This window comes from Hyla sarda, chromosome 4 (assembly GCF_029499605.1).
Source record: "Hyla sarda isolate aHylSar1 chromosome 4, aHylSar1.hap1, whole genome shotgun sequence".
Taxonomy (NCBI): domain Eukaryota; kingdom Metazoa; phylum Chordata; class Amphibia; order Anura; family Hylidae; genus Hyla; species Hyla sarda.
The window spans coordinates 256,014,013-256,590,728 of record NC_079192.1 but is presented as its reverse complement, the minus strand read 5'-3'; the positions used below and the strand labels follow the sequence as shown (position 1 = coordinate 256,590,728).

The 576,716-nt window shown below is 42.8% G+C and overlaps 3 protein-coding genes and 3 long non-coding RNA genes across 7 annotated transcripts; 3 read left to right on the top strand and 3 right to left on the bottom strand.

Moving 5' to 3' along the window:
* The first annotated feature begins 4,300 nt into the window (after positions 1 to 4,300).
* Positions 4,301 to 32,740, top strand: DBX2 (developing brain homeobox 2). The gene is made up of 5 exons (XM_056569873.1): positions 4,301 to 4,628; positions 11,485 to 11,580; positions 17,432 to 17,619; positions 18,539 to 18,659; positions 32,424 to 32,740. Exons 1-5 carry the CDS (start codon positions 4,301 to 4,303, stop codon positions 32,738 to 32,740), a joined length of 1,050 nt encoding a protein of 349 aa, XP_056425848.1.
* Positions 32,741 to 112,236: 79,496 nt separating this feature from the next.
* On the top strand, positions 112,237 to 130,742 carry LOC130369155 (uncharacterized). The gene is made up of 3 exons (XR_008892683.1): positions 112,237 to 112,346; positions 130,430 to 130,526; positions 130,626 to 130,742. It is a non-coding gene; the product is annotated as an uncharacterized LOC130369155 (long non-coding RNA).
* Positions 130,743 to 202,766: 72,024 nt separating this feature from the next.
* On the bottom strand, positions 202,767 to 210,724 carry LOC130369153 (uncharacterized). The gene is made up of 3 exons (XR_008892681.1): positions 210,590 to 210,724; positions 205,518 to 205,672; positions 202,767 to 203,939 (listed from the first exon to the last, which is right to left on the bottom strand). It is a non-coding gene; the product is annotated as an uncharacterized LOC130369153 (long non-coding RNA).
* Positions 210,671 to 571,096, top strand: NELL2 (neural EGFL like 2). Of its 2 annotated transcripts, XM_056573978.1 has the most exons (20): positions 210,678 to 211,017; positions 211,332 to 211,460; positions 302,555 to 302,705; positions 336,012 to 336,185; positions 343,424 to 343,520; positions 384,542 to 384,614; positions 384,703 to 384,785; positions 388,953 to 389,081; positions 392,962 to 393,064; positions 451,795 to 451,886; positions 465,425 to 465,527; positions 473,050 to 473,178; positions 491,297 to 491,422; positions 514,902 to 515,024; positions 515,418 to 515,513; positions 545,615 to 545,755; positions 559,141 to 559,334; positions 559,443 to 559,619; positions 563,010 to 563,234; positions 570,262 to 571,096. In XM_056573978.1, the coding sequence occupies exons 1-20, from the start codon at positions 210,957 to 210,959 to the stop codon at positions 570,310 to 570,312; spliced, it is 2,457 nt and encodes an 818-aa protein (XP_056429953.1). In that variant the 5' UTR covers positions 210,678 to 210,956; the 3' UTR covers positions 570,313 to 571,096. The 2 variants fall into 2 exon arrangements, with proteins under 2 accessions (XP_056429954.1, XP_056429953.1); XM_056573979.1 differs by lacking the exon at positions 545,615 to 545,755 and having other exon boundaries at positions 210,671 to 211,017.
* LOC130369152 (uncharacterized) lies at positions 362,890 to 364,519 on the bottom strand. The gene is made up of 2 exons (XM_056573980.1): positions 363,682 to 364,519; positions 362,890 to 363,595 (listed from the first exon to the last, which is right to left on the bottom strand). The coding sequence occupies exons 1-2, from the start codon at positions 363,804 to 363,806 to the stop codon at positions 362,995 to 362,997; spliced, it is 726 nt and encodes a 241-aa protein (XP_056429955.1). The 5' UTR covers positions 363,807 to 364,519; the 3' UTR covers positions 362,890 to 362,994.
* LOC130369154 (uncharacterized) lies at positions 567,617 to 574,400 on the bottom strand. The gene is made up of 3 exons (XR_008892682.1): positions 574,338 to 574,400; positions 571,716 to 571,890; positions 567,617 to 569,212 (listed from the first exon to the last, which is right to left on the bottom strand). It is a non-coding gene; the product is annotated as an uncharacterized LOC130369154 (long non-coding RNA).
* Between the last annotated feature and the right edge of the window lie 2,316 nt (positions 574,401 to 576,716).

Sequence of the window (576,716 nt, the reverse complement as noted above, 5' to 3'; positions counted from 1 at the left end):
TCAGATGTTCAAAAAATGGCCGGGTCCTTAAGGTATATTTGGGCTGGGTCCTTAAGGGGTCAAGGGGTTAAGTACACAGCATAGTTCCCCCCCACATTAGGTTGGCAGTATAGTTCCCCCACATTAGGTTGGCAGCATATGTCCCCCACATTAGGTTGGCAGTATAGTTCCCCCCACATTAGTTTGGCAGTATAGTTCCCCCACATTAGTTTTGAAGTATAGTTCCCCACATTATAGTTCCCCACATTAGGTTGGCAGTATAGATTCCCCCACATTAGGTTGGCAGTATAGTTCCCCCTCATTAGGCTGGCAGTATGTTCCCCAACATTAGGTTGGCAGAATAGTTCCCCCACATTAGGCTGGCAGTATGTTCCCCCACATTAGGTTGGCAGTATGTTCCCCAACATTAGGTTGGCAGAATAGTTCCCCCACATTTGGCTGACAGTATAATTCCCCCACATTAGGCTGGTAGTATGTTCCCCCACATTAGGCTGACAGTATAGTTCCCCCACATTAGGCTGACAGTATGTTCCCCCCCCATTAGGTTGGCAGTATATTTACCCCCACATTAGGTTGGCAGTATAGTTCCCCCTCATTAGTCTGGCAGTATGTTCCTCCACATTAGGTTGGCAGTATGTTCCCCAACATTTGGTTGGCAGAATAGTTCCCCCACATTAGGCTGGCAGTATGTTCCCCCACATTAGGCTGGCAGTATAGTTCCCCCACCTTATGTTGGCAGTATGTTTTCCCACATTAGGTTGGCAGAATAGTTCCCCCACATTAGGCTGACAGTATGTTCCCCCCATTAGATTGGCAGTATATTTACCCCCACATTAGGCTGGCAGTATAGTTCTCCCCACATTAGGTTAGCAGTATAGTTCCCCCACATTAGGTTGGCAGTATTGTCCCCCCACATTAAGCTGGCAGTATGTTCCCCCACATTAGGCTGGCAGTATATTCCCCCACAGACATACAGCCTACAACCCTATACAGTGTATGGCTGGAGGCTGTATGTCTATGTATTGCCCTGCTTCAGTACTCCGACCAGCACTCCTCCTGGCTTATAGGCCATAGCAGTAGGGGCAACCTTGTGTCCCGAAAAGATCCTTCAGGACATAGGGATGTCCTTAAAAGTGATTGGGGAAATTAACCTGAGGGGGAAGCAATACCCCCCCCCCCCCCCCCCCCGCTGGATCTGCCACTGATACTTACACTACCAATACTGCCAGGGCCATCTTTAATTTTGATTGGACCCTGGGCAAGCAATTTTTTTTGCCCCAGTCCCCCCCCCCATTTTTGCAACCCTAGGCAAAAGCTAATTTTGCCGCCCCTTCACTCCACCCTTCACTTCCACCTTACTACTGGGGTGACACACTGTAACTTACCTCATCCTCAAGTAATCACCTTACTACTGGGGTGACACACTGTAATAAACCTCCTCCTCATGCAATCTCCTTACTACTGGGGTGACACACTGTAACAAACCTCCTCCTCATGTAATCTCCTTACTAATGAGGTGACAAACTGTAACAAACCTCCTCCTCATGTAATCTCCTTACTACTGGGGTGACACACTGTAACAAACCTCCTCATGTAATTTCCTAACTACTGGGGTGACACACTGTAACAAACCTCCTCCTCATGTAATCACCTTACTACTGGGGTGACACACTGTAACAAACCTCCTGCTCGTTTAATCTCCTTACTACTGGGGTGACACACTGTAACAAACCTCCTTCTCATTAAATCTCTTTACTGCTGGGGTGACACACTGTAACAAACCTCCTCCTCATGTAATCTCCTTACTACTGGGGTGACACACTGTAACAAACCCCCTTCTTATGTAATCTCATAACTACTGGGGTGACACACTGTAACAAACCTCCTCCTTATGTAATCTCCTTACTACTGGGGTGACACACTGTAACAACCCTCCTCCTCCTCATGTAATCAACTTACTACTGGGGTGACACACTGTAACAAACCTCCTCCTCATGTAATCTCCTTACTACTGGGGTGACACACTGTAACAAACCTCATACACACATACATACATACATCATAGATACACATCTAACACACATCATACATACACATAAATCTATCATGCACACATCATACAAAATCGTACACATACATATATACAATACACATCCCCAACCCAAAGCCTCTCCTTGCCCCCAGGAGATGATTGCTGGAGATCGGGTTAGCTGAGGCTGCATTGTTTCTGCGCCAGGGTCACGTCAGTAGGGGCTCCCAGCAGCCCCTGGCCTCCTCATCCCTGCAGGGCCGCACATAGTAGAAGTAAATAAAAAAAAGTGCTGGCCCGGGCCCCGAGCTGTGGAGCGTAAGCAGGATGTGAGGGGGATTTACTAGTGGAGCACTGCCTGCCGCTTCCTCCGAGCGTGGTGACGTCTGATAAGTGGAGCGCAAGCAGCGCTCCTCTAGAATGGTCAGGACAGGGGGAGGAGTGTTAGTGCCTTATGCCCTGAATACTGCATTTTACACAAATTCACGGTAAAATTGCGGCAAAAGCGCCCGCGATTTTGCGCAAAATGGAGTATTGTAAGTACTGCCTTAAAACTTTTCAGGGGCCCCTTTTGGATGGGGGCCCTAGGCAATTGCCTAGGATGCCCCACCCTAACGCCGGCCCTGGCAATAGGTAGACAAATAAACAGTGCCCTGTTCTAAATCAAAGGATATCGAGTTATTGCATATGAAGCGATGTAGGTAGGGTAATATCTGTTACCTGTATATCCTATGTCCTATACACGATACCCACTTGGATACCTGTATCTTACCTGATGCACAATTTAACATGCTATATGTCCCATGTTTCACATGTAATACCTACCTTGATATCCATATCTTACCTGATGTATATAATGTTGCATACTACCAACATTATCCTACAAGTGTAGATGCCTATTTCCCATCAATTTCTATTATATTCCTATTTCCCACTATTTCCTATTAATCATTTATAACTCTCCATATTTGCACACTATTGTTCACAGATATACATGATGGCTTTTAGATATCTAATACTATTGTATCACATGTTACAAGATTCTGTGCTTTTTTACCTCCAAATTATACACCTTTTAATTCTGCACTCTGATATACATACATGACTACATTAAGACACACAACTATAAGTCCCCATCATTATTACTGGTAATTTCCCACATACAATCTTTTCAATAACACGTTCATTACAGGTTTCCTACGGCTTATACACAATTTGTAATTTTTTTTGCAATAGTTCTGTTGTAAACTCATCTCTGTCACTATGTCCACAATTCTCCTTGACAACCCATTCCAGATATTACCCTACCTACATCGCTTCATATGCAATAACTCGATATCCTTTGATTTAGAACAGGGCACTGTTTATTTGTCTACTTATTGCCACTATATGACATCTGTTCTATACACAATTTTGTACGTATGTATAATTAATGACATCTATGTTGTATGATTCTAGATCTGATGAAGGTCAATGTTTGACCGAAACGTTATCTATTTACCTTATGGATTGCATATGAAATAAATCACCTAAACTGCAATTTTTGAGTGCCAAGTTTTCTTGTTCTATGAACCTACAAGATATCTCAGCCCTTATATCAATAACAAAACACGAATACAAATATTTATAGCAATTATATGATCTTTATTAGAAACCCAAAATCAATGGGTGGCCTAATTATGTCATTGATTTTGGGTTTCTAATAAAGATGATATAATTGCTATAAATATTTGTATTCATGTTTCGTTATTGACATAAGGGCTGAGATATCTTGTAGGTTGTTACCCCTCCTTCATTCTGTAAAGGAAAACACACAAAGAGTTCAAACACTATTGAGCATTATAAAAATATGCTCCACAACATCATGAAAATGTCTTAACATTTCCTTCGATTTACACAGCAATTCATAGTTATTCTGGTCTATGCTAATACCAAATACAATGTATTTACAATATAGAACACAATATTTGGATATATGCCTTTCCTCTTATAGAACTGCAACTCCTAGTAGAGAAGCTCCAGACGGCACATAATCCATGAACTGCAGTTAATTGTTGTCCATGCCATACCCACTTGGTAGAAAGAATGAATGAAATGGACACACCTTCCCCCCGAAGAGCTGCTTTTCTTATCTCAGTGGAGGCTTCATAGAGCTTCATCTGTATATTAGTGACATTTCCCTGTTTACAAACCAAAGCTGGTCACCAGAAAATCTGCTCTGACCGCAACCACATTTGGACTACTACAAAGAACTTCAATTGTGCTTAAAGAATGATGTCTGGAGTTTTGTCACCCCATGCTGTGAACTGGGACCTGATGGCACAGTCTCCTTCAGCCCAGCACACCAGGGAACCTCATGGCTGTGGAGATGTGGGCAGAAGTTTCCTAATAGAAAATCTATTGAGGGATGTTGAGAAACCTGCTATGAAGTATGTCCCTGTGGCTTGCAGCACTTTGCCAGTAACACTGTGTCCTGCAGCGGAACAAATCAGCCCCTTGGGAGGTACATATCCTGCAACATGGGCTTTTCACCTCATTAATCTATCAGATGGGCGGCAGCTTCCCTACCTCCAAACAGCTGCTTTCCCCCCCAACACAGGTATGTTCTATCTGATATGATATACTGTAAAGTCAGTGTATTTTCTGATGAACAAGTGATCAGGTTTGGATAAGATGAAGAATACCAAATGGTGTATACAATTATTAGTCCTCATATAGTAACATGACTCAGTGCTTTAGTTATGCTAAGGTTAAGGTAACACAAATTTTTGAAAAGACAATATAAAATATCTATGCTTTGAAAGTCCTGAACTTCTTTTCAGCAGTAGTAAATATAATGAAGGAGATTTATCAAGCTCCGTAGCAGATTTTTTTTTCCGCAAAAAAGTCGCACGTGCAACTTTTCTATACATGCTCCAACTTTTTGATGTTTGCTTATTCCAAAGCACATTTCTGAAATCTGCTCAGGTAGTAATTATTTTTTTTTACTTTGCAGTGGTCATGTATTTATCAAATGTGATAGTCGCTATTTATGAAGAAAAAAAGTTGCATCTCCATTTAAAAGTCGCATATGTATTCCAGGTCCAACCTGGCTTACAGATAGTGCATACGTCTGCAGAAAAGGAAATTGACACCAACTTTAACAACTGTTCTTGTTCTGCATCATGAAACAAAGCTACTAAATTAATGTTAATGTTAATTACAGAAAAAATATATTATATAACTAATAACTCTATTCATTTTAAGGTTGAAAATACACATTGCACACCCACTAAATTTTAAAATGTTGTGTACAAATAGAAAAAGGCACAAAATATTGTGGAAGAATTTTTACAGACTACGTAAATAACCCATATGTGGCACTAAAATGTTTCCTTAAAAAAAAGAAACATTCATAGTAATACAGCTTCATGCACATTTTGGAATGGGTAACGTACCCAGCCGTTTTTTTTTGTGGCTTCACTATTGTTTCTGTGCCTGTTGGTGTTGCACTGTCTTCCTTCCTAACGTAAACTCCGGCCTCAGCGCAGCGACGCAAAACTCCGCCCACTAACGTCACAAAATACGGGCTCAAATATTCATGGTGTGGCATAGTATGTTTTTAATATTTTTTTTTATTTCTGAGGAGGGTGGATGGGTTGTTGCGGGATAGTTGGAGTGCAGCTATTTAGTGCCAGGCAGGCCAGTCAGGGTGGCACCCAGTGCGGTACGCACCCCCTCCCCATCACTCTCTAGCAATGCTAATCTAATAAAGGGTAGATAAAGAACTTCAGCTATTAACATAAGGGAAAACTTTTCTGCTTTAAAAAATGCTTTTGTAAGGGGGTTTCCCGGGTTTTGCTTACGTGTGATTTATTTATCAAGGTCATGTGACTATTTGATAAATAGGTCGCATGTAAGAAAAAGTAAGTAAAAAAAAATTGTCATATAAAAGCCATATGTTTGAAAATAATGATAAGTCTCCTTCAATATGAAAATACCTTCAAAGTCCTATTAAGGGTCTAATCATACATTATCCTGTTCAATTGTTGCACAGGATTTAAAGCTGAAGATTTTATGCTTCAGATTTTTATGTAAACATGACTGAACACAGCTTCAAATCTGCAGCTTCAAATATGTCTACAGTTACACTTAATCCATAATGTGTATTCAATTTACTGCTAGAAATTCACACCATTAAAAGTAGTGGCCCAGTAATTCACGCCTAATTAAACAATAATATGATTAATTAATGAGAAGATGATTTACCATTTTCAGGAAACAGCATCTGGCATGTACCATCTGTTCTCATAAACCTGCAGGCTGGGGTTTAGGAATGAACCATGACCATGTAGTTCACATCATCTGCTTCATAAGGTTACCTGATCATTTCCAGTATAAAGCATGACTAAATGTATTTAATTACTATGTCGGTTGCGTCATTGTGGTTACGATTCTAAAACAAATGATAACTACAGTAATTAACATGGAAGTTTTTTTTTATATGTTATACATTAATTTATTTTATAGATTCACTTGCTGATTTATTTAGAATTATATTTGTAAATATGCAGTGTGTAAATATTATTATACCAAGATACTTTGTCATATCTAGAATGTGTTCAATGATTGTGTACAAACTAAAACAAAAAGCTACTTATGAAATTGGTCAAATATTGTGACTTAACATATACTGATAAGGATGCTATGTACATGACATGTGTGGTCCATGGTTGTCTCCTTCCATGGCTTTGTAACATTATATACATTTCTGGTAATATAAATTGTATCACTTTTCCTAATTATTTGATTGACAAGTTGTTGTTACTTAATGACTTGAAGACAGTAGTGACTGATGCATATGCTTATGTAATAGTACAGCGCCTTGGGTATCTTCCTTTACAGTTTGACTACTACTGCAGTTCACTGTTAAGAGTAGAAAATTATGCAGATTTGCCGAATCTTACGGCATTTATTGTTTGGTGACAGTTTATTTATTTTATTTATTTATTTTATTTATATAGCGCCTACAGATTCCACTCAACCTATTTTTTTTTATCAACTTTCAGAAGAGATTCTTATTTAACTGTGTATATAATATATTAAAGAAACAAGAATAACTATTCATTCTGTCAAAGTTATTTGCATTTTAGTTATGTTTATATCCTAGAATTATCTGTTGTAAATATGAAGCAAGTTGTTTCGGGCCCACAAATCTGACATGTTGTGCTGCTTAATATTAGTCTCAGTGTAGTTGCAGTCTCATAATGCATAGCTCTATAAACACAATAAACATTACATTTGAAGGACTCAATTGTCAAAATGTATTAAACAAATAGAACAATATGCATACAATTGTTTTCTACATCTTGAATAGTTATGTTTGGAAGCGCCATTTACAGTACATCCCAGCTCATGAATTTCTTTTGTGTTGACATATTCATAAGATCCCCATGAAATGAGTATAACATATTTTTGTACTGACTTACAATATAGGTATTTAAAGACACAGACAGACAGAGACCAAATCAAATAATCAAACTTATACAATTTATACAGACATAATACAAATAGGAGATTACAGCAACCTGGATAGTTTTCTAGCGTTGCAGATGGTGGAAGCTGTCATAATCTTCATATCCAGACTGAAAATATTTGACAAATCTATTTTTTTGGGAATACCTAAAAATAGGCAGATCATAGGGTGTCCTTGAATCAGTCCTGTGCAGAGAACTCTCATGCAGGGAGAATTGGCACCAACTACCAATGTTTTAGAGGCTTTTTTTCTAAAGCATGCGCATTGTTTGCTCCCACCACCATTTATAGTTTTCGTTTACTATTAAATCATCCCAGTAATTAAAACAAATGTTATATAAATAATGGTGGTAAAAGAGTAGCAAACTTTACACTGCAAGGGGGGAATTTATTAAGGCCAGCATTTCACATGCCTGTTTTAAAGGGGTACTCCGCCCCTAGACATCTTATCCCCTATTGAAAGGATAGGGGATGAGATGTCAGATCGCGGGGGTCCCGCCGCTGGGGACCCCCGGGATCTCGGCTGCAGCACCCACCAGTTGCACTTCCGGAAACGCTGGAGGCTTCGGCTCCCGACCACAGTGACGTGAGATCGTGACATCACGACTCTGCCCTCATGTGACGTCACGCCCAGCCCCTCAATGCAAGTCTATGGGAGGGGGTGTGACAGCCATAGACTTGCATTGAGGGGGCGGGGCGTGATGTCACACGGGACGGAGTCGTGATGTCACGATCTCCCGTCACCGTGGTCGTGAGGCGTTAGGATGAGAGCCTCCAGCACTGCCGGAAGCCGCAACAGGTGGGTGCTGCAGCCAAGATCCCGGGGGTCCCCAACGGCGGGACCCCCGTGATCTGACATCTTATCCCCTATCCTTTCGATAGGGGATAAGATGTCCAGGGGCAGAGTACCCCTTTAAGTCAAATCTAGCTGTCTTTTGATTTGCCAGATTTATTAGGAGGTGTACACCTCCTAATAAATCTTCCACAACCATGGCTGCCCTGTGCACCACACACTTAAATCCACACCAGCTAGGAGCTGGAATAGATTTCAGCTACAATTTACACCTATTTTCCGTTAGTAAATCTGGCGGGTGCGGAAGGCCACCCTGAAGAAAGGACTGTTGAGCACTAGATTGTATGTAAATCGTTTCTACTAATGAAATTGTGATACTGTGATATTTTTTATATATCATGTGATTTGATTATATAAAGGGTACATGGTGGAATTTATCAATGCTTTCACCAGGAAAATAACGCAAAACACAGGTATGGTAAAATTTATGCGCACATAAGCAGTTGCTCAACATTTTTTCACAAACACCTATGCAAAAACCATTGATAAATTCCACCCATTGTCAATAAGACTTACCATTGTGTGTGTAACACTACTGGAACAATTGGTTGCATAATACAAGAAAGGAAACCTCCTTACTGCCCACCAGATCCAGGTGCATGGAAATCCTAAAGGTCACAATTATATATTGTTGTTGCACAGATTATCATTTGCAACCTACCAGAATGTGTTCAGTTTCTCTACAATGCCTCCACAGGGGAGTTGGAGCATTGCATGGACCTTCCAAGTATTTTCTGTTTACGCTGGTGTCATCATTTCAATTTTTACAGGAGTCATAACGTTTGTGACAGATATGTTATGCCCCATGATGATCAGTAATATTTCATTTGACAAATCTATTTTTATGTCAGATATGGTTTTTGACGATGCAGAGCATTTTCTAACTCTGCACCCTTATTCTTATTTTATCTTAATTTTCAAAGTTGTGGAGGTATGTGTAAAAAGGGTCTAACACAAAATGGATCTGGCAAATGCCATATGCTCCATTTTTGGTGCAATTTGAGACATCATTTTTATGTATTTTTCTTAGTAATACACCCCAGTGACTATTTATGGAAGCCTGTGTATTACGCCAGTGCACCACTGATTACAGTGATCCTTCAAGTTACAATGGTTTTCTTAGACCATTGTAAGTTGAAACCATACTCAACATAGAGCGCTGCAGACAGTATGGTGATAGTAGTGTGACTGGTTGGAAGATGTGACGAAAATGAGCTATTCGCTGGTAAAGTACCGCTATTACAGTAGTGCACATGCTAATCGGTTGTCTAGTAGTGCCCTTCTACAGTACCATGGGGGGATTTACATGTCCTGTATGGCTCTTTACCTGCGCCTCGATGAGCTGCTTCTATAACCACCAGGTAATGACCAAGTATTTTTTTAGGTAAACTGTCTGAACTGTACAGGACTCTGAAGAAGCGATGGCACCCTATATAGAAAGTGATTTCTAGCTTCTAGTAGCTATTATTCACTTTTTCTTTTGTATTATTTTATCTTTATTAGTTATCTTATTTTTCTTTAATGTAATTTTTTATTTTAGATGATATCTAGGGGCTTCAGAACTGATTACGAGTTTTCCATAGAGTTATTGTCAAAAATGCAATATATGCAATGTACAATGGTCATCACATAACCAATTAATATTATAGCTTAAGGGAACGCTGTACCTCAGCCCTGTTTGTCCAGCAAATTATGATTATTGGATGATGACGTAAGCAGTAGGGATGCAAAACTTAGTTTCATATACTATGGGGGACATTTATTATACCGTGCCTTTGACGAATTTGCTTTAAGGGGTACTCCGGTGGAAAACTTTTTTTTTTTTAAATCAACTGATGCCAGAAAGTTAAACAGATTTGTAAATTACTTCTATTAAAAAAATCTTAATTTTTCCAGTACTTGTTAGAGGAAATTATTTTCTGTTTGGATTTCTTTTCTGTCTGTCCACAGTGCTCTCTGCTGACACCTCTGTCCATGTCAGGAACTGTCCAGAGCAGGAGAAAATCTCCATAGCAAACATATGCTGCTCTGGACAGTTCCTAAAATGGACAGAGGTGTCAGCAGAGAACACTGTGGTCGTGACAGAAAATAAATCCCAAAAGAAAAGAATTTCCCCTGTAGTATACAGCCTCTAATAAATACTGGAAAGATTAAGAATTTTTAATAGAAGTAATTTACAAATCTGTTTAACTTTCTGGAACCAGTTGATTTAAAAAAAAAAAAGAAAAAAGTTTTCCACCGGAGTACCCCTTTAAAAGTAGCAGATTTTGTTTCAAAATTGGGTTTTTGTTCAAAAAGGGAAAGAGCTAGGAAGGGGTCTAGAATAAGGTTCTGCTTCACATGGAGGGGTTGTGCAGGAGGCCTCACATGCAACTTCAGACCTGATTTGCGGCTGATTTCCAGTGTACTGAAAATATGTGGAATTTTATATACGTGCCATGAATGAAAATGCCACACGTAGTAAATCTCCCCCATGTGTTTAAATATATCTGAACATCTCACCATATACTGTATGTCTTACTGAATTATTCCACAACCAGATGATGTTTACTGCGGCTTCAAGGTTTAGCTATTGTTGTTTCTTGATATTTCTACTTTATACTAACAGCATTTATAGCTGAGTGGGTAGATGTATGAGGACATCAATAGGATAGAAATAAACTGTCTTGTTGGAAAGATGGTGTTCAATAGCAGTGTCACATTGAATGCCACTTACTTTTTCAGTAAAGCACATTCTACTGTCTATGGAGACTGCATGGCTTTAAGCTATATGGCCAGGTTAAGCAGTAGTGTGGCTTATATTGCCAGAGACTTTGGAGAGAAATGCGAGTGTCTACAACTTATGTACAGTACTGTGAAACATAAGGATACAGTATAAGTCTCATGATTCACGGGATATAATAGACATTGTTTTGACACCTAATAAGTATTACTAACTAACTCTTATTAGTGAAATATCAAAAAGTTACCCTTTTACTTATGTGCAATTGCATTTGATTAATCCCATTATTTATGTCACATTTTACATCAATTAAATTCTTTTGGCGGATTATGTTGACATTATATGCATCCATTTATTCTTTTGCAGGTGTCTCTAAATACTTCCATCTTCAATCACTGCCATTCTATGCTGCCTGCTGTGGTAGGTCCTGTCAGCACCCAACCTCCCCCACTGCTTTTCCAAGTAAGTCTTTATGCTTCATCAGTAATGCTTCAGTTATTTTGTAAACCAGAGCAGCAGGATTTAATGGGTCCTAGAAAGCTAATTGGTGATGCAATAGTGAGACGCTAATTCCTAAGAAAAATCACAGCGGTCTTATTCAGCGTCCCCTCTGAAGATTTATCCCATATAGGAGCTGAACAATTGAAAATGCCCCAATGGAAACCAAACCAGCCATAAGAGACTAATAGTTTCCTTGTTCCCAAAATATCTGGAACTCTTGCATTCTTCAACACTGACACAATGGTTAATGCACTCTTTAGACAAATACTAAAATAAGGTGACACTTAGTTGATTGTAAAAGTAATAAATGTCACATGACATAAAATGCATACGACTGCATATAAGACATTATTGTCTTTACATTATCAAATGTCATTAAGAATTCAAAAATATATAAGACCATTTGTATCAAATCTACAAAATTTTATAATAGTAAAAAAAAAAATAAACTTGTCTACAAATAATACCACAAATCTAATCAAAAGCTAAAAGATATAGAAATAGTGACTTAGGAGTTTAAGGCTTGGAGTCTATGGCAGACACATTAAGATTCAGATACTGTTGAGCTGGCCACACTATGGGTAATTTTACTAGGTTTAATAAAGTTCAACAGTTGTTAAAGTGAATAGTTTGAGACAAGTGCGGCAATAAATGGTGGTAGTTTAATGAGCTGCAAGCTTATGAGCAGCTCTGAAGGGGGCTGATACTTTCCCACAGAGCATCTTACAGTGCCTGGGTTGCATTAGAATGGATGACAGTACCGTGACCAATCGGCACTTTCTCTTTACTCATCCACACGCGACTTAACCACAATTTTTCACCGTACAGATGAACTTTAGGGACCATTTCATGCTGAAAAGGCCTTAGCAAGGGTCATTTGCCCTTTTGTACAGCTATGAAGCATAGAACTATACACAATCCTTTATCCTCTGTCACATTCCAAAGGGACCGCTGAACAGCATTAAAACACTTGAGTGAAAAATAAAGCAGTGAATGAAAATGACTTTTATAGACTCTTTAAAGCTCATCTTTTCCTGTAACCTCCACTACCTGAAAAGGGACTAAAAGCCTCAGATGAGTATATAGAAAAAAAAAAACTGGTTGAATACATAGGTCACGTTATCAACTGCCAGGATGGTTTATTAACCCAGGCTAATGCACAGTTTCCAAAGTGTCCTATTAATTGTCCATTTAACAAGGAGGCAATGGCTGACAATAGAAAAATGAAAACCATGACTAAACCTTTTCCTCACTCCATGGTGGTCTACCACAAAAAGTCAAATCAATATCACTCTACGCATTACCCAGACACTTCTCAGTGCAACTGTAAGGAGCAATTTATTAGGGCTTGTTCACACCAATTTGTTTCAATTGTGATAAAACATCTGATGCTTTAAGTGGGACACTGTGCTATCAAGGGAAGGGAAGATTGCTATGTTATTAGATGAAAATTGTACCATCTTATACACACTGCTAGGCTTCTGATATTGTGGACAGGTTTCATTAAGAATAGTTAAAGGGATACTCCTAGACATCTTATCTCCTATCCAAAGGATGGGGGATAAGATGTCTGATCGCGAGGGTCCTGCCACTGGGGATCCCCGCGTTCTCGGCTGCGGTACCCCAGACATCAGGTGAACAGAGCGAACTTTGCTCTGTGCCAGATGACTGGTGAGATGGGGCGGAGGCTCGTGACAACACGGCCACACACCCTCAATGCAAGTCTATGGGAGGGGGCGTGACGGATGTCACGCCCCCTCCCATAGACTTGCATTGAGGGGGTGTGGCCGTGACGTCACGAGCATGGCGTGACGTAAGAGCCTCCGGCACTGCATCCGATGCTCTAAATGAACGCCGGGTGCAGCAGGGAGATAGTGGAGGTCCCCAGCAGCGGGACCAGTGCGATCAGACATCTTATCCCCTATCCTTTGGATAGGAGATAAGATGTCTAGGGGTGGAGTACACCTTAAAATAGCATATCCACTAATACTAATGGATTACTTTTAAATATACAATCATACCAACAGTGGCTATTAACATAGACCATATATGGAATTGAATTTGATTTCCACTACTGTATAAAGACTTTTATCTTTGCACTATATTTTTCAGTGTACCGTGTATGGCACCAATATTATAGTATACATGTTTGGAATATGGTGAAGATGGCTGTGCACATAAAATGACCACAGCTATCTAAAGCAAACTCGCTCAAGAGACATGCACTCAGCTCCCCCTTTTGGTGTCTCTATACCCCCCCTCCATTTTATAAGGAGGTACTCCCCTAGAAGCAATGTTTCTGTTCCTCTCACTCCTTGCTCAGCTGCTGAGCCCTTGCTGGTGATTGAGGCCTATTCATTACATCAGGCTGCTGTGAGCTTTCCTTCCATCCCACCAAATGGCAGCGGCTTCATGGTTTTGGACCAAAAACCTTCTTTTCTATGCTGTCCTTTGCATCAGGTTGTCAAGAAGTGCAACAACTTTGCTAAAAAAAATATTGTGGGATTGTTTCAAATCTCAGCATACAGTTATGACTCTATGGCAGATATGTAAATTATTACAGCTGTGTTCTTATTAAAGGGGTATTCCAGGCCAAAACTTTTTTTTATATATCAACTGGCTCCGGAAGTTAAACAGATTTGTAAATTACTTCTATTAAAAAATCTTAATCCTTCCAATAGTTATTAGCTTCTGAAGTTGAGTTGTTGTTTTCTGTCTAACTGCTCTCTGATGACTCACGTCCCGGGAGCTGTGCAGTTCCTATGGGGATATTCTCCCATCATGCACAGCTCCCAGGACGCGACATCATCATTGAGCAGTTAGACAGAAAACTTCAGAAGCTAATAACTATTGGAAGGATTAAGATTTTTTAATAGAAGTAACTTACAAATCTGTTCATCTTTCCGGAGCCAGATGATATATATATATATATATATATATATATATATATATATATATATATATATATATATAAAGGTTTTGCCTGGAAAACCCCTTTAAAGGCTTGTTCTTACTCCCAAAAGAGTGTAAAAAGGCTTCCCCTGCTACCCTATAAAAAGGCTATCAGAGGCAAATTTCCTTGGAGTACCTCTTGGTGAGAAAACATTGACTGCTAGATGTACCACTTGACACACTTGAAGATATTTTGCCCAGTTGACACTCATTAGGATGGGGTACAGAATATAATAACATAACCCTACAGTATGTCACCATTTAGGCCTTTAGGTGCTGCATTATGGCTCCATAGAAAGTACAGAGCAATAATATATTATACAGTCATGTTCATGATCTCGAATGGGGGAATTTATAAAGCAGTCAATGGTGATGCTTGGCCTAAAAAAGTCACAATTTGCGTAATCCCACTTTTGCAATAAATTCAGCACAGCTGTCACAGACAGGGTATGACATAAGACCTGCCTATGAAACACCAGTTTTATTAATTGTCCCCCTAAGTATCTTCTATCTGTAAGTATTAAAATGCCTGAAAACCTAACTGAAAAGTGTTTCAAACGCTTTTTACTAAAATGTTTCTTATAAAGTTTCTGCTTAAAGTGTACCTGTCGTCAACAAAACTTTTTTTTATATAATGTAGATAATACCATTATATGTATATTTGTAATATACATTGTTTAAAAAATGTGTATATTTTTGGGTGAAAAAAATGCTGTCCTTGCAGTTAATGCCTGTGTGTCTCTGTTAGGAGTCGAAATGCAGAAAGTGAGGGTAGGACAATCAGGGCTCTGTCCAGACTCCTGGCTTGTCAATCATCCTGCTGTGTGAGCCGGGAGGCTCACTGCACAGAGCCCTGCTTGTCCTCAGTGTACAGAGCCCTGCTTGTCCTCAGTGCACAGAGCCCTGCTTGTCCTCAGCGCACATAGCCCTGCTTTTCCTCAGTGCACAGAAACCTGCTTGTCCTGAGTGTACAGAGCCCTGATTGTCCTCAGTGTACAGAGCCCTGCTTTTCCTCAGTGCACAGAGCCCTGCTTGTTCTCAGCGCACATAGCCCTGCTTTTCCTCAGTGCACAGAAACCTGCTTGTCCTGAGTGTACGGAGCCCTGATTGTCCTCAGTGTACAGAGCCCTGCTTGTCCTCAGTGCACAGAAACCTGCTTGTCCTCAGTGTACAGAGCCCTGCTTGTCCTCATTGCACACAATCCTGCTTGTCCTCAGTGCACAGAAACATGCTTGTACTCAGTGCACAGAGCCCTGCTTGTCCTCAGTGTACATAGCCCTGCTTGTCCTCAGTGTACAGAGCCCTGCTTGTCCTCATTGCACACAGCCCGGCTTGTCCTCAGTGCACAGAGCCCTACTTGTCCTCAGTGCACAAAAACATGCTTGTACTCAGTGCACAGAGCCCTGCTTGTCCTCATTGCACACAGCCCGGTCTGGTCCCCAGTGCACAGAGCCCTACTTGTCCCCAGTGCGCAGAGCCCTACTTGTCCTCAGTTCACAGAAACCTGCTTGTCCTCAGTGTACAGAGCCCTGCTTGTCCTCAGTGTACAGAGCCCTGCTTGTCCTCAGTGCACAGAAACCTGCTTGTCCTCAGTGTACAGAGCCCTGCTTGTCCTCAGTGTACAAAGCCCTGCTTGTCCTCAGAGTACAGAGCCCTGCTTGTCCTCAGTGTACAGAGCCCTGCTTGTCCTCAGTGTACAGAACCCTGCTTGTCCTCAGTGCACAGAGCCCTGCATGTCCTCATTGCACACAATCCTGCTTGTCCTCAGTGCACAGAAACATGCTTGTACTCAGTGTACAGAGCCCTGATTGTCCTCAGTGTACAGAGCCCTGCTTGTCCTCAGTGTACAGAGCCCTGCTTGTCCTCATTGCACACAGCCCGGCTTGTCCTCAGTGCACAGAGCCCTACTTGTCCTCAGTGCACAGAAACCTGCTTGTCCTCAGTGTACAGAGCCCTGCTTGTCCTCAGTGTACAGAGCCCTGCTTGTCCTCAGTGTACAGAGCCCTGCTTGTCCTCATTGCACACAGCCCGGCTTGTCCTCAGTGCACAGAGCCCTACTTGTCCTCACTGCACAGAAACCTGCTTGTCCTCAGTGTACAGAGCCCTGCTTGTCCTCAGTGTACAGAGCCCTGCTTGTCCTCAGTGTAAAGAGCCTCGCTTGTCCTCACTGCACAGAGCCCTGTTTGTCCAATCACACTTCCTGTATTTGTTCTTCTAACAGAGACACACAGGTAATAACTGCAGGGACAAAACTAAACACATTTTTAACCAATGTATATTACATATACATATGTATACTAGGCCCTCATTTACTATTGCAAACCCGACTATTGCAAACCCGATTAACTCTCCATTTTACTAAGAAACTTTGAAAAAGGGGCGTGGTTGTTGGGAAAAGGGGCTTAACCACCGAAAAGGGGCATGTTCCCGACATTTTCACAAAAACCCAACATATTTACTAAGGTTTCCACAGAAAATTTTGTTTATTTGAGCTGAGAAAACCCCAGAGATCAGAGCATGTGTAAAAAAAGCAAAATATAGGGAAAGTGGAAAATGTAGGGAAACCTTAGTAAATATCGTGGAAAAAAATGGAGGGAATTAAAACCCACAAAGAAACCTACACTCCACTCTTACTAAATCAGGGCCATAATGTTATTATGTACATTATATAAAAAGTTTTTGTTGACGACAGGTACACTTTAACATTTATGTGACTTTATTAAACTAGATGACAACAACTTGGTATAAGTATGGTGAATTTATGGTGTTTAAGAAATTGAGTGCTGCTAAGAAACAATAGCTATCACTGCAAATAAACATGTTGGTCCTTTATTTTTAATTCACTTTTATTGTTGATCAGGAAATGAACATGAACTCCGTCTGATACCAGAAGATTCAAACTCCAAAACAAGAAGAGTAATCTTAAGACGAGCAGTATTTTCTGATGATCAGAGAAAGGCTCTTGAGAAAATGTTCCAAAAACAGAAGTATATCAGCAAAGCTGACAGGAAGAAACTTGCCGTAAAGCTTTCTTTAAAGGAATCTCAGGTACAAAACACCTGTCCACACTTTTCTTATATTGAGTTTTTCACAATAGAGATTCAATACATTGAATTTCGTCAGTCAAATTAAAATTACTGGCAGGCCAAATATGTACACATACAGCACAGATTACGGCGAAATTATGCTTTTTTCAAAACTGGTTATCTTCTGACACTCATCCCGGGATGTCAAGCCAAGAGGAAGGATAGGGCAGGGCTTATTTATACTTTACAAAAAAGTACTGCATTGTTCGCTACTACACAAAGAATTTCTAAAAATATTAATATTATGACTATTGTGTAATGGGGAACATTTCAAAGTGCAGTCATTTACAAACTGATGTTTATTTTCTTGAAGATTTTTTCAATGAATTATACATTCATGGCCTATCCCAAGGATAGGCAAACTATATTTTGTTCAGTGGGATCTAACCTTAAGGATCTGCCATGATGCTGTGATGCCTGTATTAAAAAGGAAGGTGCCCCTACAGTGTGCTGATTGTTGGAAGTCCCATAGATTAACCTCCTGGATTCCTTAGTATCTGTTTATATTTGTTCAGAGTAATGAATTAGTTATTTATTCTTTCAAATAGTTTCTACCTACTTACTATTAAGGTGCCCTTAAAGATTTTTTTCATTATGAACCCCCCCCACGTCACATTTTACCTCGAAAAAGCTTGGTGTTGGGGCCCATGATATAGTCTATTATTATTCTGTCTGAAAAATATTGATTGCTTTGTCTGTTGACATGCCAAGTTTCTATGTTTGCCATACTTACACTCACTGCTGTAGTCTTCTGGCCATAGGGAACCCCAAAGTTCCAGAAGGTAAACATTGTCTAGGGTAGTTTTCATAGGCAAAAAATCTTTCTGCAACAATTAACACTGTATGACTTATTGCTGACATAAAATTTCTAATATTTGCAGGTAAAAATCTGGTTCCAGAATAGAAGAATGAAATGGAGAAATTCCAAAGAAAAAGAAGTCCTTTCCAATCGCTGTTTAAAAGAAGGACATTTTGAAGAAACATACTCACATGCAGCTCCGAGTATCCCTATGTGTTCAACTAAAAGTGACCTGCCTGATCTGCTGCATCCCAACAACACAAGAAAGGAGAAAACATTGAGCAGGAGAGTTAAAATAGCAGAGCAACTTACATCTGACACCACAGAACAGTATACCACAGACTTACATTGGCGTGGAAGCAAACAGCAATGGCAGACCTACAAGGGTGTTTAGTGTGTAACAACACATTTAAGGCTCCATTGACTTTGACCCAGAAAATAGGGACTGCCACTACTTCCTACTACTATTACTATGGCAGATCAATTCTACATGTCCATGAAGGCACCATGTCTTCATTAGCTACCGCATTGTGTAATATCTCATTGATAATCTGGCTTCAGACCCAACTAAGAGTGCATTCACACCATGTTTTTGCAATACAGTTCCCGTATCAGGTTTTTGATGAAAAACTGATTCCTCAAAACCTGACTAAACTGTATCAAAACATGTGTACAAATTTTAACCTGTATACGCTTAAAAACGTATACAGATTTAAAAAAAGGTGTCCGGTTGCATCCGCTTTTTAAGAAAAAAACTTACACGTTTTTAACTTTTCACTCCATTATGAATAAAGTTTCACTTGTTTGATTGAAATTCCAAGAAATAAAACTGTGCAAAGTCAAAAACCGTATAGTGAAAACCGGATGCAACCGTACGTACATACAGTTCTGTACGGTTCCCATTGACTCCCATGTTAAAAAAAAAAAAAAACGTATATCGCTTAATACAGTTTTTCACCCAGACCAAAAACCGCGGTAGGCTACGGTTTTGGGTGCGGGAAAAAAACTGACTAAACCTTACAGGATGCAAAACGGACACTAACTAATGCATCTTTTGGCAGACGGTTTTCAATGGAGAGTCAATGCGTATGCATTTTTCAATACGTATGCATACGGTTTTCAATACGGTTCCGTACGGTTTTCACATTGAACTGTATTGCAAAAACAAGGTGTGAATGCATCCTAACATTAGTGCAATAGTAACTTATCCACAATATCCTTGTAAAATTCAGAACTCTGTCAAGAAGACGGAATTATATGGGAGCCCTGTATATACTGTAGGATTATATAATGTGTAGAAGGACTGAACAGAAGAAAGACATTAGGAAAAAGAAGCCAAGCAAATGTTCACATTTTAGTTTTTTTCTGAAGATTAACACTCTTGGCTCACTGAATGTATTCATAGAAAAGTTTCATTTTTACCACTTATTCTAAATGTGTTATAATAAAGTCTACTTTAGTAAATAAAATGATTTTATATTGCAGTATTAAATGGAATCTGTCAGCTGTATTTGCTGCTAAGAGCTGCAGACACCATTAATAGTTGGTATAAAAATAAACTGTTACTTTGGTACTTTGATGGTGGTTGCCAATGTTATATGGTCTCCTTTTTGCTCTCAGTCCAGTGTCAAGGAAGCAGAGCCAAGCTGCTCAAAGGAGTACTTGGGTGGAAAACAATTATTTTCATCAACTGGCTCCAGAAAGTTAAACAGATTTGTAAATTATGGGAAAATATATGTATATACCAGTCCTCAAGAACACTAGGGATGTGTAGAATAAAGAGGAAAGAAAATAGTGGATCTAATAAGGATTTATTAATATATGTATATAAGTAAGTAAATGCAAATAAATCACCAATCACTCTGCAGGGCCCTTGCAGGAATGAATTGGTAATAATCAATTAAGATATAAATAAAAATGCAAAAATAAAAATGCAAATGAAAATGCAGATAAAAATAATATAGCAGAAATGCACCAATGTCCACTACGGTGGTTAGCAACGTGTCTCTTTTGGTTAGTAGTCACTCTTGGCCACAGTTAAGTCCAAGGATATCCATTTAAAAGAGTCACAGTTCAGTAATCAACTCCTATGATCCTGTAGCCAAATATAGCAATAGTGGCGATAATAGCAGCAGTTGTAGCAATTATGGCAGTAGTTTGTAGCAACTTTGTTGCGATTATAAGATGTAGAGTATCGGTGCACAGCACCACTCACCCTCCTTCTCGGCTGTTAGAGATCCCGGCAAGCAATGATGTTCACAGGTAGCGATTTCAGCAGACCGCGATGTCCTGTAGGTGATAAGAGCTGTTTGTATTGCCGGTCTGGATCGTAGCCTAGGTGAGTGGTTCTCCGGTGGGCTGTAAGTATCCTGGGCTGGCACGGGGAGGCGTCCGGCCTAGGGAGAACGTGTCCAGGAACTCTGCCGTCCGGGGCTGTGAATGGAGACCTTACTGTCACTGAAGAAAAGGCCCGCAGGCCTTGAAACGTGTCTGACTTGCAAAAGCACCTTATACCACTTCTAAAGAGACTATATCCACACATTTTGGCTAGCAACTGCTGGATGCTCACAGAACTGGGACCACTGCAACACGCGCGCAGCTAGCGCATCATTCAGACACGCAGCTTCTCCCAGATCTCCATTCACAGCCCCAGACGGCAGAGTTCCTGGACACGTTCTCCCTAGGCCGGACGCCTCCCCGTGCCAGCCCAGGATACTTACAGTCCACCGGAGAACCACTCACCTACGATCCAGACCGGCAATGCAAACAGCTCTTATCACCTACAGGACATCGCGGTCTGCCGAAATCGCTACCTGTGAACATCATTGCTTGCCGGGATCGCTAACAGCCGAGAAGGAGGGTGAGTGGTGCTGTGCACCGATACTCTACATCTTATAATCGCAACAAAGTTGCTACAAACTACTGCCATAATTGCTACAACTGCTGCTATTATCGCCACTGGCTACAGTATCATAGGAGTTGATTACTGAACTGTGACTCTTTTAATTGGATATCCTTGAACTTAACTGTGACCAAGAGTGACTACTAACCAAAAGAGACACGTTGCTAACCACCGTAGTGGACATTGGTGCATTTCTGCTATATTATTTTTATCTGCATTTTTTATCTGCATTTTCATTTGCATTTTTATTTTTGCATTTTTATTTATATATTAATTGATTATTACCAATTCATTCCTGCAAGGGCCCTGCAGAGTGATTGGCGATTTATTTGCATTTACTTATATACATATATTAATAAATCCTTATTAGATCCACTATTTTCTTTCCTCTTTATTCTACACATCGCTAGTGTTCTTAAGGACTGGTATATACATATATTTTCCCATTTTTTGACTAGGCCTGATTGGGTGAAGGCATCACCTTTAACCTCGAACACTCTCCTTACCTTTATCTTTAAGTGAGCTACACATCCTATTATCCAGATTTGTAAATTAATTCTATAAAAAAAAAATCTTAATCCTTCCAGTACTTATCAGCTGCTGTATGCTCCACAGGAAGTTGAGTAGTTCTTGTTCCATGTCAGGAACTATCCAAAGTAGAAGCAAATCCCCATAGAAAACCTCTCCTGCTCTGGGCAGTTCCAGACATGGACAGAGGTGGCAGCAGAGAGTACTGTGGTCAGACTGAAAAGAACTACTCAACTTCATGTGGAACATATAGCAGCTGATAAGTACTGGAAGGATTAAGATTTTTTTATGAATCATTTACAAATCTGTATAACTTTCTGGCACCAGTTGATTTGAAAAACCTTTTTTCCACCGGAGTACCCCTTTAGATGCCTAGAATGTCTCCTTGCTCACCTTTTACCTCACAGCATTTCCCTGGCGAACATACAGACCTTTTTTACGTGGCTGGGTGGTGAAAGCAAACCAGGAGGTATGCAAAACTGTGGCTTTTGAGGAACTTATCTGCACCTCCTTGACACTTGGTCAAAAATTTAATAAGTTAAGCATGCACCATCAGCTTTAGGAAAGTTACAGCTTCTGGAAAGTTACAACTTGCCATCACACCCCTCCCCTTGTGATGTCACACGCCCTCAATGCAAGTCCCCTCCCTCACTCCCCCTCCCATAGACTTGAATTGAGGGGTGGGGTGTGATGTCATGAGGGGGTGGGGTGTGACATCAGAAATGTTCCAAATGCTGTGGAGTGGAGTACCTCTTTAAGGATATAGCCTGTTTTATTCTTGTGGACACAGCCCAATTTTTGTTTAAATCTGACATTTGTCATTTATGCATTAATAACTTTATGAAGCTTTTACTTATCCTAGTGATTCTTTTTTTATTTAGTGAAATATTCTACTATGTTAGTGGTAAACTTGAGTAGATACTTGCAGCATTTCTTTGTGGAAAACTTCTAAATTCCACGGAAAACTGGAAAGGTAATTTTTCAAAATTTTAAATTCCCTGCTTCTTTGATCCAAAAACATTTTATATGTTGTTACTGAAGAAAATTAAAGACCTTTTGTAACATGGTTGTTTAAAAACTATTGAATATTTAAAGGAGTTATCCAGGAACAAAATTTTTTATATATATCAACTGGCTCCAGAAAGTTAAACAGATTTGTAAATTACTTCTATTAAAAAATCTTAATCCTTTCAGTGCTTATGAGCTGCTGAAGTTGAGATGTTTTTTTTCTGTCTAAGTGCTCTCTGATGACACGTGTCTCGGGAACCGCCCAGTTTAGAAGCAAATCCCCATAGCAAACCTCTTCTACTCTGCTCTCTGCTGACATCTCTGCTTGTCTCGGGAACTGCACACTGTTGCCAGACAGAAAACAACTCAACTTCAGCAGTTGATAATTATTGAAAGAATTAAGATTTTTTAATAGAAGTAATTTACAAATCTGTTTAACTTTCTGGAGCCAGTTGATATATAAAAAAAAGTTTTTTCATGGAATACCCCTTTAATTAAGAAAACAGTTCCTGAAAATCCCTCCACTAGGGGTCCTCATACTTATTGGAACACTAACCATTCCTGCATCAGCATTAGGCTTGTTCATGAGTTATGGACAAGAGATGAATCATGGACAAGGCTGCATGAGCAGACACACCAATCACCTCCCACCACCACAAGGGAGAAACATGCCCCCTTCCTCTGAGAGGATTTTTAACACTGTGAGACAATGAAAAGAGGGATTTTTTATAATAAAAAATTTTTTTTTTACTTGTAGATATTCCATTTTTTTTTATATACTTAGCTTTTATAAAAAAAAAGGTAAGAGTATACATCACAAACTCCAGAATAGTAGCCCAAATATGTTATCACTTCACATATCGTTAAACATCAATATAACAGTTACAAAGAACAAACGAGGGCTCCAGGCGAGGGAAAATATGTGAAATATAAAGTATATATATGCTGACAACTCATTAGGACCCCCGAGAAATGGAAGGTCATGGGGCCCCTCCATGCGCCCACCAATCTGTAACCCACACCAATATTGATGCCCCGCCCACATGCAATAAATCAATATTTTAATACGAATATATAGAAAAACTATTTGTAAAATTGAAAAAAACTTTTTTTTGCAACTTTGGGGATGTCTTTAATCTCTTCACAGCATATTTTACTGTTAAAATGACACATTGGGGATATTTATCAATCAGCCTGAAACCCTAATGTCTGTTTTTTCCCACATCGACCAATCACAGCTCAGCTTTCATATATAAACAAGCTCTTGTAAAGTGAAAGTTTAGCAGTGATGGGTTGCTATGGAAAAAACAGACAATTAGGGTTTCAGGCCATGATAAATATGACCCTTATCTTTATTCTGTGAATCAATATGGTTGCAATGATACCCAGGTTTTGTTTTATTTACTTCTCAGAATTTTACAATAATTATAACTTTTTGTAAAAAAATCAGTATGCCTAAAATTGTGCTATTCTGACCCCTATAACACTCTTATTTTTACGCATATGGCGATGTATGAGGCTTATATTTTGCACTGTGATCTGAAGGTCTTCTAAAAGTGAATAGTGAGTACAGCACTGGATTTTAATACAGGATATTACTCAGGATCAGTACAGGATAAGTAGTGTAACATATGTACACAGTGACCCCACCAGCAGAATAGTGATTACAGCACTGGATTTTAATACAGGATATTACTCATAATCAGTACAGGATAAGTAGTGTAATATATGTACACAGTGACCCCACCAGCAGAATAGTGATTACAGCACTGGAGTATAATACAGGATATAACTCAGGATCAGTACAGGATGAGTAAGGTATGTACACAGTGACTCCACCAGCAGAATAATGAGTGCAGATCTGGAGTATAATACAGGATATAGATCAGGATCAGTACTAGGTAAGTAATGCAATATACAGTATGTACACAGTGATCCAACCAGTGACTATTGGTGGAGTCACTGTGTACAGTGACATAACTTACCCTGTACATGGGTTTATATTGTATACAGCAGAGAAGTGACTGCAGCCCTGGGAGTATTATAGTTATAGATGAAGATCTCACCAGGCTCCTCACATGTTCTCTTCTCTCCAGGCTGATCCAAACGGGCCTTTCGGGCAGAATCATTCCTCTCATGTTGAGCCCCAGTCACATGATCCTTCTCACGGTTCGTTCAGTCACCTTACCCTTCTCCTACCGACCTCTGCCCCCCCCCCCCACATGCACTGGTCACATGATTGTGACATCACCCCAGGTACTTTATCGTCAGCTTTCTGCAGATACAGAGCAGGTCCTGGTCGAGCAATCAATGCTGTTGTAATGTATGTGTGTGTGTGTGTGGGGGGGGGGGGGGGGGGGGACTGCCCAACCAGCCCAACTGCATGATGTAATGATAAAAAGAAAAAAAGGAAAGAAAAATTTTAAAAGATTAAAAAAAGGGTACTGGCAGCTGCGGCTCCCCCCTCAGGCCAACCGAGTGCACGACCTGTCAGTTCGCCCCTGGCTGTACCTTGTTATGAAGAGCAATATTAAGACATTTGAAGAAGTGCATAACAAAGAGACTATGCCCTAGTACAGGAAGGGATGGAACCACTAGAATGAGCATACTTGGATTCATGAAGGCATTCATCTAAGGTGATCAATGACTTCCGGTATACAGAGAGTTATGTCTAGTTTTTATTTGCAGGACAGTAGAGATCTAGCAGCAATAAGAACATGACTAACTACAATGTGGCATTGTCTAGGGGTAATTGAAAACAGAGGTAGGTAAGGAAGCACTGATTCATTTCAAATATCACTGTTCAGATTAAATACGCTTCCCAAAAAATGGGTGGAACATTTCCCCCCACAAAGGGAACTAAGTGCCCTTACAGCAGAGCCTTCCAAACTTTTCATGTTGGTGGAACCCTTTGAAGACCTATCGTGCATCCCACGACACTCGACATGATACTAGCATTAGCATTAGAAATGTAGGTGCTACCCCCTGTGCCATTTCATTCCACCCCTTGATCACCCCTTGTGCCATTTCATTCCCTCCCTTTATGCTATTTAGTTCTGTCTATTTAGTGGCAGCACGGCGGGTATGATGAGTGATGTCCTCCTACGGGGCACTGACAAGTGCTGCTCACAGATTTAAAGTGGCCGTGGCACCGGCTGCCTGTTCAAGAGTAGCAACACGGGCCCTGGCCACTTAAGAACATTGACTGGCAGCAGTGTGCAATATTTCAAGAAGCTCATTTGACCCAGGCAAAGGCCATTGTCCATTGCTCCAATGAGGAGTCAGTGCTCAAGTCCGAGTCCAAGAGCAACATAAAATTTGCATTAATATAAAGAATATGGGATAAAAAAACAAGAAGTAATAACATCTGGCTCTTGTAGACAAGAACTAAATGTCGTGCAGCAGCACGACATGAAAGGCTTCCTTGGGAAACAATGGGTTAGATTGGAGAACTAATTGAAACGTCAGAGTTTGGCAGATTATATCTGGACAAAAGATAACAACAGGTCATTAACATGTAAGTGATAGGTTAATGATATCCCTTCAATGATGCATTCAGGTCTAGCATTCAGGAGTTTAGAAACAATAGCAGTAGTTTTGTTTAATTGACACTCCATTGCAGGGAGTGCATTTCAATCCACCATGGGCAGCCAAGCTTTGTGAGTAGCACTAACATGAGACAAGGTAATGGGTGAAAGCAAGGGAAATAAGAGGGGTACCTAGAGTGAAGGAAAATTTTTTTGAATCCTCGGTTGATTTTGTACATTTGCCCACTGACAAAGGAATGATTAGTCTATAGTTTTAATGGTAAGTTTATTTAAACAATGAGAGAGACAGAAAAACAACAAAAAAATCCAGAATAACGCATTTCAAATAAGTTATGAATTGATTTGCATTTTATTCTTTGAAATAAGTATTTTATTCCTTATCAATCTGCAAGATTTCTGGCTCCCAGGTGTCTTTTATACAGGTAACGAGCTAAGATTAGGAGCACTCTCTTAAAGGGAGTGCCCCTAATCTAAGCTTGTTACCTGTCTATAGAATCAATCAATCAGATCCCAAACTCTCCCCCATGGCCAAGACCAAAGAGCTATCCAAGGATGTCAGGGACAAGATTTTAGAGCTCACATTTTGAAATTCGAATGATCATGAGAACAGAGGGGAATCATCCCAGAACTACACAGGAGGATCTGGTCAATGATCTCAAGGCAGCTGGGACAAAAGTCCCCAAGAAAACAATTGGTAACACACTATGCCATGAAAGACTGAAATCCTGCAGCACATGAACAGCTCCTTGATAAAGAGGTAACGAAACAGCATTGGGGTACAGAGCAGCATCAATAATGGGTAAGCACTCATATTTGAATAGTAGATTCAGGAGGCACTCACCAGATGTGTGCAAAAATCCAAATTCTTTATTGCATGCTGCAGAGATAAAAGCGGACAAGTGTTGACGCAGCACACCAGGGAAAGGTAACAGCTATTTCACGCCTATTACAGGCGCTTCATCAGACCACTCATCTGCTCTCACGTCCAGGTGCTTATAACACCATACCTGTATGACGTCAGAGCAAGGAGCGTTTACAAAAGTCACATAAAATCACAATAATACACCATTGTGAATTAAAAACAGATCACCTGGTAGAAAAAAACAGATATAGAACAAAAAAGCTTGCAAAGGGAATAAAAATATATTACAAAGCCAACAACCTAGGCAGAATGGATGATACTAAATAAACTGACTCAGATCCAGCCGATCATTGAGTCTTAAGTTGCCCTGTGCGTTTGTCTTTAAGATCCATTTAGCCTCACATTGAAGTAGAGCTCTCAGATGATCCAGACCTTCTGTGGTGTGAGCACATTCCAAACCAAAGAAGGTGAGGACACTAATGTCTCCGCTATGTTTGTCTCGGATGTGTTGGATAAGTCTTGGTGAGCCTTTTTGTGTTTTTACCGAATGCACATGCTCATGGAATCTAACATTGAGTGCATCCAATGTAGAACCTGGAGCAGATGCATCGGATCGCATACACCACAAAATTCGTCCCACAACAGATGAAATCTTTAAATTTTACGACAACGCCCCCTAGGGTCAAAAACGTCAGTTGAAATAAACGAGCACCATGAACAATTGCCACATTAGAAATTTCCCGCTGGTGCTGCTTTATTCAACCATCCACTGCCTGAGACCGAAGATACAAACTTGCTATGTACTTATATGTCGCTAACATTTTTACATCTTTTAAAAGTGATGAGAGGTTTACTTTTAGTGTATTCTACTAGATCTGGATCACCTCTCAGGATAGCCCAGTCATGAATAGCTTTTTTTTTTACTTGAGAAGTCATCGGGCTAAACTGAAAGGAGAAACAAGCGTTTTTCCTGAACATTGTTGGAGTGTGGTACTGTGCTCTTATTCTTGCGATACCTCCTCCTGCAGAGTAGCTCATCACGTTTTTGTGTAAACGCTTTATTGAGGGCGGCATCCAGGAGGCGTCTCAGATACCCTCTTCTGGAAAGGTGCTCCTGTAAATCACTAGCCTACAGGAGGAAATCAGAATCTGTTTTATTGATTCTTCGCAATCTCAAAAACTGCCCGTAAGGTACTGCTCTCTTTCAATGGTCCGGATGGTAACTCTGTATCTAGAAAAGTTCTCTTGCGTCAGTTTTAAAGGGGGATTTTAAATTCATGTCATTGACGCTGTTTAGGGTAGAGACGAAGTCAGCAAAAGATGACTCTGTGTCTCCCCAAATGATGAACACATCATCTACAAAGCGTCTGTAGCATGCAATATGTTTCAAAAACCGATTTTTTTCAGAGAAAATATACCTTTTCTCGAAGGCGGCTACATATAGGTTCGCCAGTGTACAAGCTACTGGCGTCCGCATAGCCACTCCGCCCACTTGTGAGTACCATATTGTATCAAAAGAAAAGGTATTATTGGTAAGAATGAAACACAGTGCATCGTAAACAAAATCAATGTCAGCTGAATGCGATCCGATGCACCTGCTCGAGGTTCTACATTGGATGCACTATACGTGCACTCAATGTTAGATTTCGTGAGCATGTGCATTCGGTAAAAACACAAAAAGGCTGACCAAGACTTATACAACACATCCGAGACAAACATAGCAGAGACTTTAGTGTCCTCACCTTCTTCGGTTTGGAACGTGTTCACACCACAGAAGGTTTGGATCGTCAGAGAGCTCTACTTCAATGTGAGGCTAAATGGATCTTAAAGACAAACACACAGGGCAACTTAGGACTCAATGATCGGCTGGATCTGAGTCCGTTTATTTAGTACCATCCATTCTGCCTTGGTAGTTCGTTTTGCAATATATTTTTATTCCCTTTGCAAGCTTTTTTGTTCTATATCTGTTTTTTTCTACCAGGTTATCTTTTTTTAATACACAATGGTGTATTATTGTGATTTTATGTGACTTTTGTAAACGCCCCTTACTCTGACGTCACACAGGTAGGGTGTTATAAGCTCCTGGACGTGAGAGCAGAGGCGTGGTCTGATGAAGCACCTGTAATAGGTGTGAAATAGTTGTTACCTTTCCCTGGTGTGCTGCGTCCACACTTGTCCACTTTTATCTCTGCACCATGAAATAAAGAATTTGGATTTTTGCACCTACGGTGGTGAGGGCCTCTGAATCTACTATTCAAGTCTGCTTCTATGAACTTTGCCTTTGCGGGATTGTGCCCCCAGAATCAGGATTGTTGCATATGTGGTACACCTGTTGCCCCCTGCTACCACATGTTGTAAAGAGGTGTGGGAAAGCTGAGTTTGGACCAAGCTGTGCTGGCCTGTTCTATCTTGTGATTTTACTTATGCACCTTATGACTCTTCATCATGCAATTTACTTTTTCCCAGTAGCATTGGTGCTTTATTGAAATGAGAGTGGGATGTTTACCAGCGCAAATTTTAGCACTGATGCTGGGATAGCAATTTCTTAACCTCTTAAGGACGCAGGGCGTACCTGTACACCCTGCGCCCGGTCCCGGTATATAACGCCGGGTCATGTCGTCGGTCCCGGTGGCTAATGAAAGCTGGGCCCAGGGCTAATAGCGTATGGCACCGATCGTTGTGCCACCCGCTGTTAACCCTTTAGACACAGCGTTCAAAGTTGATTGCTGCGTCCAAAATGAAAGTAAAAGCTTTCCAGCAGCTCAGTCTGGCTGATCGGGACCATCGCGGTGAAATCGCGATGTTCCGATCAGCTAGAATGCAAGCGGAGGGTGCCTTACCTGCCTCCGTCACGTCCGATCGGCGATTGATTGCTGCAACCCTGAGATCCAGGCTTGAGCAATCGACTGCTAATAACAGTGATCATCTCCATGTTAAAGGGGTATTCCAGGATTTTTTTTATTTGACTATGCTACAGGGGCTGTAACGTTAGTGTAGTTCATAATTCAGTGTCTGTACCTGTGTGTGACGGTTTTCTCACAATTCTTCTGTTATTTTCACTCCAATATTTATTTTTAACAATATACAAAATGACTGTTGTCTCAGATTTTTCCCAGCTTGCAATGCGGCCAAGACCTGACTCCCTAATCAGCTGATGACAGGGAGCCTGTCTGCTTCAATGGGTGGAGGGATCACTTGGTGGGAGAGAGATCAATCTGCAACAGCTGTAGGCACCCTGATTGAAAACCACACTGATTTGAATGGATGCAGCTCATTTATGTTTCAATGGGTGGGGTGGCTGATGTGTGGGAGGGGGGAAGATGGAATTGCGGGATTTGTAGTCTAAAAAGGAAAAGTCAAACAGGAAATACAAGTTCACAAACAGCTAGCCACAGTATTATGGTAATCTCACATCATAGCCATCTAGCCCCAAGACAAGTGCAGATCCTTCCTAAGCATACCCATTACTGCCTGCCAGGTATGTACAAAAATCACCTTATGGTGGATAACCCCTTTAATGCATGGGGCTGATCTGTGTATAAGATTGGTATGTGCAGTGCTATATCCACTAGAGGGGGCTATAACACTGCATAAAAAAAGTATTGCATTTTTTTTTATAAAGACCATTCAACCCCTTCCCTAATAAAAGTAAAAATCACCCCCTTTTCCCATTTAAAAAAAACCCAGTGTAAATAAAAATAAACATATTGCCGCGTGTGAAAATGTCCGAACTAAGAAAATATATTGTTAATTAAACCACACGGTCAATGGCGTATGCGCAAAAAAATTCCAAAGTCCAAAACAGCATATTTTGGTCACTTTTTATTTCATGAAAAAAAGAATAAAAAGCGATCAAAAAGTCCGATCAACACAAAAATGGTACCGATAAAAACTTCAGATCATGGCGCCAAAAAATTTGCCCTCATAACGGCCCGTAAACAGAAAAATATAAAAGTTATAGAAGGTGTACCATTGGAGGCGTTGATAGATACAGGGTGACAAGTGTCTATTATACCTAAAAACGTTTTCTATCAACATTGAGATGCTAGTTTATTGTGTGAACCAGAGGATTTTAACTTCAGAGTAGTTGCGGGTAATGGGCAACCAGTCCCCAGACATGGATACTGGAAGCCAACCATTCAGTTGGGAGAGCATGTACTTAGCAGGCAGGGAGTGATTGTAACTAATGTGACAGATAAGGGGTCTGCTGAGTTTATCTTGAACAAAGAAGTCGCAGACGGCACTCACGGAACAGCAAGAAGTTTTATTCGGGATCGCTGGTCCACGCAACAAGAACGCCAGGTAAGTCGAACGGTTTCGCTCTACGCAGAGCGCTTACACGTGACCTCTGACATCAATTAACCCCTCCCCCCTTAAATACATGAAGCAGGTAATACAAAAATAGAAAAATAGACATTACAGGGTTAAAAGCACAAATATTATGTACAATGTAGGGAGACTAGCATAAGTACTTACTAACTTGCTCTAACAGCGCCTTTTAACATGTGACACGAACAGGAATTATGTATTATAATATTAACGCTAGGTGTGAACATAGATCCTATGCTAACAACTTATACCTGCACTATGGAAATACATTAAGATCCTCTCGTAAGTTTAAACCTAACGGTCCTATGGCATCTGTGAGTATAATCATTTCAGTTTATTTTTGTAAAAGTAATTTGTGTCTGTCTCCACCATATTTTAAAGGTGCGCACCTTTAAAATATGGTGGAGGGGTTAATTGATGTCAGAGGTCACGTGTAAGCGCTCTGCGTAGCGCGAAACCGGTCGACTTACCTGGCGTTCTTGTTGCGTGGACCAGCGATCCCGAATAAAACTTCTTGCTGTTCTGTGAGTGCCGTCTGCGACTTCTTTGTTTAAGTTATACTACGCTTATGCTTATGGCGGACTGAGCACCGGATTAGTGGCATTCTAGGACCTGACGGTGTAGTGATCCAGAATACTCCAGCAGTACTGTGAGTGCGGCAGTGCCGACGTTTTCCTTCTCCATGTGCTTGGTTCTGCTGAGTTTATATTGGGGATAAACATTACAAAATACTGCTTTGTTGAAATAGTAGATGTTTTGCATGCCTCTCTTTCCCATGTGTCCACTTCAGGCCATCGGGCTGTGCAGCACCACTTGAAAGTTCTGCAAGTGGAGTGGAAGTTTGCCAACAAGCAAGGTGAAATTTGCAGAGTTAGAGTACAAGACACCAGGTTGGTGACCTTGCAACCCAACACAGAGACTATCATCTGGTGTGCGCATGCCGGAGTCAAGAATAGAGACTATCAAGCCCTGTTGAAGCCTCTGCAACTAGAAGACCACCCTCTTGTTAGAGCTGTGAGAAGCCTTGCCACTGTTACCAACAGAATAGTTCCAGTCCGGTTAGTCAACTTGTCTGATCTACTGTTTTACCCAAATACACCCCAGTAGCCCTGTTGCATCTCATGGAGCCGAAGGACATCTTAACAAAGCGTAAAGTGGCCCGACAGTCCAAGTGGCTGAAGGATCCAGTACGAGTCCCCCCGAGCCCTGGTGGGCACAACTCCAAGTTGAAGATGACACTACCAGAGTGGATAAGCCAGGATGGGTGGTTCTGTCAGCAGGCGTTTAAGAGCTCGGAACGCTGTCTCATGCTCTTCGGCCCATTCAGCAGGTAATCTTCCATTTCAGTTCTCCTTTGCCGTACCCCGTAAGTGAGGTGTGAGGGGTTCTGCAATCTGGGCAAAACGGGGAATGAAGAGGCAGTAGTAGCCAACAAATCTTAGGAAGCTCCTGACATCTTTCACCGTGCGAGGGGTAGGCCAGTTCTTGACAACTTCCACCTTTTCAGGATTGGGCTGGACTCTCTCGGTGCTGACAATATGACCTGAGGTTTAAGCAAGTGACACTTTGACGGGATGGTGTTTCCCTGTAGCTTTCCTGCCATCTCAGGCAGTGTCCCTCAGAGTCCCCAGGGCCCCCTGCAGTTGTTTCCCCCATGTAAATATGTTGTGTATTATATTATGTGTTGTATCTTTAACTAGCTGAGTACCCAGCATTGCCCGGTTTTTCCTTCCTAATCCAAGGAGGAAGCTTTTGACTTCATATCCCGACCTCCTATCCCGACCTCCTATCCCGTCCTCCTATCTCGACCTCCTATCCCGACCTCATATGCCTTCCTTATATCCTGTCCTCCTATCTCGACCTCCTATCTCGACCTCCTATCCCGACCTCCTATCCCGACCTCCTATCCCGACCTCCTATTCCGTCCTCCTATTCCATCCTCCTACCTTGACCTCCTATACCGACCTCCTATCCCGACCTCCTATCCCATCCTCCTATCTCGACCTCCTATCCCGACCTCCTATCCCATCCTCATATCCTGACCTCCTATCTCGACCTCCTATCCCGACCTCTTATCCCATCCTCATATCGCGTTCTGATATCCCGTCCTCCTATCTCGACCTCCTATCTTGACCTCCTATCCCGACCGGTAATATGTGAACCAGGTATTGAAATATCTCCAGCCGTACGGAATTTATGTGGGAATATACATTTCCCATTGATTTGCATGGGACTTTAACCTCTTAAGGACCCAGGGCGTATGGATACGCCCTCACACCCTGGGCCTTAAGGACCCAGGGCGTATCCATACGCCCTGGCGTTTTCCGGTCTCTGCCGCGCGCCGGGCAGAGATCGGAACTGGATGCCTGCTGAAATCCTTCAGCAGGCATCCAGGGCAAACGCCGAGGGGGGCCATGTAGGCCCCCCATGTCAGCGATCGCCGCAAATCGCAAGGGAAATCGCCCTTGCGATCTGCGGCGATACCGGGCTGATCGGGTCTCTGGGACCCGACCGCCCGGTAATTTCGCATGATCCCGGCTGTCACAGACAGCCAGGACCATGCTAAAGAATAGGAGCGAGGTGGCAAGCCTGCCACCTCCTCCTATACCCTGCGATCTGTCGGTTAGTTAACCGACCAATCGCAGGAGGGGGGGTGGTTACTTCCTCCCGTCCTGCCCGGCCCCTGAAAGTCCGGAGAGGACGGGAGGAAGACTGGAGGACGCGGCGGGGGATGGGGGAGTGCTGGGGACCGGCCCCAGTACTTACCTCGTCCCTGAAGACCCGGATCCTGGCGGCGGAGACGGCGGCGGCGGCGACAGGTGAGTGGATCTTCAGCCGCGGTCGGGCCCTTTATAGCAATGCACGTCGCCGTAAAGCGACATGCATTGCTGTAATGGGACCCTGTAAACTACAACTCCCAGCATGCCCAGACAGCCCTTGGCATCTGGGCATGCTGGGAGTTGCAGTTTTGCAACATCTGGAGGTCCACAGTTTGGAGACCACTGTGTCCTTCCAGATGTTGCAAAACTACACATCCTCAGCATGCCCTTACTGTCCAGGCATGCTGGGAGTTGTAGTTCTGTAACATCTGGCCCTTCAGATGTTGCAGAACTACAACTCCCAGCATGCCTGGACAGTTTTGGCATACTGGGAGTTGTAGTTTTGCAACATCTGGAAGGGCACAGATTGGGAACCACTGTATTAGTGGTCTGCAAACTGTAGTCCCCCAGATGTTGCAAAACTACAACTCCAAGCATGCTGGTAGTTGTAGTTCGGCAACATCTGGCTCTAAAGATGTTGCCAACTACTACTCCCAGCATGCTTGAGAATGTTTGGGAGTTGTGGTTTTGCAACAACTGGAGGCACACTGGTTGGGAAACATTGTTTCCTAACTCAGTGTTTCCCAACCCGTGTGCCTCCAGCTGTTGTAAAACTATAACTACCAGCATGCACTGATGCTGGGAGTTGTAGTTTTTCAACAGCTGCAGGTCCCCCCCTTGTGAATGTACAGGGTACATTCACATGGGCAGGGGCTTACAGTGAGTATCAGGCTGCAAGTTTGCGATGCAGCAAATTTTGCGCGGCAGCTCAAACTCGCTGTAACCCCCCGCCCATGTGACTGTACCCTAAAAACACTACACTACACTACACTACTAACACAAAATAAAATAAAAAGTAAAAAACACTACATATACACATACCCCTACACAACCCCCCTCCCCTCCCCAATAAAAATGAAAAACGTCTGGTACGCCACTGTTTTCAAAATGGAGCCTCCAGCTGTTGCAAAACAACAACTCCCAGTATTGCTGGACAGCCGTTGACTGTCCAAGCATGCTGGGAGTTTTGCAACAGCTGGAGGCACCCTGTTTGGGAATCACTGGCATAGAATACCCCTATGTCCACCCCTATGCAAATCCCTAATTCAGGCCTCAAATGCACATGGCGCTCTCACTTTGGAGCCCTGTCGTATTTCAAGGCAACAGTTTAGGGTCACATATGGGGTATTGCCGTACTCGGGAGAAATTGCCTAACACATTTTGGGGGGCTTTTTCTCCTTTCACCCCTTATGAAAATGTGAAGTTGGGGTCTACACCAGCATGTTAGTGTAAAAAAATAAATTTTTTACACTAACATGCTGGTGTTGCTCTATACTTTTCATTTTGACAAGAGGTAAAAGGGAAAAAAGCCCCCCAAAATTTGTAATGCAATTTCTCCCGAGTACGGAGATACCCCATATGTGGGCGTAAAGTGCTCTGGGGGCGCACAACAAGACCCAGAAGGGAGAGTGCACCATGTACATTTGAGGTGATTTGCACAGGGGTGGCTGATTGTTACAGCGTTTTTGACAAACGCAAAAAAAACAAAACCCCACATGTGACCCCATTTTGAAAACTACACCCCTCACGGAATGTAATAAGGGGTGCAGTGAGAATTTACATCCCACTGGTGTCTGACAGATCTTTGGAACAGTGGGCTGTGCAAATTAAAAATGTTGTACAGACCACTGTTCCAAAGATCTGACAGACACCAGTGAGGGTAAATGCTCACTGTACCCCTTGTTACGTTCCTCAAGGGGTCTAGTTTCCAAAATGGTATGCCATGTGGGGGTTATTTTGCTGTCCTGGCACCATAGGGGCTTCCTAAATGCGACATCCCCCCCCCGAGCAAAATTTGCTCTCAAAAAGCCAAATATGACTCCTTCTCTTCTGAGCATTGTAGTTCGCTCGTAGTGCACTTCAGGTCAACTTATGGGGTACCTCCATACTCAGAAGAGATGGGGTTTCAAATTTTGGGGGGTATTTTTTGCTATTAATCCTTGCAAAAATGTGAAATTTGGGGGGGAAACACCCATTTTAATTACATTTTTTTTTATTTTTTTTACGTATGCAAAAGTCGTGAAACCCGTGTGGGGTATTAAGGCTCACTTAATTCCTTATTACATTCCTCAAGGGGTCTAGTTTCCAAAATGGTATGCCATGTGGGTATTTTCTGCTGTCCTGGCACCATAGGGGCTTCCTATATGGGACATGCCCCCGAGCAAAATTTTCTCTCAAAAAGCCAAATATGACTCCTTCTCTTCTGAGCATTGTAGTTCGCCTGTAGTGCACTTAAGGTCAACTTATGGGGTACCTCCATACTCAGAAGAGATGGGGTTACACATTTTGGGGGGTATTTTCTGCTATTAACCCTTGCAAAAATGTGAAATTTGGGGGGAACACACATTTTAGTGAAATTTTATTTTATTTTTTTACATATGCAAAATTCGTGAAACACATGTGGGGTATTAAGGCTCACTTAAATCCTTGTTACATTCCTCAAGGGGTCTTGTTTCCAAAATGGTATGGCATGTGTTTTTTTTTTTGCTGTTCTGGCACCATAGGGGCTTCCTAAATGCAACATGCCCCCTAAAAACCATTTCAGAATAACGTACTCTCCAAAATCCCCTTGTCGCTCCTTCGGTTCTGAGCCCTCTACTGCGCCCGCCGAACACTTTACATAGACATATGAGGTATGTGCTTACTCGAGAGAAATTGGGCTACAAATATAAGTATACATTTTCTCCTTTTACCCCTCATAAAAATTCAAAAATTGGGTCTACAAGAACATGCGAGTGTAAAAAATGAAGATTGTGAATTTTCTCCTTCACTTTCCTGCTATTCCTGTGAAACCCCTAAAGGGTTAAAAGGCTGACAGAATATCATTTTGTATACTTTTGGGGGTGCAGTTTTTATAATGGGGTCATTTGTGGGGTATTTCTAAGATGAAGACCCTTCAAATCCACTTCAAACCTGAACTGGTCCCTGAAAAATAGGGAGTTTGGAAATTTTGTGAAAAATTGGAAAATTGCTGCTGAACTTTGAAGCCCTCTGGTGTCTTCCAAAAGTAAAAACTTGTCAATTTTATGATGCAAACATAAAGTAGACATATTTTATATGTGAAAAAAAAATTAAAATATTTTGAATATCCATTTTCCTTACAAACAGAGAGCTTCAAAGTTAGAAAAATGCAAAATTTTCAAATTTTTCCTAAAATTTTCAAATTTTTCACCAAGAAAGGATGCAAGTTACAATTTTTTTTACCACTATGTTAAAGTAGAATATGTCACGAAAAAACAATCTCGGAATCAGAATGATAACTAAAAGCATTCCAGAGTTATTAATGTTTAAAGTGACAGTGGTCAGATGTTCAAAAAATGGCCGGGTCCTAAGGTGTAAAATGGCTGGGTCCTTAAGAGGTTAAACAAAACCCTCACAAATGGGGGTAGTTAAGGGTTGACTTAACTATCCTATATTTAAAGTGGACATATACATAACATGTGACCAAGTATTATCGAAATATCTCCAGCTGTTTGAAAGTAATGCAGTAACCCGTATTTCCCATAAACTTGTATGGGACTTTAAACAAAAAACCCAACCCTGGCAAATTGGGTTGAGTAAGGGTTAAATCACCTATCCTATGTTTGTTGTTGACATATAAGTAACATGTGTGCCAAGTTTCATGTTTATATCGACGGGATGCTGGAACATACACACACACATACACACACACACACACACATACACACACACACACATTGGGGGAGATTTATCAAAGGATTTAGACTGTTTTTTCCTGTCTAAATTTGTCGCACAGAAAGTCGCAGTCTAAATATGTGCGACTTTTCTGGACTTTTGCTGTAGAGGATTTTTAGAACATGATGCATGCAAGTCTATTTTAGACGGAAATGCATTGATAAATGCATTGGTGCTGAATTTATCAAGTGCGACTTTTGTGCGACAAGTCACATCTGCCCAAAATACGCTGAAATGTCAGACCATGTTGGAGCAGGTCTAAATGCAGTTTAAGCTGTAGACCCTGAAGTCTGAGCACAGAATTTATCAAGGGCTGTGAGACCTTTCATAAATTAGGAGCACAATAGACAGAAGACTACCACTTACGCTGGTCTATAAGCATAACCAGAATAGACTAGATTAGTAAATGTCCCCCATTGAGTTTCATATATATAGATAAATGTACCATGTGATTGTTATCCAGGAGGTATTTGTGATCAGCTGACCACAAAGGTGACCTATGGGCTCCCTGCTACTCTCCCCCATATAAACCCCTGGTGGAGCTAGCTTCTTTCTCTTGTCCCTGAGGTCCACTGCAGTCAAGTCGTCTTAGTGTGTGTGTCCAGAACATTGGAGGCCTTAAAGGGGTACTCCGGCGCTTAGACATCTTATGCCCTATCCAAAGGATGGCGGATAAGATGTCTGATTGCGGGGGTCCCGCCTCTGATTGCGGGGGTCCCGCGTGTTCACTCCGGGTCTGATTACTGTCGATCACGGGGACGGAGCATTGTAACGCCACGGCTCCGCCCCCGTGTGACAAGCGTGACGGCACATGGGGCGGAGCTGTGACGTTGCAATGCTCCGTCCCAGTGATCGACAGTAATCAGACCTGGAGCGAAAACATTCCGGAGACTGATTCTAACGGGGTGCGGCGTGCAAGATCACGGGGGTCCCCAGTGGCGGGACCCCCGCGATCAGGCATCTTATCCCCTCACTAAATTCTCCTGTCTACTACAAGTTCCAGCAAACCTGCGAGGTCTCTGTGTCACTGGTCATCTCCTTGGGCCCTGGCTGTACTGCATAGACTGTACCATCTGTCTACCCTCAGTAAAGCTACCGTTGTCTGTAACTTGGCATCGTTGTCTTCAATGCTCCATGCCTAGGATCTAGCGGTAAACCTTCGGGTGGTTAAGGCTAAACCGCGCCCTGGATTCACAAACACAAGGGGTTAATACCATCTGCCCCTAGGGCAACAACATCTGCCCTGCACCACACACCCTGCCACCGTTACAACAAGAGAAACTTGACAAATGAAAGTTGAGCTCTAATTGGTTGATATGGGCAATACAGGCACATTTTTATTTCATGCAGATTAATGCATCTTGGCCTTTGCATGCACATATTGCCTTTCACTGTCCTTTGCTTTCTTTGTAACCTTTACCTGCCACTAGATGTCAGCACAATCTCACAATCCTCAGTATCTTGTCAGATGCCACACGTTCACATTTACAATGTCTTTAGTATAATTCATATTCCAGAAAATTTTTACAGCAGTGCTGCAAGCAAGAAAAGATCATTAACATTTGATTTAACAAGTTTGATGTCGATTAGCAAACTGTTAGGCCACGTTCCCATTTGTATGTGAGGATACGGCCTTAAAAGAAAACAATTTCATTCATCTAAAAAATCATTACTTCCGTGCTGGGAAGGGGAAGTCATCATCACCTCAGATGAGAAAATATGTCATACCTTTATGCCATCAGATAATAAGGCAGAACTATAAAAACCAGCAAGATTAATCATGCAAATGTTCTTTTACCCTGAAACACTTGCCATTTTATCATTTAGCATTAGTGTTGCTCGCGAATATTCGCAATGCGAATTTTATTCGCAAATATCGCATATTCGCGAATTTGCGAATTTAGCACTATATATTCGTAATTACGAATATTGTTTTTTTTTTTCACAGTACACATAACAGTGATCACCCCTCTCTGCTTCCAGCTTGTGTGGTCTAAAGAAAGCTCTAATACTACTGTGTGAGACTGGCGTACGAATTTTCGCATATGGGAAAACTTGCATATGCAAATTTTTGCTTATGCAAATTTCTCGCATATGGTAATTTTAGCACATGCAAATTTTTGTTTATGCTCATTTTCACGTATGCAAAAATATAACGCAAATATTACGAATATGCGAATTTAGCGAATATATGACGAATATTCGTCCATATATACGCAAAATATCGCGAATTCAAATATGGCCTATGCTGCTCAACACTAGTCAACACGCGCTATCTGGCCAGCGAGCCAGGGCCCCGTACAGGAGATCACGGGGCCCGCCAGCGGTCGGACCCCCGCAATCTGAAACTTATCCCCTATCCTTGGGATAAGGGATGTTTTTCAACACTGGACTACTCCTTTAATGGCCTCCAAAATGAAGTTCCTCTGATGTATGGGCCTCAAGGGATCTTCCACTAAAAAAGATCACACAGCTTCCACTCCTCTGTCATGTGGTATGTTACTATATAATGAAGCAACATCTAGTGTTGCCCACATATAGTCCTCTTCCCGTATGATATCTTTCAATAGGGTTAATAAACGCCCTTTTATTTCTGAGATATGCTGGTAAAGACACCACACATTTCTGTAACTGATGGTCTATATATTCAGATAAACATCTGGCAACTATTGGACGACCAGGTGGTTTTTTATTCGGTTTTTATGTACCTTAGGTAGAAAATAAAAATAAGGTACATTTGGGTTGGGGTTAAATATATATCATGTTTTTCCCTCTTAAAGGGGTACTACGCACCAAGACATCTTATGCCCTCTCCAAAGGACCCCTGTGATCTCGGTTGCGGCACCCTTACTCTGTGCGTAATGACGGGTGATACAGGGGCCAGAACATCGGCATAGCCATTGACTGTCCTGGCATGCTGGGAGTTTTGGTACAGCTGGAGACACCCTATTTGGGAAGCACTGCCGTAGGGTAATTTGGTGGTGGATGCAAATCCCTAATTTAGGCCTCAAATGCACATGGTGTTCTTTCACTTTGGAGCCCTCTCATATTTCAAGGCAACAGTTTTGGGTTACAAATTTTTTTTCTCTTCTTTTACCCCTTAAGAAAAGGTAAATTTGGGGTCTACACCAGCATGTTAGTGTAAACAGAGTGTACCATATACATTTGAGGCCTAAACTGGTGATTTGCACAGGGGTGGTTGGTAGTTACAGCAGTTCTGACATAAACATAAAAAACACCCATATGTGACCCCCATTTTGAAAACTACACCCCTCACGTAAAGTAACAAGGGGTATAGGGAGCCTTAACATCCCACAGGTGTTTGACAAATTTTAGTTAAAGTTGGAAGTGAAAATAAAAACAATTATATTTTTTTTCCCTAAAATGCTGTTGTTACCCCAATTTTATCATTTTCACAAGGGATAATAGGAGAAAAGCCCCGCAAAATTTGTAACCCCATTTCAGAAAATACCCCACATGTGGATGTAAAGTGGTCTGCGGGTTAACTACAGGGCTCAGAAGAGAAGGAGCACCATTGGGCTTTTGGAGAGAGAATCTGGCTGAAATTGAAGGCCATGTGCGTTTAGGCCTCCATGGTGCCAGAACAGTGACCCCCCCCCCCCAGATGTGACCCCATTTTGGAAACTACACCCCTAATAAGAAGTGCAGTGAGCATTTACATCTCACAGGTGTCTGATAGATTTTTTTGAGCAGTGGTCTGTCAAAATAAAAATTTTTCATTTGCACAGCCCACTATTTCAAAGATCTGTCAAATGCCAGTGGGGTTTAACCCCTTAAGGAACCAGCCCATTTTCACCTTAAGGACCCAGCCATGTTTTGCACATCTGACCACTGTCACTTTAAGCATTAATAACTCTGGGATGCTTTTACTTTTCATTCTGATTCTGAGATTGTTAGTGGTAAATTTTTGTTGCGGCTTGCATCATTTCTTGGTGAAAAATTCCTAAATTTGATGAAAAAATCGAAAATTTTGCATTTTTCTAACTTTGAAGCTCTCTGCTTGTAACAAAAACAGACATTCCAAATAAATTATATATTGATTCACATATACAATATGTCTACTTTATATTTTCATTATAAAGTTGACAGGTTTTTTCTTTTGGAAGACATCAGAGGGCTTCAAAGTTCTGCAGCACTTTTCCAATTTTTCACAAAATTTTCTAAATTGGAATTTTTCAGGGACCAGACTTGAAGGGCCTTCATATTAGAAATACCCCACAAATGACCCCATTATAAAAACTGCGCCCCTCAAAGTATCCAAAATGACATTTGGATAAGTGTGTTAACCCTTTAGATGTTTCACAGGAATAGCAGCAAAGTGAAGGAGGAAATTCAAAATCTCCATTTTTTACACTCGCATGTTCTGGTAGACCCAGTTTTTGAATTTTTACAAGGGGTAATAGGAGAAAAAGCCCCCCAAAATTTCTCTAGAGTAAGGAAATACCTCATATGTGTATGTAAAGTGTTCGGCTGGTGCAGTAGAGGGCTCAGAAGGGAAAGAGCAACAATAGGATTTTGGAGAGTGAATTTTTGCTGAAATGGTTTTTGGGGGGCATGTCACATTTTGGAAGCCCCTATGGTGCCAGAACAGCAGAAAACCCCCACATGGCATACCATTTTGGAAACTACACCCCTCAAGGCACGTACCAAGGGGTCCAGTGAGCCTTAACACCCCACAGGTCTTTGATGACTTTTCGTAAAATTCGGATGTGTAATGAAAAAAAAAAAAAAAAAGTGAATTTACTTCCAGGCAGTGGAAGAGAGGTGGTTGTGATAAATATAAAGCAAATACACTATGTTGAGCTAGCAACAGTTTTTCTGTATACAAGAGTGTGAAGCATACAAGTGAGTGAGTATAAAAGTGAGGGGACTTAAAATTAAGGGACTTTAAATTCAGGAAGTTTAAATTGAAATATTTGATTTTTTTTCTTTTCTGTTAAGTTTTTGCAATCCCCAAATCTAGTATGACCTCCATGTTGGAAAAGGCAGTCCAGTGTGCATCTTGCACAATGTATGCAATCCTTGAACAACAGTTTGAGGGTGCATATTGTTGTGCGAGATGTGTGCGAGTTGCTCATTTGGAAGCCCAGATCCTTGATCTAGAGGAGCAACTGGCAACACTGAGATGCATTGACAACCCGGAGAGGAGTCTCCAGCTCACTGAGCAGGTACTCTCTGGGGTAGAGGTGGGGGAGGATAGTGGGACGGAGGTGCAGGACAGTCAGGCAGTTAGCTGGGTTACAGTTAGAAAACGGGGTAGAGGGAAAAGTGTCAGGGAGGCTAGTCCTTAACTGGCACACCCCAACAAGTTTGCCCTGTTGGCAGATGAGGGGGATGCCATTTCAGGGCTAGCGGTACTGCAGCAGTACTCTGCCTCTGACCGCCAGGGGGGTGTCTGCTCCAGTAAGGAGGGAGGGAGGAGAACAGGGCAGGCCAGACAGGTACTGGTAGTGGGGGACTCAATTATTAGGGGGACAGACAGGGCGATCTGTCACAAAGACCGGGATAGCCGAACAGTGTGTTGTCTTCCTGGCACTCGAGTTGGGCACATCACGGATCGGATTGACAGGTTGCTGGGTGGGGCTGGAGAAGACCCAGCAGTCATGGTACATATTGGCACCAATGACAAAGTAAGAGGTAGATGGAATGTCCTTAAAAAGGATTTCAGGGACTTAGGCTGCAAGCTTAAGGCAAGGACCTCCAAGGTAGTATTTTCTGAAATATTACCTGTATTACGAGCCACACCAGAGAGGCAGCAGGAGATTAGGGAGGTAAACAAGTGGCTCAGAAGCTAGTGTAGGAAGGAGAGGTTTGGGTTCATGGAGAACTGGGCCGACTTCGACTTTAAAGGAAACAGGTTTCTGACTATAGCTAAAGACAATTATCTGTCCCAAATGGTGCAGGGCCCGACCAGAGGAGGCTCCCTACTAGACTTAATATTTCCCAACGTACTGTACCTGACAGAGTAAATAATGTGCAAGTAGATGGACACCTAGGAAATAGTGATCATAATTTAATACATTATAACTTGATCTTCAATAAGGGAATCTCTCGAGGGGCCACAAAAACAATGAACTTTCGGAAGGCAAAGTTCGATCAACTCAGAGAAGCTCATAACAATATAAAATGGGATAATGTCCTCAAAAAGAACAATACTGACACTAAATGGGAGACTTTTAAAAATATCTAAAATTTTCACTGTAAGATGTATATACTTTATGGGAATAAAAGGGTCAGAAATAAAAGAAAACCAATATGGATGAATAAAAATTTTAAGGGGGCAATAAATGACAAAAATAAAGCATTTCAATTACTAAAACAGGACAGTAGTGAAGAAGCATTAACTCCTTGGGGACGACACTTAACCCCTTAAGGACCAGGCCATTTTACACCTTAAGGACCAGAGCGTTTTTTGCAATTCTGACCACTGTCACTTTAAACATTAATAACTCTGGAATGCTTTTAGTTATTATTCTGATTCTGAGATTGTTTTTTCGTGACATATTCTACTTTAACTTAGTGGTAACATTTTATGGTAACTTGCATCCTTCCTTGGTGAAAAATCCCAAAATTTGATGAAAAAAATGAAAATGTTGCATTTTTCTAACTTTGAAGCTCTCTGCTTGTAAGGAAAATGGATATTCAAAATAAAACATTTTTGGGTTCACATATACAATATGTCTACTTTATGTTTGCATCATAAATTTTATGAGTTTTTACTTTTGGAAGACACCAGAGGGCTTCAAAGTTCAGCAGCAATTTGGAAATTTTTCACAACATTTTCAAACTCGCTATTTTTCATGGACCAGTTCAGGTTTGGAGTGGATTTGAAGGGTCTTCATATTAGAAATACCCATAAATGACTCCACTATAAAAACTTCGCATGTTCTTGTAGACCCAATTTTTGAATTTTTGCAATTGGTAGAAAGGAGAAAATTTTTACTTGTATTTGAAACCCAATTTCTCTCGAGTAAGGACATACCTCATATGTCTATGTTAATTGTTTGGCGGGCGCAGTAGAGGGCTCAGAAGGGAAGGAGCGACAAATGGTTTTTGGGGGGCATGTCACCTTTAGGAAGCCCCTATGGTGCCAGGACAGCAAAAAAAAACCACATGGCATACCATTTTGGAAACTAGACCCCTCGGGGAACGTAACAAGGGGTAAAGTGAACCTTAATACCCCACAGGTGTTTCACGACTTTTGCATATGTAAAAAAAAAATGTTTTTTTTTACCTAAAATGCTTGGTTTCCCAAAATTTTTACATTTTTAAAAAGGATAATAGCAGAAAATACCCCCCCAAAATTTGAAGTCCAATTTCTCCCGATTCAGAAAACACCCCATATGGGGGAGAGAAGTTCTCTGCTGGCGCACTACAGGTCTCAGAAGAGAAGGAGTCACATTTGGCTTTTTGAAAGCAAATTTTGCTCTGGGGGCATATCGCATTTAGGAAGCCCCTATGGTGCCAGAACAGCAAAAAAAAAAAACACATGGCATACCATTTTGGAAACTAGACCCCTCTGGGAACGTAACAAGGGGTAATGTGAACCTTAATACCCTACAGGTGTTTCACGACTTTTGCATATGTAAAAAAAAAACATATTTTTTTTACCTAAAATGCTTGGTTTCCCAACATTTTTACATTTTTTAAAAGGGTAATAGCAGAAAATACCCCCCAAAATTTGAAGCCCAATTTCTCCCGATTCAGAAAACACCCCATATGGGGGTGAGAAGTGCTCTGCTGGGGCACTACAGGTCTCAGAAGAGGAGGAGTCACATTTGGCTTTTTGAAAGCAAATTTTGCTCTGGGGGCATGCCGCATTTAGGAAGCCCCTTTGGTGCCAGAACAGCAAAAAAAAAAAAACACATGGCAAACCATTTTGGAAACTAGACCCCTCGGGGAACGTAACAAGGGGTAATGTGAACCTTAATACCCCACAGGTGATTCACAACTTTTGCATATGTAAAAAAAATATATATATTTTTACCTAAAATGCTTGGTTTCCCAAAAATTTTACATTTTTAAAAAGGGTAATAGCAGAAAATACCCCCCATAATTTGTAACACAATTTCTCCCGAGTACGGCGATACCCCATATGTGACCCTAAACTGTTGCCTTGAAATACGACAGGGCTCCAAAGTGAGAGCGCCATGCGCATTTGAGGCCTAAATTAGGGACTTGCATAGGGGTGGACATAGGGGTATTCTACGCCAGTGATTCCCAAACAGGGTGCCTCCAGCTGTTGTAAAAGTCCCAGCATGCCTGGACAGTCAGTGGCTGTCTGGTAATACTGGGAGTAGTTGTTTTGCAACAGTTGGAGGCTCCGTTTTGGAAACAGTGGCGTACCAGACATTTTTCATTTTTATTGCGGAGGGGGGCTGTGTAGGGGAATGTGTATATGTAGTGTTTTTTACTTTTTATTTTATTTTGTGTTAGTGTAGTGTTTTTAGGGTACAGTTGCATGGGCGGGGGGTTCACAGTAGTTTCTCGCTGGCAGTTTGAGCTGCAGCAGAAAATTTGCCGCAGCTCAAACTTGCAGCCGGATACTTACTGTAATCCTCCGCCCATGTGAGTGTACCCTGTACATTCACATTGGGGGGGGGGGGGGGGAACATCCAGCTGTTGCAAAACTACAACTCCCAGCATGTACGGTCTATCAGTGCATGCTGGGAGTTGTAGTTTTGCAACAGCTGGAGGCACACTGGTTGTGAAACACCGAGTTTGGCAACAAACTCAGTGTTTTGCAACCAGTGTGCCTTCAGCTGTTGCAAAAGCTACAACCCCCAGCATGTACGGACAGCGGAAGGGCATGCTGGGTCTTCCAGTTATGCAACAGCTGGAGGCATACTACTTTGGCTGGGGATGCTGGGGATTGTAGTTATGCAACAGCTGGAGACACACTGGTTTGCTACACTGGTTAACTCAGTGTGCCTTCAGCTGTTGCAAAACTACAACTCTCAGCAGTCACCGACAGCCAACGGGCATGCTGGGAGTTGTAGTTATGCAACCAGCAGATGCACCACTACAACTCCCAGCATGCACTTTAGCTGTTTGTGCAAGCTGGGAGTTGTAGTTATACAACAGATGAAGGTACACTTTTCCATAGAAAAAATGTGCCTCCAGCTGTTGCAAAACTATAAGTCCCAGCATGCCTATAAGGAAATGCTGGGAGTTGTGGTGGTCTGCCTCCTGCTGTTGCATAACTACAGCTCCCAGCATGCCCTTTTTGCATGCTGGGAGCTGTTGCTAAGCAACAGTAGGAGGCTGTCAATCACCTCCTGCTGCTGATCGACGCCGCGCAGGTCAGTCCCGCCGCCGCCGCCGTCGTCGCTCCTGGGGCCCCGATCCCAACATTAACGCCGGGGATCGGGGTCCCCAGCACCCGGGGTGCACGTCCCGCACCCGCTCACGTCCTCCGGAAGAGGGGCGGAGCGGGTGCAGGAGTGACACCCGCAGCAGGCGCCCTGATTGGTCCGCCGGGAATCCGGCCAACGAATCAGGGCGATGCAGGCTCTGGCTGTTCAGGGCCGTCTCTGATGGCTCCGATCAGCCAGTAATTCCGGGTCACCGGGTCACTGGAGACCCGATTTACCCGAAATCGATTCGCCGCAGATCGCTGGTCTGAATTGTCCAGCGATCTGCTGCCATCGCCAACATGGGGGGGCATAATGACCCCCCTGGGCGATATGCCGCGATGCTTGCTGAACGATTTCAGCAGGCATCGGGCACCGGCTCCCCTCCGGCTAGCGGCGGGGGGCCGGGAATGAACAGGACCTACTCCTACGTCCTCGGTCCTTAAGGACTCGGAAACGGGGGCGTAGGAGTACGTCCATTGTCCTTAAGGGGTTAAGGACGTCCCGTCACTTAAGGACGGAGGGCGTATCCATACGCCCTCCGTATTTCCGATCACTGCCGCTCGCCGGGCGGTGATCGGACTGGCATCCCGTGGCAATGCCTAGGGGGGTCCTGAGACCCCCCATATCGGCGATCACAGCAAATCGCAGGTCAATTCAGACCTGCCATTTGCCGCGATCCGGGCAAATCGGGTCACTGGTGACCTGATCTCCCGGAAAATAAGACTGATCGGAGCTGTCAGAGACAGCTCCGGCCAGCCTAAAGCATAGGAGCAAGGTGGCAATGTTGCCACCCCCTCCAATCCCCTGCCATTGGTCGGTCAGGCTGACCACCAATGGCAGGAGGGGGACGGGGGGTTAGAGTTAATTTCCCCCCACTCTGCGCACCGATCGAAGTCGGTACATAGCGGGGGGAACACTGGCGGCGAGGGGGGGGGGGGGGGGGACTTGGCCCGACTTACCCGAACCGGCATCGGCAACAAGCGGCGCGAGCAGGAGGAGCGGCGGACGGAAAGTGCGGCTGAGAAGGCTGCAGTGAAGATCGCGGTAAATGATCTTCATTGTGGCCTTCTAAAAGCTGCAAAACTACAACTCCCAGCATGCCCACACAGCCAAAGGCTGTCTGGGCATGCTGGGAGTTGTAGTTTTGCAACATCTGGAGGGTCACAGTTTGGAGACCACTGTGTTGTGGTCTCTGAACTGTGGTCCTCCAGATGTTGCAAAACTACAACTCCCAGCATGCACTGACTATCTGGGCATGCTGGGAGTTGTAGTTTTGCAACATCTGAAGTGGCACAGTTTGGAGACCATTATATGGTGGTCTCCAAACTGTAGCCCCCCCAGATGTTGCAAAACTACAACTCCCAGCATGCCCAGACAGTCAGGGATGCTGGGCGTTTAGTTCTGCAATATCTAGCCCTTCAGATGTTGCAGAACTACAACTCCCAGCATGCCTGGACAGTCTGGGCATGCTTGGAGTTGTAGTTTTGCAACAACTGTAGGGCTACAGTTTGGAGGCCACTGTTCTTCCCCAGTTGTTGCATAACTACAACTCCTAGCATGCTAAGACTGTCCAGGCATGCTGGGAGTTGTAGTTCTGCAACATCTGAAGGGCCAGATATTGCAGAACTACACGCCCAGCATCCCTGATTGTCTGGCCGTGCTGGGAATTGTAGTTTTGCAACAGCTGTAGGCACACTGGTTGGGAAACACTGAGCTAGAGTCTGTTTCCTAACTCAGTGATTCCAACCCGTGTGCCTCCAGCTGTTGCAAAACTACAACTCCCAGAGTGCACTGACAGACCGTACATGCTGGGAGTTGTAGTCTTGCAACAGCTGGAGGCACATGGGTTGGAATCACTGAGCTAGAGTCTGTTTTCTAACTCGGTGGTTCCCCACCAGTGTGCCTACAGCTGTTGTAAAACTACAACTCCCAGCAAGTACGGTCTGTCAGTGCATCCTGGGAGTTGTCATTTTGCCACAGCTGAAGGTTTGGGGTGCCCCTCCCCCCCATGTGAATGTACAGGGTACATTCACACGGACGGGTTTACAGTGGGTTTCCTTCAAGGAAACTTACTGTGAACCCCTGCCTGTGTGAATGTACCCTAAAAACACTACACTACACTAACAAATAATAAAAAGTAAAACACTACACATACACCCCCTTACACGTCGCCCCCCCCCCCCCAAATAAAAATGAAAAACGTCTCATACGGCAGTGTTTCCTAAACGGCGCCTCCAGCTGTGGCAAAACCACAACTCCCAGTGTTGCCGGACAACCATAGACTGTCCTGGCAGGCTGGGAGTCTTGCAACAGCTGGAGGCACCATGCGGGAAACACTGCTGTAGGGTTTTGGTGGAGACAAGCCCCGTCCTTGTAACCGGGTCCACCCCTACTGCAAATTCCTTATTCAGGCATCAAATGCGCATGGCGCTCTCTCACTTCAGAGCCCTGTCGTATCTCAAGGCAACAGTTTAGGGCCACATATGGGGTATCTCCGTACTCGGGAGAAATTGCGTTACAAAGTTTGTGGGGATTTTTTCTCCCATTACCCTTTGTAGAAATGTTAAATTTGGGCAAAAAACCTGCACTTTAGTGAAAATTTTTTTTTTCATTTACACATCCGAATATAACGAAAAGTCGTCTAACACCTGTGGGGTGTTAAGGCTCACCGGACCCCTTGTTATGTGCCTTGAGGGGTGTAGTTTCCAAAATAGTATGCCATGTGTTTGCTGTTCTGGCACCATAGGGGCTTCCTAAAAGCGACATGCCCCCAAAAACCATTTCAGCAAAACTCACTCTCCAAAATCCCATTGTCGCTCCTTCCCTTCTGAGCCTTCTACTGCGCCCGCCGAACACTTGACATACACATATGAGGTATTTCCATACTCGAGAGAAATTGGGTTACAAATTTTGGGGGGCTTTTTCTCCTTTTACCCCTTGTAAAATTTAAAAAACTGGGTCTACAAGAACATGCGAGTGTAAAAAATTAAAATTTTGGGGGGCGTGGCCTGGACGAGCATGGTGGAGGACACTTGATAAGTGAGCTCCATCTGTCTCCGGCTATATAGCGGCACAAACCGGCTACATCCTGCATAAACTTTCTACACCTGCGTGGCTATCTGTTCCGGAGGATGGTGAGAGATGCCTAGGGCAAAAAAAGAGCAAGAAAAGCCAGTTAAAACTCACCCAGTTCTTCCCCGCGGCGGACTGCCTGCAGCTGGAGCACTTGGAGCTCGCAGCCACCCTAGCTCTCCTGCTTCCAGCGGGTCTGCTTCACCGGGTGGTCAGTCTTCTCAGCTGTCGTTCGGCTCCGGACCAACAGCCCCGTCCCTGCAGATGCATCCGGCCTCCTCAACGCCGGCCACGGCCGTCCCCTCACCGCAATCTGGGGCTCGGAGCGGGCTGGTCCCCGGGAGTGCCTCTCCCGCCCTGACGGAGGCGGCTTTGCTGGCGGTTGCTGCTGACCTTTCAGCCACCATACGCAGCGAGATACGCTCAGCAGTGAACAGCATTCACCAAGAACTTCAGGCGCTTGGGACCCGAACGTCTCATGTGGAGAACAAGATGGGTGAGCTGACTTCTGCACACAACTCGGTGGTGGATACCGTTACTGCCCTGGAGGATGAGATGACGGCCCTAAGGCCAAGCTTGCTGACATGGAGGATCGTTCCCGCAGGAACAACCTCCGTATAAGGGGGATTCCTGAAGAAGTTAAAACTGAAGATCTTGCTGGCTTTGTCACTGACTTTTTTGCTGCCCTCCTTCCGTCTGCCTCAGCACAGGACCTACTCCTGGACAGGGTTCATCGTCTCCCCAAGCCAAAGTCAATTCCTGCAACCTCCCCCAGGGATGTCATCATGGGGGTGCATTTTTTCCACGTTAAGGAGCGTCTGATGATGGCTGCCCGCACCCCTGCCAACTTGCCGGAAAGGTTTTCCAAGCTAGCTGTCTTTGCGGAGCTGTCTGCCGCTACCTTGGCAAAGCGTCGGGAATATGCGGCTGGCACTTCCCTTCTCCGGGCTCATGGTGTACCCTACAAGTGGGGATTCCCCATGAAGATTATCGTTTCCTATGGTGAATCTAAACATGTGGTCTCCACCCCGGAGGCGCTTATTGAGTGCTGCCATGCCTGGAATCTTTCTCCCCCTGTGCCAACCGAGAGGGGTTCTCCCAGTTCCAATCTTCCTCCACAAAAGATCTCAGATGAATGGTCGGTGGTCCACTACGGTAAACGTAAAACCAAGTGATGCTATGTTAATCTCTGTACAGATGTAATATTTACTGCCGGATAGGCACATGTTTACCTAGGTATGGTTTTGTTCCTTTCTCCATACCTCCCCGATGCTGGCCCTCTTTAGGAGTCACTATGTATGGTTACTCACTTCTGCTAGTTCCTTTTTTACTTTTACCCAGTTTTACCCTGTTGTTATTTTTTTCTATATGTGTTTTCCCTTAGGTACACCTGAACTACAAATGATATATGAGCTCTCTGATTGTCACAATGTTTGCATCACTGTACTATTGCTTGCCAATCAACTGACACCGCGGTCCGCCCCCCCGCCTCTGTAATGGTCATCCAAATTGTTTCCCTCAAAGTTAGGGGTCTAAATTCGCCCTTTAAACGCTCATTGCTTTGGGCAGAGTCGAATAGGTTGGGTGCCGACATATTATGTCTCCAAGAGACACACCTGTCGGAATTGGATTCCGTGAGGTTGCATAATAAACGCTTCCCGCACATTTACTTCGCTCATGCGGCGCAGAAGAAAAGAGGGGTGGCCCTGGCAATTAAAAATACTATTGCTGTTTCTGATGTAGAGGTGGTGGCGGATAGCGGTGACAGATACCTTATTGTGCATTGTTCTCCTAACTTGGTGCCGCACACCCTTGTGGTAGTGTATGCTCCGAATAGGCGACAGCACGCCTTTGTCAGGCACGTATTGAACAAAGTTGCAAGCTCCAACCCTGCGTCTCGTCTGATTGTGGTGGGCGACTTTAACGCTGCCCTCTGGCCATCCATGGACTCCACTTCCCTTGTCCCTCATCCTGAACCCACTCCCATTTTTACTACCCTGTCCCGTGAAGCTTTATTTGATGTATGGAGGATACAGCACCCTAGCAGCCGGGACTTTACCTATTTCTCCCATCTACATCTGGTCTACACCAGAATAGATTTTTTCCTCATTAGTCGCCCGCTTCTCGGCTCAGTCTCAAAATCGCATATTCACACTATATCCTGGTCCGATCATGCTCCTATTTCCATTACCTTACAAGAGGCATTCTCTTCCCCACGTGCCTCCTTGTGGCGTGCCAGCCCATATGTCATTTCCCATCCCACATACAAGCCCAGCTTAGCCGAGGACATAACATCCTTTTTTGCTACTAACATAGGGTCGGTGTCCAACGCCGCCACGATGTGGTGTGCGTTCAAGGCCACAATTAGAGGGTCTCTTCTCTACACAAGTTGGATTTATACAAGTATGATTTGGCGCTGCATCACCTTAAACTTAATTCTTATTGGTGTGCCAACAAGCCAGGCAAGGTCCTCGCCAGACAGATTAAAGTACAGGAGGGGAGAAGTCGCATAGCCTATCTACAGTTTCCTACGGGTACTAGAGTGTTTGACCGTCAGGGTATCTCTGATGCCTTTGCTTCTTACTATACTACGCTGTACAACCTTTCTACTTCTGAACCCAACAGTCTTCCTACCCCTGCCTCTATCGCTTCCTTTCTTGACTCAGTCTCCTTGCCCTCCCTCTCTGATTCTGATCTGTCCGCTCTGTCTCTCCCCTTCACTCCTACAGAGGTGCTTAGTGTGATTGGGACGTTAAAGGGTGCCAAGGCTCCAGGCCCTGATGGGTTGATTAACGAGTTTTATAAAACGCATGGCCCAATTATTGCCCCCCACCTCACCACTGTCTTTAATTACATAGCTTCTACGGGGTCGATCCCGTCAGAAATGTTAGATGCTACAATAGTGACACTCCCCAAACCCAGGAAGCCCCCCACTGGGCCTGCTAATTTTCGCCCAATCTCGCTCCTCAAATTATACTCCAAGTTGTGGGCAATCCGCATAGCAGATATCCTCCCGTCCCTGGTACATGCTGACCAGGTCGGCTTTGGGAGGGGCCGACAGGCCTCGGATGGCACTAGGAGGGTGCTGAATATGTTGGCAGCTGCTGACCGTGGTCAGGCACCTTCTCTGCTCCTCTCTTTGGATGCGGAGAAGGCGTTCGACCGAGTCCACTGGGGATACTTGAGGGCAGTGTTATCTAAATTTGGCTTCCACTGCCCTGCTATTGCTGCAATTATGGCCCTCTATTCATCGCCATCGGCGAGGGTTTTTACGTCAGACGCCCTGTCCTCTCCGTTTGCCATCACTAACAGCACCCAACAGGGGTGTCCCCTTTCTCCTGTTTTATTCACCCTTGTGATGGAACCATTTGCCGAACATGTCCGCTGCCATTCCCTAATCCCGAGTGTTGAGTTGGGGTCTGATATTCACAAAATAAGTCTCTTCGCCGATGACGTCCTGATCGCACTGACTCACCCTTCCAGCTCTTTACCCCATGTAATGTCTCTAATAGCCGACTTCAGTGCAGCTAGCATGTACAAACTTAATGTATCGAAGTCGACTGTTCTCCCTCTTCAGCTGAGTAAACCATCTATTTTATCCCTTTCCCAAAGGTTCTCTTTCCATTGGGCTTCTACCGGTATTTCCTATCTGGGTATCTTTCTCACTCCCTCTCCCTCTGACTTGGTCTCCTCTAACCTCTCCTCCCTTTCTACCCAGCTAGCCCGAGACACCAAAACATATTCTCGCTTTCCTCTTTCATGGTGTGACCGCATTGCTGTGGCCAAGATGTTTCTACTGCCTTCTATCCTTTACCTGTTTCGCACCATGCCTGTCAGGTACCCCCTCTCCTCTATCAAGAGACTTCAATCCCTTCTGATGAGGTTTATTTGGCAGGGATCTAGGGCGAGAGTTTCAGCTAGATTACGGTTTCTACCTACACGTATGGGGGGCTTAGGCTGTCCAGATCTACTTATCTACTACAGAGCGGCTCATTTGGTCTATTTACAACAGTGGTGGAGGGGAGATTCAGAGGCCCGCTGGATGTCTATGGAAAGGGAGATTGTGGGCGTGCCCTCTCTTCGGTGCCTCTTGTGGTCAGTGGCGATTACCAATAAGACTGTGGCAACTCTCAGCCCCACAGTCTCCGCTTCTCTGCATATGTGGCTTTTCATTCTGTCCTCTAAGATGCTCTCCCTTATCTCCTTCCAGTCTACTCCGTTCTCTGTTCTATCTCTTCTCCTCCCACATATTTCCTTCTCAAATTGGATCGATAGTGGGGTTACATGTTTGGGTGATGTCTCAGACCAGGGCTTCCTGGGCACATTTGAGTTCATTAGGTCCAGGTACGACATACCAGCTGGGGACTTTTTTAAATTCCTGCAGCTGCGTCATTTTATTGCCTATCATAAGTGGCCATCTGAGTTAACTCCCAGACCGTATAATGCCTTTTTCCTCCAACACTCTGGTGCCAAGGGGGGAATATTGATCTCATATAAAGCCTTACAGTCCTCTTTGGCGCCGGAGTCATTTTCATTCCAAGCTGCCTGGGAGCGGGATCTGGGTCTCTCTATTAGTGTAGAGCAGTGGCATGATGTTTATAGTGTACCATTAAACCTTTCTAAATGTAGCACTCACTTAGAATCTGCCCGTAAGATGCTATACAGGTGGTATTATACCCCCGAACGAATGTCTCATATTTACAGCACTGTTAATCCTACATGTTGGAGGTGTGGTGATCAGGTAGGCTCGATCCTACATGTGTGGTGGACCTGTCCTTTGATTGCTTCTTTCTGGGACTCCATATACGCATTTATCTCCAAAATCTTACCTCGTCCTCCCGTTAAAGATCCAGGCATGGCATTGCTCGCACTCAACTTGAAGGACTTACCTGCGGACTCTCAAACTATTCTTTTTCATATTTTTTCTGCTGCACGGACTTCCATAGCAGCTCTCTGGAAATCCCAGGAGGTTCCAGATATTCCTGTGGTGAAAGCGAGAGTGGAATACTCTTGCTCCATGGAAAATCTTATAGCCAACCGTACTGGGCGTGAACTACAGTTCCTTATAAAATGGGACTATTGGAGGAACTCCCAAGAATTTGATGGTATAGTGGCATCTTAGGGATGTGTAGATCATCTGCACAGATCTTCATTACGATTTTTACCTGTGTCCCACTAGATGCCCTTCTTAGCTTGTGGTGCTTACTTGTTACCTTCCACCATTCTATGCTGTGCACTGTGGTATTGTGTATATTGGTGTACCTTATAACCTATTGTTTTTCCCCATATCCTTATTATTTTCTTTTGCTTTTCCCCCCCTCCCCCACCTTTGTTGTTCCTTGTTCTTGTTCTCATTATTGTGATGTTTTTCTTGAACTATGATAAATAAACATTTGGATAAAAAAAAAAATTAAGATTTTGAATTTTCTCCTTCACTTTGCTGCTATTCCTGTGAAACACCTAAAGGGTTAACAAACTTACTGAATGTCATTTTGAATACTTTGAGGGGTGCAGTTTTTATAATGGTGTCATTTATGGGGTATTACTAATATGAAGGCCCTTCAAATCCACTTCAAAACTGAACTGGCCCCTAAAAAATTCCGATTTTGAAAATTTTGTGAAAAATTGGAAAATTGCTTCTGAACTTTTAGGCCCTCTGATGTTTTCCAAAAGTTAAAACTTGTCAACTTTATGATGCAAACATAAAGTAGACATATTGTATATGTAAATAAAAATATTATTTATTTAGATTGCTTATTTTCCTTACAAGCAGAGAGCTTCAAAGTTAGAAAAATGCAAAATTATTAATTTTTTCATAAAATTTTGGAATTTTTCACCAAGAAACGATGCAAGTATTGACAAAAATTTACCACTAACATAAAGTAGAATATGTCACGAAAAAAACTATCTCGGAATCAGAATGAAAAGTAAAAGCATCCCAGAGTTATTAATTGCAATTGCAAAAAATGCTTCCGTCCTTAGGGTTATGATGGGCTCCTTTCCCAAGGAGTTAAAAAGCTATAGAGAAAAAAGTGAAATATGTAAAAAAAACAGATAAAAGCCGCAAAAATAGAGACAGAAAGACTCATTGCCAAAGAGAGTATAACTAACCCCAAAATGTTCTTTAATTATATAAAAATGAAAGTGTTGGCCCTTTAAAAAATGATGAGGAAGAAATTATAAACGGGGATCAGGAAAGAGCAAATATACTAAACAAATTCTTCTCCACTGTATTTACTGAGGAAAATGAAATGCCAGGTGAAATACAGTGTGATAAGGTAAACTCCCCAGTACAGGTCACCTGTCTAACCCAGGAAGAAGTACAGTGCCACCTACAAAAAATCAAAATAGACAAATCACCAGGTCCAGATGGCATTCACCCCCATGTTCTAAAGGAATTAAGTAATGTAATAGACAGACCTCTATTTTTAATATTCAGGGACTCTATAGTGACAGGGACTGTTCCCCAGGACTGGCGCATGGCAAATGTGGTGCCAATATTTAAGAAGGGGTCAAAAGGTGACCCCGGGAATTATAGACCTGTTAGTTTAACCTACGTTGTATGTAAATTGTTTGAGGGTTTCCTAAGAGATGTTATTTTGGAATATCTTGATAAAAATAAATGTATGACCCTGTATCAGCATGGATTTATGAGGCATTGATCCTGTCAAACTAACCTGATCAGCTTTTATGAGGAGGTGAGCACCAGACTGGACCAGGGGCAATCGCTGGATGTCGTATATCTGGATTTTTCCAAAGCATTTGATACGGTTCCACATAAAAGGTTGGTGCATAAAATGAGAAGGTTTGGGCTGGGGGAGAATGTGTGCAAGTGGGTAAGTAACTGGCTCAATGATAGGAAACAAAGGGTAGTTATTAATGGTACTTATTCTGATTGGGTGACTGTTAATAGTGGGGTACCACTGGGGTCCGTCTTGGGTCCTGTCCTATTTAATATATACATGAATGACCTTGCAGAGGGGTTGAATAGTAAAGTAGCAATCTTTGCAGATGACACCAAACTCTGTAAAGCGGTAAACACTATAAAGGACAGTGCACTGTTACAAATGGATCTGGATAGGTTGGAGGTTTGGGCTGGGAAGTGGCAGATGAAGTTAAACACTGATAAATGTAAGGTAATGCACATGGGGAAGAAAAATCCGAGCTGGGATTATGTATTAAATGGGAGAACACTTGGGACGACTGACATGGAAAAGGACTTAGGAGTCTTAGGTAACAGTAAACTTAGCTGTAGTGACCAGTGCCGGGCAGCTGCTGCCAAGGCTAATAAAATCATGGGGTACATCAATAGGGGCATAGATGCCGACGACAAGGAAATAATTCTACCGCTGTACAAATCACTAGTCAGACCTCACATAGAATACTGTGTACAGTACTGGGCACCAATATACAAGAAAGATATAGTGGAGCTGGAGAGGGTTCAAATCCCACTAAGGACAACAATAAATAAATAAAGACTTATTATTATTATTAATATAATAACTTCAGCAGAGAGCACTGTGCTCGTGATGTCATCAGAGAGCATTCCAAAAAGAAAATAATTTCCTCTGTAGTATTCAGCAGATAATAAGTAGAGGAAGGATTACGTTTTTTTAATAGAAGTAATTTAGAAATCTATTTAACTTTCCGGAGCCAGTTGATTTAAAAGAAAAAAGGTTTTCACCGGAGTACCCTTTTAATGGTATAGAGAACTGTGTCTAGTGCATTAACTCTGTGATTTTTTGCCCATTGAAACCAGTAGGCCCATTGTGGTCTATGGGGAAAAGCTGCTGAGTTGCCCATAGCAACCAATCAGATCGCTTCTTTCATTTTTGAAAAAGCCTCTGAAAAATGAAGGCAGTAATCTGAATGGTTGTTATGGGCAACTCCGAAACTTTTCCTCTGGACAGGTTTTGATAGATGTCCCTCTATGGGGGAGATTCATCAAAACCAGTGTAGAGGAAGAGTTGTGCAGTTGCCCATAGCAACCAATCAGATTGCTTCTTTCATTTTTGAAAAGGCCTCTGAAAAATGAAGGAAGCAATCTGATTGGTTGCTATGGGCAACTCAGAAACTTTTCCAGGAAAATCTGCTGAGTTGCCCATAGCAACCAATCAGATCGCTTCTTTCATTTTGCAGAGGCATTGTGAAAAATGAAAGAAGCAATCTGATTGGTTGCTATGGGCAACTGCACAACTCTTCCTCTACACTGGTCTTGATGAATCTCCCCCATACAGGGAGATTTATCAAAACCTGTCCAGAGGAAAAGTTTCTGAGTTGCCCATAGCAACCAATCAGATCGCCTCTTTCATTTTGCAGAGGCATTGTGAAAAATGAAAGAAGCAATCTGATTGGTTGCTATGGGCAACTGCACAACTCTTCCTCTACACTGGTCTTGATGAATCTCCCCCATAGAGGGAGATTTATCAAAACCTGTCCAGAGGAAAAGTTTCTGAGTTGACCATAGCAACCAATCAGATCGCTTCTTTCATTTTTGAAAAAGCCTCTGAAAAATGAAGGAAGCAATTTGATTGGTTGCTATGGGCAACTCAACAGCTTTTCCAGGAAAGTAAAGTATAACCACAACACTGTAACACTCTGTCCACCCTGGGACTTGAACCAGTGACGGTCTCCCATCCCACTGTGCTGCTGAGATGGTCCTGCTTATCTTACATGCAGTGAGATCCCCATAGACCACAATTAGCCTATTGGTATTAATGGGTAAAAAATCACAGAGTTGATGCACTAGTCACAGTTCTCTATACCATTAATGAAGGGAGGGCTCAATATTGGCAAATTTGCGCATATGCGCACATATTTTCACATAAGCACAAAAAAAGCGAATATTCGTAATTATGAATATATAGTGCTATATTTGCAATATTCGCGAATATGCTATATTCGCGATTAAAATTCGAATTGCGAATATTCGTGAACAACACTAGTCGCTGCAAATACAGTGAAGGAGTTTAAACATGCATGGGATAGGCATAAGGCTATCCTTCATATAAGATAGGGCCAGGGACTATTATTGGGATTCAGATTATTGGGCAGACTAGATGGGCCAATTGGTTCTTATCTGCCGACACATTCTATGTTTCTATACTGTATGGATATCAGAAAAATGGTTCCAAGCTCTTATTTCTTTATTAAATTCACTACTTTGGGGCAGGAAAGCACGAGAATGAAATATGTTTCTTTAACGTTAGCTGAGCACGATGGGGGTTGGGCACTTTTTTTTTAGGTACTTTTTAGCACTAAGATTGCAGACAATTATGAGAAGGAGGGAAAATGTAGTCCTATTTTTTCTCTCTAAGGGTATGTTCAAACAACGGAATTCCCGCGGAATTCCACGGGCGGAATTCCGCAAGCCGAATTCCACGGGCGGAATTCCGCGAGCCGAATTCCGCGGTGTGAACTTAACATTAGTGTGAATGGGTTTCCGCGAGACCCGTTCACACTGCGGAATTTCAGCGCCGCTGAAATTGTTCCGCGCAAAGAAAGAACATGTTCATTCTTTGCACGGAAGTCCGCGATCACTGAATAGCTGTCAATGGTGACGGCTCAGTGCCGCCCGGTCCTACCGCCGCCGCCGGCTGCAGTCTGAATCTCCGGTCGCTGAATTCTGCGAGCGGAGATTCCGTTCACACACTGTAGTGTGAACATACCCTAATGGGTCGTTATAAGGATATTTTTGAGATTTTGGAAGCTGGGATACTCACTACACCCATGCATATCTATATAATAAAGTATGGGAGGAACTTAAAAATTTTTTAAAATCACATGGAGTTTTGACTTTACTTCATTATGGTCGAATAAAGCACTTAAAGAATTCCTTAAAATTAAAGATTCACTCTTTTGGATGAAAAGGGGCTTATTTATGTAAATCAATTATACGCTTTAGGTCAAATAAAGTCGTTTGAAGAGATAGCCCATAAGTATGAGGTGGCAGACAATCAGAAACATTGTTTTTTACAAATAAGTAATGCAGATCATAAACCAATAAAAGGAGAGATTGGAGATTTCAGGGATTCTATATATAAGAAAAGTTTAATTAGACTATTTCCTTATGCATAGTTGCTGTCTGGGCATGCTGGGAGTTGTGGTTCTGCAGCTGTTGGGGGTTCACAGCTTGAAGACCACTGCTATAGAGGGTGCAAATGTATCTGAGCCCTGGAACTCAAATAATGTGAAATATGAGATGATCAAAATGGAGCCACTGCACTAATTACTTGGGTTCTGGGGTCTGTAAGGTCCATAGTAAAAACATCAGGTTCTGTCTATAGCAGATACTAAATCATGGCAGCTCCAATAAACAAGCAGTCATTCTGACATGTCCCATGTGATGTCATAGACAGCTGGAGTCCTGACATTTCACTGACAGCCGCCCGAGCCTTCAGTCTGTTCCAGTGAGATTTGTGAGATTAGTGATATTAGCGTCTTCTTCTTCTACTTGTCTTAAATGGAGCTAAAAGGTTTGGGGCTCGTCCCCCTCCTGTTGGCGTTTTGGTGTGTGGCCTGGCTTGCCACCAGCTACATCATGACGGTCATCCTCGGCCATGCCGTCTCGCCACTGATGAGCATCAGGTAAGATAAACAAGCACATGATTCTTATTTCATGGGTTGGGAGTGAGGAAATATCCATAATAACATTGGTTTCTTTTCCTTCACAGTGACGTGGGAAACGTCTTTCCTGAAAGCATATTATTCAGAATTGGATTCATAGGGATGTCCATTGGCACTTTGGTACTAACCTTTCTTATTTATAAGTATATGGTTATGCATACTGAAGAGTTCAGGGGTCATCAGGTCCTGATCCAGAGGATCCTACTGGCCATTGTGTGGGCCTCCTGTTTTGCCATAGCTGTCATGCATGTATTTTCCCCCAAAGAATATCCCAGGATACACTTTGTCAGCACGATAATTTCAATTACATGTGAAGCCTTATACTACCTTGGGCAGTCCATCCAGATGTATAAATTACCAGGAGCAAAAAAAGTCATCCACCATAGTAGATGCACCTGCTGTGGCCTGACTTTTGTCTGTGTAATTTTCTATTTTGGATATGAAACATTAAAGGAATTATTCTATAATGATGAAGACTGGGACGAGATCCGTGAAATCCCCATCATAATCATCGAGTGGGTGATGCTTCTACTGATCCTGATAAACATCGTGACCTATTATTCCACCATGCAGAGGTTATTGTTGACCGTCTCCAGAAACAGCTGCACACTCTCTCTTAGAGTAAAAATTGATGACTTCGGGGTGTAGACCACCACATGGGCCATCAAGTGGACTTCTGGGAGAAAAACTGCACAGGATACGGAAAAACATCTAAAGAAGAATAACTGGGGGACTATATATTTACCTATACAAAAAAATAAAAAATACATTAAATATTGGTGTGTGAAGTGTAATACCTAGGTAGAAAAACCGAAACAAATTCATCATTATAACCACCCTCTGCATTACCCTGTTTATTATTTTTCAAGCAAACACTTTGTTCTAATTCGTCCGCTCTCTGGCGTGCTCCTTGTATAAGGGGTTTGGGATACCCTTTTTGTTTAAAATGATCCTCCAGGTTATCTAGTTGTTGCTGGCATTTTTGTGTGAAAGAACAATTCCTTCGGATTCTTTTCATTTGACCGAATGGAATGTTCTTCTTCCATTATTTAAGATGGCAACTGTTAAAGTCGAGGTAGCTGTTTGCATCCACCTCCTTAACCTCTTCAGGACGCAGGGCGTATGGATACGCCCTGCATTCCGAGTCCTTAAGGACGCAGGGCGTATCCATACGCCCGCCGGATGCCTGCTGAAATCGTGGGGATCGGGGCCCCAGGAGCGGCGGTGGCGGCGAGGGACTGACCTGCAGCGGAGCAGCAGCAGGAGGTGAGTGACAGCCTCCTGCTGTTGCTTATCAACAGCTCCCAGCATGCAAAAAGGGCATGCTGGGAGCTGTAGTTATGTAAGAGCAGGAGGCAGACCACCACATCCCCCAGCATTCCCTTATGGGCATGCTGGGACTTATTGTTTTGCAACAGCTGGAGGCACATTTTTTCTATGGAAAAGTGTACCTTCAGCTGTTGTATAACTACAACTCCCAGCTTGCACAAACAGCTAAAGTGCATGCTGGGAGTTGTAGTGGTGCATCTGCTGGTTGCATAACTACAACTCCCAGCATGCCCATTGGCTGTCGGTGACTGCTGAGAGTTGTAGTTTTTCAACAGCTGAAGGCACACTGGTTGTGAAACTTTTTTTAAACCTAACTCAGTGTTTCACGACCGGTGTGCCTCCAGCTGTTGCAAACTACAACTTCCAGCATGCACCGTATATGCTGGGAGTTGTAGTTTTGCAACAGCTGGAGGCACACTGGTTGTGAAACACTGAGTAAGGTCACAAACTCAGTGATACATAACCAGTGTGCCTACAGCTTTTGCAAAACTAAAACTCTCAGCATGTACAACATTTGCAACAGCTGGATGTCCCCCCCCCCCAATGTGAATGTACAGGATACACTCACATGGGCGGAGGTTTACAGTAAGTATCCGGCTGCAAGTTTGAGCTGCGGCAAATTTTCTGCCGCAGCTCAAACTGCCAGCGAGAAACTACTGTGAACCCCCGCCCGTGCGACTGTCCCCTAAAAACACTACACTACACTACACTACCACAAAATAAAAAGAAGTAAAAAACACTACATATACACATACCCCTACACAGCCCCCCTCCCCTCCCCAATAAAAATGAAAAACGTCTGGTACGCCACTGTTTCCGAAACGGAGTCTCCAGCTGTTGCAAAACAACTACTCCCAGTATTGCCGGACAGCCGTTGACTGTCCAAGCATGCTGGGAGTTTTACAACAGCTGGAGGCACCCTGTTTGGGAATCACTGGCGTAGAATACCCCTATGTCCACCCCTATGCAATCCCTAATTTAGGCCTCAAATGGGCATGGCGCTCTCACTTTGGAGCCCTGTCGTATTTCAAGGCAACAGTTTAGGGTCACATATGGGGTATCATCGTACTCGGGAAAAAATTGTGTTACAAATTTCGGGGGGGGATTTTCTGCTTTTACCCTTTTTAAAAATGTAAAATTTTTGGGAAAACAAGCAAAAAATATTTTTTTTTTACATATGCAAAAGTCGCGAAACACCTGTGGGGTATAAAGGTTCACGTAACCCCTTGTTACGTTCACCGAGGGGTCTAGTTTCCAAAATGGTATGCCATGTGTTTTTTTTTTTTGCTGTCCTGGCACCATAGGTGCTTCCTAAATGTGACATGACTCCTTCTCTTCTGAGCATTGTAGTTCACCCGTAGTGCACTTCAGGTCAACTTATGGGGTACCTCCATACACAGAAGAGATGGGGTTACAAATTTTGTGGGGTATTTTCTGCTATTAACCCTTGCAAAGATGTGAAATTTGGGGGGAAACACATTTTTGAGAAATTTATTTTTTTATTTTTTTATGTATTTAAAAGTCGTGAACCACCTGTGGGGTATTAAGGCTCACTTTATTCCTTGTTACGTTCCCCAAGGGGTCTAGTTTCCAAAATGGTATGCTATGTGTTTTTTTTTTTGCTGTTCTGGCACCATAGGGGCTTCCTAAATGCAACATGCCCCCCAAAAACCACTTCAGAAAAACTTACTCTCCAAAATCCCCTTGTCGCTCCTTCGCTTCTGAGCCCTCTACTGCGCCCGCCGAACACTTTACATAGACATATGAGGTATGTCCTTACTCGAAAGAAATTGGGCTACAAACATAAATATAAATTTTCTCCTTTTACCCCTTGTAAAAATTCAAAAATTTGGTCTACAAAAACATGCGAGTGTAAAAAATGAAGATTGTGAATTTTCTCCTTCACTTTGCTGCTATTCCTGTGAAACACCTAAAGTGAAGGTGAAACACCTGAATGTCATTTTAAATACTTTGGGGGGGTGTAGTTTTATAATGGGATAATTTGTGGGGTATTTCTAATATGAAGACCCTTCAAATCCACTTCAAACCTGAACTGGTCCCTGAAAAAAAGCGAGTTTCAAAATTTTGTGAAAAATTTGAAAATTGCTGCTGAACTTTGAAGCCCTCTGGTGTCTTCCAAAAGTAAAAACTCGTCAATTTTATGATGCAAACATAAAGTAGACATATTGTATATGTGAATCAAAATTTTTTTTATTTGGAATATCCATTTTTCTTACAAGCAGAGAGCTTCAAAGTTAGAAAAATGCAAATTTTTCATCAAATTTTGGGATTTTTCACCAAGAAAGGATGCAAGTTACCATAAAATTTTTACCGATATGTTAAAGTAGAATATGTCACGAAAAAACTATCTCGGAATCAGAATGATAACTAAAAGCATTCCAGAGTTATTAATGTTTAAAGTGACAGTGGTCAGAATTGCAGAAAACGTCCGAGTCCTTAAGGTGAAAAAGGGCTAAGTCCTTAAGGGGTTAAAATAGGTGGCAGTATGCAAACAGCCATCCTGAATATAGATATTTAAATCCAGGAACTCAAATTTTTTGGGAGACTGATGCAGCGCTGCCTTTGGCAATCTCTGGCTCTGCCATAGCGCTTTTTTTGAGGGGGCATGTCGGCTGCCCCTTCGTCTGGTGGTCAACACTTGTGTTGCTCGCAAATATTCGCAATGCAAATATTATTCGAGAATATCGCATATTCGCGAATTCGCGAATATTTGCCAATATAGCACTATATATTCAAAATTACGAATATTGTTTTTTTTTTTTTTCACAGTACACATCACAGTGATCATCCCTCTCTGCTTCCAGCTTGTGTGGTCTAAAGAAGGCTCTAATACTACTGTGTGAGACTGGTGTACGAATTTTCGCATATGGGAAAATTTGCATATGCAAATTTTCATTTATGCAAATTTTTCACATATGGTAATTTTCCCGGCCGACCAATCAGGGCGCCTGCTGCGGGTGTCACTCCCGCAACCCGCTCCGCCCCTCTTCCGGAGGACGTGAGCGGGCAGAAGACCCCGGGTGCTGGGGACACCGATCACCGGCGTCCCTGTTGGGATCGGGGCCCCAGGAGCGGCTACGGCGAGGGACTGACCTGCGCGGCGGCGACGGAGTGGAGCAGCAGCAGGAGGTGAGTGACAGCCTCCTGCTGTTGCTTAGCAACAGCTCTCAGCATGCAAAAAGGGCATGCTGGGAGCTGTAGTTATGCAACAGCAGGAGGCAGACCACCACAACTCCCAGCATTCCCTTATGGGCATGCTGGGACTTATAGTTTTGCAACAGCTGGAGGCACATTTTTCTATGGAAAACTCAGTGTTTCACAACCAGTGTGCCTCCAGCTGTTGCAAAACTACAACTCCCAGCATGCACTGATAGACCGTACATGCTGGGAGTTGTAGTTTTGCAACAGATGGATGTTGTCCCCCCCCCCCCCCAATGTGAACGTACAGGGTACACTCACATGGGCGGAGGATTACATTAAGTATCCGGCTGCAAGTTTGAGCTGCGGCAAATTTTGTGCCGCAGCTCAAACTGCCAGCAAGAAACTATTGTGAACCCCCGCTCGTGCGACTGTACCCTAAAAACACTACACTACACTACACTAACACACAATAAAATAAAAAGTAAAAAACACTACATATACACATACCCCTACACAGCCCCCTCCCCAATAAAAATGAAAAACGTCTGGTACGCCACTGTTTCCAAAACGGAGCCTCCAGCGGTTGCAAAACTACAACTCCCAGCATACACTGATAGACCGTACATGCTGGAAGTTGTAGTTTTGCAACAGCTGGATGCCCCCCCCCCCAATGTGAACGTACAGGGTACACTCACATGGGCGGAGGATTACAGTAAGTATCGACTGCAAGTTTGAGCTGCGGCAAATTTTCTGCCGCAGCTCAAATTGCCAGCGAGAAACTACTGTCAACCCCCGCCTGTGCGACTGTACCCTAAAAACACTACACTACACTAACAAAAAATAAAATAAAGTAAAAAACACTACATATACACATACCCCTACACAGCCCCCCTCCCCAATAAAAATGAAAAACGTCTGGTATGCCACTGTTTCCAAAACGGAGCCTCCAGCTGTTGCAAAATAACTACTCCCAGTATTGCCAGATAGCCATTGACTGTCCAGGCATGCTGGGAGTTTTACAACAGCTGGAGGCACCCTGTTTGGGAATCACTGGCGTAGAATACCCCTATGTCCACCTCTATGCAAGTCCCTAATTTAGGCCTCAAATGCGCATGGCGCTCTCACTTTGGAGCCCTGTCGTATTTCAAGGCAACAGTTTAGGGTCACATATGGGGTATCGCCGTACTCGGGAGAAATTGTGTTACAAATTTTGGGGGGTATTTTCTGCTATTACCCTTTTTAAAAATGTTACATTTTTGGGAAAACAAGCATTTTAGGTAACATTTTTTTTATTTTTTTACATATACAAAAGTCATGAAACACCTGTGGGGTATTAAGGTTCACTTAACCCCTTGTTACGTTCACTGAGGGGTCTAGTTTCCGAAATGGTATGCCATGTGATTTTTTTTTTGCTGTCCTGGCACCATAGGGGCTTCCTAAATGCGGCATGCCCCCCAGAGCAAAATTTGCTTTCAAAAAGCCAAATGTGACTTCTTCTCTTCTAAAACCTGTAGTGCGCCAGCAGAGCACTTTTCACCCCCATATGGGGTGTTTTCTGAATCGGGAGAAATTGGGCTTCAAATTTTGTGGGGTCTTTTCTGCTATTACCCTTTTTAAAAATGTAAACATTTTGGGAAACCAAGCATTTTAGGTAAAAAAAAATTTTTTTTTTACATATGCAAAAGTTGTGAATCACCTGTGGGGTATTAAGGTTCACTTTACCCCTTGTTACGTTCCCTGAGGGGTCTAGTTTCCAAAATGGTATGCCATGTGCGTTTTTTTGCTGTCCTGGCACCATAGGGGCTTCCTAAAGGTGACATGCCCCCCAAAAACCATTTGTCGCTCCTTCCCTTCTGAGCCCTCTACTGCGCCCGCCGAACACTTTACATAGACATATGAGGTATGTCCTTACTCGAGAGAAATTGGGTTACAAATACAAGTAAAAATTTTCTCCTTTTTACCCCTTGCAAAAATTAAAAAATTGGGTCTACAAGAACATGCGAGTGTAAAAAATTAAGATTTAGAATTTTCTCCTTCACTTTGCTGCTATTCCTATGAAACACCTAAAGGGTTAATACACTTACTGAATGTCATTTTGAATACTTTGGGGGGTTTAGTTTTTATAATGGGGTCTTTTATGGGGTACTTCAAATATGAAGACCCTTCAAATCCACTTCAAAACTGAACTGGTCCCTGAAAAATAGTGAGTTTGAAAATTTTGTGAAAAATTTCAAAATTGCTGCTGAACTTTGAAGCCCTCTGGTGTCTTCCAAAAGTAAAAACTCATCAATTTTATGATGCAAACATAAAGTAGACATATTGTATATGTGAACCCAAAAAGAAATTATTTAGAATATCCATTTTCCTTACAAGCAGAGAGCTTCAAAGTTAGAAAAATGCAAAATTTTCATTTTTTTCATCAAATTTGGGGATTTTTCACCAAGAAAGGATGCAAGTTACCATAAAATTTTACCACTAAGTTAAAGTAGAATATGTCATGAAAAAACTATCTCGGAATCAGAATGATTACTAAAAGCATTCCAGAGTTATTAATGTTTAAATTGACAGTGGTCAGATTTGCAAAAAACGCTCTGGTCCTTAAGGTGTAAAATGGCCTGGTCCTTAAGGGGTTAAAGCTGCATTAAAGTAAGTGCATTTTATTAGAATAGCACAATAAGTTTGAGTAAAGTTGTTCAAGTTGTTTCAAGGAATCCTAATGCCCAGAGGTCTCATTCCTGCACTCTGCATACTGGAACAACTTTCTTGACAAAAGGTTGTGGTTGGATAACAGGGATTAACTGGTTTGCTGCCATGTGACACATCAGGTAAAGAACTAAACTTCCAGCTAGCCTGCATCTCACGCAGTACCACTCACATACTAAACAAAAACAGACAGCTGTAGGTGATCACAGTCCCTACCCAATCAAGGCTACAGTTTTTTTTTTTAAGACAGATGATAATATTAATGCCTTAATGGGCACGGGCAGATTCAATACTTTTTTTTTCATCTTGTACATCTTGGCAAAAACTATAACTTTATTACTATACATCTTATTTTTTTTCTTACATTTCCTTTTAATGAAAATCATGGCTTTTAAAAAAAGAGCACTAGGAGTCCCGTACCATGCAGAACATAATCCTGTCCCGCTGCACATCAACTTTGTCCAAGCTGAAGCACAGGCTGAGACAAAGTCCAGTAAGTGAGGGTGGGACTAGCACTCCTCTTCGCTTACTCCTGTCCTTTGTATCAGACTACAGCATGAAAACAGAGAGGAGGGGGTGACAGAACAGCCCGCAGTGATTAAATGAAGAGACCCAGCACAGTACAGCACACTCAGGGACAAAGATTAATCAAGTAGAGTGAGGACCCCCCATCTTAAGCACAGGATGACAAACCAAGTGAGCAATAGATAAAAGGTATTTGTGAAAGAAATATAGGTGCTAGACACATAAAATTGTATGTACATGATTAGGTTCTGAGCAACATATACATTTTTTTGTGGGATATGACAGGTACTCTTTAAACAAAGACATTGAGGACTTATACTCTACCATAGTTACACTGGTTAGAGACAGATATTAAACATGTTTTTTGTACAAAGTTCAGTTCACAGCTAATATTAGCATTGTTTCTTTACTGAGGTTTATATACTATGATATGTTTACTGGATTGTCTTATTGCACTTCACATACTAACTTCTTGACTGATAAATTAATTATTTTTAAAGTGAAAACACACAATAGTTCAGCTGCTTGCAACCGAAATATGGCAGCCAAATTCTGCACTTGTTTGCCAACAAACTCATGTGTTGATTGGCTGTCATGTTTCAGCCGCATACAGTGCCAGACCATTTGTTTTCACCCTCAAAGGGGTACTCCAGTGGGAAAAAAAAATTCAAATCAACTGGTGCCAGAAAGTTATACAGATTTGTAAATTACTTCTATTAAAAAATCTTAATCCTTCCAGTACTTATCAGCTGCTGTATGCTCCAGCGGAAGTTGTGTAGTTCTTTCCAGTCTGACTGCAGTCTGTCCATGTCAGGAACTGTCCAGAATAGGAGCAAATCTCCCTAGCAAACCTCTCCTGCTCTGGACAGTTGACATAGACAGAGGTGTCAGCAGAGAGCACTGTGGTCAGATAGAAATGAACAATTCAACTTCCTCTGAAGTATACAGTAGCTGATAAGTACTGGAAGGATTAAGATTAGAAGTCATTTACAAATCTGTTTAACTTTTTGTTTGATTTAATTTTTTTTTTTTTTACCTGAGTACCTCCTTAATGGTTCATTGGTGATCTGGTGTTGTACAGTCTTTACATACAACCCATAAACCAAAGTGAGACTGACCATTCAGGCACCAGGGCAGTACCCCAGGTCCCTTGGCAGAAAAAAACAGGCATCAACACTATCAAATACTGAGCCTGCAGACAAAAAAAATAAAAATAAATGATAGGTGGTCTATAAATAAAATTTCTGAACCCAAGCCATGTGTATCACATCTGTAGTGGTTAATAAGAATACCATAACCTTTAATGCCCTTGGGTCCAAACCCCTCTGAGATGGCTCCTGGGTAATAACATCGGTTTTTACATAAAAAAGGTGAGGTGCCTTGCCAAAAACTCTTTTAGAATTCAGAAGGCAACAGTTATAGTTATGGTCGTAAATATTGGCACCCCTGAAATTTTTCAAGAAAATTACGTTTTTTTTTTAAAGAAAAGGATTGCAATAACACATGTTTTGCTATACACATGTTTATTCCCTTTGTGTGTATTGGAGCTAAACCAAAAAATCGAGGTAAAAAAACAAATTGGACATAATGTCACACCAAACTCCAAAAATGGGCTGGACAAAATTATTGGCACCCTTAACTTAATATTTGGTTGTACACCCTTTGGAAAAAAATAACTGAAATCAGTCACTTCCTATAACCATCAATAAGCTTCTTACACCTCTCAGCAGGAATGTTGGACCACTCTTCCTTTGCAAACTGCTCCAGGTCTCTCTTATTGGAAGAGCGCCTTTTCCCATCAGCAATTTTAAGATCTCTCCACAGGTGTTTAATGAGATTTAGATCTGGTGGCCACTTCAGAATTCTCCAACTCTTTGTTGCCATCCATTTCTGGGTGCTTTTTGATGTATGTTTGGTGTCATTGTCCTGCTGGAAGACCAGAGATCTCGGGTGCAGGCCCAGCTTTCTGACACTGGGCTGTACAGTGTGACCCAAAATCCATTGGTAATCCTCAGATTTCATGATGCCTTGCACACATTCAAGGCACCCAGTGCCAGAGGCAGCAAAACATCATTGAACCTCCACCATATTTCATTGTAGGTACTGTGTTCTTTTCTTTCTAGGCCTCATTCTGTTTTCGGTAAACAGTAGAATGATGTGCTTAACCAAAAAGCTTTATCTTGGTCTCATCTGTCCACAAGATGTTTTCCCAGAAGGATTTTGGCTTACTCACAGTGGCGTTGCGACCCGGGTGCGGGGGGTGCGGCCCGCACCGGGTGACACCAACCTAATGGGGTGACACCAAGACGCTCCGCAGCACCCCCCCTCCCCATCTGTGCCCGACCGGCCTCCCATCCGTCAGCAGCACCCCCCCCCTTCGCTGTGTGTGCGGTGCGCCCGTCCGTCAGCAACCCCCCTCTTTCACCTTCACTGTGTGCCCGTCCGTCATCACACCCCCCCCCTCAACTTCACCAGCACTGTGCCCGGCCTCCGCTCCCACGTCTGCGCCGGCCTGACGTCACACCACATGGCCGCGCAGGAGGACGTCAGTTACGTCACTCGCACGGCGCCCGGTGAGAAGGAGCGCTGCGCTGGATGGGTGAGTGTGTATGTCTGTCTCTCTGTCTGTCTGTCTCTATCTTTGCTTGTGTGTGTGAGACTGTGTGTGTGACTGTGTGTATGTGACTGTGTGTGTGTGTGACTGTGTGTGTGACTCTGAGTGTGTGTGTGTGACTGTGTGTGTGTGTGACTGTGTGACTCTGTGTGTGTGTCTGTCTGTGAGTGTGCGCCTCTCTGACTGTGTGTGTGTGTTTGTCTCTCTGTGTTGTATGTGTTTTTTTTTTTGTGTGTGTGTGTGTGTGTGTGTGTGTGTGGGGGGGGCTATAACCAGCGATCTATTGTGGGGAGACTTTGACCCATTGTGGGGAACCTGCAAGGGAACCTGCGGCCTAATGTGGGGAAACTACTACCAAATGTGCGGAGTCTATGCTACCTAATGTGGGGAGTCTATGCTACCTAATGTGGGGAGTCTATGCTACCAAATGTGGGGAGTCTATGCTACCTTATGTGGGGAGTCTATGCTACCTTATGTGGGGAATCTGTGCTACCGAATGTGGGGAATCTGTGCTACCTAATGTGGGGAAATTGCTACTTAATGTGGGGTAACTGGTGCCTACCTAATGTGGGGGAACTGGTACCAAATGTGGGGAATCTATGCTGCCTAATATGGGGAATAGATGCTACCTAATGTGGGGAAACTGCGACCTACCTAATGTGGGGGAACTGCTGCCTACCTAATGCTCCCCCCCTGGCAGTAGCACCCTCATCATTCACCAGCAACACCCCCCCCCCCAGCAGCACCTCCATCAGCAGATCCTGATGGTGGATGATCCTGCCGATGGATGATGGGGGTGATACTGCCAGGGGGGATGGGCAGTAGCACCCTCATCATCCTCCAGCAACACCCCCCCAGTAGTAGCACCCCCATCATCCACTAGCAACACCACCAATACCCCCCTCCCATGGTAATAGCATCAGCTAAGGGATGTTGAGGGGTGTTACTGCAGTTGTGGTATTATATTCAGAGGGTACACTGTATGGCAACGTTATATTCAGAGGGCGTAGTTTGTGGTAGTATTATATTCAGAGGGCGCAGTGGGTGGTAGTATTATATTCAGAGGGCGCAGTTTGTGGTAGTCTTATTGGAGATGAGCGAACTTACAGTAAATTCGATTCGTCACGAACTTCTCGGCTCGGCAGTTGATGACTTATCCTGCGTAAATTAGTTCAGCTTTCAGGTGCTCCTGTGGGCTGGAAAAGGTGGATACAGTCCTAGGAAAGAGTCTCCTAAGACTGTATCCACCTTTTCCAGCCCACGGGAGCACCTGAAAGCTGAAGTCATTTATGCAGGATAAGCCATCAACTGCCGAGCAGAGAAGTTTGTGACGAGTTGAATTTACTGTAGTTTGCTCATCTCTAAGTATTATATTCAGAGGGCGCAGTGGGTGGTAGTATTGTATTCAGGGGTACAGTATGTGGCAGATTTATATTCAGGGGTACAGTATGTGGCAGATTTATATTCAGAGGGTACAGTGTGTGGCGGTATTATATTCAGAGGGTACAGTATGTGGCAGATTTATATTCAGAGGGCGCAGTTTGTGGTAGTATTATATTCAGAGGGTACAGTATGTGGTAGTATTATATTCAGTAGGTACAGTGTGTGGCGGTATTATATTCAGGGGTACAGTATGTGGCAGTTTTATATTCAGAGTGTACAGTATGTGTTGGTATTATATTCAAAATGTACAGTGTGTGGTAGTATTATATTCAGTGGGTATGGTGTATGGAAGGTTTATAATCAAAGAGTGTAGTGTATAGTAGTATTATATTTAGAGGATACAGTGTCTGTCAGGTTTATAATAATACTTGTTTTCATATAGAGGATGAGAATGCGCTGACATAGTGAGGAGACGTCTGGGCGTCACATTCTGCAGACAGAAGTTTTAGCTGGAACAAGTCCTGGCGGTATGTACCATCTGAATTAGATAAGGAAAGACTATAGAGAAGACGTCACCTGTAGTCACTGATATAATTGTGTATTCCCCTCACTATAGAGAAGACGTCACCTGTAGTCACTGATATCATTGTGTATTCTCCTCACTATAGAGAAGACGTCACCTGTAGTCACTGATATCATTGTATATTCTCCTCACTATAGAGAAGACGTCACCTGTAGTCACTGATATCATTGTGTATTCTCCTCACTATAGAGAAGACGTCACCTGTAGTCACTGATATCATTGTGTATTCTCCTCACTATAGAGTAGACGTCACCTGTAGTCACTGATATCATTGTGTATTCTCCTCACTATAGAGAAGACGTCACCTGTAGTCACTGATATCATTCTGTATCCTCCTCACTATAGAGAAGACGTCACCTGTAGTCACTGATATCATTGTACATTCTCCTCTCTATGTCCTATCAGAGCTGGAGTCACTTGTCAGTTCTACAGTTAGGTCAGTGAAACTACAACTCCCAGCATAACCTCACCACTGCTCAAAGGGGTACTCTACTGGAAAACATTTTTTTTAATCAGCTGGTGCTACAAAGTTAAACAGATTTGTAAATTACTTCTATTTAAAAATCTTAATCCTTCCAGTACTTTTTAGCTGCTGCATAAGTGATTCACAGGAAGTTATTTTCTTTTTTCATTTCTTTTCTGTCTGACCACAGTGCTCTGTGCTGACACCTCTGTCCATGTCAAGAACTGTCCATAGTAGGAGCAAATCCCCATAGCAAACCTATCCTGCTCTGGACAGTTCCTGACATGGACAGAGGTGTCAGCAAATAGCACTGTGGTCAGACTGGAAAGAACTACACAACTTCCTGTGGAGCATACACCAGCTTATAAGTACTGGAAGGATTAAGATTTTAAATAGAAGTAATTTAAAAATCTGTTTAACTTTCTGGCACCATTTGATATAAAAGTACATGTTTTCCAGTGGAGTACCGCTTTAAGTAATTCTGGGAGCTGTATATTTAAATGGTGAAAACTTCTTTAACACTTTCCTATTCTGTGGCAACTGGTATATCTGATTATTATACTGGAATTTCTCACAATGCGCTACAACAGTGGTGTCTGTCACAACAGGCTAAAAACTTACTGGGGGGAGGGGGTAGGTATGGGGGTGACACCATTTTCTACCGCACCGGGTGACACCAACCCTAGCAACGCCACTGCTTACTCAAGTTCATTTTGGCAAAATGGAGTCTAGCTTTTTTATGTCTCTGTGTCAGCAGTGGGGTCCTCCTGGGTCTCCTGCCATAGCGTTTCATTTAATTTCATTTAAATGTCGACAGATAGTTCACGCTGACACTGATGCTCCCTGAGCCTGCAGGACAGCTTGAATATCTTTTGAACTTGTTTGGAGCTGCTTATCCACCATCCGGAGTATCCTGCATTGACGCCTTTTCATCAATTTTTCTTTTCCGTTCACGCCCAGGGAGATTAGCTACAGTGCCATGGGTTGCAAACTTCTTCATAATGTTGCGCACTGTGGACAAAGGCAAATCTAGATCTCTGGAGATGGACTTGTAGCCTTGAGATGGTTGATATTTTTCCACAATTTTGCTTTCAAGTCCTCAGACAGCTCTCTTCTCCTCTTTCTGTTGTCCATGCTTTGTGTGGCACACACAGACACACAATGCAAAGACTAAGTGAACTTCTCTCCTTTTTTATCTGCTTTCAGGTGTGATTTTTATATTGCCCACACCTGTTACTTGCCCCAGATGAGTTTAACCTCTTCAGGACATAGGGCGTATGGATACGCCCTGCATTCCGAGTCCTTAAGGACCGAGGGCGTATCCATATGCCCGTGGGAATTCCGGTCCCCACCGCTAGCCGATTGGGGACCGGAGCCGGATGCCTGCTGAAATCGATCAACAGGCATCCCGGCATATCGCCCAGGGGGGTCATTATGCCCCCCCATGTCGGAGATGGCCGCAGATCGTTGGACAATTCAGTCCAGCGATCTGTGGCGATTCCGGGTCAATCAGGTCTCCAGTGACCCGGAATTACTGGCTGATCGGGGCCGTCTGTGACGGCCCGAACAGCGTTAGCCTGCAGGGGTGAGGTGGCACTGGTGCCACCTCACGATCGCCCTGATTCGTTGGCCGGATTACCGGCCGACAAATCAGGGCGCCTGCTGCGGGTGTCACTCCCGCAACCCGCTCCGCCCCTCTTCCGGAGGACGTGAGCGGGTGCGGGACGTGCACCCCGGGTGCTGGGGACCCCGATCCCCGGCGTCAATGTTGGGATCGGGGCCCCAGGAGCGGCGGTGGCGGCGGCGACGACGACGACGACGACAAGGGACTGACCTGTGTGCCGGCAGCAGCAGGAGATGAGTGACAGCCCTTTTTGCATGCTGGGAGCTGTATTTATGCAACAGCAGGAGGCAGACCACCACAACTCCCAGCATTCCCTTATGGGTATGCTGGGACTTATGGTTTTGCAACAGCTGGAGGCACATTTTTTCTATGGAAAAGTGTACCTTCAGCTGTTGTATAACTACAACTCCCAGCTTGCACAAACAGCTAAAGTGCATGCTGGGAATTGTAGTGGTACATCTGCTGGTTGCATAACTACAACTCCCAGCATGCCCGTTGGCTGTCGGTGACTGCTGAGAGTTGTAGTTTTGCAACAGCTGAAGGCACACTGGTTGTGAAACTCAGAGTTTTTTTTTTTTTTACCTAACAGTGTTTCACGACCGGTGTGCCTCCAGCTGTTGCAAACTCCAACTCTCAGCAGTCAATGTACACCATGCACCGTACATGCTGGGAGTTGTAGTTTTGCAACAGCTGGAGGCACACTGGTTGTGAAACTCTGAGTTAGGTCACAAACTCAGTGATACATAACCAGTGTGCTTACAGCTGTTGCAAAACTAAAACTCTCAGCATGTACAGTCTGTCAGCGCATGCTGGGAGTTGTAGTTTTGCAACAGCTGGATGTCCCCCCCCCCCCAATGTGAATGTACAGGGTACACTCACATGGGCGGAGGTTTACAGTAAGTATCTGGCTGCAAGTTTGAGCTGCGGCAAATTTTCTGCTGCAGCTCAAACTGCCAGCGAGAAACTACTGTGAACCCCCGCCCGTGCGACTGTACCCTAAAAACACTACACTAACACAAAATAAAATAAAAAGTAAAAAACACTACATATACACATACCCCTACACAGCCCCCCTCCCCTCCCCAATAAAAATGAAAGCGTCTGGTACGCCACTGTTTCCAAAACGGAGCCTCCAGCTGTTGCAAAACAACAACTCCCAGTATTGTCGGACAGCCGTTGACTGTCCAGGCCTGCTGGGAGTTTTGCAACAGCTGGAGGCACCCTGTATGGGAATCACTGGCGTAAAATACCCATATGTCCACCCCTATGCAAGTCCCTAATTTAGGCCTCAAATGCGCATGGCGCTCTCACTTTGGAGCCCTGTCGTATTTCAAGGCAACAGTTTGGGGTATCGCCGTACTTGGGAGAAATTGTGTTACAAATTTTGGGGGGTAATTTCTGCTTTTACCCTTTTTAAAAATGTAACATTTTTGGGAAAACAAGCATCTTAGGTTAAAAAAAAAAAAATTTTTTTTACATATGCAAAAGTCATGAAACACCTGTGGGGTATAAAGGTTCACTTAACCCCTTGTTACGTTCCCCGAGGGGTCTAGTTTCCAAAATGGAATACCATGTGGTTTTTTTTTTTGCTGTCCTGGCACCATAGGGGCTTCCTAAATGCGGCATGCCCCAGAGCAAAATTTGCTTTCAAAAAGCCAAATGTGACTCCTTCTCTTCTGAGACCTGTAGTGCGCCAGCAGAGCACTTTTCACCCCCATATGGCATGTTTTCTGAATCGAGAGAAATTAAGCTTCAAATTTTTAGGGGTATTTTCTGCTATTACCCTTTTTAAAAATGTCAAATTTCTGGGAAAACAAGCATTTTAGGTAAAAATTATTATTTTTTTTTTACATTTGCAAAAGTCGTGAAACACCTGTGGGGTATAAAGGCTCACTTTATCCCATGTTACATTCCCGAGGGGTCTAGTTTCCAAAATGATATGCTATATGTTTTTTTTTTTTGCTGTTCTGGCACCATAAGGGCTTCCTAAATGCAACATGCCCCCCAAAAACCATTTCAGAAAAACGTACTCTCCAAAATCCCCTTGTCGCTCCTTCCCTTCTGAGCCCTCTACTGCGCCCGCCGAACTTTTTACATAGACATATGAGGTATGTGCTTACTCAAGAGAAATTGGGCTGCAAATATAAGTATAAATTTTCTCCTTTTACCCCTTGTAAAAATTCTAAAATTGGGTCTACAAGAAAATGTGAGTGTAAAAAATGAAGATTGTAAATTTTCTCCTTCACTTTGCTGCTATTCCTGTGAAACACCTAAAGGGTTAAAACGCTGACTGAATGTCATTTTGAATACTTTGGGGGGTGTAGTTTTTATAATGGGGTATTTCTAATATGAAGACCCTTCAAATCCACTCCAAACCTGAACTGGTCCCTCAAAAATATCGAGTTTGAAAATTTTGTGAAAAATTGGAAAATTGCTGCTGAACTTTGAAGCCCTCTGGTGTCTTCCAAAAGTAAAAACTCATCAATTTTATGATGCAAACATAAAGTAGACATATTGTATTCATAATATCCATTTTCCTTACAAGCAGAAAGCTTCAAAGTTAGAAAAATGCAAAATTTTCAAATTTTTAATCAAATTTATGGATTTTTCCCCAAGAAAGGATGCAAGTATCGACAAAAATTTACCACTATGTTAAAGTAGAATATGTCACGAAAAAACGATCTCGGAATCAGAATGATAACTAAAAGCATTCCAGAGTTGTTAATGTTTAAAGTGACAGTGGTCAGATGTGCAAAAAACGCTCCAGTCCTTAAGGCCAAAATGGGCTTGGTCCTGAAGGGGTTAAAAGAGCATCACATGCTTGAAACAATCTTATTTTTCCACAATTTTGAAAGGGTGGCAATAATTTTGTCCAGCCCATTTTTGGAGTTTGGTGTGACATTATGTCCAATTTACTTTTTTTTCTCCCTTTTTTGGTTTAGTTCCAATACAGACAAAGGGAATAAACATGTGTATAGCAAAACATGTGTTACTGCAATCCTTTTCTGTGAGAAATACTTCATTTTCTAGAAACATTTCAGAGGTGCCAACATTTACGGCCATGACTGTATTTACACAGCCACAAATAGAAATTGTATCTTTTTGATTAATGAAAAAAAAAAAAAAAAAGGAAATAAGTGACAGAATAGAAGTTATTTACACATGTATAACTGAGTTACAGAACCATAACTGGTGAATCTTATTTCTGGAACCTATTTCTGCAACTCAAGTACAATCTTCTGTTTGTTAAGAAAGTCCTTAGCAATAGATTTCCTAAGCTTTGCCTCATTATTAGTCAGAGATAGCTGGAGGCTGGACCGCAGGGATTTTTCAATTCCTTAAAATTTGGTTACTATGCTTTGGTTCACTATCTCTCATATTTATTTAGCAGGAAATGTAGGTGCCATGCTCTGTAGGCAGTATTCTCACTTTTTCTATGACTTACCCACAAGCTATTGTTCATACAGGACTACACATTTTTTAACAGCACAGCCACTATAGCAATCCATCCATAAGACTGTAATTATGTAAATGTATTATCTATAGTCAAACACTGAAAGGCTAAAACTGAAAGCTGAAGTTCTATCGAAAGGGAATATTAAATGGTTAAAATTATATTTTTTGCATAAATGCTAATATCAATACAATAGCAAGTTGCTTTCCACAATCTACTAAACTGAGTGTATAAAAGTCCCACTGTACCCTTTAGCTGGCATTACAGAGTTGTGCTAACAGCTATCTCTATAGATTGTTCATGCACACTTGGCTTGGCTGAGCATGCAAATAAAAAAGTTTTCAATGGAGTGAGAGGGCTAACACCCCCCAGACACCTCTGGTTGTTGTTTATCCTCCCTGAAAACAAAATAAATAGTCAAGCGGAAATCCTGGTTCATCCCTCCCTCCTTTGAGGGGTCAGTTGGAAGGGCCCCATATAAATTAGATGGTTGACTGATCCCGCTATAATTGATGGGTTCTGCCTAAATAAGGCTGGATTTCTACTTTTTGGAAAACTGCCACTGCTGCTCATGAGCCAAAACCCGAATTATATTCAAAAGGAATGAGAAATACAAAGACGGACCTATACTCCTGCATCATGCACTGGCAATTTTCCAAAACACTGCCTTTAGATGCAATGAACATGATGTGCAAGATGTCTTTAAGCCAACCCCCTCAGCAAACAAGGAGGGCGAATTGGCTCTGCAGGAGTGCAGGGTTGGCAGTAATACAGAAAGAGGTAGAGGGTGTGGGATATTAGTACGGATAGTTTACAAAGAATTACCATGAAAGTGAAAATGCTAAACAATGGTTACTGGATTAAGTAGAAATAGTTAATGGTCCCCAGAATACCCCTATAATATAGGCAAAACCTGTTGTGTTCAGGGGGATTAGCCGACCAGCTCTTTCTATGGGGCCTCCCCCACTGACCCTTGACAGGAGATGTCGGAGGAAAGAGGGATGAGACAGGATTTTATCTTGCCAAATCCATGGTTTTGGCAGCATAAAACAGTGGACAGGTCCTTCTAAAGACAGTTTAAAATGCAGCAGACGTAATGTAATTTGTTCTGTGGAAACATCTACCACAGAAATTCCGATTTCTCTGTGGAATGTCAATTCTTTCTGCAGAATCTGCTCGAGAAAGCACTGCTGTCTATGGATACAGCACATTTTTAAGCAGTCCTAGCGCTGGAATATTCTACTGGTGCTTGCTGTTTGCCAAAAGTCCGCCAGAATTTTTTTTAACATGGCCTAAGGGTCATTTCACACACATAATTTTTTGAAAAATGCCACTGCATTATTATAGCATTTGTAGATGCAGTATTTTAAGCAGAAGTGCATTTAAAATGAAAAGATCATATCAAGGGGGACTAAATCTCCTTGTGGCTTTGGCTCAAAAAACTGCATCATAAAATGCAGTGGCTTTTAAAAAGAAGAAAAAGTTGGGTCTATTTTGCTCAGCATTTTTAGCTAAAATCAGAAGTGGGTCCAAAATACTGAAACCGTTGCAAATCTTTCCATTCTAGTTCTTCTCTGTTTCTCTTCCACTCCTCTTTTTAGCTAAAAATACTGATCATGTGTGAAACCAGCTATAGGGTACGTTCACACGTGCAGATTTACAGCGTATTTTACACTGCAAATCCGCTGGTGAAGGCCTGGCTTTACATGTGCCTGCTCGTAGCGGCACTTCGTCGCTACCAGCAGACATACTGCGATGTGCGAGTCGCAGTATACTCGCACATCGCGGGAGCTCTCTGCCTAGCTCAGAGCAGGGAGAGTGGCCGCGATATGCGAGTACGCCGCGCACATCACAGCTGCATTGTGTCTGCTCGTAGCGGCATATTGCCACTACCAGCAGGCATATGGAAAGCCAGCATACAGCTGGGCCTTCACCAGCAGATCCGCAGCTAAATACGCTGCGAAGATCAGCTCCTGAGAACGTACCCTTAGAGTGACAAAAGAAATGCTAGTCTTACTAAATCTGCACCAATCTGCTTATATGGGAGTTTGCAGAAAATCCAGAGTTTTAGATCATTTTGTCTGTGTTAAAATGGTGTCATTGAGATGCCACCATTTTAAAGGAAATCTGTTACCAGTGTCACCTTCACTAACCTGTCGGTACTGACAGATAGTGCCGGTGACACTGATGACAACGGTACTTACCTTCCTTCTCCCGTTCCGTGATGGGAATCTCCGGTAATCTTGGGCGTTAACTCCACCTCTGGGCACCCGACTTGGGGCATGGGCGGAGCTTAGTGACATCACCGCTGCTGCGAGACCCAGCTGAGAGCAGCAACGGCTGGGGCATGGCCAACGTTTAGTGATGTCACCGCTCCCTGCTTGGTCCCGCTGCTAGAGAACAGTTGAGGTGACATCACTAAGCTCCGCCCGTGCCCCAAGCCAGGCCCGGAGCTGGAGCTAACGGCCAAGATTACTGGAGATCCCCACCATGGAATAGGACAAGGTGAGTACCGTTGTCATCAGTTTCACCTACACTACCTGTCGGTACCGACAGGTTAGTGCAAGTGACACTGGTGACAGATTTCCTTTAAATAGGACAGTCTTGTTCCCTTTCAGGGGTCAAGTCCTGGGGGAAAAAAGTGAGGGAACTTACCCAAGATTTCCACTCATGGGCTGGTCCTGCTAATGGGAATGGTGTCCCTGCTGTGGAAAAAGTGCAGGAACTCAGTTCCCACGCATTCCTGCAGGACTTGAGCCCTGCTCCCTACCCATAAAGGGGTACTGTCACGATCACGCCCTATCGGTCCAGCCAAGACGCTAGAGAGAGTGTGATGGTGCAAGGGTTAAAGCCGCCAGACCTCTGGGTATCCACTACTAGTCCCAGCAAGTCACCAAATTAACCCTTAGATAAACGTGTTTCACCCGAGCTGCCTTCAGAAAGGTGAGCTCATATATTTAGAGATCAAAGACCAGAGCTGATTAATCAAACATTTAATCTGACAAAAGGTATCACAGTGCTATGCATAAAAATAAACAAATGACATACAGTTACAAAAATGCATAAAAGAGTTTAGCAATACAAGTTCAGAAAAGCAAAAATAAAGTTCTTACAGCGTAATAGTATAGCAGTCCATGAGAGTGAGTCTCCAGCTGCTCTTAGGATGGTCTTGTCAGCTTGGGGCACAAATCTTAACAACCAAAACTTTGAGTCTAGCATTGTTTAAATATAATATCTGCTTGTTTTTGGAGGGAAGCTCCACTCCCCCCTCCCCTCTGATCCCCCCAGGGGGCATCTGTTATCTCACATATGGGGCCAGAGACTCCTTACATCCTGCCACCTCAAAGGAGCCCTTGACTTCAAACAAACAACCAGCCAGGCCCCTAATAAAAATGCAATACACAAAAGGGACACACCATCTGACTGACCCCTCACCCATGTCCTGGATAATACATTACACACAGTACAATTATAATACACATATATGATTTAATATTCAGGCCTGGGCCTGACAGGTACTCCGGTGGAAAACCTTTTTTTTTTTATTAAATCAACTTGTGGCAGAAAGTTAGACAGATTTGTACATTACTTCTATTAAAAAATCTTAGTCCTTCCGGTACTTATTAGCTGCTGAATACTACAGAGGAAATTGCTGACATCTCTGTCCATTTTAAGAACTTTCCAGAGTAGGAGAAAATCCCCATAGCAAACATATGCTGCTCTGGACAGTTCCTAAAATGGACAGAGATGTCAGCAGAGAGCACTGTGCTCGTGATGTCAGCAGAGAGCACTGTATTCCAAAAAGAAAAGAATTTCCTCTGTAGTATTGAACAGCTAATAAGTACTGGAAGGATTTAGATTTTTTTTTATAGAAGTAATTTACAAATCTGTTTAACTTTCTGGCACCAGTTGATTTAAAAAAAAAAAAAGTTTTCCACCGGAGTACCCCTTTAACCACTTAAGGACCCAGCCAATTTTCACTCTAGGACACGGCACACCTGACCACTGTCACTTTAAACATTATTAACTCTGGGATGCTTTTACCTTTCATTCTGATTCCGAGATTGTTTTTTCGTGACATATTCTACTTTATGTTAGTGATAAAATTTTGTCGATACTTGCATCATTTCTTGGTGAAAAATTCCAAAATTTGATGAAAAAATTGAAAATGTCGCATTTTTTTTTACTTTGAAGCTCTTTGCTTATAAGGAAAGTGAATATTACAAATAAATTATATATTGATTCACATATAAAATATGTCTACTTCATGTTTCCATCATAAAGTTGACATGTTTTTACTTTTGGAAGACATCAGAGGGCTTCAAAGTATAGCAGCAATTTTCCGATTTTTCACAAAATTTTCAAAATCGAAATTTTTCAGGGACCAGTTCTGTTTTGAAGTGGATTTCAAGGGTCTTCTTATTAGAAATACCCCACAAATGACCCTATTATAAAAACTGCACCCCTCAAAGTATTCAAAATGACATTCAAAAGGTTTGTTAACCCTTTAGGTGTTTTACAGGAATAGCAGCAAATTGAAGGAGAAAATTCAAAATCTTCATTTTTTACCCTCGCATGTTCTTGTAGACCCAGTTATTGAATTTTTACAAGGGGTAAAAGGAGAGAAATCTTCCTAAAATGTGTAACCCAATTTCTCTCGAGTAAGAAAATACCTCATATGTGTATGTCAAGTGTTCGGCGGGCGCAGTAGTGGGCTCAAAAGGGAAGAAGCGACAGTGGGATTTTGGAGAGTGAGTTTTTCTGAAATGTTTTTTTGGGGGCATGTCACATTTAGGAAGCCTCTATGGTACCAGAACAGCAAAAAAATAAATAAACACATGGCATACTATTTTGGAAACTACACCCCTCAAGGCATGTAACAAGGGGTCCAGTGAGCCTTAACCCCCCACAGGTGTTTGACAACTTTTCGTGAAAGTTGGATGTGTAAATGATTATTTTTTTCCACTAAAATACTAGTTTTCCCTCAAATTTAACATTTTTACAAGGGGTAATAGGACAAAATGCCCCCCAAAATTTGAAACCCCATCTCTTCTGAGTATGGAAATACCCTATGTGTAGACGTCAAGTGCTCTGCTGGCGCACTACAATGCTCAGAAGAGAAGGAGCGCCATTGAGCTTTTGGGAAAAAAATAGTTTGGAATGGAAGTCAGGGGCCATGTGCGTTTACGAAAACCCCCCGTGGTGCCAGAACAGTGGAAACCCCCACATGTGACCCTATTTTGGAAACTACACCCCTCACAGAATTTAATAAGGGGTGCAGTGAGTATTTACACCCCACTGGCATTTCACAGATCTTTGGAACAGTGGGCTGTGTAAATGAAAAATTACGTTTTTCATTTTCACGTACCACTGTTCCAAAAATCTGTCAGACACCTGTGGGGCGTAAATGCTCACTGTACCCCTTATTACATTCCCTTAGGGGTGTAGTTTCCAAAATGGGGTCACATGTGAGTATTTATTTTTTTGCGTTTATGTCAGAACTGTAAAATCGGCCACCCCTGTGCAAATCACCAATTTAGGCCTCAAATGTACATGGTGCGCTCTCACTCTTGAACCTTGTTGTGCACCCGCAGAGCATTTTACGACCACATATGGGGTATTTCTGTACTGAAATTGCGTTACAAATTTTGGGGGCCTTTTTTTCCTTTTAACGCTTGAACAGTCAGTGGCTGTCCATAAATGCTGGAAGTTGTTGTTTTGCAACAGCTGGAGGCTCCGTTTTGGAAACACTGCCGTACAATACGTTTACATTTTTATTGGGGGGACAGTGTAAGGGGGTGTCTATGTAGTGTTTTACTCTTAATTAGGTGTTAGTGTAGTGTAGTGTTTTTAGGGTACATTCACACTGGCGGGTTACAGTTAGTTTCCCGCTAGGAGTTTGCGCTGCGGCAAAAAATTTGCCGCAGCCCAAACTTGAAGCAAGAAACTTACTGTAAACCTGTCCGTGTGAATGTACCCTGTACGTTCACCTGGGGGGGGGGGGGGGGGGGGGGGGCAAACCTCCAGCTGTTTCAAAACTACAACTCCCATCATGTACTGACAGACCGTGCATGCTGGGAGTTGTAGTTTTGCAACAGCTGGAGGTACACTGGTTGGAAAACCTTCAGTTAGGTTCTGTTATGTAACTCAGTATTTTCCAACCAGTGTGCCTGCAGCTGTTGCAAAACTACAACTTCCAGCATGTACTGATCACCAAAGGGCATGCTGGGAGATGTAGTTATGCAACAGCTGGAGGTACGCAACAACAACCCCCAGCATGCCGAGACAGCTGTTTGGGCATTCTGGAATTTGCAGTTTTGCAACATCTGGAGGGCTACAGTTTTAGAGACCCCTGCAAAGTGATCTCCAAAAAGTGACCCCCAGCTGTTGCAAAACTACAAATCCCAGCATGCCCGGACAGCAAACAGCTGTTTGGGCATGCTTGGAGTTGTAGTTTTGCAAGATCTAGAGGGCTACAGTTTAGAGACCATTAGATAGTGGTCTCAAACTGTAGCCCTCCAGCTGTTGCAAAACTACATATTCCAGCATGCCCAAACAGCTGTCTGGGCATGCTGGGAGTTGTAGTTTTGCAACATCTGGAGGGCTACAGTTAGAGACCACTATCTAGTGGTCTCAGACTGTACCCTCCAGATGTCGCTAGGCAACTCACCGGCTTCCGTAGGATCCAGCCGCACGTCATCGCCGCCCGCCGATCTCCGTCGCCGCCCACCGATCTCCGTCGCCCGAAGCCTCCGGATCGGTAAGTGGATCTTCGGCGCCGGTCCCTGTCGGGTTTCCCCGTCCTGCCCCGCCTATTGTGGGTGGGCAGGACGAGGAAAACGAAAGTAAACCCCCCCGCCCACGATCTGCTATTGGTGGTCGCGTCTAGACCACCAATAGCAGGGATAGGAGGGGTGGCACCCGTGCCACCTCACTCCTATCTCTTCAGGGAGGTTGTGGGTGTCAAGGACACCTGCGATCCCCCTTCTATTCTGGGTCACCGGGTCACCATAGACCCATAATGACCCGGAATCGCGCAAATCGCAAGTGTGAATTCACTTGCGATTTACCGCGATTGCCGACATGGGGGGGTCTGATGACCCCCCTGGGCCTTTGCACGGGATGCCTGCTGAATGATTTCAGCAGGCATCCCGGTCCGATCCCCACCCGGTGCGCGGCGGGGGCCGGAATTGTCCATGACATACGCGTACGTCATGGGTCCTTAAGTACCAGGGTGTCATAACGTACGCATACGTCAAGGATCCTTAAGGGGTTAATATCTTCGGCAAGTGAATGTTGGGTGAGGTGGTTCCATTTTTTAGTTTCCAATGAAGCTCCCTGATATTTCTTTTTACATTTTGCAATACTTGACTTGTTGCTGCCTAGGCTTAGAAAATGTAGAAATGTAGAGACATTTGTATTTATGTGCAGCGTGAAACTATTTCCTCCATGGTATCATCATTTCTCAGAACTTGCAAAGATCTTGATAGTAGGAAGCCATAACTTTCTAACTGTTTTGACTTTAATGCTCGGCTGCTCGCTCATTTCTGGATGTGATAGGAATTACACATAACATTGATTATGTGCAGGCTGCATTAGAGGATTATGTGGGTTTTGAACTGTACAAGCTTACAATCTCTCCATCTGGCTGGGTGACTCAGCAAGAAAACATCAAGCTGACAGAAGTACTGAAGAATAGAAAACATTCTCAGGCTATAGGATGTTTCCACAGTCTTTACAAACCAGCATTTAAAGCTTTAATTCGCTAACTTCATTTCATATTGGGGGTGAGCAAGGTAGCAGGGTAAGAATTCCATGTGCTGGTGCCAGTACGAGGGTTGTACTATGTGTACAGTCAATATTATTCACACTGGGAAGAGGAGATTATAGAATGCTGGGGACATTTGTTATATTTGGCATTAAAAAATCTTTATACATCACGTTGTGGCAAAATTCTTTTTGTAGTTATGACTAGTAACTTCTCAATTTTTTGTGTTCCGTGTAAAAGATAGAATGCTATTGTGATAGCCTGGGGGAGTAGGGTATATGGGGTGTAGCTGTGCGGTGACTAAAGGGTGTCTGGTTAACCCTTTCTATTTGTGTGACGCCAGGGTGTGGGCTGCTCTGTAATGCTTGTCCTACCGCCACCCTTCCCAAGAGCGATAGGGAGGTATAGAATAATTGAATGTCCACAACCGGAGAGTTTACTGAAAACAGTTGGAACTTTACTGAAGATTTTATGCAAGCTTCACAACTGGAACAGTCTCTATACATGCAAAGTCTCTTAAGGATTGACAGTGGTTTGGACCTTAAGCATTTTAGAGTCCGTAGACTGATATGCGCTGTTCCACTGGATTTAGGGGATTTAGTTGCGGTCCAGTAGTCACGCTAGCTTTAGTGGGGATTAGTTTAGAACTCCAGGTTTAGTTTATGCTGAGGCCGGTAGGTTTTCTGACCTAGCTTATCTTTGAAAGTTGCGCAGATCCGTACTGCTAGTCCGGCATCCACGAGAGCAGAAACCCAAGAGAGCGATAATTGGCTACAGCTCCCTTATATGGGCAGGGGCTGGACTAGAGCTAATTCTACAGGTCCATTCTACAGCTGATTCTACAGTGATTTTTCAACATATTCTTTTTCTATATTATATTATACTATATATTATATTATATTATATATATATATATATATATATATATATATATATATATATATATATATATTATAACAGGTACACTTTAAACTGTTAAACTGGTTGAATAAATAGATATCCAAGAATCTTCCAAAGTTTCAATGGAATTATATTTTCTATCGAAGTTCCTTGAGCTCAGTCACAGTTCTGTAACAAAATCTAATGTGGATTCATAATACAGATAATTTATTTGTGAACTATACAAAACAGAGCATAGATTTTTTATTTCAACTTAATGACTTCTATGGGCTAAATGCTATGCCATTACGGATCTGATGGAACATGCTGCATATTGAATATTGAAAAACTATGTGAATAAAATCACGTAACTGCATTGACATTATTTTTTCAATGTACAGAAATGTATATTGATTTTTTTTTACATACATCTAATGTTTAAAAGGTCATTTTGAGTAAAAAAAAAAAAATCACATAAAAACAAAAAGCTTACCTAACCCCATTTCCCTGCAGCTCCCATTTAGCTTCTTAAGGGCCCCCACTGCACATCTCTTTTGCCTTTTTAGAAGAGAACTTGGAGCAGGACCCACTCATTAGTTTTCTACAAGATAGGGGATGAGTGTCTTGTTGGTGGGGGTCTATCTGAAGGACAACGCATTAAATATAGGAATGGGGGTCATGTGTGCTGCTGCTCTATTTTTGTTTTACTGCCACTCCATTTAACCAGGGGGAACATAGGCCCCTATTTACCTGATCATTGGGGGTCCCAGTGGTCAGAAAGGGGATGAGTCTGCTTGTGAGCAAATGTCTACAAATGTTTTAACAAATTAATAGGAATTCCTATTTAACTCAAAGGTTGCTGGAGTGTTTTTTTTTCTGATTTGAGATTTGCAAGGATCTGAATAATCTGACATAAGACCTCACTGTGGAAGCAATTCAATCAGGACCAATCAATACACTATTACCTTCTGACTGCTAAAGCTGTAGAATGGACCGATTATGATGCACTACTATTAGAGCAACTGTACACATTCTGTCTTATTAAGCTTTAACACGTTTAGGGCCAATACCTAAAAAGCTTTTCTATCTACAGTGATACACAAAATTTGCAGATGTTTAAGCAAAAATAAATACATTTGAGTAAAAAAACAAAAAAAGGTGTTCAAAGTCTTTAAAGTATACCTGTGATCAACAAAAGCTTTTTATATAATGAAGAAAATTACATTACATTTATATTTGTAATTGGTTTTAACATTGGTTAAAAAATATGTATATTTTTGTCCCTGCAGCTATTGCATGCGTGTCTCTATGAGGAGTCCAAATACAGGAAGTGAGGGTGGACAAGCAGGGCTCTGTGCATTAAGGAAAAGCAGGACAGTGTGCACTGAGGCTCTATAACATGCTCCTGGCTCATACATCAGGATGATTGACAAGCCAGGAGCCTGCACAGATCCCTACTTATCCTGCCCTCACTTCCTGTATTTGGACTCCTCATAGAGACACACAGACAATAGCTGCAGGAACAGTATTTTTCACCCAAAAATATACACAATTTTTAATCAATGTAAATTACAAATATACATATAATGGTATTATCTACATTATATAAAAAGTTTTTGTTGACGACAGGTACACTTTAAGCTTAGCATCATAACTAAGAGAAACATTTTTACATTGATTTCATATAATTCCATTTGGATAGTAGTAGTTATAAGCAATCCTATAACTATAATTATAGTACAAGCTAGTATGCAATCTGTCTTAGGACAAACAGATAACTTTCACATTTCTAATTGATAACATTGATAATATATCCGGTGATAAATGTAATAAAGTGTTACGCCTAGCGCTCCGGGTCCCCGCTCCTCCCCGGAGCGCTCACGGCGTCTCTCTCCCCGCAGCGCCCCGGTCAGTCCCGCTGACCGGGAGCGCTGCACTGTCATGGCCGTCGGGGATGCGATTCGCACAGCGGGACGCATCCCAGGTCACTTACCCGTCCCGGTCCCCTGCTGTCATGTGCTGGCGCGCGCGGCTCCGCTCTCTAGGGCGCGCGCGCGCCAGCTCTCTGAGACTTAAAGGGCCAGTGCACCAATGATTGGTGCCTGGCCCAATTAGCTTAATTGGCTCCCACCTGCTCCCAGACTATATCTGCTCACTGCCCCTGCACTCCCTTGCCGGATCTTGTTGCCTTGTGCCAGTGAAAGCGTTTAGTGTGTCCAAAGCCTGTGTTACCTGAACTTCTGCTATCCATCTTGACTACGAACCTTGCCGCCTGCCACGACCTTCTGCTACGTCTGACCTTGCCTCTGCCTAGTCCTTCTGTCCCATGCCTTCTCAGCAGTCAGCGAGGTTGAGCCGTTGCTAGTGGATACGACCTGGTTGCTACTGCCGCAGCAAGACCATCCCGCTTTGCGGCGGGCTCTGGTGAACACCAGTAGCCTCTTAGAACCGGTCCACTAGCACGGTCCACGCCAATCCCTCGCTGACACAGAGGATCCACTACCTGGAAGGCGAATCGTGACATAAAGGAGATAAACTATAGCTTTGAACAGGCTCAGAATGGATCTTCTGTGCACAGGAGTATAGATTGTACAATGTATTTGAAATGAATGCATACATTTATTTACAGATATTTAAACTCATACTGACAATGGTCACTACAATTTTGGAAGAGAATTAAGGACAAATATTAGAATTAGCAGAACCGAAGCTGCCATGTTTAAAGTGAGCCATTTCAGTAAAATGTCAATATGGGACTGATATTTTTGTTAGTACAAATCAATGCCTTGTCTTGATTCATTTTTGATGATATACTTAAATGTTTTTGGGCTGCAAAACACAATATTATGGAGTAAATTGCTTCGATAAAATGCTTTCATAAAATGCTTAGAGTAAGGTTGCTATGCTAGGTTTGTTACCAAATAACCCTTTTGGCAACAGTAAGTGAATCAATTTCACTGATGTTTTAGGAAAGCTTATGGGATTTGCTACAATATAAATCCATGATGTAAAAATGTTTTAGAAACCTGACACTAGCTGGAATGCATAACTAACAAACTATGGGATAGAGAGCTTTAATGGAGCCAAACAAAAAATATTCATCTCATTATAATATACGTACATATATACACTATATGGGATGATTTACATGTATCCATGTTTTTATTAGGATCTATAATGAGGCATAACTTGTGCTCATTTCTTCTGGATGGATCAACTACTCCTGGCATCTTTGTGTCACTGTAAGGGTAACAAACAACGTACCTTCTATAGCAGCCACCATTGGGGTCCAGCAGTTGAAGGGGATCACCTCCTCATAAGGTGAAGAGCAGTTTATTAACAATAATTCTGTATTTATATAGCATTCACATATTATGCAGTGCTGTACACAGCTTGTCATCACTCAAATTGACTTCTGTCTCACAATCTATATTTACCTATTAGTATGTTTTTGGAGTATGGAGGGAACCGGAGTACCTGGAGGAAAACCATGCAAATACTGGGGCAACCTGCAAACTTGAAAAAGTAATGTGGAAATTTCAATCTCTACAAAACTATGAATACAAATGCCTTATGTGGTAGAGCCCATTGTCACGATGCCGGCTGGCAGGTAGTGGACCCTCTGTGCCAGAGAGGGATTGGCGTGGACCGTGCTAGTGGACCGGTTCTAAGCCACTACTGGTTTTCACCAGAGCCCGCCGCAAAGCGGGATGGTCTTGCTGCGGCGGTAGTGACCAGGTCGTATCCACTAGCAACGGCTCACCTCTCTGGCTGCTGAAGATAGGCGCGGTACAAGGGAGTAGGCAGAAGCAAGGTCGGACGTAGCAGAAGGTCGGGGCAGGCAGCAAAGATCGTAGTCAGGGGCAACGGCAGAAGGTCTGGAAACACAGGCAAGGAACACACAAGGAACGCTTTCACTGGCACTAAGGCAACAAGATCCGGCAAGGGAGTGCAAGGGAAGTGAGGTAATATAGGGAAGTGCACAGGTGAAAACCCTAATTGGAACCACTGCGCCAATCAGCGGCGCAGTGGCCCTTTAAATCGCAGAGACCCGGCGCGCGCGCGCCCTAGGGAGCGGGGCCGCGCGCGCCGGGACAGAACAGACGGGGAGCGAGTCAGGTAGGGGAGCCGGGGTGCGCATCGCGAGCGGGCGCTACCCGCATCGCGAATCGCATCCCGGCTGGCAGCAGGATCGCAGCGCCCCGGGTCAGAGGACGTGACCGGAGCGCTGCAGCGGAGGGAGTGAAGCGAGCGCTCCGGGGAGGAGCGGGGACCCGGAGCGCTCGGCGTAACACCCATAAGGGGAGTCACCAAATACTATATGCACAAATTTGGACTGATTCAATAGTACAATAAGAGAACTTAACCTTTAATAGCATAATGTTAAAGTTGGGATCTAAGTAACACACAAAAGAAATACTACAAATGTGTAGTATTTGTTTTGTGTGTTACTTGGATCCCTATTTTAACATTGTGCTATTAAAGGTTAAAGGGGTACTCTGGCGCTTAGACATCTTATCCCCTATCCAAAGGATAGAGGATAAAATGCCTGATGGCGGGGGTCCCACCGCTGGGGACCCCTGGGACTTGTACGCCGCACCCCATTAAAATCAGTCCTCGGAGCGTGTTCGCTGTCACGCCCCCTTCCATAGGCTTGCATTGAGGGGGCGGAGCGTGACATCACACGGGTCGGAGCCGTGACGTCCCAATGCTCCGGCCCCGTGATCGACAGTAATCAGACCCGGAGCGAACACGCTCCGGGGACTGATTTTAACAGTGTGCGGCGTGCAAGATCACGGAGGTCCCCAGTGGCAGGACCCCCGTGATCAGGCATCTTAACCCCTATCCTTTGGATAGGGGATAAGATGTCTAAGCGACGGAGTACCCCTTTAAGTTTTGTCATTGTGCTATTTAATCAGGACCAATTTGTAAATATATATGTTGTCTTTGTTAAGATTTGAATGGCGCTTAGTGACGTCACCGCTGCTTCTCTGCTGGGTCTCGCTGCTAACAAACAACAGCAGTGACATCACTAAGCTCTGCCAATGCCCCAAGTCAGCCCCAGAACTGAATATACGGCGGAAGATTGCAAGAGAACCAGAGCACGGAACGGGACCAGGTAAGTATCGTTGTCATCAGTGTCACCTGCACTACCTCTTTGTACCGACAGGTTGGTGCAGTTAACACTAATGACAGATTTCCTTTAACTAAGTACTGTGAACAGGGTGTGAATACTTATGTCAATGCAATATTTTAGTTTTTCTTTTCAATAAATTATTAAAGAATTCTAACATTCTGTTTTCACTTTGTCAATATGGGATACTGAGTGTAGAATTATGGGAGAAACCTTGATTTTTAAAAAAATTTTTATTTTAATTTTTTTTTTTTTTTAATGACTATACATTTGAGAAATGGAATTAAATTATTTTATGGTAACCACTAGAGGCAAGCCTATCTCTTTGCAAAGATACTCTAGAATCATTAGTTAAGTGCAGGTGACACTGATGACAGGTTTCCTTTAAAGCTCCTATGACAGCAATTACAGCATCCAGTCTTCTTGGGGATGATTCCACAAGGTTTACACACCTGGAATTAGGGATTTTCTGCCATTCTTCTCTGCAGATCCGCTCGAGCTCTGTCAGGTTGGATGGGGACTGTCGGTGGATGGTCGGATGAATGTGTTAACCCAACACAGCAATGTAATGTGTTGGGATATCCTAATTCACCAGAGTTTATTATTATTATAGTATTATTATTCCTTTTATACCACTTTTAATTTCAGTAATAGAAGAGTCATGCAGTACAATATTTTAATGTACCAGGGATTAAGATAGCGCAGGCTACATCTGTACTTCACATCACCACCTTTTAGGAAAGCTTATGGGATTTGCTACGATGTAAATCCATGATGTAAAAACGTTTTAGAAACCTGACACTAGCTGGAATGCGTAACTAACAAACTATGGGATAGAGAGCTTTAATGGAGCCAAACAAAAAGTATTCATCTAATTATAATATACGTACATATACACACTATATGGGACTATTAACATGTATCCATGTTTTTATTACGATCTATAATGAGACATAATTTACTTGTCTTAACTTGTGCTCATTTCTTCTGGATGGATCAACTACTCCTGGCATCGTTGTGCTACTCCTGGCATCAGTATGTTTTTGGAGTATGGAGGGAACCGGAGTAGCTGGAGGAAAACCATGCAACTGCTGGGGCAACCTGCAAACTTGAAAAAATCATGTGGAAATTTCAATCTCTACAAAACTATGAATAGAAATGCCCTATGTGATAGAGCCCATAAGGGGTATTTGACAGAGAGTGAACAAAAACTATATGCACAAATTTGGACTGATTCACTAGTACAATAAGAGAACTTAACCTTTAATAGCATAATGTTCCTTTTTTTAGGTTGTTTTCAATGTCCTGGTTTTCTTTCTCCCTCATTCTTTGTCCTATTCCATAATATGTTGCCTTTGCAGGCCCTTGTTCCCCTGATACGGGAGGTCTCTTTCCCCTTCTCCTTTTCCCATTCTCCTGCTTGTTATCCCCCTGTCTGTTGTTACTTTCAGTGACTCCTCTCCTTTGTTCCTTTTCTGACCTTTGGTATGCTCTTCCCTCCCCTTTGGTTCTCTGGGGGGTCTGGATGCATTATGTGTAAGATTATCACTTGGAATGTTAAGGGGCTACTCTCCCCTCAGAAGCGAATGAAAATTCATCATTTTTTGAAACGTCTATGTCCTGATATCGTTCTCTTACAGGAGACTCACCTTGCGGACCAGGACTTTCAGAGGATGCAGAAGCTGTGGGTAGGCAAATTCTTCAGCAGCCCGGCAGTTGATGGCAAATCTGGAGTGCTGATGCTGATCCATAAGTATTTTCCACACCGGGTACTCTCTCATGACCGGGACGCGGAGGGGCATTTTTCTCTTGTCAAATTAGACTATAATGGTAACACATATGATATCTTCAATGTTTATGCACCGAATGGAGACAGTAATTATTTTTTTCACTCCCTGGCAGACACTGTTCCTCGCATCGCAAGTCCCATGATGATACTAGGAGGGGATTTGAATTCGGTAGTCGACCCCCAGGTGGACCATATGCGTTCCACTACGACGTTAATAGCTTTGAGGCAGTGGCAAAGTTCTTCCCCCTTTTCTGACACAAACGGGCTTACAGGATGCATGGCGTCACCTTTACCCTGATTGCCGTGAGTACACGCACTTAGCACTTCTCACACGTTCATAGTTCATGGTCTATAAAGACTGACAATGCAACACATGCAGACAATCCCACTCTTTATTGGGAGATGGCCAAGTTGGTACTGAGGGGAAATATCTTGTCGTAAAGCAATACTATTAAGCGTAAAACTCTGGAGGGTCATGCAACGGCGAGCGCGGCATTGTCAGAGGCATATTCTCGCTTTCTTGAATCACCCACACCAGATCATATGTTTCAATGGCAGGCAGGGAAGTCCTCATATGAACTGTGGTTAGATAGAAAAGAGCGGATTAATAGGTCCCACTTTGAGGCCGACTTGATTAGGCATGGTAACAAAGCAGGGCGCCTTTTAGCACGGGTAGCGAAGGGTTCCTATGCGCCTGCGCATGTATTGGCGTTGAGGGATTCAACGGGTCTGGTTAAAACTGAGCCCCGCTCTGTGAATGCTGTTTTGGGCTCTTACTACTCTGCTCTTTATTCTTCCTCCTGAGCGGTCCTCCTGAGGGTGAGCGGTTCTTGGAGGGTTTGGCTTTGCCGAAGGAGCAGCATCAGGAGTTTAATGCAGCAGTGACAGAGGAGGAAGTGGCGGTGGGGATTTGCTCTCTAGCCAGTGGTTAAGTGCCCGGACCGGATGGCTATCCTGGTGAATTTTATAAGCCCCTAGTTTATCAGGTCGTACTTTAATGAGAGTCGAGATACTTTAACGAGAGTCTTCATTCGGGGGTAGTGTCTCCTGCAGCCAAGTTGGCCTATATTAAGGTGCTTCCTAAGCCGAGAAAGGACCCCTTTGACCCTGGTTTATATCGCCAAATCTCTCTGAAAAACCAGGATGTGAAATCACTCTCTAAAATCCTGGCAGACTGTTTAGCAATATTTTTACCTTCTCTTATAGGGGTACATGGACAGCACTCGGACCAAGCCCCGGTTGGATTCCCATCTGGCCTTGCTTACGCTTGACACGGAGAAAGCACTTGACAATGTCCGCTGGGACTGGCTGGGAATGGTGCTGATGAAATTTGGGATCACTGGCAGATTTAGCTCATTTATAGAGGGTTTATATGATGGTCTTACTGCCAGAGTGCATACCCAGGGGTTCCTCTCGGATCCCCTTATGCTAGCGAAAGGTACATGCCAGGGGTGCCCTTTGTAGTCTCTTCTATTTTACTTAGCTATGGAGCCTCTGGCATGCTTTTTGATCTCTACTGACATGTACCGAGGCATCCAAGTGGAAACGATGGGAGCTAAAGGGGTACTACCGTGCTGACAACTTATCCCCTATCTAAAGGATAGGGGAAAAGTTTCCTGATCGCTCGGGGTCCCACGTGATCGGCAGTCATCAGACCCGGAGCGATGTTCGCTCCGGGGCCTGATGAGAGCGGGGTGCTGCGTGCGAGATCGCGGGGGTCCCCAGTGGCGGGACCCCGTGTGATCAGGCAACTTATCCCCTATCCTTTAGATAGGGGATAAGTTGTCAGCACAGTAGGACCCCTTTAAACTGTCTATGTTTGCAGACAATGTCCTTTTGTATCTTAGCAATTCATGGAAAGCTCTACCTAAAATCCTCGATTTCCTATCCTATGTAGGGGTACAAAATGAATGCTTCTTAGAGTATGCTTTTTCCCCTGGGATCATCCTCTGCTAGATTGCTCCATGGTGTGGGTGCCTTACGAGTTGCGGTGGCCCCACATGCAGCTTTATATGGCTTCAACATTCTGTCCTCACCATCCTTCCCTGATAGAATCACTAATTGCCACAAGTATAGCACCCCACTCACAAATCTGTATCATGGGGTTTGGGAATGCTCGTCCACGGCTGAGTTTTGGCAGATGATACATGCAAACATTTGGGATCACTGGCAGGTACATATTCCATTTACACTCAAATCTCTATTGTTTCACCAATTACACCCACCTGAGCGGGGGGGGGGGGGGGGGGGAGATAAGAGAGTCCTACGATTTATACATGTTGTCCTTTTAGCGGCACTGCGGTGTCTTTTTGCTAAGTGGCTGGATGATGTCCCTTCAGATTTGCCTCTGCTGATTTCTCACCTGAAGTTTTTCCTAACAGTTGATCAATAAGATGCAGAGTGACATTGTGATTTGCGCACTAAACATTTCTTCCAGAAATGGACATCTTTTATTGTTACTCACTTTGACTTTCGGGGGATAGTGGAAATTGTACGCCCTTTTTGATATACCACCTGGCACAGTGTGGAGCCTCTGAGGGGTTCTCTTGGAGCCTTACAATTACCTGATCCCTAGTTTGTTCTGCTTGACTCAATTTTACATCCCTTACACATTTCATGTCTCATGCTGGATCCCCTGGAGGGTTGAGTACAGTCCCCTGGACAGGGGTCGGTGCTCCATGTTTGGTTTGCTCATGTGGGGGAGGGGGTGGAGATTTCCACTTCTGTATGCATAATTTCTTACATTTATCGGGGTTGGTCGCCCGTCCTGTTGAGGGGTCCTTGATGGTTTCCTAGTTAGTCGCTTCCTGTGCAGTTTGATAACAATACTGCTGACAGAGTTGGCTGTGTGAATATGGGACCATGAGTCTTCCACTTTGTCTTTTATTTATTTATGATTTATCCCCTTTTCAGTTGTTTTGAATTTTCTTTCTCTCCATGTTTGTATTGTTTTTGTTCTTAAAATTGTTCAATAAAAATATATTTGAAAGAAAAAAATGAGCAAAATACATAGCTTCTTAGTAATTTATTATATTATTGGTTTATGTATGCAGCTGTTTGCCACTCGTACAGTACACACAACTAGTACTATGCCGAAAGCTATTCCATTGCTATTTCTCAGGAAGAAGAATGAATTGTTGTCACACTCTCCCCTGTTACTAACATCAGTGATTAGTAAATCAAATCTGTAACAGTATATACATAATTCATGGATGATACCAACAACACATTTCTGACTATTGCTTGTATTTTAAAGTTTACTGAAAATGGATTTATTAAAGCAAAAGTATTTACCAAAATCCTTCTGAAAATCAAGGCCTGTGCACCTGTAAGCATAGCGCACATTGGCCATTTAGACTGGCAAATGTTCACCAATGCATTTACTATGCAACTTTTCACTGTCGCACTTTTTGCGCCATGCACACCAAAGGGGAGGAGGAAAAGTGAGCAGGGTTTTTTTTTTTTTTTTAAATAGTGCATCTTTGCCTGCTGGATTTATGAAGTGTGACTTTTTAAAAGTTTCACCTAAATTGTGCAGACTCCACTCCACCAGTGACCACATGCAGCTAGCTGCTCATTGTTTACATTGTTAACAATGTGCATGGCTTTCAACTCACGGAGTGTAAGGCTATGTTAACACAATGGAATTTGTGTTTTTGCTGCAGAAAACCTGTTTTTTGGAGTCTGCATGAAGAATAGACATGTCTATCAGTGGCGGACTGACACCACTCAGGGCCCCCGGACCAAATAAAGCAAGGGCCCCCAGCAAGACTCCACCCCTGGCCCCACCTCTGCCCCACCCCTATTCCCGTCCAGTATGTATATGAATATTTGCCATAGAAAGGAATAGGGGTGCAGTGCACTTGAGCCTATGGTGTACTTTGAGGGATGGCAGTGCCAATCACCTTAACTACACCAAGCGCTTAAAAACACTGAACTATCCTCCTCCTTTTTATGCCAACTTGGGATCTCTGTCTGTGATACCCAGTCCAACTTAGCTCCAGCCTTCACTCACCTTAAAGGGGTACTCCAGTGGAAAACATTTTTTTTTTAATCAACTGGTTAAAGAAAGTTAAAAAGATTTGTAAATTACTTCTATTAAAAAATCTTAATCCTTCCAGTATTTATTAGTGGCTGCATACTACAGAGGAAATTCTTTTCTTTTTGGATTTCTTTTTTGTCACGACCACAGTGCTGTCTGCTGACACCTCTGTCCATTTTAAGAAATGTCCAGAGCAGCATATGTTTGCTATGGGGAATTTCTGCTGCTTTGGACAGTTCCTGACATAGACAGAGGTGTCAGCAGAGAGCACCGTGGTCGTGAAAGAAGAGAAATCCAAAAATAAAAGAATTTCCTCTGTAGTATACAGCTGCTAATAAGTGGTGGAAGGATTAAGATTTTTTTTAATAGAAGTAATTTACAAATCTGTTTAACTTTCTAGCATCAGAAAAAAAAAGTTTTTCACAGAAGTACCTGCCTTTCACCGCTCACTACATGATGGCACAGTCAGATATATAACTCATATCTCTAACTTTGCCATCATATAGTGAGCAGTGAAAGGCAGGTAAAAAATAGCAACTGGTCCATTTATAAGCCACACACTTTACTTTTTTTTCCCCTGCTTGGGTGAGGCTGAGGCCTCTTAGATTTATTAAAGAAATAGCACAGCAGCACAGATTATTTCTGGAGGGAACTGTAGTGAGGCAGACTGTCTGCTTCACTACAGTTCCTGCCAGAAATACTCTGTGCTGTCGGGAAGACTACTCTATCTTCTATCTGCCTTTCACCGCCCCCTACATGATGGCACAGTCAGAGATATAAGTTATATTTCACATATAACTTATAAGTCAGACTGTGCCATCATGTAGGGAGCGGTGAAAGGCAGGTAGAAGATACATACAACTATACAATTCATAAGCCACCCACCTGGCCATGCTACCCTGTTTCGGGTCCATGCAGCTGCACTTCTTCATGAGGGCTCTGTACACCGAGGACAAGCAGGGCTCTGTACACCGAGGACAAGCAGGGCTCTGTACACCGAGGACAAGCAGGGCTCTGTACACCGAGGACAAGCAGGGCTCTGTACACCGAGGACAAGCAGGGCTCTGTACACCGAGGACAAGCAGGGCCCTGTACACCGAAGACAAGCAGGGCCCTGTACACCGAGGACAAGCAGGGCCCTGTACAAAGAGGGCAAGCAGGGCCCTGTACACCGAGGACAAGCAGGGCCCTGTCCATCGAGGACAAGCAGGGCTCTGTCCCCCGAGGACAAGCAGGGATCTGTCCACCGAGGACAAGCAGGGCTCTGTCCACTGAGGACAAGCAGGGCTCTGTCCACAGAGGACAAGCAGGGCTCTGTCCACTGAGGACAAGCAGGGCTCAGTCCACTGAGGACAAGCAGGGCTCCGTACACTGAGGACAAGCAGGGCTCTGTACATTGAGGACAAGCAGGGCTCCGTGCACTGAGGACAAGCAGGGCTCCGTGCACTGAGGACAAGCAGGGCTCCGTGCACTGAGGACACGCAGGCCTCCGTACACTGAGAACAAGCAGGGCCCTCTACACTGTGGACAAGCAAGGCCCTGTACACTGAGGACAAGCAGGGCTCTGTGCACTGACGACAAGCAGGACTCTGTACACTGAGGACAAGCAGGGTTCTGGACACTGAGGACAAGCAAGGCTCTGTACACTGAGGAAAAGCGGGGCTCTGTACACTGAGGACAAGCAGGGCACTGTGCAGTGAGGACAAGCAGGGCTCTGTGCACTGAGGACAAGCAGGGCTTTGTACACTGAGGACAAGCAGGGCTCTGTGCAGTGAGGACAAGCAGGGCTCTGAACACTGAGGACAAGCAGGGCTCTGTACACTGAGGACAAGCAGGGCTCCGTACACTGAGGACAAGCAGGGCTCTGTACACTGAGGACAAGCAGGGCTCTGTACACTGAGGACAAGCAGGGTTATGTACCTGAGGACAAGCAGGGCCCTGTACGAGAGAGAGAGAGAGACGGGCGGCGGACGCACTGATCGGTGGCACAGTGAACTCCGACGTGGTGCTACTGCGGTGATGTGACCTCACGTCTAAGTGCAGCAGCGCCACGGCGGAGTTCAAACGTCTCTCTCAGGCAGCCACTGCGGTTCTCTTACAGGGCTGCCGTTGCTGTGTGGGAGATGCAAAACAGCAGCCATCAGCACCGTTCTCCTGGCCCAAGCCCGGGTGTGTGCCTGGCCCGGGTGTCGCGGGCAATTGAAAAAAATAGTTTTTTCATTTAACGTGACAGGCGGCGGACAGCGGGCCCTTTTCCCGGCCGGGCCTTCGGACGACGGCCGAATGGACCGGCCGGTCAGTATGCCCCTGATGTCTATTCTTTCTGCGGAGTCTGCATTGAAAATGCTTTCCAGCATGTTCTGCCGCTGTTCCACTGTTGGTGGAATTCCACCATCTGAACATCTGAGATTAGTAGAGATGCATGCATTGTACAATACACAGCAGTGCATAGCGCAATACCTTACAATGTAAAGGAGTCTAGACTCCTGTCACTTTAAAGGGGTATCCCACTGCTCAGCGTTTGGAACAAACTGTTCTGAACGCTGGAGCCGGTGCCGGGAGCTTGTGACGCCATAGCCCCGCCCCCTCATGATGTCACAATATATCAGGAAAGCTCCCAACATGTATGTCAAATGTATTCATAGACCTCTATTTGCCTGATGGAGGAAACAGTATCCCTTTGGCCTCTTTCAGGCTGATATGTATTAGCATTCTTTATAAAGCAGTTTCCTCTGCTATGCTGTTCTATACTTCTATACAGAAGCATACTGTAAAACAAATGTACACTGTATACAAATTACTTCATCATGGAATCCCCTCGAAGAAGCTTCGTAGTGAAATGTATGTCGGGGCTCCAGGCATCAGTGGTCATTATTACTTTACTGTATGTTTCCATGCTGTCTCTCCATTCGCCTTGTGTGTTTTTCTGGTCATCTTACAGAAGAGGAGGTTATAGTTAGTCTGATCTGTAACTATGTAAGTTGATATACATTTTCATACATGTGACTACTCAGCATTTTTTTATATAGCCTCCATCTTGTATGTTTATATACAATGAATATCAGGGTTTTTAAATTGCAGCAGTAAAGTTCACAGTTATTTAGGGGTTATGAAAAGCCTATGGGCAATATAAGCTTATATTTCAGAGGCATCTCTCAAGGGAAATGGTCATGACTGAATATCTGTTGTACACTGCCGATACATACAGTGTAAATGCATTGTTACCCAGTTGGGTATGCATGCAATGAAGCATGCACATTTTCTGTTTTCTACTGTTGTAACACTAAAATGATACCAGTACAAAACATTGTATTTTTATACACAAAGATTGTACAGTATCTGGATTTCCACATATCACAGCATCATAGCAGAAACTAATTATGATGATAATAAAAGCATTCTGCTGTATATATCACCTACAGTTTCTAAATTTAGGCTGGAACAAAACATCGGGCATAGTCATGTTTATTCATTAGAATACGACTACTGGTTTCAAGTATAGAAACCCACAGATACCAATGATTTAATAAGCCTTTTTTATCCAGACACCGATGCCTCAGGATTTTATTGTAGTAACACATATGATTCCTGATGTATTTATACAGTTTGATTGCATGGTGTGGATGCGATGTGTAGGACAACAAATCCCAAATCCTCATATGAAGCACATGCTACTGTTAAACACAAACAATCCAGGTAGATGAAAATGAAAATGGATTAGATACAAAAGCATTGCTTTAATCTGAAAATTAGTTGTAAATCTCCTGGTCAAGACATACTAATATGGATAAAAAAAAATATATATATATATACATATATATATATATATTTTTTTTTCAATAGCACAGTAGCAGTCTTATTCTTATTATGGCAGGTACATTTGTATGTAAGGTCAAAAAACCCACCAATCTATTGGGGCTAAATGCGGACCATGAAAAATATATAATTTAAAAGCATCCATCCAGGCGAAAAAGCCACTTCTTTATTGAGGAATCCAGCACATAGCAACATATCCACCCACACAAGGGTCCTTGTCGAACACACATTGTAATGAGATCCCCCACACATTTATACATCCCTCAGTTACTAAACAACCAATTGAGATGAAATCCAAAACACCTCCCACCTTCCTTCAGGTGTGTATAAAATACTGACATATATCCCAATTCCTCTGTGTATGGGAAATAATATACAATATAAACCTCTCTTAATAGAAAACATATGTTTTCCTACAATCTTTGACAGTACAGTATTTTCCAGCTGCAGGTTAATCCATTCTGCATTCTAATATACCCTTACATTGAAAGTGCAGTGGGGAGAATTTGGGCACAGGAGCTGAACTCCCTCCATATGTGACCAGTGCCAGAGATATAATAGAGCTGACGTCAATTCCACCGGTCAGGACTGGGGCTGTGCAGCAGTCCTGGCATACAAACCCTACTATTACAAAAAATAATGCGCATTGCATGCTATGGTAAGTTTTTGTCATGCTCTACCACACCATAAACAAAAGGAGCAAAAAAATAAGTGGACCATAGTAACAACTACACATATGGTCAGGGACAGGTGAGGGACTAGTTTATACTCTCACTATGCAAGCACCGATACAGCCAATAATACTGCCATACAGTGACCATCCAGTGTACGGCAGTATTATTGGCTGTACCAGGTCTACAGAGGCAATCTGCAGAGTATTACCACTCTCACTTTACAGACTATAAAAGAAAATACAGCACAGATCAAAGGAAGAATACCCAGCATTTCAAGATCTACCAACTCTTCTGAATTGGAGCATTGTTATTCCTTCTGGAAATATATGAATAAATAGAAAGCTGGTTATTACCATTTTCCTTGTCAAAGGGCTATATTTCTACACAGTGACAGTATCCAGTCATTGTTGACAGTGTCAGTTCATGTAGGGACTAGTGTTGAGCACGAATATTCTTAAGGCAAATTTTTATCGCGAATATCGGCATGTCGCGATTTCGCAAATATTAAGAATATTGTGCTATATATTCGTAATGACGAATATATTTTTTTTCACATGCTAATTTTTATGCAAATTTTCGCATGGAAAAAAAGTGAACGAACGTAGGACGAATATTCGTCAATATATTCGCGAATTCGAATATGGCCCCTTGTCACGCCATGCGCTCCGGGTCCCGCATATCACTCACCTCACGCCTCTGTCTCCTTCCTCCCGACGCGCGCGGCCTCGCTCCCTAGGCCGGCTTGCTGAAATTTAAAGGGCCAGTGCACCACTAATTTGTGCCTGGCCCAATCATTGCAGAACCTATAAATATCCACTTCCCCTTCATGCCCTTGCCGGATCTTGTTGCCATGTGCCAGTAAAAGCGTTCCCGTGTGTCCATTGCCTGTGTATCCAGACCCTTGCTTTTGCCCTTGACTATGAACCGTTGCCGCCTGCCCTGACCTTCTGCTACGTCTGACCTTGCCTTTTGCCTAGTTCTTGTGTACCGCACCTGAGTCAGCAGTCAGTGAGGTTGAGTCACTATTGGGTGGAACGACCTGGGGGTTACCTGCCGCAGCAAGTCTATCCCACCTTGCGGCGGGCTCTGGTGAAAACCAGTAACCCCTTAGATTCCATTCCCCTGGTACGGGCCACGCCATCACCTCACTGACCCCACTACCTGTGTCATCCCTGCATACCACTCCGGATCCTGACAGTCAGGATCCGGCCATGGATCCCGCTGAGGTCCCGCTGCCCAGTGTCACTGACCTAACATACGTGGTCGCCCAGCAATCTCAGCAGATCGCGCTACAAGGACAACAGCTGACTCAGTTGACTGCTATGCTACAACAGCTTCTGCCTCAACAACAGCAACCATCTCCTCCGCTAGCTCCTGCATCACCTCTGCAGCGAGTGGCCGCACCCAGACTCCGCCTATCCCTACCTGACAAGTTTGATGGGGACTCTAAACTGTGCCGTGGGTTCCTGTTACAGAACGGTCTAAGGTGGCGTTCGTGGTCAGCCTGCTGTCTGGAAAGGCTTTGTCCTGGGCCACACCGCTTTGGGACCGCAACGATCCTGCCACTGCTACTATCCAGTCCTTCTTCTCAGAAGTACGCAGTGTCTTCAAGGAGCCAGCCAGGGCTTCGTCAGCCGAGACAGCCCTATTGAATCTTGTCCAAGGGAGTTCTTCAGTAGGCGAATACGCCATTCAGTTCCGCACCCTCGCCTCTGAGCTATCCTGGAATAATGAGGCCCTCTGTGCAACCTTCATGAAAGGTTTATCCAGTCACATCAAAGATGTTCTGGCCGCACGAGAAATTCCTGCTACCCTGTCTGAACTCATCCATTTGTCCACCTGCATCGACATGCGTTTCACTGAAAAACGCCAGGAGCTTCGTCAGGGAAAGGATCTTGTTCGCACCAGGTGGTTTCCTCCCCTGGCACCTCTCTTCCAGCATCCTTTGCAATCTGTTCCTGTGCCTTCCGCTGAGGAGGCCATGCAAGTGGATCGGTCTCGCCTGACCCAACAAGAGAGGACTCACCGTAGGAACGAAAACCTGTGCCTGTACTGTGCTAGTACCGAACATTTTCTAAAGGACTGTCCTATTCGTCCTCCGTGTCAGGGAAACGCTTGCACCTAGTTAACGTAGGAGAGGCGTTGCTAGGTGTGAATTCTTCCTCTCCACGGCTGACTATACCTGTGCGGATTGCTATACCCGCTAATACAAATACTTCCTTCTCCGCTGCGGCCTTCTTGGACTCTGGTTCAGCAGGAAGTTTCATTGAAGCCTCCCTAATTAACAGATTCAATATTCCAGTTATCCGTCTTGTCAAACCTCTCTTCATTTCATCCGTCAATGGAGAGAGGCTGGTCTGCACCGTGCGTTACCGCACTCAACCGCTGCTCATGTGTGTTGGAGTTCACCATCATGAACATACTGAATTTTTTGTGCTGCCCAACTGTACTTCAGAAATTCTTCTGGGCTTGCCCTGGCTCCAACGTCACTCGCCTAGCCTCAACTGGGCCACCGGGGACATTAAGAGTTGGGGATCTTCTTGCCACAAGCGATGTCTCCATACAGATCCTTCCTGCCAAGTCTCCTTTGCTACTCCAATGCCAGGTCTTCCTAAGGCCTATCAGGACTATTCTAACGTCTTTTGTAAAAAGCAAGCAGAGGTCTTACCTCCACATAGACCCTATGACTGCCCTATCGACTTGGTCCCTGGTACCACACCGTCCCGTGGTAGGATTTACCCACTTTCTGCCCCGGAAACACAAGCCATGACAGAGTACATTCAGGAAAACCTCAAAAGAGGTTTTATCCGCAAATCTTCTTCTCCAGCCGGAGCTGGATTCTTCTTTGTGGCCAAGAAGGACGGCTCTCTACGCCCTTGTATCGACTACCACAGTCTTAATAAGATCACAGTGAAAAACCGCTCTCCTCTACCACTCATCTCTGAACTATTTGACCGATTGCGTGGAGCTAAGATCTTCACCAAACTTGATCTAAGGGGTGCCTCTAATCTCATCCGTATTCGTGAAGGTGATGAATGGAAAACCGCCTTCAATACCAGAGATGGACACTTTGAATATCTTGTCATGCCCTTTGGTCTATGCAGCACCCCAGCAGTCTTCCAGGACTTTGTCAACGAGATTTTCCGGGACATGCTGTATTCCTGTGTGGTGGTCTATCTTGATGACATTCAAATTTTTTCTTCCAACCTAGAGGAACATCGCCTCCATGTCCGTCAAGTGCTTCAGCGCCTACGCAAAAATCATCTTTATGCCACGATTGAGAAATGTCTTTTTGAGCGCAGCAGTCTTCCCTTCTTGGGATACATAGTCTCCGGTCAAGGTCTTCAAATGGAGCCTGATAAACTATCTGCAGTAATAGATTGGCCACGTCCCACTGGTTTGCGAGCCATCCAACGATTTCTCGGACTTGCAAATTATTATCGTCAATTCATTCCCCACTTCTCCACCATTGCTGCGCCTATTGTGGCCTTGACCAAGAAAAATGCTAATCCGAAATCCTGGCCACCGCAGGCGGAGGAAGCCTTTAAACACCTCAAAGCCGCCTTCACTTCTGCTCCAGTCCTGTCCAGGCCAGATCCTCTGAAGCCCTTCTTCCTTGAGGTTGACGCCTCCTCAGTTGGTGCCGGAGCTGTCCTTCTTCAAAAAACCGCTAAAGGAAAAAATATCACTTTTTCTCCAAGACTTTCTCTCCTCCTGAAAAGAACTATTCCATTGGAGACCGTGAACTATTGGCCATTAAGTTGGCACTTGAGAAGTGGAGACATCTTCTAGAAGGATCCTTGCATCCCATCACCATCTACACTGACCATAAAAATTTGTCTTACCTTCAATCCACCCAGCGGTTAAATCCTCGCCAGGCTAGATGGTCATTGTTCTTTGACCGTTTCAATTTTCAAATTCATTTTCGTCCTGCGGACAAGAATGTCAGGGCTGATGCTCTATCACCTACCACCTATGCCTCGGAATCAGAAGTTCTTCCTCAACACATCATACCTCCTGAGTGTCTGGTCGTCTCCGCCCCAGCTTCTTTGGTGCCAATTCCTCCCGGAAAGACTTATGTTCCTCCACGTCTTCGCCTCCAGACTCTCAAATGGGGTCATTCCTCCCACCTGGCGGGTCATGCTGGAATCGAAAAGTCCATACAGCTAATTGCCAGACAGTATTGATAGTCTTCCTTGGAGAAAGATGTGACCGATTTCGTACGGGCCTGTACAGAGTGTGCACGTGACCAAACTCCACGCCAGAAGCCTGCTGGTCTTCTCCTTCCTCTGCCTGTGCCTGAACAACCACGGTCCCATATAGCTATGGACTTTATAACTGACCTACCTTCATCTCATGGCAACACTGTCATTTGGGTGGTCGTGTATCGCTTTTCCAAAATGGCTCCTTTTGTCCCGCTTCCGGGTCTACCTTCTGCGCCACAATTGGCGAAACAATTTTTTCTACAAATTTTTCGTCTCCACGGGCTTCCCATGCATATTATCTCTGATAGAGGTGTTCAATTTGTTTCAAAATTTTGGAGAGCACTCTGCAGTCAATTAAAGATCAAATTGAATTTCTCTTCCTTCTATCACCCCCAATCCAATGGACAAGTGGAAAGAGTAAACCAGATTCTTGACGACTACTTGCGGCATTTTGTCTCCTCCCGTCAAGATGATTGGGTCGACCTTCTGCCCTGGGCTGAATTCTCGTACAACTTCAAGAATTCTGAGTCTTCCTCCAAATCTCTATTTTTTGTGGTCTACGGGCGTCACCCGCTTCCCCCCCTCCCCATTCCCACTTCATCTGGAGTTCCTGCCGTGGATGAATTGACACAAGATTTCTCCTCCATCTGGAAGAAAACTCGAAAGTAGCTCCTACTGGTTTAACTCTGAGCTAAGTGGGTGGCCCTATAGAGGTCAGGACAGGGGTACACACACACACTCACACACACACACATACAGATAAACAATCACATACATATACACCCACACAAACAGCAGGTATTAAAATTCAGCTAGATGTGTGTTAGCCTGATTCTGCATTACCGAATGCTCTGTGACATACATTTCTGTGGAGATCACTAGGATGATGTTGTGGGTTATGATGAGATGGGTAGTAGTCTCTAATGTTAGTTTCATGTGGAGTTTCGTTAACCCCTCTGTTCCTTGGTGAACTCACAAATAACCTTATTTCCTTATGAAGCTGTTCCCGCACACAAGGCCCAGTTGCAGTAAACAATTCCTCTTTACTTAACTCTCTTGCAATTTATAGTACCTTTATTGTACAGCTTAAGTAGTCCGTGAATAATGATTGTAGTATCTCGTACAGTTTGTGCTGGGCCAAAGTTAGAGTAGTTGAGTATTACTTATTTATTTTTACAATCAACCCCCCCCCCCCAAAAAAAAAAAATAATATATATGTACCCCAGATAAACCCTTAGAGTATAAATAATTATTATAAAATATTATACAAGATAAATCTCATGATCTGATCTTTTTATTTAAAAAAATATATAAAAATATTACATGTATGGGAAACTTTGATCTCTATGGCATTTATAGGGATTTTCTGGGTGCAGGGTGTTGACATCCCATCAATCTGCAATTGATGGCCTACCCTGTAGATAGGCCATTTATCAGTCCCGGGAAATCCTTATAAATGTCTAAGAGGCCAAAACTTCCCATACATGTTAAAATGATCATACATGTTTACCTGTCGGTGCCCTGTACTTTGCAGTGCATAGGGTTGGAAGCCCTACGTCTTTTATTGTATAGCGGTGGCACAGGGTAACTGAAGCTCAGCCACCACTATAGAATGAATGATTCAGGGCTTCCGGTCCCATTCACTATATATTAACCCCTTAGGGACTGAGCCCATTTTGACCTTAAGGACCAGAGAATTTTTTGCAATTCTGACAACTGTCACTTTAAGCATTAATAACTCTTGGATGCTTGTACTTATGAATTTGATTCCGAGATGCACTCCTCAACGAATTCAAAATGACATTCAGAAAGTTTGTTAACCCTTTAGGCGTTTCACAGGAATAGCAGCAAATTGGAGGCGAAAATTCAAAATCTTCATTTTTTTACACTAACGTTCTTGTAGACCCATGTTTTTTATTTTTACAAGGGGTAAAAGGAGAAAATGCCCCCCAAAATTTGTAACCCAATGTCTCTCGAGTAAGGAAATACCTCATATGTGGATGTAAAGTGATCTGCAGGTGTACTAGAGGGCTAAAAAGATTATTTTTTCCCACTAAAATGCTGATGTTACCCCAAATTTTTAATTTTCACAAGGGGTAATAGGTAAAAATGTCCCCCCAAATTTGAAACCCCATCATAGGTGGATGTAAAGTAATCTGCGGGTGCACTAGGGGGCTCAGAAGGGAAGGAGCGACATTGGGCTTTTGGAAAGCAAATTTTGCTAAAATGTTTTTTGTGTCAGAACAGCGAAAAACACCCCACATGGCATACTATTTGGGAAACTATACCCCTCAAGGAACATAACAAGTGGTATAGTGAGCCTTAACACACCACAGGTGTTTGATGACTTTGCGTTGAAGTTGGATGTGAAAAAGAAAAAAATATTTGTTCACTAAAATGCTGACATTACCCCAAATTTTTCAATTTCACGAGGGGTAATAGGTGAAAATGTCCACCACAATTTGAAACCCCATTTCTCTCGAGTAAGGAAATACCTCATATGTGGATGTGAAGTGATCTGCGGGTGCATTAGGGGGCTCAGAAGGGAGGGAGCAACATTGGGCTTTTGGAAAGTGAATTTTGCTGAAATGGTTTTTGGGGGGCATGTCACATTTAGGAAGCCCCTATGGTACCAGAACAGTGAAAAACACCCCACATGGCGCACTATTTGGGAAACTACACCCCTCAAGGAACGTAAAAAGGGGTGCAGGGAGCATTTACACCCCACTGGCGTTTCACAGATCTTTGTAACAGTGGGCTGTGCAAATTAAAAATTAACTACAGCGTTTTTTTCAAAACGCCAAAGAGCGGGAAAAAACGCAGAAAAAGTGCAAAAACGCCAAAAGGATAAAAAAAAAAAAAAACGCCAAGTGAAAAAGTGGAATTCGAAATTTGCGATTTCTCATTGATTTACAGCTAACATCTGGCCGCAGCGTTTTTTGACCAAAAAAACGGCATGCGGCAGAATTGGCGTTTTTCTTTGCGTTTTGCAAAAAAAACAAAAAAAAAAACAAGTGGAGACTTAGCCTCATGGAAGTACTCTCATATACTTTTTATGGCAGTGCTTTTAATTGCTACTGCCTTTGGGACACTTTGGTTGCTATTGTTATATTCGGCTCACATCTACTCCTGTGAAGCAGGTAATAGGAGCATATATTGGACTCCTGTAACATTTTGAGAAAACATAAGTATTTACTAGTGTTGGGTGCGAATATTTGCATTTTGAATTTTTATATTGCGAACATCGCGAATTCGTGAACATTGCGAATATATTCGCTATATATTCGAAATTGCAAATATTCGCTTTTTTTCACATACTTGAATATTCGCATATGTGAATATTTGCATATTCCTTCTTTTCACTTGTGGCCCAATTAGAATGATGCAAATACACTTGTCAGAGGTTATCAACAACATCCCTAGCAACCAATAGTAAAGTTGCCCACCCCCTCACTGTTTTCTTCCTGGAATACGCGACTAAACGAATATTCACATATGCGAATATAATGAATACGCGAAATTCACGAATATAGGATGAATATTCGTCTATATATTCTCAAAATATCGCGAATTCGAATATGGGCAATGCCGCTCATCACTAGCGTTTACCACAGAAATAAATATGTCTAAGAGAATTGAAGTGTATTTCTAAGAGAATCTGGTCATTCCGTAGATGTAAGACTGTCAGAACATGCAGCTAAAAACAATGGTAAACACTGATGGGAGTCTAATTTTTTATAAGGGGGGTTACACTTAAAACATGTTAGAAATTAATAAAGTCTACATTCCGCTGGTGCTTCAGCTTTTATTCTGAATCTGAATAAATATTTTAATTTACATTTCATGTGGCCCTTGGGAATTGGCTTGCTCACAGCTTCACTGTTTTATCTTGCTTATTTACCTTGTTCCCTTACACTACATGATAGGGATATAATAATTATCTAGGCAGATGCCCACGCGCCAGACATAGAGAGCATTCATTATCTGGACATCCCTCTATATTCTACATTTTATATACACTCTCAGATTATGAAAATAAAAAATGCTGTTATTCTAGGGGGGAAAAAAACTTTGCCTTTCCTTTTAATTGGATTCCCTTTCAACCCCCACAACACACCACTTTTTCGGGATTTATGATGTTTTGATGACAATCAGGTCGAACCAATAACCATTTACTTGTATTGATTATCACCGGGGTTGCCCCTAAACTATCTGCTCATAGTGCGTTTAGAATATTGACAGCACAAATGCATACATAGGCTTAGAACACAGGCATATCAATGTGGATTATCTTCAATCTTAGTAACAGGATCAGTGCCACTAATTTAATAAAAGTCACTCCCGATATCCTCAGATCATAAATAAGAAAGCCATACCAGATGAGGACAATGTGATATCTTCATCAATTCATGAAATTGCAATTAAACTGAATTGCATGTAAGAGCTCTGCACTATAGTTTATGGTATATACTATATGGACAAAAGTATTGGGATACCTACACATTATATTTACAATAGCTTTTAGGACATCCTATTCTTAAAGGGGTACTCTGATGGAAAAAAATCAACTGGTGCCAGAAAGTTAAACAGCTTTATAAATTACTTCCAGTACCTATCCATTTTGTCTCTATACATTTGCAACGGCTGGAACCCCCTGCAATCGGGACCACTGTCCAGGCGCGCACACTCAACTACGAGGACACCGCCCGCTAGCATTATCTCCTGCCAGCACACTCACCACTCCGATACCGCATCCATACCATCTCACGGCCGGACACCAACCCGTGCTACTCTGGAAAACAATGGGAATACATTGCGTGGACATCATCCCTGAGTCGGTTGCCCAGCCGTGCCAGTCTGCAGCACGGAGTTTGCTGCACAGCAGAACTACCATCCCAAAACCTACCAGCGGTGCGGTGAGTGGTGCAGAGCACCAAACTTTCAGTATTAACTGTAACTGTAAGCATCATCTGCTACCATACAGAGACCTTATCACAAACTGGCTTCAGTGTATCAACTGACTCTAGTAACAGACTATTACCCTGAACTAGGTGGCTGTTACAAGGACATTGAATTATTTTCCTCATTTTAAATTTGATTTCCAATATATATGTATTATTAAATAATATTGTATCTACTTTAGTCGATAGCAAGGGCCCTGTTTGGACTATTTTTTTACTACTATATATACTATTTTTACTGTAATAAATACATTTACATACTCCCTTATTTATTTTCTAATCACTCTTTATATATATCTAGAGGTCGGTACCTTTTACTGTTTTAACTCTATTATTTTTTGGCACATGGGGTTGTGTGCAACACCAGTACCTCGATATATATATTTATTCTCATATATTATGAGCCCCCCTGACCTCCACTTGTTTTCAATTCTAAAACTGTACTGAACAGGATCTCCACACAGTTACTATGTAAAATTGGGTGTTACCATTCTCCATGCCAGGATGCTGAGTCCCTACTAGTGATGAGCAGCAGGGGTGTCAGAATCCGGAGTGGTATGCAGGGATGACACAGGTAGTGGATCCTCAATGTCAGTGAGGTGATGGTGTTGGCCTTACCAGGGGAACAGAATCTAAGGGGTTACTGGTTTTCACCAGAGCCCGCCGCAAGGCGGGATGGACTTGCTGCGGCAGGTAACCCCCAGGTCGTTCCACCCAATAGCGACTCAACATCACTGACTGCTGAGTCAGGCGCGGTACACAAGGACTAGGCAAAAGGCAAGGTCAGACGTAGCAGAAGGTCAGGGCAGGCGGCAACGGTTCGTAGTCAAGGGCCACGGCAAGGGTCTGGATGCACAGGCAATGGACACACGGGAACGCTTTCACTGGCACAAGGCAACAAGATCCGGCAAGGGCAGGAAGGGGAAGTGGATACTTATAGGTTCTGCAATGATTGGGCCAGGCACCAATTAGTAGTGCACTGGCCCTTTAAATTTCAGCAAGCCGGCACGCGAGCGCCCTAGGGAGCGGGGCCGCGCGCGCCGGGAGGAAGCAGACGGAGGCGTGAGGTGAGTGACATGGGGCGTGATCCGAGAGCGGGCATATCCCGTGCCAAGGATCGCGTCCCCTCCGGTGACAAGGGAGCAGCGCTCGCGGTCAGTGGTGCTGACCGGAGAGCTGCATGCATGCATGACAGTACCCACCCCCTTGGGATTCCCCCTCTTTTTGGAACCGAGGAATCTGTAGATGAGTTCCTTGTCTAAAATATTAGCCTCGGGTTCCCCTGATCTTTCTTCAGGGCCACAATTCTCCCAATCCACCCAAAACCTTTTTTTTACCTCGGACAACCTTGGAGGCGAGGATTTCCTTGACGGAGAAGACATCAGAGGAGCCAGAGATAGGAGCAGAAACAGTGACCTTTGGAGAAAAGCGGTTAAGTACGAGAGGTTTGAGAAGAGAAACATGGAAAGAATTAGGAATATGAAGAGAAGGGGGAAGATGAAGCTTGTAGGAGACAGAATTGATTTGATTCTTGATTTTAAAAGGCCCGAGGTACCGAGGACCAAGCTTGTAGCTAGGGACACGGAAACGGATGTATTTGGAGGAGAGCCATACTTTGTCACCGGGGGCAAAAACAGGAGGAATTCTTCTCTTTTTATCGGCATGTCTCCTTATGCGAGATGAGGCCAGGAAGCTGTACTGAGCCTGCACAGGACAGACAGGGTAAAGAGTCAGATTAGAATAACCTTTTAAGCCCTCCAATATATTAAAAACTAAAAAAATGTTTACCAAATGATAACAAGAAAAAGTAGACATATTGTAATTGGCAATGATTAACTATCATTAACTATAATTTATGTAGCTTGATTATATTTATCATATATTTCTTAACCCCTTAAGGACTCAGGGTTTTTCCGTTTTTGCACTTTCGTTTTTTCCTCCTTACCTTTTAAAAATCATAACCCTTTCAATTTTCCACCTAAAAATCCATATTATGGCAAATTTTTTGTGTCGCCAATTCTACTTTGTAGTGACATTAGTCATTTTACCCTAAAATGCACGGCGAAATGGAAAAAAAAATCATTGTGCGACAAAAATCGAAGAAAAAACGCCATTTTGTAACTTTTGGGGGCTTCCGTTTCTACCCAGTGCATATTTCGGTAAAAATTATGCCTTATCATTATTCTGTAGATCCATACGGTTAAAATGATACCCTACTTATATAGGTTTGATTTTGTTGCACTTCTGGAAAAAATCATAACTACATGCAGGAAAATTTATACGTTTAAAAATGTCATCTTCTGACCCCTATTTTTTTTTTTTTCCACATACAGAGCGGTATGAGGGCTCATGTTTTGCGCCGTGATCTGAAATTTTTATCGGTAGGATTTTTGTTTTGATCTGACTTTTTGATCACTTTTTATTCATTTTTTAATGGTATAAAAAGTGACCAAAATACGCTTTTATGGACTTTGGAATTTTTTTGCGCGTACGCCATTGACAGTGCAGTTTAATTAAGGATATATTTTTATAGTTCGGACATTTACGCACGCGGTGATACCACATATGTTTATTTTTTTTTTACACTGTTTTATTTTTTTTTTATGGGAAAAGGGGGGTGATTCAAACTTTTATTAGGGAAGGGGTTAAATGACCTTTATTAACACTTTTTAAAAAAAATTTTTTGCAGTGTTATAGGTCCCATAGGGACCTATAACACTGCACACACTGATCTTTTACACAGATCACAGGCGTGTATTAACACGCCTGTGATCAGTGTTATCGGCGCTTGACTGCTCCTGCCTGGATCTCAAGCACGGAGCAATCATTCACCGATCGGACACCGAAGAGGCAGGTAAGGGCCCTCCCGGTGTCCGGTCAGCTGTTCGGGATGCCGCGATTTCACCGCGGCGGACCCGAACAGCCCGACTGAGTAGCCGGGTCACTTTCACTTTAGAAGCGGCGGTCAGCTTTGACCGCCGCTTCTAAAGGGTTAATACCGCACATCGCCGCGATCGGCAATGTGTGGTATTAGCCGCGGGTCCCGGCCGTTGATGAGCACCGGGACCGACGCAATATGATGTGGGATCGCGGCGCGATCCCGCTTCATATCGCGGGAGCCGGCGCAGGACGTAAATATACGTCCTGCGTCGTTAAGGGGTTAAAAGCATAAAATTTCAAATTCCAAAAAGTTTTACTTTTCCCCCTTATGTTCCCAAAATCTTGGAGTTTTCCCACAAATGATTGCTGAAAATATCAACCAAAATTTACCACTAGCACAAACTACAACATAAAGTGAGACAGGTCAGATTGGAAAAATGAAGGCCTAAATTGGGTGCATCCATAAAGGGGTACTACCGTGGAAAACTTTATTTTATTTTTAAATCAACTGGTGCCAGAAAGTTAAACAGATTTGTAAATCACTTCTATTAAAAAATCTTAATCCTTCCAGTACTTTTTAGGGGCTGTATACTAAAGAAAAATCCAAAAAAGAAATGCATTTCCTGTGATGTCCTGACCACAGTGCTCTCTGCTGACCTCTGCTGTCCATTTTAGGAACTGGAGAAAATCCCCATAGCAAACATATGCTTCTCTGGAAAGTTCCTAAAATGGACAGCAGAGGTCAGCAGAGAGCACTGTGGTCATGACATCACAGGAAATTAATTTCTTTTTGGATTTCTCTTTAGTATACAGCCCCTAAAAAGTACTGGAAGGATTGAGATTTTTTAATAGAAGTGATTTACAAATCTGTTTAACTTTCTGGCATCAGTTGATTTAAAAAAAAAATAAAAATAAAAAATAAAAGTTTTCCACGGTAGTACCCCTGTAAGGGGTTAATAATAACAGTGATAATAATAACAGTAATAATTCCTTATACACATAGAAACGAAAAACAAAAAATTACTAACAAAATGTTAAGCAGAAAAACTTGGGAATGGGGCAGATTTTTGCGCAAGCCTTGTTTTGTGCAATAATTTGCACCTTTTTACCACTTCATAACATGCTTTCCAAGTGTGTGGGGCTTAGGGTGCTGGAACATAGCCTGGTAAAAAAAAAAAGGGCTTGGCGTCCCACACCCACCAGATTTATTACAAAAAAACAAGTATAAATTGTGGCTAAAATCTACGCCAGCTCGTAGCTATCATACATTTCACCTTGTGGTACATGAACAGCCATATTATATATTAGCTAAAGACCAATGTGTAAAACACCAGTCTTTAGAAAATGTAATTATAGGTCATTTTTAATGAAACATTGATCCAGATATATCATTGCAAATGAGACCGAATTTTGGTGCATGAGTATGGTTTAAAGTACACTAACTAAAAGTAAACTTAAATCACAGTCAATTAGAAAACCTTTTGACAGGGACATTTTGAAAGATTTGATCAGTAGGGGTCTCAGTGCTGATCTGGGCCTCAGTAGTGATCTTTGTCTATGGAGCAGGAAACCAAAGGTTGGTGAACGCCTGAGAGTTAACATGTCCATGTTTTTGTTACTGAAAGTGACTTATAAATCACCCTGAGGCAATCTGGCACATCTCAAATCTGTCCATCTAAGTTTGCACTATAAAAAGAATGAGAGACAGTTTTAGCAAATCTGGCCATTCAAGCAAAAATGTCTTTCAGACTGAATTTAGGTAAAGGATGCCCTACGTGACTTTTTGATAATTTTCAGGGTTTGCCAATACTATAGCAGGGTGATATGGGTGGAAAAAGACTATTTGTGACTGGTAGTTATCATACTATAGTGTTTTGTGTATGGACAGCTCTGACCGTATATTTATGCCTTATATTCTGTGGTAAGTCATGCACACTCAAAGTTGTAGGTGTATTATTGTAGTATTTTCACAATACATGTGTTACGCCTAGCGCTCCGGGTCCCCGCTCCTCCCCGGAGCGCTCACGGCGTCTTTCTCCCTGCAGCGCCCCGGTCAGTCCCGCTGACCGGGAGCGCTGCACTGTCATGGCCGTTGGGGATGCGATTCGCACAGCGGGACGCGCCCGCTCGCGAATCGCATCCCAGGTCACTTACCCGTCCCGGTCCCCTGCTGTCATGTGCTGGCGCGCGCGGCTCCGCTCTCTAGGGCGCGCGCGCGCCAGCTCTCTGAGACTTAAAGGGCCAGTGCACCATTGATTGGTGCCTGGCCCAATTAGCTTAATTGGCTTCCACCTGCTCCAGACTATATCTGACCTCCTCCCATGCACTCCCTGGCCGGATCTTGTTGCCTTGTGCCAGTGAAAGCGTTTAGTGTGTCCAAAGCCTGTGTACCTGAACTTCTGCTATCCATCCTGACTACGAACCTTGCCGCCTGCCCCCGACCTTCTGCTACGTCTGACCTTGCCTCTGCCTAGTCCTTCTGTCCCACGCCTTCTCAGCAGTCAGTGAGGTTGAGCCGTTGCTAGTGGATACGACCTGGTTGCTACTGCCGCAGCAAGACCATCCCGCTTTGCGGCGGGCTCTGGTGAAAACCAGTAGCCTCTTAGAACCGGTCCACTAGCACGGTCCACGCCAATCCCTCGCTGACACAGCGGATCCACTACCCGTAAGCCGAATCGTGACAGTAGATCCGGCCATGGATCCCGCTGAGGTGCCGCTGCCAAGTCTCGCTGATCTTCCCACGGTGGTCGCTCAGCAATCGCAGCAGATTGCCCAACAAGGACAGCAGCTGTCGCAGTTGACCGCCATGTTACAGCAACTTCTGCCTCTGCTACAGCAGCAACCATCTCCTCCGCCAGCTCCTGCACCTCCTCCGCAGCGAGTGGCCGCTCCTAACCTACGCTTGTCCCTGCCGGACAAATTTGATGGGGACTCTAAACTCTGCCGTGGATTTTTGTCTCAGTGTTCCCTGCATATGGAGATGTTGTCGGACTTGTTTCCTACAGAACGGTCTAAGGTGGCGTTCGTAGTAAGCCTTCTTTCAGGAAAGGCCTTGTCTTGGGCCACACCGCTCTGGGACCGCAATGATCCTGCCACAGCCACAGTCCAGTCCTTCTTCGCTGAAGTCCGAAGTGTCTTTGAGGAACCTGCCCGAGCCTCTTCTGCTGAGACTGCCTTGCTGAACCTGGTCCAGGGTAATTCTTCCGTTGGCGAGTACGCCATACAATTCCGTACTCTTGCTTCTGAACTATCCTGGAATAACGAGGCTCTCTGCGCGACCTTTAAAAAAGGCCTATCCAGTCGCATCAAGGATGTGCTGGCCGCACGAGAGATTCCTGCCAACCTCCAAGAACTCCTCCATTTGGCTACCCGCATTGACATGCGTTTTTCTGAGCGACACCAAGAGCTCCGCCAGGAAAAAGACTTAGATCTCTGGGCACCTCTCCCACAGCATCCTTTGCAGTCTACGCCTGGGCCTCCCGCCGAGGAGGCCATGCAAGTGGATCGGTCTCGCCTGACCCAGGAAGAGAGGAATCGCCATAGAGAAGAAAACCTCTGTCTGTACTGTGCCAGTACCGAGCATTTCTTGGTGGATTGCCCTATCCGTCCTCCACGCCTGGGAAACGCACGCACGCACCCAGCTCACGTGGGTGTGGCATCTCTTGGTTCTAAGTCTTCTTCCCCACGTCTCACGGTGCCCGTGCGGATTTCTCCTACAGCCAACTCCTCCCTCTCAGCCGTGGCCTGCTTGGACTCTGGTGCCTCCGGGAATTTTATTTTGGAGTCCTTTGTTAATAAATTCAGCATCCCGGTGACCCGTCTCGTCAAGCCGCTCTACATTTCCGCGGTCAACGGAGCCAGATTGGACTGCACCGTGCGTTACCGCACAGAACCCCTCCTGATGTCTATTGGACCCCACCTCGAGAGAATTGAGCTCTTCGTTCTCCCCGGCTGTACCTCTGAGGTCCTCCTCGGTCTGCCATGGCTCCGGCTTCATTCCCCCACCCTTGATTGGACCACCGGGGAGATCAAGAACTGGGACTCTGCCTGCCACAGGAAGTGCCTCTCCCCCCCTCCCAGTCCCATCAGGCAAGCCTCCGTGTCCCCTCATGGCTCCCGTCCTTGTGTCTCCCTGCCCCGTGCCAAACTTCACCCTCTGCCCTCCCTCCCCATTCCAACTCCTGCTGTACTGCCTCCCGTTGAGGAAGCCCTCCATTCTTTCCCGGTGTCCTCATCCCAGGGGAGGCAGTTACCGGACAAAAAAAAGGGGAGACCTAAGGGGGGGGTACTGTTACGCCTAGCGCTCCGGGTCCCCGCTCCTCCCCGGAGCGCTCACGGCGTCTTTCTCCCTGCAGCGCCCCGGTCAGTCCCGCTGACCGGGAGCGCTGCACTGTCATGGCCGTTGGGGATGCGATTCGCACAGCGGGACGCGCCCGCTCGCGAATCGCATCCCAGGTCACTTACCCGTCCCGGTCCCCTGCTGTCATGTGCTGGCGCGCGCGGCTCCGCTCTCTAGGGCGCGCGCGCGCCAGCTCTCTGAGACTTAAAGGGCCAGTGCACCATTGATTGGTGCCTGGCCCAATTAGCTTAATTGGCTTCCACCTGCTCCAGACTATATCTGACCTCCTCCCATGCACTCCCTGGCCGGATCTTGTTGCCTTGTGCCAGTGAAAGCGTTTAGTGTGTCCAAAGCCTGTGTACCTGAACTTCTGCTATCCATCCTGACTACGAACCTTGCCGCCTGCCCCCGACCTTCTGCTACGTCTGACCTTGCCTCTGCCTAGTCCTTCTGTCCCACGCCTTCTCAGCAGTCAGTGAGGTTGAGCCGTTGCTAGTGGATACGACCTGGTTGCTACTGCCGCAGCAAGACCATCCCGCTTTGCGGCGGGCTCTGGTGAAAACCAGTAGCCTCTTAGAACCGGTCCACTAGCACGGTCCACGCCAATCCCTCGCTGACACAGCGGATCCACTACCCGTAAGCCGAATCGTGACAACATGTTTAGAACCACTGAATACTAGATCAGTGTATCTCAACCTTTTATAGCCAAATAGCCCCAAGGAAACAATTAGTTGAGTAAATAAGGCTAAGTTTACACTGCTGCCATTGGCTCTTTTTAAAGTCTTGGTCAACAGTTCCTTCTAAGATCAGATCCCTCTATAACAATGTGTCTGACCTGTATGTCCCAGTAATAATGCTTCAACTCTCAAATAAATTGTTTTATTTGTAGCCAGTCACAATGCCCTCTGTAGGCAGTAATAATACCAAATGTAGTCAGATATAGTGGCCCCTGTAGCCAGATACAACACCCCCTGTAGCCAGATATAATGCATCCCTGTAGTCAGTAATAATACCCCCTTCCACAGTAACAATGTCACCTGTAGCTAGATATAGTGCCCCCTGTAGCCACATAATGCCCCACTTTAGCCAGACACATTGGCCTCTGTAGCCAGATATAATTCCCTCTTTACCACCAAACAATTCCCTATTTCCTTTAGCTCAGTATCCCCCCCCTGTAGTCAGATATGTCCCCTGTAGCCAGGTTTGCCATCTGTAGCCAGCTATACCCTCTGTAGCCAGAAATGCTACTTGTAGCCACATATGCTGCCTGTAGCCAGGTATGCCCCTTAAAGCCATGTATGTCCTTTGTAACCAGGTATGCTTCCTGTAGCCAGATATGCCTCATGTAGCCAGATATGTCCCCTGTATCCAAATTTGCCTTATGTAGTCAGATATACTCTCTGTAACCAGATATGCCCCCATGCAGCCATATTTATCCCCAGTAGCCAGATACTGTATGCCCTATGTAGCCTGATATGTCAGCTGTATCCAGATATGTAGCCAAATATGCACTTATAGCAAGGTATGCTTTATGTAGCCAGATGTGCTCCCTGTAACCAGATATTCCTCATGTAGCCAGGTATGCTCCTTGTAGCCAGACATGCCTCCTGTAGCCCGATATGCTGCATTTAACCTAATTTGTCCAATGTATCCTGATATGCCCTCTGTAGCTAGGCATGTTCCTTGTAGCAAGATATACTTCCTGTAGCCAGACATGCCACCTGTAGCAAGGTATTTCCCATATAGCCAGATCCCTTTCCTAGTGACAGATAGTCCCTTGTAGCTAGGTATGCCCTCCTGTAGCCATATATATGCTATTTAGAGAACTATGCTAATCTAGCCAAATATGTCCCCTGTTGCTGGGTATGCGCCATGTAGCCAGATATGCCCTGAAGCCAGGTATGTGCTATTTAGCAAGATATTCCCCCCTTTCACCAGGTATGCCCCATGTAGACAGATATGCTTCCTGTACCCAGGTATGCCATCTGTAGCATGATATGCCCCATGTAGCAAGATATGCCTCCTGTAGTTAGATATTCCCCTTGTAGCCAGGTTACCCCTATTTAACCCTATATAAGCACTGCTGCCTAATACAAACTTTACGGGCTGCAGGACATGGTGGCTGGTGGGGATGGCAGATGGCTGTCCTCCTGCACAGAGACTATATACAGGTGTATGGTAGGAGGTGCTGGACTAGGGCAGGCTCAGAAACAATAAATGGTACCTAACTAGCATTCTGAGACATAGGTGAAAATAACAGTATTTGGGAGATTTCTGAATACTAGCCTTTATCGATGTGCTAGCACCATAATTAATAGTTTTTTCTTGTTATTAAAGGAACAGCACATACCTACTCCTGCCTGTTATGTGTACCCCCTGGGATATACATCCCGCAGGTTGTGAGCCATTATACTAGATAACACCATAGATGATGTGTATTCAGTTCACACATTTTGAAAGACCATGGACAACTTCAGGGACCTTCAAAGCAAGTATTTATTTCATGTTGAGGGACCATTTTATTATCATTTTTTTTTACAAGAGCATATTCATCAATATAAAATACTGTAAATTACAATTAATCAAACTAGTGCATAGGTATCAATTAAAATCCAATTTTAATTCTTCTTATGTGTGTTGTGTCTAAAATGATAAATGGCTTTATAAACATCAGCAAATAATAAATTTTATTAGTCAAAAAATCAATGTTCTTTCATTTTGTACACAGAGTACAGTAACATTTTTATTTGAATAATGTACCACAGTTCAATGGTTATTGTAATTAATGGACTTTGATAAAAAGAAATTGATTTTATGTAATTTATAATTTAGGGATTAATGACTCATATGCAACTATTATGGAACAATGAAAATAAGTGGATCATTTTGGACATCTAATTACAAGAATCTAAAGACTTGAAAACTCAAAAAGACTTATGAACACATCATAATCAAACACATTCAAGTAGTTATGCTTTTACAGAAGAAGTTAAAGTGCATCTCCCTTGTGTCCCTCCCATGTGGTGGTGGGAGGTGATTGGTGGGTCTGCTCATGCAGCCTTGTCCATGAGTTATCTCTTGTCCAAGTGTACCAAGAAGTATGAGGACCCCAAGTGTTTTTTTTTTTATAATAAAAAAAATGTAAACAACAATGTTACTGATTTTTATCAGTAGCAACATATTAAAAGTTTTTGGATCTAACAGTGCCCATTTAAAAAAATAATAATTGGTGTTGCAATATAGGTTTATCCTTATTTGACTTGATGTTGAAATATACCTAGAACAAAACCACTTAATGTTGTGTAAATCCATCCTAACAAAACAGGGAGGTATGGTAGCCCAATAAAGCTGTACCAGCTACTATGCTGAACTAGTGTTAAAGGCCTATATAATTGTGCTTTCACATGGCATATACCGTATTTATCGGCATACAACACGCATTTTTTAGGCTAAAATTTTTTTTTTTTTTTTTAAATATTTTTATTTTAATAATTACAAAAATATATTGTACAAATCCGATAAAACAACATCGCCATTGTACAAATCCAATAAAGCAATATCACCAATCGGAAGAAAAGCAGAGGCCATAGAAGCCAAATTAATACTTGTTTACATAGTGTGTCTAATCAACATCCCCCCCAAACCCACCCCCCCCCCAACCCACTGGCACCGAGAAGAGCAAAGAGAGCAAAAAAAAAAAAAAAAAGAAAAAAAGGGGGAAGAGCTTTTTAAGTCTACCATATATTCCACATTTTTCGACATTCTCTTTGCCCACCCCTACTCCTCATCCATCTAAACTCCTTATTTTTCATGGTTTTCAGACCTTCCTTCCATTCCTCTATTTGCAGTTCTTTAGGGGATATCCAATTCCTTAATATAATCAGTCTGGCGAAAAACAAAATCCGATGTAATAGGCACTCAAATTTGCCCATATTACCCATAGCTCCCAACAGTATAAACTCTATCGTACGAGGTACTTTCACAGCGATTTTACTTTTTACCTCTTTTATTACAGATTCCCAGAAAACAGATATCTTCTCACATGACCAAAAACTATGTAGATAGTCCGCCTCTTCCAAACCGCATTTAACACACTGTGAAGTGATTCTCACCCCTATCCTATGTAAATGAAGCGCGGAATAGTGGGTCCTGTGTAATATCTTAAATTGTGTAATTTTATGTTCCATATTACGAGAAACCTTACTTATATTCTGGGCCATAATGTCCCAATCTTCCTCTGACACGGTACCCACTATTCCGGACCATTTATCTTTAATTCTGTCAATCCCCCTTACTCCAATAATCTTATTTAATTTCTTATACAGAATTGAAATTCCTTTTTTTTTTTTAAGTGCTCTATTTGAGTTAGTGCTTCTATGAAATTGTGTTTCTGTGCTACATATATCTCCTTATCTATCGTGTTATGGACTGCATGACTAACTTGCCAATAGTACAGCCAATCATTATCACTAATATCATACCCCCTTTTTATATGTTCAAATGAAAAGAGTTGTCCTTTATCAAATAGTTGTTCTAGTCGTTTTATACCCTTACTATCCCAAAAAGTTGACTCACAATTCACCAATTCTTTAAACTTATTGTTACCCCATAGGGGTGTGAACCCAAAACTATTTCCTACATGTGATTCTCCCTTTAATCTTTCCCAAACTTTCCTATACTTATACCATAACATCGTGTTATTTGACCCACTCTCCTCATAATCATCTAATTCCAACACCTCATATATGTTCACTTTCTCCTTATCTGCTACAGTCTTCTCCAGATATCTAGAATTTCTCCAATTCACGATTCGTACCAACTGCGCGGCCATGTAATAAACAAAGAAATTGGGCATGTCCAATCCCCCCTATCTCCAGGGGCCATAAAATATCTGTACTTCAGACGAACCCTTTTTCTTCCCCATAGCAATCTACCCAGTATCACTTCTATCTTCCGGAACCAGCATTTGCCGATCCACACTGGCGAGGCACTAAGAAAAAAAAGGATCTGTGGGAGGACCACCATTTTTATTATCGCCATCCTTTCTGACATAGAGAAGGGCATTTTAATCCATACTTCCACTCTCTTCGCTAAACCATTCAAAAGGGGCCGTATATTGTTGCTCACAAACCTATCATTCGTGGCTGCTATTTTTACTCCCAGATACAGGAAACATTCATTTTTTTTTTAACACAGATAGTCTTCCCACCGTCTCCAACCCAGATAGAGGGGCAAATGCCTCGAACATCTTAATGATACGATGTATTTTTTCTTGTGGGTTAGTTACAAAGAGGAGAATATCATCTGCAAATAACAGGATCTTACTCTTCTCTCCGTTTACTCCAAATCCCTCATAAACATCATTATCTCTTATCCAAGCCGCTAAGGGTTCAATATAAATTAATTAAAATTTTTAGCCTAAAGTCTATCTACGTGTTATACGCCGATAAGCCGCTGCAGTTCAATGATTTAAAGCGGGCGCTTTAAATCAATGAACTGCAGCAGCTTTTGCAGGTCCAGAGACCTGCCGTCACTGCCCGATTCTCATCCACTGCCTATCCTGGGGTCCAGAGACTGCCAGCACTGCTGCCCCATTGCCTCCCCCATACCCGATTTTTCTGACCCCGCAGAAGCCCCCAGGGAAGGCAAGGGGAGAGAGGCCGTTGCTGCCGGCTTCTCTCCCCCTCCCTTTCCTGGGGTCTGGAGCCCTGCTGCCGCTTCTCTCCCCCTGGCTATCGGCGCCGCTGCCCCATTGCCTCCCCCATCCCCGGTTTTATAATTACCTGTTGCCGGGGTTGGGTCCGCGCTGTTTCAGGCTCCGGTGTGGCATCTCCTGCGTCATTGCTATGCACTGCGCAAGGACGTGTGACGTCGTGTTGAAGACGTCACTCGTCATTGCACCTCGCAGCGCATAGCAACGACACAGGAGACGCCACACAGGAGCCAGAAGCAGCGCGGACCCGACTCCGGCAACAGGTAATTATAAAACTGGGGATGGGGGAGGCAATGGGGCAGTGGTACTGGTAATGGGGCAGTGGCGCCGATAGCCAGGGGGAGAGAAGCGGCATCAGAAAGGCTCTAGACCCCAGGAAAGGCAGGGGGAGAGAAGCGGGCAGCAACGGCCTCTCTCCCCCTGCCTTTCCTGGGGGCTTCTGCGAGGTCAGAAACAGTGTATCAGGGTATACACATTCACACACACGCACCCTCATGTTACCAAGGATATTTGGGTAAAAAACTTTTTTTTATCCAAATATCCTTGGTAAAATGAGGGTGCGTGTTATAGGCCGGTGCGTGCTATACCCCGATAAATACGGTATGTATTCTTGTTTTTTCTGTGGTAAAATAAGCATACACTAAATTCTCTGCAGAGTGTAAGAGGTTACAATTTGCAAAATAGGCAGGCTTTGCCTTTGTAAAAGGTATTTTCTGTACAGTGGAAGAGCAGAATTGTTCACATGTCTAACTTTTGTCCAATAGTTGTTCAACCTCACCCCCTCTCCTGGGATTAGAGGTGGAACCATTTGTCTAGTTAGTTATTTGAGCTGTGGCTTATAGAGTACCTGTCACCAAATAAAATGTCTTCCTTGTGTAATTAGCAGACACTTTCCCATTCACTTGCTTTTAAAATTATCAACATAAATATTTTTAAAATGTAATATAAAAAACAGCTCTGTTCTGTTCCCTGCCACAATTAATACAATGAGTTTGGTCTCCTCCCAGCCTGGCAGGAGTCCAAACTTAGGAAGTGTTTATCTGCACTGAGCTTGATTGACAGCTGATTTTACAGAAAGTGAAATCTCCACAGATTCTCTCAGAAATCTGCACAGACTGAAAGCAGCAGGAAAGCCTCACTGAATACTGCACAGACTGAAACATGCACAGAGCCTGAGGTCTTCTATTCATCCCAGTACTGCAACCATGTGAGTGGGGAAGTGGTCCCCAAGCGGGTTTCAGTGATGTCATGCCTGCTGGGAAACACCCAATTTCTCCTGCTGGGAGATTGCACTATGTGAGCAAGAATAAAGGTATGATACACAGCTTAGTAGTAGTTATGGAACATAGCCTGGGTTAGTTTAAAACAGTTTATTTGGTGACAAGTACTTTTTAAGTACAAAGAGTACACCTGCTCTGCAGCTCCTATAACCTGAAATTATGAGCCTTAGGTGTAGCTAAAATCAGACAGACAGACCACACAGTTCCATGTCCTGTCTACACCCAAGATACAAGCAAATCTGCCTAGCGACTCCCGCTGCAAAGATAACCATATCTCTACAGAAAGAAGTAAAAAAACAGGGGTAGCATTTGAGGAAAAAAATTCAAAAGACTTAACTGCACAGGAATATGGGGTGTTGCTTGCCTCCGGTCCTGGTCCATTTACACACCAACAAGTTGTATGCGCCAAGGGAGACACATCTGAGCATTGTCCTTTGAAGTAAATGGAGGAGAACTCTACATATTCTAACTCATTCCACCCCATGGGAAAATCCTTGCCAGTTTAATCAGTAAAAAAAGGGCATAAGCCAGTTCACATTCACAAGAGTTATTTACAAGTCCAAGTGCAAAAGCACCTAAGAAACCAATCAGAGATGCAGTCATGCTCTTGCCTCTTGACAGTCAGTGCTCCTGTATAAATCAAAATTGGCAATCAAATCCAAATTGAATTAACGAATCTTCCCAATATGAATTTTGAGAGATTTTCTTATCTCTAGTCCCTAGTAGAGGGGTAATAAAGGTGTCACATATCAAGCAGTCCCGTCTCTTCCAAATACTTGTGCTGAAAGCTTAATAGGGAATCCAGAAGTGTAGCTAGCTATGCAAGTGCTCACTGAGGATGGCAATCACTGAGGCTGGCTGTCACTGAGGCTACCAATCATTGAGGCTGTCAATCACTGATGCTGCCAATCATTGAGGCTGGCAATCATTGATGCTACCAATCATTGAGGCTGGCAATCATTGATGCTGCCAATCATTGAGGCTGGCAATCACTGATGCTGCCAATCATTGAGGCTGGCAATCATTGATGCTGCCAATCCTTGAGGCTGGCAATCATTGATGCTGCCAATCCTTGAGGCTGGCAATCATTGATGCTGCCAATCATTGAGGTTGCATGTGTTCAGAATGTCATCAGGAGACTCAGGACAGTGTGTCATCAAAAGTGAATAGAGGGAACAGGGTGGACTGGAGTGTCAGTAGTTGAACGGATGAGGTGAGTAAAGTTTAGTTTATTATTCTATAACTCAAACAGGTAGCAGCAAGTTTTTTTTAATGAGATCAAAGAACCTCTTTAATACAAACATACCTGGTGTCATCATTGTGTTTATATAGGTCTCATGACAAATAATGGCATTACCATATTCGGTGAACTTCATTGCAGAAGATTTTAACTTATACCACTCACATTGCAGTTGCCAAATACATTTTCTGCCAATGAACTTAAAGCTGAATGACCAAAAACCCATATGGATGTAGCAAAATCAATGACTGTTGTGGCCTCATGTAGCAAGAGCCCGCAACATAGCACTATTACCATTGCCTCAAATTAGGTTTTCTACATTTGTTTTATCAGTTTTTGTAATAAACTACCGTCAGATGATCTGAAGCTATGTGCGCATTTTATGCAGTCCATTGCAATAATACTGTGTTCTTAAGAACCAAGACATTTAATTAGTTGCTTACTCCAATGCGACTAGCAAGCATCTAATATCATTTCTGCTGTGCAGAAATCTATATTTACTTGATTATTTGTATGATTTAAGGCTGAGTTTAGAAGCTGCACTGATCCTGATATATATTTTTTATAAATCAATACCATGGAATTCAATTTAGGCAATATGAATTACTACTGCTAGAGAAGTTCTTGTGTACCAAAGGCTTTTATAAGATGTGTTGGCTGACATTCAGAATTAGAGGCAACTGCACATAAAATGCTGATTCCTCACATACAAAAAAAGCCAACCATTTATACAGTTAGATGTCTCATCAAGGTAAATTACTGCATCCTACATATTGTTTTTATTATATTTATAATAATAGTTATTATAAATTTTCTTTCCTTTTACAATCTATGTTTATTAATTAAAATTTACTCAATTTATTGTTAACAGTGGCCAAAAAAAACAGTGTGTGTGTGGTGGGGGGGGGGGGGGGGGGAATCTTGTAGATGACTCATTTAAAGGATTTAGAGGAGTCCATCAATGAAGTGTGGTGATTCCTCTTCTCATCTTCCTTGGAAAGATAGTGCTAGATCCTGTTAATTTAGCTGTGTCTAACCTTGGCAATACACAGGAAAAATAAATAAGTACAAAAACAATCAATCTATTTTGGGGTCATCGAAGGATCGGTTATTATACATTTTAATGTTATTAGTCAGTAAGGTTTAATTCATTCAGTGCATAAGGCAATATCTCAACCTGTTGCAAAGGAGCAACACCTCTTCTCTTCTCCTGTATGCACCTCATATCCCTGTGTCTGGAAATCTGCACTTACACCATCAAGGACACCTCAGCTTCCATTTACCGGCATACGGTAAACAGAGCTGAACCATAAAGACCCATTACCCGCAACATCCAGAGCAGACCCTCCACTAGAAAGGGTGTGTGTGTATCAGGAGAAATTACAGGGGACTGCAATACCACTCACACTACCAGTGGCATAACCACCAATGACATCTTAGCAGTAGTACTACAAGTCCTAGCAAGTTACCTCTGGTACAACACAGCCCATCCTCAAAATCATAAGCTGACTGGCAAGCTGCCAACATCCGATACCCCAGCCAATCAGCTGTTTTGGCAAGCTGCAGTGGCCATATGTAAATACAGTGCATTAAACCAGTACATTATGCAGTAGCCATGCCAAGTAACTGCAGCTCAGCTCATTGAAGTAAATGCTGTTGATAATGTATTTTGAGTATAGGACATCATTTAATTTTTGCCTGGAAAATCCTTTAAAGGGGTATTCCCCTGGCCAGCATTCGGAACTTAATGTTCCGAACTTTGTTTTTGCTCTGCGGGGGTTGGCCATGCCCCTTGTATCGTCATGGCCACACACCCTCAATGTAAGCCTATGGGAGGGGGCGTGATGCTGTCACGCCCCCTCCCATATACTTGCATTGTGGGGGCGTGGTCATGACCTCACAAGGGGCATGGACGACCCCTGCAGCGTGAAAACAGCATTCGGAACATTTAGTTCTGAATGCTGGACATTGGAGTACCCCTTTAATCTCGATATAGATGTATAAGTCAGCTGCAAAACATATAGCAACATTTGCCATGTATGAAGATATCTTTATATTATTTATTTTCCAATATATGGCTGTCAGTTGGCAAGCGTGTAATGTCATTGCATAAGTACATTCAGCCCAAGATTGGGAATTATGTGACCCAAATGCATTAATCCACATTTTCAGTCTACCTAAAATGTTGAATTTCAATGCAGATACTTTGCTTACTGTACAGCTTTTTATCTGATGTTTTATTCCCCTTTCAGACCTGATACTAAATTCAGAATTCTACTAGAACTAGCTGTTAGGTGACATGAATGTCTGTGGAGTACAGCTAAACCAGCAGAATTTTTATTTTTACGTGAGTTAATGAATAACATGACATATAGCTCAAAATCTTTACAAGTAAAAGTTCCAAATAGTTGCGAAGATACTCGACTTTATCTATATATTTTAACTTTAAAAATGTTGATAAAAATGAAAGTTTTGGTGTTCATACAAAGCAAGTGGTGCTTAACGGAATGGAACTGAATTCTCTTGTGTTGGAATGCACAACTCCCAGCTTTCCATAACATTGTACTTGTTCTCTTTCTGTATTAGACAAAGAATAATTAGGAGCAGAATCTGGTACCGCAAAATATTGAATTGTAATGTTATATTCTGACCACAACGTTTTGACCTTTGACTCCATTTTTAGGTGAGTTGAAGCTTCAGGATAAGTTTCAAATTACTGAAAGATTGTTGCAATCTCCATTACTTCCAACTGCCTTGCTTCTATTCTCATTTATTTCCCCAGACACCTTCAATGCTTAATGTCAACACAAGAAGAATATATACAGCGCTGAATCACCTGGAAATGAGCTTTGCTAAAACCATGTTACTGTTACGTAGACAATTTATAACTTATTCTGGCATTATACCATTATACTGGTGTTATTAACTTTTTTAGGAGGAAATTTGTAATAACTTCTGTAGACTAAAATCCTTTTTCCCCACATCTGATATAAAGTACTCCATAGTTGAAACAATATGTATCATGAAAATAATAATAATAACAACAATATAAAGATCATATAACTTAATATTATTAATTTAAATTCGGCTTTTAGTATTTCTTATACACAACCTAATGTTCCTATTTCAGTGTCAGCAATAAATACTGTCAGTATGCCCTAAATAATACCATCCATGGAACAGTTTTAAAGAGTACCAGTCATAAAATACCCCAGAAGTGTCAGAACAAATGTATCTCTGTACTGTTCACTTCCCCAACATTATAAGCCAACTTGCCCCAAATTAGTGCCTGTCATAATACCTCATAACAGTTCCAGCATCAATTGCTTCAATATAGTACTCCCTATACATTTCCAGAGCCTCCTACCCCTATACAGTGTAAACCACAGCACAACTGTAACACTAAAAACCAAAATGTCATATTGCTTATGAAAGAATAACTAACAAATGACCTATGTCTATAAGAACACATATAGATGCCTTAAAGCGTTACTGTCATTAGTAAGAACATTAAAAAATGCTTAATTCTGTGTAGAAATGTGCCCCAAGACCTGCATGCATAATAATATGCATGTGTTAATATGTAAAATATCTTTTGATCTATGTGTTATCGAAATCTGTGTTATCGAAATTAGTCTTTCTGCATTTCTCTCAGAGACTGGGGGCATTTCTCCTGGAGTATGATGAGCTCCTCTCCTCCCCCCTCCCCTCTTCCCTGTCATGAGGTCTGCACAAACATTTTTTACACTTTATGCCTAAATGCATGCTCTATATTACTCTAATGCAGCCATGCAAAACTATATAGTGCAAATACACAAAAGATAAGTTCATAAAATGACCATAGAGAAACAATTTTGCCTGTAAATAATAGTTTAGCACCTTGTATTGCTTGTCGCTGTGTATGGGAATGCTTCTCCTGAAGAGGCTGAAAGCTGTCTGCATCTTGTCTGGATCTCACAGGTGTTCTCCTAACACAGTTGAAAGCTGAATACTGAGTGAGAAGAGGAGAGAGAAAATCACCCCCCCCCCCCCGCTCCCCCTCCTTTCAGAATGTTGGTCACTTTTCTTGGAAACCAGGTTTGGCAATGTAGTATTACATGGTGGCTATTCATATGAATGGCCTCTATGTAATACTACTTTTTCCCTGAAGAGGCTTCTCATCCTGACACAGGTAAAGAGAAGTTTAAACCATGTAATACTGCAACATTTTGTAGAGAGGCGCTTCTTGACAGCCCATTCCTGCATGATGCACTTTAGTACTACAGTACCAATAAATTCCAATAATTCTTATTGGAATGGACACCAAGTACCTTTTATATACTGCACCTGTGCTTCCAGAACACAGAGAAATGCTTTAATTCTCCTGTGCAAAGTTTCAAAGAGGTATTTCCAAGCCTCTGAAGTTCTGCAAGTTGGAGCACCTCCTCACTCTCCTCCCATTACTGTCCCTGCTTGAATGACAGTTAGCTGGAAGCAGAGCCCTGACTATCAGTCAAGCAGGAACATGGATGGGAGGAGGCAGCATTACAGCTCTTAGCACAAAGAGGGGTTTGGGAACACCTCTTTAACAGTCTACATAATAAAAGCAGAGACAGATATGTGAAAGGTACCACATAACTCCGTACCCCAAGAGTGAATTACATCTGACAGATTACCTTTATCCCCTTAAGGACCAGGCCATTTTTCATTTTTGCACTTTCATTTTTGGGCAAAAGGGGCTTTCAATTCCATGCAGTGCCCTTTTAGGTAAAAATAACACCTTATATTCATTCTGTAGGTCCATATGATTAAAATGTTACCCAACTTATAAATGTTTGATTTTGTTTAACTTTTTTAAAAATAATTATAACTTTTTGTACGAAAATTTGTATGTTTAAAAATGTCCTCTTCCATCCCCTATAACTTTTGTTATTTTTCTGTTTATGGGGCTAAATGAGGGCTCAATTCTGCACTGTGATCTTTAGTTTTTATCAGTACCATTTTTATTTTGATGAGACTTTTTTTTTAAATTACATTTTATAATTTTTTTAAGGGTATTGTGATGACTCGCTCTTGCAAATAGGTGCGGTTGCAGTATAAAGGCAAGGAAACAGTAGTTTTCAAATCAAAGTTCAGTGTTTTATTCACACTTGGCACACAGCAAACAGCCTTTAAATGCAGAACCAAGGAAAACGTAACAAAAGTCCACATGCATTCCTTGAGTGTTTGTTCACACCTGAATCCATGCCATGCGGCATCAAGCAAGTCTTTTCCAGGCCTCCAGGCAGACTGTTCACCAGGTTCCAACCTTGGAGCACACACAGGGAAGAACTCCACATTCAGCTCTCTCTGGCAGTGTGAGCTGCAACTAGCAAATCCCCCTCAGCTGGTAAAACAGGTTGCCTTTAAGGCCAACAAAAGGCGGCCTGGATTGTGGGGAATGATCCCAACCCTGCACTTGGTCATTCCCAGTAAGAGCCATCCCGGATTGGCCTTGCAGCCATACTACGGCCACAGTGTCAGACTCCATCGCATCACAGACACTGAATAATACCGGCACTTACTTCACCAAATCCAAGAGCCTTGGTGACACATATCGCACATCCACCATGATGCCTCTTACCTTATCACATACCCCCCTTTGTTCAAGCCCGAGGGAGTGAACACCTGTGCAACAGTGGACTTGCGATAGGGCATCGACGTTGCCTAGCAAACGACCCGATCTGTGTTCAACCTTGAACTTGAAATTCTGTAGTGACAGAAACCACCTGGTGACCCTGGCATTTTTGTCCTTGGCCTGGCACATCCACTTAAGGGGGGAATGATAAGTCATGAGATGAAACTTCCTGCCCAACAGATAATATCGGAGAGACTCGAGTGCCCACTTAATGGCCAGGCACTCTCTCTCCACTATACTATACCTGGTCTCTGCCGGGGTCAGTTTGAGGCTAAGAAAGACAACAGGATGCTCTTCCCCATTGACTTCCTGGGATAGTACAGCACCGAGACCTACCTCAGAGGCATCGGTCTGTATTACAAATACCCTGCTCTGTCTATTCCTTCCAACGGACCATGACAGACTTGCATCCCTTCAGGAGGTCTGTTAAGGGCGCAGCCACAGTAGCAAAATGGGGGATGAATCTCATATAGATACCCACCATTAATAGGAACGACTTCACCTGTCGGGTAGTGACAGGTCGGGCCAATTTCAGATAGCCTCTATTTTGTTTACCTGGGGTTTGACAACTCCACGCCCAATGAAGTACCCCAGGTATTTGATCTCTTCTAATCCTATGGCACACTTTTTGGGGTTAGCAGTTAACCCAGCCTTCCTAAGGGAGTCTACCACTGCCTGTACTTTAGGAAGGTGACTTTCCCAGTCTGTACGGTGGATTATGATATCGTCCAGATAAGCTGAGGCATACTGACGATGTGGCCACAGTACAATATCCTTTAGCCTTTGAAATCTAGTCGGAGTGCCATGTAAACCAAAGGGTAACACCTTGTACTGAAATAAACCTTCTGGTTTGACAAAGGCTGTTTTCTCTTTGGCAGCCTCCGTCAAGGGCACTTGCCAGTACCCTTTGGTGAAAAATACCAAAACAGAAAAATACAAACCCTGTCCTAACCTTTCAATAAGCTCATCAACTCGGGGCATGGGGTATGCATCAAACTTGGACACCTCATTAAGTTTGCGGAAGTCGTTACAGAACCGCAACTTACCATCTGGCTTGGGTATTAAGACTATCGGACTGGCCCACTCACTCTTTGATTCCTCAATGACATCCAGTTTTAACATCTGTTGTACTTCTTCCGAGATGGCTTGTCGCCACGACTCAGATATCCGGTATGGTTTCAACCATATTTTTACCTGGAGTTCAGTGACAATGTCAGGGCGGATGACAGAAGTACATCCAGGAAGGTCTGAGAACACATCAATGTTCCTACTGATGAACTCCCTGGCCTCCTGAGTCTGTGCAGAGGAAAGGCTGTCAGCAATTTTCAATTTGGCAACTGCTTCCCTCGCACCAGACTGAGGGACAGGAAACTCCACCCCTAACAAACCTGACCGGGAGCTGTCATCCACACTAGTCTCACTGTCTTTCCAAGGTTTCAACAAGTTTACATGGTACACCTGCTCTGGCTTCCTTCGCCAGGGCTGGTGTACCCTGTACGTCCCCTCCCCTACCTTTTCGATCACTTCGTAGGGACCCTGCCATCTAGCCAGAAATTTACTATGGACCATTGGTACCAGAACCAGTACCCAATCTCCTGGGATAAAATTCCTAACCTGTGCCTGGTGATTATAAACTCTGCCTTGAGCTCTCTGAGCTGCCTCCATATGTTTCCTAACCAAGGGCAACACTGTTTCCATCCGTTCCTGCAAATACTCAACTACACTTTTGTGCGGCGTGGGCTGTTGTTCCCACGCCTCTTTAGCTATGTCTAACAGACCACGTGGATGTCTGCCGCATAGCAGTTCAAAGGGCGAGAGCCCAATAGAAGCCTGGGGCACTTCTTGCACTGCGAACATGAGATACGGCAGCAAAACATCCCAATTTTTCCCATCTCTAGCCACCACCCGCTTTAACATATTTTTTAACGTTTGGTTAAACGTTTCTACCAGGCGGGTGGTAGACGGAGGTCCGTAGCTGTTTTACCTGCAGTAGCTTACTGAGCTCTTTCATTACTTTTGACATAAATGGGGTGCCCTGGTCAGTCAATACCTCTTTAGGTAAGCCCACTAGGGAAAGCAACTCCATTAGCTCTTAGCTATAAGTTTGGCCGAGGTATGTCGCAGAGGCAGCACTTCGGGATACAGAGTTGCATAGTCCAGGACTACCAGGATGTGTTGGTGTCCCCTAGCAGATTTTGGCAATGGGCCAACCAGATCCATAGCGATCCGCTCAAATGGGACAACGATAATCGGAAGAGGGACCAGGGGACTATGGTAATGTGGCTGGGGGCTAGTGATTTGGCAGGTTTGGCAAGATTCACAATACCTTTCAATCTCTTTATACACAGTGGGCCAGTAAAAGCACTGCAAAATTCGGTCCCATGTCTTCTGCTGGCCCAGATACCCCCTAAAACATGCTGATGGGCTAACTCTAACACCAGCCTCCGACATGCTTTAGGCACCACCAATTGTTCCACATTCTCACCACGAATTTGGTTTACCAGGTACAGCATCCTTTGGTGGGTATACAGTCTCAGCTCCCTGTTGTTGTGGTGGACCTTCAACAATTAAAAATGTTTCTCAGGCCCAAGATAGAGACGGGTCCTGGTGCTGTACCAACATTTTCTCCTGTAACTTTGAGGTCTGCCAACTCTGGCCCTGAAGGCAGATCCTCCACATCTCCTACCATTACCCTCAGTGGAGATGACACCTCCACCACCGTAGTGGTAGTCACCCCAACTACTGTTGTTTCTGACTCGAGTTCCCAGGGTTCTGGGGTCACCCCTGAGTAGGGCCAGTCTATTGGGGACACCCCTGCCTCACAGGTCTGGGGAACTCTTGTCTGCGGCCACAGAGACACGAACCCTGGAAAAGTCTCTCCGAACTATTAACTCATAAGTCAACTTCGTGGCAATGGCCACCTCAGGAGTCCAGCAGCCAGTTGCTGTTGACAAGATCACCAAGGGAAACACCTCCCGGGGACTTTTAGGGCTTTCTAGCCACCTGGGCAAGGGTGGGGACCTCCTGGGTTTCACCGCCCCTCCCACTGCTTCATGGTGGCCTCGAACTTCTCCACCAGGTCCACCATCCCAAGGGCGGTGCAGGAGTTACCCGGCCAATCCATCTTTGGAGGGAATGTGGCAAAGCCCTCCAGAATACATTGGCCAGGAGATGGTCCAGCATAGTGTGGGGACTTAGCAGTGCAACAGGTGGCTTGGCCGGCTCAGCTGGCTTGTATTCCCACTGATGAATGCGCTGGGCCCGGACCAACACATTCACCCCCAGTCTTGCCAAGATCTCACATTTGACAACCTCGTAGTCAACAGCCTGGTCGTCGGGTAAGTCGAAGTAGGCTTGCTGGGGTCCTGATGACAGGAACAGAATGATGACCTGTTCTCGGGGTAGCTTTTCCCTCGTGGCCACTTTCTCGAAGACAACCAGGTAGATCTCGACGTCATCTGAGGTGGACATCGTGCAGATCGCCAACCGAACAGCTTTCCGGGCATCAGGGGCGTTCCGTGTTGTCACTGTCGCTTGTAGCGCCATTAATTGCTGCAGTAACAGCTGGTTGGTTTTCTGCTGGTGCTTTTATAACAGCCTCCATTTTGACAACCCTCCGGTCACTGGAACACTTGTCGACAGGATCGTTTCCCCTAGCAACAACTCCAATGGGTTATCCCAGGCTTGACTCTTAGCAACAGCGTGTTGCAACATAATTGCTGACCTCAATGCGTTGCCCGCATCCTCCACCAAATGTGATGACTCGCTCTTGCAAATAGGTGCTGTTGCAGTATAGAGGCAAAGAAACAGTAGTTTTCAAATCAAAGTTCAGTGTTTTATTCACACTTGACACACAGCAAACAGCCTTTAAATGCAGAACCAAGGAAAACGTAACAAAAGTCCACCTGTATTCCTTGGGTGTTTGTTCGCACCTGAATCCATGCCATGCGGCATAAAACAAGTCTTTTCCAGGCCTCCAGGCAGACTGTTCACCAGGTTCCAACCTTTGAGCAAACAGAGGGAAGAACTCCACATTCAGCGCTGAAACTGTACACCAGCTTCCAATATATATATATATATATATATATATATATATATATATATGTAAAGCTCCATAGCCACCACACTTCCTGGATATGTTTCCTGTAAACCATCCTGCCTGATATGCATGGCGCATGGCTCCTGTGGCCTCTGTTGTCTTATCTGGCTACTTGATATTCTTTGCCATCCTTCTCTTCCCTTGCCTACATCTCCCAGCAATAATGGCAGCTCTGCTCTTCCAGCCCCACCCCCCTGCCCTGAGCAGCAGAGAAAGATTCAGTGTCTGATTGGCTGAGGATGCTCACACCTCCCAGTTCTCAGCACTAAAGAGAGCATGACTCATAAGAGCAAGGCAGAAAGCACATGGTCCGTGTCTCTCAGGAGGATGGGGGCTGCTTTCAGAGAAGGATGTGCACAGAGACAGAGTGGATGGCTGGATGATGTCATTCCCTTACTTCATGCATGTAAATGACAACCAAAGAGGGGAAACACTGTAGCTCTATATAGCTAATGAATGAAATTTAGACAATTTAATTCGTTGTTGAGAGGAAAAGGATGGGCTATGGGTTTAGTTCTCTAGTGTACCCCTTTAAGATACAGTGGTCCTTCAAGTTACAATATTAATCAGTTCCAGGATGACCATTGTATGTTGAAATCATTGTATGTTGAGACCATAACTCTATGGAAACCTGGTAATTGGTTCTGAAGCCACCAAAATGTCACCCAAAAATAGGAAAAAGTGAGAATTAAAGGAATTTAAGTAGATAACTAATACAGATAAAGCAAATCCTTACATATAAAAGTAAGAAAGATCTGCTATACACTGTAAATCACTGTCTGTGTAGAGGACAGGAGTTTCTATAGGGTCCTGTACATTACACACAATGTCCTAAAAAAGTAAAATGGAGCTGCCCTCAACTTGTGTCCAAAGGAGCAGCTAACCCTGGCACAGGTAAAGAGTAGTATAGAACATGTAGTACCACCCTGTTCTGTACGGAGGCGCTACCGGACAGCAAGTCAGTGCATGCCCTTTTACCAGTGAAATGTCCATTCTGTTTGGTCAGGTCTTCCTGCCATTGACACTTTTAACAAATCTGGATCGTATGTAGCATTGTATGTTGAGTCTGGTTTCAAGTTACAATGATCCAGAAAAGACCATTGTATGTTGAAACTATTGTATGTTAAGGCCATTGTATGTTGAGGGATCACTGTATATACCATAGCCATACCTCCATGATAGAACCTTTTTATTTTCATCAACCACCTTCCATTATTAATAAAGTGTTAGGTGCCTATTCCATGTTCCCTTACCTATGGTGCACTGCTAAGAATAACATATTTTAAAACAACTTGAACTTGTACCTTTTAGTTCTTTTAATGGATAAATAGAAACACTTTTATTCAATGTTACCATTTGCATTTCCAGCAAACTACAAGTAATGTATCACTTGAGACCCATTTGTACACACGGTTTAGTGCTAGAGTCTATTTGGTTGATCAGTCCATAAACATGTAGGTTTACTAGAAAATAAAAGAAAATATGTATTATTTTGATCAATGTATTCATTATTTTGTAAAAATGTTGTTTTCTTCTGTGTTTAGCCATATTTGAGCAGTGTTTAGATATTTGGCAGATCACTTAAGACATTAAAGGGATTGCTCATTGCTCAGTTCAGATGTCAGCTGCACCAACATTTCAGCCTCATTGATTTGAGAGATGACTCTGTATTATTTTTAGACATCTGCGAGTTATTCTCTGACCAGAATGTTTTATGAAAAGCATAAAACATTTTTTCAATATTTTGTCATTTTTCACAGTTCACATTCTGTTTAAATGGGCACTAAGGTTTTGAGAAGAAAATAATAATAACATTTTCCCCCAAACTATTGACATGTCCTAGAAGCATGAGTTTAGGTCCCAATTGATCAGGAGAATGAGCCAGAAAAGTGCGCGCTTTGCACATTTTTTCTAAGATTCTGTATCACGTGACTGAGATGGTCGCATAATTTAAGTATATGGGGTTGTCTTGGTCATATAGATACGTCCCTATTTTTGTAGAGAATCCTGTTTAATTGTTTGACTTAGCTCTAGATTTATTTGGATTATTAGCATATGAAATGTTTAGAAATTAACTATTAATAAATAGTAATGCATAGTGTAAATGAAAGCAAATACATCTCCAGCTCCATAAAGTCTTATCTCCAAACTAAACATGCATATGTTCTGCATATCTTTGGAATTCAGGCAACTGTTAAAAAATTAATCGACTGTCAAAAATTGCCTTTTTCATGGTACTTAAACAAAATATGTCATTAGAATATGACCTAGCATATTATAAAATAATCCTAAAATGTAGCAGTTTTCATTGCAACCATTTCACTTTTAAGCAGTTTCCCACTTTTCATTACTGACAGAATTACAGTGAAAGGTGACAGTATATAAGTAAGGTGGGATCAGGTCATTCACAATAGGTGATGATCAGAGCTCACTTTCTCCACTTCCTTGTGCAATGACCTCTGCACGGGATACAGAGCATGCCTAGAAAATTCTGTCATACAACAGAATAGATCTATTTTTTCCTATGTCCATGGGGATTGCTGTAAAAGGTATCTCTAAAGGCTGTAAGAAAGACTTAGGCAATATGGCGGTCCCACTAATAATATAAAAAAGTCTTATTACATATATATTTTCTTACATATTATTTGTGCAATTAAGGAGACTTTGGTATATTGATAAATATACAGTAAGTATTGGATTTCTATCTTGAGCACCTCAGTCAGTAAAAGGGCTCTCTGAATCAGAGTGTATAGAATGTAGATCCAAAACTTTTTCTTTAACTAATAGAAAGTGTCAAAGAAAGCATTTTAAAGCCGAGTGAGAAATGTGACACTCTCAGAAATATTGCTTATAGGGCAGACAGAATAGCTGTAGTGCTAGATTTACCGGATGACTAACAGCTGGCTAGGGCAGCGCTACCCTATCTTTTGGAAGAAGTATAGTACAATTTTATTTCAGCCATGAAACAAATTGAAGACAAGTCAAGGGCATTTAACAGAACAATGACAGAAAACACTTGATGGCGAAAAGTTTCCCTAATTATCTCTCTGTATCGAGGCCGTTAAAAACAAGTCACCATTACTAAAGTTACCAACTTCTCAAATACAACATGGAGTCGTATACAGTGGGGTAAAAAAAGTATTTAGTCAGCCCCCAATTGTGCAAGTTCTCCCACTTAAAAAGATGAGAGGCCTGTAATTTTCATCATAGGCATACCTCCACTATGAGAGACATAAGAAAAAAAGAATCCATAAAAATCACATTGTCTGATTTTTAAAGAATGTATTTGCAAATTATGGTGATAAATAAGTATTTGGTCAATAACAAACGTTTATTTTAATACTTTATTATATACCCTTTGTTGGCAATGACAGAGGTCAAATGTTTTCTGTAAATCTTCACAAGGTTTTCACACACTGTTGCTGGTATTTTGGAACATTCCTCAATGCAGATCTCCTCTAGACCAGTGATGTTTTGGGGCTGTCTGTTACAGAGCTGGATGTGGATCCTCTAACCTGTGTGGCTGATGACTCGCTCCGTATCGGGGAGCAGAATCAAAGGTGCCGCTGATCTTCACCAGAGCCCGCAAGGCAGGATGGGCTTGCAGCGGCAGGCGAAACCCAGGTCGCTACCCCGGACACAGCTCGACCACACAGGTAGCTGGGCAAGGCGAGGTACCAAAGGATAAGGCAATAGCATAGTCAGATGTAGCAGAAGGTCAAGGCAGGCGGAAAAGGTCAAATAACATAGTGGGAAGGCCTGGATACACGGATGAGGCAAACAGACAATATGGAATGCTTAATCTAAGGCTAGAGGCACTGAAGATCCAGAAGGGAAGTGGGGGAGGTGCAGGAACATTATAATGTAGGGACAGGTGAGACAGTAATTATGGGCATACTGGCCCTTTAATTTTCAGAGCTCCGGCGCGCGAGCTCTAGGAGACGGGGACGAGCGCGCTGGAGCTGAGACACAGAGGAGGAGGCGGCAGTGGAGCATGGGGAGCGACGAGCTGGGATTCGCATGCGGGCGCGTCCCGCAATGCGAATCCCAGCCATATCGGCAGACGGGGAGACAGGGACTCTGTGCTCACGGCCAGTGCTTGCGGCCGGAGCACAGAGTGTAACACTGTCACTGGGCAACACGGACTATCTACTCCCTCCAAAGGTTTTCTATGGGGTTGAGATCTGAAGACTGGCTAGGCAACTACAGGACCTTGAAATGCTTCTTATAAAGCCAGTCCTTTGTTGCCCAGGCGGTATGTTTGGGATCATTGTCATGCTGAAAGCCAGGTTTCATATTCAATGCCCTTGCTGATAAAAGGAGGTTTTCACTCAAAATCTCACAATACATGGCCCCATTCATTCTTTCCTTTACAAGGATCAGTCGTCTTTACAGCCCCAAAGCATGATGTTTCCACCCCCATGCTTCACAGTAGGTATGGCGTTCTTTGGATGCAACTCAGCGTTCTTTCTCCTCCAAACACGACAAGTTGAGTTTTTACCAAAAAGTTTTACTTTGGTTTCATCTGACCATATGACATTCTCCCAATCCTCTTCTGGATCATCCAAATGCTCTCTAGCAAACTTCAGATGGGCCCGAACATGTATTGGCTTAAGCAGGGGGACACGCCTGGCACTGAATGATTTGAGTGTGTGGCGGCGTAGTGTGTTACTGATGGTAGCGTTTGTTCTTTGGTTCCAGCTCTCTGCAGGTCCTTCACTAGGTATCCTACCCCCCCCCCCCATGTGGATCTCTGATTTTTGCTCACCGTTCTTGTGATCATTTTGACACCACGGGGTAAGGTCTTGCATGGAGCCCCAGATCGAGGGAGATGATCAGTGGTCTTGTGGTCTTCCATTTTCTAATAATTTCTCCCACAGTGGATTTCCTCACAACAAGCTGCTTGCCTATTGCAGATTCAGTCTTCCTAGCCTGGTGCAGGTCTACAATTTAGTTTCTGGTGTCCGTCGACAGCTCTTTGGTCTTGATCATAGTGGAGTTTGGAGTGTGACTGTTTGAGGTTGTGGACAGGTGTCTTTTATACTGAAAACAAGTTCAAACAGGTGCCATTAATACAGGTAATGAGTGAAGGACAGAGAAGACTCTTAAAGGAGAAGTTACAGATGAAGAGCCAGAAATCCAGAAATCTTGCTTGTTAGTAGGTGACCAAATACTTATTTTCCCCCATAATTTGAAAAAAAAAATTCTTTAAAAATCAGACAATGTGATTTTATGAGAAAATGAAAGAGATCGGATCCAGCTCAATGCAGATAAAATCGGGTTTAATCCATAGGATCCGTGCTCTACTGTCTGGGGCGGGGTGAGCTGGCTTTCACCTTGTTTGCCTTCCCAATGTGATTTTATGTTTTTTTTTCTCATTATGTCTCTCATAGTTGAGGTATACCTATGGTGAAAATTACAGGCCTCTCTCATCTTTTCAAGTGGGAGCACTTGCACAATTGGTGGCTGACTAAATACTTTTTTTTGCCCCATTGTAATACATGATATATGTTTTCGCTAAAGCTAAATTGAAAACTATTTGTATTTAGCCTATGTCTACTTAGTGTACCAGTTTCCTTGATCCTAATATAAAATATGTAACAGATTGTCCACCTATTATTAGCTGTTTATAATACAGGTGTCTTTCTCTACGGCAGAGGAGCCTTTGTCATCTGCTTCCTCTGCACCCACTATTGCAATGCCCCTGTGTGTACCTCTCCAGTTGTACACTTATTGCTAGGCAGCAGAAATGTGCATATAAAGCAACTTATATTGGAATAGCAGTCTCTGCTCTGTTTGCTTTGTATTTGTTGCAGATGTTCTTTACCCCTGACTGCTTCATGCCTTTTTTCAGTACTGAGTACACAATCAGGCTATGTTCACACTACGGAATTCCCTGCGGAATTCCGCGGTGTGAACTTAACATTAGTGTGAATGGGTCTCCGCGAGACCCTTTCACACTGTGGACAATTCCGCCGCTGAAATTGTTCCGCGCAAAGAAAGAACATGTTCATTCTCTGCGCGGAAGTCCGCGAGCACTGCATAGCCGTCAATGGTGACAGCGCAGTGCCATGCGGTCCTGCCGCCGCCGGCTGCCAGTCTGAATCTCCGTTCGCTGAATTCAGCGAGCGGAGATTCCGTTCACACACTGTAGTGTGAACATACCCTCAGTGTTCAGCTGAATGCAGCTCCATTTCATGTCAATTGGACCCATATTCAGGGGTAAGCAGTTTGGAGAGCAGAGTGCCCATAATTCATCAGGTTTGGCCAATGTTTTTCTTGACTTTTAGGTACCATATCGGGTCAGTTTATACAGTGTTTATACATATACATTTTGGGCCCAATTAGAACAGCATCAATATCTTTAATGCTGGTCTTTCCTGTTATTTACAGAGGGATATTTTGTTGATTTGGAACACTATACTGCAACTATTTTGTATTAAAAAAGTTGTGCCTCGTCTTAGAAAATGTTCCTATTCTCTATATATGAGTGATCTTACAGATATATTATCTTCAGTCATGGTAATGATGATTTTAAGACATTTAACTTTACACAAGTTTTGCAAACTTTATGACAGTGGAGAGAGTTTTTAAAGCTGTATTTTTTTTCACATCATCTGGAAAAGTTAAACAGATTTGTAAGTTGCTTCAGAAAGGGCAAAGGTGTCAGCACTGTGGTCAGCTAGAAAATAACTATACAACTTCCTTTGTAGCATACAGCAGCTGATAAGTATTGGACGGATTAAGATTTTTAAATAGAAGAAATTTACAAATCTGTTTAACTTTCTGACACCAGTTGATTTAAAAAAATAAATAAAATTGTTTTCCACCGGAGTACCCCTTTAACCAGATCCATTGCCCATCTTAACACACCAATCTGCCTGGAGATCACAGCCTTACTTGGGACCCAGTTATAATAGCAGTAGTTTCCAATTATACAAAGACAGGGAGATTTAACCCATTCTTGCCCTATAACGTCATGGGCAGTAATACATTATTGTGAAACTACGTGGACTGTGCACAGAGTAGCTCTCATATAGGTCTGTGCTGACCACAGCGTTTACCCCCACAATAAGTAACTACTACTCCTAATGCTGCCTACAGCAGCACTCACTCCCAATGCCTTCCTATACTTACTCCTAGATAAACTATTTAAAGGGGTACTCCACTGCTAGACATGCAATCATGTTAACATGTTTGATCGCGGAGGTCTCTGCTGTGGAACCCCAGTCATCCGGTGCACGGAGCGAACTCCATGCAGTGCCGGATGACTGGCAAACACAACCGCCTCACCCCTCCATTTACATCTATGGTAGGAGGCCTGGCGGCTGTGTACTAGCAGCGCTGGCCCGGAGATCGCGGGGTTCCCCACGGCCAGACCCTCTGCAATCAGGCATGTTATCCCCTATCCTTTGGATAGGGGATAACATATATAGGGGCAGATTACTCCTTTAACCCACAATATGAATACTGAAGAATACCTTAGTAAGATAGCTTGTGATAGGACATGCCTTGAAAATACATAAGAAAAAAATCCTCTGTGTGCCTCTTTGTAAAATTTGAGACACATACAAAAATACTTTAGTCCCTTGAATGTATTTGTGCAGCAGGATGCACATTAACCTCAATAGTTATGGTAATGTTTTTGCTTACTACCACTTATTTCCTGAATCTCCAAACTGTCCTATTCTGTAATTCAGATCTCTATATATCTAACTGCCAGAGTGGATTAGCCCACACGACCATCCCTCATTTAACTGGGGTGAGCCACAGGGTGTGATGTGAGATGTAGGGGCAGATGGTGTTGCCCAGGGATAGATGGTGTTAAACCCTTAGTGTTCGTGACGCCAGGGCATGGTTTGCCTATGTAACCACCCACAGATAATCCCGTTACTCTTAGGTTAAGCAGGGGTAAATAATAGTCCAAGGCCAGGTTAAGGTTAAGGCTTTATTGAAGTTGAACAGGTATAACAGTCTTTACAGGGTAGTAAGGTTCCAAGAGAGGTGACCAGTAACACGAGGGACCTCGCAGCTTGCTGGGACTTGCAGTGACTTGACAGACTCTAGCACAGCCACACTGACTATAACCCAAAAAAGGTAAGTAGAGTAATCGTGTAAGGGTTTTTATCTGAAAAGAGAAAGATAGTTGTCAAACAGAAACTCCTCGACCCAGCCCTGACTTCAGGACTTCCTGCGCTGCACCCATCCTATGCTTTGTTTGGATCATTGGACTGAAGTTTTACATTTAAATTTAAACCTATGATGGAAAATGACTTTGGGAATCAGGAAAATTTTGCCATAAAATATGTCATGTGTCACAATCTTTGTTTCTCGCTAATTTTCCCTGGGCTCACATGCACATGAGGACTAAAAGAGCATATCACCCCCTCCACACACTACAATAAAGGAAACTGCCTAAGCACCTAGCCAGCATTAATGGACCACTTGCCCTCCCTCTTCTTGTCTTTTTTCTTATAGAAATGCACAATGAAACACACAATTAAATACAATTGTGGAAGGTACACGGGTACCTAGACAAGATAATCTAGTGGTTACCCAACATAATTTCCCTGTATACAGAGAAGGACGATAAAATAAAAATACTATATTATGTCCCTTGGATATTTTGCATTGCAGTTTGCAGATAAAATAACATTAGTAACTCTTGGCTCCTTTACAGATAATTAATGTTAAGGATTCCACCAACTAGAGACTGAAATCTGTGTGCTGGAGCCAGCACTCCATTATACTTATACAATAATTTGGTCCAAAATATCTATTACACAAATTACAATTTGAAAGGTGCAGCATGTACTTTATCATCATTAGCATAACATGGAAACAATGACAAATATAGAGGAGTATGATAAAGTGGAGTCAAATAAAAAGTGACCTGCTCTATAATTTACATGGGAGAATTTACTGAGAGCCAGAATCTGGAGAAAGCTGAGTACTTTGCTATTCAGTAGTTTATTTATTATTTATTTCCCAAGATTTTACATCATCAGCATGCAGGATTACTGCTGGCAAGTTTATGGTTCTGCTAAACTTTTGTAGTTCAGGTAGCATACGGAGCAGGAGTACAGATAGCGAACCTCTCTAAAACTGTAGATGCATTAGTTCAGGATGCGATGGGTGCTCATGACTAGATTTTAAGTCGTGAAGTATTTGCAAGGTAATGACTAGGACAAATGCAAATTACTTCTTTGGGGGGGGGGGGGTCATCAACTTCAGAAAGTATTTTACTTTGTCAAATATGTCTTTCATGTTTGACACCAATAAAAGATGGCAGAACTGCATTTTACCTATAGCAATTACATTTTCTGGGTCCTGTCTGTGGCTCCCAGTACTCAGATACCCCCATAATACCCCCCTCCCTCAATTTACAGGAGGACCAAATGTATGACCAGGTGACAGTCGCAAAAAATACATGCAAGTTATGTTTCACTTTGGCAGGTAACAATAAAAAAAAAAAAAAAAACACTAACCTATTATTTTGGATAACTTTTCAGGATAAGCTATCTCATGCACATAATAAATATGTTTAGGCGGATAAAAGAAGAAATAGGCATAGTCTCTATTACAAAGCTTCATACAGTCACTTGTAATACTGAAGTATACAAAGTTGGTTGAAATTTTAGTGACCAAGTAATTATGTTTTTTTTTTGTGGCAATCTAGGCTGGGTTTCTGATGATACCTGTTACTTCAAATCATTTTTTAAGTTTTTGACACATTTCTATGCTAAAAAAAAAACTTACTAGTCCTCACTTACTAGACAGTTTAAGATTGGGCAAGTAATTTGGACTGTTTTAAAATCTGGTGCAGTTTACACTGTTTTCTTATTCTACTCCACCTATGAGTTGTTTTAGTTCAATACTGTTTTTTTTTTTGTCACAGGCTCATGATTTAAGCCAACCCCCACCCACTTTCTGTGACCACAATCCTCTGAGAACACTTTTTTCACCACATCTGGCACAGTCTGCCACCCCCCACCCCCCCAAAAAAAAAATGTTTTGAAAATTCCTCTGTGTTTTCTAATGTTCTAATGTTATGCACTTTTTACTGCCTATACCTGTAATATTGGGAGGCAGTAAAATGGGTACCAAAGGTGAACATCCAAATTCAGTACAATCAGCTGCATAAGTTAGGCAACACTATTCGCTGGTAAAAAAACTAAAACGTTGCCATAGCCAACTTATAGATACGTTTTGCAGAACTCCTTGCTCTGCATTCTATATACACATAAAATTCACAAATGTGAACCTGTTACATTTTTATTACCTCAGTGTATGCAATTAATAAGGTGCAATGCACATCAATATATTATTATAACTATACTTAATTTACATTCATGCATTATGCAAAACCTTTTGACTGTCAGTCTTTAACAGCTGTTGGATTAAGTGTAAAAAAAAGAAACATTTTGGGAAAAGTGCAAAATGAAGGGAAACATTAGCAAATACCGTGGAAAAATACTTGTAGGGCATTAAAACCCGCAAAGAAAACTTCACTCCACTCTTAGTAAATCAGGGCCATAGTGTTATCGCAGATCCAAGTTTGCCAGGTTTTCCTAGTGCCACACACATAGTTGATAAAAAAAAGACTGTATAAAAAAGTCACGTTGAGTATTCATTACAGATTCAAGTGTGGCAGTTTTTCCTAGGTGCACACATAGATAGGTGGGAAAAATAGTCTAAAAAGTTTTAATTTTGTGATTCTTGGGGTTTATTTACTAGGAGTGGAGTGTAGTTTTCTTTGTGTGTTTTAACTCCATGCAATTTTTGAATTGCTTTTAAAGAGATATTATTTCTTCCTGTACTTCTGTGTGTATACCAGCAGGCAACTGCCACCAAAAATCTTTTTTTATTACTTTTTTTTTATTTCAACCCCTTAAGGACATAGGGATTTTTCATATTTGCACTTTTGTTTTTTTGCTCCTTGCCTTCTTACTGTTATAACGCTTTCAATTTTCCACCTACAGACCCATATGAAAACTTGTTTTTTTTTTCCACCAATTGTACTTTGTAAAACATCAATTATTTTACCACAATATTTGCAGTGGAAAAAAAACACCATTTTGTAACTTTTGTTTCTACACATAGCACTTTTTCGATAAAAATGACACATTGGCCCTGATTTATTAAACAGTGTGATAGAAAAACTGGAGAGATTTTGCCCACAGTAATTTATCACAGCTCAGCTTTTGAGCTCTGCAAAAGTGAAAGCTGAGCTGTGATTGGTTACTACGAGCGTAATCTCTCCAGTTTTTCTGTCACACTGTTTGATAAATCAGGGCAATTATCTTTATTCTGTAGGCCCATAAGATTACAATATTACCCAATTGATATAGGTTCTGTTTTATTTTACTACTTTAAAAAAATTATAACTTTTTGTACGAAAATTAGTATGCTTACAATTGTCCTCTTCTGACCCCTATAACTTTTGTATGAGGATGTATGGGGCTCATTTTTTGAGTCATGATCTTTGATTTCTATCGGTACCATTTTTGTTTTGATAGGACATTTTTATCGCTTTTTCAGATTTTTTTATATGCTACATGAAGTGTCCTTAAATCTGCTTTACTTTTTTTAAGTTTACACGATTGACTGTGTAACAATATATATTTTAATAGTTCGGACACTTACGTGAGTGCTTATACCACATATGTTTATGTTTTTTTTGTCTTATTTTAGTTTAAAAAAATGGGAAAAGAGGGGTGATTAAATTTTTTATTAGAAAAGGGGCATATTCACATTTATTAAAAAAAATTTCCCACTTTTTTCCCCACTATTTTTTAGTCCCCATGTGGAACTATTACATGCAATCTTGCAATTGCATACAATAAACAATGGTGTGCCATAGCACAGCATTGATCAGCGTTATTGACGCTCCATTAGTGTAGTCTGTCATGGCTCCCTGCACAGATTGAGTGCTGATCTGACTGGGCAAAGGCAGGTAGGGATCCTCTGTCCTAACAGCTGACTGGGACCTTGCGATGGTCTCAATCAGCAGGCTGAGCTAGCTAGAAAGTAAATTAACCCCCTTTAGATGCTGCAATCAGCTTTCATTGTGGCATCTAAGGTGTTAATGCCATGGGCACTGGTTGCTGAGAGACACTGGAGACAACTCTGAAGCACACTCTGCTCCTGACTGCACTATATACAGCAGGAGCGGTCACAGGATGTACATGTATGTGTTATTAGTTACCATGTGTTACCAAATGGTGCCGTAACTTTGACATTAACTTTGCCTTTAAGTGCACCTGTCATTTTCAAAAAGGTTTCATAAAATGTTGATAATAACATTATGGGGGGCATTTATCATTATATATACACCATTTCCACTGTCTATATTGTGCAATCTTTTTGTGAAATTCCGTTTTTTGCTTGTTTTTTTTGCGTAATTTTTTATACAACTTTTACAAGTGCAATTCTAAATCACGGTGTACGGTAGAACTGATTATGTGGTGGACATCGATTAATCAACTGCGTCTTTTCTCTTTACATGCACAAATTTTACACAAGTCCTGACTTTATTGCGCAAATATACACCATCAAGGAGGACACTGAAAATGTTATAAGAATAAGTCCAGCAAGTCCAGCAATATGTAATCCATATTTAGATTAGACTCCGATCTCTACAGACTGTAGATCTGTAGAACTGTGTAAAATTCAATCTCCTGCTCTTGATGAGTGCAAGAGATTGCACCTTTGTAGAGTGTAACCATGGTGACAGTAAAGATAAGAATACCACTGTATGTGCAGGGAGGGAGAAGGAGGTATGGCTGTTAGGGCTATGTATATGTGTGATCATGTGTATGCAGCAAAGCTGATTGTGTGTATGCAGTAGAGCTGAGTGTGTGATTGTGTATATGCAGCAGAGCTGAGTGTGTGATCATGTGTATGCAGCAGAGCTGAGTGTGTGACTGTGTATGCAGCAAAGCTGAGTGTGTGATTGTGTATATGCAGCAGAGTTGAGTGTGTGACTATGTGTTTGCAGTAGAGCTGAGTGTGTGATTGTGTATATGCAGCAGAGCTGAGTGTGTGACTATGTGTATGCAGCAGAACTGAGTGTGTGATTGTGTAAATGCAGCAGAGCAGAGTGGGTGATTGTGTATATGCAGCAGAGCTGAGTGTGTGATTGTGTATATGCAGCAGAGCTGAGTGTGTGACTACGTGTATGCAGCAGAGCTGAGTGTGTGATTGTGTGTATGCAGCAGAGCTGAGTGTGGGATCATGTGTATGTAGCAGAGCTGAGTGTGTGATGAGTTCTAAAGGTACAGGGAATCTTGTGAAAATTCATGGAAAGATAAATGCTGAATGCTATCAGAAAATACTGTGAAACTAATTGCATTCTTCTGCACAAAAGCTGCACATTAGACACTCTTTGACTTTCCAGCACAGCAATGACTATAAGCATAAGGCCAAGTTGACCATTCAGTGGTTACAGCAGAAAAAGATGAAGATTCTGGAGTGGCACACACAGTCTCCTTACCTTAATGTCATTGAGCCCCTCTGTGGAGATCTCAAAAATGTGGTTCATGCACGATGACCAAAGAGTTTACATGATCTTAAGACATTTTGCCATGACAAATGGGCAGCTGTACCATCTGCAAGACTTTTGGTCATACAAAACTATTACAAAAGACTGCATGCTGTCATTGTTACTAAAGGGGACATTACCCAGTATGATTAAATAAAGGTATGAATACTTTTGAAAAGGGTTCATTTAATTTTTTTGTTTATTTATTGCCATTAGAGATGAGGAAATTTTTGAAAAGTTCAATTCAGGCGATTCGCTGAATTTTGCGAAAAAATTTGGTTTGATTCCGAATTTATTTGCGGCGAATCGCTATTAAAAACAGCTATTTCCGGGCTACAGAGAGCCTCAATAGGGGTGTAGAACACTTTGCCTTGCTGTAACACACATAGGGAGTGTGCTGTGTTAGTGAAATAATACTGTTATTCAGTATGACATGCAGATCACAGGCGTCGATATTAGAATTACTGCCGCAGAGCGGCACAATGACAGAGCCTGGTAATTGGAATGAGTACACTTTAAATCCTTTTTTGAGGACTCATTGGAGGGCAAGTCTGGTGCCAGCAGCCACAGTAATTCCAGCTTCAATAGTGTAAAATTGCTGCAGTGTATAAGTTGCTGCATAAAAAAACTCGTACTTGCATCTTAAAATCCGGCTGGTGGTCTGCTGCCTGTCCCAGCCAATGCCTCTCAGCACACCCCCAACTTAAAAAGGGAGGGACTGCAGCACCAGCAACTTGGACAGGAACACATTCAGCTTCTGCACCGTTGGATGAGTGGGCACATATTGTTGTCTCTTAGACATCGCTTCACTTCTGCCGGAATGACTGACTCGAAGTAGGAGGAGCAGGAGCAGAAGATGGATATGACACACAGCTCCCTTCGGCTGAGGTGGTGGAGCCTTGGCTGGCTGAAACATGGAGCAGAGTGCCACTGGGTGATGCAGTAGACTGGACCACCACATCGGAGCCACGGTTCTCCCAGGTGTTTTGGTCTTTATGGTGCCGCTGCATGTGTTAACTCAAGGCCGTGGTGCCAACATTGGGACCCTGGCAACGCCTGATGAATTTAGGCCTCTGCCACTCTTCTGTGGATGTCCTGGCACTTCTCTGCCTGACATACTTATATACCAGCTGAGAGCGTATATGTTACACTTATGAGAGGACAATACGCTGCACTATGCTTACAACTGTATTAGGCTACAAAACTAGGTTTGTAGGTTTGGCTGGCCATTCAGTGTAACTGGCCCAAATGAGTTTAACAGGAAAAAAAAATTGTACACCACCTATGTACTTACAGGTTACACTTATGAGAGGAGGACAATACGCTCCACTACACTTACAACCTGTATTAGGCACTAAAAGCAGGTGACTATGGATTTTAGCACTCACCCTAACTGGTCCCTATTAGCTTTAGAGTTGTAGTACACCCCAGTGCACCAGTACAGAGTTGCTGTGTAGTACACCCAAAAGTGTACTTTCTCTCTTTCTCTTCCTCTCTCTCTGCCCTGTCATTGCTTTCCTGGAGTGATTTGGGCTTGCAGTGAATCGCTGCTGTAAAGTTATTTTTTCTGTGGCACACACACGCTGCTCTCTCTCTGCAATAAAACGCTGAAACACCTGGCTGCAGCAATGGCTCCCAATTATATAGGGCTGTGACATCACAGGGCTGGCTGCTGATAGGCTGCTTGCCACCATGTGATTCAGGGTCATCCGTCTGTTCCACCTTCCCAGGATTCTTTTCCCCATGTCTTCACACATGGATCCATCATTTTAGCCCCCTAGCCTGCAGATAATGGAATCCTTGAAGTGATATTCGGATTCATTAGAAATTAAATTTTTTATGAAATTCCTGACAAATTTGGATTCGTCATATTTGATTCGCTCATCTCTAATTGCCATGATTGTAGTATTCAGTTATAACCTGCAGTTTAATATCAATCCAATAAAAAATAAAAGAAATGTGTTTTGCCTTCTCACTTATGTTCTCTTTAACAATGGTACATATAGAATATTACAAACTGTCCAAGGGTATGCAAACATTTGAGCCCAACTGTATATACAACTTCTATGTTATATATTAAGACATTATTACATGACTTAAAAAACAAGTTGCCTCTATAAGTAAATGGACAGGTGTTAAATCCAGTAAAGATTTTTGTAAATGACACGGGTATTAGTAGCTACTAGCTATGAATTTAGGAGGAACTAAAATTAGGCTGGCAACTGTACAGGGCAGAGGTACGGTATATGCCAAGTAGAAAGCTGTGCCAAGTGAAGGAGTGAGGCCAAATTGTTCTAATTACTTTTATGGTCACAATATTTTATTTATATTCTGACAGGTTTAGTTCTACACAGTGAATATCATTTTAACTTAAGTCATTGAAGAAAGTTCTTGTAAATGGTGTAAAGGACACTGATTTTTTTCCCTAGAGAAATTTCATGTAGAATCCATAAGAAACCTTATTTTTAAATAACACTCTTTGATTTCTCTAGATGCTCTCTGAATTTTCCTATTCCAAACTCTGTAATCAGTTATTAATGGTATACTAACCCCCTCCTGCAAAATCAGGTACATGTACGCGGTGATTAGGGATGACTTCCTGCATCACCGCGTACATGTACCTGATGAGAATAAACTGTCACAGCGCCGCCAGGCAATTGAGCTCGCCTGTGCTGCACAGCCGAGCCTCCCTGAAGCCGGCTAGGGACCAATCGCAGAAGTCCCTGGCCTGCGATCGCTGCTATTGGTCCGTCAGTACAGACAGACCAATAGCAGGGATCTGATGCTGGTCTTCTCCTGCCCCCTCTCCTCTGTCGCTTCACTGTGTGAAGCGATAGGTGGTGAAGGGGGCCCCATCAGAGGAGGCCACCCCCTGTGCTCCGGTCCTAGGTTAACTCTGTAGATGCTGCGGTCACTGAGACTGCAGCGTCTATTAGGGTAACAGAGGGCGGGAGGGAGCTCCCTCGGTCACTGATCGGCGCTCTGCAAAGTGAAAGCAGAGCGCCGATGGTTGCCATGGCAACCTAAGGCCTTACACTGGCCTCCGTTGTCAAGGCAACATGAGCGATCAGTCCCTACCAATACATCAACATGTCCCGCAAAGTCCTCACACAATTGCGTCACTGAAAAAATAAAAAAGTTACAGCTCACAGAATGCGGCAACTTACAAACATGATTTTTAAAAAAAAATAGTTTTTATGCCATAAATAAACTAGAATATAAAAGAAAGTATATACATTTGGCATCACCGTAATCTATCAACCTGCAGTGTAATGTTAACATGTAACTTATCCTTCATGACGAACGACCCAAAATATAAAAAAAAAAAAAATTGATTTTTTTCATGTATACCACCTCATAAAAAATAAAATAAAAATGATCAGAGTGTTCATGTACCCTAGAATGGTACCAATGAAAGCATCAACATGTCTCCCAAAAATATTTTTGCACCCCAAGGCCTCTGTAATTTTATATGATGCCAAAAAAATATCCTAAACTAAAAGGATACCCCAAAATCCACACAGCACACCTTCATGTCTGAGGGCTGTGTGAGAGACATGTAGCGCACAAAGGCCACATATGGGATATTTCTAAGTACGTCAGAATTCGGGGAAGAATCTTGAGTTTTATTTTTTTGTCAGCATTTTTTTGTCATTAAAATGAAAAATCTACAAAAAAAAAAAAAATTCCGCCTCCAGTTTGCTTTTATTTCTGTGAAACGCCTAAAGGGTTAATAAACTGAAAAATCAGATTTTGCAATTTTCTTAAAAATCTGGAAAATTGCTACCAAACTTATATACCCTCTAACATAAAAAAAAAGTAAAAGAATGTTTATCAAATAATGGGAACATAAAGTAGACATATTGTATATGGGAATTAATCATTAATTTGATGCGGTATGACTATTTATCGTACGAGCTGAAAATATCAAATCTAGAAAAATGCTAATTTTTCATTTTTTTTCGCTATTTTTTTTTTACAAAAACGGCTAAATATATCAATCAAAATTTACCACTAATGTAAAGTACAATATGTCAAGAAAAACGATCTCAGAGAGAGTCTCCACCCCACCGAAGCACCTGAAAGCTGAACTAATTTATGCAGGCTAAAGTCAGCAACTGCCAAGCTGAGAAGTTCGTGACGAATCGAATCACTGTAACTTTGCTCATCTCTACTGAATACTACAAGCAGCATATGTAATAAGTAATTTACATATCTATTTAACTTTCTGGCACCAGTTGATATAAAAAAAAAAAAAAAAAGAGGTTTTCCACTGGAGTACCCCTTTAAGGTCGAAACAGGCTATTGAGTAAAGGGGTTAAAAGCAAATAGAGCTACACCTCTTTTATTTTTCTATATATAAAGCCATATGATGGATTGTTTTTTGCAGAAGCAATTGCATGTTTTAAAGAATTCCTTCATTTTACCATAAAATGTACTGTAAAACAGAAAAAGAATATTTGTGGGCTGAAATAAGAAAAAACAAAAACACTATTCTGCAAGTTTTGATGGATTTTGTTTTTAAGCAATTCACTTTGCAGTAAAACTGATTTGTTATCTTTATTTTCAAGACCAGTATGGTTTCAGTTAGAGATGAACAAATCGAATCTGACAAAGTTGAATTTGTTACGAATTTAATGAAAAATCGATTTGGACCGAATCCGAATTTCAACTCGATTCGAAATAATGAATTTCTTCATTAGCCACACCCCTGTGATCGTCTTGTATAATGTATAGGTATGAGCGGCTTTCTCCTGCGCTCGCACCTCTGCAATAGATAGGACAATCACAGCGGGTGTAAGGAGTGACACCTGCTGTGATCTGTCCTCAACTGCAGGTACTGCAGGTACACACTCGGCTCCATGCTGAGAGCTGTAGTACCTGCATTAATAGACAGTTCGCAGCGGGTGTTACTTTTAACACCCGATGCAATCGCCCTGTATAATGTATAGATTCGGGCGGGCGGCGCTCTTCTCTGGTCCCACTGTAGTATGAGTATATGCCGTATATATATGTTACGCCGAGCGCTCCGGGTCCCCGCTCCTCCCCGGAGCGCTCGCTACACTTCCCTCACTGCAGCGCCCCGGTCGGTTCCACGGACCCGGGGCGCTGCGTTACCACCTCCGGCCGGGATGCGATTCGCGATGCGGGTAGCGCCCGCTCGCGATGCGCACCCCGGCTCCCGTACCTGACTCGCTCCCCGTCAGTTCTGTCCCGGCGCGCGCGGCCCCGCTCCCTAGGGCGCGCGCGCGCCGGATCTTTGCGATTTAAAGGGCCACTGCACCGCTGATTGGTGCAGTGGTTCCAATTAGTGTTTACACCTGTGCACTTCCCTATATCACCTCACTTCCCCTTCACTCCCTCGCCGGATCTTGTTGCCCTAGTGCCAGTGAAAGCGTTCCTTGTGTGTTCCTTGCCTGTGATTCCAGACCTTCTGCCGTTGCCCCTGACTACGATCCTTGCTGCCTGCCCCGACCTTCTGCTACGTCCGACCTTGCTTCTGTCTACTCCCTTGTACCGCGCCTATCTTCAGCAGCCAGAGAGGTTGAGCCGTTGCTAGGGGATACGACCTGGTCACTACCGCCGCAGCAAGACCATCCCGCTTTGCGGCGGGCTCTGGTGAAAACCAGTAGTGACTTAGAACCGATCCTCTAGCACGGTCCACGCCAATCCCTCTCTGGCACAGAGGATCCACCACCTGCCAGCCGGCATCGTGACAGTAGATCCGGCCATGGATCCCGCTGAAGTTCCTCTGCCAGTTGTCGCTGACCTCACCACGGTGGTCGCCCAGCAGTCACAACAGATTGCGCAACAAGGCCAACAGCTGTCTCAACTGACTGTTATGCTACAACAGTTACTACCACAGCTCCAGCAATCATCTCCTCCGCCAGCTCCTGTACCTCCTCCGCAGCGAGTGGCCGCTTCTGGAATACGACTATCCTTGCCGGATAAATTTGATGGGGACTCTAAGTTTTGCCGTGGCTTTCTTTCCCAATGTTCATTACACTTGGAGATGATGTCGGACCAGTTCCCCACTGAAAGGTCTAAGGTGGCTTTCGTAGTCAGCCTGCTGTCTGGAAAAGCCCTGGCTTGGGCCACACCGCTCTGGGACCGCAATGACCCCGTCACTGCCTCTGTACACTCCTTCTTCTCGGAAATTCGAAGTGTCTTTGAGGAACCTGCCCGAGCCTCTTCTGCTGAGACTGCCCTGTTGAACCTGGTCCAGGGTAATTCTTCCGTTGGCGAGTATGCCGTACAGTTCCGTACCCTTGCTTCAGAATTATCCTGGAATAATGAGGCACTCTGCGCGACCTTTAAAAAAGGCCTATCCAGCAACATTAAAGATGTTCTGGCCGCACGAGAAATCCCTGCTAACCTACATGAACTCATCCATCTTGCCACTCGCATTGACATGCGTTTTTCCGAACGGCGTCAGGAGCTCCGCCAGGATATGGACTCTGTTCGCACGAGGCGTTTCTTCTCCCCGGCTCCTCTCTCCTCTGGTCCCCTGCAACCTGTTCCTGTGCCTCCCGCCGTGGAGGCTATGCAGGTCGACCGGTCTCGCCTGACACCCCAAGAGAGGACACGACGCCGCATGGAGAATCTCTGCCTGTACTGTGCTAGTACCGAACACTTCCTGAAGGATTGTCCTATCCGTCCTCCCCGCCTGGAAAGACGTCCGCTGACTCCGCACAAAGGTGAGACAGTCCTTGATGTCTACTCTGCTTCTCCACGTCTTACTGTGCCTGTGCGGATGTCTGCCTCTGCCTTCTCCTTCTCTGCTGTGGCCTTCTTGGACTCTGGATCTGCAGGAAATTTTATCTTGGCCTCTCTCGTCAACAGGTTCAACATCCCGGTGACCAGTCTCGCCAGACCCCTCTACATCAATTGTGTAAACAATGAAAGATTGGACTGTACTATACGTTTCCGCACGGAGCCCCTTCTAATGTGCATCGGATCTCATCACGAGAGGATTGAACTGTTGGTCCTCCCCAATTGCACTTCTGAAATCCTTCTTGGACTTCCCTGGCTTCAACTCCATTCCCCAATCCTGGATTGGTCCACTGGGGAGATCAAGAGTTGGGGGCCCTCTTGTTCCAAGGACTGCTTAAAACCGGTTCCCAGTAAACCTTGCCGTGTCCCTGTGCTTCCTCATGTAACCGGTCTCCCTAAGGCCTATATGGACTTTGCGGACGTTTTTTGCAAAAAACAAGCTGAGACTCTACCTCCTCACAGGCCTTATGATTGTCCCATTGACCTCCTCCCGGGCACTACTCCACCCCGGGGCAGAATCTATCCTCTGTCCGTCCCAGAAACTCTCTGCCGTCTTAGATTGGCCACGCCCCTCCGGACTCCGTGCCATCCAACGTTTTTTGGGGTTCGCCAATTATTACAGGCAATTTATTCCACATTTTTCTACCATTGTGGCTCCTATTGTGGCTTTAACAAAAAAAAATGCCGATCCCAAGTCTTGGCCTCCTCAAGCGGAAGACGCCTTTAAACGACTCAAGTCTGCCTTTTCTTCGGCTCCCGTGCTCTCCAGACCTGACCCATCTAAACCCTTCCTATTGGAGGTTGATGCCTCCTCAGTGGGAGCTGGAGCTGTCCTTCTACAAAAAAACTCTTCCGGGCATGCTGTTACTTGTGGTTTTTTTTCCAGGACCTTCTCTCCGGCGGAGAGGAACTACTCCATCGGGGATCGAGAGCTTCTAGCCATTAAATTAGCACTTGAGGAATGGAGGCATCTGCTGGAGGGATCAAGATTTCCAGTTATTATTTACACCGATCACAAGAACCTCTCCTACCTCCAGTCTGCCCAACGGCTGAATCCTCGTCAGGCCAGGTGGTCTCTGTTCTTTGCCCGATTTAATTTTGAAATTCACTTTCGGCCTGCTGATAAGAACATTAGGGCCGATGCTCTCTCTCGTTCCTCAGATGCCTCTGAAATTGAACTCTCTCCTCAACACATCATTCCTCCTGACTGCCTGATTTCCACTTCTCCAGCCTCCATCAGGCAAACTCCTCCAGGAAAGACCTTTGTTTCTCCACGCCAACGCCTTGGGATCCTCAAATGGGGTCACTCCTCCCATCTCGCAGGTCATGCGGGCATTAAGAAATCTGTGCAACTCATCTCTCGCTTCTATTGGTGGCCGACTCTAGAGACTGATGTGGTGGACTTTGTGCGAGCCTGCACTATCTGTGCCCGGGATAAGACTCCTCGCCAGAAGCCCGCTGGTTTTCTTCATCCTCTACCTGTCCCCGAACAACCTTGGTCTCTGATTGGTATGGATTTTATTACTGACTTACCCCCATCCCATGGCAACACTGTTATTTGGGTGGTCGTTGATCGATTCTCCAAAATGGCACATTTCATCCCTCTTCCTGGTCTTCCTTCAGCGCCTCAGTTGGCTAAACAATTTTTTGTACACATTTTTCGTCTTCACGGGTTGCCTACACAGATCGTCTCGGATAGAGGCGTCCAATTTGTGTCTAAATTCTGGAGGGCTCTCTGTAAACAACTCAAGATTAAATTAAATTTTTCTTCTGCATACCATCCTCAATCCAATGGACAAGTAGAGAGAATTAACCAGATCTTGGGTGACTATTTACGACATTTTGTTTCCTCCCGCCAGGATGACTGGGCAGATCTTCTACCTTGGGCCGAATTCTCGTATAATTTCAGAATCTCTGAATCTTCCTCCAAATCTCCGTTTTTCGTGGTGTACGGCCGTCACCCTCTTCCCCCCCTCCCTACCCCCTTGCCCTCTGGTCTGCCCGCTGTGGATGAAATTTCTCGTGATCTTTCCACCATATGGAAAGAGACCCAAAATTCTCTCTTACAGGCTTCTTCTCGCATGAAGAGATTCGCAGATAAGAAAAGAAGAGCTCCTCCCATTTTTTCCCCTGGAGACAAGGTATGGCTCTCCGCTAAATATGTCCGTTTCCGTGTCCCGAGCTATAAGTTGGGACCACGCTATCTTGGCCCTTTTAAAGTTTTGTGTCAAATTAATCCTGTCTCTTACAAACTTCTTCTTCCTCCTTCTCTTCGTATCCCTAATGCCTTTCACGTCTCTCTTCTTAAACCTCTCATCCTCAACCGTTTTTCTCCTAAATCTGTTCCTCCCACTCCTGTTTCCGGCTCCTCGGACATCTTCTCTGTCAAAGAAATCTTAGCCTCTAAAAAGGTCAGAGGAAAAACTTTTTTTTTAGTGGATTGGGAGGGTTGTGGTCCAGAAGAGAGGTCCTGGGAACCTGAGGACAATATCCTGGACAAAAGTCTGATCCTCAGGTTCTCAGGCCCCAAGAAGAGGGGGAGACCCAAGGGGGGGGGTACTGTTACGCCGAGCGCTCCGGGTCCCCGCTCCTCCCCGGAGCGCTCGCTACACTTCCCTCACTGCAGCGCCCCGGTCGGTTCCACGGACCCGGGGCGCTGCGTTACCACCTCCGGCCGGGATGCGATTCGCGATGCGGGTAGCGCCCGCTCGCGATGCGCACCCCGGCTCCCGTACCTGACTCGCTCCCCGTCAGTTCTGTCCCGGCGCGCGCGGCCCCGCTCCCTAGGGCGCGCGCGCGCCGGGTCTTTGCGATTTAAAGGGCCACTGCACCGCTGATTGGTGCAGTGGTTCCAATTAGTGTTTACACCTGTGCACTTCCCTATATCACCTCACTTCCCCTTCACTCCCTCGCCGGATCTTGTTGCCCTAGTGCCAGTGAAAGCGTTCCTTGTGTGTTCCTTGCCTGTGATTCCAGACCTTCTGCCGTTGCCCCTGACTACGATCCTTGCTGCCTGCCCCGACCTTCTGCTACGTCCGACCTTGCTTCTGTCTACTCCCTTGTACCGCGCCTATCTTCAGCAGCCAGAGAGGTTGAGCCGTTGCTAGGGGATACGACCTGGTCACTACCGCCGCAGCAAGACCATCCCGCTTTGCGGCGGGCTCTGGTGAAAACCAGTAGTGACTTAGAACCGATCCTCTAGCACGGTCCACGCCAATCCCTCTCTGGCACAGAGGATCCACCACCTGCCAGCCGGCATCGTGACAATATACATATTATTCATATTTCCCGCAGAGAGCTGTGATTGGCTGGAACCATCTGGCCAATCACAGCTCTCTGCAGGAAATAAGAATAAGTGATGTGAATTCTATTCACATCACTGGCCGGCCGGAGTATAGCGCAGAGATGCGAGCGCAGGAGAAAGCAGCTCCATCTCTACAATAAAAAGGACAATCACATCGGGTGTCAGGAGTGATACCTGCTGTGATCTGTCTATTAGTACAGGTACTACAGCTCCCATCATGGAACAGTCTGTTCCATGCTGGGAGTAGTAGTACTACCTAAAAAATTTAAAAAATAGAGAAAAAAATTGAAACACACATACACACACTTTATTAAACACAATATTAAAATACATTACTAATAAAAAAAATAATAATTATAAAAAATATTGTATTTTTACATTTAAATGGCCCCTTTCTAAATTTTTATTATTGTTGGCTACATTTTTAGGTCCCTGCTCGCCCACATAAATTGATCCCTGTTTAAAAAAATGAACATTAAAATGTTTTCCTTTTTTTTTTATGATGGCTTTATAATTTTTTATACACCCAAGAATGGAGTCTACATTTTAGGCTTCTTTCACACTATGAGTATTCATCCATTATTAACCCCTTAAGGACCCATTACGTATGCATATGTCTCCGCACCCTGGGCTTTAAGGACCCATGACGTATGAGTACGTCATGGCGTCTTCCGGTCCCTGCCGCGTGCCCGGCAGAGATCGGAAGCGGATGCCTGCTGAAATGCTTCAGCAGGCATCCAGGGCAAATGCCGAGTGGGGCTATGTAGGCCCCCCATGTCGGCGATCGTCGCAAATCGCAAGGGAAATCGCCCCTGCGATCTGCGGCGATACCAGGCTGATCGGGTCTCTGGGACCCGACCGCCCGGTAATTTTGCATGATCCCGGTTGTCACAGACAGCCAGGACCATGCTGGAGGCTAGGAGTGAGGTGGCAAGCCTGCCAGATCCTCCTATCCCCTGCGATCCATCGGTTACCTAACCGGGGGGGGGGGGGGGGCGGTTACTTCCTCCTGCCCGGCCCCTGGAAGTACGGAGAGGATGGGAGGAAGACCGGAGGATGCAGCGGGGGACGGGGGAGTGCTTTGGCCCGGCCCCGGTACTTACCACGTCCCCGAAGACCCGGATCCCGGCGATGAAGATGGCGGCGACAGGTGAGTTCCTCCTCAGCCGCGGTCGGGCCCTTTACAGGAATGCACGTTGCCGTAAAGCGACATGCATTGCTGTAATGGGACCCTGTATACTACAACACCCAGCATGCCCAGACAGCCCTTGGCGTCTGGGCATGCTGGGAGTTGCAGTTTTGCAACATCTGGAGGTCTACAGTTTGGAGACCACTGTGCCCTTCCAGATGTTGCAAAACTACACATCCTCAGCATGCCCTTACTGTCCAGGCATGCTGGGAGTTGTAGTTCTGTAACATCTGGCCCTTCAGATGTTGCAGAACTACAACTTCCAGCATGCCTGGACAGTTTTGGCATACTGGGAGTTGTAGTTTTGCAACATCTGGAAGGGCACAGATTGGGAACCACTGTGTTAGTGGTCTGCAAACTGTAGTCCTCCAGATGTTGCAAAACTACAACTCCAAGCATGCTGGGAGTTGTAGTTCGGCAACATCTGGCTCTAAAGATGTTGTCGAATTACTACTTCCAGCATGCCTGAGAATGTTTGGGAGTAGTGGTTTTGCAACAACTGAAGGCACACTGGTTGGGAAACATTGTCTGTTTCCTAACTCAGTGTTTCCCAACCCGTGTGCCTCCGGCTGTTGCAAAACTATAACTACCAGCATGCACTGATAGACTGTGCATGCTGGGAGTTGTAGTTTTGCAACAGCTGGAGGTCCTCCCTCCCACTGTGAATGTACAGGGTACATTCACATGGGCAGGGGGCTTACAGTGAGTATCAGGCTGCAAGTTTGCGATGCAGCAAATTTTGCACGGCAGCTCAAACTCGCAGTGGGAAACTCGCTGTAATCCCCCGCCTGTGTGACTGTACCCTAAAAACACTACACTACTCTAATACAAAATAAAATAAAAAGTAAAAAACACTACATATACACATACTCCTACACAGCCTCCCTCCCCAATAAAAACAAAAAACGTCTGGTATGCCACTGTTTCCAAAATGGAGCCTGCAGCTGTTGCAAAACAACAACTCCCAGTATTGCCGGACAGCTGTTGACTGTCCAAGCATGCTGGGAGTTTTGCAACAGCTGAAGGCACCCTGTTTGGGAATCACTGGCGTAGAATACCCCTATGTCCACCCCTATGCAAATCCCTAATTCAGGAATCAAATGCGCATGGCGCTCTCACTTTGGAGCCCTGTCGTATTTCAAGGCAACAGTTTAGGGACACATATGGGGTATCGCCGTACTCAGGAGAAATTGGCTAACAAATTTTGGGGGGCTTTTTCTCCATTAACCCCTTATGAAAAGGTGAAGTTGGGGTCTACACCAGCATGTTAGTGTAAAAAAATTAATTTTTTACACTAACATGTTGGTGTTGCCCTATACTTTTCATTTTGACAAGAGGTAAAAGGGAAAAAGCCCCCCAAAATTTGTAATGCAATTTTTCCCGACTACGGAGATACCCCATATGTGGGCACAAAGTGCTCTGGGGGCGCACAACAAGGCCCAGAAGGGAGAGTGCACCATGTACATTTGAGGTGATTTGCACAGGGGTGGCTGATTGTTACAGCAGTTTTGACAAACGCAAAAAAACCAAAACCCCACATGTTACCCCATTTCGGAAACTACACCCCTCACGGAATGTAATGAGGGGTGCAGTGAGAAATTACCCCCCACTGGTGTCTGACAGATCTTTGGAACAGTGGGCTGGGCAAATTAAAAATTTCGTACAGCCCACTGTTCCAAAGATCTGACAGACACCTGTGGGGGTGTAAATGCTCACTGTACCCCTTGTTACGTTCCTCAAGGGGTCCTCATGCCATGTTGGGGTTATTTTGTTGTCCTGGCACCATAGGGGCTTCCTAAATGCGACATGCCCCCCCCCCCCCCGAGCAAAATTTGCTCTCAAAAAGCCAAATATGACTCCTTCTTTTCTGAGCATTGTAGTTCACCCGTAGTGCACTTCAGGTCAACTTATGGGGTACCTCCATACTCAGAAGAGATGGGGTTACAAATTTTGGGGGGTATTTTCTGCTATTAACCCTTGCAAAAATATGAAATTTGGGGGGGAACACACATTTTTGTGAATTTTTTTTTTTTTACATATGCAAAAGTCGTGAAACCCATGTGGGGTATTAAGGCTCACTTTATTCCTTGTTCTGTTCCTCAAGGGGTCTAGTTTCCAAAATGGTATGCCATGTGGGTATTTTTTGCTGTCCTGGCACCATAGGGGCTTCCTAAATGCGACATGCCCCCGAGCAAAATTTGCTCTCAAAAAGCCAAATATGACTCCTTCTCTTCTGAGCATTGTAGTTCGCCCGTAGTGCTCTTCAGGTCAACTTATGGGGTACCTCCATACTCAGAAGAGATGGGGTTACAAATTTTGGGGGAAACACACATTTCACAAAAATGTGAAATTTGGGGGGAAACACAATTTTTTTTTTTACATATGCAAAAGTCGTGAAACACCTGTAGGGTATTAAGGCTCACTTTATTCCTTGTTACGTTCCTCAAGGGGTCTAGTTTCCAAAATGGTATGCCATGTGTTTTTTTTTTGCTGTTCTGGCACCATAGGGGCTTCCTAAATGCAACATGCCCCCCAAAAACGATTTCAGAAAAATGTACTTTCCAAAATCCCCTTGTCGCTCCTTCGCTTCTGAGCCCTCTACTTCTACTGCGCCCGCTGAACACTTTACATAGACATATGAGGTATGTGCTTACTCGAGAGAAATTGGGCTGCAAATATAAGTATACATTTTCTCCTTTTACCCCTTGTAAAAATTAAAAAAATTGGGTCTACAAGAACATGCGAGTGTAAAAAATGAAGATTGTTAATTTTCTCTATCACTTTTCTGCTATTCCTGTGAAACACCTAAAGGGTTAAAACACTTAATGAATGTCATTTTGAATACTTTGGGGGGGGGTGCAGTTTTTATAATGGGGTCATTTGTGGGGTATTTCTAAGATGAAGACCCTTCAAATCCACTTCAAACCTGAACTGATCCCTGAAAAATTGTGAGTTTGGAAATTTTGTGAAAAATTGGAAAATTGCGGCTGAACTTTGAAGCCCTCTAGTGTCTTCCAAAGGTAAAAACACATCAATTTTATGATGCACACATAAAGTGGACATATTGTATATGTGAATAAAAAAATTTAGAATATCCATTTTCCTTACAAGCAGAGAGCTTCAAAGTTAGAAAACTGCAAAATTTTCAAATTTTTCATCAAATTTTGGGATTTTTCACCAAGAAAGGATGCAAGTATCGACAAAATTTTACCACTATGTTAAAGTAGAATCATATTTCTATCTTATATTATCTTTTATATGTATATTTTTTGGTATGGATATTTTATGCTATATATTTTTGATGCTCCTTTTATTTAGGATATCTACAGCTGTATTCATACTCAATGTTACATCATGTTATATGTGGGGATTGTTACATCTTTGTGCTTTGATCATGATAAAAAAGATTTTTAATTCACAGTTGGTAAATTTCCTTCCCACTTGTATCCATTTAAGGGTTAAAGTTTTGTGGGATGGGGAGCTCCTCCCTTCCCTACATCACTTCCCCTATATAAGTTGGGCATTTTTTATCTTGTTTGTATGACTAAGGGCGTTCTGTTACACGCCTGAAACGCGTAACCCTGTGTTTACCGTTCCTGTTTTTATCCATTTAATAAACCTGGGATCCGCTATACCTCGCTGGCATCTTCTTATTTGTTCATGTTAAAGTAGAATATGTCACGAAAAAACAATAACGGAATCAGAATGATAAGTAAAAGCATCCCAGAGTTATTAATGTTTAAAGTGACAGTGGTGAGAGGTGCAAAAAATGGCTGTGTCCTAAGGTGTAAAATGGCTGGGTCCTTAAGGGGTTAAACATCTGTTTTTTGTATTGCATAATTAAAAAATGGATGTAAAATAGCATATGAAATAACAGGTACTAACGGCTGAATAATGTCCATCAAAATAACCAGCATATTCATCCGTTAACAACTGTTATAACATCCGTCATGTACCATTATTTTATGGCTGTTTTAACACCCCTGCCTACAGACGTTTTTTAAATTATGAAAAGTGCCCTCTTTTTTTACTTTAGCCCCTGCCCTTCAAAATGTCTGTGCACGTCCCTGCAGCTGGGACATGTCTATTCTCTGCTTCTCATCTCCGTACGGAGAATTACGAATTATTATAAACACACTGGGGCCAATTAATTATTATAAACACACTGGGGCTAATGAATTAATAAAAACACACTGGGGCCAATTCATTATTGTAAACACACTGACTGAGGCCAATGAATTATTATAAATATGCATGGGGGCATACATTTAGGGGTCAAATTAGTACTTTAAAAACCCAGCCGGGAGCCCTGAATGGCTTCAGGGAATTTAAAAGTGAAAGTAAAAATTTACCGCACATCACAGGGGAGCAGAGTATGCAGCCTGTTCTCCTGTTTGATAACTTCTGATCGCATCGGGTCTCAGAAGTGAGACCCAGTGCGATCAATCCCTCAGCCCATGTACTACAACCCCCATCACGGAACAGAGTCTGTTCCATGATGGGGGTAGTAGTACAAACACTAATGTAGCCTCCCCAGCTGGGGAACTACTACTTCCATCATAGAAACAAGTCTGTTCCATTATGGGAGTAGTAGTAGTTTTGGCTGTGGGAGTCTGTAGGCAGAGGCGTTAAAACCGCTATAAAATAACTGTACATGAGGGATGTGATAATGGGTCTTAATGGATGAATATTCCCGCTATTTTGATGGACATTATCCAGCCTTTAGCACCCGATATTTCATCTGATATTATACATCCATTTTTATTTATACAATACAAAAAAAAAGATGTTTAATAATGGATACTAATAGTATGAAAGAAGCCTAAAATGGAAACTCCATTCTTGGGTGTATAAAAATTATAAAGCAACCAAAAAAAAAAAAAAACAGGGATCAATTTATTTGGGCGGGCAGGGCCCTAAAAATGTAGCCACCAATAATAAAAATGTAGAAAGGGGCCATTTAAATGTAAAAATACAATATTTTTTTTATGATTAATTAAAAAAAAATTTTTTTTATTGGTAATGTTTTTTAATATTGCGTTTAATAAAGTGTTTGTGTATGTTTGTTTCACTTTTTTTCTCTATATTTTAGGTAGTACTACTACTCCCAGCATGGAACAGACTGTTCCATCATGGAAGCTGTAGTACCTGTACTAATGGACAGATGGCCCCGGGTGTCACTCCTGATACCCGATGCGATTGTCCTTTCTATTGCAGAGATGGAGCGCCTTTCTCCTGCACTCGCATCTCTGTACTATACTCCGGACGAATAGAATTCACATCACTTATTCATATTGCCCACAGAGATTTGTGATTGGCCAGATGGTTCCAGCCACTCACTGCTCTCTGCGGGAAATATGAATAATAGGTATAGAGAAAAAAAAGTGAACACACTTTATTAAACACTTCATTAAAATACATTACTAATAAACATTTGCCAAAAAAATTCAAAAATTCACTCCACTTATATAATTTTTCTTATGATATATCACTTTTATTTGAAAAATGGGGAAGGGAGTATTGGTGATTTTTATTGTTGGTTTTTTTTGTACACTTTTTTGTCTCCTGAAGGGATTTTATAAGCAATACAGTTCCCTATCAATTTAGACATTTGCCCAGATTTATCAAACTGTATGAGAAAAAAAGTGGAGTGATTTTCCCACAGCAACCAATCACAGCTCAGCTTCCACTTTACCAGAGCTCATTAACTGAGCTGTGATTGGTTGCTTTGGGAAAATCACTCCACTTTTTCTCTCACACAGTTTGATAAATATGGGCCATTGTGTTTTTGTGATTTTTGTGTTTGTTCTTCATATCCCACTTCAACTACTATATGGTTTAATGCTATTCATACAGTATATTGTAATCTGATCTTTCTTCTTTAACTACAAATGCACTGTTAATTTGGTATTTCTTGCAAAGCCTTACTACAATTAGCAATGTGGAGTCAAGGTGCAATGCAAGGTAGATGCAGGGCAGATGTTATGGCTCAAGGGGCAGATGGTATTTACCCCTTCTTGTCGTAATGCCAGGGCATGGTTTAGCCTTAACCACCAGAAGGTAATATCGCTGATCCTGGGTTAGGCAGGAGAAATGAATACACCAATGCCAGATTAAAGGGGTATTCCAGGCCAAAACTTTTTTTTATATATCAACTGACTCCGGAAAGTTAAACAAATTTGTAAATGACTTCTATTAAAAAATCTTAATCCTTCCAATAGTTTTTAGCTTCTGAAGTTGAGTTGCTGTTTTCTATCTAACTGCTTTATGATGACTCACGTCTCAGGAGCTGTGCAGCTCCTATGGGGATATTTCCCCATCATGCACAGCTCCCGGGACGTGACATCATCATTGAGCAGTTAGACAGAAAACTTCAGAAGCTAATAACTATTGGAAGGATTAAGATTTTTTAATATAAGTAATTTACAAATCTGTTTAACTTTCCGGAGCCCATTGATATATAAAAAAAAGTTTTTGCCTGGAATACCCCTTTAAGGATGACAGCAGCTTTACTGAGGCCAGACAGGTGATATAGTCTTTGCAGTACAGACAAATATCCCAGGGAGGTGACCACTGACACAGGGGGACCTTGCAGGCTTGCTGGGACTTGCAGTAGTTAGACTGACTTTAGTGCAGGCCATGGTGACTATAGATGGACTTGACTTGACAGAGATGGTGACTGACAATAAGATGCCTTGACTTACTGATGACCGACTTGTGGCTGCAGGGCTTTAGGCTTGAGGCCTCCAATGCTCTTGAAACAGACACTGAGATGACTACGCTGGACCTCAGAATACAGCAGAAGAGCGAGATTGCAGCCACTCCTCTTGTTATAAAAGGGGGCTGTGCAAGGAGCCTATAGGTCACCTGGTCACTGGAGCCCTCTGGGTAACAATCATGTGATATAAACATTAAAGTAACAGTACATCATTTATACACAACCTATGTACATAATGGGGGTATGCTGCAGGGGAGACCGGGGACATGCAGGGACTCTGCCTGACAGGGCAGGAGGACAGTACGGGGCCACATCATCCCATTCTGTGACATCACAGCAATTAATGTAAAAACTGTGCCATTGCCAGCCGTCATGCCCCTCCCATAGGCTTGCATTGAGGGGGCGGAGCTTGACATCACACAGGGGCGGAGCGCTGACATCACTATGCTTTGTCCCCGTGATCGCCAGTAATCAGACCCGGAGTGAGCACGCTCCAGGGGCTGATTCTAACAGGGTGTGGCGTGGAAGATCACAGGGGTCCCCAGTGGCAGGACCCCAGAGATCAGGCATCATATCCCCTATGCTTTGGATAGGGGTTAAGATGTCTTAGCGCCGGAGTACCCCTTTAAGCTTTTGTCTGTTTTAGCATATATTCTGAGTCTTAACCATGGTTATCTGTCTGTCATGTTTGATATACTGTATAGATTTTAGCCTGCTTTGTTTTAGTACATTTGTCAGGTTTTAGTATTGTGTAAGTTCGTCCTGCATTTGCTTTGTGTTGCCTGTATTCACACTGTGCATTATGTCAGTCTTGTTTTGACCTTTTGTGAGTGAATCGTGTGCCTGTACCCGTGTTTGCTTATATTTAGTATTTCTGTTTCCTTCTAGGCTAGTATCTTTGTCATTCGGTGGAGAGTGCCCGCTGGCTAGGAGTCTAGTTGGCTTTGGTATTGATGTCCCTCCATGTTTGGAGTGGGGTGTCTAGTGTGTTCTTTGTTCTGTGTCCAGTGTGAACAGTGCCCTTGATTTCCTTACCCGTTTTCTATTAGTATGCTACATCCTGCCTTGTTTGTATTTATATATCTCTTCTGGTTATTGTTGTCAGGATCCGGGTACTGTGAGGATACTGGTGGTGGATCCTCTGTATCAGTGGGGTGATGACGTGGGCCGTACCAGGGGAACGGAGTCTAAGGGGTTACTGGTATTCACCAGAGCCCGCAGCAAAGCGGGATGGACTTGCTGCGGCAGGTAACTCCCAGGTCGTTCTACCCGATAACGACTCAACCCCGACTGACTGCTGAGATAAGCGCGGTACAAGGGATTAGGCAAGAGCATGATCGAACGTAGCAGAAGGTCAGGGCAGGCAGCAAGGATCGTAGTCAGGGGCAACGGCAGGAGGTCTGGAACACTGGCTTGGGACATACAAGGAACGCTTTCACTGGCACAATGGCAACAAAATCCGGCGATGCTGGGAAGGGGAAGTGAGGAATTATAGGCATGGACACAGGTGAATTCACTAATTTGGGCCAGACGCCAATCAGCGGCGCACTGGCCCTTTAAATCGCAGAGAGCCGGCGCGCGCGCCCTAGGGAGCGGGGCCGCGCGTGCCGGGAGTGAACAGACAGGGAACGGGTCCAGTAAGCAGGCTGGGATGCGAACAGCGAGCGGGAACGTCCCGCATCGCGGATCGCATCCCTGCTAGGGACACTATCGCAGCGCTCCCGGTCAGCGGGTCTGACCGGGGCGCTGCGAGCAGGTAAACGCTGCGAGCGCTCCGGGGAGGAGCGGGGACCCGGAGCGCTCGGCGTAACAATTGTATTTCTGTTATTTTCCTGACCTGTTCCCCGACTATGTACAGTTCCATTTGTTTTGTTGACTTTAATGTCAATGCACTTTAGTGCTAGAAAGGGCCTGGCTGCAAGTTGTCATTCACCGCTAGGGTGTCTAGGCAAGTAGGCAGGGAGAGATGTCTTAGTCACAGCTTAGGGCTCACTTCTCCCTGCCCCTGTTCATGACACCTTTCTTATTTGATGGATACCCCTGAACAGAGCTTTCCTTTTTAGGGCATCAGATTATTTTTTTGGTTGTTTGATTTCTTTTTTTTTTTTTTTTCTTATGCCTGGCTTCACTACTTTTGTGTGCACATTGTGTTTTTTGTTATTCAATTTTGCATCTCCTGTATTGCTTCTGCTATGTCTTAAAGTTTTGTGAATAATCTCTTAATAAACATTTTTTTTTTCATTTTATGGAAAATGGAAAATGGGGACCTGGAAAGTTCCTTACACCTGATATAAAAGCACTGGCAGCAAAACACAGGCACTTATGATATCCTCTACTCTGTAAACACAGGTTGCCTTCTGCAGCTAAGAGAATGGTTATTTGATTTCCTTGCTAATAAATTAAATGATAGAATTGCAATATCTAGTCACTCCATACCTGAATTTTACATGATGGAAAAGTTTTCAGACCTGCAGGTTAGAAAGTCAATCGGATTTTAAGCTTTTTTTAGGATTTTACCTTAGCACCTGGTGTGCTGGCAAAAAGAAAATGGGATTTGGATAAGCCAATGACCTCATGACCTCAATGTTAAATGCAAAGTGGATCTTGGTGGAAACAATTTTCAAGTATTTTTGCAGTTGTATAAGAAAATATTGTCTATGGTTTTGAAGGCCAGTTATTATTATGCTGCTGTGGCTAATAAGATTTGCTTTCTATAATAAAGGGGAAACACAGTTCACAAACTTTGTTAATATGTAATTTTTCACAGACATTATACGGTGGGAGAAGGTGTTAAATAGCCTACTAATTTACTGAACACTTAATAACATTATCAAATTTTCCCTGCTTCATTTTAAAAGCTCCAGGCCGAAACATAATAATTGCTTAAAGTATTAATCATATAATGGATTGTTTGTATTTTCTACTTACAAACGAAGTAGCGCATGCTGTGAAATTATGGTTGTAGTAACTACAGTAGCATTTGGAGTCTCTGTAACTTTAATGTTTTCATTTAACATTATGTACTCTGTTTATATTTGAAATATATTGAGTATTTGGCTGGGGGAGTGTAGCATCTGCAGGGAACCAAATGTATCTATGTTGAGCTCCTGATACATTAGAATAACAAATTCTAGCAGTACTACACTAACTCTTTTTACCAACCCTTTTACAGCTTGCTTACCTTATCTGAAAGTCTTCTGGGCTAGGAGCAAGTAGTCCCTAGGGAGTCCTTCTTCCTGAGGTAGTCACTACCACTCCAGTGGGATTGACAGCCTGGGCAGCACTGACATCAATGCTATGCTCCATCTCCTCCCTTGAGCCTCGTATTAAAGCTAGTCCTGCTTCTGGGCCTGCGTGAGATTTTGGTGCAAAGCGCTGATGTCGGCTGTCAATCATGCCAAAGTAGACATGAATACAGCCTTGAGCCACAGTGGCTACCCCAGGATGAAGAACACTTCAGGGAAAACTTATTTTCTCCATGGTTTCTGCTGGCCCTAAAGACTTCCAGAAATGGTAAGCAATTTAATTTTGCCGTATATAACCGGTTGCCAATGGTTAAACAGGGTAAAATCTGATGAAATACCTGTGACTATATTGTTACTGTATTATTCTCTATATAGGTAAGTGTCTTTCCAGAGGTGTACATAGTGCCCCTTGCGCCCTTGATGAGCACTCCATCAGCACCGTACAGTAGTTGGATAGTTCCCATATTAGTTGGCCCCTCATAGACAGGTATGGCCTCAGGTAGTTACCCCCCCCCCCTTATAGAATAATACACCATTAGGTAGGTAGGTGGATAAATATATCTCCTCCTGAGTAGGTAAATTCATCAGTAGGTAGGTAGCTGGGAAAGTAGCTAGCTAAGTAAGGAGCCAGATATGTAAATAGGTAGTAAGGGAAGTAGCTAGCCAGCTTAGTAGGTAGCCAGGTGTGGTGCCACGGGTGGAATGTGGGTGAGACACACAGGGACAATAAAGACCACAATGCCAGGTTACAGAAAACTATCTTTACTGAGGCAGGAATTTTTGTTAAAATCCTCACAGTACAGATTGGTGCAGAGGTAAGTGCAGTGTGCAGGAAGCCTGTCGCTTTGCTGGGACTTGTACAGTAGTGTTAGGTTATGCGCTCTGGCCGCACACACTGGCTGTGAGCGCATGGTCCCGTTACCTGATGCTGCCGGCAGGGCTGGGATTCACATGTGGGCGCGTCCCATGATGCGTCACTCACCTGGTGCTTCTCCTGCCCCCGCCTCTGCCTCTCTGCGTGCCGGAGCTTTAAGATTTAAAGAGCAAGTGCGCCCATTAGTGAAGTAACACCTGTGGCTCATTGATAAATTCCTCCACCTCCCACACTATCCTGCCGGATCTTTGTTGCCCTAGAACCTTAGAGGAAGCATTCCTGTGTATTGCCTTGCCATGTATCATACCTTTGCTCCGTGACCTGACCTTGCTCCTTTGCTGCCTGCCTACTGACCATTTGCTACGCTCCTGACTATGCTACTGTGCTGCCTGCCCTTACCTCCTGCTATGCAGACCATGAGTTGCCTAATCTCACCTGTGCCTCGAATCTCCTCAGCCGTGCCGTGGTCGAGCCGTGCCAGGAGTTGCGACCTGGGTGCCGCTTGCCGCAGCAAATCCATCCCGCTTTACGGCGGCCTCTGGTGAAAACCAGCGGCCCCTTAGACTCTGCTCCCTGGTACGGAACGAGTCATCTACCACACAGGTCCAGCGGATCCACTATCATCTGTGTTCCAGTCTACTGAAACGTGAGTGTTACAAGTAGTTGCTGAAACTGCAGATTTAAGATAAACGACAGCCCACACTGAATTTAGAGACTTGCACTGACTGACTAACTGAAGACTTTTTTTTCCCCCCGGAGCTTTGTACTAACTTCACCTGAGCGATGGGGTTTTCTTGAGATTTGCGTAGCTGCAGATTTTGTATTTCTTCTCCTCAGACTTCTTTACACACTTCTTCACTCCTCTACTCTGAACTGGACTGCACTGCACCCCGACCTGAACAGCTCCTCCCCCTACACTATTTAAGGCTGAAGTTGGGGGGCACCCCATTGGGTCACTCTGCAGCATTTCCTTAGAAAGAGTACATAATTTATCACAACTTAATACAGGATCATACTGCAATAAAACAAAAGATATTATGGAGTAGTGGGATCAGAACAGTAACAGCAGGGATGCCTGAGATAAACCTTTGCCCACAGGACGACATCCTGTACTGTGACACCACACATGTAGCTAGCCAACTAGATAGGTAAGTAGGTAGGTAGCCAAGTAGCTAGATCAGTAGCTAGGTAGGTGAGTAGGTCTGTAAGTGGGCAGATAGGTAGGCAGCCAGGTAGGTAAATAGGTAGGTAGGTAAGTAGCTATGTAGATAGGTAGATACATAGATAGACAGCTAGCTTGCTAGGTAGGAGGTAGCCCGATAGGTAGCTATGTAAGTAGATAGCCAGATATGTAGCTATGTGGCTAGGTAGGTAGACCGGTTGCTATGTAGGTATCCAGGTAGCAATGTAGGTAGGTAGCCAGGTGGGTAGTTAGTCCTGACAGGCAACTTTCAACTCAGTTAACCTATGCGCCTATAGTTGAAATAAGTGCTTGCATGGCTGAGTATGCAGGGCAAATGTCCTGAATTCCCCATTAGTGGATCAAGCACCTGTGTCGGCCTTCTTTCTGGCTGGGCCGTGACTGTCGTAAGAGCTACTGTAGGCAGTGGAGGATCCATACTTTGTCAGGCTGCACTCCCCCCATGCGTGTCTATGTAGGTACACCACTGTCTTTCTCCTATATCTTCCCCCTTTTTCTCCCTTCCCTTCCATGATCTGTTTCTATCCCTGGTATATTTAACATTTAGGAGAGGAGAGTCATGTGGATCTCATAGTACAGATCTTGTTAATTGGTTTTCAGGTTCCATGGCACTTTTGCAGAAGACCTGAGGTACCAGTTCAGTTAAAATATGCAGGGTCTGTGCAATAAATGGAGTCTATACTCTTAGTGTACTTAACACCTTAAGCACCAAGCCCATTTTGGCCTTAACTCCTTGGGGACAGAGCCCATTATAACCCTAAGGATGGGAGCATTTTTTGCACATCTGACGACTGTCACTTTAAGCATTAATAACTCTGGGATGCTTTTACTTTTTATTCTGATTCCGAGATAGTTTTTTCGTGACATATTCTACTTTATGTTAGTGGTAAATTTTTGTCCATACTTGCATCATTTCTTGGTGAAAAATTCCAAAATTTGATGAAAAAAATTGAAAATGTAGCATTTTTATAACTTTGAAGCTCTCTGCTTGTAAGAAAAACAGACATTCCAAATAAATTATATATTGATTCACAAATACAATATGTCTACTTTGTATTTTCATCATAAAGTTGACATGTTTTAACTTTTGGAAAACATCAGAAGGCTTCAAAGTTCAGAAGCAATTTTCCAATTTTTCACAAAATTTTCAAAATCTGAATTTTTCAGGGACCAGTTCAGTTTTGAAGTGGATTTGAAGGGTCTTCTTATTAGAAATACCCCATAAATGACCCCATTATAAAAACTGCACCCCTCAAAGTATTCAAAATGACATTCAGTAACTGTGTTAACCCTTTAGGTGTTTCACAGGAATAGCAGCAAAGTGAAGGAGAATATTCAAAATCTTCATTTTTTACACTCGCATGTTCTTGTAGACCCAGTTTTTTAAATTTTACATGGGGTAATAGGAGAAATAGCCCCCCAAAATTTGTAACTCAATTTCTCTCCAGTAAGGAAATACCTCATATGTGTATGTCAAGTGTTCGGCGGGTGCAGTAGAGGGCTCAGAAGGGAAGGAGCGACAATGGGATTTTGGAGAGTGAATTTTGCTGAAATGGTTTTTGGGGGAAATGTCACATTTAGGAAGCCCCTATGGTGCCAGAACAGCAAAAAAAAAAAAAAAAAAAACACATGGCATACTATTTGGAAACTACACCCCTCAAGGCACGTAACAAGGGGTCCAATGAGCCTTAACACCCCACAAGTGTTTGACGACTTTTCGTGAAATTCGGATGTGTAAATGAAAAAAAATGTTTTCACTAAAGTGCAGTTTTTTTTCCAAAATTTGTAACCCCCTCTCTTCTGAGTATGGAAATACTCCATGTTAGGACCTAAAATGCTCTGTGTGCTCAGAAGAGAAGGAGTCACATTTGGCTTTGGGAAAGCAAATTTCGCTGAAATGGTTTTTGGGGGGCATGTCACATTTAGGAAGCCCCTATGGTGCCAGAACAGAAAAAAAAAACACATGGCATAATATTTTGTAAACTACACCCCTCAAGGAACATAACAAGGGATCCAGTGAGCCTTAACACCCCACAGGTGATTGACGAACTTTCGTTAAAGTGGGACGTGAAAATGAAAAATTAGATTTTTAACACTAAAATGCTGGTGTTACCCCAAACTTTTCATTTTCACAAGGAGTAATAGGAGAAAATGCCCCTCAAAATTTGTAACCCCATTTCTCTCGAGTAAGGAAATACCTTATATGTGGCTGTAAAGTGCTCTGCGGGTGAACTAGAGGGCTCAGAAGGGAAGGAGCGACATTGGGCTTTTGGAGAGCGGATTTTGCTGAAATGGCTTTTGGGGGCATGTCCCATTTAGGAAGCCCCCATGATGCCAGAACAGTAAAAAAAAACACATGCCATATTATTTTGGAAACTACACCCCTCACAGAATTTAATAAGGGGTGCAGTGAGCATTTACACCCCACTGGCATTTGACAGATCTTTGGAACAGTGGGTTGTGCTAATGAAAAATTACATTTTTCATTTTTACGGATGACTGCTCAAAAAATCTGTCGGACAACTGTGGGGCGTAAATGCTCACTGCACCCCTTGTTGCATTCCGTGAGTGTAGTTTCCAAAATGGGGTCACATGTGGAGGGGGTCCACTGTTCTGGCACCATGGGGGCTTTGTAAATACACATAGCCTTCAATTCCAGCCTAATTCTCTCTCAAAAAGCCCAATGGCGCTCCTTCTCTTCTGAACATTGTAGTTTGCCCGCAGAGCACTTTACATCCACACATGGGATATTTATATACTCAGAAGAAATGGGGTTACAAATTTTGGGGGGCTTTTTTCCTATTACCCCTTGTGAAAATGAAAAATTTGGGGTAACACCAGCATTTCAGGGGAAAAAAAAAACAAATGTTTAATTTTCATGTCCAACTTTAACGAAAATTTGTCAAATTGTTAAGGCTCACTATACCCCTTTTACATTCCGTGAGGGGGGTAGTTTCCAAAATGGGGTCACAAGTGGGTGTTTTTTGTTTGCATTCACGTCAGAACCGCTGTAACGATCAGCCACCCCTGTGCAAATCACCAATTTAGGCCTCAAATGTACATGGTGCACTCTCTCACTCCTAATCCATGTAGTTCGTCCGCAGAGCATTTTACGTACACATATGGGGTATTTCCGTACTCTTTTTCTCCTTTTACCTCTTGTGAAAATGAAAAGTATGGGGCAACACCAGCATGTTAGTGTAAAAATTTTAAACATTTTTACTACTAACATGCTGGTGTAGCCCCCAACTTTACCTTTTCATAAGGGGTAAAAGGAGAAGAATCCCCCCCAAAATTTGTAACGCAATTTATCCCGAGTACGGAGATACCCCATATGTGGCCCTTAACTGTTGCCTTGAAATACGACAGGGCTCTGAAGTGAGAGAGCGCCATGCGCATTTGAGGTCTGAATTAGGAATTTGCAATAGGGGTGGACCCGGTTACAAGGATGGGGCTTGTCTCCACCAAAACCCTACAGCAGTGTTTCCTAAACAGGGTGCGTCCAGCTGTTGCAAGACTCCCAGCCTACCAGGACAGTCTATGGCTGTCCAGCAACACTGGGAGTTGTGTTTTTGTAACAGCTGGAGGCGCCATTTAGGAAACACTGCCGTATGAGACTTTTCATTTTTATTGGGGGGGGGGGGGGGGGTGACGTGTAAAGGGGTGTATATGTAGTGTTTTACTTTTTATTATTTGGTAGTGTAGTGTAGTGTTTTTAGGGTACATTCACACAGGCGGGGGTTCACAATAAGTTTTCCGCTGGGAGTTTGAGCTGCGGCGGAACCGCAGCTCAAACTTGTAGAAAGAAACCCACTGTAAACCTGCCCTTGTGAATGCACCCTGTACATTCACATGGGGGGGGGGGGACGCCCCAAACCTTCTGCTGTGGCAAAATGACAACTCCCAGAATGCACTGACAGACCATACATGCTTGGAGTTGTAGTGTTACATCAGCTGTAGGCGCACTGGTGGGGAACCACTGAGTTAAAAAACAGACTCTAGCTCAGTGATTCCATCTCGTGTGCCTCCAGCTGTTGCAAGACTACAACTTCCAGCATGTACGGTCTGTCAGTGCATTCTGGGATTTGTAGTTTTGCAACAGCTGGAGGCACACGGGTTGGAATCACTGAGTTAGGAAACAGACTCTAGCTCAGTGTTTCCCAACCAGTGTGCCTACAGCTGTTGCAAAACTACAATTCCCAGCATGGCCAGACAGTCAGGGATGCTAGGCGTGTAGTTCTGCAATATCTGGCCCTTCAGATGTTGCAGAACTACAACTCCTAGCATGCCTGGACAGTCTGGGCATGCTAGGAGTTGTAGTTATGCAATAACTGGGGAAGAACAGCTTAGAGACCGCTAAGTAGTGGCCTCCAAACTGTAGCCCTTTAGATGTTGCAAAACTACAACTCCAAGCATGCCCAGACTGTCCAGGCATGCTGGGAGTTGTAGTTCTGCAACATCTGAAGGGCCAGATATTGCAGAACTACACGCCCAGCATCCCTGACTGTCTGGCCATGCTGGGAATTGTACTTTTGCAACATCTGGAGGGCTACAGTCTAGAGACCACCGTATAGTGGTCTCTAAACTATGCCACTTCTGATGTTGCAAAACTACAACTCCCAGCATGCCCAGACAGTAAGTGCATGCTGAAAGTTGTAGTTTTGCAACATCTGTAGGACCACAGTTTAGAGACAACTACACAGTGGTCTCCAAACTATGACCCTCCAGATGTTGCAAAACTACAACTCCCAGCATGCCTTTGGCTGTGTGGGCATGCTGGGGGTTGTAGTTTTGCAGCTTTTAGAAGGCCACAGTGAAGATCACTTACTGTGATCTTCACTGCAGCCTTCTCCACGCGCACTTTCCGGCCGCCGCTCCTCCTGCTGCCGTCGCTGCTCTGGGATGCCGCTGGTCCAGGATGCCTCCGTAGGTCTGGGTAAGCCGGGCCATGTTCCCCCCTCTCCGCCCGTGTTCCCCCCCCCCCCCCCCCCCCGCTCTGCCCCGACTTCAACCTGTGGGTAGAGCGGGGAAATGAACTCTAACCCTCCTGCCCTCCTCCTGCCATTGGGGGTCAGCCTGACCGACCAATGGCAGGGGATAGGAGGGGGTGGCAACACTGCCACCTTGCTCCTATCCTTTAGTAGGATGGTCGGAGCTGGCTCTGATGGCTCCGATCATTCTTATTTTCCGGGTGATCGGGTCGCCAGTGACCCGATTGGCCCTGATCGCGGCAAATCGCAGGTCTGAATTGACCTGCAATTTGCTGCAATCGCCGACATGGGGGGGGGGGGGGGTCTCAGGACCCCCCCTAGGCATTGCCACGGGATGCCTGCTGAAAGATATCAGCAGTCATCCCGGTCCGATCATCCGCCCGGCAAGCTGCGGTGATCGGAAATACGGAGGGCATATGGATGCACCCTCCGTCCTTAAGTGACGGGACGCAAGGGCATATACATACACCCTTCGTCCCCAAGGAGTTAAGTACCAGGCCATTTTTACTTTTGGATTTTCGTTTTTTCCTCCTCGCCTTCTAAAATCCATAACTCTTTTATATTTCCATCCACAGACCCATACGAGTGCTTGTTTTTTGCATGACAAATTTTACTTACAACCTTACTGTAACTTACTTACTGTACAACCAAAACAATATTATTTATGTGGGGATATTTAAAAGAAAACCTAAATTTAACAAATTTTGGAAGGTTTTGGTTTCACGCTGTATTTTTTATGGTAAAAATGACATGTTTTCTTTATTCTGTGGGTCAATACGATTAAAATGATAACCATGTTATATGCTTTTCTATAATTATACCGCTTTAAAAAAATCTCAAACCATTTTAACAAAATTAGTATGTTTGAAATTGCCCTATTTTGACCACCTCTAACTTTATAATTTTTCCGTATATGGGGCGGTTTGAGGGCTCATTTTTGGTGCTGTGATCTGTAGTTTTAATCACTACCATGTTTGATTATATGTTACTTTTTAATCATTTTTTATAATTTTTTGGGGGGAAGAAAATGTGACAAAAAAAAGCAGCAACTTTGGACTTTTTTTTCCCGTTTACGCCATTCACCATACGGGATAACTAACATTATATTTTTATCGTTTTTTTATGCTTTTTAGGAGTAAAATCAGAAAAAGGTCCTATTTACAATATTTTTGGGGAGGGGATTTTTCAAATTATTTTACATTTTTTTTTTTACATTTCTTAACATTTTTTTATGTCCCCGTAGGGTACTATTTACTGCAATCACTTGATTGCTAATATTGTTAAGTGTAGGGCATAGCACTGATCAGTGTTATCAGCGATCTCAGAACAGAGCAGAAGACCACAGGAGATGGACGGAAGCAGGTGTGGGGACCTCTGTCCACCATTACAGATGATCATCCATTTTAAGTGCCGCACAGTATTGATCAGGGCATGTGAGAGGTTAGTGGCAGACATCAGCGTGATCGCTGTTGTCCACCATTACCAGCGGGCTGTTGACAGCAGCCGGGACCTGATGTGCATGAAGCGAGCATCGGTCCAGTGCTTGCGGTCATGTACATGAAGTAAATATACATTATTATATAGATTAAGTCCCACCGCACCATGAAGTACACTTATGTCCGATGTCATTGAGGGGTTAAAGGTGAAAACACATATTTTTAAATCAACTGGAGCCAAAAAAAGAAACAGATTTGTAACTGACTTCTATTTTTAAATCTTAAAGGGGTACTCTGGTCCTACGACATCTTATCCCCAATCCAAAGATTAGGAGATAAGATGCTTGATCACGGGGATCCCTGCACTGGGGACCCCCACAATCTTTCATGCCGTACCCCGCTCACGGGGGGAGCCGTGATGTCACAATACTCCGGCCTTGTGATCGTCATTCATCAGACCCGGAGCGATGTTCGCTCCACAGGCTGATGATAGCGGGGTGCTGCATGAAAGATTGCGGGGGTCCCCAGTGGCGGGACTCCCGTGATCAGGCATCTTATCCCCTATCCTTTGGATAGGGGATAAGATGTCTAAGGGCCGAAGTACCCCTTTAATCCTTCTAATCCTTCTATGTATGCTCCACAGGAAGTTGTTTAGTTCTTTTCTGTCTGACCACAATGCTCTTTCTCTGCTGACATCTCTGTCTGTGTTAGGAACTGTCCAGGGCAGGATAGGTTTGCTCTGGGGATTTGCTCCTACTCTGGACAGTACCTGACATGGACAGAGGTGTCAGCAGAGAGCACTGTGGTCAGGCAAAAAAGAACTATACAACTTCCTGTGGAGCATACAGCAGCCGATAAGTACTGGAAGATTTTTTAAATAGAAGTAATTTACAGATCTGTAAAAATTTTTGGCCCCAGTTGATTAAAAAAACAACAACATTATTTTCCACCGGAGTACCCCTTTAGGTATGTATAAGTGTTGGTTTTGGTTAGTTCCATGTTTTGGGGTTAAAAAAGTTTTGGGATAAAAAAAAAAATGATTGGTGTATAAACTGGCCTAGGCCACCACTGTGCATCACTGCGGTCCCAGAGCCATAATGTTGTTTTCATTTTAAATTGGTAATAAAGTTTTCGGTGAGATAATTTGAATTTTTAATCACACCATTTTACACATAATAATTTGAAAACTCTCCTTATGTTACATTCCCCTTTGCATTGCAGCAAAGGGCAGCAGGAACGGGCAAAGATGACATTTGTTCCAACAAGTGTCAGCTATGTTAAGAATGTATGACAGCTTCCAGTATGACACTGCCATCTGACGTACCTATCACAGCAAGATACACCTAGGATATGCACAGTATGAAGTACACAATTGCTGAGATTTAAAACAAAGTTTTAAGAATAAATTTCTTATAAAGCCAGATATGACATTGCTCTATGTAGAAAATAAGTACTATACAATCTGACCTGTCATAGCTTTGTGAACATAACTGCAACTGCCAGTTGTATCAGCTATCAAAGCTCAAATTTATGTTGGCAGAGTTGCAGCCCATCGGGAGCACAGATCATGCAGGGGAGGAGACCTGTGGAACGGTGGAGGTTTGTAGTCCTCACGCTCGGTCACAGTTGTTGGCTCACTGGTCACTATGGCTCAAGGGCTTCCACATGAGGAATTCCTTACACTCACTGAGCTGGTGCTGGTGACAGGGGGGTTGGATTAACGATGGTGGAAATGATGTTCCCCCAGGCAGGGACGTGCACAGGCATTTTAGAGGGCAGGGGCTCAAGTAAAAAAAGAGGGCACTTCTCATCATTTAAAAAAACGGCTGCCAGACTTAATGGGCTGCGGCCCAGGGACACAGTGGACATCCGGCCAGGCCACCTTGACATTCCTAGTCCCATAAAAGTTGTTGCTTAGTAAAATAAAGTCAAGAACAGTTTCTATGAAGGTCTGCCATGTGTATATACACTTTAGCTGTGCTGTCAGTCTTATTTACAGAAAACATGTGACAGCTGCCCTATAATATACTGTATTATAGAGGAGATTCATCAAAACCTGTGCAGAGAAAGAGCGGTGCAGTCGCCCATAGCAACCAATCAGATCGCTGCTTTCATTTTGCAGAAGGCTTTTCCTCTGCAAAGGTTTTAATAAATCTCCTCCTATATGCCCCGGTCTGAGCTCTATATGACAGAACGTTCACTGTATCTGGCCTCACCCAGCACCCATCCCCAATCACCCAGCACCCATCCCCAATCATCCAGCACCCATCCCCAATCACCCAGCACCCATCACCAATCACCCAGCACCCATCACCCATCCCCAATCACCCAGCACCTATCCCCAATCACCCAGCACCCACCTTATGCAGGAATCTCCACACAGCTCTGGTTCTTACACTGAAGAGATGGACACCACACTAATATATACTTACAAGCTACAATATACAAGTTGGCAAAAAAAGAATTATAAATATACAAAGACGGCCAGGCATAGCACAGCATACAGGATGGAGGCAGGGAAGCTCCGCCTCCATTGCGCACAAGACTGAATTTGCATACTAGCAATGTGGGGCAATACCTAGAAAACGGCTGCTCCACATTTAGTAAGTATAACATTATCTTTCTCCTGCACTGTAACCTAGTGTATTGGGTTTAGTGCGAGTAAACAGCCTGTCAGTTTCCCTTTAATTATATACCGTACCCCCTTAATGATCTATATACTGTGCCACCATTCATCTATTAATTCCCTATATACTGTGCCACCATTAATGAACCATATACTGTGCCACTATTATTTAACTATACTGTGCCACCATTAACCCTTTAAGGACCCGGGCTTTTTCCGTTTTTTCATTTTCAATTTTTCCTCCTCAACTTTAAAGAATCATAACTCTTTAAAATTTTCACCTAAAATTCTATATGATGGCTTATTTTTTGCATCACTAATATTAATTTGTCATGACATTAGTCATTTTACCCAAAAATCTACAGTGAAACGGGAAAAAAATCAATGTGCGACAAAATTGATGAAAAAAACACTATTTTATAAGCTTTGGGGGCTTCCGTTTTTACGTAGTACATTTTTCGGCTAAAATGACACCTTATCTTTATTCTGTAGGTCCATACGGTTAAAATGATACCCTACTTATATAGGTTTGATTTTGTCGTACTTCAGAAAAAAATCATGAATACATGCAGGAAAATTTATACGTTTGTCATTTTCTGAGCCCTATAACTTTTATTTTTCTGTGTTCAGGGCGGTATGAGGGCTCATTTTTTGCGCCGTAATCTTAATCTACGCCATTGATCGTGCGGTTTAAAAAGCAGTATATTTTTTTCATTCGGACATTTCCGCACGCGGCGATACCACACATGTTTATTTTTATATACACTGTGTTTTTTTTATTCTTGGAAATGCCGGGTGATTCAAGCTTTTATTAGGGGAAGGGATAATTGAAAGGGTTAATGATTTTTTTACACTTTTCTTATGCAATATTATAGCTCCTATAGGGGGCTATAACATTGCATTAACTGATCCTTTACACTGATTGATGCATCTCCATAGGAATGGATCAATCAGTGTTTTCGGCGATTGAATGCTCAAGCCTGGATCTCAGGCTTGAAGCATTCATTCGGCGATCGGACTGCAGGAAGGAAGGTAAGAGACCTTCCTCCTGTGCTACAGCTGTTCGATTAAACCGCGGCGATCCCGAACAGCTCCCTGAGCTAGCCGGGCACTTTTACTTTTGTTTTTAGTCGCACGGCTCAGCTTTGAGCGCGCTAAAGGGTTAATAGCGCGTGGCACCGCGATCAGTGCCGCGCGCTATTAGCGGCGGGTCCCGGCTTCACTATGACGCCAGGCCCGCCGCGATATGATGCGGGGTCACCGTGTGACCCCGCGTTATATCGCAGAACCGGGACTCAGGGCGTAAGTTTACGCCCTGGGTCCTTAACAGGTTAAGGATCTATACACAGTGCCAGAATACATAAAAATATAATGTTCCAATATAAATAAAATATATTCTGTGCTTCCATAAATTATCTATATAATGTGCTTACATTCCTCTATTAATTCCCTAATAATGTGCTTCATACAATAAATACAAGCACATAACATAAAGACACATACAGTACATAGGTAATATACACACATACATAGAGACACTTTGACACATACATATAACATGGAATATATACTAAAAGATATAGCCAACAGGCACATCATACATACAGGTACACACATACAATCACTCACAGATATATACACACACATATACTGTACATACATTCACTTGCTCACATTATTTTCATATATATATATATATATATATATATATATATATATATATATGTGTGTGTGAGCAAGTGAATCTATGTGTGTGTGTGTGTGTATATATATATATATATATATATACACACACTGACATACAATCACTCATATATACACACTCACTTACACTAAGGCCCCAGCCATCCCTCTCTGCACGGGCACATACATAAAGATACACACACACACACATATACAATCACTCACTTATATTTTCAGTCACTTACAGTAAGTAAGGGCTTCATCCCCCTCTGCACAGGCTGAAGTTTGTGTCCGGACATGCTGTGGGCGGGGCTTCTCTCTGCCTCCGCTGCTCCTGTCTCCTCCGTGTGGAGAGAAGCAGAGAAATGGCAGATAATGACAGAGTGAGTGGCGCCCCCTTCCTGCAGGGAGGGCACAGCACCCTCCATTAAACCACATACAAATCTCCCCAGCAATGGATCCTTTTTACTTCACCTGTCACTCTGAGTCTGTAGCTCCTTTTGTGAGGGCACTAGAGGGGCAGGTGAGGAAAAGGGCAGGGGCTCCAGCCCCCTTTTACCCCTATGTATGCACGTCCCTGCCCCCAGGACATACCCCACTTAGTGTTTAGGCTGATGGTGTGTCAGGGTGCTTTTGACAGTAGTGACCCTAAACAGATTCACAGTATATTTACTGGAAACAGCAGATTAATTAAAAAAAATAGACACAGTTCTAGAGTTAACAGGCAGCCATTTGACTGCAGCAGGGTAACCCAAAATGTTGGTGTCCACTATATTCTAACCCTTTATAATGTAGTCAGTCCCTTTTTCTTTAGCATGTGGTAAATGATTAAAACTTCAAGATAGCATCACAAATCCACTTTTCTACCCAGTAATGCCCTGCTCATTAAAGGGGTATTCCGCCCCTAGACATCTTATCCCTTATCCAAAAGATAGGGAATAAGATGTCAGATCGCCGCGGTCCCGCTGCTGGGGACCCCCGGGATCACCGCTGCGGCACCGCGCTATCATTACAGCACGGAGCAGCGTGACGTCATGGCGCCGCCCCTCGGCGATCCCAGGGGTCCCCAGCAGCGGGACCGCGGCGATCTGACATCTTATCCCCTATCCTTTGGATAGGGGATAAGATGTCTAGGGGCGGAATACCCCTTTAATGGATGCAAATCTGCATCTCCTTCTACTCTATAGCCCACTCACAGAATAGGCCTAGTTATGAGAATGCCTTAGAATGAAGATTCTTAGTAGGGACACACTTCAATCCTTACCTCAGCTAACCACCAAAATTTGAAAAGTTTGAAGTCCCCACACTGTATAAATACCCGCACTTTACACTAACTAAATGGACCTGACGAAGAGAGGAATCCCCTCTAGAAACGCGTTGTCCAGCATACCCCGAATCTGTGTAACTTTTGTTGCCCATGTTACTATTGTAATTTGAAAAATAAAAAGTTTACACAGCATCCTTGCTGACATCATCTGTTCCATCCCGGAGAAGCGCCGCAGAAAAGTCAACTTTTTGGGTCTCTACCTCTCCACGGACACCTGCAGCCTACTTTCAGCCAAGATTCTTAGCAAGAGATATCATTGTTCCAAGCTATTCTCTGACATGATCCTTTCCTTCTCTCATAGAGAGGGTGACTTGTACACATCTCAGCTGACCAAACCTCCCCTTCCCTATGGAAGATTCCTAGAAGTGTGAATATATTCAATCTTTCCTGCTCAAAGCCATGCCTGGTGCAATAGTAATCCATTATAAATGAGTGAAAAACAAGTATAAAACTGTATAAACATGAACAACACAAGTAAAATAGGGCACTAGTAAGACTACCTCAAACCACAGACCCTGCAGGGACCCCAATTGGACTTTTCTCACTAATTTATAACATTGGTTGTCATGTCAGTTAAAGGACCAGGGAAAATGACATACATTACCTCAGTGGACAATGCACAAGTGTACAGAGAAATATTGGAACTCTCCTCACTTCTCCGATAAAGCAGATTACTGTAGGTTATTGTTTATTATTATCCAGCATCAGGGGGCCCTGTATGTGGCCCGTGATTGGTGGAGTGGCGCTGAGATGTTATTCAGGCTTGTAAAAGTCAGAGGAGGAACAATAAAGTAACAGTGAGATTTTTTGTCAATGATGCCATAATTTTTTCTTCTACTTAATCTGGAAAAACATTTGGCATTAAAGCAGCACACATATATTTTTTTCTGTCCCTGACATTAATCCTGATAAGCTTAATGCCTGTAATTCCCTTTCTTTTCAAAATAGGAGACACAATGGTATCAGTGTGGACTACAAGTCACTTTAACTGTTTATTTCTAAGGGTCCCTCGGTCTAATTAATAGAAATAAATAGTCAAAGTGACTTCCAGTCTATGTTGAAAGGTAATGTTCAAACAAGCAAATTATGTTTTAAATTTAGTTTTCCTGAAATCTTCCACTCATTCTAATGAGTCTGTAGCCATTTTAGTCTTTACACATTTGCAAACACCTTGGCAAACAGTATGAGCATGGTCTTTTGCACACCACTAAAATGAGACTCAAAAGGGGGAGATTTATCAATACCTTTGTAGAGGTCTCTTTAAAAATTAAAAAAGCGATCTGATTGGTTGCTATAGACTACTGCACCCCTTTACCTCTACACATTTTGATAAATCTCACCCAAAGGGCCTATGCATGCAACGGATGCATGCAACAGAGATTCTGCTGCTCTGTGCAAATGATGGAATTTCCACCATGGAAAATTCTGCCATGGGAATTTAAATTTACAACTTCATCCAAAGGATGAACATTTTTGACAGAATTCCGTGCTGACTGCCGTGCCGTCAATGGGGAAGACTCATATCTGTGCATTTATAGGGCCGGCTGATTGATACTAGCGGCTGCTGCACATGGAATATCCTCCTAGGATTTCTCCAGGCAGATATTCTGTTGTGTACATGGGTCAAAAGGCTTCACATATTGACACATAGCATGCAAAACTAAAGCATGGATACAAAAAAGAGTAGCAAAAATCTTTTCCTACTTCACCTCCCTGGGTGAATCTCACTTAAAAATACACGGTTCAAGTAAAGCTGGACATATTTTAGGGATTTCAGACATGATGTTTTTTTTTTTTGTTTTTTTTAAATAATTGCCTGTAAAGATTGCTGTACAGTTTTTAAAGGGTTTAAATGACAATCTTCAATTTATCCCTGTGGTGATCTGTGGTGTAATCTGACCTTTTATTGATGAGATGCAGATTTGTCATTTGTCATTGAGCTGATCCTTTGTTTAGCTGATCACTCCACACACTGATCACATTTTTTACAGGTACCTATTGTTGACATCTTGGACTCATATCACAAAAAGTGCTGCGCATTGGCAGAAAATGGTCTAGATTGGCCTTTTTAGCTATAAAAAAAATCCTTAAAAGGGGTACTCTTCCCCTAGACATCTTATCCCCTATCCAAAGGATAGGGCATAAGATGTCTGATATTGGGGGGTCTCACTGCTGGGGAGCCCCGCAATCTACCTGCTGCACCCGGCGTTCATTTAGCACTGGAGACTCATGATGTTATGGCCACGCCCCCCTCAATGCAAATCTATGGGAGGGGGCATGATGGCCATCACGCCCCCTCCCATAGACTTGCATTGAAGGAATGTGGCCGTGACATCACGAGCTGCCCCAATTGCCAGTCATCTGGCACGCTCCATGCACCGGATGTCTGGGGTGCCACAGCCGAGATCGCTGGGTTCCCCAGTGGTGGGACCCCTGCTATCAGACATCTTATCCCCTTTGGATAGGGGATAAGATATCTAGGGGCAAAGTACCACTTTAATGTAGAGTTTGACTATTTCATCAAAAGAAAAAATGTCATAATCGCCATAGACACCACCCATTGCTTTCCCCATGCCTTCAAAGTTGCATTGAGAAAGTAAATTGGGGCATGCTACAACAAATGCTGTACAGTGTAGGTATTCTTCCCAAGAGATCCTGCTGACCTGTAGTGTGCTATATGCACTATTGTATGCATACAGACAATGCAGTTGGAATTGCCATTTGCATGAGATTATAGTCTCAACCATCATTTCAGTCATTGCTTGTTTGGTTAAGAAGCAAAAAATGTGAAATGAATTTATTATGTGTTTAATATTAAAACCTTGAGTCTTTTAGTATGAAAGAGATCAGTAGAAAATATAAAATCTTCAAAGCATTTGGTTTCCATAGGAACATTACAAGTATAAAGAACAGTATTTATAAATAATATGCATTAATTTTCCTCAAACTGTGCTATATTGCATTTGATCTTCAAAACTGACTGCCAAACCATATAAACTGGTCTTGGTAAATAAAATGTCTCATGTTATAGAAAAAGAAACAAAGCCTTTTGAGACATGTTTATGTCATGTGACATAATAATTATCATATAAATATGCCACATGACTGTGTACTCTACTAAGTAAATGTATTGCAAGTTAATTGCTTGTGGAACAACAAATCTCAAATGGCTATTTCTTATCTATCAATGGGCTATTTTGGAAGAAATTGCCTCACTATTAAACTTGAAAAGGGTTATTCCATGAAGCATTTTAAAGGGGTTATCCAGGAATAGAAAAACATAGCTACTTTCTATCAAAAATGGCTCCCTGTCTGTCTCCAGGTTGGGTGTGGTTGTGCAGCTCAGTTCCATTGAAGTGAATGGGGCCAAGTTGTAATACAACACACAACCTGGGGACAGACATGGAGCTGTTTTTGAAAGAAATTAGCTATGTTTTTCTATTCCTGGATAACTCCTTTAATATTGAAAATCTTGAAATGTTATTATTAGAAAAACATTTTTGCAGTGTTTCTGACATAAAAATTAATCACATTGTCACACCTCTGGCTTTTATATATCTCCCTTTGTTCAGCTGGTAATCCATGTTGTTGGGGCAGGCTCTGGACAGAATCCATCTCCATCCACATCTGGCCACAGACAGCATAGTCCCTTCCTTATTCTTTTAATCTGTCAAGGACACAGGGCGTACAGGGGTGCCCTGTTGTTCCGGTACTTAAGGACCGAGGATGTACATGTATGTCCTGGTCCTGTTAACAGGGTTTAAACCGTTCTCACCAACGGAGAATGGGTTAAACCGTAAGTCCTGGTTACTACAGGCCGATCGGGCTGATGCCCGGAATGAACCCTTTAGTCGCCATGATCAAAGTTGATCACGGCGTCTAAAATGAAAGTGAAACTGTCCCGGCAGCTCAGCAGAGCTGATCAGGACTATTGCGACATAATTGCAATTTCCCGATCAGCTTACCTGACGACAAGAAGGTCCTCACATGCCTCTCCGTCGTCCTTCTAACGATCTGCTGCTCCAAGCCTTTGCAGCAGGCTAGAGCAGCAGAGCACCGGTAACAGTGATCAATGATATGCTATGGCATAGCATTGATCAGTGTATGCAATCAGAAGATTGCATGTTTTAGCCCCGTGGGTGGGGGGGGCTTAAAAAAAGAAAAAAAAGTGTCCAAAAAGTTAATAAAAGTTCATTAAACTCTATTGAAAGTTGAAATCACCCCCTTTTTCCCATTTAAAAAAAAATAAAATAATGTACTAAAAAATAAAAATAATGATATGTGGTACTGCTGCGTGTGTAAATGTCTGAACTATTAAAATATAAGGGTGGCTAAACCGCACGGTTGATGGCGTACACGTAAAAAAAATACCTAAGTCCAAAATTGTGCATTTTTGATCACTTCATATACCATAAAAATATTAATACAAAGTGATACAGATAAAAACTACAGACCACGGCGCAAACAATTAGCCCTCATATAGCCCCATATGCAGAAAATAAAGTTATAGGGGTCAGAAGATCACAATTTTAAACATACTAATTTTGGTGCATGTAGTTAGTATTTTTTTAAGTAATAAAATAAAACCTACATAAATTGGGTATCATTACTGTATTGACCTACAGAATAAAGATACGGTGTCATTTTTACCGAACATTGCACTTTGTTAAAATGGAAGCACCCAAAAGTTACAAAAAGGCTTTTTTTTCAATTTTACCCCTACAAATATATTTATTTTGGTTTTGCGATAGATTTTAAAGGGGTACTCCCGAGGAAAACTTTTTTTTTTTATCAACTGGTGCAAGAAAGTTAAACAGATTTGTAAATTATCATGAATCACAAAGAAAATGGAAAAAATGGAGCACTCACCGGAGTCCTGTGCAGTAACTTCTTTATTCACATGAAGACATAGGGTAAAACAGCAGGGAGGACAGGTGGACGGACACGGGGGGAGAGATTGTCTCAGTGACGGACCGTTTGCGCGCCGGAGTGCTTCGTCAGACCGGGGAGATGACGATCACAGGAAGAGGTGGACCTGGTTTCCTTGACAACACAGGTAAACCAGATCTCTTCAATACTTATACATGTAAAAATACAAGAGAGTGCAAATAACATTAAAAGCAACCTGTGCAGGTAAGGGCTCGATATACATGTTTATATAAATGCCCCTATTTCATGTTTTTCATTGAAGCCCAAGGGGCCGGTGGCGTCTGTCCGGACTATCCTCCTAGCTTCACTCCTTAGCAGGTGTTGGTGTCTGTTCAGACCTCTAGCTGGTGACTCTATGCGTTCTATGGCTGCAAATCGTAATGTTTCCACATTATTATTGTGTTTCTCTCTCATATGTGATATGAACCTAGGAGCACCTACTCCTGTTATTAAGGATCTGAGGTGTTCTCTTATTCTGTGGTACAGCGGATGAATCGTTTTACCAATATAAAATTGTCCGCATGTACAGATGAGACAGTACACCACAAATGTTGTTTTACAGGTGAAAAATTGTCTAATTTTTATTTTGTAACTGCCTAATTGTATCTCACTGAATTTACCATTAAATTTGCACTGTTTGCAGGAGCCGCAAGGAAAGTTACCTGATGGATGAATATCGGTAAGCCAATTTGCGGTTTGTTTCTGTTTTTTAAAATAGTTTAATTGATCTTGTATAGTGCGATATTTTCTGTAGGTGGTGATAGGATTGAGCTCAGACCAGTGGGAAAAATCAGGATCCTGTTGTATTATATGCCAGTTTTTCAATATTGCTCCTTTAATGGTGTTATTTAATGGAGTATTTTTGAAAGTAAATGTGAATCTGGAATCAGTGTTTTGATGTTTATTTTTGGGTTTTAACAGATTATGTCTAGGAATTAAATCTACTTGTTGTCTCGCTTTTTTCAATACTTGAGAAGCATATTTTCTTTTCTTTAGTCTATCTTCTAGTTCATTTGCCTGTTCTATATATTTCTCCTGAGTATTATTTATCCTTTTTAACCATATCAATTGGCTTTTAGGGATAGCCTCCTTCGTGTGTATGGGATGGGAGGAAGCATAGTGCACTATAGAATTTCTGGAAGTAGATTTTCTAAATCCAGATGTAACAATGCCTTCTTCTAGGATTTCTATGTGCTCTTTAGCTTCTATTGACGTAGAGGGCCTGTACACATGCATCCCATAGGATGCGGGTGTGCAGGCCCTCCGTCAATTTTTAACAGGATCCTGATTTTTCCCACTGGTCTGAGCTCAATCCTATCACCACCTACAGAAAATATCGCACTATACAAGATCAATGAAACCATTTTAAAAAACAGAAACAAACCGCACATAATTGGCTTACCGATATTCATCCATCAGGTAACTTTCCTTGCGGCTCCTGCAAACAGTGCAAATTTAATGGTAAATTCAGTGAGATACAATTAGGCAGTTACAAAATAAAAATTAGACAATTTTTCACCTGTAAAACAACATTTGTGGTGTACTGTCTCATCTGTACATGCGGACAGTTTTATATTGGTAAAGCGATTCGTCCGCTGTACCACAGAATAAGAGAACACCTCAGATCCTTAATAACAGGAGTAGGTGCTCCTAGGTTCATATCACATATGAGAGAGAAACACAATAATAATGTGGAAACATTACGATTTGCAGCCATAGAACGCATAGAGTCACCAGCTAGAGGTCTGAACAGACACCAACACCTGCTAAGGAGTGAAGCTAGGAGGATAGTCCGGACAGACGCCACCGGCCCCTTGGGCTTCAATGAAAAACATGAAATAGGGGTATTTATATAAACATGTATATCGAGACCTTATTGAAGAGATCTGGTTTACCTGTGTTGTCAAGGAAACCAAGTCCACCTCTTCCTGTGATCGTCATCTCCCCGGTCTGACGAAGCGCTCCGGCGCGCAAACGGTCCGTCACCGAGACGATCTCTCCCCCCGCGTCCGTCCACCTGTCCTCCCTGCTGTTTTACCCTATGTCTTCATGTGAATACAGAAGTTACTGCACAGGACTCCGGTGAGTGCTCCATTTTTTCCATTTTCTTTGTGATTCAAGATACATGAGCTCTACTATATGTGCAGCACCGCCACTAGGAGCCTCCAGCAGTTTCAAGGGACCGCACTCATATCCACTTATATCCACTCATATCCACATCTCAGGGAAGTCTTCTCAGCTATACTGCAGAAAAACATCTCCAAAAGACCACCTCTTTGAGAAGACCACCTCTTTATCCAGACCAGATTTTGTGTCCACTTTACAGTATATACAGAAGCCATTTTTTTTAAGAAGACCAACCCAATAGAGGACCCCTTTTTAAAGGCCTTTCAGATGATCTTATTGAAGAGGTTTTACAATGTTATTTCAGAGGCTCTGGTCTTTCACTGACAAGCGTTCATTGAGATCAATGAGAGCCGACATTACACTGAAAATACTGAATTACATTACACTGAACATCGAAATCAGTACCAAGATCCACACCGTGCGCTGATTTTGAGGTGGCGTGTTTAGCATGATTTTTTCCATGTGAACATAACCTTATGCAGATTTGCATAAATAGGGTGTTTATGGGCAACATGTAAACATAGGTGGAGTACATAGGATTGAAGATATCATAGGCTTTCAGGATGTTTGTTAATTGTATACTGGTTTTCTTTTTTTCTTTCTTCAGGGTGCGTTCGCACGCTATTAGTTTTTGTGAATTTTCCGCTGTGGATTTTGTGTTAAAACCCGCAACAAGAACCTTTCCCCCCCATTCCTCTCCGTTACTCGACCCCCCCCCCCCCCCCCCCGGTGACCATAGGCCACTGCATAGTCACTGCACGCATCTCAGGGGCTACTCCTAGCGATGGTTCCCACGGAGTTGCAGTAGCCCAGCATTAGTTGTAGGCAGATGTTTCTTTGATACTTTTCATCGTATGCCGTTGTTTTATTAAGTTTATATGTAAGCAGAAAGATTCACGGTCGGCCTAGGACCGGCTGTCGGTTCAGGAATCCCTCCGTCTCCCACCCAATTGAATTTTTGGCCTTGGCTGATAATTCATTGTTCAGTTCTAATTTTATCACTATCACGGTCCCACCTCTCTAGAAAGGACCCCTTGTCTTACTGTATTCTTCCTCTGTCCTTACTTTTCTCTTTCCTCCTTTCCTCATTCTCCACTCTCTTACTCGCACCCACCCAATACTATCCTCAACATCCTACCCTACTCCCACCTCCCTACCCACATACCCAACATCCTCCCCGGGTCGATAGATACCCTAATCACCTGAAGAAACTGTAGATTTCTTATCCAATGAACACACTAAAATTCCTCACGTATAACTTGAAAGGGTTCAACTCACCATGCAAGAGACATAGCATCTTCACGTTGCTAGCTAGAGAAAGGGTTGACTTCCTTTTTTTACAGGAGACTCACTTCAAACAGGGAAGGGTCCCTAAACTACCCACTAATAACTTCTTGCATTGGTTCCACAGTTGCAGCACCAACTCCTCCTCCCGTGGGGTTACTATCGCAATACAGAAGGATGTTCCATTCACTTTAATCGCTGTCCATGACGGAGGAGATGGCAGGTCTTTATTTGTTAAAGGTAAGGTTGGATCCATGACATACACCTTAGCCTCATTGTACACCCCTAACAAACAACAGGTTCCCTGGTTGTTAAAAACCCTTGATAAGTTGAGGTCCTTTGCTGAAGGCCCCATAATACTTGGTGCAGACTTAAACCTCCCACTAGATCCATCTCTCGACACCTCGTCTACTAACACCTACACCTCAAGCCTTGCTATCCGCACACTTCGCAATCGACTACATGACATGGAACTGACTGATGTGTGGCGAGCGATGCACCCGACGGAACGGACATACTCATTCTACTCTGCGCCCCATAAGACCTCTCACCGACTGGACTACATCTTCTGTCATCATAGCCTACTTACCACGATCCAATCGTCCGACATAGGATCGCGGACATTGTCTGACCATGCCCCAGTACATGCAAATCTCGCCCTACCGCACATACCCAATAGGACCAGGACATGGCGACTGAATGAGTCGTTGCTATCTGACAACATAGAACTTGCTAAGCTCTCGTCTCTAATAACTGAATACTTTGACATAAATACCACACAAGATGTCTCCCCTACAATCATTTGGGAAGCCCATAAGGCCTATGTGAGGGGTCTCCTCATATCGCTGGGCTCCAAAGTAAAGAGAGAAAGGACGGCGCGAATCACTCAATTACTGGCAGACATTACTGCCATGGAAAAGTCTTCCTCTCAGTTAACTGGGAATTCCGATGTTGACGGAAACTACACGACTTTGACCTCCCTTAGGGAACAACTAAAAGACATATTGTCAAAACAGCATGGCGACCAGGTCATACGTTTTCAACAAAAATTCTTTTTACATGGGAATAAAGGGGGACGACTCATGTCGGCCATGATCAAAAAACGTAGAGAGAAAACACACATTGATAGGATTGTGGAGCCGGATGGTACCCAACACGTGGATACTGGCCCTATGGCAACGGCATTCCGGGACTTCTACTATTCTCTTTATAACATACACCCAAATAACCCCACACCATCGCCACGCACGCAGGCAATCCAAACTTTCTTGGATCGATTGAATTTACCTACCCTCACCACACTAGAAGGGGAGACATTGCTGAAGCCTTGCACTACTGAAGAAGTTGAGGCAGTAATAAAGTCCTTCCCCATAGGGAAGAGCCCAGGACCGGATGGCTTGAGCTTACAATACTATAAAAAGTTGGGCGCAGTCTTGCTGCCTCGGCTCACTCAGTGGTGCAACGCGTTACTTGGAGGCACCCATTTGCCACACCAATCTCTAGAGGCACACATCACTATTCTACCAAAAGAAGGTAAAGATCCCCTATTGTGCTCGAGTTATAGGCCCATTTCACTCTTGAATATGGACCTAAAGATCTGGGCTAAGCTGCTGTCCATGAGACTTCGCCCCCTCCTCCCTGGCCTTATTCATGTGGACCAGACTGGTTTTGTGAGGGGCAGGGAGGGGAAACATAACGCATTACGAGTCATGCACGCTATCCACTATGCCACACAAAAAAAGATCCCCCTACTCCTTCTCGGCACAGATGCTGAGAAGGCGTTCGATAGGGTAGCGTGGGACTACATGACCAAGGTGTTAGCTAAATACCGCATCCCTGATCGCTTCATCCGAGCTATCATGTCCTTATATAGTGAACCCAGCGCTCGGGTTAGGGTCAATGGCACTCTTTCTGAATCTTTCCCCATATGTAATGGGATGCGACAAGGGTGCCCCCTATCGCCGTCACTGTACGTCCTCGTGATGGAGACTCTTCTCCAGGCCTTGAGGCAGGATGAGGCGGTTAGGGGATTACAAATAGGGGATAGGACTCATCTCACGGCAGCATTCGCTGATGATCTACTCATAATGATCACTAATCCTATTGAAGCTCTGCCTCGTGTTCAAGGCGTTATTGAAGAATATGGTACCCTATCCAATTTCAAAGTAAATTATAGTAAGTCGGAGATACTGAACATCACGATTCCCCCTCATGTAGCCTCGAGTCTACAATCTTCCTCATCTTACAGATGGCCATCTAAACACATCACATACCTGGGCATAGCTCTTCCCTCGTCGCTGAGCAATTTGTTTGTCCTTAACTATATACCCTTACTGACTAAAATGAAGAATAAGATTGACTCCTATAAGTTACCCTTTCTTTCATGGGTGGGGCGACGCAACCTCCTACAGACATACATTGTACCGTCCATACTCTACTTACTACGCATGGTACCCATAGAACTACCTAAATGGTATCTCATGCAGTGGAAACGGCTCTTTGGAGCTTTCCCTTGGTCAGGGAAGCGCCCACGTTTAGCACATTCCCTTCTCACTAGATCTAAGAGGAGCGGTGGCATAGGTATGCCAGACATTACTATGCTTTATACAGCTAACCATATTCACAGATGGGTTGAGATCTCTACTAGAACTAGCTTGCTGGGAAGCTCGGAACTTGAATGCTCCCAAATGGCTTCCCGGGGCTATGGGGTGGATCGTCATGTCTGGCTGCCTACACGCCGTTCCCTCTCACATGTTGATAACCCACTGTTGAAAGGTACACTCACTATTAAAAGGGCTTATGATAAAGGCACAACACAAGGAAACCACGGAAAAACACCGATTTCTCCATGCTTTCCAAGTTCCCTGATTCCCTATGCAGCTCACCCTGACACACAAGAGGCAGACGACCTGTGGTCCCACTTTCAACATGTCCCTGTCAAAACCCTATGTGCCAGAAACCAACCACCCACAGTTGAGACACTATCCACGATAGTTCCACACCTTAAAACTAACTTTCTACATCTTCATATGCTCAGAGAGACGTGTGTTGAATTCCTAAAGGTGTGTGTCATTGGTGAAAACCCGACCTGGATAGATAAGTTGATGCAACTTTCACCGAACTGCAAGCCAAAATTTTCCACATTTAACGCATACTTGAGAGATGAGAGGCAAACTTCTGACCCGTTGTACTTGGGATCCTGGGAGGAGGAGTTGGGACGCAAGTTCACGGACCAAGAGAGGAAATCCATTCTAACAGGCTCCCATGGCTTCTCTAGGTGCGTCAAGCTACAAGAAGGTCATTTTAAACTAGTAGCCAGATGGTATAGGACGCCTGAGTTATTATACCATTGGGGTCTGAGTGCTTCCCCTACATGCTGGAGATGCCATGGGGGCGTGGGCTCTTTGTCTCACATCTGGTGGTCGTGTCCCAAGATAACGTCTTACTGGAATGAGGTAATTCTCATCATAGACAAAGTAATGGGAAGGCATGTCCCTCTCTCACCTGAGGCGGTTCTTTTGGGCTTATCGACTAGGGATTGCCCCTTGTCGAAGAGATCTTTGATTGCACATTTGCTAACTGCAGCCAAGGCATTAGTCCCACTACATTGGTTAGATGAAACACCTCCTACAGTTCAACAGTGGATCTCTAAGGTTTCCCAGTTGTGTAGAATGGAGGAGCTCTCCAGTTGGAGTGATCGCTCACATGACAGATACTGGAGTATATGGGCTCCTTGGCTGGGCTTTCGTGATGCTAACACTGATCTCTCGCAACTGGGTTCCAGCAAATGACCACATAGACAACTCCCCCCCCCCCCCCTCTTTCCCAACCCACTCTTCCCCCCCCCCCTTCCTCACCTCCCCACCCACGTCCAAAAACTTTGTATCTATTCTTTATCCTCCACTTGTCTCTCTTTCTCTCTATTTTCTCTTTCTTCTGCCTCCCACCTTGGAGTATTTCTAAGCCTTTTCATTTCTCATCTTTCTTTCTTCTTTATCAGTACTCTGACACACTGTACCCATGTTCATTGGTCCTATTGTGTTCAGTACCATACTCATATTACAGTTCAACCTAATTAACTGGGCTCCTAGGTGACAATACCTCAAACTTATTGGATGCCTATAGACATGTCTTTCCTTCTGTTTTCTGTATGTCCTGAGTGGATGTTGGCCAATACTTCTCTTGATAGATTTATCTTATTGATTTTATAATGATACATCAACACAGGAACACAATGGTCTTTTTAATTGTTGCCTGGGGCCTAGCCCACACAACCCCTTTATCCTGCTTTACTCTCCTTTTCTTTCTTCTTGATTAGCATTATGTAATGTACTTCATATTACATTTGTATGTTCTGTTGTATTGTAATACTCGAAAATAAAGAATTGAAAAAAAAAAAAACCCGCAACAAATTCTTTAAGTTTTTTCTGCGTTGTTTTCTCGCACTAAAATACGCATTTTCGTGCTTTTGTCTTTATTTTGCATTTGCGATTTTTCTGTACGTATTTTCCGCACCGGATTTGTGTTTGGATTCATGTGTCCATCATTTTGACATTTGTTGTTTGATTTTTGATGAATAAAAGTTGCATCAATTGTTGTTTGGACAAAAAAAAAAGGTAGTCTACCTGTTTGAGTGTGAGTTTAAGGACACTGCTCTTAGTGTAACTGTCAAGATGCCTTTTTTTCCTGGCCAAGGAAATGGTCATGTCCATTTGAGTCGCCAAATGTTAAAGTTGCTGTTACAGTTAGTAATTTCGATTTTTCAGAGGCAGCGTCGTGAGGTACATTTAAGAGTATAGGGATACCTTTTCCTAGGAGCCATATATTTTTTTTTTTCTGACACTGATTTTTTGTTTGTTTTTAACTTTTTAGCAAGAATTGCTTCGTCGGCAACAATGGGTTCACCCTTTGCTTCTTGCACATGATTTCAAATATTGTTTTCAAAATTTGTATCAGGATTAACAAAGAGCCAGTTGGCGTGATGCGATCCGTGGCTGGCATCTGAGGCTCCCCTCATTATACCTTTGCCTCCCCGCCATGGAACACCGGGACTGAGGTATAGCCTTCAGCCTCCAGCCAACGTACAGAAGTCGAAGTGTGAGTGCATCGTTACTTTTCATTCTATGTTTGCTACACATACATTGAATTATATACGAGAGCACCTCCAGACACCACAGCTTCCTTCCGATCCACCCTCTAATTGCATGTGTGACAGACGCACCTACAAGCAGCACACTGTATGTGTAGTTTTATACTACTTTGATAAGGGTATAGTACTGGTGCCTTTTCTGTCTGTGAATTGGACTGTACCTTATTTTATATTTTTATGCTCTTTTGCACTTTGCCAGTACAATGTGTTAAAAAAATTTTGTGTAGATTTCCGGAAAAATGTAAGTCTTTGCCGATTGTCAATAGATTTGTTTGATAACCTGCTGTCTCTTGTGGGAATTTACTTGACCTTCAGTCATACCATAATTCGCAATGCCATCTGTCCCGAAGAACGTCTGCTCATCACCTTGCGGTAAATATCTTATGTGTGCCTGTTTCTGCCTTTTGTTATTTTTGCCAATAATTTTTTGTTTAGGGGCAATAGTGTATGCTGCTTCTATATTATTTTTTTTTTATTGTTTATTATATACCTTTTGGTTAAAATGTTGTAGGGGTGGGATATTTATTAGATGTCTGTCTTTTGCATCATTTCTCATTATGTAAAATTAGCCATGTGTTCTTCCTGTGCATGTAGTCACTTTGATTTTGCTAGGTTTATTTGCAATTTTTTTCAGTTGTGTAAATATATATATTTAAAAACTTCCTCCTTTTTAATATACCCCCTAACAATTTTTTTTTCTTTTACAGATTTTTGGCCACAGGAGATAGCTTTGCATCCCTGCATCTCCAATTCCGGGTTGGTAAATCAACCATCTCTGGAATTGTAAGTTGCATGTGCCATGTGATCTAGCAGAAATTGCAGCCCATAGTGATGCCTTGCCCTAACAAGGAGACTTGGTTGCTGGTAGTAGCAGGCTTTCAATCTGTGACTAACTTTCCCAACTGTCTGGGGTCGGTTGATGGCAAGCATGTGAGGGTCATGCAACTACCCCACTCAGGCTCCCTTTTTCATAATTACAAAAAATATTTTGTTGTTGTCCTGATTGGAGTGGCTGATGCCCATCACAGATTTATTGCCATTGATGTTGGCTCCTATGGCAGTACAGGTGATTCTCGTGTGCTGCAGTCATCACAGATTGGACAGCAAATTCTTGAGATTGTGTGTCGCTCCCAGCCCCCCGACCTCTTCCGGGATCCACCCTTCCACCCTGTGATGGTACCAAATGAGGCTTCCCTGGTCTAACCAACCTGTTGCGCCCATACCCACAAAGAGGACTGGATGCTAGGAAGAGAATTTTTAATAGTCGGCTGAGTCGGGCACGAAGAGTGGTGGAGTGCACCTTCGGGGTTATGGTTAGTCAGTGGAGGATCATGCACACAGCCATCAATTTAGAAACAGCAACTGTCGATGCTATCATAAAGACATGCTGTGTTCTCCATAATTATACTTACAATGAGAATCTTCGCCATCATATGGAGAACACACATCATTTTTTAGACTCAGTGAGCAATTTTGGAGCCGAAGCATTGGACAGTGATGTTGGCTCTGTTCGTGATTCATACACTGACTATTTCATATCCCCCGAAGGTGCCATGCCTTGCCAATACTCCTGTGTTGGGGATGAGCATCCCCTTCCCCCCACAGAGGTAACATCAGGAGACTTAATGTGAGGACCAAGATGGAACCAGCAAATGAAAACATATCAACACAACATCGGGCTACATTGTAAATGCAAATGTGTGTAAACCATTTAGGCCGGAGCAATAAAGTTAAAAAAGGTAGTTGTTGGGGTACAAAAAAGCCAAAAGCCAGACATTTGAACAATTGAGCTAGTATCCAACAGTTTGCAAAATATTAGGACAGCACCCATCAAGGGTCACATTGATGTTTGGACATACAAAGAGTAAAACATGAGAGTTTACACACCAGGGAGTAGTCTTCCATAGCATGTTAAGTGTATGGTAATGACAATCTTACATTTGTGCATACAGTGTGCTTTTGCCTTAAATTTGGCACTTTGACAAAATCTTAAATGGTAAAATATACATTGTTTTACATAATTTGTAAAACCATGGTTGTTTATAATCTACACACTCATGTAGATCATATACTGGAACTGGGGATGTGTCCATGTTAGTAACGTTTCCATAATTATTATGAATAAATTGGCTTCTTTACCATATGTCAATTAAACTTGGTACTAAAAATTAAGGCTGGGTGGCATTGTGATGTCCTACTAATCTTGGAAAAGCCTATAATTTTAATCTTAGGTAACCTAAACAAATGTCAAGGCTTGCCTGGTTCATCTTACATATTTTTATGCCCCTGGCATCTTTTTATGCCCCTGGCATCTTATCCCCTATCCAAAGGATAGGGGATAAGATGTTAGATTACCGTGGTCCCGCTGCTGGGGACCCCGGGGATCGCCGCTGCGGCACCCCGCCATCATTACTGCGCAGAGCGAGTTCGAGTGTGCGTAATGATGAGCGATACAGGGGCCGGAGCAGCGTGACGTTATGGCTCCGCCCCTCATGACATCACGGCCCGTCCCCTTAATGCAAGTCTATGGCAGGGGGCTTGACGACCGCCACGCCCCCTCCCGTGATGTCACCAGGGGTGGAGCCGTGATGTAACGATGCTCCAGCCCCTGTATTGCCCGTCATTACGTGCAGAGCTATCTCGCTTTGCACAGAAATGATAGTGGGGTGCTGCAGCAGCGATCCCCGGGGTCCCCAGCAGCGGGACCCCGTCCATCTGACATCTTATCCCCTATCCTTTGGATAGGGGATAAGATGTCTAGGGGTGGAATACCCCTTTAAGGAAAAGATGTGAATTGTGTAAGCAGTGTATTTGTAAGTGTCATAATGCACATAAGATTACTTCTAGGAGAAAGGAGGTATTTTCATGAATAAATCAACACAACAATAATCACATAAAAGGTATGTCATGGCCCATGTCAATGGCAAAATGTTGAAAAATGTCAACAGCTACACATGAAAAAAAATAGATACATCCTTACATTACATATTTTGTTTGCCCTTCAAAAAATTTACCAAACATTTTGGCCTAACAGAATGAAAAGTAGTCCAATAATATTGGCTTATAAAGGCAGCCAAATTGTATCATTTAGATTGCAGATGACCATTTTCCACAGACTGTGACCAACTTAATTTTTTTTGAAAAGTGTTTAGAAAACGTAAAACAAATCACTAAACAAACCTCATACAAGTCATTACAGCGGCTGATAATGTGTTTGCTCTTGGCCAGATGTTAGCTCAGATGGTGATGGTGGGAAATCACTCAATTGACCCTTTGAACAGTACCCTGAGATTCTTCTTCATCACATGGACCATGAAGTAAGGTTAGATATGAAGAAGGATTTGACCTAGAATGTGCATTGTACTGTTGTTGATACATTTCCTCATAGGTGTTTGTAAATCTGGGCATAGGGGTTGCAGTGTCAGTCTGTCCTGAGTTATCTAAAGGGTTGTTTGTCGGGGGTCTGCTGACCTGGTTATCAAGGCAATACTTTTTAAGTAAGTTGCCTATAGTAGTAATAACCTCTGCATTTTCTGGAATAGGATCAGGAGAGGCATTTAAAGCCATCATTTAAAAAAACTGCAGGAACACATGACCATTGTCTTCCTTCTGGGAGTTTGCGCAGCCTTTCAGCCATTGTATATGTGATATGGTCCCAATGGTCCTCCGCATCTACCCTTTGAAGCACTGCTATTGCCTCACTTTCTACTGTGATTGCTCGTCCCCTACAACGACCGCCTGACCGGCCACCTCTGTGGCTGCTACCAGCGTTAGAATTGTATCCATCATTTGCCGCTCATCTACTTGCCTAGTCGGCATTTTGATCAGATGGTCCTGCAACATCTTCTTGACTTATTTTTTACTCTTGTGTGGACCCTGACGATTGTTGGCTGTCATAGTCTGGTTCCAACGTACGAGGAGTTGTAATGTTGCCACTAGGACTAGAAGGTAAAAATACCAGTCGGGACATTGTCTCAAAATTAAACTCACAAACATTCAGTGTCAAATTGAATAGTAATTTCGAAATTAATTTACAAGAAATAACCCATAATATTAGAAGGCTATTTGAAAAACACATAAAAGTACAAAACAATAATCATATTTTAACAGCAGGGGCACAAAATACCTTACCCATGTGTGTTTCAAAAATGTCATGCATGTAATAATTGTCACACATGTGTAATGTGTCACACATTTAATATGACCAACCAACCTTTTAATTTGAACTGTTTTGTTTTATTTTGTTCTCTTACAGCCAAAAAATACCCAAATGGATTTCAAAATGAAAGAGGGCACAGACAAAAAATTAATAAATAAAGAATAAGGAGAACCAAAGATAAAATAAGAAACTTATCTAAAGGATAGGGGATAAGCTGCCTGATCGTGCGCTGGGTACCCCCGCAATCTTGCATGCAGCACCCCGCTCTCATCAGGACCCGGAGCGAACATGTGATGTCACGCTCCGCCCCCTCAATGTAAGTCTATGGCAGGGGGGCGAGACAGCGGTCTTGCCCCCTGCCATAGACTTGCACTGGGGGGCGGGGCCTGACGTCACACGGGGGCGGAGCTGTGATTTCAAGATCACCGGCCCCATCATCAGACCAGGAGCGGATGTTCACTCCGTGGCCTAATGAGAGCGGGGTGCTGCGTGCAAAATCGCGGGGGTCCCCAGCGGCGGGACGCCGCGCGATCAGGCAACTTATCCCCTATCCTTTAGATAGGGGATAAGTTGTCAGCATGGTAGTACCCCTTTAAGGACCAAACCAGAGAAGAAGGACAAAGTGAGGGTTCACGGCAAAACACAGAGGTTAAGGATCATCACCTTGCTCAAAAACAGGGACAATGAAACCCATGAGTCAAAACAAATTACCAACAGTCATATTGTAATGAGTGTGCCACATAAGCACAATGGGGGAGATTAATCAAAACCTGTGCAGAGGAAAATCTGCCCAGTTGCCCATAGCAACCAATCAGATCACTTCTTTCATTTTTAACCAGGCCTCTGCAAAATGAAAAAAGTGATTTGATTGGTTGCTATGGGCAACTGGACAAATTTTCCTCTGCACAGGTTTTGATAAATCTCCCCCAATGACATTCCAAATTTTGGTCAAAATCTCTGCAGTAACATTATGATTCTTAAAATCCTCACAAAGAGTATCCCATAAAGCAGGATTCTCTTGAACCAATGTAACCAACAAACTCAAAGTAAAATAAAAATCTAATATGTGTAAAAAAAAAATAGACAAAAACAACTAGAAATCCACCCCCCCTCCCAAAAAAACAAAACAAAATAAAAAAACTGCCCCCACCACACACACACACAAAAATGTGGCTAAAAACAATATTAATACCATAAAAGACACAATAGACACCATGAAAAAAAGCCTAACATACAAAAATAACAGAGAAAAGGCAAAGGCCTGAGACAAATATGCTCCCTACTACTAAAATAAAAGATACTGCACACTAAAGGCCAGACAGCAGAAAATGCAAACAAATACAAGGATCAAAGAACTAACCAATGAAAAGAAAAGAGTTGAGAAACGTTAATGCTCATGCGGCTGTAACCAGCCATGGTCCTGAAGATCCACGCTCGCTCAGCGCTGTCCACTCGGTGAATCTCGGAGGAAGTCACTGAATTACATCACTTCCGGCAATGCCTGCTTTAACGAAACTTTGCAGTAAAAAATAAAAAAACACATTAAAATACGCAGGAAAAAAGAAACACGTGCGGAATTCACTAACACCATACACAACCATAAAAAATAAGGGAAAACACGCAACTATCTAAAGTAAAAAATACACAAGAAGACAAAGAAATACACAGAGAAATTTTCCGCAAAACAAACATTTAACAAATAAAATAACACTGCAGATTCTTGGAAAAAGAAATTCGCAACGGAAAATCTGCAAAAACAAATAGCATGTGAAAGCACCCTCAAGGGGTATTCCAGGACTTTCTTCAGCCTTTTAGCCCATGATACCAAGTTGTAATACTGTGTAATAAGCTCCTATTACCTCCATGCACCCCTTTGTCCTGTTTTAGCCACGGAACCCACACCTGGAAGTGCGATAGTGCAAGTCTTTTTAGTTTACTGTTGTCTCTGACTTTTCCCAGCATTCCATGAGGCCAGAGATAATATGTAATAAGTCACATGGTCTCCATGTGTGGTGTGGCTATGCTACAGTGGGTGGGTGGATAGCAGAGTGAAAGGGACTTACTGAAGTCAGGGACGTAGCTATAGGGGGTGCAGATGTAGCAGTCGAACCAGGGCCCTGGTACATCTGCCCCATAAAAGACCAGTATTATAACTAGCACATGGGGCCCTGTTGCAGATTTCGCATCGGGCCCAGAAACTGAAAGTTATGCCTCTGACTGAAGTAATAATATCCACCCACTGCAGCATAGCCTTGCCCTATTAAGACCATGGGACTTATGACATGTTGTATCTGGCTGCATGGAATGCTGGGAAAGGTCAGCAACAAATGTACAATAAAAAGACTTGTATTACAGCACTTCCAGTTGTGGGTACCGTGTGTGGTGTCCCAGTACCATATAGTATACTGTATCTTGTATGGTGGTCCCCAAAGCCAGAGTTACTTTGTTCCAGTAGGGTCCTCCTGGTGGGATAACCCCTAGTCACCTTTTTCTTCTTTAGTTTTGTGATGTTTGTATGTATATTTAATTGTATATTTAATTGTGTATATAGTGTCGCAGGACCTTCAGTCATGTGACTAATGTTAAGTCTCTTAGGGTATGTTAAAGGACCTTCCTAGGTCACATGTGTGGTCACATGTTTAGACCATAATTCCTTGTGTAAAGTGATTGACAGATGGTATGGACGAATGAGCTCAAGGCCAGCCCCTGCCCATATAAGGGAGCTGCCAGCCAATCCTCTCTCTCTTGGGTTCCGGACTAGCAGAGAGTAGAGATCCGTGCAACTTTCAAAGACAAGACCAGGCCGAAGCCTGATAATACCGCAACTTACCAAATCGTGAGTTACAATACAACTCCCCGCTAAAGTCTGCGTGACTGTTGGATCTAAACTCAATCCCCTAAATCCAGCGGAACAGCACATGTTGGTTCCTCAGGAGATTTCTCCTGAGCTTAAAACTCACAAGGTCCCAACCAACAGTCAGGATCCTAATAGACTCTTATTGTACAAAGACTGTTCCTGTTTAATTCTGCATAAAACCTGCAGTAAAAGTTCTGACAGTTTTCTTAAACCTCCGATTGTGGACAATCATTTATTATTCCTCCCTATCGCTCTTGGGACAGGTGGTGATTGGACAAGCATATACAGAGGAGCCCTCACCCTGGCGTCATGACAGTTAAGTGTTAAACCAACACCCTTTGATCACTGTACAGCTACACCCCATATACCCTATACCGCCACAAGCTTACCACATGTGCATACAATCGGGAAAAAGTGACACATGGAGGTAATAGAAGGATATTAGAGTATTATAACTTGGCATCATGAGTTCATTAATTGTCTATTCTGTTAGATTCTATTGACCAAGACAAACCAGTCAAAAGCAATGACACATATGTCATGGACATCAAAAAGAACATTGGATTCCTGATTATTCCTAGTACACGAATACTGTATTGTCAATTGCCCCTGGGAGCAAAAAAATTTAAATTGGGTAAAATTTCTAGTCAAAATGTCAAATGTCACAGTTCATAAAATAGTCTAAAACAGACATATTCACAGTTGTACCATAGACATGCTGCTTATAATATGCTGAAATGTTACACGGACATAGTAAGACAAATTTATTAATATTGTTGTACAACATGTCATAGCTGTGTACAAAAAATTGCATTGGTGGAATTTTTGAGCACAGATCAATAGTGATTTACAGAATCCTTTTGACCCTGCACTGACATTTCAGCTAGTTGAAATAACATTCTGAGTAAGCCACAGTGTGATGGCAGAAAGCTTCTCAATGAAAAGTGGCACAAATTTGACGCAAAAACACACTGTTCCAAACACACTGGCGCCAAACTATGACAAAAAAACAACAACATTAAGGTAATGATAAATTTCGCCCATGTCTAAACCTAGCCGTAATGTCACCCTGAACACAGCATCCACCTATAGTGTTTAAGGCTGTACAGTGATCCCTCAACTTACAATGGCCTCACCATACAATAGTTTATTTTGGTCTTTTCTGGACCATTGTAACTTGAAAGCAGACTCAACATACAATGCTATGGAATCTGCAAAACGTTTCAAGGGCTGGAAAAACCGACCAATCAGAATGGACATTTCACAGATAAAACCCCTGTTTTCCTAAAGTGCATGCACTGACTGGTGTCTGGTAGTGCCCCCTACAGTACAGGGAGTTATTACATGTTCTGTACTCTTTACCTGTGCCAGGGTTAGCTGCTCCTTTGGACATCAGGTGAGGGCGGCTCCATTTTACATTTTTTAGTGTGATAGCCTGTGGTTGTAGGGTATATGGGGTGTAGTTGTGCGGTTACTAAAGGGTGCTTGCTTAACCTTTTCTATTCGCGACGCCAGGGTGAGGGCTATTCTCTGTATGCTTGTCCTACCCGTCCCAAGAGCGACAGGGAGATAAGAAATAACCAGAGATTTGCAGAAACTTGTCGGAACTTTTACTGAAGATTTTATGCAATAAAGAACAGAAACAGTCCATATAACAAAGTCTATTAGAGCCTGACAAGTGGTTGGGACCTCGTGAGTCTATTGAGCTTAGGAAGGTAATTGTTGCGCTGATCCACTGGATTTAGGGGTTTAGACTGGTCCAGTAATCATGCTAGCTTTAGCGGGGATTGAGATTTTAACTCATGGTTTAGTTTCAGGCTGAGGCCGGCAGACTTCTGGCCTAGCTTGTCTTTGTAAGTTGCGCAGATCCGTCCTAATAGTCCGGCATCCACGAGAGCAGTAATCCAAGAGAGCGATCATTGGCTACAGCTCCCTTATATGGGGAGGGGCAGGACTTAAGCTCACTGGTCCATAACAACTGTCAATCTTCTGTACAAAGAGTTATGGGTAAACATGTGACCCAAGGACCTCCAAAGGTCCTCCAACATACCATAGAGGAACCAACATGAATCACATGACCGAAGGTCCTGTGACCGCATCAAGGTAATTAACATTTATATACATTTTATACATATAACACATCAAAGTTAAAGGTAAAGAGGTGACTGGGGACTTACTCAACAGGTGGACCCCATCCCTTACAAGGAACTCTGACTTTGGGGACCACCACACAAGGTACAATATACCATACGGTACCGGGACACCACATTAGGACACTGTGTATACTATACAGTACCCTGAAGAAGCTTCTTTCCTCCACATAGACCAGTGTTTCCCAAAGAGGGTGCCTCCAGCTTTTGCAAAACTACAACTCCCAGCATGCCCAGACAGCCAAAGGCTGTCCGGGCATGCTGGGAGTTGTAGTTTTGCAACAGCTGGAGGCACTCTGGTTGGGAAACACTGAAATAGACAGTGATTTATAGATCCCAGCAGTTCTTTCTTACTTTTATATGTAAGGATTTGCTTTACCTGTATTAGTTATCTACTTATTTTTGTTTAATCTTAACTTTTTCCTATTTTTGGATGGTATTTTGGGGCTTCAGAACCAATTACCAGGTTTCCATAGAGTTATGGTCTCAACACACAATGGTTTCAACATACAATCGTCATCCTGGAACCAATTAATATTGTAACTTGAGGGACCACTGTACAGGGTTAAAGGGTACTTTTCATCAAAACAACTTTTGATATGTTAATGATTAATGTATGCAGAATAACTTTCCAATAAGCATGTTATTAAAAAAATATGCTTCTTTCTATTTAATTTTCCACTTTGAAAAAATGACCACTAGAGGTATCCCTACCAGTCCTTTTTTTTTTTTTTTTTATAGTTTTCAGACTCATGCTGGAGTCCTAAATCTCAGACTTCAGCCGGGACACAGACAAACTCAGCACTGCTCCCTGCCAGGGAGTGAGTCTGTGTCCCGACTGCAGTCTGAGATATCAGGACTCCAACATGAGTCTGAAATCTTTAAAAAAAAGAACTGGTAGGGAGACCCCTTGTGGTCATTTTTTCATAGTGGAAAATTAAATAGAAAGAAGCATATTTTTTGATAACATGTATTTGGAAAGTTATTCTGCATACATTAATCTATAATATATCAAAAGTTTTTTTTGATGAAAGGTACCCTTTAATGAATGAGCTGACTTTTGAATGTGTAGGGAAAGATGTGTGAAGGATGAGGCAATATGTTATAGGTTTAGAAACAAAATGAAGAGTTAAAAACAAATGAACAGAATTTCCTTGCAGCCATTTACTGCCTATACACACCCTGGTGAATGAGAGATGTGAGATGCCTCCCTAAATATTCCAGCAGAATGGCAATGTGAAATCAGGTATTAAACAATGTTTCTCTGCCTTAGGCAAACACAGATCAGCTCAGGGATGCCCAGCTCTACCCATACACTCAGATAAGTGCCCACCCCCTGTCAATCATGAGAGGACACAAACTGTAAGCATCCTGCCAGTGTGCAGTGTATTCTGATCTGCTGCTGCAAGGACCAATTGTTCTTACCCTGAGAGAAAAGGGACACATCATCCTGTCCCTGCTCCCCTCCTCCAAATCCCTGGAGTAGCAATTAGAGTGCCCTGCTTCCTATGGAATAATCCATTGTCTGTAACAGGTTCAGGCTGACACAAGTGCCTGCTGCTTATTCTGCGCTGGTCCTGCTCTGGATTAAAGTCTGGCTGTGGGTGCAGGGCACTTATTGGGTTAAGCCAGTGTTCCTCCTCTCTGCTGGGTTTGCCTGCTCAGGAATGATGCGAGCTTTGGGGAATCCAAGTTGCTGGCTCATCTGCTGGCTCCCTGTCTTCTGTTAGGAGGGAGCATCATCTCTGAGATCACAGACAGAAGACAGAAAGGGATACTATGGACTGATCCTATGCCCATCACCATGGAGTTTATAGCAGGCATAATCTGCATTATTGTCTGCCTCAAGCCAGGTAAGAAGAAGGTTTTCTCTCATTCTAGTGTGACTGGGAAGTGTTAGGTATTAGCTACATATCTATATATAGAACTGTAACCTAATATAACAGAGGATGATGAGAATAAGGGAAATCCAAGTTTTAAACCCCTGTTAAAGTAGGTCACTGGTACTGATGTGGGGTGTGGGCGCTTCTCCTTTTTCTATAAAAAGCCTTTTCATTTAGCAGGTACTGTGAGAATTTCCTAGCACTTGAGGTTATTCATGTACAATATCCGATGTATTTCTGTCACTTTTGCTGTGTGATCACCAGCTTCGGCTTTCTTGGGTCAGTTGCAGGATTTGGTGTGGACCCCTCCCTACAGATTGACATCCTAGAGGAGCTCCAGCTGGGGGAGGCCACTCTTGGAGTACAGCAGGTTCAAGGACTTCACAACAGAAGCAAAGCCTTCCTTTTCCAAGGTATTTCCCACTGGATTGTGTAAACTGAACATGCACCTGATACCCAATTGGGGCCTCCATGTCCTTGTTGGTTGCTTGAACTGTCCTTTGTCCGTGCGTTCAGCACACACTATTACAATGCTTTATTAATGATCATTAAGCAGCAGGAGACTGGGACCTCCTTCTTCTCAGGGTTATCTTTGTATCTGAGCCCTGGGCATTGTGCAATACAACTTATGTGTTTTATATACAATGGGTTGTTTAGTTTATTGCAAAGAGCTCGAAATGCAACATATGTTCTTACAGCCGAATATAATTAAACCTGTGATGGGAAACTCTGGAAAATAAGAATGCCCGTGCCTTAAGCACCAGAGTAGGATTTAACCATTGTAGTACCATATTGGTTGTCATCATTTTTCACATGGTGGAACCAATAAGGCGCAACTGCAATAACAACTGACATTGATTGGACCAAAAGGATTGAATACAATTTGATTAAAATCCTCAAGACTATATTGGGTACTGTATATATTCCATATATTATAATGATAAAATTGCAATTGTGTTGTTGTGACATCTTATTTATTAAACAAGAATCTTCAAAGATTCTACAATGAATGTACCAGTTTAGGGTGTATGCCATTTGCATCGTTTGGAATAAATAGTTGGTTTATGGGTCACTTGGTTAATTTGATGAAATATATATATGGAATGGTTTATCATACGGGCAGTTTAGCTCCTGGTAGCATTTCATCATGTATTAAATTGTCCGGTAATGACAGCATTATATTCTCCAACAACTGATTTCTACCAACTTTCCAATTAGACGATACGTGATTCTCTGCTGAGCTGTGCTGTACAGATCATCCGCCTTAACTACAAGCTTTTCCCACTCAAGTGTCAATGCTCTTTTGCAACCGCTCGCTTTTTTACTGATTGATGGCCCCTTAATTAATGTACAGCAGGACGGAGGCTGGCAGATGGTTGATTTGAGTCTAGGGAAGCAATGAATAATAAGGCACACTAGCCTGATCAGGGAGATTAATGCTGCTGGGATCCGGTGACTTATGGTAAAAACAAAATTGGTTTGTGAAAGTTGGATGGCTCTATTTTATGTGCATGAGAAATAGGGCGCTGAGGGAACACTGCAGCTCCAGCCTGGGGTGTGTGGAAGACTGAAGGAAATAAAAAGAATTTATATATTTTTAACAACAGGCATTAAAAGGAAGCAATATGCATGTGCTGCAAAGAAATTCAATTCTATTTTTTGTTTAATTCCATCTGGTCCTCTACAAATGTCCATCCGAAAAAATTAGGTCCTTTCCGCATCTTTTGCACAGTTCATTTTTTAAGATATTGCCCATCCCCATCTGCCTGTACCTGAAAGCCTTTCCAAGGCTGAATTAAAAATCAATATATTATATTGGCACGTTAAATATGGAAATAACACATCTCTACATGATGTTCCAGCAATTAAAACCCCTTTCAGTATTATAGCCAGAGTCAATATCCATGTAATCCAATGGCTTGGCTTTAATTAGATTAAGACAAGAAGAATATTGTTTTGCAGCAACTGGTTAAAACAGTACTTTTGCTCGTACTGTTACTATCTTGTTGTTTCCATTGAAGGTTTAGATAGGGTTGGGGGTTGAATATGTGTACTTAGTATACAATTCCAGCATCACATCCTCAGACAATGCCACATAAGGCAAATATGGACATAATTGTCAAATGTAACACAACGTACACTTCAAGGTAAATCATCTTTGCAAACTTAATTTTTATGTGAGAGAGCAAAAGGGAGGCTGATCTCTCTATTTCTATGTATTAAAGGCCAATATCATAACTGTGTTGGTTCAAATAAACCATGTTTTTTGTTTGTGTTAATATGTTATGTTATGAAAATGCGTGACATTGTGTTACGCCGAGCGCTCCGGGTCCCCGCTCCTCCCCGGAGCGCTCGCTACACTCTCCCCACTGCAGCGCTCCGGTCAGATCCACTGACCCGGGGCGCTGCGATTCCGCTTCCAGCCGGGATGCGATCCGCGATGCGGGTAGCGCCCGCTCGCGATGCGCACCCCGGCTCCCGTACCTGACTCGCTCTCCCTCGGTCCTGTCCCGGCGCGCGCGGCCCCGCTCCCTAGGGCGCGCGCGCGCCGGGTCTTTGCGATTTAAAGGGCCACTGCGCCGCTGATTGGCGCAGTGATTCCAATTAGTGTATTCACCTGTGCACTTCCCTATATCACCTCACTTCCCCTGCACTCCCTTGCCGGATCTTGTTGCCATCGTGCCAGTGAAAGCGTTTCCTTGTGTGTTCCTAGCCTGTGTTCCAGACCTCCTGCCGTTGCCCCTGACTACGATCCTTGCTGCCTGCCCCGACCTTCTGCTACGTCCGACCTTGCTTCTGTCTACTCCCTTGTACCGCGCCTATCTTCAGCAGTCAGAGAGGTTGAGCCGTTGCTAGTGGATACGACCTGGTCACTACCGCCGCAGCAAGTCCATCCCGCTTTGCGGCGGGCTCTGGTGAAAACCAGTAGTGACTTAGAACCGATCCACTAGCACGGTCCACGCCAATCCCTCTCTGGCACAGAGGATCCACTACCTGCCAGCCGGCATCGTGACAGTAGATCCGGCCATGGATCCCGCTGAAGTTCCTCTGCCAGTTGTCGCTGACCTCACCACGGTGGTCGCCCAGCAGTCACAACAGATAGCGCAACAAGGCCAACAGCTGTCTCAACTGACCGTTATGCTACAGCAGTTACTACCACAGCTTCAGCAATCATCTCCTCCGCCAGCTCCTGCACCTCCTCCGCAGCGAGTGGCCGCCTCTGGTCTACGCCTATCCTTGCCGGATAAATTTGCCGTGGCTTTCTTTCCCAATGTTCCCTGCACCTGGAGATGAGGTCGGACCAGTTTCCTACTGAAAGGTCTAAGGTGGCTTTCGTAGTCAGCCTTCTGTCTGGAAAAGCTCTGTCATGGGCCACACCGCTCTGGGACCGCAATGACCCTGTCACTGCCTCTGTACACTCCTTCTTCTCGGAAATCCGAAGTGTCTTTGAGGAACCTGCCCGAGCCTCTTCTGCTGAGACTGCCCTGTTGAACCTGGTCCAGGGTAATTCTTCCGTTGGCGAGTATGCCGTACAATTCCGTACTCTTGCTTCAGAATTATCCTGGAATAATGAGGCCCTCTGCGCGACCTTTAAAAAAGGCCTATCCAGCAACATTAAAGATGTTCTGGCCGCACGAGAAATCCCTGCTAATCTACATGAACTCATTCACCTAGCCACTCGCATTGACATGCGTTTTTCCGAAAGGCGTCAGGAGCTCCGCCAAGATATGGACTCTGTTCGCACGAGGCGTTTCTTCTCCTCGGCTCCTCTCTCCTCTGGTCCCCTGCAATCCGTTCCTGTGCCTCCCGCCGTGGAGGCTATGCAGGTCGACCGGTCTCGCCTGACACCTCAAGAGAGGACACGACGCCGCATGGAGAATCTCTGCCTGTACTGTGCTAGTACCGAACACTTCCTGAGGGATTGTCCTATCCGTCCTCCCCGCCTGGAAAAACGTACGCTGACTCCGCACAAAGGTGAGACAGTCCTAGATGTCTACTCTGCTTCTCCACGTCTTACTGTGCCTGTGCGGATGTCTGCCTCTGCCTTCTCCTTCTCTACTATGGCCTTCTTGGACTCTGGATCTGCAGGAAATTTTATTTTGGCCTCTCTCGTCAACAGGTTCAACATCCCAGTGACCAGTCTCGCCAGACCCCTTTACATCAATTGTGTAAACAATGAAAGATTGGACTGTACCATACGTTTCCGCACGGAGCCCCTTCTAATGTGTATCGGATCTCATCACGAGAGGATTGAACTTTTGGTCCTCCCCAATTGCACTTCTGAAATTCTCCTTGGACTTCCCTGGCTTCAACTTCATTCCCCAACCCTGGATTGGTCCACTGGGGAGATCAAGAGTTGGGGGCCCTCTTGTTCCAAGGACTGTCTAAAACCGGTCTCCCTAAGGCCTATATGGACTTTGCGGATGTTTTCTGCAAAAAACAAGCTGAGACTCTACCTCCTCACAGGCCTTATGATTGTCCTATTGACCTCCTCCCGGGCACTACTCCACCCCGGGGCAGAATTTATCCTCTGTCCGCCCCAGAGACTCTTGCCATGTCTGAATACGTCCAGGAAAATTTAAAAAAGGGCTTTATCCGTAAATCCTCCTCTCCTGCCGGAGCCGGATTTTTCTTTGTGTCCAAAAAAGATGGCTCCCTACGTCCTTGCATTGACTACCGCGGTCTTAATAAAATCACGGTTAAGAACCGCTACCCCCTACCCCTCATCTCTGAACTCTTTGATCGCCTCCAAGGTGCCCACATCTTTACTAAACTGGACTTAAGAGGTGCTTATAATCTCATCCGCATCAGAGAGGGGGATGAATGGAAAACGGCATTTAACACCAGAGATGGACACTTTGAGTATCTGGTCATGCCCTTTGGCCTGTGCAACGCCCCTGCCGTCTTCCAAGACTTTGTTAATGAAATTTTTCGTGATCTTTTATACTCCTGTGTTGTTGTATATCTGGACGATATCCTAATTTTTTCTGCCAATCTAGAAGAACACCGCCAGCATGTCCGTATGGTTCTTCAGAGACTTCGTGACAATCAACTCTATGCCAAAATTGAGAAATGTCTGTTTGAATGCCAATCTCTTCCTTTTCTAGGATACTTGGTCTCTGGCCAGGGACTACAAATGGATCCAGACAAACTCTCTGTCGTCTTAGATTGGCCACGCCCCTCCGGACTCCGTGCTATCCAACGCTTTTTGGGGTTCGCCAATTATTACAGGCAATTTATTCCACATTTTTCTACCGTTGTGGCTCCTATCGTGGCTTTAACCAAAAAAAATGCCGATCCCAAGTCTTGGCCTCCTCAAGCGGAAGACGCCTTTAAACGACTCAAGTCTGCCTTTTCTTCGGCTCCCGTGCTCTCCAGACCTGACCCTTCCAAACCCTTCCTATTGGAGGTTGATGCCTCCTCTGTAGGAGCTGGAGCGATCCTTCTACAAAAAAATTCTTCCGGGCATGCTGTCACTTGTGGTTTTTTTTCTAGGACCTTCTCTCCGGCGGAGAGGAACTACTCCATCGGGGATCGAGAGCTTCTAGCCATCAAATTAGCACTTGAGGAATGGAGGCATCTGCTGGAGGGATCAAGATTTCCAGTTATTATTTACACCGATCACAAGAACCTCTCCTACCTCCAGTCTGCCCAACGGCTGAATCCTCGCCAGGCCCGGTGGTCTCTGTTCTTTGCCCGATTTAATTTTGAAATTCACTTTCGGCCTGCCGATAAGAACATTAGGGCCGATGCTCTCTCTCGTTCCTCGGATGCCTCGGAAGTTGAACTCTCTCCGCAACACATCATTCCTCCTGACTGCCTGATTTCCACTTCTCCAGCCTCCATCAGGCAAACTCCTCCAGGAAAGACCTTTGTTTCTCCACGCCAACGCCTCGGAATCCTCAAATGGGGTCACTCCTCCCATCTCGCAGGTCATGTGGGCATCAAGAAATCTGTGCAACTCATCTCCCGCTTCTATTGGTGGCCGACTCTGGAGACGGATGTTGTGGACTTTGTACGAGCCTGCACTATCTGTGCCCGGGATAAGACTCCTCGCCAGAAGCCCGCTGGTTTTCTTCATCCCCTGCCTGTCCCCGAACAGCCTTGGTCTCTGATTGGTATGGATTTTATTACTGATTTACCCCCTTCCCGTGGCAACACTGTTATTTGGGTGGTCGTTGATCGATTCTCCAAAATGGCACATTTCATCCCTCTTCCTGGTCTTCCTTCAGCGCCTCAGTTGGCTAAACAATTTTTTGTACACATTTTTCGTCTTCACGGGTTGCCCACACAGATAGTCTCGGATAGAGGCGTCCAATTCGTGTCTAAATTCTGGAGGGCTCTCTGTAAACAACTCAAGATTAAATTAAATTTTTCTTCTGCATATCATCCCCAATCCAATGGACAAGTAGAAAGAATTAACCAGGTCTTGGGTGATTATTTACAACATTTTGTTTCCTCCCGCCAGGATGACTGGGCAGATCTCCTTCCATGGGCCGAATTCTCGTATAACTTCCGAGTCTCTGAATCTTCCTCCAAATCCCCATTTTTCGTGGTGTACGGCCGTCACCCTCTTCCCCCCCTCCCTACCCCCTTGCCCTCTGGTCTGCCCGCTGTGGATGAAATTTCTCGTGACCTTTCCATCATATGGAGAGAGCCCCAAAATTCTCTCTTACAGGCTTCATCACGCATGAAGAAGTTCGCGGATAAGAAAAGAAGAGCTCCTCCCATTTTTTCCCCTGGAGACAAGGTATGGCTCTCCGCTAAATATGTCCGCCTCCGTGTCCCTAGCTACAAGTTGGGACCACGCTATCTTGGTCCTTTCAAAATTTTGTGTCAGATTAATCCTGTCTCTTACAAACTTCTTCTTCCTCCTTCTCTTCGTATTCCTAATGCCTTTCACGTTTCTCTTCTTAAACCACTCATCATCAACCGTTTCTCTCCCAAATCTGTTCCTCCCACTCCTGTTTCCGGCTCCTCGGACATCTTCTCCGTCAAAGAGATTCTAGCATCTAAAAAGGTCAGAGGGAAAACCTTTTTTTTAGTGGATTGGGAGGGTTGTGGTCCAGAAGAGAGATCCTGGGAACCTGAGGACAACATCCTAGACAAAAGTCTGCTCCTCAGGTTCTCAGGCTCTAAGAAGAGGGGGAGACCCAAGGGGGGGGGTACTGTTACGCCGAGCGCTCCGGGTCCCCGCTCCTCCCCGGAGCGCTCGCTACACTCTCCCCACTGCAGCGCTCCGGTCAGATCCACTGACCCGGGGCGCTGCGATTCCGCTTCCAGCCGGGATGCGATCCGCGATGCGGGTAGCGCCCGCTCGCGATGCGCACCCCGGCTCCCGTACCTGACTCGCTCTCCCTCGGTCCTGTCCCGGCGCGCGCGGCCCCGCTCCCTAGGGCGCGCGCGCGCCGGGTCTTTGCGATTTAAAGGGCCACTGCGCCGCTCATTGGCGCAGTGATTCCAATTAGTGTATTCACCTGTGCACTTCCCTATATCACCTCACTTCCCCTGCACTCCCTTGCCGGATCTTGTTGCCATCGTGCCAGTGAAAGCGTTTCCTTGTGTGTTCCTAGCCTGTGTTCCAGACCTCCTGCCGTTGCCCCTGACTACGATCCTTGCTGCCTGCCCCGACCTTCTGCTACGTCCGACCTTGCTTCTGTCTACTCCCTTGTACCGCGCCTATCTTCAGCAGTCAGAGAGGTTGAGCCGTTGCTAGTGGATACGACCTGGTCACTACCGCCGCAGCAAGTCCATCCCGCTTTGCGGCGGGCTCTGGTGAAAACCAGTAGTGACTTAGAACCGATCCACTAGCACGGTCCACGCCAATCCCTCTCTGGCACAGAGGATCCACTACCTGCCAGCCGGCATCGTGACACATTGCTTCTTTGTTATTTGTTAAAGTTATTGGTGCAGGGGCTAAAAGATGTTAAAAATGGAGGAACCAATTTAATATTGGGCATATGCAGGATTTATGTTCCACAGATACTGAATATTTTACCCATATAAATCTGTGGACCCATACTGTTAGCTGAGAATGCTTTCAATTTCACATACATTTTTGAGAAAGGGATATACTGGCATGCTGTATTACAAAAGTGCCCCCAACATATATAATCCAATGGTTCCTCATGGCTGTTATGCAGTGGCACAGCAATTTTTTACAGTTCACAAAAGTATCCCACTTGTTGGATACATTTTTATTTAATGGGATCTTGTTTTTATACAGTTTTAGAACACCAATTTAGGAAAAAATCCAAAAGTGTCCAGGGGGTCAGATTGCACCCAAGATTACTACTGGCTACCACATGTACTGTCTTTATCTCTGTGAGTCTCTGGTGGATACCCCTGCCACTGCCTGCCTTGTTGCCAAATGTTGCTGATTGCCTGATGCCTTGCTCCTTGTGACCACAAGGCTGAATCCCCTCAGCTATTACCAGCCAACTACCACATGGTTCAAAGAGTTCACGTATTTTGCACATTGAAACCAACTCTTTAAAAGAGCCATTTACTTTCAACTGGGAACAACAGCAGCAGTGCAGCATTTCCACTTAACTAGTTATAGACACTGTTATTCTGGGCAGATATATTATTTGGGTCACCGTACTCAGCCTTGGTTCCCACACACTAAAGATTCTCTGTCAGACTCGCATACTCTCTGGCTTCCTGTTCTCTCAGGTACTCAGTCATTCTCGGTCATCTCTCAACCCACTTGACCCCATGCTCCTCAATAGCTTTAGAAGGTCTACCTTCTGCTTAAGACCAAACAGATTATTCTGAAATGACATGTGCTTCACATAGTCACTTGGCACCAAACACTGTCATTTATTTTTGGACTTCAACCACTATCTACCAAAGTATCAGTGCGACGTTACACACACGCACCACAATGCTTACTGTCTCTGTATCATTTAAGGTCTCCCAGCATGTTGGCCCTCACTGACTGCCAGCCCTATAAAAACTCAAGCTAACAGTTGTACAAAATCTGTAAAGTACTCACATTATACACATGGCATAGCAACAAACGAAAAGCAATACATATTTCTTAAAGACTCATATACAGTCGTCCCTCAAGTTACAATATTAATTAATTCCAGGATGACCATTGTATGTTGAAACCATTGTATGCTGAGAACATAACTCTATGGAAACCTGGTAATTGGTTCTGAAGCCTCCAAAATGTCATCGAAAAATTGGAAAAGTGAGGATTAAAGAAAAATAAGTAGATTACTAATACATATAAAGAAAGAGCTGTTATATGCTGTAAATCACAGTTTATGTAGAGGACAGGAGCTTCTTCAGGGTCCTGTACAGTACACGTAGTGTCCCCAAAAAGTCAAATTGAGCCGCCCTTACCTGGTGTCCAAAGGAGAAGCTAACCCTGGCACAGGTAAAGAGTAGTGCAGAACATGTAGTACCACCCTGTACTGTAGGGAGGCGCTACCAGAAAGCCAGTCAGTGGGTGCACTTCAGCTTTACGGGTCTTTTACCAGTGAAATTTGCATTCTCATTAATCAGCTCTTTCAGTCATTCACACATTTCACAGATCTGGACTGTCCATAGCATTGCATGTTAAGTTTGGTTTTATGTTACAAAGGTTCAGAAAAGACCATTGTATGTTGAAGATATTGTAACCAGAGGGAATTGTAAGGTGAAGGATCACTGTGTAATGTTATGAAAAGGTGGTGTCATGATCGGGCATTATGATCATGTCATGTAGTGCAGGGAAGAGTGAGCTCTGTGCACTGAGGACAAGCAGGGCTCTGAACATTGAGGACAAGCAGGGTTCTGTGCACTGAGGACAAGCAGGGCTCTGTACACTGAGGACAAGCAGGGTTCTGTACACTGAGGACAAGCAGGGCTCTGTACACTGGGGACAAGCAGGGCTCTGTACACTGAGGACAAGCAGGGCTCTGTGCACTAAGGACAAGCAGGGCTCTGTACACTGCGGACAATCAGGGCTCTGTACACTGAGGACAAGCATGGCTCTGTACACTGAGGACAAGCAGGGCTCTGTACACTGAGGACAAGCAGGGCTCTGTACACTGAGGACAAGCAGGGCTCTGTGTACTAATGATGAGCGGCATATGCCATATTCGAATTTGCGATATTTTGCAAATATGAGGACGAATATTCGTCCCATATTCGTGAAATTCGAATATTCGTTATATTCATGATTTTTTTGAATTGCAAAATTTTCGCTATTGTGAATGCGAAATTAATAGCGAAATTTCGCTCGTCTGCGCATGCGCGCTATAACATCATGCGAGGGACGTTGCTAGGGACGTTGCTAAGCTCTGACAACTGTGCTTGCAGAACTCTCATTGGCTCACAGGCATAAGTAGGGCAGAATTTCCACGAATATTCGCATTGCGAATATTCGTATTGTGAATATTCGCAATGCGAATATTCGCATGCATAAACCTTTCGCCTCACAGTCTCATCTCTGGGTCTTTAATGAAATGATACAAGCATTGCATTTATCAGTAGAAGGAGATCCCTACAATGTGCTCAGTTTTTAAAACAGTTTGAAAAAAAAAGACTAATATTTGTAATAGCGAATTTTAATCGCAAAATTCGTAATATTCGCGAATTCGCGAATATGCGATATTCGCGATGAATATTCGAATTGCGAATATTCGTGAGCAACACTACTGTGCACTAAGGACAAGCAGGGCTCTGTACACTGAGGACAAGCAGGGCTCTGTACACTGAGGACAAGCAGAGTTCTGTACACCGAGGAAAAGCAGGGCTCTGCACACCGAGGACAAGCAGGGATCTGTGCAGTGAGGACAAGCAGGGCTCTGTGCACTGAGGACAAGCAGGGCTCTGTACACTGAGGACAAGCAGGGTTCTGTACACTGGGGACAAGCAGGGCTCTGTACACTGAGGACAAGTAGGGCTCTGTGCACTAAGGACAAGCAGGGCTCTGTACACTGAGGACAATCAGGGCTCTGTACACTGAGGACAAGCAGGGCTCTGTACACTGAGGACAAGCAGGGCTCTGTGCACTAATGATGAGCGACATATGCCATATTCGAATTCGCGATATTTCGCAAATATGAGGACGAATATTCGTCCCATATTCGTGAAATTCGAATATTCGTTATATTCATGATTTTTTTTGAATTGCAAAATTTTTGCTATTGTGAATGCGAAATTAATAGCGAAATTTCGCTCGTCTGCGCATGCGCGCTATAACATCATGCGAGGGACATTGCTAGGGACGTTGCTAAGCTCTGACAACTTTGCTTGCAGAACTCTCATTGGCTCACAGGCATAAGTAGGGCAGAATTTCCACGAATATTCGCATTGCGAATATTCGTATTGTGAATATTCGCAATGCGAATATTCGCATGCATAAACCTTTCGCCTCACAGTCTCATCCCTGGGTCTTTAATGAAATGATACAAGCATTGCATTTATCAGTAGAAGGAGATCCCTACAATGTGCTCAGTTTTTAAAACAGTTTGAAAAACAGACAAATATTTTTAATAGCGAATTTTAATCGCAAAATTCGTAATATTCGCAAATTCGCGAATATGCGATATTCGCGATGAATATTCGAATTGCGAATATTCATGAGCAACACTACTGTGCACTAAGGACAAGCAGGGCTCTGTACACTGAGGACAATCAGGGCTCTGTACACCGAGGAAAAGCAGGGCTCTGTACACAGAGGACAAGCAGGGATCTGTGCAGTGAGGACAAGCAGGGCTCTGTGCACTGAGGACAAGCAGGGCTCTGTGCAGTGAGGACAAGCAGGGCTCTGTACACCGAGGACAAGCAAGGATCTGTGCAGTGAGGACAAGCAGGGCTCTGTACACTGAGGACAAGTAGGGCTCTGTGCAGTGAGGACAAGCAGGGCTCTGTACACTCAGGACAAGCAGGGCTCTGTACACTGGGGACAAACAGGGCTCTGTACACTGAGGACAAGCAGGGCTCTGTACACTGAGGACAAGCAGGGCTCTGTGCAGTGAGGACAAGCAGGGCTCTGTACACTCAGGACAAGCAGGGCTCTGTACACTGGGGACAAGCAGGGCTCTGTACACTGAGGACAAGCAGGGTTCTGTACACTGAGGACAAGCAGGGCTCTGTATACTGGGGATAAGCAGGGCTCTGTACACTGAGGACAAGCAGGGCTCTGGACACTGAGGACAAGCAGGGCTTGGTGCAGTGAGGACAAGCAGGGCTCTGTGCACTGAGGACAAGCAGGGCTCTGTACACTGAGGACAAGCAGGGCTCTGTGCAGTGAGGACAAGCAGGGCTCTGTGCAGTGAGGACAAGCAGGGATCTGTGCAGTGAGGACAAGCAGGGCTCTGTGCAGTGAGGACAAGCAGGGCTCTGTACACTGAGGACAAGCAGGGCTCTCTGCACTGAGGACAAGTTACCTCCGATCACACGGGGACCAGGGAGTTTTGCAACATCTGGAGGGCCACAGTTTGGAGACCACTGTGCAGTGGTCTCCAAACTGTGTCCTTCCAGATGTTGCAAAACTACAGCTCTCAGCATGCCGGGACAGTCCAGGCATGCTGTGAGTTGTAGTTCTGTAACATCTGGCCCTTCAGATGGTGCAGAACTACAACTCCCAGCATGCCTGGACAGTCTCAGCATGCTGGGAGTTGTAGTTTTGTAACATTTGGAAGGGCACTGTTTGGAGACGACTGCACAGTGGTGTCCAAACTGTAACGCTCCAGATGTCCCTTCAAAGCATGCTGGGAGTTGTAGTTCAGAAACATCTGGCCCTTCAGATGTTGCCGAACTACAGCTTCTAGCATGCCTGAGCAGTGTGGGCATGCTTGGAGTTGAAGTTTTGTAACATCTGAAGGGCTACAGTTTGGAGACCACTACACAACTCTCAACATGTCCTTAGGCTGTCTAGGCATGCTAGTATTGCAACAACTGGAGGCACACTGTTTGGGAAACATTGGGCCTCATTTACTAAGAGTGGACTGTAGGTTTCTTTGTGGGTTTTAATTCTCTACAATTTATTTTCCACGGTATTTACTAAGGTTTCCCTACATTTTCCACTTTCCCTACACTTTGCTTTTTTTTTTACACATGCTCTGATCTGTCTGGTTTTCCTCATCTCAAATCCACCACATTTTATGTGAAAACCTTAGTAAATATGTTGGGTTTTTGTAAAAATGTAGAAAACATGCCCCTTTTCTGAGACCACCCCCTTTTCCCGGTGGTCACGCCCATTTTTCAGGTTTTCTTAGCAAAATGGAGATTTAGTCGGGTTTTTCAATTCTGGCGCAAATTCTGGCGCAAAATCTGGCGCAGACAGAATTTCTGGCGCTTTTTCCTAACTCAGTGTTTCCCAACCCATGTGTCTCCTGCTGTTGTAAAACTATAACTCCCAGCATACACTGACAGACCATGCATGCTGGAAGTTGTAGTTGTGCAACAGCTTGAGGCACACGGGTTCGGAAAAACTGAGTTAGGAAACAGAGAGTGGTGCGAAACCACTGGGTAGTTTGTTACCTAACTCAGTGTTTCCCAATCCCAACTAGTGTGCCTCCAGCTGTTGCATAAATACGACTCCCAGCATGCACGGTCTGTCAGGGTACATGCACATGGGCGGGGGTTTACAGCAAGTTTCCCACTTCAAGTTTGAGATGCGGCAAATTTTTTGCTGCAACGGGAAACACACTGTAAACCCCCGCCCGTATGAATGTACCCAAAAAACACTACACTACACTAACACATAATAAAGAGTAAAACACTACATAAACACTACACCCTTACACTGTCGCCCCCCCCCCCCCCCCCCATTATAAAAATGTACATCAGTTTTTCCAAAACGGAGCTTCCAGCTGTTGAAAATAATTCCCAGTATTGCCGGACAGCCATTGACTGTCCAGGCATGTTGGGAGTTCTGCAACAGCTGTAGGCACCCTGTTTTGGGAAAACTAATGTACAGTATTTTTGCATGGATAAATAAAGGAAGGTCAGTGAGGAAAGTCAGTGACGGAATTCTGCCATGTGAACCAAACCTAAGTGTGGATATAGAGAGCTGTCAGTCACTGAGAAGGACTGCTTATTCAACTACTACTACAGGATGAGCAGATATTTACATAAATACATCGTATCTTTAAATGGGCACTCTAATTAAAACAAATTTTTGCTATTGCACTCCTTATGGTAAATAAAAAATATTTCTAATGTACTTTGTAAATAAAATTAAAAAAGTTTTCTATGTTTTATTTGTGTTTAAAAAGGTTACACTAAGTGTCTCTCTACTTGTCCAAAGCACATTTCCCCCATCTCTTGCACAGACTTTGAACTCCTACTGGCCTGGCAGAAGTTCTTTTTCAGGAAATGCAGTCTGGGGTGCTTTGGGGTGTGTGCAGCCTTAGCCAATCATAGCTCATCTCACACTAAACTGCTTTTGGCTGTGTGTAGCAGAGTGAGGGAGGAAGTTCTCCCCGTATGGCTTCAGATGATGTCACGCCTGTTGGGTAACACCCCTTCCCAGTCTGTGAATCTGACTGAGACTGAGCAGAAAATACAGAGCAATATCAAGGTAGAAAAATACAAAATAAAAGAAGGGGGGGTATCATGATGGGGGCAGTGAACTGGGAGGATTATAAAATGTAACAAGATCATGAGAGGTATTCTTTAAATGTTTCCTACAAACTATACATCAATCTGCTCAGCTTCTCATGCTCTAAAACATGCTGCTGGCAGATTAGTCTGCATCTATACTGTGACATTTCTCTATAAGGAGCCATGTGTATGGACAGAGTGAGTAATATCATGCATAGAATGGGAATGTTAGGGGATTGATCAAACGCTTTAAAATTTGCCTGTTTTCTTAAGTTTAAATACCTAATTGATTTAAAGGTGTCTGCTGTAAGTGATCTTATTTGAAGAGATTTTCCAACTTTAGAAAGGAATGGCAGATTGCCAGAACCACCAGTGATCTATACGGTTCCTACACTTTATTCCTCCAGACCAATTGTTGAAAAGGGAACTACAGCACAATTCCATTCCCTTGAATTGTGCCCAGTTGTAGCTTCCTGTCCAGCACGTGTCTGGGAGCCTTACTATGTTGACAGTTACAAAAATACTATTTTGACAACTATGTTGACAGTTACAAAATACTATTCCAATAGTCCTGGATAGTATTGCTTTGGGTAGACATGGGACACCAAGAACAATGGGGGAGATTTATCAAAACCTGTCCAGAGGAAAAGAATAATGAAAGAAGCGATCTGATTGGTTGCTATGGGCAACTCAGCAACTTTTTCTCTGGACAGGTTTTCATAAATCTCCCCCAATGTATATTTATGAACACTGTATTGATAGTGGAGATTTCATAAGCTGATGGTGAATTCTGGGTGTGGACACAGGGGAGGATTAGCAGTGTTCAGATACACTATTCATGGTCCTAACAATAGCACATTGTAAAAAGAAATTGGATTTGTATCTTGTATTGCTGATTCCGTTCATTAAAAGCTTGGGAAGCAGCCAGGGCATGACTTCTTAAAGCAGGCATATATTTCTTTTATTCTGTGCTCTGGTGTGGTGCTGTTATAAACCATAATGCAACATCCATTAGTCATATACATCAAAGTTGTGGAAAATATTCATTTATCAAATGAATTGGTTGATGTATTACAGAGTTTTTCTTCTCGCTTATACATTTGTCTTGGCACAGAGTAGAGTACCATATAATGTACATATGTAATGACAGAAAAGACAAGAGAGATGGCACTCTTGTCGTCTCTTTTGCCTTTTCTGTTGTTGGATATCACTGCTACTTAAGGCTGAGTACCACCCAACCAGTTTATCACAGGTCAGCTTGGATTATCTCCAGTACCGTGCCAACGTGACATCTAGTGACGTCAGTGTCGGATCTGCTTTTCTACTTTAGTTGTATACTGTAGATATGTAGCCATGTCCTAAGAGTGTTTGTCTCTTAATATTGTGGTACTATACCTCAAATGATTTTCATACATTGCCTCATACATTTTTCAGTCATAATACTATGCAGGAGTATATGATAGTACTCACCATATCATTGCATATATGTGAACCTACTATACAGTCAGCAAATCTGGAGCAACTTCCATATATAATACTGGATATGTTGCTGTTTTTCTGGTTTTTATTTATTTTCCCCTATAGCTAAAAAAAAAAAGGGGGGGGGGGGGGGGCGTTCATTTTTCTTGTCAGGGAACCATACATTATGCATAATTCCGTTCCTTTCCATTCCTACCCACATGCTCTGCAGTAGTGTTCAGCGCGAATATTCCAAATGCAAATTTTTAACGTGAATATCAGCACTTCGCGATTTTGCGAATATTTAGAATATAGCTTTATATATTTGTAATGATGAATATTCCTTTCAACAAAGATGTGTACTGTGTAAAAAAAAAAGTGATCATCCCTCCCTGCTTCCAGCTTGTGGTCCTAAGAAGACTCCAATATTATTTACTGTGAGTCGGAGTGGAGCGCAAATATTTCGTATATGCAAAAATATTCGCGAATATCGGCTCTTCTAGAGGACACTGATCCCTCCCTTCTTTTAGCTTTTGGGCCAATGAGAAGGATGCAAATACAGTTGTCAGAGGTTACAACATCCCTAGCAACCTATAGGAAAGTTGCCCACCCCTCCACTATATAATCGCACATGCGCACTATCTGAATTTCATTACGATTTCCGCATGGGAAAAAAAAGTCAATGAAGATAGCGAATATGTGAATTTCGCGGACATAGCACAAATATTCGTCCATATATTTGCGAAATATTGCAAATTCAAATATGGCCCCTGCCGCTCATCACTACTCTGCAGTTCAGCCAGTCAGCTTTAGCTTTGCCTGACCTCCAGTGATCTTTGAAAAATATATACGATAAGGCCCTGACAGGGCAGTAAGCATTTACACTTAGATGGAGTGCTTCTGTTTTTCTAACAACGTTACATGCCAACACTTTACAGGAAGCCATAGGATTGCCCACATCCGGAGGAGGTCAATCTAGAATCCGTAGCCAGCATGGGTATGAAATGGCTTCAGATTTAGTTGTCAATGGTTAATCATTAGGACAAGTAAGAAGCCTCATAACTGAGGGATACAGGAGATGACAGGGAGAGTGTGCAACCAAACCGTGCAAGTACAGGAAGTAAAATATAGTTATATAGGGGGAGATTTATCAAAACCCTTTCAGTGGAAAAGTTGCTGAGTTGCCCATAGCAACCAATCAGATCGCTACTTTCATTTTTGAAAAAGCCTCTGAGAAATGAAAGAAGTGATCTGATTGGTTGCTATGGGCAACTCAGCAACTTTTCCACCGAAAAGGTTTTGACAAATCTCCCCCCATAAAGTATATTTCAAAGTTGTCCCTATTCAAGCACTCAAGGCATCCAGTGAAACTTAATATACTTTAAGTTGTGCTTTAAAGACCTTGAACATACAGTATGTAACAGAAGCAGAGAAAATGACATAACTCAGGCACTCATTGTTACAGTTACAAGGCTGTGGATGTGATGAATAGACAGGCCTTTCTTCTCTGAAATCTATTATACTTTGAAATTCTATGAATATTATTTAGTATTTTGCTTTATTTCCATGACATCTTGAGTGTTCCCATGGTCCAAGTTGTTATGATTTTCTTGTTTATTTCAGTGCTTCAGAATTCCATGTCTTTGGTCAAACACATGAGAATGCCTGATTATTATTGCCATGCATGTCACCATTCTAGCGTCTTTGCAGTATTAGGTATTGTTATACTTTGAAAGAGCTCTGATGCTAATAAAAAAAAATGAAACCCAATATTATATCCCAGACCCTGACTTTTGGTTTCAGAGGATTTTATTCTTTACTTTTTATATTGTAGTCGTGTAACAAACCTTACTGTCAATTGTTAAAGAAACGCCAAATGCAGGGAAAAAACATTTATATAAAAGCCTCATATTACAATTAAAACAGAGAATTAAAGGGATCTGTCAGCTGTGTTTTTGGCTTAGAGCTGCAGACACCATTGGGTAGCTATTAAGATGTAAAGACAAACTCTATTTGTACTTGAGCTATTGGTGACAGCCAAGTGTCAAGGAGGCAGGGCCAATCTATGCAAGTGCCGCATCCTTGTACACTTCCATTGTTGCCTCTCCTTACAGAGCCCTTTGCATCAATCAAGTAGGAGCTGGGAGTTAAAGGAGTAATCCACTGGCAAAAAAATTATTTTAATCAACTGGTGCCAGAAAGTTAAACAGATTTGTAAATTACTTCTATTTAAAAATCTTAATCCTTCCAGTAGTTATCAGCTGCTGTATGATCCACAGGAAGTTCTTTTCTTTTTGAATTTCCTTTATGCCTGACCACAATGCTCTCTGCTGACACCTCTGTCCAATTTAGGATAGGTTTTCTTTGGGGATTTGCTCCTACTTTGGGCCTTTCCTAAATGGACAGAGGTGTCAGCAGAGAGCACTGTGGTCAGGCAGAAAGGAAATTCAAAAAGAAAAGAACTTCCTGTGGAGCATACAGTAGCTGATAAGTACTGAAAGGATTAAGATTTTTTAATAGAAGTAATCTACAAATCTGTTTAACTTTCTGGCACCAGTTGATAAAAAAAAAAAAAAAATTCAAGTGGAGTTACCCTTTAAGAGTCAGTGAGGAGGCATGCCTGGCTGTAGAGTATAAAGCAGCTTTACCTCCCCTCCTTGATAATTGAGAAATTAAAAGACAATTTTATAAGTTTGGCAGCCTCCATCAACTCCTGGAAAGCTATCATTTGCTTAAAGGGGTACTCCCACCCTAGACATCTTATCCCCTATCCAAAGGATAGGGGATAAGATGTCTGATCGTGGGGACCCCCGCATTATTGCATGTGGCACCCACCTGTTTTTTCACCGGAACCGCTGGAGAGTCGCGACTACAGGAACGAAAGTCCGTGACGTCAGGCCTCCGCCCCGTGTGACATCACGCCCATCCCCTCAATGCAAGTCTATGGGAGGGGGCGTGGTGGCTGTCATACGGGGGCGGAGTCCTGACATCACGGACTTCCGTTCCCGTAGTCCCGACTCAGACCCTCCAGCGGTTCCGGTGAAAAAATTGGTGGGTGCCGCATGCAATAATGGATAGGGGATAAGATGTCTAGGGTGGGAGTACCCCTTTAAATACCATAGCAGCTATCCAACCATGTCTGCAGCAAGTACAGCTGACACATGCCTTCAATTCTCTGTTTTGATAGTAATATGACACAAAATAGCAATAATGGAGAGGTCATCAGCTATGTCTCCTTCCTTCTCCCTGTCCAGGTCATCATACACCCTAGATAGCTTTCAGTTACTATCTCTCATGAGAACAAAGAACCCCAACATATAAGATCCTTCATTCCCATGACTCCTGCTGTTGGGGACAGTTGAGACACACTCATACACCTGAGATGGCTGGTGGATTAGACTGACATTTGTCTGATGTTTACGGCTACCTTAACCGTAAGGACGAAGGGTTTTTCCGTTTTTGCATTTTCATTTTTTCCTCATCACCTTCAAAAAATCCTAATGCATTCAATTTTGCACCTAAAATTCCATATTATGGCTTATTTTTTGTGCCACCAATTCTACTTTGCTGTGACATTAGTCATTTTACCAAAATATCCACGGCGAAGCAGAAAAAAAATTAATTGTGCGACAAAATTTAAGAAAAATGCCATTTTGGGGGCTTCCATTTCTACGCAGTACATTTTTCAGTAGAAATTATATCTTATCCCTATTCTGTAGGTCCATACGATTAAAATGATACCCTATTTATATAGATTTGATTTTGTATTACTTTTAAAAAAAATCATTGTCATCTTCTGACCCCTATAACTTTAAATTTTTTTGCGTACGGGCCGGAACGAGGGCTCATTTTTTGTGCCGTGATCTGAAGTTTTTATCGGTACAATTTTTTATATTGATCAAACTTTTCCATCACTTTTTATAATTTTTTTCATAACATAAAAAGTGACCAAAAATACGCTATTTTGGTCTTTGGAATTTTTTTTGCGTGTACGCCATTGACCGTGCGGTTTAATTAACAATATATTTTTATAGTTTGGACATTTCCACACGCGGCGATACAACATATGTTTATTTTTATTTACACAGTTTTTTTTAAATGGGAAAAGGGGGTGATTCTTACTTTTATTAGGGAAGGGGTTAAATGATCTTTATTAACTAGTCTAGTGGCTATTACAATGAACATACCGATCTCATACACAGATCATTGCCGTGCATTGACACGGCAAAGACCAGTGTTATCGGCAGTCGATTGCTCAAGCTTAGATTTCAGGCTTGGAGCAATCAATCGCTGATCGAGCGCGAAGGAGGCAGGTAAGGGGACCTCTGTTCGCGTTCTAGCTGATCGGGACATCGAGATTTTACCGTGATGATCCTGATCAGCCCAACTGAGCTGCCGGGAAGCTTTTACTTTCATTTTAGACGCGGCGATCAACTTTGAACACCGCGTCTAAAGGGTTAGTAGCGCGCAGCACAATGATCAGTGCCGCACGCTATTAGCCTAGGGTCCCAGCTGTCATTAGCCACTGGGACCGACCCGGTATGACTCGGGGTCACAGCTTGACCCCGCATTATATACAGGAACCTGGCGCAGGGCGTACAGGTATGCCCTGCATCCTTAAGAGGTTAAGACAGCTGGCTGGAGCAGGAGTCTACCCCTTACACTATCTGTAATAGGAAAAAAAGTTGATATTTAACATATTTGTAAATTACCTTATTTATCATAAGGGACTCCTTATCCCAGAAAAAAAAAAGCACTAAAATATTGTCCTTTAGGTGTCTTAATTCTCTGCAGACTGTCAGGGAAATTCTACAGGTATAAATATTTCTGTATGTTGGACGAGTGCTGTACAGGAAGTGTAAGGTTGGAGCTTTTTTTCTTTAAAAAAATAAATGTTTTTGAATTATTTTGTATGTGTTTTAACCCGTCCAGGACTTAAGGACCATGGGCGTACCTGTCCACACGTGGTATTTCCGGTTCCTGTCACTCACTGGGCGGGGACCGGACGGGGATGCCTGCTGAAATCATTCTTGAGACCCAATTCAGACTGGCGATTAGTAACGAAAAAAAGGGTGAGAGATGGCGTCTGAGACGGCACCTATTACCCTTTACCAGCGGGAGTGAGGTGGCATGGGTGCCACCTCATGATCACTAGTGTTGCTCACGAATATTCGCAATTCGAATATTTGTCGCGATTATCGCAATTTCGCGATTAAAATTCGCTATTACGAATATTCGTCTTTTTTTCAAACTGTTTTAAAAACTGAGCACATTTTAGGGATCCCCTTTGACTGATAAATGCAATGCTTGTATCATTTCATTAAAGACCCAGGGATGAGACTGTGAGGCGAAAGGTCTATGCATGCGAATATTCGCATTGCGAATATTCGCAATACGAATATTCGCAATACGAATATTCGCAATGCGAATATTCGGGGAAATTCCGCCCTACATGTGCCTGTGAGCCAATGAGAGTTCTGCAAGCACAGTTGTCAGAGCTTAGCAATGTCCCTAGCAACGTCCCTCGCATGATGTTATAGCGCGCACACGAGTGAATTTTCGCTATTAATTTCGCATTCACAATAGCGAAATTTCGCAATTCAAAAAAACATCACAAACATAACGAATATTCGAATTTCATGAATATGGGACGAATATTCGTCCTCATATTCGCGAAATATCGTGAATTCAAATATGGCATATGCCGCTCATCACTAATGATCACGTGATCGGTCGGTCGGAATAACCGACCAATCACTTTCCTGCTGGGCGGTGATCACCAATGATTGGAACGGCAATCGGCCTACTTACCTGTCCGGAGGCCGGCTGGGGTCCCTTCAGGTGGTGGCAGCGGCAGAAGCAGCAATGGCAGCGGCAGGAGCAATGGCGATGGAAGCTGCAGGATGCAGCAGGAGGTGAGGCCTGTTGGCCTCCTGCTGTTGCTTAGCAACAACTCCCAGCATGCACAGCCAAAGGGCAAGCACAACTACAACTCCCAGTATGTTCTTTGGCTGTCTGGGTGTTATAGTTATGCAGCAGCTGGAGGCATACTGGTTGCAAAACATTTTTTTCTATGAAAAAGTGTGCCTCCAGCTGCTGCATAACTACAATGCTCAGTATGCATGGAAAGCCAAAGGGAATGCTAGGAGTTGTAGTACTGTGCCTACAGCTGTTGCAAAACTAAAACTCCCAGCATGCCCTTTGGCTGTCCATGCATACTGGGAGTTATAGTTATGCAACAGCTGGAGGCATACTGGTTGCAAAACATTGAGAGTTTGTTGCCTATCTCAGTGCTTCGCAATTTCTCCTGAGTACGGAAATACCCCATATGTGGACATAAAATGCCCTGTGGGCGCACAACAGGGCTCAGGAGTGAGAGCGCACTATGCACATTTGAGGCCTAAATTGGTGATTTGCACAGGGGTGGCTGATTTTACAGCAGTTCTGACATAAATGCAAAAAAGTAAATACCCACATGGGACCCTATTTTGGAAACTACATCCCTCACGGAGCGTAACAAGGGGTAGAGTGAGCTTTAAAGGGGTACTCCGCCCCTAGACATCTTATCCCCTATCCAAAGGCTAAGGCTTCCTAAATGCGACATGCCTTCCAAAGTCTATTTCAGCAAAATTTGCTTTCAAAAAGCATTGTGGCTCCTTCTCTTCTAAGCATTGTAGTTCGCCTGCAGAGCACTTTACATCCACACATGGGGTATTTTCATACTCAGAAGAAATGGGGTTACACATTTTGGTGGGCATTTTCTCCTATTACATCTTGTAAAAATTGTAAATTTGGGAAAAATTGCATTTTAGTGAAAAAAATAAAATGTAATTTACACATCTGACTTAACCGAAAAGTCGTCAAACACCTGTGGGGTGTTAAGGCTCACTGTACCACTTGTTACGTGCCTTGAGGGGTGTAGTTTCCAAAATGTTATGCTATGTGTGTTTTTTTTTAACTTTTATGGGATCATAGGGCTTCCTAAATGCAACATGCCCCCAAAAAACATTTCAGCAAAATTAACTCTCCAAAATCCCATTGTCGCTCCTTCCATTCTGTGCTCTCTGTTGCACCCACAGAGCACTTAACATCCACATATGAGGTATTTCCTTACTCTAGAGAAATTGGGTTGCAAATTTTGGGGGGCTTTTATCCTTTTTCTTTTTTAGGGGTGCAGTTTTTGTAATGGGGTCATTTATGGGGTATTTATAATATGAAGGCCCCTCAAATCCACTTAAAATCTGAACTGGTCCCTGAAAAATTCCAATCTTGAAAATTTTGCGAAAAATTGGAAAATTGCTGCTGAACAAATTGTTTATGTGAATCAATATATAATTTATTTGGTATGTCTATTTTCCTTTCCAATTTTTCACTAAGAAATGATGAAAGTATCGACGAAAATTTACCACTATGTTAAAGTAGAACATGTCATGAAAAAATTGTCTCGGAATCAAATTCATAAGTAAAAGCATCCCAGAGTAGTGTTGCTCGCGAATATTCGCAATACGAATTTTATTCGCGAATATCGCATATTCGCGAATTCGCGAATATTCGCGAATATAGAACTATATATTCGTAATTACGAATATTCGTTTTTTTTATTTATTTTTTTATTTTTTTCACAGTACACATCACAGTGATCATCCCTCTCTGCTTCCAGCTTGTGTGGTGTAAAGAAGGCTCTAATACTACTGTGTGAGACTGGTGTGCGAATTTTCGCATATGCGAAAAATTGCATATGCTAATTTTCGCATATGCGAATTTCTGCTGCATAGGTTTTCATATATGAAAATTTTCGTATATGTTAATTTTCGCATGCGCGAATATTTGCATATGTGAAAATAAAACGCGAATATTCGCGAATATATGACGCATATTCGTACATATATTCGCGAATATTCGCGAATTCGAATATGGCCTATGCCGCTCAACACTATCCCAGAGTTATTAATGCTTAAAGTTACAATAGTTAGATATGCAAAAAATGCTCTGGTCTTTAAGGTCATAATGGGATTGGTCCTTAAGGGGTTAAACATTAAATTTTTCCAATAAAGTGATTGTATAGAACTGAATTATTTGTGTGCTAACTAGAGTTTTTCTTCTTTCTACCATTTTGCACTGTTAGGGAAATTCTGTCTGTAGCAGCAATTAGACCAGGATGGGACACAGAAAGTGGTGAAATGTTTAGTGCTGTGTGCAGGAGAGAGACAGCCGGGATGTTTGTGTACAAGTCAGTACATCAGTAAGCCCTTCACCTTCCACTTCCATTTATAGTACAGTGGCAGCTTCCATAGTCCAGTGTACTTTCTCTATAACAATACATGTAAAAGAAGAAAGGAGCAGGTAATCTCCAGTTATTGGCAGAGAAGTAAGGGAAAGGTAGTCCAGATATGAGTACTTCTGGCAAACAACCTAGGTCTGGTCCCCCCTTGAAATGGAGAGAATGAAAAATAGCTGTACACCGTAGAGGAGACTCTCTGTGGCTTAACACTAGGAACACTAAAATCACCTTGTCACCACTCAGTTTATGAGACAAAACAATGTAGGCAGGACCAGCCTTAGGTGTTCAGGCGCCCTGTGCGAGCTAACCTTGTGGTGCCCCCCCCCCCCCCATTACCCCATAAACATACACAAAAAGGAAAAAAAAATGCAATCATTCCCCTGCCCTCTTCACCAGTCCCCTGCCCCCCTTAATCAGATGCAGTACAGTTCCCCCACATTAGGTGCAGTATAGTTCCCCCACATTAGGTGCAGTATAGTTCCCCCACATTAGGTGCAGTATAGTTCTCCCACATTAGGTACAGTATAGTTCTCCCACATTAGGTGCAGTATAGCTCCCCACATTAGTTGCAGTATAGTGCAGTATAGGTAGCAGGTTCCCCACATTAGGTAGTAGCAGGTTCCCCACATTAGGTAGAAGCAGGTTCCCCACATTAGGTAGTAGCAGGTTCCCCACATTTGGCATAATTGTTGTTTACCCCCCCTCCCCCCCAACTCACTCACACACACACACACAGACAGACATGCACACACACACATAGACAACCTTACCTGTCCTGCGCTGTGCTTCTCTCCGGTGACAGCCTGAGGGTGACATCACTGACGTCCTCCTGTGCGGGTCTGTGGAGGGATGTCACATGCACGATGTCCCTGTGCGGAGGGTCACATTCTGCTTCAGGGCACAATTTTCTTTATTACACCGGCATTTAGCGCTTCTTGCCCGAAGCAGGGCTAAATGTCTGAAGAAGTTACCTGCCCGGCGCCCGGAACTGCATGTCCTGGGTGTCGGGCAATACAAATTACATATACCTGGTGCGAGCTGTGTCGGCGGCCCGGCAACCCCTGTTGCTATGGCTCCCTGTGCAGCCACACAGCTCACAAACCCCTAAGGCCGACATTTTATTTTATAGAACAGGTACGCGTTAAGCACTGTCTCTTTAACAACCTATGTTTCCTCAGCCTTAAAATAGAATAGATTAGAAAGAGATTAACCCAATAACCATGTTATAGTTACAGGTCTGCTTAGCTATTAAACCATTTAGGTGGTATCAGTTTAGACAGAATACAACACAGATAAAATTGCCTTTTCTCATCCCCTTACCATTAACTGCAGGCCACTGTTTATCTGCCAATTTGGTGCAGTGTTTGTTCTAATCCAGTGGGCCTTTCCCTATAATTTTCCCTTGAGTAGTACATTATAGTATGGTGACTGTTCCTTTATATTTAGTAGTTTAGTAGCTTTTATTTATTTCTAGGTAGACGGTAAATATTGTTAGATTTGGGGTACAAGAAGCAATGGAACGCTGTGATTTTGGCATATGATAATTTTAAATACAGTATACATTTAAAGATTAAAGGTTTGCTATTAGAGACCCAATGGACTTGCACCATCACAACAATCTATGGCACTCTAAGGTAAACGCTGATGCAGCAATTCAATCATTGTGATACTCCAGCACTAAGCATGCTGAGCTTACATCCTGATGAGCTGACATCCATCACTCTGCTCAATACTGCATATTCTAGGCAGAGGCAAAACATTACAAACAATGTCAATGAAACATTAAAAATGTCCTCTGTGTACGTGGTTGATTAATTGGTGTCTTAGCCATCTCAGCAAGTACCAAGTACTAATGGTTTATATATTATTTTTATCAAGCAAAGCCTGGACAAAAAATATGGTAGGAAGTGAGACTTTAACTACCCCTGTACAGGAGGATAGGGTTGAGACTATTAAGCTATTAATTCCAATTACAAGTCCATCAAAACGGTTTTCCCTTTTATCATCTTGAAACACAAAATCAATTAATACGAAATACTAGACATGTACAATTATTTTCGTAACAAATTGATTTTTCGTTTATTTTTGTATATTCTGATTCTTCCGAAAGTAGGAAAAAAGAAATAAATTATATATTCAGACAAAGCAAATAATCCGATTAGACAACATGAATAAGAATAACAAAATCATTAAAATCTGAATGATGCTGAAGGCTAAAATAACGAAATTGAAAACAGACTAATAAGAAATAAATATGAATATTTCCGTTACATTTCTGTTGAGCATAATGAAAATGCATTCGGATTTAATTGATTAGTTTTCCAGATGGGCAGCATTATTGTCATGTGTATTTTCTTTGGTCAATCAGTTTACCTCTTTTGTGTTTCTGTCGTGTCAGACTGCAGACATGGAGGGGTTGTTTATGTTTTAGGAGGAGGCGGAGCAGATCTGTAAAGTTGGGGATGATTCCTCTAAATCTGTGTAGAGGAAAAGTGAAGAAATGCCCATAGCAATCAATCAGATTGCTTCTTTCTGTTACGTTATGCGCTCCAGCCACATACGCTGGCCGTGAGCACATGGTCCCTGTTACCTGCTGCTGCCAGCGGGGCTGGGATTCGCATCGCATGCGAGTCCCAGCCGTCACTCACCTGGTGCTTCTCCTACCCCCGCCTCTGCCTATCTGCTCCGGCACGTGTGTCCCCGTTCTATAGGGCGCACGTGCGCCGGAGCTTTAAGATTTAAAGGGCCAGTGTGCCCATTAGTGAAGTAACACCTGTGGCTCATTGATAAATTCTTCCACCTCTCACACTTCCCTGCCGGATCTTTGTTGCCCTAGAGCCTTAACGAAAGCATTCCTGTGTATTGCCTTTCTGTGTAACATACCCTTGCTCCGTTACCTGACCTTGCTCCTTTGCCGCCTGCCTACTGACTATTTGCTATGTTTCTGACTACGCTACTGTGCCGCCTGCCCTGACCTCCTGCTATCCAGACCACAAGTTGCCTTATCCCACCTGTGCCTCGAATCTCCTTAGCCGCCTGTGTGGTCGAGCTGTACCAGGGGTAGCGACCTCGGTGCCGCCTACCGCAGCAAGTCCATCCTGCTTTGCGGTGGGCTCTGGTGAAAACCAGCGGCACCTTAGACTCCACTCCCTGGTATGGTCCGAGTCATCTACCACACAGGTCCAGCGGATCCACTATAATCAGTGTTCCAGTCTACTGAAACGTGAGTGTTACACTTTCATTTTTTAGAGGCCATTTGAAAAATAAAAGATTCAATCTGATTGGTTGCTATGGGCAACTGCTTCACTTTTTCTCTGGACAGGTTTTGATAAATTTCCCCCACTGTAGCTTTATTAAAAGAACTCAGTTACAAATGCATATCGGACAAAAGTTATAATTTTTCTCCAGATTAATGAAAAGCTCAGCATAATGAATAAGGTCAAAAAATGAAAGCGATGGAACAAAAAATGTGCTTGATGAAAACAAGCTAAATATTTTCATAGTGTGAATAATGAACGATAAGAAAACTGAATGAGGTCGAAAAACGAAAGCTAAGGAACAAAAACAATGCGCTTAACGAAACTAAATGAACAGAACTAATTTTTTCCATTGTGCACGTTTTCTAAATACATTTGCATTGTTCTTTACTCGTTCTAGATATGATTCCTTTTTTGTTGGTAATAAATTGCTAGAGGGTCAATTTGTACAGTGATAACAAATCACAGCCAAGATTTTGTGCTTTATTTTTGTTTTGCTTTAAATACAAATGAAACCCTATACAAATGTAGCTTTCATAGTAAATCTTGTCATATTTAGGTACAACATTTTGTCATTTATAGGTGACACCACATTTCTCCTCGGCTAGAATACATGTATGACAATAAACTTTGCTGTTGTAATAATAACATGGTTCTATGCAGGGAAGGAATCGTAATGCCACACTGAATCAGAGATGCAACACCACTATAATTGTTATTAAATATATCCCCCTGGCAAGAATAATATAACCACACACACATTTGTTCACCCAGTTTTTTACCTTGTGTCAACCTCAAAAACTATAGAAATGATGCAGAAAAATGCTTGTTTAATAACTTAACATTATGAGGGACCTTTATCATCGGTTTTCTTCTACCTTTTGATCTTATTTAGTGAAATTTTTTTTTTGCACAATTGCCGATTTGAATAAAAAATTTGCTATTTATATTTTTTATACAGCTACACCCTAGTCACTTTTTTGATGAGTACTGTTGGCAGACTACTTTGTAATTAAAGTTATGAAGTGGTAATGAATTTTTTATTTGGGATTTTTTTTTCTTAAAGTCCCTTTAAAAAAAAAAAAAAAAATACCCATATGCCTTTTTAACCCCTTAAGGACGCAGGGTTTTTTCGGTTTTCGCACTTTCATTTGTTCCTCCTCACCTTTTAAAAATCATAACCCTTTCAATTTTGCACCTTAAAATTCATATGATGGCTTATTTTTTGCGCCACCAATTATACTTTGCAGTGACATCAGTCATTTTACCCAAAAATGTACAGCGAAACAGAAAAAAAAATCATTGTGTGACGAAATTGTAGAAAAAATGCCATTTTGTAACTTTTGGGGGCTTCCGTTTCTATGCAGTACATTTTTCAGTAAATATGACACCTGATCTTTATTCGGTAGGTCCATACGATTAAAATGATACCCTACTTATATCAGTTTGATTTTGTCGTACTTCTGTAAAAAATCATAACTACATGCACGGAAATTTATACGTTTCAAATTGTCATCTTCTGACCCCTATTACTTTTTTATTTTTCTGCGTATGGGGCGGTATGAGGGCTTATTTTTTGCACCATGATCTGATGTTTTTAGCGATACCATTTATGTATTGATCTGACTTTTTGATCGCCATTTATTAATTGTTTCATGATATAAAATGCAACCAAAAATACGTTATTTAGGACTTTGGAACTTTTTTGCGCGTACGCCATTGACCGTGCCGTACAATTAATAATATATTTTCATAGTTCGGACAGTTATGCAGGCGGTGATACCTCATATGTTTATATTTATTTTTATTTACATGGTGTTTGTTTATGGGAAAAGGGGTGTGATTTGAACTTGTATTAAGGAAAGGGTTAAATCACATTTATTAACTTTTTTTTAAAACTTTTTTTTTGCAGTGTTATAGCTTCCATAGGGGGCTATAACATTGCATACACTGATTACCAGCATTGTTCACTGCAAAGCCATAGCTTTTCAGTGATCAGTGTTATCGGCGTTTGATTGCTCAAGACCTCTGCTTGTGTCCCAGCTGATCGGGACACCGCATTTTTACTGTGGTGGTTCCGATCAGCTCCACTGAACAGCCGGGCAGCTTTCACTTTCATTTTAGACGCGGCGTTCAACTTTGAACGTAGCGTCTAAAGGGTTAATAGCGCGCGCCACCGCGATCGCTGCCGCAAGCTATTAGCCCCGGGTTCTGGCTTCAGATACATGCCGGGGACCGACCCGATATGAGGCGGGGTCACCGCGTGACCCTGCGTTATATCGCAGGAGCCGGCCAAGGACGTAAATATATATCCTTGGTCATTAAGGGGTTAACATACAAATGTACCCCACCTACCCTGCATGTGTATTCCACTCTGACATGAAGTGTCAGTGACATTTCATGTCAGGGTAAAATATTGGATGTAAAAACTTTGTCATCATGTACTCTAACATAAAGATCCCACTTCTGCTACTGCTTATGCATCTGGCAGGGGTAGTGCTGTCAAAGGGAGTGAAGCATTGACTCAGCAGGGAGCAGAAAGTGGACCCTTATTTGGCAGGTGTTTGGTGCTGGAAAGTTGTGGCAAACTGGCTGCGTAGTTTCTCCCTATAAAATCCAATAGTGCTGGCAAAGGGGGTGGAGCATTGACTCAGCTGAAGCAGAGAGAAGACCCATATTCTGCAGGTGTTTGTTGCTGGAAAATTGTGGCAAGAAGGCTGTGTAGCTTCTCCCAATAAAAATCCAATGTAGCCTCTGTCTCAGAAGGTGAAAAAAGTTTCTCCATTTTGGCTTCATGCTGAGGGTCTAAGAGTATGGCTATGCCCGTCACTGTGCAAGCAAGAAAACATGCAGCTCACCATCCTTGCAAGCTTTTTCGAGAGCCTAGCTTGTTCCGCCACTGCCCCATATTGTCAAAGTTGGCCATCATGGTCCACATTGTCATGATCATTGTCACAATCACTTTGTGTAGGTTCCTCGTCCCTAATTGTTTCAAAATATTCCATCTCCAAATCCTCCTACTCAGGTCTTACTTCCACATCAACCTCATCCAACTCCTCCTCAAGAAGAACATTCATAATGCTGCTAGCCAGATATGAACCTTACTCCATGACTCCTTCCTTGAATATTACTGTGAACATTTGCTCCAGAAAGAGCGCCATAACATCACTAACTCTACTGTCCTTGCTGACAAACCTAAATCTTGTTGGCTTTTTGAAAGGCCTGAGTCTTGTTCTGCAAGATGTTAACCCAATGGACCATAAAAGACATGTATTGCCCCTGGCCATAGCCACTACTTCAATTATCTTCCGTGGCATGCACTGTGATGCATGCCGACAACTGCATGGAGAGGCCATCATCATCACCACATGATTGTGCAAAGTGGGGACAGCTTTTTTAGCAAAATAATGGAGACTAGATATGTGCCACCTGGGCTGGCACACCCCATTAGTTGCCTAAAGGCCATGGAGTCAAAAAGAAGCCCCTGCACCACCAAAAACTTGACCAGGTGTGAATTTATGCCCACTACAACAGGATGACTTGGTGAATACTGTTGTCTGTATGACAAAGATTCCCCAATAGATAACTGATGGAATAGAGGAGAAGGACACAACGGTGATAAGGAAAAGAGAGAGAATGCACCCCCTGTGGACGTGGCCTGAGATTTGGAGGAGCAGCAGCAGGGAGAAGGCTTTCTTCACGTTATGGAGTGTCTTGACTGTCCCACATGGCCTTGTGATGTCACTCCATGTGCCTTTGTAGAGGCATAGTGTTTATACTCGTACTCTGATCATGGCTTACTTTATGTTTGCAGAGACAGCACAGTGTCATGTTTTTTACATATGGTAAGATAGAAAAATAATTTCCACACAGCAGAATACTGAACAGGTACACCCCCACCTGACTGTGCTTCTCCTCTGGAAGATTTTTTCTTGAGCCTACAGATGCAGCAGCATAGTCACCTGCTGCGGAGCTGATCAAACCATCAGGATTACGTTTAACAGGTGTTCTGGCCCTATATCATCTATGCTCTTCTTCGCTGAAAATACCACTACCCTCCTTCTCTGAACACACCTCCTCTTCCTCACCTGGTTCCTACGTCCTGTCCAACATCCTACATCATCATTGTCAAACTTCTCCTCATCAACTCTGCCACTCCTCTCAGCATGAACTTCTGATGTCTGATCATGGCCTCCTTGCTTCCCCTCAGCATATCCACCATAGTGTCTTACAATATCATCATCACACCAACCACCACCAGTATGACTTGCCCGGTCACTGCTTCTTGAAAATTTAGAAAAAGAATGGCAATCAATTTTGAAATTGATTTTAAAATATTCCCCAATGCTTATTCTGTCAAAACCTTACCCTCCGCAACTGATGTAGATGTCTTTCACTTTTTACTACAGAAAGTATCCTCTGAAGTGATTCTACAGTCTTTGGTGTAGTTGCATGAAATTTTTCAAACATCGTGGGACTTTTCATAAATAAGATCCTAGAATGCTAAAAAAAACATGCGACTAAAGCTAACTTGAAAAAGACTTCAATGATAAATCTCATTCTATTGCTTTCTTAAAAATATCTCAACCACATGAAAGTGCATTATTCGATTAGTGGCATATGTTTTTCCAGAAAAAAAAACAATTGTAGTCATAAGCAAAAAATCCCAATTAGAATTTTGTTGACGCTCCTTGGAACTTTGTGACATCTGAATTATTTGTTGACTAGACATAACTACAGATAAACAACAGTTAATAGATGAACTTTCCAGGGTGGAGCCTTGTCACGTTTTTAAGTTTTTAATCATAATTTGATGAGGACTCTTTGCTGGCCAAGATCTGGACTGTTTGCTGGCTATGTCGTTGAGTTGATATCCTTTTCTTGAAGAAAAATGTTAACATGCTTTACTTTTTAGCAAGGTTCCATATTATAAAAAAAATTGTAAGTCATTACCAAATTTGTATGATAGAATGAGAAAAGTGCCCAATACGTCTTAGTCTACCTATGCTTCTTCCCTGGCCCTTTTCCTGACATGCAATCCCATGTTATCAATGAATGGAATTGTTTTTTTTCTGACAGTCATACATTTATAAATTTGATTAGAATGTTATCAGACAGAAGCATAATCTTCTTGCCCAATGCAGATACATGATTCATTAATATAAATCACTTTTATCCAATCCTCCACACTCCATGATCGCTTCTCCTAAACCCATTGTAACCTTTTTTTCTTTTGTTTATGTGCTAATTTTCTTTTGGCTTTTCTCTATGCAAATTCCATTTAGTTTAGTTATTTTATTACAGTCCTGTCATACAAATTTACTTTTGTTTACACTTATTTGTTTTGTTGTGCAGTCTCTATTTTTGAAGCATATTGCTTGTTTTTTTTGTTTGTTTTTTTATCCTGATGCGTTGATGCCTTCCTTGGTCTACCCACCTGATTTCCTTTTATTAATTAATTAATTAATTAATTAATGTATTTATTTATTGAACTACATTTTCCTTACAGTTGTCTGGGAACAACTAACATTTTTTGCCACATCCCATGCTGGATTTCCTTCTTGAACAAATTGACCATCATTAGAGCTACACATTGGGGGAGATTTATCAAAACCTGTCCAGAGGAAAAGTTGCTGAGTTGCCTATAGCAACCAATCAGATCGCTTCTTTCATTTTTCAGAGACCTTTTCAAAAATGAAAGAAGCGATCTGATTGGTTGCTATGGGCAACTCAGCAATTTTTCCTATTGATAGGTTTTGATAAATTCCATATTTTCTATACTTGCTCCAGAAAAACATTGTTAGTTAAAAATTATGTATTTTCAGTTGTTATAAATAAAGCCAGAATGTTCATCTATTAAACATTGTTTTATGTATTGTCTGTGAGATGTACAAATGCACAACTTAAAAGCCTAGTATAGCTGGACTCCTCATTCACAAAGTTGTCCCTATTATACTTTCATACCACCTGCTCTAGTGAATGCTGAAAGCTTGAATATGAATCCTAGTGAAAGCCTTATAAGATCTGCCATAAATAACACACTGAATGTCAATAGTTAGCTCTGTTCTTACAGGATATATATATATATATATATATATATATATATATATATATATATTTGTGGTCGTGGCTAAAAAGAGTAGACATACTTACCTGCACAAGACTCTGAGCTGCCTCCAGCATCCCGGAACCTCCAACAGGAGTACCCGAAAACTGAAAACACATTATCCTACCACAAACAGCAACTCACATTTATCAAAATTATCAGCGGTTGAACTGTGCCCAAAACCGCAAATGATGGTACACCTATAGTGGGCATACCCTATAATTGGGATAGAACTCGAGAAAGAGAAAAAGGCGATCCTGCTTGTAATCGGCGGCGGGGGGGTGGTGGGTGGGCGGTGTATTTGTGTGGGCAACATGGTGTCGGGCGCTGCGATCCTGTATCGGGCGCTATATTCCTGTGGCGCTGCAGGGCGGTTATTGTTATAACTGGCAGGCACAGCAGCCATCCTGCCTGCCCACCGTCCTTGCACAGCGTTGCTCCCACCTGTCTGATTGACAGACGGGGAGCTGCGCTGTGCTTTTCTGTGTCCCGGCTGCACTGAGAGTTCGGACTCATGCTGCTAGGCTGACATGAGTCTGAAATCAATTTCATTTTTGTTAATCGCATGGTATTAGAAAGTTGTTTCTAATACATTGATTAGTAAAATATTAAAACATTTTTTGATGATAGGTACTCTTTTGTGACTGTGAAATGAGTGTAGCAGCTGTGCTCACTTCATAGGCAGTGAGTGCCAGCTGCTATAAGTAGCCGGTACTTACCTCTAATGACCGTCAGCGGCAATCCTCCCACCCCTATCATTAACCCTCTAGAGACCATGTTCAATGCTGATCACTGCGTCCAAAGACATAAATGAATCAGGCCTGTTAGCTCAGGGAGCTCATCGGACTCCACAATATGATCGTGGAGGTTCAATTAACTAAAATGGAGGTGGATGGTCCCCCTTCTACCTCCGGCTGTCAGATCAATGCTCCAGTTTTTAAAACTATATAAAAATAAAATTAATCTTCTTTTCCCATTTTACAAAAAAAATAAATAAATAAAACATATTTGGTATCGCCGTGTATCCGAACTATTAAAATATACTGTTTATGATCCTGCACTGCAAATGACGTACGCGTTAAGGGTGCGTTCCCAACTGGCGTATACGCTGCGTATTTCACGCTGCGCAAAATTTATGGTAGCAGCGGGAAATACGCTGCGTATTCCTCGCTCACTATACACACAGGGCTCTCCGGTGGCAGCCTTATGTGTGTAGTGAGTTTTGGAGGCGGTGCCATGTGCTGGCGTGACTGTGGCGCGCGGCTCTGCCTCCAAAACTCACTGCACACATAGGGCTGCCACCGGAAAGCCCTGTGTGTATAGTGTGCAAGGAATACGCAGCGTATGTCCCACTGCTGCTGTTAATTTTGCGCAGCATGAAATACGCTGTGTATACGCCAGGTGGGAACACACCCTAAAAAAATACCAAACACTAAAAATGCTGAGTTTTGGTCCCATCAGAAAAAGAATAATAAAAAGTGATCAAAAAGTTCGATCAAAACAAAAATGGTGCCTATAAAAACTTTAGATCGTGGCACAAAAATGATTTAATCTGGTATACAGAAAAATAAAAATAAAAGTATAGTAATCAGAAAAAGGACAATTTTATGCATACCAGTTTTGCTAGAAATTATTATTATTTTTTTTTTTAAATACCGTAGTACAAAAATAGAAAACTATTTAGATTGGGAATCATTTTAATCAAATTGACCTACAGAATAAGGAAAATAGTTTTACCATAATGTAAACTGCATAACACCCCCCCCCCCCCCCACACACACACACACACCCATTAGCAAAACTGCATCTTCTGTTTCAATTAAAACCTTATAAATAATATTTTTTTGTTTTACAGTACATTTTATAGTAAAATAAGAGGTGTAATAACAAAGTACAATTGGTTGTGCAAAAATCAAGTCTCATATAGCTCTGTGGGTAAAAATATGGAAAGAGTTATGGCTTTTAAAAGGCGAAGAGTCAAGTACAAAAACACAAAACAATTAAATTGTCTGTGTCCTCAAGGCCAAAAAGGGCTGTGTTCTTAAAGGGGTACTCCAGTGGAATATTTTTTTTTCTTAAATCAACTGGTGCCAGAAAGTTAAACAGATTTGTAAATTACTTCTATATAAAAATCCTAACCCCACCAGTAACTTATCAGCTGCTGTATGCCCCACTTGAGGTTCTTTTCTTTTTTAAGTAAAAGTAAAGATGTCATCTATGGCAGTGCTCCCCAACCTTTTTATCGCCGCGGACCGGTAAACGTTTGATAATTTTTCCGTGGCCCGCTTGTTTTGATTTAATAATTTTAATTTAATTGTATTTAAACATGCCTTCAAAATAAAATACAGCTACAAAAAAAATGAATATAAAGTGATCTATTTTATTTAACTCACTAGAATGCATGCTTGTTCTTTTGTGAGCCCCAAACTTCTCCTTTAATGCTGAGCATGTTTTTAATTGTACATTGTATAATACTTTGTGACTTGACACATTACCCCCTAAGCACACAGGGAAGCCACTGTATTTCTTATTAGCAAGACCTAGCATAACGTGACCCCAGGCCGGGTGCCTGAGCAAACCCTGTACTATAGCAGACTGTATGATGCAAGAAACACTAGGTAGGTGACATGAAATACACACTGTGATTCCCTTCACCCACCACTGTCACCCACTTCCTCTGTGCCCTTACCTCACGGCAGCTTCTCTTCAGTCCCCGCGTCTCCAACCTCGAGTCCTCAGTCCTCCCGCGGCGCCTCCTCCTTGGCCAATGGCGTGGGGTTTGCCTTTCGGCCAATCAGGAAGTGGGAGGACCCGCTCCCTGATTGGCCAGGAGGAGGATCAGTGTAACAATAGCGAATTTTCATTTGCTATTGTCACACAATGGGCGGGCTCGGGAGGGCGCAATGCTCTGCACCTCGGCCACCACAGTGAAATTATTTAAAGTTCCTCGGGCGGCCCGGTACCTTTTGATCCACGGACCAGTACCAGTCCATGGCTCGGGGGTTGGGGAACACTGATCTATGGTATCGACTGTCTGTGTGGAAAAATGTATGTGGGGCGTACAAAAAGAACACTATCCACTAGAACTAAGGAACATGCACATAATATTAGGAGGGGGCCATCCATTATCTAAACATTAGAAACAGAAACATAAGTCATCATTTAAGGGTTCAACCTTTTATTGCATCTTAAGGGTAAATCCCCACTGGAGAGGTGGGGACTATATGGCACAAATATCTAGGGTATTTTTTTTTTATAAAGTTAAAATTAATCATTTTGGACTTACATACATATAATATTCTATATAACAATAAATATAAACAAATATATAATATAATGAATATATATATATATATATATATATATATATAATAACGACTATATATATATATATATATATATATATATATATATATATATATATATATATATAATATCAGCACCCCCCCCCCCCATTTGCCCAACGAGGGAAAAAAAACAAAAAAAACTTTTTTTTTTTTTCAACCTACATTATTATTGCCCTATCAACCCATAGTAAGGTCCACAATGCCCAAGTATTTTCAAACCATTTAGCTCTCCATTTAGATTCCCGACTTCTTTATTCTTCGTTTTTCTGAATTTTCGGGCATAAATTAAACCACTTTTCTTTACACAATGGGACTGGATTATACAAAACTCTCAAAATTGTTAATCTTGCAAGAAAGATTTGCATTAAATGTAAAAAACCTACACCCTCTTCGCCACATCTCGGACAACGGTTTTTGTTCACATATCCCATTTTTTACGAATTGTTTAGGTGTGTAATATAAACAACATTTTGCATTTCTAAATATTCTGACCCATGCTTCCTCATCCATATCCCAAATCTCATGACCCCATTTCTGCTTTATCTTCTCAATATATGGTGACCTAACCTCACTTATCAACAACTTACATATATAGCGCTACTTGTGCCTTTTTTTGTGTCCTCGTGTGCAATATATTCTATTAATGAATGTGTAGTTATATGAAGGAAATTAGTCTCCTTCATAGTATATCTAATTATTTCTATTAGTTATATAAACCCAAATTTCTGTGTACCCCTAAGTCCAAAATCTCTAACCATCTATCAAAAGTCCAAAATCTCTAACCATTTATCAAAAGTTTTAAGACAGCTATTCTCCACTAACTGATGTACATAAACTAAACCCAGTTTATTCCAGAATACTTTAGCAGTGCTCTTAAAATAATATTTTAAGTTTATATCATCCCATAATCGAGTGTTCGTGGAACTTCTTTGAATATTACATCTTTTCTTTACTTCTACCCATACTTTACAAAACATTTTCTTTACAGAGTTACCCCTCAATTTGTCCGGTACTGGGAAACCGGCTTCAGCCCATTCCACAATACTTTTAGTGTAACCTTTTTGTAGTGACCACATCTTATTACTCCAACCCCCTCCTTTTTCTCCTGCTGTGGCCACCGTAAGGAACAGGATCCCACATACTCTAACCAGAGTGGCTGGCCAGCATCTTCTGGGATTAATCCCTACCATCATGCGGAGCGTGACGTCACACGGGGGCGGGGCTGTGACGTCACAATGTCACCAGGAAAGTGATCACCAGTAATCAGACCCGGAGCGAACATGCTCCGGGGGCTGATTATAACAGGGTGCTGCATGCAAGATCATGGGGGTCCCCAGCCGCGGGACCCCCGCGATCAGGCATCTTATCCCCTATCCTTTGGATAGGGGATAAGATGCCTTAGCTCCAGAGTACCCCTTTAACACATTATTACCTTGTGGTCTTAATGCCGACTTTGAACTGTTTACCTTTTTATAAAACAACATATAAATAATATTATTAGCTGCTATTATGTGGCTGGACGGTCTCCTTCTATGGTGGGAATAACTGCTCTTCCAATTAAAAGAAGATGCCATTGGGAACAGGATACGTACCTAAGAGACAGCAACTATACCTAAACATACTTGTGGTATTAACATCGCTGACACGGTTTGCATATAAAAGGCCAGATGGTCCAGATAGTATCATCCTTGAGAAAGGAAGCAGGAGACTCTCCAAACATATAGGTATAGTGTAATTTGTTCCACAGGTGTAACTTCGTTCAGTTTAAATGGTGTATATTTTGATTATTGTGCAATCTTCTGGTTGATAAGAATATACTTTTCTCAGTGTAAGGTATATATTGCGGTAGTAGGTTATAAAGCCTGCAAAAGCGCCAGTGTATTATTTTCGAATTACTCTTTAAAAATGTGTTGTACATACAGGCTCATTTTTTCCATAGCGCCAGTGACATTGTTGCTTTTTCATTTCTTTTTAAATGTATTTTCTGTCTGAACACAGTGCTCTCTGCTGACACCTCTGTCCATATCAGGAACTGTCCAGAGCAGGAGAGGTTTTCTATGGGGATTTGGGGGTTTTCTATGAGGTGTCGGCAGAGAGCACTGTGGTCAGACAGAAAATAAATTTAAAAAAAGAAAAGAACTACCTGTGAAGCATACAACAGCTGATAAGTAGTGGGAGGATTAAGATTTTTTAAATAGAAGTAATATACAAATCTGTATAACTTTCTGCCACTAGTTAATAAAAACATTTTTTTTCCATTGGAGTACCCCTTTAAGGGGTTAAACTCCATCATATTATTTATATTTATAAATATATTCAAACTACTGCTTATGATACAACAGCTAAACTTGGCAGAACAGCTCTTTATAAATGTCAGTAATCCTAGAAACAAAATTGTGGCAGGTGCACCAATTACTAAAGCAAAATGATGGATTATGTGTCCCATGTGCACCGATTGCAATGAGAAGATCTTTCTGTGACAGCAGCAGCAAAGCTTAAGGAAAGTAGCTGTTGAAAAAAAAATGTATATATATATATATATATATATATATATATATATATATATATATATTTCACTTAAACACCAGATATGTGTCTGAATGATGCAGATCAGGTGATTTTTCACTCCTATTTATATGTAAACCATTAATTTAACCATGCATGCTGCCATCGCTAGTTAAAGGGGTTATGCAGCATAAGGTGATTTTAGTACTTACTTGCCAGACAGTAATATACATGCTTAGGAAGGATCCGTGCTTATCTTGGGGCTAAATGGCTGTGATGTGATTCCACTATAAAGCTGCTGATTTCTTTTTGTGAAATGGCTATTTCCCTTTGAAGTTCCCTCCCTCCAACTACTTGTCTCAGAATTCCTTGTTTTTAAGTCTGAGCAAATTTTTCTCCCTCCCACACATCAGCCACCGCACCCACTGAACCCCAGGTATGACTGACTTCCATGCTTTGCTGTAATCATTAGCCTACAACTGTTACAAAACTACAATTCACTGCAGCCTTGTGGAGAATAATCTCCTTCCCACCCACTGATCGCTCCACCCATTGAAGCAAACTGGCTCCCTGTCATCACCTTACTAGTGATGTAATTGTGGTGGCCCAGTACACAAGTGGCCCTTTTGTACAATCTATGGTCCTTTTCAGGTGGGTTCAGTCCTAGCCCCTGGCCCCACACTCCTCAGGACTCTGGTTATGTGATTGTGCATACAAATGGTTAATGTTTTTTATTAAGATGTATATGCCTTTAAGTCCTGTTGTTAAGATATGTAACCAAGGAAGGTGTCAGTGACCTGGTGACTTGAAGGTGGCCTATAGGACCCCCCCAAAAGTCCTCCTATATAAACTAAGGTAGGAGTTAACTAGCTCTCTTGAGTTCCAGTCTTTGCTGAGTACAGAACAGTCAAGACCTGAGAGTGTCTGGTGTCCTGAAGAGACCCAAGGCCTAACCACGCAGCCACGCTTCCACCGACCAAGTACCCCACAGGTGAATATCTAAGCCTGGTAGGCTTCCACAGGGGTTAAGTCTAGTCAGTCAGAGTCAAGTCAGTCAATTCTGCTAAATTCAGCATGGGTCTGCATAATTTAGTCAAGCCCACTACAAGTCCCAGTGAGCCCGCAAGTCTCCAAAGTCACTGGTCATCTCCTTGGGCCTAACTGAGCTGTTAAGACTATAACACCTGTCTACCTCAGTAAAGCTGCCGTTGTTCCGTTACATGGCATAAGAGTCATTATTTGCCTCACACCTACCCAAGGATTCAACAGCCATACAGGTTAACCATGCCCTGGCATCACAAAAACAAGGGTTTAATGCCATCTGCCCCTAGGGTAATAACATCTGACCTTTCATCGCACCCTCACCACATAATGTCTTGGACTGCACTGCAACCTGGGAAAACCTGAGACAACACTCAATTTGTATGCTACTAAAAATAATCATCTGGGCAAAGATCACATAAGAATTGCAGTACCGCCATCAAACACAGGTACAGACATTTTATTATGAACTAAACTTACTTTATAGTCCCTGTAGTCAAATTTAAAAAAAAATCCTGGAATACTCCTTTAGCCCCTAAGGACCGGGGTTTTTTCCGTTTTTGCATTTTCGTTTTTTGCTCCTTGCCTTTAAAAAATCATAACTCTTTCAAATTTACACCTAAAAATCCATATGATGGCTTATTTTTTGCGCCACCAATTCTACTTTGTAATGACGTCATTCATTTTGCCCAAAAATCTATGGTGAAGCGGGAAAAAAAAATCATTGTGCGACAAAATTGAAAAAAAACGCTGTTTTGTAACTTTTGGGGGCTTCCGTTTCTACATAGTACATTTTTCGGTAAAAATGACACCTGATATGTATTCTGTAGGTCCATACGATTAAAATGATACCCTACTTATATAGGTTTGATTTTGCTGGACTTCTGGAAAAAATCATAACTACATGCAGGAAAATTAATACATTTAAAATTGTCATCTTCTGACCCCTATAACTTTTTTATTTTTCCGTGTATGGGGCGGTATGAGGGCTAATTTTTTGCGCCGTGATCTGAAGTTTTTAACGGTACCATTTTTGCATTGATAGAACTTATTGATCACTTTTTATTCATTTTTAAATGATATAAAAAGTTACCAAAAATGCACTATTTTGGACTTTGGAATTTTTTTGCGCGCAAGCCATTGACCGAGCGGTTTAATTAATGATATATTTTTATAATTCGGACATTTCCGCACGCGGTGATACCACATATGTTTATTTTTATTTACACTGTGTTTTTTTTTTATTGGAAAAGGGGGGTGATTCAAACTTTTAATAGGGGAGGAGTTAAATGATCTTTATTCACTTTTTTTTTTTCACTTTTTTTTTGCAGTGTTATAGGTCCCATAGGGACCTATAACACTGCACACACTGATCTTCTATGTTGATCACTGGTTTCTCATAAGAAACCAGTGATCAACGATTCTGCCGCATGACTGCTCATGCCTGGATCTCAGGCACTGAGCAGTCATTCGGCGATCGGACAGCGAGGAGGCAGGAAGGGGCCCTCCCGCTGTCCTGTCAGCTGTTCGGGATGCTGCGATTAGCCGCGGCTATCCCGAACAGCTCGACTGAGCTAGTCGGGAACTTTCACTTTCACTTTTAGCCGCGCGGCTCAGCTCTGAGCGCGCGGCTAAAGTGTTAATAGCGCGCGGCGCCGCGATCGGCGCTGCGCGCTATTAGAGGCGGGTCCCGGCTTCACTATGACGCCGGGCCCGCCGTGATATGACGCGGGGTTACTGTGTAACCCCGCGTTATATCAGAAGAGCAGGACCAAGGACGTACCGGTACGTCCTTGGTCCTTAAGGGGTTAACTAAGGTTCACTGGTAAGACTATGTAGATTTAACCCCTGAGGGTTTTTCCATTTTTGCACTTCCGTTTTTTTCTTCTTACCTCTTTTTGCGCCACAATTCTACTTTGTAATGACATCAGTAATTTTACCCAAAAATCTATGACAAAACGGGAAAAAAATATCATTGTGCGACAAAATTTAAGAAAAAAACGCCATTTTGTAACTTTTGGGGGCTTTGTGATAAATGATTCTGCTGCTTGACTGCTCATGCCTGGATCTCCTTGTGTCTGCCAGCTGTTTGGGACACAGCAATTTCGCTGTGGCAGTCCCGAACAGCCCGCTGAGCTTGCCGGAAGCAGTTTATTTTCACTTTAGAGGTGGAGATCAACTTTGAACGTTGCGTCTAAAGGGTTAATAGCGCGCTGCACCGCGATCAGTGCTGCACGCTATTAGCCACGGGTCCCGGCCATTGTTAGAGGCCCGACCCGCTATGACGCCGTTGCCCCGCATTATAGAAATGGAGTGGACTCAGGGCATGCAGGTACTCCCTGCGTCCTTAAGGAGTTAAAGGAATTCTGTCACCTAGCTATGAATCACTAATAACATTGGGGAAGATTCATCAAAACCTGTGCAGAGGAAAAGCCGTTCAGCTGCCTATAGCAATCAGATCGCTTTTATTTTTCAGAGGCCTTATTAAAAACAAAATAAGCAATCTGGTTGCTATGAGCAACTGCATCACTTTTCCTCTGCACAGGTTTTGATAAATCTCACCCATTGAAAGTAAAGATAACTGTTATTAGCTTGTTCATGGCACTAATGCTTTTATTTGCCTGTCTGAAGAATCCAAGACGACAGGAGATAGGACTTCCAAGGGGTGGTGGGGGATATCGGCGCTGACCAAGATCGGACACGTCCGATCTTGGTCAGCGCCGATATCCCCCACCACCCCGTGGAAGTCCTTTCTCCTGTCATGTTACGTCCAGGTCAGGGAGGCTGCGGACCAGATTTATCCACTCACCCTCACAGACCATTGTTGTGGGTGAGCTCACACAACCGCCTTCGGTAAGGATCTCTCAATATTTGAAACCTGAACCCTGCAGTTCAGGTTACTCCCCTTTAAGGCTGGGACACACATATATGTCCAGTGTACACCTGTAGTGAAAAAAAAAACGTGATCTGTGGCCGAATGTGATACTACAGCACTGAAAAGTGCTAAGTCACCTAAGGATCTTTGATTGGCTGAGATGCGCACAACACCCTCTACCATTGGTTCTTGGGGAATGGGATTGGGTGTGTGTGTGGGTGTTTCATATGATCAACTCCACTGTGTTGTAACACAGTTTTCTTTAGTGTGTTTTAGGCTCTTACAGCAGGAGGATGTCTCCCCGCTGTTAGAGCACACTGCCAGGACACAGTTGGGGATAACGTTGCAAGGGGAAAATCTGTCAGTTTCTGTTCCCCGATCAGGGGATAACACATCCTAGATCTGAATGAATGAACTAATCAAATGAAATACTTTCATCTTTACATAGTGGAATGTGCTGACAACAAAATCATACAAATTATCGATGGAAATCAAATTTATCAACCCATGGAGGTCTGGATATGGAGTCACACTCAAAATCAAAGTGGAAAACCACAATACAGGCTGATCCAACTTTGATGTAATGTCCTTAAAACAAGTCAAAATGAGACACGTCCGATCTTGGTCAGCGCCGATATCCCCCACCACCCCGTGGAAGTCCTTTCTCCTGTCATGTTACGTCCAGGTCAGGGAGGCTGCGGACCAGATTTATCCACTCACCCTCACAGACCATTGTTGTGGGTGAGCTCACACAACCGCCTTCGGTAAGGATCTCTCAATATTTGAAACCTGAACCCTGCAGTGGCGATCTAACGCTATGGAGCGCTCTTCCTTCTTGTTGAAAAGTCCAAGAGGCATGCCCGGGCAGGGCTGCAATGCCTCTTCCTGCACGCTTTCACTGCCCACTCCTTCTATGATTGACAGCCAGAACTTTCAGAGCACTGACAGCCCACAAGCAGTGATATAGTAAGGCTGCCACACCAACCAACAAGTTAAATGCGTGTGTGCTGCAATACAGATAAACGGCGCATATGTGAAATTTCTTCAGGGCTCTGAGAGCACCGGCTGCCAATCAAAAACAAAGAGGGGTGAAGCGAGTAGGGAGAAGCAGTGACATGCCTTTTTGGCTCTTCAGACGGGCAAATAAAATAATTTTTTTCAATATTGTGGCCAGGCACAAGATAATTACCGGTACCTTTACTCTCACTGTTACCACCAGTGCTACACAGCCATGCTAGCAGTTATATATCAGATTTCTAGGTGACTGTATATTTGAGTAGGTGCTAAGGACCAAGAAGACTGATCAGTTGAGTCTTTTTTAGTGTAAAGCAGACCCAAATACATATCAGGAAAGATATTCCTAAAACAGCAGGATCAAAGCACATAGAGTGAAATTATCAAATTGTATCCACCTTATTATAATGTCTCCTGCAGGGAAATAGAGTTATTAAACAGCACCCTGACGATCTAAGAATTATTACTAGCAATATTCTCAGCAGATGCAATAAATACATGCACATCTTAGATGGTTGAAAGACACTGGTCTGCCTTTCCTCTCTAATTTATGCCACTCAAATACCTTTAAAATGATAGATTTGGGTCCTAGAAATATCATTTGTACAAATGTAGTCCGGTCTTTGTAATACATATGAATATAACCCACAGTTTAAGCAGCGTTATAAAATGTAATAGCCATGAATAAAACTCAAGCTATTATAATTAGTGATTTAAACTTTATTAGAGGGGATATTTTTATTTATTTTTATTTTTCTATTCACTATATTGTAGTACCCTGAGGAGACTATTACATGCAATCTTTCGATAAAAACACTGTTCAATACTGTACCATAAGAGAAGAATTGATCAGTGTAATTAGTGGCAGATGATTGGAGGGCATGGAGGCAGGTAGGGACCCTCCAACCATAATATCAGCTGACTGGATCACCCGATCAGCCCCTCCAACCCACAGGCCCCAGTGTTTTAATGGATTTAGGTCCCATGATCACCTTTTATCCCAGTATCTAAAGGATTAATAGCCTTGCAGTAGCAATTGCTGCTTCAGGCTATTAGCTGCATCCTCTGGCTATTGACATCACACAGGGGTGCCCAGTAGGAAGCGGGATCATGGCAAAAATCCTGCTTCGAAGCTGCCCATCCTCCCTCCAATGATGTAGCATCCTTGGAAGTGAAAGAGTTAAAATTCATCACAATCTACTTTGTGTGATGTGTTCTGTTTCTTCCTAACAGGCTTTAATGGGAAAGAGTTTGTTACTCCCCTTTAAGGCTGGGACACACATATATGTCCAGTGTACACCTGTAGTGAAAAAAAAAACGTGATCTGTGGCCGAATGTGATACTACAGCACTGAAAAGTGCTAAGTCACCTAAGGATCTTTGATTGGCTGAGATGCGCACAACACCCTCTACCATTGGTTCTTGGGGAATGGGATTGGGTGTGTGTGTGGGTGTTTCATATGATCAACTCCACTGTGTTGTAACACAGTTTTCTTTAGTGTGTTTTAGGCTCTTACAGCAGGAGGATGTCTCCCCGCTGTGAGAGCACACTGCTAGAACACAGTTGGGGATAACGTTGCAAGGGGAAAATCTGTCAGTTTCTGTTCCCCGATCAGGGGATAACACATCCTAGATCTGAATGAATGAACTAATCAAATGAAATACTTTCATCTTTACATAGTGGAATGTGCTGACAACAAAATCATACAAATTATCGATGGAAATCAAATTTATCAACCCATGGAGGTCTGGATATGGAGTCACACTCAAAATCAAAGTGGAAAACCACAATACAGGCTGATCCAACTTTGATGTAATGTCCTTAAAACAAGTCAAAATGAGGCTCAGAAGTGTGTGTGGCCTCCACATGCACGTATGACCTCCCTACAATGCCTGGGCATGCTCCTGATGAGGTGGCGGACAGTTTGTGGTGCAACGTGGTGTTGGTTGATGGAGCGAGACATGATGTCCTAGATGTTCTCAATCGGATTCAGGTCAGGTGAACGGGCTGGCCAGTCCATAGCATCAATGCTTTCCTCTTGCAGAAACTGCTGATACACTCCAGCCACATGAGGTCTAGCATTGTCTTGCATTAGGAGGAACCCAGGGGCAACCACACCAGCATATGGTCTCTCAAGGGGTCTGAGGATCTCACCTCGGTACCTAATGGCAGTCAGGCTACCTGTGCGGCCCCCAAAATAAATGCCACCCCACACCATTACTAAATCTCCACCAAACCGGTCATGCTGGAGGATTTTGTAGGCAGCAGAACTCTGTCACGTCTGTCACATGCTCAGTGTGAATCTGCTTTCATCTGTGAAGAGCACAGGGCGCCAGTGGTGAATTTGCCAATCTTGGTGTTTTCTGGCAAATGCCAAACGTCCTGTATGGTGTTGGGCTTTCAGCACAACCCCCACCTGTGGACGTTGCGCCCTCATACCACTCTGGTTTTCAAGACAAAGGGGGCATTTATCATTGTAGGTGTAAGTGAAGTATTTTTCTTCACCTTTTTTTGTGTGCTGGTAATGTGTAGGAGAACCAAATTTATTAAATGGTCGCAAGGCATTTGATACATTTTATGCTGGTACACATTTTCTGAAATTTCACTCTTCACATACACCAAAAAGCTAAGTCTGGGCTGGTGTAGTCCAGAGAATTTTCGGTGGCTTTGCTCCTGTTTTGCGACTTTTTTGCACCATTTGACAAAAGGCGCAGTTGATAAAACCCGTCAATATCATGCGTAGACCCAAAATCAGTGGATTGTTACTCAAAGTCAGCAGAAATGTGTAAACAAAAAAAACGCAAAAAAGGTGCCAAAATAGCCCCAAATGTAGACAGAAAAAAAGGGTACACACATTGATAAATGCCAGCCAAAGTGTTTACATGTTATAGAACGTACAAATATTTACTAAAATAGATACTTCAGGTGACCTGTCTATTCCCTTATGAGGAAATCCTGATGAATAATGTTGGTAGCATCTCAATGTAATCTGGACAAAAGGCAGTTTTCAGCGTGGTCCAAAAAAGCCATTGCTTGCTAAATACAAAAGATGGATGCTGCTTAAATGGGTCAGCAGCAGACAAACAGTCAATATTGATGGATGCTGTTTGATGCAATGAGTTCATTTTGTAGCTATGTATTATGTTTTTTAAGAACACCATAATCTCATTTATCCTTCTACTCTAGTGTTTTTTTTTTTTTTTTTTTACCAGAAAAAAATAAATAATTCGACAGTAGATACTTGTTTTGACTGAATAATTTGTTTGCTCCTTGGAATACATGGCCATTATATAACATATGTTACACAAAATATCATTTTTCCATTTATTTTTATATTGGCACTTGACCTAGAACAATCCTTTATCTCATTTTCTTATATTTCTGCTTTTCTACCTTAGAAAAATACTGTAAAACATATATAACCCTTCAAAATCTTGTGGTGACCTTTCAAAAGTTAGAACAGAAATAATATCTAATAAGGTTTTCAGAAAGAACATTAGGTCTTATTTTGTGGCATTTTCAAATTAACTGTTGTTTAATGTAGCTAGAAAACATGACTGCAATGTGTTTAATGTAGGAGATAAATAAGAATAATTGAACACAGGATCAAGAACTACAGAGCTGCTAATGATTACAATAAAGGAAAAGGTGGAGAAGCCAAGATATTTCTTTATAGACGCTTTGCCGAGACTTATTGGTTTGATATTGAGGTCTACTGAATGAAAAAGGATCGGCCACTAGCTGGAAATATATGACCAGCCAGAGCTTCCCCAGGTGACAACACATGACTGCCGTGGGTCACAAGATTTATACCCGTGATAATAAACTGATCCCTTTGAAAGGTAATCAAATTAGTTTATTACATTCACAATTTTAACCAAAAGTTGTTGATGCCTAAACCAATTGAGAAGTGATTATAATAATGCAATACCCACTCTATCTAATATTGCAAAGTACATCCCTTTATAGCTATGGTTTGAGGACCATGAAAAAGAGTCCAAGGAGGTGACTTGTTTTTAAAATCCCAATCTGAGCATCTGTGGAATGTGCTGAAAAAAAATCTGATTTAAAGGGGTTATCCAGGAAAAAACTTTTTATTTTAATATATATATATATCAACTGGCTACAGAAAGTTAAACAGATTTGTAAATTACGAAGAAAGCAGGTAAATGCCAGCGATTATGAAACTTCACCTTTATTGGAACCACGTAAAATCATCGACATGGAGAGACAAACATTTAAAATTCTAGGAATCAGCGCCAAGCATGACGCGTTTCAGGTCATGTGACCTTTCATCAGATGCATGGTGGGAAGCAGAGGGGTGGGAGAATATCAATATCTAATCATTACGTAATAGGGAAATCTTTTGGATTTACTCCTTACGCACATTTCACCCACATGGGTTGAATTTAAAATCAGACTTCATCCTTCATTATTAGCTTTAGGTTGCTATTAGATTTTGCACACACATTATTGTTTCATGATTTATTGGTGTGTTTTTTTTGCAACTTTTTTTCCTCCAATATATATTTTGTGTCTCTTCAAATATACAGGTTTCATATATATATAGTTTTCACTCAGTTTATAACTATGTTATAGGTGCTTAATATTTTATGATTTTATACCTGTTATGTTTAGCAGAGGGACGCCTTAACTTTTGGAACGGACAGGGTTAATCCCTGTCTTGGGATAGATGCTTTACTCACCTGTTCCATTAGAAGGCTGGGATATATTCTCCCACCCCTCTGCTTCTCACCATGCATCTGATGAAAGGTCACATGACCTGAAACGCGTCATGATTGGCGCTGATTCCTAGAATTTTAAATGTTTGTCTCTCCATGTCGATGATTTTACGTGGTTCCAATAAAGGTGAAGTTTCATAATTGCTGGCATTTACCTGCTTTCTTCGTATCCTTGGAGGACTTCATTGCCGTGCGGTGGCCGGGTGTGCTGACTACTCTTCTACTTTGCTCCAGATTTGTAAATTACTTCTATTAAAAAATCTTAATCCTTTCAGTACTTATGAGCTTCTGAACTTAAGGTTGCTCTTTTTTGTCTAAGTGATCTCTGATGACACGTGTCTCAGGAAACACCCAGTTTAGAAGCAAATGCCCATAGCAAATATCTTCTAAACTGGGCGTTTCCCGAGACACGTGTCATCAGAGATCACTTAGACAGAAAAGAACAACCTTAACTTCAGAAGCTCATAAGTACTGAAAGGATTAAGATTTTTTAATAGAAGTAATTTACAAATCTGTTTAACTTTCTGGAGCCAGTTGATAGATAAAAAATTTTTTTTTTCCTGGAATACCCCTTTAAAAGATCTGCTGCTAATTTCTTGGTAACAGCCCCACTCAACACACAGACCCCCCCCCCCCATAAATCTCTCCTTGAATCTATTCTTTTTTATATTAAACATTAGTAAGAATTAAAGGAGTTATCAATTTTAGGAAAACTTATAAACAAATCCCCTACTTGCATGGTAGGGAATAAGTGATCGTGGGGTGGGGGGGGGGGTGGTGAGGAGTGTCTGCCTTAAGCAGTGTCCGACATGCCTCCTCCATGTATCTCTATGGGAGAGACAGAGATACATGAACACTCTATCTACGACTCTCAGTAGAGATACTTGGGGGGGCCCGTCAGCCACCACTGCGGCTAGGGGATAAGTTTTCCTAGACCGGACTACTCCTTTAAAGTAAAACTGTCAACTTGCTCCCCCCTCACTGACCAGTGGTACTGGCTGGTAGTGCGGGAGACGCTGATCAGTTTGATGCCTACCGTGCCCGGATCCCCCCGCCGTCCGGCCGAAATCTTTTGTATATTCTAATTAGGTGCTAACTGGCACATCGGGGTTACTGGCACTCTGACGTCAGTGCCGCTTGTCTGCAGCACCGCCCAGATCATCAATATTCCTCCCCTCCCTCTTCATTACAGAGCTGGGAGAAGAGGTAGTGGTGGAGGGAGGGGAGGAATATTGATGAGCTGGGTGCTGCTGCAGCCAGCGGTGCTGATGTCAGAGTGCCAGTAACCGCAGCCTGTGCCAGTTAGCACCTAATTAACATATACAGAAAAATTAAGATTTCGGACGAACGGCGGGGCAGATCCGAGGTAGGCATCAAACTGATCAGTGTCCCCCACACTACCAGCCAGTACCGCTGGTTAGGGCCGGGGGGGGGGGGGAGCAAGCTGACAGTTTTCCTTCAAGAAATTTTTTTAATATTGCCATCCTTCCTGTCCCGTACAAACTTCTTAATCCACTAAGAAAGATAAACAGTATTAACAACTCCCATGACTTAGGGCCTTATTATCCTGCTTGACTCGGGCTGTAAACCACTGCCAATCTCATAGATTGGTGCTCGGGACTCCAGCTCTTCTGGGAACAGGGCATGTCGCCTTCTGCACAAAGTGGCAGCTGACATGCCCCCTCCATGTATCTCTATGGGAGAGCCGGATATAGCCCAGGGCTGTATCTTCTGCTCACCCATAGAGATACATGGAGGTGGTGTGATGACCTTTGGACAGGGGATAAGTTTCATTTGTATTTAAAGCAAAACAAAAATAAAGCACAAAATCCTGGCTGTGATTTGTTATCACTGTACAAATTGACCCTCTAGCAATTTATTACCAACAAAAAAGGAATCATATCTAGAACGAGTAAAGAACAATGTAAATGTATTTAGAAAACGTGCACAATGGAAAAAATTAGTTCTGTTCATTTAGTTTCGTTAAGCGCATTGTTTTTGTTCCTTAGCTTTCGTTTTTTCGACCTCATTCAGTTTTCTTATCGTTCATTATTCATACTATGAAAACATTTAGCTTGTTTTCATCAAGCACATTTTTCGTTCCATCACTTTCATTTTTTGACCTTATTCATTATGCTGAGCTTTTCATTAATCTGGAGAGAAATTATAACTTTGGTCCGATATGCATTTGTAACTGCGTTCTTTTAATAACGCTACAGTGGGGGAGATTTATCAAAACCTGTCCAGAGGAAAAGTTGCTGAGTTGCCCATAGCAACCAGTCAGATGGCTTCTTAAATTTTTCAGAGGCCTTTTAAAAAATGAAAGAAGCGATTTGATTGGCAACTTTTCCTCTGCGCAGGTTTTGATTGATCTCCCCCAGTATATACAAATATTTTTCTTGGCAGCATGATACCAAAGTTGCTAAGTGCTCATAGACTTTTTAAGGTGAATCTGTCAGCTCTCTTTGCTGCTAAAAGCTGCATAAATAGTTAGATAGCTATTAGAGCAAAAGAAAAGTGCACCTTTCATGGAGCCAATAGTGGTTTCCAAACCTATAAATTACCTGTTTAAGTGCCACGGCCTAGCACACCTCCTTGCTCACCCACACCTCTAAGTCCTACTTGACTCATGTAAAGAGCCCTGTATGTCAGTCAGGGATGGGCTGGAAGTTGAGATTAAGCGAGGAGGTGTGACAGGGTATGGCACTTAGTAGTATAACCCTGTATCCTTTATACAAGGCTGAGAAATTATAAGGTAATTTTTTTATACCACCATTAGTTCCATAAAAGGGGAAGTTTGCTCTCATACCCTAAAAGCTCTCTAACAGTGTCTGCAGCTCTTATCAGCAAATACAGATGATGGATGGGATGACTTAAATAGCACTTAAGAGAACTGGTGCAGCATAAGAAAAGGTATCGGTGTGGGAGGGTAAAATTATGGAGAATGTTAGTCTTAGCCTACTCATGATGCACAGTAACGGTGGTAGACAGAGATGTCACTGGTGATGCAGGGAGATACAGCACTATGACGATCTTTGTAGGAGAGACTAGTGGGTTATACCAAGATTCAAAGTTATTCTGTATACACAGGAACCAGCTAGGGTCCCAACGGAGGCCCCTTGTCCCGAGTGAATGATAAATCAGTGTGCATGCTTGGCCACTGCTCTTTTCACACTTTATAAGACTTCAGTAAATAAAGTAGTGTTTGACTTCCACCAATTAGTTAGTCATCCCCTAACCTGTGGAATGGGTATACCTATAGATATTAGGATAACCAACTTTGAATTGTATTCTAAAGAGGATAGGCATAGCGTATTGGCAAAAATGTCGCAGCTGGACAGAAAGATTGCCCTGGCTGCTAATTTTTTTCTTTCAGGATAGACTAACTACTGCTAACGTAAGAATTACAGTAAACAAGATAAGAATGAATCAGGACTACAATAAGAGTTGTAGTTATTAATAGATATCCACTGTATACAATAACTCACATCACATACCCTTATTCCAAAGGTCTGTGTAATGCCCCTAGGGTGCGAACCCACAGTGACATTAGAGTGTTCTCAGTAAGTGCCAGCTGGTCGGGCAGGCCAAAACTTTGTGGTGCCAAGCATCTGGGTACAGGCAGGTGGGGATGAGCTGACGCTGGAAATAATGGTATCAGCAGGCAGAATCAGATTCAGTAGAGCAGGCTAGATGATTAAGCAGGGATTGTGCTGGTACAACAGCAGAGCTGGATAGCTTAGATGGAGCTATATACAGGATAACAGGAACACTGGAACACAGCAGACAGGGACCTTAGCTGTAGAAATATACAGTATTGCTCAGGCACTATAGGAAGGAAAGAGTACTATCTTTTAGGTGGTGCCTGGCAGGAATTGGAGGAGGATTAAATAGAGAGTGCACACTGGCACTGTAAGTCTCAGCCAGAGATCAAGCACAGCCCCTAGAGGTCAGAGGGGAAACTGCATGGCTGAAGCAGCAGCAGGAGAGAGTCCAGAGGAGGAAGTCCAGGGTGCACAGCAGAGACATGGCAGAGGATGTTGACTGATGTTAGTAAGGACCAGGACACATAGCACGCCGGTGGTTGCCAACCAGCAGCATTACAGTCTGTATCTAAAATCCATGTAAAGCAGAATCTCAAATTAGAATAATAAAAACATTTTGGAAAAAGATCAACTGTTATGCAATGACCAGGGTGAATGAAAAATGATTGTATGAATTAGTAAAAACATTGCCAGTTATGTATTCCCCCCTTAAGTGCACATTTTTATGTAGGCATTGTTGTTTTTTTTTTTTTTAACAGTCCTTATTTAGGTTTAACATAAAGGCAATTACAAACAATGTCTTGATAGACAGGTAACTTCCAAAAGTTCATACAAAATAAATCAAATACCACAAACACATAGATCTAGTCTTGATTTCATTGTGGACTTGCCATGGATTTCTGGCAAAATCCATCTGAAGTGGAAAATACTACAGTGTGTAGCCCAGGGCCAGTTTTAGACTAAATGTGGCCCTGGGCAAAAATTAAAGATGGGGCCCCCAGATTGCGTGACCAAAGATCCCCATGCTGCACTCCCTGAACTGTGCTGCATCTCAACTAATGTGAGTAAATTAGATTGCGTTGCAAACCCCATATGGCTGTGACTACAACATGAGAAACGCAATCATTCCATCCAGAATGAATTTGTGCACGGACAGCTGTGGAGCAACAGCAACTTGTAAGGACACACGTAGAGAAATCCAGCGCAAAAGGGCATAATAAAATGTATGGTCACAAGAAACCAAAGGGTTACAGAAAGCCATACATTTTAACCCCTTCAGGACCAAGCCCATTTTGGCCTTAAGGACCAGAGCGTTTTTTGCACATCTGACCACTGTCACTTTAAACATTAATAACTCTGGAATGCTTTTAGTTATCATTCTGATTCCGAGACAGTTTTTTCGTGACATATTCTACTTTAACATGGTGGTAAATTTTTGTGGTAACTTGCATCCTTTCCTTGTGAAAAATCCTAAAATTTGATGAAAAATTTGAAAATTTTGCATTTTTCTAACTTTGAAGCTCTCTGCTTGTAAGGAAAATGTATATTACAAATAAAAAATGTTTTTATTCACATATACAATATGTCTACTTTATGTCGGCATCATAAAAGTGATGAGTTTTTACTTTTGGAAGACACCAGAGGGCTTCAAAGTTCAGCAGCAATTTTCCAATTTTTCACAAAATTTTCAAACTCACTATTTTTCAGGGACCAGTTCAGGTTTGAAGTGGATTTGAAGGGTCTTCTTATTAGAAATACCCCACAAAAGACCCCATTATAAAAACTGCACCCCCCAAAGTATTCAAAATGACATTCAGTCATCATTTTAACCCTTTAGGTGTTTCACAGGAATAGAAGCAAAGTGAAGGAGAAAATTCACAATCTTCATTTTTTACACTCGCATGTTCTTGTAGACCCAATTTTTTAATTTTTACAAGGGGTAAAAGGAGAAAATGTATACTTATATTTGTAGCCTGATTTCTCTCGAGTAAGCACATACCTCATATGTCTATGTAAAGTGTTCGGTGGGCGCAGTAGAGGGCTCAGAAGGGAAAGAGCGATAAGGGGATTTTGGAGAGTACGTTTTTCTGAAAGGGTTTTTGGGGGGCATGTTGCATTTAGGAAGCCCCTATGGTGCCAGAACAGCAAAAAACCCTCACATGGCATACCATTTTGGAAACTAGACCCCTTGAGGAACATAACAAGGAATAAAGTGAGCCTTAATACCCCACAGGTGTTTCACGACTTTTGCATATGTAAAAAAAATAAAAAAAATTTCACTAAAATGTGTGTTTCCCCCCAAATTTCACATTTTTCCAAGGGTTAATAGCAGGAAATACCCCCCAATATTTGTAACCCCTTCTCTTCTGAGTATGGAGGTACCCCATAAGTTGACCCGAAGTGCACTATGGGCGAACTACAATGCTCAGAAGAGAAGGAGTCATATTTGGCTTTTTGAGAGCAAATTTTGCTCGGGGGGCATGTCACATTTAGGAAGCCCCTATGGTGCCAGAACAGCAAAAAAAAAACACATGGCATACCATTTTGGAAACTAGACCCCTTGAGGAATGTAATAAGGAATAAAGTGAGCCTTATTACCCCACAGGTGTTTCAGGACTTTTGCATATGTAAAAAAATAAATAAAAATTTTCCACTAAAATGTGTGTTTCCCCCCTAATTTCACCTTTTTGCAAGGGTTAATAGCAGAAAATACCCCCCAAAATTTGTAACCCCATCTCTTCTGAGTATGGAGGTACCCCATAAGTTGACCTGAAGTGCACTATGGGCGAACTACAATGCTCAGAAGAGAAGGAGTCATATTTGGCTTTTTGAGAGCAAATTTTGCTCGGGGGGCATGTCACATTTAGGAAGCCCCTATGGTGCCAGAACAGCAAAAAAAAAACACATGGCATACCATTTTGGAAACTAGACCCCTTGAGGAATGTAATAAGGAATAAAGTGAGCCTTATTACCCCACAGGTGTTTCACGACTTTTGCATATGTAAAAAAATAAAAATAAATAAATTCCACTAAAATGTGTGTTTCCCCCCTAATTCCACCTTTTTGCAAGGGTTAATAGCAGAAAATACCCCCCAAAATTTGTAACCCCATCTCTTCTGAGTATGGAGGTACCCCATAAGTTGACCTGAAGTGCACTATGGGCGAACTACAATGCTCAGAAGAGAAGGAGTCATATTTGGCTTTTTGAGAGCAAATTTTGCTCGGGGAGCATGTCGCATTTAGGAAGCCCCTAAGGTGCCAGAACAGCAAAAAAAAAAAAAAACACATGGCATACCATTTTGGAAAATAGACCCCTTGAAGAACGTAACAAGGGGTACAGTGAGCATTTGCCCCCCACTGGTGTCTGACAGATCTTTGGAACAGTGGGCTGTACAAGTTTTCATTTTCACGGACCACTGTTCCAAAGATCTGTCAGACACCTGTGGGAGGTAAATTCTCACTGCACCCCTCATTACATTCCGTGAGGGGTGTCGTTTCCGAAATGGGGTCACATGTGGGGTTTTTGTTTTTTTGCGTTTGTCAAAACCGCTGTAACAATCAGCCACCCCTGTGCATATCACCTCAAATGTACATGGTGCGCTCTCCCTTCTGGGCCTTGTGGTGCGCCCCCAGAGCCCTTTGCGCTCACATATGGGGTATCTCTGTAGTCGGGAGAAATTGCGTTACAAATTTTGGGGGGCTTTTTTCCCTTTTACCTCTTGTGAAAATGTAAAGTATAGGGCAACATCAGCATGTTAGTGTAAAAAATAAAAAATGTTTACACTAACATTCTGGTGTAGACCCCAACATTTCCTTTTCATGAAGGGTTAAAGAAGAAAAAGCCCCCCAAACCTTGTAACGCAATTTCTCCCGAGTACAGCGATACCCCATATGTGACCCTAAACTGTTGCCCTGAAATACGACAGGGCTCCAAAGTGAGAGCGCCATGTGCATTTGAGGCCTAAATTAGGGTTTTGCATAGGGGTGAACATAGGGGTATTCTACACCAGTGATTCCCAAACAGGGTGCCTCCAGCTGTTGCAAAACTCCCAGCATGCGTGGACAGTCAACGGCTGTCCGGCAATACTGGGAGTTGTTGTTTTTCAACAGCTGGAGGCTCTGCTTTGGAAACAGTGGTGTACCGGACGTTCTTATTGGGGAAGGGGGGCTGTGTAGGGGTATGTGTATATGTAGTGTTTTTAACTTTTTATTTTATTTTGTGTTAGTGTAGTGTAGTGTTTTTAGGGTACAGTCACATGGGCAGGGGATTACAGCGAGTTTCCCAGCGCAAAATTTGCTGCATCTCAAGATGCGAGAAACCCACTGTAAAAGCCTCGCCCATGCACCAGCTGTTGCAAAACCACAACTCCCAGCATGCATGGTCTGTTAGTGCATGCTGGGAGTCATAGTTTTGCAACAGCTGGAGGCACACAGGTTAGGAAACACTAAGTTAGAAACAGACAATGTTTCCCAACCAGTGTGTCTCCAGATGTTGCAAAACTACAACTCCCTGCATGCATGGTCAGTTAGTGCATGTTGGGAGTTATAGTTTTGCAACAGCTGGAGGCACACAGGTTAGGAAACACTGAGTTAGAAACAATGTTTCCCAACCAGTGTGTCTCCAGTTGTTGCAAAACTACAACTCCCAGCATGCCCAGACAGCTGAAGGGCATGCTGGGAGTTGTAGTTCGGCAACATCTGAAGGGCCAGATGTTGCTGAACTAAAACTCCCAGCATGCCTGGACAGTCAGTGCGTGCTGGGAGTTGTAGTTTTGCAACAGCTGGAAGAGCACAGATTGGAGACCATTATACAATGGTCTCCAAACTGGGGCCCTCCAGATGTTGCAAAACTACAACTCCCAGCATGCCCAGACAGCCAAAGGCTGTCTAGGCATGCTGGAAGTTGTAGTTTTCAGACTCCTAGAAGCAGCAGTGAAGATCTTCACTGCTGCCTCTGAGGACTACATACTTACCCGTCGCTGCTCGTCCACGTGGCCGGTCCTGCCGCTGCTCCTCGGTCCCGCCGCTGCTCCAGGTAAGTCCGCCGGTCCCCACGTGTTCCCCCCGAATGACGCAGGTCCCCGCGAGCCCCTGCAGCCTTCGTCCCCCGTTCTGCCCGACTTCCAGGGGCGGGCAGTGCGGGGGATCTGAACTTTCACCCCAGCTTACTGTGATTGGTCCACAGGGACCAATCACAGTGATCGCTGACCAGGACCATCAATGGAAGGTCCTGGGGGTGAAGCAGAAGTTGTCCCCTAATGGAAACAGCGGGACTTCTGCCAGTTAACCCGTGCGATGCTGCGCATCGCCGGGTTAACTGAATGTCATTTATTAACGCCGGGATGCGCGAACGCACTGCACAACCCGGCGTTTATATATGACATTCTGCGGGAAGGGGTTAAAATACAGTTTTAAGGGTTTAATAAACCACCTGAAGAGCAAGAATTGCTGGATTTCTCTATGTGTGACCACATTTACTTACATTAGCTGAGATTCAGAACGATTCAAGGAGAACAACATGGGGATCTTTGACTGCGCAACCTATTTTTGCCATGTAGTCCTAACCTAATATTGTCACCTTTATATAGTAATAATCACTGCACACAGATAAACAGTGATCTTCTCAATACTGCCTATCAGTAATAGTGCCCACATATACTATAAGGTTATGTTCATACAACAGAATCCACACGGTGAATCTCTGCGGAGCATAATATGCCAGTGCTAAGACCGCACAGGAATGCATCGCCTCATAGACAGCTCCGCACAAAGAATTAACGTGTTCATTCTTTGTGTGGATACAGATAATGGAATTTCCATGCTGGAAACATCTGGCACAGGAATTCTGCCATGTGCACAGAGCAGCAGAATCCTGTTAAATTCAACGGACTCTGCTGCAGCAGAATCTCCATGCCAGATTCCAATGCTGAATCCGGCACGGAAATACCGATGTATGAACATGGCCTAGCAGTGATCTTCTAAGTGCTGCCTGTCAGTAATAGCGCCCACATATACTATAACAGTGATCTTGTCAGTGCTGCCTGTCAGTACTAGTGCCCACATATACTATAACAGTGGTCTCAGTGCTGCCTGTCAGTAATAGCGCCCACATATACTATAACAGTGGTCTCAGTGCTGCATGTCAGTAATAGCGCTCACATATACTATAACAGTGGTCTCAGTGCTGCCTGTCAGTAAAAGTACTCATTTTATTCTTTACACAGTAATAGTTTTTCTCTTAATGGCTTGCACTGTATTAATGCTCCTTTTGTGCCCCTTACTGCGTAATAATGTCCACCTTCATGCTCCTTACTGTACAACAGATCATGGTACAAAAAAAAAATTAGTCCTCATGCAGCCCTGTATACGGAAAAATTAGAAAATTATACGGATCATATTTCAAACAAACTTATTTTGTTAACCCCTTAAGGACGCAGGACGTAAATGTACGTCCTGGTGAGGTGGTACTTAACGCACCAGGACGTACATTTACGTCCTGTGCATAACCGCGGGCATCGGAGCGATGCCCGTGTCATGCGCGGCTGATCCCGGCTGCTGATCGCAGCCAGGGACCCGCCGGCAATGGCCGACGCCCGCGATCTCGCGGGCGTCCGCCATTAACCCCTCAGGTGCCGGGATCAATACAGATCCCGGCATCTGCGGCAGTTCGCGATTTAAATGAACGATCGCCCGCAGAGCTGCTGCGGGGATCCGATCATTCATAACGCCGGACGGAGGTCCCCTCTCCTTCCTCCGTCCGGCTCCCGGCGTCTCCTGCTCTGGTCTGTGATCGAGCAGACCAGAGCAGAAGATGACCGATAATACTGATCTGTTCTATGTCCTATACATAGAACAGATCAGTATTAGCAATCATGGTATTGCTATGAATAGTCCCCTATGGGGACTATTCAAGTGTAAAAAAAATGTAAAAAAAATGTAAAAGTAAAAGTAAAAAAAAAGTGAAAAATCCCCTCCCCCAATAAAAAAGTAAAACGTCCGTTTTTTCCTATTTTACCCCCAAAAAGCGTAAAAAACTTTTTTTATAGACATATTTGGTATCGCCGCGTGCGTAAATGTCCGAACTATTAAAATAAAATGTTAATGATCCCGTACGGTGAACGGCGTGAACGGAAAAAAAAAAAGTCAAAAATTCCTACTTTTTTAATACATTTTATTAAAAAAAAATTCTAAAAATGTATTAAAAGTTTTTTATATGCAAATGTGGTATCAAAAAAAAGTACAGATCATGGCGCAAAAAATGAGCCCCCATACCACCACTTATACGGAAAAATAAAAAAGTTAGAGGTCATCAAAATAAAGGGATTATAAACGTACTAATTTGGTTAAAAAGTTTGTGATTTTTTTTAAGCGCAACAATAATATAAAAGTATATAATAATGGGTATCATTTTAATCATATTGACCCTCAGAATAAAGAACACATGTCATTTTTACCATAATTTGTACGGCGTGAAAACAAAACCTTCCAAAATTAGCAAAATTGCGTTTTTCGTTTTAATTTCCCCACAAAAATAGTGTTTTTTGGTTGCGCCATACATTTTATGATATAATGAGTGATGTCATTACAAAGGACAACTGGTCGCGCAAAAAACAAGCCCTCATACTAGTCTGTGGATGAAAATATAAAAGAGTTATGATTTTTAGAAGGCGAGGAGGAAAAAATGAAAACGTAAAAATTAAAGAGTCCTTAAGGCCAAAATGGGCTGAGTCCTTAAGGGGTTAAAGGTGTACTCCGCTGGAAAACATTTTTTTTTCTTAAATCAACTGGTGTCAGAAAGTTAAACAGACTTGTCAATTACTTCTATTCAAAAAGCTTAATCCTTCCAGTACTTATGAGCTGCTGTATACTACAGAGGAAGTTCCTTTCTTTTTGAATTCCTTTTCTGTCTGACCACAGTGCTCTCTGCTGACACCTCTGTCCATTTTAGGAACTTTCCAGAGTAGGAGCAAATCTCCATAGCAAACCTATTATGCTATTACAAAATACAATTGATGGTACAAAAAAAAATAAGCCCCATATGGGTCTGTGGATGGAAAATATAAGAGTTAAGGCAAAATCAAACTTAGCTGTGTCCTCAAGGTTAAAATCTTAAATTACTTCCCTCAATATCTGTTAGTGGATCCACACTGGGTAGGCAGCTATATATGTGCTGTAATTAAATATTTATCCCCTCCATACTTTCCCCTATTACTTTCTCCTTTCTTCATTCATTGTACAGAGCAGACTTACTATGGATCTTCCAAGACCTGTGATGACATCATCAGGAATCCTAGCCTATAGGAGTCATTGCAGGTCCTAGAAGGTCAATAGTAAGTCTGTTGGGGCTGTCTATGGGCTCTCTGCAGCCCGGGCAGCTTTAGTGCTATAATCACACTACTGTATTTTGCTGCTATTTGCTCGAAATCGCAGCAGAAATGCCGCAATTTTACCACGATTTTGCACAAATTGCAGAAAAATTCAGTAGTGTGTCTGAAAGCTTTTCAGGGGCCCACTTTTGGCCATAACGCTGGCCCTGTGTAGACCTTATGGTAACCCTTATATGTCCTGCACATAATGTCCTCAGACTGTTTCCTCAACTCTGAAAGCCAACAATATTACTGAATGCAATAGTTCACATCCTGTGCTAAACAACTGTTTCTCGATCTATAATTCATCTAGTTCATGGCTGAAGATTGACTATTTAGCTAACTGTTTATAATGTCGTAAAAATAATGTACAAAATGTAGCTGCAAGATAAAGTGAGCATTTCTGTTCACTGTAACTGCCAGATACATATGTGGTAGTTATACTAATGTACATCTGTCATCATGAAGTCTCATTTTAACCTATTTTATTGTTTGCAGCTTTAGTTAGCTACATAAGTTGTATCTTTAATGCAGCAAAAATGTTAAACAACTTCTTTAAACTCTGACTTTAAATGCAGGTTTGACATCTGTTAAGTTCAAAAGCCTAGTGTTCTCTAAGTCACTGTTACCAGGGCCCAAGATTCTAAATGTTTTCCAAATCACGTTTAGCAGTATGGTTGTCATTACATTGAATAGTTCCCTACATTGAATAGTGGCGCCCACCTCTCCTTGTGTTCTACTGTAAATGACTATACAGAATGGTGCCTTATTAACATTTCCAAAGTTGTGCAGTGCAGCACTATCTACTAATACTATATAGTATAGTGTGTAAATAGTAATGCAGCACAATAAATAGCACCATACAGTGCTAAAATACATCAACATACAGTGACCAAATGCCAGCTCCGTACAATGTACAAATTATACTGCTGTACAGGCATTATTATTTGGTAGTGACGAGTCTCAGTAGCCAGGACATTGATGCACCCTGTACAAACACACAGATTGCACACCCCTAAGGCCTGCTCCGGTTACTGGGGTTCAAGAATCTTTGGGGTGCCCCAAGTTACCATTACTAGGGTATATGTATCTGCAGGGGCCTCCAAGTCAGTGTTACCAGGATCCAAGAGGCTTAGATGTAGAAGAGATTATTTAACTGTAGCTGTGTCTGCAGAACCAGCCAAAAAGAAAACAATACTATGTAATCTGTTCATTTCTTTCTCTGCTGCTTTAAAGGGGTACTCCAGTGGAATTTTTTTTTTTAAATCAACTGGTGCCAGAAAGTTAAACAGATTTGTAAATGACTCCTGTTAAAAAAACCTAATCCTTCAAGTACTTATCAGCAGTTCTACAGTTTCAGATTAAGAATTGCTTAGCCTTATAGATACAAATGGATCTGGCTATGTTAAAGGCTTGGGCTGAAGAGTGGCAAAAGAGGTCGAACACTGATATTTGTAAAGTTATGCGTTTTGAAAGGAAAAATGTATGCCAACATTACCTGATGGAAAAAACACTGGGTAAACTTGACATACGAAATGACTTGGTTAACAGTAAATAAAACTGTAGCAACCAGTGTCAGGCAGCTGATGCCAAGATGAATAAAATCTTCCTCTGTAGGCTGAGTTCACACATTGTAAAATTAAAAGAATAACACTGTCATAAAATAGGTATAGAAAATGTAAGTCTATGGAAAAGTAGTCCCACTTTTAGATATACTTTTAAAGTTCACATTATTACATAAAAAATGACTGTTTTTCTGCCTAACTTACAGCCATATTTAGTTTATCATTTGCGTTGTGTAAACACAGCCTTACAAACTATGTTACTGTTATAATGAATCAAGTGTTATTGTAACAAAGCTTGAATTCGAGGTCTAGTGGTCATGTTCTTTATATGATACAATTAACATTGGCATCACAGCAATGCTTACAGAAGACAAAATAACTTTTAAAGCCATATACATTCCTTTCCTTGAGAGCTTAAAGCTGTGTATTTCAATTTTGCCATTCCGACTAAGTTCAGAAGTTCATGTTTGTCTTCCTGCTGCTCAAACATCTTGAACTTGATGGACAAGTGTCTTTTTTATCCCACAAAGCTACAAAACTGTATTCCGAAAGGTTTATGTCTACAATTCAGCAGGCAGAAGAAAATCCAAATATATCTAAGTTGACTGTAAACAGCAGAATATATCTGTATCTGTAACATTGGGTCATTACAGTATTTATAGCACTTACCATTTTAGTGTATCACCTGTCCAGTGAAGGATTTGCCACAGTCATTGCTTATTGTATTCTTGATAAAAAAAAATTTTATTAACAATGATACAACAAGATGTAAGCCTTAACAAGATTAAGGCTGGGTTTACACATCATAAAATAAAAAGATGACTGTAAAAAAAGGGTATAAAAACTTCTGCATTTTTCACCTTATAATGCATTTCATGAAGGTCTATGGAAAAGTGTATGTCACTGTTTAATTTCCAATATTAGGTACAAATTTTTATACCTATTTTATAGCTGTACTTTTCTTTTTATTTTATGATGTGTAAACCCAGCCTCATTAGTTTTTTTATGCAATGCATTAAAATATGTACTGCTTATTACACATTTTTTTAATCTTTAGGTCCTCTGCGCATCATAATCCATTTATTAATAGATTTATTTGTTTATTACACAAAAATGTGCATTAAAGATTGTTGTAAACATTATGTATGTCCCCCCCCCCCCCACCCTAGCATTAATAGTCCTCTAATACTACTGATAGCTAATTCATTTAATTCTCATTGAACGTGCATTGGAGGTTCCATTAGAAGCCTCTGACACAGATTCCAGACAAAATAGTATAGAATGCTGTGTCCAACCCCCTAAACCAATTGGGAGTAAGGTGTTGTCAGCTATTAATTTCATTGCATCAGCCACTGCAAGGTAAATGAGTAGTTGCATTCAACATGAAAGCAGGGGCTGTATGTGTCACGTCAGGCAGGGATAGAGTGCAGCCCTGAACTTACCCACTCCCTCGGTCCCTGCCTACTTGCGTACCTGCTCTAAACAGCAGGTCCACAACCACAGTGCCGGTCCCTTCCTAAATAAGTGATGGACAGTCAGTGGTCAAAACAATAAACTACAAAAACAGACAAATGCCGGGAACAGCTGGAGGCACACAAAACAAACAGGAAAAAACCTAAACACACACACTTAATTTGCAGTCAACGAGCAGAGTCAAAGCCAGAAGAAAACTGAGTACAATAACATAGAGCCAAAGAGTAGTGAAAAGCCAAAAAGTAACAGAGCCAGATAGACAATAAATATTCAGAGATTGCTAGTTTCAGTCATAAGAACTTTCACAGGCAAGGCATAACTGAGAAAGACTTCCTTATATATCCCTGTGCTGCTAGCAGGAGGATTCTAATTGGCTCAGCAAGTTGAACCACACCCAGATGACAGAGGCGTAGTCCCAGCAACAGAATAAACAACAGAGCTAGAAAGAATTAACCCTACTGGTTCTGGCAGAACCAGTCATCACAGTATGTTGCTATTTATTTTGAATTTGTTTAAAGAGCATTATACCCCAAAACGGATGATGTGTTCAATATAATGCTGAATATGTGTGATGCAGTAAGTGCCATCAGAATTATATTGTATTGAACAATCAATGTGATGTTTGTAAATATTTTATAAATAAAATGTCAAAGGAAAGATTAAGTGAAACCTTTAAATGGTGTCACCTATCATTTTATCATACCCATTTTGCTCGATCAATTCAGTGCCGCTTTTTATAGGACAGTCTGTCCTTCAGAATTACTGTATCTGCACTATATGTTGCATTAACATTTTTGCAGGGAGGCATTCTTTGTTTCTATGAAATGTTCTCAGAATGAATGAGCATTTTAAACTGTGCTGTCAGTTTTGTTACCTTAGTTGTCAGAATATAGAATCTTCAAATTTAAGTATTGCACTGTAAAAGTTTCTGGAAAACGTTAACCCTATGTAAAGGAAAGGCAAACAAGTGCATTAAACTGAAAAGGGAACAAGATTTTCTGATTTATTCAAAACCACAGAAGACAATTTATATTCTATATCCTAATACATTGTGCAGGTCCTCACAATACGGCATATGATTATGGTTGTGCAGAAAATGTATTATGTAAATCTATGTACAGCATAATTTAAGGCTGTTAGAAATTGGGTTGATACAATGGATAATGCTACAATAGTAAGTATTAAAGAGGCTTCTTATTACAGTTATCATATTATAACTCAAACAGATATCAGCTGATCACTGCAGGTTCAGGTGCCAACAAGCCATGGCCAGACAGATACTTCCAAGGTCATTGTAGGGGAAAGTCGTATTATTACACAGCTGAAATTTAAAGTGGCTCTTAACTGTGGCTCATAGATTGGGGAACTATAATCTATTATGTTGATATACCTTAAAGGGGTACTCCAGCGCTAAGACATCTTATCCCCTATCCAAAGGATAGGGGATAAGATGCCTGATCACGCCCCCTCCCATAGGCTTGCATTGAGGGGCAGAGCGTGATGTCACACGGGGCAGGGCCGTGACATCACAATGCTCCGGCCCCGTGATCGCCAGTAATCAGACCCGGAGCGAACATGCACCGGGGACTGATTGTAACGGGGTGCTGTGTGCAAGATCACGGGGGTCCCCAGCGGCAGGACCCCCGCGATCAGGCATCTTATCCCCTATCCTTTGGACAGGGGATAAGATGTCTTAGCGCCGGAGTTCCTCTTTAATATGACTTTTAGTCAGGGGTTGACATTTTCACCATTCACCTGATGCCGATTCCTTATTATATTGCTGTTTACACTTACAAAATCATCGAGTATTACTTTTAACCAGGCAAAACATTGTAACAGACTACACTTTTCTGCATCTGGGAGAACTGAAACCAGATAAGACAAAATCATGACAACAGTTTGAGGAAAGCCTTTGTCTTGTAAAATATTCTACATGGCCAAAAGTATTTGACACACTTCTAATAAGAGGGTTCAGTCCTATGTTGACAGTTGTTTGAAATCATACACTCCGTATAGTCATGATGTTTTATTGCCACGAAATACCAGTAGAAACAGCTGGTACTGTAAAAGCTTTATAATTTTCAATGCGGTTCTGTTAAGAGCTACTACAAGACCAACTGATAAATGAATCAAATCTTTCTCTTGCTAGATCTGCTTTGGGAGACGTGACCATGTCTGAACAGTAGCCTATCCATTAATTGTTAGTATTTGTTTATGCCACACTCTAGTCTACTGAGCTTTGCAGACAAATGTATAGGATCACATGGGAGTGCTGTATATAAAATGGCTACTGTATTCTAGAACAGTACAAATACCACTCAATGGAATGATCAAGTTATATTGTCTAAGTGGTCTGACAAAGTCTTGCAGTCTAGGACTGCCATCTGTAATATTTGGAATATGCAAATTAACAATTGGCCCAGACTTACTAACACAACTATCTAATTCTTAGACAGTGTAAACTTAGTAAAATGTGCCAAATGTATCAATCTGATAAATCTGTCACAAGCTTAGACTGTCTAATCTAAGTTTAGCCCAGCTACCAGTTGGCTTAAAAATGTGAACCAAAATGATGGTGGTCCTTTTGGTGCTTGAAGTCACACCAAAGCAATGCCTCTTTCTGGTAAGCCTCATCCATTTACAAGCACTTTCTGTTAGACCATGATTCTTTGTCAAAAGTCTAAATAATATCTAAAAGCACCTGATTTATGTAGTGTGAAGCATGTTCCACAGGATAACTGGCACGTGCAAAAGTCCCAGCAGTGGGATGAATCTGTTATATTCGGAGACTGTCTAGTCTACGTTTAGACCAACTTAAACTGCGCTGGCACATATTTGGTGTTGCACCTTAAAGGACAACTGCAGCGGCATTACACTTATCCCCTATCCACAGGATAGGGGATACGTGTTTGATCGCGGGGGGTCTGACTGCTGGGACCCCCCCCGATCTGCCTAACGGGCGCCGCCATAAGCGCTCATGGTGAGCGCTAAGGCGCGTAGTGTCGATCTAGAGGTCGACGGTGACGCCCCGTCTCCTCCCCGTCCCCATACAGTTCTATGGGGGATGCGGGGAGGCACGAATGCCTCCCCGCCTCTCCCATAGAGATGTATGGAGGAGGCGTCCTGGCCGCAATGTCATGCTGTGGCTGGCACGCCCCCTGCACGGGACAGCCGCGGCCCCGTGCAGGAGATCGCCGGGGGCCCCAGCATTCGGACCCCCCGCGATCAAACACTTATCCCCTATCTTAAGGATAGGGGATAAGTGTTTGTAACGCTGCAGATGTCCTTTAAGGCCCTTTTACTGAGGCCACAACTATTTTGTCGAACAGTGGGATAGTGTGTAAAAGTGTCCACAGCTCTCAATAAATGTGGCAAAAGTGATGTGACAGTTTTTGGTACCACTTATGCCCGAATTTTGGTATATTTTCAATAGTAAATTAACCTCTATGCTTTCTTTGTGACAGCAGTTTGCAGAAAGCCCTTTCCTGCCTCACATTCAATAAAACTGACTAATTCTTTATCAAAGTGGTTCAGACTGTTTAATAAATCTGTATTATAACACTGTCTACTGTCAACTATTAGTTAGCTTAAACTGTGTCAGAATCTTAGTGCTGATGTTGCATCTGATGCCATTTAAACCAAAGCCATGCCCCTTTTAAAGAGTAGTGATGAGCGGCATATGCCATATTTGAATTCGACATATTTTGTGAATATATGGACGTATATTCGCGAAATTCACATATTCAATATATTCGTGTTTTTTTTTTCACGGATAACTATCTACCTATCTATCTATATTATCTACCTATATTATCTATGTATCTATCCATCTATCTATCTATCTATCTATCTATGTACAAATACAAGATAGGCAGCACAACCTCAGCAGGTCACAAAGAGTAGATAGGGGTGCAGGCGATGACTGTGGTCCCAGTCGCAGACCGTGTCCATCGATAGTTACTTCAAAGGAATCGCAGCACACCCAAACAGCATACGGTGCAAAAAACTGAGCTTTATTGGCCCATGTAGTACGATGTTTCGATGGTATCACACCATCTTTATCAAGCATAGTATACAAGTGAGTCAGTTCACATTATATAGGATGTAAAAAATTTACAAATAATTGTCCAATTGTGTACATATTCAGTTATAAAGACAAGTTTATACAATACAAAATTAAAAAACATAAAGTGAAAATATAGTGCATTACATCCCGATACATCACATTAATAGATCGGGTCCAAATGTGCAATAGATCATGATATACAGTGGGTTAAAACATTACAGTGCCAGCTGTGTTAGTGTCAAGTCTAATTAAAAACAAAGTTGTCAAGGGAACAAGTCCACGCTCACCTATATTGTACTGTGCGCCATTACGGCGTTCACTTCCGCGTCTGGAATCATGTGATCTATCCTGGGGTATGTCGGGAGTCACATGAGTGGCGCGACATGCTTGCGCATGCGCGTCGGTCACTGTGATGTCAAAACAGACATCAGACTAAATGGCAAACGCGGGAGTGTGTGTGTCCGTATTTGATGCTGAACATTAGATGTGTGAATGAGTACCACACACTTAGTGATTAATATTAACACATTGGTACTCATTCACACATCTAATGTTCAGCATCAAATACGGACACACACCCTCCCGCGTTTGCCATTTAGTCTGATGTCTGTTTTGACATCACAGTGACCGACGCGCATGCGCAAGCATGTCGCGCCACTCATGTGACTCCCGGGTGTGCTGCAATTCCTTTGAAGTAACTATCTATCTCCTAATATTCTTTAGTGACAATATTTGCGAATGTGAGGATATTTGCGCATATTCGCATATTCTTATATTTGTGAAAATTTGCTCTCCAGTCTAATACAGTAAATAGTATAGGAGCAGTATTAGACCACAAGCTGAAGATGTGTTCTGTGGGAAATAAATTACGAATATTCATAAATGTGAATATATAGTGCTATATTCGCCTAATACACAAATATGCAAAATTAGCAATAAATATTCGAATTGCGAATATTCATGCTCAACACTATTAAAGAGGCTAAAATGTCAGAAATTCATAATAAATGTGCAGTACTTGACATTTCTGTAATAGTAATCTATAGTGTGTCCTTAGATATATAAAGGCAAATCAATAACACCTTAGTCTTTGTCCCAAATTAAGTTATTACCAAATAAGAGGACACATGTCAGAGGACACAAGTCAGATGTTCACATTCCCCTAATCTAATTTTCACTGCTTCTCTAATCATGTGACCTGCTCAGCTCTCTCTTATGGCAGCCCCTTCCGCAGCTCCCACAGAAAACAAGTGCAGGGGTTTATGTTATCTTATTTAAAGGGGTACTCCGGTGGAAAACTTATATATATATTTTTTTTTAAATCAACTGATGCCAGAAAGTTAAACACATTTGTAAATTACTTCTATTAAAAAAATCTTAATCCTTCCAGTACTTTTTAGCGGCTGTATACTACAGAGGAAATTCTTTTCTTTTTTAATTTCTTTTCTGTCACGACCACAGTGCTCTCTGCTGACACTTTTGACCATGTCAGGAACTGTCCAGAACAGGAGAAAATCCCCATAGCAGACATATGTTGCTCTGGACAGTTCCATAAATGGACAGAGGTATCAGCAGACAGCATTGTGGTCGTGACAGAAAAGAAATCCAAAAAGAAAATAATTTTCTCTGTAGTATTCAGCCGCTAATAAGAACTAGAAGGATTAAGACTTTTTAATAGAAGTAATTAACAAATCTGATTAACTTTCTGGCACCAGTTGATTTAAAAAAAATAAAAATAAATAAAGATTTCCACCAGAGTACCCCTTTAAGTTTTTATTTTTAAATCTCCTTTAATGAATAACATGACATTTATTTACAATCTAGAGTCCCTTCTAGAAGAGTGGATGCTGTTATAGGATAGAAGAATACAATATTATGTAAACTAAATTCACTGTCACATGATTTCGATAGCTTATCACCAACGTGAGAGCAACGTGGCAATTGTACACTGTAAGGGGTAGATTTATCAAAACATGTGCAAAGGAAAAGTTGTCCAGTTGCCCATAGCAACCAATCAGCTTGCTTCATTCATTTTGCAGAGGCCTTGTTAAAAATGAAAGAAGCAAGCTGATTGGTTGCTATGGGCAATTCAGCAACTTTTCCTATAGACAAGTTTTGATAAATCTCCCCCTATATGTACAATTGTACATGTATGAAATTGGCTGCATCAGCAAGAACAACCTCATAATTGAATAGCTTCATACAAAAAACATCCTTTTTTTTATTTCTATTGTATTTGTTTTCAATAATTTTTGGAAAGCCTACTTCTTCTTTCAGAATTCATGTGGGTCAGACTTCCATATAAACATCCATGTAATTTAGCACAAATGCCATTGTCACGATGCCGGCTGGCAGGTAGTGGATCCTCTGTGCCAGAGAGGGATTGGCGTGGACCGTGCTAGAGGATCGGTTCTAAGTCACTACTGGTTTTCACCAGAGCCCGCCGCAAAGCGGGATGGTCTTGCTGCGGCGGTAGTGACCAGGTCGTATCCCCTAGCAACGGCTCAACCTCTCTGGCTGCTGAAGATAGGCGCGGTACAAGGGAGTAGACAGAAGCAAGGTCGGACGTAGCAGAAGGTCGGGGCAGGCAGCAAGGATCGTAGTCAGGGGCAACGGCAGAAGGTCTGGAATCACAGGCAAGGAACACACAAGGAACGCTTTCACTGGCACTAGGGCAACAAGATCCGGCGAGGGAGTGAAGGGGAAGTGAGGTGATATAGGGAAGTGCACAGGTGTAAACACTAATTGGAACCACTGCACCAATCAGCGGTGCAGTGGCCCTTTAAATCGCAAAGACCCGGCGCGCGCGCGCCCTAGGGAGCGGGGCCGCGCGCGCCGGGACAGAACTGACGGGGAGCGAGTAAGGTACGGGAGCCGGGGTGCGCATCGCGAGCGGGCGCTACCCGCATCGCGAATCGCATCCCGGCCGGAGGTGGTAACGCAGCGCCCCGGGTCCGTGGAACCGACCGGGGCGCTGCAGTGAGGGAAGTGTAGCGAGCGCTCCGGGGAGGAGCGGGGACCCGGAGCGCTCGGCGTAACAGTACCCCCCCCCTTGGGTCTCCCCCTCTTCTTGGGGCCTGAGAACCTGAGGATCAGACTTTTGTCCAGGATATTGTCCTCAGGTTCCCAGGACCTCTCTTCTGGACCACAACCCTCCCAATCCACTAAAAAAAAAGTTCTTCCCCTGACCTTTTTAGAGGCCAAAATCTCTTTGACAGAGAAGATGTCCGAGGAGCCGGAAACAGGAGTGGGAGGAACAGATTTAGGAGAAAAACGGTTGAGGATGAGAGGTTTAAGAAGAGAGACGTGAAAGGCATTAGGGATACGAAGAGAAGGAGGAAGAAGAAGTTTGTAAGAGACAGGATTAATTTGACACAAAACTTTAAAAGGACCAAGATAGCGTGGTCCCAACTTATAGCTCGGGACACGGAAACGGACATATTTAGCGGAGAGCCATACCTTGTCTCCAGGGGAAAAAATGGGAGGAGCTCTTCTTTTCTTATCTGCGAATCTCTTCATGCGAGAAGAAGCCTGTAAGAGAGAATTTTGGGTCTCTTTCCATATGGTGGAAAGATCACGAGAAATTTCATCCACAGCGGGCAGACCAGAGGGCAAGGGGGTAGGGAGGGGGGGAAGAGGGTGACGGCCGTACACCACGAAAAACGGAGATTTGGAGGAAGATTCAGAGATTCTGAAATTATACGAGAATTCGGCCCAAGGTAGAAGATCTGCCCAGTCATCCTGGCGGGAGGAAACAAAATGTCGTAAATAGTCACCCAAGATCTGGTTAATTCTCTCTACTTGTCCATTGGATTGAGGATGGTATGCAGAAGAAAAATTTAATTTAATCTTGAGTTGTTTACAGAGAGCCCTCCAGAATTTAGACACAAATTGGACGCCTCTATCCGAGACGATCTGTGTAGGCAACCCGTGAAGACGAAAAATGTGTACAAAAAATTGTTTAGCCAACTGAGGCGCTGAAGGAAGACCAGGAAGAGGGATGAAATGTGCCATTTTGGAGAATCGATCAACGACCACCCAAATAACAGTGTTGCCATGGGATGGGGGTAAGTCAGTAATAAAATCCATACCAATCAGAGACCAAGGTTGTTCGGGGACAGGTAGAGGATGAAGAAAACCAGCGGGCTTCTGGCGAGGAGTCTTATCCCGGGCACAGATAGTGCAGGCTCGCACAAAGTCCACCACATCAGTCTCTAGAGTCGGCCACCAATAGAAGCGAGAGATGAGTTGCACAGATTTCTTGATGCCCGCATGACCTGCGAGATGGGAGGAGTGACCCCATTTGAGGATCCCAAGGCGTTGGCGTGGAGAAACAAAGGTCTTTCCTGGAGGAGTTTGCCTGATGGAGGCTGGAGAAGTGGAAATCAGGCAGTCAGGAGGAATGATGTGTTGAGGAGAGAGTTCAATTTCAGAGGCATCTGAGGAACGAGAGAGAGCATCGGCCCTAATGTTTTTATCAGCAGGCCGAAAGTGAATTTCAAAATTAAATCGGGCAAAGAACAGAGACCACCTGGCCTGACGAGGATTCAGCCGTTGGGCAGACTGGAGGTAGGAGAGGTTCTTGTGATCGGTGTAAATAATAACTGGAAATCTTGATCCCTCCAGCAGATGCCTCCATTCCTCAAGTGCTAATTTAATGGCTAGAAGCTCTCGATCCCCGATGGAGTAGTTCCTCTCCGCCGGAGAGAAGGTCCTGGAAAAAAAACCACAAGTAACAGCATGCCCGGAAGAGTTTTTTTGTAGAAGGACAGCTCCAGCTCCCACTGAGGAGGCATCAACCTCCAATAGGAAGGGTTTAGATGGGTCAGGTCTGGAGAGCACGGGAGCCGAAGAAAAGGCAGACTTGAGTCGTTTAAAGGCGTCTTCCGCTTGAGGAGGCCAAGACTTGGGATCGGCATTTTTTTTTGTTAAAGCCACAATAGGAGCCACAATGGTAGAAAAATGTGGAATAAATTGCCTGTAATAATTGGCGAACCCCAAAAAACGTTGGATGGCACGGAGTCCGGAGGGGCGTGGCCAATCTAAGACGGCAGAGAGTTTATCTGGGTCCATTTGTAGTCCCTGGCCAGAGACCAAGTATCCTAGAAAAGGAAGAGATTGGCATTCAAACAGACATTTCTCTATTTTGGCATAGAGTTGATTATCACGAAGTCTCTGAAGAACCATACGGACATGCTGGCGGTGTTCTTCAAGATTGGCAGAAAAAATCAGGATATCGTCCAGATATACAACAACACAGGAGTATAGTAGATCACGAAAAATTTCATTAACAAAGTCTTGGAAGACGGCAGGGGCGTTGCATAGACCAAAGGGCATGACCAGATACTCAAAGTGTCCATCTCTGGTGTTAAATGCCGTTTTCCATTCATCCCCCTCTCTGATGCGGATGAGATTATAAGCACCTCTTAAGTCCAGTTTGGTAAAAATATGGGCACCTTGGAGACGATCAAAGAGTTCAGAGATGAGGGGTAGGGGGTAGCGGTTCTTAACCGTGATTTTATTAAGACCGCGGTAGTCAATGCAAGGACGTAGAGAGCCATCTTTTTTGGACACAAAGAAAAATCCGGCTCCGGCAGGAGAGGAGGATTTACGGATAAAGCCCTTTTTTAAATTTTCTTGGACGTATTCAGACATGGCAAGAGTCTCTGGGACGGACAGAGGATAGATTCTGCCCCGGGGTGGAGTAGTGCCCGGGAGGAGGTCAATGGGACAATCATAAGGCCTGTGAGGAGGTAGAGTCTCAGCTTGTTTTTTGCAAAAAACGTCCGCAAAGTCCATATAGGCCTTAGGGAGACCGGTTATATGAGGAAGCACAGGGACACGGCAAGGTTTACTGGGAACCGGTTTTAAGCAGTCCTTGGAACAAGAGGGCCCCCAACTCTTGATCTCCCCAGTGGACCAATCCAGGATTGGGGAATGGAGTTGAAGCCAGGGAAGTCCAAGAAGGATTTCAGAAGTGCAATTGGGGAGGACCAACAGTTCAATCCTCTCGTGATGAGATCCGATGCACATTAGAAGGGGCTCCGTGCGGAAACGTATAGTACAGTCCAATCTTTCATTGTTTACACAATTGATGTAGAGGGGTCTGGCGAGACTGGTCACCGGGATGTTGAACCTGTTGACGAGAGAGGCTAAGATGAAATTTCCTGCAGATCCAGAGTCCAAGAAGGCCACAGCAGAGAAGGAGAAGGCAGAGGCAGACATCCGCACAGGCACAGTAAGACGTGGAGAAGCAGAGTAGACATCAAGGACTGTCTCACCTTTGTGCGGAGTCAGCGGACGTCTTTCCAGGCGGGGAGGACGGATAGGACAATCCTTCAGGAAGTGTTCGGTACTAGCACAGTACAGGCAGAGATTCTCCATGCGGCGTCGTGTCCTCTCTTGGGGTGTCAGGCGAGACCGGTCGACCTGCATAGCCTCCACGGCGGGAGGCACAGGAACAGATTGCAGGGGACCAGAGGAGAGAGGAGCCGGGGAGAAGAAACGCCTCGTGCGAACAGAGTCCATATCCTGGCGGAGCTCCTGACGCCGTTCGGAAAAACGCATGTCAATGCGAGTGGCAAGATGGATGAGTTCATGTAGGTTAGCAGGGATTTCTCGTGCGGCCAGAACATCTTTAATGTTGCTGGATAGGCCTTTTTTAAAGGTCGCGCAGAGTGCCTCATTATTCCAGGATAATTCTGAAGCAAGGGTACGGAACTGTACGGCATACTCGCCAACGGAAGAATTACCCTGGACCAGGTTCAACAGGGCAGTCTCAGCAGAAGAGGCTCGGGCAGGTTCCTCAAAGACACTTCGAATTTCCGAGAAGAAGGAGTGTACAGAGGCAGTGACGGGGTCATTGCGGTCCCAGAGCGGTGTGGCCCAAGCCAGGGCTTTTCCAGACAGCAGGCTGACTACGAAAGCCACCTTAGACCTTTCAGTGGGGAACTGGTCCGACATCATCTCCAAGTGTAATGAACATTGGGAAAGAAAGCCACGGCAAAACTTAGAGTCCCCATCAAATTTATCCGGCAAGGATAGTCGTATTCCAGAAGCGGCCACTCGCTGCGGAGGAGGTACAGGAGCTGGCGGAGGAGATGATTGCTGGAGCTGTGGTAGTAACTGTTGTAGCATAACAGTCAGTTGAGACAGCTGTTGGCCTTGTTGCGCAATCTGTTGTGACTGCTGGGCGACCACCGTGGTGAGGTCAGCGACAACTGGCAGAGGAACTTCAGCGGGATCCATGGCCGGATCTACTGTCACGATGCCGGCTGGCAGGTAGTGGATCCTCTGTGCCAGAGAGGGATTGGCGTGGACCGTGCTAGAGGATCGGTTCTAAGTCACTACTGGTTTTCACCAGAGCCCGCCGCAAAGCGGGATGGTCTTGCTGCGGCGGTAGTGACCAGGTCGTATCCCCTAGCAACGGCTCAACCTCTCTGGCTGCTGAAGATAGGCGCGGTACAAGGGAGTAGACAGAAGCAAGGTCGGACGTAGCAGAAGGTCGGGGCAGGCAGCAAGGATCGTAGTCAGGGGCAACGGCAGAAGGTCTGGAATCACAGGCAAGGAACACACAAGGAACGCTTTCACTGGCACTAGGGCAACAAGATCCGGCGAGGGAGTGAAGGGGAAGTGAGGTGATATAGGGAAGTGCACAGGTGTAAACACTAATTGGAACCACTGCACCAATCAGCGGTGCAGTGGCCCTTTAAATCGCAAAGACCCGGCGCGCGCGCGCCCTAGGGAGCGGGGCCGCGCGCGCCGGGACAGAACTGACGGGGAGCGAGTAAGGTACGGGAGCCGGGGTGCGCATCGCGAGCGGGCGCTACCCGCATCGCGAATCGCATCCCGGCCGGAGGTGGTAACGCAGCGCCCCGGGTCCGTGGAACCGACCGGGGCGCTGCAGTGAGGGAAGTGTAGCGAGCGCTCCGGGGAGGAGCGGGGACCCGGAGCGCTCGGCGTAACAGCCATACTGCCTATCTGGACAAAGCTGATGAAAACCTCTTAGATTTCTGGAAATGTATCACACTGTAGATACCAACAGCTGCTTTTCTGCATACGGGTTATTAATAAGTATAAATGCTCATTCTCCTCTCATCATCACTAAATTGTCAACAATCATTAAAAATAATAGGATCTCCATAATGGGATTCCTGCACAGTATGGTATTAATTCATACAACCATACTAAATGATTTTTCGGGATGCAATGGAGGAATAACAGGACATTTTTACATTTTCAGTTGTATCGTTAAAGTGCTTGTTTTCATGAAAAAATCTTTTTCAAAGAGCACAAATGGGGCATTACACAGCTTTCATATACAGGCCAGTGGTTTTGTGACCTTGTTCAGCTTTCTTCCCAGATTGAATAAAAGCTATAGAATTTGAGTTCACTAGTACGCCTCACCTGCACATGACACGGTTTAGTAAGCTATCGGAAATGTAGGCTCCTTGTACAGTGATCCCTCAACTTACAATGGCCTCAACATACAATAGTTTCAACGTACAATGGTCTATTCTGGACCATTGTAAGTTGAAACCAGACTCAACATACAATGTACGGACAGTCCAGATCTGTGAAACGTGTCAATGGTTGAAAGAACCGACCAATCAGAATGGGCATTCACTGGTAAAACCTCTGTATTACTGAAGTGCATGCACTGACTGGTGTCTGGTAGCGCCCCCCTACAGTACAGGGAGGTATTACATGTTCTGTACTCCTCTTTACCTGTGCCAGGGTTAGCTGCTCCTTGGGACACCAGGTGAGGACGGCTCCATTTTATATTTTTAGGACACTGCGTGCACTGTACAGGACCCTGAAGAAGCTCCTGTCCTCTACCTAGACCAGCAATTCCCAACCAGGGTGCCTCCAGCTGTTGCAAAACTACATCTCCCAGCATGTCCGGACAGCCTTTGGCTGTCCGGGCATGCTGGGAGTTGTAGTTTTGCAACAGCTGGAGGCACCCTGGTTGGGAAACGCTGACATAGACATAGACAGTGATTTACAGCTCTCAGCAGATCTTTCTTACATTTATATGTAAGGACTTGTTTTATCTATATTAGTTATCTGCTTATTTTTCTTTAATCCTCACCTTTTCCTATTTTTGGATGACATTTTGGGGCTTCAGAACCAATTACCAGGTTTCCATAGAGTTATGGTCTCAACATACAATGGTTTCAACACACAATGGTCGTCCTGGAACCAATTAATATTGTAACTTGAGGGACCACTGTACTCTATTAATGCATATGATGTTCTAGAAAATGTCATACTATACCCTCTTTGGTATAAGAAATAGTGTTGAGCGGCATAGGCCATATTCGAATTCGCGAATATTCGCGAATATATGGACGAATATTCGTCATATATTCGCGAATATTCGCATATTCGTTATATCCTCGTTTTATTTTCGCATATGCGAACATTCGCGTATGCGAAAATTTGCAGATGTGAAAATTAGTATATACAAAATTAGCATAAGGTAAAATTCGCATATACGAATATTCGCATATGCTAATTTTCGCATATGCGAATGTTCGCACGCCAGTCTCACACAGTAGTATTAGAGCCTTCTTTACACCACACAAGCTGGAAGCAGAGAGGGATGATCACTGTGATGTGTACTGTGAAAAAAAAATAAAAATAAACGAATATTCGTAATTACGAATATATAGCGCTATATTCGCGAAATTCGCGAATTCGCGAATATGCGATATTCGCGAATAATATTCAAATTGCGAATATTCGCGAGCAACACTAATAAGAAATAGGGTACCACATAATTGCATGTGACCGGGTTTTACTTTGTTTCTTCCTTTCATGTGTGTATGGCTATATCCTATTATTTTAAATTTCTCACCTAGGTTGATTCAAAGCACTATTACAGCCAAAAAATGAAGCATAAACATGGTGAGGGTAAACTGCTACTCTGTACAGTATCAGTAATCAAATTATTGCTATAGATTGTCCCCTATGGGAACATACAAAGTATTAAAAAAAAAAAAAATGTAAAAAGATAAAAAGTTAAAAAATGTGAAAAATCCCCTCCCCCAAGAAATATGTAAATTGTCCCTTTTTCCCATTTTACCCACAAGAAGCATAAAAAAAAATATAATAATAAACATATTTGGTATCGTTGTGTGCGTAAATGTCCAAACTATCAAAATATAATGTTAGTGATCCTGTACGGGGAATAGCGTAAACGTAAAAAATAAAATTTTTTGTCATATTTTATTCCATAAAAATTAAATAGAAAGGGATTTAAAAGTTGTATATAAATGTTATAGGTGGTCAAAATAGGGTGATTTTAAACATACTGATTTTGTACAAAAAGTTTGATATTTTTTTAAAGCAGTACAATAACAGAAAACATTTTAATTATACTGACCCACAGAATAAAGAACACATGTCATTTTTACCGTTAAGTGTACAGTGTGAAAACAAAACCCTCCAAAATTTGCAAAATTGCGGTTTTCATTTAAATTCCCTCAATAAAAAAAAAAATTTGGGCACGCCATACATTTTATGGTAAATTGAAAGGTGTCATTACAAAGTACAATTGGTCACGCAAAAAATAAGCCCTTATACGGGTCTGTGGATGGAAATATTATAAAAGAGTTATGGATTTTAGAAGGCGATGAAAAAAAATGAAAATGCAAAAATTAAATTGGTCTGGTCCTTAAAGGGGTACTCCGCTGTTAGACATCTTATCCCCTATCCATCAGCCTCAAAGAAAACTGTCATCAGCCTAGGAGAAAACTTAGCTCTGGGCTGCTGAGGAATCGGGCTGCTGCAGGGGGATCACGGGGATGATCAGACATCTTACCCCTTATTCTTTGGATAGGGGATAAGATGTCTAACAGTGGAGTACCTCTTTAGGATCAAAATGGGCTTGGTCCTTACAAATCTGTATAACTTTCTGGAACCAGTAGATTTGAAAAACAAAAATTGAAAATAAAATGTTTTCCACAGAGTACCCCTTTAAGAAGAGATAAGAATCAGTATGAATTTTTTTTTTATAGGACTAGCCGATCTTACATGAATCTATTGAACATTAATCCTCCACCCACATGTATTTCTATAAAAATGAAGTTACTTACATTGGCTGAGATGTGGGATGTCAGTTTGACTGGAGTCCAAGAATGAGTTAACACATTTTTGTAGGTAAAGAAATGGCAAGGACCAGGCTTTTTAATCAGATTCTTGTTTTCAGACAAAGCCCAAAACACACAGACATGATATTATTATATCATATATTTAAGTACATCTTACGTCAATGAAATCTACTGTTTATAATTAATCCCAGTTAGACATGACGGATTTGCTGCAGATTTTATCTGCAGATAAAAGAGCAAGCTGTGGACTATCTTTATTGGGAGAAGATAATACAGATGCATTATGGGTGTAATTATCATATATATTTAGCTAACCTGTCCCCATGACAACATAGTTATCACTAGTGAGAAGTTTTTCTTTGTGTAACTATTTGCAAGGAATTTTCAGGGTTCATTTGCCAATAAAATAGTGACTTTTTTTTAATAGTTTTACGCTGTTCTTTCCATTTTTTTAATGGGCTGGCTTGAGAAAAAAGGGGCTTTAAAGGGGTACTCCGGTGCTTAAACATCTTATCCCCTATCCAAAGGATAGGGGATAAGATGCCTGATAGCGGGAGTCGTGCCGCTGGGACCCCGTTTGTAGCTATCACGCCCCCTCCCGTCGGCTTGCATTGAGGGGCGGAGCGTGACGTCACACGGGAGGGGGAGGCAGGACGTCACCTGCCGCCCGCCCTGCGGTCGACCATAATCAGGCACTGATTACAAACGGGGTGCCGCGTGCATGATCACGGGGGTCCCCAGCAGCGGGACTCCCGCGATCAGGCATCTTATCCCCTATCCTTTGGATAGGGGATAAGATGTTTAAGCACCGGAGTACCCCTTTAACTCTTACAGCCCAGCAAATTTAGAAATTTTCACAATAAAATACGCAATAAATTATCAACTCAATGCGTTCAAGAGTCTCTTGATAAACGGGTGAACCCCAGAACATATTGGCCCAGATTTATCAAACTGTGTGAGAGAAAAAATGAAGAGATTTTTCCACAGCAACCAATCACGGCTCAGCCAACGAGCTCTGGTAAAGTGAAAGCTGAGCTGTGATTGGTTGCTGTGGGAAAATCACTCCCCTTTTTCTCTTACACAGTTTGATAAATCTGGGCCAATATTGAGTAACTTAGTCTTGGAACTATATGTGCCCAGGACAGAATGCCTTGTGTGGGTGAGCCTGTGAAGGTATAAGGGAAGAGCCGCTCCATGCACTTTTGTATACTATGGTTTTGTCTAATATGGTGCAATACTCTTACTATGATGCACTTTATTTACTATCTAGGTGCTACTGCCTATTATGGTATAACACAATGATCTTGATACTCTGTATATATTAATATGCTATCTATAGCTAGGGGGTTACAACTACCAACAGTTAACATGTTGTTTTGAGAGGTATTGGCATCAAATGCATACATTTTCATTAGTTGGTGCATTGGCATCTAATTAACCCCTTGTTGCTGCTATCAAACTTTGATTTATGATATTTGATCATGCACATTTGACTGGAGCATTTGACTCCAGTTGGCTCATTGAAATGAATGGGGTCAAATCCGGCTGGGAAACGGGAGCGGACGGTTTTTGCTCCTCCCAACCGACACCCGTACACTACAAACGTGGTGTGAACCAACTCTAATTATGTTGAATAAAATTTAAACTTTGTACATCGTGTTGTCTGTGATCTGGTTAAACTTATTTCTTCGGACATTATGTATAGTGGGTAAGCTTTTTTTTGAGTTACTTTGAGGTATTGTACCTATTTTCAATGGCTGTATAAGGGAAGAGCCAACTTGGAGTTGAGGGGAGGGGAGAGATTCCTCCTTCTAAGTAAGTCTATTTCAGTGCACTTAAGGGAGCCTGTGAATATATTGTAAGGCCTGTATAGTTGAGTGAGACCTGTACAAATAATTGAGGAGATTTATGAAAACCTGTTCAGAGGAAAGTGTTGCCCATAGCAACCAATCAGATGGCTCGAAAAAATGAAAGAAGTGATCTGATTGGTTGCTATGGGCAACTTAGCAACGTTTCCTCTGGACAGGATTTCATAAATCTCCCCCAGTAAGTGGATCATTCAGTGTGGAGGTGGTGGATAAGTTTGTTGAGTGTGCAGAAGTGCTCCAGTGTTTCAGTTCTTGTTATATGTTCCCAATGTCAATTCCCTATTCTATGCAGGTTTTGTCCTTTGTCCTCAAGGCGTTGTCCTTGAGATTCAGCTGTATCTATAGATTGCCTCCCTAATAAAGTGGGAGGGGGATATCTTTTTTAAATTTGTATAGACACAATAATGACAATGGTTTACACAAGAAAATCATTGAATTGTATTTTTGGATCAGTAGAAATTGGTGAATTCAGGAGTGACCCAGTGGGCCTTAAATGGTGGGACTATCAAGTCTCAGCTTGGTTTTGCTACTGGGCCCTCCCTTCATAGCTTTCTTTAATAGCATTAATATTTCCATACAGTTGAAGGCTATGCCACCATTTATTTTGTCCCAGTAAGGCTGGGTATACCTTTTATACTCTTGAAAAGGATAAAAACCTTATGTTTTTTGCTGGACACAATAGTACAAACTACAACACTATTCTATACAGCAAAAAAATAAAAATAAATACATATATATATATATATATATATATATATATATATATATATATGTATTTTTTTTTTTAATGTCAGGTCAATAAATCTGTTCACATTTATTCCATTGGAGTGCAGCGGTTTCTTTTTTGGAGTGGATATCCATAGGACCCCTGACCCGGTACTTTTTACTGATGGTACCCGTTGTTTTCTCATTGAGTGGTTGTGCTCCTCCACTGGTTTCTCTCTCTCTCTCTCTCTCTCTCTCTCTCTCTCTCTCTCTCTGTATATATATATATATATCTATTAACAGTAACCTGTGAAAATAAAGCAGAATTTTAATGGGTCTCAATTTTACTTTTTTTTTAACGTCTACTGCCATGCATCTCCATGGTAACAGAAAAATATTGCATAATCCTGCAGTCTTTCCCCTTACTTTATGGTAACATACATTTGGCAGGTTAGCCAGAAGTAGAGGACAGATAGAAAGGGGTATGCCTGCGGGATCATACTACACATAGTTTGTTTACTGTCTGTTACTATGGAAATACACAGTATGCATAGTAGAAAAAACTTCACATTGAAGAGAAAAATAATAGAACATTTTTAATTGAAAGTCAAGATTTCCTACCATTTTTCTCTACAATGTGAATAAAAAAACAAAAAAACATAGCAATAGGTCTTGACTTAAGTCAATGCATTTTTTATTTTATTTTATATGCATTGTGAGAATAAAAACATAAATGCTTGCAAAGGTTAACATGACCTGTAAAATGTAGATGGACATTCTGTTTTACAGTACAGTTTACAGTGGGTATCTGTGCTATGCAGGTGTAGCATGCTGATGGCAGAATCACTAGGAAGGATTTCACAGGAATCACACCTCTCTATTGCCTTCTTTCTCTACATTTTCTCTTTTAAGTGCTACCTTACATATTTGGCAGCTCAATAAGAGATCTAAACACCTTTAAATCTTATATTGTTTAAGATTGTGACATTTACAGAAATTCCGCAGTAATAAACCTTAGGTTGATTCTTACTGTCTTTAAGGAAGCAACTTTGTGAGTGCAACCGAGGCCACATGCATTATTTACATTCGTCTTGCCAGGATAACTTGCACATATTACAGAATGTCAGTCAATGTTAGGCCTCTGACATCCTTAAAGGGGTGCTCCACTCCAAAACATTTTTTTTTAAATCAACTGGTGCCAGCAAGTTAAAGAGATTTGTAAATTACTTCTATTTAAAAATCTTAATCCTTCCAGTACTTATCAGCTGCTATTATGATCCACAAAAAGTTATTTTCTTTTAGAATTTCCTTTTTGCCTGACCACAGTGCTCTCTGCTGACACCTCTGTCCATTTTAGGAATTGTCCAGAGTAGGATCAAACCTATGTTCCAGCTTCACTTCCAACCAGCTAAAGATATGAACATGAAACTTGGCACACATGTTACTTAAATGTCAACAACAAACATAGGATAAGTAATTTAACCCTTACTCACCCCCATTTGCCAGGGTCAGGGTTTTTGTTTAAATGGGCACAGTCAGATACAAAAACTTTTGATATATTGTAAAGCATGCAAAACCAATAGGTTTTGCAATTGCTTTCATTAGTCAAACAACTGCCCTCCCTCTGCCTGCTTGGACACATACTAGTCCTGCTGTGTCCATGCATCATCACTTATGTCATGGACACACTTCCTTGATTGACAGCTGTGAGTGCAGGGCTCACAGCTGGAGGAAAAATCCTCCCACTGTCAGTTTGTGTCCCGCTACTGTCAGTGAGGACAAGCTGGGAGTTGTAGTTTTGTTAATGCTAGGGGAGATATGAGGTCGAGATGGGAGATCGGGATATGAGGAAGGAATATGAGGATGGGATATGAGGACGAGATATGAGGATGGAATAAGAGGACGGGATAGGAGGTTGGGGTAGAAGGTTGATATATGAGGATGGGATATGAGGTCGGAATATGAGGACTGGTTTTGAGGTCGAGATAGTAGGATGGGATGTGAGGTCGGGATATGAGGTCGAGATAGAAGGACAGGATAGTAAGTCAGGGTATGAGGAAGAGATATGAGGACGGGATAGGAGGTCAGGATATGAGGTTGAGATCTTAAGTCGGGACATGAGAAGGGGATATGAGGTTGAGATATGAGGACAGAATATGTGTATTGTTGTGGTACCTGACATGGAATTAGTGATTTTCATGCATTGCACAGTTTATATACACTAGTGCTGAAAACAGTAAACATACAGTGATTATTACTTATATAAATAAAAATAAATTTTTTTTTGCTTATGTGCGTCTTATTTATCAACTGGTTGCAGCCTGTTGATAAATTTGTTGCACATAAGCAATTTTTTTTGCTTTTGTAGTGGCTTTTTCTGCTCCAGGTTGGAGCTGGAGTAAATTTGGTAGGTTTTTTCATGCAATGCGACTTTTTTGCAACAATTTTAAGCAAAAAAAAAAAAACCTACTAAATGCTTTGATCAATGTCCCCCATGGATGTTACAAAAGGGAAATAATCTTGATGAAGACCATATGAATCTACCCTGTCTTATATTAACTATTCAGGCAAGTGATGGTAGTTTAACATTTGTTACTATGTCTATTTATGGTCACAGTCCATCAGTCTCTATTGGATACTTATAAAGATAATGTTCCTTGTCATGAAACAGCTCATCATCTTAAGATGGTTCTAGGAACAAGCCAGTAAGTTCAGTGTATTTAGATGGGCTGTACACTGAGAATTTAACCAACTTTAAAGGGAGACATCAAGGCGTTTTGATCACAAATACAAAGTCCCTTTTTAATTAAGGAGATGGATGTTCTGGGAAACAAAGATTAATTAAACCTCCAAGTAACTTTGTATTAGGATAATCCCAACCTGCTTCGTATTCAGAACCCATAATATGATGGTATTAAAATGTCAGTAAATTCTTATTTGCTTGTTTCTTCACATCGATCTGCAGTTAATGTGCCAACCAAATGTGTCATTGTTCAGTCCATGCATTTCATTTTATTTGTAACAAAAGTCTGCAATGCTGAGCCAATATGTAATAAAGTATAGTTATTGGGCCTCATTTTTTAAGAGTATTGGCTTTTTACTAGTGTGAAATGTTTTTTCCAACTTGTAGGGTTCCTCTCTATTTACTATGGGGATTAACAGATTTACAAGTTGGGAACATTTTCTGACCAGCTATTTCTAGGTGTAAATTTCCAGCCATTTATTCACAGGATTTTCTGTGAATTCAATAGTAAATAGGTTGGGTTGTGAAACCACGCCCCTTTATGGCCACCATGCCCACTTTTCCAGCACACAACATCCTTTTTTCAGCTTTTTAGAATGCAATATGCTACGCCGAGCGCTCCGGGTCCCTGCTCCTCCCCGGAGCGCTTGCGGCGTTCTCCTCTCTGCAGCGCCCCGGTCAGACCCGCTGACCGGGAGCGCTGCACTGACACTGCCGGCGGGGATGCGATCCGCATAGCGGGACGCGCCCGCTCGCGGATCGCATCCCAATCTACTTACCTGTCCCGGTCCCCGGCTGTCACGTCCTGGCGCACGCGGCTCCGCTCTCTAGGGCGCGCGCGCGCCAGCTCTCTAAGATTTAAAGGGCCAGTGCACCGCTAATTGGTGCCTGGCCCAATCAGTGTAATTAGCTCACCTGCTCCAGGCCTATATTACCTCACTTCCCCTTCCCTGTATTGTCGGATCTTGTTGCCTTGTGCCTAGTGAAAGCGTTTCTGTGATTGCCTTACCAGTGTTACCAGACCTTCTGCCGTTATCTTGACTACGAACCTTGCTGCCTGCCCTGACCTTCTGCTACGTCTGACCTCGCCTCTGGCTAGTCCTCCTGTCCCACGCCACTCTCAGCAGTCAGCGAGGTTGAGCCGTTACCGGTGGATACGACCTGGTTGCTACCGCCGCAGCAAGACCACCCCGCTTTGCGGCGGGCTCTGGTGAATACCAGTAGCAACTTAGAACCAGTCCACCGGTACGGTCCACGCCAATCCCTCGCTGACACAGAGGATCCACCTCCAGCCTGCCGAATCCTAACACAATATTGGGTTTATCGGGGGTTCCTGTGGCACACTGTCACACAGTGGCGGCGACATGTCTCAGACACTATGCACCAAAATAATTAGAAATAACCTGACAAAAACTAGTCGGTTTCAGCATAGTAAATGAGGGCCATGTTCTTAAAACGTTTTATTTAGATACATGTGCCTGTGTTGTTAGGACATCCTGCGTACTCTGTATTGGGATTCTTTCAAACACTGTACTTATAATGTCCTTCAGTGATCAATATTGGACCTTATTGGTAATCATTTTGCTATTAGTAATAGCTTATTAAATATTTGACAGTGCTCGATCGGTTGAAATTAGGCAGAGATTGTTTTTCACTCTCCTAAATATTGTCTAGCTGTCCTTTCTTACTACATGAAAGGAGCCATTGATCATCATAGCTCAGTGATAAATATTGACTAACTTGACCTTTCAACTGACAGTGTTTATACCCAAGGGAGACATCATGGCTGACATTACATCCTGATGCTGCTGTCTAGAATAGGAAGGAGTGTGATCATCATCTGACCTAAGTGACCCCTTTACTAAAATGGAGATGGGGATGGGGTAGTATTACATACTTGACCTATAACTAAAATCCATTATATTAGTATTGTTGCTAAGAAAAGAGCAACTTTCTATCTTCCATGTGAACTGGAATGACATATATTAATGAGTTCCTATCAGCTAGTCTGAAATCTTGTAATGTAAATGTACTATAAAATGAAATGGTATATTGAAGGAACATAAATAAATTAGCCTAGGATAAGGATTGCATTGTTTGGGGGAATGTCTTTGTTTTTTTTTTCTTTTCCACAGTGGATCAATTTCTTCAGTATGTTTCAAACAGGCCAACCCTTTGGGTATAAACTAATGACAGATCCGCTGTTCTTTCATCATTTAAAATTCCATGGAAAGCAATTGATTTCTTTAACGTTTTTGTTCTTTTATGTTTTGTAATTAAAAAATAACTGGGGCTAAGATGCTGATGTTAATGAGCCCTTATCGGTCTGTTTGATAACAGTAGCCACCTGGGCACATTATTATTTGTACTGTTTACAGCCGGGGACAGCATCTTCTCTAGGGATCTCTCAGTGTCTAATCAATAGATAACAGCATTATAAAATCATTTCTAGAGACCAATACATTTCTATGGTGACAATGGGAGAGATTTATTAAAACCTGTGCGGCCATAGCAACCAATCAGATTGTTTCATAAAAATGAAAGAAGCCATCTGATTGGTTGCTATGGGCAACTGAGCAACTTTTCCTCTTCAGATTGTTTCATAAAAATGAAAGAAGCCATCTGATTGGTTGCTATGGGCAACTGAGCAACTTTTCCTCTGGACAGGTTTTGATAAATCTCCCCCAATATGTGTAGAAGAAGAATTAGTGGGCCACACTCACCGGAATCAGGAACAAAAGCAGTGCTGTTCTTTATTTTCAAAGGGGTCTGATGAAGTGTGCATGCGCACGCGCAACAGCTGTCACCCAAGAATAATCTGATCTATGGCGCTTGTAATAACCTGCTACGATATATGATTTTACTGTACCTTTAAAATTAAAGAACAGCCCTGCTTTTGTACCTGATTCCAGTGAGATCGGCCCATTCATTTTTCTACACATATTGTCTGCATAAATGTACTGTTCCTTGGGCTTGTTTGTGCCTCAGCAGGTGCACCGTTGCTGACCACGATACCTGAATGCATGAATACTGGTATTTGCTCAGCATCCAAGTGGAACTATAAGGGGTTGGAGTGCCGACTACTGTGCCTTGTGGACTTTACATTTCTATGGTGAACTGATGTACTAGTGACTGATCTTGATTTTTTTTTTTTTTTTATCCCTTACCATAGGACATGATTCTTATAAGATCCTATAAGATTGCATCTAATGCAAAAATCTTTATTAATCTATGTTTTTCTGCATCTGTTTAAAAAAAATTATGAAATTGTAATACCATAATGACGGAGGATGTCTAACAATGCCAGCAGGTTGCTAGACTAAGAATAAGGCTTCACCTTTAGCATTTGCCTTTCCTGGGTCCATATAATGGTTACTCCAGCCACATTGTCAGCCACGGAACAATGGGTTGCTGGGTCCATTCAAACAAGACTACAAAAATAAAGAGGACCAAAAACAAAGATATATAGAAAAATGTATCTTTATTAAAGTCACATCTAAAAACAAACTTTAAAATGCATGAAAAGCATATACAGGGCACATGATACACTTATGGAAAATATGCAGGGTAAATAAGTTTGCAATGGCAAAAAGTGGAAGATAAGTTAATGAAATGACACAGTGTGTATCAAGCATACACTCATAATTTCATCATGCAAAAGTCATAAGAAAAACTGGACACAAATAACATTATACAGAGTAATAGAGGATTCAACACGTGCCAGCCATGAATAGTACTGCAGACCCACTGCAATAATAGGAAGACTCATCCGCAATTGTGCAAGAAACACATGCCAGCTCATATTAAATGTCAGAAGGTAAAAGGGAATAACTACTCACCAATCATGATGCAGCAAAGAAGGGCAGTAGTTCTTGAAGGGTTAATGAATCAATAGGTAAGAGTTGTACAGTAGTACTTGCAGCATGAGGTTAAGTTCACACATCTGAAATTGACCAACATACCCGTATTTATCGGGGTATACCACGCACCGGCCTATAACACGCACCCTCATTTTACCAAGGATCTTTGGGTAAAAAAAAGTTTTTTACCCAAATATCCACAGTAAAATGAGGGTGCGTGTGGGCGTGTGTATACCCCGAAACACCCCCAGGAAAGGCAGGGGGAGAGAGGCCGTCGCTGCCCGCTTCTCTCCCCCTGCCTTTCCTGGGGTCTAGAGCCCTGCTGCCGGCCCTTCTCTCCCCCTGGCTATCGGTGCCGCTGCCCGTTCTGTCCCCCTGACTATCGGCGCCGATAGCTAGGGGGAGAGAAGGGGCAGCGGAACCCATTGCCGGCGCCGCTGCCCCGTTGCCTCCCCCCATCCCCGGTGGCATAATTACCTGTTGCCGGAGTCGGGTCCGCGCTGCTGCAGGCCTCCGGCGTGCGTCCCCTGCATCGTTGCTATGCACGGCGCGGCGCACTGACGTCATGCGCCGTGCAGCGCATAGCAATGACGCAGGGGATGCACACCGGAGGCCTGAAGCAGCACGGACCCGACCCCGGCAACTGGTAATTATGCCCTCGGGGATGGGGGAGGCAACGGGACAGCGGCGCCGGCAATGGGTGCCGCTGCCCCTTCTCTCCCCCTGTCTGTTGGCGCCGCTTGTCTCCCCCTGGCTATCGGCGCCGGCAATGGGGCGCCAGCACCGATAGTTAGGGGGACAGAACGGGCAGCGACGCCGATAGCCAGGGGGAGAGAAGGGCCGGCAGCAGGGCTCTAGACCCCAGGAAAGGCAGGGGGAGAGAAGCGGGCAGCGACGGCCTCTCTACCCTGCCTTTCCTGGGGGTGTATCGGCGTATAACACACACATAGACTTTAGGCTAATAATTTTAGCCTAAAAAGTGCGTGTTATACGCCGATAAATACGGTATTTAATTTTATGAATGCATTTTTTTTCAGTAATCGGCAAAAAGACAGCAGCAATTTTTTCATGGACCTTTTTTTTTGCCAATTACAGATGAAAATGCGTACGTAAAATAAAATACATTGTTAAATTTTACCATGTGTAAACTGAGCCTGTCAAACATCTAACAAGTAAGGACCATGTATCACAGGTCTACACAATCCTAAATAAACTATTAAACAGGAGTGGACCAGAAAACTAAATGCAAGCTAATATTAAGGCTCTTGCACACTTTGGATGTTCTGCTCAGAATTTTCTTTGCTTGCTGCAGCCATCTGCGGAACAGGTGTTTAATTACCATGTGGCCAACAAGTGCCATCCCATTGACTGCAGTGCAGTTCTGGGTGGGATTTTGCAGAAAGAATGAACATGCTCATTCTTTTGGTGGAATCCTGATCCGCCTCGAAAGTTTTGCTACAAAACTTCTGTAGTTTGCAAAGTGTAGCAGAATTTAGATCAAGGGGATTCTGCTGCAGGCAGAATTTTGCTTACAATAATTCTGGGCAGGATTTTCATTATAAATTCATCAAGTAACAAACTGGAAAATACAGAAAACATAGACCACATTAGGCAACTTAACAATATTACTGGCAGCTGCATAGAGGTAAAAAAAAATAACCATAGAGGAGCAGGAGCCACACCAAAAGACAGAGACAAGAGCCAAAGCTTCTGTCAGCAACTAGACTAAGTAAAGACAAAAGATAATGTTGACCTGCCATGCCTAATATATGGACAATAATGGCAATGATCCCATTAACAACTACTGTAGCTGTAAGGCTGCGTTTACATGAGGCGTTTAGCAAGGGGTAGCACCGTCAATTACAGCTGCAATTTTATTATGATTTCAATAAGATTGTGCCACTTGGGACAAAACTGTGCAATTTTAAATTTTACACCAAAAATTGTTGTAAATTATAGTGTATGTGCCTTAGAGTGCCATGGTTTGTAAAGAATAACTACTACAGTATGTGCTTTCTGTTTGTGTTTTCTTCATTTTTATATAAGCATTAGGCTAAGTTTCTACACAAGTTTTCTTCTGGCATTTTTTTTTTTTTTGGAAACTGCCCCTGCAATTTTTTAGCCAAAGTCAGAAGTGGATCCAGTAGGAAGGAAAAGTTTGTCTTTCCTTTATATTTCCTATTCTTTTCCAATACACTTCTGGCTCAAAAACTGCAGTGGCAGTTTTCCAAAAAATGCAGAAACAAACCTAACCCAGTATCGTTTTTTGTGTTACTTATACATTTAGGGGAAGATTTAAAAAAAAAAAAAAATTAAATAAAAAAAAAAAAAAAACAGTGTAAAGGAAGAATGGTATAGTTGTCTGAAGCAACCAGTCAGATGGCTTTTTTAATTTTTAAAAGGGCCTTTGAAAAATTTAAGAAGCAATCTGATTGGTTGCTATGGGCAGCTGCACCACTCTTCCTCTACATAGCTTTTGATAAATCCCCCTCTAGTCTTTTCCCTTAACCAATTTTACTTTTCCCTTATACACTCTTTATTGTAGTTGTGAGATAAGGATACTTGAAGTAATATACAGTACAGTAATACATTGGTGAAGGGAAAATGTAACTCTAGATGTAGCCTGGCACATGTAGACTGGCCCCATGAATCATTCATTCAATAAATGTGGGCTGGTTAAAAGCCGATCATTAATATTTTAAGTAAATCTTTTAAGTTTAACACTGAGGCTAAGTTTCCACTTGGTTTTTTTTCTGGCAGTTTTTGGAATGCTGCCACTGCAGTTTTTGAGCCAAAGCCAGAAGTGTATTCAAAAGGAATAGGACATATAAAGGAAGGACTTACACTTCTCCTCCCTTATGGATCCACTTCTGACTTTGGCTCAAAAACTGCCAGAAAAAACCAAGTGGAAACTTAGCACGAGGGCCACTAACCTTGTAGTTGTTGCCAGGATTATTGATTTTGCTGGATTGTGGTGAACACTGTATACATTAAAATAAAATGGGTCTGTTTCTTCTCTCCTCCAGATTCTTCAAGAAATGTAAAAGCTTCTTCTGTTTCATCAGAAAACCTTTTTCAGAAACTGAGGAATAAACATGAATTCACTGTGTTGGTGACTTTGAAGCAGACTGTTTTAAATTCAGGTGTTATTCTTTCTATTCATCAATCAGATCACAGGTAATCTTCTTATATATGTTTTCTTATGAAATTAAAGGTTTATCTTCAAAATCTGCATAGCCCTGCAAATGTGTCTGCAGAGTACAGGCATGTTTGTTAGAGGACATGCTGCCATACAGACATAGAACAGTTCAGTTTTTTAGAGTTCTAAAAACTGAATTTGTAATCGGACACATAGAAATTACAATTAAACACTATTACTGCACTTCTAATGCATGCTGAGTGACTAAAAAATAATTCAGTATTTGAATGAGTTAAAGGGGTTATGCACTTTATAAAAACTTAACCCCATCCAAACAATATGGATAAGCATCTGATCTCAGGGGTGGGCGCTCCGATCTCCTGCACGATGTTGCGGTGCCTGCACCCCCCCCCCCCCCCCTAGTCTCAGAAGAAATACTCCCATCATGTGCTGGGGGCAGAAGTGAAGTACTATGGAGAAGAAGAGTTACAGTAGTTGTTCAGTATAAAAATAAACACTTATCCCCTACCTGCAGTAGGGAATATGTCCCACCTTTGTTAGAGAAGCATTTAATAGCCCCACACAGGCTGATTTTAGCTTTGTGTCTGTTATATGTGCACTTCATGTACTGTAGTCTGTGAGACATTTGCACTTTGTTAGTTGCAGCGTTGTCATCGTGCTATGAGTAAGATTTCTCCAGTTTTCATGAGCTGACTCCTTCCTCAGAGCACAATTAGTGCGAAACAGAAACACATAAATAAATCTGTGCTATACTAACAACTGTATGTCATAGATTCCCACAAAAAAAAGGGAAACAGTTTTGGTGTGGAATTCTCCCCAAAATGCATTGGAAACTTCACAATGTAAATGGGGTTTTAAACTGCCATAACTACTTTAATAAATCTTTCCATATCTGTCCCATTAGATGAATGCAGATATATGTGGCTGCCCCATATCTTATCTTGGAAATAAAACATCAGTAATCCCCAAACTATGGACTTCCAGATGCTGCGAAACTACAACTTCCAGCCGTTGGCTGTACGGGCCTACTGGGAGTTGTGTTTTGCAACATCTGGAAGTCCACAGTTTAGAGACCGCTGTAATAGATAATACGCTGGCTGTATTCTAAAAAGGGAGACAATCCCTCCAAAACACAAAAGAGGAATACCTCAAATTCAACTCTGCTATATTTGGGCATTTATCAATATGCATAAACCTCTTTATACATACATATTAGATTTGTGGTCCAGGGTCTTCGGTTTTCGCCTTCTGTATGCAGCTTTTACATTTGGTCTTTGTGCCCTGCTTATATATTGCATGCTTTGGCGTTTCTCACAGCATTGCTCACAGAACCTGGTGGTAAAATGAAATGATGATTGATTGGAGGTTGGCACGCACGGGAATGGCATTTTACATTATGCAGATTCAGAATGCCATAAAACTGGTTTATGTGCTCCTTAATGCCCGGAGGAAATTGGTTCTACAGGTGACCTTGTAACATTGTCTCTGTAAATATGCACAGAAGTCTTAACTTCCCTTTGTTGATGGTTATGTATAAGATATTACAAATCTGTCAGAAGTGGAAGCCCATGATGGTCAAACTGCCAACATGCATCATCCTTCATATATATTGTGGGGATAAATCATGAGACCATAGGTTATCTCTTTCATCAGTCAGAACATCAATAGGTTGTAGATTTTCAATATATGTCTGAAATGTCAACAGGCCCTCAGAGACCTATATACTGTTTTCTGTGTTCATGGCCATTCATTTGTCAAATTACGAAGATCATAGACTCATTAAACCCTATATGGCATCACTGTTCATTATAAGTCAGCTTAAGACACGTGGAAGCATTTGATATTGTGACATGCCCATGAAAGCATGAGCCATGATTTTGGTATTTAAGTTTTATATAAAAAGTGTCAGTGTTGTCTAATAGCAATTAGATTCCACCTTTAATGCTTTCAGGCAGGGAGAAAATATAGAATACGTTATCTGATTATTTTTTACTGGCAACGATACCACTTAATATGCCCTTTAGTGTAGAATAATTTGAAAAAAAATTTGCCATCAGTTTTACCCGCACTAACCTGTTATACAGGCTTGTAGTGCGGGTGACACTAATCAAAACTATATGAACCTCATCCCAATCCGTCGCTGTGTTCTGCAGTTATTCCACTTTTTCATGGTATGCTAATGCTGCTTGGGGCATGGGCGGAGCTAGGCTTGCTTCCCTGAGCACGGTGACATCACTGATGCAGTGCTCAGCACTCTACCCGGCTCATTAATATTCTTATTTCCCCCTCCCTGCTCTCTCCGCTATGTCAGAGAGAGAACGAGCAGGGAAGGGTGCTCTACTAAAAAGATTACAGAAACTGTGCTATACTTACTGATCCAAAGGGAAATTCATGGCCCATACATTTACAGGAATCCAGATAATGGCATGAAACTGGTCACACTACTACCTACTACTATCACTACTACCCCTCACAATAACATAAGAACAATTCATTTTATTACATTTACTCTGTTCCTATCTTCTCTGTACTTGATCTTTATTGTATATTCCGCTGACCACTTCTCTACACATACATGCTAAACACTAAAATAAGGTACTCTGTCCTTACTCCTATTTCCATGGTGTCATATGCTAATAGAGTAGGGCCCCATACCAAGTATGTAAAGGAGCATGGACTACTGTCAAAGACAGATGCCCCTGCTTCTTTAAAAGCCTACTATTCTGATGTGTAATGTGCTATGTGACAGATAGAGTTGGTGATGGCTACATCTGTATGGCAAAAAAATAAAATAAAAATAAAGCTTCTTTAACCCCTTAAGGACCCATTTTCACCTTAAGGACACAGCCAATTTTATTTTTGTGTTTATGTTTTTCCTCCTCGCCTTCTAAAATTCATAACTCTTTTATATTTCCATTCTCAGACCCACATGAGGGCTTGTATTTTGCGTGACCAGTTGAACTTTGTGAGGACATCACTCATTTTACCTTAAAATGTATGGTAAACCCCCCCCCCAAAACATTTTTGTGTAAGGAAATGTTAACGAAAATCATAATTTAGCAAATTTGGGGAGGGGGGGTTTGTTTTTGCGCTGTACACTTTACAGTAAAAATTACATGTTTTTCTATTCTCTGGGTCAATACGATTAAAATGATACCCATGGTTACATACATTTCTATTATTGTATCTTGTAAGCCAAGAATAAAAGAAACATTCTCTCTCTCTCTCTCTCTCTCTCTCTCTCTCTCTCTCTCTCTCTCTCTCTCTCTCTCTCTCCCTCTCTCTCTCTCTCTCTATATATATATATATATATATATATAGAAAGAAAGTTCCAGTTGCATGAAGGTCCCTGGCAGTGAAGAAGTTAACTTTTTAGTAGATTTGTCATAGTATTAGCTATCATCTTGTCAGTATCACAGCACACACACTCAATTATACCCGTTTCAATAAATCACGTAGGTGGTGATGTGATTGATGCTTGCATTGATCTTTTCTCTACTGACAAGGTTAATACATCTAAATCACATTTCAATAAGTTGGTGGTTTTCAAAGATCCTGGGATTGGTTCATCCAAATCACTTCTTCACTGTTATGAGTTGCTGAGACATATTCTACCTCTACAGAAGATAGTGCAACTGATGCTTTTATTTCGCTGGACCAAGAAATCAGGTTTTCTCCTAATGTGACCTTATAATCTCTTGTGACTCCAGCCCAACCTATGTCTATGTACCCCATGAGTTTCCAATCTTCTTTTGCAGTCCTCTTTATATTTACAGTATGTCTTAAATCTTATTAAATCTCAAATTGCTCTGTGGCAGAATACATTAAATTAGTGGGACCTGAGTGGACAAAAAAATCTGCAAGCAGTAATTCTTTGTCCGGTGAGATCCTGCTAAATCAACAGAAACCAGATGGACCCTGTTAAAGTAAAAGGGATCTGTCAGTGTCCGTTATTCAATGGACCATCTAGCTCAGTTTTCTGGCCTAAACGGAGTCTGTGATGAAGGGCCCCAAAGATCGACAGTGAAAAGTGCCTCCTTTACTGGTCTGTAACTCTCATTTTTAAGTAATAGATACTCTTTCAACTTCAAGCAGGATGTACCGATTGGTGTATACATTTTATGGCTTCTGATGTCCCAAATTGGAAATTAAGACAAGGATGATTTTAGCGCTTTGGTTGAGCAGAAATCTCCCATTTTCTTCTCTCTGGATCTGGATTCCCCCAGATAGTATGCTACATTTCCAAGCTCATCTTTGTACATTGTAGAGATAAAGGTACTTCCACTATACAGCAGCACTTTTTATGTATAAACATGAATCAAAGTGGCTCTTTTTAAATCACACTGTAATGCGGGGTGCTGGAAACAACTGGATTATTCTCTTCCTCCAGAAAGACAAACAAGCTTGGGAATGACTTTTGCAAGCTTCTACTGAATCTTTTACCATGAATATACATCAATCTGCTCCACTCATTTTGCGCTAGAGTATGCTGCTTGCAGATGCAACTGCATTTTTAACATTATGGGTCCTTTCTATATGCTGCTTCATCTTCTGTTATAGCACTTTTTTTTAAGTTAAATAGATGCTTTATTATTTCACTAGCTGAGTACCCGGCGTTGCCCGTTTTTTTCTTTCCTGATCCTTGTTGGGGAGGAAAATCAACAAAGGAGTAAGCTTTTGACTTCATATCCCATCCTCATATATTGTTGTCATATCCCATCCTTATATATTGTTGTCATATCCCATCCTTATATATTGTTGTCATATCCCAATCCCATATCTCAACCTTATATCCTATCCTCATATCCCGTCCTCATATCCCGTCCTCATATCTCATCCTCCTATCCCGTCCTCATATCCCGACCTCCTATCTCAACCTCATATCCCGTCCTCATATCCCGTCCACATATCTTGACCTCATATCCTGTTCTCATATTCCGTCCTCATATCCAGGCTTCATAACTTTTCTATTATATTCTTATATTTTAACTTTTTACCTTCATCCCTAGCCTAATAGGACTGTTTTCCTATATTTATTGTTGAATATATTTTTATAGTTCGGACATTTACGCACGCGGCTATAGCACATATGTTTATTTTTATTTCTACAGTTTTTTTGTTTTTTTTTATGGGACCCTTTGTTAGGGAAGGGGTTAAATCACATTTATTAACACTTATTATTCACTTTTCTTTTCCAATGTTCTAGCCATTATATATAACATTGCATACACTGATCTCTGTTACACTGTTCGCTACCATGCAATAGTTTGGCATTGATCAGTGCTATCGGCGCTTGACTGTTCCTGCCTGGATCTCAGGCACAGAGCAGTCATTCGGTGATCGGATGCACAGGATGCAGGTAGGGATCCTCCTGGTGTCCTGCAAGCTGTTCAGGATGCCGCTATTTCACCGCGGCGGTCCCAAACAGCCTGTATAAGCTGCCGGGATGCTTTCAGTTTCACTTCGGACGCGGGGTCAACTTTTAATCTCCCGTCTGAAGGGTTAATAACGGGCATCACCGTGATCGGTGATGTCCGGTAATAGCCGAGCGTCGACGTCCTGCGTCGTTTAGGAGTTAATGCATAAAGGGACAGTGGTCAGATTTGCAAAAAATGGCTTGGTCCTTAAAGGGGTACTCCGCCCCTGGCATCTTATCCCCTATGCAAAGGATAGGGGATAAGATGTCAGATCGCCAGGGTCCCGCTGCTGGGGACCCCGGGGATCGCCACTGCGGCACCCCGCCATCATTACTGCACAGAGCGAGTTCGCTCTGTGTGTAATGACGGGCGATAAAGGGGCCGGAGCAGCGTGACATCATGGCTCCGCCCCTCATGACATCACGGTCCGTCCCCTTAATGCAAGTCTATGGCAGGGGGCGTGACGACCGCCAAACCCCCTCCCATAGACTTGCATTGACGGGGGTGGGCCGTGACGTCACGAGGGGCGGAGCCATGACGTAACGATGCTCTGGCCCCTGTATTGCACGTCATTACGTGCAGAGTGATTTCGCTCTGCGCAGTAATGATAGCGGGGTGCTGCAGCAGCGATCCCCGGGGTCCCCAGCAGCGGGACCCCGGCGATCTGACATCTTATCCCCAATCCTTTGGATAGGGGATAAGATGTCTAGGGGCGGAGTACCCCTTTAAGGTTAAAATGGGCTTTGTCCCCAAGGGGTTAATAGAAGTAATTTACAAATCTGTTTAACTTTCTGGCACCAGTTGATTAAAAGAATAATAATAATTTCCGGTGAAGTACCCTTAATATAACTAATTCCTCTTTTTTATTTTTATTTTTTTATTTTTTTAAAGCTGTTCACTCGTACTATAACCCAGTATATTGGGTTTGGTGTGGGTGAACAGTATGTTAGTTTTTCTTTATTCTCCTTGTTTTACTAACCAAACGTTAACTCTCTATACAGCTGTATGCTGATAAACATAGCTGGCATTTCCTTGACCACATTTGTGTATCAACCTTTTTAAAAGGTGAAAACTAGATACTACCCCCTCTTTCCCAGAGTCCATTTTTTTTCACTTTTTAGGTTGGCTGTATGTAAACATAGATTATCAATATAGAGTGGTGATTTCTATCACAAAATGGAAAACAATGAACATAATATGGAAGTGTTTCTGCAACATGCTACTGTTATTTTCTGCAGTCATATGACATCAATATAGACATAATTCCAGTGTACTGCCAGGGGGGAATTGTAGGACTGCAGCAGGTTAGCAAGAGACTATAGGTAGTGCAAGTATACAGTATATGTAGAGGGTATGCAAACCACTCTGAAAACCACTTTAAGCAGATTGCCTGATGATTTTCATTACTAATACAGTGATCCCTCAACTTACAATGGCCTCAACATACAATAGTTTCAACATACAATGGTCTTTTCTGGACCATCGTAAGTTGAAACCAGACTCAACATACAATGCTACAGACAGTCCAGATCTGTGAAACGTGTCAATGGCTGGAAGAACCGACCAATCAGAATGGGCATTCACTGGTAAAACCCCTGTATTACTGAAGTGTATGCACTGCCTGGTGTCTGATAGCGCCCCCTACAGTTCAGGAGGTATTACAAGTTCTGTACACTTTACCCGTGCCAGGGTTAGCTGCTCCTTTGGACACCAGGTGAGGGTGACTCCATTACTATTTTTAGTACATTGCGTGTTCTGTACAGGACCCCCAAAGAAGCTCCTGTCCTCTACGTAGACCAGTGTTTCCCAAGCAGGGTTCCCCCAGCTGTTGCAAAACTACAACTCCCAGCATGCCCGGACAGCCTTTGGCTGTCCGGGCATGCTGGGAATTGTAGCTTTGCAACAGCTGGAGGCTCCCTGCTTGGGAAACACTGACATAGACAGTGATTTAAAGCTCCCAGCAGATCTTTCCTACTTTTATATGTAAGGATTTGCTTTATCTGTATTAGTTATCTACTTATTTTTCTTTAATTCTCACTTTTTCCTATTTTTGGATGACATTTTGGTGCCTTTAGAACCAATTACCAGGTTTCCATAGAGTTACGGTCTCAACATACAATGGTTTCAACATACAATGGTCGTCCTGGAACCAATTAATATTGTAACTTGAGGGACCACTGTACTACTGATGCTAATAATAATATAAATAATAGATTAGAACAGAAGGTGTATTTTTCATAACTCCTGTCTTGCCTCACTCTTATACAGTACACTTGAGTTTTTTTTTTTAAAGGGCACTGTAATTTATTGAGGTAAACCAATTATTCATTACTATTCTTCTGTAATTCTATAATTCAGTACAGGAAAATACATTTAACAGAATTTGTAATTTCTGCTTCTGAATAGTAATCTTACTACTTCATGTGTCTTGTTTACAGTATACATAAGATTAGTGCTTGCAGTCAGAAGACTGTGTTCTATTTTTTGCTTGTCACTTATATATATTTATCCTACTAAACATAATTACATGTTGTATTGCTTGAGAAAACTGAATATGTTTAGTGCTTGTGGCATTTAAGCAACAGTTGGTCTTCAGTCTTGGGAATTATGTTTGCATTAAAGATATGGTAATATGAACTGTAAGGATGGAATCACCTACGGTATTCCGTAGTAAACACGGAATACAATACAAAAGCCTCTTAAAGGGTACCTCTCATCAAAAAAAACTTTTGATACATTATAGATTAATGTATGCAGAATAACTTTACAATTGCATGTTATTAAAAAATATGCTTCTTTCTATTTAATTTTCCACTTTGAAGAAATGACCACTAGGGGTCTCCCTACCAGTCCTGGCAGCAAGCATTTCAGACTCATACTGGAGTCCTAAACACTACGAGCTGCCAGTCTGCTTTGTTCACAAAGGAGAACACGCAGAGCTGCCAGCCTGCTTTGTTCACAGGCTGTTTGGCTGTGAACAAAGCAGGCTGGCAGCTCTGAGTGTTTAGGACTCCAGCATGAGTCAGAAATGCTTGCTGACAGGACTGATCTGGAAAAATACAATAGAAAGAAGCATATTTTTCATTAACATGCTATTGGAAAGTTATTCAACATTCATTAATCTAAAATATATCAAAAGTTTATTTGATGAGAGGTACCCTTTAAGATGTACAGATTGTAGAAAGGTTATTTATTGTGTCACAGTGTGGTATTCGTAAAGGCTATTAGCAAGAATCGACTATAGTTGTGTTGTGTATTGCACTAATATACAGTATACAAACTAATATAGCTAGGACTATAACATGGTTAAAAGTGAGGAAGACAACTGCACTCGTTTTATATACATTAAAAAGTAAATTCATTTAGTTAGCCCTTCAATGACCCAGCAAATTTTTAGCAAATTTATGTTTTTCTCTTTGTCTTTTAAAATCCATAACACTTTTTCCATCTGCAGGCCCATATGAGGGCTCGTTTTAAGTGCGAACAGTGGTACTTTGTAATGATATCGTTCAATTTTCCATAAAATGTACAGTGTAAATAAATTAATTAATTTGCGGGATTCTTTGTAAAGTCATTCACTGCATGATCAAACTGATATGTTATCTTGATTCTTCAGGTTGACATGATTAGAATGACACCCAATTTGTATAGTATCTATAATGTTTTACTAGTTTAAAAAAAAAAAGTCAAACTTTGGTTATGTTATCACTTTTTAGACCTCTTTTGTAAACAGGATCTTTCTGATATGATGCTAGTCTTCTGCTTAGTACTCTGAGACTGTCACTTCTGTTCTGTCTTTGCATATATGCATGCAATCACAGCATCTACTGCTGCATTATTTTATTACTATATAGCAGTATTACATAAGTTCTGTGTTGGCACTTTATTGGACAATTGTGTGGGCACTGTACAACATTATTACTAAGGTACTCGTAGTGTGTAGCACTTAGCAATATTATTTATGCATGACATAGCAAATATGCAAAGTATATGCAGATTTTATGTGGAATCTGTAATAACATGGGCACTCAGGGCTTGTCTACACTCTGAACAGAGCAACAGAAATCCATTGAAATCAGTGGAACTCTATCGCATGCAGAATTCCACCTCCAGTATGGAAGAGGACTTAACATACCACATCATATTGTTTGAGCACTGAATAAGTATGTTGCATAGCATTAGAATGTTAGGACTATATGTCACTACTGATATAATCACTGAAAGCTAGCGATTAGTTTTGGATGTTTAAATGGGCACTGTCAAATACAAAAACATTTTATATGTTGTACATTTTGACGAATGTTAACCTTTCTAATATACTTCATAAGAAAACTTTATTTCCATTTTATAGAAATCATGGCTTATAAAATAACGGCTTTGTCCAAGCTGAAGCACAGGCATGGACAAAGTCCAGTACGTGAGGGTAAGCTAGCACTCCTCTGTGCTCTCTCCTGTCTGATAGTACTCTTCTGTGCCCTCTCCTGTCTGATAGCTTTCCTCTGTGCTCTCTCCTTTCTGATAGTACTCCTCTGTGCCCTCTCCTGTTTGATAGTACTCCTCTGTGCTCTCTCCTGCCTTATAGTACTCCTCTGTGCTCTCTCCTAACTGATAGTACTCCTCTGTACTCTCTCCTGTCGATAGTATTCCTCTATGCTCTCTCCTGTCTGATAGGACTCCTCTGTGCTCTCTCCTGTCTGATAGCACTCCTCTGTGCTCTCTCATGTCTGATAGTACTCCTCTGTGCCCTCTCCTGTCTGATAGGACTACTCTGTGCTCTCTCCTGTCTTATAGGACTACTCTGTGCTCTCTCTTGTCTGATAGTACTTCTCTGTGCTCTCTCCTGTCTGATAGTTTTCCTCTGTGCTCTCTCCTGTCTGAAAGTATTCCTCTGTGCTCTCTCCTGTCTGATAGAACTCCTCTGTGCTCTCTCCTGTCTGATATGACTTCTCTGTGCTCTCTTCTGTCTGATAGTTCTCCTCTGTGCTCTCTCCTGTCTGATAGTACTCTTCTGTGTTCTCTCCTGTCTGATAGCACTCCTCTGTGCTCTCTCCTGTCTAATAGTGCTCCTCTGTGCTCTCTCCTGTCTGATAGTACTCTTCTGTGTTCTCTCCTGTCTGATAGCACTCCTCTGTGCTCTCTCCTGTCTAATAGTACTCCTCTGTGCTCTCTCCTGTCTGATAGTACTCTTCTGTGCTCTCTCCTATCTGAAAGCACTCCTCTGTGCTCTCTCCTGTCTGATAGGACTCCTCTGTGCTCTCTCCTGTCTGATAGCACTCCTCTGTGCTCTCTCCTGTCTTATAGTACTCCTCTGTGCCCTCTCCTGTCTGATAGGACTACTCTGTGCTCTCTCCTGTCTTATACGACTCTTCTGTGCTCTCTATTGTCTGATAGTACTCCTCTGTGCTCTCTCCTGTCTGATAGTTCTCCTCTCTGCTCTCTCCTGCCTGATAGGACTCCTCTGTGCTCTCTCCTGTCTGATAGCTCTCCTCTGTGCTCTCTCCTGTCTGATAGTACTCATCTGTGCCCTCTCCTGTGTGATAGGACTACTCTGTACTCTCTCCTGTCTTATAGGGCTACTCTGTGCTCTCTTTTGTCTGATAGCACTCCTCTGTGCTCTCTCCTGTCTGATAGGACTCCTCTGTGCTCTCTCCTGTCTGATAGGACTCCTCTGTGCTCTCTCCTGTCTGATAGCACTCCTCTGTGCTCTCTCATGTCTGATAGTACTCCTCTGTGCCCTCTCCTGTCTGATAGGACTACTCTGTGCTCTCTCCTGTCTTATAGGACTACTCTGTGCTCTCTATTGTCTGATAGTACTTCTCTGTGCTCTCTCCTGTCTGATAGTTTTCCTCTGTGCTCTCTCCTGTCTGAAAGTATTCCTCTGTGCTCTCTCCTGTCTGATAGAACTCCTCTGTGCTCTCTCCTGTCTGATATGACTTCTCTGTGCTCTCTTCTGTCTGATAGTTCTCCTCTGTGCTCTCTCCTGTCTGATAGTACTCTTCTGTGTTCTCTCCTGTCTGATAGCACTCCTCTGTGCTCTCTCCTGTCTAATAGTGCTCCTCTGTGCTCTCTCCTGTCTGATAGTACTCTTCTGTGTTCTCTCCTGTCTGATAGCACTCCTCTGTGCTCTCTCCTGTCTAATAGTACTCCTCTGTGCTCTCTCCTGTCTGATAGTACTCTTCTGTGCTCTCTCCTATCTGAAAGCACTCCTCTGTGCTCTCTCCTGTCTGATAGGACTCCTCTGTGCTCTCTCCTGTCTGATAGCACTCCTCTGTGCTCTCTCCTGTCTTATAGTACTCCTCTGTGCCCTCTCCTGTCTGATAGGACTACTCTGTGCTCTCTCCTGTCTTATACGACTCTTCTGTGCTCTCTATTGTCTGATAGTACTCTTCTGTGCTCTCTCCTGTCTGATAGTTCTCCTCTCTGCTCTCTCCTGCCTGATAGGACTCCTCTGTGCTCTCTCCTGTCTGATAGCTCTCCTCTGTGCTCTCTCCTGTCTGATAGTACTCATCTGTGCCCTCTCCTGTGTGATAGGACTACTCTGTACTCTCTCCTGTCTTATAGGGCTACTCTGTGCTCTCTTTTGTCTGATAGCACTCCTCTGTGCTCTCTCCTGTCTGATAGGACTCCTCTGTGCTCTCTCCTGTCTGATAGGACTCCTCTGTGCTCTCTCCTGTCTGATAGCACTCCTCTGTGCTCTCTCATGTCTGATAGTACTCCTCTGTGCCCTCTCCTGTCTGATAGGACTACTCTGTGCTCTCTCCTGTCTTATAGGACTACTCTGTGCTCTCTATTGTCTGATAGTACTTCTCTGTGCTCTCTCCTGTCTGATAGTTGTCCTCTGTGCTCTCTCCTGTCTGAAAGTATTCCTCTGTGCTCTCTCCTGTCTGATAGAACTCCTCTGTGCTCTCTCCTGTCTGATATGACTTCTCTGTGCTCTCTCCTGTCGGATAGCACTCCTCTGTGCTCTCTCCTGTCTGATAGCTCTCCTCTGTGCTCTCTCCTGTCTGATAGTACTCATCTGTGCCCTCTCCTGTGTGATAGGACTACTCTGTGCTCTCTCCTGTCTTATAGGACTACTCTGTGCTCTCTCTTGTCTGATAGCACTCCTCTGTGCTCTCTCCTGTCTGATAGGACTCCTCTGTGCTCTCTCCTGTCTGATAGGACTCCTCTGTGCTCTCTCCTGTCTGATAGCACTCCTCTGTGCTCTCTCCTGTCTGATAGTACTCATCTGTGCCCTCTCCTGTGTGATAGGACTACTCTGTGCTCTCTCCTGTCTTATAGGACTACTCTGTGCTCTCTTGTCTGATAGTACTCCTCTGTGCTCTCTCCTGTCTGATAGGACTCCTCTGTGCTCTCTCCTGTCTGATAGCACTCCTCTGTGCTCTCTCCTGTCTAATAGTACTCCTCTGTGCTCTCTCCTGTCTGATAGTACTCTTCTGTGCTCTCTCCTATCTGAAAGCACTCCTCTGTGCTCTCTCCTGTCTGATAGGACTCCTCTGTGCTCTCTCCTGTCTGATAGCACTCCTCTGTGCTCTCTCCTGTCTTATAGTACTTGTCTGTGCCCTCTCCTGTCTGATAGGACTACTCTGTGCTCTCTCCTGTCTTATACGACTCTTCTGTGCTCTCTATTGTCTGATAGTACTCCTCTGTGCTCTCTCCTGTCTGATAGTTCTCTCTGCTCTCTCCTGCCTGATAGGACTCCTCTGTGCTCTCTCCTGTCGGATAGCACTCCTCTGTGCTCTCTCCTGTCTGATAGCTCTCCTCTGTGCTCTCTCCTGTCTGATAGTACTCATCTGTGCCCTCTCCTGTGTGATAGGAGTACTCTGTGCTCTCTCCTGTCTTATAGGGCTACTCTGTGCTCTCTCTTGTCTGATAGCACTCCTCTGTGCTCTCTCCTGTCTGATAAGACTCCTCTGTGCTCTCTCCTGTCTGATAGGACTCCTCTGTGCTCTCTCCTGTCTGATAGCACTCCTCTGTGCTCTCTCATGTCTGATAGTACTCCTCTGTGCCCTCTCCTGTCTGATAGGACTACTCTGTGCTCTCTCCTGTCTTATAGGACTACTCTGTGCTCTCTATTGTCTGATAGTACTTCTCTGTGCTCTCTCCTGTCTGATAGTTGTCCTCTGTGCTCTCTCCTGTCTGAAAGTATTCCTCTGTGCTCTCTCCTGTCTGATAGAACTCCTCTGTGCTCTATCCTGTCTGATATGACTTCTCTGTGCTCTCTTCTGTCTGATAGTTCTCCTCTGTGCTCTCTCCTGTCTGATAGTACTCTTCTGTGTTCTCTCCTGTCTGATAGCACTCCTCTGTGCTCTCTCCTGTCTAATAGTTCTCCTCTGTGCTCTCTCCTGTCTGATAGTACTCTTCTGTGTTCTCTCCTGTCTGATAGCACTCCTCTGTGCTCTCTCCTGTCTAATAGTACTCCTCTGTGCTTTCTCCTGTCTGATAGTACTCTTCTGTGCTCTCTCCTGTCTAATAGTACTCCTCTGTGCTCTCACCTGTCTAGATAATGCTCTTCTGTGTTCTCTCCTGTCTGATAGCACTCCTCTGTGCTCTCTCCTGTCTAATAGTACTCCTCTGTGCTCTCTCCTGTCTGATAGTACTCTTCTGTGCTCTCTCCTATCTGAAAGCACTCCTCTGTGCTCTCTCCTGTCTGATAGGACTCCTCTGTGCTCTCTCCTGTCTGATAGCACTCCTCTGTGCTCTCTCCTGTCTTATAGTACTCCTCTGTGCCCTCTCCTGTCTGATAGGACTACTCTGTGCTCTCTCCTGTCTTATACGACTCCTCTGTGCTCTCTATTGTCTGATAGTACTCCTCTGTGCTCTCTCCTGTCTGATAGTTCTCCTCTCTGCTCTCTCCTGCCTGATAGGACTCCTCTGTGCTCTCTCCTGTCGGATAGCACTCCTCTGTGCTCTCTCCTGTCTGATAGCTCTCCTCTGTGCTCTCTCCTGTCTGATAGTACTCATCTGTGCCCTCTCCTGTGTGATAGGACTACTCTGTGCTCTCTCCTGTCTTATAGGACTACTCTGTGCTCTCTCTTGTCTGATAGCACTCCTCTGTGCTCTCTCCTGTCTGATAGGACTCCTCTGTGCTCTCTCCTGTCTGATAGGACTCATCTGTGCTCTCTCCTGTCTGATAGCACTCCTCTGTGCTCTCTCCTGTCTGATAGCACTCCTCTGTGCTCTCTCCTGTCTGATAGTACTCATCTGTGCCCTCTCCTGTGTGATAGGACTACTCTGTGCTCTCTCCTGTCTTATAGGACTACTCTGTGCTCTCTTGTCTGATAGTACTCCTCTGTGCTCTCTCCTGTCTGATAGGACTCCTCTGTGCTCTCTCCTGTCTGATAGCACTCCTCTGTGCTCTCTCCTGTCTGATAGCACTCCTCTGTGCTCTCTCCTGTCTGATAGTACTCATCTGTGCCCTCTCCTGTGTGATAGGACTACTCTGTGCTCTCTCCTGTCTTATAGGACTACTCTGTGCTCTCTTGTCTGATAGTACTCCTCTGTGCACTCTCCTGTCTGATAGCACTCCTCTGTGCTCTCTCCCGTCTGATAGTACTCTTCTGTGCTCTTTCCTATCTGAAAGCACTCCTCTGTGCTCTCTCCTGTCTGATAGGACTCCTCTGTGCTCTCTCCTGTCTGATAGCACTCCTCTGTGCTCTCTCCTGTCTTATAGTACTCCTCTGTGCTCTCTCCTGTCTTATACGACTCCTCTGTGCTCTCTCTTGTCTGATAGTACTCCTCTGTGCTCTCTCCTGTCTGATAGTTCTCCTCTCTGCTCTCTCCTGCCTGATAGGACTCCTCTGTGCTCTCTCCTGTCGGATAGCACTCCTCTGTGCACTCTCATGTCTGATAATACTCCTCAGTGCACTCTCCTGTCTGATAGGACTACTCTGTGCTCTCTCCTGTCTTATAGGACTATTCTGTGCTCTCTCTTGTCTGATAGCACTCCTCTGTGCTCTCTCCTGTCTGATAGGACTCCTCTGTGCTCTCTCCTGTCTGATACGACTCCTCTGTGCTCTCTCCTGTCTGATAGCACTCCTCTGTGCTCTCTCCTGTCTGATAGCTCTCCTCTGTGCTCTCTCATTTCTGATAGTACTCATCTGTGCCCTCTCCTGTGTGATAGGACTACTCTGTGCTCTCTCCTGTCTTATAGGACTACTCTGTGCTCTCTTGTCTGATAGTACTCCTCTGTGCACTCTCCTGTCTGATAGCACTCCTCTGTGCTCTCTCCCGTCTGATAGTACTCATCTGTGCTCTTTCCTATCTGAAAGCACTCCTCTGTGCTCTCTCCTGATAGGACTCCTCTGTGCTCTCTCCTGTCTGATAGCACTCCTTTGTTGTCAGACAGAAAAGAACATGTCAACTTCAGCAGCTGATAATTATTGGAAGGATTAAGATTTTTTTAATAGAAGTAATTTACAAATCTGCTTAACTTTCTGGAGCCAGTTGATATATAAAAAAAGCGTTTTTTTTCTTGGAATACCCCTTTAATATATGAATTTTATATTACTCACCTCTGCTCTCCAGAAAACCTCAGCATATAGAAAATGTGCTTTTTTTGGCATCCTGTATTTTGGTTGTACAATTCTACCACACACAGTAAATTACATTATTCTAATAGTCTCTAACATGTTTGGTTAGCAATTCCCTAGTATACAAAGGAACACTTTATATTATGCAACATTTTGTAAGTAAGATTTACTATTTAAAAGACTTTCACAATATCTTCAGAAAAACTCAAAGTCTTTAATTGCAGTACCCTACAGTGTCGACGTACATGATGTTTTCCAATTACTGAATGTTTTTCATATCTGGTACTGTGGGAGGATAGTTAGCTTACGTGCAGGATGTGAGGAGGAGGTGGAGGATTGAGGCTTAGGCAGTTTATAAGGATACAAATACAGGGAATGAGTTACATATAGCTTGTTTTCAAGCAGAGGAAAAATACATAATTTTTATATACATATAAAACTCAGCACTCAGGAATCAGTAACATACAATATATACAAGGCAGAGTTCTCTTCATATTTCTCTTGATATTGCTTACATATCTTTTTGCTATTTATTACAGATGTATCATACATTGTACCTGTTATTTATACAATTTTTTCACTAGATTTGTCTAGCTATTTTTAATTAAAAAAACAAACAAAAATATGTTTAGTCTCTACTTATGATACATTGATCATGTGGCCAATAAGCATAAACATATTAAAACAGTATATAATATCCCATATCTCATATCCCATATGTGTAACCTGTGCAGTTGTAAAAGGGCCCCCAGTAACCTTAAAAATAGCTTTCTACTGTCTTATAGATTGCATCTAAGAGATTGATTTAATACATTTCATAGCTTATAATTTCTGGTGGGTTGTTAAAGAGACTTAAGAGTGGCATTATTTGCTAACCTGTTCAAAAGCCAGAGACCCACATACTCTTCTTGTATGCGGACTCTCTTATGTCTGTCCCTGCATCCCACCATACAGTAGCTTGTCAAGTATCATTGAATTAAAAGGGTTCTCCGGTGCTTACACATCTTTTAAGATGCCTGATCGCGGGAGTCCCGCCGCTGGGGACCCTCGGGATCATGCACGCGGCACCCCGTTTGTAATCAGTCCCCGGGCCGGCGGCGTGTGACGTCACGCCTACGACCCCATGTGACGTCACACCTCCGCCCCTCAATTCAAGTCTACGGGAGGGGGCGTGATAGCTCTCATGCCCCCTCCCGTAGGCTTGCATTGAGGGGCGGAGCGTGACATCACACGGGGGCAGGGGCATGACGTCACACCCCACCGGCCCTGTAGTCGCCTGTAATCAGATCCGGGGTGAACATGCTCCGGGGACTGATTACAAACGGGGTGCCGCGTGCATGATCCCGGGGGTCCCCAGCGGCGGGACTCCCGCGATCAGGCATCTTATCCCCTATACTTTGGATAGGGGAAAAGATGTGTAAGCACCAGAGAACCCCTTTTTATCTGATACATGGTAAGGATGTACAGTATTTACACAGGCTGGTAGCACACTGCATGGCACAATGCCTTGATGTACGCTGTTCCTGTATGCTATTTGTCAGAAAATATCTTCATTTTAAAATTAACAAATCATTGGTGCAAAAATATAATTGTAATCTGGCCACATTTATTAAACAGTATTTAGTAACCCATTTCTGACCATCCATTGATTTTTGTTTCCATGAAAATGTATCAATGGGGTGCATGTCATGGTGATGAATCTGTCACGTGTTGCATGGCAGAGATATGTTGGCATACCAAAGGCATGATGTTCCAATATCGATAACTGTTCTCCAATGTGTAAGGTAAATTATCACTTAGCAACCATTAACAATTCAACAGTAATTCGCAAATTAAATATAAAATGTTAAAAATGCACATAGCAGAAAATAATCATTTTAGGCCAATGTACCAATTGATCAGTAATGCTTGATGCTTAGGCTTACACTACTAAATGTACATGATATTCAACAAATGTATCTAGTTCTCAGCTCTTTTATCTCCACGGATACTTAGCACTGAATTTTTACTGGTTAACATTCTTATACCATATGGACACTAATCCACCCACGTCTACCACATCATTACATAACATGTTGTGCCCTTGCTTATTATTCCTCTTGTAAAGGAACATTGGCATCAGAATGATCTAGATTGGAAATGTTTATGTCACGATGCCGGCTGGCAGGTAGTGGATCCTCTGTGCCAGAGAGGGATTGGCGTGGACCGTGCTAGTGGACCGGTTCTAAGCCACTACTGGTTTTCACCAGAGCCCGCCGCAAAGCGGGATGGTCTTGCTGCGGCGGTAGTGACCAGGTCGTATCCACTAGCAACGGCTCACCTCTCTGGCTGCTGAAGATAGGCGCGGTACAAGGGAGTAGGCAAAAGCAAGGTCGGACGTAGCAGAAGGTCGGGGCAGGCAGCAAGGATCGTAGTCAGGGGCAACGGCAGAAGGTCTGGAAACACAGGCAAGGAACACACAAGGAACGCTTTCACTGGCACTAAGGCAACAAGATCCGGCAAGGGAGTGCAGGGGAAGTGAGGTGATATAGGGAAGTGCACAGGTGAACACACTAATTGGAACCACTGCGCCAATCAGCGGCGCAGTGGCCCTTTAAATCGCAGAGACCCGGCGCGCGCGCGCCCTAGGGAGCGGGGCCGCGCGCGCCGGGACAGAACAGACGGAGAGCGAGTCAGGTAGGGGAGCCGGGGTGCGCATCGCGAGCGGGCGCTACCCGCATCGCGAATCGCATCCCGGCTGGCAGCGGAATCGCAGCGCCCCGGGTCAGAGGACGTGACCGGAGCGCTGCCGCGGGGAGAGTGAAGCGAGCGCTCCGGGGAGGAGCGGGGACCCGGAGCGCTCGGCGTAACAGTACCCCCCCCCTTGGGTCTCCCCCTCTTCTTAGAGCCTGAGAACCTGAGGAGCAGACTTTTGTCTAGGATGTTGTCCTCAGGTTCCCAGGATCTCTCTTCAGGACCACAACCCTCCCAGTCCACTAAAAAAAAATTTTTCCCTCTGACCTTTTTGGCAGCTAAAATTTCTTTGACCGAGAAGATGTCCGAGGAGCCGGAAACAGGAGTGGGAGGAACAGATTTGGGAGAAAAACGGTTGAGGATGAGTGGTTTGAGAAGAGAGACGTGAAAGGCATTAGGGATACGAAGAGAGGGAGGAAGAAGAAGTTTATAAGAGACAGGATTAATTTGACACAAAATTTTGAAAGGACCAAGATAGCGTGGTCCCAACTTGTAGCTAGGGACACGGAAGCGGACATATTTAGCGGAGAGCCATACCTTGTCTCCAGGGGAAAAAACGGGGGGAGCTCTTCTTTTCTTATCCGCGAACTTCTTCATGCGTGATGAAGCCTGTAAGAGAGAATTTTGGGTCTCTCTCCATATGATGGAAAGGTCACGAGAAATTTCATCCACAGCGGGCAGACCAGAGGGCAAGGGAGTAGGGAGGGGGGGAAGAGGGTGACGGCCGTACACCACGAAAAATGGGGATTTGGAGGAAGACTCAGAGACCCTGAAGTTATACGAGAATTCGGCCCATGGGAGGAGATCTGCCCAGTCATCCTGGCGGGAGGAAACAAAATGTCGCAAATAATCACCCAAGATCTGGTTAATCCTTTCTACTTGTCCATTGGACTGGGGATGATATGCAGAAGAAAAATTTTATTTAATCTTGAGTTGTTTACAGAGAGCCCTCCAGAATTTAGACACGAATTGGACGCCTCTATCCGAGACAATCTGCGTAGGCAACCCGTGAAGACGAAAAATGTGTACAAAAAATTGTTTAGCCAACTGAGGCGCAGAAGGAAGACCAGGAAGAGGGATGAAATGTGCCATTTTGGAGAATCGATCAACGACCACCCAAATAACAGTGTTGCCACGGGAAGGGGGTAAATCAGTAATAAAATCCATACCAATCAGAGACCAAGGCTGTTCGGGGATAGGCAGAGGATGAAGAAAACCAGCGGGCTTCTGGCGAGGAGTCTTATCCCGGGCACAGATAGTGCAAGCTCGCACAAAGTCCACAACATCCGTCTCCAGAGTCGGCCACCAATAGAAGCGGGAGATGAGTTGCACAGATTTCTTGATACCCGCATGACCTGCGAGATGGGAGGAGTGACCCCATTTGAGGATTCCGAGGCGTTGACGAGGAGAAACAAAGGTCTTTCCTGGAGGAGTCTGCCTGATGGAGGCAGGAGAAGTGGAGATCAGGCAGTCAGGTGGAATGATGTGTTGCGGAGAGAGTTCAACTTCTGAGGCATCCGAGGAACGAGAGAGAGCATCGGCCCTAATGTTCTTATCGGCAGGACGAAAGTGAATCTCAAAATTAAATCGGGCAAAGAACAGAGACCACCGGGCCTGGCGAGGATTCAGCCGTTGGGCAGACTGGAGGTAGGAGAGGTTCTTGTGGTCGGTGTAGATAATAACAGGAGAACTTGATCCCTCCAGCAGATGCCTCCATTCCTCAAGTGCTAATTTAATGGCTAGAAGCTCTCGATCCCCGATGGAGTAGTTCCTCTCCGCTGGAGAGAAGGTCCTAGAGAAAAAACCACAAGTGACAGCATGCCCGGAAGAATTTTTTTGTAGAAGAACAGCTCCAGCTCCCACTGAGGAGGCATCAACCTCCAATAGGAAGGGTTTGGAAGGGTCAGGTCTGGAGAGGACGGGAGCCGAAGAAAAGGCAGACTTGAGTCGTTTAAAGGCGTCTTCTGCTTGAGGAGGCCAGGACTTGGGATCAGCATTTTTTTTGGTTAAAGCCACGATAGGAGCCACAATGGTAGAAAAATGTGGAATAAATTGCCTGTAATAATTGGCGAACCCCAAAAAGCGTTGGATAGCACGGAGTCCGGAGGGGCGTGGCCAATCTAAGACGGCAGAGAGTTTGTCTGGATCCATCTGTAGTCCCTGGCCAGAGACCAAATATCCTAGAAAAGGAAGAGATTGGCATTCAAACAGACATTTCTCAATTTTGGCATAGAGTTGGTTGTCACGAAGTCTCTGAAGAACCATACGGACATGCTGGCGGTGTTCTTCTAGATTGGCAGAAAAAATTAGGATATCGTCCAGATATACAACAACACAGGAGTATAACAGATCACGAAAAATTTCATTGACAAAGTCTTGGAAGACGGCAGGGGCGTTGCACAGTCCAAAGGGCATGACCAGATACTCAAAGTGTCCATCTCTGGTGTTAAATGCCGTTTTCCACTCGTCCCCCTCTCTGATGCGGATGAGGTTATAGGCGCCTCTTAAGTCCAATTTAGTGAAGATGTGGGCACCTTGGAGGCGATCAAAGAGTTCAGAGATGAGGGGTAAGGGGTAGCGGTTCTTAACCGTGATTTTATTAAGACCGCGGTAGTCAATGCAAGGACGTAGGGAGCCATCTTTTTTGGACACAAAGAAAAATCCGGCTCCGGCAGGAGAGGAAGATTTACGGATAAAGCCCTTTTTTAGATTCTCCTGGACGTATTCGGACATGGCAAGAGTCTCTGGGGCAGAGAGAGGATAAATTCTGCCCCGGGGTGGAGTAGTGCCCGGGAGGAGGTCGATAGGGCAATCATAAGGCCTGTGAGGAGGTAGAGTCTCAGCTTGTTTTTTGCAGAAAACATCCGCGAAGTCCATATAGGCCTTAGGGAGACCGGTTACTGGAGGAACCACAGAGTTACGGCAAGGGTTACTGGGAACCGGTTTTAGACAGTTCTTGGAACAAGAGGACCCCCAACTCTTGATCTCCCCAGTGGACCAATCCAGGGTAGGGGAATGAAGTTGAAGCCAGGGAAGTCCAAGGAGAATTTCCGAGGTGCAATTGGGGAGGACCAAAAGTTCAATCCTCTCATGATGAGATCCGATGCTCATAAGAAGGGGCTCCGTGCGGAAACGTATGGTACAGTCCAATCTTTCATTATTTACACAATTGATGTAGAGGGGTCTGGCGAGACTGGTCACCGGGATGTTGAACCTGTTGACGAGAGAGGCCAAAATAAAATTTCCTGCAGATCCAGAGTCCAAGAAGGCCACTGTAGAGAAGGAGAAGGCAGAGGCAGACATCCGCACAGGCACAGTAAGACGTGGAGAAGCAGAGTAGACATCAAGGACTGTCTCACCTTTGTGCGGAGTCAGCGTACGTCTTTCCAGGCGGGGAGGACGGATAGGACAATCTCTCAGGAAGTGTTCGGTACTAGCACAGTACAGGCAGAGGTTCTCCATACGGCGTCGTGTCCTCTCTTGAGGTGTCAGGCGAGACCGGTCGACCTGCATAGCCTCCACGGCGGGAGGCACAGGAACAGATTGCAGGGGACCAGAGGAGAGAGGAGCCGAGGAGAAGAAACGCCTCGTGCGAACAGAGTCCATATCTTGGCGGAGTTCCTGACGCCTTTCGGAAAAACGCATGTCAATGCGAGTGGCTAGGTGAATAAGTTCATGTAGATTAGCAGGAATTTCTCGTGCGGCCAGAACATCTTTAATGTTGCTGGATAGGCCTTTTTTGAAGGTCGCGCAGAGGGCCTCATTATTCCAGGACAATTCTGAAGCAAGAGTACGGAATTGTACGGCATACTCGCCAACGGAAGAATTACCCTGGACCAGGTTCAACAGGGCAGTCTCAGCAGAAGAGGCTCGGGCAGGTTCCTCAAAGACACTTCGGATTTCCGAGAAGAAGGAGTGTACAGAGGCAGTGACGGGGTCATTGCGGTCCCAGAGCGGTGTGGCCCATGACAGGGCTTTTCCGGACAGAAGGCTGACTACGAAAGCCACCTTAGACCTTTCAGTGGGAAACAGGTCCGACATCATCTCCAGATGCAGGGAACATTGGGAAAGAAAGCCACGGCAAAACTTAGAGTCCCCATCAAATTTATCCGGCAAGGATAAGCGTATCCCAGGAGCGGCCACTCGCTGCGGAGGAGGTGCAGGAGCTGGCGGAGGAGATGACTGCTGAAGCTGTGGTAGTAACTGTTGTAGCATAACGGTCAGTTGAGACAGCTGTTGGCCTTGTTGCGCTATCTGTTGTGACTGCTGGGCGACCACCGTGGTGAGGTCAGCGACAACTGGCAGAGGAACTTCAGCGGGATCCATGGCCGGATCTACTGTCACGATGCCGGCTGGCAGGTAGTGGATCCTCTGTGCCAGAGAGGGATTGGCGTGGACCGTGCTAGTGGACCGGTTCTAAGCCACTACTGGTTTTCACCAGAGCCCGCCGCAAAGCGGGATGGTCTTGCTGCGGCGGTAGTGACCAGGTCGTATCCACTAGCAACGGCTCACCTCTCTGGCTGCTGAAGATAGGCGCGGTACAAGGGAGTAGGCAAAAGCAAGGTCGGACGTAGCAGAAGGTCGGGGCAGGCAGCAAGGATCGTAGTCAGGGGCAACGGCAGAAGGTCTGGAAACACAGGCAAGGAACACACAAGGAACGCTTTCACTGGCACTAAGGCAACAAGATCCGGCAAGGGAGTGCAGGGGAAGTGAGGTGATATAGGGAAGTGCACAGGTGAACACACTAATTGGAACCACTGCGCCAATCAGCGGCGCAGTGGCCCTTTAAATCGCAGAGACCCGGCGCGCGCGCGCCCTAGGGAGCGGGGCCGCGCGCGCCGGGACAGAACAGACGGAGAGCGAGTCAGGTAGGGGAGCCGGGGTGCGCATCGCGAGCGGGCGCTACCCGCATCGCGAATCGCATCCCGGCTGGCAGCGGAATCGCAGCGCCCCGGGTCAGAGGACGTGACCGGAGCGCTGCCGCGGGGAGAGTGAAGCGAGCGCTCCGGGGAGGAGCGGGGACCCGGAGCGCTCGGCGTAACAGTTTATGTGCATTCAATAAAAAAAATTTTGTTCTGTCTTATTGCTTTGTTAGTTTATCCTTGGTTTAATTCTGACAAGATGTTTATTAGATTCATCTTGCTCGCACACAACACAGTTTCAGTTTATAAGAAAAAAAAACAACAACAAAACTTGCATGCTGTGACAGTACGCCCATTTATCTTCTATGCAGTATGTGGAAATAGCTTTGGCTTGCTGTGACATGGACTCCACAAAACCTTTGAAGGCTCCCTGTAGATAATATAAGATCTTTAAGTTATAAGGTGGTTCCCCCAGGTGTTGATTCGTTTCTTTCTCATATCCAACAGATGCTAAATCAGATTGAGACCTAGGGAATTTGGGGGATACGGTAACACCTTTGTTACACTCTGCTCTCTGACCGCAAACAAAGTACGGTATGAAGAAACAGGAACAAACCCTTTTCGCCGGCGCTGCTCGGATGGTGCAAGAAAGTGGATGGTACCCAGAGTATTATGTAACAATATTTTATTGAAACACATACAAAAAGGGGTACAGACAGGACAAGACGCGTTTCGGGAGTGAGCCCTCCCTTTCTCAATTGTGGACATATGCAGTCTGATGTGACAGGGGGTGTGGTACATATAAATACATTTACAATCCGGCGCCAAAAAAACATTCCGGCACAGGTCAAAGGTTGAACATAAGAAAAAAGTGATGCTGCATATTCATTTCAAATAAAAATGGTTATATTAAGAAACAATATAGAAAATATTGTGTTTGGTACTTGTACATTATTGAAATTTACTTAAAACATTGCAAATCAACTTTACATAGTCTAGCAGTTACGTACTAGTCATGGTAGCCACGAACTCAGAACGAGGCTTGGGCTAGCTAGTGTTGATAGTGAGGCATGGTCACAATGGCCGTGGTTAAGGCTTGCCGCTGTTTGTCTATGTGCAAAGGGCGGCCAATTAGAGTATAGATACGCGATGACGTACTATACCGTCCTTACGGGTAAGTCGGGATTTGTACGTGCCACTTTTTTCGATGTAGAGTCGGCAACCAATCAGATTATGAGGTTGGGGTGACGTTCTGTGTTGATGTTGAGAGCGCTTCTTTTTGTTTATATAGTCACGTGGTGTGCATTTGCAACCTATGGAAGAACAGGTTAGCCGGCTGTTAAGCCAATCAATGAGCTGAAGGGTAGTTGTATGGCGGTAAACATAGGTATTATGAATGTAAGAGATCATATGATTCAGATCAATCATAGGTTTCTTAGGTGACGAGGGTGGGTGGTTAGACCAATCAGATCACTGCCTATCTGATAGTGTAAGGTCTATGAAGAAAGATGCTGCGGGATGAGAGGTTTCTGATAGGTGCAGTAGACGGGAATAGTTATTTGGATTACTCTAGCTGCCACTATCAGAAATGGATCCAAAACATTCCATACGGCCAATTTAAGAGAATTCGGCGCAACTGCACATCGGACAAAGACTTTTTTACACAAAGTGAAATCTTGAACAAAAGATTTAAAGCAAAGGGATACCCTAGATCCCTGATTCAGAATAGCAAACAAAAAGCTATGAAGACTGATCAGAACACTTGTCTTCAACCAAAATGTAAAAACCTCACTACCACAGAAAGTTTGGAGAAATCCTACGCCTACAACTTTCTTACCACATACTCAACAGACCACAAAAAGATAAAGAAGATTTTGGAGAAACACTGGGCCACTCTTTTACTGGACCCTTTTCTGAAAGACATTATTCCTTCAAAACCACAGGTGACCTTCAGAAAGAATAAGTCACTTAAAAACATACTGGCACCAAGCAAACTAAAGGAACCTACAAAAACCACCTTTCTGAAAGAAGGACTAGAGGGTTCCTACAAATGTGGAACGTCAGCATGCAAATGCTGCACAAGCATTACGCATCGCAAGAAATCCTTTACTTCGAACATCACAGGCGAAACTTTCCCAATTAAGACTATACTAACATGTAAATCATCCTTTGTTGTCTATCTACTGGAATGCACTTGCAAAAGTCAATATATAGGCCGGACAATCCAGTGTCTTAATGCCAGATTGAACAAACACCGGTTTAATGTAAAAACTGGGTACCAACTGCACAGCGTATCACGCCATGCCTCACTAATGCACAATTGCGATTTTTCACATTTTTCCGTCACCCCGATCGAGCAGATACCAATCACTTGCCACCGACGTTATACTCAACTATGCAGGAGGGAGAACTACTGGATTTTTAAGCTAAAAACCCTTATCCCTCAGGGACTTAATGAATATATTGAAAATCCAACATAAATTATGAGGATACATTCACTCACCTTGCCGATGTCATTGTGTCCATCCGCTCTTCTCTGGATGCCGGAGTGAGTGGCTGGGCGAGCATCTACGACCCACCTACCAGGGATTCTTGATCATGCCCTGTATCCCCCAAGTGGAAATAAACGATGAAGTAGGCGATTCTCGGATTGGTTAAAGCGTCTATCAGGAATCCTAAATACACCCGCCCTCTACTGCTAACCTAAGACGGATTAGGCGACGCCCTCATTGGTTCAAACATCCACCTATCAGAAACCTCTCATCCCGCAGCATCTTTCTTCATAGACCTTACACTATCAGATAGGCAGTGATCTGATTGGTCTAACCACCCACCCTCGTCACCTAAGAAACCTATGATTGATCTGAATCATATGATCTCTTACATTCATAATACCTATGTTTACCGCCATACAACTACCCTTCAGCTCATTGATTGGCTTAACAGCCGGCTAACCTGTTCTTCCATAGGTTGCAAATGCACACCACGTGACTATATAAACAAAAAGAAGCGCTCTCAACATCAACACAGAACGTCACCCCAACCTCATAATCTGATTGGTTGCCGACTCTACATCGAAAAAAGTGGCACGTACAAATCCCGACTTACCCGTAAGGACGGTATAGTACGTCATCGCGTATCTATACTCTAATTGGCCGCCCTTTGCACATAGACAAACAGCGGCAAGCCTTAACCACGGCCATTGTGACCATGCCTCACTATCAACACTAGCTAGCCCAAGCCTCGTTCTGAGTCCGTGGCTACCATGACTAGTACGTAACTGCTAGACTATGTAAAGTTGATTTGCAATGTTTTAAGTAAATTTCAATAATGTACAAGTACCAAACACAATATTTTCTATATTGTTTCTTAATATAACCATTTTTATTTGAAATGAATATGCAGCATCACTTTTTTCTTATGTTCAACCTTTGACCTGTGCCGGAATGTTTTTTTGGCGCCGGATTGTAAATGTATTTATATGTACCACACCCCCTGTCACATCAGACTGCATATGTCCACAATTGAGAAAGGGAGGGCTCACTCCCGAAACGCGTCTTGTCCTGTCTGTACCCCTTTTTGTATGTGTTTCAATAAAATATTGTTACATAATACTCTGGGTACCATCCACTTTCTTGCACCATCCGAGCAGCGCCGGCGAAAAGGGTTTGTTCCTGTTTCTTCATACCGTACTTTGTTCCAAGACCTCTGCCGATCCCTGCGAGGACATCGGCCACAACCCGCAGGCTGCAGCTCCGGACCACCGCTCACTACCCCAACACGGAGGGGTTACATGCATGAACCCAAGGTTCACTCAAGGTGAGCATACTACTTAATCCTTCGCTTTAATATACCATCGGAATTACACGAGGCGCTGTCCTCCTTCTTTTGCCTCTCTGACCGCAAACACCGGCTGTGAGCTGTGTCCCCCTGTCTCTGTGTCCCCTTCTGCCGGCGGGGCTGGGATTCGCATTGCGGGACGCAACCGCATGCGAATCCGTCACTCACCATGTTCTGCTGCTGCTGCCTCCTCCTCTGTGTCTCAGCTCCGGGTGTGCATCTTTTAGGGTGTGCGTGTGCCGTAGCTCTGAAATTTATAGGGCCAGTATGCCTATAATTACTGTCACACCTGTCACTACATAATAAAGTTCATGCACCTCCCCCCACTTCCCTGCCGGATCTTCAGTGCCCCTAGCCTGAGATTAAGCATTCCATATTGCCTGTTTGCCTTATCCTTGTATCCAGACCTTCCCACTACGTTATTTGAGTTCACACCTTTACTGCCTGACTTGACCTTCTGCTATGTCTGACTATGCTACTGCCTTATCCTTCGGTACCTCGCCTTGCCCAGCTACCTGTGTGGTTGAGCCGTGTCGGGTGTAGCGACCTGGGTGTCACCTGCCGCAGCAAGCCCATCCTGCCTTGCGGTGAGCTCTGGTGAAGACCAGCGTCAGCTTAGATTCCACTCAACGATACGGTCCGAGTCATCAGCCACACAGGTTAGAGGATCCACATCCAGCTCCATAACAACCTTGAATTTTTTAAAATACGCCACTGCCATTAGGCAATACTGTTACCATTAAAGAGCATACTTAATCTGCAACAATGTGGTCAAAGTAACATTCACATAAAGACCAGGACTAAAAGTTCTTCAGCAGAACATTTGCAAGAGCATTGCACTTCCTCAGAAGGCTTGCCTTCTTCCCAATGTGTACCCTGGTGTCATCTCTTCCCCAGGTAGGTGATGCATATGCACCCAGCCATTAAAATGATGTCAAAGAAAATGTGACTCATCAGATAAGGCCGCCTTCTTCTATTGCTCCATGGTCCAGTGAATCTCATCTGCCAATTATAGGTGCTTTTGGGGAGGGGTAAGCATAGACATTCTGACCGTCTTTGGCAATACAGCCTCAAACATGCACTGTTTGTACTGACAACTTTCTCTCATAACCGTCAGCATTAACTTTGGTGCATTAACTTTGTGCCTCAGTGGAACTGGACATGTTTGGCTAGCCTTCACTCCCAATGAGCTCTGTTTAATATGTGTATAAATTACTGCATTTGCACCACTTTAATTGCATACACTATGGTCTTGCAATGCGTAAAGGGTTAATATGTGATACTTTGGCCATGTGATATTGCTAGATAATATTGCAGAAGTCCCTAGTCCAACTTCGCTATCCCAAAAGAGGGGGTGGACCTAAACCTATTAGAACCAGTTAAGGCCTGGCCATTGTCAGAGCCCCTTTGTCTCTCAATGCAGCTCCTTCTAGGAAGACAAGTAAAATGTAGGCCTGGATTTTGACAGAGGAACATATTCTAGCCCTGCACTTGCTGAGAGCTTTAGTCAAACAGCAAAGTATACGTTTCCTGGGTTTATACTTTACCTTATACCTAAGTCTCCAAACAAGTCACTGTTCCTGCTCAGTGTTCTTGCCCCCACTGGGAGGATACATTCTACAAAATTCCTGTGTGTTATACACGGGTCTCTCTGAATTACATTGATCCTTTGTTAACCAAATGGTTGGGTCATTGGTGCCTTTCTTCATGTCCCTTTATCTTTGGATGTCCCTTTTTCAATGTTGTGTCCCAGATGCCAAAGCAGATCGAGTGAAGCGAAGTCTATATTTGTACCTTGCTCCACAGAGAACAAACCAGTGAAGATCCTCTTCCAGCTATTTCACTTTCAGCAATATTGAACTGAGAACTTATGAATAAGTGAACATTGACATCTGCATATACATCTGCATTACTTATTACATGTATACATTCCAAGGAAGCACATAAAGATTGCTCAATTTAGTAAAGCTGCTGCTTAACCCCTTAAGGACTCAGCGTTTTTTAGTTTTTGCATTTTCGTTTTTTACTCCTTACCTTTTAAAAATCATGACCCTTCAAATTTTCCACCTAAAAATCCATATTATGGCTTATTTTTTGAACCACCAATTCAGTGACATTAGTCATTTTACCCAAAAATCCACGGTGAAACGGAAAAAAAAATCATTGTGCGAAAAAATTTAAGAAAAAATGCCATTTTGTAACTTTTGGGGGCTTCCATTTCTACGCAATGCATTTTTCAGTATAAATGACACCTTATCATTATTCTGTAGGTCCATACGGTTAAAATGATACCCTACTTATATAGGTTTTATTTTCGTCGTACTTCTGGAAAAAATCATAACTACATGCAGGAAAATGTATACGTTTAAAAATATCCTTTTTTACGTGTACGTCATTGACTGTGCGGTTTAATTAACAATATATTTTTACAGTTTGAACATTTACCCACGCGGAGATACCATATATGTTTATATTTATTTTTATTTACATAGTTTTTTTTTTTATGGGAAAAAGTGGGTGATTCTGACTTTTATTAGGGAAGGGGTTAAATAACATTTATTAACACTTTTTTTGCCACTTTTTTTTTGCAATGTTTCGGCCCCCATTGGGGACTATAACATTGCACACACTGATCTCTTACACTGTTCACTGCCATGCATTAACATGGCATTGATCAGTGTTATCGTCGCTCGACTGCTTCTGCCTGGATCTCAGGCACGGAGCAGTTATTCGGCAATCGGACATGCAGGAGGCCGGGTGGGATCCTCCTGGTGTCCTGCAAGCTGTTCAGGACACCGCAATTTTTTAGCAGTGGTCCCGAACAGCCCGACTGAGCTGCCGGGAGGCTTTCGGTTTCACTTCAGATGCGGCGGTCAACCTTGATCGCCGCATCTGAAGGGTTAATACCGGGCATCGTCCTGCTTTTTTAAGGAGTTAAGCACTAATTAAAGGGACATTGACCAAATATCCATTCTTCTCACTTCAAAATAACCCTCATCATCTCCCCTGTGGCTACCACATCTGTTCTTGTCCATTTTTGCTGCTTCCAACACATCAACTTCAAGAACGGACTCACTTGCCGCTTTATATACACCATTATTTGACTGGTGCCAGTGTAACAAGATAATTATTGCTATGCACTCTCTAGCCTGTTTTAATGTAACTTATGTCTGATCAGAATATATATATATATATATATATATATATATATACAGTGACCCCCCGACTTATGGTGGCCCCGACATATGATCATTTCAACATATGATGGCCTCTCAGAGCCCATCGTATGTTGAAGGCAGCATCGACATATGATGCTGCTGTGTGTCGGGGCCATCGTACAAACAGCTATCTGACAGCGCTGACAACTTCAGCAACTGACAGATAGTTGTTTAATGTGCCCCTGTGCCCCGTTCTGCCTCCTGCTACTCACATGCTGTCCTGCTAACTCACGCAGGCTTCCACTGTGAGCTCCGAGTAAGCCCCCCAACCCCCCAGTGCAGCCATAGCCAATAGCCTGCAGCATCTTGCTGCAGGCATCCAATGAGCTGCTGGCTGCCCTCCCCTTCCTTTCCTATGGAGCTGTAGTTGGCAGGATCGTAATGGAGGACATTCTGTCCCCCCTGAAGGTATTTAAAGAACTGTACAGTACTGTATGTGATGTCACACATCACATACAATATATATACACACAATACACCCCATACATCAATGTTTCCCTATCAGTGTGCCTCCAGCTGTTGCAAAACTATAACTCCCAGCATGCCCAGACAGTCAATGGCTGTACATGCATGCTGGGAGTTGTAGTTGTGCAACAGCTGGAGGCACCCTGGTTTGTTAAACACTCCCCATACACTCCACATACAATGGTCATCCCAGAACCAATTAGCAGTTTCCCATAGAGATATGTATTCAACATACAATGGTTCCAAGGCCCCAGAACCAATTACCATTTTTACATAGACATATGTACTCGACATATGATGGTTTCAACATATGATGGTTCTCCTGGAACCAATTAATATCATATGTTGAGGGACCACTGTATATATACATGTATAATATGTTTAGTGACATAACCACTTAAAGAAGTTACTAATGCTAATGTTAGCAGAGTCTAAAATCTGTTATTAATATGTGTGTGTGCATGTGTATAAATAATATTTTTGGTGACAGAACTACTAAAAGAACTTACTATCGCTAATATTAACAGAGTCTAAACTGCTGCAGTTTGATGAAACATATCAATCATTACTAATTGTAATACTAATACATACATGTAGGTGCACTACTGTGGTAGATGTAAACAGTGACAAATGGCTAACCCTCAAACTGATGTTAAAATTGAGACATTAGCCAGTATATCCTTATATGAAGGTGATTACCTGAGCCCGCACACCAACGCCAAAGTTTCTCAAGTGGCACGGGACCTAACACTAACCTACCTGTGCCATATGGGCAAAACCAGGAACCAGTGGGCATTTACAGCAGCATTAGGTCCGACTCACAGCCTGTTCCCAGGTTACCTCCAGTGTGGCTAGGCACACGTACAATGGGAGGTGGGAGGCAGGCTATAAGCCACACCCAAGTTGGCTTATGTGTTGCTGGCCTCACAGGTGAACCTTAATGCTGCCTAGAAAGTGATCAAGGTGCATTAAATGCGGAATTTATATCCAAGTATAAGATTTAAACAACAAGAAGAAAAAACATTTTTCTCAAAAAGCAGGAGGTGCTCAACCCCAAATGCAGTTGTGCATTTATGCTGGAGGAGCAGATCCTGCGCTTGTGGTCCGTTGCTAAGGGCAATTCCCAGCATAAAATGCATACAATGGGGGATACCTGCAGCAGACTACAAGTGCCTTATACTTGGAGGTGTATAAACTCCACATTTAATGCGCCTTTATCACTTTCTAGGCAGCAGTAAGGTCCACATGTGAGGCCGACAAGACATTAGCCAACTTCGGTGGGGCTTATAGTCTGCCTCCCTCCTCCCATTGTTTGTGTGCCCTGCCACACTAGAGGTAACCTGGGAGCAGGTTGTTAGTCGCACATAATGCTGCTGTAATTGCCCATTGGCCCCTGGCATTGCCTATATGGCACAGGTAGGTTTAGTGTTAGGTCCCGTGCCACTTGAGAAACCTTGCCGTTGGTGTGTGGGCTCAGGTATGTCCTTCATATAAGGATATACTGGCTAATGTCTCAATTTTAACATCATTTTGAGGGTTAGCCATATGTCACTGTTTACATCTACCACAGTAGTGCACCTACATTTATGTATTACTCTATATGTTACACATCCACTGTGGCACTTGTAGTCTGCTGCAGACATCCCCCATTGTATGCATTTTATGCTGGGGATTGCCCTAAGCAACAGACTACACGGGCAGGATCTGCTCCCCCAGCATAAATCACAACTGCATTTGGGATTGAGCATTTCCTGCCATTTAATACCACGTTTTTTCTTCTTGTTGTTTAATTGTAATGCTAGCTATGTATTAAGGCATCAGACAAAATTTGAAAGACACTCTTCATAACCATAATGTTATATTTATAGATTGTTCTGTTCTATTTTAAGCTACTGTATGCATCCTAAGCGTGTCTTGAAATTGACTTTCATATCCATATGAGTCTACTAGGGGGTATTGCTTAGGGCTGTGCACAGTTTTCCATATATTTTGTGATCCAGTTGTTAACTAATTAATTGATTCAATTTTACAGGTTTCATTTTTAAAATAATGTGTTGTAAAACTATAAAATTATATAGTAATAAGAGAAAATCCAATATGTAAGTTCAAATTCTGATGTATATAAGTTTTTATAGCAATAGACAAATTAGCAGTCTATTATAATAAATATATTTTGAAATGAAAGTAACCATGAAACATGATTTTCCATTCATTTGATTTAACTTCCAATATTTTATTTTATTCTTTCACATACAGGTATCTTGAGCTTGAAAGTAGTGGCCATCGAAATGAAATCAGATTACATTACCGCTCAGGGAGTCATCGATCGCAGACAGAAGTATTTCCCTATATTTTGGCAGATGACAAATGGCATAGATTTTCCTTGGCTATCAGCGCTTCTCACCTGGTTTTACATGTGGATTGTAACAAGTAAGTAATAATATTTGGGGGGGCGTTGGGTGGGGGTGGGTGGTTGTGTATAAGTTTAAAACCGTACAGCTTAAAACATTTACACCCCCTTACACTGACTAAATAATCAGTGCCATCACCTGATATTCACTCCCATTATAAAAATTAAGGTCACACCCTTTTTACTGATTCCTTGAATTGTTGGAAAAACTATAAACCCTCATATCATGAGAACAGAAGGGTGTATCAAGAAACTGTAAAATGGTTTGTGTACAGTGCACCCTAAGCTATTTTTGATAGTAACATTACATTTTTGAGTCGGCCACAGGTCCTCTTTGAAAAGAAATGGTATTAATAATTATAATTATTATAATACCATGAACAAAAAATGGATATATTTTTTTCAGTCACTACTGTTTATAGACAAATAATAAAGTTTTGTTTATACCTCCATAATGAACCTGTGTGACATACCTCTTTGCACTATTCATCCTGACAAATCTTACATAACTGCAACTGCAGTGTAACGGCTGTGGTAGGTGGATCCACTATCCTGTGAGGAAGATTGCATGGCCGTAACAGGGAGTGGAATATGAGGTGCCTCTGGTTTTCACCAGAGCCTGCCGCAAAGTGGGATGGACTTGCTGCAGCAGGCGGCACCCAGGTCGCTACCCCTGATATGACTTGTCCCCACAGGCAGCCGAGGTATAACGAGGCGCAGGAAGGATGAGGCACAGACGAAGTCAGGATAGGCAGGAGGTCAGGTGGCAATGAAGCAAGTCAGGTCACGTAGCAAGAGGTCAGAAGGCAGGCAGCACAGGTGCAAGGTCAGGATACGTAGCAAGGAGTCAGATACACAGGAACACAATCCAATCTTAGGCTGGCCATAAACATGGGACTTTGATCGTCCACAATGGACCGATCAAAGTCCTATTGGATTGTTCGTACAAATGAATGTGTCAGCACAATGTCAGACTAAACTTGCAGAACACTGTTTAAAAAAATTAATTTCCATCAGAATTTATATGCGGCGAATCTATATTAAAAACGGCTATTTATGGCATACAGAGAGCCTCAATAGGGGTATAGAACACTTTTCTGTGTTCTAACACGCATATGGAGTGTGCTGGGGTAGTGAAATAATACTGTTATTCAGAATAACATGCAGATTACCGGCATCGCTTTTAGAATCACTGCCGCAGAACGGCACAATGACAGAGCCTTGAGGTGGTATCAGTATGAGGAGATAATATAGTAGCTGAATGGCACAGCGTGGAGGTTTTGGCAGCATGAGGAGACCATATCGTGGCTGAATGACACAGCGTGGAGGTGTTGGCAGCATGAGGAGACCATATAGTGGCTGAATGACACAGCTTGGATGAGGCTTAAGCATGAGGAGACCATATAGTGGCTGAATGACACAGCGTGGAGGTGTTGGTAGCATGAGGAGACCATATAGTGGCTGAATGACATAGCATGGAGGTGTTGGCAGCTTGAGGAGACCATATCCATATAGTGGCTGAATGACACAGCGTGGAGGTGTTGGTAGCATGACGAGACCATATAGTGGCTGAATGACACAGCTTGGGTGAGGCTGAAGCATGAGGAGACCATATAGTGGCTGAATGACACAGCTTGGAGTTGGCTGAAGCATGAGTAGACACCAAAAAAACGCAAGAATTTTTTTTAATTTAAAATGAAGATTTTTGATAGCTAGTGCTACCTACCATAACAAATTTTTTATTCCCAGGCCCAGCAGCAGTATAAGTAAACAATATATTGCCTAAGTGACACAGCCTGGAGTTGGCTGAAGCATGAGGAGACCATTGAAATGTTTGATTTTTTTTTTAAATTTAAGATTTTGAAATTTAAATTAATGATTTTGAAATTGAACTTTTAACTCCCAGGTTTTAGTGTCCCGAACCCAGGCGTGTGGGTACAAAGGGCCAAATCTAATAAGCCCCCACAGGGATCATGTGGCCTTTAGATGTAGGTGCAACGTCTCCATTGCCCTGACCAGCCATTGTTTCCAACACTTTTCGTCAAGGCAAACCATGTGAAGAACAGTGTGACACCGCCGTGCCCTGCACACATGGTATGCTGAAGGGCCACTGAGACTTGCCCGGGCAGTGGAGGCTGAGGACATGGTGGAGGATGAGGACACAGAGTCGCACACTGTCACAGGACCAACGGGCTGACAGTGGAGCAGGAAGCAGCATGAGTACACAAGATGGGTTCACAAACCCTAAAATTAAAAGGTGAATGTTGAAATCTCTATTGAAGATGCATGTTAGGTAGTGCTTAACATCCAAAAATGTAAGGCCCAAGCCCAGAAGCATCAGTAAGCCAAGTAGTTCCTGAAAGACAGAGTCAGGAAAAGTCCTCAGCAGTACTCAAGAGGATTTCATAACCCCTAAGATTGAAAGATCAATGTTGAAATCTAAATTAAACATGTATGTAAGCTAGTGCAAAACATCCAAAAATGTAAGGCCCAAGCCCTGAAGCATCAGTAAGCCAAGTAGTTCCTGAAAGACACAGGAGCAGTCAGGAGCAGGCATCAGCAGTACCCAAGAGGGTTTCACAACCTCTTACGTTGAAAGATCAATGCTGAAATTTCTATTAAGCATGTATTTAGCTAGTGCTAAACATCCAAAAATGTAAGGGCCAAGCCCAGAAGCATCAATAAGCCAAGTAGGTCCTGAAACACACAGTCAGGAGCAGACATCAGCAGTACACCAGAGGGTTTTATAACCCCTTAAATTGAAAGATCAATCTTGAAATCTCAATTAAGCATTTATGTTAGCTAGTGCTACCAGAAAATATTTGGAGTTAATATCCCAGTCCCAGTAGCATCAGAAAACAATATATCGGCTGAATGACACAGCCTCGAGGTGGGGAAAGCATAAGGAGCCCATGTAGTGTCTGAATGGTACAGCATGAAGGTGGCTGAAGCATGAGGAGACCATTGAAGAATTTTAAATAGAAATCTAAGATTTTTTTAACCAAAATTGAGGATTTTGAAATGGAACTTTTAACTCCCAAAATTTAGTGGCCCTGGCCCCAGCGTGTGGGTACAAAGGATCTAATCTAACAAGCCCCATGTCACATGTCAGCACAATGACAGAGCCTGGAGGTGGCATCAGTAGGAGGAGACCATATAGTGTCTGAATGGCACAGCCTGGAGTTGGCTGAAGCATGAGGAGACCCCAGTTCTTCACCAAAATTGTCAGAATACCACCTGACATTCAAAATAATAAAATCATAGATACGTTCTCTGAAGAAAAGGATCCTTCATTAGATGACAATACGAGTATTGTGTGTTCCAGTGACATTAGCTTATCGGAGGAACAGGAAAACATGATACAACTTAATTCTGCAACTGAAGAACCACAACAAAGAATGAACGACTTAAAGCCTACTGGAGCTGAGGAACTTCAAAATGGTAAATCTACCACCTGAGACAGTCAGTCAATTCCAACAGCCGGTGGTCAGTATCCACAGTTCCGTGTTTCTGCTAGTACTTGGCAATATTCCTTTTATTACTGGTCTGGTATCAACATGGCAAGAATGCTGGGAGAGTAACTCAAGGATAGCCACATGTTTCCTACAATGCACAGTCAATATATGGAGACCATATAGTGTCTGAATGGCACAGCCTGGAGGTGGCTGAAGCATGAGGATACCTTATAGTGGCTAAAAGGCAAAGCCTTGAGGTGGCATCAGGAGTCCTGAAAATGACCCTAATGCAAGGAATTTCTGAAACTGGGGACCAGCACCTTAATTGTGTTCTGCGGTATCCATGGCAGCACAATGAGAGAGCCTGGAGGTGGTAGCATCAGCATGAGGAGACCATAGAGCAGCACAGTTATAGAGCCTGGAGGTGGCAGCATCAGCATGAGGAGACCATAGAGCAGCATAATTAGAGAGCCTGGAGGTGGTAGCATCAGCATGAGGAGACCATATGGTGACACAATGACAGAGTGTGGAGGTGGTAGCATTAGCATGAGGAGACCATAGAGCAGCACAATTAGAGAGCCTGGAGGTGGCAGCATCAGCATGAGGAGACCATATTGCGGCACAATGACAGAGCCTGGGGGTGGTCGCAATAGCATGAGGAGACCATAGAGCAGCACAATGGCAGACCCTGGAGGTGGTAGCAGCAGCATTAGGGCCATGCCAACTGAGGGTTGAGTGTGAGGAACCCACCGACTGTTGACTGGGGGTGTCGAATGTCACTTGAGATTAAATGGATGAGCGAGTGGGTTGCTGGTCGCGACACGACCGCTAGCTGACACCAGGAGCTCAGACTTCTAGCTGCGACTCCGGCTGGCACACACCCCTACTCTGTTGCGACCTCTAGCTGTGCCAGATGAATTTAGGCCTCTGCCACTCCTCTGTGCACGTCCTGGCAATACTTTTCCTGACATAATTATTGCGTATATGAGGGGAGTACAATACACTTTACAACACTTAAAACAGTATTTGTCTAGAACAGCAGCAGGTGTGTACTATTGGCTCTCCTGTCACAGTATCTAGGCCCTTGACAGATAAACAGGTAAAAAATAGTACACTACTTAGATGTACGTATGAGGTATGCACTGATGATGGCAGAAAAATGCGCTACAATACACATTAAAAACTCTGTATTTTTGTAAAACACCAGCCGGTGATTACTTTTGGCTGTCCTATCACAGTATGTAGACCCTTGACAGATTAACAGGTACAAAATAGTACACTACTTAGATGTACGTATGCGGTATGCACTGATGAGGGCAAAAAAATGCGCTACAAAATGCATTAAAAACTCAGTATTTTTGTAAAACACCAGCCGGTGAGTACTATTGCTTGGACTTTCACAGTATGTAGGCCCTTGACAGATTAACAGGTACAATATGGTAGACTACTTAGATGTAGGTATGTGGAAGCACGTATGAGGGCAAAAAAATGCGCTACAGTGCACTTGGAAAATGTATTTTCATGAAACAACAGCCAGTGATTTGTTTTCCCTGGCCTTTCACTGTATGTAGGCTTGTTACAGATAAACAGATTAACAGGTACAAAAAAGTGCACTACTTAGATGTAGGTATGTGGCTTGCACAGAAAAATGCGCTACAGTACACTTGGAAAACGTATTTTTGTAAAACACCAGCCGGTGATTACGTTTGCCTGGACTTTTCCAGTATCTAGACTTGGTACAGATTTATAGATACAAAATAGTAGACTGCTTTGATGTAGGTATGTGGTATGCATGCATGAGGGCAGACAAATGCACTACAGTCCGCTGAAAAAACATATTTTTGCAAAGCAGCAGGACACAACAGTGCAGCACCACAAAAAAGGGGATTAAACCCTAAATTGCACTCTGTCACAGAGTGTTAAGAATGGTGTGAACTGGTTTTTATACTGTCTACAGACTAGTTTAAGCAGCAGATGATTTCTTGTGGAAAAAAATACACAGAATTGCGCTGAAAAATCATTCCTGCCTCCTGGGATGAGGTTCATGAAGTTCAGGCAGCTTCTTGATATATATGAGGCAACGAAAAGCTATCTGCCCCTCTGATAAAATGCTGAATGATGTGACTGGGAACTTAATGGCTGGCGTCAAAATCCTTCTCAGTGACAACAAGCACTGCACTTCTCTCTGTCCACAACGCTTATGTAACAAGCAGTTGTCAGTGGAACGCTGCGGTATAATCAATTCAGCATCTCTGTGTAACACACACAGACACACAGTCCGTCCTATCTCTGCAGTGTATATGGCATGAAATGAACAGCCGCAAAATGGCTGCCAATTATATAGGGCTGTGACATCACAGGGGTCAATTAATGCTGATAGGCTGCATCCCGCATGTGATTCAGGGTCATCGCGCCTACCTCGCTTCCCGCCTCGCATTCCCACCTTCCCAGCATCCCCTGCTCCATGTAATGACATGTGGATCCACCATTTTAGGTGTCCTGGAGCCTGGAATGCTGTAAAATGGAGTTTAATGAAGCAATCCGCGCGATAGAATCGTGGCAATATTCGCATTCATTGTGAATCGAATAAATACTGAAATTCGTACCGAATTTGGGGTCGTCTGCTTCGATTCGCTCATCTCTACTTGTAAGCCATATATTTTTCCATACAAAGTTTTTCTCACTGGACCTTGAAAACCCAGCATAGTCATTGCTAATGTTTGTTCATTTACATGTAATTTGCAGACAATGGTCGACTGAAATGTACAAAATCGACCACTTTGGCTAACAATTGTCTTATGTGTAAGACAACAGGCCATGTTTACACGTTAGAATTTCCTTGCTGGATTCCCGTTGAATTCAATGGGATTCTGCTGCACTGTGCACATGGCGGAATTTCCGTGCCAGATGTTTCCGGCATGGAAATTCCATTTTCTGTGTTCGCACAAAGAATGAGCACATTCATTGTTTGTGTGGAGTCTGTACAGAATGCATAGCCGTCTATGGCACGGGGCATTCCTGCACGATTTTAGTGAAGCTAACACAGAAAAAAAGTTTTTATGGAAGATTCAGATAAGTCTAGTGTAAGGAACCGAAGGGTTAACTTGCACTGAGATCTTTTGTTTGGTCTTGTTTCTTTGGTTATGCCTGTCAGTTGGCCTTGATTTTACACCTGGTCTGGACCAATTTAAGCTGGCAGTCTACTCCCAGTCTTTGCCTGTTAGAGAGCTTAGTTTTTATACTCCGTGAATGCTTTCTACTGTATCTGTTATATTTGTCATTTTGACCCTTTGGTTCCGCTCTCTGACTCTTCTCTCTGGTATTAGCGATTTTTGTACTCTAACAAACTCCTGGCTTTTGACGCGGGTAGTGGACTTGGACTTATGGTGAGAGTGTGTTAGTTTTGCTTTGTTAGTCTGTCTGTTCTCTACTGTTCCTTGACCTGAGTCTGTATTATTGTATTTTATTATTTTGACTATTACGTCCCTCACTTGTCTAGGGAGGTACTGTCACTGTGGTTACAGACCTGTCGCCAACGGGCAGGTATGTGAGTAGGCAGGGACAGGGACTTGAAGAGAATATTGGGCACTCCTTCTCTACCCATATGTGACACCAAGATAATTTGATAGCTATACTCAGCAACATCAGCAAATATACGTCATGCAGCAACATCTACAGTGCCACAGTGACTTTACTTATTCACCTCTAACAAACTCTTTTGTCCTTGGTGACATACATATAAATGTTTCCTTTAACTATTGATTGCAATTGGACTAAATTAAAATGTGTATTTTGTTTAATAGGATTTATGAAAGAGTTGTGGAAATGCCTTACATGGATATTCCATCTGGAACAACTTTATGGGTTGGTCAAAGAAACAATGCACATGGTTATTTCAAGGTATGTGGTTTGTTGTATGTTTTAGACTTATCCAAGGTCTATGTCACACCATTTTTATTTTATTATCAAAATATTTGTTATAGAATATGAAACTATAGGCAACCATTCACATTGGAAAGCTCACTGTTATCAGTCACATAGAAAATAGCATGGATACCTCCATTTCAAGACTGAAGAAACTTGGCTGAAAGCAGACACTGGCATTGCCCATTAGATTGGCAGAGATCACACCAAGGTCCTTAGCAGTACATTCAGTGACTCAGTAAAGTTATATTACCATGTTACTCTGTGTGACTGTCATTGTAAACATCAAGCAATAATTTCTAATAATTTTCCACAGACATATATTGGAGAATTCACTGGGGTTAGTTAGGTGTAATACACAGAACTGAAACCAAGACAAGGTTGTAATACATTATACCTTACTCCATTATTCAGTATGTGCCCTCTATGTTTCCTATTTCATTATTCCAGGGAAAGGCAAACAGAAATAAGTGATTCATCCACCTGATGTGTTTCAGAGAGTAGAAAATAGGATCTTCTACACTATCCATTAATATCAGTCCTATCTATATCAAGTCAACCTGCTCAGCTTGTCAAACATAGCTGCCATATCACTGAATATCATTCTTTTGTCTAAAATACGTCTAGTATCACTGTACACATTTTTTTTTTCATTTGTCATCTGTAAAAGCCATTCAGGTCTCAAGTGATAGAGTTAAGAAAATTGCTGATCACTATCCATTGAGAAGAGTTTTCCATTTGGTCAAATTCTATTCTAGTGTCTGAAAACAAGAGTTTTTTTAAGTTTAAATTTTCAATACTTATATTTTTACAATATTTTTAAGTTTCATCATTTTCAACATGTATTCAAATAAGCCAAAATAAGACTGAATGCTATTAGTAAAATTAGGGCCCATTCAGACAGCAGAATATCTGCTCGGAAATTTTCGGGCAGACATTCCATATGCAATCAATGAGCATGAGGACTGCTTGGACATGCACCGTCTCCATTGATGGCAGTGCATGAACAAGTGGATTCCACTGAAAGAATGAACATGTTCAATCTTTCAGCTTAGTCCGGAACTTGAATTACCACAGCAGAATTTTCCGCCTTGGAAAATTTGGTGTGTACACAGTAGAGAAGAATCTTATTGTAAACAATAGGAGGATGCTGCATTGAAATTTTTAAGCAGAATTTTTCTGCTGGATTCTAGGGATAAGCAAATAACAAATCGGTATCCCTTATGAATTTCAGGAAAAATTCAATTAGCAACAAATGCGAATATCTCCATCATTCGATTGCGCAAATCGCTTAATTAATCTTCAGTTAGTGCGGTCCAGGCACCAGGGGCCAGGCATGTAAAATGGCAGATCCACATGTGAGGACATGGGGCAAGGAATCCTGGGAAGCAGGAACAAGGGTCGGTGGGATGACCCTAAATCACATTCAGCAGCCAGCCACCCCTGTGATGTCACAGCCCTATATAATCGGCAGCCATCTTGTGGCCTGTCACATCAACATTCTATTACAGAGAGAGAGGGACAGACAGCAGTGTGTGTTGCACAGAAAAGCATTTTTACAGCAGTGATTTACCTCCCAGTCACATCAGCGTTCTATTGCAGAGAGGGACAGAGAGCAATGTGTTGCACAGAAAAGATTTTTTACAGCAGGAGGAGTCACAGCGAGAGGTCTGAGCTCCCGGTATCAGCTAGCGGTCGTGTCTTGACCAGCAACCCATCTACCATCATCGATTGGTTGACATGGTCATCCACTTTATCACAAGTGACATCTGACAACCCCAGTCAACAGTCAGTGGGTTCCTCAGACACAACCCTCAGTCGGCATGGCCCGGGAGCAGTCCCTGTCCTCCCATTACCTCTGTCCTATGCTGTTCCCTCCTCTAAAGAAGTATCTTATGCTGTGGGTTCAGCTAGACTATTTAGTGAAGACGATCTACTAGAGGACAATCAGCAACAACTGCCCAGCCAAGAAGTGGAGGAGACATCCGCTGCTTCCTCCGCTAGGTGAGCAGGTAGTGATGGGTAGAGTTGCGTGAGAGGTGGTGTTGCGAGCGTTCAGGCTCCTGAAGCAGACACTGTTGTGGACCCTGAGGAGGACACCAGTGAAGTGCAGACACAACTCAATGATGATGTAGCCGATCACACTTAGGAGCCGGGCGCAGAAGGGGCTTTATCATCATCAGGAGAAGAGGGTTGCAGGTTGCACGTGAGGCAGCAGCAGAGCCAGCAAGGTGGTAGCATGGTTGGCAGTCAGCATGGGGGCGGAAGTGGAAAGTCTGGAGTCAAACATGCCTGGGGTAGACCACTTGCTTCGCCGCAGCCTACCTCCTTGGGAGGTAGTGGAACAGGGGTTCCTGGAGTCGGCAGCAGTAGCAGTTAAACAGTGCGGACTGTTGGTGGGAAAATCAGCTACTTGGTGGTGTGGCGGATTTTCATCAAGCATCCGGAGGAGGTTGTCCCTTGAGCCCAAGGTTCAGTACTGGGACCGCTGTTGTTTAATTTATTTATCAATGATATAGAGGATGGTATTAACAGCTCTGTTTCTATCTTTGCAGATGACACCAAGCTTTGTAGCACAGTACAGTCTATAGAGGATGTGCATAAGTTACAAGATGACTTGGATAGACTAAGTGTCTGGGCATCCACTTGGCAAATGAGGTTCAATGTGGATAAATGTAAAGTTATGCATCTGGGTACTAATAACCTGCATGCATCGTATGTCTTAGGGGGGATTAAACTGGCAGAGTCACTGGTAGAGAAGGATCTGGGTGTACTTGTAGATCACAGACTACAGAATAGCATGCAATGTCAGGCTGCTGCTTCCAAAGCCGGCAGGATATTGTCATGTATCAAAAGAGGCATGGACTCAAGGGACAGGGACATAATACTCCCCCTTTATAAAGCATTGGTACGGCCTCACCTGGAATATGCTGTTCAGTTTTGGGCACCTGTCCATAAAAGGGACACTGCGGAGTTGGAAAGGGTGCAGAGACGCGCGACTAAACTAATATGGGGCATGGAACATCTTAGCTATGAGGAGCGATTAAAGGAGTTACAATTGTTTAGTCTTGAGAAGAGACGTTTAAGGGGGGATATGATAAACGTATATAAGTATATTAATGGCCCATACAAAAAATATGGAGAAAAACTGTTCCAGGTTAAACCCCCCCAAAGGACGAGGGGGCACTCCCTCCGTCTGGAGAAGAAAAAGTTTAGTCTCAAGGGGCGACACGCCTTCTTTACCGTGAGGACTGTGAATTTATGGAACGGTCCACCTCAGGAACTGGTCACAGCAGGAAAAATTAACAGCTTTAAAACAGGATTAGATACATTCCTGGAACAAAATAACATTAATGCTTATGAAGAAATATAAAATCTCATCCCTTCCCCAATATCGCGCCACACCCCTACCCCTTAATTCCCTGGTTGAACTTGATGGACATATGTCTTTTTTCGACCGTACTAACTATGTAACTATGTAACATAGCCACATGCAAGATGTGTCGTCAGAAGGTGAAGCGTGGCCAGGGTCCCAATGTTGGTACCACAGCCCTGGGTCAACATATGTAGTGTCACCATAAAGCAGCCTGGGAATACCGTGGCCCGGTGGTCTGGCCTGCTGCATCACCCAGTGGCACACTGCTCCCTGTTTCAGCTAGCCAAGGCTCCACCACCTCAGCTGAAGGGAGCTGTGTGTCATACCCCTCTTCTGTCACTCAAGATGCTCCTTCTCCTCCTAATTCGAGTCAGTCATTCTACCAGAAATCCATCAGCAAAGCCATGTCCAAGAGACAACGGTATGCACCCACTCATCAAATGGCGCAAAAGCTTAATGTGCTCCTGTCCAAGTTGCTGGTGCTGCACTCCCTCCCTTTTCAAGTGGGGGCTCTGCCCCTTTCAGAGAACTGATGGCTTGTGCCGAGCCGAGGTGGAGAGTACCAAACCATCATTTCTTTGCGAAGAAGGCAGTACCAGCCCTGCACAATTTTGTGGAAGAGAAGGTGGACCAGTCCTTGAGCCTGTCGGTGTGTACCAAAGTGCACAGCAGCACCGACTTGTGGAGCTGTAACTATGGTCAGAGACAATAAATGTCCTTTACGGACCACTGGTGAAAGTGGTTCCTGCACAGCCACAACAGCAACTTGGACAGGTCACGCCAATTCCGTCTCCACGCTCTCAGGCCGTTGGTCCTGTGACAGTGTGGGTCTCCACCTCCTCATCCTCCACAGTGTCCTCAGCCTCCACTGCACAGACAAGTCTCAGTGCCCCTCCAGCATACCATGTGTGCAGTGCACGGCGGTGTCATGCTGTTCTTCAGATGGTTTGCCTTGGCGAACTGAGTCACACAGGGGAGGAACTGCTAAAAGTAATTAATCAAGAAATTGAACCATGGCTTAGTCCATGAAAACTGGAAATGGGAACCATAGTGACTGACAACGGGAAGAACATCTTGTCTGTGCTGCAACAAGGAAGCCTGAGACATGCGCCCTGCATGGCACAAGTGTTCAATCTGGTTGTCAAGCGGTTCCTGAAGTTCCCCCCCCCATCTGCAAAACATCCCAACAATGGGAAGGAAACTTTGCATGCACTTCAGCCACTCGTACACCGCGAAGCACACCCTCCTTGAGCTGCAGTGTCAAAAAGGTATCCCCCAACATAGTCTGATTTGCGACATTTCCACACGTTGGAATTCCACCATCCATATGTTGGACCGACTGTACAAACAGATAAAAGCCATCACCGATTTATTGATGATCCAAGCGGATAGGGGGACTCTCCTGTGTAACTTAATGTCAACCAGTGGCAGCTCATACGTGACACCTGCCGATTGCTCAGGCCCTTTGAGGAAGCCACCTTATTAGTCAGTTGCCAGGATTACGGGATGAACAACGTCATTCCACTGCTTCATTTACTACAACATGTATTGGAAATGATGGCTGGTCAGGGCACTGGCCTCATGAGACCTGTGGGGGCTTTACTGGAGGAGTTGCGGGAGCGGCACAGTAGAGCACAGTTTAGGTTTAGCAAGATGGGTGGTTTTTCTAGTAATCTGACTGGAGAGGAGGAGCAGGAGCAGCCAGAGGAGCTAGAGGGTTATGAGGAAGGCAAGACAGAGGCAGAGACACACCGTGGCAGTATGCAGTGGAGATAGAGGCAGGGAGTCCCTCCGAGTCACTTGCACAAATGGCACAATGCATTCTCACTTGCTAGTGTAATGACCGTCAATTTCTCACCATTCAGCAGCGGGAGGACTTCTGGTTCTCCACCTTATTAGACCCTCGCTATCGGCACAAATTGGTGGCCTTTTTTACACCCACTGAGAGGGAGGACAAACTGACCTACTACAGAGACATCCTACATAGTCAGTTGACCTATGCCTATCTGCGCCATCGTCAATCCTCTCGCAGGTCTGGCTCGGGGGGGCCCCCTGCGCTCACCTTCCACTGCCATGGCTGCTGGGGAGGGGTGGGGTGGCAGGAGGGATACCTGCTCCATCAGCAGCCTGAGTTTACAGTCATTGATGAGTAGCATTCTTCACCCGCATAGTGAAGCAACTCATCAGCAGGAGTTTGCCCTGGAAAAGCTGTCTTGCCTGGCCAGTAGTGTGCCATCAGAGCGGGTGTTTAGTGCGGCGGGTGCCATAATAACCCCAAGGAGAACTCATCTGTCCACAAAAAATGTCGAGAGACTGACCTTTATGAAGATGAATCAGGCATGGATCAGCCAAGATTTCCACCCACCAATCCCTGATGCATCAGAGTAGATTGACCATGGTGCCACACCAACACTTCACAAGTATGGATAGTGCAAAACATATTTAAGATGCTGCTCCCCAGTTACAGACATTAGCTTTTTAGAGTGAGTAACACTTGCTAAGAAAGGAATTAACAATGCAAGAGTTGGGCCTTACAGGGGAAGTTTTTAGCCCACCAGTTACAATGAACCATTCGTAGTCCACCTTTTAGAGGTCTTTGCATCACATCAATACTTGGGTACGTTGTCCATTTTAGGACAGCATCAGCCGTCAGCTGTACCTCGCTCATCCTTCAGCCAAAAAGGCGTCCCGCCTCCTCCCTCAGGCAAATAGCTGTCAGTTCTCAGCTGTACCTCGTTCATCCTTCAGCGAAAACTGCGTCCCGCCTCCTTCATCAGGCGTCAGACAAAACTTTTGTCAACCTAAACTCTCTCATGCCTCAGACGAAAAAGAAAGTGCTGAGTCAGCAGAGCAGAACTTCGGCAGACTGACAGTGTGTGATTGGCTGCCAGCACAGATACTGTGATTGGTTGATGGGAGCGTAGGCGTGTGCAGTCCCGCTCCACTGTTTAGACACACTTCTTTACAAACCCTAATCCTCTCATGCACCCAGCTTTTCCCGATTCCTGCAAAACAAACCTACACTCTCAACTTTTCCCCTATTCCTGCAAAACCTACAGTTAGCCTAGCTGTTTTTTTTTTTCAGGAATGGGGAAAAGCTGAGTACACAGCTTTTCCCGATTCCTGAAAAACCTACAGCTATGTACTCTGCTTTTCCTGATTCCTGAAAAGCCTACAGTTATGTACTCAGCTTTTCCAGATTCCTGCAAAATCTACAGTTATGCTAGCTGTAGGTTTTTCAGGAATTAGGAAAAGCTGAGTACATAGCTTTTCCCGATTCCTGAAAAACCTACCGCTATGTATTCTGCTTTTCCCAATTTCTGCAAAACCTACAGTTATGTACTGAGCTTTTAACAATTCCTGATAAACCTACAGCTGAGTACATAACTGTAGGTTTTGCAGGAATAGGGGAAAAGCTGAGATCGTAGGTTTGTTTTGCAGGAATCGGGAAAAGCTGGGTGCATGAGAGGAGCGGGACTGCCCACACCTACGCTCCCATCAACCAATCACAGTATCTGTGCTGGCAGCCAATCACAAACTGTGCTAGCAGGTCTGCCGAAGCTCTGCTTACTCAGCACTTTCATTTTCATCTGAGGTATGACAGACATAAGCATTAAAAAGGTTTTGGCTGACGCCTGACAGAGGATGGAGGAGGCGGGATGCCGTTTTGGCTGAAGGATGAGCGAGGTACAGCTTGACGGCTGATGCTGTCCTAAAATGGACACTGTACTTGGGGGTTTAGGTGGCATATGGTGTTTTTTGCACACCATTCCTTGGTTATATATATATATATATATATATATATATGTGTGTATATATTTTATCCTAAGAATATCATTAAAAGTTAAGTTTTACATAATGCATATCCTCAATACTTAGTGTGCACACTAACACTTTTACAAAAGATACAGTTTTCTTCTGCCTACCTGCCTCAGCTACTATTCTGATGTTGCCGCACATCTGATGCCAAGTTCTCCTTTTTTCACCCACCTTCGTCACCAGGTACTGGTATTGCCACCCAACGCCCCACTATGTCACCGGGTCACTTTCAGGACTCCTAATGCTGCTGATGCCATCTTCAGGCTGTCTCTTTCTGTCACCATATGTTCTCCACATGCTGATGCCAGCTCCAGGCTGTCTCATTCTGCAACTGAAAGATCTCATCATGCTTCCGCCACCTCCAGTCTGTGTCATTCAGCCAGTATATGGTTTGTTCTTGCTTGCGCCATCTCCAGGCTGTGTCATTCAGCCACTATATGTTTCCTCATGCTTCCGCCACCTCCAGGCTGTGTCACTTTACCACCATCTGGTCTCCTCATGCTGGCACATTAAATAAAACTTTTTAGGTTCATCAATTTGAAATCTTCAATTTAAATGTTAAACCATATCTTTAATCTTTTTAATTGTGAGACCCTATGGTCTTGTCAGACTGTTGCCACCTCCAGGCTGGGTAATTCAGCCACTATATTTTATCCTCATGCTGCTGCCACCTCCACACTGTATCATTCAGCCACTAAATGGTCTCCTCATGCTGCCCCTGCCTCTCAGCGCCCCCCCCCCCCCCTATGAAAGTGTGAATGTTTAATTTAATCAGTTATGGTTCATTGTTATCGATCCAAGCTGTTTCATTGGATTCTTGTAATAATTCCACAGGTAATGTGACATTGACGACCATAGGGCATAAGTCTTGAAAAGATTACATTGTTTTTTTTATTTATTTAAGATTTATATTAGATTCCCAAGTTTAATGTCCCAGTGTTTACTTTGAACTAATACTGTATGACTACAAAACCCAATCTAACAAGTAGTCATATGGCGGCACAATGACAGAGCCTAAAGTTGGCAGCAGCATGAGGAGACCATTATCTGGCAGAATGACACAGCCTGGAATTGGAACTCAAGGTAATGTCCCAGGCCCAGCAGATCACTAAACCATATAGTTGCTGAATGACACAGCCTGGAGCAGGCGGCTGCATGAGTAGACACTAGGGCTTCACAATCCCTAAGATTAAAAGATGAATTTTAAAATTGAAAAATTATGTTAGCTGGTGCTAGTATAAAATGTTTGTAGGTAATGTCCCAGGCCCAGCAGCATCAGTAAACCATATATTGGCTGAACGACACAGCCTGGAGGTGGTGAAATAATGAGGAGACCATATAGTGTCTGAATGGCACAGCCTGGAGGTGGCTGAAGCATGAGGAGACAATATAGTGTCTGAATGGCACAGCCTGGAGGTGGCTGAAGCACAAGGAGACCATATAGTGGCTGAATGGCACAGCCTGGAGTTTGTGGCAGCATGAGGAGACCACATAGTGTCTGAATTGCACAGCCTGGAGGTGGCTGAAGAATGAGGAGACCATATAGTGGCGGAATGGCACAGCCTGAAGTTTGTGGCAGCATGAGGAGACCATATAGTGGCTGAATGGCACAGCCTAGAGGTGGCAGCAGCAGCATCAGGAGTCCTGAAACCTATCTAGTGATAGATTGGTGTGGTGGGTGGCAATACCAGTACCCAGTGACGAAGGTGAGTGAAAAAATGTCTGATGCAGAGGAATGTTTATAACTGGGGAGCAGTACCTTAAATCTGTTTGGCACTATCCATATTTTTGAAGTGTTGGTGTGGCACCCTGGTCAATCTACTCTGATGCATCAGGCATTGGTGGGTGGAAATCCTGGCTGATCCATGCCTGATTCATCTTCACAAAGGCCAGTCTCTCCACATTTTTCGTGGACAGACGAGCTCTCTTTGGGGTTACTATGGCACACGCCGCACTAAACAACATTAGTGGGTGCATACTGTTGTCTCTTGGACATGGCTTTGCCGATGGATTGTTGGCGACATGACTGACTAAAAGTAGGAGGAGCAGGAGCATCTGAAGTGACAGAAGGAGGGTATGACACACAGCTCCATTCTGCTGAGGTGATGGAGCCTTGGCTGGCTGAAAGAGGAAGCGGCGTGTCACTGGGTGATGCAGCAGGCTGGACCATTACATAGGAGCCACGGGTCTCTCAGGCCGCTTTTTGGTGGCGAAGCATATGTTGACGCAGGGCTGTGGTGCCGAAATTGGGACCCTGGCCACGCTTCACCTTCTGCCGATATATCTTGCATGTGGCTATGTTAACCTCTTCCGGATGCTTGATGAAAAACTGCCACACCGCCAAGTAGCTGATTTTCCCACTGCACTAATTAACTGCTACTGCCACCATCTCCACGAACCCCTGTTCCAGTACCTCCCAGGAAGGTAGGCTGCCTTGAAGCAGGTGGTCTCCCCGGGCATGTTTGGCTCCAGAATTTCCACGTCTGCCACCATGCTGACTGCCAACCATGCTACCATCCTGCTGGCTCAGCTGCTGCCTCACAGGCAACCTGCAACTCTCTTCTCCTGATGATGATGAAGCCCCTTCTGCACCCAGCTCCCAATTGCGATTGGCTTCATCATCATCAACAAATGTCTGCACATCACTGATGTCCTTGTCTGGTTCCTAAACAGTGTCTGCTTTAAGATCCTGAATGCTGGCAATGCCGCATCCCACGTCACTCTCCTCATCACTGCTAGCACGGGAAGCGGTGGATGTCTCTTCCAGTTCTTGGCTGGGCAGTAGCTGCTGACTGTCCTCTATTAGATTGTCCTCAGTGAATTGTGGAGTTGAACCCACCGATTAAGATGCTTCTTTAGGGGAGGGAACAGCATAGGACAGAGGCAATGGGAGGACAGAGGCTGCTCCCGGGACATGCCAACTCAGGGTTCTGTCTGAGGAACCCACCGACTGTTGACTGGGGTATCAGATGTCATTTGTGATGAAGTGGATGACCGTGTTAACCAATCAATGATGGCAGATGGGTTGCTGGTCGAGACATGATCGCTAGCTGATACCGGGAGCTCGGGCCTCTTGCTGTAACTCATGCTGCCATTCGCCCCTAGTCTGCTGCGACCTCTGCCACTCCTCTGTGCTCATCCTGGCACTTCTCTTCCTGACATACTTAGTGCGTATATGAGGGGAGTACAATACGCTTCACTACACTTAAAACAGTATTTGTCTGGAACTGCAGCAGGTGTGTACTTTTGGCTGTCCTTTCACAGTATCTAGGCCCTTAACAGATTAACTGCTACAAAATAGTACACTACATAGATGTAGGTATGTTGTATGCAGTTATGAGGGCAGAAAAATGTTCTACAGTAAGCTGAAAAAAGCACTGGGTATAACCCCAGCCGGTGATTACTTTTGCCTGGACATTCACAGTATCTAAGCCCTTGAAAGATTAACAGGTAAAAAATAGTACACTACTTTGATGTAGGTATGTGGTATGCACTTATGAGGGCAGAAAAATGCTCTACAGTACGCTTAAAAAAGCACTGGGGTAAAACACCAGCCGGAGATTACTTTTGCCTGGACTTTCACAGTATCTAGGCCCTTGACAGATTAACAGGTACAACAAAGTATACTACTTAGATGTAGTGTTGCTCGCGAATATTCGCGATGCAAATTTTATTCGCGAATATCGCATATTCGGGAATTCGCGAATATTCGCGAATATAGCACTATGTATTCGCAATTAGGAATATTCATTTTTTTGTTTGTTTTTTCACAGTACACATCACAGTGATCATCCCTCTCTGCTTCCAGCTTGTGTGGGTAAAGAAGGCTCTAATACTACTGTGTGAGACTGGCGTACAAATTTTCGCATATGCTAATTTTTGCATATGCTAATTCCCGCATATAAATAAACGCGAATATTACGATCATGCGAATTTAGCGAATATATGACGAATATTCATCCATATATTCGCAAAATATCGCAAATTCGAATATGGCCTATGCCGCTCAACAATACATAGATGTAGGTATGTGGTATGCACTTATGAGGGCAGAATAATGCGCTACAGTACGCTTAGAAACACGTATTTTTGCCCAACACCAGCAGTACACAGTCGCTGTGTACTAAACCCAAAATTGCACTCTCTCACAGACTATTAGTAATGGACTGCTGGGCATTATACCATCTACAGACTAGTGTAACCAGCAGATTTGTTGTGGAACAAAGACACAGAATTGCACTGAAAAATTATTCCTGCCTCCTCTGCTAAGGTTTATGAAGTTGAGGCAGCTTGTTAAAATGTATGAGGCAACGCACAGCTATCTGCCCCTTTCTGTAATATAATGCTGTAGAAAGTGACTGGGAGGTTAATGGCTACAGTAAAAATCCTTTTCAGTGAAAAAAAAATCACTGCTCTTTGTCCACCAGAACGCTGATGTGACTAGGAGGTGAAACGCTGCTGTAATAAGCATTTCTGTGGAACACACACACTGACAGGCTGTCCATCCTGTCTCTCTGCAGTGTAATGAATGAAGTGATGAGCCGCAATATGGCTGATGATTATATAGGGCTGTGACATCACAGGGGTGACTGGCTGCTGATAGGCTGCATCCTGCATGTGATTCAGCGTCATCCCGCCTACCTGCATTCCCGCCTTGCCTTCCCAGCGTTCCTTGCCCCATGCACTGACATGTGAATCCGCCATTTTAGATGCCCTGGAGCCCGGACAGCACTAAATGGAGTTTAATGAAGCGATTCACGCAATAGAATTGCGGCAGTATTCGCATTCGTTCCGAATAAAATTTTTCATGAAATTTGAAACCAATTCAGGTTCGTCAGCTTTGATTTGCTCATCTCTATTGGTCTCCTCATGCTGCCGCCATCTCCACGCTGTCTCATTCAGCCACTATATGGTCTTCTCATACTGATGCCACCTTCAGGCTCTGTCATTGTGCCGCTCTGCAACAGTGATTCTAATATATATATATATATTGAAAGAGCACTTACAGCTCACCCCAAGTAGACTCAACCGCATCGCGGACCAGCGTGGACCATGCTATATATCAAATCCAGAAGAAAGAGAATGTCTAGCGTGGCAGCTCGTATGCAACAGATTTATTCGGCACAGCAAACTCACAGGTACAAGACGATCGTATTGTACCTGTAAGTTTGCTGTGCCGAATAAATCTGTTGCATACGAGCTGCCGCGCTGGACATTCTCTTTCTTCTGGAAGTGATTCTAATAGTGACTAGGAATCGACCGATATCGATTTTTTTTAGGGCCAATACCGATAATCTGTGGAGGTTAAGGCCGATAGCCGATAATGTATACCTATATTCCGGTATAAATTATCGGTTATTTCTCCCCCCCCCCCCCCCCCCCGGAGCCGCTGCAGATCATTGATTTAAAGCTGGCGCTTTAAATCAATGAACTGTAGCGGCTTTTGCGGTGCCAGAGACTTCTCTCCCCCTGCCTGTATAAAGCCCCCTGACCTATAATACCCCCTGTCCTGTGCCCCTCATATATAATGCCCCATGTCCTGTGCACCTCACATATAATGCCCCCTGAGGGGGGGCATTATATGTGAGGGGAACAGGACATGGGGCATTATATATGAGGGGCACATGTCAGGGGGCATTATATGTGGGGGCACATGATGGGGGCATTGTATGTGAGGAACACAGAACATGGGGCATTATATGTGGGGGTCACAGGACAGGGGGTATTATGTATGAGGGGCACATGACGGGGGGATTATATGTGGGGGCACATGACAGCCCACCCCTGTCATGTGCCCATATAATGCCCCCCTGACTTATAATACCCCCTGTCCTGTGCCCCTCACATATAATGCCCTATGTCCTGCCCCCTCAGGGGGCATTATATGTGAGGGGCAAAGGACATGGGGCATTATATGTGAGGGGCACTGGACAGAGGGTATTATAAGTCAGGGGGGCATTATATGGGCACATGACAGGGGGGGCTGTCATGTGCCCCCACATATAATCCCCCCTGTCCTGTGTTCCTCACATATAATACTCCCCTGATATGTGCCCCTCACTTATATTTGCCCCCCTCACTTATCATTTGCCCGTCCATCCATACAGTGCCCGAGCAGTGCTCACCTCACACGCTGCTACGTTCTTGTGCTATGAGTGAGAGCTGCAGGGACGTGATCTCATCACGCCGGCCTGCCATGGATGGCATCCCCGCGGCTCTCACTCCCACTGCAAGAATGAAGCAGCGTGAGAAAGGTGAGGGAGTGGAGGAGCGGGACAGCTGACAGCTCCCTCTCCACCATGCTGTCAGCTGTCAGGCAATTGCTCCGCACGGCAAAACAAGGCGTGTGCACGAATCGCGGGACTTCAGTCCTGGCCTGAAGTTCAGGGCCGGGACTGAAATCCCGCTATTCGTGCGCACGCCTTGTTTTGCGCATTATTGTCAGGTTAGAAGCCGATACCGATAATGGGAAAAAACGTGAATATCGTATAATATCGTCCGTGCCGATAATCGGTCGATCCCTAATAGTGACACCTCTAATCTGCATGTCATACTGAATAACAGTATTATTTCCCTAACCCAGTACACATTCTATGCGTGTTACAGCAAGGCAAAGTGTTCTACACCCCTATTGAGGCTCTCTGTAGGCCAGAAATAGCCATTTATAACAAAGATTCGCCACAAATAAATTCAGACCGAACTGAATTTTTCCCCCTAAAATTCAGCAAATTGGCCGAATCAAATTTAAAAAAAATTTGCTCATCTCTACAGAATTCCACTCCGAAATGCTGCCATGTAAATGGGCCCTTAGAGTCATAGATATTCAGTGTAGGAACCTGTGCAATCTAAATAGGAGACAAATTGTCTTGAAACAGTTAAAAGGGTACTCCGGTGGAATTTTTTTTTTTTTTTAATCAACTGGTGCCAGAAAGTTAAGCAGATTTGTAAATGACTTCTATTAAAAAAATCTTTACCCTTCCAGTACTTTTTAGCGGCTGTATGCTACAGAGGAAACTCATTTTTTTTTTTCTTGTCAGGAACTTTCCAGAGCAGCATAGGTTTGCAATGGGGATTTTCTCCTGCTCTGGACAGTTCCTGACATGGATAAAGGAGTCAGCAGAGAGCACTGTGGACAAGACAAAGAGTAAAAAAAGAAAAGAATTTCCTCTGCAGCATACAGCTGCTAAAAAGTACTGGAAGGGTAAACATTTTTTAATAGAAGTCATTTACAAATCTGTTTAACTTTCTGGCACCAGTTGATAAAAAAATAAAAGGTTTTCCACCGGAGTACTCCTTTAACCTCTTAAGGACGTAGGGCGTATGCATACGCCCTGCATTCCGAGTCCTTAAGGATGTGGGGCGTATGCATACGCCCGTGGGAATTCCAGTCCCCGCCGCTAGCCGGTTGGGGACCAGACCGGGATGCCTGCTGAAATCATTCAGCAGGCATCCCGGGACATCGCCGAGGGGGGCCCTGAGACCCCTCCATGTCGGCGATCGCACAAAAATCGCATGTCAATTCAGACATGCGATTTTCTGTGATTCCGGTTCTTGCCGCTTACCGGGCGGGGACCGGACCGGGATGCCTGCAGAAATCATTCAGCAGGCATCCCATCTCATCGCCGGAGGGGATTCTGAGATCCCTCATACAGGCGATCGCCGCAGTACCGCGGTAAACACTCACCGGCCGTCTGCGGCGCTTCCGGGTCACGTGGGTCACGTGGGTCACATGTGACCCCATGACCCGGATAAGGATGATGATCGGTGGTGTAACAGACACCACCAATCATCATCCATAACGTACTGGGGGGCGACACTGTTGCTGTCCCCCAGTACAGCAGTGATTGGGTGGCCGCAGTGAACGCACCAATCACTGAAGTTTGGGGAGGGGGGAGGTGGGATCAGGAGCACGATGCTCCGTTCTGCCCACCATTTTCTTCTCATCTGGTGTGCAGGACAGAGCTCTGTTTCTCCATCTCCCCCTCACACCCAAAAAAAGTGTTAAAAAGTGCCCCCTTGCCCCGTTTCTGTGGCCCCTTGGCACAGAAAACAGTATGGGTTAGCTTTAGATTAGGTAGGGACAGTTAGGAGTTTTTTTTTTTTTTGCAGCGTACAATCCGTAGGTGTCCGTGGGTCCGTAGCACGTTTAGCTGCGTGACCCCATCCCTACTGGGTCGCTGCGGTCTGTTGCTAGCGTTTTGTTTTTTTGGCGCAGGCCTTTTTTTTTTTTGATTAATGTGTGGCTGGACCCTCTTAGCTATAAAAGAGCGGTCCGCAACCATTAGCTAAAGCCCACCCGCCGCTGATCAGTCCCGTAGTACTGATCAGCGTTTTTTTTTTGAGGTGCAGGCACTTTTTTGGGTTATAGCAGCTTTTTTATTTTTATTTTTGCACCTATAGTCGGTCCGTGCCACCAGTAGCAGGCCTGTGCTGTGTGGACGGACCGTACCTCTGTGTGCGGCCTGCCCCACCGCTGTCAGTGATTTATCATTTGTGCAGTTTTTTGGGGTTAAGCGTTTTATTATTTTCTTTTTTGGGTATTTTGTGTGGGGGTCTGTGTACGTGCCACCAGCAACTGTTCTGGGCTGAGTGGCTGGACCTCCCACTGACGTCTGCGCTCCCTGTCGCCACCAAGCGCTAATCAGTGCACACACCACTGATTAGATACACGCTTTTTTTTGGGCGCAGGGCTTTTTTTGGCGCTAGAAGTCCTTTTTTTTAAACGATTTTTTCCCCCCTTTTTAGTTTATATTTTTTCTGTTAGGGCGTGTTTAGTAGGTTAGGTTAGGGCGGGTTAGGGAGGTATTATCGCACCACACCACACAAAGCACATACACGAATAAAGTTTCACCCCCATTAGAGTAGGGAAATGGCCCGCAGAGGACAAGGAAGACCCCACCTTCCTTATTTCCTCGGCCTCCTCATCATCTAGTTCTAATGATGAGCCACCAAGGTGGCGGAGACGCCGCCAAGTGGGTCCGCAAATCTCTTCTGCTCCTGACCCTGTGCCCATGCTAGTATGAGTCCCCTTGGCGCTCATACTAGTCAAGCCCCCCGGCCAAGTTCACTGGTGCCCCATACCGGAGAACTTGTCTGGACTGAGCCAACGGACCACAAGCCCGTGATTCCTGAGTTTGTTGGCGACTCAGGAATCAAGATTGACATTGTCGGGTTCACTGAAATAGACTTTTTTAGTTATTATTTCAGTGACGACTTTGTCAATCTGATGGTTGACCAGACGAATCTGTATGCCCAACAGTTCATCGCTGCTCACCTGGGCTCACTCTTGGCTAGGCCCAATGGCTGGTTTCCAGTCGATGCACCCGAAATGAGGACATTTTGGGGCCTAGTGCTGCATATGGGCCTGGTCAAGAAACCAAGTGTCTGGCAATATTGGAGTGGGGACGTCCTTTACCAGACCCCGCTCTACAGTATGGCCATGGCACGTCCCCGATTTGAGGCCATTCGGAAATGTTTGCATTATGCTGATAATGCAGCATGTCCCCCCCCCGAACTGATCCCGCATATGACCGCCTGTATAAAATCAGGCTGGTCATCAATCACTTCGGGGCCAAATTTTGGGAGGCCTATGTCCCTGGAAGTGAGGTCGCTATTGATGAATCTCTCATCAGCTTTAAGGGGAGACTCAGCTTCCGGAAATACATCCCTACCAAGCGAGTGCGGTATGGTGTGAAGATGTATAAACTTTGCGAGAGTACCTCAGGGTACACTTGCAAGTTTATGGTGTATGAGGGACGAGATTCCTGCATTGTACCCCCAGATTGTTCCCCCACTCTGGGTGTTAGCAGGAAAATCGTTTGGGGCCTTTTGCACCCATTGCTAGATAAAGGTTACCACCTTTACGTGGATAACTTTTATACTAGAATCCCTCTCTTCACATCCCTCGCCACCAGATCCATGCTCGCTTGTGGGACAGTCCGGAAGAATCAAAGAGGCCTTCCTTCCTATCCCCTGCAGACTCCTATCCCCCGGGGTTAGTCCTGTGCCTTTTCCCATGAAAACCTGCTGCTGGTCAGGTATAAGGACAAGAGGGATGTCCTTATGCTCACCACTATTCATGGGAATGGCAGCACCCCTGTCCCTGTGCGAGGTACCGTGGGACCGTTCCTCAAGCCCGATTGTATTCTGGACCACAATCGGTATATGGGGGGAGTTGAACTTTCTGATCAAGTCCTCAAACCATATAATGCCATGCGGAAAACACGGGTATGGTACAAAAAAGTTGATGTATACTTGGTACAGGTTGCCATGTACAACACTTTTGTACTGTCCCAGTACGCTGGCAACACAGGGACATTTCTGCAGTTTCAAGAGGAAGTTCTAAAGACCCTCATCTTTGGTGACCGCCAAAGAGCGGGTCAGAGCACCTCTGGAACTGTGGGCCCCTGGATCGTCCCCGGCCAACACTTTCCAGGTGAGGTCCCTTTCCTGGAAAGAAGGGACGGTCTCAGAAAAAATTCAGAGTGCATCGCAAGAGGGGGATTCGTAAGGACACCACCACTCAATGCAACATTTGCCCCGATCATCCAGGCCTCTGCATTAAGGATTGCTTCAGGGAATATCACACTTCCATGGAGTACTAAATTTTTTATCCTTTCACCTGATTTTCATTCCCCAGAATTCAACTCCAATGTACCAGTCCAGAGTACATTGTCTTCCAAATTTTAAAAACAAAACACCACCCACCAAAAAAAATCTCAAAACCTCTTTCCCAATACCCCTGTTATCTTTTTTTCCCCACCCAAAAAATGGGTCATGGGACACAGAGTCAACAGCATTGGGGGTTTGCAGTTGCCTCAAATGCGCAGCGCTCTCTCTCCACCTGAGCGGGGTGCGCATTTGAGGTAACAGGTTAGGGACGGCCACACACATCACACTCCCAGAATGATGATTCAGAGCACAGGATTTGGGGCGGGCATCATTTTTACTTTCGGCTATACTCTGGGTCATCATTCTGGGAATTGGCATATCAGTATTAAAACTGCAATTTTCATCCCCCCCATAGTACACTTCATCCATTCCTGGAAAATAAATTTAGGGAACACCCGTCTGTTCCAAATGTCCACTTCACTCCTGTACACCTTCCCTAGGGGGTGTACTGTTTGTAATAGGCTCACATGTGGGTGTTCCTTTCTTGTATTTTCGTCTGAATGTATGTAACTGTTAGTAGTGTTGAGCAGCATAGGCCATATTTGAATTTGCGATATTTTGCGAATATATGGACGAATATTCGTCATATATTCACTAAATTCGCATATTCGTAATATTCGCGTTATATTTTCGCATATGCGAACATTAGCATAAATGAAAATTTGCATGTGCGAAAATTACCATATGTGAAAAATTTGAATAAACAAAAATTAGCATATGCTAATCTTCCCATGTGCGAAAATTCGTACGCCAGTCTCACACAGTAGTATTAGAGCCTTCTTTATACCACACAAGCTGGAAGCAGAGAGGGATGATCACTGTGATGTGTACTGTGAAAAAAAAAAAAAACAATATTCGTAATTTCGAATATATAGTGCTATATTGGCGAATATTCGAATTCGCAAATATGCGATATTCGCGAATAATATTCGCATTGCGAATATTTGCGAGCAACACTAGTGTTGACCACCAGACGAAGGGGCAGCCGACACGCCCCCTCAAAAAAAGCGCTATGGCAGAGCCAGAGATTGCCAAAGACAGCGCTGCATCAGTCTCCCAAAAAATTTGAGTTCCTGGATATAAATATCTATATTCAGGATGGCTGTTTGCATACTGCCACCTATTTTAAGGAGGTGGATGCAAACAGCTATCTCGACTTTAACAGTTGCCATCTTAAATAATGGAAGAAGAACATTCCATTCGGTCAAATGAAAAGAATCCGAAGGAATTGTTCTTCCACACAAAAATGCCAGCAACAACTAGATAACCAGGAGGATCGTTTTAAACAAAAAGGGTATCCCAAACCCCTTATACAAGGAGCACGCCAGAGAGTGGACGAATTAGAACAAAGTGCTTGCTTGAAAAATAATAAACAGGGTAATGCAGAGGGTGGTTATAATGATGAATTTGATTCGGTTTTTCTACCTAGGTATTACACTTCACACACCAATATTTTTTTTAAATGTATTTTTTATTTTTTTGTATAGGTAAATATATAGTCCCCCAGTTATTCTTCTTTAGATGTTTTTCCGTATCCTGTGCAGTATTTCTCCCAGAAGTTCACTTGATGGCCCACGTGGTGGTCTACACCCCGAAGTCATCAATTTTTACTCTAAGAGAGAGTGTGCAGCTGTTTCTGGAGACGGTCAACAATAACCTCTGCATGGTGGAATAATAGGTCACGATGTTTATCAGGATCAGTAGAAGCATCACCCACTCGATGATTATGATGGGGATTTCACGGATCTCGTCCCAGTCTTCATCATTATAGAATAATTCCTTTAATGTTTCATATCCAAAATAGAAAATTACACAGACAAAAGTCAGGCCACAGCAGGTGCATCTACTATGGTGGATGACTTTTTTTGCTCCTGGTAATTTATACATCTGGATGGACTGCCCAAGGTAGTATAAGGCTTCACATGTAATTGAAATTATCGTGCTGACAAAGTGTATCCTGGGATATTCTTTGGGGGAAAATACATGCATGACAGCTGTGGCAAAACAGGAGGCCCACACAATGGCCAGCAGGATCCTCTGGATCAGGACCTGATGACCAATGAACTCTTCAGTATGCATAACCATATACTTATAAATAAGAAAGGTTAGTACCAAAGTGCCAATGGACATCCCTATGAATCCAATTCTGAATAATATGCTTTCAGGAAAGAAATTTCCCACGTCACTGTGAAGGAAAAGAAACCAATGTTATTATGGATATTTCCTCACTCCCAACCCATGAAATAAGAATCATATGCTTGTTTATCTTACCTGATGCTCATCAGTGGCGAGGCGGCATGGCCGAGGACGACCGTCATGATGTAGCTGGTGGCAAGCCAGGCCGCACACCAAAACGCCAACAGGAGGGGGACGAACCCCAAACCTTTTAGCTCCATTTCAGACAAGTAGAAGAAGACGCTAATCTCGCTAATCTCACTGGAACAGACTGAAGGCTTGGGCGGCTGTCAGTGGAATGTCAGGACTCCAGCTGTCTATGACATCACATGTGACATGTCAGAATGACTGCTTGTTTATTGGAGCTGCCATGATTTAGTATCTGCTATAGACAGAACCTGATGTTTTTACTATGGACCTTACAGACCCCAGAACCCAAGTAATTAGTGCAGGGGCTCCATTTTGATCATCTCATATTTCACATTATTTGAGTTCCAGGGCTCAGATACATTTGCACCCTCTATAGCAGTGGTCTTCAAGCTGTGAACCCCCAACCGCTGCAGAACCACAACTCCCAGCATGCCCAGACAGCAACTTTGCATAAGGAAAAAGTCTAATTAAACTTTTCTTTTATATAGAATCCCTGAAATCTCCAATCTCTCCTTTTATTGGTTTCTGATCTGCATTACTTATTTGTAAAAAACAATGTTTCTGATTGTCTGCCACCCCATACTTATGGGCTATCTCTTCAAACGACTTTATTTGACCTAAAGCGTATAATTGATTTACATAACTAAGCCCCTTTTCATCCAAAAGAGTGAATCTTTAATTTTAAGGAATTCTTTAAGTGCTTTATTCGACCATACTGAAGTAAAGTCAAAACTCCATGTGATTTTAAAAATGTTTTAAGTTCCTCCCATACTTTATTATATAGATATGCATGGGTATAGTGAGCATCCCAGCTTCCAAAATCTCAAAAATATCCTTATAACGACCCATTAGGGTATGTTCACACTACAGTGTGTGAACGGAATCTCCGCTCGCTGAATTCAGCGACGGCGGTAGAACCGAGCGGCACTGAGCCGTCACCATTGACAGCTATGCAGTGCTCGCGGACTTCCGTGCAAAGAATGAACATGTTCTTTCTTTGCGCGGAACAATTTCAGCGGCGCTGAAATTCCGCAGTGTGAACGGGTCTCGCGATAACCGATTCACACTAATGTTAAGTTCACATTGCGAAATTCGGCTCGCGGAACTCCGCCCGTGGAATTCGGCTTGCGGAATTCCGCCCGTGGAATTCCGCGGGAATTCCGTAGTTTGAACATACCCTTAGAGAGAAAAAATAGGACTACATTTTCCCTCCTTCTCATAATAGTCTGCAATTTTAGTGCTAAAAAGTACCTAAAAAATAAGTGCCCAACCCCCATCGTGCTCAGCTAACGTTAAAGAAACATATTTCATTCTCGTGCTTTCCTGCCCCAAAGTAGTGAATTTAATAAAGAAATAAGAGCTTGGAACCATTTTTCTGATATCCATACAGTATAGAAACATAGAATGTGTCGGCAGATAAGAACCAATTGGCCCATCTAGTCTGCCCAATAATCTGAATCCTATCAATAGTCCCTGGCCCTATCTTATATGAAGGATAGCCTTATGCCTATCCCATGCATGTTTAAACTCCTTCACTGTATTTGCAGCGACTAGTGTTGTTCACGAATATTCGCAATTCGACTTTTAATCGCGAATATAGCATATTCGCGAACTCGCGAAAATTGCAAATATAGCACTATATATTCATAATTACGAATATTCGCTTTTTTTCTGCATATGTGAAAATTTTTGCGCATATGCGCAAATTTGCGAATATTGAGCCCTCCCTTCATTAATGGTATAGAGAACTGTGACTAGTGCATCAACTCTGATTTTTTGCCCATTAAAACCAATAGGCTGATTGTGGTCTATGGGGATCTCACTGCATGTAAGATAAGCAGGACCATCTCAGCAGCACAGTGGGATGGGGGTCCGTCACTGGTTCAAGTCCCAGGGTGGACAGAGTGTTACAGTGTTGTGGTTAAACTTTACTTTCCTGGAAAATTGCTTCCTTCATTTTTCAGAGGCTTTTTCAAAAATGAAAGAAGCGATCTGATTGGTTGCTATGGGCAACTCAGAAACTTTTCCTCTGGACAGGTTTTGATAAATCTCCCTGTATGGGGGAGATTCATCAAGATCAGTGTAGAGGAAAAGTTGTGCAGTTACCCATAGCAACCAATCAGATTGCTTCTTTCATTTTTCACAATGCCTCTGCAAAATGAAAGAAGCGATCTGATTGGTTGCTATGGGCAACTCAGCAGATTTTCCTGGAAAAGTTTCTGAGTTGCCCATAGCAACCAATCAGATTGCTTCCTTCATTTTTCAGAGGCCTTTTCAAAAATGAAAGAAGCAATCTGATTGGTTGCTATGGGCAACTGCACAACTCTTTCTCTACACTGGTTTTGATGAATCTCCCCCATAGAGGGAGATCTATCATAACCTGTCCAGAGAAAAAGTTTCTGAGTTGCCCATAGCAACCAATCAGATTACTTCCTTCATTTTTCAGAGGCTTTTTCAAAAATGAAAGAAGCGATCTGATTGGTTGCTATGGGCAACTCAGCAGCTTTTCCCCATAGACCACAATGGGCCTACTGGTTTCAATGGGCAAAAAATCACAGAGTTAATGCACTAGACACAGTTCTCTATACTATTAAAGGGGTACTCCGGTGAAAACTTTTTTTCTTTTAAATCAACTGGCTCCGGAAAGTTAAACAGATTTGTAAATTACTTCTATTAAAAAATCGTAATCCTTCCTGTACTTATTAGCTACTGAATACTACAGAGGAAATTCTTTTCTTTTTGGAATGCTCTCTGATGACATCACGAGCACAGTGCTCTCTGCTGACGTTATTATAATAATAATAATAATAATAATAAGTCTTTATTTATTTATTTATTTATTGTTTCCTTAGTGGGATTTGAACCCTCTCCAGCTCCACTATATCTTTCTTGTACACTGGTGCCCAGTACTGTTCACAGTATTTTATGTGAGGTCTGACTAGTGATTTTTAAAGCGGCAGAATTATTTCCTTGTCGTCGGCATCTATGCCCCTATTGATGTACCCCATGATTTTATTAGCCTTGGCAGCAGCTGCCCGACACTGGTCACTACAGCTAAGTTTACTGTTACCTAAGACTCCCAAGTCCTTTTCCATGTCAGTTGTCCCAAGTGTTCTCCCATTTAATACATAATCCCAGCTTGGATTTTTCTTCCCCATGTGCATTACCTTACATTTATCAGTGTTGAACCTCATCTGCCACTTCCCAGCCCAAACCTCCAACCTATCCAGACCCATTTGTAACAGTGCACTGTCCTCTATAGTGTTTACCGCTTTACAGAGTTTGGTGTCATCTGCAAAGATTGCTACTTTACTATTCAACCCCTCTGCAAGGTCATTCATGTATATATTAAATAGGACAGGACCCAAGACGGACCCCAGTGGTACCCCACTAGTAACAGTCACCCAATCAGAATAAGTACCATTAATAACTACCCTCAGTTTCCTATCATTGAGCCAGTTACTTACCCACTTGCACACATTCTCCCCCAGCCCAAACCTTCTCATTTTATGCACCAACCTTTTATGTGGAACCGTATCAAATGCTTTGGAAAAATCCAGATATACGACATCTAGGGATTGCCCCTGGTCCAGTCTGGTGCTCACCTCCTCATAAAAGCTGATCAGGTTAGTTTGACAGGATCAATCCCTCTTAAATCCATGCTGATACAGGGTCATACATTTATTTTTATCAAGATATTCCAAAATAGCATCTCTTAGGAAACCCTCAAACAATCTACATACAACCGAGGTTAAACTAACAGGTCTATAATTCCCGGGGTCACCTTTTGACCCCTTCATAAATATTGGCACCACACACTGTATTTCACCTGGCATTTCATTTTCCTCAGTGAATACAGTGGAGAAGAATTTGTTTAGTATATTTGCTTTTTCCTGATCCCCGTCTATAATTTCTTCCTCATCATTTTTTAAAGGGCCAACACTTTCATTTTTATATACCGTATTCATCGGGGTATACCACGCAACGGCCTATAACACGCACCCTCATTTTACCAAGGATATTTGGGTAAAAAAAAGTTTTTTACCCAAATATCCATGGTAAAATGAGGGTGCATGTGTGCGCGTGTATACCCCGATATACCCCCAGGAAAGGCAGGGGGAGAGTGGCCGTCGCTGCCCGCTTCTCTCCCCCTGCCTTTCCTGGGGTCTAGAGCGCTGCTGTCGGCCCTTTTCACCCCCTGGTTATCGGCGCCGCTGCCCGTTCTGTCCCCCTGACTATCGGTGCCGGCGCTGATAGCCAGGGGGAGAGAAGCAGCGCCGACAGCCAGGGGGAGAGAAGAGGCAGCGGCACCCATTGCCGACGCCGCTGCCCCGTTGCCTCCCCCCATCCCCGGTGGCATAATTACCTGAGTCGGGTCCGCGCTGCTGCAGGCCTCCGGCGTGCGTCCCCGGCGTCGTTGCTATGCGCTGAACGGCGCGGCGCATGACGTCAGTGCGCCGCACCGTGCATAGCAACGACGCTGGGGACGCACGACGGAGGCCTGCAGCAGCGCGGACCCGACTCAGGTAATTATGCCACCGGGGATGGGGGGAGGCAACGGGGCAGCGGCGCCGGCAATGGGTGCAGCTGCCCCTTCTCTCCCCCTGGCTGTCGGCGCCGCTTCTCTCCCCCTGGCTATCGGCGCCGGCACCGATAGTCAGGGGGACAGAACGGGCAGCGGCGCCGATAACCAGGGGGTGAGAAGGGCCGACAGCAGCGCTCTAGACCCCAGGGAAGGCAGGGGGAGAGAATCGGGCAGCGACGGCCTCTCTCCCCCTGCCTTTCCTGGGGGAGTATCGGCGTATAACACGCACACAGACTTTAGGCTAAAAATTTTAGCCTAAAAAGTGCGTGTTATACGCCGATAAATACGGTAATTAAAAACATTTTGGGGTTAGTTATACTCTCTTTGGCAATGAGTCTTTCTGTCTCTATTTTTGCGGCTTTTATCTGTTTTTTTACATATTTCACATTTTTCTCTATAGCTTTTTAATGCTTCTTCACTGCTGTCCTGTTTTAGTAATTGAAATGCTTTATTTTTGTCATTTATTGCCCCCTTAACATTTTTATTCATTCATATTGGTTTTCTTTTATTTCTGACCCTTTTATTCCCATAAAGTATATACATCTTACAGTGAAAATATAAGATATTTTTAAAAGTCTCCCATTTAGTGTCAGTATTGTTCTTTTTGAGGACATTATCCCATTTTATATTGTTATGGGCTTCTCTGAGTTGATCGAACTTTGCCTTCCGAAAGTTCATTGTTTTTGTGGCCCCTCGAGAGATTCCCTTATTGAAGAACAAGTTATAATGTATTAAATTATGATCACTATTTCCTAGGTGTCCATCTACTTGCACATTAATTACTCTGTCAGGTACAGTACGTTGGGAAATATTAAGTCTAGTAGGGAGCCTCCTCTGGTCGGCCCTGCACCATTTGGGACAGATAATTGTCTTTAGCTATAGTCAGAAACCTGTTTCCTTTAAAGTCGAAGTCGGCCCAGTTCTCCATGAACCCAAACCCCTCCTTCCTACACTAGCTTCTGAGCCACTTGTTTACCTCCCTAATCTCCCGCTGCCTCTCTGGTGTGGCTCGTAATACAGGTAATATTTCAGAAAATACTACCTTGGAGGTCCTTGCCTTAAGCTTGCAGCCTAAGTCCCTGAAATCCTTTTTAAGGACACTCCATCTACCTCTTACTTTGTCATTGGTGCCAATATGTACCATGACTGCTGGGTCTTCTCCAGCGTCACCCAGCAACCTGTCAACCCGATACGTGATGTGCCGAACTCGAGCGCCAGGAAGACAACACACTGTTCGATCCCGGTCTTTGTGACAGATCGCCCTGTCTGTCCCTCTAATAATTGAGTCCCCCACTACCAGTACCTGTCTGGCCTGCCCTGCTCTCCTCCCTCCCTCCTTACTGGAGCAGACACCCCCCTGGCGGTCAGAGGCAGAGTCCTGCTGCAGTACTGCTAGCTCTGAAATGGCATCCCCCTCATCTGCCAACAGGGCAAACTTGTTGGGGTGTGCCAGTTAAGGGCTAGCCTCCCTGACACTTTTCCCTCTGCCCCGTTTTCTAACTGTAACCCAGCTAACTGCCTGACTGTCCTGCACCTCCATCCCACTATCCTCCCCCACCTCTACCCCAGAGAGTACCTACTCAGTGAGCAGGAGACTCCTCTCCGGGTTGTCAATGCATCTCAGTGTTGCCAGTTGCTCCTCTAGATCAAGGATCTGGGCTTCCAAATGAGCAACTCGCACACATCTCGCACAACAATATGCACCCTCAAACTGTTGTTCAAGGATTGCATACATTGTGCAAGATGCACACTGGACTGCCTTTTCCAACATGGAGGTCATACTAGATTTGGGGATTGCAAAAATTAACAGAAAAGAGAAAAAAATCTAATATTTCAATTTAAACTTCCTGAATTTAAAGTCCCTTAATTTTAAGTCCCCTCACTTTTATACTCACTCACTTGTATGCTTCACACTCTTGTATACAGACAAACAATCGCTAGCTCAACATAGTGTATTTGCTTTATATTTATCACAACCACAACCACCTCTCTTCCACTGCCTGGAAGGGAATTCACTTTAGTGAAACTTTTTTTATTCATTTACACATCTGAATTTAACGAAAAGTCGTCAAAGACCTGTGGGGTGTTAAGGCTCACTGGACCCCTTGGTACGTGCCTTGAGGGGTGTAGTTTCCAAAATGGTATGCCATGTGGGGGTTTTCTGCTGTTCTGGCACCATAGGGGCTTCCAAAATGTGACATGCCCCCCAAAAACCATTTCAGCAAAAATTCACTCTCCAAAATTCCATTGTTGCTCCTTCCCTTTTGAGCCCTCTACTGCACCAGCCGAACACTTGACATACACATATGAGGTATTTCCTTACTCTAGAGAAATTGGGTTACAAATTTTGGGGGGCTTTTTCGCCTATTACCCCTTGTAAAAATTCAAAAACTGGGTCTACAAGAACATGCAAGTGTAAAAAAATGGAGATTTTGAATTTCCTCCTTCACTTTGCTGCTATTCCTGTGAAACACCTAAAGGGTTAACACACTTACCCAAATGTCATTTTGGATACTTTGAGGGGTGCAGTTTTCTATAATAGGGTCATTTGTGGGGTATTTCTAATATGAAGGCCCTTTAAATCCACTTAAAAACTGAACTGGTCCCTATAAAATTCCAATTTAGAAAATTTTGTGAAAAATTGGAAAAGTGCTGCTGAACTGTGAAGCCCCCTGATGTCTACCAAAAGAAAAAACCTGTCAACTTTATGATGAAAATATAAAGTAGACATATTGTATCTGTGAATCAATATATAATTTATTTGGAATGTCTGTTTTTGTTACAAGCAGAGAGCTTCAAAGTTAGAAAAATGCTAAATTTTCAATTTTTTCATAAAATTTTGGAATTTTTCACAAAGAAATTATGCAAGCCTCAACAAAAATTTACCACTAACATGAAGTAGAATATGTCACGAAAAACCTATCTCAGAATCAGAATGAAAAGTAAAAGCATCCCAGAGTTATTAATGCTTAAAGTGACAGTGGTCAGATGTGCAAAAAATGGCTGGGTCCTTAAGGTGAAAATGGGCTGGTTCCTTAAGGGGTTAAACCCCACTGGCATTTGACAGATCTTTGGAACACTGGGCTGTGCAAATGAAAAATTTTCATTTTGACAGACCACTGCTCATAAAAATCTATCAGACACCTGTGAGATGTAAATGCTCACTGCACTTCTTATTAGGGGTGTAATTTCCAAAATGGGGTCACATGTGGGGGGGGTCCCTTTTCTGGCACCATGGAGGCCTAAACGCACATGGCCTTCAATTTCAGCCAGATTCTCTCTCCAAAAGCCCAATGGTGCTCCTTCTCTTCTGAGCCCTGTAGTTAACCCGCAGACCACTTTACATCCACATGTGGGGTATTTTCTGACTCAGAAGAAATGGGGTTACAAATTTTGCGGGGCTTTTTCTCCTATTACCCCTTGTGAAAATTATAAAATTGGGGTAACAACAGCATTTTAGGGAAAAAAATATAAATTTTTTTATTTTCACCTCCAACTTTAACTAAAATTTGTCAAACACCTGTGGGATGTTAAGGCTCACTATACCCCTTGTTACTTTACGTGAGGGGTGTAGTTTTCAAAATGGGGGTCACATATGGGTGTTTTTTATGTATATATCAGAACTGTTGTAACTACCAGCCACCCCTGTGCAAATCACCAATTTAGTCCTCAAATGTATATGGTACACTCTGTTTACAATAACATGCTGGTGTAGACCCCAAATTTACCTTTTCTTAAGGGGTAAAAGAAGAGAAAAAAAATTGTAACCCAAAACTGTTGCCTTGAAATATGAGAGGGCTCCAAAGTGAAAGAGCACCATGTGCATTTGAAGCCTAAATTAGGGATTTGCATCCACCACCAAATTACCCTACGGCAGTGCTTCCCAAATAGGGTGTCTCCAGCATGCCAAGACAGTCAATGGCTATGCCGATGTTCTGGCCCCTGTATCACCCGTCATTACGCACAGAGTAAGTTTGCTCTGTGCAGTGATGACAGCAGGGTGCCGCAACCGAGATCACAGGGGTCCTTTGGAGAGGGGATAAGATGTCTTGGTGCATAGTACCCCTTTAAGAGGGAAAAACATGATATATATTTAACCCCAACCCAAATGTACCTTATTTTTATTTTCTACCTAAGGTACATAAAAACCGAAAAAAAAAAACACCTGGTCTTCCGATAGTTGCCAGATGTTTATCTGAATATATAGACCATCAGTTACAGAAATGTGTGGTGTCTTTACCAGCATATCTCAGAAATAAAAGGGCATTTATTAACCCTATTGAAATATATCATACGGGAAGAGGACTATATGTGGGCAACACTAGATGTTGCTTCATTATATAGTAACATAGCACATGACAGAGGAGTGGAAGCTGTGTGATCTTTTTTAGTGGAAGATCCCTTGAGGCCCATACATCAGAGGAACTTCATTTTGGAGGCCATTAAAGGAGTAGTCCAGTGTTGAAAAACATCCCCTATCCCAAGGATAGGGGATAAGTTTCAGATTGCGGGGGGTCGGACCGCTGGGGAGCCCCGTGATCTCCTGTATGGGGCCCTGGCTCGCTGGCCAGATAGCGTGTGTTGACTAGTGTTGAGCAGCATAGGCCATATTCAAATTTGCAATATTTCGCGTATATATGGACGAATATTCGTCATATATTCGCTAAATTCGCATATTCGTAATATTCTCGTGATATTTTCGCATATGCGAAAATTAGCATAAACGGAAATTTGCATGTGCTAAAATTACCATCTGCAAAAAATTTGCATAAGCGAAATTTGCATATGCAAATTTTCCCATATGCGAAAATTCATACGCCAGTCTCACACAGTAGTGTTAGAGCCTTCACACAAGCTGGAAGCAGAGAGGGATGATCACTGTGATGTGTACTGTGAAAAAAAAAAATATATTCGTAATTACGAATATATAGTGCTATATTGGCGAATATTCCCAAATTCGCGAATATGCGATATTCGCGAATAAAATTCGCATTGAGAATATTCGCGAGCAACACTAACTGTAAGGTCCGTTAGAAACACCGGCTTCAAATGCAAAGAGTTTTCGCTCATGAGCTCTGTCGTATTTCCAGGCGACAATTCGGAGTCACATGTTAGTAGTTCCCAGAAAGATGAAGCAGAGCATCGGTTGAAAATTGCAATTTTAAAAAGCTACCCTTTATCCATTCCTGGAAAATAAATTTAGGAAACACCTGTGTGTTCAAAATGTCCTCTTTAGCCCTATACCCATTCCTCAGGGTGGGTACTTTCAGTAATTGTGTCACATGTGGGTGTTTCATTTTTGTATTTTCCTCTGAATGTATGTAACCGTCAGCTACTGATATGCCATAGGCCTCAAATGCAAACAGACCTCTATGACTTCTGAGCTTTGTTGTGCGCCCGCCCCGCACGTTACCCCAAATATGGATGTGTTTCCATAGTCAGGAAAAATATCCCTCCAAAATTTATAACCCAATTACTCCAATTACCCCTTGTTAAAATGTCAAAAATTGGGTAACCCCAGCATTTTAGTGTAAAAAAATAAAAAATTTTACAGCCCACTGTTCAAAAAACCTGTGAGGTATAAGTACTCACTGTACCCCTTGTTACCTTCCTTGAGGGGTGTAGTTTCAAAATTGGGGTCACTTGCCGGGGTTTATTTTTTTTAGATTTTACGTCAGAACCTCAACCATTGCAGTGCAAAGCAACACTTTAGGCCTCAAATCTCACTCCTAAGCCCTGTTTTGCAGTGCTTTACCGCCATGTATGAGGTATATTCTTATTTTGGAGAAATTGGGCTACAAGTTTTGTGGAGCTTTTTTTCTCATATTACTTGTGAAACTAAAAAAAATTTGGTTATTACCAGCAATTTAGTTATAAAATCTAAGTTTTCACTTTTACGGACCACTTTTCAAATACCCTGTGAGGTGTAAGTACTCACTGTACCCCTTGTTACGTTCCTGGAGGGTTCTTGTTTCCAAAATGGTGTCACATGTGGGGGGTTTCTGCTGTTCTGGCTCCATGGGAGGTTTGATAATGTGCATGACCCCGACTTCAATTTCAGCAAAATTCTCTCTTCAAAAGACCAATGGCGCTCCTTCTGTTCTGAGACCTGTAGTGCGCCAGTAGAGCACTTAACATCCACATATGGGGCATTTTCATAATTCGGGAGAAATTGGGCTTCAAATTTTGGGGTCCATTTTCTCCTGTTACACCATGTGAAAATGAAAAATTTGGGGTAACACCATCATTTTAGTGTTAAAAATCAAATTTTTCACTTTCACGGCCCACTGTTCCAAAAACCTGTGAAGTGTAAGTACTCACTGTAACCTTGTTACATTCCTGGAGGGGTCTACTTTCCAAAATGGTGTCACATGTGTGGGGTTTCTGCTGTTCTGGCATCATGGGAGGCTTGAAAATGTATATGACCCCGACTTCAATTTCAGCAAAATTCTCTCTTCAAAAGACCAATGGTGCTCCTTCTGTTCTGAGACCTGTAGTGTGCCAGCAGAGAACTTAACATCCACATATGGGGCATTTTCTTAATCGGGAGAAATTGGGCTTCAAATTTTGTGGTCCATTTTCTCCAGTTATCCCTTGTGAAAAAGAAAAATTTGGGGTAACACCATCAATTTAGTGTTAAAAATCCAATTTTCCATTTTCACATCCAACTTCAATGCAAAGTCGTCAAACACCTGTGAGGTGTTAAGGCTCACTATACCCCTTGTTACGTTCCTTGAGGGGTGTAGTTACCAAAATAGTATGCCATGTGTGTTTTTTTTGGCTGTTCTGGCACCCTGGGGACTTTCTAAATGCAACATACCCCCCAGAAACCATTTCAGCAAAATTCTCTTTCCAAAAGCCAAAGTTTGCTTCTTCTCTTCTGAGACCTGTAGTGTGCCAGCAGAGCACTTAACGTCCTCATATGGGGTATTTTCTTAAATGGGAGAAATTGGGCTTCAAAATTTGGGTTCCATTTTCTCCTATTACCCCTTTTGAAAATGAAAAATTTGGGATAACACCATCAATTTAGTGTAAAAAATCTAGTTTTCCATTTTAAAGTCCAACTTCAACGCAAAGTCGTCAAACACCTGTGAGGTGTTAAGGCTCACTATACCCCTTGTTACGTTCCTTGAGGGGTGCAGTTTCCAAAATAGCATGCCATGTTTTTTTTTTGCTGTTCTGGCACCCTGGGGACTTTCTAAATGCAACATGGCCCCTAAAAACCATGACAGCAAAATTCGTTTTCAAAAATCTCACAGTTGCTCTTTCCCTCTTGAGTCATGTTGTGAGCCCACAGAGCTCTTTATGCCAACATATGAGGTATTTCCGTACTCCCGTAATACCACTTTTAAAAATGAAAAAAATGGGGCTACAAGAACATGTGAATGTAAAAAATGCAGATTTTGATTTTTCTCCACCACTTTTTGCTGCTATTCTTGTGAAACTCCTAAAGGGTTAACAAACTTTCTGAATGTCATTTTGAATATTTTGAGGGGTGTAGTTTCTATAATGAGGTCATTTAGGGGGTATTTCTCACAGAAAGGCCCCTTAAATTCACTTCAAACTTAACTGGTCCCTGAAAAATGCAGATTTTGAAATCTTCATGAAAATTTTGAAAATCGCTGCTATACTTTGAAGCCCTCTGATGTCTTCCAAAAGTAAAAACATGTCAACTTTATGATGTCAACATAAAGTAGACATATTGTATTTGTGAATCAATGCAAGATGTATTTGGAATATCAATTTTCCTTACAAGCAGAGAGTTTCAAGTTAGAAAAATGCTAAATTTTAAAAATTTTCATGAAATTTGGGGATTTTTCACCAAGAAAGGATGCAAGTAATGACGAAAATTTACCACTTTCATAAAGTAGAATATTTCACGAAAAAACAATCTCAGAATAGGAATAATCGGTAAAAGCATCTTAGAGTTATTAATGCTTAAAGTGACAGTGGTCAGAATTGCAAAAAATGGCTCCGTCCTTAAGGTGAAAATGAGCTGCGTCCTTAAGGGGTTAAGGTGTCCTAACCACTTATATTAAAGTCATCTCAACCTAGAAAAAGTTATCTCAACCTGGCCAACTAACCTGTATGGAGGGTCTCCCAACTCTACCCAGATGGCAGATGGTGGGGGGTGGGGAAGAAATTTTAGGTACGTTGGATTTTGCTATGCCAAAACTTTAGTTCTAAAGAGAGATAAGCCTTTGCCAAAGGAGGCTGGAAGTAACTGTGTTTCTTCTCTCCAATGAAAAAAAGTACAGGCTTCGCCAAGCTGTGCTTCCATGTGAATGGGGAAATCAGGAACAATATGTGCTTGTCCGACAGCTATCAAAAATAAAGACCAAAAAACAATATGCAGTTCTAAGGGCCTGTCTATTTGGTTAGCCAGTAAAAAAAGCCATTTGAATTTTTTCCCCCAAAATGGATCCCATAATGGACCTGTTTTATTTTATTAGGGCTTCTGTCATGTTCAAAATAGTCTGTGTCCATTTGACAAGTTTTTTTCAGGATTATTTTCTTTTTTAAGCAGGATAGACTAACAGACACTATTCCATTTTTCATCTTGTTAAAAACAGGATCCATTTTATTATTCAAGTCTATGGCAACAGGATGCTGCCGAAAGACATCTGGGTTCATTATCCAGATCAACATTTTTTTTAAATTAAATTTGCAATGGTCACCTCTAGCAATAGACGGAAAAAAGAAAACCATCCATTTTAAACAAACCTGACAGTTGATTTTTGAAAAACCTATTACTTCCTGTTAAATAAAAAATAAATAAATATTGTTTTTAACTGGGCAAATTTACTGTTAAATCAGAACACAGGAAGGGTTTATTCACACGGCGGAATTTCCGCTTGCGGAATTACGTCCCAAATTAGCACATTTAGCACAGGTGGTCTGGCTGTGAAATACTTTCTGTTGTGGAATATTTTCTAAAGATATCTGTCTTGTTACCATTGACTGATCTGCAACAAAAAACAGGATGTATCTGGAATCTGAATCCAATGGCAACAAAACATATCTTTAGAAAATATTACACAACACAAAGTATTTCACAGCTAGCCCATCTGTGCTAAATGGAATCCTACTTCATAGTGGTACCGCAAAAAGCCGCACTGGCCCACTACCACTAAAAAAAGCCGGTTTATTAGAATTTGTATCCTGTACTACATGGAAAAAATATAAATGACAAACAAGATTCTCTATTTAGCCCCTTGTACAATATATGCAAACAAAATATTCGATGCACAAGTAGTCATCTGAAAATCTGAATAGGAAGACTCCTACAGGCCTCAATCTTAAACAAGACCCATTCCGCACGTACCAATGAGGTAAGCTGTAAATACGTGGATGCTTTATGATGTGGATAAAAGCAATTACCATATTTTTCGCCGTTTAAGACGCACTTTTTCTTCCCCAAAACTGGGGTGAAAAAGTTGGTGCGTCTTATACGGCGAATACACCCCTATTGTGGCGGTCCCTGCGGCCATCAATGGCCGGGACCCGCGGCTAATACAGGACATCACCGATCGCGGTGATGCCCTGTATTAACCCTTCAGACGCGGCGATCAAAGCTGACCGCCGCGTCTGAAGGGAAAGTGACACTAACCCGGCTGTTCAGTCGGGCTGTTCGGGACCGCCGCGGCGGTCCCGAACAGCCCGTCTGAATAGCCGGGTTAGTGCTTACAGGACACCGGGAGGGACCTTACCTGCCTCCTCGGTGTCTACTCTTTTCAGGGATCCTCTGTATCGCCGGCGCTCTCCTTCCTCGTCATCACATCACGTTCCGGAGCGACGGGGACACGGCGACAGCGATGGAGCGACATCCAGGGCAGCGGTGACGGGTCCGGAGCGGCGGGGAGTTGTAGTTTTGCAACATCTGGAGGTCCGCAGGTTGAAGACCACTATTGGGTTCAAAATCTAAATTTTTTAAAATTTTGCACCTATAAATTGGGTGCGTCTTATACGCCGGTGCGTCCTATAGGGCGAAAAATATGGTACATTTTAGTGTTACGTTGGAGCTGCAATGCAGATCATTATTGATAGAAATATATGATGATTTATTTTAGTAAGAGATATAATAATGACATTATGTATGTAGATGAGTGTTTGATTTTTTTTTTACTTATCAGACTTAGCACAGCTAATTTGCATATGGTGTTTTCTTGTCTGGCTACGTGAATACATTTTTTATTGTCTGAAGGTGCCAACTATATGTTTTTTTCATAGCGGTACGGCAGGTGCAGTCGGTACTGCTGTAAAATACTGGTGTGCATATAGATTCATATAGCTATGATACATGTTTGTATAAAGAGAAAATATTTACAGTCATGGCCGTAAATGTTGGCACCCCTGAAATTTTCTAGAAAATGAAGTATTTCTCATAGAAAAGGATTACAGTAACACACATTTTGCTATACACAAGTTTATTTCCTTTGTGTGTATTGGAACTAAACCAAAAAAGGGAGGGAAAAAAGCTAATTGGACATAATGTCACACCAAACTCCAAAAATGGTCTGGACAAAATTATTGGCACCCTTAACTTAATATTTGGTTGCCCACCCTTTGGAGAAAATAACTGAAATTAGTCACTTCCTATAACCATCAATAAGCTTCTTACACCTCTCAGCCGGAATGTTGGATCACTCTTCCTTTGCAAACTGCTCCAGGTCTTTCTTATTGCAAGGGTGCCTTTTCCCAACAGCAATTTTAACATCTCTCCACAGATGTTCTATTGGATTTAGAACTGGACTCATTGCTGGCCACTTCAGAACTCACAGAAATGGATGGCGCTTTGTTACCATCCATTTCTGGGTGTTTTTTGACGTATGTTTGGGGTCATTGTCCTGCTGGAAGATCCAAGATCTTGGATGCAAACCCGGCTTTCTGACACTGGGCTGTACAGTGTGACCCAAAATCCATTGGTAATCCTCAGATTTCATGATGCCTTGCACACATTCAAGGCATCCAGTGCCAGAGGCAGCAAAACAACCCCAAAACATCATTGAACCTCCACCATATTTCACTGTAGGTACTGTGTTCTTTTCTTTGTAGGCCTCATTCCATTTTCAGTAAACAGTAGAATGATGTGCTTTATCAAAAAGCTCTATCATGGTCTCATCTGTCCACAAGACATTTTCCGAGAAGGATTTTGGCTTATTCAAGTTCATTTTGGCAAAATGTAGTCTTGCTTTTTTATGTCTTTGTGTCAGCAGTGGGGTCCTCCTGGGTCTCCTGCCATAGCGTTTCATTTCATTTAAATGTTGACAGATAGTTTGCACTGACACTGATTCTCCCTGAGCCTGCAGGACAGCTTGAATATCTTTGGAACTTCACTATAAAGAAAAGCATGACCAACAACTGAAAAATTCACAATTTTTTGGTATAGAAAACATAACACCTACAAGCGGGAAGGAAACTATATAGCCCAACTATCTAGGGCCGAGTCCAAATGGATTTTTAATATGAATACCATAATTCCTCATGGTTTAAATTCTGAACTAAAATTTTTTGGATTTTTATAATCAATAATAACCCTTTAAGGCAGTTATATATAACAATTATGAAGGAACCATTAATATACTAGGAATGGCCAAATCACTCGCAGGTTATTTAATGAACGAGGATCCAACACTTACCATCCCCGATGAAGGAAACAGAGTAATAGTTTCCAAAACGCATTGGAGAGAAGTGTGTACCTCCACCGCAGTAGTAGTGACGTCACCACTCACATCCTATACCACCGGATTAACCGCAAAGTGAGAGTTAACGGAACGGTTGAGATGCCACTGGCCGGTGCATTCTCCCGCTATAACTCACGGATCTTTCTCACACCCAGCTCCTTCCGAGTCTTTTTTTTACCGAAGAAGCAAGCTATCGGACTCAGGATCCGCAACCGAAGTACTGAACCGCAAAAAAAAAAAAAAAAATGCAAGTACAACTTAATACATAACAATAGTATAATCCACATCGAATGTTCATGCAATACATAGTAACTATTTAACCACACCTTCTGCTTATAGATATTGATGCATTCAAAACAAGAGCGCAAAAAACAGTATATGTCAGAATACTGCCTACAGCATATATTATCATCATAATTACCACCATCACGATCAGGTATGTCACATATTCAAATAAGTCCCACTGGGCTGACCATAACAAATTTTTATTATCTTTGGAACTTGTTTGGGGCTGCTTATCCACCATCCGAACTATCCTGTGTTGACACCTTTCATAAATTTTTCTCTTCCGTCCACGCCCAGGGAGATTAGCTACAGTGCCATGGGTTGCAAACTTCTTGATAATGTTGCACACTGTGGACAAAGGCAAATCTACATCCCTGGAGAGGGACATATATGTCACGATTCGGCTTACAGGTAGTGGATCCTCTGTGTCAGCGAGGGATTGGCGTGGACCGTGCTGGTGGACCGGTTCTAAGAGGCTACTGGTGTTCACCAGAGCCCGCCGCGAAGCGGGATGGTCTTGCTGCGGCAGTAGCAACCAGGTCGTATCCACTAGCAACGGCTCAACCTCGCTGACTGCTGAGAAGGCGTGGGACAGAAGGACTAGGCAGAGGCAAGGTCAGACGTAGCAGAAGGTCGGGGCAGGCGGCAAGGTTCGTAGTCAAGATGGATAGCAGGAGTTCAGGTAACACAGGCTTTGGACAACACTAAACGCTTTCACTGGCACAAGGCAACAAGATCCGGCAAGGGAGTGCAGGGGCAGTGAGCAGATATAGCCAGGGAGCAGGTGGAAGCCAATTAAGCTAATTGGGCCAGGCACCAATCATTGGTGCACTGGCCCTTTAAGTCTCAGAGAGCCAGCGCGCGTGCGCCCTAGAAAGCGGAGCCGCGCGCGCCAGCACATGACAGCAGGGGACCGGGACGGGTAAGGGACTTGGGATGCGATTCGCGAGCGGGCGCGTCCCGCTGTGCGAATCGCATCCCCGACGGCCATGTCAGTGCAGCGCTCCCGGTCAGCGGGACTGACCGGGGCGCTGCAGGGAGAGAGGCGCCGTGAACGCTCCGGGGAGGAGCAGGGACCCGGAGCGCTCGGCGTAACAATATAACCTTGAGACTGTTGATATTTTTCCACAATTTTGGTTTTCAAGTCCTCAGACAGTTCTCTTATCCTCTTTCTGTTGTCCATGCTTAGTCTGGCACACACAGACACACAATGCAAAGACTAAGTGAATTCTGTCTTTTTTATCTGCTTTCAGGTGTGATTTTTATATTGTCCACATATGTTACTTGCCCCAGGTGAGTTTAAAGGAGCATCACATGCTTGAAACAATCTTTTTTTCCCACAATTTTGAAAGGGTGCCAATAATTTTGTCCAGCCCATTTTTGGAGTTTGGTGTGACATTATGTCCAATTTGCTTTTTTTCCACCCTTTTTTGGTTTAGTTCCATACACACAAAGGGAATAAACATGTGTATAACAAAACATGTGTTACTGCAATCCTTTTCTGTGAGAAATACTTCATTTTCTAGAAAAATTTCAGGGGTGCCAACATTTATAGCCATGACTGTAGCTCTTCATGTGTTATGTATGCTTTGTAATAGCATGCTACACATCAAAAATCAGCTGACTAGTAGCAGAGTTGGAAAAGTTTTGTACCTATGAGTTAAAGTTAAGTAGAACAATGTCCAGCACAAAGCACGATGCAAGATGGAAATTTATTGTAGATACACACAGCAAACAGCAACACGGATCATAGAGTAAAGTGACGCGTTTCAGCAACCTTGGTCGCCTTAGTCATACAATGGTATACTCAGATCAGTTCGGCTCTTATAGTAGGCGGCACCGCCCCCCTCACCAGGTGAAAACACCTGAGTGGGACGGGGCGGTGCACACCCACACACAAAGGCCAGACTGACGTCTGCGTTCACACTAAACAAAAAAGGGGAAAAGAACACTAAACAGAATATACATAGCTCACATATGAAATCAGCTGTGAAATATCATACACGGAAAATAATAATATACATAATCAAAATTTCCAGGGATAGGGACTAACCAACATATATAAAAGACATGGTAATAAATCGATAGTTTAAAAACACATAGTAATATAAACTGTCAGTCACATCCTAGGTGTGCTCAGGTTTGTTAGTGTTAGACACAGTATAGAACCAATACCATCATCATTTTTGAGATATCAAACCAAGTCACTTCAAGTATGGTAAATAATATTAATGTATTAGAAAAAGAGAGAAGGACTTGGTACAAATGTACTAAAAAATAAAAAAGTTAAAGTTAAGATGTTGTGACTAAGTCCATGTAAGGCTGAAACACATTGTGACCAAGGCCACGTGAGGCTGAAATGCATTGTGACTAAGGCCACGTGAGGCTGAAATGCAGTGTGACTAAGGCCACGTGAGGCTGAAATGCATTGTGACTAAGGCCACGTGAGTCTGAAATTCATTGTGACTAAGGCCACGTGAGGTTGAAATGCATTGTGACTAAGGCCACGTGAGGCTGAAATGCAGTGTGACTAAGGCCATGTGAGGCCTTTCAACAGTATGCAAAAACATGATGTGAACAGAGCCTTACTCTGTTTCAACACAGCAAACATATACAGCTACTAAAGCAATTAAGAAAGTAGTCCAGCAACCTCCAAAGCTTTTATCTACAAATCATAGTCATTTACTTCCAATCCAAAGTTCAGGTTGTGTCCTGTATCCAAATGACTAGTTATTCCCTGTATGCAGCTCTGTTTTCCGTCTATGTTCATCTTTTTTTTCTGACTTTTGCACAAAAAAATTCAACCTTTTTACAGTTATTCCGTTCAATGAAAACAGAGCTTTTAATTCCTGTTATTTGAGAAAAAAACATATTTTGAGCAAAAAGACAGCTGCTGATAAATTCCCCCTTTGTGATTAAGGGAACAAGACATAAGATTAGGTAAACTTGCTCTTTCCATTTTTGACCATGTAAAAGAATGGTGTTTTTAAGCTTGATATTGCTGTGTTGAGGTGATCAGCCAGTTTCATTTCTGTCAATTGAGGCATATTTTTTTATGAAACTAATTATTCTCTACATCAATGTCCCATTGTTTTTATATGGATACTACAGTGAACATTATTTACGGTGTACATTATTTTACTTCATATTAATAGGGATTTAAAAAATAAAATTCACCTTGGCCAAAAGGAATTTCCACTGTGATCTGCAATCTGTTCACAGGAATTGATGATGATAATGATGAGGAAAAGCTGAAGTGCCTACTAAGGGCCCAATCATACATACAGCGTAAATTTCCAAGCAGAATTCAGTTAAAAAATTCTGCTCGGATATTCCGTAGCAACAGTCTCTCATTGTTTTCATGGAGACCACGCCTGGCCGAGTGGTCCTAGTGCCCACTGATTTGGCATCAACACCTGCCGTGCACGGAAAGTCTCCCAGAAATCTTTGTGGGATGGACTCTCTGTTATGTGAATGGGCCCTTAGGGTTCTTCCACACTATGAAATATATAAACTCCAAGCGGACATTCTGTACACAGCAGGCGCCAGATTATTCAGTCTGAGCTAGGATCACTTGAAAATGCGCTGTCACTATTGATGGCAATGTATATCCGAGCAGATTCAACTGAAAGATTGAACCTGTTCATTCTCATTGCATTGTCCAGAATTGGAAATTCAGCAGTGTGCACGGTAGCAGAAGCCCATTGTAATCTAATTTAAGTTAGATTCTAACAGAATTTCAATTTGGAAATGGGAGGTCCTGAAGAAGCTCACTTTCTGCTTCAAGAATGGGCATGTGCTTGCTGAATTTGCTCATTGTGCATGGGCCCTTAGGATATATTTTAGTTCTATTTATAGACAATAAAGTATTCAGCTGCTGGGTGAAATCCTTCATGGTCATATGCTGAAAAATCATGTTATTTTTTTCTCCTATTGGTCATTTGTACAGTAGATGTGCTGTTACTTTCAGTTCTGTTCATTTGTTATGTCTGTACTACTTACTTTCCTTCAATTCTGGCCTGAATTCATTAGAAAGGAAAAATCAATATAGTAATATCCTTCAGGGAAAATAAACCATGTTATTTAACTTACATACAGTTTTTTGTTACATTCTGCTGATATATAAATTAGAGTCAGTTACATGGTAAAAAAATAGATTTTATGTAAAAAAAAAAAATGGTATATGACAAATTCCTTTGTAGTCTATTATGTGAAAGAAGTGTCTTCATGTTCCTTATGTTCTTATCCACAGGGGATCATGCAAGATCTTCAGATCCTTATCATGCCACAAGGATTTATCTCCCAGTGCCCCGATCTTAACCGCAGTACGTATATGTACATATCTCCCTCATGTTTTTTTAATAAAATAAATTCAGATCCTCAAACAGGCCAATTTTTGTTTATTAATTTCAGCGTGCCCAACATGCAATGATTTCCATGGACTTGTGCAGAAAATTATGGAACTACAAGACATTTTAGCAAAAACATCAGCCAAGGTATGTTTTGAAAATTTATTTATTTTTGTTTATTTTTTTTCTTACACAGAGATTTATATTAATAAACTCATTTGTGAAGACTCAAGGTTGATTTTCCTATAATATTAACAGAGAAATGAATTTACCTTGCAATAAGCAAGCACAACATGGATTAAAGATGCTTGTGTCCCCTGTTTCAGAGCAGACTTAGAAGATAAAATATGAAAAAAAGAATGTTGTACTGTAGCAAAGTACTTGAAATGATTACATTTTACAGGAAAGGAAGTTTATATATTCAGTATTATGATTCATGTTAACATAAAAAGTCACAAAGACAAGCAAGATGCAAAGATGCCTATGTCATTCCATTACTTATGTTTGTTCATTATTCTCCTTCAGTAAATAGACAGTTCTGTCTGTCTGCCTTTATTTTTTAGAATGCAGCCATGCTTTACATGTGAACATTGTACATTATGTAAACGTTCACTTTCAAAAGGCATAAATGATATAAAAAATGTTGTTGAGAAAAAAAATCAAAGTATCTAAGAGAGGCAAGGTGAATGAAGAAAGGAAAGGTAGTGGATTAAGAAGGGTAATAGAAAATGTGATAAATGATAAGAGGGACAAGACTTACTGAGGGAGGTATAAAAGAGCAATATCTTGAGACCATGGCAGCCAATCACAACTGCTGGGTTGAGGTCACTATGACTTAGACTTTACACTGTCTAATACTTAGAATAGCTAAGGGGGTGGGGAGGGGGATGTTGCAGGGTGGGAGTTTTATTATTAAAAGAAGCGTCTATTAGCTGACATCATCCTATGTCTGTGTTTCCCAACCAGAGTGTCTCCAGTAGGCCAAAGGCTGTTGCCAAAGACTGTCCAGGCTTGCTGGAAGTTGTAGTTTCGCAACAGGTGGAGGCACTCTGGTCAGGAAACACTACCCTGTGTAATAGGGCCAGCTGATCACGTAATTTCATTTTACTAAAAAAATAATAGGGTAAGGGCAGCAAAAAAATATATGGCAAAAAAGTGCCACTTCAACCATCCACTGATCATTTGTGTGACCCCCCCCCCCCCCCCCCCCCGGCATCATAGTTGAGCCATGTACTTTGCGCAGTAAATGAGTACCCATTTACAAGATCAGAGCTCTTTTACAGCATTTGTTGAGCCATGTACTAGGACCCCACAAGTCATCGGGCCAGTCCCCAGGGACTTTTCCAAGCCCCAAGCTTGGATTGCTATCTCTCTCAGTTTGGGTATGGGGACATGTCTATAAATCAAGAAGGGCAAGGCAGACAGAATTCACCAGGGACTGTACCAAAAACTTGTAGTTCAGGCAGCATGAAAGTGATGGCAGTTTTCTTTTCAATGGCAGGCTCACCAATATGACTTCAATATAATTCTATTGTTTTACTTAAAATATAACTAATGGTACACATCGGAGAGTCAGAACCATATAAATAAACAATGCACCTCATGGAACAACTGCAAGAAAGCAAATAAACTGATTCAAGTAAATTTTTGGTTGTTTTACCCAATTTCCAATTCCACTTTTTCCCCTTGAGTTGAGATATAGCCAGCTGACTTGTCATGATTCCATGTAACTAAAGTTGAGCGAACTTTTGAAAAGTTTGGTTCAACGGACTCGCAGAACTTTTCGGAAATTGCAAGTTGTGTTTGGATCAGTTAGACTCGAACCAGCAATTAAATAAGCCCCTAAACATGTTTATAACACTGCATAACAGCTCTAAACCCCTGTCTAACAATGTTAGGAGTGTATTCAAGTAGTTTTAAAGTGTTTTTAAGGCTCAGTTATGGCGACGTGCGGTAACTCATAGTAATGAATACAGCTCGACCATTTTTTTAAGCTTATTCAAACCAAAATAAAGCGACTTAAAGTATCCCTGGCTGTCGGTTGTTATGGTTGGGTTTTGACATGTGTCATCTATGTTAATTTCATAAAAAAATATTTTCTCCAGTTGATATTTTGCCATGCACAGTAGTATGTTACAATAGCTTAACAAAGTATTGAATTAAGAGTATTGAGAGCACAAGATGATAGAACTGAGTACTTCAGATATATCTTCAAATATATAACTTCAAATACACAGCTGTCAGTATCAGAGTTCCATGCATCATAGCTCGCAATGTCCAAAAAAGAGATGATATAGTGTTATGAAACATATTATTATACAGTAGTCTTTTAAGTTACTATATTAATTGCTTCCAGGATGGAATTGCAGACCATAACTCTATAGAAAACTAGTAATTGGTTCTATAGTGTTTAAAATGTCAACCAAAAAAAGTTAAAATGACAAGATAACATACAGATAAAGCAAGTCTATAAATCACTTTATGCATTGGTGGCCAAAGGAGCAGCTAGGCCTGCCATGGGTATCTGCACTATAGGCGCTACTAAACAGTAAATCAATGCATCTACTTCAATAATACAGGGGTTGACCATAGAAGGCTGAAAATATTGTAACCTGAGGCCATTGTAACTCAAAGGAGATTTCTGGGATATTAAAATGTATATACCATATCCTAAGAACATCTGAGATCTCCTGGTCTCCTGTACGGGGCCCCAGCTCTCCTCCTGAATGGAGTAAGTCGACCAACACACGAAGCCATGGCCAACATGCCCCCTCAATGCATCTCTATGAGAGAGCTGGAGCACCGCACTATGGAATCTCCATAGAGGTGGATGGAGAGGGCATGTTAACCACTGCTTCCTGCTGTGTTCAATATGCTCCATTTAAAAGGATAGCCTTGTGCCGTGTGGGAGATTGCTAGGGGAAGGGGGTCCCAGTGGTCGGTCACCCCCCCCCCCTGTGATGGATAAACCTATCCCTTATCATAATATCATAAGGTTAGGAGTTAAAGGGATACTCTGGTGGAAAAAATTTTATTTAAATTTTTTTATCAACTGGTGCCAGAAAGTTAAACAGATTTGTAAATTACTTCTATTAAAAAGTCTTAATCCCTCCAGTACTTATTAGCTGCTGAATACTACAGAGGAAATTCTCTTCTTTTTGGAACACAGAACTGTCTGCTGACATCACGAGCACAGTGCTCTCTGCTGACATCTCTGTCCATTTTAACCCCTTAAGGACACATGACGTACTGGAACGTCATGTGCCCGCTCCCGATCTATAACGCGGGGCCGGGACCCGTGGCTAATAGCGCGTGGCATTGATCACGGTGCCGCGCGCAATTAACCGTTTAGATGCGGCGTTCAAAGTTGAACGCCGCATCTAAAGTGAAAGTGAAACCATGCCGGTTAGCTCAATGGGCTGTTCGGGATAGCTGCGGCGAAATCGCGGCATCCCGAACAGCTTACAGGACAGCAGGAGGGTCCCTACCTGCCTCCTCGCTGTCCGATCGCTGAATGACTGCTCAGTGCCTGAGATCCAGGCATGAGCAGTCAAGCGGCAGAATCATCGATCACTGGTTTCCTATGAGAAACCAGTGATCAATGTAAAAGATCAGTGTGTGCAGTGTTATAGGTCCCTATGGGAGCTATAACACTGCAAAAAAAAAGTGAATAAAGATCATTTAACCCCTCCCCTATTAAAAGTTTGAATCACCCCCCTTTTCCCATAAAAAAAAAAAAAAAAACACAGTGTAAATAAAAATAACCATGTATGGTATCGCCACGTGTGAAAAAGTCTGATATCTTATACATACACACCATTTAATATCTATGGCTAGTAAGAATAATCCCTACTACTAGAATGAGCAAAAGTTATTATGTGCATAAGTTACCTTATGGGTCAGTTGCATATTGTTGACCACTTGTTATGTTTATTTTTATTTTTTTGAGATTTGTGACTGAGCCATAAGTATGTTATTATTGTTACTTCTCTACCCCTTAAAAAATATTTGTTTCAATATTTATTTAAAGTTGTGACCTCTCACAAAGCATTATAGTTGTGTAAGCTCAAATAATCGTAATAATAATATACTCATTTGCACTGAAGAAGTTTTCCCATAACCCCTGTATTTTTGTCTATTTGTTCTTGCATCAGGTAGGAATGTATTGCCGATTTAATCACTGTTGTTACTCAGAACCTGCCATTTGCTTTGTATGTCACAGCTGGATTTTACCTTCTGTGTATTATTATGGAATTATGGAAAATATTGTTTGTGCCACACATCTTTTTTTACTTGCTTGAAATCTCTTTGCAGCTGTCAAGAGCTGAGCAGAGGATGAATAGGTTAGATCAATGCTACTGTGAAAGATCTTGCACTGTAAAGGGCAATGTCTACAGAGAGCTGGAGTCCTGGACAGATGGCTGTAAGAAGTGTATATGCATGGTAAGATGATCACTTTAACGTGTACTTATAAAAGGTTGAAATTTTGCCGTTTGGTAAATGACAGGAGTTATTTGGTTGGCATCCATAGGTAATAACTCCACATTATTAGCCACCAACCACCAATTAAATATAGACAATAAGTCAGTAACAGAATATAGGCAAAGATAAAGACAAAATCCTTAAACAGCTGACAAAGCAAATGAGAAACAGGGGACACTTTTTTTAATAAACATAAATAATGGGAGTAGATCCCAACATCCAACAAAACCCCCTTCCCTACCCCTGGCAACTATTAAAATAGAAGAACTGCCCATGAGTCACTCCTCCCTGTACCAGTCGGGGCATTGAAAGCAGATGTAAAGTGCCAACCGTGTAAACAGAAGAAGATAAGTATTTTAGTTAGTGTCTTTTTATATGTAAGGATTTCAATTCAGTCCATTGCACCCATAATTGTAAAATACTCTTCCACGCGGCTTCCACACATGATGAAGTCGCTTAGCAAGAAGAGACAAGCAGTCAGAACCTAAATATATCAAAATAAGGACCACTCTGAAGTCAGGGGTAAATGCACTCCATAAGTAGACAGTAAATGTGTTGCAAGCAGAGCGCACATGCCTTGAATACGGGGACAGTCCCACAAACAATGAAAAATATTTGCTTCAGGCAGGGAGCATTTAAGGCAACAGGGGTTACCAGAAGAAGACATTTTCGCCATCAATTTAGGAGAAAAATATGCTCTATAAAAAATCATAAAACCATCAGTTTGAAGCTACGGAAGCTACCATAAGGCAGCAAGGTTTTTAGGTTGACCATGGCTGCCAGTAGATCTTGATCAGAATAAGCGGGTAGTTGAGATGTCCACCACTGTGGGTGAACAGCAGTAAAATGAGGTGTTCTTACAGAAATCAGTCCAGCTGTTTACAAGTTATGGCTCCCGATAGCGGCATTGTTAACGTCTTCTGTGCTCAATGGAGGCATGGAGCAGGCTTGTCGAGCTTCTCTGCCTCCTCTCTATGCTGGTCAATCTCCGTCATTGATATGCATATTGAATTTTTCCTGACTCTCACGTCTTAGTGATGTGAGAGCCTGCGGCCACATGAGCCCTCTGCTGTTGTTGCAGAGCGCAAGCACCGCTTTTCTGGGTGTACCCCATCAAAATGCTTTATCATTTTGAAAAATGTAAAAAGTATTCCACTTCCCTAGAGACTTACATAGAGCACATAAATTTTGCAAAAATGGACGCAAATTTCCTGCCATTTTTTTAAGCTAAAGAAAATATGCCACACATATGCAGAACACAAACTATACTATTATAGAATAACGTTAAAGGGGTACTCCACCCTTAGACATCTTATCCCCTATCCAAAGGATAGGGGATAAGATGTCCAATCATGGGGTTCCTGTTGCTGGCCGTGACATCCTGAGCAGGGCATGGCCATGACGTCACAAGGCTCCGGCGCTGCACCTGATGCCCTAAACAAATGCCGGGTGCAGCAGGGATCGCAGGGGCCCCAGCAGTGGGACCCCCCTGATCAGACATCTTATCCCCTATCTTTTGGATAGGGGATAAGATGTCTAGGGGCGGAGTACCCCTTTAACCCCTTAAGGACTCAGCCCATTTTGGCCTTAAGGACTCAGACAATTTAATTTTTACGTTTTCATTTTTTCCTCCTCGCCTTCTAAAAATCATAACTCTTTTATATTTTCATCCACAGACTAGTATGAGGGCTTATTTTTTGCGTGACCAGTTGTCCTTTGTAATGACATCATTCATTATATCATAAAATGTATGGCGCAACCAAAAAAACACTATTTTTGTGGGGAAATTAAAACGAAAAACGCAATTTTGCTAATTTTGGAAGGTTTTGTTTTCACGCCGTACAATTTATGGTAAAAATGACGTGTGTTCTTTATTCTTAGGGTCAATACGATTAAAATGATACCCATTATTATATACTTTTATATTATTGTTGCGCTTAAAAAAAATCACAAACTTTTTAACCAAATTAGTACGTTTATAATCCCTTTATTTTGATGACCTCTAACTTTTTTATTTTTCAGTATAAGTGGCGGTATGGGGGCTCATTTTTTGCACCATGATCTGTACTTTTTTTTGATACCACATTTGCATATAAAAAACTTTTAATACACTTTTTATAATTTTTTTTAAATAAAATGTATTAAAAAAGTAGGAATTTTGGACTTTTTTAATTTTTTTTCGTTCACGCCGTTCACCGTACGGGATCATTAACATTTTATTTTAATAGTTCGGACATTTACGCACGCGGCGATACCAAATATGTCTATAAAAAATGTTTTTTATGCTTTTTGGGGGTAAAATAGGAAAAAACGGACGTTTTACTTTTTTATTGGGGGAGGGGATTTTTCACTTTTTTTTTACTTTTACTTTTACATTTTTTTACATTTTTTTTTACACTTGAATAGTCCCCATAGGGGACTATTCATAGCAATACCATGATTGCTAATACTGATCTGTTCTATGTATAGGACATAGAACAGATCAGTATTATCGGTCATCTCCTGCTCTGGTCTGCTCGATCACAGACCAGAGCAGGAGACGCCGGGAGCCGCACGGAGGAAGGAGAGGGGACCTCCGTGCGGCGTTATGAATGATCGGATCCCCGCAGCAGCGCTGCGGGCGATCCGATCGTTCATTTAAATCGCGAACTCCCGCAGATGCCGGGATCTGTATTGATCCCGGCACCTGAGGGGTTAATGGCGGACGCCCGCGAGATCGTGGGCGTCGGCCATTGCCGGCGGGTCCCTGGCTGCGATCAGCAGCCGGGATCAGCCGCGCATGACACGGGCATCGCTCCGATGCCCGCGGTTATGCTTAGGACGTAAATGTACGTCCTGGTGCGTTAAGTACCACCTCACCAGGACGTACATTTACGTCCTGCGTCCTTAAGGGGTTAAGATGGCATATAGAACACATGATGAACTCCTAAAAAATTGTGGAATTGCATTAATAAGTACAAGGCTACATCAACAGGAAAGTAGGACTAAGGCTCGGTTCACACAGAATCAAAGATTCTGAGTGCGCCCAGACAGCAATGTCTCCAATAGGTGCAGCTAGTTACGCATGCATCTGCTGTTTCGTTCATTGTCTAAGACAGTGTTTCCAAAGCACAGTTCCCAAGTACCTCCAACAGGTCATGATTTCAGGATATCCCCCTTACAGAGAACACTTGTGATGGTGCCTAATGCACTGACCATAATTGTATCACTTGTGAAAGACTAAGAAAATCCTGAAAAAATGACCTGTTGGGGGTACTTGAGGACCACGCTTGAAGCGCATGTGTGACTCGTCGCATCATTCAGAGACTAAACTCAGGTCCCCATTTTCAAGATCACGTGACACTTATTCCCAATCCTGTGGATAGGGATTCAGTATTGCACTTTGTAATATCCCTTTAGTAGGGAAAGTGTTGACATACAGATATTTATGTATTTACCTAATGCTGTTTAAAGTTTTGTTATAGATAGAGTAGACCAGTATATTTGTTTTCTACAGAATATCTAATATTAATCCAATATAGCATGAGTTTGTGTGTGCTTGTGGGAAATCCTGTGAACTAAGCATCAACTCAAAAGGCCAGGATTCAGAATCAATGAAGATATTGAATGATGAGAAAATGTCTCCTCTGTGTTTTCAGCAAAAGATATGAAGCCTTCCCCGTTGTGTTATTATTTGACATTTTGTAAAGTATCCGCTTTTTGAAGTTATTCGGCAGGAGGCTTCTATTAGCAGCATGAGGCTGGCAATGTAATATGTGACATGGGGTTTAATGTTAATAATATTATTTTCTACAGCTACTTAGAATAATATGGTAGTAATTTACTTATTTGTTCTTCACAGAATGGGACTGTTCAGTGTGAAACATTAGTCTGTACCGAACCAACGTGTCCAGCTTATTCTGCACCTGCATTCACGATTGGCAAATGTTGTAAAGAATGCCAAGGTAAGTACAATTCTACCTTTTTTCCTTTGCATATTTTACAGTGATTATCCTTATAATAATGACTAAACTAATATTTCCAAAATCCAGAATTTGCAAATCTTTTACAGCCAGGGAACAGAGGGTGGCAAATGGGATCACATAAAAGTACTGAAAATTGGAAAGAATAATATACCACCTGCAGTCAAACATATGTATGTTAGGCTTCTTCAAATAGCACGGGGTGGTAAAAAATAGCAAAACATGGTGTCAAAACATCAGAATATACCTGGATGCTATAGACTCTGTAACCTGAGAGAGCATGCAGACTTATTGCATTATTTTGTCCCTATTTTGAACTATTTTAAAGGGGTACTCCGCCCCTAAACATCTTATCCCCTATCGCGGGGGTCCGCCACTGGGGACCCCCGCATTCTACCATGCGGCACCTACCTGTAACGGCTTCCGGAACTGCTGGAGGCCCTCAGGCTAATACCATCCCGACCCCGGGGACTGAAGATCGTGACGTCACGACTCCACCCCCGTGTGATGTCACACCCCGTCCCCTCAATGCAAGTCTATGGGGACGCCCCCTCTCATAGACTTGGATTGAGGGGGCGGGCTGTGACGTCACACGGGGACGGAGTCGTGACGTGACGATCTTCAGTCCCCGTGGTCGGGATGGTATTAGCCTGAGGGCCTCCAGCAGTTCCGGAAGCCGTTACAGGTAGGTGCCGCATGGTAGAATGCGGGGGTCCCCAGTGGCGGAACCCCCGCGATCAGACATCTTATCTCCTATCCTTTGGATTGGGGATGAGATGTCTAGGGGCGGGGTACCCCTTTAAGTATTTTGTGCAATCTAGCTGGTACCATGTATGCATAATATAACACTTTTACAGATGTTTCAGGTAATGAAATGTGTCAACTATTTTTGCTCAGTGAGCATTCTAGTGTAAAGGTGACAATCTAATTGTCTGCCCATTGAATCATGAATAAATATTTGCTGTTATTTATCCTGTCATTAATTTTACTATATAAATGGGGCAGTGCCAATGACATTGTGGGTTGATTCATGGATTCCATGAAGCTCAGTTCTAGTTTGGTGGAAAAGTTGGTAAGGGAGGATAGGAAATGGAAAACCTATGGCTTTCTCCCCCGTTCTCCTGGAGAAGTTCTCCTTGACAGTTACTGCTACTGTAGTTTTTTAGGTAAGTGGGCCTCATGAGCCAAAAGGCTGTCCAGTAGGTATGAGAAGTATAAGTCTTTTTAAGATTTCCCTTTTCTTTTGAATATACTTCTGGCTTTGGCTTAAAAATTGCAGTAGCAGTTTTTTTTAAATAAATTGGCAAGTGAAAACACAGCCTCACTCAAGTTTACATTTGAAAGAAGCTCAATGTAAAAAAAAAAAAAAATAATTAGTTTTACCTAAAGTACATCTTGATTTTTGCTTTATTTTTTTTTACTTACATGGGGGAACTTATAAAGCCAGTACATCTGGCTTCATGCTTCCAAATGTCACACATTTTTGAGCAATCCATTCTCTTTAAGCATTATGTACATCCGTATGTGTGCTATTGTGTATGACATGAAAAAAAATCTCATTATCTTTTTGCTCTGTATCAGCTTTCTAAAGTTATTAACAGTTAAGGGTATGGTCCTTTAGGCTAGGATTCCACTGAGATTTTTCATGCAAAAAAGGCAAAAAAAAAAAACGCCCATTTTTCAACGTATACATTTTGGTGCATGTAATTATAATTTTTTTTTAGGAGTAAAATAAAATGAAACCTATATATAGTGGGTATCTTTACAACCATATGGACCTACAGAATAAATATAAGGTGCAATTTTTACCAAAAACTGCACTGCGTAGAAATGGAAGCCACTAAAAAAAATTTTTCCAATTTTGCCCCACAAATTTTTTTCTTCTGGTTTCGCCGTAGATTTTGTGGTGAAATTATTAATGGTATTACAAAGTAAAATTGTTGGCGCAAAGAAAAACCCCTCATATGAATTTTTAGGTGGTAAATTGAAGTGTTATGAATTTTAGAAGGTATGGTGGAAAAAACTAAAGTTCAAAAATGAAAAATCGCCAAAGAGGAAAGGGGTTAATAAAATTTTGTAGGGTACCATTAAAAAATAATAAAAAAGATACAGTAGTGATGGAAAAAATAGTATTTAATTTATGTGGGTGGGCAGGGAACTAAAAATGTAGTCAACAATAATAAAAATTTAGAAAGGGGCCATTTAAATGTAAAAATTATATATTTGTTATTATTAATTTTGTTAAACTTTTTATTAATAATGTATTTTAATAATGTGTTGAATAAAGTGTGTGTCTTTTTAACTTTTTTCACTTTTTCTTCTTTATTTTTTAAATTTTTTAGGTAGTACTACTACTCCCAGCATGGAACACACTGTTCCATGATGGGAATAGTAGTACATGTACTAATTGACAGATCGCCCTGAGTGTCACTTCTGACACCCGTTGCAATCCTCCTGTTTAATGTACAGATGCGGGTGGGCGTATATATTTATATATATATATATATATATATATATATATATATATACCTATTCATATTTCCCACAGAGAGCTATGATTGGCCAGATGGTTCCAGCTGATCACAACTCTCTGGCCAGATACATTATACAGGATGATCACAGCGGGTGTCAGGAGTGACACCCGCTGTGACCTTTCCTTAACTGCAGGTACTACTACTCCCAACATGGAGTACACTCTTCTCCATGCTGGGAGCTGTAGTACCTGCATTAATAGACAGATCGCAACAGGTGTCAGAAGTGACACTTGCTGTGATCTATTAATGTAGGTACTACAGCTCCCAGCATGGAGCAGAGTGTACTCCATGTTGGGAGTAGTAGTACCTGCAGCTAAGGACAAATCACAGTGGGTGTCTCTCCTGACACTCAATGCGATCGTCCTATTTAGTGCAGAGATAAGGAGCGACTCTCTGCAGCTCTCACATCTCACCCATTCATATTTCCCGCTGAGAGCGGTGATTGGCTGCAACCATCCAGCAAGTCCCCACTCTGGGTGGAAAATATGAATGAGTAAGGTGAATGTCAATTCACATCACTGGCCGGCCAGAGTACAGAGCAGAGATGCGAGCGCTGTATAGTGCTGCTTTGCATTTCTACAATAGATAGGACGATCACATTGGGTGTCAGAAGTGACACCCAGGGCGATCTGTCTATTAGTTCAGGTACTACTCCCATCAAGGAGCAGTCTGTTCCATGCTGGGAGCAGTAGTACTACCTAAAACATTTAAACATTTAAAAATAGAGGGAAGAAAAATAAAAAAAACACACACTTTAACGAACACACACTTTAAATTTAAATTATTATAAAAAGTATATTATTTTTACATTTAAATGGCCCTTTTCTAAATTTTTATTATTGTCGGCTACATTTTAGTTCCCTGCCCGCCCACATAATTTGATCAATGTTTAAAAATTAATAAAAATCTGGTTATAAAAATCTACATTTTGTTAAATACAATTTTTTTCATCTCTATTGCATCCTTTATTTATTTTATTTTTTTCTGGTACCTAACAAATTTTGAAAAAAAAAAACACCAAAGGGGCTAAAAATGCAATTCCTGGCAAAAATTCCAGAAAAAAAACACCAGAGAAAACACCAAAATGCAGGGAAAATCAGTGGCAGTTTTCCTGGCAGTGTTTCTGGCATTTTAAGCTTGAAAACCGCAAGACAAAAACCTCAGTGGAAAGTTTTCACTTTTTTTTTTTCTGGCAGTTTTTGAGCCAAAGTTAGAAATGGATCCATAAGGGAGGAGAAGTGTAAGTCCTTCCGGTATATTTCCTTTTGAATACATTTCTGGTTTTGGCTCAAAAACTGCAGTGGCGGATATCCAAAAACTGCCAGAAAAAAACCCAAGTGGAAACTTAGCCTTACTGTGCTTCACTTTACTGCTCTGTACTAAACTGGAGTGCAGGCCAATAAATTCACCTGGTACATGTAATAATTGAGTATTTAGCCTGAAGTGGAAATAAACTTTTAAGTCCACTTTGTATGGCCTGTTATTGTGAGATAGTCTAAATATTTGCATACTTTTGCAGATCTTTTGGACATAATTTCTGGTTCTACAAAAACATAGTTAAAGGGAACCTGTCATCAGATTTATGCTGCCCTAACCGCAGGCAGCATGAAACTGGTGCAGGCAGTGCTATACCAGGACACTATGAATTACTTTGTTAACAGAGAAATCAGTTAAAAAATGCCAACAGGATCCGGGTAACTAGTCATGGGGGTGGGTCCCGGCAGTTCTCTAGCCTGCAATTGATGAGTGACTTGTCTTTCCTTATACACAGATAAAGAGAGACTCTTCACTCAGGCTGGGAGTTGTAGTTTTGCAATAACTGGAGGCACACTGTTTAGAAAACACTGCTGTACACTATAATCTTTACATGGCAGAAAATGTGCGGAATGTGTGCCCAAAAAACAAAGGTGGATATTCCGCACATTTATTTGTTCTGCTGGTGCTGGTACAGCTTGGAAATGCACTAAATAGATGGCAATGCATTGTCGGTCAAAAGCTGCAGAAACAATAAACCTGTTCATATTTTCTGCAGGTACCAAAATCAAGATATCTGCTGCCGATTTTTCTGCCGCAGAAATTCCATCGTGTCCATAGTGCAGCAGAATCCTATTGAAATCAATGGCTCTCTGCTGCAGAGAAATTCTCGTGCAGAATTTTCTGGCTGATTCCGCTTGGAAATTCTGCCATGTGAACATAAGTTAATTCAGTCTATCAGATTTCCCCATAGCTTCCAACATCCATATAGAGGTGAGGAGCATCCTGCAAACACATATTGTGCATTGTTTCTTTTTTCCTATTATTACCTCTTTTATTTTTGTGCAATACAGGACACATTACCCTCCTGTAATTAACCTAGAAGCGTTCTTTTAAGACATCTATCATAGAATCTCATGCCATGCTGGCAATAAAACAAAAAGGCTTCTCTCCGAAGCAAAGGAAATAAATTATTTACACCGCTGGTAGATTCTATTTTTATCCTTTTTAAAAACGAATGACGTAGAACTCACAGCTTTGGAGAAAGCTTCTGGAAAAAAAACGAGCTGCTTCAATCTCATCTGTGATTTAGGCTGTAAAGTATGCGGATGGAGAATTGTGTTAATAAATGGTAATCTGAAGTAATTTGGCGCAAAGTAATAGATAATTGTATGGAGTAGCCTAGCTAGTGGAGAACCTATGACTGTTATTGCTGAAAGCAAATGATTACTTGTCTGTATCCAAGAGGTCTGGATGCTGGCAATTGTGATTGTATAGAAAATGTTTACAGCAAAAGACCTCCTCCACACAGCAATGAACCTGAAGACACATGCTGCTTTACAGCCCACGTATCACTACATTGTTCCTCAGAGCCTGGTAAAAGAAGTATTTTTAAACTGAAAAAGAAAGAATAAAACCAAGGAATAAAAAGCTACTGTACGTTTCATACAATAACATATTTCCAAACTAATCAAGATCCAAGCTTTCTTTGTGTAGTCTTTGTAAATAACTGCATGTACTGTATGAGGGACTTCTAATTAATATCCTTCTATTATGCACAACTTTGTCCCGTTTTCATGCATGGAAGCCACACCCGGAAGTCTTATTATTTAACTGTTGTCTCTGACCTTTTCTAGGATTCCATGTGGCCAGAGATGATTTGTCATAAGTCACATGGTCTCCAGGGGGCGTGACTATGCTGCAGTGGATGAGGGGATAGCATTTCTTCAGTATTTCTCTTCCACCCTGCTATTCACCCACCGCAGTATAGACACGTCCCCCTTTAGACCATGTGACTTATGGCATATTGGGGGAGATTTATAAAAGCCTGTGTAGAGGAAGAATGCTGCAGTTTGCCATAGCAACCAATCAGATCACTTCTTTCATTTTTCAAAAGGTCTCGTTTCTGCACTACTGTACAGGTTTTGATAAATCTCCCCCATTGGCCCTTATTTACTAAGAGTGTTGTGTAGGTTTCTTTGTGGGTTTTAATTCCCTACAATTTATTTTCCACGGTATTTACTAAGGTTTCCCTACAGTTTCCACTTTCCCTACACTTTGCTTTTTTTACACATGCTCTGATCTGTAGGGTTTTCCTCAGCTCAAATCCACCACATTTTCTGTGGAAACTTTAGTAAATATGTTGTGATTTTGTGAAAATGTCGGGAACACGCCCCTTTTCTGTGATCACGCCCCTTTCTCTGATGGCCACGCCCCTTTTCAGGTTTTCTTAGCAAAATGGAGAGTTAGTTGTGGTCTTTTCAATTCAGGCGCAATTTCAGGCACAGACAGAATTTCAGGCGCAAATTCTGGCCCAGACAGAATTTCAAGCACAATGTGCCCGAAACTGGCGCACAACGCGACAAAACATGTCGGGTTTGCAATAGTAAATGAGGGCCATTGTCTCTTGCCACATGGAATGCTGAGAAAGGTCAGAGACAAAAGTAAAATAAAAAAAACTTGCTCTACAACACTTCTGGGGGTGAGTCCGGTGCATGAAAAGGGGGCAAAGCGGCACACAAAGGTAACAGAAGCATGTTACACAGTATTATAACTTGGTTTCATGGACTCAAAGACTAAAAAAAAAAAAAAACGGAACACCCTTTTAGGCTAAGTTTCTGGCAGTTTTTGGAAAACTGCCACTGCAGTTTTTGAGCCAAAGTCAGAAGTGGATCCATAAGGCTAAGTTTCTACTTGTTCTTTTCTTTTAAAAACCCCAAGAAAAACGCTAATTCTGCCGAATGGCGTTTTTTGCGGCCAAAAAACGATGTGGCCAGATGCTAGCTGTAAATCAATGAGAAATTGCTAAATTCTTTTTCCACTTGGCGTTTTTCGGTTTGGCGTTTTTTTAAATTGATCCTTTTGTTGTTTTTTCACTCTTTTTTGGCATGTTTCAGCTCTTTGGCGGTTTTGCAAAATCGCAGCATGTTGAGCCACTGTCGTTTTTTCCCCTGAAATCGTGGCGTTTTTCTCCCATAGAAGTCTATGGGAGTAAAAAAAAAGTTGTATGTAATGAAATTTATCTTTTACATAACTAAATTTTTATTAATTTTTAAACAGGGATCAATTTATGTGGGCGGGCAGGACCCTAAAAATATAGCCGACATTAATAAAAATGTAGTGTGTGTGTTTTTCACTTTTTATTCTTTATTTTTTAGGCTGTACTACTACTCCCAGCATGGAACACACATACTCCTGTATAATTTATAGATTCGGCTGGCCGCTCTTCTATGGTCCCCTGCACTGCCGTATATACACCTATTCATATTTCCCGCAGAGAGCTGTGATTGGCCAGATGGTTCCAGCCAATCACAACTCTCTGTGGGAAATATGAATAGGTGTATATATACATCAGTGCAGGGGACCATAGAAGAGCGGCCGGCCGCATCTATACATTATACTGGAGGATCACAGCGGGTGTCAGGAGTGACATCCACTGTGATCTTTCCTTAACTGCAGGTACTACAGCTCCCAACATGGAACAGAGTGTGCTCCATGATGGGAGTAGTAGTACCTGCAGTTAAGGAAAGATCACAGTGGGTATCACTACTGACATCCGTTGTGATCGTCCTTTCTATTGCAGAGTGGCTCTATACAGTGCTCGCATCCCTGCACTATACTCTGGCCAGTGATGTGAATAGAACATCACTCATTCATATTTCCCTCTGAGAGCTGTGATTGGCTGCAACCATCCGTCCAATCCCCACTCTGGGCGGAAAATATGAATGAGTGATGTTCTATTCACATCACTGGCCGGAGTACAGTGCAGAGATGCGAGCGCTGTATAGAGCCGCTCCCCATCTCTGCTATATTATGGACGATCGCAACAGGCGATATGTCTATTAGTACAAGTAATACTACTCCCATCATGGAACAGTCTGTTTCATGCTGGGAGTAGTAGTACCACCTAAAAAATTTCAAAACAGAAAAAAAAGTGAAACACAGACGCTTTATTAAAAATCAATACAAAAATTGTTATAAAAAATATTAATTTTGTTAAATAATTTTTTTTCCATCACTACATCCTTTTTTTTTTTTTTTTAAGTACATGGTACACAACAAATTTTGGGTACCAAAAAAAAAAAAAAAAAGAAAAAAAAAACACCAAAGGGGCCAAAAAATGCACTTTCCACACAAATAAAAAAATGCCAGACACAGGGAATTGCACTGGCATTTTTTCAGGTGTTTTTTTTTTATGTGTTTTTTTTTTTCAAACCAAAAAAAGCAGGACAAAAAAACAAGTAGAAACTTAGCCTAAGGGAGAAGTTTAAGTCCTTCCTTTATATGTTCTATTCCTTTTCAATACACTTCTGGCTTTGGCGCAAAAAGTGCAGTGACAGTTTTCCATAAATTGCCAGAAAAAAAAAAAGTGGAAACTTAGCCTTAAAGAAGTACTGTGCTGCAGGAATTGGTAGTATTCCACAAAAGCAGTTTTTGAAACATTTTTCCAAGGAGTATTTATTTCCTAAAACTCACAACCAAAGCAATACTGTGGTAAAAGCTGTTTTCATAAAATTTTTACGGTTTGGTCTTATTGCCGTTCTCCGCTGTAGCATTAGCTCCCTGCGTGGATCTACGCATTCTGCAGGATTGTTCCTGACAAATTCAGTGCTTAACAGTGTAATATCCAGATCCCTCATTTCAGATGAGATAGGCATTACAGATATTTCAAGTGTAGATGTTGCGGAGCTTTATATAGTCTTCCGCAGTTAATTTGAAATCATACTCTGCTGCTCTGGACTGTATTTAAGGCATAATTGATAATTATCATTTACAAATGGTTTTACAAGTGCTATAAAATGAAGGGATTCTTAAAACAAGTGATTATCCCCAAGTTACTCAGCACTCCTATTTAATTTACCATTCTTCAATAGACAGGAAGAACCTCCGTGATTATAGTGTATTCAAGCTAGCTGTTGCGGAGCATTCCTGCTCGAGTTTGCATCTTTTAAACTATGGGGGAGATTCTCAAAAACTGCTGTAATTTCTGTTCCAGTGATATTATTCACACCTTTTTTTTTTCTCCTCACATTTTTTTGTGCTGCTTTGAAAATATGTGATATGGTTTTTTTTTGCACCCCAAATGTTTATTTTTTTGTTGCAGCCATATTAAATTTTTTTGCGCCAAAATAGCTGTTATGTGCCAAAATCGTCAATTTTGATGCCAAAATTGCAGTTTTGTGCGCCAAATTTTACATCCCAGAAAATTCTGGCGGAAACATCTCATGAAATATTCCATGGTTACTAGTGCCCAGACAAGCCATAACTGTATAAATAAAATTTCTGAGCTTAAATGTGAGTGCAGGTGCAGTGACCAAGAAAAAAAACAAAAAACATTTTTTTTTTTTAAATTCCTTAAAAGGGTTCACCCTTGTTTATACTGTTTTTTGTTATTATGTTTGTGTGTTATGTTTGTATAAGTATGTGTTTTTTTTTATGTGTGTTGTAATTATGTATATATGTATTTTCTTACCTTTTGTGTAGATCCGGAAGCTGGCCCTTTTTTCTTCCAGCGGCTTGCTGTGTAACCTCGGCCTCCGCCATGTTGTGTTCGGTAAGTGGGATGTCGGGGCTGTGTTCTTGCTTCTGTCCTTCCTATCTTCTGACGTCCGAGGCGAATCTTTTCTTCCTGTTTCTTCCGTGGCTCAGCGATGAATCTGCAGCCTCTTCCGGCGCATGCGCAGGTAGTTTTTTTTTTTTTTTTACCAATAAAGTTTTTTTTGTCTAATTGACAAACTGTCTGCACATGCGTGAGTACGCAAGTGCTACGCTAACAGCGTAGCGTACGTTAGGTCTACGCTAATAGCGTAGCTTCGCGCAAGCGCAGACAGTTTGTCAATTAGACAAAAAAAAACTTTATTGGTAAAAAAATTAAAATAAACTACCTGCACATGCACCGGAAGAGGCCGCAGATTCGTCGCTGAGCCATGGAAGAAACAGGAAGAAAAGATTTGCCTCGGATGTCAGAAGATAGGAAGGACAGAAGCAAGAACACCCCCCCCCGACATCCCACTTACTGAACACAACATGGCGGAGGCCTAGGTTACACAGCAAGCCGCTGGAAGAAAAAGGGGCCAGTTTCCGGATCTTCACCAAAGGTAAGAAAATATATATATACATAATCACAACACACATAAAAAAACACATACTTATACACACATAACACACAAACATAATAACAAAAAACAGTATAAACAAGGGAGAACCCCTTTAAGGAACAAGCCCATTTTGACCTTAACTCCTTAACAACGAAGTGAAAGTATCCCGGCTGTTCGGGACTGGTGCGGTGAAATCGCGGCGTCCCGATCAGCTTACAGGACACCGGGAGGAACCTTACCTGCCTCCTCAATGTCCGATCAGCTAATGACTGCTCCGTGCCTGAGATCCAGGCAGGAGCAGTCAAGTGCCGATAACACTGATCACAGGCGTGTTAATACACGCCAGTGATCAACATGAGAGATCAGTGTGTGCAGTGTTATAGGTCCCTATGGGAGCTATAACATTGCAAAAAAAAAAAAAATTGTTAATTTTCCCATTAAAAAAATAAAACAGTGTAAATAAAAATAAAAATAAACATATGTTGTATCGCCGCGTGTGTAAATGTTCGAAATATAAAAATGTATCATTAATTTAACCGCACGGTCAATGACGTACACGTAAAAAAATTCCAAAGTCCAAAAAAACGTATTTTTGGTCACTTTTTATACCTTAAAAAATGAATAAAAAGTTATCAAAAAGTCAGATCAAAACAAAAATGGTACCGATAAAAACTTCAGATCACGGCGCAAAAATGAGCCCTCATACCGCCCTGTATGTGAAAAAATAAAAAAGTTATAGGGGTCAGAAGATGAAATTTTTAAACGTATACATTTTCCTGCATGTAGTTATGATTTTTTCCAGAAGTACGACAAAATTAAACCTGTATAAGTAGGGTACCATTTTAACCGTATGGACCTACAGAATAATGATAAGGTGTCATTTTTACCGAAATATGCACTGCGTAGAAACGGAAGCCCCCAAAAGTTACAAAATGGCATTTTTTTCTTCAATTTTGTCACACAAAGATTTTTTTTCCTTTTTGCCGTGGATTGTTGGGTAAAATGACACTGCAAAGTAGAATTGATGATGCAAAAAATAAGCCATAATATGGATTTTTAGGTGGAAAATTGAAAGGGTTATGATTTTTAAAAGGTAAGGAGGAAAAAACGAAAATGCAAAAACTGAAAAACCCTGCGTCCTTAAGGGGTTAAAGGGGTTATCCAGGAAAAACCTTTTTTTATATATCAACTGGCTCCAGAAAGTTAAACAGATTTGTAAATTACTTCTATTAAAAAATCTGTTGACAAGTGTCTCGGGAACTGTCCAGAGTAGAAGCAAATTCCCATAGCAAACCTATTCTGCTCTGTGCACTTCCTGAGACAAGCAGAGATGTCAGCAGAGAGCACTGTTTCCAGACAGATTAGAACAACTCAACTTGAGTAGCTGATAATTATTGGAAGGATTAAGATTTTTTTTATTTACAATTAATTTATATACAAGTAATTTACAAATCTGTTTAACTTTCTGGAGCCAGTTGATCTAAAAAAAAAAAGTTTTTAGGACCAGGCCAATTTTATTTTTGCATTTTCGTATTTTCCTCCCCGCCTTCTAAAAATCGTAACTCTTTTCTTTTAACTCTGTTTTCATCCCCAGACTAGTATGAGGGCTTGTCTTTTGCATGACCAGTTGTCCTTTGTAATGACATCACTCATTTTACCATAAAATGCATGGCACAACCCAAAAAAAAATACTATTTGTGTGGGGAAATTAAAAAGAAAACCACAATTTTGCTAATTTTGGAAGGGTTTCGTTTTCATGCCGTACAATTTACGGTAAAAAATGACATCCGTTCTTTATTCTGTGGGTCAATACGATTTATATGATACCCATGATTACATACTTTTCTATTATTGTTGTGCTTAAAGGGGTACTCCCACCCTAGACATCTTATCCCCTATCCAAAGGATAGGGGATAAGATGTCTGACCGCGGGGGTCCCGCCGTTGGGGACCCCCGCAATGTTGCATGCGGCATCCACCTGTTTCTTGTCCAGAAGCGCTAGAGGGTCTCGGTCGCGACCACTGGAATGGAAGTCCGTGACGTCAGGACTCCGTTCCTGTGTGACGTCACGCCCCGTCCCCTCAATGCAAGTCTATGGGAGGGGGCATGACTCCAATTTGGCAAGCAGAATAAATCCCTGGATCAACGTATATATCTCCATAAATCTAGTATCCATAACTTAAAATAACGTTTTTCCAGAAAAACATCCAGGCCTCCCATTAATGTGTTTATTGAGTCAGACATCACAAAGTCATTTGGCAGAGAGTTCCAACCTTCATACGTACCATGCAAAACAGGAGGTAGAGGGTGTGTCTATTAATGTAGAATTTCATGACATGAAAAAATGAAACACTTACTAGAGCATATAAAGATATCAGCTTTCAAAAAAAACTTTGGGTACTCCTCCCCTAGATATCTTATCCCCTTTCCAAAGGATCTCTGTGCAGTCACCCGGCGTACTGAACATTATGTTCAGGAAGCTGGGTTCAGGTAGCTGTGGTTGGAAGGTCACACCACACCCCCTCCCATAGATATGAATAGAGGGGGCGGGGTGTGACTTAACGGGGGGTCGTGGCATGACGTCACGACCACAGCTGCCTGAACCCAGCGTTCTAAACATAATGGGGAGATTCTCAAAGAATTTTGCGCGACAAGTATCGACCACATTTTCAAAGAGCTTTGTGCCATGGTTTACATTGTTCATGTCAGTTTACTAAAAGTGGGCATGTCCATGTATATTGTCTGCTTTACATTATATTTTCAAAGGGGGGGAGAGTCCAGTTTTCACCAAAAATTTCACACCATCACAGTAATGGTTGTATTTTTATTGTTTTTTTTTTCTTTGTTTTTTGGGAAAAAGCGTTACCATATTTATCGGGGTATACCACGCACCGGCCTATAACGCGCACCCTCATTTTACCAAGGATATTTGGGTAAAAAAAGTTTTTTACCCAAATATCCTTGGTAAAATGAGGGTGCGTGTGTGTGCATGTGTATACCCCGATACACTGTTTCTGACCCCGCAGAAGCCCCCAGGAAAGGCAGTGGGAGAGAGGCCGTCGCTGCCCGCTTCTCTCCCCCTGCCTTTCCTGGGGTCTAGAGCCCTGCTGCCGCTGCTTCTCTCCCCCTGCTATCGGCGCCGCTGCCCCTTCTCTCCCCCGGGCTATCGGTGCCGCTGCCCCTTCTCTCCCCCTGGCTATTGGTGCTGCTGCCCCATTGCCGGCACCGATCGGGAGAGAAGCGGGAGAGAAGCGGCGCCGGCAATGGGGCAGGGGCGCCGATAGACAGGGGGAGAGAAGGGGCAGTGGCACCCATTGCTGGTGCCGCTGCCCCGTTGCTTCCCCCATCCCCGGTTGTATAATTACCTGTTGCCGGGGTCGGCTCCGCGCTGCTTCTGGCCTCAAGTGTGGCATCCCCTGTGTCGTTGCTATGCGCTGCGCGGCGCAATGACGAGTGACGTCACTCGTCATTGCGTCTCGCAGCGCATAGCAACGATGCAGGGGACGCCACACTGGAGGCCAGAAGCAGCGCGGACCGACCCCGGCAGCAGGTAATTATACAACCGGGGATGGGGGAGGCAACGGGGCAGCGGTGCCGGCAATGGGTGCCGCTGCCCCTTCTCTCCCCCTTTCTATCGGCGCCGCTGCCCCATTGCCGGCGCCGCTTCTCTCCCCCTGGCGATCGGCGCCGGCAATGGGGCAGAGCACCAATAGACAGGGGGAGAGAAGGGCCAGCGGCGCCGATAGCAGGGGGAGAGAAGCGGCGGCAGCAGGGCTCCAGACCCCAGGACAGGCAGGGGCAGAGAAGCCGGCAGCGACAGCAGGTCTCTGCACCTGCAAAAGCCGCTGCAGTTCATTGATTTAAAGCGCCCGCTTTAAATAATTGAACTGCAGCGGTTTATCGACATATAACACGCAGATAGACTTTAGGCTAAAATTTTAGCCTAAAAAATGCGTGTTATACGCCGATAAATACGGTATTTAAGTAATTAAAAAATAATTATTATTATTATTGAAAAATGTTAAAAATGTTATTAAAAATTTTTTTTTTCTTTTTCTTGCGTTTGAAGGCATTCTGATGTACTGTATACTGTGGCAGACCAAAATAGTCTACTAGTAACTACATTTAGTATGTTTGTGAACATATAAATTTTTTTTCAGGGCACAAACAAAACCTGTCCATTTAAGAAACATACTAAATTTAGTAACTAATAGACTAAATTTGGTCCAACAAATTCAATGGGAATACTCTGGGAACGATGCAGTAGATGTTAGAATTGCTTTTTGAAGGTAATCCTTCATATATCAGCCAAGTTTCCCAAAAATTTGATGTGAATGGACCTTATCCTGCAAGATTGACTGCATAATCTTGTATACATCCTGCAGAGAACACAGCAGTTAATTTCTTGTGAGGAAAAGGAGGAGAGGAATGGGTGATTTCCTGGCACATTTAGAGAGGATTATATAATTATCAGCTTTGTGTTTTTGTTCCGGAGTTTTTCAAATAGTCTGTACTACTGTGATGGTTAATACGTTTCAGTATAAACAGAGCTATAAAAATCTGTCACTGTTTTTCCAAGGATATTGCTAGGTCTAAAAAAAGACTGGGGGCTAAACATATCCCAAGCCACGCTCATAACCACACCCCTGTCACGCCCCCTAACCACCCCCTCATTCATGCCCAATCACACACAGTATACCAGTATACAAGGAGAAATATTATCACCATACATATTACCATCATACTGTTACTGACCAAATCCTGTATACTGAGACCAATGTTGCCAATAACACCAATATGCAAGGAGGAATATTATCCCCATACATATTACCATCATACTGTTACTGACCAAATCCTGTATACTGAGACCAATATTATCAATAACACCAGTATACAAGGAGGAATATTATCACCATACATATTACCATACTATTACTGACCATATCTAACCAAAACTAAAAATGGTCACCATTAGTGTTTCTCACGAATATTTTCAATTCGAATATTCGTCGTGAATATCGCATATTCGCGAATTCACGAATATTACGAATTTTGCAATAAAAATTCGCTATTACGAATATTCGTCTTTTTTTTCAAACTGTTTTAAAAACTGAGCACATTGTAGGGATCTCCTTCGACTGATAAATGCAATGCTTGTATCATTTCATTAAAGACCCAGGGATGAGACTGTGAGGCGAAAGGTTTATGCATGCAAATATTCGCATTGCGAATACTCACAATACGAATATTCGCAATGCGAATATTCGTGGAAATTCCACCCTACTTATGCCTATGAGCCAATGAGAGTTCTGCAAGCACAGTTGTCAGAGCTTAGCAACGTCCCTAGCAATGTCCCTCGCATGATGTTATAGCGCGCATGCACAGATGAGCGAGATTTCGCTATTAATTTTGCATTCGTAATAGCGAAATTTCGCAATTCCAAAAAACTTCGTCCTCATATTCGTGAAATATCGCAAATTCGAATATGGCATATGCCGTTCATCACTAGTCACCATCAACAAACAAAGTGAAACAGGTGCACACTGCTAGTTTTGTGTGTTACCAGTAGGGACAAATAATACCGCCATACCATGACCACCACCACAAATATACAAAAAAACATATTCCCAAATACGTTCACCATACAGAGGTATATACCAACTGTACACAGGATCTGTATGCCATATAAGTGATTATATACAGGACCATATAGAGGTTTATACCAGCTGTAAACAGAGTCTGTATACCATAAGTGATAAAGGGTATGTCCACAAGTGTTTTCTGCTGCAGATTTGCTGCAGCAGATTTTGCTACCGCTAAAAGTCAGTGGGCAGCAAAATCTACTGAAACAAATCTGCAGCAGTAAATACGCACATGTGAATGTAGCCATAAAGTTACATCTAGGGAATCACAGAAGGCGTCTTTCTGGTCAGCGGTGTTCTCTTACCTTTTCTTCTCCATTCGGATCAGACCAACATGACGACTTCTTCCAGCCAAAACTTCATCTCATTGGCAACTGCAGGACAAACATGTTAACAAACATGTTCCACATTTTTCCAGTGCCCTCCTCTACACAATCTCCTCATCTATAGGCCCCACAATATAAAAATGCCCTCTTAGTTTCCTGCTAAATAAAACTCCCAGAATACCTGGAAAGCCTCTGGCTCTCTGGGCATGCTGTGAGTTGTAGTTGTGCAACATCTGGAGGCACATTGGTAGTGGAACACGGCCTTGGAAGCTACAGATGGAGAAAAGAATAAAGATGGCTGTGAGAAGGTACAGGTATGCCCTGGTGCATTAAGTCCCAGATGGCAAATGCATACCTGTACCTTCTCACCACCATCTTAACTATAGAGAGCGAGCAGCTCCCAGTGTAAGGCAGTGTTCCCCAACCAATGTACCTCAAGCTGTTACAAAAGAGCAACTCTCAGCATGCCCAGATGGCCTTTGGCTGTTTTAGCTTTGTAACATAAGATGGCAGTGAGGAGATGGGGTCGTGGTGAGGCCCATACCTCTACCCCACCTCCTCACTGTAGGCAGTTAGGGGGAGATTATCAGAATCTGTTTAGAGGAAAAATTGTTGATTGCCCATAACAACCAATCAGAAGCCTTGTCAAAAATGAAAGAAGTGATCTGATTGGTTGCTATGGGCAACTTAGCAACTTTCTCAACCCCCCTCAGTAGGCAGTTAGTCTCCCCTAATCATCCTCCCCCGTAATCATAGTCCCCTCAGAAGATCTCCCCCTCCACCTGTTAGGCAGATAAAATTTCCCCCTCCACTTACCCAGCATGAGGAGTGAGCTGTAGCTGCAGGGCAAAGGTCGCTCCTCCAGATGATGATGCTGCTGCTGAATCGATATGGCGGCTGTGTAATGACATGGAACGTAGTGACGACAGCACTGTGATTCTGGGAATGCCATTACACAGCCATCATATCTATACGGCAGCCGCAGCGCTTATGTTGGGGAAGGGCCTCTGTCAAGCAGCTAAAGGTATCTGGGATCTGGTATCTACTGCCCTGCGTTTTAATGAAATCAAGCCAGAGATCAGAGTAGCTTTAGCCTCAGCCTCCAGCTTCTCTGCCTCCGGCCCTGCTTCTCAGCGGGACCAAACAGGGGGGCGGACCGGCGCCTGCTGGTGTGCCGTGCGCAAGCATGCCAGAAGACACTGACCTGTCCTGCCACACTTCCAATAAGCCACCAGGCTCTATCGGCAGATGAGACCCGGGGCTTTTGGCGGGACACCTGGGGCTATAGCCCTGTTAGCCCCCCGGCGATGCCCCTGCAGTTTTTACCATTACTTTTGGCTGAGAAAATGAAACAAATTGACAGCTTCTACCTTCACTATATGCACCTTTGCGCATTTCCAATTTTTGTCCAACGTAATCAAAGAAATAAATATCTAGCAGCATATGGTTTAGTAAAAGGTTGTAGTTTACTGCAGCAGAACACCCACATTACAGAGCATACTTGCCAATGCGTTTTGGGTCTTCCTGACCCTGTGTCAGCATTTATGCTCTGTAATGTGGGTGTTCTGATACAATAAACGTATAGATATACTGCTGGACATTCATCACTTCTGACATTCATCACTTAGGCCTGGGCCCTCAGGCATTGTCATTCCGCCCCTGTATGAAATTCTTCTTTTACTCTTTTTATTCTTTTACTGTTGCATTCATTACACTGGACCAGTGGTCTCCAAACTGTGAACCTCCAGATGTAAAAAAGCCGGCATGCCTTGCGTTGTAGTTTTGTAACTGGCGATCCACCAATTCTAGACTGTTATTTTTAATAGCAGAAGAGTACTAAATCATCTTTAACCATAGCATGCCATATCAGATGTGTCTAAGTCACGTAGAGAACACAGTAGATTTGTAGTGAAGCACACCTTTGTGTAATGTAGGCCCACTATAGTAGCAAAGGCTAATTGTTCAATAACATATGGCAAGCAAAGTGCATTTAATTATCCTGACTAGTCTCTAGTGCCATTCTGGATCTAGCTCTTTTAGATGACCCTGCTGAAAGTTATGGTGCACACATTGACATAACAATGTCAAAAACCAACTGCTGCTGCACTGAGCTCAATGTGTGCCATAATTCATCACAGTAACTTGCATATGGTATATGTGGTAATGTCTGCGGCAACTGTCTGTAGATATGAGCAATATATGCTTGAATGGATATAATGACATGGATCAAAACATACCTCAGAGTGTTTTTACCAAGTGACCAATGGACATTGTAGCGTCTGCTTTATAATTAAAAGAAACACAAGAACCATGTATTCTACAGGGGATAAATGGTATAATGCAGACCTACGTTTTTATGATAGCAGAACATTCCTTAATACATCATGGGCAACCCATAAAAGTCAAAGGCTTTAAGGGGTACTCCGGTGGAAAACTTTTTTTTAAATGAACTGGTGCCAGAAAGTTAAACAGATTTGTAAATTACTTCTATAAAATTTTTTTAATCCTCCTTTCAGTACTTTTTAGCAGCTGTTTGCTACAGAGGAAAATCTTTATTTTTTGAATTTCTTTTTTGTGTTGTCCACAGTGCTCTCTGCTAACAACTGATGTATCAGGAACTGTCCAGAGCAGGAGAAAATCCCCATAGCAAACTTATGCTACTCTGGACAGTTCCTGACACGGACAGAGGTGTCAGCAGAGAGCACTGTGGACAACACAAAAAAGAAATTCAGAAAGTAAAGAATTTCCTCTGTAGCATACAGCTGCTAAAAAGTACTAAAAGGATTAAGATTTTTTAATAGAAGTAATTAACAAATCTGTTTAACTTTCTGGCACCAGTTCATTTAAAAAAAAAAAAAAAGTTTTCCACTGGAGTGCCCCTTTAAATGTCAAAATCATTAGCGGGTAAGGCGTGAAGTTCGAGCGCTGGGGCCCCCTGCGATCTCCTGTATGGAGCCCCAGCTTTCTTTGCCACAGGGGCGCGTCACGACCTTTGCCCGAAGTGGAAGCCGCCACGCCCCCTCCATATAGCTCTATTGGGAGCCGTTTGACAATCTTCGGCTCTCTCATAGAGCTATATAGAGTGTGGCGGTGTGGCGGCCCCCACTTCGGGCGAGGGTCATGACGTGGCACTTTGGAGCAGAGCCGGGGCTCCTTACAGGAGATTGTGGGGGCCCAGTGCTCGGACCCCCTGCAATCTTAAACTTATCCCCACTTCTGCAGATAAGGTATATGTTTTTGTCCATGATACTTCTTCTTTAAAGCCGCTCACTTTTATAAGGCAGCTCTAAGTGCACTTTTTATTCCAGTGAGATATATATATATATATATATATATATATATATATATATATATATATAACTATACATTGTTAACAGGGGCACAGTAGTCATCAGAAATAAAGTGATTGCTCTAATATATTGGACTATTCAATAATATGAATGCAGGAGTTAAGTATTAAGATATAATACCAATGTCAAACCCATTAGGAGCTTGTTTCTTTAATTACTGTAATTACCACATCCAACATCTTTTTCTATGAATTGTGAAGAAATGATGTCACTTCATCTTTATATATGGTACTGTGTTTGCCAAATGCAACTGAACCAAGTTTATCAACAAAATCCTCTAAGATACCTTTGTCTGCATCTGCTATTAATTTACAACATTGCCATCACTGCCATCAGCTACCTTCTATTGACCTTTTGGATTACCAATGTCAACATTGGCATCTAAATTGGCATTTTAATGGTAGTTGGGGGTGTAGTGGTCTGAATGCCCCCCCGTGCGGGACAATCATGATGGTGGGCTTACCTTGCCTTCCATAGCTGCCAATCTTCCAATAGAGGACAGATGTGATGGATCAGTGTAGGATATATGTTCTGAATTGATCTATATAAATCATCTAATGATGGCTCATACAAGTTCCCTAGGGGGACTAATAAAGTGTAAAAAAAAACAAAAAAAAAAAACTAGTGACGCTGCATTGACGCCACTGCGCAGGGACGTCACTGACGTCTGCTGCGCACGGACGTCCCTGCGCGTCATCGTCATCGCAACGTCACTAGTCCGTGGCCGGCCTGAAGCGGAGAAGAGGGCCTCCCGGTGAAGATGGACAGCCCGGAACGACTAACCCTCCCCATCGGACGGTCCCTACAGCATAGATGGCCGAAGATGGACGGCCCGGTGAGTAGAAAACAAAAGGGGGGTCTGGATGATGACGAAGGGATTGACAGGCGGTGATGATGACGAGGGGGATGATGACAAGGGGGATGATGATGAGGGGGATGATGACGAGGGGGATGATGACGAGGGTGATCATTACCCTCATCATCATCACCCTGTCATTATCACCCTGTCATTATCACCCTGTCATTATGGCAGGGTGATAATGACAGGGTGATAATGACAGGGTGATGATGATGAGGGTGATAACGACGGAGGTGATGATGAGGGGGTGTTAATGACGGGGGTCTGGATGATGACAGGGGGGATGATGACATGGGGGGATGATGTATTTCCCACCCTAGGCTTATAGTCGAGACAATAACTTTTTTTTTCTTTTTTTTTTTTTTTTTTTTTTTTTTTAGTTTTTTAGTTTTTTTTTTTTAGTTTTTTGGGGTGAAATTAGGGGCCTCGGCTTATATTCGGAACGGCTAATACTCGAGTATATACGGTAGTCTTATTACCAAAAGAAAAAACACACTTGAGAAGGATAGCCTAAAAGTAAAGCAATCAAAGAAATAAGTAATAAGGGGCAGTGTAATGTGACCTCCTAACGAATAAACCAAATGGCAAAGGACACTTGGAGTCACTTAATTAAAATATAGACATTTGATTCATATACATTAAAAGAACCCACAGGTTTCAAGAAAAAGGGGAAAGGGAAGGGGAAACAGCATCACAATTAACAACGACATCACCGACATCTGCCAATCAAGATGGTAGTAGGTGGGCATATATATCACACTAAAGTGCACGTAATGTAATTAGCATCAATATGGAACAATACAGTACAAGAGTAAAGTTTTTAATATAATGTTATAATGAAAGTGCCATATGCATAAGGTGCTGACAATCTAAAGAAAAGCATAAGTGCAAAGAAAATAGTACATAGGAAATACCCACACAAAAGAGTACTAGGCAGAGACCATCCGTTCAATCTTAAATACATTACGAGAACCAATCAGAAATAGTCAGCATAGGTGTTCATATTCAGGGCCGTTTGAAGGAATTTGGGGGCCCCAAGCAAAATGGACATGCAGGCCCCCCCCTTGATGTTTACACACGTCACGCTCTAGGGCCGGCGTCAGGACGCAGGCCCTTGAATTATGAGATCCAGGCAGGAGCAGTCAAGCACCGATAACACTGATCACAGGCGTGTTAATACACGTCTGTGATCTGTGTAGAAGATCAGTGTGTGCAGTGTTATAGGTCCCTATGGGACCTATAACACTACAAAAAAAATGTAAAAAAAAAGTGTTAATAAAGGTCATTTAACCCCTTCCCTAATAAAAGTTTGAATCACCCACCTTTTCCCATAAAAAAAATAAAACAGTGTAAAAAAAATAAAAATAAACATATGTGGTATCGCCGCGTGCGTAAATGTCCGAACTATACAAATATATCATTAATTAAGCCGTACGGTCAACGGCGTATGCGCCAAAAAATTCCAAAGTCAAAAAAAGCGCATTTTTGGTCACTTTTTATACCATTAAAAAATGAATAAAAAGTGATCAAAAAGTCCGATCAAAACAAAAATCATACTGATAAAAACTTCAGATCACGGCACAAAAAATTTGTCCTCATACCGCCCTGTACGTGGAAAAATAAAAAAGTTATAGGGGTCAGAAGATGACATTTTCTAAACGTATAAATTTTCCTGCATGTAGTTATGATTTTTTCCAGAAGTGCGACAAAATCAAACCTATATAAGTAGGGTATCATTTTAACCGTATGGACCTACAGAATAATGATAAGGTGTAATTTTTATCGAAATATGCACTGCGTAGAAACTGAAGCCCCCAAAAGTTACAAAATGGCATTTTTTCTTCGATTTTGTCGCACAATGATTTTTTTTTCCGTTTCGCCGTGCATTTTTGGGTAAAATGACTAATGTCACTGCAAAGTAGAATTGGCGACGCAAAAAATAAGCCATAATATGGATTTTTAGGTGGAAAATTGAAAGGGTTATGATTTTTAAAAGGTAAGGAGGAAAAAACGAAAGTGCAAAAACGGAAAAACCCTGAGTCCTTAAGGGGTTAAAAAACATTTTGGGGTTAGTTTTACTCTCTTTGGCAATGAGTCTTTCTGTATTTATCTTTGTGGCTTTTATCAATTTTTTACATATTTTACATTTTTCTCTATAGCTTTTTAATGCTTCTTCACTGTTGTCCTGTTTTAGTAGTTTAAATTCTTTCTTTTTGTCATTTATTGCCCCCTTAACATTATTCGTCCCTTTTGGTTTTCTTTTATTTCTGACCCTTTTAGATATTTTTAAAAGTCTCCCATTTAGTCTCAGTATTCTTGTTTTTGAGGACATTATCCCAATTTATACTGTTAAGGGCTTCTCTGAGTTGGCCAGACTTTGCCTTCTAAAGTTCATTGTTTTTGTGGCCCCTCGAGAGATTCCCTTATTGAAGAACAAGTTATAATGTATTATATTATGATCACTATTTCATAGGTGTCCTTCAACCTGCACATTAGTTACTCTGTATAGTGTCTGAATGACACAGCCTGGAGTTGGCAGAAGCATGAGGAGACCATTGGAATTTCAGATTTTTAAATAGAAATTTCAGATTTTTAAATTGAAATTGAGAATTATGAAATTGCAATTTTAACTCCCAAGTTTTAGTGTCCCGGGCCCCAGCTTGTGGGTACAAAGTACCAAATCAAACAAGGAGTCATATGTCACATGGCAGCCCAATGACAGAGCCAGGAGGTGGCATCAGTAAGAGGACACCATATAGTTGGTGAATGTCATAGCCTGGAGCTGGCAGCAACATGAGTAGACACTAGGGCTTCACAATCCCTAAGATTAAAGGATGAATTTTGAAATTTAAATTGAAGATTTATGTTAGCTAGTTTTACCATAATTTTTTTTAGGCCCAGGCCCAGCAGCATCTGTAAACCATATATTGGCTGAATTACACAGCCTGGAGGTGGCTGAAGCATGAGGAGACCATATAGTGGTCGAATGACACATCCTGAAGTTTGCTGAAGCATGAGGAGACCATATAGTGTCTGAATGGCAAAGCCTAGAGTTGGCAGAAGCATGAGGAGACCATTGAAATTTAAGATTTTGAAATAGAAATTTAAGATTTTGAAATTGAAATGTAAGATTTTGAAAATTAAATTGAGGATTTTGAAATTGAGGATTTTTTAAATTGAAATTTTAACTCCCAAGTTTTAGTGTCCCGGGCCCCAGTGTGGGTACAAAGGACCAAATTTAACAAAGAGTCGCATGTCACTTGGCAGCACAATGACAGAACCTGGAGGTGGCATCAGTATGAATAGACCATATAGTGCCTGAATGACTGCCTGGAGTTTGTGGCAGCATGGGGAGACCACACAGTGTCTGAATGGCACAACCTTGAGTTGGCTGAAGCATGAGGAGATCATATAGTGGCTCAATGGCACATCCTGGAGATTGTGGCAGCATGAAGACACCATATAGTGGCTGAATGGCATGGCCTGGAGTTTGTTGCAGCATGAGGAGACCATATAGTGGCTGAATTGCACAGCCTGGAGTGTGCTGAAACATGAGGAGACCATATAGTGGCTGAATGAGACAGCCTGGAGGTGGCAGCAGCATCAGGAGTCCTGAAAGTGACCCTAATGCAGAGGAGTTTCTGAAACTGGGGACCAGCACCTTATTTAAGTTTTGCAGTATCCATGGCAGCACAATGAGAGAGCCTGGAGGTGGTAGCATCAGCATGAGGAAACCATAGAGCAGCACAATTAGGGAGCCTGGAGGTGGCAGCATCAACATGAGATCATATGGTTGCACAATAACAGTGCCTGGAGGTGGTATCATCTGCATGACAAGACCATATGGTGGCACAATCACAGAGCCTGGAGGTGTTAGCATTAGCATGAGGAGACCATAGAGCAGCACAATGACTGAGCCTTGAGGTGGCAGCAGCAGCATGAGGGCCATGCCAACTAAGGGTTGAGTCTGAGGAACTCACCGACTGTTGACTGGGGGTGTCAGATGTCACTTGGGATGAAGTGGATGACCAAGTGAACTGATCAATCACGGCTGCTGGGTTGCTGGTCGAGACAGGACTGCTAGCTGACACCGGGAGCTCCTGGAGCTCTTGCTGCGACTCCAGCTGCCACACGCCCCTACTCTGCTGCGATATCTGCCTGCGCCTGATGAATTTAGGCCTCTGCCACCCACTGTGCACGTCCTGACACTACTCTGCCTGACATACTTATTCTGGAGTACAGAGGAGTACAATATGCTTCACTATGCTTAAAACAACATTTGTCTAGAACAGCAGCAGGTGTGTACTATTGGCTGTCCTTTCAAAGTATATAGGCCCTTGACAGATTAACAGGTAGAAAATAGTACACTACTTAGATGTAGGTATGTGGTATGCACTTATGAGAGCAGAAAAATGCGCTACAGTACACTTAAAAAGGTATCTAAGTAAAAACACCAGCCGGTGAGTACTTTTGCCTGGACTTTCACAGTAACTAGGCCCTTGACAGATTAACAGGAACAAAATAGTACACTACTTAGATGGAGGTATGCACTTATGAGAGCAGAAAAATGCACTACAGTACGCTTAATAAACGTATTGGAGTAAAACACCAGCCGGTGATTACTCTTGGCTGTCCTTTCACAGTATGTAGGCCCTTGACAGATTAACAGGTACAAAATAGTACACCACTTAGATGTACGTATGTGGTATGCACTTATGAGGGCAGAAAAATGCTCTACCATATGCAAAAAAAAAAAATTGCCCACAGCACCAGCAGTACACAACAATGCTGGAGCACACAGTCACTGTGCACTAAACCCAAAATTGCAAAAAGACCCTCTCAAATACTATTAGGAATGGACTGCTGGGTATGGATTATACTGTCTACAGACTAGTATAACCAGCAGACCAGTTGTTGTGGAACAAAGACACAGATTTGCCCCCCCCCCCAAAAAAAAATTCTCCCTCTTGTGAAAACATTTCTGCAGCTGAGGCAACACACAGGTCTCTGCCCCTCTCTGTAATACAGTGCTGTTCACAGTGACTGAGGGGTTAACTTGCTGCAGTAAGAATGAATTTCTGTGCAAACACGCTGTGCTCTGTTTCCTACAGAAGGCTGAGGTGACTAAGAGGTGAAACGCTGCTGCAACAAGCTTTTCTGTGTAACACACACACAGCAATGTCCGTCTTATCGCTATGAAGTGTAATGAATGATATGACGAGCCGCAAAATGGCTGCCGATTATATAGGGCTGTGACATCACAGGGGTGACTGGCTGCTGATAGGCTGCATCCTGCATGTAATTCAGGGTCATCCCGACTACTTCCCTTCTCGCCTTGCCTTCCCAGCATTCCTTGCCCCATGTACTGACATGTGGATCCACCATTTTAGATGCCCTGGAGCCTGGACCACAGTAGTTGGAGTTTAATGAAGCGATTTGCTCGATAGAATCGCGCCGATATTCGCATTAGTTGTGAATCGAATATTTCATGAAATTCGTAACTAATTCGGGTTTGTCAGCTTCGATTCACTCATCTCTATCTAAAATCTTCAATCTAAAATGTCTAAAATACCTTTAATCTTCTCTATTGTGAGGCCCTATGGTCTTGTCAGGCTGTTGCCACCTCCAGGCTGTGTCGTTCTGCCCAGAGGCGGACACAGACAGCATAGGGCCCCTGTGCAAAGTACGTGCCTGGGCCCCTCCCCCCCCCCCCCCCCCCATACATCAATTGTTCAGGTAGGAGATAAATATGAGATATGAGATAGATAGATATGAGATAGATAGATAGATAGATAGATATGAGATAGATAGATATGAGATAGATAGATATGAGATAGATAGATATATATGAGATAGATAGATAAGAGATAGATAGATAGATAGATATGAGATAGATATTAGATAGATATGAGATAGATAGATGTGAGATAGATAGATATGAGATAGAAATATATGAATTAGATAGATATTAGATAAATAGATAGATAGATATGAGATGCATATGAGATAGATAGATATGAGATAGATAATGATTGATAGATAGATATGAGATGGATATAGATAGAAAGATAGATAGATAGATAGATAGATAGATATGAGATGGATATGAGATAGATAGATATGAGATGGATGGATAGATAGATGTGAGATAGATAGATAGAAAGATATTAGATGGATAGATAGATGATGGATAGATAGATAGATATGAGATAGATACAGTAGATACAGTAGATAGATAGATAGATAGATAGATAGATGATAGATAGATGATAGATAGGACATGAATATCTTTTTACCAACCATGGTGCCTCCAGATGTTGCAAAACTAAAAAACTACAACTCCTGGGCCTTTGGCTGTTGAGGTATGCTGGGAGTTGTAGTTTTGCAACAGCTGGAGGCACCCTGTGGGATGGATAGATTGATAGGTAGATAGATAGTGTTTTCCAACCAGGGTGTCTCCAGCTGTTGCAAAACTACAACTCCCAGCATGCCTGGACTGTAGTTTTGCAACAGCTGGAGGCACCATGGTAGGAAAACACTGATCTATGCCCAGTCAATCTATCTATCTCAGTGTTTACCAACCAGTGTGCCTCCAGCTGTTGCAAAACTATAACTCCCAGCATGCCCAGAAAGTCCTTAGCTGTCCGGAAGTTGTAGTTTTGCAACAGCTGGAGGCTCCCTGGTTGGGAAACACTGTCTTAATGGATTAAGGATAAATAAACAAGCAGTGTGTCCACATGTTGTGGCCCCAGTGGGGTCACTTTCCCTCCTCCGGGGTCCACAGATCACCTACAGGTCACATTACAAGAACAATTTTTAGAAAAATCGCGGCAAAAATGGCGCAGTTTTACCGCGATTTCGAAAAATCGCGGTAAAACCGCGCCATTTTTGCCGCAATTTTTCCAAAAAATTGTTCTTGTAATGTGACCTGTGGACACCGGAGAAGGGAAAGTGACCCCACTGGGCTGCTACCCCCCAGCCCCCGGTATACTACTAGTGAGAAGAGAGGCAGGACAGGGGACATAACTTACCCTCACAGCCGCTGTGCTCCTGGGAGGCCTGTCAGCTCTTGGCCTCCGTCCTCTTCCTGTGCTGGGGGCGGAGCCATGAATCAGATTGTAAAAAAAAAAAGAACGCTTATCTGAGTGGGGATCGGGACAACTAGACATGTGCAGAACCAAAAATTTTGTTTTTTTTGTTTTGTTCGTTTTCGTTTTTTAAAAATTTTCGGTTCTGTGAATATTCGGAATGCTGTGCATTCGTCATATTTGGTTTTCGGATGCATCCGCGAAAACAACAAATGCATTCGTTAATTCTGATTTTTGGTTCTGCACATGTCTAGTGATCCCTCAACATACGATGGTAATTCGTATGTTGAGGGATTTGTGCAATGTAAAAAAGTAAAGTCCTACTCACCTGTCCCCGATGGTGTCCCTGGGCCTCCGCTGGTCTCTCCTAGTCCTCTTCGGTACTCCGCTGGGCTCTGCTGGGCTCTCCTGGTCTTTTCCGGTCCTCCATTGTCTGCCGCAAGGCCTTACTGGGCCTCCGTAGCGACGTCATCACGTCGCTGCCGCACGCCGTTCCTATTGGATGACGGGGCGGCGTGTGCGATGGTGTCATGACAACGTCAGAGGGAGACCCGTATGAAGGCCCCGGACCAGCCCAGGACCCACCGGAGGAATTCCCAGAGCAGCGCGGAAAGGTGAGTGAACCTGCCCGGGCTGCTTCAACTGCTATCCGGTAGCAGCTTAAGCATTATGCGCTGCCGGATAGCAGTTGATGCATGGCCCAGACATTCGGTATACTGATAATGAATGCATTCGTTGTTCGTTAACATGCATATTCGTTATGCGTTAGTTAACAAATGCATTTGTTAACTGTATATTCATATTCGTATGCTTTTTCGGGATTTTGTAATTTTTTTTTTTGTGCATTCTTTTCGTAACGAACATCCGAAGACAGGAAAATTTGTTTCATTCCGTGTTCGTTACGAAACGAATTGCACATGTCTAGGGACAACTGTCCTGGATCCTCACCAGCTGCACCTCTCTCTCAAGGTGGCCCTTTGCCAGTGCCTGAGGGCCCATGTGTAGTGGCGGGCCCCTGTGCAGCTGAACATGCTGCACATGTGATTTGTCCACCCCTGGTACTGCCACTATATGGTCTACTTGTGCTGCCGCCAATTCCAGGCTGTGTCATTCTGCCAGATTATGGTCTCCTCATGCTGCTGCCACCTCTAGGCTGTCATTTTGCCGCCATGTGATTCCTTGTTAGATTGGGTTTGTGGTCATACAGTATTAATTCTAAGTAAACACCGGGACATTAAACTTGGGAATCTAATATAAATCTTAAATGAAAAAAAATCTATGTAATCTTTTCAAGACTGAGGTGCTATGGTCGTCTACGTCATTTTACCTCTGGAGTTTATAGCTATATTTATTGACTGGCTTGTTTCAGTACAGTAAACTGCTTATTTAAACCAAGTACTGTGGTCGGGAGTCATTGCAAGCAGAGACGAGCGGCGTGCAATTTGACTGATGAACATGTGATAGAAGTGATAGAAGCCCCTATGGCTAAACACGACATTAACGCCCAGCACTACAGACTTTTGACAGATTAGCTCCACATGCTCATCTGTCAAAGTCTGCAGTGCTGGCATGTACCTTCTGTTTACAGATTAGTGCATGTAATTTGTCTGGTTATCAGACTGGTGGTCAACTGCAGTAATAAAACCTATGGATGCAGCTGTGCTGGGATAAAACAGATGACACTGGAGATATACTGGGGTGATTTAATATTATATGGGCTGAGCAGAAAACAAACAAACAAGAAAACAGAGTACCTCTTTAGGGGATTAAATATCAAGTAATGATATACTGTCGTCTAAACACCTACAATACAAACTGTGATCAGTCAGCCGCCAGCATGCACTTATTAATGATTAATTAGTAAATTAGTTCCAGAGTGTTAAAATGCTTACATTAAATTTATTACATGCTTAATTTTATCGAATTAGTTCCATTATGTAAGCTATCACTGCATTAATAGCTATTAGAGCAAGCAATTACTTTCCTGCATAGTGAGAGTACTAATGTATTTATACTGGCAAATAAAAAATAACTATGCAATTCTATAGCGCAATGAACTCATGTGCACATTAGCCATACACTGGCTATACAAATATTTTTAGTTGAATATGGACATTGCTCAGGCCGTGTTTTGTTGATGTCTGTCTCACTTTATATTACATATGTTGCATGCAGGCTGCAATACAACATATGCAATGTAGCATATACATATACAGTAATGGCATGTTTGTGACTCACAGGGGAGGACATAAGAATCACTGTAATGTAATAGAGGCATAAGGCAGGAAGTAGTCTGGCATTTCTTAAAATTGTGTCCGCTTATAGTCCTTCCAAGCACATAGCCAGAGCTATATTTGCCATTAGGCACCCTTGTATCTGTGCTTGGGGCTGCAGTGTTACGGGAGGCAGTACTTTAGTGAGTTAAATAAAATAATAAATACTTCTGATGAAGCTAATGCCGCAATGCTGTGGCCTGGAGGAAAAAAAAATATTTCCCCCCTCTGTGGGAATCCACATGGGTCAGCTATAAGTTTTACCTACACATGTGGGTTGAGTATTTGTAACAGATTTCTCCACTTTTTGTGCATCTGGGTGAGATCCACTTAAATCTACAACAAAATTCACATGTAACACAGTATTTGCTTTGCATTTGTGACAGATCTGCATGAAGAAATATAGAATCATGTTTAATGAATCTAATGGGGTTTATTTAGTCTGAGTGCCAAGGGCAGGGGCACTCAACCAGCGGACCGCCAATCATCCGGACCGCCCGCCGACTCTTCCCTTATTAATTTGTAGTGGTGTCTTTAAGACACTGATACAAATGAATAGCCACGGCCCGGAGCAAGGGAACACTGTGTCCCTGCCCGGCCGCCCGGCGCTTCTCCTGTGATGCAGGCGTCATGATTAGCGCTGCCTATATCATCTGCCAGGCCAGAGAGGCGGAGCAGCGCGGGCCTGGGACGGGGAGCCTAAGTTCTCAGGTGAAAATTTGTGTTCCCCCAACTGTGACTGGGGGAACACAAATATACAGTCATGGCTGTAAATGTTGGCACCCCTGAAATTTTTCAAAGTGAAGTATTTCTCACAGAAAAGGATTGCAGTAACACATGTTTTGCTATATACATGTTTATTCCCTTTGTGTGTATTGGAACTAAACCAAAAAAGGGAGGAAAAAAAGCAAATTGGACCTAATGTCACACCAAACTCCAAAAATGGTCTGGACAAAATTATTGGCACTTTTAACCTAATATTTGGTTGCACACCCTTACTGTGAAATCAGTTGCTTTGGCTTACTCTAGTTCATTTTGGCAAAAATGTAGTCTTGCTTTTTTACGTCTCTTTGTCAGCAGTGGGGTCCTTCTGGGTCTCCTGCCATAGTGTTTCATTTCATATAAATGTCGACGGATAGTTTGCGCTGACACTGATGCTCTCTGAGCCTGCAGGACAGCTTGAATATATTTGGAACTTGTTTGGGGCTGCTTATCCACCATCCGGACTATGCTGCTTTGACACCTTTAATCAATTTTTCTCTTCCGTCCACGCCCAGGGAGATTAGCTACAGTGCCATGGGTTGCAAACCTCATGGTAATGTTGCGCACTGTGGACAAAGGCAAATCTTTGGAGATAGACTTGTTCTCTTCTCCTCTTTCTGTTGTACATGCTTAGTGTGGCACACACAGACACACAATGCAAAGACTAAGGGAACTTCTCTCATCTGCTTTCAGGTGTAATTTTTATATTGCCCACACCTGTTACTTTCCCCCAGGTGAGTTTAAAGGAACATCACATGCTTGAAACAATCTTAGTTTTCCACAATTTTGAAAGAGTGTCCAGCCCATTTTTGGAGTTTGGTGTGACATTATGTCCAATTTGCTCCCTCGTAGCCTACAGTATCAGAGCACCCTGTATTTAGTAAAACCTGTTTATTTTCTTATCTACTATGTATGTACTATTTATATTTTTTTATGCTTTTATTTTAATTATTTTAGTTTTTTTCCCAATTCTGTTACATGCCATGTTGTCTTGTACTCCCATTTTGTTGTGCTTTTATTAGCTTTTGGATTATATGAGCTGGTGGGCCTTCCAACCCTGTCAGAATTGCTGATCACCAGGAAACATGGATTCAGCACTTGCATAGGTAGAGTTACTGATGAAGTGGTGTGCATTGTGTGCTGAAGACTGCACTACAGTGCTAATAAGAGGGGTCAAATGTTAATTCTAAAAGGAGTATTACAGTATCCCGAAATGTTCCATCTTTTGCATCAGGCCAGCGCAGGTCCTACACAGCTCCCATTACATCAACTTACGGTCCCCTATTTGCCATACTGGTTCCTTATGAGGTACATCACTGACTGAGGTGGGACATGAAAGAGAGATGATGACATATAACATGTAACATGCCATGTAACACAATCCTTCTAAGTGACAGGTAATGTTGCTTTGTCATATTATCCTGGTCACGTGGTAAAGCACACCATAGTCTTAGACTGTTTGAAGGGAATGTGATGCTTGTGTAAGTGCTATAGCTTATTCAGTGTTAACCCTGGCTCATATTCCAGGTCATTCAGCACTGTCCCATTCATGTGAGAGGACACTCTTTTGACATACATTGGGTCAATGGTGCTGTATAGAAAAAATCAACATATGCTTTCATTGTAGATACGTTGACTGTAACAGCACAAAGGAAGAATGATCCAACAGTTTCAATAGAAGAATGGCTTTATTTCCAAATCTTGAATAAAATCTTGCAACGACTTCACATTACAAAAGACCACAACTTGACGCGTTTCGAGCGCATGCGCTCTTTGTCAAAAGATGCACAAACTCGTACACATCATGGTTAAATGCTGACATACACAGATGCACTTAATTAATAGTAAATTGTGAACCAGCGCCTGGAGGCAGTGAAAATGTAGTGTGGATACACCATCGCTGAAATGTCAATTGTCATAATATTTTCAGAACAATAGTGTGGAGTCCACGGCAACAATAGTGATAAGGTAACTTGTATAAATCCCTTTAAAGCAGGCAATGTCAGTGATTGTGTTCCTAGTCTTTCCTTACAAATCTCCAGTAGGATTGTACCCCATGGTTGGACTGGCCCACCAAAGTACCAGATAATCCTCCAGATGGCTCTGGATTTGACACATCAATAGGCTTCAAAGGGCCAGCTAAAGGCAACACTTTTTTTTACTGAACTTTACAGCCAATAGCTTACCAATGGGGTTTATTTCTTATTAGTTTATTTAGAAACACTATATTAGACATGAATTATGTCCTGTGTGAGCAACAATGACATAAAAATAGACAAATGGACATACAACTGTTCTGTATTAATGCATAATGGGCTATCAGCATTAATTCTTCTGGTAGGCTCAAGGGACCCAATCCAAAAGTGTACATACCATAGTGGCAGACAGTGAAGCTGCTAGGGAGCCCCATTCTGGTTGGTCCAATTACCTTTTCTATTGTTAAGAAACTGCACATAACTCCTCTCTCCATGGAACTGCATTGTCAGAAAATTAATGGAAGGGGATATTGGCAAATGGATCATGGAAATTAAGGGGAAATAAACACCAGGCTTTTTTGTCTTGGAAGGATGGGCAAAATCAGACGCTATAATACCACACCCATGTTGACATTTGCTACAGGTACCCTATTTCTTCTATGCACCCCACTGTCCCAATTTAAGTGTAATACAGTATATCTATAGGCCGATGTGTATCCTCTTCTATAGGAAATTCTGCTTTCTAGCTTAGTGAATCCAGAAGCAATGGTTAACTGTTAGGAGAGAAATGTCACTGAAGAAGACTTTACACTGACCCTCAGCATGTGCATGTCATAATTGACCTTGTGTGACGGCAGATTTACAGATTATTTAACAAATAGATATTTGAAATGAAGACACAGAGCATATGAGTGTCTCGGCTGGTAGCTGCTGGAGAGCAGAAGCTTTTAGAGGCTATACTGGTATTTATTTTCTTTCTCTTGCATCTCTCTATGCTATTTATTTTAGCATATTTTTTTTATCATAATTTGTCTGATTCATTTCCTGCCTTATGTATTTGTTTTTCCATTTATCATTTTCCTTTCCTGTCCTTAGAGACACATTTTTAGATAAACTATCACATGTTACACATTTCACTATGTGTATGAGGCACATCTAAAAGTAAAATATTGTTAGATTATTGAAGAAACGTGCAACGAAGAAAGAAAATGCACTATTTTTTTTCTTTTCTTTTTTCACTTTTGCCTTTTGTTGAAGGAAGATAGAAAGATGAGATCATTGATTCATATGGAATCAGCTACTGGACACTTAAAGTAGTCCAGTGGTGAAAAACTTATCCCCTATCCTAAGGATAGGGGATAAGTTTGAGATCGCGGGGGGTCTGACCGCTGGGGCCCCCTGCGATCTCTCTGTATGGGGGCCAGGCTCTCCGGCCAGATAGCGGTGTCGACCTTCGCACAAAGCGGCGGCCGACACGCCCCCTCAATACATCTCTATGGCAGAGCCTGAGATTGCCGAAGGCAGCACTTCGGCTCTGCCATAGAGTTGTATTGAGGGGGCGTGTCGGCCGCCGCTTCGTGCGGAGGTCGACGCACCCCCTTCCCGCGGGCTGTCGGGGCTCCATACAGGAGATCGCAGGGGGCCCCAGCGGTCGGACCCCCCGCGATCTCAAACTTATCCCCTATACTTAGGATAGGGGATAAGTTGTTCACCACTGGGTCACCACTGGACTACTCCTTTAAGCCCAGAATGAAAAAGGATTTAAATGAATAAAATAACATGTTATACTGAATCTTTTCCCACAAAACTATATATTAATCTGCTCAGCTTCTTCTTTTCTATAACATGCTGCCTACAGATCAAACACCATGTTCAACCTGACAGATTCCCTTTAGCTTGACATGTCAGCCAATGTGTTTATTAAGATCAAGCAATGCAGTTATATTTTGGGATTTGATTTAATATTACATGTATACTTAAAATATACATGGATTTTTTTTTGTAACATCAATATGTACTTTTTTATCAACACCCCTCTTTTTAAAATGTTAATGTACATTGATTTGAAACACATTTTAAGATCTTAATACCTCTGTATGTTAGATGCTAAAATCCTTCAGACAGATGCAACAAAGATAAAGTGATCTTTATGCAAACTAAAGCTACCATTAGTAGGTTACCAGCACAAATCTTCTATACTGCCTGCCACCGGAGACACATTAAAAGGGTTCACTGTCAGTAAAGGGTATTTGTAATAAATGATGTGCTGCAATTCATCCTCTAAGCTATGATCTTGGGGATGGCATTTCCATGTGGTTATATATCAATTCCCATACTATGTACCCATGGACCAGGAATAAGCCTCACCTGAGATTGGGGATTGAGGAATAAATACCAATGCCTACTTTATCGGTAATTAGAAGAGCATTATTTATTCTCTTCTAGACATTTAGTGACATAGCCCATGAGATCTCCCTATGAAAGGTGAAACGGAGCCATATAAGCAGAGCTTCTTTCACTGTGGTTTATACAGGATCGTCCTCTGCATATCCTGGGGACTCCTCTACCACTGCAGGCTGCCCTGCTGAGCCTCACCCTGATATTTCATTTGCCGGGGTAGTGAAAGCTGTGGCTGCACAATTTCCTACTACCATTAACTCCTCCTCTGCTGGTATGGTGTCTGCTGCTATGGGTGCCTCACTGCCTCCAACTGCTACTGCTGAGCCTTCCCTGAAAGATGTCTTTTTGGCTGTCTCCAAGGGCAACACTGATGTTAAAATGTTGTTGGGAGGGTTGCGTAAGGACATTAACCTTATCTGCCATGATATGCAATAGGTTTCTGTGAGGATTGGTGCGGTTGAGGAAAGAATGGGAGATCTGGAGGATCAAGTTCCTCCGCTCAAGAGAGATATGCATCGTGTGATTGATGTTCTGACTGCACTTGCCGCAAAATCTGATGACATGGAAAACCGCCTGCGGTGGAACAATATGCGCCTGGTGGGCGTCCCTGAAAAGGCTGAGGGTCGTGACCCTGGGGAGTACTTTAAAAATTGTCTCCTTAATACGTCTGGGAAAGATACTTTGACACCTCTCTTCGCTGTTGAGCATTCCCACAGGGTGCCAACTTGTCCTCTTCCTCCTGGAGCCCCACCTCGAGCTGTCCTCATCTGCATTCTACACTTTAAGGACAGAGATATCATCCTGCGCAAAGCCAGGGACATGGATTTGCTTACTATTAACGGCAGCCGTGTTTCTATCTTTCCGGATTTTTCAGCCAAAGTTCAAAAGAGGCGGGCCAAGTATGTGGATATCAAGCGATGCCTGCATGCACTGAATGGGGTGTACTCTATGCTTTACCCTGCCCGTCTCAGGGTGGTCACCTTAGGAACTGCCCATATGTTTGAAACCTCTGTGGTGGCTGCGGAGTGGCTGGATGTTCATGAGGTGCAAATAGGGTGTGCCCGAACCTGAGGTTCCTGCGCGAAATTTTACTTTGGTCCTGTTCATCTGATTAGGGCTACTTGTGTTTTGGCTCATATTTAGGCATTATGGTCCTCCTGATTGTGCTCCTATGCCTATGTTATTCTATTATTGCCCTTTGTTTTTTCATTTACTGCATATATTCATAGTCTTCTGTTCTGTAGGTTGCGATATATGCAGCCAGATGTCCTATTTATACTTTGTTTGTATTTGCTCGGACTTGAGCACAGGATGTTTGTGAAAAGTTTTTTTCTGTCTACATGTTACCTGCTCGCTCTTCCTGGGCTGTTTGTTTGCCCCCTGTGTCGCAAGTTGTGACTTTTTGGTTTTTGTTGTCTGTCTGGGGTGTTTGTTTTATTTTGTGTCCTTCCTTCTGGCCTTTATGCAGTGCTCTATTTCATATGTCTCTCTTTACTCTGGACCACTGGCGGCTACTGTTTCTGCCCATCTATGTTTTCACTTATGCTTTCCTTATGGCTACCGATTTACATGTAGTGGCGTGGAATGTGAGGGGCCTTAATGATCCCACTAAGCGTCTCGCTATATTTCAGGGGCTTAAATCCTACCAACCTTCTGAGTTGTGCCTCTCTGAGATGCACTTGATATATGATACAAAACATGTGCTGAGCAAACCGTGGTTTGGCTACACCTCTCATGCAAGTTTTTCCTCACATGCCCGGGGTGTAAGTGTTCTTATTCATAGGAATATTTTGCTTTCCTGTACTTCTAGTCTTATTCATGCAGAGGGTAGGTTTGTCTGCCTTTACGGTTCCTTTATTTGTACTATGTGTGTACTGGTTGGACTCTATGTCCCCCCCCCCTCCCCCCATACTCAAGCAATGCCTGATACGCCACTCTTGGTGGTTGGGGATTTCAACAATCTTTTACTTGGTTTGGTACCCGGGGACCTCCCTGGACTCCTTCTACTACAGGTTTGGCTAGGTTTGTGGAGGAGGTGTGGTGGGCAGATCTTTGGAGGAGATGTAATCCTACCAAGGTGCAATACTCTTGTTACGCTAGCTCTCATGGTACGCATGGTTACGCACTGATCTTGCGCTGGGCAACGAGTTAGAGTATCTCCCCCTTAGTCTCTCTGATCACTCCCCGATTTTTGTACATCTCACCTTGAATTCTCATTCTAGGTTGCAGGGTTCTCTGTGGTGACTGAACCCATTTTGGCTTCAGGTCCCCTTAGTTGGCCTTACGCTCAAGACTGATATAGAAGCCTTTCTCGAGATCAATGCGGGAACTGCCTTGGTGGGTACAGCGTGGGATTCTTTGAAGGCGTATGTGAGGGGTATTTTTATCAGAGCTGTAACGACCTGTAAATCTAAGAATAGAGTGATCAAGGCCTCAATACAGCAGCAAGTGTTCCTAGCAGAGCAAAGGTTTTTGTGTGACCCTTCTGACCTAGCTAGAGATAATTGGCAGTCCATGCAGTCCATGCAAGTTCATTTATTACAGATGGCATACTCTTCTAAGCTGCTATTGATCAATTTGTTTCTAGTATCTCGCTCCCAGAGCTATCGCAGACCCAGGGGGATCTCCTAGATGATCTCCTAGATGAACCCATTACTCTTACCTAATGGCCATTATAGTATTGCTACTGATACCCGGTAAGGACCCTCTCTCTGCTGGCTCATATAGACCAATATCCTTACTGTGCTCCGATGTTAAGCTATTAGCGAAGGTCTTAGCCAACCGTCTCCTGGGGGTCATTACTACCTTGGTACACGGTGATCAAACGGGGTTCATGCCGGGGAAGTCAACGGTGGATAACATCAGGAGGCTCTTTTTGAATCTCTAATTGCAGCCCGAGGGCGCTGTTTGCAGGGTTGTGCTTTCACTTGACGCTGCCTAGGCTTTTGACAGCATCGAGTGGAATTTCCTGTGAAGTGTCATGCGTCACATGGGATCACCTGATTTTTGATGTCGGTGTAATTGTTATACGCTGCCCCTCGTGCTAGAATTTGGGCTAATGGTTTACTTTTCCATTCCATTCCCCTGGATCGTGGTAAACGCCAAGGGTGTCCCCTCTCTCCGTTTCTATTTGCTATAGCAATAGATCCCTTGGTGGTACTTATTAAGGCTTCCATGGAGTTTAGGGGCTTCTGTTACGGGGATATAGAGGAACGTATTGCCCTTTACGCAGATGATATGCTTCTCTTCCGGGGAAATGGGGTGCATTCCTTGCCCCCCTTAATGGCTCTTATAGAAAAGTATGGTAGTTACTCCAGCCTGTCCATCAACTTGGATAAGTCCACGATCCTTCCCCTCTATCCCCTCCTCTATAAACCGGTTATTGCTAGGGTTGGTCTCCCTGTGGTTGCACAGTTTAAATATCTGGGCTTCCATGTTACTTCCTTTCCCTCTGATTATGTTACACTTAATCTTGTTCTATTACTAGACCGTGGTTCTGGCAAAGTGGCTACTTGGCGTAAACTTCCTCTTTCTATGATTGGTAGATCCAACTAAGTTAAAATGGTTTTAATGACCCAGTTTTTGTATATTTTACATAATATCCCTGCCTGGATTCCTATGAAATATTTTCTTAGGATTCAGTCATTATTTAGAGAGCTTATCTGAAATGGCAAGCCAGCTTGGATTCGCATCTAAACATTGCAACGTGGTAAGGAGGCGGGTGGTTTATCCATTCCAAATCCTTGGTTGCACTTCTTAGCATCGCATGTCCAGCAGTTGAAGGGGTGGGCGCAGTTTACTACTATGGGGCGTACGGGAGATCTAGTTTCAAGGCGTATTGGTAAGGCTACCCCTATTTATCTGAACAGACACGGCCCCCAGACCTCCCTCCTATCTTTGTACTTATCCTCAAAGTGTGGACAAAATTTATAACCCTTTTGCACTATCCTATGTTTGGCACGTATTCTCCTCTGTGGCATAATCCTAGCCTGTCCGAATTGCATATGCTACCTGATGTCTCCCTTTGGGTCACTCATGGGGATTTGTATCTCACCCAGCTGTATGATCGGCCGATATTGAAGTCATTTGCTCAACTGCGGAAGGAGTTCTTGCTGCCTAAATCATTTTTTTTATCGTTATCTACAATTGCGTCATGCCCTTGATACGCAGTCTCGGGCTTGTGACATGACTGTTGGCTCATCTGTGGCAGTTGGTGAACTGTTCATTCAGATTTCTACTAAGGGTGTGATATCTGTGTTGTATAGGGACTTACTGTATTCTTATCATGAGGCCTATCCATTGATTGATTAAAGGGGTACTCCGGTGCTTACACATCTTATCCCCTATCCAAAGGATAGGGGATAAGATGCCTGATCGCGGGTATCCCGCAGCTGGGGACGCCCGCGATCATGCACGAGGCACCCCATTAGTAATCAGTCCCCGAAGCGTGTTTGCTTGTGGTCTGATTACAGTCAACTGCAGGGCCGGCGGCTTGTGACGTCACGCTCTGCCCCTCAATGCAAGCCTACAGGAGGGGGAGTGATAGCAATCATGCCCCCTCCCGTAGGCTTGCATTGAGGGGCGGAGCGTGACGTCACATGGGGGCGGGGGCGTGACGTCACACGCCGCCGACCCTGCGGTCGACCGTAATCAGACCCAGAGCGAACACGCTCTGGGGACTGATTACTAACGGGGTGCCGTGTGCATGATCGCAGGTGTCCCCAGCTGCGGCCCTCCCGCGATCAGGCATCTTATCCCCTATCCTTTGGATAGGGGATAAGATGTGTAAGCACTGGAGTACCCCTTTAAAGATAAATGGGAGTCAGATGTGAGTCCCATGCCGGATGAGCAGTGGGCACAGATTGTATCCCTGACCCCGCGGCTTGCAGTGCCGGAAGTGTCCCAATTATTTTTGTTGAATCAGGTGTATCATACTCCCGCCTTTTTGCACAGGATTGGGGTGGGGCCAGATTCCTGATGCCCCCGTTGTTCCTTGCCTCATGCTTACTTGCTTCATGTGATGTGGGACTGTACTCATCTCGTGCACCTCTGGAACGAAGTGGGACAGCTGATTAGACAAGTGTATGGTTGTCTGTTTAGTCTGTCTGCTTTGACATATGTGCTGGGATACCTGGAGGGATTAGATGAGGATGGTGGCTTATGTATTGGAATTAGCAGGATTTTATACCAAGCTTGTACGTTGATTGCCTAGAATTGGTTGTGGGTTTCACCGCCTACTATTTCTGAACTGATAATTTTTTTTTTATCACATTATTAGACTGGAAAAAGGTATATCTTTAGAGAAAAGCCATGCGCAAATTTGAGTCCATATGGGGTCCGTGGATAGATACCCCTGGTTTGCCCTCCACCTATTTGCGGAGGACTCCAATGGAGGTATTTCTGGGTGGGCTGATTTTGTCTGTGTTTTGTTCCTTAATTGCTCTCACCTTGTCTGTGTCCCTATTTTGTATTTGTCTTGGTATGTTGTTCCCTGTTTTTTCGTGTTGGGGTTTCGTGTGCCTCTTGTTGCTGCCCCCTCTCCCGTACTGATTGATGTTGTACTTTCATCTCATGTGATTCTCCTGCCTTATATTTGATTATGTACGCTGACATGTTTCTGCCTATCGTCTGAGGGATGATCTATTATAATGCACTGTATAGTTTCTAACACACATTTTCTTTTGTTTAATTTGCTGTGAAGGATGGACACTGGGGTGTGGGGGGATGGGGGGGGGGTTCTGTGTGGGTGGGATGGGTTTTCTGGGTTTATGTTTTGTGTTTTGTTTTTGTATGATGTCTTTTTTGATAAAAAAAAATTTATAAAAAAATTCTGATATAAATGCCAGTGTCAAGGAGCACAATCCATAGAAGGTGATGGGTTAAATCGGTGGCCAAAGGGCTTTTGCTTACTTCGGTGCCGCTGATCTGCTGACTGCTTATACAGCCTACCTAGAAGGTAACATGAATAAACAAATTTAGTATAGCTACAAGCAAAAATTTCGAAACTATTAAAATTTAATGTTCATAAATGGTGAATGGTGAAAGCATTTAATAAAAAAAAAAAAATCCCAGAATTGCTTAATTCATCAATTCATTAATCACCAAATAACATTTTTATCTGTCATGTAAAAAAATTTTCCTATGACACTGGCCTGACTGGATGTTGGACTGACTGGATGATTGGATAGAGTAAGGGTTATACATCTGACTGCTAGTTTAAATCTCATTGCCTTGTCAACCTTTTTGATATCTGTTCTATTTACATGATTATTTTTGTGGTTTCTAAAACCAAATTATTCCTCATACTATTTACATAACATTAATAAAAAAAATTAAATAAATACATCCAACCTTAAAGCAAGAGGAATCAATTTAAGATTTGCTTTCTCATGTGAAAAAGGAAATCATAGAAGTCCTGTAAATCTTGCTTTAATGTATTACAGAGTCTGAAATAAGTAATCTAAAGCTTATTTTTTATGGAAATAAAAATGCATAATATTGTTGTATCACATACTGTTTGTGTATTGGTGTCTGAGTGTCTATTTTTTAGAAACGCTTGCAACACATACAGATGCTTTCTATAAAATATGAAGAGGTGTATTCTACAATATAACATCTGTGATAGTAGAACATTATACCAGATTTATCAATCTGCTTGAGACAAATATACATCTGCATTTCCCATAGCAACCAATCAAAACTCAGCTTTTATATCTTACATTGCACTGGTTAAATGATGAGCTGTCATTGGTTTTGTGATGGGCAAACAGTTTTTGTCACAAGCAGATTAATAAATCTGGGCCATTGTATTTAATCTGAGGGTCTATGTATTATAAAGGTGCTAAAAGCAGTTCTCTCTACAAAATGGAGGATATATTGATAAAATGCTATATTTGTACCAACTTTTGCAAGCCTGTTACTTTTACTGGTCTAAATATTGTAGTTTGCATGTTAGAATTCCTGTCACTTATGCTTGACATATGCATAACATGCATTCCTCTATTATTTTGATATATCTATAAGTATATATATATATATATATATATATATATATATCTGTATATAGATAGATAGATATCGATTTTTTTTTACTGTAGGTTTTTAACAACTCTTCTGATTTCTTCCATGCCTATATCTGATATTCTGTGGAATTTATTGTTACTGGTTAAATGGTTTATCCTCACCTTTGGGTTTTGAGACATATGTATCTGCATTAGGCATTGGAAGCTCAAGTAAAAGAGATGTGTAGATAGCTGGAAAAGGATCAATGGGTATCCTGTTCTGAAGATGTAGTCCAGTTCATGTGGAGCTTTAAAAAGGATCAATGCTGTTATGCATAGTAAAGAAATTGTTATATCCATTATATGAAAATATAAAAGTGTAAAAATACAAATAGTTTTCCTGCGCCTTTTTAATACATAACATTATAACTGTGCTATTAGCTTTTATAGTGTTACTAGCTGAGTACCCGGCGTTGCCCGGTTTTCCTTCCTAATCCTTGTTGGGGAGGAAAGTAAACAAAAGAGGAAGCTTTTGACTTCACATCCTGTCCTCATATATTGTTGTCATATCCCAACCCCATATCCCGTTCTCATATCCCGACCTCCTATCCCGACCTCCTATCCCATCCTCCAATCTCGACCTCCTATCCTGTCCATCTATCCCAACCTCCTATCCCGTCCTCCTATCCCGACCTCCTATGCAGACCTCATATCCCATCCTATCTCGAGCTCCTATCTCAAGCTCCTATCCCAACCTCATATCCCATCTTCCTATCTCGACCTCTTATCCCGTCCTCCTATCCCGTCCTCCTATCCCGGTCCTCCTATCCTGTCCTCCTATCCCGTTCTCCTATCCTGTCCTCTTATCCCGACCTCCTATCCCATCCTCCTATCCCGACCCTTAATATGTGACCAGGTTTTGAAATATCTCCAGCCGTACAGAAGTTATGTGGGAACATACATTTCCCATTGATTTGCATGGGACTTTAAACAAAAACCCCGACCCTCACAAATGGGGGTAGTTAAGGGTTAAATTAACTATCCTATATTTTAAGTGGGCATATAAGTAACATGTGACCAAGTATTATGGAAATATCTCCAGCCGTTTGGAAGTTATGCAGTAACATATATTTCCCATAGACTTGTATGGGACTTTAAACATAAACCCCGCCCCTGGCAAATGGGGGTGAGTAAGGGTTAAATCACGTATCCTATGTTTGTTGTTGACATATAAGTAACATGTGTGCCAAGTTTCATGTTAATATCTTTAGCCGTTTGAACGTGATGCTGGAACATAGACACATACATACATACAGACATACATACATACACACGTTGAGTTTTATATATATAGATTCGTACAATACACAGCGGTACCTGAGTATAAATGGCTGATCACTGTATGCATACATTTATAGTTCAGAATTTGTTCATTGGGTTTAGGCTATTACTATATTGTTTTTTCTAAATTTTCTGCTTAGTATTTCTAATTTTATTCTTAGCCTTTATTACATTTATAGACGCCTGTTATGTTAGTCCTCTACTAACATAGTCATCAGCTTCTTGGACTCTGTAAAGGTTGTGTAAACCATATGTTCAAACCAAATAGGTGCCCAAACCCAGTTATACAATGACAAATACTGTTGATGCCCTCAATGGGGCTTTCCATAATCTTTTTTCAAAGACCATTTGATGGGATTTTGAGCCAATACATGGCTATGTTCACTCAGCAAAATTACTGCATGGAATTCTGCATGAAAATTCTGCATGAATTTATAGTAGATTCACTTCAATGGAATTCCTGTAGCGGAAATTCTGCTGTGTGAATTGGACAGGGGAATCCCATTGAAGTGTACTGACTATAAATTCATGCAGAAATTCTGGTGTGTGAACATAGCCTAATGGTTTCTCTAGCTCAGGGCCTTACTTTATTTATTGAAAATAAAAGAAAAAAAGGAGAGGCGCGCTCCTGGTGTGATACCGTTGAAGTAAAAGCGGGTACGTGCGAGTTAGATGCACCTTACCGTGGTTAGTTGTGCTGCGGGCACAACACCTTTGTAAGCCTTCAGATCGCAAGAAGCCGTTGGTATCCCGGGTCCGAGATCCTAGCGTACAGCGGCGTTAGGTAGGTGGCTGCCTCTGCATCCCTAACCGTGACTGGCAAGTCCGGTTCTAACGTGTAGGAATAGGGGGAAAAAATTGGGATGAGATCCAGCGCCTCCTCCGATATAGTAAGATGATGATTCGGAAATGAAGATTTAACAAAACTGCCTATATTTAAAAAAGGCTGTTTTATTGGAGGGTGCAACTTAAAAGTTTCGAACCCGAACCGGGTTCTTCGTCAGGCAATGGGATAAAAAACATACAAGGTGCCAGTTTTAAATACACAGATCAGCTGAGTGCTACCGGGTCAGCGGGTCACGGTCAGCATGAAGGTTAAACATAGACATTTTATATAACAGTAAAAATGAATAAAATTGAATAAAATTGAAATAAAATACATGATGCTGATACGTTGTGAAATAGAACATATACCTAGGAGAGTGTAACTTAGGTATTCGTTGTTTGACATAGTGCTGTGGCTTCCCGGCATCATGTCACGTCCTCGAGAATCCGTGACCCGTTTCTGAGATCCTGATTAGACGTGTGGACATTATTTCAGTCGATTTTCAAATCTTGCATAGGTGTGGTATATTGATGTATGTTCTTTACATGTATGGAGCATTTTTATGCATGCTTTATTGCTGTTCCGGTCCTTCCAGGGTTAGACCGCGCTGGAGGCCTATATTTGTCATCCAACGCGGAGGTGGAGGAGTAAGGAACAGCAATAAAGCATGCATAAAAATGCTCCATACCTAACTATAAACCCAAAATGGACACTCTCAGAAGGATAATGATATATTGTATTAATATCCACATCAGTTACACAAAAATACTCACCTGCGCTGTCAACATGGATACCGTTCCATGGATATAACAACAATCATGCGCACAAAAGCCCTCCAGCACTGCCAAGTTAAAAACTAATAACACCCCGAAGCTGTAAAGAACATACATCAATATACCACACCTATGCAAGATTTGAAAATCGACTGAAATAATGTCCACACGTCTAATCAGGATCTCAGAAACGGGTCACGGATTCTCGAGGACGTGACATGATGCCGGGAAGCCGCAGCACTATGTCAAACAACGAATACCTAAGTTACACTCTCCTAGGTATATGTTCTATTTCACAACGTATCAGCATCATGTATTTTATTTCAATTTTATTCAATTTTATTAATTTTTACTGTTATATAAAATGTGTGTGTTTAACCTTCATGCTGACCGTGACCCGCTGACCCGGTAGCACTCAGCTGATCTGTGTATTTAAAACTGGCGCCTTGTATGTTTTTTATCCCATTGCCTGACGAAGAACCCGGTTCGGGTTCGAAACTTTTAAGTTGCACCCTCCAATAAAACAGCCTTTTTTAAATATAGGCAGATTTGTTAAATCTTCATTTTCGAATCATCATCATACTATATCGGAGGAGGCGCCGGATCTCATCCCAATTTTTTCTCCCTATTGTTACTTTATTTATTGGCAATCTTGAACACCTGATACTTTGTTTTTAATGGGAACTGTATAGCTCTTAATTTTTCTATTGTTGAAACTCAATTTATCAATTGAACAGTGTGCGCCCAAATATGTCAGCTGATAATAAATTAAACCTTTTAAGGATTGTACACAGTAGACACTTTGGGGGAGATTTATCAAAGGATTTAGAGGGTTTCTTTTGCTTACAAAAGTCGCACAAAAGGTTGCATGTGCGCGTAAGCAACTTTTTGTAAGACTTTTGTGGGTAAGCAAAAAATACCAATCAGCCCTACCTAAGCAGCCCTACTTTTGACAGCATTTTAAAAAGTGTAGTTGCAAATTTTTGTGCAACGTTTTTGCACAGCCCAGCTCCCCGGCATCTGCTCACATCTACCACCTGCCCGCAAACTCCCATCATGTTCTCATTGTAAGTGCATGCTGGGAGTTGTAGTCCTGCAGTTGCTAGCAGGTGGGTCATAGATGTGGGCGGGTGGCCGGGAAGCGGAGTGCGACTTTTTGCGCGCCTTTTCGCACGACTTTTCGTAAAGCTCCGCTCCCCAGCCACCCGCCTGCATCTACCACCCACCCGCTAGCTACTGCAGGACTACAACTCACAGCATGCCCTTACAGCTGTAAGCTTCGGCTCCACCATGCACTAACCTAGGAAGTCACACGCTGTGAGTACACAGCGTGTGAGCTGTGGGGACCCGTCACATCATCGCGCCGGCGCCCAGAAATCCCGTCCCCGCGGCCAGCATACAGTAAGTAAGAAGATTATGCTCAGGGCCCAGGGGATTTGAAGGACAGAATATGTGCCACTGTTGAGGGCACTATATTGTACAGGGGGAGGGGGGGGGGAGAGAGAGAGAGAAGGGAATTTTTAATGTGAGGGGCTGCAGGGCAAAGCACTGGGGGCACTATATGTGAAGAGCACATGACAGGGGGCCCCCCTGTGCTGTGCCCCTCACATATAATGCCCCCTGTGCTGTGCCCCTCACATATAATGCCCCCTGTGCCCCTCACATATAATGCCCCCTGTGCTGTGCCCCTCACATATAATGCCCCCTGTGCTGTGCCCCTCACATATAATGCCCCCTGTACCCCTCACATATAATGCCCCCTGTGCCCCTCACATATAATGCTCCCTGTGCTGTGCCCTTCACATATAATGCCCCCTGTGCCGTGCCCACACATGTAAATTATATGTGTGGGGGGAAAAGCACAGGGGGTATTATATGTGTGGGGCACAGCACAAGGGGTATTATATGTGTGGGGCACAGCACAGGGGGCATTATATGATATAATGCCCCCTGTGCTGTGCCCCACACATATAATACCCCCTGTGCTGTGCCCCACACGTATAATACCCCCTGTGCTGTGCCCCACACATATAATTTATTTGTGTGGGCACGGCACAGGGGGCATTATATGTGAGGGGCACAGCACAGGGGGCATTATATGTGAGGGGCACAGCACAGGGGGCATTATATGTGAGGGGCACAGCACAGGGGGCATTATATGTGAGGGGCACAGCACAGGGGGCATTATATGTGAGGGGCACAGCACAGGGGGCATTATATGATATAATGCCCCCTGTGCTGTGCCCCACACATAATTCCCCCTGTGCTGTGCCCCACACATATAATGCCCCCTGTGCTGTGCCCCACACATATAATGCCCCCTGTGCTGTGCCCCACACATATAATGCCCCCTGTGCTGTGCCCCACACATATAATGCACCCTGTGCTGTGCCCCACACATAATGTCCCCTGTGCTGTTCCCCTCACATATAATGCCCGTGCTGTGCCCCACACATATAATGCCCCTTGTTCTGTGCCCATCACATATAATGCCCCCTGTGCTGTGCCCCACACATATAATGCCCCCTGTGCTGTGCCCCTCACAAATAATGCCCCCATCATGCACCCCTCATATATAATGCCCCCATCCTGTGCCCCTCATATATAATGCGCCATCATGCGCCCCTCACATATAATGCCCCCTGTCCTGTGCCCCTCACACATAATGCTCCTGTCATGTGCCCCAAACATATAATGCCCCCTGTTATGTGCCCCTCACATATAATGCCCCCTGACTGGACAGGACAGGGGGCATTATATGTGAGGGGCAAAGAACGGGGCATTATATGTGAGGGGCGCATGATGGGGGCATTATATGTGAGGGGCAAAGAACGGGGGCATTATATGTGAGGGGCAAAGAACGGGGGCATTATATGTGAAGGGCACAGCACAGGGGGCATTATATGTTTGGGGCATATGACAGGAGCATTATATGTGAGGGGCACAGCATGGGGGGCATTATATGTGAGGGGAATAGCACAGGAGGCATTATATGTGAGGGGAACAGCACAGGGGACATTATATGTGAGGGGCACAGCACGGGGGGCATTATATGTGAGGGGCACAGCACAGGGGGCATTATATGTGAGGGACGCATGATGGGGGCATTATATGTGAGGGGCAAAGAACGGGGAATTATATGTGAAGGGCACAGCACAGGGGGCAATATATGTTAGGGGCACAGGGCATTATTATGTGGGGGGAACAGGACGGGTCATAATTATTATATGTAGGGGCACAAGATGGGGCATTATTACTACATGTGAAGGCACAGAGTGTTCTGCATTTCAGAAGTATATTGTAGATCATGAGGAATTTCTGGGGCGGTACTTTTTTATGGGCCACAATACATTTGGGTATTTTATTCAGAGGGTGCACTGAACAGCAAGTTATATTCAGAGAGTGCAGTGTGTGGTAGTATTAAATTTAGAGGGTACAGTGTGTGGTAGTATTATATTCAGAGAGTGCAGTGTGTGGTAGTATTATATACAGAGGGTACAGTGTGTGGTAGTATTATATTCAGAGAGTGCAGTGTTTGGTAGTATTATATACAGAGGGCACAGTGTGGTAGTATTATATTCAGAGGGCACAGTGTGTGGTAGTATATTCAGAGAGTGCAGTGTGTGGTAGTATTATATACAGAGGGTACAGTGTGTGGTAGTATTATATTCAGAGAGTGCAGTGTTTGGTAGTATTAAATTTAGAGGGCACAGTGTGGTAGTATTATATTCAGAGGGCACAGTGTGTGGTAGTATATTCAGAGAGTGCAGTGTGTGGTAGTATTATATTCAGAGAGTGCAGTGTTTGCTAGTATTAAATTTAGAGGGCACAGGGTGTGATAGTTTTGTATTCAGAGGGCACAGTGTGTGGTAATATTATATTTAGATGGCGCAGTGTGTGGTAGTATTATATTCAGAGGGTACGGTGTGTGGCGGTATTATATTCAGAGGGTACAGTGTGTTGTTTATTCAGGGGGTACAGTGTGTCAGAATTATATTCCGAAGGTATGTGCCAGTATTATATTCGAAGAATACAGTGTCTGGCAGTATTATAATAATTATTGTTTTCATATAGAGGATCAGAATCCGCTGACATAGTGAGGAGACATCTGGGCATCAAGTTCTGCAGAAAGAACATTTAGCTGGACCCGGCGGTATGTACATCTGAATTAGATAAGGGAAGACTGTAGAGAAGACGTCACCTGTAGTCACTGATATCATTCTGTGTGTCCCATCAGAGCTGGAGTCACTGAAGAAGTTCTGCAGTAATGATGGGTGAAACAACAACTCCCAGCATCCCCTCACCACTGCTTAGGTCATACTGGGAGCTGTAGTTTTAAATTGTAAAAACTTCTTTAGCGCTTTCCCATTCTGTGGCAATTGGTATATTTGATTATTATTCTGACATGTGAACACGGCCTAAGAGTCTTAAACAAGGTTAGGACTGTATGATACATTTAATAATATTGTAAGTTCCGTAAGCAACACCTTGTTTTCTGTCCGCCAACACAAAATACTCTAATAGTGCCCCTCCCGAGACTCGACTCTGGATCCGCCCCTGCGCTAACCCCCAAATACTACCCTGGTACCCATCACCACAGGGGTGTCAGGAAGAGCAACAGGCCCGGAGCATCAAAAATGGCATTCCTGGGACTAGGTGGTAACAGGCTGATGTTATGTAGGCTGAGGAGGGCCAGTAACAATGGTCCTCGCCCACCCTGGTAACATCAGGCTGTTGCTGCTTGGTTGGTATCTGGCTGAGAATGAAAACAGGGGCAACCCTATAAGTTTATTTTTTTTAAATATTTAATTATTTATGAAAAAATGTGGGGTTCCCCATATCTTCATTCTCAGCCAGATACCATCAAGCAGCAACAGCCTGATGTTACTAAGGTGGGCGAGGACCATTGTTACTGACCCTCCCAAGCCTAAATAACGCCAGCCTGTTACCGCCTAGGCCCAGGAGCGCCATTTTTGATGCTCCGTGCCTGTTGGTACCAGCTCTTCCCAGCACCCCTGTGGCGGTGGGTATCAGGGTAATAATTGGGGGTTTGCTCTAGCTGTTTTTGGGGCTAATGCTAGGCCCCGGCTTCCATTATTAAGCCTGTAAAATAATTGAAAAAAAAAACACGTTTATAAGACTTTTATTTTAAAAAACACTCCCCGACAAGCCCTCAGTAACCATTTTATTAATATTAAACAAAACAAAAAATGCTGCTCAGCGTAGTCCACCAAATCTGAAGTAGTCCACAGGATACACGGATCTGAAATGAGAAGAGAAAAAACAAACAAACAAACAAACAAAAAATGGGTTAGTACATTTAGGGTGAAAAAAGTGGTAGAAAAAATTTAATGATCACACACACACACACATATATTTATATACTGTATTTTTCGCTCCATAAGACGCACTTTTTCTCCCCCAAAAGTGGGAAGGAAATGTATGTGCGTCTTATGGAGCGAATGTGTGTGCCGAAGTGCAGGGGCGGAGAGCAGATCCTGGCTTGCGGCATGGAGGAGGACATACCAAGGCCGATACCTGCTGCAGTGTGGCGGTCAAATGCCCCGTTCTGCCCCTGCCCTGTTCTGCTGTCCGCATCGCCGTTCTGCCGTCCGCATCTCCGTTCTGCCATCACCATCATGGTGTCCTATGGAGGAACATGTGACACACACGTCACTCCACCTCCTCCCCTGCGCCCGGCGTAACGCTATGGAGGAAGGAGGAGTGTCCTGTATGTCACATGCTCCTCCATAGGATGCTGACGGCAGAACGGGGATGTGTACTGCAGAATGGGGCAGCGGAGCGGCAACCGCAGTGGAGCAACTACTGTGGGGGCACTGTCTACAAGGGGGGGCCTGCTGTTTACAAGGGTGCACTGTCTACAAGGGGGGGCCTGCTGTTTACAAGGGGGCACTGTCTACAAGGGGGGGCCTGCTGTTTACAAGGGGCACTGTCTACAAGGGGGGCCTGCTGTTCACAAGGGGGCACTGTCTATAAGGGGGGGCTGATTTTTACAAGGGGGCACTGTCTACAAGGGGGGGCCTGCTGTTTTTTTTTCTTGTTCTCCTCCTTTAAAACCTAGGTGCGTCTTATGGTCAGGTGTGTCTTATAGTGCGAAAAATACGGTATATATATATATATATATTGCAAATTTTTTTTCACAGCTGCGACTTGAGGTGGGGTTACATAGTGGTGTTCTGAGGTCATTTATTGTTTTTTACTTGTGTCCTAAAAAAATTGTATTCAAAAGTGATTTATTGTTTTTTGCTTATGCGAGTCAAATTTACCACCCCCCTGTGATAGTATGATAAATATGTCCCACATAAGCAAAAAAAAAAAATGACTACAGAACTCGCTAACCAAAGCAAAAATGATAAATGTCCTTCTTTGACTACATATTGTAACACTGAATATATGTCTCTGTCATATATAAGAGAAAAAAATTAATTATATTGTGCAGTTTTTGTAAGATCTCCTCTATTGAAAAGTATAGCTGACTGTTATTTTCCACATAGAGGGAAAAAAACGTATACCAACGCATACTGACTAAAAGCATGCCAGCTCATTATACCATCTTTAGGCTAAGTTTCCACTTGGTTTTTTTTCTGGTAGTTTTTGGAATACTGCCACTGCAGTTTTTGAGCCAAAGCCAGAAGTGTATTCAAAAGGAATAGGACCTATAAAGGAAGAACTAATACTTCTCCTCCCTTATGGATCCACTTCTGACTTTGGCTCAAAAACTGATGGAACTGATGGAAACCTAGCTGTCACGATTCGGCTTACAGGTTGTGGATCCACTGTGTCAGCGAGGGATTGGCGTGGACCGTGCTGGTGGACCGGTTCTAAGAGGCTACTGGTGTTCACCAGAGCCCGCCGCAAAGCGGGATGGTCTTGCTGCGGCAGTAGCAACCAGGTCGTATCCACTAGCAACGGCTCAACCTCGCTGACTGCTGAGAAGGCGTGGGACAGAAGGACTAGGCAGAGGCAAGGTCAGACGTAGCAGAAGGTCGGGGCAGACGGCAAGGTTCGTAGTCAAGATGGATAGCAGGAGTTCAGGTAACACAGGCTTTGGACAACACTAAACGCTTTCACTGGCACAAGGCAACAAGATCCGGCAAGGGAGTGCAGGGGAAGTGATGTGATATAGCCAGGGAGCAGGTGGAAGCCAATTAAGCTAATTGGGCCAGGCACCAATCATTGGTGCACTGGCCCTTTAAGTCTCAGAGAGCTGGCGCGCGCGCCCTAGAGAGCGGAGCCGCGCACGCCAGCACATGACAGCCGGGGACCGGGACGGGTAAGTGACTTGGGATGCGATTCGCGAGCGGGCGCGTCCCGCTGTGCGAATCGCATCCCTGCCGGCAATGTCAGTGCAGCGCTCCCGGTCAGCGGGTCTGACCGGGGCACTGCAGGGAGAGAGACGCCGTGAGCGCTCCGGGGAGGAGCAGGGACCCGGAGCGCTCGGCGTAACAGTACCCCCCCCCCCTTAGGTCTCCCCCTTTCTTTGTCCGGCAACTGCTTCCCATGGGATGAGGACACCGGGAGTGATTGAAGGGTTTCCTCAAAGGCAGGCCGTACAGCAGGAGTGGGAATGGGGAGGGAGGGCAGGGGGTGAAGCATGGCACGGGACAGGGTGTCACCAGGACGGGGGCCATGAGGAGGCAAGGCACAGTCCAGGTAAGCCTTGGGGGGACCAGGTGTACGAGGAGGCACTGAGGCTTGCCTGACGGGACTGGGAGGGGGGGAGAGGCATTTCTTATGGCAAGAAGAGTCCCAGTTCTTGATCTCCCTGGTGGTCCAGTCAAGGGTGGGAGAATGAAGCTGGAGCCATGGCAGACCGAGGAGGACCTCAGAGGTGCAGTTGGGAAGGACGAAGAATTCAATCATTTCGTGATGGGGTCCAATGCACATTAAGAGGGGTTTTGTGCGGTAACGCACGGTGCAATCCAATCTAACTCCGTTGACCGCGGAAATGTAGAGCGGCTTGACGAGACGGGTCACCGGGATGCAGAATTTATTCACCAAAGACTCCAAAATAAAATTCCCAGAGGCACCAGAGTCCAAGCAGGCCACGGCTGAGAGGGAGTAGTTGGGTGAAGGAGAAATCCGCACGGGCACCGTGAGACGTGGAGAAGCAGACTTTGAACCAAGAGACGCCACACCCACGTGAGCTGGGTGCGTGCGTGCGTTTCCTAGACGTGGAGGACGAATAGGGCAATCCACCAAGAAATGCTCGGTACTGGCACAGTACAGACAAAGATTTTCTTCCCTACGGCGATTCCTCTCTTCCTGGGTCAGGCGAGACCGATCCACTTGCATGGCCTCCTCGGCGGGAGGCCCAGGCGTAGATTGCAAAGAATACTGTGGGAGAGGTGCCCAGAGATCTAAGTCTTTTTCCTGGCGGAGCTCCTGATTTCTCTCAGAAAAACGCATGTCAATGCGGGTGGCCAAATGGATAAGTTCTTGCAGGTTGGCAGGAATCTCTCGTGCGGCCAGCACATCCTTGATGCTACTGGATAAGCCTTTTTTAAAGGTCGCGCAGAGAGCCTCGTTATTCCATGATAATTCGGAAGCAAGAGTACGAAATTGGATGGCGTACTCGCCCACTGAAGAATTACCCTGGACCAGGTTCAGCAGGGCAGTCTCGGCAGAAGAAGCTCGGGCTGGTTCCTCGAAGACACTACGGACTTCAGCGAAGAAGGACTGGACTGTGGCTGTGGCAGGATCATTGCGGTCCCAGAGCGGTGTGGCCCAAGACAAGGCCTTTCCTGAAAGAAGGCTCACTACGAACGCCACCTTAGACCGTTCTGTAGGAAACAAGTCCGACAACATCTCCATATGCAGGGAACATTGAGACAGAAATCCACGGCAGAGTCTAGAGTCCCCATCAAATTTGTCTGGCAGGGACAAGCGGAGGCTAGGAGCGGCCACTCGCTGCAGAGGAGGAGGTGGCGGTTGCTGCTGTAGCAGAGGCAGAAGTTGCTGTAACGTGGCGGTCAACTGCGACAGCTGCTGTCCTTGTTGGGCAATTTGCTGCGATTGCTGAGCGACCACCGTGGTAAGGTCAGCGAGACTTGGCAGCGGCACCTCAGCGGGATCCATGGCCGGATCTACTGTCACGATTCGGCTTACAGGTTGTGGATCCACTGTGTCAGCGAGGGATTGGCGTGGACCGTGCTAAGAGGCTACTGGTGTTCACCAGAGCCCGCCGCAAAGCGCGATGGTCTTGCTGCGGCAGTAGCAACCAGGTCGTATCCACTAGCAACGGCTCAACCTCGCTGACTGCTGAGAAGGCGTGGGACAGAAGGACTAGGCAGAGGCAAGGTCAGACGTAGCAGAAGGTCGGGGCAGGCGGCAAGGTTCGTAGTCAAGATGGATAGCAGGAGTTCAGGTAACACAGGCTTTGGACAACACTAAACGCTTTCACTGGCACAAGGCAACAAGATCCGGCAAGGGAGTGCAGGGGAAGTGATGTGATATAGCCAGGGAGCAGGTGGAAGCCAATTAAGCTAATTGGGCCAGGCACCAATCATTGGTGCACTGGCCCTTTAAGTCTCAGAGAGCTGGCGCACGCGCGCCCTAGAGAGCGGAGCCGCGCGCGCCAGCACATGACAGCCGGGGACCGGGACGGGTAAGTGACTTGGGATGCGATTCGCGAGCGGGCGCGTCCCGCTGTGCGAATCGCATCCCCGCCGGCAATGTCAGTGCAGCGCTCCCGGTCAGCGGGTCTGACCGGGGCGCTGCAGGGAGAGAGATGCCGTGAGCGCTCCGGGGAGGAGCAGGGACCCGGAGCGCTCGGCGTAACACTAGCCTTATAGTTTGGTGAGGTGGCTCATTTCAATTTCCTGAACAGAGTCACCTCCTTATCTTAAGCAGACTCAAAAACATGGTCAGTGGTGTTATCCAGTCTGCTTAAAGTAAAGTTTACATCCCGAATGAATTTACTAGGTGACTCAGTTCAGGCAATTGAAATGAATGGCGCCCGCTTCTCCCTGCTACCATATACATCAGCAGACAATTTTCAGCAGGATGTGGGCAGATAAGTCTAGCGGAGAGTATACTGGATGTGAACCTTACCTTACTCTATTAGAAACCCATATTATAGTAAGAAAGCAGCAAGAGGGGGAGGACATATAAATTGGCGGGGTTTTGTGGGGGAAAGGGAGCAACGCAAAGATTGCAGGGATTAATAAATGGGGTAAAATGGCCGTTAGGGGTAACATGCCTACTGAAGGGACCTAAGAGGTCTTGAAAGTATGCAATCTATATCCTCTCAGTTACCCATAAAGGTATAATCGCTACTCCACTTATCTTCCATAACAAAGAAAAAACTGAATCTGCTGCCTGTACATTGATTGCTGCAGCTTCACAAGGGGCGCTCTATACATCCACAGTCCACACTCCCTATATCACTGTGTATACACTTCCTAAATCACTGTATATACACTACATATATCTCTATATACACTCTCTCTATCACTATATTACACTCCCTGTATCACTATATATATATATATATATATATATATATATATATATACATACACATTCCCAATATCACTATATATACACTCCCAGTATCACTATATATACACACTTCCCATATTACTATATACACTCCCTATGTCACTCTATACACTCTCTATGTCACTATATACACTCCCTATATCATTACAGAGGTGGCTCTAGACTTTGTGAGGCCTTAGGGGAAACTTGAACATGAGGCCCTGCATCATTTTCTGTAGAGTTCCCATAGTGAGATAGTTGCGCTGTCACCAATCACCAATAATACCAGTATACAAGGAGGAATATTGGGGAGATTTACCAAAACCTGTCTAGAGGAAAAGTTGCTGAGATGCCCATAGCAACCAATCAGATCGCTTCTTTCATTTTTGAAAAGGCCTTTGAAAAATTAAAGAAGTGATCTAATTGGTTGCTATGGGCAACTCAGCAACTTTTCCTCCGGACAGGTTTTGATAAATCTCCCCAATATTCCTCCTTGTATACTGGTATTTGATAAATAGGTTTTAACCCCCCCCCCCCCCCCATCACTATACATTATCATTATACCGTTGCTTACCAGATACTGTGCACTGACCAATACTACCAATAATACCAGTTGACGAGGAGGAATATTATCACCATACATATTACCATCATTCTGTTACTGACCAAATCCTGTATACTGAGACCAATATTACCAATAATACCAGTATTTAAGGAGGAATATTATCACCATACATATTACTATCATACTGTTACTGACCAAATCCTTTATATTGAGACCAATATTACCAATACATCCAGTATACAAGGAGGAATATTATCACCATACATATTACTATCATACTGTTACTGACAAAATCCTGTATACTGAGAACAATATTATCAATAAAAATACTGGTATACAAGGAAGAATATTATCACCATACATATGACTGTCATACTGTTACTGACCAAATCCTGTACTGAGACCAATAACACCACAATAGCTACCTATTGGTGTTATTGGTCTCAGTACAGGATTTGGTCAGTAACAGTATAACTGACCTTTTCTGATTGGAGTCGTTCACTTCTCCTTTTCTTCTCTGTCTGGCTCAGATCGCCATGATAACTTCTCCCAGCCAAAACTAGTCTCTGCAGAATCTGCCAAACAAACATTTTAGGTTCCTCTCTATAGCACCATGCCCACCTCTTTACAAACTCCCCATGTGTATTGTCCCATGTACTGTGACATCATTACTGTGATTTCACTGGGCATATTAAAGGGCTGTCACGCCCCCTCCCATAGACATGAATGGAGGAGGCATGGCGTGATGTCACGAGGGAGCATGGGAACAAAGAAGTTTCCGAGACTGGGGACGTAGCCCCGCATAAAATTTGGGTGCTGCACAAAGATCGCAAGGGGTCCCAGCGGCAGGCCCCTGGTGATCAGACATCTTATCCCCTATCCTATGAACAGGGGATAAAATGTAGTTGGCCGGAATACCCTTTTAACCCTGTACTGTGACATCACTGTATATTAACCCTGTACTCACTGTGACTCACAGTTAATACACACAGTGACATCACAGTACATGGTTTTTATACACGTCACAGTACAGGGTTAATGTGCACAGTGATATCACAGTACAGGTATAATGCACACAGTGGCCCTCATTTACTATTGCAAACCTGACATGTCTTGTCGGGTTGTGCGCCAGAAATTCTGTCTGCGCCAGAATTTGCACCAGAATTGAAAAAACCCCAACTAACTCTCCATTTTGCTTCGAAAACCCGAAAAATGGGAGCTGCTGTCGGGAAAAGGGGGCATGGTCACCAAAAAGGGGCGTGTTCCCGACATTTTCACAAAATCCCAACATATTTACTAAGGTTTCCACAGAAAATGTGGTGGATTTGAGCTGAGGAAAACCCTACAGATCAGAGCATGTGTGAAAAAAGCAAAATCTAGGGAAAGTGAAAAATGTAGGGAAACCTTAGTAAATACCGTGGAAAATAAATTGTATTTAGAATTGGAATTAAAACCCACAAAGAAACCTTCACTCCACTCTTAGTGAATAAGGGCCAGTGATGTCACAGTACAGGGATAATACACACAGTGACATCACAGTACAGGGATAATACACACAGTGACATCACAGTACATTGTTAATCTATACAATGATATCACAATACAGGATCAAGCACGCTGATGTACTGTGGGGGTAGAATAATGGAGCTGAGCGTGGTGGTGAGGGCACAGGCTGCTGAACACTGGATCCATGTGAAACAGGCAGGCAGCAGCCATGGACAGCATGATGAAGCTGAGGGCCAGCACTCCTCTCTCCACTGCAGAGGGGCTCAGCGGTGGCTTTTCTATTAGGCCATTAAGGCCATTGCCTTTGGCTGATCAGAAGTGCAAGCGCTGATCTTGTACTTGCGAACGGATTGGGGCCAGTGCAAGGCCTTAGGCGGTGGCCTAATAGAAGATCTGCCTCTGACTATATACACTCCCCATATTACGATGTACACTGCCCATATCACAATATACACTCCCGATATCACTATATACACTCCCTATATACAAACTCCTAAATACACTGCTCAAAAAGATAAAGGGAACACTTATGTAACTCCAAGTCAATCACACTTCTGTGAAATCACACTGTCCACTCAGGAAGCAACACTGATTGACAATCAATTTCACATGCTGTTGTGCAAATGGAACAGACAACAGGTGGAAATTATAGGGAATTAGCAAGACACCCCCAATAAAGGAGGGGTTCTGCAGCTGGTGACCACAGACAACTTCTCAGTTCCTATGCTCCTGGCGTATGTTTTGGTCACTTTTGAATGCTGGTGGTGCTTTCACTCTAGTAATAGCATAAGACAGAGTCTACAACCCACACAAGTAGCTCAGGTAGTCCAGCTCATCCAGTATGGCACATCAATGCGAACTGTGGCAAGATGGTTTGCTGTGTCTGTCAGCGTAGTGTCCAGAGCATGGAGGCGTTACCAGGAGACAGGCCAGTACATCAGGAGACGGAGAAGGCCATAGGAGGGCAACAACCCAGCAACAGGACCGCTACCTCTGCCTTTGTGTAAGGAGGAGCACTTCCTAGAGCCCTGCAAAATGGTTGGATTTTGCCAAAAAATTGTTGGGTTTTGCCACTGATGGCATGCCAATGGCTCCAGGGGTGTAATAGGCAACATGTGAACTGTCAGCTCTTGCAGCAGCTCTTTTGAAAGCAGTAAAAGGATCTGAGTGACTTTTACAGAAAAAAAAACTGAGATGACTAGATGAATGGGTAAGGTCATTTTAAAAATGACAGGTCTTGTGGGATATGCTTTTTATGCAATGGTTAAAAAAATGCTCCAAAGTGGGACAATGATAAACCAATAACAGGCACAACTTTCCAAATAAAAACATTGCCTTTATATGATTTGCTTTTTATTCACTGTTTATAGTTTTGGTTTGCATTGACCAGACTCTACTTCTTTTCTTATTTAACAGCCGTATGTGTATACCAAGGCCAACTGTATTTTGAAGCAGAGAACCAAGCCGTCTATTCTAGTTCTGGAGCATGCACACTGCTCCAATGCAAGGTAAACATATGTTTTTATTTTGTTTTGTGTAGAAAATGTAAAACTATATAAGGAGCGACAGATTGTATTCCTATGCATTGTCTTCCTTCTCCTTCCTCTGTTGTTTATCATCTCCACAGAATTGTATTTTTTTTTTTTACTGGGATAAATAAGGCCATTATGAGATGAAGCAGTAAGGTGCATAACACGTCGGAATAATGGCGTCTATATTTAAAAGCTGCTTTACCATCCACCTGTTCATTGCTTTGAAGCAATCTGAAGTTATCAGATGTAAATGTTTATTGTAACTCAGAAATAATATCATGTAGGCAAACACCTGTACCAGTCTAGGCGTAAAGAACATCTATAAAGCTATCTAAGAAACTAAGCAAAGCTATAAAGGACAAATGCAAACAACAATAAAACAATACAAGTACTCAATGTTCTATGGGTCTGTGATAAATAACATGCATGCTCCCTAAGTGAATGGGGTTGTGTTGCAGCCTGCAAATGGCCACGACTGTGAAGCAACAATTGCCCGCTATCCATCCAGAATTTATTCCTGGATGATATCACTTGTGGGTCCCAATGCAACCTCTCTTCTCTTATTTGATGTATCACAAATAAAGGGGTTCTGTCAGCTGTATTTGCTACTAAAAGATGCAGACACCATTGGATAGCTGTTAAAGGAAATCTGTCATCAGAATCACCCGCACTAAACCTGTTACACAGGCTTGTAGTGCGGGTGATCCTGATTAAAACGCTCCTTACCTGGTTAAAAATGGTTCAGCGGTTCTTCAGATATCTATATCTTTAGTTTTCTGTTATTCCCTGGCTTGGGACTCAGTGGGAGGTGTTATCATCTGGGACTCGGCCACACGTCATTCTAGCTGGGCGGAGCTGCCGCCCTGCTCATGAATATTCATGAACTTATCCTCGTAGTCTAACTCCTTCTTCTAGGTCTGGTGGGGAGGGCCGCGCATGAGGATAAGGTCATGAATATTCATGAGCCGGGCGGCAGCTCCGCCCAGCTAGAATGACGTGTGGCCGAGTCCCAGATGATAACACCTTCCACTGAGTCCCAAGCCAGGGAATAACAGAAAATAAAAAATATAGATATCTGAAGAACCGCTGAACCATTTTTAACCAGGTAAGAAGCGCTTTAATCAGGATCACCCGCACAACAAGCCTGTGTAACAGGTTTAGTGCAGGTGATTCTGATGACAGATTTCCTTTAACCCCTTAAGAACTCAGCCCATTTTGGCCTTAAGGACTCAGACAATTACATTTTTACGCTTTTATTTTTTCCTCTTCGCCTTCTAAAAATCATAACTCTTTTATATTTTCATCCACAGACTAGTATGAGGGCTTGTTTTTTGCGTGACCAGTTGTCCTTTGTAATGACATAACTCATTATATCATAAAATGTGTGGCGCAACCAAAAAACACTATTTTTGTTGGGAAATTAAAACGAAAAACGCAATTTTGCTAATTTTGGAAGGTTTCGTTTTCACGCCGTACCATTTATGGTAAAAATGACGTGTGTTCTTTATTCTGAGGGTCAATACAATTAAAATGATGCCCATTATTACATACTTTTCTATTATTGTTGCGCTTAAAAAAAATCACAAACTTTTTAACCAAATTAGTAGGTGTCACGATTCAGTTGGCTGGAGGTGGATCCTCTGTGCCAGAGAGGGATTGGCGTGGACCGTGTTGGTGGACCGGTTCTAAGTTGCTACTGGTATTCACCAGAGCCCGCCGCAAAGCGGGATGGTCTTGCAGCGGCGGTAGCAACCAGGTCGTATCCACCAGCAACGGCTCAACCTCTCTGACTGCTGAAGATAGGCGCGGTACGAGGGAGTAGACAAGAGCAAGGTCGGACGTAGCAGAAGGTCAGGGCAGGCAGCAAGGATCGTAGTCAGGGGCAACGGCAGGAGGTCTGGAACACAGGCTAGGAACACACAAGGAAACGCTTTCACTGGCACAATGGCAACAAGATCCGGCGAGGGAGTGCAGGGGAAGTGAGGTATAAGTAGGGAGTGCACAGGTGAGAATACTGATTAGGCCTGCTGCGCCAATCAGTGGCGCAGCGGGCCTTTAAATGGCAGAGACCCGGCGCGCGCGCGCCCTAAGGAGCGGGGCCGCGCGCGCCGGGACAACACAGACGGGGAACGGGTCAGGTACGGGAGCCGAGATGCGCATCGCGAGCGGGCGCGTCCCGCATCGCGAATCGCATCCCGGCTGGGAGTAATATCGCAGCGCACCCGGTCAGCAGGTCTGACCGGGGTGCTGCGAATGAGAGAACGCTGCGAGCGCTCCGGGGAGGAGCGGGGACCCGGAGCGCTCGGCGTAACAGTAGGTTTATAATCCCTTTATTTTGATGACCTCTAACTTTTTTATTTTTCCGTATAAGCGGCGGTATGAGGGCTCATTTTTTGCTCCATGATCTGTACTTTTAATAAATTTTTTCTAATTTTTTTTAAAATAAAATGTATTAAAAAAGTAGGAATTTTGGACTTTTTTTTTCCGTTCACGCCGTTCACCGTACGGGATCATTAACATAAAATTTTAATAGTTTGGACATTTACGCACGCGGCGATACCAAATATGTCTATAAAAAAAAATTACGCTTTTTGGGGGTAAAATAGGAAAAAACGGACGTTTTACTTTTTTATTGGGGGAGGGGATTTTTCACTTTTTTTTTACTTTTACTTTTACATTTTTTTACATTTTTTTTTACACTTGAATAGTCCCCATAGGGGACTATTCATAGCAATACCATGATTGCTAATACTCATCTGTTCTATGTATAGGACATAGAACAGATCAGTGTTATCGGCGATCTTCTGCTCTGGTCTGCTCAATCACAGACCAGAGCAGGAGACGCCGGGAGCCGGACGGAGGAAGGAGAGGGGACCTCTGTGCGGCGTTCTGAATGATCGAATCCCAGCAGCAGCGCTGCGGGCGATCCGATCATTCATTCAAATCGCGCACTGCCGCAGATGCTGGGATCTGTATTGATCCCGGCACCTGAGGGGTTAATGGCGGACGCCCGGGAGATCGTGGGCGTCGGCCATTGCCGGCGGGTCCCTGGCTGCGATCAGCAGCCGGGATCAGCCGCGCATGACACGGGCATCGCTCCGATGCCCGCGGTTATGTACAGGACGTAAATGTACGTCCTGGTGCGTTAAGTACCACCGCACCAGGACGTACATTTACGTCCTGCGTCCTTAAGGGGTTAAGGTATAAAAGAAAGCTGTACCTTTTCTGGAGCAGATGGTAATCGCCAATAACTTGTTTATTTCTTAGCCAAGTGTCATGGAGGTGGAGCCGATGTCCAAACACAGGCAGGAAGCATTTCAAGATTACTTTTGAAATGTTGGTCTTTAACCCCTTAACGACCAAGGACGCATATTTACGTCCTTGGCCGGCTCCCACGATATAACGTGGGGTCACGTGTCATATCGGGTAGGTCCCGGCATGTATCTGAAGCCGGGGCTAATAGCGCGCAGCAGCGATCATGGTGCCGCGCGCTATTAACCCTTTAGACGTGTTGCATCTAAAATGAAAGTGAAAGCTGCCCGGCTGCTCAGTGGCGCTGATCGGGACCACCCCAGTGAAAATGTGGTGTCCCGATCAGCTGGGACACGAGCAGAGGTCCTCTTGCCTGCCCCCAGTGTGTCCCTTCGGTGATTGATTGCTCCAAGCCTGAGATGCAGGCTTGAGCAATCGACCACTGATAACACTGATCACTGCAAAGCTATGCCTTTGCAGTGAACAGTGCTGGCAATCAGTGTGTGTAGTGTTATAGTTCCCTATGGGAGCTATAACACTGTAAAAATAAGTGTAAAAAAAAGTTAGTAAATGTGATTTAACCCTTTCCTTAATAAAAGTTCAAATCACCCCCCTTTTCCCATAAAAAAAACACCATGTAAATAAAAATAAATATAAGCATATGTGGTATCGCCGTGTGTGTAAATGTCCGAACTATAAACATATATAATTAATTAAACTGCACGGTCAATGGCCTACGCGCGAAAAAATTCCAAAGTCCAAAATAACATATTTTTGGTCGCTTTTTATAACATGAAAAAATGAATAAAAAGCGATCAAAAAGTCTGATCAATACAAAAATGAAACCGCTAAAAACGTCTAAAAAAGTCCTCATACTGCCCCATACGCAGAAAAATAAAAAAGTTATAGGGGTCAGAAAATGACAATTTTAAATGTATAAATTTCCGTGCATGTAGTTATGATTTTTTCCAGAAGTACGACAAAATCAAACCTGTATAAGTAGGGTATCATTTTAATTGTATGGACCTACTGCATAGAAACGGAAGCCCCCAAAAGTTACAAAATGGCATTTTTTCTTTAATTTTGTTGCACAATGATTTTTTTTCCGTTTCGCTGTAGATTTTTGGGTAAAATGACTGATGTCACTGCAAAGTAGAATTGGTGGCGCAAAAAATGAGCCATCATATGGCTTTTTAGGTGCAAAATTTAAAGGGTTATGATTTTTAAAAGGTGAGGACGAAAAAACGAAAGTGCAAAAACCGAAAAACCCTCAGTCCTTAAGGGGTTAAGTATACCTGTCATTAACAAAAACTTGTTATATAATGTAGAAAATACCATTATGTGTATATTTGTTATATACATTAGTTAAAAAATGTGTATATTTTTGTCTCTACAGTTATTGTCTGTGTGTCTCTGTGAGGAGTCCAAATACAGGAAGTGTGGGTGGATAAGCAGGGTTCTGTGCACTGAGGACAAGCAGGGCTCTGTACACTGGGGACAAGCAGGGCTCTGTGCACTAAAGACAAGCAGGGCTCTGCATTGAGGACAAGCAGGGCTCTGTGCATTGAGGACAAGCAGTGATCTGTGCACTGGGGACAAGCAGGGCTCTGTGCACTGAGGATAAGCAGGGCTCTGTGCAGTGAGGATAAGCAGGGCTCTGTACAGTGAGGACAAGCAGGACTCTGTGCAGTGAGAACAAGCGGGGCTCTGAGCACTGAGGAAAAGCAGGGCTCTGTGCAGTGAGGACAAGCAGGGCTCTGTGCAGTGAAGACAAGCAGGGCTCTGTGCAGTGAGGACAAGCAGGGCTCTGTACAGTGAGCACAAGCAGGGCTCTGTGCACTGAGGATAAGAAGGGCTCTGTGCAGTGAGGATAAGCAGGGCTCTGTACAGTGAGGGAAAGCAGGGCTCTGTGCAGTGAGGACAAGCAAGGCTCTGTGCAGTGAGGATAAGCAGGGCTCTGTGCAGTGAGGACAAGCAGGGCTCTGAGCAGTAAGGACAAGCAGGGCTCTGTGCAGTGAGGACAAGCAGGGCTCTGTGCAGTGAAGACAAGCAGGGCTCTGTGCACTGAGGAAAAGCAGGGCTCTGTGCAGTGAGGACAAGCAGGGCTCTGTACACTGAGGACAAGCAGGGCTCTGTGCAGTGAGGACAAGCAGGGCTCTGTGCAGTGAGGACAAGCAGGGCTCTGTGCAGTGAAGACAAGCAGGGCTCTGTGCACTGAGGAAAAGCAGGTTTCTGTGCAGTGAGGACAAGCAGGGCTCTGTGCAGTGAAGACAAGCAGGGCTCTGTGCAGTGAGGACAAGCAGGGCTCTGTGCAGTGAGGACAAGCAGGGCTCTGAGCAGTAAGGACAAGCAGGGCTCTGTGCAGTGAGGACAAGCAGGGCTCTGTGCAGTGAAGACAAGCAGGGCTCTGTGCACTGAGGAAAAGCAGGTTTCTGTGCAGTGAGGACAAGCAGGGTTCTGTGCAGTGAAGACAAGCAGGGCTCTGTGCAGTGAGGACAAGCAGGGCTCTGTGCAGTGAGGAAAAGCAGGGCTCTGAGCAGTATGGACAAGCAGGGCTCTGTGCAGTGAGGACAAGCAGGGCTCTGTGCAGTATAGACAAGCAGGGCTCTGTGCACTGAGGAAAAGCAGGTTTCTGTGCAGTGAGCACAAGCAGGGCTCTGTACAGTGAGCACAAGCAGGGCTCTGTGCACTGAGGATAAGCAGGGCTCTGTGCAGTGAGGATAAGCAGGGCACTGTACAGTGAGGGAAAGCAGGGCTCTGTGCAGTGAGGACAAGCAAGGCTCTGTGCAGTGAGGACAAGCAGGGCTCTGTGCAGTGAGGGCAAGCAGGGCTCTGAGCAGTAAGGACAAGCAGTGCTCTGTACAGTGAGGACAAGCAGGGCTCTGTGCAGTGAAGACAAGCAGGGCTCTGTGCACTGAGGAAAAGCAGGTTTCTGTGCAGTGAGCACAAGCAGGGCTCTGTGCACTGAGGAAAAGCAGGGCTCTGTGCAGTGAGGACAAGCAGGGCTCTGTACAATGAGGACAAGCAGGGCTCTGTGCAGTGAGGACAAGCAGGGCTCTGTGCAGTGAGGACAAGCAGGGCTCTGTGCAGTGAAGACAAGCAGGGCTCTGTGCACTGAGGAAAAGCAGGTTTCTGTGCAGTGAGGACAAGCAGGGCTCTGTGCACTGAGGAAAAGCAGGTTTCTGTGCAGTGAGGACAAGCAGGGTTCTGTGCAGTGAAGACAAGCAGGGCTCTGTGCAGTGAGGACAAGCAGGGCTCTGTGCAGTGAAGACAAGCAGGGCTCTGTGCACTGAGGAAAAGCAGGTTTTTGTGCAGTGAGGACAAGCAGAGCTCTGTGCAGTGAAGACAAGCAGGGCTCTGTGCAGTGAGGACAAGCAGGGCTCTGTGCAGTGAGGACAAGCAAGGCTCTGTGCAGTGAGGACAAGCAGGGCTCTGAGCAGTGAGGACAAGCAGGGCTCTGTACAGTGAGCACAAGCAGGGCTCTGTGCACTGAGGATAAGCAGGGCTCTGTGCATTGAGGATAAGCAGGGCTCTGTACAGTGAGGGAAAGCAGGGCTCTGTGCAGTGAGGACAAGCAAGGCTCTGTGCAGGGAGGACAAGCAGGGCTCTGTGCAGTGAGGACAAGCAGGGCTCTGAGCAGTTAGGACAAGCAGGGCTCTGTGCAGTGAGGACAAGCAGGGCTCTGTGCAGTGAAGACAAGCAGGGCTCTGTGCACTGAGGAAAAGCAGGGCTATGTGCAGTGAGGACAAGCAGGGCTCTGTACACTGAGGACAAGCAGGGCTCTGTGCAGTGAGGACAAGCAGGGCTCTGTGCAGTGAGGACAAGCAGGGCTCTGTGCAGTGAGGACAAGCAGGGCTCTGTGCAGTGAGGACAAGCAGGGCTCTGTGCAGTGAAGACAAGCAGGTTTCTGTGCACTGAGGAAAAGCAGGTTTCTGTGCAGTGAGGACAAGCAGGGTTCTGTGCAGTGAAGACAAGCAGGGCTCTGTGCAGTGAGGACAAGCAGGGCTCTGTGCAGTGAGGACAAGCAGGGCTCTGAGCAGTAAGGACAAGCAGGGCTCTGTGCAGTGAGGACAAACAAGCAGGGCTCTGTGCAGTGAAGACAAGCAGGGCTCTGTGCACTGAGGAAAAGCAGGTTTCTGTGCAGTGAGGACAAGCAGGGCTCTGTGCAGTGAAGACAAGCAGGGTTCTGTGCAGTGAGGACAAGCAGGGCTCTGTGCAGTGAGGACAAGCAGGGCTTTGTGCAGTGAGGATAAGCAGGGCTCTGCGCAGTGAGGACAAGCAGGGCTTTGTGCAGTGAGGATAAGCAGGGCTCTGTGCAGTGAGGACAAGCAGGGCTCTGTGCAGTGAGGCTCTGTGACATGCCCCTGGCTCACACAGCAGGATGATTGACAAGACAGGAGCCTGCACAGATCCTTGCTTGTCCTGCCCTCACTTCCAGTATTTGGACTCCTCATAGAGAGACACAGACAATAGGTGCAGGGACATCATTTTTTCACCCACAAATATACACATTTTTTAATCAATGTATATTACAAATATACGTATAATAGTAGTATCTACATTATATAAAAAGTTTTTGTTAACGACAGATAACATTTAAAAGTATTGTCCGAAATAGAATATCAGAGATAATTTCTCTGCACAAAGAATGAACGTGTTCATTGTTTGTGCGGATATGGAAAATAGAATTTCTGTTGCGGAAACATCTGGCATGGAAATTTTGCCGTGTGCACAGAGCAGCAGAATCCTGTTAAATTCAATTGGACTCTGCTGCAGCAGAATCTCCATGCCGGATTCCAATGTGGAATACAGCACAGAAATTCTGCCGTGTGAACATGGGCTAAAAGTTTGGGCCTCTATGTAGTGGAACTTGTCAGTAATGTGCCATACTATCAGAAGCTAACAATATGCACAAAAGCAATGTTTGCTCTGGACCTACATACTGCAGTCTTTTGAAATTATATTTTGTGTGTATGATAAAGTGAGTTTCCTTAAGCTCGGCGCTGCAAGGGTAGAATTTTTATTAGAATGCTTTTATAGATGTGTATTATTTCATTGTTTCTTTTTTTCTCACACAGCATCTGCTGAAGTAATTGCCATTGTAATGCTTGTGTGAATACATTCTATGCCTTTGTTTCATGCCCAAGTCATTTAAAAAAAGGAATACGTGACGCACATCAAGAACGAGCGGCACCGTTCTATTCTTTAAACAAAGGTTTACTCCAGAACACAATATATAAAGCCGTTCAATCATCATCTAAACAGTTGAGACAAAAATTTTAATCCAGATTCTGGGTTTAAATCCACTAATGCGGAAAAATACAGATGGGGGAGTAATGTATTCGAAAGTACATTCATTTTACAAGCAGATGAAGTGTTTTATTACGTTTATCTAATGGCAATGGAAAATCCCAGTTGGCAGGCCCATATGCTTGTATGACAGCACGTAAATACATTTGCATACACTTTAACAAAAATGATAAACACTTTAATATGACTGCAAGTTACTTTCTCGGTAAAGATTTCTTAATCATTGCATCCCGACCACAGTGATATGGTTAAAATGTCTCATTGGTTCTCATTTCCTTACAAAGCCTATTCATATATGAGTGACAATAACTCTATTCACAGCCGCATTATTAAATTACAGATCATTTGTTCTGCCATCTGCGGCAGAGGAAGAGCATAGCCATAGGTGAATTTTAGATAGCTAGAATATGTAAAAAGGAATGTTGGATTTGTTCAGAGCATCAACCCATCTACAGAAAGATGCAGGCAGCACTGTCATTTATGCAGCACAAAATACTGTATATGGGTAGGGTCACACGTAAAAGACCCGCAGCATATTTTCTGCTGCGGATCTGCCAGTGACCCTACTCTATAACGTGCCTCCAGCTGTAGCTGGGTGTTCAGTGATGAAAAAGAAGCGATCCTGTTGCGGCGCTCGCCCGTGTGGCAGGAATGGAGTTCAAAAGCCGATGGTAAGTAAAGGCATCTTTATTCAGAATCAATTTGGACTACGCGTTACGAAGGGACACGCTCTCCTCTTCCTCAGGTCCAATCCAAGGAGGATTGGACCTGAGGAAGAGGGGAGCGTGTCCCTTCGTAACGCGTAGTCCGAATTGATTCTGAATAAAGATGCCTTTACTTACCATCGGCTTTTGAACTCCATTCCTGCCACACGGGCGAGCGCCGCAACAGGATAGCTTCTTTTTCATCACTGAACACTCTCGACAGACTGTCCAGCTGGACGGGAGGATCCAGGCAGCACACCGTGACTCGTTACCCACATCAGCTGGGCCCCCGAACCAACATCAGATGTTATGCTCTTAGCATAACATCACCAGGTGAGCACACTCTGTTTGTGTTATTACACCCTCTTGTTGGTTGGATTTACGGCACATAGACGGGCGCATTGTCTTCTTTTGTTTTTCATATTCCACTGTCCAGCTGTAGCTGGAGGCACACTATAGGGTCGGGTCACCGGCTGAATCCGCAACGTAAAATATGCTGCTGATCCATCACGTGTGACCCTACCCATAAGCGGTATAGCAGATATCTGTTTGCTAAGCTAGACTTAAAGGGGTACTTTGCCCCTAGACATCTTATCCTCTATCAAAAGAATAGGGGATAATATGTCTGATCGCGGGGGTCCAGCCGCTGGAACTACGGCCACCTGAACCCAGTGTTCTGAACATAATGTTCAGAGATCACGGAGGTTCCTAGCGGCTGGACCCCCACGATCAGACATCTAATCCCCTATCCTTTGGATAGGAGATAAGATGTCAAGGAGTGGAGTACCCCTTTAAGGGTCCGTTCATACAGTGGGGCAAAAAAGTATTTAGTCAGCCACCAATTGTGCAAGTTCTCCCACTTAAAAAGATGAGAGGCCTGTAATTTTCATCATAGGTATACCTCAACTATGAGAGACATAATGAGAACAAAAAAAAAACCATAAAATCACATTGTCTGATTTTTTAAGAATTTATTAGCAAATTATGGTGGAAAATAAGTATTTGGTCACCTATTTTTCACTTCTTTAATAGTCTCCTCTGTCCTCTGTTACCTGTATTAATGGCACCTGTTTGAATTTGTTATAAGTATAAAAGACACCTGTCCACAATCTCAAACAGTCACACTCCAAACAATTCAGAACAAAGAGCTGTCGAAAAATTGTAGACCTGAACCAGGCTGGGAAGACTGAATCTGCAATAGGCAAGCAGCTTGATGTGAAGAAATCAACTGTGGGAGCAATCATTAAAAAATGGAAGACATACAAGACCACTGATAATGTCCCTCGATCTGGGGCTCCACGCAAGATCTCACCCTGCAGTGTCAAAATTATCACAAAAACGGTTAGCAAAAATCCCACCACCACATGGGGGGGACCTAGTGAATGACCTGCAGAGCGCTGGGACCAAAGTAACAAAGGCTACCATCAGTAACACACTAAGCCACCGGGGACTCAAATCATGCAGTGCCAGATGTGTCCCCCTCCTTAAGCCAGTACACGTCCGGGCCCGTCTGAAGTTTGCTAGAGAGCATTTGGATGAGCCACAAGAGCATTGGGAGGGATTGGGAGAATGTCATATGGTTAGATAAAACCAAAGTATATCTTTTTGGTAAAAACTCAACTCGTCATGTTTGGAGGATAAAGAATGCCGAGTGGCATCCAAAGAACACCATACCTACTGTGAAGCATGGGGTGGACCATCATGCTTTGGGGCTGTTTTTCAGCAAAAGGACCAGGACGACTGATCCGTGTAAAGGGAAGAATGAATGGGGCCATGTATCGTGAGCATCAGCAAGGGCATTGAAGATGAAACGTGGCTGGGTCTTTTAGCATGGCAAGGATCCCAAAAACACCACCCGGGCAACAAAGAAGTGGCTTTGTAAGAAGCATTTCAAAGTCCTGGAGTGACTGCAGATCTCAACCCCATCGAAAACATTTGGAGGGAGTTGAAAGTCTGTGTTGCCCAGCGACAGCCCCAAAACATCCCTGCTCTAGAGGAGATCTGCATGGAGGAATGGGCCAAAATAGCAGCAACAGTGTTTGAAAACCTTGTGAAGACTTAGAGAAAACATTTGATCTCTGTCATTGCCAACAAAGGGTATATAACAAAGTATTGAGATGAACTTTTGTTATTGACCAAATACTTATTTTCCACCATAATTTGCAAATAAATTCTTTAAAAATCAGACAATGTTTTTTTATATATATATTTTTTCTCATTATGTCTCCCATAGTTGAGGTATACCTATGATGAAAATTACAGGCCTCTCTCATCTTTTTAAGTGAGAGAACTTGCACAATTGGTGGCTCACTAAATACTTTTTTTGCCCCTCTGTATGTTACTAATCCGCTGTGGGTTGCCTGCAGCTGAAATTCAACTTTCGGAGTCCCTCAGAGGAAATTATGCAAACTGAATTTCAGCTGCTGGCAACCCGCATCAGATTAGTTAAAACGTAAACATACCCTTAAAGGGGTACACCCGTGGAAAACAAGTGTTTTCAACTCAACTGGTGCCAAAGAGTTAAACAGATTTGTAAATTACTTGTATTGAAAAATCTCAATCCTTCCAGGATTTATCTGCTGCTGTATGCTCCAGAGGAAGTTACATAGTTCTTTCTAGTCTGACCACAGTGCTCTCTGCTGACACCTCTGTTCATGTCAGAAACTGTCCAGAGCAGGAGCAAATCTCCATAGCAAACCTATCCTGCTCTGGACAGTTCCTGACACACAGAGGTGTCAGCTGAGAGCACAGTGGTCATACTGTAGAGATATAGAAAATTAACACCACCACTACAAAAATGAGAGCTAGGAAGTGTGTCTTAAAGGGGTTCGCCACCATAAGGTGATTTTAGTACGTACCTGGCAGACAGTAATGGTCATGCTTAGGAAGGATCTTCAATCAGGGTGCCTAAAGCTGTTGCATTAGTTGCAGATTGATCTCTCTCCCACCAAGCGATCCCTCCACCCACTGAAGCAGACATTCATCAGCTGACTAGTGAGTCAGGTCTCGGCCGCATTGCAACCTGGGAAAAATCTGAGACAACAGTCATTTTGTATGCTGTTAAAAATAAATATTTGGGTGAAAATCATGCAAGAATTGTGAGAAAACCGTCACACACAGGTACATTATGAACTACACTAACTTTACAGCCCCTGTAGCATAGTCAAATAAAAAAAATTCTGAAATACCCCTTTAAATTAAGATTAAACTTTTATTAAATCATCTAAAAGCAAGTGATTAGTGCATTAAAATATCTACAGTAGGAGTTTCCTACCCATGCTCAGTACATAGTACCTCGGGCACCTGCACAGTTCATATGCTTAGCTCAGAAAGATTTTAGAAGGCTATATAGATATAAAGTATTTCAAAAGGTGGTATAAGAAAGAGACAAGAAACCAACTTTAGCACCATACACGTTTCTATTGCCCAGTATATAGCACGGTCATCAGTGGGGCATCACAGTTGGAGCACATATCAAATCAGTTAACCACATAAGCTGAAAAAGCCTCCAAATGTATACTACTAATTATCCCTTCATAGGGTTTAAAACAAGATAGACATGTCTGCCTGATCATCCATAGGTCCACCTAGATTAAAGACACTTTAGCCAAGTGGCTATCCTTCATCCTCATGTTGGTAGTTAAACTGTCAGATGATAGTAGTTACTATTGCGAAGCCGAACGAACCTGCCATCTAGCAGGGAGCCAGGAATGCCCGGCTTTTGGCACTCGCTCACTGGGATGACTCATGCAGTTCTCACTAAAAGAACATGCATCCCACCTAGCTAAGATTGTAAACCATATAAATGTCATTTTTAATTTATTTACTTCTGTTTATTTCTTCATTAATGATTCATCAATTCGTCTGTTAACAGCAATTATTCCGGATGTGTCATCTTGTCAACCGTGTGTGCATGAACTTTATATGACAATGTGTTTTGAATGTGTACGGCCTTCTTCAGTGGGTGAAACACGGGTCACATGTACAACAACAAAAAACTGTCTATGGATTATACTAAGTTGCTTTACAGTGTCTGACTATAAAAATGTTACATTATTGCATCAAAAAATGAGTGACATCTTAGATAATGGTCACAGACTGGAAATGGTCAGCACTGAGGAAACATGGCAGCTAGGTGCTTTGTAAATATATAGCGTATACCAGTGATATTCCATCGTGTAAAAATATGATGCTGTTTTTGTTCGATTATGTCATTTTTTAAATAATGTCTTGTATTTTATATCACAGAACAACAAAATGCAACGTGCTGAGTTTCCAGAATGTATGCCTGCCAACTGTCCACAATCCCAGCAAATACTACTGAAGAACAGCTGCTGCAAAGTCTGCAAAGGTATCTTCGCATCTCTTAAATGGGTCTTCTGCCCAAAAAGATGTGTATATGAGAACGTGAAAATGGTGAAGTGTAACAAGTATAAAAAAACGGGGACAAAAAATGGGCTAAGGCTACGTTTGCATTCTGATCATGCCAACTGTGGTATATATCTATACATTTATAAATATAAATATATGTGTATGTGTGTGTGTGTGTGTGTGTGTGTGTGTGTAAAATGGGATGCCAATGTACACATGCATGGACAGGGGCATGGATCCCATTTACTTTAATAGTCAAAAAGTAGTCAACTAGGGATTTTTTTTTATATCATTTTCCACACTTTTACTTGAACACAAAAGTGTGGCACGCAACACATTTGATTCCAATTCAATACACTTATACATTTAGGAAATTACCTGAACATAGTCATTAGTTGACTTCTGTATATTCTCACCATTAAACTCAATGGGGACCATGCCTTTCTGTGCACATACAGGGGAAATGTATCATTTATTTTTACCTTTGCAATTGTGTGCGTCATGTGTTCTTCCTCCACATTTATAAAAGAGGTGTTGTAATGTCCGTTTATTTCTGTTTTGCATTTTCTGCTTTGGGTCCTGTTCAGACATTAGGTTTGTGTCTGAACAGTTTCTGTGTTAATTCTCCCTGGCATGGAAAAGTTAACCTTCCTGACTTCAACACTGGAAGGATATTTAAAGTAAATCTGTCACCTGTGTCACCTGCACTAACCTGTCAGTACCGACAGGTAGTGCCGGTGATACTGATGACAACGGTACTTTGTCCCATTCCGTGCAGGGGATCTCCGGTAATCTTCTCCGTTAACTTCAGCTCCCGGCCCGGCTTGGGGCATGGGCGGATCTTAGTGACATCACCGCTGTTGCTCTCTGCTGGGTCTTGCTGCTAGAGAACAGCAGCAGTGATGTCATTAAGCTCTGCACCTTGCCCCAAGCCAGCCCGGAGCTTCAGCTAATGGAAAAGATTACCGGAAATCCCCTGCTCAGAATGGGACAAAGTAAGTACCATTGTCATCAGTGCCACCTGCACTACCCGTCGGTACCAACAGGTTAGTGCAGGTGACATTGGTGACAGATTTCCTTTAAAGATTATTAGACCTGTACTCTGACCATCTCTTGTATTATGATGCACCTTAACTTTGTCTGTCAAAGCACATTTTATGAGTTTGACCATGGTTATCAGTCCTGTCTGATATATAGATTTTAGCTTGCCTTGTTTTAGTACCTTTGTGGGCTTTTAGTATTCTAGTATTGTTCGTTCGGCATATGCTTTGTGTTGCCTAAGCCCGTATTTACACTGTGTGTGTTTGTCAGTCCTGTTTTGACCTTGTTTGATCCTGAATCTCCTAGGATAGAATGCTGAGCCTTGTGCTATCCGTCTATCTAGGAGTGAGTTAGTCTTGTGTCTGTACCCATGTTTGCTTGTATTTAGTATTTCTGTTTCCTCCTAGGTCAGTTTCCTGCTGGCTAGGAGCCTATTTGGCTTTGGTATTGATGTCCCTCCATGATTGGAGTGGAGTGTCTAGTGTGTTCCTTATTGAGTCCATTGTGAACAGTTCTCTTGATTTCCTGACTTGTTAGTTTGCTATATCCTTGTTTGTATTCATATATCTGCTTGTTGGTTATTGTATTCCCGTTATGTTCATGACTTGTTCCCCGACTTCGTACAGTTCCGTTTGTTTTGTTGACTTTGACGCCCTTGCACTTTTGCGCTAGGAAGGGACTGCCTCTAAGTTGTCGATCTGTTAATTAGGGCGGATGGGCAAGTAGGCAGGGAGAGTGGTCTTAGGGACAGCTGAGGGCTCACTTCTTCTGTATTTATGATAGGTGCATTTTCTTCATAAAAAGTAAAGTTGCTAAGATGTAATGATAAATTCATTCACCTATACTGTACATTCACCTATACTGGCATCCCATTTTAAAGGTTTGCAAACATATACGTGTCACAGATGGCATGTGAATACAGCCTAACTTGCATGGGTGCTGTTCTGTATTTTTAGTGAAACTAGTGTCTTGAGTTAACTTTTAATATTGATAATTATTGGCAGTTATTTTAACAATAAAGAAATTATGAGTGGATGCTTGTTAGTTTTATAACTAGAAAGGAACATGCAGGTTAACCTTTGATATATGGCAGATTTCTGAGGTAAAAGGACTTTGACTGTAAAACACACAAGAATAACTTTGGCTAGGTTTACACTATGCAATTCCTAGCTGGAGATTTTGAGTGTGGTCAGCTCTGACTGAATCAGTCCGTACTAGGACCGTGCATACATTAATGCAAATGTATTCCAGGCCGTTGGCTGTCCGGGAGTGCTGGGAGTTGTAGTGTTGCAATAGCTGGAGGCACCTTGCTTGGGAAAGACTATTCTATATGCTCGGTGCAGTTCTCACATATCACAGATATCATTAATTCACACATTGAAACTAGGCCACTAACACTCAGTCTAGTGCAATATTCCTCCATATGTAGACTGCAATCTTCAGCATTCCTGTAGCTGATCCCTTATGGGTGTATAAGGGTGTATAGTAGGACTTGCAGCAGAATGTCGCTCCTTTTCCTTCCCTTGAGAACAGGATAATATCCAGTAGTATTAATATCTCACAGAACATAGTGGAGTCTTTGTCAGGATCCATTTATTGCCATGGTTACTGTAACAGCAAATAGCAGTATGATAGTGGAAATATATCATTCTTTTATTATTGATTGGGAAATTATGGTATAGGTATAATACAAAGGACTACACATTACACCTAGGTCATCGTGTGCAGTGTTCAGCAGAATTTTAATAAAAATGAAATATATATATATATATATATATATATATATATATATATGATCCCTGGAATTTGTTTTATTTCTTAAAATGACACTATATATACACTAAGGGCTACAACAATACATTGTCTGACTCTAGGATATTTATTTGCCCTGTTAAGAATTTAACTAGGAAAATTCATTAAAAAAAAAAAATTACTAAATTTAAGAAAAATGTTAAAACACACACATTATTGGGGAGGCAAACTAGGCATGTACAGTCAACCTTGGAGATGCACCACCAAAAAAGACCAGCCATAGGGTTATGCAAACAGAGGATGTAGCAGGTGTCGCTAAGATCTGCCAATGATCAAATTTTCAAGCACCTAGTCCCAATCTGTGGCATGAGAGAGGATCTTCAATGGTATAAAAACCACGAATAAAAACAAATTTTTCTGCCACATGAAACCTCAGAGATAGGATGAAATCACTACTTATGACAAACTGAGAGACCTTTGTTTATCACTTGAGTAGATCGCTATGTTCATAGACGAAGATGCACGCAATGTATAACACTGTATTCAAGGCTGCTGCAAGGATTTTTGCCACCCTAGGCAAAAGCTAATTTTGCTGCCCCTTGACTCCGCCCATTGGTCCACCCTTTGACACGCCCCACCTTACTACTGGGTAGACACACTGTAACAAACCTCCTCCTCATGGAATCTCCTTACTACTGGGGTGACACACTGTAACAAACATCCTCCTCATGTAATCTCCTTACTACTGGGGTGACACACTATAACAACCCCCCTTCCTCATGTAATCTCCTTACTACTTGGGTGACACACTGTAACAAACTTTCTCATGTAATCTCCTTACGTCTGCGGAAACACACTGTAACAAGCCTCCTCCTCATGTAATCTCCTTACTACTGGGGAGCCACACTGTAACAAACCTCCTCATATAATCTCCTTACTACTGGGGAGACACACTGTAACAAACCCCCCGTCATGTGATCTCCTTACTACTGGGGAGAAACACTGTAACAAAGCCCCCTCCTCATATAATCTCTTTACTGCTACAGTGACACACTGTAACAAAACCTCATCCTCATGTAATTAGCTTACTACTGGGGTGACACACTGTAACAAACCTCCCCTTTATATAATCACCTTACTAATGGGGTGACACACTGTAAGAAGCCCCTTCTCATGTAATCTCCTTACTACTGGGGCAACACACTGTAAGAAGCCCCTTCTCATGTAATCTCCTTACTACTGGGGTAACACACTGTAACAAAACCTCCTTTTCACGTAATCTCCGTACTACTGGGGAGACACACTGTAACAAACCTCCTCCTCATGTAATATCCTTACTGCTAAAGTGACATACTGTAACAAAACCTCCTCCTCATGTAATTAGCGTACTACTGGGGTGACACACTATAAGAAACCTCCCCTTTATGTAATCACCTTACTACTGGGGTGACACACTGTAAGAAGCTCCTTCTCATGTAATCTCCTTACTACTGGGGTGACACACTGTTACATATCCCCTCTCATGGAATCTCCTTACTACTGGTGTGACACACTGTAACAAACCTCCCCTTTATGTAATCACCTTACTAATGGGGTGACACACTGTAAGAAGCCCCTTCTCATGTAATCTCCTTACTACTGGGGTGACACATTGTTACATATCCCCTCTCATGTAATCTCCTTACTACTGGGGTGACACGCTGTAACAAACCCCCTCTTTATGTAATTACCTTACTACTGGGGTGAAACACATTAAAAGGGGGGGGTTATGGTGTTGCTACTGGCTAAACTGGTTGTGCGAGTGGTTCGGATGCTGGCTGAATAACTTTCTTGTGGTGGTCAGAGCAGCTCCCCTGTCAAGAGGGCCCCCTAGGCGGCTGCATATTTTGCCTATGGGCAGAGCCGGCCCTGATTGCATGTCCCAGTGGTTGGGAGTCCAACAACTAACTCGAATGACAGCAAGATGTGCAAATAGGTGAACCTCTGCACGGATGAATCTTCAGATTAAAAGAATGGTGCATAGTAATCCATTCTGTAATGCAATTGAAATGAGATGTCACATACCCAGCCTAGGGAGTTGAACAGTGTCTACACAAACCATCAGAAGGAGCTTGCATGACATTGGGCTAAGAACCACACGTCCATCTACATGTGTTCCATTGGCTATCATAGTGCAGAGCAAGATGGCAATGGAATGGAAGCTGAAATGGAGGTCTTTTCTCCTCAACGTTCTACTTTTCTACTGTTCTACTTTTGTCTTTGACACAATGATTTCTGGAGATTGGTCTGGAGACTACATGAGAAACGCCATAAAGAGGTCTCCACAAGGGAACATCTCACCGGATTATGGTGTAAGGTAGCAGCATGTATGGTATCAGATTCCTTTAGTCTTTATTCCAGGTATACTAACAGCTCAGTGTTACATTGCTTTGGTCATAGAACCAATGATACAGGCATTTTTCGGAAGTGTCCCAGGAGCTGTTTTTAAACACAACAACACCAGACTACATGTTGCTCGTGCTACTGTGAGCAGCCTGCATGGCCCAAATGTTCTACTATGGCCTGCAGCGTCTCTGGACTTGTCTCCCATCGATCACATCCAGGACTTCATTGGTTGGCAATTGGAAAGGAAGCTGCCAGGAGCAAGTGTTGAGGAGTTTCAAGCCCAAGTGCATTCAGTGTGGCAGGGTAATCCTCAGACAACCAATAATATCCTCATTGACAGCATGCCAGGGTGTATAAGTGTGTGTATTTTAGCTTGATGCTCATAGTTGATACTAAATGAATCAAAAATATTGAATATTGTGTGTTCCAATTTTTTATAATTTGCATATTATTAACATGTCTATTAATCTGTGATTTACATAATTCCACAACTTTTTCTTGTTGGTTTTGCAATTTTAGTGTTAAGGAGTGTATACTGGTGTAAGGATGGCTCCTAGGTATTACTGGGTTAAGAAAAGGTGTGTCTACTTCAGCACCATAGAAAATGAATGCAGCTGCAGCCCATGCACGACTCTATTTAGAGGTGCAACTCGGGTGTCCATTCTCAAGATCATAGTGAGGGGATGGGGGGTAGAAGTTGTCTGATCCCTACAATCAGACACTAATCCTTTATCTGTGTGGATAAGTATTATTAATTGGAATACCCCTTTAAGAACTGTAGCCCTTGCATAGGTGTGTTTGAATAATAGCTTGTTTAAGGCAGAGAATCCAGTGGTGCTTAATGGTCTGTTCACACATACAATATTCTGCGCAGATTTGATGCACAGATTTTCTGATGCAGATTTCAACGTAAACTGAACATAACTTGAAATCCTGCACATCAAATCTGTGCAGAATACTGTACGTGTAAATACGAATAGGAGAAGTCTCATACAAAAAAAAATTATCCCCTATGCACAAGGTTGGGGATAAGTTCTATATCGCGGTGGTCTGGGCACTGGGGCCCCCACAATCTCCTGTATGAAGCCCAGGCTCTCCCCTGAGGCTCTCCTCCCGAAGGGGGGGCCACCACGCTCCCTCCATATATCTCTATGTGAGAACCGTTTGGCTTTCCTCTGCTTTCCCATAGAGATATATACAGAGGGGGCCTGGAGGCTCCCGCTTCGGGCAGGGGGCGTGGCGCTCCGCTCCAGGGGACAGCTGGGGCTCCATGCAGGAGATCGTGATGGGCCCCAGCGCTTGGACCCCCTGCAATCTAAGTTTTTTTTTGTATGACATGATCAAAAGGGAGATTGCAGGGGTCCAAGCGCTGGGGCCCATCACTGGAAAACCATTTTTTTTTATTTTTTTAAATCAACTAGTGCCAGAAAGTTAAACAGATTTGTAAATTACTTCTATTTAAAAAATCTTAATCCTTCCAGTACTTATCAGCTGCTGTATACTACAAAGGAAGTTATTTTCTTTTTGAATTTCCTTTCTGTCTGACCACAGTGCTCCCTGCTGACACCTCTGTCCATTTTAGGAACTATCCAGAGTAGGAGCAAATCCCCATAGCAAACCTACCCTGCTCTGGACAGTTCCTAAAATGGACAGAGGTGTCAGCAGAGAGCACTGTGGTCTGACAGAAAGCAAATTAAAAAGGAAAAGAACTTCCTGTGGAGCATACAGCAGCTGATAAGTACAGGAAGGATTAAGATTTTTAAACAGAAGTAATTTACAAATCTGTTTAACTTTCTGGCACCAGGGGAGTACCCCTTTAAGTGTTTTGTTCCCTGGGCATGTAGGGACCAATGAAATGATTGTTATCAGGATCTTAGTTTATCTAAATCTGTTCTACCAACCTATTCTGCCCTTGGTCAGGTGTATTAGCATAATGTGCTATGTCATATTTTACATCAGAAAAGATTCTTTATTATATAAATTATGTAGATAATTGTGGGTCTCTGAGGCACAGGTGGCCCCATACATAATATTTATAATATTATACCAATACACTGCTAGTTTTGCACAGAACTAGTGCTTTTCAGAGAGCCACAATTTCCTCTAGTCCGTGCTTTTTCTTGCTATATGTATAATTTATAGAATCTGCAGATCTTGTAAAGATTTCTTACATCATCTATCTCTTTATGCTCTCTCTCTCTCTCTCTCTCTCTCTCTCTCTCTCTCTATCTATATCTATATCTATATCTATATATATATATATATATAATCTGTACAATGGATACATGTTATAGAAACTAACTGAGATTATTGTTATCCTTAAGGTTATGACTTTTGCTCGGAAGGACATAATTGCATGGAGTACTCAGTCTGCAAAAATCTAGATGACAAAGCTGTTTGCATCTGTCGTGAAGGATTCCGGGCTCTTAGAGAAGACAATGCATACTGTGAAGGTACCTAAATGTGAATGTATCTATTATACTGGTGCAGCATTTAAAATTCATTCTGGGAGATGTTTAGCTGTGATATCATGCACTATACAGTAAACTTATGTAGATAGCAATAAATTGTCCCACTGCATTATGGTGCATTCACACGTGATAGTATTGTAGCATTTTTTATGATCATTTTTGTTAAAACCATATTGCAGTAGTGATGAGCAGAACTGTAACCCAGCACCACTACTAGTTAAATAATGCAAGAGAGTTACAAGATGACTAATTTACAGTTCTTCTATTGACGCATAGAGGAACTGTGTTGACCACTGCCGCTCTGTGCATGAGGATAGCCGGTGTTCTGAAAACTAATCTTCAGATCAACGGACAGGTGATTGCGGGCGTCTCACCACTTGGACTCCCTGCAATCAGACACTTATTCCCTATACCGTGGATAGCAGGAAAAGCAGATGCTGGATAGATGGAATACCCGGCAGGAGTTCCTTGTCTTCCAATGAAAAACCCGACTTAAGCTGGTGGCGCTTCCCTGATGAGATGACACGCGAGTCAAAGTGTAGGATTAGTTTACTTTTTATTCATAAAAAATGGATAAAAAGTACCCTAATCCTACACTTTGACTCCCGTGTCATCTCGTCGGGGAAGCGCCACCAGCTAAAGTCGGGATTTGTTGGAAGACAAGGAACCCCTGCCGGGTATTCCATCTCTCCAACATCTGCTGTTCCTGCATTCTACACCGTCCTGGACGGGCTGACGGCCGGCTGCTCCCGACATATCGCATAAAAGACCTGCTAAAATTATTATCAGTGCTGTGCCTGCTTTGCGCAACCTACGAAGGTCCATTTACACTCCTTTTGCACTACTATATGCCATAATATTGGATAATCAACACTATTTAGCGCCATTTCTATCCCTCTTTTTTGCACTATTCTCTATACCATGGAGGATAAGAAGAAAAGTACCTGAGTTCCCCGTTAAAGGGAACATATAGTCTTGTGTTTTTATAGTTTCATCATGCATATATAGTAGCATATTTGGATTTGCTGGTCAGAAAGTACTCGTGATACATCTCACCATTTGATATTCTATTATCCAATTACTAATTCCCCAAATTTCTATTTGGATTGTTGTAAGTATATAAACAAATAATAAATAAATAACATGAATTGTATCAAAAGTAGATCCTTAGAACTATTTATCCAAGACCATTTTATTAAATGCTTAGAATAAAATATATACAATGCTGTTTTCTCAGGTTTTTTTTATTAATAAAAAGGCCTGACTAAATTATTCTTAATCCCCATGTAGCATGATTTTTGAATTGACTCCTGATGCATTAACCATTCTCTCAGTTTAATACTATAATTGTCTATATGTAAGAAATCTCATAAAACAATCATAGTAAATGCTAAGCAAATACAGTCACTAAAGCTTCTTGGGTTTTATTTCTGCTTTTTTGTTAAATGGACCAGTGGAAGACGACTGTGAGTTTATATATTTTAGAGTACTTATATACTTTATGCATGTGATATTTGGAGATTACAACTAAATAAGTACATTTCAGGTAGAATATTAAATGGAACATTCTTTATCGAAATATAAAGCAGCTAGTAACAAAATCATTATTCAATATAACATCACACACAGATTGTATTATACCATCCAGTTCTTTGTTAAGGTAAATAAAAAAGGCAACTCCAGATGTCACCAATGCCATCATTCAGAGGTCATTTCTTTACATTGCGGCTATGTTGACATGGTCTTTTACCCTATTTTTCAAACCTTAAAGAATATATATATATATATTTTCATTATTTATTCTTATTGAACTCATTGAAAAACGGCTGGTGATTCAAATTCAGTAAAATTGTATGGCTATAAAATGAAGTGCAAGTCCTTTTTTTTTTGGCCATGTATCGGTAAACATAATTTAAATGTTTGGAATGTTTTTGCATGTTATTTGGGCAGTTATTGTCCCAAAAAATGTCTGCTTTGCAAATTGCATAATACTTTTTGTTGTAGCTGTTTTTCTTTTTAAGGCTAAAATAAAGATAAAAATTAGTGTGCTCATTGGCTTAATGTGGGATTGCTTTCATATTTATGGAATATTTTGGATCAATGTCTTTGAGGAAATAGTTGTCTTTGAGGAAAAAGGCAAGCTAATCCTCTACCTTCCACTTCTTGGAATTTTAAGGGTTAACTCAATGCTGTATACTACCTTTTGCACCAAATTGACAATTAAAAATGTGTTATATTTGGCATGTCCTAAAGGCTGTGTGGTCTGCATTCTCCACAATTATGCCCTATAACAGGAAAAGAAAACCCATTTCATCGTTCTTGGGGATGAGGTCTACGGAACTTTTTAATGGAGAGAAGCATAGGCTTTTTATCTTAGAACCTCCAGAAATATCTAACTTGAAAGGGTGCTGACTAGTAGTGAATAAATCTGTGCCTGAAAGGTGAAATTACTTTTTCATGTTATATAATGTAACACATTATAAAATCATTTCAGACACAAAAAAGTGCATGTTACATGCCGGAAACCAAACTGACTTGGTTGCTATTCGTTGTACTGAAATGTTATATCCCTGTTTATTTGATTGATAAGTCTCTCGCTGCTGAAGGATGAGAATGACATTTATAATATCATCTGTGCTTGTACTTCAAAAAAATGTATTCCAGTAATATTTGAAAACAAGTATATGAGATTAACTATAATAAAATATGACTTGACAGCCACATTCTGAGATGATTCACAACTCATTCAATTTCTAAGCAATTTAACAGAGGTGACTGAAGGAAAATTACCATTAAAGCAAATAAATACTGGATTACACTATGCACATTAGATGACCTGCACAGCTATTACACCAGTTAGAAGAAATGGTTTAGTTTGCATCTCCCACTGTGTTCACTGTGGTTTCTTGGATAACAAAAGATACATAATTTGTGGCTATAATTTCTGCTACTATGAGTATGGTTATTAGCATGTGAATCATTCCAACTGCTACACCTTTTGCGTATACGTAGAATTTACATTGAAGAGAAAACTTTTCAAGGAGAATTAAGACTCCTCAGTAGGACTCATTTCTTGTTTGTAAAATGTCTAAAAAGTAAGTACACATCCTGTTCTGTCTCATTTATCGCAACACCAATCAGGGACATAACTATAGGGGGTAAAAGGGCAACATTGGCTCCAAGGGGGGCTTCAAGGCTCCTCTCCCTAATAAAAAGACACCAATATTATAAATGGTGCATAGTAGACATGGAACACATTTTGCATTGGGGCCCAGGAGCTATACATTACATAACTGATACAATTTAGTTATACAATTTAAACTACTGAGAGATGAAATAGGAAAGTGGACCATTCGACCTGGAGTTTGCAGGTACACTGAGGGAGGTGCTTTACATGTGGCATATATATTAGTCACGATTTAACTTTACTAACTATACCATGACTAAGAATATTATTGATTGAAATGTATTGGCATGCTGTATTTGTTTTACTTCTACTCTATGACTGTACTCTTTTAACTGAAAGCACCTACAATGGGCCTGTGGGCATAAAAATTGGTCCATGGAGCAATGGGGCACCAGGATGGGGCACCTAGAAGAAGAAGGCAAGCCGGCAATAAGGCAGGGAGGTAATGATATGCCCTGGGCCATGTTCTTTTAAGAAACATTGGGTCTTGGTGTTTATTTAAATGTTTCTTCGATACTCACTACCTTCTTAAATGTTGTTGCAGACAGTGCACACCCCCTCATGGCAATAGTGTTTCCTAATAGCAGGGGCTTCTTTCAGCAAGACAATGCACACTACACACATGTTCAGGAATGGTTTCGGGTACATGACTTAGAGGTGTTGACTTTTCCTCTAAATCCCAGAGATCTCAATCTGGTTGAGCTGAGGTTGGACATAACATATCGAACATCTATCTGCTGCTAATAACTTGGTGACAGATAGCACGGAACCAAATACTAATAATAAATATAGAGGAATAGGACACATGCTATGTGTAGAAATATAAAATATCTAGCACATGGCAAAACTGTTTCGTAAAGGTTAATATTTTATTAAGAGCCACCATAAAAATGATCTGAACTGTCACTTATGTGTTTCAGGCTTCAATAGCCCTTAGTCATAGTTATGTATGTGTGTACGAATAAGATTAAATGGAGAGGCATGAAAATAATTAGAAAATTTTAACAGTCAGTGAACAGTGCCGTCTGTCATGGGAAAAGGTGCATACTCCGAAAGATAAAGAGTAATTGGGAATAATAGGTAACTAAACAATGCTGTAAATTTACAATTACTGCAGAAAACTGGCAAGCAGCATATATATATGTGCCAGAATGCAGAGACATTTTGCTTAGTAAATCTCCCCTATTATTTTTTATTATTGCATATAATAAACATTTGCTTCACCTATTAGTAATTTCTTTTATGTAGAGATTACTGCAAGCTCAAAATTTCCATGGTACAAATTCATAGATCTGCCAGCTCTCCTGTTGACCTTTTTGTCCTTTGTACTGTATGTGCGAGTATTCTGACACTTACCTGGAACATTAAGCAGATGCAGTAAACTTTGTAAACAGGCATTACAAACATATTTCTAACAGTTTTTGAAGCTGCAACATTAACCAGGGAACACGTTATGGACTGTAAAACAGACATCTGTCTGAGTTATTGTTTTTAATTTTGATAAGCCAAATGGGGTCAATGAGGCATAAACTTCTCTACATCCAACCAAACTGAGATGACTCTTTGAGCATATCAAAATGTATATATACTGTATACTTTAAAGGGGTATTCCAGGAAAAAAAACTTTTTTTTATATATCAACTGGCTCCAGAAAGTTAAACAGATTTGTAAATTACTTCTATTAAAAAATCTTAATCCTTTCAGTACTTTTGAGCTTCTGAAGTTAAGGTTGTTCTTTTCTGTCTAAGTGATCTCTGATGACACGTGTCTCGGGAAACGCCCAGTTTAGAAGATATTTGCTATAGGGATTTGCTTCTAAACTGGGCGTTTCCCGAGACACGTGTCATCAGAGATCACTTAGACAAAAAAGAGCAACCTTAACTTCAGAAGCTCATAAGTACTGAAAGGATTAATATTTTTTAATAGAAGTAATTTACAAATCTGTTTAGCTTTCTGAAGCCAGTTGATATATAAAAAAAGTTTTTTCCTTGATAACCCCTTTAAGGTGAGCCTATTTACCAATATTGTTCTTAAAACTAATTTCCCAGATTTTCGCTTTTAAAAATAATCAGACTAAGAAATAAGCCATCAAAGTCTTAATAATTTAATATTGAACATTTGGAAAACATTATTGCTTCTCTATTTAACAAACCCTCATAGCAAAGGAAAGGCATCCTTCCTTGTTCCACACAAGATTTCTCTAAAGAACTGAGCAGAAAAAAGTATTGCAAGAAGTAATTGTTTTCTCTGCTCAAATCCTACAAATAAACAGACACTGTATAGAAACCCGATGGACCGATGGATCCATTGATGTACAGTGGTCCCTCAACATACGATGGTAATTTGTTCCAAATGGACCATCATTTGCTGAAACCATCGTATGTTGAGGGATCCATGCAATGTAAAGTATAAGACAGTGGTCTACAACCTGCGGACCTCCAGATGTTGCAAAACTACAACACCCAGCATGCCCGGACAGCCAACGGCTGTCCGGGCATGCTGGGAGTTGTAGTTTTGCAACATCTGGAGGTCTTAAGGTTGAAGACCACTGGTATTGGAGGTTATACTCACATGTCCCCGCCGCTCTGGAACGTCACCGCTGCCCTGGATGTCGCCCTCCATCGCTGTCACCGCGTCCCCGGCAAGGCCTCTGCTTCCCCGGCATCCTCGCTCTCCGTCGCCGCCATCACGTCACTACGCACGCCGCTCCTATTGGATGACGGGACGGCGTGCGCAGCGACGTGATGACGACGATGGAGAGCACCGATGATGCAGGGGATCCCGAAGAGGATGCGCCAGAGCCCTGAGGACAGGTAAGTGATCGTCAGCGGACCACACAGGGCACCGTAAACGGCTATCCGGTGGCAGCTGAAGCAGTCTGCGCTGCCGGCTAGCCGTTTATGCGATGGCCCCGACATACAAAAACATTGTATGTTGATGCTGCCTTCAACATGCCATGGCCTCTGAGAGGCCATCGTATGTTGAAATGATCGTATGTCGGGGCCATCATAGGTCGGGGGAGTCACTGTACATTGTTAAATGGACCTGTTCAACTCCATTTTGTGGCCTGAACTGAGACTATGATGAAGCTCTCCAAACAGAGCTGAATAGATTACCAACTATTATCTATTGGGCAGTAGAAGCTCTATAGAAAAATCCTTGGAGGCTCATTGGAGGTCTGCAAAACAAAGACCATGTTTTTAAGCAAAAACAAAAAACAAAACTGAAAAGACACAAGGTGCCACATTAATTTTGGTGAAGAATGTTAAAAAAAAAAAAAGCCTAGTTTTTATTTTTCAATGTGGTTCTGCATAGAAGAAGCTCCCTTTTGAACTCAGTGGGAGCTTTGAATAGGTATTCCAGTTTAAAACACTTTACAAAAATAGACGTTGCTAGGTGCTTTTGGGGCGATGTTTTGTGCCATTGCACTGTAGTTATCAAAGTGTCTCACAACATTTGATAACTATGGTGCAATGGAACCAACCCGATGCCCCAAAAAAAGGGTTGAAACAAATCACGTAACAACTCTCCTCCCCAGTGAAACGTTTTTTGTTTGTGTGCCATCATTATCTCATGTATGGTCTGCCTTCTCATGGATTTGCACCATGGCAGACCCCCCTTGCCCCCCCCAAAAAAACTACTATGTAAAAGAAAGGCACACATAGTAAATCCCTGCCCACTGCAAACGGCAAAACCCAAAGTGTTCTAAACTAGAGCACTTTCGGTTTGGCGCAAAATGTGTCTGCGCAAAACACATGCAACAAATTTAGAACTAAAAAAGTTTCCGAAATGAATGATAAATTCCCCCCTTATCTCCTTTTCACAGGAGAGGTGATGTGTATCAGATAGTGGAGGGGAATCCAACTGCTGGGGCCACCTGTATCTCAAAAAAAAAGGGACCCAAATCTCACTTTGGCATGAAGAAGTGAGTTGCCGATTCCCATTACCACTCTATTTATTGTCTTTGGAGCTCTAGGACATAGCCAAGTACAGCTCTGTGGATAGGTTTTAATTTGGAATACCCCTTTAAAGAACTGCATGTTAAACCACCTGAAAAACCACATAAAATCAGTACCAAAAACCACACAGCAGGTTGGCATGTGAACAAACCCTAAACTTAATTTGTAAGATTAGAATACATCCATGGAAATGTGTTGCATAATATTCCATTTTGAAATCTGCCAGGCCTTTATGTTTGTTAGATCATGGATTATCGGGAGCAAACTCACATCATATACTTTTATTTTTAATTACTAACATGGCACTAATCTATATTTTAGATCTGTATTTTACTTTATATGAATTTATTTTATTATATAGTTAATCTATTATGTGTTTTCCAAGAAAATTGGAGTTGGTCTAGAGAAAATGTGAATTCTCATTTATTGTAAGAATTTTAATCAGAAACCTGACTATGAATGTAATTACCCAGCTACACGTACAGAATTATGTCGGAAAGAAGAGACTGAATAGGAAACACTTTAGGTTATGTAGTTTTATATTATTATCACATAAATTCACCAAGTTTGATAAATCCCGGGTGATATGTACGGTAAATGCTGTTTTCATTTTCCCACGTCAGGTTTCATGTTTTAATTAGAAATGTCTTCACTTTGGATTGATGTAAGCACAGTAAGCCGGGGACAGTAACTTTAATAGTGTGTCGCTTATATAACTATGGGGAAAAAATTACTTGGCTGGTCATACAATTTTAAATTGCTTTTGAAAAAAAACCTACATGGCAACTGCGTAGAAGTTGGATAATGATGGGAAAAGGGAACACTGAAAATGAAGCATGACACATTTTCATTCTAGCTGTAGAAGAATACAAGTGAGGATTGAATAGTCTGTCAAGTTATTATTTTGAAGTTCCGCAATCTTCAAAAAAATAAAATAAAGTGAGTTGTAATAGTGGGGCGATACTGTGACACAATTAGAAATAGCAGAAAATATACTTTATGCCATTTTTTGGTGCAGTTTTTTTCTCCACAAAACAGGAGTTAAACCCAAAAGATGAGAAAAGAATGGTCAACAATGGAGATTTAATTCATAAAAACAAGTATTCAAGGCATCTAAAGCATGTGCATGGATTTTGGCAAACCCTGATTAAATGAATGGAACAGTCCTTGAATTTTCTGCAATAAATTGGCCACCTGTGAAATATTCTAGATCCTCCTTTTATACAGAGTAATAACGTTTGCAAGGCTAAGAAAAGCTTTACATCAATCCAGTTCAGCCTATAATTTTTTTATGTTTACCAGGAAAAAAGCAAAAAAAAAACAAAAAACATAAGGCTCAGTTCATATATCGTAAAATTATAAGCAAAATACAGCCATATTTTTAATCTAATAATGTACATAATAAAAGTCTATAGAAAAGTGGTGGTCAGTAATGAGGAGCGAATTGAATATGACAAATCCGAATTTGTTACAAATTTCATGAAAAATTCCTTTTTGTAACAAATATGAATCGGTTCATTAAACTCCATTTATTGTGATCCAGGCTCCAGGGCATCTAAAATGGCGGATCCACAAGTGAGGACCTGGGGAAAGGAATCCTGGGAAGGCGGGAACAAGGGTAGGTGGGATGACCTTGAATCACATGCAGGATACAGCATATCAGCAGCCAGTCACCCCTGTGATATCACAGCCCTATATAATCGGCAGCCATATTCCGGCTAGTCACTTCATCCTTTCACTGAAGAGAGACAGGACAGACAGTGCTGCGTGTTACACAGAAAAGCTTTTTACAGCAGCGTTTGATCTCCTAGTCACGTCAGCGTTCTGGTGGACAGAGAGCAGTGCGTTTTTCACGGAAAATAATTTTTACTGCAGCGATTAACCTCCCAGTCATTTTCTACAGCAGTGTATTACAGAGATGGGCAGAGAGCTGTGTGTTGCCTCATACGTTTGAACAAGCTGGCTTAGCTGGAGAAACCTTAGCAGAGGAGAGAGAAATACGTTTTTAGCGCAACTCTGTGTCTTTGTTCCACAACAAATGGTCTACTGGTTATACTAGTCTGTAGACGGTATAATACATACCCAGCAGTCCATTCCTAATAGTCTTTGAGAGAGTGCAATTTTGGGTTTAGTACACAGTGACTGTGTGCTGCAGCACTGTTGTGTACTGATGGTGTTGTGCACAAATATGTTTTTTAAGCGTACTGTAGCGCATTTTTCTGCCCTCATAAGTGAATACCACATACCTACATCTAAGTAGTGTACTTTTTTGTACCTGGTAATGTGTCAAGGGCCTAGATACTGTGAAAGTCCAGGCAAAAGTAATCACTGGCTGGTGTTTCACTCCAATACTTTTTTAAGAGTACTGTAGTGCATTTTTCTGCCCTCATAAGTGCATACCACACACCTACATCTAAGAAGTGTACTATTTTGTACCTGTTAATCTGTCAAGGGCCTAGATACTCTGAAAGTACACACCTGCTGCTTTTCTAGACAAATACTGTTTGAAGCGTAGTGACGCCGCTCCCTCTTTCAGCCAGCCAAGGCTCCACCACCTCATCTGAAGAAAGCTGCATGTCATACCCTCCTTCTGTCGCTCCAGATGCTCCTGCTCCTCCTACTTTTAGTCAGCCATTCCGCCAACAATCCATCGGCGAAGCCATGCCCAAGAGACAACAATATGCGGCCACTCATCCAACGGCCCAGAAGCTGAATGTGCTCCTGTCCAATTTATTAGTGCTGCAGTCCCTCCCTTTTCAAGTGGTGGACTCTGCACCTTTCAGAGAACCGATGGCTTGTGCTGGGCCAAGGTGGAGAGTCCCAAGTCGTCATTTCTTTGCAAAGAAGGCAGTACCAGCCCTGCACAATTTTGTGGAAGAGAAGGTGGGCCAGTCCTTGAGCCTGTCGGCATAGCCACAACACCAACTTGGTCAGGTCACGGCGCTTCCTCCTCCACGCTCTCAGGTCGTTGGTCCTGTGACAATGTGCGACTCCACCTCCTCATCCTCCACCATGTCCTCAGCCTCCATTGCACAGTCAAGTCTCAGTGTGCAGGGCACAGCGGTGTCCCGTTATTCTTCATATGGTTTGCCTTGGCGAACTGAGTCACACAGGGAAGGAACTGCTAAAAGTCATTCATAAAGAAATCAGAGCATGGCTTACTCCACAAAAACTGGAAATGGGAACCATGGTGACTGACAACGGGAAGAACATCTTGTCTGCGCTACAACAAGGAAGGCTGAGCCATGCGCCCTGCATGGCACACGTATTCAATCTGGTTGTCAAGCGGTTCCTGAAGTGTTCCCCACATTTGCAAGACATCCTAACAATGGGAAGCAAATTTTGCATGCACTTCAGCTACCTGTACACTGCAAAGCACACCCTCCATGAGCTGCTGCGTCAGAAGGGTGTCCCCCCAACATTATTTGATTTGTGATGTTGCCACATGTTGGAACCCTCCATATGTTGGACCGACTATACCAACAGAGAAAAGCCATTACCGATTTCTTGATGATCCAAGCGTCAACCAGTGGCAGCTCATACTTTACACCTGCCGTTTGCTCAGGCCCTTTGAGGAAGCCACATTATTAGTCAGTTGCCAGGATTACAGGATGAACAACATAGTTCCACTGCTTCATTTCCTACAACACGTGTTGGAAATGATGGCTGGTCAGGGCACTGGAGATGTGGTGCCTACATCTCACGGCCACATGAGTCCTTGGGGGGCTGAACTGAAGGAGGAGGGGCGAAGGGGCACAGTGGAGCACAGTTTAGGTTTTGCGAAATGGGTGGTTTTTCTAGTCATCTGACAGGAGAGGAGGAGCATGAGCAGCCAGAAGAGCTAGAGGGTTATGAGGAAGGCGAGACAGAGGACCCAGACACAACATGGCAGTATGCCGTGGAGATGGAGGCAGGGAGTCCCTCCAAATCACTTTCGCAAATGGCATGATGCATGCTCACTTGCTTGCGTAGTGACAGCCGAATTGTCACCATTCGGTAGCGGGATGACTTCTGGCTCTCCAACTTATTGGACCCTTGCTACCTCCACAAAATGGGGGCCTTTTTTTACATCCACTGAGAGGGGGGACAAACTGACCTACTACAGTGACAAACTACATAGTCATTTGGTCGATGCCTATCGGGGCCTTCGTCCATCCTCCCGGTGCCATCAGAACGGGTGTTTAGTACGGTGGGGGCCATAGTCACCCCAAAGATAACTTGTCTGTCCATGAAAAATGTGGAAAGACTGACCTTTGTGAAAATGAATCAGGCATGGATCAGCCAGGATTTCCACCCACTAATGCCTGATGCATCAGAGTAGATTGACCATGGTGCCACACCAACATTTCACAAATATGGATAGTGGCAAACAGATTTAAGGTGCTGCTCCCCAGTTACAAACATTCCTCCGCATCAGACCTTTTGTCACTCACCTTCGTCACTGGGTACTGCTCTTGCCACCCACTCCACCACTCTGTCACCTGGTCACTTTCAGGACTCCTGATGCTGCTGCTGCCACCTCCACGCTATCTCATTCTGCCACCATACGGTCTCCTCATGCTTCCGCCACCTCCAGGCTGTGTTATTCAGCCACTATATGTTCTCCTAATGCTGCAGCCACCTCCTAGCTGTGTCATTCAGCCACTATTTGGTCTCCTCATGCTTCTGCCACCTCCAGGCTGTTTCATTCAGCAACTATATGGTCTCCTCATCTGCCGCCAACTCCAGGCTGTGCCATTCAGACACTATATGTTCTACTCATGCTGCCGCCAACTCCAGGCTGTGTCATTCAGCCACTATGTGGTCTCCTCATGCTTCTGCCACCTCCAGGCTGTGTCATTCAGCCACTATGTGGCCTCCTTATGCTTTTGCCACCTCCAGGCTGTGTCATTCAGCAACTATATGGTCTCCTCATCTGCCGCCAGCACCAGGCTGTGCCATTCAGCCACTATATGTTCTACTCATGCTACCGCCAACTCCAGGCTGTGCCATTCAGCCACTATATGTTCTCATGCTGCCGCCACCTCCACGCTGTGTCATTCAGCCACTATATGGTCTCTGCATGCTTCTGCCACCTCCAGGCTGTGTCATTCAGCCACTATATGTTCACCTCATGCTGCCGCAAACTCCAGGCTGTGTCATTCAGCCATTATATGCTGCCACCAACTCCAGGCTGTGTCTTTCAGCTACTATGTGGTCTCCTCTTGCTGTTGCAAACTTCAGGCTGTGTCAATCAGCCACTATATGCTGCTGCCAACTCCAGGCTGTTTCATTCAGCTACTATATGGTCTCCTCATGCTGTTGCAAACTCCAGGCTGTGTCAATCAGCCACTATATGCTGCTGCCAACTCCAGGCTGTGTCATTCAGCCACTAAATGGTCTCCTCATACTGATGCCTCTTCCAGGCTCTGTCATTGTGCTGCCATGTGACATGTGACTCCTTGTTAGATTTGGTCTTCTGAAACGACACTGTTTATTCAAAGTAAACGCCGGGCCCGGGACATTAAAATTTTCAAAATGTTAAATTTCAATTTCAAAATGTTACATTTCAATTTCAAAATCGTAAATTTCAATTTAAAAAAAATCAATGTAATCTTTTTAAGACTGAGGCCCTATGGTCATCGACGTCATATATTAGCTGTGAATTTACCACAAGAATCCAATGAAACAGGTTGGAGCGATAACCATAACTGATTAAATGAAACATTTGCAGTTCCACAAAGCATAAGTGTGTGTGTGTGGGGGGGGGGGGGGGGGGGGTTGCTAAGAGGCACGGGCTGGGACAGGTGGTAGCTCACCTCACGGCGGACTCAGATTAAATGAAATAAAATTTACATAAAAAATCTATTTATTCTCGTCAATTTTGATGCCATATGGTCTCCCTGCTGCCACATTTAGATACTCTGCGGCAGTGATTCTAATAGCGATGCCTGTAATCTGCATGTCCTACTGAATAACAGTATTATTTCCCTAACACGGCACACTCACTATGCGTGTTAGGACAAGGCAAAGTATTATACACCCCTATTGAGGCCCTCTAAAGGCCAGAAATAGACATTTTTAACAGCGATTAACCGCAAATAAATTCAGCCCAAACTACATTTTTTCGGAAAGTTCTGCGAATCGGTCAAATAAAATTTTTCAAAAATTCACTCATCTCTAGTGGTCAGTGCACATGCTGCGGAAAAATGTCAATAATTTCAACATTGGAATTCATGCCTTCATTTACCTTTTAATTAAATCAAGCAGGGAAGAGAACCTTGTCATCACAACAACCTTCTCCACTGATAGAATTCATTCTATGTAAAAGCTGTCTATATTCTGTTGACTGTACCAGAAAGAGTGCCATATTTTCTGGGTCTACCTTCTTCTGCTTGTAAAGAAATTAATTCAGCTTACAGAATGTATTCAGTTATTGCTTTCAATGCAGTTCACTAATGAATTATGAAAAAATCTTTTTTGAGTGTTTCATGAGTTTTTGAGTCTGGAAAGTGAATACGCAATTAATTATTTTCCAAGCACTGCACAAATTCGACCTTTTAGGAGTTGCAATAAGATTGGTGTGCCAAAATAGTGAGGGAAAAAAAAATAGCTGTTGTATGAAAAGCCAAAACATTATCCCTTTTTTGTGATTATGGGTTGTGTCTGTGTAGGCCTGGCTGGGAGTAGCAGCAGCAATGGTGGTGTAATGGTGGTAGTTGTAGTAGTCAGCGGAAAGCAGGCATTGGTGAACTAGTGATACTTCTAGCCAGGCCTTTTGATGCTGCTTCATGTGGTTACAGAGTCATGCTTCCTAAACTTGGACCCTGGCTATGCCTTACTTTCTTTTCTTTTTGGAGAGAAAAAAATGTTCACAAGGAAGGATACCAAAAAGATACACTACTACCCAATTGTTCCCCTTTTCTGTAAGGCTTTTTTCTCAAGCCTACAGATGCACCAGCATCATCGTCATCTGATCTTAAGCTGATTTTACCAGCCGGCCTATGTCTGGTACATTTGACAGATGTTTGGGCCCTTCCTCCACTTTGCTCTTAATTGCTGACATCATCATTATAAAACTCCTCCTCATTGCCCTCCCCCCCCCCCCCCCCCCACACACTCTTCTCAATATGAGCTTTTGATGATCTGATCTTGGACTCTTTGTTCCCCCCTTAGAATATATTCACGGAACTTTGGTGTCAAAGTCTAAATATTTCTGTAAAAAAATATTCAGAGTCAAAGTCTAAATTTTTCTGTAAAGCTGTATTTCTGTTATTACTAAATAACAGCGTTATACACAGTATGCATGCAATAGAGTTCATTCAATTGTGCCAAGATGCAGCCATTCTTAAATATCATGGTTGGAAAATGTAATTAATTTAAGAACATTTTAGAACTTTGTTTCCCCCTTTTGATCCAGAATAAGAGAAGAAACCTGTAAGGAATTAACTCATCTGTCCAAAAAAGGATTACACATTATAGTGCATAGAAGTATCTGAGGTGATCCATACAGTACTTTATGCAGTCCCACTCATTATGCACAAAAGAAAGAAAACTTGTGATAAACCGTAGAATCTGCTGCTGCACATACATTACATTGCAAGTCATTGTACAACCCTACTGTGCCAGCCAAATTATTGCCCTAAGATTCAAACAGATGATCATGAACTGTTATCAGAGGAGGTATGATATAAGCTAGTAAAGATATATCTAATGCATGTAGATAGATAGATGTATCTCAGGACTTTGTACTTGACATTCAGACATGACCATATAACTGGTCTAGAAGATCAGAGCACAGATGGTTGTCAAGTTATAACATTAATGTATCTTGTCAGCATCCAATCGATTCCTAAATCATCATAAGTAAATTAGACTGGACGCAATGATAGTACAGCCAGATGCTCAACGCACTGAAGCCTAGACAGAACCTAAATTGAGCAACATATAATGGCTAAATTGTGGCTAAGACGGAAAATGCACAGAAAAGAGGAGGGTTTTCAAATAAAAATATAACAACTTATTTTTAGCTGTAGTATAAAATGAGTGAGTGGCTGTCCGAAGTATAGTGCAGAGATGCGAGCGCAGGAGAAATCCGCTCCATCTCTGCAATAGACAGGACGATCACATTGGGTGTCAGTAGTGATACCCGCTGTGATCTGTTCTTACCTGCAGGTACTACTACTCCCATCATGGAGCACACTCTTCTACATGCTGGGAGCTGTTGTACCTGCATTTATAGACAGATCGCAGCGAGTGTAACTTCTGAAACCTGTTGCGATCTGTCTATTAATGCAGGTACTACAGCTCCCATCCTGGAGCAGAGTGTGCTCCATGTTGAAAGTAGTAGTACCTGCAGTTAAGGAAAGATCACAGCGGATGTCACTCCTGACACCCGCTGTGATCCTCCTGTATAATGTATAGATGCGGCCGGCACTCTTCTATGGGCCCCTTCACTGACGTATATATACACATAATCATATATCCCACAGAGAGTTGTGATTGGCTGGAACCATCTGGCAAATCACAGCTCTCTGCGGGAAATAAGAATAGGTTTATATACAGTGGGGATCAAAAGTTTGGGCACCACAGGTAAAATTTTGTATTAATGTGCATAAAGAAGCCAAGGAAAGATGGAAAAATCTCCAAAAGGCAAAAAATTACAGATAAGACATTCTTATAATATGTCAACAAAAGTTAGATTTTATTTCCATCATTTACACTTTCAAAATAACAGAAAACAAAAAAATGGTGTCTGCAAAAGTTTGGGCACCCTGCAGAATTTATAGCATGCTCTGGCCCTTTGCAAAGCTGGGACCTGCCAGTGTCATGTATTGTTCTTAATTATCATCTGGGAAGACCAAGTGATGTCAATCTCAAAGGTTTTAAATGCCCAGACTCATCTGACCTTGCCCGAACAATCAGCACCATGGGTTCTTCTAAGCAGTTGTCTAGAAATCAGAAAATAGTTGACGCTCACAAAATTGGAGAAGGCTATAAGAAGATAGCAAAACGTTTTCATATCTCAATATCCTCTGTTCGGAATGTAATTAAGAAATGGCAGTCATCAGGAACAGTGGAAGTTAAAGCAAGATCTGCAAGACCAAGAAGGATTGTGAGAAAAACTATTCAAAACCCATGTTTGACTGCACAATCCCTCCGGAAAGATCTGGCAGACACTGGAGTTGTGGTACACTATTCCACTATAAAGAGATACTTGTACAAATATGTTCTTCATGGAAGAGTCATCAGAAGAAAACCTCTTCTATGTCCTCAACACAAAAATCAGTGTTTGCAAATGAACATATAGACAAGCTTGATGCATTTTGGAAACAAGTTCTGTGGACCGATGAGGTTAAAATTGAACTTTTTGGCCGGAATGAGCAAAGGTACGTTTGGAGAAGAAGGGGAACAGAATTTTATGAAAAGAACCTCTGTCCAACTGTTAAGCATGGGGGTGGATCAATCATTCTTTGGGGTTGTATTGCAGCCAGTGGCACAGGGAACATCTCACGAGTAGAAGGAAAAATGGATTCAATAAAATTTCAGCAAATTTTGGATGCTAACTTGATGCCATCTGTGAAAAAGCTGAAGTTAAAGAGAGGATGGCTTCTACAAATGGATAATGATCCTAAACACACCTCAAAATCCACGGGGGATTACATCAAAAGGCATAAACTGAAGGTTTTGCCATGGCTTTAACAATCTCCTGACCTCAACATAATTGAAAATCTATGGATAGACCTTAAAAGAGCAGTGCGTGACAGACATCCCTGAAATCTCAAAGAACTGGAAGACTTTTGTAAGGAAGAATGGGCAAAGATACCTCAAAAAAGAATTGAAAGACTCTTGGCTGGCTACGAAAAGCGTTTACAAGCTGTGATACTTGCCAAAGGGGGCAGTACAAGATATTAACTCTGCAGGGTGCCCAAACTTTTGCAGTAGCCATTTTTTTGTTTTCTGTTATTTTGAAAGGGTAAATCATGGAAATAAAATCAAACTTTTGTTGACAAATTATAAGAATTTCTAATCTGTAATTTGATGCCTTTGGGAGATTTTTCCATCTTTCCTTGGCTTCTTTATGCACATTAATACAAATTTTTACCTGTGGTGCCCAAACTTTTTATCCCCACTGTATGTGTGTTACAGCAAGGCAAAGTGTTCTACACTCCTATTGAGGCTCTCTCTAGGCCAGAAATAGCAGTTTTTAATAGAGATTATCCATGAATAAATACAGATCAAACGAAACTTTTTCAGAATATTTAGCGTATCGGACGAATCAAATTTTTCAAACATTCACTCATCTCTAGTGATGCCATTGTACAAATAACGGTTTGCTACAGATCTTGGATTCAATAGATTATAGAAAACAGTCCTGCTGTATGATACAATTCAGCATATAGACCTTGACTTAAAAATGTGTAAAGTTGTTATGTGCCACAGGCTATTGTGCATTCTAAATGTAGTCTCTTGAGAAGCTCTTGTTCAGACCTTCACCTCAGACATGTTAATTATTAATAACAGTACCTCCTTCTCGGGAAGCAACAGCAACATAATAAAGCAAGCTATGCCCCATTTGTTAAGACTCAGTACATTATCACTGCACTTGTATTTTATGTATATTATGTTTTACAAGATATCTTTTTTGCATTAATACACGCTTTAACAACGATTGTCATTATTGATAAAATCTTATGTTGAAAGGGGTATTTCAACTTATAACACTTTTCCCCTATTCTATTCCCTATTCTTGAGATAGTGGAGATAGAGGGGTCTGAGCGGTAAAACCTCTCTATCACCTGACACCAGGATAGAGGATAAATGTTATAAATTGAAATACCCTTCAATTGTGTTTTTATTCAACGTAGTAAATTTCAATGCACCTGAATCTTAATTCTAATAGAAAATTGTCCAATATATACATGTATAATGCAAAACATTCTAATGTTTGTTTTTCCTCTTTATAAATGATCAGATATTGATGAGTGTGCTGAAGGTCGCCACTACTGTCGGGAGAATACTATTTGTGTGAATACACCAGGATCATTCATGTGCATTTGCCAAACAGGCTACATTAAAATTGATGACTATTCCTGCACAGGTATGGACAAAATTAAGTTTCTATATATATATATTTTTTTTAAATGTGTGCAAATTACTGGCTTTGTTAGAATATATGGGAGGTAGCTTGACTCTATATACTGATACTTGTATGAAAAAAAATATGCTAATTTGCTATTATAGCTGCATTGTGAGACAGAGCCATCGACAGAAAGAAACACAACAAAGTTGCTGGATGATCTAGTAGGTATTGTATCTCATTCCAGTGTCTGATTTACAGTTTATACTGCTCAGTACTGCTCTATCTTATCCTCCATACTGCTCCTGAGGGTGAGCTATAGATATACAGTATAAGGGAGCAGAATCCACTCTTCTGAGTTTGTGTAGTTTGTAGTAGACATCATAGCAACAAGTCTCTATCACTAGTGATGTCGCGAACATAACATTTTCGGTTCGTGAACCGCGAACTTCCGCAAAAGTTCGCGAACCGGGCGAACCGCCATTGACTTCAATGGGCAGGCGAATTTCTGGCCACAATAGTTATTTAAAAGTTGTTTCAAGGGGACTAACACCTGGACTGTGGCATACCGGAGTGGGATCCATGGCAAAACTCCGATGGAAAATTACATAGTTGATGCAGAGTCTGGTTTTAATCCATAAAGGGCATAAATCACCTATTATTCCTAAATGGTTTGGAATAACATGCTTTAGCCCCCTTTAGGCAGCACATAGAGCCCCCCTTTAGGCATCACATAGTTAGATTCCCCCCTTTAGACAGCACATTGATTCCCCCATATTAGGCAGCACATAGTTAGAGCCTCCCTTTAGGCAGCACATAGATTCCCCCATGTTAGACAGCACATAGAGCCCCCCTTTAGGCAGCACATAGATTCCCCCATATTAGGCAGCACATAGTTAGAGCCTCCCTTTAGGCAGCACACAGATTCCCCCATATTAGGCAGCACATAGATTCCCCCATATTAGGCAGCACATAGTTAGAGCCCCCCTTTAGGCAGCACATCCAAGGCCCCAGCGCTGCAAGTCAGCAGTGCTAACCTCTGAGCCACCATACTACCCTTGCCATACATCTAATATGCACGGTTGCTAAAATGGACAAAGATGTCAGCAGAGAGTACCAGAAAAAATAGGCATGTTCACATGGCTCAAAAATTTGGTATTGTTGCAGCCGCAGCTGTAGCAACGCCCAGAAAAATTGCGGCAGCATAAAAAGTGCAGCGCCAGAGGCCAGAAAAATTAGGCATGTACACATGGCTGAAAAATAAGAACAAGCGCATATCCAAGAGTCCAGAAGACTTTATAATGCAGGACAGAGAAACACACAAAGAAATGATTTTCTAAATAAAAATTTTCATCAAATAAAGAAACAGTTCATCCCTCTCTGTATTTTATTTTTGAAAATGTAAGTTTAAAAATCACACTCAACAATCTTTCCTTGCTGTAATGGTTAGTACTCTGGAAAATTCAAGTTTAAATGATCAGAAAGTCCAGAAGACTCTATGATGCAGGACGGTGAAAATCACAGAGAAATCCTTTTCAAAATAAAATTTTTCATCAAATCAAGATGAAAGCAGCGGCCAGAAAAATTGCAGCAGCAGAAAAAGTGCAGGACCAGAGGCCAGAAAAATTAGGCATGTACACATGGCTGAAATATAAGAACAAGCTCATATCCAAGAGTCCAGAAGACTCTATAATGCAGGATGGAGAAACAGACAAAGAAATTATTTTCTAAATAAAATTTTTCATCAAATAAAGAAACAGAGTTCTTCACTCTCTGTATTTTACTTTTTAAAATTTAAGTAAAAAAATCACACGCAGCAAGTTTTCCTTTGTGTAACAGTTAGTACTCTTGAAAATTCAAGTTTAAATTATCATAAAGTCCAGAAGACTCTATAATGCTGGACAGTGGTGCGGTGTGACTCTCCGCTTTGAGGCAATTCAACCCCAAGATGGTGTGACACTGCCGTATCCGGGATGTGGAATAGCACCTGTGGAGCTGGGGGGGGGGGTGCCGGTGATGTGGAGCAAGACGCAGCAGTGGAAGAGGACTCGGCTGAGGAGGTTATGGAAGAGGATGGAGTAGGAGGAGTAGAGAAGGTAGCAGCAGGCCTGCCTGAAAGTCGTGGCGGTGTCACCAACTCCTCTGCAGAGCCACGCATTCCATGCTTGGCTTGGCAGCCGTCACCAGGTTTACCCAATGCGCAGTGTAGGTGATATACCTGCCCTGACCTTGCTTTGCAGACCAGGTATCAGTGGTCAGATGGACCCTTGCCCCCCTGGTGAGATGGACCATGCCAGACATGCCATAATTTCCTTTTGCACAATGGAGAAAAGGTTGGGGATTGCCTTTTGCGCAAAAAAATTTCGGCCGGGTACCTTCCACTGCGGGCAGATGAGCAGGAACTGCTCAAGGCGAGAGACGGAGAGGCGGATGGTTGAGGAGGGCAGCAGTGGTTGACCTGGCTGAAGATGCTGGACCAGGAGGAGGATGGCGGCTTTGACTTTGTGTGCTGCTTGTACTGACGTGTTGATCCCATAGGCGTTTGTGATGTGACATCATGTGCCTTCGCAAAGCAGTTGTGCCTAGGTGGGTGTTGGACTTCCCACGACTCAGTTTCTTCTGGCACAGGTTGCAAATGGCCTCGCTGTTGTCAGAGGCAGAGACACAAAAAAAATGCCACACTGCTGAGCTCTGCGATGATGGCTTTCTGGTGGTGGCAACAGCATGCATTGATTGGCGTCCCGTCTGGCTGACCCCGGGTGCCGATGCATCCTGTCTGACTGTGCCACTAGCTCCTTGCGTCGACCTCCCCTGCTTCCAACTCGTCTCCTCCTCCTCTCTGTCTCCCCATCGGAACTTTCCCCCTCTTCTTCTCTTCTAGCTGGCACCCACGTGGCATCCACGGACACATCGTCATCATCAACACCTTCAACGCTATCTGACACCTCAAGAAAGGAAGCAGCGGGTACAACATCATCATCACACCGTACGTCCATGTGTTTAATGCTGCCTGACTGAGACATATCCCTGTTAACTACATCCTCTGGCAATAATGGTTGTGCATCACTCATGTCTTCAAACTGATGTGTAAATAACTCCTCTGACGGATTAAGTAAAGCTGCTGTGGTGCTAGTGTTGGTGGTGGCGGCAGGCGGGCAAGTGGTAGCATGAGAGGTGCCCGAAGCTAAGCTAGAGGAGGAGAAGGATGGTGCGTCAAGGTTCCGAGCAAAAGCTTTAGTAGTAGATTGGGTGTCTTGTGATAGCCAGTCAACTAAGTCCTCAGAACTTTGGGGGTTCAGGGTATGTGGCCTCTGAACAATGGCCATTCTAGGGCCAAAGGGAATCCCAGCACCACGAAGGCCCCTGCGGGGTGGCCTTCCTCTGCCTGTCATTTTTTTGGTTACATTTACACAAGTGTCACACCTAATGTGATTTGCACTAGAGTGACACAATTCGCCCTGCAGGCAAGAAAAATGGCAACAGTGACGTGAACTAACAGTGACGACTGATTTTATTTAACAGTCAAAAAAGGTATTTTTTTTAATTTGCACAACTGTCACACCTAATGTGATTTGCACTAGGGTGACACAATTTGCCCTACAGGCAGGAAAAATGGCAACTGTGACGTGAACTAACAGTGACGACTGATTTTATTTAACAGCCCAAAAAGTTTTTTTTTTTTATTTGCACAACTATCACACCTAATGTGATTTGCACTAGCGTGACAATGAGCAAAGAAAGTTGCCAGCGGAGTTCCCCTTTTATGCAGTGGTCCCCAACCAGGGTGTCTCCAGCTGTTGCAAAACACACGGATTTATATATTTCAGCCCTTTGAATATTGTAGTAGTTAGTTGCTTTAAAGAAAAAAAGCTTGCCAGCGGAGTTCCCCTTTTAAGCAGTGGTCCCCAACCAGGGTACCTACAGCTGTTGCAAAACACATGGACTGATATCTTTCAGCCCTTTGAATACTGTAGTAGATAGTTGCTTGAAGGAACTTAAGTTTGATTCTGGAGTACCCCTTTTAACCAGCAGTTCCCTCCCGACCAGGGTGCCTCCAGCTGTTGCAAGACTAACGGACTGATATCTTCAACCCTTTGAATACTGTAGTAGTTAGTTGCTTTAAAGAAAAAAAGTTTGCCAGCGGAGTTCCCCTTTTAAGCAGTGGTCCCCAACCAGGGTGCCTACAGCTGTTACAAAACACATGGACTGATATCTTTCAGCCCTTTGAATACTGTAGTAGTTAGTTGCTTGAAGGAACTTAACCCCTTCAGGACGGAGCCCATTTTGGCCTTAAGGACCGGAGCGTTTTTTGCACATCTGACCACTGTCACTTTAAACATTAATAACTCTGGAATGCTTTTAGTTATCATTCTGATTCCGAGATTGTTTTTTCGTGACATATTCTACTTTAACATAGTGGTAAATTTTTGTCAATACTTGCATCCTTTCTTGGTGAAAAATCCGTAAATTTGATGAAAAATTTGAAAATTTTGCATTTTTCTAACTTTGAAGCTCTCTGCTTGTAAGGAAAATGGATATTCCGAATACATATTTTTTTGGTTCACATATACAATATGTCTACTTTATGTTTGCATCATAAAATTGACGTGTTTTTACTTTTGGAAGACACCAGAGGGCTTCAACGGTCAGCAGCAATTTTCCGATTTTTCACAAAATTTTCAAACTCAGTATTTTTCAGGGACCAGTTCAGGTTTGAAGTGGATTTGAAGGGTCTTCATATTAGAAATACCCCATAAATGACCCCATTATAAAAACTACACCCCCCAAAGTATTCAAAATGACATTCAGTCAGCGTTTTAACCCTTTAGGTGTTTCACACGAATAGCAGCAAAGTGAAGGAGAAAATTCACAATCTTCATTTTTTACACTCACATGTTCTTGTAGACCCAATTTTAGAATTTTTACAAGGGGTAAAAGGACAAATTTTTTACTTGTATTTGTAGCCCAATTTCTCTCGAGTAAGGACATACCTCATATGTCTAGGTAAAGTGTTCGGCGGGCGCAGTAGAGGGCTCAGAAGGGAAGGAGCGACAAGGGGATTTTGGAGAGTACGTTTTTCTGAAATGGTTTTTGGGGGGCATGTTACCTTTAGGAAGCCCTTATGGTGCCAGAACAGCAAAAAAAAACCACATGGCATACCATTTTGGAAACTAGACCCCTCGGGGAATGTAACATGGGATAAAGTGAACCTTAATACCCCACAGGTGTTTCACGACTTTTGCAAATGTAAAAAAAAAAAAAAATTTTACCTAAAATGCTTGTTTTCCCAAAAAATTTTTATTTTTAAAAAGGGTAATAGCAGAAAATACCCCTAAAAATTTGAAGCCCAATTTCTCCCAATTCAGAAAACACCCCATATGGGGGTGAAAAGTGCTCTGCTGGTGCACTACAGGTCTCGGAAGAGAAGGAGTCACATTTGGCTTTTTGAACGCAAATTTTTCTCTGGGGGCATGCCGCATTTAGGAAGCCCCTATGGTGCCAGGACAGCAAAAAAAAAACACATGGCATACCATTTTGGAAACTAGACCCCTCGGGGAACGTAACAAGGGGTTAAGTGAACCTTTATACCCCACAGGTGTTTCACGACTTTTGCATATGTAAAAAAAAATTTTTTTTTTTACCTAAAATGCTTGTTTTCCCAAAAATTTTACATTTTTAAAAAGGGTAAAAGCAGAAAATACCCCCCAAAATTTGTAACACAATTTCTCCCGAGTACGGCGATACCCCATATGTGACCCTAAACTGTTGCCTTGAAATACGACAGGGCTCCAAAGTGAGAGCGCCATGCGCATTTGAGGCCTAAATTAGGGATTGCATAGGGGTGGACATAGGGGTATTCTACGCTAGTGATTCCCGAACAGGGTGCCTCCAGCTGTTGCAAAACTCCCAGCATGCCTGGACAGTCATCGGCTGTCCGACAATACTGGGAGTTGTTTTGCAACGGCTGGAGGCTCCGTTCTGGAAACAGTGGCGTACCAGACGTTTTTCATTTTTATTGGGATGGGGAGGGGGGCTGTGTAGGGGTATGTGTATACGTAGTGTTTTTTACTTTTTATTTTATTTTTTGTGGTAGTGTAGTGTAGTGTTTTTAGGGTACAGTCGCACGGGCGGGGGTTCACAGTAGTTTCTCGCTGGCAATTTGAGCTGCAGCAGAAAGTTTGCGGCAGCTCAAATTTGCAGCCAGATACTTACTGTAATCCTCCGCCCATGTGAGTGTACCCTGTACGTTCACATTGGGGGGGACATCCAGCTGTTGCATAACTACAACTCCCAGCATGCCCGTTGGCTGTCGGTGACTGCTGAGAGTTGCAGTTTTGCAACAACTGTAGGCACACTGGTTATGTATCACTGAGTTTGTGACCTAACTCAGTGTTTCACAACCAGTGTGCCTCCAGCTGTTGCAAAACTACAACTCCCAGCATGTACGGTGCATGGTGTACGGTGACTGCTGAGAGTTGTAGTTTGCAACAGCTGGAAGCACACCGGTCGTGAAACACTGAGTTAGGTAAAAAGAAACTCTGAGTTTCACAACCAGTGTGCCTTCAGCTGTTGCAAAACTACAACTCTCAGCAGTCACCGACAGCCAACGGGCATGCTGGGAGTTGTAGTTATGCAACCAGCAGATGCACCACTACAACTCCCAGCATGCACTTTAGCTGTTTGTGCAAGCTGGGAGTTGTAGTAATACAACAGCTGAAGGTACACTTTTCCATAGAAAGAATGTGCCTCCAGCTGTTGCAAAACCATAAGTCCCAGCATGCCCATAAGGGAATGCTGGGAGTTGTGGTGGTCTGCCTCCTGCTGTTGCATAACTACAGCTCCCAGCATGCCCTTTTTGCATGCTGGGAGCTGTTGCTAAGCAACAGCAGGAGGCTGTCACTCACCTCCAACGATCCAGACGCTGCAGGTCAGTCCCGCCGCCGCAGCTGCTCCTGGGGCCCCGATCCCAACAGGGGCGCCGGGGATCGGGGTCCCCAGCACCCGTGGTGCACGTCCCGCACCCGCTCACGTCCTCCAGAAGAGGGGCGGAGCGGGTGTGGGAGTGACACGCGCAGCAGGCGCCCTGATTGGTCGGCCGGTAATCCGGCCGACGAATCAGGGCGATCGTGAGGTGGCACCAGTGCCACCTCACCCCTGCAGGCTCTGGCTGTTCGGGGCCGTCAGAGACGGCCCCGAACAGCCAGTAATTCCGGGTCATCGGGTCACTGGAGACCCGATTGACCCGGAATCGCCGCAGATCGCTGGACTGAATTGTCCAGCGATCTGCGGCGATCGCCGACATGGGGGGGCATAATGACCCCCCTGGGCGATATGCCGGGATGCCTGCTGAACGATTTCAGCAGGCATCCGGCTCCGGTCCCCAACCGGCTAGCGGTGGGGGCCGGAATTCCCACGGGCGTATGGATACGCCCTCGGTCCTTAAGGACTCGGGATGCAGGGCGTATCCATACGCCCTATGTCCTGAAGAGGTTAAGTTTGATTCTGGAGTACCCCTTTTAACCAGCGGTTCCCTCCCAGCCAGGACTGAAATCTTTCAGCCCTAAAAAGGCCTTTTTTGGGTGCTGTCCTTAAAGCAGATGTTACACTAGTGCTTTAGGAGTAAACAGAACCCTGAATACACCACCTAGCAGCAACCTAGCTATCGCTTTCCCTATACAGCAGGACCAACTTCTCTAACCCTCCACTTCCTAAGCCTGCAGCATGCTGAATGAGGCTAAAATGGCGTCCGTGCAAGAGGTAGGAGGATCTGGAAGGGAGGCACTGATGCTGATTGGCTGTAATGTGTCTGCTGACTCTGACTCACAGGGTCAAAGTTTACTGCAATGTTAAAGTATTGGGCACGGATCGAACTTCACATATGTGCGCCCGGCGATGCGAATGCGAACATGCGAAATTCGCCAGGTACTGTTCGCCGGCGAACAATTCGCGACATCTCTATCTACCACTAGAGACAAGTGAAAACTTGTGAAAATGCCATATAAAAGTTATATAGTGACCAGAAATAGCGCTATTCCTCTTGTACATATACATAACAGCTTAATCTGAAGACAGCTCAGAGCAGGACCTGTCTACTTAGCCAATCACTGGTTAAGATGGGACACTACTGCAGCCAATGATTGGCAAGCTCTTATTTTGGAAGCAAACAGAATATACGAGCGATGGAGGACCAGAAGCAGACAAAAGTTTTTGGATTTTTTCTTGGCCACACTTGAATTCTTCTACGTGGTATTGCTAAAATCAGAAGAATCCTGTTAAAATGTGACCTATAAAATGGGTGCAACACATTGGGCCCTTTCTGTGTCTATTCAATTTACCTCAAAGCATTGTACCTGGCAATGAGTAGAATGAATGCATACATCCAATAATTGCTTTGGCTGCATGATATGTGTTTAAATTTTGCAACTTCTGGGCCCAAGACTTCAGTGGTCAGGTTATGGATTTGCCAGAAGTCCCATTGACTTGCATGGAGCTTTTGGCAAATCTGTATCCTGATTCCTGAAGCCTTTTGAAATTCTCAGACTTAATAGCCCTAGACTTGTGATATACTGCCACTGGAGCCATTATCAGATGTACACTTTAAAGTGACCCTGTCATTTAAAAAACATTTTTTACATGTTACTGAAACATGTCAATAGTTTTGATCTGTCAGGCTGTTATCTCAGAACTGAGATTCTATCAGTAGAATTAGTGAGGAGAAATGCCTCACTCTCCAGCATGAAGTGATCTCCGTGTAACTCTACTAGATGGTCCAATTAAAGGTCTATTCAGCCTTTTAGTAAGGCTGGACAGAGATCACTGCAAGACAGCGTGCTTCTTCCCACTCGTTCAACTGATGGGTAGGAGTCTCAGCACTAAGACCCTGACCGATCAAAACTTTTGACATATCTCTGTGGCATGTCTAAAATGTGTTTTAATGACAGGAACACTTTAAACTCCAAACCTCACTGCGTAGGCATTGGCTTCAGTAAACGGTGTTTACAGCAGTTGCTCAGGTAAGGGATATTAACATCTTATATATACAAGATCTTAAAGGGGTACTCCGGCGCTAAGACATCTTATCCCCTATCCAAAGAATAGAGGATCAGATGCCTGATCGCAGGGGTCCCGCCGCTGGGGACCCCCGTGATCTTGCACGCAGCACCCCGTTTCAATCAGTCCCAGGAGCATGTTTGCTCCGGGTCTGATTACTGGCGATCACGGGGCCGGAGCACTGTGACATCACGGCCCCGCCCCTGTGTGACATCACACTCCGTCCACTCAATACAAGCCTATGGGAGGGGGCGTGCCTATCCTTTGGATAGGGGATAAGATGTCTTAGCGCCGGAGTACCCCTTTAAGTTACTTTGCATATTTGATGTAGCCAGCTATGAACTATACAGCTAACTCATTACTGAAAAGCAATTAAAAATATCTGCAGGCAATACTAGTAAGATGAATCCTTTGATCACTAAAGGCCCTTAGTGCTTTTTTGGTGTTGTGATTTGACAGAAATTGTAACACATGGCTGGTTTTGTAGGAAGCAAATGGAAAAGCTGTTTCTCTTTTATGGAATTTATGCTTTTATCTGTGTACAGGAAGTACAGAAAATGAATAGTACATTTCCAGTAGTAATTTAAATAACAATATAAATGTAAAATGAAGTAAAAGCTTGCAACCTTATTATATGTTGTATTAAACCCTTTGCAGAGGAAATTGTGTTTTTTTTTCTCTGCACTGATTTAATTTTACTTTTGTATGACTTATTCACTATATTAAATATTTTAAGACATTGTAATGAAAAAAGTAAAATCACTCTTTGCGGCATCCTAGGATCTCCTTCCTGCGGTAAGATATGTTTCTTACACCACTAGGGGGATTCCAGACCACTCTGCTGTTTTGGTAAGCCTACACTAAGGCCCTACTCCCCCTTCCCATATCTGGCGCTTGCACCCTGGGTGTCTACAGGCCGGGGCAGTTGTAGAGGCTCTGTGGGTTGTTCTTGCTGTCTATTGGGAGTATAATGCTGCTTATCCTGACCCCTTAGTTCAATGGGATGCATACAAAGCCACGATTAGAAAGCCTTTATAGCGGGAGTTGGGGGCCAGCGGAAACTTTGTCATAGATGCAGGTGCAGGAGGTGGGTGTTCTGGAGGCAGAGTATGTTAGCAACCCCTCTCCTGAGACTGAGAGGGCATGGGCCAAAGCTGAAAGATTCCTGTAAGTTGTTCAGAAGGATAGGGTCCAGTTGTGGTAAGCAGATAGGGAAGCTGTCCTCTTTGAATTCGGGGAGAAAAATTGTAAACTGTTGGCATATTTGGCGAGGGTTAGTCACCCTGAATCACCTGTATTAAGGGCTGCGACGGTGCTATGGTGGTAGACCCTCAGCTGATCAACTCTGTTTTTAGGGACTTTTACTCCTCTTTGTATGCTGCCCCTTCTTTGCCCTGTCAATGGGAAATGTTGTTCTTCTTACGTGATTTGTCCCTTCTCACACTTAGTCATGTACAGGCGGCGGTGCTAGATCTCCCCTTTACAATTGAAGAGGTGGAACAGGCTATACTTGATCTTCCCCATGGGAAGACCCCTGGTTTAGATGGGATGATAGTGGATTGGTATAGGATGAATGAGGAGCCACTGGCCCCTATACTCCTTAACTTGTTTCACTCGATAGCTGCGGCCGATGCTCTTCTGGACTCTATGCAGGAGGCGCTGATTGTGGTGCTCCCTAAGCCTTGGAAGGACCCATTGCTGCCTGATTCTTATAGACCCATTTCCTTGTTGAATGTTGATATTAAGATCTTGTCTAGAGTGTTGGCTACTTGCCTATATGGGTAATTATGCTATCATTCATCCTGACCAAACTGGGTTTATGCCGGGTAGGGCTTCAGATGTTAATGTGAAGCACCTGCAAAATAACATGGCTGTGGTGGGGGAGGGCTTTCCTACTGGAGTGGTACTTAGTCTGGATATTTACAAAGCCTTTGACTCTGTCTTATGGCCTTCTCTGTGGGAGGTTCTAGGTGTGTTTGGGTTTGGTCCCTGATTTGCACTTGGGTCTGCTTGCTATATGATGGTCATAGGGCCCGTATTTGCACTAACTTAGATGTTTCTGCTCCCTTTCTCCTGTGCCGTGGTATGAGGAAGAGGTGCCCGCTATCTCCCTTCCTTTTTTCGCTGGCGATGGAGCCTTTAGCAGCAGCTATTCTTGGGGACCCTGCTATCTGTGGTATTCCCAGGGTATCCATTTTAGATAAGGTTTCCCTTTATGAGGATGACACCCTGGTATAGTTAGCGGATGCCGAGGGTTCACTCTTGTCCCTTACTGATCTGCTTGACCAGTTTAGTTCAATTTTGGGCTTACAGGTCAACTGGACTAAATCATCCCTAATGGCACTTTCATCTGGAGTTCCCCTCCCAACCTCCCTCCTGGCTGGGGAGCAGGTGGTTTCTCGCTTTAGATACTTAGGGGTGGCTGTAACTGAGTCCCTCATGGATTATTTGCACCTTAAACTTGGAGCCACTTCTACGCTCCACTGTGGAGCGACTGGCGGCCTGGTCCTCACTCCCCCCTCTCCCTAGCCAGCAGGATCAATATTTTTAAAAGGATTTACCTCCTTACATTCCTCGACCAGTTTCATTTAACTCCCATGATTCCCCCTAGGAAGTATTTTAACACACTGTGTGGTGTTCTGGGATCCTTCTACTGGCAGGGAAAGTCTCCCAGACTTGGTCAGGGTCTTCTCCAGGCTCCTAAGTGGCACAGCGGCTTAGCTTCCCCTGATGTTTATAACTACTTTCTTGCCTCCCATTTGGTATATGCAGCGTGGTGGCTCGATCTGGATCTGTCCTACTCAGCAATGGTCTTCGCTGGAGCGATTATGGGTTCCTATGAAGCTCTTACTAACACTCTCTACAGGTATCATTCTCAATCCTCTTTTCCTATTCCCCTTCAGTCTGTTGCTAAAGTGTGCTCCATGGTGTCAAGTAACTTTCCACAGCCTTTGGCATCTCCTAGAGCACCCTTCTGGGGGAACATACATTTACCTCACCTGTATGGGTTACAGGATGCCAGGTTCTGGAGTTTTCATGGTGTCTAATTTGTGATCAACTTGTTTGGAGAGGATCAAGTTTTCTTGTCCTTTTCAGACATGAAGGAACGTTATGGTATGCCTGGAAATGCCTTCTTTAGGTATCTTCAGCTCAGGAATGCTGTTCAGGCGCAGTTTGGCTCCTTGACGTTTACTCCGATATTTTCCGAGGTGGAGCTTTTCCTGGGCACCACGGATCTCTCTAAACCCTTGACTCAGGCCTATGCTCTCCTGCAGACTCTGGGGCCAGGTCTGTTCTCACAATCATTTTCTAAATGGATGGCTAATATCCTGGATCTGTCTGAGGAGCAGTGGAAGGAGGTTGAAGGCTCTTATTATTCTTCAGTAGTCAGTGGTAGAGATATGCTGATACAATCGAGGTCCGTTTTATGATTGTATTATACCCCTGCTAAGCTGAAGCGAATTGGTGTTTTGCAATCTGATTTGTGTTTCTCCTGTTCGTGTGAAGTAGGTTCTTTTTTGCATGCTGTGTGGGAGTATCCAGTCATTGCTCTCTTCTGGAGGGAGGTGATAGGGTTTCTGGCTGATAATCTGGACTTTCCTTTTCTACTCATCACTGTGGTATGCCTGCTGGAAGTCATAAATAAGGTGGTTTTTAGTTCACATAGACGCCTATTGATTTGCTTTCTGCTGTTCTGTGCCTGTAAAGTGGTTGTGATGACCTGGAAGGATACCTCCCCTCCCCCACTGTCTCGTTGGCTGACTCTGGTCAACAAGTATGTCCCATTATACCAGACTCTTTATGTGAGTCGTAAGTGTCCAAAAAAATTTGACAAGGTATGGACCTGGCTTCTGCTTGATGTGTCAGTGGATCCCCCAGGTGGATTGTCCCAGTAGTTTCCTATAGGCACTGTTGCTCTCAATAGTGTGTGTGTGTGTGTGTGGGGGGGGGGGGGGGGGGGGGTTGGGGTTACCGGGATGTGTTTTTGTGTGTATGTGAGTGTGTTAGTATGTGTTGGGCTTTCTCCGGTTGGGTCTTAGATACACTCTTATGTTTTCCTGAGCAATTTCCCATATGTTCTACGCTGGAACTGGTCTCTGGGTCCTATGGAGTTTATTGTATTTGTTGTATTTTGTTCCACCGTGGGTGGTGTTTCTTACTTTAATTACAACATTTTTATAAATGTTTTTTTTTTTTAAAAAGGAAAGGAAAATGTAAACAGTCATGTTATTTATGTGGACTTTCGGATTATATAAAAAAAAAGGGGAATAAAAGGACTCTTTTAGGCAACCCATCTCTCTTTGTAGTTTAGTCTATATATCTTCCCTTTTAAACATACTGACCTTGTCATTTGACTTTCCTTTAGTATTTAAAAAAACATTTGAAGCAGCCATGGTAGATCAATGTATGTAAGAAAAAGACACCAGTGGCTTGAATTTATGCCCTGACATTAGATTGCTCGAAAATGTTGTACAAATGACTTCCCCGGGTGATATACCTTTTGACATCTTGTAGCACCTAGACCACCAGGATAAATTAAAAAAAGGGATTCCTGCACCAAGGTCAGATACTTTCAGCTCTAATGAGTCTTTTTCTAACAAGAACTAGAACATATTGAAGGACATTTACCAAAAGTGGAAGGAAGGAGAAAGTTGAGTAGTTACCCTAGCAACCAAAATTTGTCTTACACTAAGAAGCAGACTAAGAAGCAGAGTTTAACTCCTTAAGGACACAGGACCTGTACACCCTGCGCCCACTCCCCTTCTATGACGCAGGCTCAGGAGTTGAGTGTGCGTCATAGCGGAGTGGTCCCAGAGGCTATCAGCCACTGGGACTCGTGTCTAATTCTGGACATTGCAGATTGCAGTGATGCCTGGCATTAACCCCATAAACACTGCAATGAAAGTTGCCACGATCAAAGTAGTGCAAAAAAATTAGCACTTGCACATCCCCGTAGACTGTAAAATAAAAAAAAAGTTATAGGGGTCAGAAGTGGACAATTTTAAACATACTAATTTTCATGCAAAAAGTTATAATTCTTTAACAGAAGTAAAACAAAATCAAACCTATATAAGTTGGGTATCATTTTAATTGTATGGACCTACAGAATAAAGGTAAGGTGTCATTGTTTACTGAAGACTGCAATACGTAGAAATGGCAGCCGCTAAAAATTACAAAATGGCATTTTTTTTTTACAATTTTGTCCCACAAATAAATATATTTTTTGTTTCTCCATAGACTTTGTGTTGAATTAATTGATATCCTTACAGAATAAAATTGGTTGTGCAAAAAACAAGCCCTCATATAGGTCTGTAGGTGGAAAACTGAAAGTATTATGATTTTTAGAAGGTGAGGAGGAAAAAGCGAAAGTGCAAAAAAAAATCTAGGTGTTTGCCATTCTTTGAAAAATTGTATTCAGCCATCAACAAAATGCCACATTTTGACCTATGTAGAATATTATTCAAGCTTGAGACAGGCTAGCATTGTACTACACACCACAGTGCAACATTGTAATACACACCCTACAAGAAAGAACATGGCTTTTGAAGTAATATACAAGTAGCTAACCTAAACTTAAAAGAAGTGGGGAAGATTTACTAAAACTGCCTTATACCAGGCAATCTAAAAAGGCACCAAATTCAGCACAGTGGCGGCACCAAATTCAGCACAGTGGCTCATGCTGTTTGATTCATATGGCACATTAGACACTTTTAGCTAACTTTACACCACCTATACTTTAATTTCGGCAGGTGATGTTGTATTCCACAATCCTGTACTTTTCACTCTGGCCACTGAGCTTTCAAGCTGACACATCCCGTTCTGTAGAAGTCATATTTCAGCAATCATCTCATTACATTTACAAGATAATGAATAAATGCAAAACCTTAGACAACTAGATGTATCTGGTTGTGTTCAGTTTTAATCCGGTACGTTTTTTCCCTTGCACAAAACCGTGGTCTGCTACGGTTTTGGGCATGGGACTGTCCGTTTTTTGAATCTTTTTCAATGGTTTTAAAAACCGTATATGGGTTTTATAACATTGCAGACGTCTTTGAGTCAGTCTAAGACTACAGGTTCCCATGGTTCATGTTGTTACTGTAAAACATATAATAGAATGCTATTAATGTAGCAGCTCAATAAAGTGGACTGCCCCCATAATCATGTACAGAAAATTGAAATAAAAATGCATTTAAAAAAATTATCAGACTGAAAAGTTTTGGAGTTTAACTTGAAGTATGTGGTAGGCACTTTATATACAATGCATTTAGAAAATGTTCAGACCCTTTCACTTTTTTCACATTCTATTGTTATGTTGCGACCCTCTACTAAAATTTAAAAAAAATCTATTTTGCCCATATAATTCTGTACTCTATACCCACCCCATAATGAGGTTGTGAAAATAAAATTTGAAGCGCACCAGTCAAATCACAGAAAAAAATTATGCTTATATATATTGCTCATTAGGTTTTGCAGATTTTGGTCTTTTTTTACGTGTCTAGCTATTGTAATTGGCTCACAAATCCCTCCGTTCTGCTGCTGACTCATTCTGACATCCACTGTTCAGGATGGGGCATGTCCTAAGAAAGCACTGAGCCCATTCTCACTCACTATTCATTCACTTCCTCACTGAGTCTGCTCTGCTGTGCTTTGCTGGGTCTCTTCATCCAATCATTGCAGGTTGCTCTCTACCTCCCTCATCTCTGTTTTCATGCTGCAGTCTAATAGGACAGGAGTGAGCACAGAGTAGGTGCTAGTCCTGCCCTAACTTACTGGACTTTATCCCAGCATGTACTTCAGCTGGAACAAAGATGATGCTGCGGCCGGACAGGACCATGTTCTTGATAGTAGATATACTTTTTTGGAAGTCATGATTTCTAAAAAGAAAAGATGATATTTTTTTATAAGTAAAGGTTAATGGATCAGAATCCATCCACCTGTAGTACAATCAGATGATTGGACATGATTTGGAAAGACATAACCCTGTCTATATAAGGTCTCACAGTGGATATTTATTTCAGCTGCACTGAATGTTTCCAAGAGACCAGTGGCCTCCATAATTCTTAAGTAAAAGAAATCTCAAACAATGAGGACTCCAGCCCTGTAGTTGTGACCGTTCAGACACAGGGAGAACATCGCTCTGTGCAGCTGGCACAGTTGGGTGTCTGCATGAGAGATTGCGTGGGTCCCCAGCGGCGGGACCCCGGTAATCAGACATCTTACCCTATTTTTTGAATAGGGGATCAGATGTCTTGGGGCCGGAGTACCCCTTTAACTAAGTTCAGGGTCTGAATACTTTTTTCCAATGCAATTTTTTAGTTTTTCCTTTTAAATAAATTAGCAGAGATTTGTAACATTCTATTTTCACTTTTTCATTGGGGGGTATTGAGTGCAGAATGAGTGGGGAAACTTGTTTCGAAAACTCTTTGTATTTCTCTATTTAAAACCTAAACAACCCTAAAGCATAATGTATTTGTTTTTTATTGTACCAAGGATAACTGCTAAAAAGGCTGATGGGCTCAGCAGACCTGTTACCCATAATCACCAGAGAAAATGTATTGCCAGCAACATTAATTACAGATGGTAATTGGTGTCATTTACCTTGTTATAGACCAATGGATGTGACGAACTTGGGACCAACCATCTGTCACACGCTGTTAATTTTCAAGATATGGGATTTCATCACTGCACAGGGTAGCTGCTGATAAAGAAATTAACAATATCACCAGTGACATCTAGGCTTTATGAGCCTTGATTCTACATGAAAAATGCAGCTGCTATATTTCCATGTTTTTAATAGCAATAGATGGATGGATAAATATGGCTGCAAGATAACTTTCAGGTCCTAATATTGAGAATAGTAGAAAAGAGAAAAACAGGGAGCGCTCCCTTGAGTAGTATATCTGTTGATGTGCTCCCTTCACCACACCAATGTGATATACTGATCTGATGTGTAGTCACAGTGCTTAGGTGTGAACAATAAATAGCAGATAGATGATGCTCTTTGGAGCTGCTGCACTCTGACCGGATCCAACTCCTGAATGGAGCGGATTATCAATAGAAGAAACACAAATAAATAGGCTGTCTAAGAGGTGCTGCTTGTGTCATGGACAGAATAAGACCCAGGCAAGCACAGGAACAACATATCATTTATTTAGCACATTAAGGATGATGTGTTTCGGCATCGGCTCGTGCCTTCCTCAGGTCCACCAATATATTCCCCAAGTGGTTAGTTTAACAGAACAGGCAGCTGGTACGGAGATCCTGCTTTAGTGCTTTGCCGTTGCTGACAAAAGTGACTAACAACAGTATCTTTAAAGTTCAACTTAAACAGTAAAAGTTAACAGCACACAGGAAATGTTGTATCTCAATTCTCTTACTTGGGATATTGGAATTGTATTGAGACTACTAGTCATTTGATTTTTATATATTTTTCATTTTAGCAAAGTTCCTTATTATAGTCGCTGAAAGCCACAATGAATAAAAGACCTACATAATCGTAATACAATATATTACAGGGAAAAGAACTCTCCCAACTGCGATAAAGCTGCTTTAGAATTGCAGATTATCGAAGAAAATATTATTAGTGATTATGTAAAGTACAAGGTACTAATACCCCTGCAGATGAAAGGTCTGCAGTAAAGAGGATAAGCTGTAGAATGACTTAAAACTGTGATTTCAAAACTACTACATGGCATATAGTAATGTGGGCTTGAAAGCTATACATTACAGATATTATAATCTGCAATGCAAAGTATACATACACCGGGTAATTCAAAAAGGACTTTATGGGACAATGGGAAATTATAGCCTTGGCTTTCAAACCCAGGAGAATATAACCAAAATGTATTAACATAAGAAGACACACTATCCTAGTTTTATCTATGCACTACAAATGTTCAAAGTGATTTCCATTGGTGACACAGAAGATGTCTAGAAGATAGCCAGGTCTGTCTATAGAGGTGCCAGAATATCCTTGGACTCTACTGTTTTAATGATTTGTTATCTCAGCTACACCGAGTCCTTGATGTATCCTCACAGAAAGAATGTACATTGTGTTCGATCTGGTATTCATGGAGGCCAGAGCAACATTGCCGAAACATTGTTTTTTGCATGGCCTTTCTAATGTGGCTCTTGAAAATGAAAAATTGATTTCAGTCACTGACCATTGATGTTACTTTTATTGCAGGCCTTTCCTTTTGCACAATGCATTTTAAATCACACAGTCTCTCTCTCTCTCTCTCTCTCTCTCTCTCCCCCCCCCCCCCCTCTCCTTTTTCATTGTTTTACATAGCCTTTCAAATTTAACAGGCTAAAAAGTAATGGGACAATTGATAATAAGCAGTTTCATGGTCCAGTGCGATCTGTTGTTTTTATTAATTCAAAACAAATGAAGGAGTTAAAAGTTCTAAAGTTGGTTCCAATGTTAAATTTGCATTTGTTAGCTGTTCTTGAGGACTCTCCATATATGGTCCACGGAGGTGTCCGTGCAAATGAAGAGGCCACCCTCCAATCAAACTGGGAAAAAAAAATCTACTATAGGCATGGCGGAAACTTTAGGAGTAGCCAAATTTGCATTTTTGCATATTCTTAAAAAAGGAAACTGGTGAGTTCACCAAACAATTATGCTTGAAAACATGGAAAAAGTATTCTTTGACAGATGCATCAAAGATTAAAGGGGTATTCCTATCTGCAAGATCATATTCTAAGTTATAGTTCATATAAAGTTATACACTTTAGCTACATTTCCTGTCCTGAACGTACCTCCTCCCACTTATTTTCAAGTGAGGGTAGATTGGTGGATGACAGGAGCTCACTGATTCCCCTACTCTGCCACCTTATCTGTTTGTAAACATTATCATTGATGACTCCGGGCACAGTACAAGTCATCTGTGAGTGTGCAGAGCTCTGACCTGATACTGTGGGGAATTGGAGGTGACAGGGGACTAGGAAAGACAAGTTTGTGTGGGACAGCAGTAAAATATTGTAATTCGGGCCAGCAGGGACCTCTACAGAGAGATCGTGGCCTGAACTGGCAACTAATTGAAATGCCCCTCCCCATCAGGAAGAGAGCAGGACAGAGCAGTGCACTGAGCTCAAACATTCAGGTGGGACAACCCCTTTAACTTGTACCAGAATGAATGATGGAAAGAGAGCAGTATGATAATGGAAAAAAAAAGACCATGATCCTTAGCATATCACACCATCTGTCAAATATTGTGGAAGCAATGTTATGACTGCTAAAGGAGCTGGATTACTGGTATTTATTAATATTGTGATTGTGAATAGGTATAGCAGGATTAATTGCAAAGTATATAGATCTATACTTTATGTGCAGATTTAGTCAAATGTTGTCTTTGAGGGCCAGACTCTCTGCTACCCTACCAAACTCATTTGGTTGACAAAAGATCTTAAAGGTCAGAAACATTGGATCATCTTCACATTTCTGGAACTGGAATAAACTTGCACTAAATTTTCATATAAAATAAAAATGGAACAACACTATTTCTTAATCAGTTAAGGGTAGTACTGCATAGAAAGTATTATTGTCACGATGCCGGCTGGCAGGAGGTGGATCCTCTGTGCCAGAGAGGGATTGGCGTGGACCGTGCTAGTGGACCGGTTCTAAGTCACTACTGGTTTTCACCAGAGCCCGCCGCAAAGCGGGATGGTCTTGCTGCGGTGGTAGTGACCAGGTCGTATCCACTAGCAACGGCTCAACCTCTCTGACTGCTGAAGATAGGTGCGGTACAAGGGAGTAGACAGAAGCAAGGTCGGACGTAGCAGAAGGTCGGGGCAGGCAGCAAGGATCGTAGTCAGGGGCAACGGCAGGAGGTCTGGAACACAGGCTAGGAACACACAAGGGAACGCTTTCACTAGGCACAAGGGCAACAAGATCCGGCGAGGGAGTGCAGGGGAAGTGAGGTATATATATGGAGTGCACAGGTGAACACACTAATTAGAACCACTGCGCCAATCAGCGGCGCAGTGGCCCTTTAAATCGCAGAGACCCGGCGCGCGCGCGCCCTAGGGAGCGGGGCCGCGCGCGCCGGGACAGGACCGACGGAGAGCGAGTCAGGTACGGGAGCCGGGGTGCGCATCGCGAGCGGGCGCCACCCGCATCGCGAATCGCATCCCGGCTGGAGGCGGTACCGCAGCGCACCCGGTCAGTGGATCTGACCGGGGCGCTGCAGCAACGAGGATGAGGCGAGCGCTCCGGGGAGGAACGGGGACCCGGAGCGCTCGGCGTAACAGTACCCCCCCCCTTTGGTCTCCCCCTCTTCTTGGGGCCAAAGAACCTGAGGAACAAAAACTCAATTTTTTCGTGATGAGGTCCGATGCACATTAGGAGGGGTTCCGTGCGGTAACGCACGGCACAGTCCAATCTTTCATTGTTAACACAATTGATGTAGAGGGGTCTGGCGAGACTGGTCACAGGGACGTTGAACCTGTTGATAAGAGAGGCCAAAAAAAATTTTCCTGCAGATCCGGAATCCAAGAAGGCCATAGTAGAGAAGGAGAAGGTAGAGGCAGATATCCGCACAGGCACAGTAAGGCGTGGAGAAGCAGAATTGACATCAAGAACTGTGTCACCTTTGTGCGGAGTCAGCGTACGTCTTTCCAGGTGGGGAGGACGGATAGGACAATCCTTCAGGAAATGTTCGGTACCGGCATAGTACAGGCAAAGATTCTCCATGCGGCGTCGTGTCCTCTCTTGAGGTGTCAAGCGAGACCGGTCAACTTGCATAGCCTCCACGGCGGGAGGCACAGGAACGGATTGCAGAGGACCAGAGGAGAGAGGAGCCGGGGGGAAAAAACGCCTCGTGCGAACAAAGTCCATATCCAGGCGGAGCTCCAGACGCCATCCGGAAGAACGCATGTCAATGCGAGTGGCAAGATGAATGAGTTCATGTAGGTTAGCAGGAGTTTCTCGTGCGGCCAGAACATCTTTAATGTTGCTGGATAGACCTTTTTTAAAGGTCGCGCAGAGGACCTCACTATTCCAGGACAACTCGGAAGCAAGAGCACGGAACTGAATGGCGTACTCGCCAACGGAAGAAACACCCTGGGCCAGGTTCAGCAGGGCAGTCTCGGCAGAAGAAGCTCGGGCAGGCTCCTCGAAGACACCACGGACCTCAGCGAAGAAGGACTGGACTGTGGCTGTGGCAGGATCATTGCGGTCCCAGAGCGGTGTGGCCCAAGACAAGGCCTTTCCAGAAAGGAGACCACGGCAGAGTCTAGAGTCCCCATCAAATTTGTCCGGCAGGGACAAGCAGGGGTTAGGAGCGGACGGACGCTGGGGAGGAGTTGCAGGAGCCGGCGGAGGAGATGGTTGTTCCAGTTGCAGCTGCCGTGTCAGTGACAGCAGCTGCTGTAACTGTGACTTCAGTTGCTGTGTCACGGTGGTCAAGCATGCCAGCTGGTGATTTCGTTGGGTGATCATCGTGGAAATGTCGGCAAGACTTGACAGCGGCACCTCAGCGGAATCCATGGCCGGATCTACTGTCACGATGCCGGCTGGCAGGAGGTGGATCCTCTGTGCCAGAGAGGGATTGGCGTGGACCGTGCTAGTGGACCGGTTCTAAGTCACTACTGGTTTTCACCAGAGCCCGCCGCAAAGCGGGATGGTCTTGCTGCGGCGGTAGTGACCAGGTCGTATCCACTAGCAACGGCTCAACCTCTCTGACTGCTGAAGATAGGTGCGGTACAAGGGAGTAGACAGAAGCAAGGTCGGACGTAGCAGAAGGTCGGGGCAGGCAGCAAGGATCGTAGTCAGGGGCAACGGCAGGAGGTCTGGAACACAGGCTAGGAACACACAAGGGAACGCTTTCACTAGGCACAAGGGCAACAAGATCCGGCGAGGGAGTGCAGGGGAAGTGAGGTATATATATGGAGTGCACAGGTGAACACACTAATTAGAACCACTGCGCCAATCAGCGGCGCAGTGGCCCTTTAAATCGCAGAGACCCGGCGCGCGCGCGCCCTAGGACCGACGGAGAGCGAGTCAGGTACGGGAGCCGGGGTGCGCATCGCGAGCGGGCGCCACCCGCATCGCGAATCGCATCCCGGCTGGAGGCGGTACCGCAGCGCACCCGGTCAGTGGATCTGACCGGGGCGCTGCAGCAACAAGGATGAGGCGAGCGCTTCGGGGAGGAACGGGGACCCGGAGCGCTCGGCGTAACAATTATAACACAGTTATTAAAGGTTGTTAACCTGAAAAGACTTATTCTGTTGCTTAGAAGCTTTACAACTGTAGTACAAGCACATGATGAGGGGTTAGACTCTCTTTATAAAATATATTGTGTTCTCTAAACTCCTGAGATGCCAGAGGACACTTTCCTTTAGGTCTGCCATCTGTGCTTGTTCACCAATTAATTAATACAACATTATTCTCTATGCAGTTATGTTAACATTATATCATACACTGGAACAAATGTCAAGTCGTTAACACTGTTTTGAAATGTATTTGGGGAACAAAGACGTTTAATGACATATTAACACATCAGGTACCATAATTTGTTGCAGATTCCTGGTGCAGAAGCCAGACTAAAAATTCACAATTTAATTCATTAATAAGGGAATTCCTTTTTTTTAAATCCCCCCCCCCCCCAAAAAAAAAAAATTATATTTTTCTTCTTTGTAAAATAAAAGGCGTCATGAGAAAGTACAATTGGACCTGCAAAAAATTATTGCTTTTAGAAGGCGAGGAGTAAAATAAAAAGCAAAAATGAATGCCTCAAGGTAAAAATAAGCTGTGTCCTTAAAGGGGTACTCCACTGCCCCATGCAGCCGGCATGCCCCCTCCCATAGACTTTTACTTAGGGGGTGTGGCGTGACATCACATAGGGGAGTGGCCATGACGTCTCAACCCCCCACAGCCCGCACCCAGCATTTAGAACAAAATGTTCTGAACGCTGGGACAGTGGAGTACCCCTTTAATGTTAAGGTTAATGTTAAGGTAATATTTAGTGCAGTTCCTATTTTTATCTAATGTTAATAAAACAATAGTGAAACAATACATTACATAATGGATACAGCATAATTTATGTATTTACATTTTTTTATATATACTTTTGTCATATATTATTAATCAATAAATTATAAGCCATTCTGCTTCATATAAAAATGTAGATATAGATATAAATGAATGTGAATATTATTCATCCAATTATGTCCTTTTGTCCATATTATATTGTATTCAGTCATTTCATAGATGCATTTGTATTAGCAAATGTAAAAAGCAAAAAACATGACCATAAATGATGTTTACAATAAGTGTCTCCATCAACTTTTCTATTCTTGAATGACAATTTTGTTACTTGTGTATATTGACGTGTTCTATGCTATATTTTACAAAAAAAAATCTTAATATTAATGGAAAATATGTTGGTAAAAATGGTAAACTAATGATTATGGGCAAATCATTAAATAATATTCCTCTATGTTTCAGAACACAATGAGTGTGCAACAAACCAGCACAGCTGTGATGAAAATGCATTGTGTTTTAATACTGTGGGTGGGCACAACTGTGTATGCCAGCCAGGATACACTGGAAATGGAACAATCTGTAAAGGTACAGTTGTTTTATGTTTAATGTTATTGTCCACTGTTATATAGATACACAACAGAAGAAATATAACTTCCATACATATACATACAGTATTTTTTTTATTAAGAAGAAGGAGGCCCTGTTTGTTGGATCTAGGGCTAAAGAAAAATAAAAAATGAGCAGAGTGTGTTGTATGTATGTTGTGTGACCGAAATAAACCTTAGGTATTTGAGGAGGCGAGTGAAGGTTTGCTAAGATTGGGTAACTTTAAATGAAATGCACCTGCTCTAATATATCTACTCGTCATATTTACTCTCATCGAAGTTATCTGTATTTAAATATAATGCTACAAAAAGACAAAGCTGATTCTTTTTTAACTTCTAACGTTCATATTTTGTATTTTATTTTCTTTTAAAGCTTTTTGCAAGGAAGGCTGTAGGAATGGAGGGACCTGCATTGCTCCCAATATGTGCGCTTGCCCTCAAGGCTTTACTGGACCAAGCTGTGAAACAGGTAGGAAATTATTGGCAGCCATGACACTACGTGGTACTGCTTCCACAGTGCTTAGAGATTATTGCTGTTGGCTATGCAAACAAATATAATAACACAGTTTGCAAGTCTAATAAAAATGATAAAGTCCAAATGTAGAAAAATGTCTATGGCACTGCTCAGATGTATATGCAACTTGCAGTCATACGTATTGACAAGAAATGAGCGAATTTTTGAAAAATTCGATTTGGCCGATTTGCCAAATGTTCCGAAAAAATTTGGTTCAGTCTGAATTTATTTGCGGTGAATCTCTATTACAAACGGCTATTTCTGGCCTATAGAGAGCTTCAATAGGGGTGTAGAACACTCTGCCTTGCTGTAACACCCATAGGGTGTGTGCTGGGTTAGTGAAATAATACTGTTATTCAGTATGACATGCAGATTAGAGGTGTCGCTCTTAAAATCACTGTCGCAGAGAGGCACAATGACAGAGCCTGGAGGTGGCATCAGTATGAAGAGACCATAAAGTGGCTGAATGACACAGCGTGGAGGTGGCGGCAGCATGAGGAGACCATGTAGTGCCCGAATTAAACAGCGTGGAGTTGGCGGCAGCATGAGGAGACCATATAGTGGCTAAATGACCCAGCCTAGAGGTGGCAACAGCCTGATGAGACCATAGGACCTCACAATTGAAAGGATTAAAGATATTTTTTTACATTTAAATTGAATATTTCAAATAGATGAACCTAAAAAGTTTTATTTAATGTGCCAGCAGCATGAGGAGACAACATGCCGGTACAGTAACAAAGCCTGGAAGTGGCGGAAGCATGAGGAGACCATGTAGTGGCTGAATGACACAGCCTGGAGTTGGCGGCAGCAAGAGGAGACCATGTAGTGGCTAAATGACACAGCCCGGAGGTGGCGGAATCATGAGGAGACCATAGAGTGGCGGAATGACACAGCCCGGAGTTGGCGACAGCAAGAGGAGACCATATAGTGACTGAATGACACAGCCTGGAGTTGGCAGCAGCATGAGGGGACCATATAGTGGCTGAATGACACAGCCTGGAGGTGGCAGAAGCATGAGGAGATCATATAGTGGCTGAATGGCACAGCCTGGAGGTGGCAGAATCATGAAGAGACCATATAGTGGCTAAATGGCACAGCCTTGAGTTTGCAGCAACAAGAGGAGACCATATAGTGGCTGAACACACAGCCTGGAGTTGGCAGCAGCAAGAGATGACCATATAGTGGCTGAATGGCACAGCCTGAAGTTGGTGGTAGCATGAGGAAACCATATAGTGGCTGAATGACAGAGCCACAAGTTGGTGACAGCAAGAGAAGACCATATAGGGGCTGAAAGACACAGCCCTTAGATGGCGGAAGCATGAGGAAACCGTATAGTGGCAGAATGAGACCGCCTGGAGGTGGCAGCAGCATGAGGAGAACATATCATGGCAGAATGAGACAGCCTGGAGGTGGCAGCAGCATGAGAACATATGGTGGCAGTATGAGACAGCCTGGAGCTGGTATCAGCATGAGGAGAACATATGGTGGCAGAATGAGACAGTCTGGAGCTGGCATCAGTCATGAGAACAAATGGTGGCAGTATGAGACAGCCTGGAGGTGGCAGCAACATGAGAACATATGGTGGCAAAATGAGACAGCCTGGAGCTGGCATCAGCATGAGGAGAATATATGGTGGTGGTATGAGACAGCCTGGAGTTTGCATCAGTATGAGGAGAACATATGGTGGCAGAATGAGACAGTCTGGAGCTGGAATCAGAATGAGAAGAACATATGGTGGCAGAATGAGACAGCCTGGAGGTGGCCTCAGCAGCATCAGAAGTCCTGAAAGTGACCCGGTGACATAGTGGGGCAGTGGGTGGCAATACTAGTATCCGGTGACGCAGGTGGGTGAAAAAAGGGGAGGCAGGTAGCAGGATCAGAATAGTAGCTGAGGCAGGTAGGGAGAAGAAAACAGGGAATTTTGTAAAGGTTGAAGATAGAAGCAAAAAACCCTTTGGAGATGGTGCTGCTGATATCCAGTGTCGGAGGAGGATCAAGCCAGAGGAGGAGGTTTCAACCAAAGCTGGACCAATTTATTAGAGAAGAAATGGTATCAAACAGGATAACGCATTTTGGGGGACAGCGCACCCTTCTTCAGATCAGTGATACAGCATAGTGGGACATACAGGGTTTAAATATGCTTGAATTTGGTGCCCAAAACAATAAGGAGGGGACAAAGTGACATGCAGTAATATGCAGGATACCTGCAGCAAAGCAGAAAAATATACAAACATATACATGGAATGTTGAATAATCATGGTAGAATGGTACTGTATGATGGAGGCACTGAAATAAGCAGAAAACAGGTAAGTGTAATCACATCTGTAAATGTTGCGCGCACCAGAGAACTCTCTGTGTATCTGGAGCGCGGAGCGGAAGTGTCAGTTGCCAAGGATGCGTCACTAGGGTAGTAGCGTGTCACATGGGGAGGACGCGTTGCCAAGGGAACGCATCCAGTGTACAGCGCCGCTGGCAGTGGGAGGGACTGGCGGAGAGGGGCAGTGAGCCCTGTCAGAGCTGTCAGTGCCATGCGCATATGCATATAGCTGGAATTGCGTGTAGAAGGAAATTAATAAACATGATAAATGGGAAAAGCAGAGTGGTGTTGATATGTAACAGTGGAATGAGCGGGATGGGAATGGAAATAGGCAAATAAGTGTGAAATGTAATGATACCAGGGTTGTGAATGTGTAATGAGAAGTTCATACATGGCTTTATATTGTGATGACTCGCCCTTGCAGACAGGTGCAGTTGCCGTTATAGAGGCAAGGAATCAGAATTTGAAATCAAACTTTAGTGTTTTATTCACACTTTGCAATAACAAAACAGTCTTAGTGCAGTAAAAGCAAAAAACAACGTACACCTGCGTTCCTTAGGCGTTGGTTCACACCAGAGTCCATACCGTGCAGCAATAATAAAGTATTTTCCAGGTCTCCAGGCAGGTTGCTCACCAGCTTTCAGACTAGAGCCAGAGCATGGAGGACTTCAGCTCACCACTCACACAGAGTAAGCTACAAACACGCAATCCCCCCCAGCTGGAGAAGCAAGCTGCCTTTAGGGTCAACAAAAGGTGACCTGGATTGTGGGGAATGACCCCCACCCAACACTTGGCCATCCCCAGTAATAGCCGTCCTGGGTTAGCTTTGCAGCTATACTACGTGTCAGTGTCAGTGTTGATGCGCTCTCTAAAGCAGCAAATGGTGCGCCTCACATATTGGAGTCCACACAGACATTGTAATAGGTAAATCACTTGTGAGCTGCAGTTGAAGTGGGATGTGATGGGGTATGTGGATTTGGTGGTGGTGGAGGAGAAGGAACTACATTGGTGCGTGATGACAGAGCAGCACTTGCATCTTGGATGTTCTCATTACACATTCACAACCTTGGTACCATTCCATTTCACACTTATTTGCCTCTTTCCATCCCCATCCTGGTTTATACATGTATATATATATAAATATATATATAGCCATGTATGCATTTTATACAAATATATATACACAGCCATGTATGTAATTCCTATTACACATTCACAACCCTGGTACCGTTACATTTCACACTTATATGCCTTACATATCAACACCACTCTGCTTTTCCCATTTATCATGTTTATTTATTTCCTTCCACACGCATACCAGCTATATGCACATGCGCACTGCACTAACAGCTCTGACAGGGCTCACCGCCAGTGACTCCACTACCAGCGGCGCTGTACACTGGACGCATCCCCTTGGCAACGCGTCCTCCCCACATGACGCGGGCACTACTGCCCTAGCAACACATCCTTGGCAATTGACACTTCCGCTCCGCGCTCCGGATGCACAGAGAGTTCTCTGGTGCATGCAGCGTTTACAGATGTGATTACACTTACCTGTTTTCTGCTTATTTTAGTGCCTCCCTCATACAGTGCCATCCGACCATGGTTATACAACATGCAATTTAAATGTTTGTTTATTTTTCTGCTTTGCTGCCGGTATCCTGCATTTTACTGTATGTCACTTTGGCCTCTCCCCATAGTTTTGGGTGCCAAATTCAAGCATATTTAAATTCTGTTTGTTCCACTATGCTGTACCACAGATCTGAAGAAGGGGGCACTGTCCCCTGAAAAGCGTTATCCTGTTTGATACCATTTCTTCTCCAATAAATTGTTCCAGCTTTGGCTGAAACCTCCTCCTCTGGCTTGATCATTTCCATCGACACTGGACATCAGCAGCGCCATCTCCAAATGTTTTTTTTGCTGCTATCTTCCACATCTCTCTTCAGGACAGGACGGTCCTCTCCTGCACCCTGGGCTCAGCAGCTGTCTCCAGTGCTACAGTCCATAACCCCTGATGTGGGTTGATATGCAAGTTTTCTGCTCGCCTAAGGTGAGCACCCACTACCTATGGGCTCTGTATGCTCACTATTGCATTGTCTCACTTTTGCCTCCTTCCTCTTCGGTATCACACTAGGCGCCTTTTGCAGGTCTCCACTTTTTTCCTTTTTAACAGTTTCTTTTGTAAAAGTGTTAGTGTGCACAAGTAAGTATTGATGATATGCATTATGTAAAACTTAACTTTTAAGTTAAAATATATGTACCACAAATTTTTTTTAAATCAAACATAAGTAAGATGTGCAAAAAAAAACACCATGTGCCACCTAAACCACCAAGTTTTGATGTGATGCAAAGACCTCTAAAAGGTGAAAGGGAACTACATATAGTTCATTGTAACCAGTAGGGGTAAAAACTTCCCTTGTAATGCCCTACTCTCGCATTATTAATTCCCTTCTTGGCAAGTGTTACCCGCCCTAAAAAAAACTCTTCCAATTTCCACCTAAAAACACTGCCCTTTCCTGAGGTTTTTAGGAGGAAATAGGGAGGTGGTTTCTGTGTGGGGCCGCCCTTTTTAAGACGAGTAACACTTTCCTTGAAAAGGTAGAAGGGAACAACGTATTGTCCATGGTAGCAGGTGGGGGTATAAAATTCTCCTGTAAAGCCCTACTCTCGCCCTATTAATTCCCTTCTTGGCAAGTGTTACTCGCCCTAAAAAGGGTGGCCCCACACCGGACACTCTCTCTATTTCCACCTAAAAACCCTGTGAAATGACAGTGTTTGTAGGTGGAAATAGGGAAAGGTTCCTGTGTGGGGCTGCCCTTTTTAGGGCGAGTAACACTTGGAAAGAAGGGAATTAATAATGCGAGAGTAGGGCCTTACTAGTGTAATATCGCATATTCGCGAATTTGAGAATATTCGCGAATATAGCACTATATATTCATAATTACGAATATTCGTTTTTTTTTTGTTTTTTTTCACAGTGCACATCACAGTGATCATCCTTCTCTGCTTCCAGCTTGTGTGGTGTAAAGAAGGCTCTAATACTACTGTGTGAGACTGGCGTACGAATTTTCGCATTTGCTAATTTTCGCACATGCAAATTTTTGTTTATGCTAATTTTTGCATAGCCAAATTTTCACATGTGCGAAATTTCGCATATGGGAAAATTTTACGCGAATATTACCAATGTGCGAATTTTGCGAATATATGACGAATATTCATCCATATATTCGCAAAATTTCGCGAATTCGAATATGGCCTATGCCGCTCAACACTATGCTTTACAGGGGAAGTTTTTACCCCCACCTGTTACAATGGACCATTTGTTGTTCCCTTCCACCTTTTAGGTCTTTGCATCACATCAATACTTGGTGGTGTAGTTGGCACATGGTGTTGTTTGCACACCTTTCCTTTTGTTTGTTTTCAAAAAAAATTTGGGTACATATATTTTATCCTAAGAAAAGTTAAGTTTTAGCTAATGCATATCGGATGCGAAGGAAAATCTGTAACTGGGGAGCAACACCTTAAATCAGTTTGGCACTATCTATATTTGTGAAGTGTTGGTGGCTCCATGGTCAATCTACTCTGATACTTCAGGCATTGGTGGGTAGAAATCCTGGCTAATCTACAGTCATGGCCGTAAATGTTAGCACCCCTAAAATTTTTCAAGAAAATTAAGTATTTCTCGCAGAAAAGGATTGCAGTAATACATGTTTTTCTATACACATGTTTATATCCTTTATTTATTGGAACTAAACCAAAAAAGGGAGGAAAAAAAGCAAATTGGACATAATGTCACACCAAACTCCAAAAATGGGCTGGACAAAATTATTGACACCTTATCTAAATTGTCGAAAAATAAGATTGTTTCAAGCATGTGATGCTCCTTTAGGGTGCGTTCCCACCTGGCATATAGGCAGCATATTTCACGCTGCGCAAAATTTGCAGCAGCTGCGGGAAATACGCTGCGTATTCCTCGCTCAATATACACACATGGCTTTCCGGCGGCAGCCCTATGCGTGTAGTGAGTTTTGGAGGCGGGCTGTGTGCCAGCATGACTGTGACACGCGGCTCCGCCTCCAAAACTCACTGCATACATAGGGCTGCCGCTGGAAAGTCCCGTGTGTATAGTGAGTGAGGAATACGCAGCATGAAATATGCTGCGTATACGCCAGGTGGGAACGCACAGTAAAACTCACATGGGGCAAGTCACAGGTGTGGGCAATATAAAAATCAGTCTTTGCATTGTGTGTCTGTGTGTGCCAGTCTAAGCATGGACAACAGAAAGAGGAGAATAGAACTGTCTGAGGTCTTGAGAACCAAAATTGTGGAAAAATATCAACAATCTGAAGGTTACAATCCATCTCCAGAAATCTAGATTTTCCTTTGTCCACAGTGCACAACATTATCAAGAAGTTTGCATGCAAAACATGGCACTGTAACTAATCTCCCTGGGCATGGACGGATGAGAAAAATTGATGAAAGGTCTCAACGCAGGATAGTCTGGATGGTGGATAAGCAGCCCCAAACAAGTTCCAAAGATATTCAAGCTGTCCTGCAGGCTCAGGGAGCATCAGTGTCAGCGCAAACTAGCCATCGACATTTAAATGAAATTAAACGCTATGGCAGGAGACCCAGGAGGACCCCACTGCTGACAAAGAGACATAAAAAAGCAAGACTACATTTTGCCAGAATGAACTTGAGTGAGCTTAAAGCCTTCTGGGAAAACGTCTTGTGGACAGATGAGACCAAGATAAAGCTTTTTGTTAAAGCACATCCTTCTACTGTTTACCGAAAGCGGAATGAGGCCTACAAAGAAAAGAACAGTACCTACAGTGAAATATGGTGGAGGTTCAATGATGTTTTGGTGTTGTCTTGCTGCCTCTGGCACTGGTTGCCTTGAATGTGTGAAAGGCATCATGAAATCTGAGGATTACCAATGGATTTTGGGTCGCACTGTACAGCCCAGTGTCAGAAACCTGGGTTTGCGTCCAAGTTCATGGGTCTTCCAGCAGGACAATGACCCCAAACATACATAAAAAAGCACCCAGAAATAGATGGCAACAAAGCGCTGGAGAATTCTGAAGTGGCCAACAATGAGTCCAGATCTAAATCCCAATAAACACCTGTGGAAAGATCTTAAAATTGCTGTTGGGAAAAGACGCCCTTTCAATAAGAGAAACCTGGAGCAGTTTGCAAAGGAAGAGTGGTCCAACATTCCGGCTGAATGGTGTAAGAAGCATAATGATGGTCTTAGGAAGCGACTGATTTCAGTAATTTTTTCCAAAGGGTGTGAAACCAAATATTAAGTTAGTGGGCCCATTTTTGGAGTTTGGTGTGAGAATATGTCCAATTAGCTTTTTTCCCCTCCATTTTTTGGTTTAGTTCCAATATACACAAAGGGAATAAACATGTGTATAGCAAAACATGTGTAACTGTAATCCTATTCTGTGAGAAATACTTAATTTTCCTGAAAAATTAAAGTCAAAGTATGCCACCACCTACTGGTTCAGGTCCTGCTCCAGGTCTACCTGCTGTTGATGAGTTGCTTCACTATGCACGTGAAGAAAGCTACTCATCAGCGACTGTAGACTCAGGCTGCTGCTGATGGAGCTGGTACTGCTCCTACCAACCCACCCCACCCCAGCAGCCATGGCAGTGGAAGGTGAGCACAGGGGGCCCCCCGAGTCAGACCTGTGAGAGGATGGATGATGGCGCAGATAGGCATCAGCCAACTGACTATGTGGGATGTCTCTGTAGTAGGTCAGTTTGTCCTCCCTCTCAGTGGATGTAAAAAAGGCCCCCACTTTGTGCCAGTAGCGAGGGTCCAATAAGGTGGAGAGCCTGAAGTCATCCCACTGCCAAATGGTGACAATTCGGCGGTCACTACGCAAGCAAGTCTACCTCAGGAACTGGTCACAGCAGGAACAATTAACAGCTTTAAAACAGGATTAGATACATTCCTGGAACAAAATAAGATTAATGCTTATGAAGAAATATAAAATCTCATCCCTTCCCCAATATCGCGCCACACCCCTACCCCTTAATTCCCTGGTTGAACTTGATGGACATATGTCTTTTTTCGACCGTACTAACTATGTAACTATGTAACTATGTAACTAATTGAGCATGCATCGTTCCATTTGTGCAAGTGACTCGGAGGGACTCCCTGCCTCCATCTCCACTGCATACTGCCACTGTGTGTCTGGGTCCCCTGTCTTGCCTGCCTCATAACCATCTAGCTCCTCTGGATGCTCCTGCTCCTCCTCTCCTGTCAGATGACTAGAACAACCACCCATTTCACGAAACCAAAACTGTGCTCCACTGTGCCCCTCCCCCTTCTCCAGTCCTCATGGCTCATGTGGCCATGAGATGTAGGCGCTTTGTCTCCAGTGCCCTGACTAGCCATAGTTTCCAACTTGTGTTGTAGAAAATGAAGCAGTGGAATGACGTTGTTCAGTGTTAGGATGTCTTGCAGATGGGGGGATCACTTCAGGAACCACTGGACAATGGTTCCCATTTCCAGTTTTTTTGTGGAGTAAGCCATGATTTGATTTCTTGATAAATAACTTTTAGCAGTTCCTCACCTGTGTGTCTCCATTCGCCAAGGCAAACCATGTGAAGAACAGCATGACACCGCTGTGCCCTGCACACATGGTATGCTGGAGGGGAACTGAGACTTGTCAGTGCAGTGAAGGCTGAGGACACGGTGGAGGATGAGGAGGCGGAGTCGCACACTGTCACAGGACCAATGGCCTGAGAGCATGGAGGTAGAAGCGGCATGACCTGTTCAAATTGCTGTTGTGGCTTTGCAGGAACCACATTCACCCAGCTGGCCGTAAAGGACATGTATTGTCCCTGACCATAGTTACAGCTCATCACATCGGCGCTGCTGTGCCACAAAATTTTGCAGAGCTGGTACTGCCTTTTTCGCAAAGAAATGACAGCTTGGGCCTCTCCACCTGACGGCTCGCACAAGCCATCAGTTTTCTGAAAGGTGCAGAGTCACCACTTGAAAAGGGAGGGATTGCAGCACCAGCAACTTGGACAGGAGCACATTCAGCTTCTGCGCCGTTGGATGAGTGGGCGCATACTGTTGTCTCTTGGACATGGCTTCACCGATGAATTGATTAATTGAATTGATCACTCAAAGCAGGAGGAGCAGGAACATCTGGAGCGACAGAAGGAGAGTATGACACACAGCTCCCTTCGGCTGAGGTGGTGGAGGTGTGTACTTTTGGCTGGCTTTTCACCATAACTAGGCTCTTAGGACTATAACAGAAACAAAATGGTACAACACTTAGATGTACATACATGGTAAGCACTTATGAGGGGAGTACAATGTGCTCCAGTACGCTAAAAACATTATTTGTGTACAACACCAGCAGTTATGTCCTTTTGCCTGCCCTCTCACAGTAACTAGGACCTTATAGGGGTACTCTGGTGGAAAACTTGTTTTTTTGTTTATTAACTGGTGCCAGAAAGTTAAACAGATTTGTAAATAGTTCTATTAAAAATTCTTAATCCTTCCAGTATTTATTAGCGGCTGTAAAGTACAGAGAGAATTATTTTCTTTTGGGTTTTCTTTTCTGTCACGACCACAGTGCACTCTGCTGACACCTCTGTCCATGTCAGGAACTGTCCAGAGTAGGAGAAAAACCCCATAGCAAACATATACAGCTCTGGACAGTTCCTGTCATGGACAGAGGTGTCAGCAGAGAACAGTGTGGTCGTGACAGAAAATAAAGAAAAAAAGAAAATAATTTCCTCTGTAGTATACAGCTGCTAATAAGTACTGGAAGGATTAAGAATTTTTAATAGAAGTAATTTACAAATCTGTTTAACTTTCTGGCACCAGTTGATAAAAAAAAAAAATTCTACCAGAGTACCCCTTTGACAGAAACAAAATGGTACACCACTTAGATGTACATATGTGGTATTCACTTATGAGGGGAGTACAATGCGCTCCACTATGCTTAAAACAGTATTTGTCTAGAACAGCAGCAGTTGTGTACTTTTGGCTGGCCTTTCACAGTTACTAGGCCCTTAAGACTTTAACAGGAACAAAATTGTACACCACCTATGTATGCACAGGTTACACTTAATAGAGGACAATACGCTCCGCTACTCAATCAGTATTAGGCACTAATAGCAGGTGATTGTGGCTTTTAGTGCTCTGCTCACCCTAACTGGCTGGCTACTATTAGCTTTTCAGTTGTACACACCAGTGCTGCAGCACACAGTCGCTGTGTACTACACCCAGAATTGCACTTTCTCTCTCAATCTTTCTCCCTTCCCTATCAGTGCTTCTAGGCTGGATTTGGGCTTGAGGTGAATCGCTCCTGTAAAATGCTTTTCTGTGCAACACACACTGCTCTCTGTCCCTCTCTCTCACTCTACAATAGAACGCTGATGTGAGTGGCCGCAAGATGGCTTCGGATTATATAGGGCTGTGACATCACAGGGGTGGCTGGCTGCATGCTACATGTTATTCAGGGTCATCCCGCCTACCCTTGTTCCCGCCTTCCCAGCATTCCTTGCACCATGTGGAGCTGCCATCTTAGGTGCCCTGAAGCCTTGACTGCACTTAATGGAGTTTAATGAAGAGATTTGTGGGATCGAATTGCAGCATTCATTGCGATTTGCATTTGATTTTTCCTGAAATTCGTAACAAATTCGCATTCGTCAGATTCAATTCCCTCATCCCTAGTATTGACATCAGCTGAACTCTCTGCTGAAATACTTCTAATGTGGTGCTCTAATAATGTTAATACCTATATTGTTGCCAAGCTAATAAAAATGATATCTGTCTGTCTAGTTCAGTCAGTTACCCAGGAGTAGTGATCTAGGCAAAGGACAAAAAACTATCTTTATTGTTGAAAAAACTAAATCTTCCTGACTTTAAATCTTTTATTCCAAATCAATTCATGGATCGATAACCCTTTCCCAGAAATCTATCAGCTAGTAATATTATTACACATAATAAAGGCATCCAGGTTCTTTGAATTCTTTTAATGAATTTACATTGAAACTTTCTCTGGCTGAAAGTCCTATAGTCTTACTGCTCTTACAATGTTAGGACAGAAACCTTTATTCTTTTATGTGTATTCAGGTCTTCTTTGTTATATTACAGTCTTGGGTATAAATCATTTAATGTATTTGCCTTTGATGTATTTAAACTTAGCCATTTTCCCTATGTACATAACCCTACATTTAGGAGTTGTGTCATGGAGACAACCTTGTCCATATGCTGCTTGGGACCACCCTCTACCAGCCATAATGGAGAGTTACTCATTACAAACAACTCCCAATCCAGAGGATGAATTCATCTATGTATTACATAGATGGCCATGCTCTCCCCAGATAACTAAGCAGTTTTGCGGGGTCCTGGGAGAAGAATAAGCTGTGCACCCTGACATCTGTTTATTAAATGGGATTGTCGCTGATAAATGAACCCCTTCTAAACTCATTATTGGCTTCTTAGCTTCAGCATCCAACTAACCAAAATCTATTTGTGACAGAATACTGTCCTTTTGTGTTAAATACTTTATACTCTTTAGGTATATTTGCAAACATTTTTATTTTACTGGCAAACCTTCTATAAAATCAGTAATAAATATACAGTATAAGTGTGAAAGAGAACAAGGTCTAATACTGGCCCTTGTGGTGCCACACTAATAATGGCAATCCAATCTGTGTATGTACATATAATAATCTCTTACTGAAACAGTGACTTACCCAGTCCAAGCATTCTCATTTTATAAACCAACCTTTTTAGTGACACAGTATAAAATGATTTAGAAAAATCAAGATATAAATCATCCTGGGCGATTCTAAATCTTTCTCTACTTTTTTTTTTTTAACCAATACAAAGGTTATATTCACAAGCCTGCAGTTTCCAGGCTCACTTTTTGACCCCATTAACCCCTTAAGGACCAAGCCCATTTTAACCTTAAGACCCAGGCCAATTTTATTTTTTGCATTTTCGTTTTTTCCTCCTAGCCTTATAAAATCCATAACTCTTTTATATTTCCATCTACAGACCCATATAAGGGCTTGTTTCTTGTGTGTCCAATTGTAGTTTGTAATGAAACCTCTAATTTTACCATAAAATGTACGGCGAACCCCCAAAAAATGTTTAAGGAGGACATTTAAATGAAAACCAAAGCACATTTTGGAAGGTTTTGTTTTCACGCTGTACACTTTACAGTAAAAATGACATGTGTTCTTTATTCTGTGGGTCAATACAATTAAAATGATACCCATGGCTAGATACTTTTATATTTTTGTACCACTTAAAAAAAATCTAAATCTTTTTGTACAAAATCAGTAATCTAAAATCGCCCTATTTTGACCACCTATAACTTTTTCATTTTCAAAAAGCAGCATTTTTGGACTTTTTATTTGTATTAAATTTTTTACGTTTATGTCATTCACCCTACGGGATCATTAGCATTATATTTTGATAGTTCGAACATTTACGCATGCGCTGATACCAAATATGTTTATGGGAGAAAAAATTACGCTTTTTGGGGGTATAAATGGGAAAAACTGACAATTTAAATTTTTATTGGGGAAGGGGGTTTTTCACTTTTTTTTACTTTTTATTTTTACATTTTTCAACTTTTTTTTTAGACTTTTTATGTCCCCATAGTGGACTATCTATAGCAATCATTTGATTGCTAATACTGTTCAGTGCTATGCATAGGACATAGCTCTGATCAGTATTATCGTGATCTTCTGCTCTGGTCTGAGAACGAGCAGACCCCGGGAGACGGCCGGAGCCAGGTGAGGGGACCTCTGGCCCCCATGCTGGATGATCGGATCGGCGCGGCAGCGCTGCGGGTGATCCGATCAGCCATTCAAAGTACCGCACTGCCGCAGATGCCGTGGTCTGTATTGATCACGGCATCTGAGGGGTTAATGGTGGACATCCACGCGATCGCGGATGTTGGCCATTACTGGCAGGTCCCCGGCTGCTGTTAGCAGCCAGAACCTGCCTTTGCTCGCGGTCATACGCAGGACGTAAATGTACATCCTGGTGCGCAAAGTCCTGCCAAACCAGGATGTACATTTATGTCCGTGGCCGTTAAGGGGTTAAACATACTAAGCACCCTTTTTGATATGCGCCAGTCTTGTGGTAAAGGCCTTGTCATTATAGTATCCCCAAAGGAGAGGTGAAGGGATGCCCGGGGCTCGCATGTGGGCACGTCCCGCATAGCGAGTCCCAGAGCAGAGGGTGTGCGCTCACGGGCGGACAGAACGGCCGGAGCAATACCCATAGCAATGCCCGGGAAACAAGTCCCGGAGCCAGAGATAATAGGAGAGGGGGGGGGGCGCTCTCGACCAGAATGAATGGCCGGAGTACAGCCCCTAACAATTACTTAGGTGTTATGTAAACAGCGTAGTTTCTTATTGCTTTTAGTTGTTTCTTCATTACCTCCTGTTTTAGTAATTTAAATAATTTTCTGATTATTAATTATTCCCCCTTTCCATTTTTATTTATCTCAATTGGTTTTCTCCTGTTTGGATGTACCTCTCAACTATGTACCTCTTAAAATGGAAATGTATGGTGCTTTTAAAAAGATTCTATTTAGTTTCTGTAGTCTTAGTTTTGAGGATGCCTCCCTGATGTGCAGTGTTTTCATGGCTCCAAGGCAAAACATCCTGTTCATAGTAAAAGTTTCATACATGTCACTATTTCCTAGGTGCATCTTTGTTATTCTCACTCCACATGTTTGATTGATCTGGGATCTCAGACCCCCAATTCAGGGCTTTATTTTAATTTCTAAGTCATTTTAGAAAAGCAGCACAGCCCAATTCCTTAGCCCCCTCTCATACAGGCTCATATAGGCCATACTGTAGCTGTTCTGTCACTGAGGAACACTGGCCAAATCATTTAATTTTAGTGTATCCAACCTGCCTCTAATAGAAAGGAATATATTAAAGGTTAGTCATATTTTATATACTGTAAAGTATTAAACATTCATGGCGGCACTGCATACATTTCACATAATCTGCATAAACATAACTGGGAGTATGCAAATAAAAATGGATGAATATGTACAAAGAGCATTGCAAGCCTGTGCTTCTGTCGTATGGATAGGAAATCAATATTTCTCTAGACCATTTCTTTCATTTGTTATGAGCCAAGGTTAATTTATGCCTTCTGGCATGCCAATGAATTTTATCACAAAGAGTAATTTGCAATGGACGTGACAGATGCTATAAACAACATCTAAATATTTATGTCGGAAAAATTGCTGTGTGCAAAATAAACACATATAAAATTTCCAGACCCTTCAACTGGCTAAAGCGGTTAATAGGCGTGGAATAGCAAATGTGAGGGGATTTAAGATAGATATGAAGAATATATTATGCATTCGGCGTTTACTGTTGGGCTTAGACTTCTTTTATGTGTTTCCTTATAACCGGATCAAAAACTTTGCCATATATAAGTACAGACCACAAATAAAATAAAATAACATGTACTTTATTTTTATAAGAAAAAATCAAGCATTAAAGTAACAGAGTTTATAAAAGTTTAGCATTTGGAGTTTGTCATTGATGCAGAATTTAGAGGATAAGGGATAAGATGTATAATATTGGGGGTCTCGCAGCTGGGACCCCTGCAATCTCTGTGCAGCACACAGCATTCATTTAGAACGCTGGGTGAGGGCAGCGGGGGTCGTGATGTCACATCACCACTCCCTTTGTGATGTCACGCCTCGCCCCCTCAATGCAAGTCTATGGAAGGGGGCGTGGCGGTCACCACGCCTCCTCCCATAGACTTGCATTGAGGAGGTGTGGCGTGACATCACGAGGGGCGTGGTCATGATGTCATGACCCCCACCGCCCGCTTCAAGCATTCGGAACAAAATGTTCCGAACGCTGGGGCAGTGGAGTACCCCTTTAACATGGTTGTGTTAGGCTGGGTTCACATATATCTGGCATCCAGCCAAAATCTCGACGCAACTGATGACAAGTTGCATCAGTTGTCTTCAGAAGTATGGCATCCAGCGTCCATTGTTTCTGGCATCGAACAGGGGAACACAGCAAGCTGCGCTCCCATGTCCGGTGTTGTACGGCGTGTCCAACCATCCGGTGTCAAAATTGGGACGCTGGATGATTGTCAACTGCCCCATTCAAATAAATGGGATCAGTTCTACCATCAGTTTCCCTACGGTGCACGCCGAAGGGAAACTATGTCGTACAACTGATAGATGTGAACCCAGCAGTCAAGCGCTATTCAAACTATTCAAGCTATTCAGTGAGCAGAGCAAATAACTGCTATGGGGGGATTCCTCATGAACAGACTCATTTTGGCCATGTATGTGAAGATCTATTTTTTTGAATAGTCGCCATGTACTGCAACATTACTTTTGAAGTTCCTACTGCAGGGGTTAAACTGAAACTCCTGATCAATTGTCAGAGGATTTAGTGACCTAACCTGTAGCAATGATCTCTTCACTAGAATGGGTTTTATTTTATTTTCTAATTTAAGAAATAGAAATAGAAACAAAGACACAATGACTGAATTGGTTTGTAGAACTTTTTTTCTTAGCCCAATGCTCGGTTGTTTCCTCATGTACATCATGATTTTCTACTTTCATCCACAGGTTTTGTACGTTATGGGAGACATTTATCAAAACCTGTGTAGAGGAAGAGTTGTGCAGTTGCCTGATTGGTTGCAATGGGCAACTGCACCACTCTTCCTCTACACTGGTTTTAATAAATCTTCCCCTTCGTTCCTTTTGAATGGGTGGATGTCCACAATTTTGGGTCAGTTTTTTATTAGTTTTAATACTAGCCAAAACTAGATGTGGAACCTACACAAATAAAAATATAATGGAGAGTTGTTTCACTTCTTCCATGTTCTGGACCCCCACTACTCTCAATATTAGAAATTGCTGCAAATCCACAGCAAAATCCACAACAATACAGTTTATTGCAGACTTATTGCAGATCATTGAAGTCAGCAGGAAAAATCCACAATAAATCAGTGGTGTATCCACAACATAAATTGATCTGCGATGCATAATTGAAATCCCCTAACTTTTCTGGTACTGTAATACACTGTATATTTTTAAGAACACAAAACCAGGTAGAAATCTATGGCATATCTACCCTGTGAACATGCCCTAAAGAAAATTCCCAAATTTGAACACTATGGCCCAGATTTATATACCGTATTTATCGGCGTATAACACGCACTTTTTAGGCAAAAATTTTTAGCCTAAAGTCTGTGTGCGTGTTATACGCCGATACGCCCCCAGGAAAGGCAGGGGGAGAGAGACCGTCACTGCCCGCTTCTCTCCCCTTGCCTTTCCTGGGGTCTAGAGCGCTGCTGTCGGCCCTTCTCACCCCCTGGCTATCGGCGCCGCTGCCCGTTCTGTCCCCCTGACTATCGGTGCCGGCGCCGACAGCCAGGGGGAGAGAAGGGGCAGCGGCACCCATTGCCGGCGCCGCTGCCCCGTTGCCTCCCCCCATCCCCGGTGGCATAATTACCTGAGTCGGGTCCGCGCTGCTGCAGGCCTCCAGCGTGCGTCCCCTGCGTCGTTGCTATGCACGGCGCGGCGCACTGACGTCATGCGCCGCGCCGTTCAGCGCATAGCAACGACGCCAGGGATGCACGCCGGAGGCCTGCAGCAGCGCGTACCGACTCAGGTAATTATGCCACAGGGGATGGGGGGAGGCAACGGGGCAGCGGCGCCGGCAATGGGTGCCGCTGCCCCTTCTCTCCCCCTGGCTGTCGGCGCCGCTTCTCTCCCCCTGGCTATCGGCACCAGCACCGATAGTCAGGGGGACAGAACGGGCAGCGGCGCCGCTAGCCAGGGGGTGAGAAGGGCCGACAGTAGCGCTCTAGACCCCAGGAAAGGCAGGGGGAGAGAAGCGGGCAGCGACGGCCTCTCTCCCCCTGCCTTTCCTGGGGGTATATCGGGGTATACATGCGCACACACGCACCCTCATTTTACCATGGATATTTGGGTAAAAAACTTTTTTTGCCCAAATATCCTTGGTAAAATGAGGGTGCGTGTTATAGGCCGGTGCGTGGTATACCCCGATAAATACGGTATATATCTGACACACGGATGTATCATACTGTTTGAATTGCCCATAACAACTAATCACAGCTCAGTTGCCATATCTTAACAAGCTCTAGTAGAACAAAAGATGAGCTGTGATTGGTTGCTATAGGCAGTTTTGTGTATGACAAATTAATAAAGCTGGGCCTATGTTATATTTAGGTATACATTTTTATTCTGAAAAAAATTATATCTTAGTGCTCTCTTGGCTACTTGCAGCCTGTATTAGAGAGACTTTAGGAGGTAGCTGCATACAGTAAATCCATTCCATACCTACTGTATGCTTAGGATGGAGATCCTACTGCTATGAAACTACATATAAATTAGAATCAGTTTATGTTCACATCTGTGTTTGAGTCTCCTTTGATGAATCCATCAAAAACAACAACAGTGATATAAATGGAAACCATGATGTATGTATATATATATATATATATATATATATATATATAAATATATATATATATATATATATACAGATATGTACTGGAGAAACATTTTTATTATTGGAAATTCTTTCAGTAATATCCTTTTTAGCTACCAGGGCAACAGGCATTTCCCTTTTCTGTTGTAAATTCATAAGCTGGCTATATATCCAAGAAGTATAAAAAAAATGGCGGTTTTATACTTAAATGTGCTGACATGAATGATATCAGAAATAACATTTTCTGACAGTTTCCTTTTTTCAGATCAGGGGCCAAATGCAATAAATATGTATATTTTGGGACTTCATATTGATTAGGGATTTCCTTTTTTTGTATTTGCTAATATGTTCATTTGAGTTCGCCTTAGCTGAACCTTATGGCATTCAAATGTTCTGAACATTCCGGGACAATGATTTGAGCTCACTTATGGTAGCTTGGATGGATATACAAAAGCTAAAAGAATAGCTAGTTTAATTGTTTTAGATATTGGAAGATAAAGAGTAAAGTAAACACAGCGAATAATTCACAGGAGCAACTTTAGATTATAAGTAGGTCATGGTGTATCACAGTCTTGGTTGTCTGATACGGTACGATCCTTTTAGTGCTCTCTTGGCATCAGCAAGGAAAGTTCACGTGACAAGAGCTTTTAATTTTTCATGAAGGAATAGACATTAAAGGCGCTCAGTCAGATTTTGTCCGGTAATGTCTGAATAAATCATGAAATTCAGTCTGAGAATTGTATGGATGGAGTCAGGTCAACATTGATTCATGAACACAGTGACAGCATGACAGTTTCAGCGAAGAAAACAAATGTACTGTAATTAAATTTCATTTTATCCAACGCATTCTGATCTGATGCGACCTTGGATACAGGATCAAGATGTGTATGTCTATGGGGAGTAAACTGCATAGATTTACAGCACAAAAGGTTTTTCCTGTACTAAAAGCTTAACAACATGCATTTTCAGATACTAATATGTTTCATAAAGAATGCAACAAAATGAAAGAAAAAAAGTTACAGTACCTATCATCAAACCATATTTTCTAAACTAACTCAGATTATATTCCCTAACTACTCCTAATACCCCCTAACTACTCCTAATACCCTTACCTTTCCCCTTGCTCACATTGTGTGAGCTCCCCGCAGGAGAAAGTGGGCGTTCCCCAGCGGGCGCAACATCACTGAAGCCTGACTACAAAGTTGACTACAGGCAGGAGGAAGCTGAGCTGTGTTCTCTACCACTATTTTGAATAATGATAGTGCCTATGCTAGCCATATACTGTGTCACCTTTCACTGTATTCTAGTCTGTGATGAAAAAGAGGACGCTGCTCTTAAGCTGAGACTTTTTGTTCTGTACAGATTACTTAACATTAAGCCTAATGTTCTTCAGGAATCTTTCAGCATATCTTCTGTTCTGGGGCCGACTTGGAGCATGGGTGGAGCTTACTGATGTCACCGATGCTGTTTGCTAGCAGCGGGAGCCAGCAGAGAACTGCAGCGGTGATGTCTCTAAGCACCGCCAATGCTTCTAGTCAGCCCTGGAACAGACGATAATATTAGTTAATATCTTTAGTCGTTTGGAAATAATGCTGGAACATATACACATACACATACAAACATATATAATATATAAAAGTTTACAACCTTAATATTAAGAATTTAACCAGATAAGTATATTAACTGTTTATATTTCTATTAATTTTGTTCTTAGTCCTCTTTCACATTGCTGTCTGATTCCGCTTTTCAGAGTTTTGTTGGCAATTCCGTCAGAATGACTGGAGTTTGTCGGAGAAAAAAATAGAGCATACACAATTTTTTTCCTGCTAAACTACCTGATCACTGATGAACCCCATTCAAGAGAATGGCCTTCATTTACTATTGCAAACCCGACATGTTTTGTCGGGTTGTGCGCCAGATTCTGTCGCATTGCGTCAGAAATTCTGTCTGTGCCAGATTTTGCGCCAGAATTGAAAAAAAACCCATCTAACTCTCTATTTTGCTAAGAAAACCCATAAAAGGGGCGTGACTGTCGGAGAAATGGGCGTGGTCTTCAAAAAGGGGCGTGTTCCTGACATTTTCACACAAAAAACTACAAATTTACTAAGTTTTCCACATAAAATGTGGTGGATTTGAGCTGAGGAAAACTTTACAGACCAGAGCATGTGAAAAAAAAAAGCAAAGTGTAGGGAAAGTGGAAAATGTAGGGAAACCTTCGTAAATACCGTGGAAAATAAATTGTAGGGAGTTAAAACCCACAAAGAAACCTACACTCCACTCTTAGTAAGTAAGGGCCAATATGGTCCATCAGAACCCAGTTGTATTCTGACCCGTTTAGGGTCCGTTCAGCTCTTTTTTTTTCTTCAGCAGAACGGACCCTTAGTGGGACGGAAGACAACGGCAATGGGAACCTAGCCTTAGGCTAAAATGTTACCACACAGATTTTACTTTATTACATGCAGAACGTGTTATACTTATTGTATGCTGTAATAGTACTGCTTTTTTCGATGGATTATTTGGAACCAAGAGTATTTCAAGCAGTTTGAATATCCTTTAGTTTACAACAGATTATTTATGCATATTAGGGAGACTTTCTCAGTATGACTGCTATTATTTAGTAGCATTGCCCATGTTACTTGAGAGAATGCATGCAGCTAAATTTAGTTATGTATTAATCATTTATTTGGAGCCCTGCAGTTTGAGAAGCTTAACTATGTACATTGTCTGGAAATGTGTGGTTTATACTAAGCTGTTAAAAATGTCTTTAGCACTGCTGCAGGTTCAGCACTACTATGGATATTTCTTAGCCATTTTACGTAAGAAAATGCAGATATAAAATGTATTTAGAATAAAAGGTATTACATGAGGTAACCTCCTTATGGCTCATTAACAGATTCATTTGTAAATATTGTACCTTGATGTGATGTGAAAGGAAGACAAACCATAGCTTTTTGTGTTAGATATGGAAATGAAAGCCTGTGTTACATTACAATAAAGGTGCATAGGATTTAACCCTGTGCAAAATGTGACTTGCCTGACATCTGATGGGTTGCAGTGTTGTCACAACATCTTATCTGTTAATGACCCATACCTAAGATTGCGTTGTGTGTGTGTGTGTGCTCTCACCCGGGTTGTTCTAAAAGTCAAACCGGCTATAAGACCTTGTATTAATTGCCTCTGTTGGTCCTACAGTCACAATCGCCCTCCGGAGGAATTCTGGTTCAACCAGATGATCAAGATGTTGACAAATCTGGGTGCTAATTGCCATATAGGGATAATTGAAGAATGGGCTTCTCTGCAGGCACTGGTACCACAAATCCAATATTATAGACAAAAGGATCCACAGTATAAAAAATGAGCATGAAGATGTTTTACTAAAACTAAAGACGTACATGTACCCTGCTCTCTTTGACAGGTTTTTGCCCATAATATTAAATTTGTGGTGCCAGCACCAGCAGAAAAACACATTCTTCTATTATTCCTATATAGTATTCAGTAACTAGCTTTGCCAGGATCTTGATCAGATATACAAAGGTAATGGAGGGGAGTTTGATAACACCTGGTGTTTTGGCCATAAAATTTGCATGACCAAGAAAAAGGTTGCCTGATGTCCAGGCAACTGCTATATTAAGTGCTCAGAGCTCTCAGTCTTCTGAACTTCTTCAGCCTTTCCTCTCGGCCCTCATTGACAGCTTTAGCATCTGATGAGGTTACCACTAGAGCTGACAATTTAGGGTACCACTAGAGCAGACAATCTAGGGTACCACTGAAGCTGGTAATCTCATACTACAAAAAGGGTTATCAAACAACATTTTGCTTGGTCATGCAAGTTACAAAATATCAATACACTCCCCTCCTTAACTTCACTTTAGGGTTGTTAACAATTTTAAAGGCTCAAAACTCCTAAAGACTCCCTCTTAGAATATTTTAGGTCAATCAAACCAAGTAAATCATGACCACAAGCATTGGTAATGCCCCACAACTGTCACAGTACTTCTATAAAGAGTGCCAATCCACTGATACCATTAACAGTGCCAGAATACTGCCCCTGCCAGCAAGGTATCTGCAGCATAAGTATATGGCTACCATTGAAATTAATATACATATAGAGAAAGCTTCCATTAGTGGTGGTTGAGATCAGCATTTGCTATAGTCTACTCTGCCACCTTTCCCCCAAGTAAGGTGTCTCAATGACAATCTATGAGAGCAATTTTTGCAATACACATTAGATACCTGAACATTTATGTGTTCTAAATTTAGAAAGAGGAGAAAGCCACTACTCAACTTCTCTGGTGGCATGTAGAACATAAAGTTTCTCCATCTCGACTAGTAGATTAAAACTTAAACTTTATTGAAGAATAATTAAAACATGCATTAATGCATCTTAAAAATCACAAATGGAGACTCTTTATGTTCTATGTTTCAAGCATTCCTCTGAATTTGGCCTGAAGGTGATAGTCTGTTCTCCCATATATGACAGGACTTACACCATACCAGATTCCCTTTTTTTCCCTCGGGTGGCAGTTTATCTCCCAGAGAAAAAAAAATTATTGGGCTCCTAAAATCCAACACTTCTGTTTCCTCTCTTCCACAACATCTTCTACTGAGCTAGAACTAAATCTAGATGACCAACCTTGTGTCCTCTAAAGTACTTGCTCCTTTCTACACCACCAGACAGGCTCATGTCAACTTAGAGGGGATATGATCAACTTATTTAAGTATATAAATGGCCCATACAAAAAATATGGGAAGAAACTGTTCCAGGTAAAACCCCCTCAAAAGAAAGTGTGGCACTCCCTCCATCTGGAGAAAAAAAAAGGTTTAGTCAATCCTTCTTCAACATAAGAACTGTGAATTTATGGAGCAGTCTATCTCAGGAACTGGTCACATCAGGAACAGTTGACGGCTTCAAGATATGGTTAGATAGATTCCTAGAACAAAATAACATTAAGGGTACATTCACACTTACACAGATTTGATGCGCAGGATTTGATGTGCACAATTTTCTGCTGCAGATTTCAATGTAAACTAAATGACTGAACACAGCTTCTAATCTGCAGTTACAAATTCTGCGCATCAAATTTGCACAGGATCCTGTATGTGTGAACGTACCCTAATGCATATGCAGAAACATCGCATTCCCTCACCTTCATCCTCCCATACCTCTTCCCTTCACCTCCTTTGGTTAGACATCTGTCTCTTTATAACTGTACTAACTACCGTATATACTCGAGTATAAGCCGACCCGAGTATAAGCCGAGACCCCTAATTTCAACCCAAAATCCCAGGAAAAGTTATTGACTCGAGTATAAGCCTAGGGTGGGAAATACCTCATCCCCCCCTGTCATCATCCAGACCCGTCATTAACATCCTCATCATCCCCTTGTCATCATCCCACACATCCCCCCTTCATCATCCCCTTATCATCCCACACATCCCCCCTTCATCATCCCCTTGTCATCATCCCACACATCCCCCCTTCATCATCCCCTTATCATCCCGCACATCCCCCCTTCATCATCCCCTTATCATCCCGCACATCCCCCCTTCATCATCCCCTTATCATCCCACACATCCCCCCTTCATCATCCCCTTGTAATCATCCCACACACCCCCCCTTCATCATCCCCACCCCCCTTCATCATCCCCACACCCCCCCCTTCATCATCCTCTTCTCATCATTCGCCCTCAGTGGTCTTCAACCTGCGGACCTCCAGAGGTTTCAAAACTACAACTCCCAGCAAGCCCGGGCAGCCATCGGCTGTCCGGGCTTGCTGGGAGTTGTAGTTTTGAAACCTCCGGAGGTCCGCAGGTTGAAGACCACTGCGGCCTTCAACATCATCCAGCCCCCTCTCACCCCCTTTAGTTCTGAGTACTCACCTCCGCTCGGCGCTGGTCCGGTCCTGCAGGGCTGTCCGGTGAGGAGGTGGTCCGGTGAGGAGGTGGTCCGGGCTGCTATCTTCACCGGGGGCGCCTCTTCTCCGCGCTTCCGGCCCGGAATAGAGGCGTTGCCTTGACAATGACGCAGAATTACGTTGGCAATGAACGCACCTCTGCGTCGTTGTCACGGCAACGTGACTATTCTGAGGCCGGGCCCGAAGCGCTTAGAAGAGGCCTCCCCGGTGAAGATAGCAGCCCGGAACACTATCCCACCGGACCACCTCCTCACCGGACAGTCCTGCAGGACCGGACCAGCGCCGAGCGGAGGTGAGTACTCAGAACTAAAGGGGGTGAGAGGGGGCTGGATGATGTTGAAGGCCGCAGTGGTCTTCAACCTGCGGACCTCCGGAGGTTTCAAAACTACAACTCCCAGCAAGCCCGGACAGCCGATGGCTGCCCGGGCTTGCTGGGAGTTGTAGTTTTGAAACCTCTGGAGGTCCGCAGGTTGAAGACCACTGCGGGTGGGGGAGTTCACTCGAGTATAAGCCGAGGGGGGTGTTTTCAGCACGAAAAATCGTGCTGAAAAACTCGGCTTATACTCGAGTATATACGGTATGTAACTATGTATATATTGTGATCTGCTTGCAGAGCTCACCCCTGAAATGCCCAGTTATCTGCATGCCTGGAGCAAGGAACTTGAGATCACCTTTTTTCAAAGAAGAAATTTCAACTACCGTATTTATCGGCGTATAACACGCACTTTTTAGGCAAATTTTTTTAGCCTAAAGTCTATGTGCGTGTTATACGCTGATACACCCCCAGGAAAGGCAGGGGGAGAGAGGCCATCGCTGCCCGCTTCTCTCCCCCTGCCTTTCCTGGGGTCTAGAGCCCTGCTGCCGGCCCTTCTCTTCCCCTGGCTATCGGTGCCGCTGCCCATTCTGTCCCCCTGACTATCGGTGCCGGCGCCCCATTTCCGGCACCGATAGCCAGGGGGAGAGAAGCGGCGCCGACAGCCAGGGGGAGAGAAGGGGCAGCGGCACCCATTGCCGTAGCCGCTGCCCCGTTGCCTCCCCCCATCCCCGGTGGCATAATTACCTGTTGCCGGGGTCAACAGGCCTCCGGCGTGCGTCCCTCTGCGTCGTTGCTATGCGCTGCATGGCGCGGCGCATGACGTCAGTGCGCCGCGCCGTGCAGTGCATAGTAACGACGCAGGGGACGCACGCCGGAGGCCTGAAGCAGCGCGGACCCGACCCCGGCAACAGGTAATTATGCCACCGGGGATGGGGGGAGGCAACGGGGCAGCGGCGCTGGAAATGGGTGCCGCTGCCCCTTCTCTCCCCCTGGCTGTCGGCGCCGCTTCTCTCCCCCTGGCTATCGGTGCCGGCAATGGGGCGCCGGCACCGATAGTCAGGGGGACAGAACGGGCAGCGGCGCCGATAGCCAGGGGGAGAGAAGAGCCGGCAGCAGGGCTCTAGACCCCAGGAAAGGCAGGGGGAGAGAAGCGGGCAGCGACGACCTCTCTCCCCCTGCCTTTCCTGGGGGTGTGTCGGGGTATACACGCGCACACACGCACCCTCATTTTACCATGGATATTTGGGTAAAAAACTTTTTTTACCCAAATATCCTAGGTAAAATGAGGGTGCGTGTTATAGGCCGGTGCGTGGTATACCCCGATAAATACGGTATTCTAAAATGCTCAATCGGCTTTTCCCGAATTCAGGATAACACTTTTTAATTGCTGAGTAGGTGGTCTAGGACTTCTGATGGGTAGAGATGAGCGAATTTAAAGTAAATTCGATTCGTCATGAACTTCTCGGCTCGGCAGTTGATGACTTTTCCTGCATAAATGAGTTCAGCTTTGAGCTGCTCCCGTGGGCTGGAAAAGATGGATACAGTCCTAGGAGACTCTTTCCTAGGACTGTATCCACCTTTTCCAGCCCACTGGAGCACCGGACAGCTGAACTAATTTATGCAGGAAAAGTCAGCAACCGCCGAGCCGAGAAGTACGTGACGAATTGAATTTACTGTTAGTTCGCTCATCTCTACTGATGGGCTGAAAACTGATTACAGACAACGCCTTTGGCATTGTTATAGTTTACATTATCTCATAAATGGATATCTTGAAACATTACTGGGATGTGTTCCTCTCTACAATAAAAACAATAATAGGATTGCCTATCCCTCCATCTAGCTATCTGATGTTACTCTGGGCACCCCATCCTGCATTCTGTCCTGGAAAGTCTGAGATATCCACTCAAATGTTAGTGGCAGCAAAACTTTGAATTCCTACCTTTTGCCTCTACTGAATCTCCTTCATTTGCAGCCTGGGTGGATAAAGTGTATACTCTATATAATAGATGAGTTAGAAAGCTGGGGATCTAGAACACATGCAGCAATGGTTAAAATATGGGACCCGTAGAAGATCTTTACAACTTCCTCACTCAAGGAAGTACATTCCACTCTAATAATGCGAAATATGCACAATCCTTTGGCGTTCTCGTTCATTCTTTATAAATAACAGTTTTATTATGGTGCCAACATAAAACACCCCCTTCCCCCATACTCTACCCACCACCTTTTCTACAGCTTCTGTTACTGCAGGTTACATTCATGCAATGTGGTTTGTGTCACTATGATCCATTGCAGCTATCCTTTCCTTTTTTAATAAATGTACCCTTGTTTTTTCACGAACATTATACTCTACAGTTACTATTGGCTGATCTGTAGATAGTTAGGGTCCCTGACCCAGTTATTAAATTCTATACATTTTCACTGTATCCTGTAAGTACCATTTTCAACTATTAGGTATATGTGTGTATATCTTTAGATCATGGAATAAACCATGATTTTTTATTTCCACCGCTTGGTGTACTGCAGTTATCCATTTACTATTGTGTTGGACCTGGTAACCACAGTCCTACACATGTATGCACCCCTTTTCATTATTTTTCGAATTTGTTTTTTATTTTTTGCTGCTTCTATTTGGAGTGTATATATATATATATATATATATATTTTTTTTTTTTTTTTAAATCTTTTTTTATTTTATTTTTTTAAGGCCCACAGGCTTTCTTTGTTAATACAAGTGATTTATTGTTCGCACTTTTCTGTATTTTGTAGTTTAAAAAATGGGACAATTCATAATAATACAGCGTCTCAATTTTGACACAGGATGGTTGGACACCATGGAGGGCACCGCAGCTTGCTGCGTTCCCCTGTCCGCTGTGCAAAAACAATGGACGCCAGATGCAATACAACTGATGACAACTTGTCATCAGTTGTGGCATCAGTTGCTTCTAGATTTAGGATGCCGGATATATGTAAACCCAGCCTAACTCTTTGGGAAAGTGTTCATATAAATCCTAATTTAACCTAAATTGTTGGCCATAATTCTTTATACGCCATGCAGTTGCTTCTATGAGAGATTTTACTTTCTACCCAGAAACTTCTTATTATGTCCCTAGAGACTTATACCAGAAACTCTGTGAATGCTGAGTAAATAAAGTTTTAATTTGTATTGATTCCGCAGTCTTCTTCCCTTTAAGTGCATGGAAATAAATTAAAAAGGCGGTTCACATAGGCCAAGGCAGAAAGTGCTGATACATTTGTTTTTTAAGTATGCAGATAACAATTTAGCTATATTAGCATCATTGCACTGTAGTATATTTTAATGCCCTCATTTTGAATAGCTTTTTATGTCAAGTCCACTGTGTTTTATAAGCAGTCATTCTACACTTTTGAAATTTAAGCTATTTGGGTAATTTTCATAATGATGAATTAAAAAGGCTTTGTGCTAAAAAGTTCTTTTTATAGTAAGAATATGGTGTCAAATGGTTTCACGGAAATGAACATTTTAAAACTGGAATTTTGTTGGCCAAGACAGAACATTAAGGAAATCCAGATAGTATGTGCATGCTTTATAACAGTATTACCAGCTGTATATCTGCTGTCTCCTTTGATTCAATCCTTCATTTGTGGCAGTAGAAATAAGCAGGTTACTTGGTACAGAAATGTCTCTTGCTGTTAAATTGAGGTATTCTGATCAGAGATTGGGTGATAGGTCTGCAAAGTGAATCTGACTTTATCTTTCACCTGAGCGGTGTAAAAATGACATCTGCTGTGATGATACAAGGCAGGAGCCCTCATGCCTGTGATCATAACCTGCAGTACATTGGTTTTAGAAGAGATATATTATTGTCATAATGCAGAGGGAATATTCTTCTGGAACAGAATGCATAATGCAGCTATAAATGCAGCAGAGAGGAGTATTTGTTGTAATGTTTAAAACATTTTTTTGTGTGCGTATTGTTCGGATAAATCCAGATTTCTGTTGCACCATACTGATGGGGGGTGAGGGAAGTAGCATGGGATGATGCCAGTTCAGGCTGGTAGAGGTGGTGTAATGGGGTAAGATGGCTTCTTGGCACACCCTGGGTTGTCTAATATATGTGGATTGACACATTGGCAGTAGAGCATATCCAAGCATTGTTGTGACCAACCAGGTTCATCCAGCAACAGCAGAAAGTAACATTGTCCACATGGGCTAATATTCCTGCAGAAGGATTTTGCCACAATGAATTGCCGCAGCTCTGAAGCAATTAAGAAACACTACTAGATTGCTGTTTCTTATAAAATGGCCATTTAAGGAAAACTATCACTTAACCCAATATTCTGGGGTTATAATGTAGATGAACAGGAGTCCATCGTTGGGTCACTCACTTAAATATGTCCAGTAGGTCCTGAGATATGTCCCCCAGAATATCCTCTGCTAAATTCAGTGAATCGCGTGCAGGGGGGGGGTTACCAGCTCAATTTACATATTCATTGCCTGTTACTCCACATCCTAGTGAAGTAGGGTGACAGACAATGGGTATGTAAATTGAGCCCATTGTGTGCGATTCACTGAATTTACAGAGGATCTTCTGGGGGACATATCTCAGGACCTACTGAATTTAAGTAAGTGACCCCTCGTTGGACTCCTGTTCACTCACTCTATAACCTAGTTTATTAGGTGCAGTGTGGGTGAACAGGCTGACAATTTTCCTTTAAGTGTATTTAGACAATGTAACAATTCATATTATTGCTTATGTGTGAAGATAGAAGTAAATGTTGAGATGGTGTTTACTGATCTCACAATCCTACTTTTAAAGTATTACTCCCAGACTGGACTCGCATAATAAGGCTTTTGTGACACAACAAAAGCCTCCCCCCCCAAAAAAAAATAAAAAATAAAAATTTAAATAAATATAGCAAAGAGAAGTCCTATTGGGAGCTGATTTTAAAGTCAATCGCTTGCCCTATGTGTCTACTACTTACTTGGCATTATTGATCATACATTCCAACCTTGCAATGCTAACAATGAAGATTGAATCTATTAAAAAAATAATATTTCCCTAGGTAAGTCCAAAGGACCCCAATCCTTAAATAAATATAAAAAATGTTTCTTGAAGAAATAGAAAACAATCGAGGGGCTTGGTTATGCACTTATGTAATGTAGGTAACATCCATCCATGGGGGAAATAACCTGAAACCATAGGTGTTTCTGCTTAGGTATGGTGGCCATAAACCCATGCTGCTTTATCTAAACATTTAAAGGGGTACTCCGGCGCTAAGACATCTTATCCCCTATCCAAAGGATAGGGGATAAGATGCCTGATCGCGGGGGGTCCCGCCGCTGGGGACCCTCGTGATCTTGCACGCAGCACTCCATTGGACAGCTGTCATGCCCCCTCACATAGGCTTGCATTGTCGGGGCGGAGCGTGTCATCACACGGGGCGGAGCCGTGATGTCACAATGCTCCGGCACCCGTGATCGCCAGTAATCAGACCCGGAGCTAACGTGCTCCGGGGATTGATTCTAGCGGAGTGCTGCATGCAAGAACATGGGGGTCCTCAGCAGCGGAACCCCCGTGAAAAGGCATCTTATCCCCTATCCTTTGGATAGTGGATAAGATGTCTTAGCGCTGGAGTACCCCTTTAATTTAAGTTATCACACAATGACTAGTAAATGCCCAGTGGCAAATCATAGAATTTAATGACATTGTATAATTGTGGACATTGAATAAAATTAAATTAAATTTTAGTCCATGAAGGAAAACACATAATGAAAATGTATTTTAAGAAATAATCCTTGATGTACTGAAGGAAATGTTGTTATTTTGTTATATAAAAAATGGTTTGTTATATTATTAAAAGATATAACGGTATTCATGGTTTTCCTTGTAGGATGTGCCAGAAGTGTTTGTTCACGCCTGTAGCCAGTGTCTGGGGATAAAGTCGATTCAGAGATTGTACTACACTGCGCATTTGTTCATGGCCTAAGCTGATTTACTTTTCTGTGTCTTCTTATTAGACATTGATGAATGTGCCGAAGGATTTGTTCAGTGTGACAGCCGTGCTAACTGCATTAACCTACCAGGGTGGTACCACTGTGAATGCAGAGACGGCTACCATGACAATGGGATGTTCTCTCTGGGGGGAGAGTCATGTGAAGGTCAGTACTCACATTCCCAGTGCTGCAAAGGTCTTTGTGAGATAATGTTTATGTAACACACTAGCATCTTTACTCTAGGAATCATCTTCTATGCTAATGAAACCATTTTTAATTGAGAAATTTAGCTGAAAGTGCTAAAATCTATAACATGGAAAACAACAATAAGCCACAAAGGATGCAGGACCTATATGTACTTCCTGCACCCGCTTCCGGTGTATAAAGCAGGCTCAGGATCTGAGCATGATTCATACCCAGATGGCCCTGGCTGCTATCAGTGTGGCAAAATCATGGGGTTCCGATCAGTTGAGAGGACGGACTGCGGTCCTTTTCCATGCTCCATGCCATCCTATCGGCACTCCAACTGTGCAGGCAGCCACAGCATGTGGAACACGGATAATATTGATATGCTATAGCACAGCATTGTTCAATGTATGCAACTGTATGCATCTGAGAGATTGCATGTAATATGGGGACTAAAATAGCGAAAATAATGTTGATACATGTGAATAAGCCCCTTCCCTAATAAAAGTTTAAATTACCACATTTTCCCATTTTTGTAATAAAATAACGGGAGCAAAAATAAACATATTCAATATCACAGTTGGCGTAAATGTCCAAACTATTAAAATATGCCATTAAAAAAAAAATACCTAAGTCCAGAATTGATTTTTGGTCATTTCATATAGCAATAAAAATATATTAAACGCGATAAAAAAATCCCATCAAAACAGAAATGGTACCGATTAAAAAACTACAGATAACTGCATTAAAATTGAGCCCTCATACATCCCTGTATACGGAAAAATAAAAGTGTTCAGAAGACAATTTCAAGGATACTAAATTTCCAAGAAAAGTAGTAAAATAAAACAAAACTTATTATATATAGGGTATTGTTATAATCATATTGACCTGTAGACTATAGATAAAGTGTCATTTTAACCAAAAAGTACATTACATAAAAAACAAAACCATGACATTTGCACACACAAAAAAAAACAACAAAAAAAACAAACAAGCCCTCATATTGGTCTGCAGATGGAAAACTAAAAGTGTTTAGGCTTTTAGAATGTGAGAAGGAAAAAAAAAAAGAAAAAAAAAAATCCCTGCATTCTTAAAGGGGTACTGTGGTGGAAAACTATTTTTTTCAAATCAAATAGTGCTAGAAAGTTAAAAAGATTTGTAAATTACTTCTATTAAAACATCACAACCCTTACAGTACTTATCAGCTCCTGTATGCTCTAGAGGAAGTTGAGAAGTTATTTTCTGTCTGACCACAGTGCTCTCTGCTGACACCTCTGTCCATGTCAGCAACTGTCCAGAGTAGAAGCAAATCCCCCTAGCAAAGCTCTACTGCTTTGGACAGTTCCTGACACAGACAGAGGCGTCAGCAGAAGGCATGGTGATCAGACTGAAAAGAACAATGCAACTTCCTCTGGAGCATACAGCAGCTGATAAGTACTGGAAGGATTAAAGGGGTATTCCAGGAATCCAAAAACAGGCCTTTTTTCTTTCAAAGACCTCTCTCTGTCTCTCTCCAGGTTGGGTGTGGTTCTGCAGCTCAGTTCTATTGAAGTGAATGGAGCCAAGTTGTAATGCTACACCTAAAGTGGTTGTCTTTGAAAGAAAAAGGGCCTGTTTTTTATTCCTGGAATACCCATTTAAGATTTTTACATAGAAATAATTTACAAATCTGTTTAAAGGAATACTGTAGTGGAATATAACTTATCCTATTTCCGAAGGATAGTGGATAAGTTATAGATCTCAGGGGGGGTCCAACCATTGGGACCTCCGCGATCTCCTGTACGCAACCGCAGGAATAGAGCAGTCCCATAGAGATACATAGAGGAGGGGTGTCTGCCGCGACTTCCTGCGGGGTCGGCATCCTTCAGATAGGAGATAAGTTGTATTCCACTACAGTATTCCTTTAACTTTCTAGTACCAGTTGTTTTGAAGAAAAAAAAAAATTATTACCACGAGAGTACCCCTTTAAATCTGTTGCTGCAGCACCAATGCCTCTTTGGTCCCAGCTGATCTTCTAGTATATAAAGGTTGACTCCATTCAAAAGAATGCGAGACAAAGTAAAAATCCTTATTACAAAAGAAATTACATGCTTTTAGTCGTTTCCTTCACAATCCTTCACCATTGACTATAAACTATATAATTTTTGTTATTTGCTACCCACACGGGCTGCTGCTGAATCCCTTCCCCCTTTTGCTACACAGAGAAGAAACGCATAGGTTGCAAAAGGATGACAAAAAAGATAATTCTCCATGGTTAGGGTTTAGGATTAGTGTTCTACTGCTGCATTGTATAGACCAGTAGTCTCCAACCTGCGGACCTCCAGATGTTGCAAAATTACGACTCCCAGCATGCCCGGACAGCCAACGGCTGTCCGGGCATGCTGGGAGTTGTAGTTTTGCAACATCTGGAGGTCTGCAGGTTGAAGACCACTGGTATAGACTGTCCCTGCAGCTTCTTTTTACATTTTTTTTTGTCCAAATTCTGAATTACCCCTTTAGTTTTCCCGCATCAGTGACATGACATACATTCATGTGATTGCTATATCCATACCCTGGCTTTACTGGTCTTTTGGTATCATCACGATGGCTGTAGCAGTTACATGGTTAAAAAATGTCAAGCACCAGAACAAGGGTGCTAAAGCAGCAGGGGATTTACAGGTCACTTCTTTCTTTTATTATAGTGTTTACTGCTGTCAGGTTCATTTCTGAAACCCCTTTGAGTAAAATATTGAATCTGACTTCTTCAATATGATTTGGTGAGGTTTACAATCAGACTGTTGCTATAACACTACAAATATGAAGAAAGGCTTTGTAGTTTCCATTCTCTATTCATGGAAGAAAGAGAGAGAAGAGATTCATGGAAATGCATTTATTTAATGTCTCCGAATCTCTCTTATGTTCTGTAAAAGCACATAAATAAAAGGCTAAGTAACACTATGTGGTGCTTCCATCTGAAGTCCAAATTATATTCTTTCTGGTGACTGAATAGGCCTCTAGGAGACATAAAATCAATTACAATGGCCATACAACTAAATGCAGCACTATCTTTTAAAGTCAGGTGCTGTACAATGAAAAAAAAATCACCCCACACTGTTGTTGTCTGAGAAATGTTTTCCTTCGTAATGTAGATGATAATAATAGACATATAGAACAACTTACAAGTATAGTAACTTTGGCTGAATGGAGATGAATATTAATTGGAGCCGAACATCCTCTGTTCTATTAAACATGATGCATTTTAATGAATTTCTTTCCCAGGCTTTCAAGTGGCAGAAATCCATGTGTGCACATAGCATCAATTTAAAGTGGAAATTAGAAAATGAACCCTCTTGGGATTTAGCATTTGCAGTTTGATAGGAAATAACCATCAAATCGCTTTTATTGCTTTCTTAGAATAATATTTTGCGCTATTTTCGTTCTGGTGTCCAGTAAAATGTGTATTTTACATGCTCATAACTAACATATTTAACAATAAGGTTCTGTAATGCTTTCTAAACACAAACACACTATTTAAAGTGTACCTGTCAGATCCCACAAAAAAAAAAAAAGAATTAAAATGTTACTCAGTACCTAATCCTGACCATGTACATGTAATTTTTATGCCTCTATCACCTATATTTATTATAAAAATACCTCTTTTCATATTTGAAATAAATAGAAAGAAAAAAGACCGGGGAACGGCGCCTCGTGTATTACCCTTAAACACAAACAGCAAGTGTAAATGTGGGAGAAACCCACGGCACTTATAGGTGGCTGCTCACCAGATGTAAATAGAAGTAACACATATCACCCCAAATAGGGGTACTCACTGATGTCCAAAGGAGGGCTGCAAGCCGGAGGTCACAGGCACATACGTCCTGACGTAGTCATCAAACGGAAAATGGAAAAGGACCTCATTCATCCAGGCGCTGCCGGTTAGGTCATCAGGTGCACAAAATGATGCAATGTATACCTTGGAATATTGTATACATGAAAGTTTATTAAAAAATAATAAACAACATACAGATTATGCGTTTCGAGGGTGACTCCCCTCTTCCTCAGATCAGGTGTGCCTTTTCATATTTCACAGTGTTAGAAAGGGGGCGTATCTCTCCCTTGTGGTGGTGGGAGGTGATTGGTGTGTCTGCTCCTGCAGCCTTGTCCATGACTCAAGGACAAGCCTGATGCTGCTGCAGGACTAGAAAGTGTCCTAGTAGGCATGTAGGTAATAAAAACATTTTAAACAACCACATTACAAAAAGTCTTTAATTTTCATCAGTAGCAACAAATAAAAGGGTTTTGGATCTGACAGTGTCCATTTAAATGTTGTGAATATTTAGAAGCCAAGGCATAGCTAAAGTCTCATGGACCTGGTACAAATGGTAAGCTTCGGCCCCACTCTCACAAATAAACAATTAAGACAAAACCACAAATTTAGGCTGCACCCCCACCCCCGCTTAGCATGTCCCTAATTTATTCACATGATGTCCCCCCCCCCAATCCTTATCATGTCCACTATCTATCAACACCATGCTCCCCCTCCCCTTAACATGTCCCAGCATAAAAAAAAAATCTGGTCAGGGGTTGAAACGTTGCTGTAACTTTCACCTGGATATGGAATAAATACTGCTTTCTTACTAATTTTGGTCAGGGGTTTTAGATATTGCTACTAAAGTCTCCCCCAGTTGTCTTATTATCTATGCTCCCTGGCCAGGGGAAATCTCTACAGAAGGGCTTGGTATGTCTGCTTTTGGCGGGGGTGCATAGAGTTATTCCGAGAAAATGGAAGTCGGTGCAGCCACCGACTGTTACTAGGGCTGTATTGTCCCTGTTGTTGGTCCCGATTGTGGACAGGTCCTCACACAACTGGTGGCATTCTTTCCTTCTTCTTCTTTTCCTTTATCCTCTCTTTCTCTCTCTTTTTTCTCCTTCTACCCCCGCCCCCCTTCTATCTCCTCCCTTGTCCCTCATCTTGTTCTCTGTTCTCTTCCCTTTCCCCCTTGCCCCTATCGTGTTTTGGATAAATATAGTTTCTCCTTTTATGTTAATGCCAGACAGAGTCAGGGACTGTATTTATGTGTCTGGTCTGATGACATGATAACAGTTGAAACTGTAGCTTCCCCATGGATTCAGTTCACCAGTACAGCCAATATAAAGATGGCTGACTGAATGGTAGAAGTTTATTTCCCTAGGTCTTCCCTGATCTGAAAGGGACAAGAAGGGAGTGGGGAGTATGTAAAAGATATATATATATATATATATATATATATATATATATATATATATATATATATATATATCCATCTATTTTAGATCTAACAATTGTTTGTAAGAAAATAAAAACAATTGTATGTACTTTATGGAAGAAAATCTGCAATGATTATTCTAGTAAAATTGATATACTCCTTTTTCAGGGCCTTTAAGATCTCTCCTTGTGGTGCTAGAAGACAGGAAATCTGTCTTGTTGACATGATGACTGGATAGGTTACTGCTTGTTACAATACAGTTATCGATGGCAGTTACCGACGGCACTTCTCAAACTTACCTTGGTGTTTACTAATGGGCACACCTCATGTGGTACCATTTATTTTTACTTCCAGTTGCAATACCTACAATTTAACCTATATATTGTCTTGAAAAAGCACACGTTGCCATTTCAAATAAGCCAAGTATCAGAAATTGCATGCATTAAAGCTGTGTATTGATCTTCTGATCTAATAGCTGGGCTGAAGATTCAATTTCCTCTATATGGGTATTGCCTTCTCAAGCAATCCACAGGAAATCTAATTCTGAAATGTAAATAAAATCTACCTGCATTTGATGTATTTATGCTTTAGTGATTCATTCTAGAGCTTCTGGGCTCTACTTTATGACAGCCATGTGACCACTTCATTTACCTCCACTGTATATCCTGAATATTCTGACTTACTTCTGTAATCAGTTGATGCATTTTATGTGCCTTGCAGCATCTATATTTACTGCACACTAAAAACCTTCAATGAAATAGATGTCCTGGTGTTGCCATATGTAAATGATGCTGCAATCATATGTATTGATTGATTATTTATAGTTCTGTTTTACATCAGCTTGCCATGTTTATGCATTTAGGTATAATACATATTTGTAGTACCCTGTGATCAAGATCAGGTTGAAAACCGCATTCACTTGCTTGTCAGTGTGATTTACAGATGGACTTATAAAGAGAAAAAGGTATGTCCGGCACTGGAATGTACAGGTCTTTAGACACTAGTATAATCAAAGTGTCACAAAAAAATGCAGGGACTGCGTACAGTGTAGGTGGTGCTCATTCAGTGTACAGGTCAATACAATGCATCCAAATAGAGAGGGAAAAGAGCAAACGGCAACTCACCACTGTAAGTAAATCTTCGGTCTTGATTCCAAATCTTGCAGTTAAAACATACACGCAGCGGGGAGCTTCTCAGAGCAGGCTTGGGGAGGCTAATCAGCGACAGCTGTTTCTCACGTCAGTGCGTATTTCGTCAGGCTGACGAAATATGCACTGGCGTGAGAAACAGCTGTCGCTGATTAGCCTCCCCTGCCTGCTCTGAGAAGTTCCCTGCTGCGTGTATGTTTAAACTGCAAGATTTGGAATCAAGACCGAAGATTTACGTACAGGGGTGAGTTGCCGTTTGCTCTTTTCCTTCTCTATTTGGATGCGTCAGTGGCCCTGATTTACTAAGAGTGTAGGGTTTTTGTCTGTCGGATTTTTTTTTTTGTCCTCTTCTTTTTTTCTGTGTGTTATTTACTAAGATGTTGCTCGATGTCCTTTTTTTTTTTTCCATGTATCCTATCAAGTTAGGAATATAAACTCTGATGAAATTTGAGTTATGTGAACCAGTCTTTTAAATTTTGGTTTACCTAGTTTATGCATATTGCCCATAAAAACCAAGCTTGGGAAAAAAAACAACCATTTTACCTGTTTTTGCAACAGCCTATGGCAGTCGGGTTTTCAAAATTAACTCTTCTCTGCTTTTTCGTTGGGTTTCGGATTTTTTTAAAAACGGAGTGATTTTTGAAAAATTTCCGGTTACGCTTATTTTTTGATAAGCCATGACCATTTGTAAGGGTTTCGCAAACTCTCTGAGTGATTTGTGAGAATGTAGACAATTTTTTGTCCAAACATGTAGCAAAAAGTGTTGCACAGTGCGCCTAAATTTAGTCCATGAAATCCAAAAAAACTGTCAGGTTTGGCTTAGTAAATGAGGCCCAGTGTGCGACAGTGTGCACCAGGAAAATCCAACCAACGTGGTTTCACAACCCAACCTATTTACTAGTGAATTAAAAATAATCCTGTGAATAAATGGCTGGAAATTTCCACCTAGAGAAAGCTGATCAGAAAATGTTCCTGACTTGTATATCTTTGAACCCCCATAGTAAATAGAAAGAAATCCTGCAACAAAATTTCACACTAGTAAAAACCCAACGCTCTTAGTAGATGAGGCCCATTGTGGTGGACCTTTTACACCTCAAAATATACTCCAACTATACTTTATGAAATGTGTGAATATTGCTTTACACGGCTTGTCAAACTGCCTCAATAAATACTAGTTACATTGCAACTGAAAATGCCAATCTGTTTATTTGCCTTTTTCCTGCTCTCACGCTGACAGAACACCCACCTGACCATGAGCTGTTATTACTGGGTGATGTCTGCAGTTGAGAGAGGTGAAGTGTTGGTATGTCATTAACCATGTCTGATTGTTAGCTGGGGTACTATGGGGGGGATTCATCAAAATAAAATAAAGTAATTTTAGGTGTATTTTCTTGCACAAAATCTTGCGCAAGGATATTTCCTGCGTTCTTTTTGTGCGTCTTTTTTGGTGGAACTTTTTTTAAAGATGTCCCCGTTCAGGTGTACCGTAGAGCCGTTTTTCCTGTAGACATGAATTTACTAACTGCGTCTTTTTTTTTTGCGCACAAAAAGAACGCAAGTGTCATTTTTTTGCGCAAATATACACCAGCTCCGAGTACACGTACAAGTCTGCCTTGTACTTTTTTTCAAGAGCTAATTTGGTCTGGATTCTATTACTGGACATAATTCACAGAGACCCGAGTGCAAGTTTAGTAAATTTTGCTCAGCTAAATGACAAATACACGCAGCAGAAAGGGGTAAAAAAAAGCTCTACCATACACTGATGTTGATGAATCTCCCCCCATGTGTGTATATTCCAGCCAATAATGGTCTATTGAATTAATTAAAATAAAAAAGCAAAACTTTATGGGTCAATATGAATTAACCCCTTAAGGACGCAGGGTGTACCTGTACGCCCTGAGTCCGCTCCCTTTCTATAACGTGGGGCCACAACGCATCAAAAGTGAAACTAAACTGCTCCCGGCTAGCTCAGTGGGCTGTTCGGGACCGCCACAGTGAAATCGCAGCGTCCCAAATAGCTGTAGGACACGAGGAGGGTCCCTACCTTCCTCCTGGTATCCGATCGCCGAATGACTGCTCAGTGCCTGAGATCCAGGCATAAGCAGTCAAGTGGCAGAATCATCGGTCAATGTTATCCTATGGGATAACAAAGATCAATGTAAAAGATCACTGTGTGCAGTGTTATAGCCCTATAACTTTACGAAAAAAAGGGGAAAAAAGTGAATAAAGATCATTTAACCCCTTTCCTAATAAAAGTTTGAATCACCCCCCCCCTTTCCATAAAAAAAAAAACTGAGTAAATAAAAATATACATATGTGGTATCGCCGCGTGCGTAAATGTCCAATTATAAAAATAAGCATGCAATCTCCACCACAGCACAAAAAGTCCCTCCTATTCATTTAGTAACTATTATATGGTCACTTGAGAATATGCACTTTATTGTAGTAGTCATTGTTTGTTGTGATGATGTCACATATGGGAACCAATCACCCTTTGAGGGTTGGATGGAATCATTAAGCACAATATATCACAGATGATTGTGAACCTATCAGAAAGCACCTTGATGTATTTAAGTCTTGTATTTTGTATGATATGTATGCTTGACAAAGGCAGTTTGCCGAAACATTGCACCGCTATCACATTTATGGTGTGAATAAACTTGGAAGCCTTTCCACTTTATCCTGGACCTCTGACTTTTTGTGCTGTGGTGGAGATTGCATGCTTATGGACTGCTGACTTGCTAGTTGGCTGATCACGTGCACATACAGAGGGGGTCTTTGCTGGCTCTTATGCTTGGAACAATTATAAAAATATATAGTTAATTAAACCGCACGGTCAATGGTGTACGTGCCATTCCAAAGTCCAAAATAGCGTATTTTTGGCCACTTTTTATATCCTGAAAAATTAATAAAAAGGCGATAAAGTCTGATCAATGCAAAAATGGTACCACTTAAAACTTCAGATCATGGTGCAAAAAATTAGCCCTCATACCGCCCTGTACATGGAAAAATTAAAAAGTTATAGGGGTCAGAAGACGACATTTTTAAACGTATAAATATTCCTGCACGTAGTTATGATTTTTTCCAGAAGTACAACAAAATCAAACCTATATAAGTAGGGTATCATTTTAAATGTATGGACCTACAGAATAAAGATACGGGGTCATTTTACCGAAAAATTTACTGCGTAGAAACGGAAGTCCCCAAAAGTCACAAAATGGCGTTTTGCCATAGATTTTTGGGTAAAATGACTAATGTCATTACAAAGTAGAATATGTGGCGCAAAAAATATGCCATCATATGGAATTTTAGGTGCAAAATTGAAATGGTTATGATTTTTAAAAGGTAAGGAAGAAAAAAAGGAAAGTGGAAAAATGCTCAGTCCTTAAAGGGGTACTCCGCCCCTAGACATCTTATCCCCTAGCCAAAGGATAGGGGATAAAATGTCAGATCGCCGCGGTCCCGCTGCTGGGGACCCCGGGGATCCCCGCTGCGGCACCGCGCTATTACAGCACAGAGCAATTCGCTCTGCACGTAATGACGGGCCGGAGCATCGTTACGTCACGGCTCCGCCCCTTGTGACGTCACGGTCCGCCCCTTTCAATACAAGTCTATGGGAAGGGGCATGGCGGTCGTCACGCCCCATGCCATAGACTTGCATTAAGGGGATGGGCCGTGATGTCACGAGGGGCGGAGCCATGACATCACGCTGCTCTGTTGCCTGTATCACCCGTCATTTTTCACAGAGCGAACTCGCTCTGTGCTGTAATGATAGCGCGGTGCCGCAGCGTGGATCCCTGGGGTCCCCAGCAGTGGGACCGCGGCGATCTGACATCTTATCCCCTATCCTTTGGATAGGGGATAAGATGTCTAGGGGCGGAGTACCCCTTTAAGGGGATGAATAAAAGTTTGTTTCATATCTGTTTTTAGAGGTGAAAAAAATTATTTATAGGAGGCAGGCTACCCATTGTATTGTTTAGAGATGAGCGAATTTTTTAAAAAATCGATTCGGCCGATTCCCCGAATTCACCGAAAAAATTCAGTTTGATTAGAATTTATTTGCTGTGAATCACTATTAAAAACAGCTATTTCCGGTCTACAATAGGTGTGTAAAACACTTTGCCTTGCTGTAACACGCATAGGGAGTGTGCTGTGTTAGTGAAATAATACTGTTATTCAGTATGACATGCAGATTCTATTGGAAATGTCCTTCATGCCATGAGAATGTAGTGACAAGAGTTACCTTCCATTCCAGACTTCTTACCTGGCTTTTATGGATCAAAATTATTTATTTAAATTCTATTATTTCAAAGTTTACAAGTCACTTTTCATAAACTTCATAAGTCTTTAAACAAAGGCTGCAAACAACAAGGCAATCAGATAAGTGCTAAATATTGTTAAATGCACATTTCAGACAGAGCTGTAGCTAGCTCTTTTTGCTCCATCTGGCACAGGATATCATGGAACCTGCAATACAAACATATCAGTATTAGGCTCTACATTTTCCAGCATTATCCTCCCCTTTTCCCTACAAATGACTCCAGCCTTCTCCAAACACAATGCCACCAGCCTTCCCACAAAGCAAAAGGGGGAAGATTTATCAAAACCTGTGCAGAGGAAAAGTTTCCCAGTTGCCCATAGCATCCAATCAGATTGCTTCTATAATTTCTAACAAGGCCTTTGCGAAATGAAATAAGAAATCTGGTTGGTTGCTATGGTCAACTGGGCAACTTTTCCTTTGCACAGGTTTTGATAAAGCTCCCCCAATGTTTCCAGCCTCACTCAAATGCCTCCAGCCACCCCCCCCACCCCCACAGACACACACAATGCCTCCTACATTACCGCACACAGTGACAGAGGGGTGTACATGGGAGACAGGGGTGTAGAGGGGTTTACATGGGATACAGGGGTGTAGAGGGGTGTACATGGGTGACAAAGGGGAATACAGGGGTGACCGATGGGTGTATAGGGGTGACGTGACAGAGAGGTGTACAGGGTTACCGTGGGGTGTACAGTGGTGACAGAGGGGTTTAGAGGGGTGACAGAAGGGTGTAGAGGGGTGACAGAAGGGTGTACGGGATAAAAGAGGGGTGTCGAGGGGTTACAGAGAGGTTACGAGGGGTGACAGAGAGGCGTAGAGGAGTGAAAGAAGGGTGGGGGTGCACTCCCTGAAGCTGAGTAGGCCTCTGTCAGCGCTGCCCCTGCTCCTTCCCTTCATCCACATCATTCTGCGGAGGGACCAGGGAGAATCCAGAGTCCAGAGCTGCTCCACAGGAGAGGGAGGATACACGAGGATTAGAGCTGCAGCAGCACCTGTCCCGGCACTGTACACAGACTTCCCTCCTGCCTGACCTGCACGCCTGTGACTCACATGTGCGCAGGCCTGGTTAGAAAACTCAAACAATGTTAGCGCCAAATTTCCCACGAGAGTGTCCTAGCACCCTGGTTGGGAATCAAAGCCTCAGTGTAATGTGTGCTGGACCCCCCTTGTGCCCCCTTTCTACAGCGCACCTGAGATGATTGCCTCACTCTTTTCATCAGAGCTACTGCCCTGATTACAGAACATACAAGTGTAAAAAACACAAACTTCAAAAAACACTAAAATCTGTGATAAAAGTGCTATCAAAAAAGAGGTAGTATTATATGTGACAAGGTCATCAAGGGTGGATTTAAAAGGGGGGCAGTTTAAGTTGTAGAAATTTCGGCAACAGTCCATTCCGTAAACCTGAGTGATGGGAACTCTGAGGACAATGCCCTACAGTATGCTTAAAAAAGTATTTGTGTACAACACTAGCCGGTGAGTACTTTTGCCTGGCCTTTAACAGTATCGAGGCCCTTGAGACTTTAACAGGAACAAAATAGTACACTACTTAGATGTACGTATGTGGTATGCACTTATGAGGGGAGGACAATGCGCTACAGTACGCTTAAAAAAGTATTTGTGTACAACACCAACCGGTGTGTACTTTTGCCTGGCCTTTCACAGTATCTAGGCCCCTGAAACTTTAACAAGAACAAAACAGTACACCACTTAGGTGTATGTATGTGGTATGCAGTACTTTTGAGGGGAGGACAATGCGCTCCAGTACACTTAAAAAAGTATTTGTGTACAACACCAGCAGTACACACCAGTGCTGCAGCACACAGTTGCTGTGTACTACACCCAAAATTGCACTTTCTCTCTCAATCTCCCTCCCTTCCCTATCAGTGCTTCTAGGCAGGATTTGTGCTTGAGTTGAATTGCTGCTGTTCTGTGCAACACACTGCTCTCTGTCCCTCTCTGTAATAGAACGCTGTAGTGACTGGGAGGGGAATCGCTGCAGTAACAATGCTTTTCTGTGCAACACACACTGCTCGCTGTCCCTCTGTGCAGCAGAATGCTGATGTGACTAGGAGGTGAATCGCTGCTGGAAAAAAGCTGTCTGTCCCTTTCTATCTCTCTGCAATGAAAGGCTGAAGTGACTGGCCGCAATATGGCTGCCGATTATATAGGGCTGTGACATCACAGGGGTGATTGGCTGCTGATAGGCTGCATGCTGCATGTGATACAGGGTCATCCTGCCTACCCTTGTTCCCGCCTTCCCAGGATTCCTTGCCCCATGTTCTCACATGTGGATCCGCCATTTTAGATGCCCTGGAGCCTGGACCACACTAAATGGAGTTTAATGAAGCGATTTGCGTGATCAAATCGCGCCAATATTCGCATTCGTTGCGAATCAAATTTTTCTTGAAATTTGTAACGAATTCGGATTCATCAGATTTGATTTGCTCTTCCCTAGTATTGTTGTTCAACTAGAGCGGAATGATGAATTACATAAAATTTTAATAATGTTTATTTGGTCAGCTAAACAAAAAAACAAAAAAGCAACCAACATAATTTCTAAAAAAAAAATGTACAATGTAAATATTCTTGATGAAAAAATCTTATCGTGCATCTATCTCTACGGTGAACTTGAGGCTAATGGAAGTGACTGTGTTGTGTTTTCTATAGACATTGATGAATGTGCTACGGGAAGACACAGCTGCAGTAATGATACTGTTTGCTTCAATTTGGATGGTGGATATGATTGTCGCTGTCCACATGGAAAAAACTGTTCTGGTGATTGTATACATGAGGACAAAATCAAGCATAATGGCCAAATCTGGGTGTTGGAAAACGATCGGTGCTCAGTATGTTCATGCCAGGTTAGTTAAACTGATAGATTTTGAATGTTTTCTTTTTTCCAACCTTTATACTACTACTGGATAACTGGTACAATAAAATGCTATTATTTTTTTAATCTATTACCACAGGTGGGGTTGGTAATGTGTCGTCGTATGGTATGTGACTGTGAAAACCCAACGGTTGATTTATTTTGCTGCCCTGAATGCGATCCACGACTTAGTAGTCAATGTCTGCATCAAAGTGGAGACATTACATATAAAAGTGGAGACACCTGGGTACAGAACTGTCAGCAGTGCAGATGCTTGGTAAGTGCAATAAAAAGTGAAACATTTAGCACTACTGCCGCTTTTAGTGCTTTCTGTCTTGTGCAGAAGTAAAGATGCTGAAATAGAATTGAATGGATAGTACTGATATATAGAGTGCATATGGGTTCTGAATGACATGAATCTCAAAGTTGAACAGTAGAAGCTTGAAATACAGGCATAAGAAAGCAAAAGAACTTCACATCAACACATCTTCAATGGTTCTTTATTTAGGCTGGAAACTTATACATACGGTATAGATATTATATGTCAAACTATAAGAACACATCGGGGACCGACCTCTGTGCATTGAGTTACTCAGGCCGCCAACCAGGGATATTAGTACAAAAGGTCAAGAAATCACTGCACAAGCAGGTCTTGGATCAATAAAAGCTGTTGTTTTTATTCCCAGATAAGGTGCGGCAATAGTAGCCTTTATCAAGCATTGTGAATACAAAAATAATGCACGTTCATATATACATCAAGCACTTTCTATTGTTTACAGCATAAGTGTTATACAGGGTGGGCCATTTATATGGCTACACCTTAATAAAATGGGAATGGTTAGTGATATTAACTTCCTGTTTGTGGCACATTAGTATATGTGAGGGGGAAACTTTTCAATATGGGTGGTGACCATGGTGGCCATTTTGAATCCAACTTTTGTTTTTTCAATAGGAAGAGGGTCATGTGATACATCAAACTTCTTGGGAATTTCACAAGAAAAACAATGATGTGCTTGGTTTTAACGTAACTTTATTCTTTCATGATTTATTTACAAGTTTCTGACCACTTATAAAATGTGTTCAATGTGCTGCCCATTGTGTTGGATTGTCAATTCAACCCTCTTCTCCCACTCTTCACACACTGATAGCAACACCGCAGGAGAAATGCTAGCACAGGCTTCCAGTATCCGTAGTATCAGGTGCTGCAGAATGGGCAAAACAAAAATTGGAACAGGACCCTCAGTTTACGCAGAAGATTTTGTTCAGTGATGAGGCAAACTTTTATGTGAATGGTGAAGTTAACAAACAAAACCACCGCTATTAGTCTGACACTAACCCACATTGGATAGATCCCTCCAAGACTGTTGGAACACAAAAATTGATGTTAAGGTGTGGTATATGAGGTACAAAGATGGTGGGGCCATTCTTCATCAATGGAAACCTCAAGGCCACTGGATATGCGAAATTGCTACATGATGATATGTTTCCCTCTTTATGCACTGAAGCTGGCACTTTCCCTGAGTTTTTCCAGCAAGACGATGCACCACCACATTATGGATGTCAGGTCCGAGCATTCCTAGATGAACAGTTTCCTGGAAAGTGGATTGGTCGTCATGGGCCAGTTGAATGGCCCCCAAGGTCTCCCAATCTGACCCCCTTAGACTTTTATCTTTTGGGTCATCTGAAGGGAATTGTCTATGCTGTGAAGATACGAGATGTGCAGTACCTGAAATTACGGATACTGGAAGCCTGTGCTAGCATTTCTCCTGTGGTGTTGCTATCAGTGTGTGAAGAGTGGGAGAAGAGGGTTGCATTGACAATCCAACACAATGGGCAGCACATTGAACACATTTCATAAGTGGTCAGAAACTTGTAAATAAATCATGAAAGAATAAAGTTACGTTAAAACCAAGCACATCATTGTTTTTCTTGCGAAATTCACAATAAGTTTGATGTGTCACATGACCCTCTTCCTATTGAAAAAAACAAAAGTTGGATTCAAAATGGCCAACTTCAAAATGGCCGCCATGGTCGCCACCCATCATGAAAAGTTTCTTCCCTCACATATACTAATGTGCCACAAACAGGAAGTTAATATCACCAACCATTCCCATTTTATTAAGGTGTATCCATATAAATGGCCCACCCTGTACATATACAATGAATAATAACCCCACCTACAAGGTGCATACATTGGTGCAAAAAGCTGTCAATCAACATGACATCAGGTTGGTAAGGTAACCAGATATACAAAGTGAATACAAAGTCAATATACAGTGTTCTGTGTAGTTAAAAATCTATTAAACATAGTCAATATGCAGATACCTTCATTCTCAGTCTCCCTTTAATGTGGACCGCACATCTATTCAGCCTGTGTAGATCGCGATGTTAAACACAAGTGGAGATCATCGCGATCTACACAGGCTGAATGGATGATCGATCCACATTAAAGGGAGACTGAGAATGAAGGTATCTGCATATTGACTATGTTTAGTAGTTTTGTAACTACACAGAACACTGTATATTGACTATGTATTCACTTTGTATATCTGGTTACCCTACCAACCTGATGTCATGTTGATCGACAGCTTTTTGCACCAATGTATGCACCTTGTAGGTGTGGTTATTATTGATATATATATATATATGTATATATATATATATGTATATATATATATATATATATATATATATACACTTGTGCTGTAACCAATGGAAAGTGCTTGATGTATATATAAATGTGCATTATTTTTGTTTTCACCATGCTTGATAAAGGCTACTATTGCCGAAATGTTGCACCTTATTTTGGAATAAAAACACCAGCTTTTATTGTTCCAAGACCTGCTTGTGCAGTGATTTCTGGACTTTTTGTATATATATTATATATACACTTCCCTTTTCCTTCCGATGTCCAATATATTTTTAGCTTGTTTAGCATTCCCCCCCTTAAAAAACATTGCTACTCTTCTCTATGGTCTGAGTTAGGCTGGGTTCACATATATCTGGCATCCGGCATAGTTTCCTTCCGGCGAGCACAGGAGGGAAACTGATGCTAGAACTGATCCCATTCATTTGAATGGGACAGTTCACAATCATCCAGCGTCTCAATTTTGACACCAGATGGTTGGATACGCCATGCAGAAACAATGGAAGCTGGATGGCATACAACTGATGACTTGTCATCAGTTGTGGCATCAGTTGTGTTGAGTTCACCAATGCTGGATGCCGTACATATGTGAACCCATACTAAGATGTCAAGTAATTATCATTCTTCAAACCCATGTGAAATTTTTGCGAAATTTCTGTGAAATTCTGCCCCATAATAAACTTTCATATCTTGTTTTTTTCAATAGACAGCATTATGGCCACGTAACAGTGATATAGCATTCAGCTATTCTGCAGAGAATGATAGCATATAGCAGACACATCAGCAAAGAAAGTCAAAATTTTATTCAGAGCATTGCAGTCTTTTTTTTCTGCAACATGTCATTTTATAGCACTTTAAAAGGCCTACAAAAGAACTTGAACCCATATCGTTTGCTGTTTTGTTTGTTGTATGTACTGTATTACAATTTTTACTAAGATATTTTTGTATACAAATTTTGAATCATTGATAAAAGTCAGGATGTCACATATTAACAATATCTTTATGTCTCCATTTTTGTAGCAAGGAGAGGTAGATTGCTGGCCATTGCCTTGCCCAGAAGTTGACTGTGAGTTTAGCGTGGTTCCCGAGAGTGAGTGCTGTCCACGTTGTATCAACGACCCCTGCCAAGCCGACATAATACGCAATGACATCACAAAAACATGTGTTGATGAAACAAATGTAGTTCGCTTTACAGGCTCTTCTTGGATAAAACATGGCACCGAGTGCACCCTTTGTCAATGCAAGGTAAAAATAGATTTTATATGTATTTACAAATATGCTGTAGAGTGTAGCTGAGTACAATGAAAAGCATCTAGTATGACAATATATTGTGGAAAAAGCTGGCATACTGTATATAGTTGAGTACAGGTCTTGGTAAATGTGCTCAACACTTGCAATAAAAGATCATCTAGTACATTATGTCCTGTAGCTCATTTATTTTCTTTCTACCTACACCAGATTTACTACAGATATTTCTGACCTTTGATTTTGGTCCAAAATGTGCTTTTAAGTTCCTTTTTTAATAGACAGTTATGTTTCAACAGTTTCTTAGAATTAGCTGTTTTCCTATATTGTATATTCCAAATGTCCATGTCTATGAATTGTCCCCTTTCTTTCATTTGGTTCCCCCTAAATCTAAAGTAAGCAGCCTGTCTGTGCTCAAAGGATCATGTGTGCAGATAAAAGAAACTTACAGGTCAACTATCACTTTTTTCTAAGTGGTCCAAAAATTATACCTTTTTGGAGCAGCAACAGGTTTTGCGCCTGGAAAGTTAAGAAGTGATGGCGTTTTACCAGCTCTGAAAAAATGATTCCTCTTTTGGTGTCTAGCAACAGAATTGGCATCCTAGAAAGTGACACAAAACTTTCACAGTAATTGTAAAAAAAAAAAAAAAAAAAAAAAAAACTGGCACACAACTTCTAATTAAAACAGATTTTGAAATAGCAGAACAAATGCAGAACACAGATGCTTTATTACAATTATTATAGATAGGTGGTCTTACTTCTATCTGTTTTGTTCACTGCTTAGTGTCCCTCACAGAGATCTTCACCTAATATTTGCTATGTCTAAAGTGTCTGCTGAAGCTATGTGCATAGGCTTTTATAGTGACATCCCCCTTATACTGTCTCCTTATTGATTAAGAGAGCTGTTTGACAGTCATTTTGGTATTCCCAGAGGTCATTTCATCCTTTCTCCTTCTCCTTTTTGCCATGTGGCTGTTGTTATTGTAGCATGTTCTGCCGAACCAGCCCATCAAAGTTCGAGTTCTAGCTTAATTGAACTTTAAGCAAAGTTCTGACCAAACTCAGGTTCTACTGGTTCGGTTCACTCATCTGTAGTTTTGATTATTTGTCCACAATGTTTTATTCACATGGGTGTATTGTACTCTTGTTTAACTGTCAGTGTTTGCGATATAACATTTGCCATTCCTCCTTCTATTGTATAGCGCCAACATATTCTGCAGCACTTTACAATTCTGGGGACAAATATCAGACTTTACAAATTAACACAATTACTATACAAAGGGAGCAAGGGACCAATTTGCGAGAACTTCCAATCTATAAGGAAAGAGGTGAAGAAAAAAGGCAGAAAGTAGCTTTACTTATTTAGCTAATACAGCTTGTTAAGATAAAGCTGAGCTGGGGTTGGTTAAAACCAGACATTTTTTGTTCTCAGACAGATTGATTTATCTGGACCTATGACTAAACCTAAACCTTTTGGATTTCAGAATGATAAGACAACTGGTTATTTGTCCCTGTATGTCATCTATGTTAATAACACTTGTATTGAGTCTCATTCATGTGTATGTGAGTGTTGTTATAGTTATATACATAAACATTTATAATACATTGTAGGAAGAAAGGAAAATAAGTACATTTGCCATATCTTCTAGTGGATGATACAGTTTTTCTTATATGGATGTTCCAGGTAATATAACTCTATAGGATGATATGAATTTATTCTTTCAATTTTACTAATATGATATGTAAAATATACAATGCAACAGAAAACCATGAGAAATGGGTATAAAGCAAGCACGAGGTGTATATAATCTTATTTACAGACTCATAGGGGTTATCCAGGAAAAAACTTTTTTTTATATATATCAACTGACTCCAGAAAGTTAAACAGATTTGTAAATTACTTCTATTAAAATATCTTAATCCGTTCAGTACTTATGAGCTGCTGAAGTTGAGTTGTTCTTTTCTGTCTAAGTGCTCTCTGATGACGTGTGTCTCGGAAACCGCTCAGTTTAGAAGCAAATCCCCATAGCAAACCTCTTCTACTCTGTGCAGTTCCCGAGACAAGCAGAGATGCCAGCAGAGAGCACTGTTGCCAGACAGAAAACAACTCAACTTCTACAGCTGATAATTATTGAAAGGATTAAGATTTTTTTATAGAAGTCATTTACAAATCTGTTGAACTTTCTGGAGCCAGTTGATATTTAAAAAAAAAAAAAGTTTTTTCCTGGAATACTCCTTTAATGGCACAAAATAACGCACATGGTCTTGCAAAATTCTATAAATTCTCTGCTGAAATATTGTCCTTAAATAAACAACTTTTGACTGCTACTGTATGACAGGCTACTTGAGTTATTCATATATATATATATATATATATATATATATATATATATATATATATATTTCAGAAACACATGAAATCCTGCCACTAGTAGTCAATGCACACTTTCCTACTGTGAAAGGAAAGGTGTTTGGAGCATTTGAGATAATGTAAAAACCCATTGGCAATATATTTATCGCACAATCTGGAAGTTATTGCTCTCCTTAGAATAGGATGACTAACTCATTACAAAATACTTAGGAAAGTGTTGTTTATATTGTGTGTGTCTCACAAGCGCAAGGCACGGGAGAGAGTGTTTATTTCTTCAGGCAGGGACTGCAGACATTGTCAATTTAAATACATCTTCTATGTGATGTGTCTCATGCTGACTGGTAGAATTTAGAGATGTCAGCCAGATATGTCTCACCATAGCTTTAGGAAATCTCAATGAACAGGTCTTAGGCTGAATATTGTGCAATTTTCCATTTTAAACCTGCGTGTTCACAATCACAACTACCTTAAAGAGGAAGAGAATCTAGGAGCATCAGTTGTCTTCATTTCATGTTCACTAGCCATGTATCTTCCAGTATGCATGACGTTTGTGCTGAAATAGCATTGTCAATGACTGAACCATTCAGCTAGACTGTAATAATGCATTGCAGAGTATCTATTGCTATATCCAGGTAAATTGGCTTACATACAGTAGTAACAAAGCAAAGATATAAGTTTTTCAAAGAGCCCTGGGATATGTGCATCTGTATCTATATCTTGTGCCAATTTTCTTTCTTAGATTTTCACAATGACTGGCATCTAGATCATGATCTAAGAAGGAAAAAGTATTTCTTCTTTGGATGGCAGATATTTATGTGGTCTCTTAAAATATATCTGCACAAACAGCTCCATTAATATCCGAGATGCCATTCTAATGTCTGATACCCTCAGCAAACACCTGATTTTACTGGAGGAATCTTATTATGAGTGATTCTTCATTTTAGCTCTTGGAAAAGGAATGCCTTAAAGGGTTACTCCACTGGCCAGCCTTCTGGCTGTGTTCGGAACATTTAGTTCCAAACGTTGTGCACGTGCAGCAGGGGTCGGTCACACCCCCTTGTGATGCCCGGCCACACCCCCTCAATGCAAGTCTATGGGAGGGGGCGTGGTGACTTTCACCCCCCACCCCCCCCATAGACATGCATTGAGTAGGTGTGGCCTGACTTCACATGGGGGCATGGCCGACCCCCGCAGTCCGCGCACAGTGTTCAGAACTAAATGTTCCGAATGCAGCCAGAAGGCCTGCCAGTAAAGTAACCCTTTAAACGCACTAGTCATAGTGATCACCTGGAGACCTACTTTATAACAACCCTATAAAAAGTTATAAACATTAAATTTGTAGTGTCCTGTCATGAGGATGTTTCTCTCAAACAGGGTCTTAAAGTAATGAGAAAATAAAGGGAAAGGTGCTTGTAGGAAAAGGCAGAACATTTTTTAATTGAAATCTGCTGCTGTCTTAAAGGGAACTGCAATTTAGAGGGAGCTGTATTTTATAACTGAATTTCACTACGCAGGTTGATGCAGACCCTTGTCAAACAAAACCAGTTACGACAACTAAAAGGAAAACACTGTAGTGTCCCAGAGAAATCAAAATTTTAATGGATTTCCTAGTAATAAATATGACATATTTTGAGATACACCCATTAGATGAAAAATGTGCCCAGTCCTCCTTGGCACCTTTATTTGGCACTTTAAATTTGCCAAATGCCAAGAAAAGTTGTTGTCAATATCATCTTGTTACCAGTCATGGCTTGCATGCTTTTTTTTCCCGGAGCAGCAGTTTTCTCCAAAAACTGGTGTAAACATTTACCATCCTTTAAAGGGGTACTCCGCTGCTCAGCTTTCGGAACAAACTGTTCCAAACACTGGAGCCGGCACTGGGAGCATCAATGCCCCGCCCCATCATGATGTAACGCCCCACCCCTTCAATGCAAGTCAATAGGAGGGGGTGTGACAGATGTGACGCCCCTTCCCATAGATTTGCATTGAGGGGGCGGGGCATGACATCATGAGGGGGTTATGACGTCACGAGCTCCCGGTGCCAGTTCCAGCATTCGGAACAGTTTGTTCCAAACGCTGAGCAGCGGAGTACCCCTTTAAGGAAATTGTGTCACATGATGGTGACACAAAGCAGCTTAATGTTAAAATAAAACACAAACATCACACATGTTTAGAATGCAATACTGTATTTAAAGCATTTTATTATAGTACAGAGCAGATGTCTACTTGTTTTTCTTTTTAATATGCAACAAATAATTCACTCATACGAGCAATGCCAAGCGTCTAGAGAAATTGATTCACGTGAAGGTATCAGCAAAGATGACATTTTATTCCTTCATGTTTTATACATTACCTGTGATGGCATTTTAATGAATACACCATACTGGATATTAAAACATCAGTATCATCTAATAAATGACTTCCTTTCATCTATATTATTTTCCTTATGTGCACGCTTTTTGAGAAGATTATTTTTAATGGTACTTGGACATCTCATTATATTACTTTCACTCCTCTTCATTCTTATGGAGACTGACACGTTTTTATTAAGAGATCTGTGTGCCTCAGTGCAATGTTCATGTAATCCAGTGCTTTACAGACCATGACTTATGGATATTAGAGGACAATTATTCTTAACCCCTTAAGAAAATGGCCTAGTTCGGTACTTGCAGCATTTGCTGTACCGATGCAGCATTTATTTATTTATTTTGCTTTTCATTTCCATATTTTTACATAGCCATATGAGGTCTTGAATTTTGCAGAATAAATAATATTTTTTTAATGGGTTCACTTTTGAAAAATACAAAGGGGGATATTTATCAGTGAATTGTTTGGTATGTCATTTTTGAGTCACTTTTGTTGCAGGTTTTTTGGTGGACATGCACATAAATTATATTGTGTCACGATGAGTGATAAATTATTAGCATGTCCACCAAAACTAACAACATGACTTTAAAACACAATTTCTCAGTTTAAAAGCAGGTTTTTCAGAGCACCACTGAGGGTGGTCTGTGTTTGCTTTTTTTTTTTTCAACAATATCATTGAATGATAAATTGACCACTGCATGTAAAGTGAACTACAAAGATAAATCTTCAGAAATCACTTATATTGTAGGTAAAAAAAATAAAATGCCCAAAACAAATACTCAAAACCAATATTGCTCAATAAACATGTAAAATAGACCACTAACAAGCAAAAAAATATTCAGAAATCTTTCTCAACGGGCCTAAAAGGTTTACTAAGAAGGCAGAAGTAGTGGCTACTGGGTCCCCAGTTGCTATAGCGATATAATATTACAGGGGGGATTGTAAAACCAGACAGAGCTCATTGCCGATGCTTAGAGAGGTTGGTCTTTGCGCCTCTTTTAAAAAATATGGTAAGATATGAAAAAAACAATTTAAGAAGTACAAACAATGGAACATGGAACATTAATATGGAATATTTTATGTAAATGTTAGCTTTATTTTAAACCACATGCTCCCCACAGTCACAGTAGAAACTTAATGAGATTTAAAGAGATATTGGCAGTCAAGGGTAAGAACACTTTGGGTTTGATATTCTAGATGAGCCAGTCACATTTGTCCCCGGTTGTCCTAGAAAGTTGTCCTGCAGCAAATAAAAAAAAATTATCTTAACAGTTCTGGCGGACCTGTTTTGCCCATCAGACCATTTTACTAGTATTATACTATTGTCATTTTGTGCTACATGATCTAAGGAGTTACTGAACATTAACATCATCAGTCATGCATAAAGGTGTAGGTTGTAGTTAATCAATAATAATTTTTTTCTATGAAGTTCTACAGTAAAGATAAGTATGTAGGCACCACAATAACAAGCTATTATATCATCAACATTAGTCAACTCTACTTTCATTGCCACTTATACTGTATATGAGTATTTTTAGGATACCTTTGCAATGCTGCTTTTGAATATGTTATTATTTTACCAGTCTGGTTCTAACTTTTGAGATAAAGGAAATTTAAAAAAAGTAAACACATCAAAAAGTGTATTTAGAACAACAACATTTCAACAAAGTAGACTGATTTAGACAGTCTCACCTTCATATTAATATAATATATACTTTATTAGTTTAGGGTTCTATGGTTCCATAGTTCGCATCATTTCGTAAATTAATGTTCTTATTTCCCAACTTTTAAAATGTTAATGTATAAAGATGGAACTCTTCCCTTGTTTTTCACTAAAATCACAAATATTGCCTGGAAATCTCTAAAGTAAACCTTTATGTTCATATTAGTACCCAAACTCTAAAAAGTGTCATAATTGTCTGCAGTGTTACCCAAGAAGTTCTTGACAGCTAGAACATAGCTTCAAAACTCTATCTAAAGTTTTTGAAATTCAAATCGTTGATGTTTTCACAAATTTGGGGACCATCAAAAATTCCTGCTTTTAGTTTTTTTTATTTAGTTCAGTGAACCCTGCGGCATATGTCAACAGTTACAGGTAGCATTCTGGTAAGATCATATTAAAATGGTGTCCAATATCTCAAAAACCAGAGCCAGAAACATATGTCATTTTTGGATAATGTTATTGACAACTAAAAATGTTTTGTTGGGCTGTTTATTCAGCAAATACAGTGTTATGCTATAATGCAAAGTTGAACAAGGTTAACCATTTGTTTCTCTTTTGCTCCACAGAATGGCCATATGTGTTGCTCTGTAGATCCACAGTGCCTTCAGGAGCTGTGATGGTAACCAACTCCTACAGAAGGTTCATGGATTAAGAATGTTTTTCTCATAAAAGACCTTACACCAAAAAACAAATTACATAATTTGAACTGATGTATTATAGTGTGCAGACAAATGTCTCGGTTGAAGAAGAATAACAATCAGGTTACGGGAGGTTTTACCTTTGATTTTGTGAAACTTGAGGCCAAATATAAAACAGTTGCCACTGACCTTTTTTGTACATGATGCCTTTTTGGAATCTAGTACATAACCATATTTTATAAATGAGAGGATCAACCAAACATTAAATGTATTAAATGAATGCAACTGTTCATGTATAAAGATGAATCTAAGCACCTTTTCATAAGATTTTATGCCAGCTATTGCTTGAAAACAATGGATGACCTGGAAAATAGTATTACACACCATTTCTCATGTTTCTAGAAATAAAAATAGAATGTGCCACCGCTCTGTGCACTAAGTCCTCAAACATGGACTTTAATGGATCTGTGAAAATGACGTCACTCTTCATCAACTGCACATAATTTTCTCACCGAAATATTTTATTACATATTGTAGAAAGTGTTTTTGCAAATGATAACAAAAAGATTTAAGATATATCGTGTTATGGGCACCTCATACTCCTTGGTAAACAGATATTTATGTACTGGCATGGTAAACAAATGTGTTTTGAGGGGAAACTTACCATCCATGTTTTCTTTTTTTGAACTTATTTCTTGATTGGATTGGTTTAGTATAATCGTGTTCTTGTGAAGATTTAAATAAATGTTTCTCTTACATATGATTTTGGACTTTTTATTGCTTCACCGGATTTCATTGTTTGTTTTTTATGCTATAATAAACTACATAGGTGAGAATAAGAGGCATTTCATTTCTACACCTAGAAATCTTTTCTGGTTACATAGTAGTTATTAATGATGAAATAAGACACATCGCTATAAAACTTGACCTTTCTTAGACCTAGCAGCTGTTTGACCCAGAGGAAGACAAAACACAAATCCCCTGGCCAGTTGTTGTCAACTTTGCAGACTTTCCTAGACCAATTATATATGGTTTATTGCAAAATCAATTTTAATCCTTCATGACATTTCTCATTAGAATAAGCATCTGGCCATTTTTGAATCTTGTAAATGTGTCATTTACATATAATTGTGCCATTCTAACCTCTCGAGACAGGGCATTCCATTGCTTAACTGGTTGCCGTCTAAGAATGAGCTGGCTCGTCCCAAGATGGCAAACAGTGTATGGCGCGTGCTCAAGCCTGCGCCATACCGGGCGGCCGTTAGCTGATTCCTGTAGCTGAGCGCTGCCATTAATAGACGACAAGTGGCAATCGCTGCGGCCGACTATCAACCCTTTAGATCACCAATATTATAAGCAAAAAAAAGAAAAGTCGGCACTACCTTAAACCCTTGGCGCAGAGCAATGCAGTCCTGGCAACAGCTGCAGGCCCTCCGGTGGTGCTCAGCTTGGAAGCAGGAGATGTCCAATAAATGCGATTAGAAGACGGAACAAGCGGCAACTCTCCGGTGGATTCAAACAGAAATTCTTTATTCTTGAAACATCAGCCATACATTTCTAAAATCAGGAGAAGGCAGAGGCTGTGATACTTCATGCAGTGAGAACAGGTAACGCCGTTTCACACAACTCATGTGTTTCTACAGGTCTACTGGGGCCATTTCTTTGTTAAATATTTAAAAAAAATGTAACAACCATATATCAAAAGGTCTTTAATTTTCATCATTAACATAATTAACATAATATAAAAAGTTTTTGGATCTGACAGTGCCCATTTAAGTTCCAATAAAAAAAAATTTGCACTGACAAAAGAGATGCATTACACTCTTTGCTTCTTTACTACAATAATTATACATGCATGGTCTGACTCCTATTTGTGTTGTTCACTTCTTAGTGTCCTTCACAGAGATCTTCACCTAACACCTGCTATCCCTAAATGGCTGCTGAAGCTCCATGCATAGGCTTTTATAGTGGCTTTGACATCACTCCTACACTGCCTCCTGATTGACTCGGAGAGCTGTTTTATAGACATTATGGAATTCCCTGAGATTATGTGATCATATTTCCTTCTCCTTTCTACCTTGTGGCTGATGGTATTTTAGCAGAACCGAACCTTTAGCAAATTTCTGACTGAGCTCAGGTTCTATAGGTTTGGTTTGCTCAACTCTACTCCAAACAAAAATAATGTGGCTGAACACTAACTGTGCTTTTTGGGGCTTTTTTCCAGACTTACATCCATAGGTTGTTATATGTAATACCAGAGACAGCTAATACCCTAGAGTGGAGCGGTTTCTAATTTAATGTAGCCATGTTTTAAACCTGGACAACTCATTTAAGGGAGCGGGGGGGGGGGGGGGGTACAGGCATTCAAAATTCACATGGAGGCTAGTCTATTTTGTATGGTGCTGACCCAAAAGTAGTGAAGTTAAGGGGGGTACTCGAGTGGAAAATGTTTTCTTTTTTTAAATCAACTGGTGCCAGAAAGTTGAACAGATTCCAGTACTTATTAGCTGATGAATGCTACAGAGGAAGTTTTTGTTTTTGGGATTTATTTTCTGTCTGTCCACAGTGCTCTCTGCTGACACTTCTGTCCATGTCAGGAACTGTCCAGAGCAGGAGAAAATCCCCATAGCAAACATATGCTGCTCTTGACAGTTCCCAAAATGGACAGAGGTGTAAGCAGAGAGGACTGTGGACAGACAGAAAAGAAATCAAAAAAGAAAATAATTTCCTCTGTAGTATTCAGCAGATAATAAGTACTAGAAGGATTAAGATTTTTAATAGACGTAATTTACAAATCTGTTTAACTTTTTGGCACCAGTTTTTAAAAAAAATAAAAAATGTTTCCCACCGGAGTACCCCTTTAATACATGTCATTTGGTCCTCCAGATGCATTATTTTCACTGTACTATTTTCAAGTACAATAGTACCCTATGACTTTTTATGGCTGTCTTTTAATTTTTTTATTTATTTCATAATTTATAGTAATATTATACTTATGTCTGTGTACTTTTTCTTTACATTTTTCTATTTCAAAACTAGGGGCCATATAAGGTCCCAGCTGCCATGGCAAAACAGTCATGTTGCAAAGGGGAACAATGGAATGAAAGTGGTATCCCATCTGTCTGACCACTTAACTGCTGTAGGTGTTTTTGATTGTGGCATCTAAGGGTTGAATGGTAAGGATCAGAGTTATCAGCCCCCAAGCCCCTGCCATTTCTAAAGAGTAAATGCAAAGTGAGTTGTGGGATGTACTTCCTGAAAGTGCAAGATATACACTGAATGAGAGACATTTCAGAATAGGAGGTTCCCTGTATGGAAATGAAAGTGCAGGCATAAAAATTACCCTTAAAAGTTGGGTACCCTGATTCTCATACAAACTGGCAATAGGTAACGTAACATTATCATTAGATGGTAGGTGGGGAGGATTAGGGAAGACTATCATGTGATCAGGCTTGAACCAACCTTGATGCCAACTGTGAAAAAGTTAAAGAGAGGATGACTTCTACAAATGCATAATAATCCTAAACACACCTCGAAATCCACGGGGGATTACAACTAATAATTCTGAATGTGTGACTAGTCATTGCTTAGTACAGAATTTAAAGTATAAAGTTATAAACCCTTCCTGTCCAGGATTAGTGTTGCTCGCGAATATTCGCAATTCGAATTTTAATCGTGAATATAGCATATTCGCGAATATTACGAATATAGCACTATATATTCATAATTACGAATATTCATTTTTTTCCCGCATATGCAAAATTATATGCGCATATTCGCAAATATTGAGTCCTCCCTTATTTCATGGTATAGGGAACTATGACTAGTGCATTAATTTTTTTGCCCATTGAAACTAAAAGGACCATTGTGGTCTATGGGGATCTAATGGCATGTAAAACAATAAGCTAAGCAGAACCATCTCAGCAGCACAGTGGATGGGAGACCACCACTGGTTTGAGTCCCAGGGTGGGACAGAGTCTTACAGTGCTGTGGTTTAACTTTACCTTCCTGGAAAAGCGGCTGAGTTGCCCATAGCAACCAATCAGATCGCTTCTTTCATATTCCACAAGCGGGAGCGCATACGGGAGCGCATACGGCAGGGGGAGCTAAAAGCTCGCGCTCCATTATGTGACCGTATGCGCTCCCATATGTCATTCATTTCAATGAGCCGACCGGAGTGAAACGTTCGGTCCGGTCGGCTCATTTTTGCGCCGTATGCGCTTTTACAACCGGACCTAAAACCGTGGTTGACCACAGTTTTAGGTCCGGTTGTAAAAGCGCATACGATGCAAAAATGAGCCGACCGGACCGAACGTTTCACTCCGGTCGGCTCATTGAAATGAATGACATACGGGAGCGCATACGGTCACATACGGGAGCGCGAGCTTTTAGCTCCCACCTGCCGTATGTGCTCCCGTATGGGACAAAACGTAGTGTGAACCCACCCTTAGCTTACTGTTTTACATGCCACGAGATCCCCATAGATCATAATGGGCCTATTGGTAACTTTCAATGGGCAAAAAATCACAGAGTTAATGCACTAGTCACAGTTCCCTATACCATTAAAGAAGGGAGGGCTCAATATTCGCAAATATGCGCATATATTTTCGCATATGCGCAAAAAACGAATATGCGAATATATGATGAATATTCGCGCAATCGAATATGGCCTATGCCGCTCATCACTATCCATGATACAAAGTTCAGACTGGTGGAGGTAGCATAATGGTGTGGGGAATGTTTTCTTGCTACTGCCTTGGGTCTTATACCAGTGGGTTGACTTTTAGAGCTTTATTTAAGCATTGTGGCCATCATGCCATTGTCTCTTTATCCCATGGCAGAAGGCCAATTGCAGGAACATAATGGTAAGTTTTCTTTGCTTCACTGGCCTTTACAATGCTATAGATTATCACTCGGACATAGTAAAGGGCTTAATAACATGGACCGCCATTTAATTTGCCGCATTTATAATCCTATATTATATATATATTTTATGCAACAATAAATTTCTACTGTTCTGTAATCAAAAGGACGTTTGACAAGAGGTTAAAGGGGTACTCCGCCCCTAGACATCTTATCCAAAGGATAGGGGATAAGATATCAGATCGCTGGGGTCCCGCTGCTCGGGACCCCCATGATCGCCGCTGCAGTACCGCTCCATCATTACTGCACAGAGCGAGTTCACTCTGTGTTTAATGACGGGAGATACAGGGGACGGAGCAGCATGACGTCATGACTCCTCCCCTTGTGATATCATGGCCCGCCCCCTTAATGCAAGTCTATGGCAGGGAGCGTGACGACCACCAGGCCCCCTCCCATAGACTTGTATTGAGAGGGCGGGCCATGATGTCACGAGGGGTGGAGCCGTGACGTAACGAAGCTCTGGCCCCTGAATTGCCCGTCATTTCACGCAGAGCGAACTCGCTCTGTGCAGTAATGATAGCGCGGTGCCGCAGCGGCGATCCCGGGGGTCCCCCCAGCGATCTGACATCTTATCCCCTATTCTTTGGATGCGGGATAAAATGTCTAGGGTAGTGTTGAGCGGCATAGGCCATATTCGCATTCGCGATATTTCGCGAATATATGGATGAATATTCGTCATATATTCGCTAAATTCACATATTCGTAATACTTACGTTTATTTCCGCATGTGCAAAATACGCATATACAAACATTTGCATATGCGAAAATTCACATATGCGAAAAATTAGCAAAAGCAAAAATTGGCATAAGCAAAAATTGGCATAAGCAAAAATTGGCATAAGCAAAAATTAGCATATGCGAAAATTAGTATGCCAGTCTCACACAGTAGTATTAGAGCCTTCTTTACACCACACAAGCTGGAAGCAGAGAGGGATGATCACTGTGATGTTTACTGTGAAGGAAAAAAAACAAAAAAAAACAAATATTCGTAATTGCTTCTTCATTTGGATTGTTACTTCATATTGACTGGAAGTGAGCACGTGCAGTTTCTTTTGATTTTTTTCATTTCTGTCCTTTGGACAGTCTTACATCATGGCATCTGATTCACACAATCTGTTTGTCTACACCAATGAGGACATTGATAAAATCCTGAGTGGACCGATGGGGGATGGAGAATTTCTGAGTACACCTTCCAAAGTTGATGTTAAACGCACCTATGAGATGGAGTCCAGGAGATTGATCTCATTGACACTACATCTTTCCTTATTGGGCCGATACTATCGACAGAAGATGATACCTCGGGGTCTGAGACCACATCTGAGACCCAATCTTTTCCCTAATAACACTGATTTTTGCCGCAGATTTGAGGGGCTGACCAATAAATACGCTATGGACATTATGTTACTCAACATTGATTTTCTTCAGCAAGAAATTGAAGTATCTGAGAGTCATCTGGCGGA

What these genes read in the sequence shown, in the direction of transcription:
- DBX2 (XM_056569873.1), top strand. Translation starts at nt 4,301, where the DNA reads ATGATGTCTGGAGTTTTGTCACCCCATGCTGTGAACTGGGACCTGATG. An exon ending in TGCTTTCCCCCCCAACACAG is followed by an intron (nt 4,629 to 11,484) that starts GTATGTTCTATC and finishes ATTCTTTTGCAG; the next exon opens with GTGTCTCTAAATACTTCCAT. An exon ending in TTTCTTTAAAGGAATCTCAG is followed by an intron (nt 17,620 to 18,538) that starts GTACAAAACACC and finishes TAATATTTGCAG; the next exon opens with GTAAAAATCTGGTTCCAGAA.
- NELL2 (XM_056573978.1), top strand. Translation starts at nt 210,957, where the DNA reads ATGCCCATCACCATGGAGTTTATAGCAGGCATAATCTGCATTATTGTC. An exon ending in GTAAGAAGTGTATATGCATG is followed by an intron (nt 389,082 to 392,961) that starts GTAAGATGATCA and finishes TGTTCTTCACAG; the next exon opens with AATGGGACTGTTCAGTGTGA. An exon ending in GCTCAGTATGTTCATGCCAG is followed by an intron (nt 559,335 to 559,442) that starts GTTAGTTAAACT and finishes CTATTACCACAG; the next exon opens with GTGGGGTTGGTAATGTGTCG.
- LOC130369152 (XM_056573980.1), bottom strand. Translation starts at nt 363,806, where the DNA reads ATGGAGCTAAAAGGTTTGGGGTTCGTCCCCCTCCTGTTGGCGTTTTGG. An exon ending in TCGCCACTGATGAGCATCAG is followed by an intron (nt 363,596 to 363,681) that starts GTAAGATAAACA and finishes TTTCCTTCACAG; the next exon opens with TGACGTGGGAAATTTCTTTC.